General features: G+C 55.6%; 2 protein-coding genes and 3 long non-coding RNA genes across 13 annotated transcripts; 2 read left to right on the top strand and 3 right to left on the bottom strand.

Moving 5' to 3' along the window:
- Positions 1–51,382: 51,382 nt before the first annotated feature.
- HDAC4 (histone deacetylase 4) lies at positions 51,383–339,783 on the top strand. Of its 7 annotated transcripts, none has more exons than XM_058699324.1 (27): positions 51,383–51,637; positions 88,372–88,596; positions 194,291–194,362; positions 229,569–229,813; positions 248,294–248,444; positions 257,625–257,745; positions 261,730–261,851; positions 271,243–271,374; positions 274,634–274,746; positions 279,436–279,552; positions 279,695–279,842; positions 285,840–286,060; positions 288,991–289,248; positions 291,076–291,262; positions 294,342–294,475; positions 296,897–297,017; positions 303,795–303,841; positions 307,410–307,517; positions 309,378–309,433; positions 311,177–311,264; positions 313,589–313,708; positions 314,485–314,582; positions 323,475–323,593; positions 325,069–325,202; positions 337,986–338,070; positions 338,502–338,643; positions 339,056–339,783. In XM_058699324.1, exons 2-27 carry the CDS (start codon positions 88,575–88,577, stop codon positions 339,093–339,095), a joined length of 3,201 nt encoding a protein of 1,066 aa, XP_058555307.1. In that variant the 5' UTR covers positions 51,383–51,637; positions 88,372–88,574; the 3' UTR covers positions 339,096–339,783. The 7 variants fall into 7 exon arrangements, with proteins under 7 accessions (XP_058555307.1, XP_058555300.1, XP_058555315.1 ...); XM_058699317.1 differs by having other exon boundaries at positions 51,386–51,637; positions 279,644–279,842; positions 289,006–289,248; XM_058699300.1 differs by having other exon boundaries at positions 51,387–51,637; positions 279,644–279,842.
- LOC131494767 (uncharacterized) lies at positions 187,169–190,079 on the bottom strand. The gene is made up of 2 exons (XR_009253589.1): positions 189,562–190,079; positions 187,169–188,891 (listed from the first exon to the last, which is right to left on the bottom strand). It is a non-coding gene; the product is annotated as an uncharacterized LOC131494767 (long non-coding RNA).
- A 23,672-nt stretch (positions 339,784–363,455) lies between the features above and the next one.
- On the top strand, positions 363,456–368,708 carry LOC131494771 (uncharacterized). Its single transcript, XR_009253591.1, has 3 exons — positions 363,456–365,081; positions 365,428–366,275; positions 366,871–368,708. It is a non-coding gene; the product is annotated as an uncharacterized LOC131494771 (long non-coding RNA).
- A 55,005-nt stretch (positions 368,709–423,713) lies between these two features.
- On the bottom strand, positions 423,714–501,475 carry TWIST2 (twist family bHLH transcription factor 2). 3 transcript variants are annotated; one of them, XM_058699381.1, is made up of 2 exons: positions 500,746–501,475; positions 423,714–425,587 (listed from the first exon to the last, which is right to left on the bottom strand). In XM_058699381.1, exon 1 carries the CDS (start codon positions 501,261–501,263, stop codon positions 500,781–500,783), a length of 483 nt encoding a protein of 160 aa, XP_058555364.1. In that variant the 5' UTR covers positions 501,264–501,475; the 3' UTR covers positions 423,714–425,587; positions 500,746–500,780. The 3 variants fall into 3 exon arrangements, with proteins under 3 accessions (XP_058555364.1, XP_058555361.1, XP_058555363.1); XM_058699378.1 differs by lacking the exon at positions 423,714–425,587 and adding an exon at positions 450,917–451,614 and having other exon boundaries at positions 500,746–501,474; XM_058699380.1 differs by lacking the exon at positions 423,714–425,587 and adding an exon at positions 479,621–481,412.
- A 35,652-nt stretch (positions 501,476–537,127) lies between these two features.
- Positions 537,128–548,507, bottom strand: LOC131494779 (uncharacterized). The gene is made up of 2 exons (XR_009253594.1): positions 547,979–548,507; positions 537,128–538,602 (listed from the first exon to the last, which is right to left on the bottom strand). It is a non-coding gene; the product is annotated as an uncharacterized LOC131494779 (long non-coding RNA).
- Positions 548,508–564,812: the final 16,305 nt, after the last annotated feature.

The raw sequence follows: 564,812 nt of genomic DNA on the forward strand, positions 1-564,812 counted from the left end.
GCCCCCGGAGATTCTCAGTTCCCACCGCACTCGCCAGGCTAGGAGGGACGCAGGCTGGAAGCCATCTCGTCCCACGGCACAGGCCACCGGGCGTCCTCCAGGCGGGGGGACGGAGCCCCTTTCTCCTCCTGAGACCTCCACACCGCCCGTGTGCAGTGGACACTGGGGTCTCCTCCTGGGGCCTCCGGAATGACAGAGGTCAGAACAGACCCCGGGGGACCAGGTCCTTCATATCCAGGAGGACATCCTGGGGCCGCGGCACGGCCCGGCGGTCAGTGAGGCAAAAATGCTGGTCAGCGGACGCCCTCCCCGTTAGAAAGGCAACGCCAACGGCCACTCCTTGCTTCCCTCCACCCTCTGGGGTGATCGCGTGCGTGACGTGCGTGATCACGCATCCAGATCACGTGTCCAGGGCTGGACGCTCCGGCCGGACGCACGCCCTCTAGAGGCGGGGAGAGAACTCTACCAAGAGACGAGGGCCGGGGACATCAGTTCAGTTTGTGGGAATCCAGTGACCAGGCCACGCTGGGACATTCCCTCCAAAGTACAGACCACGGATCCTGTGCCTCCCACCAGGGAGAAGAAGGCCTCTCGGGATTCTGGTCCTGCTCACGGTCACGGCCGCGGCGTCACTTTGGAGAAGCGTGCGTCCCATCCTCGCAATCTTCCGCCGCGCGTACCGGAGGTCCTGGCCCAGAGCAGCGCGCTTCCCCCATGGGGCCAGCAGGCAAGGAAGGAGCCACCTCCCAGCGCGGGACCAACCTTGCCCCTCAGAAGGAGGGGCCCTGCTCTCACATGTGCGAGTCAGGCGCTCAGGCGATGCCCCGGGGTGGCTCGTGGTCTCACGGCAAGTGGACCGGGGCGGTCCTGACACCCTTCCACTGCGCGCCCCCGGGAAGCGGTGTGGATACGGATCTTAAGGACGCGTTCCCAAATGGCATGAGCTCAGCCAAGGAAGCAAGGGCGCGTGAGCAGCGGGAGCGGAGGGTGGGGAGCGCAGGGGGCACCCCCACGTCCCCGGAGGGCCGAGGCCCTTGCCCAACGCCGCCGCTCTGCACCCACTGTGCGGAGGCCGCCTCTGCGCCTGGGGACCCGACCTGCTATCCCAGCCTCCCGGGACTGGTTGAGGCCTGACCACCTGGCACCTCCCTCTGCTGAAAGGCTTTCCTCGCCCCCTGCACCCCTGCTCCGGGCACAAGACCTCCTGTGCTTTGCAGCCTCCCCGGGCCCTTCCGGGGGACCCAGAGGGGAAATCGTCCAAAAGGGACACTCGCTTCCCCCCCCCCCCCCCCCGCCCCGGCCTGTTTCTCCCCCACATCTCCTATGGCTCAGGGGGCAGAACCTCTGCTTATCCTTCCGTCAGACAAGACCCCACACCAGTGCCTTGTCCCCGCTCACACTCGCGCCCCCCCCCACGCCCATGCGCCCCCTCTGCCCCCGCACCCCCCTCACACCCACGTGCCCCCCACACCCACACCCAACACCCGAGCAAATGTTCTCAGGCCTAACCTCAAATCAGTTCAGACCTGCATACCTTTACCTCTGACTCCTCCACAGACTCCCTCGTGTCTCACTAGGACGATTGCAGTAGCCTCTCAGCCGGCCCGCGTCCCGCTCTTGACGGGCACCGTGCACGTGCACCAGACCACCTGATGGCGGGGTGTCCCTGGGGGTTATCTTCCCTTTTCTGGCTCACTCCGATAGTACCCAGATGATCCTGCTACAAATAATTAGCACCTTGACGTTTACCGAGGCAGGGACACGGGATCAGTGGCACGGGCACACCCAGGGGACCCCCGCTCCGAGGTCAGAGACGACGGTGACGGCGGGAGGGCACCACGGGCATCCGCCGGTCCACATCCCGAAATGAAAACCACACCCAGCAGTGGCCGGGTGCCCCCCGCCCCCCACCTGCACCCTTGTAATTAGTGGCCCCTCCCCCCATTACAGGCTCTGCGACCAAGGGGGACCAAGGGGGAGCCAGGTGGGCAGGATGCTGTGCAGCTTACGGGACCAAGAGGAAAGGGGCCATAAAGGGTTAATTAAAGGGGCGCGGGCGTTCACAAGCCTTTGTGAGGGGCCCCGAACATGAGAACTGCGGTCCTAAACGTACCCCTGTGGCTCACCTAGCACAGAGAGACCAGAAATGTCTGGCTGCCCTGCTCCCCCACCACGAGCCCTCTCCCCTCGCTAAGGAACTGGGTGGTCTGGGTGGGGGTGGAGGGAGAGGCGAGATCTGCAGACGGGCCATCCTGGGGCCGGCCAGGTAGCCAGCTGGTGCCCGGCAGGTGCCCCTCAGCGGCACCCCGGCAGCCCGCCAGGCCCCTGGGCACAGCTTGTCACCAGCCACTGCCGTTCCCAGAGGCTGTTATCTCCCCTCCCCCGGCACACAGAGGTGCATTCCAGAATCTCCTACTCCAGACATGGTTCTTAATGACCAGTGACATTGCCATTCAGGAGCACATTAGAAATGCCACCTGTCTACGCCCCCCACCACCGACCTGCCTCCATCTTCCTCCCGCTCTCAGACAGCAGCACGCAAGGGCCTCTCCCGTCAACCCAAGGCTGTGCCCGGCTGACCTGGGACCTCCCAGTGGGCGGTGGCACCGGGCCTCTCCTCGACCCTGCCCGAGGGCCCGCGGCACCCAGACCTGCCCCCTCTCCGGGCTCCTTCCTTGCTACGGAGGGCTGTGGTCAGGTCACAGCCGCACCCTCCCCTGCATGGCACGCCCTGACCTGTCTCCTCAGGGATATCAGGAGCAGGCAGCGCCTCTGTCTCTGTTGACATGGCTGACGGGTTTCAACTCGGCTGCAGATTCTGATTCATCGGGAAGGGCTTCCTAGAGCATTACGTTAAGAAGGATTCTGAGGCGGTATCTGCTAGGCTGGCGGTGCGCGTCCTGGGACGGGGCTGCCCTGGGATCCAAGCGGTCCAGCTCTTAGAGCCCATGGCGGCCACAGGGCGTTCTCACCTCCACGGGCTCCTTGCAGGCCCCTCCCGCCTGTCTGCCCAGAGGAGCCTCCAGGTACGGAGCTGAACAGGCAGGAGGGACCGAGGGGCCACCCTTCACCGTGACCGTGCCAGAGCAGTGGCGTCAGCCTGAGACCCTGGTAGGAGTCCACACCTTCTCCATCCAGGAAGCAAGGGGCGGGGGTGTCTCCTGCACCCCTGGGAGACGGGTTTTTCTCCTGGGTGTGCTGTGCTCCCAGGAAGCGAGCCTCACCCTCTCCAAGGAGCAGGTGGGATCCCTACGGACCAGGCGGGGGGAGAGGGGCGGGGGGTTCAGGCCTAGAACCAAGTGTCCCAGGGTGGTGCCCAGCACCTAGGAGATGCCTGGACCGGTCCTGCCTCTGTCTGGGAGGTCACTGCCTACCCATCCCACTGCTGGAGCCTCCCTGCTCTCCTGGGACCACACAGTTTTGTGTAAAGGGCGCCTCTGACACGCTCTGTACAAACCCCTCATTTGACGAGCAGCAGAGGGGAGCTGCGTGCCGTGCAGGCCGCGGGGAGCAGAGCCCCAGAGGCCCAGAGAGCTGCCCACGTCCGGCTGTCCCCGCGGCCGGACCTCCGTCTCCCCGAGGAGAGCACACGCCTCTTGCACGCGTACCCGGCCTCCCGCGCGTCCGAAACCCACTCACGCTGCAAACAGCCTCCTGAGCTCCACGCTGGGAGCCTGAGCGCCAGCCCCGTGTCAAAGAGCCTATTTAGAAAGATGACCTATTTTTAGCTGAATCTTCTGCCGGTTGCTAAATATCTGTTTAAATACATGAATTAACACATCTGTCAACAGTACTTAGAGTGGGACTAAAACACGCTCTCACGGAGGAAGGTAATTTAAAACAAAACACGCGGCATAATGAGCAGCTTGGAGCCGAGGCCCCGGGCGAGGCTCCCGCACGCAGCCCTTGTTCTGCACTCCTGGGGGCCGTGCCCCTGGCAACCCGGGCTGGGCCGCCCCTCAGACAGGGCCAAGGGCGCCACGGGCCGTGCGGTGCCCAAGCCGGAGCCACCGGGGCCCAGTAGCAGCGTGTCTGTGTCACCCGGGGCCATGGACCGCGCAGAAGGAGCCCACGGCTGCCCGGAACAGCATTTGGAGGGCCGGAACATCCATCCCGCCCTGCAGAGCTCGGGCTCATCCTGGCAGCAGGCGTCGGGACGGCCTGGAGCCCGCTGTGCTGGGACCCGACAGGGGCCTGCAGGGGGACAGGCCGGAGCCCTTTCTGGGGACCCCTCCCCCTTGCCTACAGCCCTCTGCCATCCTTCCAAGGTAGCATCTTTGACCACCCCATGGCCAGGATTCTCAAAGGATGGACCCTGGCCGGTGGGGTCTCATCCTGCTCTCGATGGGGGTCCTTCCAAGCACCAACGCAGCCGGCATCAGAGAACCCGACTTCACCCAGACGTGCCACTTCCTTGTCACATGACCTCCAGAAAGGCACTCCTTCACCCGCTGCCTCAGTTTCCCCTATGGGCCGTCGCACTGATCGGAAGCACAGGGAATAGTTCAAAGGTCTTGGAGCGGGCAAATTGGAACATCGTCAGCGTTCCTCTGACAACACGTTATGAAGCCACCTACCCCACCCTTTCCTTGCCTTAATTTCCCTCAGTGGATATTGGGGCTGGAGGAGGCAAAACGGAGAGGGACAGGGGTGCCTGGTGGCTCAGTCAGTTAAGCGTCTGACTCTTGATTTCGGCTCAGGTCATGGTCCCACGGTTCGTGAGTTCGAGCCCTGAACCGGGCTCTGGGCTGATGGCCGGAGCCTGCTTGGGTATCTAAATAAATAAATAAATAAATAAATAAATAAATAAACTTTAAAAAAAAGTGGAGAAGGACAGACAGCACCCTTGCACGGTGGGCAGCTGTGAGAGAGATGTGTGGGCCCTGGTGAGGTAAAGAAAGATCCAGAAAACCAACAAAGGTGTTCCTGGTCTTCATGGAGGACAAGGGACTCCGGGCCAGGACTGGACAGACAGACAGCTGCTCCAGGGGCTCTGTAGGGACCTGGCCCGTCCACAGGTCCCTAGAGACAGGGGAGTCCCTTGTTCCAGGCTGATCTTTGAGCCGGTCTGCTCCCGTGGCCCCCACACCATCCCCCGCCCTCCGTCCGCCTCCAGCCCCCTGCTGACGGCAGCAAGAAGGCCCCGGAGCCTCTCAAACAGGAGGTAGATGAGCACGGGGTCTGCAGGTGCCCCAGGATGGCAGAAAAGTGACCACTCGCCTTCAAGGGGCTGCCAACGTGGCCCGTGGCACCGTTTGAGCTGGCCTCTCCCAGAGCTCTGTCTGCCTCTGTCTGCTGTCCGAGCCTTGTGGCAACCATCTGCTTGGTGGGAAGCCCGTAGATTGATACTCCCCAGCTCCCCCCCCAGCTTTGGGGATAATAATCTCGTGACCATTGTCTTCAGTTGATGGGACGGGAGAGATCCGTGAGGCCACCAGGGGGACCGGGGGAAGGTGTGTTCTATCTTTTTACAATTACCTACTGTCATTTCTGAAGATGAGGAGTGATTTCCAGAATTACAAAGACGTTTAGTTACGATGCCAATAGGAGTGACACTGATGGGAGACATCTTGGCTGTGTAGACCTTCGGGAATCCAAAAGTAATAAAATCCACGTACGATGTTGTCGTCTAGAAAACAAGAATGCTACACAGCCGTGAGACTGTTTTTGAACAAATATACCAAATCTGATGTGTGTGCCTGATCGCGAGAAGAGCCAGGACTGCCCTTGGGAACCACCATTCTTCACGAAGTTCTACCAAGCGATGAAGAGGCTCCTTCTGAGCCTTTCGTGCGGTGTGGTCCCCAAATCAGCAGCATCAGCATCACCCGGGGACTTGTTAGAAAGGTGGATTTTTGAGCCACACCCCAGGCCCATTGAATTAGAATCCACATTTTTTAACCTTTTCTTTTTTTTTTTAATGTTTATTTATTTTTGAGAGAAAGAGCATGAGTGGAGGAGGGGCAGAGAGAGAGGGAGACACGGAATCCAAAGCAGACTCCAGGCCCTGAGCTGTCAGCAGAGTCAGACGTGGGGCCCAAACTCACGAACCGCGAGATCATGACCTGAGTCGAAGGGACACTCAACCGACTGAGCCACCCAGGCGCCCCTAGAATCTACATTTTGATAAGATCTCCAAGATGCTTGCGTGCACACTTGAGTTTCAGAAACACCAATCTAGAGGACTCCGCTATGTCTTAACTGTGGGTAACACCTCACCAGATGGCCTGGAGCTGGCCAGGTCTGGTTTTCCAGGTCTGGGGTCATCTTCTCCCACCTCCCCACACTCCCCTGGTGAACAGAGTCGTGTGTGGACAGGTCTGTTCATCTGTTTCTGTCTCTCTTTGCTGTTCCTGCCCAGAACTCATGTGGCTTCCAGAGACACTCTTTGGAGCTTCGACGGGATGGCTCCCTGGGCTTTAGATGGAGACAGATATGATCCGAGCTGACAGCTGTCTGTGGGACTTGCCCACTTTCTTGATACGAAATTTCTTCTCCGATTTCCCCTGTTTCCCATTAAATACCTCTCTGGCAGTAGCAGCTAGGATTGAAAACAGCCTGTCTGGGTTTTGCCTCTTAACTATGATTTTCCCCTCGTGTGCATCTCTGCAGGTGAAGAGACAGGTGAACCGAGGCTCCAGGGAGGGACGCAAGACAGAGAGCTGGTGCTCAGATGGGACTCCCAGCCGTCTCTCCACTCGGAGTCGAGCAGCGTGTTGACACTCCCATCTCTCAGTTCGTGTTCGGTGATGGAGGGTTTGTCTATGTGTTGTTTGTTTTTCCGATCAGAAAAGAAAAGGAGAGAAAAGAAGACAAAAGAAGAGAAAAGAAAAGAAGAGAAGAAAAAACATACCAGACCTCAAACATCTTGTGCCCATGTGTGTGCCTCCCCTTTCTGAACACCCACTGACATGATCAAATAAAGGTAAACTAAAATATAATCTGTAGCGATACCTGGAGACAAAGGACTGTCAGTGAAACAGACTTCTAGAAATCCTGGAACGCATGACAGACACGGGGTTGGTTGAGCACAAAGTGCGTCGGGGCAATCTGACCCGTGATTGGGTGCGGGCCCAGAGGGGTGCATGGGGAAACGGCCACCAGAAGACCCCTCAGCCCAGAGCAGGCAGGACCGGAAGCCGGGAGGGGCTGGGGACGGTCTGAGAGACTCACACGGACAGACTTTGTGAGCCATGCCAGGCAGCGGGGGCCGTGGTGGGTGGCTCCTGCGTCCCCAGGCAAAGCCCCCTGTTGAGTGGAGACCAGGCAGAAGTGTGGCCACCCTCTGGAGGAGAAGGCCCCAGCGCAAACACAGGGAAAGCACAAGGGCCTCCTCGTGCCCTCGGCCCCCGCGTCCGTTCCTCCCTACCACGCTTCTGCAGGTACGAGTCATTTCAGACAGAAGACGGTGAGGTTTCACCAACTAAGGGCAGGCATGGAGGAGGAACGGGGAAGCAGTTCATGGGGAGCAAAGACCGGAAGCGGGAATTCTGCCAGCGACCCATGTCCAGGGCAGGCGGCCAACGTGCTGTCGCCAGGACTCACCGGGAACGGATAGCACAGTGAGTGACGGAAGCGTCCGGACCTTTCCAGCCTGTGGATGAACTGTTCCTGGCCGTGTAGAACAGCCACCCCCGTAGAAGGTAGAAGTACGCCTTCTACGGTCTAGAAGGTGGAAGGACAGCCCCGGCAAGCCCACCCACCCATTCAGTGCACCTGGACACAGCCCAGCTATGCAGCCCACGGCACTGGGGGCAGACGGGGGAGACACAGCCTGACGGGGAGATGCGGTAGGGCCCACACCACGTGCCCACGCGGGCGGACGAGGCAAACTCAGCAGAAGCACGTGCACAGCAGGAGGGTAAAGAGGGGGCAGGTGGGCAGCGGTGAGACGAGGTCGGTGTGTAAAACAGGACAGAAGGAGTGTAAGGAATGTAAACCTCCTTCTTACCGAAGAAGCCAAATTCATAGTCGCCAAGACATTGGAGAGGTTAGACTAATTCCGAAAGTCTGGCAGACAGGGAACATTTAGGAACCTACTGTTCTAATAGACTAGTCTCTTAATTCTGGTTTTATCTATTTTGAGAACTATAAGGAAATTTTGATGAACTTTCTGCTAATGATCTTCCATAATACCTTTCTTGGTTATTAATGAGCTAATAAGACTAAAGTTAATAGCTGTACGGAGTATCTTAATGCCATCATAAACATGCCTCATTTATAAGGCACATGTAAAAATCTGTCCTTAACAATTAAAGAAGACATGTTTTCCCCAGACACACATGAAGCACCTATAGAAAAATTGACTGTGAATTAAGTCACAAAGCAAGTCTCACCAAATTTCAAAAACTGTCATGTTTCTCAGCACAAAGCAATTAAATTACAAGCTGTTAACCAAAAGACATGTGTGACTAATGATGCAATAACTTACAATACCAGAAAAGGAAAACTAGGTGATTCTGGAAAATCCTCCCCCCTGGGGACAAATGGTGAAGCTGAATAAAATTTAAGAAAAGCGTCTGTTTGGAGACATCAGCAGAATAATGAACATAAGATAGTAATTATAAGAATACAAGGTAATATAGAATTATCAGACTATGATCTGGAAGAAGAAAGACTTCCACAGGAGTGAAGACAACGTTCGGATACACTTTCATACTTTTGATGACTCAGGGGTTAGGGATACAGAAATTAGAGACAGGCCAACTGAGAGCAGAGGCATCATTAAGCCCGCCAACATTTAGAACCGAAAATGCTGTATCTGAAAGTAAGGGTGAATGAGAAGGGACGGAGCCCTTGAACAAACTGCAGGTGTTTTTGAGTCGTCTGGATAGCCCAGGAAATCTCATGCGAGTCCCATTGCTAGTAATTCTTTCTACAACTTTTCAAACACAATGTCCAGCACAACATCAAATATAAGCAGGCACAGGACATAAGACGATAGGAACAAAACCCAGAAAAAAACCAGCCAATTGAAAAGGACAAGCATGTGTTCCAAACATTGAGATAAAAAGACACACCCTCTGGGGAGCCTGGGTGGCTCAGTCGGTTAAGTGTCTGACTCTTGGTTTTGGCTCAGGTCACGATCTCACAGTTCATGAGTTCAAGCCCACTGTCTGACTTTGAGCTGACAGTGCAGAACCTGCTTGGGATCCTCTCTCTCCCTCTCTCTGCCCCTCACCTGCTCACACTCTCTCTCAAAATAAATAAATAAATAAACTTAAAAAAAAAAAAGACACAGGCTCTGGAATAGTTACGTTCAAGAAGGGTAAAGAAAATATTGAAAACTTTGGCAGGGAACTGGAAAATATTTTTTAAAGACTTCAGAATTGTGGGGTTCACTCAATCAGTTAAGTGTCCAACTTCGGCCCAGGTCATGATTTCACGGTTCATGGGTTCAAGCCCCGAGTCAGGCTCTGTGCTGACAGCTCAGAGCCTGGAGCCGGCTTCAGATTCTGTGTCTCCCTCCCTCTCTGCCCCTCCCCTGTTCATGTTCTGTCTCTCTCTCAAAAATAAATAAACATTTAAAAAATAATTTTAAAAAAGCCTTCAGAATTGTAAAAAGTATTGAAAAATCAAATAACCGAATTTTTTGCATAAAAAACAAAAACTAAATGGATGAGTTTGACAACAGTTTAAAAAGCATAGCCGAGAGAATTGTTGAGTTAGAAGACAGACAAGAAGGAAATATCCAAAATGAAGTATGAAGTACAAGGCAGGTAGGATATATGGAGAACTGAGTGAGAAATTTTAACATACATCAAGTTTACATAGGAAAAAAAAAACAGGAAGAGAAAAAGAATGGGCAGAAGCAATATTTGAAAAGAATACGACTAGGAATTTTCCCCGATGAAAGGTATCAATTTACAGATAATTCCCACGGTTTAGGGAGCTCCAAACCGGATAAATAAAATCATACTTCAACACTTCACAATGAAAATTCAGGCAAACAAAGGCAAGAAAAACTAATTTTTTTTAGTTGATTTGTTTTGATAAGTCGTATGGAGAAAGACAGATACCATATGTTTTCACTCTTATGTGGATCCTGAGAAACTTAACAGAAGACCATGGGGGAGGGGGGAGGGGAAGGGGGGAAAAAAGTTAGAAACGGAGGGAGGCAAACCATAAGAGACTCCTAAAAACTGAGAATAAACTGAGGGTCGATGGGGGTGGGAGATGCGGGGAGGGTGGGTGATGGGCATTAAGGAGGGCACCTATTGGGATGAGCACTGGGTGTTGTATGGAAACCAATTGGACAATAAATTTCATATTAAAAAATAATTTTTAAAAAAGGAAAGCACATAGAACAGTTTTTAAAAAGTTTATTTGTTTTCAGAGAGAGCGAGAAGGTACACAGGCATGTGTGGGGGAGGGGCAGAGAGAGGGAGGAGAGAGTGGGGGAGGGGCGGAGAGAGGGAGGGAGAGAGAATCCCAAGCAGGCTCCGCACCGTCAGCACAGAGCCTGACCTAGGGCTCGATCTCATGAACCGTGAGATCATAATCTGAGCTGAAATCAAGAGTCGGACGCTCGACCAACTAAGCCACCCAGGCGCCCCGAGAAAAACTATTTTAAAGCAACAAGGGGCAATGAAAATATTGTCGGCAAAACAGCAACTAATTAGATGGACCAGTGGTATCTTGGCAGAAACAGTGAAATGAGAAAAGAAAGGATTCGTGTCAAATAACTATCAGCCTGACGTCATAGTTTCAATGAAAAAATCCTTGAAGGATAAACATGGCATAATGACCAGATGCTCTCCGACAAAAACTAGATAAGTCCAAACTATTATTTTTTTTTAAAGAAAACTGCAAAGTTTTCCTCTGGAAGAAAGAAAATTATTTCAGAGAGAAAGATAGGAACGCAGAGCAGTGAAATTAGTAAGTATGTAGATAAATCTGAGCAAACATTGACTTTAAAGTTAACAAGGAGAAAGTGGGGTTTTAACTAGAGGAAGAATCCAACATAAAAGAACAAGGACGTAGGAGATGAGAGGGGAGGGGGGGTGGTGAAGTAAAATTGCAGCCCCCCCCCCCCAGGTCCCATCCTTCACATCCCCAAAGATTGGACCACGGAAGACTCTGTCCTCCTGGGTACGGAAAACCCAGAAAGGCTTGGCAAGAGAACCACCCTGGTCCTGACCAAAGCGGGGCAAATACAGTCCCTGAGAAACTGTAGCCAAGTTCACATCATCTGTGTGGTTCAGAAGACCTCAAGGTTTGAATTTAAAGTGTTCCTTTGCTAACAACGTCCCTAAATACTGGACAGAAATGGAAGCACATTTTCTCTCTGGAGGAGTAATCTTCACCTCAGGCCTCGAGGAATACCCACCCAGATTTTCAAGAAAAGAGTGCTTCCCATGAAAAATGAATGAAGCACAAAACCAAACAGGTCACCCTCAGTGAGACAGATAGAAAAAACAAATTGCAGACTCAGACCTGAAAAGCTTCAGACCTTGTCATTTTCAGTCACTGATTTAAAAACAAGTCTATGTACTCTGTTTAAATTTTTTAATATTTATGTATTTTTGATAGACAGAACATGAGTGCGGGAGGGGCAGAGAGGGAGACACAGAATCTGAAGCAGCCTCCAGGCTCGAGCTGTCAGCACAGAGCCCAATACAGGGCTTGAACCCACAGACTGAAAGATCATGACCTGAGCTGAAGTTGGATGGTCAACCGACTGAGTCACGCAGGCGCCCCTGTGTACTGTGTTTAAAGAAATAAAATACAAGCCTGAGAATCTGTGTAGTGCATGGGAAACTTTACTATGTGACTCAGCAAACTTGGGAAAGATTCAGATAGAGCTGATAGAAATGGAAAATACACTAATCAATATGACAAATACAAGGGACAAAATTAACACATTGTTGGATGCAACCGAGGAGAGGATTAGTAGACTGGAAGAAAACCCAGAAGAAGTTATGCAGAATATAGCACAGAGAAACAGAGAGAAAATGTAATAGAAAGGCTGATACACAAACATTAAGCACAGAAGCAGGACATGCTCTGTAAAGAGACTGCATTTCACTCCAGACAAAAGAAAAACCTAGGGGCGCCTGGGTGGCGCAGTCGGTGAAGCGTCCGACTTCAGCCGGGTCGCGATCTCGCGGTCCGTGAGTTCGAGCCCCGCGTCGGGCTCTGGGCCGACGGCTCGGAGCCTGGGGCCTGTTTCCGATTCTGCGTCTCCCTCTCTCTCTGCCCCTCCCCCGTTCATGCTCTGTCTCTCTCTGTCCCAAAAATAAATAAAAAATGTTGGAAAAAAAAAAAAAAAAAAAAAAGAAAAACCTAAAATCTGTAAGAGGAGAAGCGAGGCTAGTCTGTTCAAAGGAACAGAAGTTAGCTAACTTAGTAACAACAAAAACTGAGGCCAGAGAAAAGTGGAATGAAATCGTTCATGTGTTGAGGGAGGAAGTGGCAATATAGAAATCTAGACCACCACGATCAGAAAATACATCTTTCAGGAATGAGAAAGAAAGAAAGACATTTTCAGATAAACACACAAGACACGACAGAAAATTTCCCACCAGTAGACCCCCACTAAAGGAAATTTCAATTTTTTTAATGCTTATTTATTTTTGAGAGAGGGGGAGAGAGAGAGAGAGAGAGAGAGAGAGAGAGAGAGAGAGAGACTGCAAGTGGGGGAGGGGCAGAGAGAGAGGGAGACACAGAATCCGAAGCCGGCTCCAGGCTCCGAGCTGTCAGCACAGAGCCCGACGCGGGGCTTGAACCCACAAACCGGGAGATCGTGACCTGAGCCGAAGTCGGAGGCTTAACCAACTGAGCCACCCAGGTGCCCCGGGAAATTTTCAAGGGAAAAGAAAATAATTTCAGATGAGAGATTGGAACCTTCGGGAGTAAAGAATGTGAAGAAAGTGGTTGTAACAGTGTACCGTGGGGTTTAAAAAAAGACAGAAATAATATACCTGACAGCAGAATATTACATTCGTGTATACCTCACTACATAGTGTGAAAACATGCAAAGAAAAAAGAAAATTTTAATAGAACCTCAGCAAAACAAATACGTACTCGTAGTGGGAGACTCTCAGACACTTCGTTCAGTAACAGGTAAATAGAACACATTGCTCATCGGGAAGGATGCAGGTTTGTGTGATAACATTGACAAACCCAATGAGCATATATGGAGCATACCGCCCACCCACAGCAGAATATACATTTTTCTCAAATGCTTAAGGAACAATTCCCCGCCCCTCTCCCCCCTGCCCCAGATTGGCCGTGAAGCGAGGGCTGAATCTCAGAGGTCAGAGATTAAGCCACAAAGTAACAAACAAAGGTAACTAGACATCCCCATATGTTTGGAAATTAGCACACTTCTGAATAACCCATGGGTTTGAAACATCACAAGGGCAATCAGAAATTATTTGTACTGAACAGTAACAAATACCACGTAATACAACATGTGAGACGCAGCTAATGCTGTATTTAGAGGAAAATTATTGCCTTATGTGCCTCTAGAAAAAAGCCCAAAAATGTACGAGCTTACCATCTGACTCAGGACATTGAGAAAAGAGCGCCAAAATAAATTCAAGAAAAAATATCAAGAAAAAATAATATTAAAAGACCACAGATGAATAAAAGAAAACAGAAACATTTACTAGAGCAGATAAACACATTGGTTATTTGAACTGACACATTGGTGGGGCGCCTGGGTGGCTCAGTGGGTTGGGCACCTTACTTCAGCTTAGGTCGTGATCTCATGGTTTGTGAGTTCGAGCCCCGTGTCGGGTTCTGTGCTGACAGCTTGGAGCCTGGAGCCCACTTGGGATTCTGTGTCTCCCCCTCTCTCTCTGCCCCTCCCCTGCTCATGCTCGCTCTCTCTCTGAAAAGGACCCAACAACAGCAGCCCTTGAATGAAACTCATAAATATAATTCTGAATAAAAGAAGTAAGGAACAAAAGTACACGTGCAATCAGATTGCATTGATTTAAAATTCAAAACTCCACCATGATGAACGGAGACGCTTGCTTTCCAGGAAGGCAGACGGCCCTCCCGAGGCCAGGACCGAAGTAAGAGCTTCTTCTCCTTCAGAACTGAACTACGCAATTAATTCTGGGACCGGAAGCCACCTAGGACACTAAAGCGCGCATAACATCATGTGTTTATACCCTGGCTTCTTCCCTCTCCACCACTTACTCGTGGCCTGGTACACAGTAGGTGCTCAATAAAGTTCCGCTGGTGGAAAAAAAAACTATCAGTCACACTCCTCAGACTCGTTACCGGTCCCGATACAGAAGCCCAGGCTGTGGCCGTCGGGGGCTGCTGAGAATAAGGAAGGGACAAAAACTTCCAAGATACAACCTGGAAGTCTCTCCACGTCCCCTTGGATAGAAACCTCCCATTTGACATTCCTGACAAATAAAGCCCCTCTTTAACTTCCCTTCGGTAAAAGACAAGAATTCCTAGGGCTCGGAACACGTCTCCCGTCAATAACCAGGAAATATCCGTGCCTCCTGCGGCTCCCCGTCACCCACGTTAGTGTGTGTTAAAGATGTGAGGTGCTATGGCAGTACTTGGGAGCAGGCTTTCTGATTATAAATTGGGCTTTTCTCTACTTAGTTATCTAATGGGGAAGTCCCACATTCTTAGCAGATTTTTTAGAAAAAAGCACTCTGTTGCCAAGAAGTTTTCAAAAGTTGCTATTTTTGTACAGCCTATAAAAATGCAGCACATTCTCCCTCCCTGCTGACTCTGCAGAAGCATTTAACTCATGGGCCGCATTTCCAGAGCCTGGTTGCCATCTGGGCCCCGCACAGATGTTTTAGCAGGACAAGAACCCTCCCAGCACAAGTTTTTGTTCATTGTATTAAACAAAAGCAGCCCTGTTAATCTCGGTCTCATTCAGGACCGACTTTGGGGTGGGGGGGGGAGAGAATCAATATTTGCTAAGAGGGGAAGAACCAAATCAGTAGGGGAAAACAATTATTTGCTGGCTTTTCAGAGAATATTACAAATAATGATGGTTCAAAACCATAAAAAAAAACTGTTCAAAGAGCGGCCCGACATGAGCCCTTTAATCTGTGGTTCAGTTTACCCTCTGGTTCATTCTTTCTATGAACAACTTGAATCCACGAAAATTTTTGTAGCAATACAAACTAATTGGTATGCAAATACCACCCTTCTCGGGTGCAGAATGGTTTCAGTTGGAAGGGCTCACACAACAGCCAGGCTCATCGCAACATGCTCGGATTGGCAAGGGGGCGGAAGACGTTTGACGCGCGCGGGAGGGAGGGCTTGGGTGCCTCCTCGCCAGGGAACCAGAGCACGTGTCACAACTCCAAACACCAGCCACTCCGGAAAGGGAACCAATCCCAGCGTGCTCCTGCAAGGTCAGCCAAGAGAAATGTGTCTTCCTTCTACGCCCCTACGACAGTCTCTTCCTGAAAACTCAGGAAAGCGTAAGCCGTGTTGGAAGAGAAAGTCGTGGTTCACCGAAGAAGATCGTTTCTAACTGGGGGATCACTCAGCAGAAATCATCTTCTCCCTGGAACGAAGGCATCGTTAAGCCCAAACGGGAGTCACTTTATTAACCTTCCTATGTTCCTTCTCACTGTGGACCAGGTTTGAACGCACAGCTTGTAGGCAGAGGATCGAGGGCCAGGACGCAGCCCGCCCGTGCGACTCCCAGGCTGGCGTCTGGGCCTCCGTGGTGAGTGGGAACCGGCTGGCCCGCAAGCCCCAGAGGGTGAGCCATCAGTGGGCAAACCCGTATTTCCTGCCTGGTTACTCACGACTCCACCTTACCTCGCAGCAAACACGCCGCCACGGGGTTATTTCAGCTCTGGGAGCATCTAGGCTCTGCTGGTCAGGGTGAGACATGGAACCCCGGCCCGTGTCAACTCCAGGGAGCACTGGGCAGCCGCTACGGGCCAAGGACTCGGTGATGCAGGAGAGAGGAAAGGCTCTGCCCTTGCTGTGTCTGCCCAGCGGGGGAGGCCAGCTCCTCGAACAAGCGGTGTGAGAGACACAAGGAGGGCCGTGAGGTCACAGGTGGTGCCAGTGGCACCCATAGCAGCCGGTGGATGGAGCTGGAAGACTGGCCGTCCATCTGGCATTGAAGGATGGCAGAAAGGAGGCCTCCAGCCCAAGAGTGCAGCTGTCAAGGGCACCGCGGTGACCCCAGGTGCAGAGCAGTGGGCCAGAGGCTTCAGTTAGGAAAACGGGGGTGAGACGGGGGGAGAAGCAGCAGAACCAGCAAAGTCAGGCAAAGGACATCGGTGCCAGGGCCCTGGGGCTGCCAGCAGGCTGTGCGAGGGCAGGTCCGGGGTTGAGGGGCGGACAGGAGCACCGCAACGATGCTGGGCTGTTATCATGGGCCAGTCTGGAAGCTCTTTTATTGCAAAAAATCAATTTTGGAGGGATTTTGAACAAATCTCCAGGTTATCGGTGTACGAAAAGGAATGCATTTAGGTTCGGGAATGTGAAGTCTGGGTTTCCCTAGGGACGCCGTCTTCCCAATCCCAAGGGCCCTATTTAAGCAGGACGGCGCTCCGGTGGGAAGAGAGGGGAAGTGAGGAGCTTGGCTGCAGCCGAAAAGGCTCACAGACACTGGAAGCTTCTCGCGGCAAGGAAGGAGACGGCAGTTGGTGGAGGTGATGAACACAGAACAGCAGTGGAAGGGGGGCCGGTGAAGGGAGACGGCCTTGGGACCAGGGAGGAATTTCTCCAATGAATCCAAGTGTCCAGCGACGCTAGGGCTCCCCCGCGAGGCCCAGAGCTGGAGGAACCCACCCCCCAAGAGCGCTCATCAAAAGGAGTCCGAGGGATTCGACTTTGACCTAGAGATTGAACAAAACGGCCTCCGTCCCACGGAAGTTTCCTGGTGCCGCTGAGGTGCAGGGTTGGGTCAGAGAGGCTGGGCCCATCTCTGCACACACCCAACACCCGAAGCCCGATGGGCCCCGTGCAGTGGCGGCTGGGGCCTGCTTGCTCCTGCTCCTAGCATGTGAAGTGCCCCGTGGACTTTACCCTCGTGAGCCCTGTCCTTGCTTGGCCGGTGTCCCCGGGCCAGCTGGGACTCTCAGCCGACTGTGCCCCTTCCCAGCCCTGCCTGCAGTGAGATCACGCTGGCCGCTGAGCGTCTGCCACGACGGGAGTATTTGCCCCAGGGAAAGCGGCACGTGTGACGAATCAGGGCTTTTCTCTCTCCTTTTCAGGGAGCAGGTGGTGAAGCGTGTCCCAGCAGACACCAGGGAGCCAGGGCAAAGCCCCTGGGCGCCCCAAACTCCGTCCTGCTCCTCCTCGACGTCCTGTCCGGTGCTCTCCGCACGCCTGTGCCTGGCGTCTGGGCTCGCGCTCAGCCTGGCTTCTGTCAACTGGCCCTGGGTCCTCTGTCCCTCTCTCCCCAGCCATTCACGTTGTCTAATGGCGCACACTCCGCCAGAAGCATCCGCCGAGCGCTTGCCGTGCGCCAGGAGACGAGGGGAGCGGTGTGCACACGCGTGAGCTCACGGACGCCCCCGGCCACCCTTGGCAGGAAGGTGCCCTCCTAGCACCGCCCCCACGCCACAGAGCAGGAGCCAGATGCCCTCCGAGGAGACACTCCCCAGCCCGCCGTAAGAGGCACAACATCCAGATCGTCCAAAGTAATGGCTGATCCAAGGTGGCTTGTCCTTTGAGGAGGGGTGGACCCCAGGGCCCAGTGAACCCTGGCGGATTTAGCGTCCTACAACCGGCACCTTACCCACTCCTAGCTGAGACTGTGCCCCAGGGCCAGCGGGAGACCGAAGCCCAGGATTACGACTTGCGGAAGACAGTTGACACAAGGATCCTTTTGAGGTGGGTCCGAGGCACACACAGAACGTGGCAGAACCCGTGTTCCCACTCGCGCCTGGGAAGGAGAGGAGGCTCCCTTCAGACGCACTCCCGGGGGGCCTCCCTGCGTCCGATGGGATATGACTGGTGGCGGGAGTGGGCTGGGGCAGCTCCAAGTGCCCGGGCTGTTTCTTCACGTGTCAGGTGGTATGACGCCCTCTCCCTCCAGGGCTGCGGGAGACCCGAGAACAAAGTCCACACAGACGTAAACCCTCCGTAGACGTTGCTCCGTGGAACTCGCTGAGCTGTAATGACAGCCCAGGGGAGGCCGTGGAGGCTTCCGGGCGCTCCGAACAGAAACACGGTGACCAAGGGCTCCTTTGGACCTCGGGTCACTGTGGACACTTACGGGAGGCCCAGATCAAGTTGGTCCGGCTTCCGACGGAGTCTCTCCTCCGGGTGAGAGTCGGGAACCTGACAGCTCGTGGCCACGCGATTGTCCTTGACGGGCAGATGGGGAAGCGCCAGCAGGCGAGGCCTGAGGTCACTGCATGGCCCTGGGAGGACGTGAAAACCCTCCGTGTGCAGGGTTGGGGGCCCCATCTCCACCTTGGACCCGGGGGCGGGGCGGGGGGGACAGGGGCAGGTGGGCCTCCCTCTGAAGGCTCTGGAACGCCTGCTTGTGCACTCACACACCCCCACCACCTCTACCGTTAGCGCAGGCTTCCCGCTCGGGCCGGGAAGACTGACCCTGGCGAGTATTTTCACAGATGCCAGGAGACGTGTCCACTTGAGTCTTTAAACAGAGGCTGTCATCTCCCGCGGGAGGAGCGAGCCAGGCAAGGCCCACACCTCCGTCCAAGTAGAAGAGGCTCCCGGGCACGTTCTCTCTGTTTGGGCCTCGTCAGCCAACCAGACAGAACCTAAGTCCCCGTCCGCTCCCAAGGGTCTGATGTGATTCCTGGTACGTTGTCTGTGGGGGCATCTCGGGGTCCCGGGTGGCAGGCGTCCGGCGCCCTTGCTGGAGGGGACGGGCGAGGCCCCTGCCCCTCTGGCCTTCAGCAGCTCAGCCTCAGGGTCGGCCCTCCTCACGGAGCCAGCCGAGGCACTAGGGCCGGCCCGATTCAGGCTCAGCGCAGGTGGGCGGAGCCAAGGAGGGCCGGCCCGGGGCCAGCTGCCCCCCCCTCCCCGAGCGCTGCGCCCCCCACCCGCCCTGGCCTCCAGGACCAGAGTCCTTCTCAGGGAGGATGCGCGAATACCTCACACCCCATCCTGCCGTGCGGCCGTTTGCCAAAGAGACCGTGTACAAAACAACCCTGCTGCTCGTGTTGGTCAGAAAACAGAGACCGCGAGGGGCAGCCCCCGGGCCAGCCTGGCGGACCCCAAGGCAGCAGGGATGCCCCTCGCTCAGTCCTCTCTGCCCTTCTCCCAAAGCCGGGCCCCTGGCGGACCACGAGGTCAGATGCTCAGAAGCTTGGGGAGGTGTCTGCTATGTGCTTCAGTAATTCTCCAGAGCAGCCCCATCGGGTCTCCCCGGGAAGGGGCTCCCCAGCATCTGGGATCTGCCCAGAGGGCCTACCTGCCAGCTCCTCAGGGGCAGGCCTGGGGTGGCTCAGGAAGAAGCCAGGGTCTGCGTCCGGAGGGGACAGAGGCACATCCCCTGGTTGATTAGCTGGCACTTTCCGATCCCGGCCGTCCTCCCACCGCTGCCCGGGAGCTGGGGTTCAGGCGGGGTTTGCACTTGCTCAGGAGCTCGGAGGCCAGGCGGGGAGACCGGCGAACGGCAGAGAGGGCCGGCTAGGGCACGGGGGCTCCAGCCAGCTACACGTGCGGCCGCGGCTGAGGGCCTGCCGGGTAGAGGGGGGCGCGGTGGTGCGGCCGTAGGGAAGACGGCTCCCTGAGCCCCGTCCTGGGATGGCTCCCGGGGATGAACCAGCACACCAGCAGCAATTTCTGTCCGAAGTCTTGTGCCAGTGCCAACACGGACTGTTTCCATCGCACAGGGGAAACCGAGGCAGCAACGGCTCCGGGTCTTTCGTGAGCTGCCCCCATCAACTGGCCATGGGCACTGGCACCCATGTTAGGGAAGACATCGTCCTCCCGATCTGAGAGCGGTGGAGACACAGAGGCTCCGGGAAGTCAGCAGTTTTGCCAAAAGTCACCTGGGAGGACAGGGCGGAACGGGCACCAAGCCAGCCCGGAGCCCAGGCTCTTCGCAGCACCTCCCGGAGGCCCGGGAACCTGGGCCCGGAACGGCCACGTTACGAGGCCGAGGTGTCCAGTGCATTCCGGAAGCTCTTGCTGCCTCCGTGGTCTCTGCAAACACGCACGCTAGGAGCACGTGGTCTGGTCCTCCCTCCTTCCCAGTGAAGGAAGACGGCCCCAATGGGAACAGCGCAGGCCGCCCTCCGAGATCGTGCTCTGCCGAGGGCGTCAGCCTCCGTCGCTCGTGTCTGCCGGGACTCTGAGGCCGCCAGAGGCCCGGGGCAGCCTGGCGGTGGACGGAGGGGAGCCCCCAGCTGTGCCCTGTGTGGGGGCCGCGGCTTGGGGACTGGAGTGGGGCAGCCCCGGGGTGCGTATTCGGCTTTCTGGGCTCTGTCCTGAGTTGGAAGTGGGGACAGGCCTCAGGGAAGCTGGGGCGGGGGGGGGGGGGCGGCTAATCACGTCCTGGTCGTTCTGGGCCGACCGTCGTGGGGACGCTGCTGGCTTCCTGGATGGGCGCTGGAGACGGAGGTCCCACCCCCACCACCATAGCACACGTCTGACTCCTGGAGAACAGGCAGGCTTCCTGGGCTGGTCACCGTGGATGAGGAGGCGGTCCCCTGTGGGTTGTGGGCCAGGGTTCTGGCCGCTGGCCCTTTTCACATTCAGCCTGTCACAGGAGACCCCAGCCCTGAACACAGCCCCGCAAGCCAGGGGCCAGAGGATAACGGGGACTGCCCACTAGGCGAGTGGGTCGGGGAGAGCTGCTCTGGGGCTTTCCGCAGCCCCACGGCCGTTACCGAAAGGCTGTGGGTCACTAAGTACAATTTCATTCCGAGGCCTCAGGCACAGGTGGGAGACATGACGGCTCCATCCTTCAGGCTTGAAACCCAGGCTCTGTCATTCCGGGACCCTCGTCCCGGGCTCCCTGCTCTCCTGGGGCCTCCGTCCCGCACCACATCCCCGGTGCTACCTGCATGACTCCTCCTGTCTGGGCTCAGGCAGGACAGCCTCTGTCCCCAACGTGAGCCTGTGGCCTGGCAAGGCCCCAGTGGACTCAAGGTTGCCCTGTGGGTGTCTTCCTGACCCCCCAGCAGCCTCCGTGCACTCCTTGGAAGTCAGGACTGACCACCTGCCCTTCCCTGGGGTCGGCCTGGCCCTTGCCCACTGCTGTGATGCCCATTGCTGGGACCAGGCCGGGCTGGGCTTCTTCAAGGAGCCCTCACCTCTCAGGCTGTACCTGGGCAGTGAGCCGCACAGCCTCTGCTCCCCTTGTGAGCCCCTAAGTTTACGGGGGGCTCCCACTGTCAGGGTGTAGAGCCAGCAAGGGGTGGGGTCGCAGGGGCCTCACCTCCTGCTCTGGGCTCTTCTTCCCGACTTTTCCTGAAGCTCCTCCCCCAGCCCCCTGCTAGTGACTCCCCGTGGGTGTTGGCCTGCCTGGTGTCCCCACTAGGAGAGGGCGGCCCAGGTCAACAAAGTGGGGACGCGGTTGCCTTTGCCTCCGCAGGGGTGGGGGGAGGCTGAGATGGGGGGAGGAGACTCTGGGACTTCCCACCGCATCACGCGCTGCCTCCCTCCTCTGCAGGGACTCACCCAGAGAGTGTCCTGGGTTCAAGTTCCGCCCTGGGGTTTCCGGGCTGGACCCCGGGGGAGCTTCACGTACTGTCCCCGCGCCTTTGTCGCCCGGTCTGCGCAGTGGGGTGATGTCGTGAGGGAGCATCCACCAATCTCCTACTGTAAGTTGTGCTCCATTGTTTTGCGACAGCTTTTTTAAACTGGGACGTTTTCGAGGTAAAATTGTAAAGTGAAGATTGGCCATAGGAGGGCCCCTGTCGGGCAGTGTCCTCGTGTCATCAGGGCCTCCTGGCTGCCACCACCACCGTGGTAATCACCCGCCCCGTCCACAGCAGAGCAAAGCATCCCTCCAGGGCGGCCAAGCATGGGGTGCGGAGCAAAGCTGGGGTGCAGGGACTGGAGGCCACCAGCCCTGGGCTCGCTGCTCTGTCCAGTTCCAGCTGGACTCCGTGTTCCAGTGCTCCCCACCCCTCGTTCAGCAGCAGCCTGGCAGAGCCCCACCCGAGAAGCATCTGGGCCCCCACATTTGTCCCACGCGCCCCAGAGTCCCTGGGGATTCAGACGAGTCAATTCTCCTTTACCTCCAACAGCAGCGAGAGTATTTCAGACCCAGACTTCACAGTCACTTCTCTGCAAACTCAGGAAGGCCTGGGAAATGGCACCGGCTCCCGCCCGCCGCACTTTCATACGGGGCCGTGGGACAGGACGACCTCATTAACAAAACAAGACAGAAGACAGGGGGCTGGGCCGGGCCCATAAACTGTGGTTTGCCAAGATCTTCAGAAGCGATCCGTTGTTGAAGGTGAGATGAGTACACTCTGATCTCTGTGCGTATGCACGCATGCCCACACGCGTGTACCTACGTGAATAGGCATCCATGTATTTTGAAAATTTAAAGCTGGGGGCGCCTGGCTGGCTCTGTCGGCAGAGCGTGCGACGCGATCTTGAGGTTGTGAGTTGAAGCCCCACGTTGGGTGTAGAGATGGCTTGAAAATAAAATCTTTCATAAAAAAGAAAATTAAATTAACAGGTAAAAAATTTAAAGACCACAGACTTAGCATAAGTATGGTCATTACAAGGCTACTTATCGTTTAAAAGCTTTGACAGGTAACCTAAAGTCCAACAACAGGGAATTGACTGCGTTAGGTGAGCCACACATTGGGGGGGTCTATGCAGCTATTAAAAATCGCATGGCAGGAAAGTATAAATAACATGAAAACAGCTTCTCAGTATGCGTGTAGCAAGGAGAGAAAGGTTGTAGGTGCTGGTGTTAGTGACAGAGCGTGAGAGAGGACGGATAGCCCAGCAAGCACCTCAGTGTCCCCGAGGCCCAGGGGCCACAGTGCCGGGCCCGCTGGGAGTTTCCGCCGGGGGTCCCTGCTGCCCAGGTCAGCACCCCCGGAGACACGCCCGCCAGGCCTCGGGCCTGTGCTCAGAGGCTCCTGGAGTCGGAGGCTCACCCCCCACCCCCCGAATCTCCCACGCCACCCTCCCGGGATCGCCCACACGTTAAACCTCCGGAAGAGACACGAGGCAGCAGGGCAGTTCTGCGCACATGCGGCCCGGCCCCTTCCAAGGGCCCTGGGCAAGGCGGCTCGGCGTTCTGCCCGGTGTGGCTATGAATTAAAAGCTCCGGACTGAACCGTCTCCAACATAGCTTGAGATTTCGGGGAGAGGATTTTTCCTTCCTTTCCCTTGTTCCTTTTCACTTGCCTTTTGGTTTTTTTTTTTTCTCACTTTTAAAAAACGCAGTCATTAAAGGAGGTCCCCGAGGAAATGAAACACAGAGCACTGTGTTAAGATATCATAGAAGTTCTGACTTTCAATACCCAATTCCCCAGAAAATTTTGAATTAAGCCAGTGAGTTCCACATTTACAGAAACGCTGGAAATTTTCTGGGGAAATTATTCAGAATGAAATGAGTAGCTGTAGCTGGTAAGAGTCTTTCTCCCTGCTCCCAATCTGCCCAAAGCTGTTCTTCCCGTGATGAAATTTTTATGAATGAAACCACCAAGTCTACCAACGGCTCCAGCGTGCCAGCAGCCACAGCCGGATCTCAGGTGGGACGAGGCTTTGAAACGTGGGGTGTGGGGACGCTGTCGGGGTCGTGCGAGCCTCGGCCAGATTCGTGCCCTGGGACGCGCCCGGACATTTTGGGGAAGCTCAGAAGACAGATGTGGCTCTGCGCCACAACAAATGACCTTACAAAGTTCACCTTCTTATATAAGGTCATTAGTTTCTAAAATCACAACCCCCTGCCCCGTTTCGGATCAAAATAGCATATACAATTGTTGCCGGTTCAATAGTAAACTCTCTCGGTGATTATAGATGACAGGAAATTCAAGTACGTATGTATTTTGAAAATACTTTAAGGTAATATAATACCTAAGTTCAATTAAATATTTTAGTTCAATTGAAATATAATTGAAATATAATTATGGGAATTTACTGCATAATTGCATCGCATAATTGTGTAATATGAGACAGTGATCATTTTAATAACTCTTTATGCTTCATAATTCCTCAGGAAGAATAATCCTCATCATATCAAAATAGGATGTTTATTATAACCAGGATGTTTTTCCAAAAGGCACATAGTCATATAAGTCTAAAAAGACATTACCTGATAGTACTCTGTTGTCATATCCTTGTTTGAGTGTGTAAAATGTATTTTTAATTTTCTAATTAGCATGATAGAAAATGGACTATGGATTTTAAACATCTAAAGAAAAAGAAGGCTTTGCATAATTCGGAAATAATTCTCATCAGGCGTTTGTCAAACATCGATACAACATATACATTCTGAAATTCTGTCTTACCTGTTACTATAGAGTAAGAGATATAATCCTTAATAGTCTAAGGACAACCAAGAAAACAAAGATAAATGGAGAAAAGCTTAACAAATGTATTTTTTCAGACAGCTCTGGATCTTTGACTATAAATACAAAAAAAAGAGAGGTCGTGGGACAATTTCTTTTATTATCATTGCACTTGCCAACTCTGTTCAAAATCCTTCATGGGTTCGTCAACATTATAAAAAACCTAGCTGTGTGCTATCTCTACGAAGTATCCCTTGAAATAAATGAAAATAAATAGGAAAAGGTAATAATGTAAAACAATTGTTTAAATTTTTTTAATGTTTATTTATTTCTGAGAGAGAGACAGACAGACAAAGCATGAGTGGGGGAGGGGCAGAGAGAGAGGGAGACACAGAATCCGAAGCAGGCTCCAGACTCCGAGCTGCCAGCACAGAGCCCGACACGGGGCTTGAACTCAGGAACTGTGAGATCATGACCTGATCTGAAGTCGGACGCTTAACTGACTAAGCCACCCAGGTGACCCTAAAATAATTTTTAACAAGTCCAGAATGAGTGATCTTTCACACAAGTTAATACTCAATCATGAATCTTTCATGGCTGTGAATGAGGGTGTTGAGTCTAAGAAAAGTAATAACTTCTCTTATAAAATATGACCTTCTTATTCTTCTGGGGCTAAATCCAAGATATTTTTTATTTTATCAGACTCCCTAAGATCACTTCAATAAAAAGACGACCAGGCTTCAAGTGTGTATCACAAGATGGAAGGAATACAATTCTCTTGGCAGCTAGAACCAAACCTGTGTTGGGGCCACCTGGGTGGTTCAGTCGGTTGAGCGTCCGACTTTGGCTCAGGTCATGATCTCACAGTTTGTGAGTTTGAGCCCCACGTCGGGCTCTGTGCTGACAGCTCGGAGCCTGGAACCTGCTTCAGATTCAGTGTCTCCCTCTCTCTCTGCCCCTGCGAACACACACTCTGTCTCTCAAAAATTTATAAACATTAAAAAAAAAAAAACTGTGTTTAGGACAAAGTCCACTTTTATTGTAAATTGTCTTACAGAAGGTGAGTCTTTATGGGAGACGGTGGGACTCAGAATCTCCTGAAAGTCCACCGGGGAAGCTTTTTGTAAAGCTAAATATGTGTATTTTAATTTTTAAACGTTCATTTTTTCTTAAATAATACTGTTTTCATTTTATCAGTTTTACTATGTCCTTTCTTTAGTGACATGTTGGTACTATTAGATGGTCAAATGGATTCCTTACATTCATGTGTATCTTATTAAATAAATAAAAGACCTTTCCTTCCCTACGTTTTTTGCATCTGTGGGTTTTCTCTTCTGAGTTCTGTTCTCTGTTCCATTTATCTACTGTTCTGAACCAAAAATAGAAATAGAAAGAAACTGAATAAACTATAAACACGAGAGAGGCAATGTTTGCAAATCACACATCCAACAAAGGACTTGTATCCAGAATACATAGAGCACGTGCAAAATTCGAATGAGAAAATAAATAATCCAGTTTTAAAATGGGAAAAAGAATTGAACAGAACACTTTACCAGAGAGGATAGACAAATGGAAAATAAGTACATGAAAAGGTCCTCAACATCACAAGGAATTAGGGAAATACCAGTTAAAATTATAATTAGATTCCATACACTCTTATTGGAATGGCTAAAATAAAAATAAATGCACATATGCATATGCAAGCAAGTAATAAACGAATGCAATCTGACAGCATCCGGTACCAACAAGGATGCGGAGCCTCTGACACAGTCACGCACGCTGACAGGGATGCAAAATCGTTCAACCACCCTGGAAAACAGTTTGGCGTTCCTTACGAATTTGAAAATACATATAACATGTGACCAGCCATCTCTCTGTGTTTGTTCTGGAGAAATTCAAACGGATGCCACTCAAAACCCTATACATAAATGTTTGCAGCAACCCTGTTTATAATTGCCCAAACTGGGAAACAACCCACCATGTAGGGTGGCTTCCACACTGATAGGCTTTGACAGATGTGGAAGAGGAGGAGGAGTCTGGTTTGTACATTTCACAGCCTTTCCAGGCTTGGAGGATAATAATTGGGGGCTGGGCCCACCAAGGGCAGAAAGCATAGTAAACAACCACACATTTTATGTAGAGACCCCGAAAAGCTGAATTCTAGGAGCTCTCATATGGTGACAAATTTTCAGCAATTGGCTCTAGAAGATAAAAAGCCCTGATTTAGAACATTTCCTAATGTCCATGGTGTAAATACTCCCAGAGAGCCAATTTCAAGCTACCCGTATGACCTCACTGAACACAGAGCTGGGAAGGTCTGAGCCCAATCAGCTCCTATGAGCCAGTGCTAGCTGGCTCCAGCACACCACTTCCTAGAAGTCAGGATGCCCTTGAGTAAGCCGCTTCTTGGATCCGGCTCTGAATCATCACGGTACAGAAAGTCTCTCAAACCCTGGAACTGGATTAAAGTGATCAGTGGATTGCCGGTGACTCCCAGGGGCCTCACACATGACTCATACGAAAGACAGAAGAAAGCACAGCAATGTTCCCAATTTTCTTCTTAAAAAACAAAACAAAACAAAAAAGAACACTGATCATCACACCAGCCAAGATAACCAGGCAGATAAGTAAATAAGACATCATGAATGAGAACCAACACAAACAACAGGCGAGAGAAACAGGCCTCCAGGTGCTGACAGAGTAGAATGACCAGGAAAGAAGCCAGATACCGAGTCAACATGCTGTACGGTGGGTTCCATTTACATACAAGTCAAAATGGCAACGTGAAATTACAGTGTTTGGAGACACAGAGGTTGAAAAGGATAAAGAAAGCAGGAAGTGAGTGCAATAAAAGTTGGGATTGTGGCTGGTTTTAGGGGTGAGCGGGGGCTGTGACTTGGAAGGGGCATGCGGGTGGGGGTTCCAGTTGCCTGGATGGTGACAACTCTGGTGTTCAATGCATAGTAATTTATTAAAGTGGAAATGTATGCTTTATGCATTTCTCTCTATATTATATGTATGTCACAGGAAAAATGTTAAAAATAATACATCATGCCCGAGTACTCTTAATCCAAGTAATCCAGAGGTGATTCAGCATTTGAGAAATATGTCAGCGTAACTCTCTACAATAATAGATTAATGGAGAAGAGCATCTTAATTTTTATTTTTGACAAACAAAAGGGCCTTGATGAATTAAAACCGCATGTGCGTGATTGAAAACAAGGCTCTTAGGTAACCAAGACCAAAAGAAACTAAAACCAAAACTAAAAGAAAAAGGAAAAATGTGCTCATTCTCCTCACTCTCATGCAGCATTTGCTAGTGGATTCCGCCAATACCAAGGGGAGAGATGGGAGCGCAGAAGAGGAAACAGAAGAGGAAAAAGTATGTCATTCTTTGCCGATATGTGATTGTCCACAGGAAATGCAGGAGAATGAAGCGGTCCCGCCCAGGCGCTCACCTGTCCGCGCTGCCGCTTACGCAGAATGCGATTTGTGGTGCTCTACGGGTGGTCCACCAGCAGCCCTCATTCCCAGTATCGACCAAAAACTATAAAACGTCTAAGAACAGATCCGACAGGAAGTGCACTTTGTCTATAGAAAACTATAAGACTGCATGCAAGGGTCTTTGTTTTTTTTTTGTCTCTTTGTTTAAACTGACCTTAATAAAATAGAGAAAAAATCACATTCATTGACGAGAAGACTCCAGTCATACAGATGCTAACTCTCCCCTGAATTGATCTAAAAACCCAGTGCAATTCTGACAAAAATCCCAATGAGCTTTCACATGAACCCTGGCAAACTGTTCCTGAAATTCACGTGTAAGCACAAGGCGCACGGAGGGTTAGGATGATTTGGGAAGAGAACCGTACGGGACACTCCCCAGCCACATATCACGATGCATCACCTGGGTGACATAGCGGGCGCTCAGCCATGAACTGACTCATTGGTCCTGATCCTACTCCTGGGGACCCGTGGCAGTGCTGGGTTCTGCCTCCCCGGTGGACGTGGGAGTGGCCTCACACAACAAGCTGAGTCATGGGCAGGAGCTGCTGGCGTTCCTGTGTCTCCGAATCCCACAGGTGTGCCCAGAAATCCTGTGGAAGAATCTAGACTTTACCAGAGCGTGGAGCTGGGGAGCAGGAGGAGCGGATCTTTAGCTGCCAGCCTACCTGGGCGCCTAGCCGTGCATCCCCCGTTACAAGCGACGGAAGGCCACGTGGGACCCCCCCGAGTCAGATCATTTATTAATAATCGCATGGACTTTTTCTGAACTTTATTTTCGAAACACCCATATCGTTTTCATTTTTAAATTGTATTTATTTTAAAAAAATTTTTGTATTGTGGCAAAATGTAAAACTTGCCATTTTAATCCATCTTAAGTGTGCGATTCAGGGGTACTAAGCAGACTCGCAATGCTGTGCAACCATTATCCCTACCTCCTCAGAACTTTGTCCATATCCCAAACTGAGACTCCGTGCCCATAACACACGGACTCCCCAGCCCCTCCCCCAGCCCTAGGCACCTGGCACGCTACTTTCTCTGTCTCTGAATTTGACTCCTCTAGGGACCTCAAGGGAGCAGAACTATGCAGTATTTGACCTTTTGGTGGCTGGCTGGTTTCACTCAACATAATGTCCTCAGAGTTCATCCATGTTGTAACAGGAGACAGAATCTCCTTCCTTTTTAAGGCTGAATAACATTCCGTTGTGTGGCCGGACCACATTTTGGTTTTCCCGTCCACCATATTGGACACCTGAGCCGTTGTGAACAATGCTGCAGTAACATGGGTGGGTAGGTGTCTCTTTGAGCCCCTGCTTTCATTTCTTTTGGGTGCATACCCAGAAGTGGGATTGCTGGCTCATATGGTCGGTAATTCTGTGTTTAATCTTTTGAGGAATATTTCAGTTTTAAAAAGCATCGTTAATCTACCACAGTGTGTTGTTTCTGTCAAACGTATCCATGTACTTTTTTTTTCTTTTCTTTTCTTTTCTTTTCTTTTCTTTTCTTTTCTTTTTTTTTTTTTTTTTTTTTTTTTTTTTGGTAGTTTAAAAAGAATCCCAGAGCTTGGGATGGTTGGGGAAAGGAACATTTGTTCCAGATTCAAATAAGGTATAGTGTGGCATTTGTAGAACAAATAAACTGCTCAGGGCGGTGGCCGAGGGGGTGTCTCAGCCTATCCGCCTTCTCAGTCTACCTGTCATACTCCAGGAAGCTGAGGGCTATACCTGGTGTAGGAACGAAATGACAGGAGGACAGCAGCCAAGGGCCACCTTCCCCCACCCCCCATGGCCTGAGCTGCTTCGTGGCCTCAAAGCCCAGCTACGCGGGGGTGGGGGGAGGGGGGTGTCCCCTGCGGAGGTCACCTGCCCCACCCCCACCCCCACCCCCTGCCAGCTCCACCCTGTCCGTGCCCACGCGCTCAGCCTAAGAGGGGCAGCCTTGAGCCCGCGGTCTCCACTGGCGGAGGAGGAAAGAAGGTGGCTTCGACGGTCTCCCCGGGTCTGTGCCCGACGCAGGGAGGGGCCCAGGTTTGCATCTACTTTCCATGGAACCCGCTGTGCCGATTGTGAATCAGGAGTTAAGGGAAATTTTAAAAATTAAATCTGAAACCACAGGATATGTACAAGAGGGTGATGATTATGCCTGGGAGTTTTTATCAGTCACAGCTGTTCCATTATGTTTGTTTACTTTCGGGTAGAAATGGTCCTTTGAAATACATGCCCAAAATAAACACACTGGCAGCTGTGGTTGGCATGGGTGAGCGAGCCGGCGGAACCAGACCCGGGAGGCCACCAGCTCGCCAGCGCCGTGTCAACGGCAAAATAAACAATCCCGATGATACCCAACAACAGAAATCGCCTATGAAAAATTCTATTGGAATCTAGGAATCATGAAATTTTGTGGAATGTTGCAATTCCGGCGAAACCCAAAAGTTTATTTTGTTTTTAAATACTGAATCTGGAATTCAATATGAAATGTGGTGTCACAAAGAAACCACCATGATGGCATAATACATTTCTACTGTCAATAATTATTATATACAAATATTTATTGAGCACTTACTACATGCTAGGCATTCAGCTCTCTGCTGGGCACCCAGAAGTGGAAAGGAAAGTCAAAATTCCTCTCTCACTGGGACACCTGGATGGCTCAGTTGGTTGAGTGTCTGGCTCTTGATTTCTGCTCAGGTCACGATCGAAGGGTCATAGGATCGAGCCCCTAGTCAGTCTCTGCGCTAAGCATGGAGACTGCTTAAGATTCTCTCCCTCTCTCTCTCTCTCTCTCTTTCTCTCAAAAATAAATAAACATTACAAAAAATTTTAAATAAAAAAACTGGCAAGAAGACCAACAATAACATAATTTCAGGTAACAATTAATGACATCAAAAGTTTCAATCATAGGGGAGCCCGGGTGGCTCAGCCGGTTGAGCGTCCGGCTTCGGCTCGGGTCACGATCTCACAGTTTGTGGGTTCAAGCCCCACATCGGGCTCTGTGCTGACAGTTCGGAGCCTGGAGCCTGGAGCCTGGTTCGGATTCTGTGTCTTCCTCTCTCTCTCTGCCCCTCCCCTGCTCACGTTCTCTCTCTCTCTCTCCTTCAAAAATAAATTTTAAAAAAATTTAAAAAAAATTTTTTTAAGTTTCAATCATAATTAATTTAAATGATTAAACTTGGTTGATCACACATGTATAAACACACGTTAATTGAATTATGATAGAAACCTTATATATCATACACCCCAACTCATCTCTAACCACAAGTCCATAGGGGAAAACAAAAGCAAGGAAATTCCTTAAGGGACTTATGTTCTCCTCATACACATATGAACGTGTGCACTGTTTATAAATTCACAATATTTCACCTCCTTTACATAAATTTAAAAAAAAAGTGCAAAGAAGTTTATAGAAACCAACATTTTTCATTTTGAGGAAACTGCTGAAAAACTAAATTTGAAGAGTTGGCATTTGTGTCTCCATTTGAGATCACGAAATTACGGTTTCTGACAGGGTTTCTCCTCTGCTCGTAAATGAAACCCCTCTACGAATAAGGAACCGCGTATAAAAACGTGCGGCACTGATATTTCTGCTTCCATGATATAGGGGATCTCAGTGCCACAACTGTTCTTGGAGGTTAACGAGCAGAGAAGAAGTGACGTGTGATGCTGTCCATTCCCTCAGCGTGAACCGCATCGGAGGAGAGAGGACAGACTCTGCAGGGCAGCTCCACGGGGAGACCGTGCAGGGACTTCCCACGATCGCCCCGATTCTGGTTCTGGTTTCGCTGGAAGAGGGCTGGTTTCACCGGAGGCAGTGCTCTGAGTGCAAGACCGGAAAATGGACCGGAGGCAGAGAGGTGCTGTTGGTCGTAAAGTTACCAAGAACCAAGTCGAATTGGTGATGCCACACTTCCTGCCAAGCGCTGCTGTCTCCCCCCGGGGACTTAGAGGGTTATGAATCGGGCACACACCTGAGCGTTAATATCACTCGCCAAAAAGCACGTTCCTGGGAGATGCGGACCCCTGGTCCTCAGGGTGGGATCTGCGTTTGTTCCCATCTGGGATACAGACTCGTCCGCGGGTTAAGGTGTAGACAAGGTGTTTCTTGGCCTAGATCAAAATGTGAGCCATTCCGTAGGACTTTTCTAGAGCCCTGCTGAGAGAGCTAAGTTATGTTCACCAGGGCCCTGTTACCTCTGAATATACGTGAAAGGATTTTTTTTAATATTTTATTTATTTTTGAGAGAAAGAACGCGAGTGGGTAGGGGCAGAGAGAGAGGGAGACACCGAATCTGAAGCAGCTCCAGGCTCCGAGCTGTCGGCACAGAGCCCGACGTGGGGCTCGAACCCATGAACTGTGAATCGTGACCTGAGCCGAAGCCAGATGCTTAACCGACTGAGCCACCCAGGGGCCCCAAGAATGTTTTTAACTATACTTCCTGCCACTTAGGAATGGTTCTGGCTACAGAGAAAGACAGTCCAACCCAGCTGCTTCCAGTCACCCCACACGGCAAGTCTGGAGGTGGAACGGCCCAGAGCTCCTCCTTGGTGCCGTCCAGGAACGCAGACTCCTCCCAACATCCTGTGCCGCGTCCCTAGCAAACCGGCGCTCATCTTCACGCTGTGTCTCCCGAGGACAGCAGGCTGCAGCACACCCAGCACCACACCCATGTTCAAATAAAAAAAACAAACAAAAATAGCGAGGAGCAAAGAGTAAAGGAGGGAACTCCTCCGAGTCTAGTCCTTATTATCTGAAAGCAAGACATCCCTGGTGATCGACTAACCCCCACTCACAACCTGTCAGCGCTGGGGCTCCTGCGGATCCCAGACCAACCACTGGCCAAGAGAGAGGAGACACCGAAGACAGGCTGAGGGGAGTGCGGTCTCCCTGAGACCTAGACATCGCAACCCCCACCCGGACAAAATGGCGTTCTGTTGTCAGAGAAGAAGGAGACACAGATGCTGGGGGCGGAGGGGAAATGGCACCTGTCTTCGTGCTCCCGGAGACCACCCGGAGCACTCTTGCACCCGAGTCCGCTCCACACGATTGCTCAAAAGGGGGCCAAGGGGAGGACTCTTGTGTCAATTGTACAAAAAATCCAAGTGACATCAAGGTAGCAGGTTGTTTTCAGCCGAACCCTCAGGGAGGGAGCTGTGATTTCCGGGAAGGGCTTCTGTAGGAAGGGGGACGTGGGTGTGTGTGGTGGGAAGGCCCCCAGAGAGGCAGGGCGAGAAATGATAGGAAGGACCAGGTCATCGGACTTGCGCCACCACTCGGTGGGTAAGGCCCTGGGACGCCCGCCAGCCTCACAGCCGCCCGAAGGCGGCCGGGCTTCTGTGCGCTGCACCCTGAGGGGGCAAGAACTAGGTGGAGGCAGAGCTCCCCGCCCCACGAGGGCCTCCCCCTCCAGCTCCCTGGATCTTCTGCAAAGACTCAGGCCACAGAACTCCCGAGTGGGAGTCGGCAAAACCAGCGGAACGGGGAAAGGAGAGCGGACACAGAGGAGCTGTCCAGGGGGATTGCATTTAAAGTCGTGGGATTAGGGTTTAAATCGCTCTGGCCAGCACTGTGGGGGACCAGGACCCCAGCCGACCTCCGGGCTGTGCCCGGCGAGGACTGTGCCCACGGGACGGTGGGCGTGGCCACAGCCTGGGGACAATGGGGACCTTGCCCCAGAACACCGTTGGAGGAGAAGCACGATCACAGCTGACGCGGACGGGAACGACTCTTCACATGAGGAGCACCTGCTGGGAAACTCCGTTTGCAAAAGCTGTTGCTGGTACCACACGCTCTGAGCTTCTCCACCTGGCGTCTCAGGTCTCTTGGGAGCCGATGTAGATAGATGTCAGTATTGCTGGGGCATCCCGGACAGGGCGGGCTCAGAAGCTCCTAGACGGGGAGCACAGGAAGCCAGACCCCACACGGGGACAGCACAAGCCTCCTGGTGCCTGGGGAAAAGGTGAACGGAAAAGCAGCGAGTGTCCTCAGATGCCGGGTGCCCAGGCCTGGGGGAGTCTGGGGACGAGAACCCTCCACACCCAGACTTCTCAGCAAACTGTGACTCCTGCCGAGGCTGGTAGAGGTTTCTCTGGCCTTGTCCAGAGATGCTCCCACAATGCTCTTCTGCGGACCTCTTCCCAAACCTCTGGCGATCACCCGGAGGCCTCGGAGCAAATGCCCAGAGAACACCGTGTTTTTTCTCCGGACGCTGGCTACTCAGAGGACAGACAGCCAAGCAGCACTAAGTGAGCTGCGACCTTTGCCCCACTTTGTCCCCAAGGCCCTTTTTCTCCAGCTCGGAAGTCGGCCGTGCTGCGCGAGCCGCTGCTGGGACACGGCTGACTGGCTGACGGCAGCTTCTCTCCCTGTTAAAAATGTCACTGTAATGAGTGCAAGAGCTTCCTTGCTCCTAGCAGCTCCCTGCAGGTCTTGGGCTAACCCTTCAGCCTCCGGACACTCTCCGACAAGTCACGTCTCTGTCTCGCACGGTCCACGTGCAGTGCAGCCCCTGAGAAAATCCTCATTTTCACGAACATGTAGCACTTAGTGTTCTCAAAACCATCTTTCTCTCTCCTTTCTCTAAAATTGCCTCCGATAGGGGCGCCTGGGTGGCTCAGTCAGTGAAGCATCCAACTTCAGCTCAGGTTACTATCTCACGGTTCGTGAGTTCGAGCCCCGCGTCGGGCTCTGTGCTGACGGCTCGGAGCCCGGAGCCTGCTTCAGATTCTGTGTCTCCCTCTCTCTCTGCCCCTCCCCCGCTCACGCTCTGTCTCTGTCTCAAAAATAAATAAACATTAAAAAAATTAAAAATAAATAAAAATAAAATTCCCTCTGTGGCATAAACTTTTTCTCTCTTGAGACCTTAGTCTTGGTCTTAGTCTCACAAATAATGCTTCTAGATCTCGTTCTCTCTCTTTTAAAAACACTTAAAGAAAAGTCGTTTTCCAGCGGGTTGGACCCTGTGCCCCGGCCCCAGCCAGCAGGCTGCCCGCAGTGTTCTGCCCTGTCCAGCAGCCCTCTCCCTGGCAGGTCCCCAGCCCCCCGGGCTGAGAATCTCTGGGGCCGGCTCGTGCTGAACGCTCAGTCTCCAATGGGAGACCCCTGTGTCCCAGCAGCGGCTCTAAGGGTGGGCTCACAGTCGTCCTGTGGGTGAAAAGCCCGGGGCCCTGGGAGAATTTGAGGCGCACAGCCCCTTGGCTGACCAGTGACAGGTGCTGAGCCTCTGAACTCTGTGGGTTGCTTATTCCAAACCTTCAGAGGGCATCCCCTGAAGGGTCAGGTCCCTGGTGGGGAAGACGCTGGCCCTCTGGGGCTCCCCACAGCCAGGGGCAGTCGCAGTGAAGGCAGAGCCGACCATGGTCAAGGCCACTCTCGAGAAGTCTTCTGAAGGAAGTGACTCAGGGCTGTCTCCACACGTGTCCTCACCCACTTGTACGGACCCTCTTTGCCTGTTTGATAGCGTTGTCCTGTCCTCTTTCTTGACTCATATTCTGCTTTAGATATAACCTAATACCAAAAACTCTTAATAAACACCTGGATACATATCAAGTGAATATTCTCCTTAGATTTTAACTCTTTCCATCTTTAGCGAAACCTTGTCTTTCTTTTTTGCTCTCTCCCACGCCCGAGGACTACATCCTTTTTGAAGCACCGGGAGCAATTTTTTTTAACTTTTATTTATTTTTGAGATAGAGAGAGACAGAGCATGAATGGGGGAGAGTCAGAGAGAGAGGGAGACACAGAATCCGAAGCAGGCTCCAGGCTCCGAGCTGTCAGCACAGAGCCCGACGCGGGTCTCGAACTCACGGACCACGAGATCGTGACCTGAGCCGAAGTCGGACGCTCAACCGACTGAACCACCCAGGCGCCCCCGGGAGCATTTTTGAGGGATTGCTTTTGCTTCCTGGTTGGCATTGCCTCCTGTGTACGATTGCGTGTGTCCTTGGGGCCTGACCGTGGGAAGGCCACCTGAGCAGATGTCACTGGGGACACACGACGCGTCCCATTAAGTTTGCTGACTCCCGTGTAAGTGTTCGCAAGCATGCTTTGCCAAAACTAACATTCTCACAAAGACAGCAAGTCACATTCCTGATTTCCCAGTTGGATTCTGAATTCACCAGGACACCTCTACTGGGGGCAAAAAAGAAAACCCACAAAACCTTCAGTATTTAAGAGAGTCTCTGGTAAATCGAAAACTCCTCTCTCACTTTGAGTCCAGATCGTCCTAGGCCCAGATGCGGCCTCAACCCCCCCCCCCCCCAGGGGCTGTGTTTCCCGGCCGCGGGTAGCCGTGGGAAGGTAGTGTGGTGTGTGGGGAAAACCCTCGGGAGTAGGCACAGAGCAGGCCCAACCCTGGCCCTCGCTTCTCTTGGCTGTGTGACTTTGGGAAGCTGCTCAGAGTCTCTGAGCATTCAGTCGTCCTCTCTGGAAAAGAGGGGTAATAATACAGAGTGATTGAGGGTTGTAGGAAGAACCACGTGTCCCGTAAGTGAAATGCCAAACACGGAGCCCGGCAGACGGTAGAGGCTCGTAAACGTAAGTTCCCTCTCCTGCTCCTCCCATTCCCTATACACCTCTCGGCCTGAACCATAGGAATCTTACTGGGTGCAGCAGCCAAGTATCTGTAAGAAGGCTTCCCAAGTGATCACCTTTCGTGTGGTGCTCCCGCGTCCAAAAACCCACCAGCGCTCCCATCTCTCTTCTCGGTCGGATCACATCCAGTTGAGCTTGACATTCGAGAAGAACTGAGAGATCAAGATGATGCCAGATCAGAGCCCAGGCCCAAGCGGTTCATCCACACGGGAGCCAGAACCCCTGTGAAATGGCCACGAAGGGGGCTGGGAATCAGAAGCGAGGGGGCCTGGGTGGGGCTCCCCCAGCTCCGGCAACAGGGTGGGCCCGGCCCCCTCCTCTGGGGCTGGAAACCCGATGCTGTTGCACCGGGATGCCACCCTGCGAAGCCGGGTCCAGGTCCTGTCTTCTGGGCTGGCCCTGCACTCTCCTCCCCTGCCCAGACGTCTGGGGCCTCGTCTCTGGGGCAAATGTTTCAGCCACACCAGTCCACTGGAGACCAGTTCCCGTCCTATGTCCTGAGCCTGCCTGGCACTTGTCGGAAATCCCAGGGGATTTCGTGACTCGCAGGTCACCTAGCACAGCTGTTTGCAATCTTAGATGCCCACTGGACTCCTCGAGGAGCTTCCCAAAGTACTCATTCCCAGGCCGCGCTCCCAGAGGTATAAGGCGGGTGTGCGCTGTTGGGAGGGGTGTTGGGAGAGGGGGAGAACAGACACTTAGTCTGAGAGCAGGAATGCACGCGTGCACGTCACCATCACACACGACTGGAATCGTTGGGCGTGAAAGAAAAGAAGGCTGCGTTCCCAAAAAAGCTGCGACAAGAGACTTCTTCCGGTCGAGGGAGCAAGGAGGCTTTATCGAGACAAGGCGTTTCAGCTTGCCTTTACACGTGAGAAAGACGGGGTGTCTGGACACATACGCGGCCTTCCAACCATCTTGCCGTCTCGGGGTGCAGGCACACACATCTCCATGGTTTTTTTTGCTGTTTTTTTTCTTTTTTTATGAGTACCTTGAGCATGTGGAGTTGGCATTGAAATAAGTTTTTACACGTTGAAGACATCTTAGAAACTCACTCCACAAGACTACAGAGTAGTCTCCCCGTCGTTACTAAGTGCTTGGGAGAGCAAAAACGATCCCGGCATCCGCTAAGGGCATCTGCTTGGGAAGCGATTTGGTGAAAACAGAGGCTCCATGTAAACAGGAAAGGCAAACCAGACCACGTGTCTTCCCATCCCACGGCTGGAATTGCTTCGTGCCCAGGTAGACAGCAGCAGCTTGCTCAATGTCAGTCACGGGCCGCAACCGCGTGAGGCCAATGGATCCACGCACGGCTCGTGGCACTGACCTGACTACCTGGTGGTCTGAGCATTCTGGAGTCTGGCACGGAGACCCCATTTCACGTTGGACATTTGTGCTTCACCTGGTGTTCCAAATGGCCCCGTCTCAGTTAGAGTGCTGACAGCGATTGCTGCCATATCCTTATAAGTGCCTCCCCCCGCCCCCATCCAGACACAGCCCTTGGAAAGGACCGCCACCATTGGCTTGCATTTGTGAGCAGTAATTGGCTATGAAATCCCTTGTGAATCTGTTTTGAGAATAAAAGAAGTAAAAAAATTCAAGGATCGTTCCGGGAGCTGGCAGCCTTTGTCTTCCCTTCTGCCCCATGTTTTGGAGAGCACTCCAGTCCCCATCGTGCTCTGTAGGGATGAATTGTTATCAAGAGGACATGTGTTGCATAGGACCTTCAAGGGCAACAGACAAAACGCACAGTCTTTTAGGGCAAGAGCGAGGATTTATAGGCAAAATGCAGCTATTCTGAGACTCCCCAATAAAGATATACAACCTGGACAAAAGGTAAGTATTTCACTCAGTCTGTGAAAGCCTGTGAAATTTATTTTTTGCAAGCTTTTACAGTCCACGGCCCTTCCCATTCAATCTTGAATAATAGCATTGAATTGAGCTGTAAAAGCTTCCGAAGTTTGAAGCCTTTTGACAAGTTAATTTAGCAGTATGGTAAAAAGTTTTTCCCCAAGATAGAATAAAGCCATCATATCATGAATGTAGCAGTCATCCAGAGGAAAGAAAACACCATTAGGATTAGAAATGATGTGCTTTATGGAGATAGTTTGTGGTTTCGTGTAATCTACCATCAATATTTCAGGAGAAAGATGCTCCACTCATCAGTCAGCTGGAAGTCAATATCTCCACTTAAAACCAACACCCAGGGGCCAGATCACATCTATCTTTTATTGGAAAAATAACATTCTCTCTTAAGTTTTCTTTCCTACAGTTCTTGAGATTCTAATTGTGGGGTGGTTTTTGTGTGTAGATGGATATATGAAGCAAAGAGGTTTTTCTTCTAGAAAAACACAAGGAAAAGACAGAAGCAATACTTTCCTTGTGCCCACCCCCATCTCCCACCCCCATCGCCCCCCTCCGGCTGCTGGAGGGTGCTCTCACTTGACCATTCGAAGTCACACAGAACGAGTTCAGTCCGTCTCACTCGGTAAGACGGAGGCCAGCTGAGGGTGGGGTTTTGGTTGTTGGCTGCTTTGTTGTTTGTTTGTTTGTTTGTTTGTTTGTTTGTTTTTAAAAATTCAAGCCAGTAACTCAGAGTGCCTGTACAGGTGTTTTCTCTGTTTGACGTTGTGAAGACAGGGCAGTCAGGAAGCAGACCCGAGCTCTCCCTTCTGGCATCTCCATGACTGTTGCTGAGAATCTTTGGGGAAGAGGAATATTCACCTATAAATAGGATGAATGGTACAGATCTGGCTTTGTCATGTAGGAGAAAAAAGCCAAGAAAAATTAATTATATGTAACAAAGAAATGCTTCAGACGCCATTTGGTCTTGTGCCCTGAATATAAATCTCCAAATGTTTCTCACTTGAATATTTTAGTGGGGAAAAAATAAAATTAAAATTAAAAATCAGATGCCCTATTGTTACGTTTCTATAGTAGTGCAGGGTGGCTGGGAGGCGTGCTCGGTGGGTCTCACGCTGCGAGGCTGGGGCTGGAGGGCGTCTCGGGTGAGGACTGGAGACTCCCCACGAGCCCCCCGAGGACAGGCTCCAAGCTGTGCATCAGGCAGAAGGGGAAACTGTTTCTAAATGATTCCTACCTATGGTGTATGGAGCAGAGAGTGATTTTTCACTTCAATAAAGGAACGACTATTTAATTATTCCTATTCTACTACATTTTAGAAAGAAAATGCCTAATGGGTCAGAGTTGAAGAAGAGAAATAGCCAGATTTATGGTGCTGATTAAAAAAAAAAAAAAAAAAAAAAAAAGCGAATGCTTTGAATCAGCCAGACCCGAGTCCAGTCTCTACCATCATCGCTTCATAGATGTTTCTAGAATAATCCCCCCCAGCCGATACTCTGAGTGCCTACCTGTGCTGGGCAGTATGCTGAGGGCTGGGGCCACAGCAGTGAACACAGGACAGATTCAACACAGGACAGGAAGTCCCAGTCTAGACACGTGTCCTCAGGCAGCGACTTCTGTCCCCGAGTTGCCTGGCCCTCGCCAGTACAGTGACTAAGAGCACCTGTAGGGTAATGTTGTCATGAGGATTCAATGAGAGAGACCTCCCGGGGTGCCCTCTATGTAGTAACTGCACAGACGTCTAAATTACGAGGAGACAGGTCCGCTCATCAGTCTAAGTTATAAGTGATGGCAATATTTTGGGCATCAAATGTTGAAAAGATTCACATAATAATATGTTCTTTTCTTTTAAAAATTTTTTTTTAATTTTTATTCATTTTTGAGAGACAGAGAGAGAGAGAGAGAGAGAGAGAATGAGAGGGGGAGGGACAGAGAGAGAGGGAGACACAGAATCGGAAGCAGGCTCCAGGCTCCGAGCTGTCAGCACAGAGCCCGACGCGGGGCTTGAACCCGCGAACCGTGAGATCATAACCTGAGCTGAAGTCAGGAACTTAACCGTCTGAGCCAGCCAGGCGCCCCAAGAATATTTTCTTTTTTGAGAGAGAGAGAGAGAGAGAGAGAGAGAGAGAGAGATTGATTGCAGGCACCAGTGGGGGAGGGGCAGAGGGAGAGAGAGAATCTCAAGCAGACTCCATGCTCAGTGAGGAGCCCAACTCAGGGCTCGATCCCATCACCAGGTGTGAAGTGGTATGTCATTGTGGGTTAACGTGCATTTCCCTAATGACTAATGCCGTTGAACAATGATGCCAAATTTGTTAATATTTCCCTTCGTGTTTATGCCTTTTGTGTTCTGTGTCATACTGCTTTAAAAGAAGTCCCGCCAGGGCTGTCCGGGTGGCTCAGTCGGTTGAGCGTCCGACCTCGGCTCAGGTCGTGATCTTGCATTTCATGAGTTCAAGCTCCACATCGAGCTCTGTGCTGACGGCTCGGAGCCCGGAGCCTCTTTGGATTCTGTGTCTCCCTCTCTCTCTGCCCCTTCACAGCTCACACTCTGTCTCTTTCTCTCAAAAATAAATAAAAACATTAAAAATAAAATAATAAAAATTAAAAAAAAATAAAGCCTGCTTCAGATTCTATGTCTCCCTCTCTTCCTCTCTGCCACTGGCACTCTGACTCTCTCTCTCAAAAATAAACAAACAAACAAACAAACAGGCATTTAAAAAAAACAAAAAAACTTTAAAGTTTCACTTTTCACATATAGATTCTTTTTTCTGGAATATTTATGTGCTTGATGTGACTGTAAATTACAGGAATTGTAATTTTTTTTTCAGGGTGGTCAACCATTTGTCCAAGCATCGGTTGTTTAGCAGCACCTCTTCCCTGCTCTGTAATGCAACCTCTGTCCCGGATCAAGTTTAAACTGATATAGCTCCTTGATGGATTGTCCCTCTTGCCACTATGTTGTGATCACCTTTGCCTCTAATACATTCTTTCTTTATAGTCGATTTTAACTGATATTATAGTAGCAGGGACTTCCTTTTTTTAGCGTTGACCTAGAACACCATTTTTTTGCCCCTGAAGACTATAACTTTTCATGTTTAGGGCTATCATTTAAAAACAGTAGGAAGATGGATTGTATTTTTAAACCCAAACTGACAATCTGCCTTTACCTGGAAAATTTAGTCTGTTTATATTCATTGTGATAACTGATCTACTTAGGCTCAGTTCCGAGTGTTTTTCTGGGTTTTCTGTTTCATCTTCTCTTTCCATGTTGTTTTATTCTTCTTCCCTACATTCTATCAGACTGATGGTTTTTCTTCCCATCTTTCCTTCCTTTCTTCCCCTCTGCTCCTCACTGCCGTGGAAGCTGTCCATTCTGTTTCAAGTCTTTTAGTACCTTCTTTAAAGTTTGTGAGAAGCACTTTTTGCTTAACAAAATCGAAAGTTAAATTCCCAGATAATACAAGGATCTTAAAATGCTTAAACTCTAACGTTCCCTGCTGCCTTACCAGCTCTGCCTTTTTATTAGACACCAGAAAGCATCCATCATTTGACACCATTGTTTGCTCTAGCTCATACTTAGCATGCGCTTAGATTTACTTGCGCATGTACAATTTCTCTGCTCAGCATTTTCTCACAGCTGACTTATCATCTTGGCCAGAGCAGTGGGGGCACATTGAGAGGTTTTCCTCTCGGCCTTTCCTTCTGTGATGACTACTACCCCGCAGGTGAGGGAACAAAAGCAGGGGCTATGGTGTCTGCCAAGTTCATCCATCCCAAGCTGAAACTAATGTTCACATATTGAAAGAATTCTGAACTCTTAAATTAGCAAACACAGGGTGCCTGGGTGGCGCAGTCGGTTAAGCGTCCGACTTCAGCCAGGTCACGATCTCATGGTCCATGAGTTCGAGCCCCGCGTCAGGCTCTGGGCTGATGGCTCGGAGCCTGGAGCCTGTTTCCGATTCTGTGTCTCCCTCTCTCTCTGTCCCTCCCCCGTTCATGCTCTGTCTCTCTCTGTCCCAAAAATAAATAAACGTTGAAAAAAAAATTAAAAAAAAAATTAGCAAACACAACTTTTTCCAGGCAGATATGAAACATTTATGACCACTGGCCATGGCCCCATGCTAGGCCACAGAAGGAATATTAATGTGTACCATGAATTGATAACATCCATGCCTGGGGACTGGGGAAATGACCACAGGTTAGGTCTGCAAACCCCACCAACCCACGGTGAGACAGATGTGCTTCTGGAGGAAGAACTCCTATGTGGTCCCTCCGTTCTCTTCTCCTGAAATACCCTGTTCAGATCAGATGCCCCAGGAGCACAGCTGGAGGTGAGGATTCTTGTGCAAGTTATTTTTGAGGGATTTCTCTCAGGAGGAGGGAGGGTCAGCAGGACAGGCAAGGGAGGAGCCGAGCAAGTTAGAGTTACACTCGGGCCTTGGTTCAGCCCTGTCCCATGGGGGTTCAGAAGCATGCCTCCTACCTTGGGGGTTGGCCCTGTCTACCCCTGTCAGTCAGACATCCCTGGAGGGCCCCCTGGGAGGGGAGGGGTACGCTCCCAAGCATTTCCAGGTGAGGTGACTCTCCTTTGACCAAGGACAGCTCTCTGGAGAAGGATGCAGCTGTGAGCCATTAGCAGACAACCCTCGCAGCATCTGGGGCTGAGGCCCCCTGGGGTGGAGAAGACAGGCTCAGGGCTCTGGCGGATCCACCACTCTCCCAGGGATGTTAGCCTCCACCCCCGTCTCTCTGGTCCCCATTTGCATAATTTCCCCAGATCTGTCTTCCCATTTGCAAATAACATGTTCTGTTGTTTCTATGTTCTGATCTTTCTCACTGCATTTTTAAGTTTAATGGCTCCATTCTTCAGGTCTAGAGGTTTTGCTTGTTTTTTGAAAAACTCATCTTTTTTTTTCCTCCTAGTGCCTTATTCTTTTGTTACACATTCAATTCTTCCTTAACTTCCTTAGACCTATCTACCACATATGTATTAAACTCGTTTATATTATCTCAGCATCTTGGGGGCGGTGGGGAGAAGATACGATCCTGATCTTTACTCTTCTGCTGACTCTTGCCCATGGTGAAATACTTCTTCGGGGTTTTGTAATTTTGGGTGGAGAGCTCATTTTGAGTGAGGCTTTATCTGTGGGCTGAGGGCGTTTTCCTTGTTAGAGCTGTTTGCTTCTGCCGGGCGCCCCGAGTATCCCCTACCTGGACTACTCTCCATGTGACTTTGTTGGCCTGAGGGTTCCTAGATCCCGTAGGTCGTATGCACTCAAATCCAACCGAGGGCAGGCCCTGCAACAAGTCCTCGGGGAGCCTCGCCCCACCACCCTGAGAGCCAAGGCGGACAGGAAAACTGTTTGTCGTCTGCGCCCCGAGGGGCAGATTCCTTCCTAGCCCATCGTTCTGTGAAGGGTGCCATGCTTGAGAACGTCTCACATAGGAGCCTCCGAGCCAGCTCTCCAGCTGGGCATGAAACCCACTCCCTGGGGTTGAGAGGCCGGTAACGTCTTCCTCCTAAATGTCCAGTCTAGCCCATTCTAATCTTTGTTTCCTTCTCGGATTTGGTCTCTGGGATTTCCCTTACTTCCTTGTGCACTCAGCCATGTGTGTTTTAAAGTGCTACCTTTTAGGTACGTTCTTAGGTCTTCTGAAACGAGAATGTTTTCGGGTGGGCCAGTCAGCCACTTTGCCAGAGCCCTGCACTTGGCCCTGACCTCCGCCACTGAAATCTCAGGCTGCGGGTGACAGCCGTCTTCCACACCCTCTTCCAGTCCCTTCCACTAAGCCCGCTGATGCATTGCACCGGAGCCCTCATGCCTCCGCTCTACCTTTCTATCTCCGAGTCCCTTTCCTGCCCCAGCCAGCCTGCACCCTGTGATGACTCTCATCCACTACCGCGGCCAGTACCCTGCGGTCCTCATCCAGCCGCCAAACTTGCATCATCCACCCATATCGGTTCTTTGCACCTCGGCTCCCGAGCCCTACCAGAAAAAACAGACCACGTGGCTTTGTGCCACTACAGAGACACTGCCTTTGACTCTGGCTGGGTCTTCGGCACTACTCAGCAACCCTTCTTATACCCCTGCTCGGCTCCCGTTCGGTAGCCCACCAAGGCCGTTTCCAACACGCAGGGCTCGTAGCGAGAACGTTCAGTGCTGCTGGTTGCTGTGATTAGCCTGTCCTGGCCCGTTTCTCAGCTGCGACCACGTCTACAATAAGGTGCAACCCTCACCTCCTGCCCCACACCGAGAACATGTCTATATCTGTACATACACTCCCCCTTGCCCTTTAGAGACTTCTCCTGCTTAAGGTTGCTTCTGCCTGGGCTTTCCAGCACCTCCCTTAGACCTGAGCAAGACGGCCCCTGGCCTGGGCTCATGCTCTCCAGCGCCCACCCCCTCCCCTAGCATATCCTCCTCCCAGGCGAGGAGTCTGCGGCCCGGGCTCCCTGTTCAAGGCTCTGCTCCACACAACTGGAGCCCGTGAGTCCCCGTCCAAGTGGTCAGAACCCCTTTCCTGGACCCACGCAGGGGCCCCTTCCTCAGTCCTGCCCTCCAAAGGCAGCCGGCACCACAGGCTGCCCCCCTCAGGGCTGAAGGAGGCCAAGTGCAGTGGGCTGGGGTGTCCGGCGTGTGGGAGTAAAGTGCCTTCAGGTGGTAGGAAGAGACAGGGGACAAGCCGGGGCAGAGGCTCCCCTCTGGCACGGGAAGTAGGGGGACGACTTGAAATTCCAGTTATGGAGCAAGCGTGTCAGAGGGGGACACGCGGGGCATATCTGAGGGAACGGTCTGTTGGCTTGATTTGCTCTTTTGAAGTTTTTAGACCTGTGAGTGTGTCCCTCCCCTAGCCCCTTGCCCCAGGACCACGTGTTAGGGACAGTCTGGAGCGTCCACTCATCCTCCAGGGTGCCCTCCGGGACCATCTCAGGCTACCGCAGTCTCCTCCTCCGTGGCCACTGACGGGCAGGAGTCCCCTGCCCTGGGAGAAAACAAAATCCCACCCTCACGTCTTCCCATACCGGCTCCCTGACTCTCTTTCTCACTGCTTGCATTGGCTGGATGATCACGTGGCTTATCCTCTGTGCCCAGACACCCTTGGGCCCGTGGGGCTGCTACAAACAATTTCACAGGGACGGCAGGTGACCCTGAACCTCCCGGCTGCCTGCATGCCTGGCTCGGCCTTGCGGTTCTCCGGGGGCCGCTCCCATCCCAGCCACTGCTATGGGCTCCTCAGGTGCCCCCTGCCAGGGCTCCTCTCTAGGCCTGAGTGCCTTTGGTCTCCTGCCAGAACTGTCTCTGATGCTCAGGGTAGGGTGCTCCCGGGACCGTCTTGGGACTTCTGCTTGCCTGACCTGCAAGTGTGGGGACTTCTCACCTGGATGGTAACTGAGTAAATGCACCCCCTTCCCCCAGGCGGACGGTTCCGGTCAGCTGGCTACACGGCCCGGCGTTGGCTCTCCCTGCTGCCTGGCCCCTGGCCCTAGCACACCACTCCATCGCTCTCGCCCTGGGATCGCACTCCCGGGCAGCTGCTGGCACCTAAGACCCGTGTCACGCTCTGCTGTGCGGGACCCAGGCTAAGACAGTTTGCAGCTAAATTCCTCAAAACACCAGCATGCTCAAAGTTATTTTCTCATTTCTCAATCTGCTGCTTTCCTGGCGCCCTGGCCTCCAGGCGTGGCCACCCTCTCTCCGCCCCTTGCCACATCTTCCCCTCCGCTCACACCCCGGCCCCCTCCCCTGGTCCTTCCCACAGGCCGGTGACCTCAACACTATCTCAAAAAGCAAAAGAGATGAAAACAAACAAGACCTTCATCTTTGGTAGGTTCGTACTGTCTGCCCGGTCAAGGTCAGCTCCGCCCGGCTGAGGATCCAAGCCCGGCGGAGGTTCATAGCGGCCGCTCCCCTGCTCCTACCCCTCTCCGTCTTCGCATCTGAAAACTGGTAGTGCCTCTCCCCGCCTGTCGGCCAGCCCTGCACTTCAGGAACTGGTCGGCTGACCCCCTCAGCTCCTCGCCCCACAGCTTCCTTAGTTAATTTCATATCCCTCTAGAGATTTCTTTTTTATACGCAAGTAACCCACGTTTACTGGGGAATTGAGAAAGCTGGGACGAGCAAAAAGTGAACAATGCTGTCTCGTCTCCCGCATCCTCAGAAGGAAGCGCTGGGAACATTCTGATGGGCGTCTTCCTGTCTTTGCTGTGTCTATAAATGTATTCATTTATAAAGACTGTGCCATGCCGTAATGATGTTTTATAGTCTTCCTTTTCACTTAGAATTCTAATGTGGATTTCTTTCCATAATATTAAATCCCCGATTTTTGGAAACTTGGAGATAGATATTCCTACCTCCGTATGGATCTGTACATGAATTAATGGATCTTCCAATCATTGTTGCTGTGAATCTGTTATCTAGATCTTTACCAACATCAATTATTTATTTCATTCGAAATAACGAACTTCTAGAAGTGAAATCATTAGGTGAGGGAACATGCACAACGTTAAGGATTTATGTACGTGTCCTCTTCGGTAGCTAAGTTTCTACCAGTTGACACAGTTAACGTGTGATAGCGTTTATTTCTTCACATATTGCTTTTATCAGACAGAGAAAGTGCTGTATTTCCTTTATTATCAGGGAATGGAACATCCGGTCACGTTTATTGGGCAATTCTCCTTTTGTGTTTGCTGTTCACGACTCTGCTTTTGCGACGTTTGTTTCGGGTCGGCTCTGAAAGCTCTTACTGTGAAGGAGATTCAGCCTTTATGCAACATGAGATGCCCCGGTGATTTGTCCTCTAAATTGGTCTATAGTTTGGATGCACAAGGAGGTTCTACCCCTGCCCCCCAAATTGGGGCAGCTACTGCCTCCCCTGTTGTTTTCTTCTGAGGTAAAACCTCCCCGTGAAAGGCACAACTCTTAAATTCACGGAGTTCAGACACCTGTTTACTCCTAAGTGCCCTCCACCCCAGTCAGGATGTGTGCTATTTCCTCGGCCTGAAATGTTCTCCAGACGTCTGATCTCTATCCCTGTGGATCCTTCAGGCGGGCACCTGAATTTCATATTAATGGAGTCACAGTGTATTCTTTTCCTGTGGGACTTGTAGATGTTCATCTATCTGTCTCAGCAGCTCATTCTCTCCAATGGTCGAGTGACATTCCTTTGCATGAATGTGCCACAGTTAAAATTTATCTATTTCTTTGTTGATGGCACCCCAAATTTTAACTGAAGCACAAATTTATCAGTACTTCCCTTTACAATTGGTGGCGGTGTCCTATTCCACAATCCTATGGAAGTGCCCGTAACAGATTTTTCTTAGTACTTTCGGGACTTTTCTTGTTTAACATTTGAACCTTCATCTGATGAGGCAGGAGCCCAATTTTTGTACTCTTCTCCCCAGCTGATGAGCAGGTGCCCGACCACATCACTTGCTAATTTGAAAAGCTGCCTTTATATTCAGATCCTTACAGGATGTGATGTTCTAGCTACTTGCCAATTGCTGTGACACAGGCACTGACCAGCCTGGAAGGCTGCCTGCCAGGAGCTGGGACAGACCACTTGCACGTGCTGGCTACACCTCATCTTGTCTGCTTGGGGATGCGTCTTTACTTTCTAGGACTTTCCATCCATCTCAGCCGGTACCACGTTGCTTTCATTATGGAGCCTCGGCAGTAGGTTCTGTTTTCTGGAAGCACTTTCTCCCCCATTACTCTTTTTGACTGTTTTCAAATGTTTATTCTTCCAGGTGAACTATTCAACCACTTGTCAAGTCCCATGAACTTCCACTGGGGTTTAATGTTACAGTTAGGCGTTTGTAATGTTCTTTTGCTGACGTGACTGGAAACTTTCCGTCATGTTTTTCTAATGCGTATACAATGCTAACCACAATGCTTGCCATATAGCAAAGCTTGGTAAATAGTAGCATTTATAATTATTGATTGAATGTATATCTGAAAGCTATTGGGTTTTTTTTTTTTCCTTTTTTGTATATTTATAATTGGCCACCTTGCTGAACTTCTAGATTTTTTCTTTTTTGAGTCTTTGGGGTTGTCTTTATTTTTGATCGAAGGATTTTTTTTTTTCCTCATTTCACACTGGGATTCACTTCCTTCCTGAAACAAAACGCTCTGAGTTTGGGACTCTCTGTAAAACGCCTTTATATGAAGCCCCAAGTGGACGTTGCCTGGTGTTTGGATTGTTTTTCCACCTGCTTTCCCGGCTTCAGTGTTAGAGACCTTCCTCTCATCGTGTGGAACTGTACGGTCCTTACCAGCCGTGGGTGGTCTCCTTCAGCGGGCGCAGCTGCTCAGGCTCCCACGTTCTTCTTCAGAAAAGGTGAGTGGGGTTCTTGCCTCACTCCTCTGGAGGCGCTCTGGGGAGCGGAGGCGAGGCTCCCTGGCACACCACAATGTGACTGCTCATCTCTCTGAATGCAATTCTACCTTCCAATTAGTCCCCCCTTGGATTATACCCCAGAACTCTTCCATGTGACTCTTTCTTCAGGCATGTGACTCTCATTTTGTACTCGTAAAATGAATTTTAGTAGACTTGTACCCATTTCCCCTGCATTTTCTGATTATTGTACACTTTTAGTAATCCGTGAAATAACTTTGTTATCATCTGAATGTCACGCAGCCACTGACAGTTTCCCCTTATATGAACATTTCATAAATGTACCTCCTCTATCAACGGCCAGGTCGCTAGTGGAGATCTTCAGCTATGCCTTCTGTTTTAAAATTCTGAAATTCACCATTCGCTGCAAAGTAAAGCTATCTTATGACACACCGTTTCTACTTAGCATGTCCAAGGTTTTCTAACCATTACTTATGATTTCAATGCGTTTAATATATTATAAAATTGCGCATTTTCATTTTGAAAATTCTACATTTTTTTCCCCTCCAGGCGCCAACGATCAAGAACAACATTAAACACTAATCTCTGCTCATTTCTAAAGAGAAAGGCCCTCAAAACAAGCAGCCACACATCTCTGCCAGCACCCCACAGGCCAGCTTTGTCACAGACACTCTATCAGGCTTCACCACCGTTGCCTCTAGGATTTTTCTAAGATTGATAATCAACTGACCTGTTTTCTGATTTTAAGTTCTGGAGATTTGACAGGGAAAAAAAAAAAAAACCCACAAAGTTTCTTTATACTACAAATAAAATAATACCACAATGCATTAACTTTCACTAAAACTTCCTTCTAATTTTCTCCCCTGGAAAAACATCTGGGCCATAAAAGCTGGAAAGGCCCAGGTTTCAGTGGATGAGTGAAGTGTACCCGTGTCTCTGTTAGATGATAGTGGGCACCGAGGGCGGCCAACGGTGGGGCAGCGCAGGCCTACCCTCTCCTCCCCCAATCTAGTGGGTGACTTCCGAGGACCAAATCACCCCTAGAGATTTCTCCATGGACTTTTCTTCTGTCATGACCACGTTGTCAAGGCAGGTAGCATTCCCGTTCCACCGGACCCGCCTGCGTATCTTCGCGAGCGCTGCAGTATAATGCGAGTCCAGAGTCACGTTAGGGGAGCCTGACCAGTAAGTACGTGGCGGCACTGGAGCGGGGAAAAATCCCTTGGGTTCAGTTAAATGATCTATCTCTTTAGAGTCTGCTTTCTAGGAAAGAAGCTGCTTTAGTGATGAGACAACGTATTTAACGAACTTTGATTATTAAGATCTCAAGTTTTCTCAGTCCCTAGTTTGGGCTGAGAAACACCTTGCGAGGTTTCTGAGCATCCTGCCAGCTGCGAAGTTTTCCGGAAGCAAACTAACGTCACGCAAGCTGCAGGTGCCTTGGCGAACTTTGGCTGGAGGAAGCGCCTTCCAAACAACTCCACGGAGCCCGGGCCCTCCGAGGCCGTCGCAGCGCGGTGCCAGCCCGCAAGTGCCGCCCGCGGGCACTCCCTCCCACGGGGCCACAAACGCCACTCCGGAAAGCGGGAGGCGCACGCAGGCCGCAGGGCGAGTACTCTGCTGCGGGGGGGCACAGGCCGGGGGTGGCCGCAGGTGGCTCTCCGCGCCCGCCGCCGGGCAGCCCGCGGGGTCTGCAGGGCCGGCGGGACACGGAGCGGCCACACCACGCGGCCCAAACCACCCCGACACGGCAGCTCACAGCCCGGAGCGCTGGGTGCGGATAGGTGGCCCGGGACCACCGCGCGCGGGCGACTCTGGCCGGCGGAGCGCACCGGGCCCGCTCCCCGCCCGTCGGGGAACAGCCGCCGGCCAGCGCCCCCCCGCGCCCCGCAGGCCGCGTTCCCGCCGCGGGGCAGGGCGGGGCCCGCCGCGCCTGCGCACTCGCCCTCCGCGCCGCCCGTGCGTCTCCCGGAGCACGGCGCACCACGTGACCGCCGCCAGTACCCAAGATGGAGGCCGCGGCCAGGCCCGAGCGGCCGCCTGTCTCAGCCCGCGCCCAAGAGTGCGCTCGCTAGGCGCGCAGTCCCGATCACTAGGCCGGCACAGGACAGCTCTTCGGGGCTGCCGAGTGGAGCTCGCCAGGACCAGGGCCCACGTTTACAATCACAAGCCGCCCGGCTCCCTGCGCTTTCTCAACCGCGAAGCGCCCAGCGACTGGCGCCTGGAGCGTCCTTTGGTAGCCACGCCCCCCAGGATTGGCAATTCGAGCAGCCAACGGGGTCCAGGACGTGTGCGGGAAGGCGGGCAGAGGTGGAGCATCCCTGCCGTTTGTGCGGCGTCTGGCCTAGCGGTTGGCCGCCGCGGGACGAGGGGCGGGAGCACACGGGGCGGTACCCGGGGCCCCAGTGGACCAATGGAAGGACGGCCGGGCGGCCGGGGAGGGCGGTCGGAGGGCGGGGCCGAACCGTAATTGACGAGCTCTTCGTTAGAAATCGGGCAGAAGGGAGGGGCCCGGGAGGGGAGGTGATGCAAGGCTGGCGCAGCCAATGGCTGCAGAGCCGCCGGCTGGGGGGCGGGGCCGGGGCGGCTGACGGGCGTCGGGCGGGGCCTATCAGCGCCCGGCTCCGTGCTGGAGGGGGGAGCGGCATCATGGTTCAACGTGGGTCAATTTTTTGTGAATGAGGAGGGGAGGTTGTGGGGCCGCCGCCGCGGAGCACCGTCCCCGCCGCCGCCCGCGCCCGAGCCCGCGCGCCCGCCCGCGCCGCCGCCGCCGCCTCAGCAGCCTGGGCCCGGCGCGCCGCGGCCGCGTCCTCGCTGTCGCCGCCGCCCGAGCGCCCGCCCGCCCGCCGCCGGCGGTGGTGGTGGTGGTGGTGGTGGTGGTGGCGGCGCAGGCTGAGGAGATGCGGCTCGGAGCGCCCGCGCGGGGCTAGAGCGCCCGCCCCGCCGCCGCCGCCGCCGCCGCGGTAAGCGCAGCCCCGGCCCGGCCCCGGCCCGCGGGCCATTGTCCGCCCCCCCGTCCGCCCCCCCCTCCCAGCCCGCGGGCCGCCGGCCCCACGCCCCCCGCCGCCGCCGGCCCGGCAGGTGGACGCCCGGGTCCGCTCCCCGGCCCGGCCCGGCCCCGGCCCCGTGCGCCAGGCCGCGCGTGGCGCCCAGCCCGTGGGTTTTCCGGAGCGGGCGCCGGAGCCGGGCCGCCGAGGCCGGGCCAGGACGGCCGGCTGGCCTCCGGGGGGTGGGGTGGGGTGGGGAGCACGCGCGGGGCGCCCGCCCAGGCCGAGCCCGCGGCAGGTGGGCCGGGGGCGCCCGGAGCCGGGCGGGCGCCGTTTATGTAACTTTGTCCAGGGCTGTGAGTTTGCAGAAAAACGTCCCTCCCCGGGGCTCGCGGCGCGGGTGCCCCGGTCCGTGACGGGAGGGGTGGGGGTGCTGCCCGCGACCCCGGGAGGGTGCCCGCAGGATTTCCACGGGCCGAGCTGTGGCCCGGTCCTGCCCAGATGGTGGGAGCCGCGTTTCCCCGCGTTGCAAAAACACACCGCGGGATTATGAGCAAATTATCTCGTATTTACATTTAACGTTGAAATATTTGACACTGTTACAGCACGAGACCGTGCGTATCAGTTGGAAAGGCCGGGGGTGGAACCCAGTGTACTCATTTAATGCACATCAAAAATTTGTAATAACTTGCAGCAGCTGATATGAGTGTTTTCTTTATTGCATGTTGTAAATTGACCTGCTGTGACACAATTTTCAAATAAAGCGTTGCAGAAATTAAACTTAAGTTATTTTAAAACTAATGACTTTCTTAACTAAATCTTAATTGCATTACTGTAGAGACCTACCTAATTGCTTGCTGAGGGCGGCTCTGCCCTCGGTGAGGGAGGAAGGGGCCTGGCCAGTTAGTTTGCTTCCTCTCTTTTCTCTACTCAGGCTTTTCTGTTTATTCCCACAAACCACCTAAGCATGGAAGGCCTGGGAGTAAACATGTAAACAGCCCTCACCCAGCGCCAGCCCAGCAAGAAGATCGGGGCAATGCTGGTGGGTTTGCACCTTGGCCTGGTTTCACTTTTTCTTTTGCAATACGATCGAGGTTGCCTGGAGTTTTAATTGCTTCTGGTAATTCCGTGCATTATGTTAGGGATCGTCCTATGAAACTGATGTGATTTCAGAATTGAGCCAGGAAAGGTGGTGGTTAGTGGGGATCGGGGAGAGGAAGAGGCATTGAATTAGGAAAACTCAGCTGCTTGTACACAAATATACACTACAGCAATTACAAAGCAACAAAAGTTATTGCAGAATTTTGCGGTAACTATGGCAACACAATTACTCCATTATAATTGGAAATGCAAAATGCCACCCTGCTAGAGAAGTTTCATCAGAATGGAGTTTTGGATATCAAAAATAGGCGAGATTTAATTTTTTTTTTTCCCAGGTAGCTCCTGAGAAATCTCAAATCTGTGTTCAATTATCTATTTTTAAGGCTGATCCAGCTTTCCCAGATACTCTACTCCCTTGGATCTGTGGCATCTTTCCCCAGAATTCACATTTGTGTGGGAGGGAAGTATTTTCCTGCCTTAAAACCACACACCCTGACACATTGTAAGACTTGTATAGCTTTCTGTGTTCTGGGCTTTTATTTTAAAGATCAAATACCTTCGTAAGGAGAGCAGTAATCAATCAGAAGAGAAGCAGATTTATGCAGCAGGGAGATGTAACACTGCCCTCTTTAGGGTTAGTCCTTTCTCCTGCAAGCTGGCAGCGGGAGTGCCTCTGGGGGAGCCCCGGGGGGCAGAGGAGGGGGGGGGGGATGACTGTGGACTACTGTAGGCCTCGGGACCAAGGACAGACGTGGCCTAAGCAGCCCTGAGCCAGAATGTTCTGTGGTCAGCAGCTTCGCAGCCATGCAGAATCAAACTCCACATGCCATGTTCTCCGAGGCCTCGGGGGCTGTTAGGGCAGCAAGGTCGACAGAGCCACACGGCACCCTGTCCGCGTGCAGCTGGGGCGGCAGAACTCGCCTTTGCGCGGTCAGAGACCTGCTTTATAAGGGTGCCCCTCTTGGTGTTTACCAGGGGCACTCTAGTTCTGGAAGTTTCCAGAACACGTTGTGGGGTTGCTGCCGTTTAATTTCGTTATAACTTTCCTTTTAACTGCTGCATATTTATGCCCAGTAATCGACTTCCATTTTCCAGCTTCATTGTGAGGCTTCAATGCCGCATGAATGGCTTTGAATTTCTCATCCTTTGATGTTGGGGGTGGCACCAGGGCAAAGGCGACTTTGTGCAGTCTTAATTGCCAGAGCAGAAGAAGCATTTCATCACTCCTGTAGAATCCGTCCATACCGTTCTCTATTGAAAACGGCTGGGCTTTCATCACTCAGAAGCTGCCCCGGGTACTAGATTAATACCTGATGCAGGGAGCGAGGGAGACGCACAGAATGAGAGGCAGCTGCTGGCCCAGAGGCCGCGGGCGACAAGCTGTGGCCAGGCTCGGGCTCCTGGACCCGAATCGGTGCCTGCAGCTGGGGGTCTGGGCCGGCCCGGCCCGGCCTCCATGTGTGGAGGCCTCAGCTTCTGCCCACGCTCTGCGGCCTGGGAGGCCGGGCCTGAGCCCCTGCCCCATCGGGTTGGGGCAGGCGTCAAGTTGGGAGGGGTTTTTGTTTCAATCTCAGACAGTCTGCATGGGTTCGAGGCTGTTGTCGGGCTTGACCTTAGGGGAGGGTGTAGCGTCCTTTGGTTTAAGTCAGACGAAGGGCTCCCTGTCAAAATTGATGCTCCGTTTTAACAGACCTTCGCAACATATGTTACCAGAGCGTTTCCTTTGGGGGAAAAAAATGTCCTGAAGGAAGATCTGTGAGTTCTCTTCCTAGGATCAGTTTTCTCTTCTCGGGGTCTGTTTAGGGGTGCGGGGTGGGCTGTGGCATCCGTGGCCGCTTGAATGCCTTTTCTGATGTGCCTCGTCCTGCATTTCCTGGAAAAGAAATGGTCCGGGGCCCTCCACCGGTGACCTCTCCTTGGGATCCTCCATGTAACGTTGGGGACAGATCATCTGCCTCAGTGGATGCAGAACCCAGAGCATTTCCTAGCGAGGAGATCCGAACTCTAGCGATTGTGGCATAGCCTGCTAGCTAACATGTAACAAGCCCGTGTTGTAAGGACCCCTCCTCAGGACGCGGTTCCCCTGTACCCGTTTTGCAGAGGAGGAAACGGAGCATCTGCTCCCCGTGGCTGAATCAGGTCCCAGATGCCGATTCCCTCTTCCCTTCCACGCCACTGCTTCCAGGCCAGGGATGGTCTTGAGGCTGGAGTTCAGTGTTGTCCAGGCTTTGGGGAAGACATGGCCTCTGTGAGAAGATGACAGTTTGGGGTATCTTTTGGGTTCAGTGGGGTGTCGACTGTTGCTGGAGCGGCTGTCGCTGACACCTGAGTTTTGGTAGGGTCTGGGAAGTGATTCTGGCTTTCTCGTGCTGTCTGCTGGTGTGTGTGTGTGTGTGTGTGTGTGTGTGTGTGTGTGTGTGGCATTGTAGAACTGGAAGGGATCTTTTTAAAAAATTTTTTTTAACATTTATTTATTATTGAGGGACAGAGAGAGACAGAGCGTGAGCATGGGACGGGCAGAGAGAGAGAGGGAGACACAGAATCAGAAGCAGGCTCCAGGCTCTGAGCTGTCAGCACAGAGCCCGGCGTGGGGCTCGAACTCACAAACCACGAGATCATGACCTGAGCCGCAGTCGGACGCTCGACCGACTGAGCCACCCGGGACTGGAAGGGGTCTTAACAGTCTTGTTAGCTGGTGTTGGGTGTAGCCCATGCTTAAGATCTTCTGAGCCTGCCTGGGGGCTGGTGAGGATAACAGAGAACACCCCGTGTTCCACATCCATTCCAACCAATGCACTTCGGCCTTAACTGTTTTGTCGGCAGGATTGCCTTGGAAGATTTTATTGGAAGAAAGCATTCGAAAGATCAAAAACTCTGAAAAACTACTAATGTAATCTATCCTTATCGCAACGCCACGCCAGAAACCTTAAAGAGAAAATGTTGACAGATAGAGCCGCGTAAGAATGAAAGAAAATTCTTTTTGGCAAAAGATTCCGTAAGTGAGGTTAAGAGACAACAAGAGAAAGAAAATACATAACAAGATGTGCCTACGTGAGCTTAATAGACACTATGTAAAGAGCTGTTGCAAACCAGTAAGAAAAGGATGAGCATCTGTATTGTGAGATGTGCAAAGCCTATAAATGATACAAATTACAGTAGCTAATGTAGAAAGCTTAGCTTTATTAACGGAGAATTTTAGGTGAAAGATTTCATTATGCCCATCACATCAGCAAAGTTTGTTTGATAACACCCCCTTGGTGGTGATAACAATAATTCCTATCTTATAAGGTTTTTGTGAAGTCGAAATAAGTTATTATGTGGAAATTGCTTAGAATAGGGCCTGGTACATAGTAAGCACAATATAAGTGTTGGTTGTTGTTATTATTTGTTCTCTGGAGAGCAAACTGATTACTTAATTACTCTCCAGAAAAGTCTGTGAGTCAAAAACTTAAATGGTCATTTTTCTGATCCCAGCAATTCTGTTTGTCGGGACTGTTGATTCTTAGGAAAGAACGTGAGAAGTGCTTAGGTGTCCAGATGTGTGCGGGAGATCTTTTGTCCATTGTTCATAAAGGTGATACTTCTTAAAAACATTTCAGTATTTTCTTCCTTGGAATGTGCGTGCACGGGCTCACACGTCAGAAGCGTGCAGTGTGTTAAGAAAGCAGGTCCTGAGCAGTACTCAGGGTATCTATCTATCCATCTATCTATCTATCTATCTATCTTTCTTTCTTAACTACCTGGGTCTCTAAAGTGATGATGGCGGTCCTCTGGGGTGTCAGGGAAATGTCCTGTGAGGGACTCTCGTTGACTTTTCATAAATGTTGGTGTTGCATACATGTTTGCTCCGAACATGTGTTACTTTTTAATAGTAATACTTTTTTTTTTTTTTATCCCTGCTATTTCCACTGGTTAAAAAAAACCCTCTTCAGCTTGATTATTTATAAAGGAGAAAAACCAGGTCCTTGGGAAGTTGATAAATATGCTTAGCATTAGAAGAATTTAGGGGATTTGGTTCTCCGACTCGCCTGCAAGCTCTCTCGGGGAGCTGGCCTCCTGGGTCTGGGCTGTTCTGGCACAGTCCGTATGCTGTATGTGGTATCCTCAGTGGTCTCTACCGAGAGTAGGCCTGTACCCTTCCTTCCCTTCTGCAAGACCCTGTTATGGCCTCCCCTTGTTCTCGGGATCCTGGAAGGCCCGCCTGACCCTGGCCTCTGTTTTCCCTGCCTCATCTGGTAGCACCTGTCCTGTTCCCTGAGCTTCGGTCTTTTTACGTGCTTTGCTTCTCAAGCCCCCTTCGACCTGGAGACTTTGTCCACAGTGTTGCTGGTCCTTGGCACTACGTTCCCTCGTCTCCCTCTTCCCTGACCCTCATCCGTGCAAGGAACTGTGACACGTAAGCCCAGCATCCTTTTTAAAAAAAAGGTTTTTTTTATTAAAAAACTTCCTTAATGTGTATTTATGTTTGAGAGAGAGAGACAGAGCATGAGCTGGGGAGGGGCAGAGAGAGGGAGACACAGAATCCAAAGCAGGCTCCAGCTCTGAGCTGTCAGCACAGAGCCCGGCACGGGGCTCGAACTCACGGACCGCGAGATCACGACCTGAGCCGAAGTCGGACGCTTAACCGACTGAGCCCCCGGGCGCCCCAGCCCAGCCTCCTTTTGATTCCTTGCTGACAGGGTCCAGTGGTGGAATTTCAGTAGCTTGTTGGGACATTGGCGGTTTGGTGTTCTCTCTTCTTACTAGGTGGGGGCTCCAGGGGCTTGAGGGGCTCCGAGGGCCGCGTGCCTGCTGCGTGTGCCCAGTCCTGGTGGTGGAGTTGCTCCATGAGGGAGTGGGGGAGCGGCTGAACAGAGGGCACGGCGTCGGCATGGGTGGAGAGCCTGGTTGGGGACCGGTCTTCAGGCCTTGCGGCATCTCTGCTTCTGCCCGTGCTCTGGAATCTCCCGCTTCCTCCCGGCCTCAGTCTGGAAACTGCTTGGTCCTGATTTAGAGATGACATACTTTTAAGTGGACACCATAAACACGAGTCAAGTGGATTCTGGCGACGCGGCGAAGTGGCACACAGGGCCGCCGTGTGGGGCCAAGGCCTGTGCGCACAGCCCGTCCCTGGCCGGGTCCGGGGCTCCGGTGTCCCAGAGGGCGAGCCGCGGCTTTTATTAATGACACTTCCCCGTTTGTTTCATGTCGGAATTAATGACATTATTTAAGTCATTTCTTCCCTAACCTCATAATTTTAGTACGATACCCTAATACGAGCTGTGTGTAAACGTCTTTGGTCTCCTCCATTTAGAGCAGTGGATGTTAGGCTGTGTTAGTTTACTATTGTTTACGAAGTACTCCGTCCGCGTGAGTCAAGTGCTTTTGTTGGACTGAAGTTTGAGCCTGAGACAATAAATCAGTTCTTACAGCCGACAGCCCGAGCTGGCCTTCCAAGTGGGGGTGCCGCTCAGGCGGGGACCGGGCCATGTGTTCCCGCAGAAGCGGCCTCATCTGGCGTCTCCCGTGCTGTTGCCGGAGCGGGTCTATTTCAGACTTTGGAAGAGAAGCTTCTGTGGCCCCCCCCCCCCCCCCCCAGGCCCTCTTTGCTGGGGGTGTGGCAGCGATGGTTGTGGTTGGGAGCTTGTTCCCTACAAGTTTCCAACGGGTCGGTCATTATCTTACAGGTGCTCAGCCTGCCCCCACCCCGAGAACGGGCGTCCCTCACAGGGGTGGCGATGCACCGTGACCGCTCCTTGCCTTGGGGGGCCTCGGGGGCAGATGTAGAGGCCCCCTGACTTGACCAGGAAGCCCCGGCCTCTGCTGCACGAGCTTAGACGTCGGTGGGGACAGGAGGAAGAGGGGGCGAGCACACACAGGTGCACTGGGGCGTGGGAAGCTGGGGGCGCTGGGGGCCAGTGGGTGCAGAGCCTGAGCCCGGTGAGCAGGGGCTGGAGTTGTGGGGCCGCGGCGGCCCGCTCTGGGGGCTCCGAGGCCGCAGTGTGTGGGGAAGGGCCAGCTGGACAGACCAGGGGGCTTGTCCCCACAAAGGGCGGTCTGCTTGTACCTAATCGGGGAATCAGGGTTTCTGCGTGTCTCTCCGTTCTGGTTCCTGCGAGGTGCCGTGTGTCTGGCTTCTCTTGGTCTAACCTGGTGGAGGCAACACGGTTGGGGAAGCGGTGTGTGCGGGACCTGCCACGAAGCCCCCCGGGTGGCCCGCTGGCCCCGTGTGCTCCCAGCTCACACTACAGGGGCGCGGGAGGGCCTTCCCTCCTGCATCCAGTGTCACTGAGAGGACTTTTCTGGGTCCAGGACTCTTTAGAGTAGTTGTGAGGGCCGAAGCTCGGTGGGAGTCGATGAGAACATTCTGGAAGGGACCTGAGCCAGCCTCTAATCCAGCTGTCAGTTTGGTATGTGGGGACTCAAAAGCTAACTCTGAGCTCCACCTGGCCCCCTGCAGGGTCTTTTTCCACAGGTACTGTGTCCTTAGAGTGTCCCGGCCCAAAGCAGGGCCCCGGCAGGTGGACAGATCACCGCGGGGGTTGCAGGCCCTTCCGGGCTGGCGTTGGAGGCTCTCCCCCTTAGACGTGCTGTTCCAGCCCCACCGGGGCCGAGGGGTTGGAGCGTTCTGGTGAGCCTGGCCCCCACTTCCCCTTTGGGGCCGTGGACGCCTAGAGGAGGTGAAGTCGCCCGGTGACTCTGCGGGGCCAGGGCGTGCAGTTGGGGTGGTGACCGGTGTGCGTGTGAGGGCGGTGGCCCTCAGCCAGCGTGGGCCTTCAGAGCGAGTCATGAGGAGCCGTTGGGGAAGCCGTGGTGCCTGAAGGCCCGCTCTGCTCTCAAAGTCCTGCATGGTGCTGCCCTGGGAAGGCGCTGGGCGGCTCCGGTCCCCGTTCCTTGTGGTCCCCGTTCCTTGGAAAGCCTCGCTTTGCCAGCACAAGGGGCCGTGTCATCATTCCCTCCTCAGCCACCGGGCTGGAGGGACGCATTGAAGGACGAGTCCCTGGACCCCTCGCGTCTTTCCTCCGCCCCGGTGAGTTCTTTCTCCGAAGTTCATCATTGTCCTTGCACTTCGAGCACGCGGCTGGTTTTGCAGCCGCCCGCACGCGTGCCCTGTGGCCAGCCTGGCCCGCGGTCCGCCTGCGACACCCCACCTGCCGCGCACTCCTACGCACCCTGGGGAGGCGTGGGCCGGCCGCGGGGACCCCCAGCCGAGGAGCGCCCACTCCCCTCCCAGCCCTCCCAGCCCTGACGGGAGAGTTGACCTCTGGGGACCTGGGGTTACAAACAGCACTGTGAAGTGTGCCCCCGGCTCCTTCCCCAGGTCAGAGCGCCCTTCTGTGCGGGTGTGGGTAACGTCCGTGCACGTGTGTGTTGCATTTTGGGGAAGCTGTCGTTTTCACAATTCTTGGCGTTAAGTAGCAGCCGGGGCTGCGCTCTGGCGTCGGGCGCTTGAGTCCCAGGGCTCCTCCAGTGGACTCTTCCAGGTGCGGGTGGGGGTGCCAGCTCCGTTTCTGTGGTGCCCGTGGACCTGCGGTGTGCGGGAGGGATTTCCGCAGGTGTAGACGTGTTGTTTTCCGCGGGCAGACGTGGGTGTCGGGTCAGACCCGGGTCGGGATCTCCGCTTCGCTGTGGTGACCGTGTGGCCTGGTCTCCGCGAGTCGGAGGTGCCGGCTGTAGGCGGGAGGCCGAAGGGGCTGCTGCGGGGTCGGGGAGCCTGTGCCTACAGCTCGGCCCTTCTCCTCCCCCGACCTCCACCGAGGGGAGGGTTGGTGACTTTGGTGTCCCTTACGTCACTTCAGGGCCCCCTGAGGTCCCCGTGCCGGCTCAGGGCGTCTCTGCCTGTGTCGGCTGAGGTCACAGCAGGGTGAGCGCCTCCCCGGAGGACCTCAGTCACGTGCGGGAGCCAGTCGTCTGTCCGGGTCTCCGCGGTGCTGTCTCTTAGTCTACAGAGCTCTTGCCCTTGACCGCTCACAGCACCCTGCACACAGCACGCCTGACACCGGCAGCTCCCAGGGCGCCGCTGTGCGCGTCAGGGACCCGGAGGGCCTTCTGCTGTCGCACACGGGGCTTGGGGCATGGCGGCGGCTGTCCCGCTGCGCCTGGGCCTTGGCCACGGTGTGACTCGTCCCCGGGCCAGTGGTGCCAAGGTCCCCAGCCCCGAGGGTGATCCGTGAACATAAGTGATGGACATCTCATGCCAGGATTTCACCATCCGTGATGCTTGCTGGCCTTCTGGAAAAGGGAGCAGCCCCAGGGCCACCCGGGTGCGTGTTCAAGTCCCGTTGGGGGTCGGCCCTGTCTCCGCTTCTCTTCACTGTTCCATGTGACATGTCAGCTACAGGACTGGGTATCCCTCCCCTCCTGCCACCGTGCTGCTGTGCTCTCCGATGACCCTCTGCTGTGGGCTGGCGGCTCGAGGGGACCTGCGTGGCCTGGGTACGCAGGTTCAGGCGGAGCGGCTGCGGGTATGGGGCGTGGGGAGCAGGGGAGGGTGGTGAAGAGCTTAGCGGCTGGGTACTTCTGGTGCCCTGTGGGCACAGCCTTCCGTAGGTGGGACCGCGGTGGCCTTGTTGTAGGACCAGGTAGCCTGTGATGAACAGAGGAGCATGGAAACAGGAGATCAGATTGTGTCCTCTTGGGGATTACGGGAAAGGCTGTTTGAGGGATTCTCGGGAGTAGCTCTCAGCCTTGAGCAGAAGATGTTTCCGGCAGTTGGCCGTCACATGGGATCTCTCCACGGTGGATTCACAGAGCATCGTGTGCTGCAGGGAACGGATTGACTTGCTTTCCCGGGAAGTCAGGTGAAGGGCTGGCAGGGTTCAGGCAGGGCTTGATCCAGCTCCTCCGCCTCGTCGTCAAGACGGGCTCGTTCTTTCCCCTGTTTGGGAGCGTCCGTTCCCGGCCTGAGGGGGTCCTGTGAGCTGCTCTCGGAGCTGCAGGCACACTGGTTCATGCCCCTGGGAAAGAGTGTGTTTGTCCCAGCACAAGCCTTGGATCCATTCTGCTTGCTGTGGCTGAGGTCGCTTGTCCACCTCTGAACTGTCACTGGCCAGGGGTGTGGGCCGCACGGAGGGGCTCGGCCTCTTCCAGAAGCTGGTTGGGGAGTCAGCTTCGCTTGTGTGGAAATCGCTGTGGTTGGAAGGAAGGGGAGAGGGGCGGGTGCTGAAGAGGGACCTGGTGGACAGCAGCCGCCAAGGAGCACCCTGCCCTCCGCAGCCCTAGCAGCAGTTCCGGAACAGCCTTCTGTGGGGGTCGCGGGGGTCGAAGGGCTCAGCAGGGTCCAGAGACGAGGCGCTGACCAGGACCGCCGTGGCAGCGGCTGCTGGGGCACACCGGGTGTACCCCGGGCACAGGAAGTCTGGGGCACGTGGCTAGAGCTGGCCTGTTGGCAAGCTGGGTAGGGGGGATGGGAGTTCATCGGGGAGATTCCTCGACTCTGGCCCTCCACCGGCTGACCTGCTGGACCCGCCACCCCTGGGAGGGGCCCTGGGAGTGGGGACAGTGGAGCCACAAGATGGCAGGGGCCGGGCCTCCTGATGCCTGTCGACGGTCCGACCCCCTGCCCTCAGGGGAGTGTTCCCAGGCAACCCAGGAGGACCAAGGCAGGTATCTGAGAGCGCTCCGGAAGGCGTTGAACCTGTGTCAGCTCTCCTGCCCAGCACAGAGGCGGGCACACGCTGAGGGTGTCCTTGAGAAGGCAGAGGGTGAGTCCTGCCTGCTGTGGCACACTCGGGCCTGGTGGTTCCTGGAGCCCCTCCGATCGCATCCGCCTCCCTGCAGGCAAGGGGTCCACACGGAGAGCGAGCTTTGGCATCAGGTGGATGTGTCGCAAAATCCCCCTTCACATCCCTCCCACCGTGTAAGTGGCCAGATATCCAGCTTCCCTGTGCCTCAGTCTTCCCATCAGCAAAGTGGGCGTGAGGGGCTCCGCTGGGGAGGACTGTTGTCGTGATCAAGCGACATTCCGAGGCCAGTGGCCTCTATGGGTTGGGAAGGATGCCCGGCTGCATCCCACGGTATTTCTTCAGCGCCGGGCACCGCGGTGTTATTAAATGTCATCCGTGGGTCCTCTCCGCCTCACTTCCTCCCAGCCGACGGTAGAGGAGGCAGGGTGGTGGGACGGTGGGCAGCTTGGGTTCGAGCCAGGCAGCGCCGAGCCCAGGCCTCTTCCCTCACACACTACCAGGAACGCACAGCACAGCTGTCTGCCCCTTGGGCAGAGGCGCAGGGCTCGCTGTGCAGTGCGCTTCTGGGTCGGAAAAGCAGTAGCGAGGGCCGGACATTGTGAAAGGGGGCCGGGTGTGCGTGGCTGGCCGCGTTCAAGCTGCACCCCGGCCGTTCCCGGGTGCGCTCAGGTCTGCTTTCTGTCTGCACGGTCAGCACATCGAGCCCCTGGCCTGGCTGAGCTGCGGGGATTAGCCGAGGGGTGCCCTGACGGCCCGGGGGCCTCGGCCTGGCTCCAGTCGCAGCCCCTGCTCCTGCTGACAGAATGCTGGGCCTTGTCAGCTCCCCAGGTGGGGAAGGGTCCCGCCCCAGGAGGTGTTACTTCGGTGGCAGGTGCACCCTCTCCCGGCTGTCCTGTTGGTGGTGACGGGCCCTGTGGTCAGGTGCACAGCTGGGTCACGTGTGGTGGAACTGAGCTTGGGGGAGGCAGTCGTCCGGGGCGGGGGTGGGGGGGAGTGGGACACCCGGTGCGGCCCCTGCTTGTGGCCACGCTGGCTCCTGAGGGCGGGGCAGCTGCGCCCGAGGTGGCCTCCTCCTGGCCCTTTGTCACCAGTGCCCCGTCTCCCCTCTCTTGAGCTCACGGTCAAGTTCTGGGATGTATGGCCTCGGTGCGTGCGCCCCAGCCCCGTGCACATGCCCACATAATGTGTGCACGTGTGTGCACACCCATAGACACACGTACATGTACTTGTGTGTGTGGAGGCACGCACAACACGGGGGCACGTGTGAAGTCTGAGAGTCTGGCTCCTCTCGTGATTCCCGTGGATGGAATTCCGCCGCTCACCTCGGGCCGCCCACCCCTTAGCGAGGAACGGCAGAGCTTCTGGAACGGTGGTGCAATGAGGTCCTCCCTCCGCAGCGTGCTGTCCTCACCCCCTTGCCCAGCCCTGAGCACGGCTCACACTTTCCATCCTCGGCAGCCCGGCTTGCTCAGGCAGGGGCTGCGTGCTCGGGACCGTAGCTGTGCACGCAAGAGTTTTCCTGTTAAAGGGGCTAGGGGTCCTTTTGAGCCGGGCTCTCTCTCTTCTAGACTTGATGGGTGCTTCTTAAGGGGGTCCAGCAGTTACCCCTGGAGCCACCAGCTTTCCCCTTTTCTGGGGTCGGGTGCCGGCATGCTCCCGTCGATGGCTCCTGGCTCTCGGTCAGCTAGTGCCCTGGCCCCTGAGGCCTCCAGCTGCCCCGGGCACCCACAGGACCTGCTTCCTGGGGCCACGCTCGTCTGGAGCCTTTCCAGGGCACGGTGCCCCTTTGTCCACACCAGCCGGTGAGACCTTGAGGGGTGGCGCAGGGCCCACTCGGAGCCAGGATTCTTGCCTGGCTGTGGCAGTGGCCCCCTCGCCTGTGGTCCCCACCCTCTCCTAGCTGTGCCTCCGCTCCCCGTTCTCCCAGCATTTGGCTCTCCACGCCGGGGGCCTAGACCGCCACCCTGAAGCATGCTCCCTGGGACCCTTCCCTCTTTTGCCTGGCTCCTGACCTCATCAGTCTTCTCCTCGCTATGTCACGGCACACCTGCGTGGTGGTCACAGCTCCCCATTCCCGAACAAAACTCAGTCCTTTGCCTCACCTGTGGGGGCTCTAGGGCTGGGTCCAGCTTCCGTTCCCCACATTCCACCATCTGTGACCTTTTCCCGGCCGCGTGGACCTGCCTCGACCTCGTTTCCTGGGCTTTCCTGCCCTCGGCCTTTATGAATGCCCACGTCAGGCTTGCTTGGGTTCCCAGGACAGCGGCAGGAGACTGCCTCTTTTGGGTGGCTGGGCGGCTCCCTTTTGATTCGGTACAGAGAAGGTGCATTCGTGACCTCCTGCTGTCTCTCAGCCTGACCGTCGTCTCTCCTGGACTCTGTCCTCTTCCCGCCTTGTAATGAATAACAGATGAGGCGGCCACGGTTAGGGGCTCCCGAGTCCTGCTGTTGTCACGCCGTCCTCTGGAAGTCCCCAGGGGCGAAACCAATAGAATCGGGCCACGCGTGCGTGTTGTTTGCTGTCTCTGAGCCTTGGCCCCAAGGCTGGGCTGTGCAAGGCGGGGCTCTTTCCTAGGCTTGAGGTTGAGACGTAAGGAAGCAGGTAGTGTCTGTGGCCACTGTCCCCATGTTCCCAGGGCCTGTCTCTGCCCCCAGCTCCTCCCACTGTAGGGCCGGGCTGCGAGTGCCGAGCTCACGGCTGGAGCCCCCATCCTTCGGCTCTTGTCTCCAGCAGCTCGCCCCCTATGCCGAGGAAAGACCGTTTTCTTAGCTCTCCATGGCGCGGACAAGGTTGGGAGGCCTCAGGCTACGGGAAGCTGAGGTTCAGAGTCTCTCCCAAAAGGGCCCTGGGCCTGTGACCACACCAGGCCCACGAAAGACTGGGCAAGAGAGCCGAGGTGCCTGTGCGAGTAGGAGGGGGTCCGGAAGAGGCCTTTCTCTCGGACGCCCGCCCCGTGATGTGCACCGAGCGCCCACGCCGCCGCCTCCTGCGCCCGGGCCACGAGGAGATGCTGAGAGCAGCTCCAGGCTCCTTGACCCACAGGCTAATGTACTTGGGAGTTTTGTGGAAGCTGCAGAATGTTAAACTGTTGTGCAGCTAGGCCCCACCGTTTTCCTGACTTTGCACGGCAGCGGGGGACACCCGTGTTCCTCTTTTTCCCCCGGGGTGTTCCTGGCTCCCCGATCAGAAAGGTGGAGGCGGGCCACGCCCTGTCACTCGGAGTGAATGCTCAGATGATCACGCGGTTCGCCTTCCGGTGGCCTCCCCAGCCGGGGTCCCCTTCCCAGTTTCCTCCCTGCCACGGGGCGGCTCTGTCCTTGCCTCCTCTGCGCTCCGCAGGCTAGCGTGGCCTTTGGGTGTTGGGGGGGGGGGGCAGTGGATGCCGGAACTGAATCCGAGTCCTTGCGGGGCTACTTTACTTGGGACGGAAAGGAATGGGCGGCGGTCAGCCGGCAAACTTCCGGCGTGCTGGATTTGGAAAACGAACTTTTGCTTGTTCCTTCCCCATGGACACGTCTGGGTTCTCAGAGGCGCCAGGCGTGGAGGCACCTGTTCTGGCCGAGGGGTGAAGAGACCGGCCCTGGCCTCTCCTCCCATCCCGGCCCTGCCCGGTGCCATCAGGCCTGTTCTCCGAGCCGGGCTCGCTCTCCCAGCTGCCAGCGCGAGTCTCCCTCTTTCGGATTCCAAACCCCCAGACGTCAGACCTCTGAGCTGCGGTGTGCGGGACCGGCCCGACCCGTGCCCGCACCCTTCACCGCAAGAAGAGGGGGCTTGGAGCAGCGAGGGCAGCGGGGGTGCTCAGCGAGGCGGGCACCGGGACGGCCACGGGGAGCGGCCGTGGCTTCCTGGGCACCGGACTGGCCTGAAGGGAGAGAAACCAGTGAGCCGGATGGTTAGTGAGGTTCGGAGCCGCGGGAGTAAAACGCGAACGCGGCCCGTGGCGGTGCCACGCAGCAGGGGCGCACGCCTCACCTGGGTCTGCGGGTGAGCCGCGAGCTGGCACGGCAGAGCTCCCGCCTGGGGTGCGCTGGCCTCGCCCGGCCTGGCCCTGCCCGGGGGAACGCTGGTTCTCCCCACCGTGGGGGAGACCCCCTGCCCGGGGCCCTCCGTGCTCAAGCCCGCCTCCGACCCGTAGCGATGAGAGCCCCGTGGCCAGTGTCTCGGGCGGCCGATCTCGGCCGCTGCGGAGGGGTCCCGAGGTCGCAGATCAGAGAGGCGTCTCGCGCCAAGCCTTGCTCTCGTGTTGCCTGAGAGCTTCCGATATCGTTACCGGGAAGGGAACCGAATGGGGAGAATGGATCAGCTCTACAAACAAGCGGTTACTGTAATTAGGGAAAATACTAATGACTTAATCCGCAGCAGCACGTTTTATGACTGCCTTGATGAGGAGAGACAGGCTGGGTATCACACACACGCGGGCAAATAAATCCGGTGATTCTGCTGTTCATTTAAGAAACGGTATTTCCGGCTTTTGCAGCGACAGTTTAATAATTAGGGTGCCTAATTTTAATCTGCTAACGTGGGTGCGTGCCCTGCCTCGCTTGGGAAGCCAGCTGCTGTCGGTGTGGTTCTGTGTAGTTGATTGCCGCGGGGAGCCAGGGATCAGGGGACCTCAGGTAAAGTCAGGCTGTCGCCTGGTGGGGCGGTGTGAGCTCTGCGGCACTCGGGTCGTCCCTCGGGTCTGGTCTGCCCGGGGGCCGGGTGCCTGGGGACCGGTGTGTGGTGCCCAGTGAGCCTCTGTCAGCTGATGGAGCCTGTGTCACAGGGGACCGGGCGGTGGCTGCGTGACTGCCCCTTCGGCCCGAGTCCTGCACGCGGGAGGCCACCGCGGGGGTCCTCACCCAGGGCGGCTTTGATGTCGCTAGTGAGGCTCTTGTCCTCAAGTGCAGAATACTTTTAGGACGAAAGTAAGCGACCACGTGACGTGCATCTGGCCCGAGATGGGTTTGTTTCCGCTGCCCAGAGATAGAGCTCGAGCAGTAATATTGAAACCACTCGGGGTCAAGTTACATACCTCATTTACCAGGTTGGGGTGAAGAAATGAAATCAGCTTTCATTTGTGTTTTTCGCATGTGAATAAAGCGTACCTTATTCTCTCTCTTTCTTTTCATTTCCCTTTCACGTTTGAAAAATGGGTTTCCATCCCCCAGAACTTGCATTTTCCTGGCTAGACTGTGTTTTGCATGCAGATGTAGTTAGAGACAACCAAGAGGCATGTTTGTGTGGTAGTGACTGCATAAAAAGAAAGGGTATTGCTGAATTGGAAATCGCACGTTTAGAATCTGCTAACACCAAGCGCGAGTCGTTTGTCCCCGGCCCAGCCGGCTGGCGGCGTGCTTCGTTGTCCTGATGGAGGGAGGCAGGCCCTTGACCGCAGCCGTCACCCGAGCATTGCCTGCGGGTCACGTGCTCACTCATTGCACATGCACTTCACACGTCCTGATGGGGGTGCGGGTGGGGGCTTGGGCCAGTCACTTCCCGCCGTTTTCTCGGGCGACGGGGACACGAGTGTCTGTTTGCTTTGTTGTAAGCCGGAGGTGCCGCTGACCGGGGACCGCTGGCTCGTAGTAAGTGCCCGCTGTGCTCTGGGAAGTCAGCCGGTGCATTTCCTTATTTTCGCAAACAGATTGCGAGGCTCAGGGGAGAAGTCCACTCAGCACACGCGGCTGCGAAGTTGGGGACAAAGAAGGGAAATATGCCATGCGGTAAACCGCTGGGGCAGTTCATTGAATTTGTGTGTATGTGTGTCTAGCTCCCAAAAGAGATCTTCATTTTTAACTGCGGTAGGAAGCACGTAACTTAAAATTTGCCATCTTAACCGCTTTTCTGTGCGCAGCTCCGTGGCACCGAGTGCGCTCTCCTTGCTGTGCAGTGGATCTCCGGAACTTTTTCCTCTCGTAAAACCGAACCTTCGTTCCCGTTAGACGTCACTTCTGGTTAAAGACCGGTGGCTCTTGTTGTTCTGTCGTTTGCCACCTGTGGGGGAGGAGATGGGAAGAGACCAAACACTTGTGTGTGTGATAATTATACATCTTTGCGAATATATAAAACATACGTGTACACGTAAGTACGACAAGTGCAATACCGCGTTGCGTATAGAAAGCACAACCCACTATGTACGATGTATCGCTAGCATCATACTAACACGTTAAGTGTGCACGTGCACGTGTGTGCACGTATGTGCTCATGCTTAACTCACGGGGAGCCCTTGGAGAATGTCGTCAGGCCTTCTGCAGCCTGTTCCTTCCAGTTACCATATTCCACGTTCCCAAGCCTGACCGTGTCATTCCCTTTCCCTAAGGGACGTGGCTCGCGGGCCACAGATTGGCCCGTGCCGCCTCCCCGAGCCCACCTGTCTTCCTGCAGCACCTGCCAGACTGGTTGGAACCCCTCTCCTACAGCAGTTTCTCTGTAACTGGGAGGGGGCTTAGCTGACTGCACCCCCGCCCTCAACCATCGGCGCCCTGGTTCAGGGGCTGAACTTTGCTCACGGACATGATCGCGCTGAGGCAGGGCTGCTGGTCCGAGGCACAGAGGACCCTGCAGTTTCCAGTGGCAGGGGCGACTGAGGGGCCCTGTGGTAGAGGGGAACCCCGGGGAAGGGCAGCGCCCAGCCTGGGGGCTCAGCACGGCTACGTGGCATTACGGCCAAGGCTGGGGGGCTGGGCGGAGGAGGGAGCGTGTTCTGGATGGAGAGGTAGTGGAGTGGAGTCGGGTGGCCCGACAGCTGGTGGGCGCAGGCTGGCTCAGGCTTTGTCCCGTGGGCCACGGGGAGCAGGGCCCTGAGGGACTCTCTCTGGGGGTGCAGAGGAGTGCAGGGCGGCGGGGGGCTGGCCCCGAAGTTTAGGAACCGCGAGGAGGCCTGCAGCACCAGACAGGTGTCAGGGCGGGCAGGTCCGGGGTGCGTGGGGACCTGCTGAGGGGAACGGTGTTTGAGGACTTGTCCGTGGATAATCACCAGCCTGTCCGTTGTCAGCGCGTCCTGTCTTTTTCCCCGGATGTGGCCCGCTTGTGTGTCTCCGGTGCTCCCACGCCTGCCGTGGACCCCAGGACTCGCACGAGCTCCTCCTTCCTGGCCGGCCAAGCCCCCTTTGCCCCAGCTGGCCAGGGAGCGGGGGCACTGGCACGTGAAGACGCGGCTGCACTTAGCAGATGGCCTTCAAGCCGTGCCCGTGGCGCAGACACTGGTGGGGCAGTGCTCCCTGGTGACGTCTTCCTGGGCTTGACGGAGACGGGGGCGGAATGGGACGTTTGGAGGAAGGCCACCCTCACCCTGGCCGTGGTCCAGCGACAGATGCCCCGGGCCAGGCCGAAGGGTCCTGCGAGTGCCCCCCGGCTGCGCTGTCCAGTGTGGCGGCCCAGCCTGTGAGGACACGGTCCCTGTCCCAGAGGAGCTGACTGGGAATGACCCCCTCCCCCCTCCCCCCCGCCTTCTCCGTAAAAGCCTCTGCTACGAAGCCTCTGGTCCGTGAGGCGCTGGTGTTTTCTCACTGCCGTCATGGTGCCGGAACATTCTGCCTGGGCTTATTCGTGGAGCCGGGTTCCACAGGGGTGCCCCCTCCCACCCCGCACCCTGGTCTGCACTGTCACGTTTGTGACAGCAACACAGTACTCCCTTGCTGTCTGCTGGGGTTTCCTCCAGGTTTCTGGAGGCATCGTTGGCAAAAAGGATTGTACATACTTAAAGCGTACACCGTGCTGATTTGACGCAGGTTGTGAAATGATCCCACGTCGGTTAATCCCTGAAGACGTCCCTGCCCCCACACGATGCTCGGGACCCGCTCTCTGCAATCTCCCGTGCACAGCGCAGTGTTACTACACGTCGTGCCCGTGCTGTGCGTCGGGTCCGTCCCATCACGGGAAGGGTGTGCTTTTGACCAACACCTCCAGGGGCCCCCTCCCCAGCCCCTGCCTGCTGGTTTTCTTTAACTGTCCCCCAGGCGTGGTCACTCGGGTCGGAGCGGACAAGTATCAGGGTCTGAGCTGGATGGGGCGATTGGGGGCAGAGGAGTGGCACCTGGGCCCTGATCTCTGTCTGGTCGTAGCTGGTGGGCGTTAACCATCTCGGCCTGGCCCACGGGGTGCAGCGGCTTCTGGGGGCAGGTCCCGGGCGTGGCCGGGAGGCGAGTGGCGGTGCCGCAGATGGAATGCCACGTTATCGCCCACGGCGGACACGTGCTGTAGGGCCACGGCAGTCGGCAGAGCGCACCTCCTGCTTCATGGCCTGGTGACGGTCCAGAGCACTGTCTAGAGGGTTCTGCCGAGGGGGCCGCGACCAGACAGCGCCTTCCTGGGGGCAGCAGGGGTGGGGTACCGGTGCCCAGCATTTGCCAGCCTGCTCTAGGGTGAATGCAGTACGTGCCGAAGCTTGTGGGAACAGCACGCGTGAGTCGTGGGGGGGAGGGAGGCGGGCTGTGAAGGTGACAACGATGTGACCTGCAAGGGGGGGTGAACCCCGGACACGCGTCCTCTTCTCTGACACTCCCTCCCCGAGGGTTGGGCCGTGTCTGGGCCGGATGACGGTGCCCGCAGTGCAGGTGCTGGTAACTGGCGAGAGGTGGGGCCTCCTGGGGACCTGCATCTGCTTGGTGGCGGGGCGTCCAGACCCCTCCGACCTCCAGATGCCGCCGTGGAAACACCTGCTAAAAACCCCTCGTGGTGCCGGGGGAGGGGCAGCCCACAGCGCCTTCCCCCTTGTAATCTTCCGGATGAGACCTCTCCTCGGTCAGGCTGTTTGGAAGCTCGTGTTTGGAGTTGCCTGGGGGTGGGTGAGGGTGTGGGGGGAGGGGCCGGCAGTTGTGAGGGTAGGTGGTCTGCCTGCTCCCGGGGCGTGTCGCTGCCTCCTGTCTCCCCGGGCAGTGGTGCCCGGCCTGGCCGTTAGGACAAGCGGTGAGTGGCCTGGCCCAGGACACCAGGCACAGGGCGGGCGTTCGGGGAACGTTTGGAGGAAAAATGGGCGGAAGGGTCGGGTCGGGCCCGGTGGGGAGCTCAGAGACGGGGTTCTGCCGCCCCCTGGTCAGCGCCGGCCCCCGCGGCCTTCCTCTCACACCTGTGGGTGCCCCTCCCGGGCCTGGGTCCCGGGCCTGCAGCCCCCGGCCCCCTCCTGCGTGGCCGCTCTGTCCCGCTCACCGCGTGGGTGGCCGTGCCCCCAACACGCCGGTGGCCCTCACACCCTGCGCTCCTCGCCGACGGCTCAGCCCTCCCAGGTCTCTGTTCGTGCCTGCGACCACAGGTCCCCCGAGTGCGGGTCCAGCTCGCGTCCTTCCCGGCCGCGGACTTGGGTCTCCAGCCGCCCTCCAGATCTCTCCCCTTGGGTTCCCACGGATGCCACACACTTCCTTCTTTGGCCCTGAGCCCACCACCTCTTCCTGCCCTCCCCCCCAGATCCTTACGGGCGGCCCCCTAACTTCATCCGCACTGCGATCTGGTCCAGGGTTCCTGATTCAAAACGACTTCCCTTCCGAGCCGTGAGGCCGGTGCGGCAAGGGTGCAGGAGTCCTCTGCCCACCGCAGGGTGCTTGCACATGCCAGGTGCTGGCCGGGCGCTTGCCGAGGCCTCTGAGAGCTGGGGCCGCCTCCCCCTCCCCCACCCCCCTCCGGGGTTTTTTGCTTGTTTTCGCCCTGGTCCCTCGTTTAGTGAGACCGGGGACGGGGTGGTCCCCTAAGACCTGCGCGCGGGCTTGGTGCGCTGCATCCCCGACAGCACGGCCTTCGAAGCCCAGGCCTCCGTCTGTACTGGCCTTCAAAGCCCCGCCCTGCCTCTACCGGCCACGCCAGGCCAGCCGGGTCTCCTGTGCCGGGCTGCTCGTGTGTGAGTGAGGGCACGCGTTTGCTTGTGGGCGCGGGGGTGCATCTGCGCCTATCATTGTGTGAATGAGCGTGCGTGAGCGCGGTCAGCGCATCGAGCAGGCTTACGAGTGGGCGCACGTGCGAGTGTGACTGAGCGTGTGCGTGTAATCGTGTGCGCGCGCACCATCGAGTGGCTGAGTGTACTTTTGTGAGTGTGTATCAGTGTGCGTGTGTCTCCACTCTGAGCGTGTGTGTTTGGGCGCATGGGTGAGTGTGTCTGAGTGTGCTCGCGTGCACGCACCTGTGCAGGGCCCGGCAGCAACGACAGGTGGGCCCTGGTGGCCGGGGGTGAGTCGGGACTCAGGCCGATGTCGGCACAGACGCGGCGCCGGGGGCTGAGAGCGGGAGCTGGGGCTGGCGGGCACGCTGAGGGTGCCCTGGGGTCCGGTGGCTTTGTGGGAGGCCCCGCCGGGGACAGCGGCTGCAGCTGTTTCACTTACCCAGTTAGGAGACTGCGCGGTGTTGACACTCCTGGAGACGCCGATGATGTATTTGGCTGTCTGTAACTCATCCCGACGGTGGTTTTGAAGCGATACCTTGGGAGAACGGGACCTCAAGCGAGCGATGCAGGCTGGTCCCGAGGACGAGGGAAGAGCCTGAGAGTAGCGGGGCTTGCCCGGCCCTTGAGGCCCTGCGGGCACCTGGCCTCCCCGCTAGGCGTCCGGCTGGGAGGCAGATGCGGCCGTGGCGATCCCCAGGATGGCCGTGAACAGCAGGCCACGGTGTCACCTGAGCGTGGCCAGCCCTAGACACCTGTGCTTGCTGCCTTGGGCGCCTGATCTTCTGGTTCAGACGTTTCCAGAACGTCGGTGTGTTCGTGACGGGGCCGGCGGCGGGGGCGGCGGGAGGGGTCCTCCTTTCCCCTTCACCCTCTGGATGGCCGCTCTTGAAATCCCTTTCCCTGTGTGGCCCCTGGGGGAGATCGGGATTCTGCTCCGGACCTGCTGGTCACGGGTTTCCAGAGCAGGACGGGGGGGCTTGTCTGGTGACACGCGTGGCCTGCCAGATCGTTTTCCAAGAGCAGGGGATGGCAGTGACGAATGGGGTGGCACTGGGACTCTGTCCCCCGGGGGACGTGGGAAGTGCGCCCGAGAGGGACGCGATGGCACTGAGGGCAGGTGCTGTTGGGCCCGTGCCCTGTCTCCCCCGGGATGCCCTCTGCTTTCGAGTTCGAGACTTAGGCTGTGTTTTATCAAAGGCTAACCACAGTTCTCCGCATGTCCTCTGGCAACAGCCACAGGCCCACCGAGAAGGGACGCGTCCGTCCCCGGCGTGCCTCGCTCTCTGACGCATTGATCTGGCAACAGCAGGTACTAACAGGTGCCTGTACGGTGGATGCCCTGGGAGAAAGCAGAGGTTGACTGTTATTCTGTGTCTTCATTGTCCGTGGCACTTTCTCTTTCTTTTTTTAAAATAAAAACAGCTTTGTTTTTTCCCTTCTGATAAAAACGCTCCCTCTAAACAAATAGCTTCGACGATAAGTAAGTTCAGAAAGTGGGAGTTTAAGGCACCCTCCTCTGCCCTGACAGTCACGGTCCTGGGGGATGGAGCCTGCCCGGAGGCGCTCACTGGAAGCTCCCGGTGAGAGGCCAGGGCGCCCAGCAAGGCCACTGCGTGGGCAGGACCCCGGGCATCATCTGACTGCAGTGCGGCCGCTGGGCTGGTGGTGCTGACCCTGGTGGTTGGCGTGGACTCGGGAATAACTGGGGTGACTGGGCCCCCTGCCTTTGGAGACGGTCGCGCCTGACTCAGAGTGGGTTCCCTTGCTTTGAAAAGTCCAGAGGATTCGGGGTTTGGGAAAGCCCCCTCCAGATACAGATACCTCGCCTGTGGGAGACAAGGACATGCTGCCTGCCTGAAACCCTGTCTCGGGCTTTGTGGGGACCTTGCACAGCCCCGAGGCACCGGCAGAGGAGGACTGTGCACCAGGACCGTGCAGGCCAGTAAAGGAGAGGCTGGCCCGGGGTGCCCAGTGGAGTGTCATTGTCCCTCTTCCCTTAGGTGCCAGACACCCTGCCCTCTCACCCTGCTCTCCCCTCGGGGACCCCACTCTCCGGCCAGAAGGAAGCCCGTGGGGCCGCTGGCTGAGCCTGTCCACTTCAGCCCTAGCAAGCAGGTCGGTCTGCCTTGGGGAGACCACGTCCACGTACAGAGTTGGGGGGTGGTATGCACCAGGTGGGGTTCTGCTGTGGAGTGTGGGGCCATGCACGATCTCCCGTGCCCTCCATCTCTGCTCCCCAAATCCGTCCCCGGCCTAGGGCCTCGTCTCTGCTGGCTCCCATCTCTTGTATCCGACACCTAGAAACACAGACCGTCTCCTGAGGGAGAGTGTTGGGGATATGTCTACAGGGCAGAAGTCTGGTCTCAGGATCCCTTTATGTCCTGGAAAATGAGCGGGGACCCCAGAGAGCGGTTGTTTAAATGGCGTATGTCTATTGATACCTAGGGTATTAGAAACTGCCACAGAAATGACAAAAACATCCATTTCAAACTAAACCCATTACAGGGTAATATGACAGCATATTTTTAATGAAAATGATTATTATGTAAAACAAAAAACATAGAAGAGAGGCATCATTTAGCATTTTTGCCCGTTTCTGTAATGTCTGGGTTGGTGGAAGACAGCTGGATTCCCATATCCGGCTCTAACATTTAATCTGTTATGATTTCTGGAACATTCCACCGTACACCCTTGAGGGAAGAAGAGGGAGAAGGGCAGACAGCATCTTAGTGTTACTATGAAAGCAATTTGGACTTCTCAGACCCCCTGTGTGGGTCTGGGGGGTCCCTCAGGACCTGGTACCACTCTTTGACCATCCACTTTTAGAAAAAGTGGTTTCTTTGTGGTTGAGGGAAGGATAACAAGGAGGTTCAGCCTTTTATTAACAGGAGCCGACCAGGCATTTGGTTGACAGGAGTCTACTGTCACCGAGCTGTTTCTCTCCTGTGACCGTTGGTGGTGGCAGGTTCCTGGCTTGTTGGTGAAGTGGGGTGTCCTTGCATTTATGGCGGTAACAGTGGAAAGGTTAGGAGGCTGCCTGTCGCCTGCCCTGGGGGGTCCCGTGTACGCCCCGCCCTGAGTCTTGCTTTCCTGCGGGGGTGGAAGCCATCTGCCTGGGGCATCCTGGCCTCGGCCATCTCACGTGCCTTCACAGCCCTTGGACGTGAAATGATCCCCTAATTCTGGGGCCCCCTGCCAGAATTTTTTCCTCCAAAATTATTCAGCAGCTACAGGAAACAAGTATTGTCTTATCTGGAGGCTTTATCCATTTGAACCCTTAATCTAAAGAGTTTATTTTATCAAGAAGTTTATACATGTTAAAACGAAGATATGGGGGGGCTCCTGGATGGCTCAGTCAGTTAAGCGTCTGACTTTGGTTCAGGTCTTGATCTCACACTTCGTGAGTTCAAGCCCCATGTCGGGCTCTGTGCTGACAGCTCGGAGCCGAGAGCCTGCTTCGGATTCTGTGTCTCCCTCACTGTCTACCCCTCCCCTGCTCACACTCTGTCTCTCTCTCTCTCTCTCCAAAATAAATAAAGATTAAAAAAAATAAAAACTAAGATATGGTTATTTATCACAAAATAGACGTAGCCATCTGGAAAAAGGATCCAGAGGGCTGAGAGGCTGCTTTCCTTTATATTAGAGAGAGAGAGAGAGAGAGAGAGAGAGAGAGAACGAGAACACAAGTGGGGGGAGGGAGACACAGAATCTGAAGCAGACTCCAGGTTCTGAGCTGTCAGCACAGAGCCCAACACGGGACTCGAACCCACGAACCGTGAGATCATGATCTGAGCCCAAGTCGGATGCTCAACTGACAGAGCCTCTCAGGTGCCCCATAGGCTATTTTCTTTTGTAGACAGAATCGGGTGTTGTGTTGTTCCTGATAGGTAGTTGTTCTGTGTATGCTTGAGTTACTATGTGACTGTGTGCATGAACATGTGCGTGTGTGTGCAAGTGTGTTTTGACCAGCGTGTGTGTGCACGAGAAGGTGCTTGTGTGCACATACATGTGTGCTTGTGTGTGTGCAACTGTGTGTGTGTACGAGTGTGTGCTTGTGTACGCAGGTACCCTTGTGAGCTCGAGTGTGTGTTTGGGTGAGACCCCGATGACCTGGCGGTGCTCGCTAGCAGTGTTTCTGCCTTGATTGTGCCTCAGGCCATGATCCCAGGGTCGTGGGATCGAGCCCCGCATTGTGGAGCACGCTTAAGGTTCTCGCTCCCTCCTTCTGCCCTTCCCTCACTCATGCCCTTTCTTCTCTCTCTCAAAAAAAGAAAATAATAAATTATTTCATGGATGGTTTTCCTGCCTGATACCCTGGCCTGGGGTCTCCGTGGGACTTCCGTACATTCCGTCAGCTTGAATTGCCCATCCTGTACTTGTGTCATCAGGATGAGTCCCTGTCCCGTTTCTGTGAGGTTTAATTGTCTCAGGAAGGGGTAATTTGGCAAATACTTCCTGTGTATGTGCTGATTGTAAGAACGTAGTAGCAAGAACCGTAAAATATCTATCCACTGGCCAGAAGATCTAAGTACGATAGTCCGAATGGAATGGGTATTATTTTGGATCTTTGGTGCAAGATGGTCTTTGAGTAGCTGACGCTCCCTCTGTCCTCCCAGCCAGAAGGGTTCAGGTGTTGTGACTTTCTCACTGATCTTCACTTGGTTTAGGAAGCAACGTGACCCATACCTGTATAAGCCCCCTTCCTCCTTCCACTTGCTTCCCTACCACTTACTCCCAAGGGCAGGTGTCTTGTCTTCTAGCAGCACAGAGTGGTTCTGCCTGCTTCCAAGTTGTATACACATGGAAGCACGCGGCCTGTTCTCCAGTGTGTCTGTTGGCTCTTTGCCCAGCATTGTTCGTGTGATTCATCTGTGCTGTGCGCATAGGTGGAGTTTGCTCTCGTCTACCTGTTCTATGTTGGATTATGCCACAATTTATCCATTCTGCTGTGGATGGACTTTTGGGAGGTTTCCAGGCTTTGGCCACCACGGACAGGCTGCTGTGTCCTTTTTGTGTGCATTTCTGTTGGGTATGCACGTAGGAGTGGCTCTGCTGGGGAACAGGTAATATCACTAAGCCATTTCCCCTTGTCGTGGTGCGTGCACACCCTCGTGGCTGATATGAGAGCTCCAATCCTTCCACATCCTTGCCAACACTGGGTTCTGCACGGCTTTTAAGTTTTAGCCATTTGTAATATGCCCTTCGCGGTTTTAATTTGCATTTTTCTGTGATCACAGATGCCGAGCACTTCTTTATGTGGCAATTGGCCACTTGGAATCCTCTTTTGTAAAAGTGTCTGTTCATATCTCTTGCCCATTTTTTATCTGGGTCGTCTGCCTTTCTCCGAATGATGTATACAAGTTGTTAATAGATCATGGACACCAGCCCTTTGTTGGATGTGTGCGTTGGGCAGATGATCCTCTGCTCTCTGGGTTGCCTTTTTCTTCCTCTGTTGGTCTTTGGATAAATGCAAGTTCTTAATTTTGACGCAGTGAAATGTATCCTTTTCTTTCCACTATTGTCAGTTTCTTTAAACGTGTTCTTTAAAGATCAATTAAAAAAATCTTTGTCTACTTGCAGATAATTGTCTTTGTTGTCTTTTAGGCTAGGCCTTGTCTGACCCGGAGCTAATATCCATGGCGGGGTGCTGCCTGGGTCCTGGCTCTTTTCTGTTTCCATGTACATAGCAGGAGCCCAAGCCTTGTCCGCGGAAGACCCCATTTCCCTGTGGATTTGGAGTGCAGCCTTTGCCGTAATCATGCTACTGTCTTTGTGTCAGTCTATTCTAGAATATTTTGTTCCTTGTTTTACCTGTTCTTATACCAGCGCCTTAATTACATTAGGTTTATAGTAAATCTGGGTCTTGAGTAGTTTAATTCCTCTGTATCTGTCTTTTCCTTCAGGCGTGCTGTTCCGTGTCCTTTGCACTTCCATGTAAAAATTAAAATACACTCGTCCAGTTTCAAGAAAATTCTGGTGGGATTGAGATTGCATTGACCACCACTCAGTCTGGGGATGTGGACGTCGTAGCCACAACTGTCTCCCGGTCCACGTGTGTGGTGTGCGTTTGTTGAGATCTGAGATCTCGCGTTTGATGTTCCATAGCTTAGCGGCCAAAGTTCTCACACATCCTTGGGCAGATCTGGGCCTGGATATTTGCCGATCCTGGGTGCTATTGTAAATGGCATCTTTTTTCAGAGCTTATTTTCTATTTGTATTTTTGCTGGTCTGTAAACATACAATAGTTTTTGTATATCGACCTCGTACCCAGCGATCTTGTGAAGAGTAGGTAGGAATGTTAAGAGTTATTGGTGCGTTATTGGGGGTTTTCTGTGGACACAGTATACTGTCTGTAAATAATGCAGTATCTTTTCCCTTTCCAGTCCTTGTGCCCTTTGCCTCTTTTTCTTGCCATGTTATCCTGGCTCACGTCTCCACTGCCGTGTTGAATGGACGCGGTGAGAGGGGTGTCCTGACTTCATCCCCGATTCAGGGGCTGGCTCTCTGATGCCTCCAGCCGATGACCTGAGTCCTCCCTCCTGCATTGGGGTGCGATCTGAGCCCTCCCTCCTGCATTGGGGTGCAGTAGGCTGCTCCGTACCGGGTGGCTCTTGGCTCTGTTTTTGGTCTCTTAACAGCTTGCTGTTCTCCCACCACCTGGCAGGCCGGGGCCGGGGTGGGGAGGGGCCCGGACTTTGAGCTGTGGCCATCCTTTGCCCACGTGACGGGGTGCAGAGGACGCGGTGAGTGGGAAGCATGTCCTCCTCGAGCGGCCACATTTGTTTGTGGCCACTTAATAAGATTTTGAAAAGAATGTTCCCTTAAGGATTTCTAGTTTCTAAGACTTTTACTCTTTGGAAGGTTTATGGCTTATTTTGCGAAATCGGGTCAACTAAGATTTTTAAGGGCAGCTGCAGGAGAGAACTATAGGTCATCCTAGATTCTAACATTTTGGTGAAGGAAACATTAGCGTACATTTAAGCTGTGGTGACGCGCTTCGTTTCATTTATTCTGTATGGAGCAGAAATAAAAATAAAGAGAAGTCCGTATATAAATATGTGCTTAGTGTCAGAGATTGTCCAGTTAGCAGGGCGCCTGTCTTTCTGAAGGTGCCTGTGAGTCAGAATTACAGAGTCTTCTCTCCTGCTCACAGTTAGCGAAGTGTCGTTAGATGCTTACGTCCAGATAAAAGGAACTATATCATGCGTGAGTTTTATTTTATTTAAATAGCTCCTGGTCCATTTTTATATCGTGAATATTGCACTGGGTTGTTCAGAAACCTTCCACCTGAAGAGGTGCCCATGGCAGGGGAGGAGAAGGGGGTAGATGGGGCGTACACGTCCCACAGCTCTGCTGGGCGCTCCTTTTGGCCTGGGGAGCAGGGGCCTTGCCTCCCTTGTGGGGTTGAGGTGGGAGTGTAATGGAGTCCCCAGCTCTGCAAGAGTTGGTTCTGATCACCTGGATTTTTCTCCGCTGGGTCCTGCCACCTTCCTGAAGGTGTGCCCGTTCCTCGTGTAACCTCGCTCCTCTGGCGGCCCGAGGGTTCTCCTTCCTCTGTCTTCCTCTCTCAGCCCCCGGCCCACGAGCATGGATTTCTGGAATCTTCCCTGTCAGGCGCGATCCTTAATCTTGATGTGGGTCTTGCAGTTGGCTTCTGAGCTCAGCCCCTTTTGCGGTGATTTCTGAGGTGGATGCAGGAAAACGTTTGGAGAGTTGATTCAATTCAGCACATTTTTGTCGCACGCCTGCCGTGAACCACACCCTCTGCCGTCGTGGGGCCTCCAGCCAGCCTGGAGTGGCCGGGAATGACCGTGGAAAAACGAACAAGTGACTGTGTCAGACAGCAGGGTGATGGGACCAGCGTGTGGGAGGGCTGCGGACTGCCATCTGGGAGCCCAGGAAGTTGGAGGGAGCCCCGCGGAGGTGTGGGGACGGGGCCCCAGAGAGAGAAGGTGTAGGAAGTTCAAGAGCCTTGTGCCTGGCTATTCAGGGCCCCTCGTGTGTGTGTGTGTGTGTGTGTGTGTGTGTGTGTGTGTGTGTGTGTGCGCACGCACGCACGTGAGTCTAGAAATGCTCTCGGTGGCCACCGAGCCTTCTTCCCCGTGGAGTCTGTCCCGTGAGGGGCCCTGGAAGTTTCAGTGAGCGTGGCCTTACTCCAACCCAGGAATTTCACAGAGGCTGGCCCGGGGCCGTACAGCCCGCTGTGGCCTTGCTGGGTGGATGAGGCTCGGACCTCCTCGCCCAGTGCTCCCCTGGCAACGACGGGACAGTGGTGGCAAGGGACAGACGTGTCCTGCTGGTTTTCATGGAACTCACGGCCGGGCCAGTAGGTGTGCCGTCACAGGCCGGCTGGAGCCCGCCCGGTGGGGTCCTGTGGGGGGCAGGTAGACGACGGGGGGGGGGATCCTGGCGTCCTGGCCACAGGGAGCCACCGTCTGAGCCCTGTTCCCCTGTGGCCCTCTGTGGCATTTACTGCCCAGTCCCTGCCTCCCCCTGGTGATGGCCCTTCAGCTTTCCTCCGGGGAGTGACTCCTTTTCTGTGAGGTTCACTCTGGCTGCCAGTCGCCATGTCCTGCCCTGCCCTGGCCAAGGGGACTCACATGGCCCCGCAGATGGGGGCCCCTGCGGCTGGGAGTCTCCGAAAAGGGTCTTAGGGGGACTGCCTGTTACTTCCCGCCTCCGGGTCTCCACCAGGTTCTCCGCCACCCAGTTTGCTTCTGGGAGTTTCCTGTGCTTGCGTGGATCACCCGGTCCGTCTCTCCTGCCCCTGACACAGGTGCCTTTGTTCTCAGCTGCCTGCACCCCAGAGCCCCAGTTCCTACCTCCTGTGGTTCACGCGGGCTCCCCGATGGGTTCGGTGGCCGTGAAGACACACTGGTCGTGGGCTCTCTCTTCTCGAGCGAGTTCGGCAGCTTGGGTCTCATGAGGTGTTCGGTTCATCTAAATTGTCAAATGTATTGGCGTAAAGCTGCTGTGATATTCCCTTACTGTCCACTTAATGATATCTGTTTGGTCTCTAGTTAGTTCCTTCTTGCTTTCTTGATGTTATTAATTTGTGCTTTCTTTCTCTTTACCTTTCCAGGCCAGGTTAACTAGAGGTTTATCCATTGGATTGTCTCAGAGGATCAGCTTTTAGTTTCATCATGTATTTTTTTTTCTTTTCAATTGCACTGATTTCTGCTCTGTTATTCTTGTTTTCCTGCTTATTTTGGGTGTAATTTCTTCTTTTTATAGTTTCTCAAGGTGAGCCTTGAGGTCATGGAGTTGAACCTGTTCTGACGTAGACATTTGGGGCTATGGATTCCCTCCAAGTTACACAGATTTTGATATGTGCTCTTTTCATTTTTATTCACTTCAAAAATGCCTTCTAATGTCTGCTTTACTTTCCCCTCTGACCTCTGACCCATGAAGCGTATCATTTGATTTCCGAATAATTGGGAGTTTTCTGGGTATCTTTCTGTTTTTGATACCTCGTTTCGAATGAGTCAGAGGACATGCTTCGTATGTTTGACTTACATCCTTTTAAATTTATCGAGATTTGTTTCATGGCCCTAAAGATGGTCTGTGTCGGCAAGCATTCTGTGTGCTCCCAGAAGGCACATGGAGAACGCGAGTTCTGTTGGTGGTGTTCTAGAAACGCTCCTGTGGTGCGGTCCTCTCCGTCCTGGCTGGTTTGGGGTCTGTTTGTTCTCACAGTTCCTAAGAGCAGAGTTGGAATTTACAACTGGAATTGTAGATCTGTCCGTTTCTCTCTACACTTTCATTAATTTTTGCTTCGTGTGTGAAGCTCTGTGATCAGGTTCCCAAATGTTTCGGTTATGTCCTCTTCGAGATTGTGAAGTAATCTTCTTTTTCCGATGATATGCCTTCTGTAAAATTTACTTTGTCTGACATCGATGTAACTGTCACAGCTTTCTTTTGACTAGTATTCGCATGATTTACCTTTTTCTGTCTTTTACTTTAAGCCTATTTATATCTTCATGCTTAAAATGGGTTCCTTGTAGGCAGCGCATAGTGGGTCTGTAATCCCTGGGGAAGATCTGTTTTACAGTTCAAAGCGCGTGCCCTTCCTCTCTCCAAGCTATGTCAGTCCTACTTCTATGACTGTGCTCCTTTCCTGTCTTCATTTCCCCTCCTATGGGTTAGGACGTGGGGCACAGAGAGGTCAAGTAACTCACTCAGGGTCACATATTACGATGGTGGTCTGATCATCAGACCCCGAGCCCAGGACTCTGGCAGTCTTGGTTCTCACAAGCCCATGCTCTTGGCCATCATGCTGTCCTGTGGACCAACAGCTGACTAGAAGTTTCTGGTAAGGCCTCTTTGGCTTCAGCTAGAGACCTGGGGCACAGAGTGTGCTGATAAGCTCGGTGCGGCCGAAGCCAGAGGCACCTGGCTGGTGATGAGGTCGGTGGCTCACCTGAGAGTGCAAAAGAAACCCTCCAGAACACTGGACAACTGTCCCTGTGCTACCTGGAGCTGCTTGTCAAACCCTATGCCTCTGCCTCAGATCTCTCGTTGCTACTGGTGGCCTCCAGGAAGAGGTGGTCTACATAGATCGTGGTCTGGGTCTGATGAGGGCATTGAGAAGTGATGGGGGCACATTGTCTTCTGGAACCTTCGTTCATACAGCGTTGGATGGGCTGGTGTGGGAGCAGTCAGGAAGAGCCCATGGGCGGTGCCTACCGGCTGTGACGGGCTGAATGGTGTCATCGTGGGACCCCTCCCTGAGAAGATATGTGGGGGTCCCAGCCCCCAGGACCTCAGAATGCGACCTCATTTGGACATAGGGTTGTTGCAGATGTCATTCGTGCAGATGAAGTCATACTGGGTGTGTTGAGCCCCTCATCCAGTATGACTGCTGTTCGTTCGTACAAGAACGTGGCCGTGTGAAGGCAGAGACACAGGGAGAAGCCATGTGGTGGCGAAGGCAGGGTGCCAAGGAGTGTCAGCGATTGCCAGCAACCAACCACCAGAAGTCGGGAGAGGCAAGGAAGACTTTCCCTTCAGGTTTCAGAGGGAGGATGGCCTTGCCGACGCCTTGACTACAGACTTGTGGAACTTTCATGCGTCCAGAACTGTGAACAATAAATTTCTGTTGTTTTAAGCCACGTGGTCAGTGGCGCGGTGCTGTGGCAGCCCTAGGAACTGGACCCACTTGGTGCACACTCTGTCCTGTGACAAGGCCCGAGTGCTGCTGGTTCCTGGGAGAAAGATATCTGTAGTGCACAAGTTGAGCTGGTCAAAACATACTTAGGTTTTTCTGTATGTTGATGATTTCTGTCATCAAGGAACAGTATTTGAATGTGAGGGACTCTCCTGCTGAGCGTGGTGGTCCACGGAAGAGGGTCGTGGCGCTCGTGGTATGCACGCGTTCCCTCCTTGGCCCTGCCTCCTGCCCGTTTTGGCCACGTGCTCTGTCGCATGGTTTTTCCCGTTATTTTTTTTAAAGCTTATTTATTTTTGAGAGAGAGACAGAGACACAGCATGAGTAGGGGAGGGGCTGAGAGAGAGGGAGACACAGAATCCGAAGCAGGCTCTGAGCCGTCAGCACAGAGCCCGACGTGTGGCTCAAACCCACGAACCACAAGATCGTGACCTGAGCCGAAGTCAGATGCTCAACTGACTGAGCCCCCCCAATGCCCCGGTTTTCCCCATGATTGCATTTTTGTCCCCGATACCATAAATCAGAGGCTTCAATTCTACCTTTTATTCTCCCTCATAAAGCCATTGCCATCTTTTTTTGAAAGAGAAAATTCTACATTTGCAGCACCTTTTATTTATTAGGAGCTTTATATGCCTTTTTAGAAAACCTGTGGTAATGTTTTTATTGGTGTCATTATTGATTTCTGCAGTGGCCTGGTTATCAAACTGCAGTTTTGAATAGTCCACTCCAATCTTTTTTTTTTTCTTTCTTTCTTTCACAAGTCCTGGTGTTTTCAGTATAGTTTTGCAGAGTGTGAGGTTCTTCTAGAACTTGTACATTGTACTGTAGCAGAAATATCTGCTTTCTGTTTAATCTGCAGTTGTGAAGAGAGAGTGCATCTCAGTCGGGCAAGACTGCCCTAGGCCAGAGCCTGCTGGGCACCGGGCACTGGGCTGGGGACCATGTATTTCTGCTGCCAGAGGTGTAGCTCCAAGAAGCAGATTTTGGCTCTGAGAAGCAGTAGACGCAGGATGGGGTAGGAGCAAGTACGCACGGCCTTTTGGCCAAACTCGGGGTCTGGACTAGAGCTATTCTCATCTGAGGATAAATAAACAGAAAATCCCCACATGGGGTCTCCCAGAATATGGTGAATAGGGAGGTACCCTGGCATGTAGAAGAGGAATATGCCTCTGAAAATGATTCACGGTCAAAATCAGAAAAAAAAAAAAAAAAAGAAATTTGACGAGACTGTGGTGGGGAGAAGATGTGGCTCTGCAGACGGGACACCCAGTGAGGAGCAGGCGGTCTGCTGGGCAGGAAAGATAAAAGAATGAGTCGCAGAGGCACGCAGCGGAGAACGGGGAGTCTGGGGCTTAGTTAAAACCTGTATCAGGGGCGCCTGGGTGGCGCAGTCGGTTAAGCGTCCGACTTCAGCCAGGTCACGATCTCGCGGTCCGTGAGTTCGAGCCCCGCGTCAGGCTCTGGGCTGGGCTGATGGCCCAGAGCCTGGAGCTCGTTTCCGATTCTGTGTCTCCCTCTCTCTCTGACCCTTCCCCGTTCATGCTATGTCTCTCTCTGTCCCAAAAATAAATTAAAAAGTTGAAAAAAAAAAAAAAAAAAAAAACCTGTATCAGAGGCCGTAAGGAATCCAAGTGATAGGGTGGAAAATAGCCCTGCCGTGGAGAACATACTTGAGAAGATGCCCAGGAATGCAGAGTAAACAGCACATGTGCCAGTGGTGGGAGAGGCCAGAGACGAGGGCGATGCCAGCCGCACAGGATCGGGGTCTCCGAGGAAGCCAGAACAAGTTTAACGAAAACAGTACCCCAAGCCTAATTGAAGAGCATTCTGAGCAGAAAAGAGACCTGTGTGTATTGAAAGGTTCAGGTTTGGAGCAAAATAAATGAAATGGGACTCTTACCATGTGCCTTTTTGGATTTCAAGATGAAAGCAAAATGTTGTAGTGGAATCCAGACAGCAGAAAAATGGCAACAGCATCTTCACTGAAACTCAGTCCCCAAAGGGAAGGAAGTGTCCTTAAGCAGGACGTGGGGTTTTGGGCAGGGCTGAGGGTGGGGCAGGGTCTGAAGGTTTCAAGGGAGAAGAGGTGTGCTCTAAGACTTTTATACCCAGCCGAGTTGTGACTTGTGTGCAAAGGATACCGAGCCATTGGAGATTTGCCAGACAAACCATTTACATTGTCTTCAAGACAACGGTGTTTCCTTCTGGTCAAGAGATGAATGAAAAGTTTGAACCTGAGATAAATAATTTACTGTGTTTTCTAAGGAAACAACCAGATACAGAACAATAATTGTGAGGCTCTCAATCCTAGAGTTATGGATAACGTGTAATGGAAACCGCCAAAATGGCTAGCCTTGGGAGAGTGGTACTTCTTGTGACAGACTGGTTAAGATTCTTTGATTATAAGCAATGGGCAAAGAAAGGATCCTTGAATAATTTAATCAAGAACAGGAAACTGTCACATCATGAAAGGAAGAGAGGACAGAGGCCTCAGAGGGGCCTTGAGGAAGGGTCAGTAGGAGACTTGCCATGGTTACCACGTTCTGAATTTGTCTCCACTTTCTTTTTCTTTTTTAAGTTTATTTATTTATTTCGAGAGAGAGAGAGGCAGAGAGGGAGAGAGAGAGTCCCGACAGGGTCTGTGCTATCAGCTCAGAGCCCGATGCGGGGCTGATCTCATGAACTGAGATCATGACCTGAGCTGAAATCAAGAGTTGGACGCTCCAGTTTGTTTCCATTTTCTGATGATGCAATCACAGGCGAGTATTAAAGATATCATCCGTGATGCCACCCCAGAAGCCAACAGTTGGTGGTAGGAGTTCTTGTAATTGTCTCCGGGCCCTTCTATCACGTGGCTATGTTTCATGGAGGAGACTGGGCTTGGGGAGAGGATTTGATGAGTGTGGCTTGTAACACGTGTCAGCCTAGTTGTGAGGAGGGGTAGCCCCGGCCGTATGTGGACTAGGAAGCAGCCTTCAAAGCTGTGTTACCAAGAGAGAGAGTTGCACCATTCCTGGCTGTAACGTCAGTACAGAGAATAAGACACACAACCACAGAGCTAGCAGTCTGTGTGGGCAGAGGGCAAATAAGAACAGCAAGGAAACAGGTCCGAACCTTACCATGCGTTGGCCTCTGTGGCAGCATCATGGATAACTTGAAATACTCCGCTGTGGTGAATACGTTACTACTTTTATAATCAGAAAATGGAAATCAGCTGAGAAGGTGGCCGTGACGAAGGCGGAAACTTGGGGAGTTACTGAAGGTGCAGCGTCAGGTGAGGAAGCCGAGCGTAGACTGGGGAATGTGGAGCACGGATATGGATGTACGGATATGGTGTTTGTGCACATATGGACCGCTGTGCGGATACAGATGTCTGTGCGGATATGGACATCTGTATGGATACCATGGCTATACGGATACAGTATCTGTACAGATTCGAATGTCTGTACGGATACAGTGTTTTTGCAGATACGGGCCGCTGTGCGGATACTGGTGTCTGTATGGATACAAATGTCTGTGCAGATATGGACGTCTGTACGAATATGGACATCTGTGTGGATACATATGTCTGTATGGATATGGTGCCTGTGTGGATATGGATGGCTGTGTGGATACCGTGTACCGATACGGTATCTGTGTGCATACAGATGGCTATGTGGATATGGTGTCTGTACAGATACAAATGTCTGTGCAGATACTGATGTATGTGCAGATATGGTATCTGTACGGATACGGACATCTATGTAGATACATAAGTCTGTACGGATACGGTGCCTGTGAGGATATTGGTGGCTGTATGGATATAGTGTCTGTACGGATGTGAATGTCTGTACGGATACGGTGTCTGTGTGGATACAGATGGCTGTGCGAATATGGCGTCTCTGCAGATACAAATGTCTGCACAGGTATGGTGTCTGTGTGGATATGGATGTCTGTATGGATATGGACATCTGTGCGGATACGATGTCTATATGAATACCTTGGCTATATGGATACAGTGTCTGTATGGATATGGTGTCTGTGTGGATACAGACGGCTGTACGGATACGGTGTCTGTATGGGTGTGGACATCTGTACAGGTGAGAATGTCTGTATGGATACAGTGTTTGTGCAGATATGGACTGCTGTGCAGATACAGGTGTCTGTATGGATACAAATGTCTGTGCGGATATGGACATCTGTATGGATACCGTGGCTATACGCATGCTGCATCTGTACAGATACGAATGTCTATATAGATACAGTGTTTGTGCAGATATGGACTGCTGTGTGGATATGAGTGTCTATATGGATACAAATGTCTGTGCAGATGTGGATGGCTGTGGATACGGTGTCTGTAAGGATACGAATGTCTGTACTGATACGGTGTCTGTACAGATAATGGCATTTATGTGGTTATAGACAGTGGCGCGGATATGGTGTCGGCGCAGATACGAATATCTGCACAGATATGGATATATGTGCAGATATGGTGTCTGTACAGATATGGTGGCTGTACAGATACAGACGTCTGTATGGATATGGACGTCTGTATGGATACGGTGTCTGTATGGACGTGGTGTCTGGATACGGACGGCTGTACGGATACGATGTGTATGGATATGGATGTCTGTGCGATGGGCCAGGTGGAAGTACGCACAAATGAAAAACCACATGGTGGGAACAGGCTTGTGTAGATTTTTCTTCTAAAATGTTTCGCGTCGATCCTGCCAAGGCTTAGCACCGCTGCTCTACAACGTGTTTTCACACCTATTTACTAACACAACCCCCAGGTGGTTTGTATCTGGAGAGCCGATCCCACGGCAGACCGTTTACCATCGGTAGTAAAATCCGTGAGGACAATTCAGTTGTTTTCCTCAGTTGTTGCTGTCGGATGAGAGCCTTCACACCCTCACTGACGCTGCTTTTCCTTCTCTAACCACACAGGTCACCTCCTGAGAGCCCGCCTCTTGGATGACCTGGCCTACGACGCGTGGTCAGCAAGACTGGGAGTTCTCGTGGCCGTGCGCCAGCGCTCCCTGCTGCTGTCCGTGTATGTGTCCGTGGAACTCGGGGGCTCTTTGGAGCTGTTGTTTACGTGGAAGTTGTGAGCCGTTGTGAACCGCTTAAAGGAGTGCACGTTGCTAGCAATGAGCTCCCAAAGCCATCCAGGTAAGACGCGGCCCTTTGTTTCTTGGCAGATGGCAGGGGCGTCCTTTCGAGATGAGACCGCGTGGCCGCTGCTGGCTCGATGCATGGCCACTGTTGGTTTGTGACCGCCCAGTGCAGAGTAGGTGGTGGGTTCTTCACCCTCAGTGGTTTGGGGTCGTGTCTTTGGTTTTGATTTGCACGCAGCCAAGATGGCGTGTGGTTTCCATTGATGCGAGGAGAGGAGGCTTGTGGTTAGCAAGGTGCCATTTAGGCCGGTCTGTGATTTGGAGAGTTAATTCCTCATCCAGTTTCTTTGGTTTTGAGGGGACTTGGTGGGGCGGGAGTGCCTCTGTGATGGCACCTGGGCTGGGTCTGAGGTGCGGCACCCGATCCGCACCTGTCTCGGTGGACACGGGACTCGCTCCTGGGTCCGTGCTTTGTATTAGGCACTGCACGGAGCATCTGGCTTGCACAGGGTTCTCACAGGGCCCTAAAAATCTCAGACCCGGAGGGAAGAAGTGACTTGCCTGAGGTCACAGAGCTAGTCAGTGGCAAAGTGTCACGGGCACGTGCACTTAGGACTTCTCCTTCTGCCCTTGCGGAGCCACAGTGTGTGTTCCCGCGTAGAGCCCGCGGTACTGTCCCGTCCTGTCCGCCGGGACCGACCCCCCTCCAGAGCCAGCACTGTCTGCTGCCCAGCCTGCTGCCTCTTCCGGTGCAACGTGGTCTTTAAGGGCACTTAGAGATCAGTTCTGTCTTGCATCTGTGTGAGAGAGGAGGTGGGGCTCGCCCGGACGGATGCTAAGTGTCGCTGTGGCACCCACGTCTCTCTTAGTGTGCCTCGGGGCTTGGCCCAGTAGAGTGGACGTGGAGGGTCAGGGTCTGGGTCTTCCCCTTTGGGATCGCTCCAGAACATTCTTACACCTTCCTTTGGCTCTGATTGGAGTTGCCAGAAGCCTCAAAGAGCAGGATTCCCGGTTATATTTAGGTAGGAAAGCTTTATTGATTTAAATTGTTCACGTATTGATTGCTGTAAAGCATAAAGCAAAATTAAGCAGTCTGCATCGAAGTGTGTAAGGTAGACGCGAGCGGTGCCCAGCTCCCCCTCCCACTCCTTGAGCCACCGCTGTTGAGCTGGGGGCGTGCCTTGTTCCTGTGTATAAACATAGAGGGGTGTGGGTGCAAACATTTCACAAGAGTGTAAGCATTCCGTATGTGGGGTTCTGTGCTCTCTTCTCAATTTTAATATGTCACGAGCATCTTCCGATGTTGGTGTGTACATAAATCTTATGTTCGATAGCTTATAGGTGGACATCCATGCGGTGGTAGCACTATTTATCACAGCCCCAAATTGGCATCACGTAATTATTTTGCACAGACGCTTCTGCAAGTCGTCTCCTGTGGATCAGTTCCACGAAGTAGAATTGCGAGGTTGGGGGCATGAGCTTCAGACGCTGGTCCAGACACGGTCTTAACTTACCTTCTTAATTACAGTTTAGGAGCACACAGAGTGTTCTCTTCTTCATCTGCCCCAGCACTCGGTGGATTTAGTCCATTTCCCTGTTGTCACTATGCTACGGGAAATGACTGTTTGAATTTACATCCCTGTGTACATGGGGGTGCACGTTTTGGTATAGACATGACCTGATCTGGTCCGTGCCACCCACGCACTTGAAGGGCAAAAATGCTCTTTTGTTCCTGTTTTTGTGTCTAAAGAAGTTCGTATGTGTATAAAGTTTTCTCATGCGTGCGTATTATATGCTTATATACAGGAGTGTATGTAGTCTTTGTGTGTTATTTATCTATTTATCTATGAATGTTACCTTCATCGAGTGATTTAAAGCAGCATAGCTTCAGCCTTTTTGGTGCTCGATTTCTACAAAGATGTGAAGTTTTCTATTACAATTGTCGTTTGCAGTATTCTTTTTGCACTGCTGATCCTCTTGTGCTTTACGTATTTTGGTGTGTTTTTCTGTGCGTAAACATTAACGGCTAGCTCTTGGTAATTCAGTTCTTGTAATAGAATATATGGTATTTTTCTTTGTTTAATGTTTCTTTGCCTAAAAGTTTATTATGCCTTTAATTTTTTTAATGTTTATTCATTTTTGAGAGAGAGAGAGAGAGAGAGAGAGAGAGAGACAGAATGTGAGTGGGGGAGGGGAAGAGAGAGAGAGAGACAGACACAGAATCCGAAGCAGGCTCCAGGCTCCGAGCTGTCAGCACAGAGCCCAATGGGGGGCTCGAACTCATGAACCAGAAGATCATGACCTGAGCCCAAGTCGGACACTCGACCGACTGAGCCACCCAGGCGCCCCTAAAAGTTTATTATGTCTTTTAAAAGCGGTTCTGCCCGGCTTCTTTAGCTGACAGACCTGTCTCTACACACTTATCTTAACCTTCCAGGTTTGTCTCACCAAATGGCAGAGTTCTCCTTCCGAGAGCCTTTGCCTTTTATCTGGAGAATTCGCCCACTGATGTTTATTATAGTCGTTGCCCTGTCTGATCGTGTGTGCCGTGTCGCCCATGACCCCTGTCATCTCTGTCCCTCTCAGAGGGTCAGGAATGGTGTGGGCAGGGCCACCAGGCGAGCCCAGACCTCCCTGGTCCCTCCCGTGTTGGTTCTGGTGTCGGTGGTGTGGTGGGGGGGGCCTGAAGCCCCGGGGATGTTCCCCCTTCTAGCCCGGGTCTCCTCAGGCCTCTGCCCCCTTCCCAGAGCAGCCATGCATGGCCCGGCACACCGGACGCCCCTCGGCCGCCCTGCCGCCACCTCCTGGCACTGCGCTGGCCTATGAGTCGGGCTGAGCTGTGACTCTCCTTCCCGCCTCGGATGGGATTGTTGTCTTGTCCCCTTGATCCCACGGGATTGGGATTTTCTAGCAAGTACCCCGAGTTCCTTATTACTTTATACTGCCATTTTCTCTTTACCCAGCTTTACTGTGAATGCTTTCATGTTTCTATTTATGTCAATTCGAGTGGATTTACGGGAGGTAGGGAATAATGGTTGTTCAGTTTGCTATCTTGAATGGGAAACTTCTAGGAGTTCTCTGTCGCTTTTCCCGAACACAAGGGGCCGAGACCTGTTTCTGGCCGCCCAGTGCGCAGTCTCCCTTGTCTCCTGGCCGTCCCCGCCCTGCCGTGCTCCCCTGTGGCCCGGGGACAGCCCAGCTGCCTTCGGTCCCCCCTCTTCATACTTGGCAGTGTGAGTTGGCTTTGCCCTGATGATAAAATGACCTTTTTGTCTGATGTGTATGATTTTTCTCTCCCCTGTGTTTCTTTAAAACTCCCTCTGGTGCCGGGTGAGGTATGCATTACGATTTTATTGCTGTTCTTTCTGAACTTTGCCAGAGCCGGGCCCTGGTTCTCTGACGTAAAACTGTTCACTGTTGGGGTTTTATTGCCCTGAATAACTATTCCTAATGATGTGAGCAGCCTGGGGAAAGGGCCTGGGCAATCCAGCTACAAGGACTCCTCTTTGATAGCGAGAAGAACAGAACAGGTACAGAAATATCCTGCGTCTTGCCTCAGCCAGCGCCCCAAACCCTTCCCTGTTGGGGACGTGCCGAAACAGGCCAGGAAGGGCTTATTAGGACACAGGGCGTGCGCTTTGGAGGTGAGTCCCTGGCCCAACACTGATGGAGGATGGACACACGTGGGGTCCTCCCGGCAGGACAAGCAAAGGCGCCCTTTTTCCTCTGCCCTCCTGGTAAATCTCAGGGAGCCCGCAGTGGAGTCCCTGGGACTTGTGTCCCTCCAGACCATGCCCTTGATGGAAAACTGGTTGAGCAGGACTGGAAGTGAGTAATTCAAGTGCCCTATCTCTCTCTGTATCTTTGAAAAGGGTATATAGTGTTGAGTTAAAAACAGAAGAACTATTTTGAGGAAAACTCGTGTACGTAAGATCAGCGCTTTAGTTTGGACCGTTCTTTGATTTCTTAATATTTTGTTCAGTGTGAAATACCCCATCCGCATAAAAGCAGCCAAAAAGTCTGTGTTGACAATAACTTAGTGATTGGTGAGTTTCAACATAGTCTCATTTCTTCGAACTGTCATAAAGTTTTAATCCTGAAAGTCTCCCGGGACAAGGCTCTGCCTCTGGCTGGTCCGAGCTGGGGCTCTGGGTTTCCTTCATCCGCACACTCGGGCTTCCTTCGTTTGATCCTGACTCTGTTTGTTTCGGCCAGTTTGGCTGCCAAGGTTGTTATATTTTAATACAGAAATTATCTCAGAAAGGAACATTTGTATGTCACTTACATCATGCTTTGCAATGATTGCACGTCTCAGGGATATTACGAAGTTTTAAGGGGAGGAAGTGAATTTTGAGGATGTGTAATTAACACAGGGAAGGCACGGATTTGGAGCTGCTGGTGACAGGTGGTGATAGGTGGGCCGTGGACCCTGTGCGAGGCCTTGGGCCGAGACAAGCAGATGGGGAACTCGGCAGCCGGGAGCGGCCTTGAACGAGGTCCGGGGAAGCCCAGGCCTAGGCTTTCAGGAGCGCTGCTGTGCAGCCAGTGGGCACAGCCGGCCGACGGGGAGTCCTGCCACTCAGGTCAGGGGACTGGGCCACAGGAGCAGCCGGTGACAGCTGGAGAAGAACTTCCTCGTGACCTTCGGGGAAGGCGTGAGAGACTCCACAGCGGCTGGTGGACCTGGGGGAGTTCTGGGCTGGGGGCAGGACCCGGGGCTGGGTGCCGTATGGGGAGTAAACCAGTTCCTGATGAGGGCCGAATGCAGGTGTTCCAGAGACGGGGGCCAGGAAACGCCTCAGTCCTTCCAGCTGATTTTCGGATGGGAGATGCTTGTGCCTCTCGTACTCCGTACTCCTCTGCTTTCTCAAAGAAGGGCGTTCAGAATGGCCGGTCCGTCTCCCGTCTGCGTCTCCCAGGCCTTCCCGGAGCGCCCAGTGCGAACACTTGCAGCTCGTGAACCACCACCATTCCCGGTCCCCCTGCTATCATTATCTGGGATCTCAATCAGTCAAGGTTTGTTCTGGAAATGATGGAGACATAACGACTTCTTTTTCAACCTACTTTTTTTTTTTTTTTTTTAAATCCTCAAATTGTGTTTTGTCTTTTAAAAATCACGGATACTCAGTCGTTATGAAGAGCTCGGAAAATTCACTGTCAATGGAGCATTGATGGTTTGTTTTGGCAATTCTCTGAAAATTCTTATACAGTATGTGGAACATTTGCATTTTTGTCCTTTTTTTCAAAGCCACCATTGTAGAAATGCAAATTTCTGAGTTCTGAGATGCTGAATGTTGGATGATTAATGATATTGAAATTTAAGAATGAACCCCGCGCTATGTATTTGACACAGAAAACCCAGCGCGAGAATGATTAGAAGCCATTGAGTGCAGCTCGGCGGCGGAACAGAAGGGCCGTGATTGATGCGCCCGGTGGCGGGGGCAGGTCCGGCGTGGACAGGTGCGGAGCTGTGTGGCGCCACGGATCCGGTTCTGGTTCACGTGTAGAACTTATCATGGTGACAGACCCACGTTGGTCTCTCGCGTACTCCAGGTCACAACCCGATGTGCTTTTCGGAGGCCGACACGAGCGGTATCTTCATTCTGAATTGTGGTTTGCAGCCCTCACGTTTGTTTTGCGTGACAGCCCCGTGGAGTGGGCCAGAACGCCGTTATTCCTGTTTCGTAGATGACGAAACTGGTTATCTACTGCCGTCCAGTGCTTAGCCTGATGTCAGGCAGCTGATCGGAGGCCAGCCTGGAACCGGGATGGGTCCTCCGCCCTTGAGGGATGTACGCCCCGTGCTGGCAGACGTCGTGCGCACTGGACCGGGTCAGGAGTGGAGGCTGCTGGCTTCCGTGGAGCCCGTGGGCCGTGTCGTGCGGTCCCTGTGGTGAGAGGGGGTGGGTGGGGGCACGGAGGCCGCCAGAAGGGATGCGCGAGGTCAGGACAGGGGAGCTCACCTGCCCAGGTGGGGCGCGTGGAGCTGGGCCTAGGGGCCTGGAGGTGAGAGCTTGGTGTGGCGCAGGGAGGAGACTGGGAGCAGAGAGATGGGCGTGGGGTATGGGCTCTGGGGTGGGGGGGGGGGGCGGCACAGTCCCAGTTCCCTGGGATCTGAGACCTCACGTGTGTGGAGAAGGGATCGTGGCTCCTGGTCTCTTGCCCCTAAGCACCGTGCCCCTCCTGGGACACACGCTTTGTGTTCCATTGGTTTAAATGAACGTGGTCTTGCCACGGTCGAGCCAGGCTTTGGTGACGTTTGCGATGTGCCTTGAGTGTATTTCTGAACTTTTTCTGGACTTGTCTTTGCCCCGTCCTTAGAGCCTGGGACTGGAAGACTGGCCAGGTGACTGGTGGACCAGGGTACTTGGGGAGATTTGGGTTGAAACTTTTTTACTTCCACTTAAGAGCCTTGTATTTGGAGGGCGCCTGGGTGGCTCAGTCAGTTAAATAACTTACTCTTGATTTCAGCTCAGGTCTGATCCCAGGGTCGTGAGATGGAGCCCCATGTTGGGCTCCCTGCTGGATTCTCCCTTTCCCTCTCTCTGCCCCTCCCCTGCTCATGCTCTCTCTCTCTTTCTCTCTCTCTCTCTCTCTCAACAAACAAACAATAAAAACAAGGAAACTTTTATTTACTTGTTTTTTGAGAACAAGATATAAAATAGTGACTTTTAGGAAAATAACGATTAAGAAAAATTTAGATCTAAACTTCGAGCTTCTGGAAGCATCTCTGGCTTTGTGTTTTTAAATTGGTCTGCTTTTAGCCACTTAGTAAGATATTGGGAATATTGGCTTTTAATGAGTGATAAGCAGTGTATGATGAAAGGAAACCTTCTGTTCCACATTTGCCCCTCCCTTCCTTCCCCTTTCTACAAAACAAATGGAGGAGAGAGATTCTGCCTCTCACGGATCCAGGGCGCTGGCCGAAGGGAGAGTGGCCCTCGCAGGGCGCAGCTGCTCTCCAGGAGGGCTGGCTTGGGTTCTGGCTCTGGGTCGTCTTTCAGAGTCATAAACCCAGACGTTGTACGGGGGCCTCTGTCCTGTTGGACTTCGGGCCCCCTGCCACCCTCAGTCCTTGTCACCCCCTCCTCCGCCCAGTGCTCCTGCCTCTGTTCTTGAATGCTGTGATCCTTCCTGACTGGGACCTGGAACATTCCATGCTGAAATGCAACTTCAGAGCTTCGGGGATTTTATCATGGAAAACGATGTTCAAAGTCACAACCATTTTCTCACTTTTACTAAACGGTATCCTTCGGAAAGGTAGTAGGCGAGGGTTGTTAAAAAGTTGTATGACATTTTTTTAATGATTTTTTTTTAAGTTTATTTATTTATCCTGAGAGAGACAGAGAGCTAACAGGGGAGGGGCAGAGAGGGAGAGAGACAGCATCCCAAGCAGGCTCTGATCTGTCAGCACAGAGCCGGACTCGGGGCTCAGACCCACAAACCATGAGATCATGACCTGAGCTGAAATCGAGGGTCGGATGCTTCACCGACTGAGCCACCCAGGCACCCCAGAAAAGTGATAACGATTTTTAAAACAAAATACCTAGATGTCTTGTATCTAACAGTTCCATTTCAAATAACGTTTGTAAAAGAATCTGCAAAATTGGTTTAAGCCCCTTGATGTTGAGTATTTGGTTGTCACTGATCGGGGGAGTGTGTTTTCTGCGCAAAACTAACTACCTGCCACGGCCACGTGGGCTCCTCCACTCCGTGCTTCCTGTGTTTATTCAGGGGGTCCTTTTTCATTAGTAAGCCCTCGTCCTCAGAGTTTTTCTGGGGACCTTTTGCGGTGGGTGGCTGGTTGTTCACTTTTTAAAATTTTCAACTCTTAGGCCATGTTTCAGAAGCTTGCTTCTTAAGACCCGGTTGTTGAGGTCTGAAGCCAAGAGGAAACCTTGCGTTTGAAGAGCTGAAGATTCTAATGTGTTCCGTTCGCATTCATGGCCAAAGCTTACTCCTTTCAAGACGTCTGTGCGTTTTCCTAGGAAATCCTTTGTAGAAACTGGGCTTTTATTAGCGTCTTGTTTCTCATTGACGCGTTGGTTCCGTGGGATCTGTGAGATGCTGTTGGAGTTCCAGAGAATCCCATGGGGTCTGTTCTCACCTAACTGAGGTTTTCTAGGCGCTGTATGGGGAGTCCTTTCTCGCCCGCTCACGCCTCTTAGGGTGAAGGTTCAGTTAGCGGAAACCCTCCGCTCGGTATTGAACAGTCTTGGGTGCAGAATTCTCGATGTGTCTCATGTTCACGTTCATGTGACCCAAACCGGGGGCTGACTGGCTGACCCATGAAGCCCCATCTCCCCACCACGGTCTGACGTACAGAACGCAAACCTGCCTGCTGTTCTTTTGTTCTTCCTTTGGCTCCTTTCTGCTCGAGAAGCCGCGTGGCCCCAGCTGTCCCTGCCGGAACACTGCGGTCGCCCTGTGGCTGTGCGAGGGCACGGGCGCTTTCCATCCTGGGTCACCCGCGCGCAACCACACGGCACCGGCTGCTGTATGTTAGTCTCCCAGACAGGACCGGGGAAAGGGAGCAAGGCAGGGTTAATGGATTTCTTTTTTAGGTACTGGTAGACAGAAAGAGTTTTTAGGACGTTTGAAATGGTGTTGGGCAAACTGGAGACCTGGGCAGCAGAGATTTTCGTTGGGAGCAAGTTGTCCGCTCTTCTATGGTGTTGTGGTCCCTTCTGCTGCTCCCCGGACATCAGGGGCATTTTGTACAACATTGTTTCTCATAGAGTTGGGGTGCAAAGGTAGGCGGGACCGTGTCTACACGGGCAGGTGAGGGACACAGGACAGCCTCCCCGTGGCCGGCACAGACGTGGTTCTCAGAAGGGCGGGGAGCGTCCCGGGTGCGATGGAGCAGCAGCGCCTGGCAGGTGACACCGCCCGGAGCTGGAGACCGCGTGTCCTGCGCGGCTGCAGGGACCGGCCCGGCCGTGTTGGAGAGGAAGATAGCGGGATGTGGGGAGCTTCTCACTCTTGTGCCCTGTTCAGCTTTCCGGCCTCTGTGTCACGGCCCATCGTGATCCGTGCGTGTCAGCCGGGCAGCACCTTTGCCGAGGTCAGACTCACACAGCCTGGTGGCCCTGGCTGGATGCGGATGTGACTTTCTCAGTTCTCGGTTGGGCTTTCCTTGAACTCTCCAGGGGGCCACAGGGCTTGAGGCGTGACAGCCGCCAGGTGGGATGTCTGTGGTTGTGGCTGTTCTTACGTCTTCCGATGTTATGTGGGTCCTGGTAGGCGTGGGTTTGGCAGACCAGTTTGCATGAGTGCGGCCTCAACAGCTGTAGCTCCTGAGGAGGTGGCCTTTTTAACCCTTTCCTAGCAGATTTTGGGGGATCTGGCCCGCGCGTGCGTAGTGCCGTGGGATGAGTCTGCTCTGGCCGGGGGATGTTGTTTCGACCGGCGGCACCATCCATGAGAAGAAAAGTGCAATTTGGGTCTTTCTTGACTTGCGTAAGTTACCCGAAAGAACATCATTTTAGCATTTCTCAACAGTTTCCAGGTCTGAAATATTTGGGCTTTCACTGGGGGCTGGGCAGGGGGAGGGCCCGGGTGAGCCACGGGGCAGAGGCAGCTCTGTGCCCACTGGCTCCTGTGCCAGTCGTGACCCCTCTGCCAGAGGAGCTTCGGTGGGGCTCGTTGGCCTGGCCCCGTTGTCCCCTCGCGGTGGGGCCATGTTGCCCCCTGGCGGGCCCTGACCCTTCAGAAGGGCACACGTGGCTTTGGTTTTGGCCTTCAGGCCAGCGCCTATGTTGTGGCTTTGTAGAGGGCGGCGGTATGGCTGACAGATGGGTGATCTTGTCCTTCCCCCTTGAGAGGCCTCCACCGGGGCACTGGGTACGGGGTTCCGAGGAGGGCGGCCCCGTATTTATAGTTGAAAGCAGACCCTTTGGCAGTAGAAAGGGGGTGGACGTTCGGAATGAGCTGGGCCTGGCCTGCCGCACCTGGTGGGATGACCCTCCTCGTTCTCACCTGGACGAGTTTGGATCCACGAGAGCAGCTGGACTTCACCTGGACAGGGGCGGACAGGTGGCCTGACGCACGAGCCCCCGTATTCATCGTGGGATGTTGTTTAAAATCATTTACCAAAAAATAAATAAATAAATAAATAAAAAAAATCATTTACCAAGAAAACCTCTTTACTGTCGTTTTCTACAAAGCTAGGTTCTGTAGTTTCTGGTTTTGTGTAAACTAAAAACGTAGTTTTCGGAAGTTTTTGTTAAAAACGGGTTTCCTGTGCCTTCACGGTTTGGGGGGATACCTTTCAAGTCGGTTCTACACAGTTGTTCTTGTTGGAAACAGAACTCAAACACCAGGAAGCTGCAACCAGCCAGGATAGACTCCGTGTGGGGCGAGAGCTGTGAGGCTCGGGCCAAGAATCCTGCTCTAGAACTTTCCACCAGTGGTTTTTGAAATGTTCTCCGTGGCTGCATCTCCCTTTTGCCTCGGGTGCTTATGGAATCTTCTGGGTGGACGGAGCTGAGTCGCACTGACTGCGGTGGTCTCTGTCGGTCGTGGAGTGTGCATGTTGAAGTCCATGCAGACCCGTGGTGACCGCAGCGGTTAGGAAATAGCCCCAGACAAAGGAGAGCAGCTCACCTGCTCGCGTTTTCATCGAGTGCCATGGGAATTCTGAACATCAGGTTCGAGTTTGGGATTTAAAAGGCAAACACGTGAGTAGGCTTTGAATGTGGCTTTGTTACTCAGCAGCGTGTGAGTTAGAGTGTCCAGGCTGTGTGATGTTTACACTTGGGGGGCGAGGGGACAGTGAGTTGAGGGTCAGGCCCAAGAACCTTGCAGGGTCTGGTGCTTTCTGCCCGGGTTGGAAAAGACGACCCATAAAAGGGGTTTGGGGTCCTTCTCAGGTGAAGGGAAGCAGGGGCGGAGGTCAGGCTCAGGCAAGAGGAGAGGGCGATGGGGCAGACTGCCTGGCCGGGCAGAGGGAGGTGGGGGGGCGGTGAGGAGAGCACCAGTCCCCGGGGATGCGTCAGCTTTGGGCTGCTGGGGTGGGGGGTGCCCTGGAAGGTCACAGGGCAGTTCGCTTGGGGTCAGAGGTGGGACACATGCAGCCGGTGGCGTGGACGGCCCGGCTGGGGTCAGCTCCTCCCCCCAGCCACTCAGCGTGCTCCCGCCTGTGCTCGGGCCCGGCCCCTGGGGTTAGGGACGTGAGGGTGCCCTCCTCTCTCCTGTTGTCTTCTCCTCCCGCAGGGAGAGCAGGAGCCAGGCCGGCATTCCCTGTCCTTGCTGTTTGTCACTTGTCCCGCCTGGGCTGGCCGGTCTGGCCGTGGCCGTGGCCGTGGCCCGTGCTGGTCCTGGAAAGCTTGCTCACGTGCGGCCGGGTCCGCAGGGTGCACCCTGACCCCTCCGTCGCCGTGTGTGGGAGCGGAAGCCGGCCCTGGGCAGACGCGGGTGTGTGTGCCGTCCATCCCTCCTCCCTCTCGGACGCAGGTTGAGAGCTCTGGGGACAGGAAGGAGGTTTCAGGCCCGGCAGCGGCCATCTGCCCGGGTTGCTGATCACCACAAGGTGTAATTAAGATGGAAACGTTCGATTCCTCCTCCTCATCTGCCACAATCAGGCCTCGTTGTGTTCACTCGACTGAGCCCCGATTTCTTCCCGTTTGAAAGGAGGTGGCAGTGGGAGCACGTCTGGGGCACAGTGGCCACTCCCGGCCTTGGCAGCGTGGACACAGGAGGCTCTGTGCACCTGCCGGTGCGTGTTCGGAGGGCTCCGGGTGTGCGACAGCTGGCTGTCGAGGACAAGCAGGGGGGTGAGGGGAGGGATCGTAGGCTGTGGGCTTCGGACGGCGTGTGTGAAGAGACCGGCACGTTGCCCTTGCCGCATTCCTCCCTCGTCTGAGCGTGAGGGGAACGTCCGTGTCCGGTGGACGCGCGTCCTGTGCTACACCTGCCGGCCCCCCGGGACTGTCCGGGCCACCACACACGAGGACGGTCTGAGAACCGTCGTGGCCGAGAGCGGCCTGCGGAGACCCGACGCCTGAGTGCCGCGTGCGACCCCGGCTTGGCTCGCGGCGTGGGAGAAGACGCCGGGGGAAACTGAGGCCGTCTGAGCTGGTGCTCGTCTCTGAGCGTCGGTGCACTGTGACTGGTGCTCCCAGCAGCGTGGGGTGCTCCTGACGGGGCGTTCCAGTCTGCTGATAAAATGTGAGCGAAGAAAATAAGATGAGTTCATGGCTGGTCTCTTGCTCGCGCTGGGCACGAGTGGCTGGTGTACGAGAGGCGTCCCGGCACCCAGCATTTGTCGTCTTCCCTTTGTGGATTCTCGTAGATTAGCGTGGAACGCGTTTCCTTATTCTTTGTCACGGTTGTCCGTGTTGGCAGGTGTGGCCACGTTTCCGGTCTTCCCGCCGGGGCTGCTGTGAACGGCGCTGGTCCAGAGCGCCCATTCCTGAGCCAGCTTGTCCCGGAAGTGTCACAGGCGTCCCGTGGAGGGCACCCGTGGCGCTTCGCTTGATAGATTCGCACCACGGGACCCTCGGAACTGGCGTGCACATCAAGGAATTGGAGCCGTCCAGCGCCCAGACGCCCTTGGCGCCGCCCTTCCTGGCTGCCGCACCGCCCCTGCCCCCTGGGGATCAGCGGCCTCGCTCCCGACACCTTGGATCCGTTTTTCCTCTCTTTAAACTTTCTGTTAACACGATCGTCAGACATTGACTCTTTCCGTTCGGCTTCTTTGACTCAACGACGTCTGAGATTTACTGGGGTGGTTCACTTCTGTGGGTTGTGGCATCTCGCCGTGTGAGCACGCCACGGTTCACGTGTTCTGGTGTTGAGGGCTTAGGGGCGGTTTCCCGTTTGGGGCTCCTACTGGGACGCTCCTACGGCATTGTCGGGACAGCTGCCGGTCCCCGCGAAGCGCGCGTTTCTTGTGCCAAGACGTGGACGTGCCATCACTTTTCTCAAGCAATCCAACCCATTTACGCGCTGACGCACAGAGGCCCCCGGCCCGCCCTCGGCCACGCTTGGTGGCGCTGTCCTCTTTCACAGCGGTGTCTGCGCCGCCCTGATGGCCAAGGGTGCCGAGAGCAGCTCTGCGTGCCCGCCGGGCCCCTGGGTGCCCGCTCCGGTGAAGTGCCTGTGCGTGTCTTTTGCTCATTTAAAAAAATCGTGTGTGCTGTCTGTATTTTTCTGACTGGTTTGTTGGAGTTATTTATATAGACGAGAGGCGAGTTCCTCGCTAGTGATTTTCTTCGCTATTTTCTCCCTTAATTATTTTTTTGGTGAACAGATGTTCTTAATTTTAACACAGTCCTAAGTTTATTGGTGGTTTTATTTATGCCGACTTGAAGGTTGTAGAGATGCTCTGTATTATTTTCTAGAAGCCTCGTTGTTTTTACCGCTCACATTTAGATTTGCAGCCCACCTGGAATTGATTTTGTTGTTTTAAGTTTATTTATTCATTTTGAGAGAGAGAGCACGAGCAGAGGAGGGGCAGACAGAGAGAGAAACTGAAGCAGGCTCCACACTCAGGGCAGAGCCCGATGCGGGCTCATAGTTTAATGAACTGAGAGATCGTGACCTGAGCCAAAATCAAGAGCTGGACACTTAACTAACCACTGAGCCACCTAGGCACCCCTGGAATTGATTTCTAAAAAGAATATGATGTGAGGTGGTAATTGAAGGTTACTTTTCCCATTTGGACATTCATTTGGCCCGAAAGATAGATAGATAGATAGATAGATAGATAGATAGATAGATTTTTAAATTTTTTTAATGCTTATTTATTTTTGAGAGAGAGAGAGAGACAAAGCACGAACAGGACAGGGGCAGAGATAGAGGGAGACACAGAATTTGAAGCAGGCTCCAGGCTCCGAGCTGTCAGGACAGAGCCCAGCGTGGGGCTCAAACCCACGAACGGTGAGATCATGACCTGAGCCGAAGTCGGATGCTCAACCGACTGAGCCACGCAGGCGCCCCGGCCCAAAAGATTTATTTGAAAGATTCATCCTTTCTCCTCTTCTCTGCAATTGCCATCTTGTCCTCAGTCAGGTATGCGTCTAGGTCTGTTTCTGGAGTTTGTTCTGGCCCGTTGGTCTGTTTGTTTGTCTGCATGCCAGCACAGCATTGTCTTAGTAATGGTAGCTTCATAATTGGTGCTCCTGTCGGTCATGTGCTTCCTCCAACTTCTGATCATTTTAAAGCATGTCATGGTCCTTCTTAGCCCTGGGTCTTTCCTTCTGACCTAAAATCAGCTTTTTGATTTCAGCCAAATACCACTGTGATCTCCTTTGGGAATATATGGATTTGCCTTAAAATCAGCTTGTTTCAAATCTTCCAGTCCATGCGTACGATGTACCTTTTTATTTATTGGGGTCTTTAATTTCTTCAGTCACATTTTGTAGTTTTCGGGGTAGAGGCCTTTCATTTCTTTTGTTAGATTTACTTCTACTTTTTTTTTTTTTTGATGCTGCTTTGTTTTTAAAACTTTATTTTTTTGTTGTGTGTTTGTATTTAGAAATTAATTTTTGCGGAGCCACCTTGTCTCTAGACCACTTGCAGAGTTTGCTTCCTATTCTACTGGTTTACCCGTAGATTCTTTCGGGCCTTTTACGACAGCCGTCCGTGGTAGCAAATGTTTTATTTCTTCTTTGCTCATTTTTAAACCTTTTGTCTTTGTCTTGCATCGTTGCATTGTCTAGGGCCCTCCGTCAGATGTTGAACAGAATTGGTGATAGTGGTCGTGGTTGTCTTGTTTAACAATCAAGGGGAAAATAGCCAACATTTCATCACTATGTACGAAATGTGCTGTAGGCTTGCGTAAGTAGGCTTCATCACGTGAGTGCATTTCTCTTCTGCCCTCAGCTTGCTGAGTTTTTCTCAGAAGTAGGTGTTCAGTTATTAGGTTAAACCATATGATAGTGCAGACATTTGCTCTTTGTTTTTAGTCTACTGAATGGCACCTTTGATTTAGCGCAATATATTAGATTTTTTGAATCTATTAATCATGATCTTTTCTCCTTTGCTTGATTCATGTCGTGAATTTTCTCAGTTGAGGCTTGAATGCTAAGCCTTACCCGTGTTAATAAATCCAACTCGGGTTTTAATATATTCTCCTTCTATACTACTGGATTTGTTTTGCTTATATTTGGCTTAATTTCTTTCACGCAGACTCATGAGTGAGATCGACCTGTAATTTTCTTTTCTTGAAATAGCCTTGTCAGGTTTTGACGTCCAAGTTGTGCCGGCCGCTTAAAGTGTGGTAAGCTGGTTCCTTTTTGTCTAATCCTGGGGTGGACAGAGTTTTTCTTTAAAGAGTCAGATGGTAAACATTTTAGGCTTTGTGGACCACATATGGCTTCTCTTATGTATTTTTCTTCTTCTTTAAATTTTTGTAAACAGCCATTTAAAAATGTAAAGACCAGTCTTTCTTAGCAGATTGTGCAAAATCAGGCCACAGATTGTATTTGGCTTCCAAGCCATAGTTTGCTGACCGCTGTTAAATTCTCCTGAAGAGTTTATATGAGATTGATGTTATTTGGAAGAAGATAGTGGTGAAGCTGCCCTGGAGTTTTCTCGGTCTCAGAACCTGTTTTCTTTGTAAGAACATTTGTAAATTGTACCCTCAACTGATGCAGGACTATTCAGATTTTCCGTTTTTTCTCGTGTCAGTTTTAACGTGTTTGGTTTTTCCAAAGAATTTTTTTCATTCCATTTGAATTTTTAAATGTATTGTATAAAGTTGTTTAAATACTTTTGCATTATCTTTGCAATGTTTTGACGTCTCCTTTTTGATTATTAATAGTTTTCGGCTGCCATGTTTAGTTTTCTTGATTATCTCTATTGGATTAAGAAATCAATTTCTGCTCTTCCCATTGCTTCCTTTTATTCTTTGGGTTTATTTTGCGTTTTTTGTTTTGTGTTTTGGTTGTGGTTGTTTTGTTTTGTTTTTAACGAAGTGTTTAGGTCATTGAGTTGTTGTTGTTTTTGTTTTTGTTTTTCCAGATGTTCTTTTGTAATACATGGATGTAAGGCTATAATTTTAACCTATATGGCTTTAGCAGGATTGCGCGAGCATTTTGGTGTGTCATTTTTTATTATAATTCAGCTTAGGATGATATCTAATGTCCCTTTGGATTTCTTCTTGGATCCAGGGGTTATTTAAGAAGGTCTTTCTTCATTTTACCTTTTTGTGAATTTCTTATTATCTTGCCTTTGTTATTGATTTCTAGTTCAATTTCACCTTGGTTGCTGAATTTCCTGTGTATAATAATTTCGATTTTTGAAAATTCCGTGAGGTTTGCTTTGCTGCCGTGTGGTCGATCTTGTCTGTGTTTTGTGTATGTGACCAAAGAGTATGCCAGGAAGACTTGAGCCTCTAGGTCGCCGTCGAGCGCATCGAAGCATGCTGCTGGCGGTGCTCGGCCCCCCCCCTCCCCGCCCCCTGCCCCACTCCACTGGTCTGTGGCCCCCTTTTTGTGCCAGTTGCCACTAGTGGTATTTAAACACCCTGCTGTGATCGCGGGTTAGCGGTCTTCCTCCTGTTAGTTCTGTCTGTTGCTTTTGACTATTTGAAGCTATTTTAAGCCTATCTAGATTTAGAATTTTACACTGTCTTGGTGGAAGAACCATTTTATTTTCATGCACCGTCTGATTTCAGTGTCCGCGAGGGCCAGCTGAGTTCTCCCCGTCCTGACTCCTGGTATGCGAGGAGCCCTTCCTCTCCTTACTCCTAGTACCTGCCTCCACCTTGGCAGGCTCTGACCCCATGTCCTTTCCGCAGAGTCTGCTCAGCTCCGCACCCTCCGGGGTGAGCGCACGCCTCTGGGGGAGACACGGGCTCAAATACGCCCTCCCCTCGCTTTCTTCCTCTCACGCCTTGGCCCCTGCGGTCCTTGCTGCCTCAGTAGCGCTCTGATTCGGAAGCTTTCACGGTGCGTGCGTGGAGCACCGTCGTCAGCCAGGCCTCCTCGGCCTTGGCTGAGAGGTTAGTGTGCCGTAAGCGGGTCTGCCGGGGGCAGAGTGGGGGGTGAGATTAACGTGTCCGTGTTAGTAGCGTGTTCCCAGTGTCACCATCGAGATGTTTATCCCCCCGCCCCGTCCACGTTGGTTCTTATTTACGTTTCCCAGGTGACCGAGCGGGCCGTATTGATCTTTATGTTGTGGTCAGACAGCTGCTGGCGCGTTTTAGGGTGCCTGAAATTTATCTGCACCACGAGCTGCTCTCACAGCACTTTAACTCAGGTATTTCACGAGCTGGTTTCCGTCCCACCTTATAAATGGCGAAGTCTGGCAGATCGGGGCGCTCCGTGCGCTTGTGGGACGCTTCCTGCCAGCCTGCCCTCCCCCGCCCCCTCCCGCCTTGGTTTTACCAAGTTGTGTTTTTTCCCACAATACAGACGCAGAGCTCATTGTGGATTTGGTCCGGGGAAGAATTTGTAGGCCTTTGCTTCTCGAGCCTTCCGTGTCATGACTGTGCCGGCGGCATCGGGTTTCCCTCTGGACAGGGCAGAGCTCGAGTGTGTCCCCACGTCTCTCTTGGCCTCATTTTCATCATGCTTTGGGGGCGGGGGGCTGTATTCAATGGTGTCTTCGTTCTTCCCCTTCCCCTGAGATTCCATGATCCTCATGTTCGAGTGGAAGCCAAGGCCAGAAGGTTGGAAGTAAGCCAGAGGCTGGCACATTTTTATCCTGGGGGGTCGGAGGGTAACACAGCTTCTCCTTTTCAGTGATTTTTTTAGTGGGGGGGGGTTTTGGGGGGGACTCTTTTTCCACATTAAAATTTACCTTTTCTGTTTTGTAACTCGTGCGTTTCACGTGACATGGTTAGGTCATAAATACCATGCTTGGTCTGTTGCGTTTGGAAGTACGTTATGTTCACGTAAACAGTAATTCAAATCGTTTAAAAATAAGTACAATTTCACTTTCAAGTGGAATTACAGATTGCTTACTTTTAAGGAAGCCAGCCTTTTCTTCTCCCCGCAGGAGGTGAGGCCTTATGACCAGAAGACCATCTCAGCGCTGCTGTAAGATGGCTTCCGGAATGTGCATCCTCCTTCGAGATAACAAAACACACACAGCGTGGAGTCTGGCTGACTTGTAAACACTTGGCGCTCCGCAGGGTTCGTGGCGGTCTGTCTCCCTTGCCGATGGAGAGTAGACGCCGGAGTGGTGGGAGGGGACGGTGGTCACGGAGGCAGGACTCAGGCATGGCTGCCTAGATGCCCTCCTGCCCGGTGCCTTCTGCGGCCCTGGATGCCGCGGGCGGGCACTGAGGCCTGTCTCCGGCAGCTGGCAGGGCTCACCGGAGTCCTGGGTCAGGCCTTTGTGACTAGGCAGGATCAGCGGCTGTCACTCGCTGCGCTTGAAATCGTTCCTGGCGCCTCCTCTCAGACTCAGGGGCCCTTTGGAGCACGGGCCCGGGACCTGCCCCCTCCTCGCGGTGTCTTGGGGGGCCTCGGTCCAGGGAATAGTCACCCCTGCAGCTGAGCTCCCACCTGTGGCCCGGGGAGCCGCAGCCTGCACCAGTCCTGCCTCCCTTGCTCCCCTGCCAGTGTCTGTGGTGGTGGGTGCGGCCCCCATGACATCGTGACTTGGGGGCGTCTCTCGAGTAGCTAGGAGTTAGTGGGTCGTTAGTTAGCGACGGCGGAGGCAGTGCCCGCTTGACCGCGGTGCCGCGGGGCGATGGTCCTGTGCGCGTCCTTTCTGAGCCAGACGGTGACACTCCGGCAGATCTCGGCGTGACACGAGCACCTGTCCCGTAGCTGCCACTGCCCCTTCTCAGTGACCTCCTCACAGCCAGCGCCGTGGAGCAAGGGCGTCGGTGTGCAGGTTGACAGGTGGGGGGCACGGGGCCAGAGTCAGGACCACTCACAGTGCCCTGCCTGAGTTTTCCCCCCTTTGCTCATCACATGCCGCCTCTGCAGGTGGACTGCTGGGCCTCCGCCCCCGGCCTCTCCCCCGGGGCTCAGAGACCCTCCCTCTGGGCTGGGTCTCCTTCTCTGAAAACCCAGGACACGAGAGGCTTCACCGACTGATGTTGGGAGGGTTGCGTGAGGCGGGCACATCGCCAGGGCCCGGTCGTGCCCAGGATGTCCGCTGCTGTCATCCTTACGGGAATCCAGAACCTCCCAAATCCCAGAACCAGCCCCAGAGCATCTGGCAAGTTTCAGCTTTGTCGGTGCTGTCAGACTCCCGCCCTTTCTGACAAATGTTAATACCTTGTTTGAAGGTGTTCCCACGCTTGAGATTTCAGGATGACTCTGACATCATTTCAGGAAGCAGATTTGAGGAGGGGTGTTTGCACGCGTCAGCCACCCTCCCCCAGCCCATGACCTTGCTGAATGGTCTCCACCCGCGGCGGCTGGCTGCTCCGGACACAGGCTGTGCAGGGGCGGGGGCGGGGTGGGGGGAGTGAGCAGGGAGCCCTGTGAGTGCAGGGGTGCAGAGGACACGGCCGGAGAGAGAGAGAAGCCTGCCGCTCTGGGTACACGGCCCGGCCCGGCCCGCGGGGAGGCTCTGCTGAACCCACGTGATGGACGAGGATCAGACCTGTGTGTTGTACGGTTTTGCCCTCTGGTGACTGATGATAAAGCAGGACTCCTACGAAAGGGATTTTACCAACTGATGGCAGAGCTTGGGGGCCCCCATTATTCCAATGGGAAAGTCTCCCCGGGGTCTGGCCAGCTGGCCGGGGTCCACTCAGACCGTCACAGTGAGGCCTTCCAGAGTGGCCTGGGCCCGGAGAGGGCAGGTGTGCGCCCCTGGCTTCTGTTTGGGGAGCTGTGGTGAATGGTGTGGGGCGGGGGGCGGGCCCCGCAACCGGACCCTTCACCCCCGATCTGGGGGGCCTGGGGCCCTCGTTTCCCCAGCGCGTGTGCCCTGCCTGAGCCCCGGGCCCGTGGCCCGTGAGTCCCGGGTGTGCTGCTGCTCCCTGGCGGCCTGGGCCCAGAGGAGGAGCTCAGCTTACACTCGGCCTTTCAGGCGGGGCAGTGGCCGCCAAGTGGTTTCTTAAAAAGAATTCCTCTTCCCCTGATTAATTTCTGGCGAGCGGCAGCGGGGCGCTCTTGCGTCAGTAAACATCGTCATAAACCCTCCGCTGTCTGGATCGGACGTAAACACCAGGCTCCTGACCCCCGGCCCGCCCGCCCGGCTCGATCCGTCGTGTTCCGGGAGGAGCCCTTCTCCAGGACGCTGAGCTGGCGGGCGCGCTGCACAGATGTGCTCTGTTTACTGGGAGGTCCGTGTGTCCTCCTCCCGCTTCCCGTGTCCCCTTCGTGGGGGACCTTTGCCTTCTTCCAGCAGGTCTTCTGTGACCTTTAGAGAGGCCCTGCGTGGGCGCTTTCAGAACGTTGTCTCGGCCCCTCTGGGACCGAGGTGGGCCCCGAGGTCGTGCGGCCCACCCCTCGCATGTGGGGCCCTCAGGCTTCCCGCGACACTCTGTCCCACTCTGTCAGCAGCACGGAACAGCTCCAGAGAGCCGCCGGGCAGCCTGCAGCTGGACCCGCCTCGGTGGAGGCCTTTCCATCTGAGGCCCTTCGCAGGCTCTGCCCGGGTCACAGACAAGTAACTGCTGTCCCCACGGCCCTCAGTTTACGGGTCAGCGTGCGGTGGCCGGAACTGAACAGGACGCCCCTGCGTCACGGCTCCTCCTGGGTTATGGGGAGAAAGAACTTGCCTCAGGTTTTCTCATGGGTGGTTTGGGCAGCTGGCCAGGGGTGATGGAGCCCTGCCACAGGTGGGTGACGCAAAACCCTGGCTTCCAGGGTGTTTGCGAGGAGCCCGCTTTCCCACTGGGCACGTGAGAGGATGGCTCCAGGAGGCAGCAGCTGGCAGATGGTGAGGGACGCGTAGCGAGGGCCTTGTGGATGGGGTCTGGGCCGGGCCTCCACGGACCTTCGGGGGAGAAACGACGGCCGTGTGGCCCGCGGGGCGGCCGGCAGCAGCCACGCTGTATCAGGCAGTGTGCAGCTGGCCATCCCGGGATGCTCGCTAGGGTCAGGAAGGAACTGGCTGGGACTTGGCCGTGCCCTTGAACTTGGCCATGGGGTTGCTTTGGGTCCCTGCAGGGCACAGGGCGTGCTTTGGGGTGTTGTTCCAGCGCCCATAGACGGAACGGCACCCCCCCAAGACCGAGTCCACATCTGGCCAGGGAGCTGAGCTGACTGCTTTCGGGGTCTTTGGTTTCGGCTTGTTTTTAGCCTGGGCACACAAGCTGTGGTCAGGATCAGAATTTTAAGGAAGAGTCATAAACGACAAACATCAGAGGTGTTGCTAATATTAACTTCTGTGTAAAACTGAGAGGAGTCTGCTCTATTCTAGTTGAGCAGCCGCGATCCGAGCCTTGCTCGCTGAGGACCGGGCTCCGCAGAGCGGCCGGAGAGCAGGTGTCTTGGACCCGGGGTGTATTCTGTCTGTTGTAGCGCAGGATGGGAGGGAGGGCCACCCCGCATCTCTGCTGTATCCCCTGTTCCCTCGGGAAGGAGAGGATGCGTCCGAGGGCTAAGCTCGCTTCATTTATGCCAGGAGCTCATCTCAGTGGGACGGGTGCTACCTCTGTCCTCTGTTCCAGGCAGGGACGGTGAGGCTAAGCCCTGTGCTTGAAGAAACGGGCGGCTGGTGAGGGCAGAACCAGCACTGGGCCAGCCCGCAGCTCCTGCCGCTGCCTTGGGGCTCTGCGTGTCGGAAAGTCTGAAACACTTGCTCAGGGAGGCCGTTAGTGAATCGTTACGGCTCTAGTCAAAGCGTGGTGTTTTCCAGAAACAGGTGCAGATTGCTAGGAACCATGAGCGAGTGATGTGGTCTCCCTTGTTCTTTGTGTCTTGCGTTTGAACTCACAGGGCTTGAGAAGGTGGAGTCTGTGGGTTTGAGTTGGCTTCTCTTTAGGAACATTGTGGGGGGGGGTGTCTTCTGTGTGATGGGGGCTGGCGTGCGGACCGCTCACCTGCCCCGCGTCGCCGTTGGGAGAGTCCTCAGGTGTCGTGCTCGTGGTGCCCTGGGGACGGAGCGCGAGCAAGCTGCGGGGGGTGCTCGGTGGAGAGGCCCAGGAGCCCCTGAGTAAACCATGCAGGTTTTAAGGAACGCTGCCTTCTGTCGATTTTTCTCAACTGGTTGCTCTTTTCATTTGTTACTTCTTGAAGCTTGTTCTGTATCACTTACTTAATAAAGCAGTCCCTTCCTCTCTGCTGACACGGGGATGACTGACAGGCTTTCTAATTTCTCCGTTCACGGTGCTTCTGTTGTTGTGAAATACAAACAACATAAAATTGAGCATTTTAGGTATGTTTAAGTGTATGGTTCGGGGGCACTGAGTACGTAAACAGTGTTGTATAATCCGTGTTATTATCCGTCCCCAGAACTTTCTCATCTTCCCAAACAGAAACTCTGTGCCCACTAAACACTAACTCCCCAGCCCTGCACCCCCGGCCTCGAGAAACCTCTGGATTCTTTCTGCCTCTATGAGTTTGTCTATTCTTGGGGTCCCACAGGTGGAATCAGAAAATTTTTGTCCTTGTGTGTCTCTTGACATAGCATTTTCAAGGTCATCCATGATGTAGCAAATGTCAGAATTTCCTTTCTTTTTAAGGCCGGATAATACTCCATTGTGTGGGTGACCACGTGTCGTCCGTTTCGCCATTGATGGGCTTGCGGGTTGTCTGCACTCTTCGGCTGTTTTGAATAATGCCGTTACAAACGTTGGTGAGTCGGAAGCTGCCTCTGGCACACGCAGACGCCTGGGTTTTGCCCAGCACCTGCCAGGGCAAATACACAATGACAGTGGGCTTTACAGGATTTATTTCTTCTATTTCAACGTGTTCAAGCACCACTGCTCTGTATTTAGTGGCAACTACTTAAAGACCCAGGTGGCTCTGTCCTCTTGCTTTGAGTTTTCGCTCTGTTAGCAGCGTTTCTGTCTCACAGAGCGTGTGGTGTGGGACCTCCGTGTTGGGGCCACAGTGATGGGTGGTGGCGGAGGCACATTTCTCGTGGGACGCCTCCGGGCCGCGTTTCTTTCGGCTCGTCGTGGTTGGGGTTTTGCCTTTGCACGGCTGGTTGGGGTTCGAAATTTAGAATCTTCTTACTTGTGCTTGGAGATATTCCTCAAATACCCGGTTTCCTGTAGCGGTGTCCCCGGGCCTGCCTGCTCCTCCAGTCCCGGGCTCGGGAGGAACCCGCGAGAGAGGTCCGAGGCCAGCACTCAGAAGTGGTTCTTGCGCAGACCAGACTTTCAGAGGACGGGCCAGTCGTTGATTTTGTGTTTGTGGAAACGGTTTACTCAATAAATGGGAAGATACGTTCCTTCCCCTGATTTTAAAAGTTAAGGTAGTCTCGTATTCGGACAAGGCCGAAAGATACAGGAAAGAAAAGAAAACACCCTCCTGGCCCCAGTGGCCTACAGGTGGCTGGGGGGACAGTTCTGAGAAGACTCGCGTTAAATTGCGTCTCGATTCTCCACCTGGGCATCTGTGCGCACACGCACACCTGTACCCACACCTGCCGTGTGTGCCGCGGAACCAAGCGGGCGTGGGGATGGCTGTGTGCTATTTCAGTACTTAAAGGTCCTCTACTAGAGGGACCTCAGGGTTTTAGACTGTAGTAAATACACTGCGGTGGGACGTTCTTAGACCTCCATCTTGGCATTTGTGGCTGATTGCTTTTATTATTCTCGTTTTATCGGGATAAAGGCTCACAAATAGCACCGTTGGGACACACGCGAGTGACACATGTCACCAGGCCACCCCTCAGATGTGAGCGGCCGTGCAGCCCCCGGCTGTGCGTGAGGATTCCGCCCCGATGCCCGGCAGCAGCTGGTCTCAGGGTTCCTTCCTGAGAGACAGAGAGGAGACGTCCGCAGGAGTCTGTCCGTCCCAGGTGTGGGGCTGTGGGGGATGGGGTCAGGAGACGGCCCGGCTGCTGGAGTGGGGCGGCCCCGCACCAGGGCAGAGGGAAAGTCCAGAAATGTCCCAAAGCCTTCCTCTGCTGCTGCTGCTGTCCCCACCTCACTCCTTTGATCGAAGGACACTGATCGAGCCTGTCTTGTGTGCCCGGCTGTCCTAAGCACCAGGCTCTGCTGGTGAACCACACGGGGCAAGTCCCGCCCGGTGTCACCTGCGCTCCTGGGAACGTCACACAGTAGGCAAGTAAATAACTGCGTAATGGTAAAAATAGCTAACGTTGAGTGAGTCTGTGCTGTAACTGACGCTTTTTCTACGTGTCCTCTACGCGTTTGCGGATTTAATTCTTGTGACGGCCCAGGAGTGGGCTCATGATCCCTACGGTATCCCCATTTTCCAGGTGAGAAAACTGAGGCTCTGAGGAAGGACATCGTCTGCCCAAGGAACTCGGCCAGGCGGTTTGTGCTCTTAAGCGTCACGGTTTCCCACCTCTGAACCTCGTGTGATTTCAGGTGTCGCTGGTGACGGTGAAGTGGGGTGGGAAGTAAGAGCTTGTTTCGGGGGAAGAAGCAGTTCGCTGATGGCTCTGAGGGGCTTCGACCAGGACGGTGACGTCTCAGTTTTCACAGTACACGCCTGGGTGCTCGGCGTAATTTAACTCCAGGGAGGGGCGTGAGTGACAGCAGGGCCACCTGTCCGTGAGGTGACCTGTGTGGGCATGTCCAGGCCAGGGAGCGCCTCTCGGGCAGGACTGAGCGCAGGGCCGGGCTGCAGACTGTGCTCGAGAGCTTGCGCTGGGCCCGGTGGCTCTATTGAACAAGGTTGTGGAGACAGACATCAGCCTGATCTTGACCTGGCCTCCCCTCCGGGTAGTAAGCCGTGACCACCCCGTTTTCTTTTCCACGTAACCTTTTACTTTAGCCGTCGTCATCTTCTTTTCACCTCGCTCGGGGATCCCGGTCTTTACCTTTGTGGAGTGTGTTATGCTTTATTGTACTTCTGTGCTAAATGAACCGCGCTCGAGGTGTGGCCGCTGGGCCCCTGGGGTCCCCGGGGCACGTCAGGTGGTCTGAGCTGTATTGGTCAGAGGACGAGATGCAGCCTTCTCGCCGAGCTGACCGAGCCTGTCCTGGTGGCGGGCGGGCGGGTGGCGGGCAGGGCTGTGGTGCCACAGAGGCCTCGGGCCACGCTGCCTGGCACGTGCACGGACCCAGCCACTTTCACCTGGGAATGTTCTTGATGAGGCGGGGCGGTTATTCCTTTCCTGAGGTATTTATGTCTCCGCCCTGGAGGTACCCGTCTTCGAGTGCTCAGTGTGCCCAGGTGGGATGGGCTGGTGTCCTCGGTCCGCCCAATGCGTGCTTCTTCCGCGGACACCGACTGTGCTCCAAGGGGTAACTGACAGGTGACCTGTGGGTGTTCACGCCTGGGCACTTGCCAGACACTTTCTTAAAGATGGCGCTAGGCTGTCCCTTTAAGGAAAACAGCTGACGGTGTGTGTGGCTGGCAGTGACGTTCTGGCTCTTAAGTGGAAATGGGAATTTGGGAGCCCGCGCACCCCCCCCACCCCCCCGTTGTCTAATGACACGTGTCAACATTGGGGAGGGCTTGGGCCTTTCCACGTGATCAGGTCCTGATGTCGCAGACTTCAGGAGCTCTCGTGGTGCTGCCCCGATGCTGCTGGGTCCCCGGAGCTCGCTGGCCAGGGTCACGGCTGCCCTGCAGGTGACTGAATCTCCCGGCCCGGGGCCCTGGTGTTACTGATCCAGAAAGCCCGCAGGCCCTGCAGCCCGGGACCCCGCTCCCCCTCCGGCCGCGTCCCTGTGAGCTGGGCCACTTTTGTCTCTTCTGCCTGAGCAACCTGTCCGTTGGACGGCGCACCAAAGCAGGTGTGACAGTCCCACTAACGGCCTGAACCAGACCCCACAGATGCTTACAGACGGAAACAGCACCACCCTGCTCACTAATCGTTTTGTGTTTTTGGAAAAGGTACTTGTGTTTGCATAAAAATAGGTAATTTATGTTAACGTTCAGTGACACTATTATTTTCAATTGAACTAAGTAAACATTTAAAAAAAAAATCTCAGTTTTAATGAGTAATATGGCAACTGCTGCTAGGTATAGCCACCTAAGCAACGCCCTCTGGGGTCCCCAGGAATTGTTTTTGAGGCTTTTTTAAAATGTCTTCTATTTATTTTGAGAGAGAGAGGGAGAGAAGGAGAGAGAGAGAGAGAGAAGGAGAGAGAATTCCAACCAAGCTCTGCTGTCAGCGCGGAGCCTGATGCGGGGCTCGAGCTCACAGATCCTGAGAGCAGCACCGGAACTGAAATCAAGTCGGTTGCCTAACCGATGAGCCACCGAGGGGGCCCCGTGTCTTCAGTAATCTTCAAGAGGGTAGAGGGGCCCCGAGACTAAAAATTATGAGAACTGCTGTTCCAAGCCCTCTAGTGTTGATAGGCATCTATATTTTAAAAGCACTTAAAATCACTTTATCCCTGGTGTTCTGACCCTCAGGCCCTGAGGAGGAGGGATGTGCTGTCATGGGGAAGGGTCAGTCTTATGGGGGAGGGGGTGTACCTGCGTGGGGGCGGGGCCCGGGGGAGGTTGGGCCTCATGGCTCCGCCTTGGTGGGCAGGCAGGCTCAAGGATGAGCCACACGCTGAGCCCCCTCCAGCCCACGGACACCGCTGAGTGGGAGTTAAAGTTGTTTAAAACGATTGAGTTTTTTATGTACACGTATTTATGTTACATTTAGTTATAAATCATTATGACTTGTGTAAATAAATTGTAGCTGGTGAGGAATGAATATGCTAGGATTTTTGGTCTCACTTAACAGTTTGTCAGTCTGCAAATACCCAGACTTTAGGAAAGACCGTAGACTAGTAGGGACCTTTAGGACACTTCTTCTGACCCCAGACTGTCAGGCAAATGCTAAAAATAAATGATGGCGATGTTAAAAGTGTCGAGTAACCAAGAAAACAAACCGGAAGAGCCAAGAGAAATCCAAGACCAAAGAAGAAATACATCCAACGGGAAATTTGGATAGAAACAGTCTCAATAAATGAGCGCTTTCATTGTTGCCGTAAAAGTGAGAATTCACACTGTTCTTGGAAACTTCAAGTGCAGCCTCCGTGGCCTGCACCTGTCCCAACGGAAGGGGGCCGGAGGCTCGCAGGGCCGTTTGGCCTAGGACACAGGTCCGTCAGTGGCGAGGAGGCGGGTCCCGTGGGCTGCCACACGGAAGGGGCCCGGGCACAGTGCGAGCAGTCAGGCTTCTGCGGGAGCAGGAGGCAAGGTCACCTGGAAGGAAGGGTTCTCGGCATTTAGCTGGAAAGGTAGCTCGCTGCCCTCGGAAGTGTGCCAGAGTATCCGTACTATCCAGTGTCTCGACTGAACGCAACGGGGGACTCGTGTGGGCTTGGGACTGGATGTGTCATAAAAGTGCCTACTCCTTTAGGGAGCGCTCCGCGTTTTCTCAAGTTGGCGTGGCGTCCGTTCTCCTGGCTTCCAACCCTCAAAAAGTGTTAACTAACTTTGTGGGGTGAAAGTGCCCTCATTGTAGAACCTGTAGGAAACAACAAAAAACCAAAAATTATCAGCAAGCTTTACTTACGGACAGAGATAAAAGCGCTGAACGGAACGTTGGGGGAAAGAGCGTGAGAGCACATTCTATAGTTGTTTGTCACCAGGAGTGTCAGGGCAGAAGTGTCATCGTTCAGTGGGAACTATCGCGTTCACGTAAGTACAGGAGAATGTTCAAGAAGAAGGTTAGGTAAATCATTTTCATAGTTTAGTTAAGAAATCTCTAAATTGGGAGGAAACACATAGTTCCTATGAGTAGGTGAGGGATCACTGGGAAGCGGAAATAAGCTTCCCCACGGCCGGGAAAGTCTAGAGGCGCTAACAGCGACAGGAGCCTTAACACATCTGTCAGTATCGTTTCAGATGCCGGCGATTTCTTTAGGGTGAGGAAAACCAATATAGATGGGCACAAAAGCCGAAAAGACTCCGTAAAGAAACTCACTACAATCTATCTATTTTGTATTTGCCATTCATTCGTAGAAACGTTCAAGAACCACGTTGATGGTTTCGACGCTCTTAAGTTCCAGACTTCTGGCTGACGGAAGCCTCGCAGATTACAGGTTACGTTTCCTGTCTCCTCGTCAGTACATTGGGCGGGACTCGGCTGTGTCCTCATCAGCGCTGGGGGCGCTCCGTGCTCCGCCCTGGGCAGTTCGATCCACGTTTAGTTTTTGTGATGCTTTATCATTCTCCTGGCCTGCTTTGTCGTCCTCTTTTTTTCCCACACGTTTATTCTGAATTTAATCGTGAAATATTTTACCTCGTAATGAATACGTGTACCTAGACCCTGTGGGCATCTTTCCAGCGTCTCCGCTCCGCTCCGGGAGACAGAGGCCCTTCTCAGAGCGTTCGCGTTTGTGCTTGTCATTCCTTGGCTTAAAGAAATACACGTGAGCACGTTCCTCAACAGTATGAGTTTCGTTTTGTAAGGTTTTGAGCTGTGTATATAAGTGAAACCACACCGTATGTTTTAATGATTTTTTTAAACAGAGCTACTTTGGAGGACGGTTCAGGGCCCCACTCACTGATGCTCTGTTCTCTGCACATCCCGTGTGAGGTTCCAGCTGCCCAGAGGTCCCGTTTCTGGGGATGCTGGCCCTGACAGCTTGGCTACGGTGGTGGCACCGGGCTTCTCCCCTGTAAAGTTACTATACTTCCCCCCCCCCCCCTTTTTTTAAGTTTAATTTTATTTACTTTGAGAGAGATAAAGAGCAAGCAGGAGAGGGGCAGAGAGAGAGGGAGACAACCCCAAGCAGGTTCCGCACCGTCAGCACAGAGCCCGACTTGGGGCTCGAGCTCAGGAACCGTGAGGTCATGACCTGAGCTGAAATCAACCGTCGGCCACTTAGCCGCCTGAGCCACCCAGACGCCCCTCTGCTTCCCTTTATAGTTGATGAGTATCTCGTGTGAGATGCTCTGCAACCGTGCTGATACCGTGTTGTTTCCAGAGCACTCACCTGTGGCTTCAGCAGCCATAGATGGTTCTTGCCTGCGTCTGTTACCGTGATGGACAGTGGTGCCCCCAGCTTCAGCAGCCGTGGGTGACTCCGTTGCTGTGACAGTGGTGGCCCCTAGCTTCCCAGCAGCCATGGCTGATTCTTACCTGCATCCGTTCTGGTGACGATGGCGGCTGAGAGGTGGTCTTCTAGTGCGGTCATTCTCGTTACACGCGGTGGTTGGCTTCCTCCTCTAGAGAAAAGGTTTCCTTCCTTCCTGATTTATTTGTTTCTTTATATTAGTTTGGAGTCATGGGTTCTTATTTCATTCACTGGGCTGTAGTCCTTTGCTATCACGATTTAGTTTGGTGCCCAGAGTGTCCTCTTTTGGCCCCCGGGAGCCCCTTGGTGCTGGCTCCTCTGGCAGGTCCCCCGTGATCTGGTGCCCCCTCTCTTTCTCTCTCTCTCTCTCTTTCTGATATGGGAAGGTAGTCTGGCCTCCCCGTGTGTGCCTTCCCTGCCACGCACCTGGAGTCGGCCCTTCCTCCAAGGAAGCGTGCTGCTTTCTCTCAGGACCCAGTATGTAGAAAGCCCGGTGTGCGTGCTGGTGCGTCTGCTGTTTCCACGTGCCGTGGGCAGGTGGAGTGGGGAGATGCACGCGTGTCCGTGGGCACACGCCCCGCCCCCCCCATCTCGTTCCGCATATACACGTGAACTGCAGAGCTCACCCTGGTACTTCTAATTCCGGTCCAGCCTCACGGGGTCGACGGACCACCCCCTCTCTTCGATGGTCACCCTCCTCCCACGGTGGGAAACTGGACATCCGGTTTCTGTAATGCATTTACTTATTGGCTCAGAAACTGTTAATCTGGGCCTCTGTCAGAAAGAAGCCCGCTAGCCGGAGTTCAGGATTTGTCTGGGGCACATCGTCCAAATGCAGTCTGAATGCCGGGTCCCAACGCCGCTTGGGACAGCCCTACCCCCCGGCCCCTGCCCCGTGCGGTTGTGTTACTCACTTGAAATGTGGTTCGGTTCATTTGTTTCTATTTGTATTCCCTTTTATTACCCTCCTCATGCTTTCTTTATCTCACTTCTTTTATTTTTGAGCGCATGAGACACGAGTGACGTTCTTAAAACCAGTGGTATCCCTGCCTGGCCTGTGGCCGCCCCCAGCCCCGCCCTCGCTTTCCAGATTTGCCTTCTGGACAGTCAAGCAAATACATGTACTTTATTTTGGATTCTCTCTCACACCAAAGGAACATCAGACAGGCGGCTGTCTGGCACGCGGTCTTTCCGCACCAGAGCAGGTCCCGGAAGGTCAGCCATCCCTCCACGGAGCCCCTCTCCTGAGTTTGGGTGGCTAGCAGGTTCTGCACTTGAATAACCTCGTGCCCACGTCCCATCCTCTGCGGGACCTGTGTCTTCAGACTTCACCTACGGAGAAAGCTCGCTTCAGCAGCTCGTATACGGGCTACACCTGCAGAAGATGTGCAGAGATGCAGTTGGGCTCGATTTTGCCAAATTTGCCCGTGTAGAGCTTGGACCAGTTTGCTTCCGTGTTCCCACCCGTGAGGCCCGAGCGCCCGCTCCCACACCGTTTTGCAGAGCAGAGAATGTTACTTTTTGCCAGTCTGGCAGATAAGAAATGGAATCTCAGTGTGAGGGCCTTTTTCTGTCTTTATGCCTCTGGCCTCTTTTTCTATCGGGAGCTTGGTCATTATTCGCACAATTTTTAAGAGTTCTTTGTACATCAGGAATATTAGTTTTTATCTGTGAGATCTATTGCAAATACTTTGCTCCAGTTTGTCACCTGTGTTTTCGAATGCTTTATGGCGCTTCTTTGCCATGTAAAAGCACCCCCCCTCCCCATTTGGTTCTTTCTTTCTTTCTTTCTTTCTTTCTTTCTTTCTTTCTTTCTTTCTTTCTTTCTTTCTTTCTTTCTCTCTTTCTTTCTTTCTTTCTTTCCCTCTTTCTTTCTTTCTTTCTTTCTTTCTTTCCCTCTTTCTTTCTTTCTTTCTTTCCCTCTTTCTTTCTTTCTTTCCCTCTTTCTTTCTTTCTTTCTTTCTCTCTCTCTCTCTCTCTCTCTCTCTCTCTCTCTCTCTGTTTCTTTAACTGCTTCTGGCTGTTGAGTTGCAGTCAGAAAGCTTTCCTCTGTCCCCTGATCAAGAGGAACCCCCATGTTTTGTTCATTCTTTACAGCTAGGTCCTTGGTGCACGTGTTAGGTTGGGATCTAGTTCTGTCTTTTCCCGGTGGCTGCCCGGCTGTCCCAGCACCGTCGGGTAAACACCTCCTCCGTGTCCCTCGCTGCGCCGTCTGTCTGCTCGTGTGCCCGTCCTGCACCGTCTCCAGCACAGGGGCTCCCAGGGGGGTTCACCGTCTGGCTGGGCTCTCGGCCTGTTCTGACAGTGTTCGTGACCCTCATGTGCGTCTGCTGGCCGCGTCTCTCCCGCTGCCGCCCTCGGATTAGCGCGGTCAGGGTGCCTCCCCGCCCTCCGTCTCCCCGCGTACTCTTCACCCTGTGTCTTTCCTTCCTGGTTGTCTCCTCCGTGCTGTTTGACTGTTCACCAGTTCTCTCTTCAGCCCTCGCCAACTGGTTATTCAATTCACTCATTTAGTTTTTAATTATTCAACAGTTTTTTATTTCATCTTCGGAAGGGCCTGACCGCTTTTGATATTAGTGATAACAGGCGACACATAATCTCGTTTACTCCAGGGGGCAGGTTGTGGCTCTTACTGTCCCTCTTTGGCAGGGGGCAGACTGAGGCACAGAGAGCGATTAGAAGATCCAGGGCTGTGCAGCTGCTGAGCAATGGTCCCCGACAGGCACTCACTTCCTCCCTGGATGACCCCGTTCGTTTCTTCACGCCTGCTGTCGAGATGTATTTTGTGGCCAGATCAGATTTTCCTGTAACTGAAGTCTGTGCTGGCCTGGCTTCCACTCCCGGCCTTTCCCCTGCTTTGTGATTTTAGATTGTGACTTTATGCCTCGTAATGTTTTGCAGACATTCTTTTGGGGTTGATGGCGTGCCCGTCAGGGGAGGGGATGTGTGTTTGTGTCTGCCTAGGGCTAGCGCAGCACAGACCCGGGCCGCCTCGCCTTGGATGCACTTGACGACGTATTTGCCGCAGTGTCTGTCCCGTCTTGGGGCTGAGCGGGGTCTCCCCCAAAGCCCTGCCCGCTGATCCACGGTCGGGGGCCCCCAGGGGCATCTCCTTCCTTGATCTGCTCTCCCAGCCAGTGTCTGGTCTGGGCACGGCTGTGTCCCTTCCACAGGGATGTTCGCCACCTTCCCCGACGGGGGTCCACCGTCCACTCCCCTCCGGCTCAGCCCCCGCCTTGGTCTCCTGGCCCAGGTGGCCTTTACCGTGACCAGCGAGCTGTGGCCGAGTCACGTGGCAGCCGCAGGATGGGCCCCGGTCTCCGTGCCGTTTCCTGTCTGACTCGGCCTCCTCGAGGTCCTGCCTTCTGAGGGCTTCCTTGCCCTTCTGACCCCTCAGCTGTGTTTAGAGGAGGTTGTAAGAGCTGGACACCGCACTGCCGGAGTCCGAGGCTTCTCCTACCACGGTGAGCTGGCTTTGTTTTGAGGGCGCGTGTTTTCACAGGAGACCAACTTTGTCTCCCCTGATTTCAGGCGGAGAGGCTGGCAGATCTGGGGGGCAGGGGATGCTGAGGCCTGAGCAGCCACATCCGCTAAGTGACGTGGAAAACCGCAGGTAATTTCTAACCGCCACTGCCCCTGGATAGCTTGTGACGGTCCATGCCACCTGTCAGAGCTCTGTGCTAACAGCCCCGCCCCGACGTGAAGCGGGGCCGAGGCAGGGCCGGGTGGCTCCTTGCTTCAGCGCCCGGCTCTCTGCCGTCAGAGGACGCGCCCAGGGTGCGATCGCGTCTTGGGCTTTGCCTGAGCCCGTCCTTGCACGCTGGCTGCTGCGGGGACATTTATGTCCTCTGGTCTTGTCAAGCACTACTTCCGTTAACAGTATATTTAAAATTACAACATGAGTTCAGGCAGAAGCCAGACCCCGTTGCTAAGTAAGCACGTCTGTGTGCCGGTAGGAGGGCGTCCAGCCTCCCTGCCCTCACGTTCCCGTGCGCGCAGGTCGAGGCTGGGCGGAGGATTTCTTGCCACCAGCCTCCTTCAGCCCCGGCCCGTGGGCGCCCTCAGTGTGCTGGGCGAGGCCACGACCAGATGTGTCTTCCTGGGATGAGTCCTCCCGGCTGCTTGCCCCGCGGCCCCGTCGGCGAGGAGCACAGGGGTGCAGAGAGCGCCTGCGGGCGGGCTCTGAGGGCCTCTGTCCTCCAAGTCAGCAGCTTTGTTCTGCAGACGAAGAAGCCCAAGGGGACACGGTTTGCCTAAGGCCACCTGCCCAGGCCTTGGCCCAGGGGCCCTGCCTCCCGCTGAAGCCCTGTGCCCCTTTCTCCAGGCGGCGTGCGTGGGGCCAGAGCAGACAGACAGGCCGCGGATTCGTGTCGTCTGTGCTGCGGTGCTGAGTGAGGGGTGAGCGCCCCGAGGGACTGTCCCAGGAAGAGGATCTGCACGTCCTTGGGCCATGCTGGCAAACACGTCGCGGTCCTTGCCTCAGCGGCTGCTTTCATTTTTATAGAAGGCAGATGTGAAAGTTTTAATGTAGTTGGACACAAGGAAAAGTACGAATTTTTCCTCTGTAGCAGTAGAGTGGGTCATTTTTCTTAACAAAACTGTAAATAACAGTCACGCGTTTGCTTTAGAATGGAGGACGACCGGGGAAGTTTTACTCCTGGATTTTGATATCTGGCCTTGGCCTCCTCAGTAATCCAGGAAGGAAGGGCAGAAGGTAAAATCGCGTATGTGTGCCTGTGTGTGTACGTGTGCCTGTGTTTGACCCCTCGGTGACCACAGGTACAGACGCACGCACCGTGTGCCGTGTTCCACGCAGGTTCCACGCGGGGCATGTGCCGGCTGCAGACAGGGGCTTGCTTGCCTCCTCTCTGCCCGCGGGGGAGGGATGGTGGCGTCTCTTGTCGGCCCCTCCTGGACTCGGAGCCCAGGGCAGAGGGCGCGGTGACGGCCCTGGGGCTGCTTAGGTGAGAGGGAGCCTCTCCGGGCCCCACTCACGCTGGCCTGCGGGTCTGCTGTCCAGCCAGCCCCAGCACACGGTGCAGCCTGCTCGCGGTTAGGCCAGCAGCGAGCGTGCGCCGGGGTCTGGAGCCTTTTGACTGATGGTGATGATTTTATCTTACCGCGAAGATCCCTCACGTCCAAGCTGAGAATATCTGTTTATGATTTTCGTGACTTTGGAGTTTTCCTTGGGACTTGTGTTTTGAGCGGTGAGCACATCACGTGGATGCTTGGGGGGAACTCCACTCTGGGGGAACACGTAGGTAGTCCTTTCTGAGCTCTTTAGGCTCGGGAGGGGCCCGTGGGGCGTGGTTGGCCCTGCCCACGGTCCCCTGGTGCCTCCCCCTGGGGGGGAAGCTGCTGGGGGCTTGTTAGAAAGTCTCAGCATGGGAATTTTGTGTGCAGTGAAGTTTAAAGGATACGCTTGAATGTTTGCTTCAAACGGGAACAGCAGTCCTGTCACTTGTGTAGCTGTGCGTGTGATTTGGGCGGGGCCGGGCCGCCCTCCCCCGCGGTGCTCCCCTCTGCCCCTCGCCTGGAGAGAATTACACAGCCCTTCCCTGTACGCGTGGGTTGGGGCCTGTGTTCCAACGGAGTCCTTGGTGTCCAGTGTCACTTCCTTTCTCGAATCTGTCATTGTCCACCTGCCGGCGACACCCAGGTTTCTCCGTTTCCCGGACGTGCAGAGCGAGACGCCGGGTGTTGAGTGTCTGTGGATCGGGACAGCTGACGCCGGCCGAGGACACTTCATCCTGCCGCCGGGGCCGCGTGTGGACACTCGCCTGACCTCCCACACCGCCCGGCTGGGCCGTGCTGCTCGGCCGGTGCCAGACGTTGCGACATGGTAGAAACGAGTGTGCCGAGGAGTCCGGTCGTCTTTCGCTCGCATGCCGTGGGGGTGCCCAGCGGGAGAACGGGCACCCCGCCGCCCAGGAGTGCAGGGAGCTCGGGGCGGGGCCCGGCGCTGCGACGCCCCGGCAGATTCTGTCTCCTTCTTAGTGAAACAGAACTACTGCCGCTCGACCCGGCAGAAAGCGCCAGGGGCCAGACAGCCATCCCGCGCCACGTGCTTTTTTGTAAACGTGGCTGAACCCCCCTGGCGTCCTGGCAGGGAGGATGGTGGGATTGGCTTGTAATGCGACCCGACGGGCACCCATTCCCTTAGTGGCTGTTTGAGGACAAGTGGAGGTGGATGCCAGTGACTGTCACCTTTGTCCCGAGGCCCTGAGGCTGCCGGGTGGCCCTGCTCAGGCTCAGCTCCCGGCAGTGCCCAGGGGCACCTTTTCCTGGGGACCTGGCCCGTGGGCTCTGTCTCCTCTAGCGTCTTCAAGGAAGGCTCGGACACTGGCTTCTTCTCTCTTCGCTTATTTATTAACTTTTTTTCGGTCTTTATTTTTATAGGGGGTGCACCCCCCACCGCAAGGGAGGAATTGTGGTCTTGGGTGGGGACACCAGCGGCAGTGCTCCGCTCTGGGAATCCTCCAGACCGGAGCTGGGGCAGGAGCTCCCTTCGTGTCTGCTGGCTGCCGGTGTCTGGGGAGCTGCTGCGGGAGGTGGGCGGGCGGGCAGGCCGGCCAGCGGTCCACGGGCCTTGGACGCTTGCTGATGCTGGTCCCCCAGGCTCCTGAGGTGCCCGGAGCCCGCTTTTCTAAAGAGGCATGGCGGGGGGGGGGGGGGTCCTCCAGTTTCCAGGAGCTGCCCCAGGGGCTTTCCAGCCAATCCTCCTTATCGTGGGTACAGGTGTGGCCTTCAACCTTGGCAACCGACAGAGCCAGACTTTTACTGAATCAGATGATGAATCTGAACCTGGAGGAGGCGGGAGCGGAGAGGAAGAGCGTGTCTGTGGCCACGCCAGCTAACACACAGACACTGCCACCGGGGTCAGACCTGGGCCCTCCCGGTCAGTGGGGAGGGCCCTGCAGGACAGAGGGGCGGGCATGGGGAGGGCTGGGGAGAGCCTGGGAGGGGGAGCTGGACGGGAAGGGCGGGGCACGCCGCTTGGGGCGGGGTTTGCTGCTCTGGCCCCTCAGCCGCTTCGGGGCCGTCCCATCTTCCCACGCTGTGGTTATAAGGCACGAGTCTGCGGTTGACCCAACGCTTGAACAGGTGCTCCCGTGCCCTCCAGGCCTGCAAAGCTCCCTGGGGGCCCTGTTCACGAGGGGAAGAGGGTCATTTACTGATTTGCTTTTGGGGGGGGGGCTTTCCTTTGTTTTGGTCTGACTGCCCCTGGACAGAGATGTCCACAAGACCAGAACCTGCAAACAGTTGGTAACGTTCGAGGAGCTTTGAGTGAAATCGCACGTCGTTCAGCAGACCTACCTGCAGCGGACAGTGTAGGAATCCACGGAACGTTTATGGGCGTTTCTTCACGTAGGACAGTCTGTTGGCCCAATAATAGGGCTCAGGCAGGTTAAAGACAGGGTTTCTTTTCTTGAGTGGCCAGTGGCCATGGCCTTGGCGGTGTGTTCGGACCTGCAGTGGGGCGGCGGTGAGTCGGGTGGCCAGTAAGAGCTTTTCACCCGTGTGTCTGCTTTGGAGAAAGGCGTGTTTTCGGGGGCTCCCAGGAGACCCTGGCCGGCCTCCCTTGCTGGCGTAGGTTGGCTCTTCTCTGTTGTTCCCTTTGAGGCTGCCTTAACCAGATCACCCCAACGAGCAAAAGACGGCCTGGCTGGGCACCACGTAGGACCCTCCCCCAGGTTAGGAAAACGCGGATCCATTTAGAGGACCTGTTCCAGAAGTCCCTTACCAGTTAGCTGGGGGCGTGGCCGTTGCCGCGTGGGGCTCCACGATGTCCTCCGTGGCTGCGCTCCTTACGCACGTGCACCTTGTCAGCTCTGTGGTGTTAGGGTGAGTCACAGGCCTTGCGTTTTGTCTGGGGCATCTCTTTGCGTGTCCCCTTTCACGTGCCGCGGGGGGGCAGAGAGATGGCCCTGGCTGTGCGTGGCTGCCCAACGCCGTTTCCTGGGCCTGGCCTTCTGAGCCTCTGCCCACGGGGCTTAAGGAACATGCTGGTCAGTAGCCAGGCCCTCCTCCGGCGCCAGCCACAGGTCCTCCGTGACCTTGCACTCCCGGGGGGCCGGACCGGGCCCTTGCCTGCTAAGTGTTGCCCCTGAAATAGCTCTTCCTCCGCACACATCTGCTGCCCCTGGAAGCAGCGAGGAGAGGGAAGTCCGAAGTCCCCTGAACACCACCGCTGTCCTCCCACATCTGAGGGCTTCCGTGTGGGGGGCCGTGGAAGCGGTCTGGGCCACGTGTGGTAGCCCTGGGGCTTCTGCCCGGACCAGACCGCCAGGTGCACTGGTCCCTCGGGTTTCTTCTTACCAATCAAGTCGGCTTTGCCACTGCTGTGTATCAGTAAGAGAAGGTTCTACGTTCTCACTTCCCCTTGTGCAGAACGGTTCGTCAGGAGGCTGGTGATGGCCCTGGGCCACTTAGCTGAGGAGACTTTCTGTGGCTTCGTGGTTTGATTTCTGTCCTGCATGAAGCCTCTTAGGTGCTGCCAGATGGGGGACCTCCACCCTGGGGTCTGATCCTTCTTGGCCACAGCTGCTGGGCCACTCCAGGCGACCTTGCAGATACCCTGTGCCCCTGGCACCCTTGTGCTTGACCCTGGCCCACCTGGTGGCTCGGGCGGGTGGAGATGGCAGCCCGGGGTCAGGGGGCTCCTCACTCGCACGCCAGCCGTCACAACCTCCACGGCCTGGAGTGCGCGTGGAATCCTCGCTGCCTCTCGTGTCAGCCGCGGGGGGTCTGCTCCCCAGTGTGGCTCCAGAGCTCCGTGTGCCAGAAGTGTGTCTTCTCCCCCCGCCCCGTGGACCCCACCCCTCCCCTTGCTGGCGGGGGCTCCCGGCCCTTTCTCATTCGGATCCTCTGTTGCCCAGCAGACGGCCATTTCCCCTTCCCCTCAATCTCCGAGGCCGAGGTCTGGAAAACCAACCCCTGGCCACAGATAATTTATGGCGTCCTCACATTTGCATGTGGAACGGGAAGAAGAGATTAGGAGTGGAACTCAGTTTACATGCGAGGTCCCAGGTCTGAGCAGGGCTGCCTCGCATCTTCCGCGGGCATTTGCTCTGCGCACAGAGTTAAAGCTCGGCCCCGCGGCTTCCAGGGGGCACTCACCGCCCGACGGAGACCCGGTTCTGGGGCGTTCTCCGGGAGTCTGGAGATGGAGTCTGTGGTGATCCCGCGTATCATCTGCTGGTTATGTAATGTGACAACATGGGTATGAAATAGAAACCAGATGTCGGGGCGGGGCGACAGAGTCCTCATCAGTGGGCACCGGCGGGGCCCGGCTGGACTTTCCTCCTCTGTCCCAGGCTCACTGTCCCGGGAGACCCGGCTCTGGAGGGGCTGCTGGGGTCTAAACAAAAGGCTCCACTGAAGGTAAGGTACAGATTCAGCGCGATTAACTCTTTTACGGAGCTGGTCCAGGGTTTTCCGAGCCCTGTGGTGGAACCGCGGAGCGCCGTGCTGCGTGGCCTAGTGACTTGCTGTCCGGGGTCGTCTCAGAACGTTGAGCCTCAGCGCGTGGCGAGCAGTGGCCTGTCTGTCACATCCTCCGGCCCCCGTGCGCTGGGGCAGGGAGAGAAGGGGATCTGCGTTTCGCCCGGTGAGGGGCTCCATCGCGTGGGGGGGGCCCTGGGGGCAGGTCGCTGTCCAGGCGCTGTCGGCGCAGGGACCGATCGCCGGCCCCCGTGTCCTCTCCCGGGGCACCTGAGGCCTCGTGCAGCGTGCCCTGCGTGCACTGCTCCAGGAGCGCTGACCTGTGCTGGAAGCGGGTCTCCTTCCTCGCGGGAGGCCACAGTGTCCACGGATGGTGGCCGCGTGTAAACCAGAAATCTCTCCTTTACCATTACTTTCTGTTGGTAGCTGATCTTCCAGAGAGATAGGTAGAGTCCGTACTTTGCTCAGCAGACCTTTCGGAAACAGAAAACCCAGGAATCTTGGCTGTCGTCTCAGCCCCGGGCTGCTTTAAAGCTGCATGGGCTTGTTGAATTCTTGTTGGGGAAATCTGTGCTTGACTGCTGCTCACGTTGTACGGTTGTCCTGTGCCCCCAGGGAACCAGCTCGGTGAGGGAGGCAGAACCGGGTCTATGGCTCCTTCTGGTCTGAGTACGGACGTCCCCTCCAGGTTCTCAGCTCTCATCTCTGAAGCGATAGCCAGTGTTCATGGGCTGCTCTCTGGATGCTAGCCCAGCGCTAAGCGTCTTAGTGAAATTCTTACGTAATCCTTAAAACACACCTATAAGAGTAGGTACTTTTATCACCCGTGTCCCAATGAGGAAACTAAGGCCCAGAGAGGGTGGACGCCGTGCCCAGGGTCTCACGGTTGGGGGCTGTGTCTGGGATCCAGCCTGGGCAGGATGTCTCTGGCTTTTTTCCCACTCTTGGCTGTGTGGCCCTGACTTCCCGGTGGACGGACGAGAGGCCGTCTCTGGGTGTTTGCTCCTGGGCCATGTGTGTTCAGCGTGTGCGGGACGTCAGAAGCCAAGGGCGGAGGTCCTCCCCTTGACAGAGCGAGATGTGACGGTTCCTAAGCCCCCGGTCCAGGGAGAACAGGGGAAACACTCCAATGGCCTTATTGCATTTTGATTGTTCTACAAGAGAACTTGCGAGAAACCCACCCAGTGGTGTTTGGAAGACCAAGTGTGGTTGTTGGTAACTTATCCAAGTACGTAGAACTTCTGAAATCATTTTCTCAAACAGGAGTTGCCCTTCGACCGTTTAGAAGACCATACTTGGAATCCGTGGTGAGCTGTGAGGGCCTACGAAGCAGCAGCACCCTGTTTTCCAGGAGAGTGTGGGGCTGCTGTGAATGTGCCAGGGACGCGTCTTTCTCCCCAGCCCCCGGGACCTCCAGCTGGTCTTGTCTGTGACCTCCAAGGCCGTCTGGTCCCAGCAGGGGCCCCAGGGCATCACAGGGAGGCCGCTGTCTTGTCTGGGCCTCAGGCTCTGCCTTGTTTCTAAATATAACCCCTTCCTTGTGTTTCTCTGAGGGTCTGGGGTGTAGACACCGCCCGGCAGAGGACGGCCACTGGGGCGTGGAGCCCACCCTAGGTGCTAGACTGTGCGTCCAGGGCTCTTGTCCTCCTTCGTGTCAGGTTTGCAGACCCTTCTGGCAAAGTGTGCGTGGGCCCTGCCCGAGAAGGATCTTCCTGACAGCGTGGCCTCTGGAGTGTGTGAGGCCTGAAGATGAGCTCGAGCAGAGTAGCCAGCACTGCGCCCAGGTCTGTGGCCCCCGTGGCCCCCGCTGCTCCGTCACACCAGACTTGGGGTGCTTAGCTCCCTAGGCAGGTGGGACAGGAGGAGAAAGGTATTCAGGCCCTCCTCATGCACCCCCAAACGTCCCATGCATATCAGAAGCCCCTTCCAGAAGGTTCTCTCATGGGAGAGTCCCCATGCAGTGTGGGGCTGGGTGGGAAACAAGGTGAGGGTCACCCGTACCATCCGGGGTACCTGGAGGCTGAGGGTCCTGACTTTGCTCTCTTGTCACCGCCCCACCCCCATTGCCATTTAAACCAGTTGAGTGCTGGGGCCAGGCTGTGTCTTGTCTGAGGGTCTCGGTCTGCCGTCAGCTGGGGCAGCGTGGGGACCCTGCCCCAGGTGGCCTGCCCTGCTGTTGAGCAGGCATATGATGGTTTGTTTGAAATCAAGAGCATCTTTTCCAAATTATGTTTTTTTGTTTTGTTTTTTGTGTGTGTTTGGGGGGGTGGGGGGGGCTGAAGGCCGTGAAGTTGGAGCACGGTTGGCTCATGGCTGTGAGGGACACCTGTGAGGGACAAGACTGAGGGAGGGGCCCAGGCCTGCCGGGCCTGGGAGCAGGTGTCAGACAAGTCAGCCAGGGACTCTGAGGACCTCGGTGTCCTTGGTCACAGTCCGTGACCTTTGGCTCCGGGCCAGCAGCCCACATCCGACGGTCGGTCCCTGAGAGTCACCACGGGAGCTGAAGCTCTCCCACACGTCCCTCTAAGTGTAGGAAGAAGTGGAAACGCTAGGAAGACTGCCGGAATCGGGGACGTCTTCCGAGAAGGGACTTCCTGGGGGAAGAGCTGGGGTGCCTGTGAACCCAGATGCATCATCATCAGTTTCCGGAAACGAGACTCAACGGTGGCGTTTTCTGAGACCTTGAATCATCAACTAATTATCGAAGTGTGCTGATTCTCGCACGTAGGCCGTCTAGAGCGGCAAGGATAATTTCAGCTGTGGGGGAGGTCACCGTAACTCCGAGTCTGCCTACAGTTCATTGTGTGCAACACTGGTAACCTGATATTTCTCTGTTTGCTGCCTGCATGGTCATCCCGAACGTCGTTCGGATTCATGGCCCGTGAGGACAGTGACAGCTGCGTTCCCAAATGTGTTTAGGCAGCGGGCTGCAGGAAAGTGTTTGCTAAGGATTTGTCTGCACAGATTTCCCTGTGTGTGCGCACTTGTGTGTATGTGTGCCTGTGCGTGTACGAATAGATTTACATTTGAAATGCAAGTTTCATTGGTCCGTTTGTCCAGGGACGGCTAGAATTTAGTAACCAAACGAAACTAGGCTGCACATATGCAAATAATTTGGACGTGATCGAAAACCAGACCGACTTCTTATGTATCCTGCCTGCAAATCTGGAAACTTGTAGAACTTATTTTGGCATTCTTCTTTGAAAATAATTCATGCAGAAATAGTGTTATTATGCCAAAATACAAAGAGGGATAAAGAAGAAGTGAGAGAGCCCTTTGCCGTTTTCCGGGCTCCGGCAGAGTGGTTTCCACGAAGAAAGGGGCAGGAGAGGGCTGTCCTGACCCCAGCTCTGAGTGCCCCGGGGAGGACACCTGGCCTTCAGGGAGACCCAGACTCCCCGGTAAAGGGGACGCAGACCCACAGGGCACCAAGGAACCAGGCCCCGCCAAACAGTGTAGAAAGAATAAGGGATGTTCATGTCATCGTCCAGAAAGTGTACCGAGGATAAAGGTTTGCCGGACGGACCCTCCGCGTCAGCTACTGATGCACCTGCTGCCTCCTGGAGAGACCGACCCGCAGACCAGCAGCACGTCGTGTGAGCTCACTGCTGGGTTACCGTCCTGGTAGTTAGGGAACATAGCAAAACCAAAAAAAAAAGGGAGACAAAGGATGACTGTGGCAGGATCCGTGCTCTTCACATCGATTGCTCGCTCGTGTGTGCCTGGATTGGAGAAACACTTACCCAGCCTCCGGCCCGCCGGGGAATGTGCTGGATTCCCAGGCTGTGTGGGCCTCACCGTAGGCCTCGGATGGGCCCATGAAGACCTTGGCCCCAGATCATTTTCATCCTCTCTCTCTTTCTTTCTTTTCCTTCTTTCTTTCTTTCTTTCTTTCTTTCTTTCTTTCTTTCTTTCTTTCTTTCTTTCTTTCTTTCTTTCTTTCTTTCCTTCCTTCCTTCCTTCCTTCCTTCCTTCCTTCCTTCCTTCCTTCCTTCTTTCTTTCTTTCTTTCTTTCTTTCTTTCTTTCTTTCTTTCTTTCTTTCCTTCCTTCCTTCCTTCCTTCCTTCCTTCCTTCCTTCCTTCCTCCTTTCTGTCTTTTTCTTTTCTTTCTTTCTTTTCTTTCTTTCTTTCTTTCTTTCTTTCTTTCTCTTTCTTTCTTTCCTTCCTTCCTCCTTTCTGTCTTTTTCTTTCTTTCTTTCTTTTCTTTCTTTCCTTTCTTTCTTTCTTTCCTTTCCTTCTTTCTTTCTTTTTTTCCTTCTTTCTTTCTTTCTCTCTTTGTTTCTTCTTTCTTTCTTTCTTTCCTTCCTTCCTCCTTTCTTTTTCTTTCTTTCTTTCTTTCCTTCTTTCTTTCTTTCTTTCCTCCTTTCTTTCTTTCTTTCCTTCTTTCTTTCTTTCTTTCTTTGTTTCTTCTTTCTTTCTTTTCTTTCCTTCCTCCTTTCTGTCTTTTCTTTTTCTTTCTTCTTTCTTTCTTTCTTTCTTTCCTTCCTTTCTTTCTTTCTTTCCTTCTTTCTTTCTTTCTTTCTTTCCTTCTTTCTTTCTTTTTTCTTTCTTTCTTTCTTTGTTTCTTCTTTCTTTCTTTCCTTCCTTCCTTCCTCCTTTCTGTCTTCTTTCTTTCTTTCCTTCCTTCCTCCTTTCTGTCTTTTTCTTTCCTTTCTTTCTTTCTTTCTTTCTTTCTTTCTTTCCTCCTTTCTTTCTTTCTTTCTTTGTTTCTTCTTTCTTTCTTTCTTTCTTTCCTCCTTTCTGTCTTTTTCTTTCTTCTTTCTTTCTTTCTTTCCTTCTTTCTTTCTTTCCTTCTTTCTTTCTTTCTTTCTTTCTTTCTTTCCTTCTTTCTTTCTTTTTCTTTCTTTCTTTCTTTGTTTCTTCTTTCTTTCTTCCTTCCTTCCTCCTTTCTGTCTTCTTTCTTTCTTTCCTTCCTTCCTCCTTTCTGTCTTTTTCTTTCTTCTTTCTTTCTTTCTTTCTTTCTTTCTTCCTTTCTTTCTTTCTTTCCCTCCTTTCTTTCTTTCTTTCCTCCTTTCTTTCTTTCTTTCTTTCTTTGTTTCTTCTTTCTTTCTTTCTTTCTTTCTTTCTTTCCTCCTTTCTGTCTTTTTCTTTCTTCTTTCTTTCTTTCTTTCTTTCTTTCTTTCTTTCTTTCTTTCTTTCTTTCTTTCTTTCTTTCTTTCTTTCTTTCTTTCTTTCTTTTTCTTGCTAGCTTTAGAAAACCTGTTTCTGCCTGAAAACAGACATTAGTGACTGTTACTCCGAATCCCTACTAAACCGGGAGGAGCCAGGTACCATCAGTGTCTGGGCACGAGGGGACAGCCCGGTGGCGGTCAGGCTCCTGACTCCTGGGGCCTCTTAATGGAAAATGGCGGTGTTCCTGGAGCCGGCAAAGGGGAACATCGTCACCTGCAGAAAACTTTTACTCAGACCGGGATCTCCTTTTAAACCAGCGTGCCTTTTGAAGGAGGAAGAAGTTTAAACAGATTAATTAATTAATTTGCTATTTAAGCAGTTTATTTTGCACCCTGAGTTTTTAGGGTGTTTTCACCTAGGCCGTGTTATTCCCTCCGAGCCTTGCGGGAGCCTTGAGAATTAAGCTGGGCCCGGCCTGTCAACCTGCTCTTTGTGTTATTAGTGATGAAGGAGCACCGGGCCATCAGCCAGGATGCACTCCGCGTTCACACGGTGCATCTCGTTTGACCCTCGAGGCAGGTGATGAAACCTCTGGAACCAGGTGCTGGCCGTGGGCTCCCTCCCCCCGACCCCGAGGCCACCGGATTGATGGCTTCCTGGGCCCCACTTTGTGCATTTGCCACCTTCATTTCATTTACGTCCAAGAACACAGGTTGAGCGCCTTGTCTGAGGTCAGCACCGGGAAGGGGGGTTTGAGGCACTGGCCCTCCGAGGTTGGTGCTGGGTGGGGGTCTGCCAGCTTGGTGCCCGGTGTCCCGTGAGGGGGGGCTGGGGAGGGAGGGGGGAGAGGGAGGGCCTGAGGCGGCCACGGCTTACAGAGACCAGGATCCGTAGTGGGTGCTCCATGCAGAGCATTGACAGGGGCACCAGGGCAAGGGGACCTTGGCATCGAGGGGCTTCCGGCGTCCCCGACCAGAGGTCCTGGCCCCGGGCCCGCCCAGGAGGTGTGGGTGAGCGCAGTGCCGTGCCATCCACGCAGAGGGCACAGCTTCTGAAGCTCCTTTGTAAGAATGACGAACGGACGCTGCTTGCCGAGGGACGCGGTTTGCAGATGAGCTGTTTTTAGTAACCTGGACGGGGTTCCGGGCTGACTTGAAATTTTCACTTGATTAGCAGATAATTGAGGTGACACCTCAACTCTTGGTTTCCTCAACTGTGAGTCCCCCCCGCCCCCCCGCCAAAAAAAAAGCACTGGAAACCTTAGGACCGGAGTGTTTCAAGAGAACACAGCGAAACAGCTGCAGTGAGAAAGCCCGTGGAAAAGCAGCTGGCTGTGCCCGCGGCCAGTGGCCACCTCTCCGCTGGGCTGCGCGTCTCCTGCCGGGGCCCCACCAGAGATGTTTGGGGACTATTGCAAAAGGCTGAAAGCGCCTGCCTCCCTTCATCGTAGATGGCAGGTCGAGTGAGGAGAGGAAACGAAAGTTCGCCCAGGCACTGGACAGGGACAAAAATGGATATGCTATAGTGTAGACTGAGAGCAAGAAGCAGGTGTTTCAAATCACCAGGCCCGGCGGCTTCCCCGGAGCCCCGTCCTTGCTCTGGCTCGGCCGTGAGGCTGGTGTCCCATGCATCTGTCCTGGTGTGCCACTCAGGACGGTGGGGCGATGATCGCTGCGGCCCTTCCTTGCCTCGGGCTCCCCCTCTCTCCCTCGTGGGCACACAAGTTCTTATGCCCCAGATGCCCAGCAAGGACCCTCGGGTGGGGAAGAATTCAACCTGAGAGCCACTTTGTGGGAGGAAAAATGTGACTTTGCCTTTCTTAAGAATGAGTGATTTCTAGGTGATTTCCTCTGACAGTTTCCCCAGAGGGGGTGCTCATTTGAAAGGCCTCCTGTCCACCCTCAGGTCAGGCAGGAGTAGAGGAGGGTCCAGAGGAGGGTCCTGGCTTCTGGGGGGGCCTGAGGCCTGGGTTAGGGGGCTGGCCCTCAACGCCAGATGTCGCTGGGTGTCCTGCTTCCTTCCGCTGCACAGCCGGAGAAGGGAAGATTCTGGTTGAGATGCTTGGAGCCCTCGGGCCAGACCAGTACGGGGAGTCCCTCCCGCGAGGGAAGCCCTTCTTGCCAGACCTGCTAGCTCGGGTATGAGTTAGCACGAGGACAGCGGACTTGCCCACAGATCTGGACCCCGTGTGGGGGCCTTCACTCTCTGCCCCCGCCTCGGCTTGCCGAGCCTCAGAGGTGGGCCTGTGGGATGAGGGGTCCTGATTGGAGCCTCACGTGAATTTGCTGGCGTCACTTGCACCCAGACCCTGAAGCGGGCTCACCCAGAGGACCCTGGAAACTTCCCCCTGACGGCTCCTCTGGCCGAGTCAGGCACCTGGGCTCTGGCCACCGCCCGCCATTCCCCGCAAAGGGTCCGCGCGCTCCTTTGGAGAAAACGTTCTCCAACTCGAACGGAGACCGTGGATTTTCAGTGTGAGTCCCGCAGGGGTCACAGCCTCCTTCCGTCCACAGACTGAGGGCCACGGCGTCACAGGTGTCTTCTGATCAGTTTGGTGAGCTGTCTGCTCAGAGCCTCGTTACCAGTTGTTGGTGGCACGGAACCTTCTTTCCGCCTGCAGAATTACTCCAGACTCCACAGTGACGATGTGCTGGCAGTGGACTCAGAGGCCTTATCTATGTATTTATTTATTTACTTATTTTATTTTTAAGAAGGAAAAGGTGGGTGGCCTCAGTCCCAGGCACAGCCTCTTGGACACTAACGGTGAGCCAGTCTCCTGTTGGAGGAACAGACCGTGTTCACATACTCTGTTCAGCAGCCACGGTTGTGGTCGCACCGTGGCATCGGTCACATCTTTCTCACGTGTGTTTCACGAAAAGCGAGGAAAACAGGGCCTCCGCAGGGTTCAGAAGCGTGGGCCTGCGTGGAAGGCCTGGCTTGGCATCGTTCTCTGGGCTTCTCTCGTCCCAGACGTGTGGTTACTCTCAGAGCAGATAGAGGACAGTTACATTTGGGCCAGAAGGCAGGAGGAACATTCCATAGGAGTGAGAAACACATCGACTGTAAAAATACGCCACAAAACCTGTTACCACTTCTGATAGTGGCTGGAGGGAGAGACTGACTTTTCGGAGCAAGAACACGGGAGAGAGGGGGTGCCCCTTCTCCAGTCGGTGCCTCCGGCTGCTGAGTAGAGGAGGTGGGGGCCCTTGCCTGAAGGGGCTCCTGTCGGAAGGTCTGTTCTCTACGGAGGCTGAGGGAGGAGGTCGGGGAGCAGCCGTGGGAACACAGAGGCATGTGGGGACCCGCCTGCCCCCGGGGAGGGTTCTCCAGGGCCCCGTGGCCACCGGCTCCCCCCCCCCCCGCCCCCCCGCCAGAGCTGCATGGGTTTACTCGGATAGACTGCGCAAAATGAGTCATGGGCTTCTCGCCTTTTCCGTCTCGCTCCTTTGAGCGATATGCGATCATGGAAAAGGAGAAAGCAAGAAAAACGCAGTCTGGAAAAAGTCTGTAAGAACCGGTGTAAAGGCTGGGCGTTTTCACAGCTGCCGGCGTCGCAGGGAGGCCGAGGTGTGCTCGCTCCACTCATGTGTTTTCGTTCCCTTTCTGCCGGAAAGCTCGGTCCAGCTTCACTCACATTTATAGGACACAGGCCGCTGTGCTTGGGACGGTGTTTTTTCCTGCTTACTTGGAGGAAGAGGAAAAGACACGGGGACACAAAGATGGCTTTGTGAAGGGGGGACCCTCCTGGGCCCTCTAATCTGGAACTTTCCGAGATGGTGGAGGTGACCCGCAGCTACTCTGGCGGGCATGGTTGCCACTGGCCTTGTGTGGCGATGGAGCGCTCAGATGTGGCCGGTGCGCCTGGGGAGCGGAATTTTACGTTTTATTGGATTTGAGTTCATTTTAAGTGGCCACCTGTGGCTACTGGCCACTCAGAGTGGGCGCCGAGGAGGGCTCTAGACCAAGGACTTGAGGATCTGTTCTTTATTCGGTTGTTTGAAAATAGAAGGCTTAATCCTTGTGAGTTTCCTGGTTGGTATAAAAAAGAGGATTGCTTGTGCTGGGAATATTTCAACAGTGAGTGGCCTGGGCGGTGTCAGTGCGGTGCCGAATTTATGACCCTTCTCAGGGCTGTTTGGAAGATGGCACGAGAGAAGTCCTGTGTCACAGACGGGCCCGCTAACGGTTCCAGGCGGGGTTCGTTTGTCCAGGGAACAGACATTCCCTTGGAGGTGCCATGGGGTCCATTGATGGAATTCAGGAGAAATTCATAGAACACAACTGACGAAGTCCGCAGGCAATATTACCCACTCCCCCCGTCTCCCCCTCTGCTGCTCTCCCCCCTCCCTCTTTCCCTCGCTCTCCCACCGCCCCCTCCGTCTCCTGTTTTCCCCCTCTCCTCCTCTCCCTCCCCCCTCTCCTGCTCTCCCCACCTCTCCCGCTCTCCCTCTCCCTTTCTCTCTCTCCCTCTCCCCCCATCCCTCCTCCCCCTGATGGCCTCCCTCCCTTCCCATCTGCTCTGTCCTCAGCTGTGTCCCTGCACTGGTTTGGCTTGTCTCCTGTGTCCCTCTCGTGTTACACACCCGGTAGCAGCCAGCTCGAGCAGGGCAGGGCAGCTGGACACACAGGCAAACGGACATCCAGATGGACTTCACAACAGCTCGGGGTCTGTAAAGTCAGTGGGAGCCAGCCAGTGTAGACAGACCTCACTCCGTGATTCCCCCCTTGACCCTTCTTCTCACTCGGGGAATCCTCTTTTGTTGACCTGGGCACTCCTGAACGTTACTGAGCCAATAAGTAAACGCTGGTCGTTAGCTGTTAAACACCAAGTGACTGCGGGGCACTGCCGTCTCATCGCCCCGCGTGCGAGGGCGGCCCCGAGTGAGCGAGTGAGCGAGTCCTTGTTTCGGCAGCCCCGTGCCCGCTGCACCAGGGGTCGGAGCGTCTGTCTGGGGCCGGACCGCGTGGGTACTTTACTGAAGTTCAGAGGAACGACCGCGCCTTCTCTCCAGGTACAGCGCCCCGCCGCGCCCCCCCGTCTAAAGCGGCTTTGCTCCACAGTCCTCTTTCTGCTGTTCAAAGGGACGGATTTGATCACCGATGTCTTGACTTTTGGGGACTGTTCCTGGTGACAGGCACCACGCCCCCCCTCCCCGTCCCAATTTTTAAATATTTGACAAAGATCCTGACACGGTATGTTTTGGAGATGTTACTCATCGTTAAGTCTGTGTGGAGACAGTTAAGTCTGTGAGAGGCTCTTAGTAATTGGATGGAAATAATTCCCAAAGGTTATGTTGTGTTACGGTGGATGCCACCTCCGGCCCCCGGGGGTGACGTGTGCGGGTTCCCGCGCCACTGCGTTCTGGACGGTGCGCTTTAACCGTCATCTCAGGGCTTTGACAAACGTGACAGATGTTTCTGCTCTCCCTCCTGCTCTCCCTGTTGGTCATCGTGTGTGCTCGTTGGGCTTGAGATCAAGCAGGGTTCGGAGCGAGGACAGTGGCGGGGCCGAACGCCCTGAGGGCATCTCCCACAGACCCCTTAGCCCACGGGACTCGTGCGTTCTAGTGGCCGGGTTCACAGAGGGTCCTGACGGTAAGGGTGGCTGGGCCCTGGGGGTTTGCTGTGTGTGACCACGCTCGAACTTGAGGTGCCCCGGTCTCCCGGGGTGAAGGGCTGTCATGTTTCTGGGTCCCTACTAGGAGTCAGGCTCTGGAAGCATCTTCTCTTGTTCCCCGCGACGCTCAGGTGGCATGCCAGCCGGTGACAGGCCACAGCTTGTCCGGGGGACCGGCCAAATCCGCCAGGAAGACTGGATTGGATCCCAGCTTTGTCTGCTTCCGGAATGCCCAGACATTCCCCTACTGTGCCCCGAGCCTGCTTTCGTCCACGCCTTTGGTTACAAGGATTATGTGGTTTGGTGTTTCTTGTTTTTGTTTTAGGCCGTTGACTTTTTTTATCGAGTGACTCTGCCGTGTGTCTGCTCTCCCATCACGGTTCCATCAGACCGACCGAACCATGACACTTGAGCCTCTTCATCCCCGCCTCTTCCTGGCACCTTCTCGGCGGCCTTGGGGACAGCGGTGTTGGGGACGGGCGCACGCGCAGCAGCAGCCACGAGGGGCGGGCCGGAGGCAGCTGTGGAATGGACCTGTTGCTCCTTAACTGGAAGAATAACCGTTTACCTTCGCGCTGTGAAAATTGGCGGCCATTCACCAGGTCTCCGTTTTTCCAGAGTTCTGGGGTGGTGGACGCGGTCTTCCTAAGACTGCCTTTTCCTTTCTGAGGTCTCGAGGAGGCGTGGCCCGAGCCTGTGTCCGTTCCGCGCTAGGTCTTGGGCTACGGTCGCTGGCGTCTCCGTGGCGCGGTGGGTTTCTGCAGGGAAGGCGTGCGTGCTGTCTGCGTGGCCTGGCGCCCGCGAGCTTCGTTCGCTAGTGGCGAACGGGGTTACCCGTGAGCAAGCCAGCACGCGAGGTGGCCCGGTCACGTGTGTGTCTCTCACAGGCAGGAGGTCTGCCGCGGACTCAGGTGACCGCTGTCTCATGGCCACACAGACCGACCGGTCGGCCTGCACCTGGGCCCCGAGCCCTCCGTTCCGCCCCGGGCCATCAGGCCAACCTCTGGACCGATCACAGCAGTGCACCGAACACGGGCCTGAGGGCGGATAGCTCCACACGCGCGTGGACTGCGATCCTGCTGCGCCCCAAGCCGCAGAAGTGGGTGCTGGGTGGGCTCTGGGGTTCCGTCTGCTGAGCCAGGGCCGGGTGTGGGGAGGGGGCTCCGGACCAGACGGCTGTGCTCCCAGCCCAACCGCGGCACCTGGCCGCTTGATCTCCACCGGCCTCTACCTCCTCACTGGATCGCGGGGCCAGCGACCTTGGAGGGGGTCTGTGAAGACCGGGTGGGGGAAAGCCCTGGAAGGCATGGCTTGGCGCCTGCCGGGGTGGCTTCACTCCGCGGGCCCGGCCACCTGCCCTGCGCTCCTCCTCCGTGGTGCCATCCAGGGTTGCTTCTCATGTGCGGAGAGCGTGCCTGCCTCTTGGGGTGACCTGGGCCCACAGAGGGGCTGGGGAGAGGGTGGTTCTCAGGGAAACAGTTACGGGCAGGCAGTGGCCCGCCTCAGAGCGACTCCGGCGGGACCTGGCAAGCATGGGGCCGGCTCTCGGGGCCCGGCGGCCTCGGTCGTACGGTGGCACCTGCCGTCTTGCCTCAGGTGGCTGCCGTTCCAGGAAGCGGCCTGGCTTTTGCTTTTTCTGTTTCTTTTTCTTTTTCTTTTTCTGTTTCTTTTTCTTTTTCTGTTTCTTTTCCTTTTTCTTTTTTTTTCTTTTTTTCTTTTCCTTTTCCTTTTTTTCTTTTCCTTTTTTTTTCTTTTCCTTTTTTTCTTTTTCTTTTCCTTTTTTTCTTTTTCTTTTCCTTTTCCTTTTCCTTTTCCTTTTTTTCTTTTTCTTTTTCTTTTCCTTTTCCTTTTTCTTTTTTTTTTCTTTTTCTTTTCCTTTTCCTTTTTTTCTTTTCCTTTTTCTTTTTCTTTTAACTCCAAGGAGGATGCAGGGAACTTTAGACAAAAATTTGAATTAAAAAAAAAAAATTGGGGCCAAGCTCTGAGCCAATTAGACTAGTCTGTGGGCTGCGGTGAGCGTTTGGAAAGGGGCAGCCGTTGGCAAAGAAAATACCAGTGACGCTGCTGGGTCTGGTGGTTTCCCCTTTCACATGCGTGTGTACGTGTGTGTCATTTTTAGATAAATCTTGGGAAGAGCTTTGCCCCTGCTTCTCCCGGGAAGCTCCAGGGAGAGATGCCCCAGGCAGGTGCGGTTGGCAGGTACCGGCCTCCCCGCCACGGTGCCCGGTGCCCCCAGCCCACTGGTCCTGGTGCACACAGCTGCTGGGCTGGAAGGGAGTCTGTGCGGTGAGGGGCACAGAGAGGGGGCGGGTAGACTGTCCCCCAGCGGCAACAGGGGCATCAGGAAGAGGGGTGGCTTTTTCTAGAGTGGAATCACCGTTGCTTCTGGAGGGGAGCCCTTCTGTGTGACGGGGGCCCCAGTAGCTCTGCCCTCAAGCCCTGGCACGTGTCGACGGACAAACCGCTTTTCTGTCGCGCTTTGTTTTAAAGTTTGCTCTTGGTCCTGTCCGTTTGGTTGCTTATTTAGAGGCTTCCAATTAGGAAGCAAAATGAGAACAGCTCCCTGACCATCGCATGGCTACCGGGGGCAAAAATAGAATCTCCTGTGGTTTGGACTCGTCGGGGGATGGCGTCAGTCTCCTCGAGGAGGCTCAGCAGTGTGGCCGCCCCCATCCCCAAGTGGTGTGGCCATGTGGCGGCCTCAGTGTTTGGGACAGGGGTGCTGTGCAGCCTGGGGCCTGGCCGCAAGGGGCCGGCGAAGGCAGGGACACAGGGGCCGCCCTCTCTTGTGGAGGGGGTCACCACGAAGCCCTGGAGGGCTTGCACCCAGCTCCCGGTCACCTGGGCACCTGTGAGCGAGGTGCGTCTGTGTCTTGTGGCGGGTCAGGGGCGCCGCAGACAGCGGGGGCTCCTCTCTGAAGTGCAGGTGGCCTTGGGGTCTCACCCCTGGGCTTCACGGAGCTGCAGTGCCCTCACCCTCATTTTGGAGGTCTGCGTGGCCGCCTACGGCTCGCGGGGATTCCGAGGGTTCATCCTGCTCTGTCCGGGGAGGGGACCCAGGCCCAGATGGCCCTCTCATGCCCCCCATCCCCCGTCCTGGCTTCGGGGGGACCTCCCCGTGTCCCTGACATGGACCGGGGCAGGGGCGGTGGGGGCACGCACGGCAGCCCAGGTTTTCTGTTAAGTAGCACGGAGATGATTCTTTTCTTGAATATAAAAATAAATAAAAGTGAAAGTTCTGTTATTTTTTTCCTGTGCCCCAGGGAACATCTTTTGGAAGCCATCTAGATCACTGTTCCATTTCTTTGGCAAGAATAACGAAATATTGAATGTCAAGGGAAATGAGCAAACAGCTCTAAGATCCTCTGATGTAGACCGGCCTGGTGAGCTGGTTTCACCATTAGTCCAGGCTTTCCTAGGTTTATCTGCTCCCAGAATCTTCTGGGCTCTGATGGAAACTGTAGTTCCTAGCCCACCTGCGACCCCAGGGAAGCCCCCCGGGCGCATTGGGAAGGACTGTGAGGTTCCTTATTCAATGACTGTGTTCTAGGAGAAAGAGCCAGAAATCACCAGATAAATGCTAAGTCCTTAAACAAACAAACAAACTCCTGAGGCTTCTTTTAAATGCCAGCCAGTGTTGTGACCCTGATCCCAGGAAGCCCTGAGAGAGTATCTGAGGCCAGGAAAATGTCATGATCTTTACAATGTCCTGTGCTCAGCTGGTTGTCTGCATTTGAAGAAGAGAGACAATACCCGCCAGAGGAGGAGAAGGCTGGGCCTGACCTTGGACCTTGTCCCAGGGCGGTAATGAGGCCCCTCCAGGAGACAGCAGCGGCTTTGGTCCCCGAGGCACACCTACGGAGCCCACTGTGTGTGAGTGACGCTCACTCTGCACACACTTACTTCCTGGCCGTGCAGGCACAGGGTCCAGGGAAGGTGCTGGCGTCCGGGTGCTGTCCTTTCCCGCCCGGGGACCTGGAGCAGTAGCCTGGACCTGTGCCTCGGTGTCATCACCTGTAGAGGAGGGACAGTAAAGATGCTGTGGTCCTCAGCTCTCTCTTGGGTGAGGATTGGGTCCCTTCCTCGGAGAGCTCCAATTGCTGACCAAGGGCCAGGTGGGGGGGGGGCGGGGCAGGAGGAGGGAGTGTGAGTTTGCCTGGAGCTGGCAGCTTCCAGCAAGGATGACCCAAGTCATTGGCTTCCCACTTCCTAACAAGCCCGTTTCCCAGTTTGGGAAGGCAGAGGCCGGGAAGAGGCAGACGGCCGCTCCTGGGATGTGTGCACGCAGAAGATCGTTGGTAGTGGCTTTGTTGTTGCTGTGGGTTTGGGTGAGGACATTTCACTTAAGAAATAAAATTGAGTTCGGTGGGAACAGTAAATTCGACACCAGACCAAAGCTTTAGGGAGGCGCAAGCCCGAAAGCAAAAGTGACGGGAATGTGCTCTCTGAACTAGCAGGGGCACTTTGCTTTAGTTTGTTTTTAATCATTGAAGTAGGAAGCGTCTGTTTCAGGAGAGCTTTAAAAGAAGACACATATTTGAAGATGGGGGGGTGGGGGGACTCCCTCCTGATGCTCCGTCCGATCGGCCACCATCCGTCACCGCCACGTTAGGGTGTTTTCTGCCGGGTCCCTCTTCGTGTGTTCTGTTGTGTCTCGTCGGTTTCTCCGTAACCTGGTTCTTGATGAAGATAAGATCTTGGCTGTTTTGCGTTTTACGCTTACTGTTTTTCTATAACCATCTTTCCACGTTGTAAGAAGACCCCGCGTGGATGGACGGTGAGTGGCCGTGGGTGTCATCCCGCAGGTGACCCGCCCGCTTCTCCCCCGTTGGACACGTGGAGTCTCCTTGTTGAGTAGGCGGACCTCTTGGGTAAGAACAGGAGCAGAGAGTTTCTTTCTCTCTCTCTTCGTTTTTCAAGTTTTATTTATTTATGTATTTTGAGAGAGCCAGAGGGAGAGAGTCCCAAGCAGGCTCCGTGCTGTCAGTGCAGAGCCCGACGTGGGCTCGATCCCGTGCCTTTCTGGCTTCACGCGGTGCTCCCAGTGTCCCCGAGGAGAACACGGAGGGGCTGCCCGGGAGGTCGCCTGCCCCGTACTCCTCTGCGTCCAGCCTGTTCTCTTGCCCGAGCCTTGCACGTGGAGGACTCTGTGGTGCCGGAGAGCACTCCTCAGCACCCCTGTGTGCTCCCGGTCCTCCTCCCTCGCGGGAGAAGACCGCCTCGCCACGCAGAGCCCCGGGCCCGGCAGGACCCTCTTTCTTTGCCCTCCATGCTGCGTCCGTTTCCTATACGCGTCTGTTCCTGCCCCTAAAAACCCATAGAAGCTGTCTGCTGTCTCTGTGCCCACTGCCACCACCTTCTGGAATCTCCCGTCAGCCTGTCCCCTGGCTTCCAGGGACATCTTTCTGGGATGCGGGATGGGGGGGGGGCGGTTACCATGGCCCTGCTGTGACTCCCCTACGCCCCCAGCCTCAGGGCCTGTCTCACTGCCCTCGGGGCACACATGTGGCTGGTGTGTCTCTGTGTGAGTCATGTGATGGAGCATACGCATGGGGCCTAAACGCCCCCTGCCTTGGAGGGAGAGAGCGCGAGAGTGAGAGCTCTTGTGCCTGCTCTCTTCAAGAGAAAGGGGCGTGACTAGAGTGGCCCAGCTCTTTCTGGAAATGTCTTCTAGGAAATTGGCTTTCTGTGTCTCACTGCGAGTGGATGATGTGAAGCCCCCCTGTTGCTTTTAGCCCGCGGGAGCCCTCCGCAGACCCTTGTCATTGGCCGTCTCCCCGCTGAAGTCTTCGGAGGCGGGATGGAGCGTGCGGGGACATGCACCTGAACTGTGTGAGGCTGTTGTCCCAGTGCGGGGCGCAGATGAACCTGAAGGGGACAGGGCTTGGGGAGGGCGGCGGTCAGGGCACGCCCAGTGGTGCCCTGTGTGTAGTGGCCTCTTCAGGAGGAGGGACGGGGCCGTCCCTTTACAGGACCGTGGTGGTGGCCCCAGGCTCCTCTGTGGGCCTGTTTCCTGCCTCTCAACCCACAGCCCCTCTGCCTGGTCCTCCCCTGCCTCTTCTCTCGTCAGGTCCCACTCCTGCTGCTGAGTCTAACCTAGCCTGGCCACACCACTTTAGCGACTTGCCCCAAGACCCTCATGTGTGAGGGCCCCCCAGGCCCCACTTTTCTGCCTGGGCTCGCCACTTTGGGACTCTGCCTGCACCGTCCCCATGGTCAGTGGGAGCCGTCCTCAGGGGTTCGTGTCCACTGGGAAGGTGCCGGGCACTACTAAAATAGGGTCTTCTGGAACCCCAGGGTGTTGCAAGATGTTAACAGATTCACCAGGAAAGCGAGGCAGGGGAAGGCAGGCCCTGATCTAAGAATCAGGGGAGCTCATTCTGAAAGAGACTTTTCTGGCCCATGTAGGGACCCGTAGCCTGCGGCCTGGTGGTCTCCTCAGGGGCACTCTTTGGGAAGGACAGTTCTGGGGGGCTCGGCTGAGCAGGGGTAACGACTGGGAAACAGGAAGCTGCTGCTGGCTCCAGAGCCCAACCCGCAGGCCAGGTAGGCAGTTCCGTTCTATTTCTAGAAGGAATTTTATAATTAAAAAAATTAAAACTAAATCTCATAGAGTTTCCTGTGTATTGTTTGGGTGGTAACAGAAGTTGAAAACCCGTTTCCCCGCCTGAATGGGGTGCTGCTTTGAGTGCTAATGGGCTGGCTTTAAAGGGGGCTGTCCGCTCAGAAGTCCCGTCAAACAGCCTCCTGGGCCCCGGGAGCCCGCCTCCCTCCCACCCTCGTTCCGAAGAAAGAGACAAGACCCAGCATCCACCCCTCACTCAGCTGTACTTCCCATCGTGGAAACTTGGGGTGTTCCAGAATCGCACACATCATGTGACCTGACCCGTTATTTTGGCTTTGGCGTTCACATGGAAAACTGTCACCAGCTCTGCTGGAACTGAAGGTCTGCATTTTGAACCAGAGGCGGAGAGGCCTGTGTTTTTCTGACCCTGCCCAGTCCCCAGGCTGCTCTGGTTTCCTGTTGGGACGGCTCAGGGAAGACCCCCCCCCCCCCCCCGCCGCCCTCCCCCTCCCCTGCCCCACCGAGATGGATGGCTCAGGGAAGGCCGCCCCCCCAGATGGACGGCTCAGGGAAGGCCACTCCCCCAGATGGACGGCTCAGGGAAGGCCCCCCCAGATGGATGGCTCAGGGCAGGCCGCCCCCCAAGATGGACGGCTCAGGGAAGGCCGCTCCCCCAGATGGACGGCTCAGGGAAGGCCGCCCCCCCAGATGGATGGCTCAGGGAAGGCCACTCCCCCAGATGGACGGCTCAGGGAAGGCCTCCCCAGATGGATGGCTCAGGGCAGGCCGCCCCCCAAGATGGACGGCTCAGGGAAGGCCGCTCCCCCAGATGGACGGCTCAGGGAAGGCCGCTCCCCCAGATGGACGGCTCAGGGAAGGCCGCCCCCCCAGATGGACGGCTCAGGGAAGGCCGCCCCCCCCCAGATGGACGGCTCAGGGAAGGCCGCCCCCCCAGATGGACGGCTCAGGGAAGGCCGCCCCCCCAGATGGACGGCTCAGGGAAGGCCACTCCCCCAGATGGACGGCTCAGGGAAGGCCCCCCCAGATGGACGGCTCAGGGAAGGCCACCCCCCCAGATGGACGGCTCAGGGAAGGCCGCCCCCCCAGATGGACGGCTCAGGGAAGGCCGCCCCCCCAGATGGACGGCTCAGGGAAGGCCGCCCCCCCAGATGGACGGCTCAGGGAAGGCCGCCCCCCCAGATGGACGGCTCAGGGAAGGCTGCCCCCCGCAGATGGGTGGCTGAGGGAAGGCCGTCCCTCCCACCCCCCAAATGGACCGCTCAGGGAAGGCCCCCCCCCCCCCAGATGGATGGCTCAGGGAAGGCCGTCCCCCTAGATGGACGGCTCAGGGAAGGCCCCCCCCTCAGATGGAAGGCTCCCCCCAAGATGGATGGCTCAGGGAAGGCCCTCCCCCTAGATGGACGGCTCAGGAAAGACTGCCCCCCCAGATGGACGGCTCAGGGAAGGCCACCCCCCCAGATGGATGGCTCAGGGAAGGCCGCCCCCCGCAGATGGATGGCTCAGGGAAGGCCGTCCCTCCCACCCCCCAAATGGACCACTCAGGGAAAGCCCCCCCCCAGATGGATGGCTCAGGGAAGGCCCCCCCCAGATGGATGGCTCAGGGAAGGCCCCCCCCACAGATGGACGGCTCAGGGAAGGCCGCCCCCCCAGATGGACGGCTCAGGGAAGGCCGCCCCCCCAGATGGACGGCTCAGGGAAGGCCGCCCCCCCAGATGGACGGCTCAGGGAAGGCCCCCCCCCCCAGATGGACGGCTCAGGGAAGGCCCCCCCCCACAGATGGACGGCTCAGGGAAGGCCGACCCCCCAGATGGATGGCTCAGGGAAGGCCATCCCTCCCTCCAGATTCCTTGGCCCAGCGCTCAGCTCTGATGCTGTTTACCCTGGCTGTTTACCCTGACTGCCTTTCTCATTGCAGCCGCTCTCAAAGGCCTTTGCGTCACGCCTGGAGCAAACAACAAATGCTGAGAGGGTTTGTGTTCTTGCCGCGGAAGGGCCGCCAGAGCACTCTGTTTACTTGGAGGCCTCTGCGTATTGAGAAGGGGTGGCGGGGCAGGTGCTCCTGGAGACCAGGGCTGTGCCTCCAAGGGCGCCCGTAGAGCACCCCACGGCCAGGGCCCCAGTCGCCTTTACGGTGGGGTGGGGAGGGGTGTCTTGTCCTGTCGTGGGAGCCCCCGCCCCTGCCCTGGCGGGGATGCTATAGACACAGCACTGGGCTGCAGGAGTGGGGACTCCTCACAACAAAGGTTCTGTTTTCATGCAAATGCAGCCACCCCTTCCAGAAGCCTCCACCCTGCAGCCTGAGTTCAGCTGTACCAGGCTCTCTGGAGCTGAGGCCCTTTCTCTAGAAGGTGCTGGGGGATGTTTTACATGTTCTTTACGGTATTTAAAACACATGGCCTGAGAAGAACAAAATAAAAAGCACCCACATAGACATCTCCAGTGCTGCACCCCCCACCTGCCAGCCCGCGCTGCGAAGTAGAAATTAACCTAAATTAGGAAGATAATTGTCCCCGTGTTAATTGCAGGTTGTCCTTTAGAGCTGTTTTCATTTGCGAGGCCCCAGCAGCAGGCTGGCTCCGGGCCCTAGCAGGGCTCCCAGCTCGGTGGCACCCCTTAGAGCCAGCCTTCCGGCAAGCAGCCACTTCCTGAGGTGTCCTCTGTGCCCCGGTCTCTGGGTGGCATTCTCCTGAGGTCCCCCGCGCTGGCCGCGTGGCCCCCCAGGCTCCCTCCCCCCCCCCCCAGCATCCCTCCCGAAGGCTGCGAGGCTGTGTCTCCACACAGGCGACCGACACAAGCTCCCTGGCTATTTTCGGCGCCCCGGTTGGTGTCACAGCTGTTTCGGCTGGCTGCAGGCCTGCACTTGGCCCTGGGGGCCCGGGCCAGCTCCGGCAGGCCAGGAGCCGTGACCTCACACCTCGCCCCCTGGCTCTCGGAGTGGGCGTCACAGGAAAAGCGCTGTTGGCCCTCGAGACGGTCCTGTCCAGCTTTTCTGTTTGGGAGAAACGGGCGTCGCTGCCCTGGGCGCACCACCAGGTGGACACAGGGACCCTCCGTGTTGCTTTCTTCCTGCCTCCATCGGTGGTCGTGCTGCCCGGCTCACGTGCTCGTTAGTCATGACTGGATGAAACTTTTGAAGCCAAATCCTCGATCCCCGTCCTCCCCGGCGATGCATAATTGCCGAGTGAGCGATGGAACCCCCTCCTTGTCTCCCCAGTGGCCGTGTAGGCAGTGGGGCAACAGGACGTAGTGTGTGTGTGTGTGTGTGTGTGTGTGTGTGTGTGCGCGCTCGTGTATGTGTGTGTGTGCGCGCGCGCATGTATGTGTGTGTGTGTGTGCGCGCGCGCGCATGATGTGTGTGTGTGTGTGCGCGCGCATGATGTGTGTGTGTGTGTGCGCGCGCATGTGTGTGTGTGTGTGCGCGCGCGCATGTATGTGTGTGTGTGTGCGCGCGCGCGCATGTATGTGTGTGTGTGTGTGGTGTGCAGGCCTCCATTTCTGCAGCTCACCTGCCTGTCTGTTGCTCTGAACGTTGACCCCCCACGTCCTCTGTCCCTCCCACCGCCCTCTTGGTGGTAGCGAAAGCCCCAGACTTGTCGGTTTTACCACCCACCTGCTGTCACGCACAGAGAAGCGTCCTTCAACAGTGTAAGATGGGCTGCTCATTGCTGCGGGGTGTCCCATGATGGGTGTTGTGTGTTTCCCCATCATTGCTGCGGGGCGGCCCCGTATTCCGACCTTACAGTCGAGGAGAAATGCACTCAGAAGACAGAGTAAGGCCAGATAATACGGAAAGTGTTAGCTTATGTTTGGAAAAGAAAGAATGGATTGAATTTAGTAAAAATTGTTGATACGTTTGGGGTTTCGAGTGAAGAGGCTTTCTGTTGATAAAGCCAATGTTTGGAATCCAAACCCGTATTAACTTTTCCAAGCTTTGCTCTGTTTGGGTGCTCTGATTAGGGAATAACACACACTGTCTGTAGCTCCGGGCCGCATTGCTTTTAATCTCCCATTTGCTTGACCTAAAGCTGAAATGGTGAGTGAAGTGGCAGGGACTGCCAGAGGGGCGCTTTGGAGCCGTCTAAGCCAGACTCCGCAGCCAGAGCTGTGGTAGATCTGTGCACACCTGCTCAGGGCTGGGGTGCCAGGTGTGAGGAGAGGGTCCCTCTCAAGGCCCCCAGGGCTCAGCGTCCCGGGCTCTCGCCTCGCTGGGTGACCGTGGGAAGTCATTGCAGCTCCTGGTGGGCTCAGGTCTCTGAGCAGGCGTGGACGGGACCTGCTTTCAGGGATGCCTGGCGAGGCCCGTGTGGTAACTGCTGCTCACGCCGCCGTTCTGTTTATTCCGTCTACACGTGCTGCCTCTCCTCCTTGACTTCTAAGCGTCCTCGTTCCTTTCTCTATGGCACTGTGCTGGGCACATGGTTGGAACCAAGTGAAGGCTTTGTGAGCGAAGGAGGAACAAACCGTTATTTAAAACATTTGCGTCAGCTTCCCTTGTCTGGAAACACACAAATGTGCACATATTTTAACGCAAAGCAAGGGTATGTGCAAAAATTGTTTTTCCTAAGTGACAACTGGCCTAAGCCGAAAGCAACCCTTTCGTCTTATGGCTGATGCTCACCGAAAACAAAGCAGCAGGAGAAACCTCCCAGACAGACCTCCAGGTCATAAAGGAGACTTGTGTATTTTCTCCTGACTGCCTCAGTTTTGCTTCCTGTTCAAGTCTTTGATTTTTGCGTGTGGTGCGAGGTAGGGACCAGTTTCCTTTCCTTTTCCCATTTTGATAACATTAGTATGGAACTTGCTACCCTTTCCCAGGATTGCCGCACTGCTGGCTCGGGTGGAGGTCAGGTTAGGTCTGCTCCTGGCCCCTCTGCCGGCTCAGGTGGAGGAGGAGCCCGTCGTCGGATTAGCGAGGCACCGGCTTCTTTAGGGGCTTAAGCTCAGTACCCGCCTTTCTGCTCCATCCAGCTCCTCCTGCAGGGGACCCAGGGCTCCCTGGGTGTGACCCCTCCAGAGACGGGAGCTCCCTGGACAGGTTCCATCCATCCATCCATATATACACACCCACCTGGCCAACCAACCAGCCAACCAACCAAAGTGGGAATTTGAGTGGAATTGCATTGAATATATAGGTGCATGTGGGGAGAAGTGGCGTCTTTACAGTGTTGGGTTTTCCCCTTCCTTTGTGTGCTTATCTTCTGTTGATGGCTAAGGTTTTAATGTCTTCCAACAGATTTTTGTAATTTTCTTCAATAAAGGCCTTGCACGTATTGCATGAAATGTATTCTTTCGTAGCTTTTAGGGTTTTCTCCCCTGTTGTGGACAGTATCTTGTTTTTAAAATAAAGTTTTCTTTTGCTGGTATATGGAAATGCAGTTGAGTTTTGCATTTTGTTTTTATAGCCACTCACTTTCCTAAAATCACCATTTCCAGAAGTTTCTTCTGTAGGTCTTTGGGGTTTCTAAGACAAAGAACATGAACTGCAATGATAACAGCTTTGTGTCTTCTAATTACTGTGTTTATTTTCCTCATCTTACTGTGTCGGCCGAGGATCCCAGTTCAGAGATGAGCGGGAGTCGGAAACTGGGCTTCCTTCTGTCATCGTTGACATTAAAGGGAAGACCTCTGACCTGTCCCGGTTTCAGAGGGGCGGGTGGGTGGTCGCCATAGGTTTTTGTGGATTCCCTGCAATGAAGTTCACAGGTGCGTATGTTTTCGGTAGCCGAGAGCTTCCACTGGTTAGCATGGTATTCAAAGTTTGGCACAATTCTTAGACTGTTTGAGGTTCGTGTTTTCTTGGTGGGTTGATTTTTTTTAACTACTGGTTTGTTACCAATAGTCTGAATTTCTAATTCTTGTGGTATTAAGATTTTTTTTTTTTTTTAAGGAATTGGCCTATTTCATGTAAACTTCGATTTTTATAGCCACGGACTTGTTCATGATATTTTCTTTTCAAATCTTGACTGGATTCGTAATGTTGTCCTTTATAATTTCATGCATTACTTATCCTTCTTTTTGGTGTGTGTTTATTTTCTTGCGTTTTTGAGAATCACCTCTCGACTTCGTTGATTTGCTAGTCTGCTTTCCAGGTTTTTCGTGTCTGTTCTTGTTTTCCTTGCACTTCGTGAGGGTGTTGTTGGCTGTCCTTTCTCTCCTGGGGTCAAGTGTGAGCTCGGTGACGCTCAGCCTGCCTCCTCCTGGGATAAGCTGGACAGTTCCGGAAGTGGACGGTGTGAGGTGCAGCCTACAGGTTTGACCCCTGGCACTTGCGTTTTCAGTCTGGTTTTGGAAAGGTCACGTTTAGTAGACACCTTTGGTTTGCGGTAAGGAAAACGGCACTTGGTCTCGGTGGTCTTCCTTCTGAAAACACGCACCTTCTAAAAACATCCCACCATCCCAGCTAAGGGACGTGCAACAAAATACATGGCCTGTACCCCTTCAAAACTCTCCGAGCCATCAAAAACAAGGCAAGTTCGAGGAACTGTCACGGCCAAAGGAGCTTCAGGAGAACTGACACCCAGACGCCACGTGGGTCCTGTGCAGGTTCCAGAACAGAAAGAGGGCAAAGCGGGGGCCTCGGTTGATGGCCGTGTGTCGGTGCCGGGTCCGACTCCTAACAAGTCCACCATCGCAGCGCGAGATGTCGACAGCCACCGGCCCTCCTCCAGGATGCTCGGCCCCAGAGCCCCGTGTTCCCGGCCGGCGTCGGCTCCGAATCCCCTCGGTGCCCCCAGCCCTCCGCACCCCGGGCCTCCTCCGGGTCACCGTCCCTCCTTCCTGGCACACAGCCCTGAGGAGTAGCCAAGCAGCTCTGTTGCTGGGCAGCTCTGTTTTGGGTTACCTGAAAGTGTTTGACTTGCTTGCCCTCGTTCTAGAAGGATTGTTTTACAGGTTCTTAAGATGATGCTTCTTTTCTCCTTTTGTGCCAGTCTGGCAAGCCTGCCTCTGTCCTCTGGCCGCTGGGGACACCTTTGCCTTCGGCAGCTCGGGACTGTGTCGGTGCATCTAAGACGCTCTGTACTACTCTCCTGGTGTGCATTTTCCTTCTGTGCCTGTGCCCCGAGTCTCTTACCAGTTCTAGAAATCCTCGGCCACCGCTCCGCTGTCTGTCCCCTCCCCTCGTCCCAAGCAGGGGTGCTGGGCCTTCCCACTTTGCTCTTCCTGCGTTTTCCCTCCTTTCCAACTAACTTCTTCATACCTGTTTCCTAATTCACTTTATTTCATTTTGGGGTTCGCATGGTATCCATTGAGTAAACCACCCATTGGGATTCTTTTAGGAAATGATTTGAAATTCATCATTCATCAATTCACTTAAATTATTCTTATTTTTGCAAGTGTGTTTTGTTTTCTTCGGTGACGGAGTTTCACTGTGGTGTTACTTTCTTTATTTCTTGATGTTTACAAGTATCTTAGTAAATGTTTTATTGACTCAAAACACACATGCAGAAAAATGCACTTAAGTGCATAAAATGCTAATGGTAGTTTTTCCCTTAAAGTTTCAGAAATAGTAACACTACATCCTGTTCCCACCAATGCTTGCGTCTCAAGTGTGTGTTTGACCCTGTGCTTTGATGCTTTGCTGCCTTCCAGTCATTCCTTTGTGTGTTTGCTTGTCTTTCGGAGCTCATGTGTGGTCTCCCTTCGTGGAAAATGTAGGCATGGGCATGGAGGGGAGGCTGTTCCTCAGGAGGCCTGTGGGCATGGTCAGGGAGACCCTTGGGAGTGTCCCGCCGGGAGTGCCGCAGCCTTGCCCGGGGGGAGGGGCTGCCTGATAGCACCAGGCACCCGTGTCCTGAGCCCAGCACCTCTGGGTGCGCCCCATGGCCTCCCCTCGCCCAGCCCATGCGCTCTCTGTTCCAGGCTCTGCCGTCTGCCCAGCTCGAATTTTTATCCGAGTTATTTCTGGCTCCTTCGGGGGTCCCTTCGCTGTGGGTGAACCCAGCCACGCCGCAGAAGCTGTACTTTATTCAGAATCTGGGTCTTCCGCAGCACGAGAGCAGGGAGGCCAGCCTGCCTGCCGTGTCCCCACGAGCCTGGCCTGGGGCCCACGCACACTCGGGCCTTTGGATCCTTCTTTGGTTTTCTCCGTGGCACCCTCGCTGGCCTCCGCCCCTGCGCCCCACCTCGGTCACGCTCACCTGCCCAGCGCAGCCTCCACTTAAATCCTGGGTCTCCACGATGCCCTCCTTCCCCAGGAGGGTGCAGGCTGCAGGAGCCAACATCCACTCCGCTTTCTGGTCTCTCCCCAGACTTTGCACCCCAACCCTGGGGGCTCTCCGTGTCCGGCCCCACGCCTTCCCTGCCCCTTCCGTCCTTGGACTTTGAGCCAGGCCTTGTAGGTGCCCTGCAGGCGGCCTTGTCGGGACTGGGGGGTGGGCGTGTTTTGCTTAGCGGTTTTGCTAGATTGCTGCGTAAATTTAGACACACGACGACGTGTTGACTTCCTTCCTGCTTTTGATCCCGTTCTCTCCTTTCCCCATGAATTCCCTCTCATTTGTCTTGAATTTTCAGCCACTTGCTTGTCTCTGGCTTGCTTTCTGAGAAAGCTGGGCCTCTAAATACGCCCTGATTGCTTACATTAAAAATTACGGGGGAGTAGAACTTCCCAGCCTGCGCCCCCTCCTGCTCCCTCTCCGTCACTTCCTGCGTGGCTTGGGTGTTGGCAGGATGCTTTCACGCGTGGCGTCCGAACGGAGACGCTCCTCGGTGTGGCAGGGTGCACCGGGACGTGCCGCCGGCCCGTGTCCAGTGCCACTGTGGGTCCCTGGCCTCCCCTCCGCTCCCGTCCCGCACCACAGGGCCACCCACGTCCACACAGGCAGCAGCACGGCCTCCCCTCCCGTGGCCTCTCGTCTCTGCTTCCGTTGCTATGGATGCCCAGGGGCACCTGCTGGGCTGCCACGCACCCCCCTGGCCTGGGTGGGAGCCGCGGAGCCAGCGGAGGGGTGCTCGCCCCTCCCCCTCCCCAGGGAGACAGTCCCGAGATGCTCACCTGCGGCTTCCGGCTGGGTGCACTCGATTGGGCCACGCAGCGGCCACCTGATGACGCGTCCTTGAGCCGGCCTGCCCTGCCCTGCTTCACTCCTTGCCCCTCACCCCGGAGACGCCGGGACACGCAGGCCACATCCGTGGAGAACACGGCCTTCGTGACACCCGCGTCCTCATTTTCTGTTCCCTGTCAGCTCACTGACGTCACGCGCAGGGTCCCCACTGCCCTGACTGCAGCGACCCATTCCGGGGATCCTTCCGGTCCTTCTCAGTCTGGCCGTGGCTCCTGACGAGCCGGCAGTGGGGGGGGGGGGGGGGGGGCCTGCCACGTGCGCCCAGGGCTGGCTCTTCCGAGGGGGTGGCCGTCCACCTCCACGTCCGGAGGCAGCTCCGTGTGACACGGCTGACCCCATGGCTCCTCCCTGTCACTCCGGGCCCACCGTCCAGTCTAGGTGTGCAGACCAGGAGTCCAGGAGCAGGTTCCGGTTTTCTCCTTCACCAGCCCAGACCTGCTGTTGGTCACCCCTCCGGTGGCTCCTCCTCCAGGACTCTGGGCCTTTCGGGTGGGCGGCCGCCGCTGCTTCCTGCAGATTGCCCAGCACGGCCAGCATGAGATGAAATGCCCAGAATTCAGGGCTCACATGCGCCGGAACAGCGGCCCCGAGGACTTGGCCTCACCTCCTCGCGTTTGCCCACATTGCTCTCCCATCCGTCTGCGGTGGAAGTGCCAGGCACGCCAGGCCACCTTCCTGTCTGGCCAGCGGGGGCCGCCCGGCACCCTGACATGGTTCCCTGGCCTGTGTGCGGGCTGCCGCCGCGGCTCTGAGACCCCTGCGCTCCGGGCCTCTCCCTCCGCCTGCAGGCTTTCCCTTCCCAATTTTGGGGGCTCAGAGGTACTTGCGTGGTTCAGGGCTTAGTGTGAATCCCTGCTCCCGAGGGGGGCCCCCTCCAGCCACACCCCTGCACACTCGGTAGATTGTCATCAGATTCCTGACAGCGCTGCGGGTACTCTGTGCCCCCCGCCGCGGTCGCACAGCCTGCGTGGTCGTGCGTGGCTTCGGTGGGCGAAGGAGCCACCCCTAGGAGCGTGTTGCTTTTTAAATGGCATGCGCGCACACCCCTGCGTGGGGACAACGGGAAGACTCTTGTAGTCAGCTGTTAACCGCGGACGTTGGGGGACCGTGGGTTTCCTGGCGCAGGACGGGAGTGCCCCCCGGGTCCCTTGGCAAGAGGGTCCGCAGTGCAGTCCCGCGGGGATTAAGTTCCTTCCCCACCCTCTTCAGGTTGCTTTGAGGCTTAGCGTTTGGAGCGTGCGGGGAGCGCGCGTCCCCCGGTTTTGTCCGTCCGTGTTCTGTGGCCCAGCTCTGCCCCCCGGACAGACCCCGCGGCTCGGTCAGTCCCGCTCGCCAAGAACGCTTAGTGCGATGGCAGCTTTGTATTCGCTCCGCAGTCCTGGTGGAGTTGGCGTGAAGGAGCTTTGGGACGAAAGTGTCTGAGGGTCTGGGGCTGGCTTTCTTCGGCTGGGCAGGAGGCACAAGGCTCACTGGCGCCTCACTTTTGTCCTCGTCTCGTAGGTTGTTGGCATCCTCACAAGCGAGAGAATGAGTGCAAAATGTAAATTTCCAGATGGCGTGTTTGTTTGTTTTTTGACCGACATGTTTTCCGTGGTTGACAAAACAGAGCGAGCGTGCGTCTCAGGTGATACGCGGCACTTTGGTCGGGCTGCGCCCAGTCCCTCGGCTGCCATGCCGGAACCCAGCGTCCTCGGCCACAAATGCCCCCGGAGAGTGGGGTCTTGGGGTCTCCGTGCAGGTTCACGTGACACGGACCCCCTGGCAGGGGACGCACGTTCTCCGCGGACCGTGGTTATTGATTCTGGAACGCTGGGGGGACTTCTAAGTGTGGCACTCAGCGCTCTGCCCTCCGTGACAACACGTGTCGAGAAAGCATGCAGAAAGCCCGCCGGGGGGCCTGGCGTTTGTCGTTTTCCCAGAACGAACACCTCTGGTTCATTATGAGGCCTGGCTGGCCGCCCTCCCTGTCTCTCTGCCGAGGGTGCGGGAGCACCTTCCGCTTACCAGCCTCCCTCCGTGTCTTCCCCGCGGCCCGGCTGGCAGGGCCGGCTCCGCCCCGCCTGTCACCCCCTCGCAGGAGACTGTCGGCCCCGTGGGTGTTCGCTGGAGGTTTTCTGCTTTGCTGCTGCTGTCGTTTGCTTTCTTCTTCAAGCTCACGTTCCCCCGTCGCCCGTGTCGCACCGTATTCTTCCAGGCAGGCCTGTCCTTCTGCGCTGGATCTGGCAGAGAGAACTCTGGTTTCTGCTGGGGCAGGGAAGACGGACCAGGGTCCGCAAGACTGGGTCAGAGCGCTGGCTCTGCTGTTTAGATGCTGGGACATCTCTTCGTTTCCCAGAGCCTTGGTTTTTCTCATCTGTAAGATGGGTGCATATCCCCAACCCGTGCACGTGTTACAAGGCTTAGAGGATTGAGGATAAGCCTGTAGTCTGACCAGGGAGACGGTCTGCACGCTGATTCATTGAGTAGTTCACGTGTTCGCTCATGGTTTTCGGCACGTGGAGGTGAGTCTCCGCCGCGGGCCCAGAGCTCAGGCCTGCTGTTCTCGAGGCCAGCCTGGCAGGGGGACCACCAGTCCTAGCCTTGCTTTTGCCAGTAGAAGCTGTTACTAGATTTGAGATGAAGGTGCTCCGAGGCCATGTTCTGAGACCTGGAGGAGGGTGTGCGTGCACGTGGGCCGCACTCTGGTGAGATCACCTGACTCCTTCCCCAGCCTGGGGACCTGCGGCCACACCTGCTCTGCCCTTTTCCTTTGCTTTCATCCCAGTTCTTTGTCTTTGGAGTCTGCTGCCTAAGTGTTTACAGGCAGGGAACTGAGTTTTGAGGGAGCCTCTGGAACCCTCCTAGAAGGTAACTTAGAGCAAACCAAAGCTTTTGGCAAATGACTTTGATACGTGGTAAAAGGTGTCTCCGTACTTGAACGATTTTCTTCTTCTTTGCAAATTAGCGTGTCAGGTATCTTTAAAACCAGCATAAATAATTCCTATAGCCTCGCAGAAAACCCTGGTTGGCCGAGGCGCCTCTTCCGGGAAGACCCCCCATCGGAGGGCTCTCTCTCGAAGTTAACTGACCACACCCATCCTCCCCCAGCTCGGCTTGAAGCTCTCCTGCTGATCCGTTTTTTCTCTCTCTCTTTTCCGTCTCTCCTGGAGGGCTGGAAGACTTCAACGGTCTGAGCCGGTGGTGAACGCATGCAAATTGCTCAGAGACCCCTGTGTCCAGGTGACCTTGGCCGCTAGGTGCTCCGCCAGGAGAAGAGTCCTCTCACTCATGCGTCTTGTTTCCTCCGGACCCGAGAGCCCGAGTGCTGGCGGTTCCTCAGGCCAGCGGCCCCCGGACACCATCCCGGCTCCAGGATGGGACTGGTGTGGGGGACAGTGCGCTGTCTGAGCAGCTGGGCGCCCGTAGGGGCGGTGGGAAGGCCTTTCCGTGCACATGCCACCAGGCCGGGGCCTTGGGGCTGGGCCGGCCATGTGCCCCGGGGCTCCCTCGTGCCTGCAGGGGTTCCGGCATGCCTGCAGTGTGGTCGGGCTCTGAGGAGTCGGGAGACCTGCCGTCGGCCGTACGGTGGGGTCGGCGGTGGGTCCCTGCTGGGCGGTGACATCACTTTGCAGAGACCCGGTCTCTCTGTCCAGCCTGCCGTGCCCTGGGAGGTGAGGCCTCACGTGTCCGCCTGGCTCTGCCCACCTTCCCTCCTGGCACCGGTCCCCCCAGCCCCGTCCCCTGGGGAAGCCTGAAGAAGCTGATACGCTGGAGTTGGGCCCTCAGCTGCCTGGAGACACGGGGATGAAGTTCTACGTGACTTTTCCTCTTACTCCTCCTCCAGCAGACGCGCAGCCCCTGCTGCGTCTGGTGGGGGTGGCCCTGGGGCACCGCGGTCTGGTGGACCCCGCGTCTGCCTTCGGGGGTCCCTGCGCGGTTGAGGATCACGGAGGATGCCCGCCGTGCACGGTGCCCGCGCTGCCCGCCGAGCTGGCGGCGTCCCAGGGGCTGTCGCTGGCAGGGGCGCGGGGAGGCCCGGACTCCTGAATGGTGTGCCCAGGCACCAGAGGGGCGGGCGTGTGCTGGAGCGCCTGCGTGCGCGTGTGGCCAGGCTCGGGGTTTTGTGGGTTGGTAAGAGAAGGCACAGTGAAGACGGCCCTCAGGCTTGACCACACTGGGCCATGGTGTCACCCCTGCTGACTGTTGTCAGGCTCCAGGCCTGCCCTCCTCTGTCCTCGCTGCTCCGTGGCTCATGCGTGTGGCTGGGCTGTGTCCAGAGCGGGCACTTGGCTGCTCGGAGCCTCACCTCCAGCTGACCTGGAGCCTGACCTCGCCATCGCTCGTGAGTCAGTTTTGGGGAAGGCTCCCATGGCCACGTGGGGGCATTTCCCACTCGGCCGGGGGGTCCGCCAGGGCTTCTGTGACGCAGAACTCTCGGGCTACCTTCCCCGTGCCGCCAGCTGCCCCGAGGACCAGGGTCTAGGCAGGCAGGGCCGTGATCTGACAGCCCTGCCCGGGGAGAAAGGGAAGAAGGGGCTGGAAGCAGCGTAGAGAGTAAACCCCTCCATCGTGGGTGCGCCTGATCTGGCGGTTCTCTGACAGGCGTTCTTACACCGTCTCTTCCTCCTCAGGCCCCCTGGGTGCCGTGGGTCAGGCCTCGCTGCCGGTCCGTCTGCGTTTCTGGCGTTCTGTGCATGCCCCAGCCCGATCCTCCCGGCGTCCGAAGTCAGGCAGGCTCCGTCACACCCTCCGTGTGGCTCTCCCCAGCCACGGAGGAGCACGTCGAGGGCCCCTGGTGCCTGCGTGCGGTCCTCGGCCTCGTGGACTGCTGCCGCGGGGCTCACCGCCCTGCACCGCGTGCTCTGAGCCAGCTCCGCCTCGCACGTGTGTTCCAGCTGCCCGGAAGCGGCTCGCCCACGCGCCACCTGGGCCGTGCCTGCGCCTTCTCCGAGGCCTCACCTTCCCCGGGACCCCTCCCCCCCACCCCTGCCTCTCCCTTGCCCCTTCCTCAGCCTCCCGGGCGGCACTTGGCGCTGCGGGGCGATCCTCCCCTCCCTGGGGGCTCCCGGAGGGCAGGCACCCTGCATTTCCAGCTCACCTCCGCCGCCCTCGGTGTGCGTGGCGCCCGAGGGGCCGAGAAGTGGCCGCTGGCGCACGGGACCCAGCGCACCGGCCACACGGGCACCGGGCTGCCACCGCCCACGCCTCCCTGCTCCAGTCCGCCCCGCCCCGCCCCGCCCCGCCCCGCCCCGCCCTCTGGTGCAGGGTAGAGTCCGGTGTCGCCTTCTCTGCGCGGTGCCGCTGCCGCCTGCGTCCCATCTTTAGGAACCCGTATGTGCGCGTAGATGTGAAAGTTCAGAGCGGCAGGGCCTCCTGGAACTCGGGGACGGTTCTTGGTGACTCAGCAGTCTTGAGCTCCTGCCATTTCTGTGCGAGCCCTGTGCTTGGACGGTTATGAATCATCTGCTCGCCTCTTGATTTGCGTCAGTCAAACCACATGTGAAGAAAGCAGCAGTGAGCGAGGCTTTGCCGGCAGCTTGGCATCCAGCGTGGGGGACACTGGCCAGGGACGGCCTCAGAAGGCCAGCCCGCACTCGTCCCGGTGGTCCGGGCTGCGGGCCTGCGGTGGCTTCCGGCCTGGTCCCCCCGCCCCCTCTCTTCCACGCAGGAGATGGGCGCAGTGGTAATTACGGCTCTTTCTGCCCTTTACTGGTTTCCTATGTGTAATCCTGTGGCCAGCGGGACATATTTACAGTTATGGGAATGTTTACTGTTTCAGGCAAGGCCGCTGGTCTTTTCTTCCCTGTCACAGCATCATTTTAGGACATGGCTCTTTGAAAAGACTCCTTGTAAGAAGGACTTAATTGAAAAGGGATGTCGCTGGGCCCCCGCCCCCGCTACGCTGGAGAGGGTTGCTCCAGAGTGGGCGGGGGCGCCTCCGGAGGTGACACGGGGCGGCAGGGAGGTTGGCCGGGAGCGGACGGGACTCGCGAGCCTCTCCGGCCGGCCGGAGGAGCGCTGCGTTGAGGGTCACGTCGGTGCAGCTCTGCCTGTGGCCGCAGAGGAGGCCCTGGGGCTCGGTTCCCAGGACGGCCCCAGTTCCCTGGCTTGGCTGGCTCAGTTTGGTGTGAAGTAGGCAAATGACGTTGCCATTTTACCGTCGAGCTCACTTGTGTTATGATTGTAGTTGAAATCGTAGCTGACGTTCGAGTTACCTGGCTCATCCCAGCTCGAATAGCATTTTGGGAGAAAGTCAGCCCTGCCCCCGCCTTCCCAACGTCACCGTCTCTCTGGCAGTCCTGTACCTTTGCCCTCGAAGTCAGGTGGGACTTCAGGGCACGTGGGGTTTATCCGGGGTTGCCCCCTTCTGGCAGTGAGCCGCCGTGCGCGTAGGCCCGCTCCAGGGACGTCGGAGGACCTAAGTCGCCCTGCTTCCTGAAGTTTCTCCGCGAATCGGCTTGGAGAGCATGACCTTCTGTGACCGTGAGCCCGGGGTCCCGTTTGCAGCAACAGAGGAGTACCTGATCCAAATCCGGCCCTTTCGTGGGGGAGTCTCTGTGTTCTGTACTCTGTCAAATCTCAGGCATTTACAAAGGCAGAAGAGAGAACCACGAAACACCAGGTGGCCTTGCCCCGGCTTCCTCGACGGCAGATCAGGGCCAGGCCTGCCCCGCCTGTGCCCCAGGTCCCTCAGCGGCCTGCCTGGAGGCGATCCTTGCAGTTGTATGGACTCTAGAAGATCGGGGCTTTTTCAACATAGAATCGTCTCCCCTCTGGCGCAGTGGACACGGAAGCTTCAGTGCTGACAGGCAGGCGTGGCTTCAAATCCCTGGTGTCTCAAATGTGCGTTTTTTCCCAGGACGTTGGTCAAATAAATGTTAAATGAGGACCCGCGGAGGCCTCTCCTGCTCTCTGTGTCCTGGGCAAAGTGGCTGCTTGTCCTGTTGAGACTGCCCGGCGGGGAGCCCCCTGCCCGTACCCCCTGGTGCCACGTGAGTGCCTCCTCTCAACCCCGCACCTGGGGGCTCGTGGGGGTCCCGAGGCTCCGTCAGATTTAGGTCTGGGTTCGGCTGCCGTGGGCGGCGTGGGGCTTTCCACTTTGCGCTGGGCGGTTGGCGGTCCTGACGGTCACTGCCCAGCTTCTCTGGTCCTTCCTCGGGGCTGTAGAGTGACACTGGGGCACCTCGTCCCCGCCTCGTGTGTCAGGTAGGAGATGAGCGCAGAAGGGGTTCGGATAGGAAAGGGTCCTTCATTTACCTATTTTCAGAGAGACGAGCTCGCTCCCTTGTTATCTAAAGGTGATGTGTGAGTTCTGTCAGCCTCCCCATCCCTAGTGTGATTGCGGATGCGTTTAGGGGGTATTTCATGTATTCGCACCCTAGGTCGTCACTGCCCTTATTGTGGCCCAACTTGCCCCATCCTTGGCCAGTGGGAGCCCTGAGGTCGGCCCTTGAGTCGGGCGGTTAAGACCCTTGTCCTCTCGACGGTTTCCTTGCTCTGCTGTGACTGCCGTCAGCCTCCGACTCCAAGAGCCTCGACTTGGTCACCTCTTCCAGGTCCCCTTAGCCACCCAGGGTCCCCTGTTTTGGGGTTCTGGAGATGAGGCCGTCTTTGGGGGGCATGCCTTCCCTTCAGACATAAGATTCTGACCTCTGAAAGTGCTGGCCACCTGTGGGGGCTTCTGTTCAGGCCAGCAGGTCGGGGAGGGGGGAGCCGTTTCAGGAACGCAGGTGCGGCTCAGGACCAGAGGGCACAGCAGGAGCACCACCAGCCTCAGGACCCCCTCCGAACCCGCAGCCTGGCGGTGCACCCACCACCCAAGTTCAGGCGCGTGGGGCACGTGTGCCCGTGGGGGGGGGGGGGAGCGGGCGGCACTGCTGGCCGTGGTAGCCAGGAGCCTGCTCCTTGGGACCCGCGTGTCCCTGATACACCGCTTCGGTCAGGGTTTCCTGTCGCTCTGTCCTCACACGCGTCGTAGTTGTGGTGCTGCTGTTAACGGTGAGCCGGCCCCGGCACCAGGACGTTCCCGCTGTGTCCGTCCCACCGGCTGCTCCCGCCTCTGGCCCCTTCCTTCCCGCGGGCTCCAGCACGGGGCTCCCTTGCGCCGAGGAGAGGAGGGTCGGGTCGGTGCGCTGGCGTTTGCGACCAGGTGGTGTTTCTCCCCCGGCCTCCCGTCAGGACTTGACGGAGAACCGTCTTTCCGCGTCTCCTTGGAAGCCAGGCTTTCCTTCCGGGTCAGCTGCTTGGCTTAGGCGCTCTCCCTACGTGCAGTAGGCCGGCTTCCTGAGGGTTCTGTGTGGCAGCCCCCGTCCAAGTCCGAAAGCCGTGGCCCTGGTCGTGCTTTTGGCTCAGAGAAGGGATGAGCGAGGAGAGCTCGCATGAAGTTGGCATTCACGCTGGGCGAGCCTTGCAGCGTCCCGGGCCTGGCTCCGAGCTGGGCCTGGAGATCCCCGCACCTCGTGCAGGGGCACAGCGGGAGGGTGGGAACAGTGTCCGAATAGGCAGCTTGCCCCCAGAGGCAGGAGGGGTGGCTGGGGTGTCCCCGGGGACCCTGAGAGGACCAGAAAGCTCCCGGGCGCCTGGCTCATGCCGGGCAGGCCTGTGTGTGCTCTAAGGCTGCAGGGGGTCCTGGACGAGGGGCACCATGACAGGTGAGCGGGGGGCAGGGGGGGCTTGCAGTGGGTAGAGCCTGTGCCCGGTGCTCTGCGCTCAGCCTTCTCCACCAAGGCGCCAGGCAGGGTGGGTCCCCTCGCGCGGGGCCACCGACTCTGGCCTCTGTGCCAGAAGGAAGGGGCTCCCAGGTGGGAAGAGAAAGGACAAGGAAACGGAGACGTTTCTCGGCAGGCCTGCTTCTGCTCACCGCTTCACGGAGCCGAGCTCGCTGCCCCGCCACCCCTCCCAGCTCAGGCGCACCGTCTGTTGGCCCCTCAGCCAGGTCTAGATCCACACTGCTCACTAGCCGGGACTCCCGTCTGGCCCACCCTCCCCAGCCCCGGGCAGCACGGGGCTGCCCGCTGCCTCTCCAGATTCGTCTGTTTTGGGCCTTTCATTTTGGTGGAGCGATGCAGGATGGGATCGTTTCGTGAGTGGCTTCTTCCGTGAGCCTGTTCCGTAGGTTCATCCCCGAGTAGCGGGGCCCGACACCCGAGGGACACCCCGTGGTGTGGATAGGCCACTTTTTGCTCATTGGCTCGTCTGTTGACGGACGTTTGTTTCTACGTTGTGGCTCTTCTGGTCTGTGTTTCTCTGGACATTCCTCGTGCAGGTATGTTGGGAATGTGTGTTTTTGTTCGTCGCGGGTACATGCCTGGAATTGCTGGATCCTGGGTTAACTTTAGGTTTAACTGTTGGCAAGACCGCCCCCGCCTGTTTTCCGAAGCAGCCGCGCGCCCTTTGGCATTCCCGCCAGCAGCGTGGGGGGTTCTGATTCTTCCACATCCGTGTCGACACCTGTATTGTCTGTCTTTGGCTCTAGCCAGCCTCGTGGGGGTGAGGTCGCATCTCACTACAGTTTTGATTTGCGTTTCCCTGATGACGAATGACGTCCAGCATGTTTTCATGGGCTTCTTGGCCATTTGTACATCCTCTTCGGAGAAATGTCACTCAAATCCTTTGCCCAGTTTTTTAATTGGGTTAATTGCCTTTTTACTGTCGTGTCGTAAGCGTTCTAGTGTTGCGTATCCTAGTTACTACTCTCCTATCAGATGCACGGGTTGCGGATATTGTGTGGTTTGCGTTTTCATTTACTGGACAGTGTCCTTTGAAGCACAAACGGTTTTAATTTTGACGAAGCCCGTGTGATTTTGTCTTCCGTCGTGCGTGTTTGCGCTCTCGGATCCTTGCTGGAGTCAGATGGGGCTGGGAAAGGCGGCGTGGTCCTCCGCCGGCTCCTGGCTCTCTGCTTGTGTCGTGTGTGAGTGCTGAAAGTCTTTTCTTGGGCTGTCTCGTCCTTGCCTGGCTAGGTTCTGCGGTGCTCTAACCGTAATTCGCTTTTCCCACAGTTGTTTTTAATTGAATGTCCGTGGGAAAATGGCCAAGCAAATTGAAAGCTTCACAGAGAGAACTGAGTTTCTTTGTTGATGTTTTCACCGCAGTTTTTCATCTTTATTGTGTGCGCTTTGTTGGAATTTGGCATCCTGTTGTGAATTTTCATTGAGACTGGTCTTGCTGAATATCCCAGTGGTAGAGAGGTCCCCCCGCTCGAAAGAGAAGTCCCAGAGCAGTCCTCAGGCTCTGGGTAACGTGCAGATGGACGTCTCCCTGGCTCGGGAGGTTGACCGCGGGGCACAGAGCCATCAGAACTCCGTATGTGGAGATGCCCGTTCTCAGAGGCAGCGTGAAGAGTCGGGACCCTGCAGCCTGCCCATAGGGTGTAGACCCGCCCCCCGGCCCCCGCCGTCACCGGGCCTGGCCACCAGGCTTCCCGTTTGCCGGGTGGGAGCCCGGAGGATTCACCGCCCGTGGGTGGGGACTCCGCGGAGGGCACCGTCGTCACTGTGAATTGTCACCCTGAAGGCGGGGGCGCTGCACGAACCGTGGGTCTAGTCCAGTTGGGAGAGTGACAGCGTTTGGCACTTGGGATCCGGTCTGTGGACCCGGGGTAACTTCAGAGTAGGCTGCTGCTTCTCTGGCCGTTTAAAACCAGAACATATCAAACGCCAACCTTCTCACTGGTTTTAATTTGGAGATGTCACATCCCTCGGATAGAGGAGAAAGTGGGGTTTTGTGTCTTTGCCAAATGAACTCAGTCCTTTGCTTTGCGAGTGGTTTGTGAGCTGTGTGACTGGTGCGGCCGTGTTTGGTATGAGCCCCAAACGCTCACCATCATCGAGGAAGGCTTGCTCTGCATGTTCTCGGCCGGAGCCGGCGCACCGGTGTCCGAGTTGCTCCCTGCTGGCGCTCTCCAGGGTCTGCGCGAGTGTTGGTCTCAGCGAAGAGCCCCAAGCCTACCTGAGCTGGTCCCTGGACAGACTCACGTCTGTGCGCAGCACCCGGCAGCTCGCCTTCTCCTTTTCGTTCCGTGACTGGTTTAGTGATTTAACAACACACACATGGCCCCCTCTTTGCTTGCGTAATGAATTCTAGAAACGTTGAGCGAAAGTGGAACTTAGTTGTTAGGGACAGGGGACAGCGGCTCAGTCCCTGGGAGGCGAAAATGCATCCTCGGACCCCTAATTAGGGTACAGATGTGCAGCTGGCCCCCAACAGCGAGCACTTCCTCTCGGTTCTTATTTTCGACGTCTCCTCTCTACCTTGGCAGTTAGCTCTGTCACACGTCCGCCTTTCCTGGTTCTCGCCAGCTTTGCTCCGCCCCTTCCAGTGGAACACGTGAGGGGAGAGCTGGCGGTGCCCCCCCCCCCCCCCGAGGCTGCAGGCCTGTCCCATCCCCTGGCTGAGAATTTCCCTGTCTCCGTTGGGATGCCATTGGCCTCGATGCATTCTGATTTCATTACTGTTAATTTTCACACATAACCCACACGGGCCAGGCAGCAGCGTGTTCCCAAGGTCGTTGTGGTGCCGCCTCCAGGCCGGGGTTCCTCGTCGGCACCCTGGGGATGTCCAGGCTCCAGAAAGGTGGTGTGGCTCTGTGACCCCCAGGGGCACCTGCACGGAGCTGTTGCCTGTGTGTGTTTTACGCCAGGACGTCAGTCAAGGGGACAGATCAGGCACGACCGCTGTGCTCGCTTGAGGGGCAGGTGCCTGGGAAGCCTTGTCAAGCCCTGAGGAGCGGTCAGGGAAGCGGGAGGGGACACAGGAGACGCATCCACCATCGCTGGCCTTGTAATGAGATCACGGCGTGTGGACCCCGTGCACATTCCAGTCCAGAGGGTCCCCGTGTGGTTGTGGTGTCTGTGTGTTCGGGTTGTTCGAGTCAGCCTCCTACGCGGATCTCCCACGCAGGAACCCAGCTTCTGAGCACGTGGTGAGTTGGGGGGCTTCCGAGAAGGGGAATCGGGGCCACGGACCTGGGGACGCACGCAGCAGACCTTCTCCCTCCTGAGCTGGCGGGAGGGCCATGGTCCCGGAGAATCAGTCGAGGAAGCTGAGCTGAAGGTCGGGCCGCTCGATGCTTCCCCGGCACCGGTGCCGCGGCTCTCAGACCCCCGCTCGGGCGCGCAGACCCTGCGCTGTGTGTGTTACACATGTGCACGCACGTGTGCACACGTCAACGCCGCTGTGGGCGCCCACGCGAAGCCAGACGATGAAGGTGCTTGGGTGACTTCCGTCTGTCAGGAAATTAAGTGTTGACAGGCACACGAGGAGTGTTTTCGGGCTGAATTTCCCAGAAGCAGCAGCTGAGAATAAAGTGACTTCAAGCTGAGCCAGTCGAACTGGCCCTTGACGCTCTCGCCAGCCCTTACAAGCAGCGGGGTTCTGTCCTTCTGCCCAGCTCTGTCTGCACCGGTTTCGTTTTGGGGGGCTCAGGACAGATGGGGCGCCCCCGGTCTCTGATCGAGTTGAGGGCCTGCCTGGGCTCTGCATTTGGTCCCAAGCCCGTGGGGGCCCCCACGAGCCTCTCTGCACAGATGCCGAGGCTCGTGTCCTCTCGGGCCCTCATTCCTCCTACTCTTTGGTCCCGTCTTGCTTGCTGGGCAGTGAAGCAACAAGAATGACGGGAGACGTCCTCTGGCCACCCCGTCACCACCCAGCACCCCCGACTTCCTGGGCCTCCAGGCTTCTTCCTGCTCGGGGTGGGCCCTGTCTTTTTGGGTCTTTCTGAGATAAAGTGTGGTTGTGGAAAGTCAGCACGCAGGGAGTGTTTTGATTTCTTTTCGTGACAGCTCAGAGTTCGGGAGAGCAGTGTATGGAGTTTCGTGATGGCTGTCTTCATTCTTGAGACGTGGCCGATTCAGGCAGCATCGTTCAGACTCACACTTTCCCCCGAGAAATTCTATTTTTTTTCTCTTTTTTTTTTTTTTTTTTTTTAATGTTTTTTTTTTTATTTATTTTTGGGACAGACAGAGACAGAGCATGAACGGGGGAGGGGCAGAGAGAGAGGGAGACACAGAATCGGAAACAGGCTCCAGGCTCCGAGCCATCAGCCCAGAGCCTGACGCGGGGCTCGAACTCACGGACCGCGAGATCGTGACCTGGCTGAAGTCGGACGCTTAACCGACTGCGCCACCCAGGCGCCCCTCCCCCGAGAAATTCTAAACCCTCTTCCATTCTCTGCGATCTCTTGGCCGGCTTGCACTTGTCGCCATGTGGAGTGGGCCCTTTCTCTGTCCCTGAGACGCTCGGGCCTGTGGTGGGGTCCCGGGGCCGCTGAGAATGGGTTTGACGTCTTCCCGCACCCTTTTGCTCCTTGTAAGGAAAGGATCTCAGAAGAAGAATGAGTGAAGAACGAGGCAGATAAAAAAAATAACAGTCGGATGAATTATTTCCTGATCCTTTCAATAAACCTTTGGTTTTAACTCAGACAAGAATTAGAGAAGATTCTGGTTGGTGCATAGAATTCAAGTACAGCTTACTGTTTGGTGTGCGGTGTTTCGAAAAATGCTTGATAGTCTTTCTTTGTAGGAAAACACCTTCATTCTTAGATGGCATTTCAAGGACTGCGTGTCAGCCACGCGAGAGATCAGCGGCTAAAGTTCCAGGAGCTAGGAACAATGAGGAACAGTAAAAATCGACTTTGTGTTCCGGATGGGGCCAACTGGAGCGGTCCCTGGTTCTTGGTGGGGGGAGGCCATCGAGGGCGGTGCAGGAGGCCTGTGTGCAGGAGCGGGTGCCCCGGGGAGGGCCGCTCCCCGCCCGACGCTGTGCACTGAACACATGGAGGCGGGGGGCTGCCGGTGCGCAGGCCCTTTCGTGTGAGAGCCCTCGTGGTCGGCCAGGCCATTCACACCCCCTGGAGCTCCTCCCGAGGAAGCACTGTGGGCTGTGGTTTGACATTTCCGGCCCGGGGCTCACGTCTTGAGTGTGCAGCTCTCTCTATGGCTGCTGTAGCGTGTGGAGGCCCTTCCGGGGAGCCGTGGACTTGTGCCGCTTCCCCGTGTCCCGAGGGGTTCGGAACCATGGGTGGTGGCCAGGCTGTGACGTGGCCCTCGTGGCCCTGGCCGGGTGCATTTCAGCGTCATCAGCTTTTGCGCGAGGCCTTGACCCTGACACGCAGGGAGCCTGGCTGCCGGTGAGAGCCGGACAGCTTGTCCAAGTTAGTACAAAGTGGCTGCCCCGTCTGCTGTCACTCGCCCACCTGGGGCTGCCCATGCCGCGCCCGCACCAGGAGCTGCCCTGCCCGGGGAGGGCCAGGCGGCTCAGCTCTGCAGGGGGGAGGCTGCTGCCTGGAGGTGGCAGACCTTGGGGTTTTCTTTGTTTTGGGAAGGCCTGTGAGCCCTTGGCTTCTTGGGAGGAAGGATTTTTTTTTTTTTTTTTTTTTTTTTGAATCCACACCCATTGACAGTGTCCCTGATTTCCTGATAAGAAAGTCTGTTGCTGTATTTGCTGAGAAATTCACAAGTTTGAAAAGGAAGCATTTCGTGACTTTGGGGCATTGTTAGAAACTGATTTTTTCTGACTGGTGCGCCTGACCCTGGGGTCAGGTGGCTGTGTGCTGGGCCTGGGCCTGGGCCTGGTGCTCAGACTGACCCGGGGCCGTGGCGTCCTTCTCATGGGTGACACCAGGCTGGGAGGTGAGTTCACAGCAGCCCAGGGGGGTGGGCGGGCCCTGGGGGAGCGGGGCCCCCAGCCCCTGCCTGCCTGAGGCCTGCGCCCTGGTGTCTGTCTGCCTCTGGCCTGCTGTGGTGGGAGAGGGGAGTCTAGCCTAGGGCTTCTCTGAGCCTGGAAAGTTCCGAGGCAGCTTCCTGCTTGTGGACAAAAGAAACACAAATCCCTGTGCTCCAGTCAGCGTGGGGGTGCCCCCGTCAGCGTCACGTCAGTTAGGAAGTAGGGAAAGGGGAGGGATTGCCACAGCCCCCCCCCACCCCCCCCGGCCGAGAGAGGTCCCAGGGCCCCCACACGGGCATCGACACCCCTGACACCAAGGTGCGGCCTTCTTAGGGACACCCCGCTGGGCCTGGAGCCCGTGCCCCCTCCGTCCTGGGTGAGGACTGCGGCACAGGTGCTTACGGGAGGCTTCGGGCTGCACTGAGAAACAGGGATTGGTTCTTACACAAAGCGCGGCCCACGCCCTCTGGCGCACCTGTAGGCGGGCCGGCCTGCGAAGGTGGCATTGACCGGGTCCCTGCTGACCACACGGGGTTAGGAGACGGGCCCGCAGGCCGCTTCTCTCGCTTCCTCACGTGTGGTTGGCCGCCCTGTCGGCACCATGGGTAACCACATTTCGTTTTCTAAGATAAACCATCGCGTCTGCGGGTGACCTTCACACGAGGAGTCTTGCATTAGCACATTCTTCACAGACATTTAAAAACCAGCCCAACAAAGCCCACTCCCTGCCCCCACACGCTCTCCGCACGCTCCGCTCGTAAATGTAAATTGCCTTTGGAAATGCCTGTCTGGAATCTGCAAACCGAAGCCCGATTTAACCTTCTTCAGTGATGCTCCAGCGCCTTGGATGGAGGCGAAGTGTAGGCGTCTTGGGGAGCCCTGCCTTCCTCCTCTGGAGTCGCAGCGGGCGTCGTGGCGGGTTCCCGTGGGCGCACGGGCTTTGGGAACGTGGGGAGGCCAGAGACGACCCTCAGGTCAGGCCGAGTTGGACCCCCAGAACCTCCCCATGGAGCTGCCCTCCTTCCCAGGACCGTGTCCTCTTAGCATCTTCCGTTAGTCCGCCCTCCTCGGGGTGGCTGGCCGGGAGGGGCTGTGCAGCCCAGCAATGGCGGCCCAGGCCAGCTGCTGGCTCGCTGTCCCCACGCCTGCCACAGCAGCTCGGGCAGCGTTGCCTTCTTCTCCGCCCCTCGGTCGAACCTTTCACATGTGGTTGATGCCTGCTGAGGCCCTCCCAGCCACCCTGTTTAGCCTCCTCTCCGGTGCCCTTCCAGAACATTCTTCAGGCCTTCCTAACGCTGCTCCCTTCGCCGGCTCCTCTGTTCTCTGACGGTGGCCACAGGCAGGTGTTCCTTTGGGCCCAGCACTATTTGTCTGGTGTCAGTACCAAGGGCCGCGGCCCGTACACCTGCCCTGCATGGTGACCCCCGCTCCACGGAGTGTGCGGGTCAGGGTAGCTGTTCAGTGGCCCCTGAGTCCCGGGAACAGCTCTGATGCCTGGGTGCAGAGGCTGGCGCCCAGACAGTAAACAGACATGAGGACGCGTAGTGTTTTTATTCTCTGGCTATGAAGCAGTGACCCGCGTGTGACAGCCACAGGGTCTGTCTGGAGGACGAGTCCTCGGTCCTTCAGTGCCAAATGTGTTCATGCGCACAGCATTTTGGCTGCTCCTGGGGGGTTACCCGTGGCCTTTCGTGGAGCACCGAAGCTTCTAGACCATCGCACGTGCACCAGCCTTCCAATGGGAGAGTCCCCTCCCTAGCCTGACACTTGTCCTGCCCACCGGGCCACCGGCTCATCGAAGGGATGCCAGTGGGTTCCTGAAGCAGGCTGTCCGGTTTCCTTGGCGCGTCAGGCCAGGCCTCAGAGCCCTGCTCCGGCTGTGGACGGGGTGAGGCTGAGTGCGGTCGTGCCGGCACAGAGCGCCTGGGACAAGCCGTGTCGCTCGGAGCTCTGGACTCCCCGGGGCACAGAAGGGCCTCCTGATGACGGCGTCACCTCATCTCTGATCTGGTCGCCCAACGGAAAGCGCTGTCGGCAGGGGTCCTAATCTGTTTCTAATTAGGTTTTAATCTCTTTCACAAAAGCTTCTCTCTCTCCTCTTCCTCCTTAATTATTTTTAACATCACCGGGAAAACACAACCCTTCGTTTATAATTCCAAGGAGAACCAAATTGCTACTCTGTCTCCAAAGTGTGCTATCGTGGCCTCTGGTATTAAGGCAAGGTTTTTGTAATCCCGCTAAAATTCTATTTGCATCATGGAAACTTAGGATTCCCCCAAGGAGAACCCAGAGCAGGAAATGGTTGCCCTGGTGGTAGAGCTGGGCAGCGTTCCCTTTCCCGGCTGTTCTGTGCCAGCCCTGTGGAGGCACCGGCCATCAGCCTGCGTCCCTATGGGGCTCACGGGCAGCTCTGCCCACCAGGGGGACATTGCCTCTCTAGGGCACCTGCAGACCTTGAACCTTCAAGGGGAAGGTGCCTCCCCTTGGGGGTGGGACCTCACGAGGGGTCTGGCCCCCAGCGCTCTCGTGGCACCCAGATGACCCAAATTTGGGCCCCTCTGCACATGTCACAGGAGGCCTCGGTTGTCACAGGTCACTGGTGGTAGAACATGCTGTTGGGCTGGGGGGAGCCCGCCCCTCTCGTCAGGGCACAGGGGGAAGTTCTGGTCCCAGCTGGCCGGGAGGTGGTCGTCCCCTTGAGAGCGGCCACCGCACACCCTGACCCCTTCTGGCCCTGGGGCAGCAGCTTCCGTCTCGGCCTTGTCAGGACGCCCCTGTGCCCTCGGAGGAGGGAGAGATGTGCCCACCTGGCCCTGTTCTCTTATGAGCCTTGGGTTGAGAAAGCAACCAGAAGCTTCCCCATGGACCTGATTTTCCTCGGAGAGGCTGCCGTGGACCGTCCGTGTCCGTGCGGCGGGCCAGCAGGTAGCGGTTTTGGTAACAGGTGAAAAGCGCCTCATCACGTCCTCTCGGGACGCTCCCCCGATGCGCAGAAGCGGGAACCCCCAGGACTCCTACCTTCGTGGAACCTGGCCTCGCCTGCGAGGATGCGTCAGTGCCGGCCTCTGCGGGGTGATTCCGGATCGTGTGTCTTCTTCCCGCTTTTGCTCTGAAGACCTCCCCGTCTCCCTCCCTGTTCTCATCTCTAGCATATTCTGTGGGTCCTAACGTCTGCTCAGGAGGGAGTCAAGTTTCTGAGATGCGGTCTGAGCTCACTGACGACTGTCCCAGGACGCTTTTCTGGCTTTTTATTTAGCCTTGCAGGTGGGCCAGGTGACGTGGCCCTTATCCCTGCCCCCACCTCCTCCCCCAAGACACACGCACAGGAATGGCGGGCGAGATGTCCACGTGAGCACATGATGTTGACCCTGAAACTCGGGAAGGTGTGCTCCGTTCTGAGAGGCGGGCCGGCTCCCTCGGGCCGCTGGCTTCTCTGCGGCTGTCACTCAGAGCGGCCCCTGCCCTCCTGGCTGGGGCTGGCCTCCAGGCTCCGGGTGAGAGTCCTCAACCCAGGAGGGACAGACGCATTAGCACGGCGCCGTGGAAGCCGCCTTCCTGCTTTCCGCGGGAGGGTGAGGTGGGGCTCGGCCGCACGGTGAGGGCATGTCAGCGGGAGGCCTGCCGGGAGACCACCGTGGGCAGGGCAGCCGTGGCACTGTGGCCGGGTGGGCCGGAAGAGCCTCTTCTGTCCACTGAGGATCTCAGACCAGGTCCTTCAGGTGCTCCCGGGAGCACTCTGCTCTGTCATTGCATCACCCAGAGGCGTTGCTGGCCTTAGCGTTGGGACTGTGGGAGAAGAGGCGTGTGGTCAGCGGGCCGGTTTGGGGCGTCCTGTACTCTGTCGAAAGACGATAGCATCAGTCCGTTGATCTAATACTGCCTCGGCCCTGTTCCAGATGCTTCATCTGTAATGACTTGACTAATCCTCACAGCAAGGCCGGGCGATCCAAGCGTGTCCTCCCCGTTTTATCGTGGAGAGGCCGGGCGCTTAGAGGGCAAGGGACGTGGCTGTGCTGACAGCTGCCAGGTCGGGGAGCCTGGCTCGAAGTCCGCGTCCGGCTCTGGAGTCCTCTGTGGCGTGGAGCGGGTCATGACAACCTTAAAACCAAGGAGAATAGAAAATACCATATCGCACCCGAAGGAGGATGAGTTACCCTTTGGCGGAATCGGGTTCAGCGGCACGTGGGTTGGCGTGTGCGTGCTGGGTGTCTGTAGGAATGTGCGTGCCGTGGGGCACGGCCAAAGGCTCTGAAGTGCTCCTGGCTTAGAAAGATCACTATGGGAAGAGCTTCCGAATGGGGCGGACCGGAGGAGGAGGTTGGGGGTGCCCACGTCGATGTGTGAGCGAGCCGTGAGGAGGCCACAAGCCGGGCAGGTACCCCATTCGCTGGGGCCTTTTACTTCCGTCGTCGTGCTTCCTGTTTTAGGCACAGAAGGCTGCCACCTCTGCTGTTAGGTTTATTCCCAGCCACCTGATACTTCTGGATGCGGTTACGATGGGTGTCTGTTAGTGCTTTTTATTTTGTATTTGTTGCTAGTGTTCAGCAATACGACAGATTTTTGTATATTGACCTCTGGTTGACCTTGCTGAATTCTAGCACCGTCTGGAAATTCTTCTGGATTTTCTTCATGCTGACGGCAAACAATGACGGTTTTATTTTTACTTTCGATTTCTTTTGTTTATTTTTCCTGACTTGGTGCGTTAGCTGGGGGCACTGGTGCAGCTTGAATAGTGGGCGTTCTTGTCTGGTTCTCGATCTCAAGGGGACAGTTTTCACTGCATAGGTATTGACCAAGATGTCTGCAATTCGTTTGCTTTACAGAGCACAACCCTGGCTGGCTTTCTGTTCCCAGGGCCCTACCCACCCACCCCCTCCCTCCTCCTTTCCCCCAGATCCCCCCCATGAAGCTGTATTGAATTTTGTCAAATGTTTCCATTGTCTCTGTTGAGATGATCCACACTTTCTTGTTTTGTTAATGTGGTTAATTACACTGATTATTTTGAATAGTAAACAAACATTTCATTTCTCTGCTGAAATCTTACTGACTGAAATGGAATATTCTTTCTATATGTTGTTGGATTTCGATTGCTAATATTTTATCATTTCTGCTTTTGTGTTAAAGTTTGACACTTCTGTATTTTTCTTGTAATTATCTTGTCAATTTTTGGTATCACCGTGATACTGTCTCATAAAAAAAGGTGAGCAGTGCTTCCTCCTTTTGTATTCTTGTTGATTTTGTGTAAGATTGGAATTATCTCTTAGTTGAAAGTCTAAATAGATGTTCCTGTGAAGTAAGTCATCTGTGTCTAGGTTTCTCTGTGGGAGGTTTCTTTCTTTGTTCTTTAAAAAATGTATTTTTTAATGTTTATTTATTTTTGAGAGAGAGAGACAGAGAGAGAGAGAGACAGAGGGCAAGCAGGGCAGGGACACAGAGAGAGAGGGAGACACAGGATCTAAACCAGGCTCCAGGCTCTGAGCTGTCAGCACAGAGCCCGATGCAGGGCTCAAACTCACCAATCACGAGATCATGACCTGAACTGAAGTCGGGCGCTTAACTGACTGAGCCACCCAGGCGCCCCTATTTTTAATTTTTTTTAATGTTATGTATTTTTGAGAGAGAGACAGCGCGAGCAAGGCAGGGGCAGTGAGAGAGGGAGACACAAAATCGGAAGCAGGCTCCAGGCTCTGAGCTGTCAGTACAGAACCCAACGCTGGGCTTGAACCCACAAACTACAAGATCATGACCTGAGCTGAAGCTGGACGCTCAGCTGATCAAGCCACCCAGGTGCCCCTCTTTTTTCTTGTAAGTTACAGATTATCTTTCTTTAGAAACTGTTGGGCTATTTGGGTCTTCTATTTCTTCTAATGTCACTTTTGGCAAGTTGTATTTTTTTTTAGCCATTTTTCTATGTTATCAATACAGTTGACCTTCGAATAGCACGACAACCCTGTGCAGTTGGAAGTCACATGTAACTTCTGACTCCCCAAAACTTACCTGCTAATAGCCTACTGTCCACCAGAAGCCTTACTGATAACATAAATAGTTGATTAACACATTTTAAGGAGAAAGTACATTACGGCACTGTCCTGTATTTATCGAAGACAATCTATTCATAAGTGGACCCATGCAGTTCAAACCAGTATTGTTCAAGATTTGCTATTTGCATCACGATTCTTATAAGATTCTCCTGTTTCTCATTTTAGTTCCTGCAGGACCTAGTAACAGGGTTCCTTTACCTTGTCACTGTTGACATGTCAGGCCAACGAACCCTGCCTGGGTGTCGAGGTGCTGCCCTGTGTGTTAGGGGTCATGTGGCAGTGGTGCATCTGGAATCGACCGCCAGATGGAAGCCATGTTCCCTCTTGCCAGATGTGACCATCAGAATCTTTTTTCACATCATTTTTCACAAGAGATCTTTCCATTTTAGTCTTTTGAAAGAAACAACTTTTGGTCCTGTTAATCCCAACTATTTATATCTCTTCTATTTTATTAACTTTTGCTCTTTGTTATTTCTTTGCTTTCTTTGGGTTTTATTTGCTGTTCTTTTCCAAACCCCGGAAACAGAGCCCTACTGTGTGCACCTGAGGCCATGTTCCTGTCAGCACGACTTTACCTTGCCGAGCTCTCCACCGTGAGAGGAGTCCCGGTGCCCTAGTTCCCCCTTACCTTGCACTTGTGTTTTCTGAAGAAGTCAAGTTTGACCGTCAAATATTGACGTTCCAAGTGTATTTGGTCAAAAACAAAATCCCCGTTGTATGAATCAGAGGGAGAGAGGAACAGCCTAAGAGGAGCAGCCGTGTGTCTGGAAAATCAGGCTGCTTGAAGTGAACGCATGGCTAAGTTAATTATTAAAAGGGGTATTAGAAGGTCTAGTCTGATATTCACTCAAAGAACAATTTCTCCAAATAGGTATCTTGGAATTGTAATGGCAGATTTACATGTGAGTAGGTATTCACCAGCCATCCGTCTGTCAGTCCGTCCGTCCGTCCGTCCATCCATCCATCCATCCCTCCATCCCACCCATCCACCCCTCCAGTCTCTACCGTTGTTGAACTCGTCATTGTTTTAGGGTCATGCACACAAAAATTAACAAGATTTTGTGCCTTATTAGCAGCTCTCGATCTTAGGGCAGAGTCAGAAAAGCATTAGTCCAGCAGTCTTAGGATGTCTGTGTTGGCAGGGAGCCTTCTGGATCAGCACTCTCATCTGCCACAGGAGACTGCTTCTGGGGTGAGGTGGTAACTTTGTGAGAGGAGCCAGCCTTGGTTCTGGGTTGGGTGCTCTGAGGGAAGCCTGATGCCACCCAGTTTTCCCTTCTCCTGAGTGTATTTGCTTAGCAAAAGAATTTATAAAAAGCAATTCTAATTTTCTCCTTATTCAAAACTGTTAAAAAAAGAAAAATCCCCCACACAAAGTCAAACCTCTCCAGAAGTAAATTCCAGAATTCATTCTTGGATTTGTTTCTCTCTCGCCTCAAGAGTGAAGGAGGCTTCCCAGGAACCCCACCACACTCGCTTGCTTTCTGTTGCCTTTGGTGAACTTTTCTTGACTCTGGCTCTCTGGAAATCTGTTCCAAACTCTAAAAGGCAGCTGGGACGCACTGGAGCCTCTCAGCATGGAACTACAAAGTGAAGGCATTGCCTGCAAAGCAGATGCTGTTTGCATTCAAATAAAAGACAAACATAATATTTGCATTAATAAAGAGCCTTTGCAAAAGTATTTGCATAAAGTGGTTTATCCTTTTCCAAGAGCTGGTTACTTTTAACTAATTTCTGAGTGTAGCAGAGGATAAGCAATCTTTTGCTGATTATTTTTCACAAAGAGTCGCTTTTGCACAAGCGTAGCTGATTTCACAGAAGGGCTCTCCACATGCAAATGTGGCATCAGGTGGAACACTGCACTGATTGCTGTCAGTCACATTCTTGGTAGATTTTTGTGTTTAAAAGTGGGATTGATGAGCTCTTCCCCTGTTCTCGGTAGTACTAAACTTCGCTTCTGCAAAGAATTTTGCAGAGTTACTGAAACTGGGCCATATTTCAGTGCTCGCCTCCTTTTTATAATGAAAAGGAGCCAGACGGTTGGGTGAGTGCTTTGGTACGTACGGAGTGCAGTGGAAAAGACAGATAAGTTTAATTCTTACTTAAGTAATGAGGACTGTGTACGAGGAAAGGTAAAGAAACCAGAGCACAGGAAAACTGAGGGTCCACCAAGGGGAAGGAGAGCCCAGAAAGAACATGTCCTAAGTCCCGCGTGGTTATTCAAACACAAACTACCAATTTGCCCCTGAAATCTCCCAGTTGTCGAGGTGAAGAGAGCACCTTGTTTGTTTTTAGGATTTACACTGTTCTTAAGAGGAAGCCGACCGGGTGTTTTTGACAGCGACTTAGAATCACACACGGATGCACACACACCTGAAACACAAGTTTGAGGAAACGGCATCATACGTAATGAAAGTCGTCTCTGTAACACGGAACTTTGCATCAGCCTTGCATCCCGTGTTTGTCTGTGCATGTGTGTGTTGACCTGTGGCTTACCTCACAGCCGCTCCCTGCGGCTTACTCTTTCCTTCTGGAAGTGAGTTTCTCCTTTCTGAAATGATACTCTAGCTGTTCATTCAGCAGTGGTTTCTGATTGGTAAACACTCTCACACTTTGTCAGAACATTGTCTCTTTCCCCTTCTTCCTTGAGTGCTAGTTTAGCTGGGCATAAAATTGTAGGTGACACCGATTTCACCCTTTCACGTCTTTGCTTTGAAGACGTTTTAGTGTCTTCTGGTATTTTGTGTTGCCGTCAGCTAGTTAACTCTGGGTGTAATAATTGCTTCTTCCTGGCTGATCTGTCTTCTCTGTCTTGGGGCTTTCTGGCCATGTTTGATGGGTGTTCTGACATTTTGTTACAGTGTGTCTGGGTATGGATTTGTACTTACTTATCCTGCTCTGGGTTACCAAGCTTTTTAAATATAAGGACTCCTGTGTCTTTGGGGTTTGGGAATAGTCTCCTTCGTTACCTATTTGAATATTCCCTCTTCTGCATTTGCTCTATACTTCAAGAATTCGTGCCAGACCTAGACTGGACCGCTTCATTCTTTCATCCACACCTGTCTTTTCTCCTTTGCGTGCTGCATTCAGGCTGCTTAGGGAGGTCTCGCATCCTGGTTCATTATTCCTGTCTTTTGCTAAATCTAATCTGCTCCTTTCAATTCTAGAAAATTATTTTTATTCTCTTAAAACAACTTTCTATTTTTCCAGGGTTTCCTTCTTTCATTATATTCTTTCCCTCCTTTAATGCCTTACTTTAAAAAAATGCATGTTTTGTAGTCTTTTCCACATTTTCTTAATATTTGTAGATGTTTTAAAGTCATTTCTCTGTTGGGTTGGCTATTTCTGCTGTAGTGGGTGATTCCCATGCATCAGTTGTGATTTTCAGTTTTCTTTCTATTTTTAATGTTTATTTATTTTTGGGTGAGACAGCATGAGGTGGAGAGAGAGGGGGGGACAGAGGGTCCGAAGTGGTCTCCACCTTGATAGCAGAGAGCTCGATGTGGGGCTCAAACCCACAAACTGTGAGATCATGACCCGATTGAGCCGCCCAAGCACCCCGTGATTTTCAGTTTTCAGTGTAGACTCCTTTTATTTAGGAGGGTTTTCCTCTCCTTCCCTGCCTCCCTCCCCCTCCTTTCCTTCTTCAGGTATCTCATGAGAGTCATTTTTCCTTGCTTTCCTGGGGTTCCAGGCTTTCACAATTCTGGACTCGTTTTTGACCCTAATTTCGAGGACCAAGGATTCTAGAGCTGCCTAAGTGACGTGACTTCGGAGGTCACACCCACATGGGTTTGAAGTGCTTGCAGGAGACTGGCCCCAGCTCTCGTCCTCCGTCACCCTGGCCTGGTGGGCAGGGTTTTCCGGCCCCAGTTTCATAGTCCTTCCAGAGTTCTGGCTTCTGCAGGGTCCCAGTTCAGCTCTCCGTCTGGGACAAGCTCGTGACCATGTCCCCCACCTCCTCTGGGCCAGTTCTGCTGACTCTTCGGCCACAGGGACGGGCAGCCGGATCTTGGCGTACTTGCCAGAATACCCTTATTTTGTTTTTCCTTCCTTGTCAGTGGGGCTTCTCTTTCTTTTCAGCTCCAGTGTGTATGTGGAATTGGGGTGGTATCGTATTCAATCGCATAGCCACCATTTCTGTATTCTTGTCGTGGGAGGTCAGGGGTCGTTAGTAGAGAGGGATTCGGGGACCTAAATTTCTGATTAGCTTTGCATATCGCTCGCTGTATTTTGGACCCTGGTGGGATCTGTGTCTTCCACACTGTGAGCCCGGGTTACGCCACAGGTGGCCTTGTTCATTCAGAAAAGCGACCAAGCAGCACAGATTCAACCACTGTTGTTTTCTGGTTCCTCTTTTTTTATTATAGTCAGGTTAAAGGCTTGCCCCTTTTTCTTATTGTGTGTGGATATTTCCGTGCTGGATCGGTCCTAACCAAGTCCCCACCTAAGGGTGCTCGTGGTACGTGTGTGTGTATGTATTCCCGTCCCCCACTCCACAGGGGCACTCATTTTAATTAGATTGCCTTCATGCCCGCCCAGTTGGACAGAATCTGTCTCTACAGGTGTAAAAACCAAAGAAACTGGTTAGAGAGTAAGAAAGGCTGCTTTTGTGTTTCATTTTGGTATAATTTCTGTTGCCTTGGTCCCTTGAATCTGTGCATTGTCACAAGCGAATACAGTGGCATGTGATTTTTCATCTCGGTCGAAGGTTGAACAATATGAAATAAGCCTATTCCCAGAACCACAATATCTTATAAAGTGAAGATACCCTTCAACTCAACATAATCTATAAAGCAGGTGCACTCCTGGGATGGGAGCGCACCCGGCTCCTGCCATGCTTACGTGGCTCTGGGTGCGCCCGACGGGACGCGCTCTGACCAGTGCCGGGTGCTGACGGGTGGAGCCTCCGGCCGCCTGGGCCACTGGGCTTCTCATCGTGAGACCACGGCCAAGCTGAGCTCGAACTGTTGGTCTGCCTGTAGAGAACAAGAGTGGATGGTCGGAGTCTCCATAATGAGCGTGTGCACACACACGCTCTTTTCTTTCTTTCTTTTTTTTTAATGTTTATTTATTTGAGTGGGAGAGAGAGAATCCCAAGCAGGCTCCACGCTGACGGCACAGAGCCCGACACGGGGCTCGATCTCAGCAACCGTGAGGTCACGACCTGAGCCCAAATCCGGACACTCAGCCGACTGAGCCTCCCGGGCACCCCTCTACTTTTTTTCCCCTTAATTCAGACATTACCTGATTATAAAACAGAAGATGAGCGATTATAGTCTAAAAATGCGGATATAATTTCTGTTCTTAGGACAACGAAGCTTTCAAAGTTTGGGAAATCTGTTTTTAAAAAAGCCACATGTAACACACTGGCCATTTAGCAAGACTGTGCGGCTCTGCACTCTGGCATTGCGGTGGTGTTCGTGCCCTGGAGGCAAACGGAAGGGTGGTGGGCACAGACCTGTTGGCCCCTCTTGAGAGGGACTTCTGCAGGACATTGGAGCTCTCGAAGGCAAAAGCTTCCCTATTGCCCTGCTCTCTCGCTCCTGCCTTTTGATGGGCGAAGTAACAACCTTCTGATGACAGTGAAGGTCGGAGCTTAGGTTCCCCGTCGCGCACGATGCTGCCGCTGTTTGTGAGCAGGTCCCGTGAACAGGGTGTCGGGGGGCTGGCATCCTCTCGGTCCTGCGCGGTGAAGAGTGTCACTGGACCCATTTTACAGATGTGAACAGTGGCGGGGGGAGGCCCACACTGGTCAGGTCGTTTGTGTGGTCGGGGGCCCTTAGCAGAGGAGCCAGGCATCGGTTCCAGGCACCCAGGCTTCGCGCTCACGGCCAGAACCTGGGTGCCACGCGCCGCAGGCGCCCAGCTCCTCAGTCGTGCAGAAACCGCAGGCCGCAAAAAGTGTAGAAAGGACAGAAATTCGTGCCCTGTCACTGACGTTAGCATAGTCAACATCTAACAGCCACTGCTGCTCCCGCGAGGGGCTCTATTTTTAGAAGATTAAAATAGAACCCAATACAGTGCAATCACTGTATTTTTAGAAACGAAAGTTAGTGTTGTACGAAAACAGTTATAAAAAGAATAATGATAAGGTTTAGTTAGCCTTGATCGGGGGGAGGTTGTGATTTGTAGAGTGTATCCATATTGTGCAGAACGAAAACGTGATACTGATTTCCGCAGACCGTAGACCAGCTTTTCCGAAGGCCCGGTGGGGGGGGGGGGGGGCGGGGGGAGGGGCTAGCCTTGCTGGAAGGGGAGGTGTGTCGTGGTGTTCTTGAACTGAATGATGATGACGGGGTTATCTTGAACGCAGGCACAGAGCGGGAAGGACCCGGGGCCGGTGCAGCGGCTACACTCGGGGAGGACGGAGCCGGAGCGGTGTCGGGGGTTAAGGGGTGGCCCCAGCTGCACGCAGAGCTGCCGTAGAGCCCCAGGGGGGCTGGTAGGTCCACACGCCAGCCCACATGCCGGCAGCCTGGCACTTGGGTGCTGTGATCTGTGTGTCCCCCTGTTCTAAAATTATGTTTTAGACATTTTAGAAGATCACACTTTCTACAACGGCATGTTCTCTATTATTAGATAGTACCAAAATGGGAGAAAGTAAACTTATTTTTTTAAACGTTCATTTATTTTTGAGAGAGAGAGAGAGAGAGAGAGGCAGAGGGAGAGAGAGGATCCCAAGCAGGCTCCGCACTGTCAGCACAGAGCCTGGCGTGGGGCTCGACCTCACCAGCCATGAGATCTGTGTCACCTGAGCTGAGATCAGACAGTTGGACGCTTAGCTGACTGAGCCACCCAGGTGCCCCGAAAATAAAACTTACTGTAATGGTTTAAAGCTTATGACAGAGAAACCACTCCTGCTGAAAGGCCGTCTTTCCCTTATCCCATCACCCCCCCAACCCCCCAGACCCCTAGTCCCTCAGCCCCACAGGCCCCCTGCCCAGCACCCCCCCAACCCCTGGCCCCCTAGCCCCTCAGCCCTGCAGCCCTGTAGCCCCACGGGCCCTCAGCCCTGCAGCCCCACAGGCCCTGGGCCCCCAGCCCTGCGGCCCACCGCCCCTGGCCCCCGCTCACAGTGGGGCCCTCAGCCCCGGCATGCTGGCTCACTGCTGGCACTCTGAGTGGGCTCCAGGCTCTGGAAAGACCAGGCGCCCGTGAGGAGGCCCTTTGCAGACTCGATGGCTAAGTTGAGGCAGGGCTTGAGATGAAAGGCGGGTCACACGGTGGGCTTTGGAGGTGGGAGTGCCACCCGGGCAGAGGAAGGCCTTTCCAAGCGCCAGATCCTGGCAGAATGCACGAGACAGTCCTCTCTTGTCCTCCGTGTGCCATAGCCTCCAGGCTATGGCAAATGGCCCTTCCTGTTCGGGTTGCCAGCAGGTGAGTGGAGCACAGCAGCGTCCAGGGGGGAAGGGTTGGCCGGAGAGCCGAGTGGAATGTGTCACGGCACATAGCGAGGGACTCCTGGGTGCTTCCACGCCCGTGGCCTGCAGTTTGGAGCAGTGTTTTGATTCTGCACCCACTGCTCCAGCCCCAGGGTGAGCTTGAAGGGAGGCTCGAGCCCGCGGCAGCCAGCAGGCAGCTCCGGGGTGAGGACAGGTAGGCAAGTGCGTGGAGCTGCCCTCGCTGTCCTCGCTGGGTCTGGGTCTCAGCGACGTGAGTCTCTTGTCACACTGGCACAGCCTGCGATCCGTCGTCACCCCTGCCGGTTCCAGCCGGGGGGGTCTGGGTTCTCCGGGTGCGTCTGCAGGGTTGGAGACCTGGGTGTCTCACGTGCCCGCTCCCCGCGAGGGCTGACTCCCACGCCTCCTGCGGGGCTGGTCTCCGGGTGCCATGTTGCCGGCGCGCCTGGCTCCTGACGGTGCTTGTCAGAGAAATTAGTGAAATTAAACCAGGCTGTTGTGTGTAACCAGAGGCCGTCTGTGCATCGCAACGGGAAACACGCAGCCACTGGGAAATGCGACAGGTGCCGTCACCGCGTTGCATGCATGAGAGATGCACCCTCATCTGCCGCGCGGTCCCGGCCGCGTCCCGCAGACGGGGCCGCGTTCCGAAACGAGGACCTTGCGCTCGGATGTGGTCCCAGCGAGGACAGACGCCGCTGTTGGGGAGACACCTGAAAACCAGAGGAAGCGGCCCGCCTGGGACGAGGACACCTGTCTTCCCCGCCGAAGTGTACTTTACGCGCTCTTTCCCGGCGCGAGACGGCAGAGATTTCTGCGCGGGGCGCGTGTCACTTCGTAGTCGGTTCCCTCGGTAAGAGATGTGCGCGTGGTCCGGAAGCCTCGAGCCCCTCCCGAGAAGCTGGGTGCCGGTGGGTGGCGGGAGTTGGGTGGGCAGCAGCCGTAGGGCTTATAAACTGGCAGCTTGGGCACCACGTGCCATGCTGAAGTACGTAGTAGGTCACATTCTGATCCGTGGGCACGATTCCCGAACGCGTGGTGCCCCGCCCCAGAAAGTCCTAAAGTAACGATCAGAGGTGGCTTGGGAGTTCTGTTTGCTCTTTGAAATGACCAGTATTTCGCTTAGAATCAGGCTCAGGGCAGCCTGTGCCCCGGGGTCTTCTGTCCCAGCCCGCACGAAAGCACCCACCCGCCAGCCTTTCCCCTGTCATTTCTTTTTTTTTTTTTTTTTTTTTTTTTTTTTTTATAACGTTTATTTATTTTTGAGACAGAGAGAGACAGAGCATGAACGGGGGAGGGTCAGAGAGAGGGAAACACAGAATCTGAAACAGGCTCCAGGCTCCGAGCTGTCAGCACAGAGCCCGACGCGGGGCTTGAACTCACAGACTGTGAGATCATGACCTGAGCCGAAGTCGGCCGTTTAACCGACTGAGCCACCCAGGCGCCCCTCCCCTGTCATTTCTGAGTGCTTTGCCTTGTGACCCCCACGTCTAGGCCACTGAAAGTCCCGGGGGATTAGCCCGCAGCACATATCCCAAGTCAGCGCACGTTTCCTGCTCTATGCCGACCATCCTGTCCAGCCCTGGACCTCAGAAACGGCCCCCGGGCTCCTCTTCCCACCCCCCATTCCCCTTCTTCAGGGCCCCTGGTGTTGGTCACTCTTCTCCATGGCAGCGAAAAGGAGCCTTTGGACCAAAAGTGAGAACTTCAGTCTCGAGGCGACCTTCAGGAGCTGTGGCCTGGCGCCTCCCTGGCCTCGCCCGTGTCTTCCCACTTTGCTCCTGCTGCACGGAGCCCAGCCAGCTGTTCCGCCTCAGGGCCTTTGCACTTGCTGTTCCCGTGCCTCAGATGACATGGTTGACATGGCTCCCTTCCTGCGTGTCCCCCGGGTGTCACCACATCACGAGGGCCCTCTTTGATCACTTTATCTAAAGGAGTCACCCCCAGTCACATTCTTCCCCTGTGAATTTTGTTTCCCGCACATGGTACCCCACGATCTGTTTCTGTGGTCGCTTTCTCTTCACCAGCAGAAGGTTGGGGTACGGGGATTCGACACAGTTCAAGGCTGTATCCCCAGAGTCAGGACAGCTGCTCCATAAGCAGTTGGGTGAAACTTACTGAACATGCGAGTGTGTGATGTGGTGGGGCCTGTGTCTTGAAGGGGTGAGTGTGGAGAGGTAGGGCCGCAGACTGGGCTTCCCACCGTGTGGCCCCCGTCCTCTTTCTCTCTCTCTCTCTCTCTCTCTCTCTCTCTCTCTCTCTCTCTCTCCTGGTTCCTTCATCTTTACAGCGGGGACAGCATAGTGTTTATGCCTGTTTCCCTGCCGAGGACTGAACAGGTTACTGGGGTTGCAGCCCGCCGCCCGGCGCCTGACCTGTAGCGAGCGCCTGGGACGAGGAGCCGTGGTTTCTGATCGGGGTGCAGATGACACTCTTGTGTCGAGTGGCTCCGGCAAGGTCCAGGCGACAACAGTGGTTTAGAGAAACGAAGTAAACTGGAAGAATTGAAGCAGGCACAGCCCTAAACAGCCAGGGGGAGGCCTTCCCGCGGGGCCGCTGTGGCGTGCTTCCCGCGAGCATCTGCTGGATGTGGCTGCTCTGGCCGCGTGTCCCTCGGGCAGGTGCGCTGGGGGTCGGCCCTGGCGGCCTGCAGTCCCTCCAGGGCCTGGCGTGCTGAGCACCGCTGGAGGCTGCTGCTCAGTTCCCTCTGCAATGTCACGTTAGAGGAAGAAAGGCAGAGGACCCTTTCTCCGTACGAAGAACACGGGAGGCGTTTAGAAGCCGGCGTGGCTGGGGAAAGCGTGAGCGGGGAGCCCGTGGCTGGGTCTCCTGGGGCGTGTGCCTCCTTAGATGCAGTCCAGCCACACGGTTAACATGCCTGCGTGGACGTTCTCCAAGTGGCCATTTTCGGACTATTGTTATGGGTTTGTGAGTCATTTCTCTCGAGCTGCTCATCAACGTGTACCTATTTTCTGGCTTCCTGTCACGTAACCACAAACACCTTTCGGCTCATTTTTAGTGCCTGGCAGTATGGGGAGTGCTCTGGGGGCCTGGCTTCTCCATCCAGCGGCTTTAGTTGCCGACTCACGTTTTCAGGAGACGCTTTGGCCGCAATCGGGTGCCTCGACTTGGGCCAGAGCCTACGTCCCGGGCGCAGACGGGGCTGCGCGTTAGCGTCACGCAAGGGCACGGGCGGTGCCCTGTTCTTCGCACGAGTCATTTGGTTTCCTTTTTGTATCCACGCACACGTGAGGCAACTGAGGCTGAGTTTAAGCAGCATGACTGCCGATGAGGCCGCACGGGGGCGTAGACGCCACCAGGCCTGTCTGCCTCTGAATCCCCCAGGGCCACACATGGCCTCCCTGTTCAGAAAATAGGACGCCCGGGGCGCCTGGGTGGCGCAGTCGGTTAAGCGTCCGACTTCAGCCAGGTCACGATCTCGCGGTCCGTGAGTTCGAGCCCCGCGTCGGGCTCTGGGCTGATGGCTCGGAGCCTGGAGCCTGCTTCCGATTCTGTGTCTCCCTCTCTCTCTGCCCCTCCCCCATTCATGCTCTGTCTCTCTCTGTCCCAAAAATAAATAAAAAAAACGTTGAAAAAAAAAATTAAAAAAAAAAAAGAAAATAGGACGCCTGCAGAAAAACAGCAGCGCTGGGGCACCAGGAAAGGCTGGCCTTCGGGTTTCCATGCACATGCAGGGGGAGAAAGTGTGCTGTCCACAGGCCGCCTCCCCGTCGTTGCCAACGGCCACGTTGCTCTGTGTCCTTACTGATTGAATTAGTAAGGGGCCCTATCTAGAAAACTCCCCCGTCAGTCACCGGGATGCTTGCGGTTTGGCCGTGTCCCTTTGCAGGTTCCCCAGGACCGGTGTCTGTCATTCCTTACGCGGGCTCCGGGGAGGCGGCACGTCGTACATCTGAGGCTACTTCCCCCCCCCACCCCCCGCCCCCGCCTCCAGTGGTCTTCAGACAGCTTTGGGGTGACTCACCAATTACGTCCCCCCCGCCAGGGCAGATGGACAGCCTCATAGGAGCCAAGCTGGAGCTGTTTTCAAAGGCAGGCGAGGACATTTTCTCCTGATCTTCTAAATCACTTATTGCCACTCGAGCAGGGCCGGGCTGTCCGGAGGGTGGGGTGGCCTCCTCGTGGGGGGTGGGGGGGGGACAGTGAGGACAGCTTCCCCGGAGGCCCGGCCCAGAGACTTGCTGGGAAGGTCCCTCCAGGACGCATGGCCCCCGACCCGGGGGGAACACACGAGCCTTTCCTGGTCTTCCAGACTGCGGCGGCCTGTCCCCTGCCTCCCCGACGTGGGGACTGCCTCACACCTGCCCCCTGGCACACCTGCCCTCCTGCACTCACACCCTCGTCCTGCTCTGTCCTTTGCTCGCTCGCTGTTATCCAGCTCAGTGCCTGAGCCGGGACTCGTGGGTGCGCGACAGACCCACTCTGCCCTTGGCCCCCCCCCGGGAGGGGCACAGACTCACCGTCTCCACTCTCTTTCTTCCCCCGCGTGTGTGCCCGCCACGTGCTCCTCCCTGTCACCGGGTCCGTGGACCCTCCCTCAAGCAGGCGTGGCGAGCCAGAGAACTTTCCGGAGAAAAGTCCTGAGGAGCAGGCCTCGACCCTTCCCCGCATGGCTCTTCTCTTCGGCTTCTCTGCAAGCGGTCCGCGTGCCTGGGCCGAAGCAGCGTGGACGTTTGGGCCTGCTGGCCCTGATCAAGCCCCAGGTGTCGGGGGGCTCGCCTTGCTGGGGGTGTGGAGAAGCAGAGCGTGTCTCCCGGGGAGGCCACGGCCCGTGCCACCCGGACCCCACTCGTGGAGCAGGCGCGGGCCCTCGGCCCTGGGGGCCGAGTTCGGCGCCCTGTTTGTCCCCACGTCTCGGATGCCCACGGCCCGTTTGCTGACTTACACGCAAGTTTGCTCTCGTCTGCGCAGCCGGGGCTTGGGAATAACTGAAGGTTGGGCTCGTCAGGGAGAGAGAGCTGCTTAGGCGATGACCTGGTGGGAGTTCAGCAGCAGCAGGTGCCGTTCAACAGAAAGGGGGGGCTCATGTTTATTCTTGGCATCTCTTGAAAATACCATGAAAAATTTCAAGCGCGGATGAAAAAGGAGAGACATTAACACATAGAGGGGGCCCCCGTGCCCGACTCCAACCTCAGAACCCTGTGCTTTTGGGCCGTACACACTTGATCGGTCCCTGGCCCAGCCTCTGTTTCCTGGGGAACGTAAAACAAATCCCAGATGCCACCACATTTTCCCGTAAATGCCACAGCGTGTGTTTCTAACAGATAGAAGCCCATCAACACACTCAACAAAATGAATAATTCCTAAGTATCATCTCCTACCCAGGCGATGCTCGGTTTTGGCCGGTGGTCTTAGAAAATGTCTCCTTAGTCATTTGCTCAGACCCAGGCGCAGATGTCGGGACTGACGGACAGGTCTGGAAGGGCCCCTGTAGCGGCTCGGCGCCTGGGAGGAGCTGGGTCACTGTCCTGGGCCGCTTCCCACCCCGCACTTGACGGGGCTTAGCCCCTTGGTGTCCTTTGGACTCATGTTTCCCACAAACACGTAGCTAGAGCTAGTTCTGACTTTTAGGTGGAGGAGAGGAGTATTTCCTAGATGAGCCTGGACGTCTTACGAGTCTCTAAGGGGAAAGACCGTGTGTTCCTTCGTCACGTTCTCCAGACAGCAACGTTGGACATGCCTCAGGAATTCACGGCATTTAACGCATTAAAGTTTAATTCACATTAACGGGCGGATACAAGCTTTATTGCAGAACTGGGGTCGTTTTCGGTAACTTGCGCGGGGAGGAAAAGAAACACTGCGGCACCTGCTGCTGGAGGCGGAACTCGCCAGGGAGTGCCCGCTGGCTCGCCATCCGAGGGGTGGGCCGTCCAGGGGGTGCTGGCCTCCCCGGGCTCGGGCACCACCGGGGGCGGGCTGTGCCAGGGCGGGCGGTGCCCAGAGGGCAGGAAGGCGGAGGGGAGGCCAAGTCCTTTTGGGGAGTGGGTTCGGGTCATGGGGGGCCTGGGGGGATTTGAGTATTTTGCCCACCTGATGAATCACTTCCGTGTCTCTGAGCGGGGACATTTCAGCATAGCGAGCCCCCTTTTAGAATTTCATTGAACGGGGGGGGGTCCGACTTCCAGGTCACTAATCGTGCAACTCTCTCAGGTTAGGGGCGGGGACTTGCTGGCCTCCCGCTGACGTTGGCACTGAGCCCAGGCCCCAGTGACCCGACACTGACGCTCACGTGTTCCTACCGCGCCCCCCGGAAGATGGGGGCGGGGTTCAGGGGGGCGAGCCCCTCCGGTGGCGCTTCCGTGCAGGCACCTGCTGCGTGCCGTAGGCCAGAAGCCGTGCTGCTCGCGGCCTGGCCTTCCATCCTCACGCAGGCCAGAGACCAGCCGTCCGTCACCAGGCAGGAGAGCCTCCCAAGCTTCGGCCCTCCCTACGAAGCCTCGCCTGTGTCTTGAAAGCTTTTTTCTTGCGTCGGGCTTCGTACCGACACGCTCAGGAGCACACGTGTCCCTGCGGCAGGGATGCGACTTTTTGCGTTAAGTAGGTTTCTACGTGAACCCAGGGCTTCTCCTGTTCAACGTGAGACCCTGGGCACTCGTACGACTCGGTGCCCCCCAACCTGGGGATAAGCCGCCTTTACCCCCACGGCCCCAGTTTCTCCTCGAGCCGCACGCGCTTCCAGATTTGGAAGGGCAGGAAGGACCCAGATGCCTCCCTCTTGGGCTGCGGCCCTCGTTCGGAACGCAGCGTGTCACGGCCGCTCCGACTCCAGGCTGCCTGGCGGAATGGCCAGCGGGCACCCAGGAGCCAGTGCCCGCTCGCCCCCAGAACCTCCTGCTCGTCACAGCGCGTGTGGGGCCACGGCAGACCCGGCGGCAGAGTGCAAGCCAGGATCCGGCCAAGACTCAGACTGGAGCTCATTCGCTTTGTAGGGAGGAGCCCCTTCCTGTGCATACATTCTGGCATGTTCCCTCTTAGATTTGAGCTCACCCCGGATTAGATGACGGGGAGGGGGACGGGCGAGAGGGAAGGAATACCGTCATTGTTCCTGCTGGAAAATCTGCTGACTGCTCCCCAGGCCCAGGGTAGGCCCTGAGACACAGGATTCGTTCTCAGCACGTCTTCAGGGTGGCCTGAGAGAAGCGTAGACAGAGCAGCCCGGGGTCTCGCCTTGGGCGCGGGCGGCACGGGCTTGGAGCCAGGCCGGTGGCACTGAAGGCCGTCTCCAGCTCGCAGGGCGAGGTGGCTCAGGTGCGGTTCCGCCCAGCCCTGCCCTCCGCACCTCGCTGCCACCTTCTTCTTCGGGACCCGGGGGCCAGGCTGCCTCTGTGTCTGGTGTTTCCTCGCCGTGTCCCCGGGAGCGCGCTAATCCTGGGAAGTGGACACTACGGGCTGCCCACAGCATTTCAGCAGCATGGACTCCGCAGAGCGGCCTCGTTTCAGAGAGTGCTGTGTGGACAGGGACAAAAACAGCACCTTACAGTGGGGAGGCTGGCCTGGTGACCGAGGGGACCAGCCCCAGCGACCGGTCATGTTGCTGGTGTGTGATGTCACGTGACGAGGAGAGCATTGGACAAGTCCTAGTGGCGGGCCAGTCCCCAGAGTACCTGACTCCCCTCCACACTGTCCCCTCATCCCACGCGAGAGGTCAGAAGAAGCGTCCCAGCTCAGAGGGAGTCCTGTGGGATCCCGGGCTGCGGCTGGGACAGAGAGAGGGCAGCAGGGAGCACAGGAAACCTGAGCGGCCCCATCCCCGGGCTTCAGCTCAGGGGAGCTCGGGCCGCCATGCCCACGGGAGATGCTCCCCGCGGGGGAGGCGGCAATGTGACAGCTCCCCGTGCTGTGTGTAATTTTTCTGGAACTCCACAACTGTTCTAAAATAAAAAGCTTGTATAAAAAATAAAAATGGATGGGGAAATCGGCTGGGACGGAGAGTTGAATTATCACTGCTGTCGCATATCTCGGACTCTGTGACCGCGAGTCAGAAAGCAGCTGTGCCGCGGCCGCACCGGGCGCCGGGTGCGTGGTGGTGGGGGGGAGAGTGTGCTGCCCGCTCCCGTGGCTTCCCCGCCCGCACCAGACACCCCTGTGCCGAGCACAGTTCCGGGGGTGCACTTACCCCGATCTTTCACGTTCATGAGAGCATCCCGGCTGTCCCGTCCGCATCGCTGCCACGAGCCCGTGGGTCCAGGAGGTTGGGGCGCGCGCGGGGCAATCAGGGAGGAAGAAGGGGGAGGTCAGAAACGGGACGGGGGTCTTTCTCAGCGTTTCTGTTCGGACGCACCGTCCATCCCAGCCAAGGATAAGGCAAGAAAGAGAAGTAAAAGGGAAAACAGACTGTCACAGTCATGGGCAGCGCGATCCCGCACAGGGAAAATCCAGAATAACATCAGGGAGCGGATGACAGCGAATGTGAGCCTCGCAAGATGCCGGGACACAAGACCAGCGTGTGGCGAGCGATGGCGTTTCTGTGTCCCAGCACGCAGAAGCTGTCTAGAATGTTGTGCTCAAAATACCAAATACCTAGGCATAAACCCAAAGTGTTCTGATCACGCTGGGCTCAAAATTCTAAAACACCTTTGAGAGGAATGAGATGAAGTCACAGTCCCTGTTCACGGATGGGAGACGCAGTCCAGCCAGTTAGTTCGCTCCCTCCCTTTCTCCCCTCCCTGCCCCTCCCCTTCCCTCTCCTTTCCCCCCTCCCGCCTACTCTTTTCCCCTCCCCTCCCCTCCCCTCGTCTCTTTCTTTTCTTTTTGTCTTTCTGTCTTTTGGAACTTCACAAGCTGATTCTAGGATTTATGTGGTAAAGAACCCATGTCACCCAGGATCGTTCTGAAGAAGAAAGTAGGGATTCTTGCCTTGCTGGATATTAAGGATTATTGTAAAATGGCAGTATGATTATTGGCACAGGTATAAACACATCGGCCAGTGGGGCAGAGAATGGGCGGAGCTGGGGTGCCAGCCAGCAGCCGAAGTATGATGAGGCACTTGGCTTTCCATTGAAAACTCACACACACACACACACACACACCCCAGAGAACCCTCACCTTCCTCAGGACAAAAACCAAGAGCAGAGAGAGAGGAGAGACCCACGGGTGAAAGGCAAGGCCACGGGACCGGCAGGAGCCGGTTCCGGGGAGCGTCTCTGCCGCCTCCAGCTCCGGAGGACCGTCCTAAACCTGCCCCAGAAAGCATAAGCTTTGACAGGATCGACAGATGTGACCTTAAAGACAGACGGTCTCTGAGCTGATGTCTGCAGCAGGCAGCTGCCAGAGGATTCGCCGTCAGGGTTTGTACAGAATTCCCCTGAATCAGGAAAAAAGATGAAACCCGGTTGTTTAGAACAGAGCAGAGGACTTGAATGCAGAACAGCTCAGGGTCAGAGGCCCTCAGGGTGTAACCTTAATGAGACACATCTCATCCCCACCAAGGAGGACAGTAGTGTGCAGGGGGGACGGGGGTTCTCTCCTCTCCCCTGCCCTCCCCTTCTCTTCCTTCCCCTGCCCTCCTCTCTCTCCTCCTTTCCCCTCCCCTCCCCTTCTCTCCCCTCCCCTGCCCTCCTCTCCCCTCCTCTCCCCTCCTCTCCTTCCTCCTGTCCTCTCCCTTGCCCTCTTCTGTCTCCCCTTCCTCTCCGCTCCCCTCCCTTCCCTGCCCTTCCTCTTTTCTGCCCTCCCTGCCTGACTCCAGCCCTCACCCCTCCTCCCCATCTCTCATTAGGTAACCTGTGTGTGGATTTCTCGTGTACTGTGTTTATTGGTCCGAGAAACATAAGTTTTTGTGTGGACCCCTTTTAAGTCTATCAGGAAGGGGCTGAACCTTTTTATTCAGTGTCTGAGTTTGTTTTTCTGTTTGTTTTTTCTTGTTGTCCTGTAGATGATGTGGGACTTGTCACAGAAATTGCCTCAGCGTCCACACTGTGCAGGCGTGGGCCGGCCAGGCTCTTCGGGGTGAGGCGGTGGGGGGCCCCGCTGTCCCGGGGCCGCAGCTGCTCAGGCCTCCGCCGGGGTCTTACGGCCTGTGGCCGTGGCTGCGGCCGGTGGCCTGGGTCCTGCCCAGCGTGTGGCTCTGGTACCTGCCTGACCTTCCTCGTGGGTTCCCCGGGAGGCCCCGTGAGCTCAGGGGGAAGAAGGATACGAAAGCACATCTGGTCAGAGTTCACAACCCCCCTCACCATGCAGGCCCCGGGTCCACGGTCCCAGACCACAGAACAGGAGCGTCCTCGCCACACAGCCACGTTTCCCGGCACGCCCACTCGTCCAGACATGCCATCGACGTCTTGCTGGCGACTTGGGGGGACGTACCCCAGTCTGGCGTCCAGACATTTTGGGGATGGGCCGACTCAGCAAAGCCCTACCTGAACTTAGCACTCAGGGGCGATACTTGGGGATGCACTAAGGACCACACATCTTTGAACTCGCGCTCTGAATCGAGCGCGTGGAGATTGACGCCCCTTCTCCCTTGAGCGTGGACATAAGTGACGTGTTATTATGCACCGTTTGTGCGTTTGGCTTTGGCGTAATCAGACCTCTGGGGCTCGGGGCAGACATGAACGGCTCAGGACTGCACTCGAGAGGAGGTGTTCCCATAAGCGGGGGCGCTGGCCCGGCACGGCCACTAGCCGGTCCCAGAATCCGCAGTTTCCTCATCTGTCAACTGGCTTCTCGGTTTCTAAACTCTTTCTGGTTCTAGAGCCTTGGTTCAGATGGAAGTTGAAGGCAGACCTTGGGAGGTGACTCTGGGGGTCCGTTCCGGGGGACGGGATTGCAAGGTGGGGGCTTCCTGTGAACCTGGTTGAGAGCCCTGAGTGGGATGGTTTTCCAAGCACCGTGCTCCTGACCCTTGTCCCTGGGAAGCTACAGCTAGAGTAGGATTTTCAAAAGGGCCTTCTGGTGTCTCTGAAAGTATTTACAGTGGAATCCAAAGTTTTTAAAAATATATAGTATATGAATTTCTTATTGTTTTACGTAACGTGTGAGTAGGGGAGAAGGGCGGGGGGTGGAGAGAGAGAGAGGGGAGGGGAGGGAGAGGGAGAGAGAGGGAGAGGGAGGGAGAGAGGGAGAGGGAGAGAGATGGGGGAGGGAGAGAGAGGGAGAGAGAGGAAGAAGAGGGAGAGAGAGGGAGGGAGAGGCAGAGAGAGAGAAGCTCACATAGGCTCTGCACCCAGCACGGAGCCTGGCGCAGGGCTCGATCCTGCCGCTGTGAGATCACAACCTTAGCCAAAAGTCAAGATTTGGACGCTTACCCAACTGAGCCACCCGGGTGCCCCCAGAATTTTGTATTTTTGAAAGTGAAAAATTTTGTTCGTAAACAAAATAAATTTCACCTATGTATTTTCAGGAAGAAAGGTTCCAGAGTGCTTTTCCGTCACCGTCTCACGGTCTCTCTCAACATGGCAGCCAGGGAGCTCACGTGGCAGGGTGGCAGGCTTATGGCTCAGCACTCGGGCTGGCGAGGGGTCCCGGGCTTTGAGAAAAGGCCCTCGTGCAGGTGTTCGGTGTGACACGGGCTGTCGGTCCCCCCGCCTCGGGGAGCCACGCACCGTCTTAGCCCCGAATGCGCCTGGAGTCTTCTTGTAGCCACGCAGACACGCTGCCAAGTTGGGGAAGGGTTGCCAGTTGAGGGGAGGCGTCCCAGACGCCCCGTGGTGGCTTCTCCCCGTGGCCTGGGGGGGGGGGTCTCACGGTGGCTTGTTCCTGTGTGCGGCTGCCCCTTGAAGGCCTCACGCCCTTCCCTCAGTCGGGGGTGGGGGGTCTTCAGATCTCAGGAGCACACATCTGGAGCTCCTCCGAGGACTTCTGTCCTTGGACTTGGAACGTGTTCCGAGACACTCGCGGGTTGGCTGACGCAGAACGGGACGGCCGTGCGAGGCGTTATCCGCTGGAGGTAAAGAGCGAAGCGTTCGTACCGCGGCTGATCCGATGCCCTCCGTTTGGTCGTGATTGGAAAGTCTGCCTGAGGGAGCTCACGGCTGCTCTGTGAGACTAGCACTTTCTCCTCCAGGCAGTCGCGAGAGTGACGCCACGTCACGTCTGTCATGACGCGCCTGTCCCCGCAGCCCGCTGTGCACCACTTGTCAGGAGCTAATTTTAAACCCAAAGTGTGATTCCTGGAAGTTTTGCCAGAGTTTTCTGGCTCTTCTGCCCGGGAGGAGATGGGGAGTCTCAGGGAGCGCAAGAGCGGCGGCTCCAGGTTTAGGGTGGTGGCCGGAAGCCAGCTCCGTCTCCGCGCCCAGCCTGGGGAGCGAGAGACGGTTCCCGAATACGGGCCCAAGGTGGGTTCAAGAAAATGATTCCTTAAGCTGCGAGTAGCCGGCCAGGCATCTTTGCGAAAGCGTGTCTGGGCGTGTTGGTGACCTCGGGCGTCCCCCCGCAGCACGCCGCACAGCTGCTCTCGGCCGGGCCCCCCACCCCCGCCAGGGCCGCGTTTCTGCTGTCACCCCGGCCACCTGTCAGCATCTGGGAAGAGGGCGAGCGGTTCTCCCGTTTCCATCATCTCCGGGCTTCCGGTCTCTGCAGAAAAGCTGTGCTGATGAGCACAAGTAGGTAGAACGTGGCTGGAAACCGAAGTGAACCGGGACGGCCGAGCTGGGTAGATGTCCTCAGGCCAGAAGCTGTCGCCCGCCCTGTTGCAGTCGGGACTACTCTGGCGTCCTCCAAAGGGGCTCTCGGTTTCTGATGCGGCAAATAAAAATAACCTGCGATGGAATTAAAACTGTCCTCCTTTAAAAATGCGAAGGACGCTTGCCTTTCCATTGTCTGCGAGGAGCGTCCTCGCAGACTCTGAGTGCAAAGCATTTTCGTGGAAACGCGCGCAGTTTCTGAAACCAAATGCTTTCTCTGTCCTCCAGATGGACTTTCTGGCCGAGACCAGCCTGTGGAACTGCTAAACCCTGCCCGCGTGAACCACATGCCCAGCACGGGTAAGTCGGCACGCCCCGCCTGGTGGGCACGGGCTCATCCGGGGGGCGTTCGGAGGCTCCACCCACGGGGGGTGTGGGGGGGCAGGTGGGCCATCAGATCCGTGGACTCCTGTGTTCTTTTCCGGGGGTGAAATAGGCCACCCGTTGTGGAAGTGCATTGGGCGTTGCCTTGAGGTTATTTCAGTGGCAAAGGAGTGAATCTTTTCCGTCTTGAGCTCCGAAGGGCGTGTTCTTCCCAGAGGGGCCACCTGCTTCTCTTAGGCGTGACCCTGGCCCCCGTCCATAGGAGGGCCCCCGCGAAAGAGTTCTGAGCCCAGGCCAGGGCCCGAAGTCCCTGCCCGGCGTGGCCAGGCTGCTGGCCGCCACAGGACCACGGGCAAGTCCCGCCTCACCCACAGCCCGGGCTTCTCATTGCTTTAGCCGCTCAGTGACAAGGTCTCCCAGTCGTCTTGTCCTTTCATCAACTAAAGAACGTCAGCCGTGATCAGGAGTCCTTGATTCCACGTATGAGATTTCCAAATATTACGCCTTAAGCAGCGTTAAGCAGCGTTTTCCGAATCTAGATGGCCGTGGAAACATTTTTTCCAGTCTTTTGCTTTCTGTGAAACACCTCCCCCCCATCCGGTGTCCTCCAGGATTTCAGCTCACAGCCTGGGCGCCTTCGGGTCCCCCTCACAGGCCGCTCGGCCGTCCCTCCTCGGGGCCCGGGGTGTGAGTTGGCCGCAGACCCCCGGGCCGGCGTGTCGAGGCCAGCGCCGCCGGACCCTTGCCTTCGCCGAGGCCTGTGTCTCGGTGGTCCCTGGCCTTCGTGGGCGCCACCCCGCCCGCTCCCTCCGTGGGCAGCGCCGGCGGACCCCTGCCTCTGCCCCGGCCCCCGTCGGGCCCGCCCACCGCCTCGCCGTCCCCCGTGCCCTTGAACGAGGCTGGAGGTGCCGGAGGAGAGCCGTCCCTGCCTCTCCTTGGCGTTTCCCCAAACACAGCATCTTGTGGCTTCTCCGTGGTGCTCCTGGACGGTGCTCGGGCGCTCCGTGCCCCTGGGGCCGCTCACAGCCCGCTCCAGCTTCTGCTTCTTCCCCCCGCCCCTTCACTTGTGACCCCGCACGGAGTGGGGGGCAGGGAGGCTCCACGGTAGCACAGGAGGTGCCCCAGTTTTGGTCCGTATGGAGTAAACCGTGCTGGTTGTGACTTGTTCTTCAGCTCCTTCTGCCGGTGTTATTCTTGTTTGAACGCGGGTCCCCGTGTGGCCGGGCATTTTAAGACTGGCTCCTAGAGCCCACCCAGGGGTGGGACAGAGGAGACTCTGCAGATGGCCCGACGCATTGAAAAGGGGGTAGGTATGTGTCGCTTCCACGTGAGCCACAAAGAGGTGGGCTGCAAATGGATCTTCCGGCTCGGTGAGAGCACGCTGCCTGTTGAGACCCGACTTGGGACTCGGCTTAGTGTCAGACGGCCCATGGGCTTTGCATTTGGGCTGAGGGGCCCCGGGATCCCGCCGACCCCTCGGCTGTGGCCTGAGGCCGGCTGCTGAGTTTCTGTTTTGTTTTGTTTGCTCATCTCTTAGACGGGGATACTAATGCCTTCTCCACAGGATTCTCAGAAGGATCGAATGTACAGGTCTGATTTTTAGTAGTTCCTGGACAGATGCCATCCCTTCGCGTCCCATTGACAGACACGGAAGACGGTGTGTGGCGTAGCTGGGACAGAGCCGGTCCCGGGTCCCAGGAATGCCCCCCGGGCCCTTCCCCCTCCTCCCCTCCTTTGCGGGGAACCGCCTACCTCGAGGAACACGCCTTGGGGAGTGTGCCCCCAGGGAACCGAAGCAAGTCCTTTCGCCTCCTGGGAGCCAGATCCCCGCGGGTCGAGTCGGACACTGCTGCGTTTTCTGGTGCTTTTGCTTTTTGTGTGTGTGTCACTGGTGGTGAGTGCTCGCAGTGGGGGAGCCGTGCCCGTGGGGCGCCAGCGAGGAAGGGGGCGCGTGCACGCGGTGCCAGGGGTGTGACGTCGGCCGTGAGGCTTGCACGCGAGGCGCCGCAGAAGCCGCCGTAGTGAGGGGGCGGGGCCCTCCTCACGGGTCCACGCGCTCGGCCGGGCCAGCCCACAGTCAAGTACGTCGCACTAAAAATGTTGATTCAGGTTAATGAAGGATTTGAAACTTAGTACCAAGACTTCCTTCACAGCCACACGGTGATGATGCGGGAGTAGCAACGATGTTCTCTGTACTTCTCTGTCCATCCCGGTCGGCCTTGGTGGGTTTTCTGGCAGTCGAGTTTAACTTCGGCCCTCTTTTGACACGTGGCAGTGTGGACGCAAGCCGATACGTGACACAGTTTGCAGGAATGACTCCGGCGTCCACCTGGGGAGCCGGCTCCTTGAAGCAGTGGCTTGCGCGCCGAGTAGGAAAGGGCTCGGGTGGCCCCCCCCCCCCCCCCCCACTGTTGACCTGCGCGCACTTCCTGGCTCTTCCAGGTTGTGAACGATGCTGACCTCAACGCAGGCTTCTTCTGATAACGGTTCCTTTAAATAGTCCTTACAAAGACTGACTTCAAATAGAAAAGCACTATTCCCATCTTTTGTGTGCCCTCTTGAATCGAGACCTGAGGTAATTCTTAAAAAGAATAATGTCTCATGGCAGAACAGTCTGTATCGTAGAAGGAAAAGGCCAAAATTCTAGTCAGTTGGGGTTACTTTGATTTCTTAACCTCCCCTGCCCTGTAACTTCTCGTAGGTAAACAAGCCTTTCCTTCTGCTTTTCCTTGTTTTAAAATTTCTAATTGTAGGGGCACCTGAGTAGCTCAGTCAGTGAAGCATCTGACTCGTGACTTCGGCTCTGGTCATGATCTCAGGGTTCGTGAGTTTGAGCCCCACATCGGGGTCTGTGATGACACTTCGGGGCCTGCTTGGGATTCTCTCTCCCTCCCTCTCTCTCTCTCCCTCCCTCTCTCTCTCTCTCTCTCTCTCCCTCTTCCTCTCTCTCCCTCCCTCTCCTCCCCCTCTGTTCCTCCCTTGCTTGTGCACGGTGTTCTCTCTCTCTCTCTCTCTCAAAATCAATAAATGAAATAGAACTTGTAATTGCAAAGTAGTTGGATCTTAGAAGAAACCATACAGCCGCTTACCCTCAAATACAGCAGATCCTGTGCTACTGTTACCCTAGGTGAGCATCGTATTTCTGTTTTCTGAAGTGAAATAACACCGTCACGGATGTGGCTGCACCTGTTCGCCCTTCCCGGAGACTGTCATTTTCCTTCCCGGGTGGGGACCTGGGGCACAGACGCGACAGCCGGGCGGGGGTCCTGAAGAAGCCACGCCATCAGCTCCGTCGGGTGGGGAGAGGTGTCGGGGATGCAGGGCAGAGGAGAAGGGGAGAGATGGGCGTCTTGGGGAGAGGGAGGCCCCAGGACCACACACCCACTGCATCAGGTGCTTGGGTTCTAGTGCCCTTGGAAGACGCTTAAGTCGCTCATTTCTGAATTGTCGTAACTGTTTTGAAGTTACAGGCTTCTCCCTCTGATTATAAAAGCGATGTCTAGGGGCGCCTGGGTGGCGCAGTCGGTTAAGCGTCCGACTTCAGCCAGGTCACGATCTCGCGGTCCGTGAGTTCGAGCCCCGCGTCGGGCTCTGGGCTGATGGCTCGGAGCCTGGAGCCTGCTTCCGATTCTGTGTCTCCCTCTCTCTCTGCCCCTCCCCCGTTCATGCTCTGTCTCTCTCTGTCCCAAAAATAAAAATTTAAAAAAAAAAAAAAAAAAAAAAAAATAAAAGCGATGTCTATTAGGGGAGAGACATGGGGTGCCAGACGTGCTGGGTGCTGGCTCCCAGAACTGGGAGGGGGCTCACTCGGGTGCTACCCGGTGTGGACGCTCAGCAGCCCTGACGGAGGGAACGGGGTCAAGGGGAGGCCTCGGTCGTCCAGGAGCAGAGTGGAGGAAGCGAGACCGGAGCGGGAGCAGGACGCACATCTGAAGCACACCGCAGTTAACCGACGGCGTGCGTGGGGCTGTCCACCAGGCATGTGTGCTCGTCACGGCAGCCACGCACCCTCGCTGGGCACCCGGCACGCGAGTTATGGGGCAGGACCCCCGTGCTCCGGTGCCGCTGGAGAAGAGACCGCCTCAGACAAGGTCGTGGCCCCCAAGCTTACGGATGCGCGCTGCAGGCCCCCGAAGGTTCCGCAGCTATGGGATGCAGGCACCGTCGCCTGCGATACACGTGCCCCTAGAGTGCGCACGTGGGTCAGCTGGGGAGGCTCCTTAGGAAGGCGGTACGACAAAGGTGAAATTGAGTTTTTCAAAGGAAATTCCGGCCTCTTGAAGAAACTACAGAAACTCCCGAGAACTTACCCAAATGAAGACAGAAAGTGAGGGCTAGCTTTAAACATGGATTCCCACGCCGTGAAGGGTATTTGACCAGCACGCTGTCGAAGCGGCGACAGAATTTCTTACACATGTCTGGGAGTTTGGAGCAGGAGCCGTCTGGGCTGGCGCGAAGCTTCTGCTGCCTCGCAGGCATGTTGGTTGTGCCGTTGTTTGGTTTCCGTGAGCGGAAATGCATCTCGTGAGGCAAATGCAGATGTGAGACCTATGTGACCCCGTACGACCCGGGGAAAGCGCCAGAAAAGCTCCCTATTGGCACCTGAGCTGATTAGTTACTTTAACCAGTAGATCCCCTGGGAACAAAGCCCGTGTGGTAATACTTCTCACGTGATGCTCCTTCGTGTGTGTGTGTGTGTGTGTGTGTGTGTGTGTGTGTGTGTGTGTGTGTAATGTGAGGACGGGGTGCGGTGGAGGCCTGGGCTGCCTTGTGTGGCTCCTGCTGGGTGCCAGGTGGGGTCGGGGATTGTGCTCCTTGATCTCCTGGTTCTGGCGCCATTGTGACCCTGGACCACCCTGGGGCTGGAGGCAGTGCCCCCCAGGACGCGCTCCATCGTGGCCGAAGACGGGCTGCCCTCCGCTGCAGGTGGGCCCGCGCAGGGACGCATAGCAGGCATCTGCCCTGCTGTCCCGGGGGCCTGCCGTGCTCCTCCTGCTTGCTTGTCTGCTTTCAACTTGGGAGGAAAAATGAAACCCAGGACATAAAGATGCCGAAGTCAAGTTCTGCAGTTTGAAAATTTGGGGAGAAGAGTCCCAGTTTGATTTGCTCAGTCTAAGCAAATGCGGAGAGTTTTCCCGTTTCCCTCCCCGCACAGGCTCACCCGAGAGCCCCTGTGAGCAGCCCTGACTTAGCCCGGACTGAGGAGCCTGGGGCCCACGGAAGCCGGAAACCTGAGTGTCACTGCAGTTTTATCCAGGGAGGCCGCACAGCTGTACATGTGTGGTGGGCACCGTGAGCCGTCCGGAGGTGCCGGCGGTGACTTTAGGGGAGCAGGTGAATCCACGGCCGGGAGCAGTTCCGGGAAGAAGGGTGCCGTGCTGGGGTGTCCTGCTGGGTCGCTGCCTCCTTCCCCGGGCGTGGCGCAGAGGAGTCCTCAAGGTGTGCTTTTCCCATCGCGGTTGAAGTTCATCACCAGTCCCGACTGTGGAAAGGCATCACTTCCAAGGCCTGCCCGTCCCCAGCCTCCCGCTCCGGTCCTTTCTGGGCTCCCAGCCCGTCCCCCTGGGAGCGGTCAGTGCAGCCTGGCTTCTCCATGCCGGTTGCTTCTCCCTGTCCCTCCCACCAGGCCTGTGCCTCCCTCGGGCAGTCTGCGTGCAGGGGCGCCGCCGTGCCAGGAACAGCATCTCCCACGGCACAAGCACGGCGTCTGTCCGGTGTGCTCCCTTCCCTGCCCCACTCCTGTGCTCCCACTTGGACTCCGGATTGAAGGAAGCGAGTGCAGGGTCGGGCCTGGCAGCCCAGCAGCTCAGGGGGTCTGCGTGGCCTCGAGCAGACTCGTCCTCTCGTGTCACATGACCACTCGGCCTGGCGGAGGCACCGGGGACCGGGAAGCATGGCGGGCGACTCTGGCACAGCGTGGGGCACACGGGAGGGAGCCTCGTGCGGCTCTCTGCCGACTTCTGTTTCGTCTCCTCCCGTCTGCTGGTACCCAGGCTCTCGGCTCCGCTCCGGGGTGACCACCTCCCTCCGCCAGCCCAGAAGCCTTTGTGATCGCACCCCTGGAACCTCTGTTTAAAATGAAGCAAAACCAGCCCGTGCAGGGAACCTAACGTGAAAACGCTTTGGGTTACGTCGCGAACGTCTCCCGTGAGGGTTCAAGGCTGCATGGGCTTTTCCTTTAACTCTGTCGTAGAAGGTTCCGGCCACGCCTCAGGAGGTACCAGACCTCCTCAGTGTTTAGCGCATGTCTCTCTGGGACGCCGGGCCTGGTGACTGGGTCTGGGCCCCCAGAGGGGGACTCCTGTCACCACCCGTCACCTGGCAGGCCCCGGACTCCTTGCCCTCTGCCGTGCAGGTGCACCCGGGGGCTCAAGTCCTGTTCACAAGAACTTCAGAAGCGGAATCTGAAGTGGAGGGCGTGGCTGCTGACCTGCAGGGACAAGGGCGACCGAAGCTGCTTCAGGATGCGGACCACGGCACGGCCACTTCCTACCAGATGCCTCCCAAGTTACCAGCAGGCCCTGCTGCTTTTCTCGGGAGTCTGACGAGTTCACTTTGGGGTGCAATTCACACAAGAGAGAGTGAATTCTTTCCCAAGGACAGTCCTTTATGGGGTAAAGCTTGGGGCATCGTGCTTTGGTGCTTCAGGACAGTGTTTCCAGAGAAAAGACAGGCCTCCCTCTCTCGTGTCTGCTTTTCTGTCCTGTTAACCTAGCCCCTCTGCCCCCACGGTCCCGACCTCGCTCATGGACACTGGCCTCCCTACGTGACGGAGCACCGGGCCCTGCCCCAAGGCCCTGGGAGCCGAGCAGGATAGGAGCCCGCAGCCCGGCCTCTCCAGGTCCCAGAGCTGTGGGCACATCCAGGGGTCGTGCTGATCGGATTCTCCGGGCTTGTCACAGGACGGGGCACACAGGGCCTGCCCTTCAGGCTCCCAACCCACAGGAGAGAGGGAGCAGGCAGCAGGCACTGCCCGCTTTCCGTCACTCACCCCCCAGCTGCTTCTTCGTGTCTCTTTTCCTTCTCTCCTACCCTCTCTCCTTCTGCCCCGTGCCTCCCTGTGTGTGCCCTCGCCCCTCCCCAGACCAGGGCTCTCGGCGATACATGTGTGAATGGCTGCCAACTCTGGAGAGAGGGACGTGGCCCTGAGGTGCTGGGGGCCGAGCATGTCACACCAGGGCATGACACCGGGCCGGTGACGGCCGCCTCCTGGCATGCTGCTGTCCTCCAGGATGGAGCCTGCCATGGGGCTGAGGCAGCCCGGGGCAGGAGGGCTGCCCTGTGCGCTCACCCATGGCCCTGGGGCCTCATGGGAGCGGAGGTGACCCGGCATAGCTATGACGTGACATTTGCCCTCAGAGTGACGATGTGATTTACTATCTGGCTTGTGCACTTGGGCTTTGCAAACCGTTTTTCCCCCCGAATACTGAGGCATGGTCCCCCTACCTTCCCAAGCCTTGCCCTCCGTCCCCATGGCCACCCGGATGGTGTGTCCGTCCTTCTGTCTAGGACAGCACTGTCTCCTTCTGCATTGCACCCCCCCCCCCCCAGGGTCCTGTTGTCCTGTTTGGGTTCTGCCTTGCATGATGACAGTTTTCCTGACCATCTGGCAACCCCACTGTCTGCTCATCTTTGGGGAAGGTCCCCCGAAGGCTGGGGGCCCTTCAGGGTGTGGGTGGTGCCAGCGGCTGGGGGCCCCCCTAGCCTCACTGGGACGGTGTGGACCCGGGCCGCCCACATCCTGGGTCATCAGCCATTTCCATGCTCTCAAGCCTGGTCAATCTGGGACCTTCGCCCTCTCCGGGAAGGGAGCCTCCAGGCTCCTCCAGCTCTGTGGGGTTGGCACGAGTGCTCCCAGGAGGGAAGCAGGAGTGCTCCCGGGGTAGGTGCTCCATCTCCTGAGCTGTGGGTTCTAGGGCCACAGCGGCTGAGTCCCGGGAGGCTTTGCGGCAAAACGCAGACCCGCCTTTCCCCGCCATCATAGAGTAGGATGGGGTTTCTTGTGTCTGATAAGGCAGGTACCCGTTATTCACCCATGTTCTTTCTGTTTTTTTTTTAATTTTTAAGGTTTAATTTAAAATTTTAAAATTTATTATTTATTTAATTTTATTAATTTAATTTTTAGTTAATTTTTAAAGTTTATTTTGACAGAGACAGAGACAGCACAGGCAGGAGAGGGGCAGAGAGAAACGAGAGAGAACGAATCCCAAGTAAGCTTCACGCTCAGTGCAGAGCCCGACACAGGGGTTGATCCCACGAGCCACGAGACCGTGACCTGAGCCAAAACCAAGGAGTTGTTTGCTCGGCTAACTGAGCCAGCCAGGCACCCCTCACCCATGTTCTTTCTGACTTGGGGAACTGTGTTCTCTCTCCTGTTTGCATTTTGTCTGCATTTGTGGTGGGTGATTTTTTTTTAAAGCACTCCGTACTGTTTTAGTGGGATCTTGGGGGAGCAGGGAGCGTCCCCGACGGTGTTCGGTGTGACGGTGTTCGGTCTGCCGTTCCTAACCAGAAGTGCCCCCTCGTGCGTCTCTGGTGCTGCTCCAGGCCTGGCCACCCCTCTCCCGGCCGGGCTCTGTCGGTGTCCCCCGCACTTGAGGGAGGAACTAACGGCCTTTCCTGTCCTGGGTGGAGGGGAGATTTCTTGGGCTGTCGATGTTTATCATGAGCTGTTCCCGCCCCTGAAATTCTGTGTGCTGCTGTCGCTGTAGATCTCCATGCAGAGTCACCACGAGCTTGCCGTGTGGCCTGCGGAAGGGAATGGGAGCCAGAAGAAAGCCAGCGTTTCCTGGTTGCGGCACAGGGGGGACTTGGGCATCTGAGAGATGTCGCCCTGGGCCCAAAGCCGGCCTCACGTCCACACAAGCCCGGGTGTGGTGGCGGCACAGGGACCCCAAGACCTGGGTTGCTACAGGAAGCGGAGAGCCGCCCCTTCATGTCCTCACAGGACGTTTGACAGTGATTATTAGGTGAAAGGAAGGGTTTTTCTAGTGCTGGCTTCCCTGTTGCTTGTGAGCACAAGTGTCCCCAGTCGCAGATGTGTGCCCAGGACTGACCGATGTGTCCAACATCGGTATCTCTGGTCTTTCCAGCTTTGTGTCCTGCACGTCAGGGCAACGCAGTGGGAGAGGGATGTGCCCAGAGTGTCCGTGGACCCTCCTTCACGGGCGTCGTCCGGTGCCTTCAGCCAGGGTCAGGGACATGGCCGCGTCAGCCTTGCCCGCCTGCTGTGGTTGCCGTCTGATCGAGACGGGACTTAGACCGTCCAGTGATCACGTGTACTCTGCCTGCTGGTCACACCGCATCCACCCACTTTGGAGAAGGCCCGTTTCCGGAGTCTCCCGGCAGCTAGCACCTGCCCCGGGTGCCTGAGACCCAAACCCAGACCCTTCTCGACTCCAGGCCCAGGGGAGCGGGCAGGTGCCGTCGGGGCGGGACCACGCAGGGGCCCGGTGTCCTTGTGGCTGCCCTTCTCCAGCTCTTCCAGCTCACCCCTGGGCACCTCTGCAGGTGGCGGAAAAGCCTCGACGCTTCCCTGAGGAGCATGGGGACGTGCAGGGGGGCTGTTGGTGGAGCCCAGCACACTGTCGTGTCGTGTCGGCTTTGTGTCTTTACTCTCCCTCAAGTCCCGCCTCTGCCCGGGGACCCTGGTCCACAGTTATTTCCTGTTGCGTTAATTCTGCTCTTACCTCTCTTTGCTTTTTTTTTGGGGGGGGGGGGGTTGTTACCCTTAGGTTGGACATTTGGCATTAAGTTTTAACCTTTCTTCCCTGTGATGTGGGACATCCCTAAGCCTGTGCATTTTGTCGAGGTTTGAGAGCTGTGTTCTCGGTCCAGTTCTGGGCGCTGATACGCAAAATGCTATGCTGGGCGGCACCGAGTTGTGTTAGAAGTAGAAGGGGGGCGGTGGGAAAAGCAGTGAAGGGCAGGTGGCATTCTCGTGGCCCGGGGTCTACAACGTTAAAGAACGTGGCCAAGGAAGGCCTCATCGCACAGGCCCTGGGCTCCCCCACTCATGCGCTCGTTCCTCGTGATCGGTCCTAGCGTCCTAGTGACACTGCCCTTCGCACTCAGGACGCGTGTATTTGTGGCCGAAACAAACAGCCGTCCTGTTTGCAGAGCTCAGGGTGTACTGGGGGAGAGGACAGCCACCACACGCAGGATGCAGGGCAGGGGCAGGAGTGGAGATGTGGAACCTTCCGTACAGGGCAGTAGGCCTGGTGGACGTGACGTGGGGATAGCAGACTCCCCGGGCAGGAGGAGCAGGTGAGGACTTGCCGGTGGGGAGAGAGGCTGGTGCAGAGGCCAGAGGGGAGTGCGTGGGGCCCGCGAGGAGGCAGGAGAGGAGGAGCGTGGTCCGCAAGAGTTGAGGGCAGGGGGCTGTCACAGACCACCGGGGACTTGCGGCCACCCTGCCAGCCAGGGTTTTGCCCGTGAGTGAGTGAGTGGAGAGCTCTCGGAGGTTCTGAGCAGAGGAGGGACACCCCTCACCTGATGCTACGGACCGTGAGGGTGGTGGCCGCAGGGGGCAGGGCGAGGGATGGGGAGCCTGGCCCCAGCAGGGCAGAGACAGCAGGCATGATGACCATGGCTCAGATTCTAGAAATACTAGAAGTAGACAGCATTCACTGGAGGTGTAGGCGTGCCGTGAGGGAAGCCGAGAGGCACGAATGACCTCAGGGTTTGGGCATTGAGCATGTGGACGGTCGAGTTGCCGTGGATTTCGGTGGGGACGTGGACGAAGCTGCCCTCGGGGGGCAGAAGAGGTCTGGTCCTGGATTGCTGAAGAGTCGTGCCCCATCGGGGATGTTGAGAGCCCCAGCGTGGAGGCAGCTGAGGCCCAGGCCCTGACGCTGGGACTCGGCCTACGGAGGGCATGGAAATGAACCCTCCCACGGGAGCGGATCTCCAGGCAGTGTCTGTAAAGTGGACGTTGTTTATACTTCTTTAATAGACGGTGTTTGCTTAGAGTTACTGGTGCATTTTCTACCAGGTCATACTTGGTGGGGTGTCCCTGCTCCTCAGGGGCTCGTGTCCTGTGCTGAGAGCCCATGTGTGTCCGCACGGGAGACCAGACTTGCTCACCACCTCGAGCAGGACTCCTGGGCTCCAGGACAGCCGATCGCTGACGGTTGTGGCAATAATGGCGGCAGTGACAACAGAGGGGCGCTGTCCCTGCCTGTCCCGCTTCAATCACGTGGGCACCTCATGCTGCTGGGACTTTAATTCCCCCCACGCGGACGGCAAGCAGCTACCAATCGGAACCCAGGTTACACGCACGGCAAGGAGCCGAATGTCTAACACACACGTCCAGGTGTCTCTTCCAGACGCTCACGTGTGAACCTCAGCGCCCCAGCGCACACCGAAGTCCCACGTCTCCAGCCGCCCGCGACCCACAGACTCTCGAAAGATGCTGCGTTCCTTGCTGGATATGTGGGGTGGGGTGGGCACCTCGCTTTCCGGAGAGCCCGGCTCACCCGGAGAAACGCAGCCCCACGTCAGGATGGCCTCTTCGCTGCCCTCTTTCTCCTTCTGCCAAGTGGAAGAAACACCTTCTATTTTTAAATATTTCAACTGTCAGTATTAGGTAACACTGGCCCTGCTGCAGCCCAGCTCTTCGGTGAAATACATAAGCAAACGTTTGGAGGTTGCTAGGAAGGAAATTCTGAAATGCATTCTTGTTCGAGTTACGTAAACTTGACCTTACGTAACCGAAACGGCAATGACAATTGTAGAGATTTGTGGCCTTCCTCGACCACGGGAACTATTTTTAATTTTCAAAGGCTGTATTTTTATCCATTGAATTTAGGATAATCGAAATGGCTTTCAGACAATAACTTGCGACGTGTGCCAGTGTGAGCCCAGCCAAGGCCCGGGGTGTGGGGCAGGTAAGGGAGGCGGGGACTGCGGATTCGAATCCAGGTGTCCGCACTGACTGGCCGAGCGACCCGGGCAAGCCGCTAACACCTGTGCAGCCTGGGTTTTGCCATCTGTCCTAGCTGTTCACTCCTGGGAGCACTTCCCCGCGGCAGGGAGGAGGGAGGGGCTCCTTCAAAGCACTGTGGCGGGTGCCGTGCCTAAACCTTCGTGGCGCCCAGTTTCCTGCTGTTGCGACGTGAGCGTGTGGACTTCGGGTGCGTGTCCGGTGACACCGTGTTTACGAACGCAAGACAGCGAACTTTCGGGAGGATGCTTCTGTCCGCCGCTTCCTTCTGAAGTCACGTTTGTCTCTGGTGGCTGCACTTACACATGAGAACTTACAGGACGGTTCACCGTTTCTGCACGGGGCGCTGCCTGCTGCTATTTATAGTTTGCCGGAAGTACATTTGCGCACTTCTTGAAAGCCAAGTTCCCGAGTGCATGCCAGGTTTTATTTACAGCTCTTGCTCAATTTGAGCTTGCAAATATTTCCAAAAAGCCGTTTTTCTTCCTGCAGGATACAGAAAAATGAGAAACATTACAAGGGTTTTCTAAAGAGCTTTCAGGATGGGTCTGAAATAGGGAGTGGGGGAAAATCTAACACTTGCTTCATCGCTAAATCACAGAGCATGGGAGTACAGATGGCTTTGCTCCCTTCAGATAGAGCCCGAGCTGGTGCAGCCAGCGCACAGGAATTTCTGCACACAAGATTCCTTTAAAATAACATCACGGGCTGTCGTGAAGGCCAGGAAAATCGAAGTGAGAAGTTGCATGTGTCTCTGGACTAGAATTACGCGTGGCAAGGTGCTTGGTGTCCCTCTAGTACCTTGCATAGGAGGGGTCATTGGAGGCCGCCACCCCCCCCAGATGGTGGCCTGTGTGGATCGCCATTTGTATTTAAGCAACTTTATTTTCTGTAGAGTCAGGTTTGGAACACGTTTCTGAGCGAAGCTTTCTGCCTCGCGGGTCAGGTTATTACTCTGGAGAAAACACCATTTCAGCGATCTGTTATGGAAAGGTTTCTTTCTCCAGGGTCCGTGATATCTTCAGTACTTTCAGCCTGGCATTTAATAGGAGGTTTTGGAAAACTATTCAGCAGAAGAGGATCCAACCAAGTTGTGTGGACAGCGTCGAGATGGCCCCCCACTGAGGAACAGTGTGGCCGGAAACGAGATTTTGAAGCCCAGATACGTTTCACGCAACCCTTGGCATCGACAGACGTGGGACCAGCTGTTCGTCAGTGTGAAGCGTTCACGGAGCTGGCTCTCGGCACCCGCTGCCACCAGCTGTGCGCAGACCTGGCCGAGGGGGCCCTGGGCCCTGGCTGTGCCGTGCTCGCAACTACCTGTGAACAATGTTACTTCTAAAATTCCTCATCTTAATGAGAAGAATCTGTTTTCGAAAAGAATGTGCCTCACCTGCTTTCCGTCTTTTACCAATTTAAAGTTGAGATTCTTTACTCCGTGGGATTACAAAGAGAAATGGATGTTAATAGAGGAAACAAAATGGCAGATGCTGACCGTTGTTCACGACGGATGCCCGCCTGCCCGCCACATCCCTCCCTGTCCCGTGCACCACGGAAGAGTTTCATAACGGAAGCGTGTTTCGTTTGGTTTGAAACGCTGGGACTGGTTCCTGAAAGCCTTCGTCACCTGCGCCGTTCCCCACCCCCCCCCCCCCACCCCTGCTGTTCCCGCCAGTTGCCCCGGGTGTCCGTGTCCCAAACCAGCAGTCCCTTTAATTTCTGTCATCTTCATGATTTTCTTCCTCTTTTTCCTTGAACAGCATATGGTTTAATTTTCTGGTGCTGCTTCTAACTTAGAGTCCAGCGCTTAATTTATTTGTTTCGATTCCTTTTTTTAATTACTCAAGTGCGTAAGACTATGAATTACTTTCTGAGCTGGGCTTCAGGCGGTTCCTGGAATTCTCGATATGCGATGTGTTCATTTGCTCTGTTTTACACATTTTCTTCATTTTCATGCTGGATTTTTGAACGTTTAAGAGAAAAGTGTTAAAATTTTCCTCTAGTTGGATTTTTGTGTCTGCGTGTTTTATTAATTTCTCATCCGGTGGCAGTGTGCTCAGGGATTATAGTCTGTACTTCGTGGGGTTTCGTATGTGTTTGGAAATTTTCTGTGTTCTCCATGTGGCATTGATTTTTGCGAACGTTCCGTGGGGGCTTGAAATGAAAGCATAAATTCTTTCACGGTACAGAGTTTGAAGCGTATCGTAGCCTAAGTGTTGGTTACATTATCCCTGTCTTCTGCGTCCTGCTGTGGGCTGTCGCCGATGCCCTACGCGCAGAGGAGCTTCTGCGGCCGGCGCGGTCCCTCTGCCTGGTTTTCCCTGGGTTTCTGTGTGTTCTCTGACCTCTGTCTTGAAGGCACCACGCATCTCTACGACAGCTGTACTCTCCTGGTAAATCGTATACTCCAGACTTGATGAGATGGGCCTGTGCCTTATCTTGCATTTGCTTTGGATTTAGTCTCCGTGATACTGATATTTTGACCTTCGATTTCTTTCTCTTAGTACTTGCCTCTTGTGCCTTTTTGTCCCGTTCAAGCTGAGTCTCGTAGGCCTGGCTGCCTTCCGGGTATGCAATACATTGTTCAGTTTTGTTTTTACCCAATCTGATCATTTTCAAGGGACTCCGTGAACAGTGAGTGTGTTTGGCTGTATGTTTTCCGTCCGTTTTATGTTCTGTTTTCTGAATTAAATGCTTCTGCTCCTTTGGCTTCTGGGACGTAGGCTTCCTCTGGCCTTTTGTCTGGTTTGGTGTGTGTAGTGCTGTTTTTTTGGTCGTTTTTAAGGCCGTATCCTCTTTTTAGATCTTAGGGGACCATTTACAAGTTCACATATTTGGAGAAATAGCTATTTCTTGATACGGCAGCTTTGAGCAGCATTTGTTGATGTCGTGGGAGATTAGATAATTCGTAAACTATGCTGTCTCTGGCCCCTTTCCTTCACTTTCTGATTTCGTTAGTGGTAGTGTTATTTTTAGTTCTGGTAATTCTCTTCGGGCCATAAATAGTGTATATACATATATACATATCACTACCATTTATTGACTTGCTAACCTTAACGTGGTGGTGGTTTTTGCCTGGGAAAGGCGAGAAACTGAACGTGTGCGTCTCTTCTGCCACGACTTGGTTTGTTCACTTACGCTTTCCCTTACAAGTATGAAGCATTTTAAGTTAACGTTAAGGTTCCCAGAAGTCGGGTCTAGAGATGCAGTCCATTTGATCATCGTTAAGGGGAGAAGAGGACCCTGAGCTCTTCAGGCTTCTGGAAATCTCCTCCAGCCTGTTCTGTGCTCAGGCTGTGCTGCTCGGGCCCCGCGGGGCTGGCGGCCGCAGATCCCCGCTCCCAGGCCCAGTGACCCGGCCAAGAACGCACTGGCCTCAGCCGCCGTCTCGTGCCGTAGAATGTCTAGTTGCTGCCCCCAGTCTTTGAGACTTCGGGGCAGCCGAGGGGGCCCTGAGTGAGCAACGAGGTCTTTGAATGAGCCTCTCTTGGGGATTGTACGCTCGCAGGAGGGGGAAGTGTCAGGAAATGGGATACTTACTGCTTACTTCTGCCCCGCCAAGCCAGAGACCGGGGCGTTTAGAAATTCTTGAGAGTGAGGGGTGCCCAGAAGGAGCCGCCTTCATGGGCAGGTTGTGTACCTGCTGAGAAGGACCTCGGGAAAGGCAGGCGGAGGGCAGAAAGGAGCCCCACCCTTCTTACTGGTGGTACCGACACGAGAAGATGCCGTTTATCTGCAGGTCCCAGTGCCGCGCCCCCTCGTGGGATGGTCACCCTGCAGGGTCTGGTGCCAGATCCCGCCCGCCGCTTCCTGAGTAGGGACCCCAGCAGTGCAGCCCTCCCTGTCCCCGTGCCTGGCGGGACAAGTCCCCCCAAGGGGGAAGGAGCTCAGGGACGGAGGGAGGGCGGGTGTCACACTGCAGGAAGGAGACCTTCAGACGTGGTGTTTTGAAAAGGGCACGGTGTTCACAGACTAACCGCTGAGTGCACGCGCCGCGAGCTCTCAGCACGGTGTGAAATTACCTAGATTCGGCAAGCCTTCGCTTCCTCAGGGGGTCTCGGTCAGCGGTGACCCAGTGGGCTTCTCTCTCATGCCTCCCGGGCAGGCCTCAGTGCCCACCCCCTTGTGGCAGTGTCACTGCAGGGTCATTGCCACGACCTGTTCATGCCATGTGTGTGCTTGACCGGACTGTTCGTGCGAGTCTTATGTGTGCGTGTGCGTGTGTGCGCCTGTAAACACGTGTGTGGTATAGAGATGATCCACCGTGATTACGGGCCGAGCGGTGTACCTGGCGTGGCCCCAGCTAAAGCGCGTGAGCCACGGGCACTACACGCATACGTGCAGATGTGTGTCCCTAACGCTGTACGTTCAGCTTTTTAAACAAATTAGGGTTTAACGCGTTACAAATAAATTTTAAAAGTAAACGTGGGCATGTGATACGGATACAGCACAGCTTTTGTGAGTTGGGCCAAGGGAATAGGTAGGTGTCAGTCAATTGGGGATTTTAGTTCACATTCCCAAATTGTGTTCCGGAGAACGGTCCTGCTCTTGTTTGTTCACAGTGATTTGTGTTTTTTTTTTAACACCTTTTTTTTTTTTTTTTTTAATTTCTGAGACAGAGATAGAGAGCACAAGCAGGGGAGGGGCAGAGAGAGGGAGACACAGAATCCAAAGCAGGCTCCAGGCTCCGAGCCATCAGCACAGAGCCCGACGCAGGGCTCGAACCCACAAACTGTGAGATTGAGACCTGAGCCGAAGTCGGACGCTCGACCGACTGAGCCACCCGGGCGCCCGCCCCTGTTCACAGAGATTTCTGACGAACCTACTTTGCACCGAGCTGTCGCAGCCCGCGGCGTGGCTGTCTCCGTGATCCCCCCCCCCCCCCCCCCCCCCCCCCCCGTGCCAGCGCGCTGGTCCGGCCAGTGTGCCGCTGGTGGCGGGGTGGCTTTGCAGCTTTTTGTTCTTGTTCCTGTGTTGCTTGGCGGGAGTGGGGTGGAGATCTGGAGAGACTTCCAGTGTTTCCTGGGGGGGTGTCTCCCAGGGTCGCTGCCCTTGGCGTTGTTGACCTAGAGAAGAAAGATGCGGTCGAGGTGGCTGGTGCTTTATCTTCCTGCCCTGTGACCCCTCACCTGCTTCAGATTCGGAGGCCGTGTTGGTCTTTCACTCTGCCTCACCATTTCCAGGAGAGACCAGCTACTGCAGCTTGTCTGTGCCCCCTGCGACCCCCTCCCCAGGGGTCTGCAGCACCTCACAGATAGCCCAGCTTTAGAACAGAGTCCCTGTTTTTATGTTCACGGATGACTCCTTCTTGCCAAATCCCAGAATGCCACGTCCCAGCCCTTATCTTGCAGAGCCCCTCCCCAGTATCGACTCACAGGACTAACCTCTTCTAGAAGTACCTTGTCCCAGGACTACACACTCCTGGTACCTGTCTACTGCCCTGGCCACTCATCCTCCAACCCCTGGGCAGATGTTTTCCCCATCTCTCTTGTCCCCAGGGCTGGCCTTTGAATGGCTTCTCATTCTTGTTGACTCCTTGCCTTGGTGATCTCGGTGGCCCCGTCTCATCCATTCGTACCCCCGAATACCACCCTGCTGCTACCGTCGTTCAGAGTTCTTGCTCCCGCCTGGATCTCACGTGATTCCATATCCAAGAGCCAGCTGCTTGTTTTGAGGCCTTGCCTGGGCGTTTAATAGGCATCTCAGACTTCAGTGTGTGAGACTGGACTGTTGGCCGTCCCATGCCAACCCAGACTCTGGGGCCTCCGTCCTCTGAAGCCCCCAGATCACCCTTGAAATCCTGTCCCGGGGCGTCTGGGGGACTCAGTCGGTTAAGCGTCCGACTCCGGCTCAGGTCATGATCTCACGGTTCATGAGTTTAAGCCCCGTGTCGGGCTCTGTGCTGACAGCTCAGAGCCTGGAGCCTGCTTCGGATTCTGTGTGTCCCTCTCTCTCTCTCTATCCGTCCCCTGCTTGCTCTCTGTCTCTCTGTCTCTCTCAAAAATAAATAAAAAACATAAAAAAAAAAAAAAAAGAAATCCTGTCTCCTATCCCACATTCAGTCAACTAGCAAATGCCATCAGCTGCCCCTTGAACCATGTGAAGGAGGAGTCACCTGAGTGATGGAGACATGCTCACGTGGCTTCACGGTGACGCTTGCACATCTTGGTAAATGGACTGGAAAGTCACTGAGGTGTGCATTTCAAAAGGGTAAAACGCACAGTGTGCCTCGGGAAAGTTACTAAGTATTGTAGAGCCCGGGTGCTCACCTTCTCCGTCATCAAGGATGGCGGCCGGCCCACCACTGGCCTCCATCCACAGCCAGCAGCCACCTCTCCACCTGTCCCTTGCCTCTGTCCTGGCTGCCCTGTCGGATCTCAGCCTACAAGCCAGAGCCAGAGTAGTGCCCCTCGCCAACGACCACCCCTTAATTCAGAATCTGTGAGTATGTGACCGTGCGTGGCAAAAGGGACCTTGCGAGTGTGATTAAGGATCTTGATGTGGAAGGTGACCTGGGATCATCTGGGTGGGCTCGGTGGAGTCACAAGGGTCCCTCCGGATGGAAGGCAGGAAGGTCAGAGAGTCAGCGGTCAGACCGATGCGATTAGTGGCTTTGAAGGTAGAGGCGGGCCAGGAGCCAAGGTGGGCGCATGCCCCTGGATGCCAGGGCACGCCGGGAGCAGTTTGCCCCCTAGAACCTCCGGAAGGAACGCGGCCTGCTGATGCCTTGAGTCTAGCTCCCGAAAACCCGCGTTGACCGCTGGCCTCCAGACCTATCGGAGCCGCTGAGTTTGTAGGAACTTGTACAGTAGCCACAGGAAACTAATGCACATGATGCCCTTGTCAACCCTCCCGCGGGGCCGGGCTCAGCTTTTCTACTTCCTCTTCCCTGTGCCCTGTGCAGATGTCTCTGCTTCTCTGGCCCTCCCTTTTCCACACCTGTCCCACACGGGGACTAGAAGGTGGTTAGGAGTGTCTACCTGTCCTACTTGCCACGTGCTTCACCCGCTTATTTCGTTTCCACCTGCTTCCCCTCTGGACTGTGTGCTCCGTGGAGGGCGGGCCTGAGGCTTGCGTTTGTCCCCTGGGGACTCTCTGGAGACGTTCTAGAAGGCCCAGCACCACCGCATCAGCCGACACTCCTGTGCCCTTCTCACTCAGCACGTGAGCCTGCGGGCTGTCCGGGCACTGGATTCTAAGTGTGAGCTAGGAAGTAGGCGGGTCCCCAGGGCCCGGGAGCGGGCAGGTGCACCCGCAGGCTTGCTCGAGGCGAGCCCCGGAGAGTCTGGCCCCGAGGGAGCGTACCGTTCGGTAGTGTCTGCGGAGAGCGGGCGGGTGAGGCGGGGGGCTCACGCACATCTGCAGCTGCAGGTGACCCGGGTTTGGTGGAGCGTGTTCTTGGCAGACTCCCGCCGAAGACGAGCCTGTGGCCCGTGCTCCAAGCAGGTCCCCACCGTCCGTGTGGCCGTGGCCCCCAGGTCCTCGTCTGCCCCGGCCCCAGCTTCGCGGGGAGTTCTCGTGGGGTTTGAGCACCTCGCGCCGTCCTGGGTTCTGGGGCGGCCACAGAGAGCAACGGGACCACCCGCCACCCGCAGGGGTGACTGATGGGCTGTGCGGACAGCGCCCGTTTTCAGTTGTTTCCGTGTTTCACATTAGAGGCTTCGCTAAATGCTTGGCCAGTAGCTAAGGGTGCGTCTCTGGCAAGCGGGCGTGCGTATTCCCTGGCCCTGCCCCCTGGCCAGGTGCCGGGCAGGGGCCTGGTCCTTCCCTCGGGGCCCCAGATGTCCCGACCTGTTGCCCTTGCCTCTTGGGCTGACGCTTTTACGGTAGAGCGCCCTCCCCGCTCCTTCCGGGGGTGCAGGCCTGGCCCTGTGTCCCAGCCTCCGGTGTCGCCTTCACGGTTCCGTCTTGGGCCCGCGCCCGGCTCCGGCCCTCAGCTGGGCCCTTCTCTGGGGGTCCCTGCATGTGGGGGTGGGGTGTGGTGGTAGCTCGCCCTCCCCGACCTCAGAGGTGCCGGCATCCAGGGGGCATTTCTTTGCTGGGCCAGGTCAGGCCCCCCCCCCCAGCTCCCAGAATCCTGTGGCTGTTGTCTCCCTGCGTGGTCATCTGCTTGTTGGGAAGATTTCGGTCTTTTCGCTGTCCCCAGGGTGGAGTTTCCAGAGGGGCCGGCATGCCTACCATCAGCCTGTGTTCTTGACGAGCTGTTCTTTGGGTGTCAAGAATGAGCCCCCCTCGGCCCAGCCAGGAGGCGGGGATGGGGGTGGGGGGTGGGGCGTAAAGACCTTTTAACTCGTGTTTTCACAACGTAAGTTAAAGATTAATTGGACTCCTAATAATCCTGCCGAGATTTTAAACACGTCACTTCACATTGCCTCTTACCATTTCTTTTTAAAAACCCTGTCCCTGGGCTTCAGAATGGAAATCTGCAGGAAACAGGGGACTGTCCTTCCCTTTACTGGCCGCTTCGGGAACCGACAGAAGCCTTTAAGGGCATTTTTCCTTTGGAAAGGAGATTACGACGTGCAGAACGACCGAGCTCCGTGAGGTGGCTTCTGCGGAACAGGAGCCCGAGGAGAATGGACTGCTTTGCCTTCACACTGGAGTCTGAACTCGGTGCCCCCGCCTGCCCCCGCGAGGCTTCTCACTGACGCATATCGCCACCGGCTTCTGTTTCGGGGGTTGTTGGCGGGCATTGTCCAGAAATGGCACGAGCAGCTGTACGGGTCCGGGAAGACCTGGTTTGTGGGGAGGGTGGCGAGTCCCTGCTGGGACTGAAAGCTGTTTCTGCAGCCCAGCTGCTGGATAATTGGGGTCCGTGACCACAGCCCTGCCTTCAGACCACGCCCCCGAAATGGGGGTCTCTTGCGGCTGGCAAGTGACCACATCCCTCAAGTTGAACAGCGTAACTGGAAACGCGGTGTTTTCAAATGCAGGTACTGTCGAAGTTTGTTTTCCAAGCAGGTAAAACAGTGCTGTTGATTTCTTCGTGCACATGTACCCCCGGTCGGGGTGTGGGGGGCCCTGGACCGTCCTGGGGGACTGTCACTCTTAGAAATGGGACTTCCAAGCACCTGAGTGGCTCAGTCGGATGAGCGTCAGACCTTGGCTCCGATCATGATCTCGCGGTCCGTGGGTTCAAGCCCCGCGTGGGGCTCTGTGCCGACAGCTTGGAGCCTGGAGCCTGCTTCGCATTCTGTGTCTCCTTCTCTGCCCCTCCCCCTGCTCGCACTCTGTCTCTCTCTCTCTCTCTCTCTCTCTCTCAATAAATAAACATTTTAGAGAAATGTTAGAAATGGGACTTCCAGCTCTTTTGGAGAGGCGGCGAAGCCGGGCCCTCTGCAGGAGGGACATCCTGTGGTCCTTTCTAGCTTTCTGGAAGCTGGACTTTATACTGCTTAGTGATTCCGTATCATGAGGTTACCAGTTGTGTGTTTGTACTATGAAAAGAAGTAAGACGGAAGAAATCATGTATTTCTTTCCTTCTGTCAAAAACGTCCACTCAAAATGAACTTGAGTAGGGCAGTTTAAAATGGAATTTTCTGGGAGGAGGTGGCTGTGGGCGAATGCAGCCAGGTGATTTCATCACACAGTAGTGCTTTTGGTTCCCGGTTATGTAGCCCGAAGATTTCGTCACCTCGCCTGCCAGGAAATAGGTCTTCACAAGCCAATGTCTGCCCCCTTTTGGGCGACCTATGGAAATATAAAAGACCCCCGCGCTTGTGGAGGGTGCCTTAACAGGTCCTGTGTGTCCCGATTCGTGCAGTGAACACTCTGGGACCCGGCTGGGGAAGGGCTGCTACGTTTTCTCGTTCCTCCTTCCAAGGCGCCCAGGCAAGCGCCGGGTTCCCCGGGGAGGGTCTAGCCCCCTGCCAGCCTCCTTCCAGAGGAGCGTCCCACACAGGCCGTGTGCAGACATCCCTGTGGCACACATGGAGAGCACTCTGTTCCTGAGTCCGGAAGGTGGAGTTCTGAAATGTCCTTCCTTGATTATCGGAAGACCTTGTAACCCCGCATGCGTCCTGGCTGGTGCGGAGTGGAGCCACGCATTTGCCTGGGCTGGTTTCTGCGTGGCTCACCTCCCCGGGGGGGCCCGAGCCCCGTTGGTCACGGTCCGGTAATGAACGCAGGCTCTGTAGTCAGCCACACACCCGAGGAACCCTGTTCCCACTTCCGTGTTTGCCCTCGACTTGCTGTCTTTGAAAGGCTAGTTCCGCCACGTACGGATGCTTCCTCGGACAGCGCACCGTCGACAGCGGGGTCTCCCGACGCCGTCCCGGGCATCTTGCTTTCGTCGTGTCCGGTTTCGTGAATCTTGTTTTGCAGATTCACGTGCGGCGTTCTGTGTCCCCGCTGTGTGCCCTGACGCGCTCGTGGTCTCCCACTGCTGGTCCGTTGGTGGCCATCCGGACCGTTTCAGTGAGTGCCGCGACGTAGGACAGCGAATCTCGCACCAGTCGCGTGCGCACACGCAGGAATTTTCCAAGCGTGGCCACGCTTAGGAGAGGGATTACCGGGCCACGGAACCAAGATTCAGCTTTATGAGGGAAAGCTGATGATTTTCCCGAAGGCCTGTCCCCACTTATGTGCCCCGTGGCTCTGCTCAAAGCTGCAGGGCGAGGTGGCCGTCAACCAGGAGCTCGCGGAGTCTCCCGCTTTTCTGGGTCACTCAGGTGGTGTGGCCTTTCAGCCAAGTTTCCTCTGCCATGAGGAGCCCTTCTGTGAGAAGCCTATTTTTCTTGCCATTTTCTGTTGGTCTTTTTCATACAGAATAATCGGACTCACTTACACGTAATAGATCCAAGTCCTTCGTCAGTTCTGTGGTGCCCACCACCCTCTCCAAAGGCTCGATCTTCCACTATGTTTTTTTTGTTTTTTTTTAATGTTTATTGATTTTGGGGGGGGAGAGAAGGCCAGAGGGAGAGGGAGACACAGACTCCGAAGCAGCTCCAGGCTCCGAGCCGTCAGCACAGAGCCCGACGCGGGGCTCGGACTCAAGAACCGCGAGATCGTGACCTGAGCCAAATTCTGACGCTCAGCCGACTGAGCCCCTCCGGGGCGCCCCGCCAGTGTTCCACTTTTAAACTGTGTCTGAGGAGCAGAAATTCTTAACGTAGCCAAACTGATCAGTTTTGTCTTGTGGTAAGCACTTCATGCATCTTGAGTTTTTCTGAAGGTTTGCCTTTCAGAGTCTTAGTTGCCGTGGAATTAACTTTGGCCTGTGGTGTGAATGGGGGCGAAATCGGTCTCCTTCACGCACACGCTCCACACTCTGTCTTTCCTGGAGGGCCCTGGCCGAGGACTCGTGGCTGCCTTCTGCAGAAGCGCTTGACTGCTGGGCTCTTTTCTTCCCTGTGGTTTGAGGTCCCTGTTCCGTTCCTGGAACCCTGTGCCTCGGATCCACGGGCCAGCCGGAGAGGATGGGGAGCTTAATGACCGTCGGTCTTCTTGTCCCCGATTTGGTCCGTCTCCCCACTTACTTCCGTTGTTTAAAATATTTCCCATTAGTCTTCATAATTTTTATCCGTGCAATTTTGGGGGCCTTGTTTTCCTTTAAATATTAGGCCTTCCTGTTTCACATCGAAATGTGTTAGCTCTGTCACGTTGATATTACCTAGCATTTCACGGAACGTCCTTGGGAGTTCTCCTGGCTTGTCTGTAACTCGCTTCTCACGGGCCGAGGGAGGAGCTGTGCCCGGGCAATCCCAAGGCTCTGTGGATCACGATGACTTTGCCTCTTCCCTCTCTGTGTTCTGATTCTGGCAGCTTCTCTGGGACGGTGTTGGCTAGAATCTTGTCTTGTTCAGGGCTCATCGTTAAAACCAGTATTTGCTGGGCCGCCCCGGTGGCTCAGTCGGTTGAGCGACCGACTCTGGCTCGGGTCATGATCTCACGGTTCGTGGGTTCGAGCCCCGCGTCGGGCTCTGTGTTGACGGCTCGGAGCCCGCTTCGGATTCTGTGCCTCCCTCTCTCTCTGCCCCTCCCCCACTCATGCTCTGTCTCTCTCACTCTGTCAAAAATAAACGTTAAAAAAAATTTTTTAAGGCAGTATTTGCTGTGGATGTTGTTTTTTGTAAAGATGTTTTTTTTCAGATTAAAGAAATTCTCTTTTATTCCTCGTTTGTTAAGAGCTTTTATAATGTGAATAGTTGTTGGATTTTATAATATGCATCGTGTCATTATTAAGATAATCATTATTAGTGTAGTGAATTACATTTATAGATGTTCTGTATAGATGTGGCATTTCTCAATTTAAAATGACACTTATTTTGGCCTATTATCTTTTTTATAGACTGCTAGATTAGGCTTGCTAATAATTTATCTGAGATTTTTGTGGCCATATTCGTGACAGAGACTATAATTTTTCTTTCTTATGCTGTCTTTGTCTGTTTCCTTAACAAGGTTTTATACTGGCCTCATAGAAGGGGCTCAGCAGTGCTCTCTCTTTTTCTGTTCCCTTTGAAGTTTTCTTTAAAATTGAATGATCATTTAGTTGAAAGGTTAGTAATACTGTCTCTACCACGGTCCTTATGGGAAGATTTTAAAGTGTCGATTCATTTTAGTTTGTTATGATAGGGTAACTCTGTTTTCTATTTTTTTTTTGTCAATTTGGGAAAGTTACATTTTCCTAGAAATGTGTCCTTTTTTTTATCTTTCAAAATATTTACGTATTATTTTCAGAGAGCGAGCACACGGGCAGGTGAGGGGCAGAGAGAGGGAGAGAGAAAATCCGAAGCAGTCTCCACACTGTCAGCACAGAGCCCGACGCGCGGGGTTTGATCTCGTGACCCAGGGATCATGACCTAAACTGAAATCAAGAGTCCAACACTTAGCCAGCTGAGCTCCCCAGGCACCCCGAAAGGTGTCTGTTTTGCGTGGGTTTTTAAAACGGATTGGCCTGAAGTTGTTCATTACAGTTTCCTGTATTTTCGGTCTCTGCTGTACCTACAGTCTGGTCACCTTTCTTGTTCCTCTAATTTGCGCCTTTCTCTCTCCTTCTAAACCACTCCCAGACGTTTGTCTGTTTTATGGGTCTTTTTAAAGAACCCATTTTTTGTGTTGGTATATGAGAATGTATGTAACGACTGTTTTCCATTTCTTCTGTATATTTATTATCTCCTTCCGTTTTCCTGGCATCTATTCCAGTGTTGTTTTTTCTTCTTAGAGACACATCTAGCTCATTAGTTCACATGCTTACTATTGTTGAAGGTAAGTATCTAGGGCCGTGGGTTTTCCTCTGAGTACCGGAAGAGTACGAGTTTGCAACTGACTGTGTAGACTGTTTTCATGATCTTTCCATCCTAATTCTTCTTAAATGGTTGTTTTGATTTCTCCTTTGACCCATATTTAGGAAGTGTGACTTAAAAAATTAACTTTGTATCACAGAAAATGTTAGATCCATTCCAACGTGCAGAAAATACTAGAAGGATCCTGCTGTTCCCATCCGCCAGCGGAGGCAGTGCCCGGTCACGCCCAGCTGTGTGTTATCTGCGTCCTTACTCACCACCTCTACCCTCATGAGCATTTTGAATTGAATCCCACTCACCGTATCACCTCATCTGCAGCTACGCCAGTGTCTGTGTCTCTAAACGCTAAGAACTCTGTTTGAAACCTAAGGACGATGCCGTGTTCGTATTCAGACAAGATTAACAATGACCTAATTATATATTCACCCAGTGTTTATATTGTCTCTGGTGGTGGTTAATATATACATATTTAGTCTATCGTTTGCCTCGGGGTCCACTTGACATGTACACGGTGATCGGTATGTCTCATAAAGTCTCCCTCCCGCTCACCGATACGTTCTCCTCCCGGCCTGTTGTACTTGTTCGTTTCGACCCTTGAAGTTCATCTTTGAAGATGCTCAGTTGCGTGTCTTGTGGACTTTTCCTGTGTTTTAAATCCTGCTTGATTTCACCCATCTCCCGTCTTATCATTTAAGATGGACCGCTGTCGTCTGTGTTTCCTGTAAATTAGCACTTAGATCGAGGGGTTTGGTCAGATTTAAGTGTGATTCTTTCTGGCAAGACTTTATAGTTGTGGTGTGCACCTGCATCGGGAGGTGCCCAGCTCTGCAAGTGTGTGTGTGTGTGTGTGTGTGTGTGTGTGTGTGTGTGTGTGGTTAACAGCCATATTTCTTTTTTCTCCTTAAAATTCTTTTTGATCGATCTCGGACCCCCACTGCTTTGGAAGTTAAGTGGGAAACATTACTGTTACGAAGGCAGAATGTCTGAAGTCGGTATTTTCTGCCCCAAGCGTCTAGAACACTGGTAACTCTTGACACGCCTGCATAGCTGCCTCTTGCCCAGTGTTTTCGTGGCCTTTTAGTTTAGGTGGTCTTGTTCCTACTTTGTGTAGACAGTGTTTGTTTGGACTCCCCTTCTTCACATTCGTGTACGTTTCTCTGCTCACCTTCTCCCCTACCGAAGGCTTGATGGCGAGTTCCTAAACTCTCATTTTTCTTCTGACACGTGTCCGTGTGCATTCTGTGCTCGTTCTTGAAAGACAGTTCCCAGAGCACAGAATTCCACCTTGGCCATTGCCTTCTCTCGGCACTCAGGGACCCATCACCCTGGCCGTTATCCCATTTCCCCTGTAGAACAACCACGCTTTGATTTCAAGGTCTTTTTTTTTTTTTTTTTTTTTTTTTTTTTCCAACGTTTTTTATTTATTTTTGGGACAGAGAGAGACAGAGCATGAACGGGGGAGGGGCAGAAAGAGAGGGAGACACAGAATCGGAAACAGGCTCCAGGCTCTGAGCCATCAGCCCAGAGCCCGACGCGGGGCTCAAACTCACGGACCGCAAGATCGTGACCTGGCTGAAGTCGGACGCCCAACCGACTGCGCCACCCAGGCGCCCCTGAGTTTTTTACATCTGAATCTTTACATGTTAAATCTTGACCTCCACACCTCATCTCCCCCTTACACACACACACCCACACACACCCACAACACGGTGTTAAATAGAATAATTTTAATCCAGTTGAGACCACTTTGGGGGAAAGCGGCATTACATATAAATCAGTATTTTGTGTTTTTGTTTTTTGTTTTTTGCTTTTTTTTATAAATCAGTTTTTTGAATGCAACGGGACTACGCGTGTTCAGTGCTTTAGAATGATTTCGTTAACAGGTTCCGCATTCTGACGTTTCACAGCGAGATGGCAGGTTGAACACAGGTGTCCAGTCTTTCTCCCGAAATTCACAAAAACCCCCAGAAAAGGCCCAGGTCACAAGCAGAGTTCGCCTGGACGCGACGCGCGGGCGACACGCGGGTGTGGTCTCTAAACACTGCTTCCCACCAGAGGGACCCAGTCCTCCTTGGAGCGGCACCTGATTCCACACAGAGGTCGAAAGTGTGTGAGAGTTTCCCGGCACACCCGGTCACGGCGGAACGGAGGGCTGCAGCGGGCGTCCGGGCGGCTTCCGGGCCAAACTGAAGGGCCCTCGCTGTTCAGGGAGGGGAGCTGCCGTGCACTCTGTTGACCTGGTCTTGAGAAACAAAACCCCTCCTCGTCGCTCACATACGGAGGACGCTGGGCACCAACTCGTTGTTTTCAGAAATTGGCAAATAAAGGAAGAGAATCGGGCGCTTGCCCTGCCTTCCTTCCAGAAACTGTTTGTCAGGGTGGGAAGATGGTTGGGTCGGGGTCCCTCCTCGGTACTGAAATAAGGTAGCGAATCCCTGGACAGGTGCACCTTACCACCTGACCAGCTCACCTCAGCAGCCATCTGGGCAGAAGGGCCACGGACGCGCAGGAGCTCAAGGAACCTCTGTGGGGAGGTGGTCTTGCTGGGAAATCGGGCACCACGTTCACCCGCAGCCCAGGCGCCGTCCACGACGTCCAGAGCAGAGCATACTCCGCGGGACAGATGGGCAGTGTCTGTAGCCCATAAGTTGGAGGGGGTGCCGGGGTAGGGGGGAAGGGGAAGCCTTTAGAGCAAAAGGATTGAAGGCACGTATCAGTCAATAGAATGTAAGGACCTTATGTGGGTCTTAGTTTGAATACAGTTTAAAAGGCACGTATGGAACACTCCTCAAAATGGGAATGCTTTGAGGCCAACTGATAATATCATGGAAGAGTTGTTCATTTATTTGGGTATATTAATGGGATGTGATTGTGGTTTCAAATTTTTTTTTTAATGTTCTTTTATTTTTGAGAGACAGAGCACGAGCAGGGGAGGGGCAGAGAGAGAATCCGAAGCAGGCTCCAGGCTCCGAGCTGTCGGCACAGAGCCCGACGCGGGGCTTGAACTCACGAACCGTGAGATCGTGACCCGAGCTGAAGTCGGACGCTCAACCGACTGAGCCACCCAGGCGCCCCTGATTGTGTTTTTTAAAAGAGTTCATTCAGGGATACTTTCCGAACTACTATAGAAAAAAACGCCTTGACAGCCGGTGTCCCCCAGTGTAATCCAGAACGGAAGGAGGTGGGGGTCACGCAGAAGACACGAGGTTCGCCATTAGTTGGCAGTTGTTGGAACTGAGGGACGGACCCCTGGGACTTGATTCAACTGTCCTCTCTGCCTCTGTGTGCTTCTGAGAATTTCCACAAAAAATTTTTAAAAACGTATTGCAGAGAAAGGTCATAGGCCCCGGGCACAGGCGAGTGGAAGAGGGAGCATCAGCAGCGGCCCGGGATGGGGGTCAGAAGGCAGGTGCGTCAGTCAAGGCCCGTCTGCCAGACCCTCGCCACTCCCCCACCCCCACAGACGCGCCGCACACGCCCCTCCTGGGGCAGCGGCCCCCATCTGCGACGGGGCTGGGAAGGGCGGCCAGTCAGACACCCTAGACTCCCGGACGTGCTCCCCACTGTGCTCCGGAGTGAGCCCCCCCAGGGGTGGCCCGCTGGAGGATGTTTCCTCCGGGAGAACGTAATCCAGAGGCCCTGGCCGGGGGACACCAGCAGGTGGAGGGCGTGGGCACCGTAACAAGAGCAGGGGCATAGCTGCGTTCCCGATGAGCGGCGAGCACGGAGACCCTCACTCAGTACCACGTCAAGGTGGGAAGGCTCCTCCCCAGGAAGTAAGGCCACCCCACGCGGACAGCTTCTGGGTGAGAGCCCCACTCTGCCGGCAGCCTGCGTGGGAGTCCCTGCCAACACCCGTACTCGGTGGGAGTACAGATGTGGGAGGACCGAGACTGTGCAGGGTTATCGGTGCCGTCCTCCCAGACCAGAGCAGGTACCTCGTCCACCACGTGAGAGCACGATGCTCTTAAGGGGCCGTCGTTCTCTGAACGTGGCCAGTGAGTCTTCAGTTAAAAACGTCATAGCTGAAATGGTGTGAAACCCGATGAAGAGGTGAGAATACGTGTGTAAGGAAGCCTCATAAAATTGAGCACAAGCAAGAAAGAGAGAAAAGCAGAGGATCCTTCGAGATCTACCAAACATAAGAAGTTTCAGAAGCAGAGAGTGCAAAAAGGAAAGCCCCAAGAAGATAACTCAAGGCTGTCCCCGGGGGAGGACAGAGGCTGCCTCGCTGACCGGGCCAGCTGAGTGCCCCTCCCTGGCCGGAGGAGAACCAAGCCCTGTCACCGTGAAATTGCAGAACCCTGGGGACCAGGACAAGACCTGACAAACTTCCAGGGAGAAAAATCTCGTCCCGTCAGAGGATCCGGAATCCGGATGGCTTCAGTTTTTAGTAACCGTGTTGGGAACAGGAGGGCCAGACAGTGGTGCTCCTAGGATCCTGAAGGAAGTGAGCTTCTGGCTGGAGTTCTGGAGGTAGCAGTGCATGGAGGGGAGATGGCTACGAGCAGAACCTCCCTCCCCAGGCCTTCTCTCGAAGGCATCCTGGGAGCCTGAGATCCTGCAGGATGAGAGGAGGGGACAGAGACGGAGGAGGGCGTCCCCTGGAGGAGGAGGAGGAGGAGGCCGGCCCCCTGATGGCAGCTGCTCAGGGGAGCCTGGGCCACCTGGCCGGGCGGGAACTCTCCGGCTTCTGGGCAGGTACCTGTGCCTGGGGGACCTGAGCCCGGAAGCCTGCCCCTGACTCTTCCCTGTCGCTGACCTGTCTGGGCCAGGCCCTCCTGCTCCCCTCCCTGCCCCGCCCCCTCGCTCCTCTGCGAGGGGCCTTCCTGGTGCCTCGTGGCCGAGGGTGGAGGCTGGCCACCGAGGACGCAGGAGCAGGGACTCTGCATCCGCCCCACCAGATGCCGCAGTGGGGTGGCCTCTGGCCTCCTGGGGGTCGCTCGTGACCTCGTCCCAGACAGACCTCTTTCTGCCAGCGGTCCCGGAAGCCGAAGGCAGACTGGACTCCAGCCTCTTCCCTCTTCCTGGGAGTCTCCGTCACCCTCTTGGGCTCACTGCTGTCGGCCAAAGAATGGGTGTTTGGGGACACGCGCGTGGATGGCATCACCATAAAGAAAAGCAGGGGATGCGTGACCGAGCCAGAATGTTGTGGGGGGTGGGGGGGCGGGCACACGATTTGGGGCGATTCTCTGATTCTTCGTTCACTCGTGCTCTGCCCTGACTACGCGTCCTTCAGCACGCGCGAGCTGTTTCACGGTGAAGATGAAAACACTCTACATAAGTTACACATTTCCAACAGTCCCCCACCCTCCTCCTCCCTCCCCCCGTCACACACAGACAAAATGTCAGAGTAAGAGGAAATCATAGTTACATGCTTGAAATATCTATTATTTTTCCCTGCGTCTGAATGAGTCATTCTTTACTTGAACAGATCCTAAACTTTGGCCATGTTTTCTAGAGAATAGTGCTCGTCTTTATTTCGCATCTGTATGACGGCGTTTAGCGGAGAGGATCTAACCCACGTAATGGAAAACTACAGTGTCCTTTTTGACGATCGTTTATTTTAAAAAATAGAGACTGGCAGATTTTTTTTCGCTTTCCGATGGCGAACTTGTAATTCAGACAGCACAGCCTTGCCGTTTCTTATCGAAACGCTGAATATGGTCTTTGTGCTTCTACTAACGTCATGAGTCCGACTGTATTACTATGTTTCTCAAGGCACAACCTATAAAAGCAATTTTCTACTCCACATAAAATATTCATGAGAATACAGGCTTTTTTGTTTGGATGCCGCATTCTTTAAGTAGAGAAGGTTGTATTGTTTTCTTCGGGGAGCTTTGGGTCAAAAGCTCTGGCAGCTTCTGTGGAGAATGCCTGGCCTGTCAAATGGTTTTTGATACAGAAATAGTACGAGTCGCATATGATACACCCGCCAGCAGCTGGAAAGAAGGGGGGACTGTGGCCGTGATCCCCCCCCGCACCCCGGCTGCACCAGGCCCGGGACAGCGGGGCTCCGGCCATGTCGCCCACCCGCCGGGCCGCCTGACTGGCCGTGCAGGAGGGATAAGGAGGTGGCATTTCTCTGCAGGCCTCGCCAGGGTCTCCTTGTCCCGCGTCCGTTCCCACCCCGGCTCTCGTGTCTCCCTGCAGACGCGGTGTTGTTTCCACCGGCAGAAGCCACTGACGGTGCCGCTGACGTGGGTGATGAGTAGCTCTTCCTTCTGTGTGCCCTGCTCTTAGCCTTCTTTAGCAGAAGAACGGAGTTTTGTGTGAGTTTTGTGTGGTAAACCGAGCAGTAGGCCCTCCCTGGCTAAGAAGCGGTCAATGCAAAAGGAACGTTGCAGTGAGAACAGCACGCCGTCCCGCGGACACCCGCACGTGTCCCGGCTCTCACCCTCCGCGCCCCGCTCACGGGCCCCCTCCGCCGTGTGCGGGCCCCTCGCCCCCCGGGGCATCCTCTGACCTCGGCCTTTCGTGTCTGGGGAAGGACTAGCGGGGGCTGCCGGGCAGTGATCCCTTGGAAGATTCCCTATGCTTCCAGCCTCAGAAGGATCTGGGAAAGGTTTGAGGAAACGAAATGAGCTCCGGCTTGCGTGTGGCAGATGTGCACAGCCCGCCTCGGCCCGCTGCTGAGAAGGAACCGTCCAAACAGCCTGGTCCTGCCCCGTGCCCCCACCTGAGCGCTGCTTCCCCTGCAGTGCCCCCCCACCCCGTGCTTCCCCGTGGCAGGCACCCCACTGCCCGCCCTTCTGCGTCTGAGGCCCGGCCTCCCCCGCACTGTCACCCGCTCTGGCCCCGCACGGACGCTCCAGGATCTGCGCATGAAGACCCTGCCCTCTGAGTGGGGGTTGAGTTTTCCCTCAACCTGCGTCCCCATGCCCCTCCACTTACACCCTGACCTCCGGCCTTTGTTCACTCTGTGCCCCCGTGTGGACGAACCACCCTCCCCAGCCCTGTTACAGGCTGGCCTGGGGGTGTCCCCACGCCCAGCACAGAGCAACAGGGCCCCACACAGCTCCCCAGTAAACGAACGTGTTCGTAGAAAAGTTCAGCCCGCCGTGTTTTGGAAGTTACTAAAAAGCTGCTCTGTGGTCAGCACCTAAAGGGATTGACCGCTAGACATTTCTGATGCTCCCCTGAGCCCCTACGTGAAAAATTGGAGTAAGGAGGGGATCTGCTAAATGAACAGCAGCCGGGTCTTCTGCCCGCTGGCTCAGGGCCGGGCTCGGTGCCACGGAAGATCTCGGGTCCCCAGGCAAGATGGGACCCCTCGCACATCTTCTAGCGGGGGGCGCACGAAGCGGGGCAGCTGACACCGCGCAGGGCAGCGTGCTGATGTCACACGCTCTCTGTGGCTGTTTACTTAAACCAAAACACTGTCGCTTCGCCAGGCAACCCGGCGCCGCTCTCACCTGGAAAGGGAGTCGAACCTTCTCACCGCGAGGCTTACGGGCTCAGTGCGTCGGTGCCAGCGTGGGCATGTGTGACCCTGCAAGACACAGTCAGGTTTATCCTTAGAAAGCAAAGGCTGACTAACCCGGGGAGGCCTGCCCCGTGCTCACCTGTGTCTGCAGCGCAAGAGGCACATGAGCGGGTCCGCGGACAACAGCCTTCTCGCTGCACCCGTGGCCACACAAGGGTGAAACCGGGTAGCCATCCGCAGTAACGGTGCTTCCGGGAGGCGTCCCGCACGGTCACCCTCGGGAGCGAGGGATCACACACTCCCTCGAGAGAGAAGAGTGGGCGTCGAGCCCTGTAAGGAGCCCAGTGACGCCCTCTTTCCTCCACGTTTGCTCACGGAGCTGTCCTCCCTGCCCTCGTGTGTGTTCCTTAAAAGAGAGTCTGAAGCAAATGGAGGAAGATATTGAGGTTTTCTACAACTGCTATTTATATGATTTTCCCATTTTTTCTATATTTCATAATAAAAATGATCAAGAAAGGCAACTGATAAAATCCAGCCTTTCCCAGCTCCGCGCGGTAGGAATGGGTAGGATAACGCTGCTCCCTGGTCCTTCCTGTTCATGAAAAACAATTTATTTGTGTAGATTTTGCATGTAAACAGCAAATAAACCCTCTTAATATATCAAAGCTTGATACGCCATTAGAAATAATTGGTTGCATACATTTTCACAGCTGGAGGGTGCAATCTCACTGATTGGGGGAAACGGAAGATAAACAGTCCACTGGCATTTTATCCTGGCCTTGTCGGGGCCCAAAGGATAGGACAATGGAATACTTTCTAAGAGGGTCGAATACGGAGTATTTTCCCACCACCCTCTGGGCGGCTCTGTCTCTTCCCTCTGTTCCCTGGGGTCCAGGGTGAGGCACTCCTCAAGGTAAAGCTGGTCCAGGCCCTGGGGCCCCTGTCAGCCCTGCCCCATGGGCCTCGGAGAGCTCCGGGCCCTGGAGCCTGAATGGCTCCGGGTCCTGGGGGTGGAGGAGACCGAGATTTTGTGTAGGAGCCGGACACCCCGTCCTGGGCAGCATCCAGGACTCCGCCTATGTGAGCCGCGCCCTGCAGGCTACACGGCCACGTGTTTGTCCAGGACACTGGGGCTCAGGCCAGGTGACTACAACGAGGGCTTCTGCCAGAGCTGGGCCTCTCCCTCAGCAGTGTTTCCTAGCCTTGCCTCATCAGAACGGCAGGGCTGTGCCCGTGCAGTGACCACAGAAATGCTCCGTCCTGAGGGGCGGTTCCACGAAAGCACCAGTTTACCGGGAGCTCTGGGCTTGTGTGGTTGCGGGGTACCGACTCCCCAAGGAACCAGATGATGGCTGGAATCGGAGGGCCCTGTGGTCTGGGCATCAGGTCCCAGGGCACGTGGGCGGGCCAGTCAGGAGGCCCTGGAACAAGGTCAGGTGCATAACGTGGCCCCACCGGCAGAGGATCCGGCCAGAGGTGACCCTGATGGTAAGGAACTGGGGTGGCCTGCCTCCGTTGAATTTGAATTCACACCTGAGTACTGAGCTCCCTGGAGCGGGAGGCCCCAGTCTCCTGCCCCTGGGCCCTGGGTTTGGTGTGTCACTTGAAGAAAGGGGCCCAGAGCGGGTTGAGGGGAGCTCTCTGGAAGGGGTGGGGAGCTCCTGGGCCTGTGAGCTGCAGGAGCACGGGGCGGGGGGGGGGGGGGCAGCTGCCCCTGCAGGGGACTGTTCCCCTGCCTGGCCGAGAAGCAACACTCACGGCCAGTGCTTTTCAGCCTCGAACCTGCCGTAGGAGGAGTCCCCCCGTGGGGTTATGGGGTGATGGCCAGAATTTAAAACTTTGTGCACGCTTCTCCTGTCTGCAATTTGGTATTGATCTGTAAGCATCAAGACTGATTTCGCTTCTGTTTCTAATCGGAATCACTTGAGCTTGTTTTCGGCAGTACATTAGTAGGAGGAAGAAAATCCATTCCTTGGTGGAGCGCAGCGGCCCGGGACCCTGATGCACGTGCCGGGCGGGCACTCACTCGCTGGCCGCGGTCGGGAAACACGTTTTCCGGGAGGGCGCGCGCCTCTCCACGGAAACGCGGGGCTGTCGCGGCCGTCGGGACCCCGTCAGCGGCGCACGCTCTTCTGCGCTTCGCGCACACAGGCCCTCAGTGGCTCCGCGAGGAGGAAGGACAAAAGCGCAGGCCGGCTGGCCTCTCCGCGCACTCGCGTTTAGCTCTCTTTACAGCCAGCTTCTTTCTCTTCCTCGGGGGACTTTCAGGGACGACGTCAGGGCGGCCGCTGGGTCCCCCCCGGGGGCCTCTCCTTGCGGAGCGCGGGGCGGGGCGTGCGTCTGGCGGGCGCCTGTCGCGGCCTGCCCTCCCACTCGCTCTCGCCGTCCGCCGGAACGCCCCAAAGGCCTCCCGAGCCCCGCATTTTGAGCCGGTCAGGCAAGAGGGGGGCGGGGCAGCGTGCTTCAGCCCAGGGGCGCCCCTGGGCATCGGGCAGGGGGCGGGGAGGGGCCCGGGGACGCCGTGCCGCGGCAGTGACCGGCGCCTCTGTGCTGTGCTCTCTCCCGCAGTGGATGTGGCCTCCGCGCTGCCTTTGCAGGTCGCGCCCCCGGCGGTGCCCATGGACCTCCGCCTGGACCACCAGTTCGCGCTGCCCGTGGCGGAGCCCACCCTCCGGGAGCAGCAGCTGCAGCAGGAGCTGCTGGCCCTCAAGCAGAAGCAGCAGCTCCAGAGGCAGATCCTCATTGCCGAGTTCCAGAGGCAGCACGAGCAGCTCTCCCGGCAGCACGAGGCCCAGCTGCACGAGCACATCAAGGTAAGTGGGGCGGCGGGGCGCGTGCGCACCTGCGGGGGCCTCCCCCGCGCCGGGTCCCTCGGGAGGGGGGCGGCGGGGCGCGTGCGCACCAGCCGGACGCCGCGATGACGCACGGGACGCGCCTTACTGTGCTGACCCCAACCTGCCGGAGGCCCGCCGGTCGGGCTAATTGTGGTGCGTGCCGCGCGTTGTGGGGAAGTCACCGAGGCACAGGGCAGGAGCGGGCTTAAGGGACGCGCTTGACATTTCATTTCGTCCCAAAAGATAACACGTCCCCAAGTAGAAAAATTACCAGGGAGAAGAAACGCCAGAATCTTGATGGACGCGTGACCACCTCTGGGTGGTGCGTTTATAAATCCTTTGCGTTGCCTTCTTGGGACTGTCTTTTCTCAGTTGTCCCCATTGATCCTTTAGAATTGGAAAAATACGGCACTATTTTCTTTTCATTTGAATTTAATAAGGGAAAAACTAACAGATTTATTTCCTTACTTATTTACTGTAGTTAGTCTCTGTAAATATTCATCCTGAGCCGAGGGTTAAAATTAAATACATTGGAAAGAACCACGTGTTAGTAACCAGTAGCAAAGCTGTGCTACATCGTGGACAGATCACTTGTGACAGCTGTGACCATAATAGGCTCCACTGTATTTAGCACCCCGGAGAGAAGCACCGTGCGGGAGATACAAACAGGGCAGATTAAAAGCGAAAGAGAATCTTACCTTTCCCGGTAGCCAGCCTGAAACGAAACGGAAACCCCCAGGTTGTATAGTTCATCTGTTCTGTGTGGCAAAACACCCTAACCTCGGCGATTTAAAGCAGCAAATGTGCCTTAGCTCATGGTTTCCGTGGTCAGGAATGAGGGGCAGCCCAGCTGGGGGTTGTGACTTGGGGTCCCTCATAAGGCCAGGGCCGTGAGACCCTCTTCCGGGCTCACTCACGTGGGTGTGGACGGGAGGCTCAGGCCTCGTCACCAGCAGAGCCTCCCACAGTGAGCACCCCGAGAGACCAGAACGCCAGGTCCGAGGTGCAAGCCCCAGTGTCTCCTGCGGCCGTCTGGGAAGTGACGCAGCCCCTGTCCTGCCTTATTCCACTGGTCGCGTGTAGCCCTGGTGCATCCTGGGAGGGGCCCAGACAAGGGGTGAGTAGCAGGAGGCAGGGATCCGGGAGTACCGTTGGGAGCCTGGCTACCGGCAGGGGAATGTGAGTGTGTCTTAAATAACCTCCCGTTTCCAAACTGTTCTTTCAACGTGTAATGTGTTAAAGGTTTTGTTTATACCACATCTCGGGACACCATCGTGGACGCTACGCACGGAGCGCGTCTCCGTGTGGACCGGCTGCATTTCCAGCGCTCCGGGGCCACGCGTGGTCCGTGGCTACTATGCGGGACAGCACAGCTGTGGGGAACTGAGAGCCCTCACCCTGTGCTACCGGATGCCCCCGAGACACCCTTTCCGTGGAGACCCGCACGGCCCGTGGGCGTTAGTGCTCAGCCCCAGGCTTGGCTTTGTCAGGCGCCAGCCGTCCCCTGGGCAGTGTGTGCCACAGGGGCCACGCGGAATCGTTGGCGGGTCTGTCTCCTCCTGCTTCCAGCCAGTAGTTTCTTCCGTCGCAGGGTCTCAGCCACCCCCCCCCCCCCCCCACCGTACCCGTAGAATACAGTTCGAAGTATCCATTGAATGGCCGCTGTCGACGGGGTGGGGGAGACGTGACTGTACCGGGGCCCGTGGCCTCGCTCTCTGTGTACCCGTGCCGACGGGACCACGGGGCGAGGCCGCCCAGCGGTGTCATGTGGCTCGGCGGGCCGCATCACAGATGCGTGAGCACCGCCGGAGGCGCGTCGTGAAGGCTGTGTCCTCAGGCCTCGTGGGGCCGGGCCGGGCCGCGAAGCTGCGTGGCAGGCCCAGGGTCTTGGGAGCTGTGACGCGGCTTCGCTTCTGGGAGTTTGGGTTTGCTGTCGCCGCGCCTGCCGCTCTCGCCCTGAGGCGGCCGGCCCCCCGGGGTCAGCGCTGGATCAGCCAAGGCCGGACGGTTCCCTGAGCTGTAGGAGTCCCGGCCCCGTCGTCTGGACTGTAGCATTCTAGGCGGCCTGGGGGTCCCGCGGAGTGGAGGGGTCGCTGCGCTCTGTGCCCTCGGCCACCTGCAGCCGTCGTGATGGCCGCTTCTGACAGGTGTCCTCGGGTGTGCGGTTCGGGGGCCCACGGAGCAGGCGCCCCGCCCCTGGCCGACCCCACGCGTGCGCCTGCTGGTGGCCGCTGTTCTGCGTGGTGGGTGGGCGAGCGGCGGGGTCTGGGTGCGGCGACGTGCCCCTGGGGTCCAGGTCTGTGAGGGCGGCCTCGGGAAGCGGTCGCTTGCCAGCGGGAAGTCACGAGTTGCCGCTCTTCCCGGTGACCGCCTGCGGCCCGTAGGGTGGTCTTCCGCGGCGTGGCGGGAAATGTGAAGAGCCCCTCAGCGGGCCGTTTTGTCTTGTCCGTGAGGCTAGAGCCTCCCCTTTCTGGGAGTCCCAAAGGCAGACTCTTGGCTGTCCTGCGTCCGGCACGCGCCTCCAGCCCCGCCAAGCCCAGGTCCCCCCGCTCTGTGGCGGCCTGGGCTCGGCCACCTGCGTTGTCACCCCGTCTTGGCATCTGGCGGGTCACTAGTCTGCCTTCCCCCGTCCTTCCAGGCGGGTCCCCTTGTACCCGGAGGCCGGCGGGCCCGGTCTTCGCCCCTCGCCTTTCAAGGCCAGAGCGCCGTGTGCCCCGGAAGGTCCTCTGTCCCCTGGTGACGCGGTTTGCGGCCCCGACCTGCTGTCTTGCAGGCCGCGCCCGGCGCCTGGCTGGGGAAGGAGCTCGGGAGCCACGTCCACCCTGCCCCTCCCCCCCCGGGGCCCTGTGTACACGTGACGGGGGTCTGCGCTGCCCGCGGACCCGCGGGGGTGGCCTTCTGTGCCCGTGACGCCAAGGAAGACCACGTGTCAGCTGAATTTGTAGCTGTGGCCGGAAGATGAGAAAACGAGAATAACAAGCGGCTGAGAAGAAACGAAGCCTGTGCGGGAGAGGGGTCGTCGAGAAGCAGGAGGAAGCAAGAGACGGGAACTCCGGGACCCGTTGGTGCTGTCACCTTGGGGCGGGGCTGGGCTGCCCTCCTGCCTGGGGCCTCCGCCTCCGGGAGGGGACAGGTCTGGCTTCCCCTCCCTGACCCCCTGTCCCTACGTGGGGCTCTAGGGCTTTGTGTCACTGCTTTGGAGGTGAAGGAGCCTCCCTCCTGAGTCCTCACATCGGCGCCCGTGAGCTCCAGAGCAGCTACCACAGAGCCTGCGCAGGACCCCCCCCACCCCCACCCGCGGTGTCGCAGAGCCTGTGCCAGGACTCCCCCACCCGCCCTGGTGTCAGAGAGCCTGTGCCGGGACCCCTCGTGCCACATAACCTATGCATTGACACGCCCCCTGGTTCCACAGAGTCTGTACAGGGACCTCCCCCCCCGCCCCAGTGCCACATAATCTGTTCCGACCACCCCCCCGCCGGTGCCACATAGTCTGTGCGGGGACCCCTGGCCATCAGGCTGCTCCACATGCCAGGTGTGCCCCTGAGAACTCCCCTCACCCACAGGGCCAGATGCTCTAAGAGGTGCCGGGAGCCCCACAGACATGGCTCTCACAGACACGACCCCTCATAGACGTGGCTCTCATAGATGTGGGACCCCCCCATAGATGTGGCCCCCACAAATGTCAGCTGTGGCTGTCACACATGTGCCTCCCCATAGATGTGGCCCCCACAGATGTGGCTCTCACAGATACGGCCTCCACAGACGTGGCAGTTCAGATGTGGTCTCCCCACAGATGGGGCCTTTATAGGCACGGCTCTCGTAAATGTCCCCCATACAGATGTGGCCCCCAAAGACACGGCTCTCATAGATGTGGGTCCCCCACAGCTGTGGCCCCCTACAGATGTGGCTGTCACACACGTGGGCCCCCTCCATAGATGTGCCCCCCTACAGACGTAGCTCTCGCAAACAGACGTGGCCTCCACAAATGCGGTTCTCACAAATGTGCCACCCCACAGATGTGGCTCTCACAGACACGGCCTCAACAGACATGGCAGTTCAGATGTGGTCCCCTCATAGATGTGGCTCTCAGAAATGTGCCCCCCTCACAGACGGGGCTTTCACAAATGTGAGCCCCCCCATAGATGTGACCTCCACAGACTTGGCTCTCACAGATGTCGTCCCCCCCCCATAGATGTGGCCCCCCACAGATGTGGCTTTCACAAACCTGCCCCCCCCCCCCCCCACGAACGTGGCTCTCACAAATGTGGCTCTGGGCCCGGTTCTCAAAAGCACAGGGAGAATCTCAAGTTTATATGTTCTCTGCATTTTAATCATGTGTTTTAGTTTTTTATGTGAAATGGCGATCATAAAAGCTGTTTAACCTCTGTAATTGAATCATTCCATCAGTTGGCTTTTATTTGGATGACTTAAACTCTCTTCATGAGCCTTCATATTGTTGGTGACATTCGGCAGTGAAGTTTGTCAGACAGATTTCTTCAACACACAATCTAATTAGTGTCATTAAATCATCAGTGAATTTGAATAGGATTTTATAATTAAAAAGGGAATAACGTTTAAAATGTAACTTAAATTGCTAACTTTGGGTAAATGAGGTCTTTCATGAGGTTTCGGCCGTCAGCGTAGCACTTTGTACTTGATGCGATTTCTTGCCGGTTGTGGCTGATTCAGGTACCGTGTCCCGTGTCCCCTCCTTCTGTCCTGAACAGTGAGTTCTCTCTGGAAGAGGGTCCCAGGTGAGCGGCATAACCGAGGCAGAGGAGAGAGCAAGCTTCTGTGGGGCCAGTGTTTACGCCCGGAAGATTCTTTTTTTTTTTTTTTTTTTTTTTTTTAATGTTCTTATTTATTTTTGAGAGGGAGAGAGACAGAGCATGAGCAGGGGAGGGGCAGAGAGAGAGGGAGACCGAATCCGAAGCAGGCTCCAGGCTCCGAGCTGTCGGCACAGAGCCCGACAAGGGGCTCGAACTCATGAACCGTGAGATCGTGACCTGAGCCAAAGTCAGACGGTCAACCGACTGAGCCCCCCAGGCGCCCCGTTGGAAGATTCTTAACCATTTCGTCAACCGGGATCGCATATGTGATGAAAAGACCATTGTCTAGATCCGCCGCTTTGGGGGTTAGTTGCGTTATTTTCATTTGTAAAAATTTTGTCCGAGAAACACACGTTTCCGATGCCTCGAGTTGAAAAGTAGCGTTGCGCTAACCAGTAGAGCTGGCCGGCCCCGCCTCCCGCTGGGATTCCCAGGCCTCGGGTTGGTTCTGGTCAGGTGTGCGCCCCATCTCTCCCCGGCCAGCTCTGTCCTTCCATTGAAGATCCCACGTGGTGAGGTCCCCCTTGCGGAAATGACGTGGCTCTCTTGCCCTCCGTCCCTCAGCACGTGCAGACGCTGCCACCGCGGGCGCCTCCAAGCACTCAGGCCACGCTCTGATTCGAGAACTATCCCGGGTCTCCGTTCTTGTGTCTGTGGCTGCATACACACCACACAGTGACCACGTGCCCTTGGGCTCAGCTCCTGGCTCTTCCGCCCTGCCCGTCGTTGGCCTCATTTCCGTGACCCCGATTCAGATCCCGTCCTGCAGCGTGGACGCGTGTGAGTTCTCACTGTGGGCGACCGCTGGTGATCACACTCACGGAGCCCGACCCTGGTTTTAAGTGTTAACAAAGCCGGCACACGATTTCCACGTTTGAAGTTGTCTGCGGTCTGAATTGGGCACATCTTTAGCTCAGGACCGACGATGGAAATACTCATTCTATGCAGAAAGGACAACGGTTGCATCGTCTAAGCCGGCGCAAGGCCCTTCGTGCTCGAGGGGCGACGGCCGCCATTTCAGAGGGGCTGCAAAGACCGTGTCGTGTGGTGTCTTTGCTTTCGCCCCGTAGCAAACCACCCAAGTCCGGCGCTTGGCACAGCCTCTGTCCGGTTTGCAGAGCGGCGTTGGGGGGGTGCTGCAGGTGTGGGCTTGCTCTCATGCTTCTGTGACCGGCTCTGGCCGGCTGGTGGCCGGCTGACCTGGAATGGCCTCACTCTCTGGCCTGGTGGTTGGCAGGACGTTAGCGGATCATTTGCTGGTCTCAGCGTTCCGAGCTCACAAGAAGACGGCGTGTTTTAAGCCTCTGCCGGAGTCCAAGATGCCGGAGTCCAAGATGCCGTTGCCTGCCGGCCAGGGCAAGTCTTGAGGCCAAAGTGAGGATTCACCTGGAAATCTACCCCAGGGAACGGATGTTGGGGGCATGCAACGAATAGGGGCCAGAAATGCCATGATCTTCTCCAGGAGACCCTGCCCCGTTCAGAGGGCGCCGAACTCCCTGAGTCAGGAGCACCGAGAAGAGGAGAGGCGGACAGGGCTGTGGGCCTCCCTGTCTTGGCCGTGGTTATGGATTCGGCGTGGGTCCCTTCACCGCCATCCATGGGCAGTGGTATTTTTATAAACGTATTTTTTCCCCAAGTTTTGCACAGACGCTTTTTTGTATCGGGAGCCTGGCCTTCAGCCTCACTGATGGAAACGCTGTGAGCACGAATGGGGCGGGGTTGACACTGGTACCGGGGCCACCGTCTCGGTTCCCCAGTGGCGGTCACCGTCTGCTGTGGTGGGGACACGTCCCCGTCGACCCTCCTGTGTGGCCCACCGAGCGCACAACCCTCTGTGCCCCAGGAGCAGCCGCCGACTGGCCCCGGGGCCCAAGCGTCCCTGGGAGGAGAGGAAGGCCTGCGCCCCGGGGCCCCTGTGCCCGTGTGTGGGAGAGAAGCGGGGGCCTGTGTTCGCGTGCGGACGCCGCCGTTTTCACAGGGAATGTTTCCACGTAAAAAGTCTCTCTCTCTGATCGTGTAAGTCGCTGATGTTAATTATCGATTGACTGGAGATTACAAAGAGGAAAATGTTACTCCAGCGCTGCGAGCTGGGAAAGCTGTCCCATCTGAAGCGTGTCCCTGTCATCTTCTGTAAGTTGTGTGCGTGTCTGTAGTTTCACGGGATTGGGATCACGCTCTGGCACGCGTTTTCTATTGGCTGTGCTGTCACCATTCTCTTTATCGTTGCACCTACTCGAGAAACATGACTGTAATGGTTTATTGTGGTATTACAATGAGCCATAATGAATTGAAATACCCCAAAACAGTTGAAGACTTGGACGCGGAGGTCATTTCCAGTTTCTCCTGTTTTCGCATCCTTGCGCATGCCTCCTGCCTCCGTCTAGACAGAGCAGAAATGCTATTGCCGACCCGAGGTAAGCACCTGTCTGTACTTCTCGTCACCTATTGCCGAGTTCCTCCTCCCAAACTGTTCCAGTCCTGAGTGAATGTGGGTCCGTCTGTCTGTCTGGGTCTTTCGCACCCACACCCACATGATTTTTCGATCGGCAAAATGTTAAAGCAGCGCGAACCAGGACAGGGAGCATTTACTGGCCCATCCTGGAGCGTGGTGCCCGTGCTGGGTGCTTGCTGGCGCCCTCACTCCTGCCCGGCCTCTCTCCCACCCACAGGGAGGCCGGGCCACGCGGTGACTCTGCCTCCCGGCAGGGGGGTGGGGAGGGGCGGGCACGACGGACCCCCGGCAGCGTGATGCACTGGGCTGTACTTGTTCACGGTACGTTTCCATTCTGTCTCACATCCTGTCTGCTTCCTCGATGGGGGGGTAACCGTATTGCTGTATGTTTATTAACTCGTTTCATTGATCCCTACCAATTGTCCTTTTCTTCGCTGTTTTCGTATTGCCGTGCTCTCTCTTTTTGGTGTATGGTACCCTTCGTAAATTAAGGGCGTTGTTTCAGTGTCCCTCATCTGTTGTCATTTGGCTGTCCTTCTTCGTGAACCAGGCGTTTCTCTGAACCCTTGAACTGGCGCCTCTCCCCTATGACAAGCGCGTGTTTGTTTGGCAGACGCCTCCGGCCTCCCCCCCGCCCCGTGCCGACCCGACACAGCTCTCACCGGGAGCCTTGCGTGGCGACGTCCGCCACCCTCCTGGTCCACACGTTTGTTCTGCACGTGGCTTCAGCGCCTTTTCTCACGGGGTCTCCCCTGGAGACCTGCTTTGAAGGTGCAGCGGGCCAGTAAATTAGCAGGACGTCTTGTAGTAACTGCCCAGCGTTGAATTCCTAACCCAGGAGTGCACGTCACCCTCTGACGACGTGAGGCTTCTTCTGTACTGGCGGAAAGCCTTGTTTTGTTTTTCTCACGCAAGGCTTACAGGTTCTCTATTTATCGGGGGTATTTTATAGATTGTGTTATCAGAACGGAGTGTGTTGCTTCCCTTTATTTACTGCCTGGCTACTTACCGTCAGTGCGTAGAAAAGCTCTGGATTTCCCGAAGTGCGTTCAATTTTCTCATTAGTCCTGGTAAATGTGTAATGGGTTATCTCATGTGCTCCCGGTAGACGATAACGTCGTCCGCAAATAATACTTGTCTTTTCCTTTTTCTCTTGAGCTGCGTTGACTAAAACTTCCGTGACCACGTAGCGACCTGACCCACTCCATGGCAGCACACGGTGGGGGTCCTGGGCTCGTGGCTTGCGGGAGCAGCAGGGAAGGCGGGACCCTCCTCCTCCATGCCGCGGTCTCCTTCAGGATTGCTCTGGGTCTCCGTCTCCGGGCCCTGTCACCAGTTGCCCTGTGCTGTTGAGTCAGGCACCCCCACTGGCTGGCTCCGTGAGCAGGTGGCGGGCGCTCTAAGGGCAGAGGTCTTCCCTGGATCCTGTGTGGAGAGACCCTGGCCTTTTTCTGTTGTTGGATCAAATCGTCTTTTGAGCTCTTTTATAGTTTCCTAATGAGGATCTTGGTCATCTCCATTACGGAGGGGCTTTTCCTCGGCCTCTGCCAGTTCAGGGTGTCAGGCAGGATGGAGCGCGCGATCCAGAACCGAGGCTCTGCCCTGGGTCACCCAGCCTTCCTGTGCTGCGTCTGCGGTAACCGCCCCGCTTCTGCTGAGCTGCCTCGAGCGCGTCTGAGGGCGGGGCAGGCAGCGGCCACGCGCTCACCTGACAGAGCCAGAGGGGAGAGGGACACTTCCCCGTGGCGAGTGTCTGTCCGCGTTTTTCCTTGTCTTTATTTTTTTTTTTAACTTTTTTAATGTCTATTAATTTTGAGAGACAGGGAGACACAAAGCATGAGTGGGGGAGGGGCCGAGAGAGGGAGACACAGAATCCGAAGCAGGCTCCAGGCTCCGAGCTGGGGGCACAGAGCCCGACACGGGGCTCGAACTCCCAAGCCGTGAGGTAATGACCTGAGCCGAAGTTGGGCGCCTAACCGACTGAGCCACTGAGGCGCCCGCTTTTTTCCTTTGCTTTAATAGAAAATACTTAGTTTCTTCCTCATTCATTTTTTCATGGTGGTAAAATTCACATATCCTAGGTTATCATTGGCCATTTTAAAGTGTATAATTTATACATTTACAATACCGTACAACCATGGCCACGATCTAGTTCCAAAATATTTTTGTCGCCCCAAAAAGAAGCCCTGAAGCAGGCACTCCCCGTCTCCCCTGGCCACAGCCCCGGCAGACCAATCGGCTTTCTGTTCTTCAGAGTTCGCCCGCTCGGGATATGCCGCGTACGGTCGTCACGCGCTACGTGGCCCCTTCACTCAGCGTAAGGCTCTCCGGTCTCATCCACGGTGCAGCTGTGTTAGAGCTTCCTTCCTTTTTCAGGCTGCGTGATATTCCCTTGTGTTTGTCTGTTCATCAGCTGATCTACGCTTGGGCTGTTTCCGCCTCTCCGGTGGCCTTGCGTGGCGTTGCTGTTGGAGCATCTGCGCTCACCTCTCTGGGGTGGGTACCTGGGGTCGGGCTTGCCGAGTCACGTGTAGCCCTCCGTTGAACTCTTAGAGGAACCACTAAACCCGACTCACTTCTGTATTTCGGGAAGATGCACAAGAGCGCAAAATTTACAGTTTTACCTGTGTTTGGGTTGCCGCTCAGTGGCCTTAAGCACAATCACGTGGTCGTGCGACCGTGAGCACCACCCGTTCCCAGGACGTTCTCATCTCCCCACACAGAAACGCTGTCCCCATGAAACACCGACTCCCCGTGCCCTCCCCTAGCCCGGGGGCCACCCTTCTGCTCCGTGAACCGGACTCTCCTGGTACCTCCTGTGATAACGTCATGCAGTGTTTGTCCGGAGCCGCTATTCTCCGTGTGGGTTTAACGGTAGAGTTCAAGGGCCCGGGCGCTCAGAGTTGTGCACTGCTAGCAAAGTAGCTAAAATAGGCAGGGCGGTCCGGCAGGCGAGGTCGCTGCCACGTGGCTGTGTCCAGACCCCTGCATCTGCACCCCTGATGTGCTCACACCTGGGCACGAGTGTGGACCACCACTGCCACTGTCTCTTCCCGTGGCCAGCCCCACACTGGCACTGGGGGTCCCCCAAACTCAGACCGTGGTGTCTTCTTTACGTTGCTGACTTAACACGTGTGCACAAAGGTACTCGAGCGGATAAAAGTCAGGCCCGCCGTGTGCTTGTAAGAATGTTCTGTACCGCATGCCGGATAATACTGTTAGGGTGGGAAAAGAAGATGAACTCTGTTCAGTTTGCTAACGTTTGCAAGTGTTCCGGAGACTGAGCCACGGTCCGTCCTTGGGCTTTTCTAAGAGTACGCACCTTTGGGGACTGATCTTGGTAGGTAAACCGAGAGTTAAATATGAACCCAGAAGTTGCTGACTTCCGGTTTAACCACCGGTCATTCTGTTGTGTTTCCGACAAGAAAGACAGACCGAACTGGGGCAGCAAACTGGACCAGACCCCGAACAGACTGCCACTGCGGGGGATCCCCACATCCCCGAGGGAGTGCCTGGTTAACGGACTGAAGGAGGTGTTGGCTGGGGACCGCTCCATCCAGGCTGGGGTCATTTTTCTCCTTTCCAAGTGATGTCAGTTCAGGGGAACCCAGGGCCAGCTTGTGGCAGCTGCTAGTGGCACTCCATGCTTCTGGAAGCTTCCCTCTTGCATTGTGGCCTTAATGCCTCTGGGAAGGGTATGAAGAGGGAGCATGTCAACCTGTGTGTTCAGAGGGTCTAGTGAGTATCAGCAGGGGCAGGTGTGGGGAGGCCCCCAGTGTAGGATTGCCCCCCCCAGCACATACCTGGAGTACGCTGGTCCCCAGTACATACCTATATTATGAAAACTTTCGTGAGCCAAAGTGGCATAACGCAAAGAAGCAATCACCACTAATTTATACGAAAAACTTTTTGAGTGCGTCCACATCGAGAAAATCGCCTCTTAGGCTTTTCTGATACTTAGGACACGTGTTGCTAGCGGATGCACAAAATCAATCGAGATCCAGCCCAGGTGCTCGCAGACACGGTTCAGAGCTCTGGCGGCGGGGCGGGGAGACAGAGGGCGGTTCCCCGGCAGGGCTCGGCGGAGCCCCTCCTGCCGCCCTGGTGTGTGTGCTGCCCCTGGACCGGCTCGCAGCAGAACCAATGCTTTTCACGTATCTGCTCCCTTCTCCTTGTTTCAAGAAAGTGAAAATCTTCTTCACATTTCTTTGAAAACAGGCCCTAACGGAGGTCTTTTGCAAAAGCCGAGTGACGTAGCGCAAACTTTTCAGAAGGAGGGGATACCTGTGCTCCCTGCAAAGGTGCAGAGGCCTCTCGCTTCCTGGCCTCAAAGGGTATTTCTAGTCTAGCAGGTGGAAAATAAAAATTGTCCCCACGCATGTGCTTTTTTCCTAGCAAGGCTGAACTGTGTGTGTGTGTGTGTGTGTGTGTGTGTGTGTGTGTGCACGCACGCGTGGAGATGTAAAATCTGTCAGTGTGATCTGTGCTGTTTGCACGGGTAGGAGAGAGTTCTAGAGCCATTCAGCTGACAGTGTGAGTCCTCGCCTTGCAGGCAGAGGGATGAGATGGAAAGGAAGCCGGGCTTTCTGGCCCTCGCAGCCCAGCCCTGATGTTTACTCTCATTATTACCTGTCCCGGTGGCTGCCCCAGGCCGGGGCTTCCAGGTCACCTGAGGCAGCCGTTAATGAGCCACTAGGACACTCCGGGTTGTTGCAGGCCGGTTCCTAGGAAAGCTCACCCTGCCCGCCGGCCAAAGTCCTGCGTCATCCCTGCACCTGTCTGTACCTGGGTGGCGTGTTTACGGAAGGAACCGCTTGTGAGGCGGCCGCTCTGGCTTCTAGGCGGTCATTACGGGCAAACGGACGGCCTTGCCTGACCTGCTGCTCCGAGGGCTCCTGGCGACGCCCCTGCTTTTCCTTTGCTGCCGGGCGTTTGTGGCACGTGAGACCATCGTGCTTTACACAGCAGCCCCTGTGATCGTGCCTTCTAGAGTGTAGCTACCTGGGTTTGTAGAAGGGCGGAACCTGCTGTGCACTCCCGGAGGCAGCTGTAGGAGTTTCTGTCCTACAGAGAAAAGAGGCTCCCGCGCTGTGCGCAAGAGGCTTGTGTGCACCCTCCCCCCTCCCCTGTCCGGGCTCTCGCTCCTCAACGTGATCTGGTCCGCGACTCCCCCAGGCTCGCTCTCCTGCCCAGGATGGTGGGCCTGCAGCAGCCAGGGGGCCGGGGGGCAGACACAGTCTGACCTCTACACAGCCCAGAGCCCTCATGGGAAGTGTCTCGGGCAGAAGCCCTGGACAGGAAGGAGCCAGGGTCGCCTCTGGTGGGGTAAGGCGTAGGCCTCACCATGAGGCAGCTTCTGAGGTCCAGCCTTGACGAAGAGCCCAGAGTTCCAGCAGCAGAGACGTGATGGGCGAGGGCGGAAGGGGTGCGGGCCACCGGGCTCGACTGGCCCTGCCCTCACCGCCCCTGCTCCCCTCGACCTCGGTGTGCAGCCTCTGGGGGGCCTGCTGTGCCCCAGCGCTGGGGGTCTGAGGCAGACCCTCCTCGTGGTACTGGAGGGCGGTGGTACCCTTGTGGGTGCTTTTGACCACTGCTGGTTGTGCCACGAGGCAAGAGGGAAGAATGGTTTTGAACTTACGGAACGCGCCCTTCTGATTTGAACCGGGAAACCCAGTGAGCTAAAGCTGGAAATGGCTCCATTTTGTGAGGACGCTGTGGGGAACGACACTTTGGCCCCAGATGCTCACTCAGACCCACGGCCGAACAGGATGTGTTCCTGGAGGTCAGCCCCCAGACCCCGAGGTGGGAGGGGACACACTCTTTCTCTTGCTCTCGGTCACACGTTCGTTCTGTGGGTGAGGGTCACCGGGCCTGCCCTGTGCTCGCCCCAGGAGATGCGCGGGTTGATGCCTGAGAAGCCCCCGGAGCATCTCGAAGAGTCGACACAACACACCCCGGGCCCGGCCCTGCTTCCACGTGGAAACGGCCTTGCGGTCTGGCATTTCATACCGGGCCCAGTTCTGGTTCTAGATGGAAATGGGCCTGGGCCTTGCAGCCTGGCTTTTCATACTGGGCCCTTCTGTGGCACTGAGCACACCAGGCTTTTACAGTGTTGAAGAAGCATTTAAGGTCTGTGTTTTATGTTCAGTTTAGCCTGTTCTAAGTTATACTGGGAAGTAGGTGGCAAAGCAGTTACTCGTGTCCGTCTGTCTGTCCTCCTGTTAAGTGCTGGCAGGTACCAGGCCGTGGGGATGGGCAGGCTTCCTGCGGGGGGTGCTGGGGAGAGGCGCCCACAGGCCTGCACCCTCCCTGTCCCCTTACTTTTGAAAGCATCTGTCCCTGAGGAAGGTCCAAGGGACTCGCTCAGGACAAAGAGCAGGCCCAGGCCAGCCTCGTGTGCTCGGTGTGGACGTGCCCACCTGAGTCCCGGCCCCGGGCACCAGCCGTCCGTACGTGGAACCTGGTCCCTCTTCCTTCCTCCCTCTCCTGCTGGCCCAGTTGTCCTGTGTTTGGGGCACATCACCAGCCTGGGCCACCGGCAAAGGAGGAAAAGAAACAGAAGGGGAAGCAACTGTTACCTGTGCTCGGGGTCGTGCTGAGCGCCATGAAAAGAGCCCCGGGAGCAGACGCGGGGCTGAGGCTGGCTGGTGGGTCCCCGCATGTCCCCCCTACCTTCGCCGTTGGCCTGGCATACTGATGGGGGCCACCTTGCACAAAGCACGTTGGACCCTTAGTGGCTAATAAAAGTCCAATTTAAGAATATTTCTGTTGAGGCCAGTGAGCCTCAGGGAGATGGGAGAATGCTCCTGGTTGGTTGGCTGGTTGGTTGGTTTTTGTTTGAAGCCAGGATTTCGCCGTGTGATTGGCCTGAAGGACTCCCGGGACATCCAGTCCGTATCTTCTGAGAGGGAGGGTTGGGGCAGTTTCCTTACTGTTTTAATTTTCACATTTGCTGCCTGAGTCTACAGTACATTTAAAATCAGGAGGCTAGGGGCGCCTGGGGGGCTCAGTCGGTTGAGCATCTGACTTCAGCTCAGGTCCTGATCTCACAGCTCGAGAGTTCGAGCCCCGTGTCGGGCTCTGTGCTGACAGCTCAGAGCCTGTAGCATGCTTCTACTTCTGTGTGTCCCTCTCTCTCTGCCCCTAACTCACTCGCATTCTGTTTCTGTCTCTCTCAAAAATAAATAAACATTAAAAAAATTTTTTTAATCAGGAGGCTATCCTTGACCTCAAAAAGAAGCCCACTGTTCGTTCTGGGGGTCCTGGGTGAGCTGTGGTCCTAGAGACTGTGGCCCATGCTGGTGCACGAGTGGCCTTTGGGTCTCGCCTATGTGTGGAAAGCCCGGACCTGCCCCACCTTCTCTGGGAAGCACCTGTGGCACAGGGCACTTCAGGCCCCAGGGAACTTGGCTGCTTAGACGGCGCGGCCTCGGCATTAAGTATTTTGCAGAACCCCAGGGCCCGAGAGATTGGGGTTTGACCCGCACTGTGAGCAGTCCCCGTGTTAATGACAAGAGGGGTTATGATGTGGTTCCATCGAGCCTGGCTGCTGCAGCGTGTGACCTGGCCTGGAGAGAGGCGCTCTGACCGTGTCGGGAGCTCGCTCGCTGGGGCCCGGGGAGCGCTCGCCCCTCAGCAGGGATGGTGCTTGAGTGCCTGGCCCACTTCTGTCCTTCAGCCTGGCGCCTGGGTTTCCACTTCAACGTTGGTAATTAAACTCCAAAATCAGAGTCAAAGAAAACTGAACCCTAGAGATCTAGTATCTTACCCCACACTCGGCGTTGGCTCACACATAAATTCGGTGTTAAACTCTGATTGGAGTAATGGTATCTGTTATTATCGGGGTTTTTCCCTTAGAAAAATTAGGTAGTAGATATCTTTAAATTGCTCAGAAGAGTTTCAATCTACAAAAAAAGCAAAAAACAAACAAAAAAAAACCCCACCTTCTCCACCAGTGGCAAATACGCGTGTGGATTTTACGTGGCATAAAACTCGGCATTTTTCCAAGTCCTATTTTTCATAGCCATAAGCTGCCTTCCTGCTGCACCGTTGTTCTTCCCCAGGGAGGGACGGCTCGCAGCCTCCCGTCAGGGCCTGACCGCGGGCAGGCGCAGAGTGGCCGCACGGCACGGGGAGCCCCGTCTGCGCAGAGCGGGGAGCCAGCTCGGGAAAGCGAAGCAGGTGTTCCGCACCTTGTCCACCGTCCTCATTTTCCAGAAGCTGGGAGCACAGAGGGTCACTCCGTCCGGGACTCCGGAGGCAAGCCTGAACCGTGTGGTGACACTGGGGGGTGGGTGGGGAGTGTCCCAGCCTGGTTCGTTCTTGGCGCCTTTTTTGGAGGGGCCTTGGCACACGGGTCACTGCCTTCCGCCTGACCCGGGACGCAGAATGAACACCTGTAGACGGACGCAAGCGGTACTGAGACCCTGTAGTGTGGCCGGGCGGGGTGGGGGGGGGGCATTCGTAGGGAACCCAGCGCGTGTCTGTTAATGGCTCCTCCTGAAAACCCCAGGGCAGTGTTGCTTCCTGGGAGTTTGGTCTCCCTGTGAATTTTAATCACCACTGTGTGTGGCTGTTCCCGTCTTTTTGTAACGACAGTTGGAAGATCTCGCTCTCCTTCTGGGTTCTGGCTGCAGAGTAAATATTTGGAGACTATATTAAGTGACTTTCTGCCCCTTCCTCCTTTGCGCATCAAATGAACACGGAGCAGTTGAAAGGGAGGGCAGGGGTGATGCCCGGAGAGGGGGCCCCTAGATTCTAAGACCCGTCGTTCACCAGACCACCGCGCTGGTTTCCCGGCCTGAGCGGCACCAGGACGCCCCCCGGGCTGCGGGCTGCTTACTTGCGGACACACGGGAGCCGCACGGCTGCAGCCCGGGGAGGGCGTTCACCTGTGCCCGCAGCCGTGCGGCCCTCGCGCAGGTTCTCGAATCCGCACCCGAATCCGAATGGGTCAGCAGGCGCTACACCAGCGGAAAGACCTTCCTGGGGCGTGTGGAGGAGCGTGGAGGGGGGCGGGGGATCGGGTCCGAGGCCGGACGTCTGTGCTCCGCTCTGTCCCCTGACCGCCCAGCTGGTGCCCCCCTCCCCCCCCAGAAGTCCTCTGGCAGCAAGGGCTGGGAAGGTGCTTATTTCTGATAGTTTCGCTGTGTCCACGGAAGATGGTTGGATTGTAACTTTTTCCACAGGGAGGCTCTGCAAAGTGCCCGTCAGTGTCCGTGGGCCCCACCGGTGGGCACCGAGCGGGGCCCCCTCCTCGTGGCCCCTTCCGCGTGGCCCTCCCCTCACAGCTGCCGCGTCAGTTCCCTTCTGCCTCACACCGGGCCTGCGTGAGTCCCAGGAGCAGCAGGGAGGTGTGCGCCCTGTGGGGTCTGGACGCCCCGCCCCTCCTCCGCCCTCCTGGTTCGAGGCCTAGCCACACCTCACACCTCCCTCTGCTGGTCCACCCCGGTGCCCCTGGCTGCAAAGGGGTCCCCTTCCCCACTGTGGAAGGTAGGAGCTGGCCACTGTGGACCGGGGCTGTGGGTCCCCTGCAGTGAGAAATGCCACCTGATCGCTGGAGGCTCTGTGTGTGTGTGTGTGACCCTCTGGCGAGCCGCGCCCTGGCTCAGTCCCGTGGGGCTCTGCCATCAGGCCGCCTCCCCGGGCAGGGCCGCCGTGGGGTGTGTCTCATGGAGGCTGGCACGGGGCCAGCCGTGTGGGAAGGTGTGGCCCGGCACCTTGCCCCTTGGGCCGCGCACATGGGCCTGGCATCCTGCACCTGCTTCTGCACGCGCGTTCCCCACATACCCGCCGGTGGTTGGGTCCTGTCCTCGTGAACTGTTGCCAGCTGCTTCCGAAGCTCTGCGGAACGTCCTCGTCATTGGCCGGCACGGCACTCCCCCTCCTGGGCTGCAGGCTTTATTCAGAGAGGGAGTGCGGACTTTCATTTTACGAATGTCTGTAACTGCCGTTCTTTTTCTTTAACATTTTTGCTATAACGCGATTTGCACCTCGGAAGAGTCACAGACGAGACGGGTGACATCTCGCATCTTTGTAGAGAAGGGCTCTAAGCAACCTGAAATCCTGTTTTCTTAATTTCTTAATTTACGTGCTCTAGTTGGTGACAGAAACCGGGTGATTTCCCTACTCTGGCGACAGCATGGTGGGAACGGGGCCCGGGAAGCCAGTCGAGGGTCCTAGTGGTGGCACTGCTCCCCGTTCCCTGCGGCCTCTGTGGGAAAGACATTTGATGGCTCAGATGTGGACACTTGTGCCAGATTTCCTTGCTAGAAAGTTCCGGGGCTGCCCCCACCCCTGTCCCACACCAGAGCAGGATGGCCACCCGCCCAGGAGGGGCCACAGAAACAGGACGGACGATGACAAGAAAAGAGGGCGCGTACTCGAAGCGATTCAGGCATAGCGCGGACGCAACCCTGGGCTTTGCCGCCGTGTCCCGGGGCGTCCCCCGCCACCACCTCACATCCGTGGAATCTGAGGGCCGACCCTTTCCCCACGAGCCCGTCGGCACCTGCACACTCGTGAGGCTTGTTCCGGCCCATCTGTGTTTCTCATGGATCGCCGCCTCGTTCTGCCTCCTCGCCGGGTGGATCTCCAGCGACGGGCACGCACAGTTGGCCCGCGTGTTGGGCTCTGAGGGCCGTCGGAGTGTGTCCAGCCCGGGCGTTGGGAGCAGGCCGCCGAGCGCTAGTCACACAGGCCTGGCGCGGACGTGTCTCTGGGGCTCGGGCCAGCCCAGGACCTGCCGGCCGGGGTCTGGGCGGACGCGCACCTGACTCGAGGAGGTGCCAGTGGTCTGCCAGGGCGGCCGTTCCGCATCGCCCTCCGCTGTGCCATTCTCAAAGCGCCGTTCCCGGCTTGCGACATCACCCAAGCCTCCTCTTTCCTCCCGGCAGCTCAGGGGCGTTTATTTTCATAATTTCTAACACGTAGAAAGTCAGCCGGCATCCGGGGCTTCCGGCAGCCACGCTTGCTGTGTGGACCGGGCCGAGCCAAGGCCCCCCCCCCCGGTTAGGGGTGCTGGCCGTGCGGAGGACAGCCTGGCTCCGGGAGACACGGCGTGGAGACCTGTGGCCCTTGGCCGGTCTTCGTGTGTGTGTGTGTGTGTGTGTGTGTGTGTCTTGTCCCATCTGGGAGCGAGGCTCTGACTGTCTTTGTCTCCTCCTTCCCTGCTCGCAGCAACAGCAGGAGCTGCTGGCCATGAAGCACCAGCAGGAGCTTCTGGAGCACCAGCGGAAGCTGGAGAGGCACCGCCAGGAGCAGGAGCTGGAGAAGCAGCACCGGGAGCAGAAGCTACAGCAGCTCAAGAACAAGGAGAAAGGCAAAGAGAGTGAGTGCACGGGGTGGGGGGGCGCCGGGCGGGCGCCGGGGCCTCCCCGACGCGGCTCTTCCCGTGGCCGCCGTGCTCCCGGGCCTGGCGGCAGCGGCCCAAGCAGGAGCCGGTGTCGTCCGTGTCCTTGCCGCAGCGCCTCGTCCGGGTCGCCGAGAGCGTCCTGAAGCGCACCGGGCAGGTGGGGAGCGGCTCTCCCCTGTGAGTTCGGTTCCGTCCTAAATGTTTCAAAGTTCTTCCCTCTTACGGGCATTGCGGGAGCGCCTTGGAGCCAGGCCCGGCTTGTGGGCTACGCCGGGGGCCGAGCGGGGACGCGGGTGCCGACACGTGCTCTCGGGGCCTAACGTTCCCTCCTGTGCTTGCATGCCAGAGGACCGGGGTCGCCTCCTAGGAGGGGCCCAGGCTCGATCCTAGCCAGGGGGTGATGCCGTGTGCTGGTCCCCTTTGGGAGATTAGGGGGGCTTCCCTCGTGTCCCTTGGGGAGGAGCCACAGCCCCCTGCTGCCTGCCAGACTGGGGGTGGAAAGCACGTCTGGCGGGCGCTGTGAGGGACCCGTGTTTGGGAGGCCTCGTGGGTCCCACACACGGGACTGTGGCTGAAGGGGCACAACCCTCACGTGCGTCCGTGCCCCTTTCTTTGGGCAACTTGCTTCCAGTGACGCGCCCGGGACCTAGAAGGCAGAGTCGGTGGGTGACGTATTCGCAGGCTCGGTTTGTGTCCGCCCGAGACATCCATGCCAAGTCGAGCCTGTTTGCTCCCTGGTGATGATGTAGTCAAGGTGTGCATTTGTCTCCTGTATCGGGTTTTGGTGTGGTGACTCTAGGGTGATTGACTCTTCCAGTGCTCGTGAGTAAAAATACTAGTCTTCACACACTTCAGGAACACACATAAAACTCACAAAACCAGTGTCTTCAGCTACTGAAAATGGTCAGTCATCCAGACAAACCATCGTAACAGTCCGTCGTGTGGACTTTAATCTACCTACGCACGACAGCACGAGACGCATTAAAAGATTCTTGTGAAGTCTCTTATTTGAAATTATTTAAGGATCTTTTGTCCTGGGGTGCGATATACATACAAAAGGCACACACCCTGTTCCCAGGCTCACCTCCCAGCAAAGCATCTGGATCAGGACGGGAACCACATCCGGGCCCCTCCCTCCTCCACAGAGTAACTCCTCCCTGGCACCTAACATGGAGGGCAGGTTTGCCTGCTTTTGAAGTTGATGTCAGTGGCTTCATGAATCCGCAGGATTTCGTGTTTTGCCTCTGTCACTCACCATCACACTCGTGGAGTCCGTCCTTGCTGTCCTGTGTGGCGGGAGATCACTGATTCAGGCTGCTGCCTGCGTCCCACCACATTCATCCAGCCCGTGGTTGGTAGGTATCTGGGTGTTTGCTGACCCACACTGTTAGAGACAGTGCTGGCACGTATGTCCCCGGGCACGTTTCCTTGTGCGGACAGGTAAGTGCGAGGTATGCACGTGCCCCCCCCTTTCCTGCGTGAGGCCTGGCCTCCTCCAGCCTCGTAGGGCAGCTCCCGTGTCTGCTTCCCCACCAACCCTGGTTGCCATCAACACTCTGAGTCTGGCTGCGAGCGGTCGCCCCTGTGGCTTCAGCCTCACAGTCTGATCACCGGTGAGACTCGGTGCGTTTTCATGTCTCCTGTCAGAGGGGTATATTCCTTTCCTGGGAGAAGTGCCTGTTCAAGTCTTTCTCATTTTTGTGGTGGGTTCTCGCCCTTTTCCTCGACTTGGGTAGTTCCCTTGACATCCCCGCACCGAGCTCTCCCTTGGTGTGGTGTGTCCCACATGCCGTCCTGTGCTCTGCTCTGTCTGCTCTGCCTCATGGCGCCTTTTAAACAGCACAGGCTCCCGCTGCTCCAGCGTCCTGATCAGTCTTCTCTACGCTGGGTTCAGGACACATTCCCACCTGTGTTCTATATACATTTTTATAAATATTCTCTTTCCAAAAGGCTGTTGGTTTTTTCCTAAAATATGCAGCTAGTGTATCACTTTTGTGTTCAGTTTGTCTCTCCACTTAACTATTTTTAAGTTCTTAATAACTGGTTTTATACATAAAAGTAACAACTTTTATGATCGTTAGTTACTAACAGTGTATTTTGCTTCTGAAATCATATACTTTAATGTGTTTTTATTATAATGGTCTGGTTGAGTTTCGACGTAGAAAGCATGTCAGAAGAGTTTTTACTACATGTGAGATCTGATTTTTGTACCAGTATTTTAAGGTAATTCCTAAAGCTGAATGGTACACCTCGTTACGTCATACCATTCGGGTAAGACGATGGCTTATGGGGTCCGCGATGGCCCATGATGGAGACTCCAGGCATGCGGACAGGAAGCCGTCAGGAGAAGATAAATTGCAGATTTGGGTTGGCAACATATGCCCTTGGTCTTTGAGGGAAGACTCATATCTGCGGTGGGCTGATGGGGCAGGCGAGGCGGCCATGCTCACGGGTCACTGCCCAGCCCGCTGGCTCAATGACACCGTCTTCCGTTCCCACCTCTGCACCAGCCCAACCACTGCCCGTATTGTGTGTGTGTGGACTCCTTTGTGTCCAGGGTCCCTCCTGGCTGAGGTGTGGCCAGGGCATGACCACCTTTGAGTGGTGTGGCACGTGAGGTCAGGAAAATGCCCCAGATGTCCTGATGCACTGGTCTGGAGGGGAGGGTGGGCATCAGCGCTGACATTTCTAGAACTCCCTGGATGATTCTCATTGCAGCTGGGGTTGGACCGTGAGTCTAGGTGAGTCCGCTTGCTGTGTGTTAGGGGTCTGTCGTAGGGGCTCCATGGCCTGTCGTTGGGGGCCGCCTTCTATGTGGAGAGCCGCCCTGTACGTGACAGCACCTGGCGCATATAGGAGCCCTTCTCCTGGGGGCCCAGGTGTGCTTGGTGGGGCCGCACGCACACAGTGGCCTCTGCCTCGGGGCCTGCTCCTTTCTCCTCTCTCAGGCTTTGCTTTGGCCTCAGTGGTACATCCGACTTATGTTTTGCTTTTGAGGAGGGTAACTGTTGTTCATCAAAGGATGGACGTTAAAACTGTAAGCATCAGCTAGTTGATGTATGCCACAACGAACCAACAAATCCAGGTTTTCAGATTTTGCTAAAAAGCAGCTCAATTGGTTCCTAGTAGTTTACCAGAAGCTTCCAATATAAATAACATCTTAAGCCTCACAAAATGCGAAAAGATTTGCCTTCGGAAAACATTTTAGATCTGTTTACAAGTCAAAAACAATTTCTTCTCTACCTCCTAAATCCCCCCCCCCACCCCGACCCCCACAACTGGAGCGTTGGAATGTTCTCTGCTTCCCTCCTCTCTCGTCACTCACAGCAGCCCTGGTGGTTTTCAATTTGTGGATTTGGGTGGTCAGGTTTTATTATTAATAATAAACTGTGTACAGTGTGGGTATTTGGCTCGCTTGTGTAGGCTTCGCAGCCCTGAGTGTGGTCTTGTGAGAAGGCAGGCCTGGCAGGCCCCCGTGCCCCACGCCACTGGGGGCAGCCCTGCACCTATGAAGGAGAGCCTTGTTCCCACCAGCTTAAAGGGCGTTTGTGGGGAAATGCAAATGGCCTGGGGCGTCTCCCGTTTGTCAGCATTTGAAAATGCAGGGCAAGGCATCTGTTTAGTTTCTTGGGGTTTTTTTAAAAGGGAATTTCCTATTGAATATTTAATTAAAGTTTTGTTACATTGATAAACATTTACCGTACTTTGAATTTAAATCATTCTGCAGTTTTCTTTTGCTTATTGATAGCAGTCAATGCTGTTAGCTCTAAGGAACAGTGTATTCTTGGAACTTGTGGCAGTTTTCATCTCGTTCAGCATGAACACATAATCTTTCGTCAGGGAACTTTTACTTAGATTACATTTAAGAATCTAAGACATACCGTCTTTTAACACAAATTCAAAGGGAGAATCAATCGAAGGCAAGTCTTTGTTCTCTGGGCAGTCTGGGACGAATACAGCTACGCTTCTTTTCATTGTTATTTACAAGCACAGCCCGGGTGGGGAAAACATGCCATCGTTTGAGGCAAAGTCGTTCACTTTATTTTAAAAAGGAAAAAAAAAAGTGGCTCAAGAGGCTGGAGTTAAAAGACCCAGCACCTGGTCTAGAAGGTGATTCTCTATATCCCACGTGCGAAGGGGAGCTTCCTCAGAGCCCAGCGGGGCGTGAGAAGAAGGAGCCAATCGCCTGGTCCTTAGGTCCCCTTCCCTGTGGGGAGGGGACTTCATCTCTTGTATTTTATTTACATCTTTATCCCCATTGGCCAGATCAGACCCCAGCGCATAATTACGTCTCTGGAAACCCTGTCGGATGGATGTGTGATAACCAAGAGGAATTAAATTTTTTTTAAGTAAAAATGAAAGACATTTGGTGTTTGTTTATCGAATGTGTTTTATTGACTCTATAATTTTGGTTTAAAGTGGACGAATCTAGGGGCGCCTGGGTGGCTCAGTCAGTCGAGCACCTGACTCTTGATTTCGGCTCAAATCGTGATCCCAGGGTTGTGGGATCCAGCTCTGCATCCGGCTCTGCACTGAGGTTGGATTAAGATTCTCTCTTAAGATTCTCTCTTCCTCTGCCCCTCTCCCCACCTGTGCTCGCTCACTCTGTCTCTCTCTGTCTCTCTCTGTCTCTCTCTCTCTCTCTCTCTCTCTCTCTCAAACTAAATAGATAGATAAGTAAGTAAATAAAGAAGAGGAAGCCGGAGGAGCACAGAGTACGTATGGAAGTGTGGAATCGCTGTATTGTACACGTGAAACTAACATGACACTACGTAAACTAACTAAAATTAAAATTAAAAAAAGAGAGAAGAAAAAAAATTTTACTCAAGTATTTTATAAGTGTCAAAAGAAGCATTTTGCGATGCATGTTGGATTGGAATTGAGGACACAGTTAGAATGCAAAGATTTCAACATACGTGACCAGGACAAACGACCTGCAGATAAAAAGTCAAGGTGGCAGAATCTGTTGACAGATGGGTCAATGACTGGAAGGATGACAGCTCCGTTTGGAATCGTCTTCGCGTAAAGTGCCAAGAAGAGAAGACGGTCCCTCTGTGGCCCAGCGTCACACACCTGTGGCCCGGCGTCTGCCGCGGGCCCCGCGTGTGTATGGGTGTGAGTCGTGCCCACCACCCCTGTGAGGAAGGGCCCGGTGCGTCAGCCTCCAGCCACAGGTGGCCTGGGAAGGGCCAGGGAGGGTCCACCCTTCTGACCAGGTCACCGTCTGCCCCCTCTTGGAATGTGGACTCGGCCTGACGTGCCCAGGAGGTGCTGCGGCATTCGTGTGGTGTATTTATGTCGGAACCTTCCTGAGCTCAGGGAGGTGGGCTGGTCCTGATTTGGTTCCACGAGAGCCTGGTAAGGTGCCCTGTCCCGGCCCGAGCTGGCCGAGGGACCCCATGTCAGTCCCGCAGACGTATGTCCTGCCGTGAGGACACAGCAGGCAGCTCAGGGCACAAGGCCCTGCCGGTGGCTGGCAGGTGCCACAGCCCCGGCCAGCAACAGGGCCAGGGTCTCCTCCGGGAGGGGCCGCTCTCCTTCGCCACGTCCCGCTGTGCTTGCCTATCGCTGGGATCTGTCGCGTGCACTCCCTGCCGCGGTGGGGCGTTTGTTCTTTTCCCTCCTTTGAGTTCTGGAGCCCGAGACATCAGCCAGGGCTGTGGTCGAAGTAGGGAGAGTCAGAGGCCGCCTAAACCTGGTCCTCGGGGCCAGCTTGTCCCCAGAGGGCCCTCAGGGGAGTCAGAAGCATCCCCCCACCCCGTGGAGGGCAAGTGGAGCCACCGGGCCGGTGGTTCTGGGGAAGATCCGGACAGCTAACACACAGTTTGGGTTTGCTGGGAAACTTTCGGGAACGGCCTTGCCCGGCCCACCGAGAGTGTCTGCTGCTTTCTGCTACTTTGCGTGGTCCACTCTTCCGGAAGCAGTTTTGCAGGACCGGGAGGCCATCTGCTCTTCGTCCGGGTCTTCCTGCTCCCCCTCCTCCCTCTCCTCCTCAGCAGGTAGTCTGATCCTCCCTGCGCGGCCAGCAGCCCGAGAGGGAACAACCAAAGTCCTCGTTTCACTGTGGTTTCTTCCATCTCCGCAGGTTGCGCGTATCTCGCACATTTATTGGCCAATTCGCGTTTCCCCTTCGTCAGCGACCCTCTGCGTCCCCTGTCCTTCGTCTCACTCCTGGTTGCCAGGCCCGCCGTGTACGGTCACGGTTAGCCCTTGGCGTATGTTCTGCCATCCTCCTGGTGCCCCTGCGCTGTCACGAACGCCAGGTGACTGGATGCCCGGGCACGTTGTAGGCAGGTCTCTGTGTCTGCACGTGCGATCTTCTGACACGTCCACTTGCAGACGGGAAACACGGGCTCTGCACGTTCAGAATCTGTGTTCCCTCTGACACTGGCTACATTGCGGGGGACTGAGCCGCGCTGCCCGGAAGCAGGTGTGACTTTGTGCCTTTGGTCACCCCCCATGGCCCGGCCTGTTAGCGTTAGTCGTCCCGCGTGCCCTCCTCACGAGTGTCGCCGGGACACCGTGCCCGCTGGCTGGCACCCGGCACGTAGAGAGCTCTGGCAGGCTTCTCTTCTCACGTGCCCCTGGGGCCGTCTCCCCAGAGCCTGGGAAGGCCCAAGACACAAGTCCGTGTGTCGTGACGGGAGCTTCTGAAGGTGGTTTGGGGTCGGTTTAGTGAACCTGTGTTTCCCTGGATGATCTAATTCGGACCCCGTTCCCAGGGGTCTGTGCTGGCTGGCTGTCGTCCACGACACACGCAAGGCCCACTGTGACCTAACTGCGGGGGACGCTGCCCTGGAGCACGGCAGACACACGTACAGCCGGACAGAATTCAGTGTGCGGATGGTAACAGTGGCAAGACAGACGGCTTCTCTGATGATACTAACAGTTCACGAGCAATCTGTCAAAATACCTATAGAGTCACATACACCAAAGTCCACTTCACACGCATCAGAAAGAACCGTGAACACATAACAACAGCGAGCACATAAATGAATGAAAGCCCAACACCGGGGAAACAAGGATAAAATAAAACTTATTTACCAAACCAGCGAAAGGAAGATCAATTTCAAAGCTGCCGGGAAATGGGGAGACCAGAGCAGATTACGTGCAAACAAGCATTTGAATATCAAATTTGGGAAACAACCAGTATATCCTTCCTCTGTTGGGAGGAACCCAGTTCTTTCCTCCTGCGTTTGCCCTTTACGTAGACCCACACGGACCCGGAACGCGACGCTGGTGGGATTGCCCACGACGCAGCGCTCCGTCACCCCCGGCTGTCCTGCAGTCTGTCTGTTTGGACACTGCTCAGCTGAGGGCTCGGTCCCACAAGTTCCCCCGGCAGACGCCAGTTGCCGATCCAGACTGTCACCCGAGCATCTGACCAGCCGCTGTAGGTCCTCAGAGGTTCCCACAGCCCCCTCCTTGCTTGTTGAACTTGCCGGCCAGCTCACAGCACCCAGGGGGAGGCTCCTTACACTCCTCAGTTTAGTAAAGGATGTGGCAGAGGACAGAGATGAGCAGCCAGAAGAAGCAGCACGTAGGACGAGATACGGGCAGGTCCCGGGCGCGGGAGTCTCTGTCCCTGTGGAGCTGGGGCGCGTCGCCCTCTCAGTACGTGCATGTGCTTCCCAGTGTGGACACCCTCTGCGCCCCATACTGGGACTTTATGTGGAGGCTTCCCGGTGAGCAATTATTAACTCTATTTCCAGCCCCTCTCCGCCCAATCCAATGGGGCTGAGGATTCCAAGCTTCTAATCATGGCTTGGTCTTTTGGTGACCAGCCCCTCCAGGAGCCATCCGAGAGTCCAGCCAGGGTCACTGCATCAGAACGAGAGATGGCCCTAGTGTTCTGATCACTTAGGAGTTCACAAGGGTTTTAGGAGCTCGGTGCCAGGAACTGGAGGCACGTGCGTGTGCGTGCACACACGTAAGTCGCGTGGAGATCCCAAGTACTGATAGAGACAGGGTCACGTGGTGATCCTGAGTACTGGCAGAGAGACTGGGCCACGTGGTGATCCCGAGTACTGATGCAGACCAGGGTCACGTGGTGATCCCGAGTGCTCCCGAAGGTACAAGGTGCCTGCCTCTGGTGCATGGCCACGGTTGGCTCGTGGTGGTCAATGTACGGACGCATTTGGGGAAGCAATGAGAAGGTGCTTTGAGGGGCTCCTGGGCAGTTCGGTAGGTTAAGCGTCTGACTCTTGATGTCAGCCCAGGTCAAGACCTCACGGTGTCTCAGCTGGAGCCCCGGCTCGGCTCCGGGCCGAGCGCGGAGCCTGCTTAAAATCCGCTCTCTCCCTCTGCCCACGCCCCCTCCCACGCCCCCTCCCTCTCTTCCCCCCTCAAGTAAATGAGTAAATAAACGTTACTATTAAGAAAGCACCGCTGGGATTCTAGACAATAACGGGAAGCATTGACACCACTTGCAAGGGGAAGGCAGGCGGTGCTGCACGGGGCGCTGAGAACGGATCGGACCGGGCAGGTCTTGCGTCAGGGTGGTGGCTTTGGACTTTGATCTGTGTGTGCACGTCTGTCTCTCCGATGTGCAGCTTTCTGTCCCCGGGGCTGTGAACAGCCAGCCCCCGAGAACCCCGTGAGGCGCAGGCGCTGCCCGCGTGCGGGCTGCCCGCACGGGCCCCGGGGAAGCGGCCCAGGAGCGGAAAGCCGCCTTCCCTCGGGCGCGAGGCCGCCGCGGACCCGCGCGTCACGGCGCACCTGCTCCCGTCCACTGGTGGCGGCGGTCCGCTGTGCGTGCACACAACCTCCGGGGCTCAGCCGCGTGTGCCATAGTGGGGACGGAGCTGCGTGCTGCCCGTGCCCGTTCGCCACGTGCTTTCACGTGAGGGTCCGAAAGTGCCCCCGGCGGCCGATCCGTGTTAGGTGTCAGTGAGTCCGTCTGCTGGTTACTTCTCCGTGGTCGATGGGGCGCGGTTCTGCGAAATGTTCGTGGGAGGAAGAGCCCGTCTTAACCCTTCTCCTGTCCTTCCCCTCCCTCTGAGAAGCCTTCCTGGCACCAGCAGCGTCCCGATTTCGGGTCGATTTCGGCTCGCAGGCCGGGCTCCGAGCCGCTGCTCCCTCCCCGGCACGGAGCTGCGCGTCCGCGCCGCTGGGCCGCCACCCCCGGTCACCTGTCCGTGCTTTCTCCCGCGCCAGGTGCCGTGGCCAGCACAGAAGTGAAGATGAAGCTTCAGGAGTTTGTCCTCAATAAAAAGAAGGCGCTGGCCCACCGGAACCTGAACCACTGCATCTCCAGCGACCCACGCTACTGGTACGGGTAAGTGCAGGGGTGCGGCACCCGGGCCTCCTGTCTGGGGCCCCAGTGGCCGGGCATCACCCGTAGGCCGGCGCGGTGCGCGGTACCGGGCCTTCACCCTGAGAGGCGGGGGAGGCTGCGGGCAGAGACTCACCAAGCAGGGAGCGGGCTCGCGACAGCTGGCGCGGTCCAGCGGCAGATGCCGGGACGGTCACCCGGACAGAGCGGGGCCGGTCTCTGCGTGACAGAGGCTGGTGCCTGGCCACCACTCTTCTCCCGTGTATTTTGGCCACAAGAGGAGCCACCTCACTGGCACCGTGGTCTAACTTGTCCGTGTGCACCTGCTGGATTTCTACCCGGTGTTTCACTGACTGCCAGGCAGGTCCGTGGCATCTGTGCTGTTTTTCACATTCACGTGAGGAGTCCTCTCGCAGAGCCCACGTGGTTGGCAGAGGCCACAAGAGAGCCTCGTTCGTGCTAACAGCTGGAGAGGCTGGCGCACCACGGCAGAAAAGTCCGCGACAATGCCCGCGCGCAGAGGGATGTCCCCTGAGCACCAGCCCGTCACATGGGAGCTGGCCCCGGCACAGGCCACGTCTGGAGCGGAGGAGCGGGTTTATGTGGCCTTAAGCAGTGATCAAGGGTGCTTTGCGGCTTTTTGCTGTGAAATCTAGTTTTCTCCCGTTTTCAGGGCTGATTTCCTCTCTCACAAAATCCATGAGGTGGTTTTCATAAATCAAAATATGATTACCTTCTGTTTCATCGGGGGAAAATGTATTATTCTCAAGCTCCCAGCGGATAACTGTGGACTAAATAAAAACCCCACCACATTCCGCTGAGATGATCCCGAGGACCTGGCAGGTGACACCAGTGACCAGTCAGAAAGTACTTTGATTCCGAGGCAGAGACGGCGCCCTCGTTCTGTGTGCAGCCATCGCTCGCTGCTCGGTCCCTTAAGCTGCACCCATCGAAGCATGCTGCTGGTGTGCACGCAGCTCAGCCGGGGACACGACTCACACGGACGAGCAAAGGCAACAGCGTCCCCGAGGAGCCACGGTGACACCGTGAGCCCCAGAGCCACCACGTGGAGGATTCCTTAGAAACGCTTGTGGCGGCCCCCAGGGGCCCACGTCTGGCTGGGGTGCTTGTTGTGGGAAAGCTCCATCCTCCCCTGGGGTTGGGGGCTATGGGCTGATGCCCCACGGAAGGCCGTTTGGGGAGCAGGTGAGACGGTATCCGCGGGGTTTGCGTTGAAGACGGCAGGAAGGGGAGCGGGGGCGGGGGCCTCAGACCGGGAGGCGCTGGGGGAACCCGGGACCACAGGCCTGTGGAGGCGGCAAGAGGGCAGGGGCTCTTGGGCCTGCTGGCGGGAGGGAGGCTCAGATAGTGGGGCTGCAGTGTTTAGCAGCTGTGGTCAGCGGGCGGGGAAGCGCCAGGTCTGGGGAGGTAAGGCTGGCGAGGGGCCAGAAGACTGTGAGCCTGGAGGAGGTCACGTGGTGGCAAGCAGGAGTCGTGGGTTCACCGCGTCCGAGTGCTCGGACGGTGGCCGCGGTCGTGGCGGAAGATTGGGGTGGCCGGTGCCAGGCTCCCCCGTGAGTCGGGGGGATCCTGGCGTGGGGAGACCACTGGCAGGAGTGGAGGCCACGGTGACGGGTTCATACGTGACAGGACAGAGCCTGTGGGCTGGGAGAGCACGTCACCTCCCGTCCTGGAGGCCGCAGGGAAGGGGGCGGTCCTGGCAGGAACAGAAACAGAGCACTGAGGAGGGAGCTTGGAGTTGAGGGGAGGGCCGCAGGGTCGAGGGCAGGTGAGGGTCCCGGAAGGGGTTGACAGGGACCGCTCCCTGCAGGGCTCCCCGAGGTAGGGCCCCGACTGGACGAAGCTTGCTTGCTCTGGGTTCAGGTCCCTCGGAGGGATTTGGGGCACACAGGCTGGAGTGCGGAAGAGCGTGGTCTCAGGGAAGTCAGCCAGGGGACAGCGCTGTTTGCACGGAACTTGGCCGCTGTCTTGCTTTGTCACCCCGAGGCCGACATCGTGGAGCGACTGTCATGTTCAGTTGCTGTTGTGACGGTGAAAACTGGGTCTTCCTGGAGAAGGAACTGAACTTTGACCCTAGCTTCGCTCCACCCACAACGATTAGCACAAACGTGCGAGTGCGGCCAGGGACTGGACCCGGGCCTGGAGCGCCCACACGTGCGCGGTCCCCAGGAGGGTGTGACGGGGGGGGGGGGGGGGGGTTTGCCCTGGAGGGGTCCCGGGGACCTGTGCGGCGGGCACCCCAGGGCCGCAGGCGCGAGGAGCTGGGCTGTGCTGCCGGGAGTCACTCCCTCGAAGTCTCCGGCCGTGGCACTGGGGCAGCCTGCGCCCGGACCCTCCTGTCGAGGCTTCTCCGAAGGCTGGACGGGGAGTCAGGAGGTTTAATGCTGACAGCGTCTCGAGACAGCAAACCGGAAGAGAAAACCTGCTGGATCTGAAGCGTTGCGTTTCCAGCTTCTGGCCTCATCGGAAACGATCTACGATCGAAGTCTCTAGCGACCCCAGATATTATTTATAGTCACGTCCATTTACGTGACGCCCTGTCAGTAACTATGGCTTCACTCTCCCGCCCCATCACGCACACACAGGTCCTCCCGTGTTTCTCACGGAGGAAAAGGCGAGTTCTTTCCCACGTCGTGGCTTGGCCCTGAGCGACTTGGAGGTGACCGAGGGGATCCCCTCTGGGGATGTGAATCCGTAGAGAGACAGTGCTGCCCTCAGACCTTTCGGGAGACCCTGAGAGAACGGCCCCCGAGGGGAAGCCTCCCCGCCCGAGGCGGCGACCCCCCGCGCGGTACCGGTGTGTGGGTGCACCTGTCCCGGGAAGGCGAGCGCGTCCTGAGGAAGGAGCCGCGCTCTCGCTGCTGCTGGCAGGTGCCCGGCGGGCCGTGTCCGGGGCTCTCTGAGCACTTTGCTGCCACGTAGCCCGGCCGGGCCCCACGGCCCACGTGGCAGGGCCACACTCACGGGGCGGGTCTCTGCGAGCGGCACATTCTCCGTGAGCAGCACCAGTCTGCGCTCAGATATTTAAACATCCAGCTGTAGGCATTTAAGAGCCCACAGTCTCCGTTCAGACAACGCCAGCTGTGTGGGTACGCGGTGCTGTGGATCCAAATAAACAGGCTACCAAATGCCAAGTAAGTTGGCAGATCGCTTCAAGCCATTAAGTAGATTACGCAGTTGAAAGACGCCACGGAGTTCATCACGCCTTGCGTGGATGCTTCCAGCAGGGCCCAGCCGGCCGTCCCACCGAAGCCCCAGTTGGCCGATGGTCTGGCCGATGGTCTGGCCGATGGTCTGGCTGAGGGCCCGTGGCACCGCTTCCCCAGCCCCGACCCCCGCTCCCGCCCCGCTGCACCTCCTCCCGGAACCCGACCCTGTCTCCCCGTGTTAAGGATTGAGTCATGCCTGGCTGGTCGCTAGGGGCAGGAAACTGCACAGACCAGCTTCCAGGCACAGGGTGCCTGCTAGTCCAGACCCGTCGTCCTCAGAGAAGGGGGCCGACTGGGTGGCTTTGGTTCCTCTCGAGGTGCAAATGACGGTATTTTCTGCTGAAAGGACGTCCCTTTGGGGACCACAGACCTCATCATCACCAGCTCCAGACACACCCCCAGATCTCAGTCACCTCTAACCGCCTTTGGTTCTGTGCACACGCAACCCCCCCTCTCCCCCCCCCCCCCCGTCTGCCCCAAGGACAGGCCCTGTGTGGCTGGCGGTGACCCGGTGGGTGGCCAGAGAGCAGTCAGTGCAGGGAGCCCCCAGGTGGGAACGGGGTGACGGTGGGGGGTTGCACGGGCCCTCGCCCCTCCTGGCACCAAGGTCCGGCAGCGGAGGTCGTGCTCGGCCTGGGTTCCCGAGTTTGGTCTGGCCCCCGACAGGAGGCCGGTCTCCATGCGCGGCCACAGCTGATCCGGGGCTGATGTGACACCCTGGCTAACTTGGCCGTCTGTCTCTGCCTCTTCTCTCCAGGAAAACACAGCACAGCTCCCTCGACCAGAGCTCCCCGCCCCAGAGCGGGGTTTCGGCCTCCTACAACCACCCGGTCCTGGGAATGTACGACACCAAAGATGATTTCCCGCTCAGAAAAACAGGTCAGTGCCCCGGTCTGCTGCTGCCTGAGGGCAGGGCTCCCGGCCGGCCCCTCCCACATCCCCCAGACGCTGAGCCAGGCTGGGATGCGCACTCGGAGGGAATCCCAGCTCATTTTTAAGTATCTGGGGTTTTTTGAAATTATTATTAGAGCATCGTGTTAAAATAATCCTTAAGCGCTTCCTGACGGTTCATACCAAAAGCGGCGGACCTCACGTAAGTACAGCTGCCCTTTAACACTCAAGCTCATTCGTGAACAGCAGCCTAGCTCGTGGCGTGCTGCACTTTGTCACAGCTCGGAGCATCCCCTGGTGGGCCCGGGACACGGCAGCTCCCGCCCACGGGCCCAGGGTCCTGCCGGAGCAAGCCAGCCAGCGTTCGGCCCTCGGCGCCGGCTCTAGGCAGGGCCTGGGCAGCGGGGGCGGCCGGGGGCCCCAGGGTAGGAGCAAATGTATTCAAGAAAGGACCTCATTGTGTCCCGCGAGGACATGTCAGCAAGACGCCTCAGGGTGTGTGCGGCTCTGTCACCAGAAAAGAAGGGCATTCAGACTCAGGCTCTCTTGGACTCTGCCCAGCGGTGATGGTTTCAGCGGGCAGTGGCTTTTAAGAAAGATCAGAGCGGCTGTGGCTGGGGCACGAGGGTGGCCGGAAGGGCAAAGGCCAGAGGAGTGCCTTCCAGAGGCTTTGCCTCGAGAGGTGAGGGCCGGCCGTGGCCGGCGCTGGAGCACGAGCTACCCTGGTCGCAGACGCGGCGCGTGGAGCCCGCGGTGCAGAGCATTGTGGGAAACTCCAGGGCGCCCTGCTTGGTGGAAATGAGGCCCTTGTGGCACAGCTTTTTCTTTGTAAACACAAATCTTGTTTTATCCGGAGGATCTGGGTTGATTTTTGACAGATACGCTTTGAGGCAGTCACATCAGCACCTTTACGCGAGTGATGAGGCTTTGGGGGACGGGGCTGGACGGCTCCCCCGCCGCCCCACCCTAAAGACAGAAGACTCGGGGCCTCTCGGTAGTCAGAGCTGTGCCCCGGCGGAGTCAGTGTGGCACGCGGGGAGCAGACCCTGAATCCAGAGCCAGAAATCGTGGGGAGCCCCCTCAGTAGTGCTTGACTGACGGTCCAGGTGTGTGAGACGGAAGGACCGCACCACGAAGGCCACGGGCCTGGAGCTGGAGCCCAGAGTCCCCGACGAGCACCTCGGTGGGGTTGGCCGAGCCGAGGCGAGGACCCTGCAGGCACGGGCAGGGTTTCCTTTCTTGGCGAAAGGAAGGTGCCAGTGCGGTCCTCTTCTCAGTTTGGGGTACGTGGCTCTCACTCGTCCGCCGAGAACAGTCGTGGGTTCGCCTAGAGAGAACCCACGTGCTCGCCAGAAGCGCGTGGTAGCCGGTTCTCCCAGGCTGGCCCCCCAGGCCCCCTTCTGGAACCTGGTGCTGTGCTTAACCACACTCACATCCGCGGAGCAGGAGGTCACGGGCAGCAGCGGGCACCGTGCCGGGAGAGGGGCCGAGACCGGGCCTGCCCCAGGTGCTCGGGGCCCGGAAAGAGTGAGCCGCCGGAAGCTCCCCTCACCCGCAGTGTGTGGGCAGGTTGGGGGCTCCCCCGTCCAGCAGCTCAGGTGGGATCTTTTCACTGGCTTTGAAGCTCTGTGTGCCCTGTGATGGATTCCTTAGGTCCCCTTGGCCTCAGTTTCTCATCAGTGACATGGGGCCCTGCACCCCCATATCCTCCCCGCCGTGGATACACTGAGCAGGCAGAGCTTCCTCCTACCCCGGGTGTGGCGAGCGTGGCCCCCAAGGTCCCGACGGCGGAAGCGGAAGTCCGGGGACCCGGCCGCCAAGCAGAGCCATCCACCTCTGGCCCAGGGGCCTCGCCTTGCCGGCCGACGCCTCGCCTCTTCCCCCTGATGTCCCAGGAAAGGACAGAGAACGTCACCTGCCTCTGGTGGCGCTCACGCAGCTCCCTGGCCTGAGCCCACACCCCCCACTCTGAGCAGAAGTGGGGGTGCCCGTCAGGGGACGTTTGCTCTGGTTCTTTCCGTCTCCCAGCCGAACGAGGCCGGCACCACCCGGAGACGGGCCCCTGTCACAGGACACAGAACCTGGCGGTGACCTCTTATAGCCAGGGTCCTGGAAGACTCTGGAGGCGGACGGTGAACTCCACTGCTGACCCGCTGCCGTTCCCCAGAGCTGCGTGGCCCGCGACCTTTGCCTCACAGGCCCCGTGACCTCCAGTGTTTGTGCCTGCTGGCTCCCGTGCTGCCTTGGGCTTCTCTGGGGTCTGGAAACAGGGCCTGCTTGCTCGGACCTTGTGCCACAGCAACCCCCCCCACCCCCCGCCCCAGGTCCTGTTCCGCTGAGAAACGAAGACTGTCCTGGTCACAGTTGGGGAGGTGCTGCTGAGCATGCGGCATTCCAGAAGAACTTAATTAAGATTTGATTGCGGGATCCATTTTTTAAAAAGGCGTCACCAGCACATTAATAATATCAATAATATAAAGATTTCAGTGGAAACATTTAAGCCACTTAAGGGAATAGAGTGTAGTTAGGTGTCCTGTATCATTCTAAAAGTGTCTTTCCAACACTCGATGTCAGTAATTCTAAATAATTTATAGCTGCGTTTCTGTAAGAGTCGGTAAGAGGAAAGACTACAAAAATGAGACTTTGAGCACACCGACTCACCCACGCCCCTGCGCGTTCAGGGGGTGACTTCGCCCTGGCTTGGGGGCCGTGGCCTGGGTTCAGATCCAGCTTCCTTACTCACTTCCCAGAGGCTGGGTCATAACGGGTGGGTCTGCTCTCCAGAGCAGAGGGAAGAAGGTGGCGCCTGGCGGGTCCAGCCCCGGGCAGGAGTGCACGGTTCCCCTGGGTCACCCACCCAGCAGGAGGCCAGGTGGGCCCAGCACCGGCTCCCCTCCCCCGCCCGCCCAGGCGGTGTCCGTCCTCACACAGCCTGTGCTGCTGTCACATGAGCATCTTGAGGGTCATGGTGCATCGCCCCAGGACCGCACCCAGTCACTTGGTGCTCCCCTGGGGCCTCCTGAGGTGCCCTGACACCCAGGGGATGCAGTCCCTGTCTGTGGAGAGCCTGCGTGTCCTCGAGCGGCTCCCCAAGGCTGGCGGTGACCCCTGGGGGCAGATTCTGAGGCTGATTGCCTTGCCCAGTCACACCGCAGTGGGTTGGGATCCAGACTCAATTTCCTGTGCTTGACCAGCAGCGCCCTGTGCCTGCACCAGGGCAACATCCGCTCTGCCCCCGATTTCTGCAGGGCGGTGACTCGGTGAGCATTTGCCCTGTGCATCCGGGGTGCTGGGCTCGGAGCTGCTGTGGTGGGCGGGGAGCAGGCCCCCCTCAGCACAGGGGCCGGGCCAGGGAGGGGGCCCAGGCACGTGACGGGCAAGGCTTGTACCCCAAACACAAGGCAGATGGATTCAGGCCCCTTCTGACACGGTCGTGCTGGCCTCTGGGCACCAGGGTCCCGTTCCGAGCCTGCAGCCCAGCATGTCCCCGCCGCCTTACAGAGATCTGCTAGAGCCTTCCGTGGCCTGTGCAGAGCCAGGTGGGTTCTCTGTGCCCTCCGCAGCCATGAAACATACCTACAAGCCAGCGAATTTTCCCGTGTCCTGGCGAACCGAATGACGTTCGTGGCATTTGGTTCCGTGTCCGTGTGAGGAGTAGGCTGAAGTTACCAGGACACGGAATGGGTGCGTTTCATACACGACGCTCAGCTCTGCGGTTTGGGAAGGGGGCTGCTTCCCGCACCGCGTGCCGTCGGTACCTTGTTCTGAGCCGCTTCGCAGAAACCCCTGTGCGGGTCGGTAGCAGGGACAGGAGGGGACGATGCCCACGCGCTACGGCCAGTCGCCTGTGATAAAGGGCCCTCGAGCTCCTGCTCGGGGCTGGGGCCGCTGGCCTCCGCCCTCTCCGAGCGGTCTCCGAGCAGGGTGTGGGAGGCCACCGCGGCCTGGGCAGCGCTGGCCCCGCCGAGCACCAGCTGCCAGGTGGGCAGCCTCCCTCGGCACTCAGGGGCTGTGTGCTCTTTAAAAACCGGGTGTGAGTGTGTTCGGAGAGCTCTTCAAAAGGCTTTATTGTGTTTCCAAAGGAGAGAGAGGGTGGGTGTGGTTAAATGCCAGGCAGCTTCTGGGTAAGGAAGTTGGCTCACGTGTTCTGTGCTCCAGCCTTTCGACCTTGACGACCATCCCCCTTGGCCCTGTGATAGGCAGAGCACCAGCTGGGATCTCGGACCAGTCTCTCCGAGAGCCACGTCCCACCATTCGGTGGTACATCCACACTGCTCCCGGTGGCCAACAGAAATCAGCTGGGGGACATGACACCTTCAAGCAGCGTGCGGTGCTTCCTTTCTTTATTAAAAGATCACAGAATGTGTGCCTGTAACAGATTAAAACACACATTACACACACACCCTGAAGCTCACTTCCCAGAGGCGGCTGCTGCTATCAGCTTGGTACCTGTCTGTCCAGAGACCTGTCCCCGCGTGTGGCAGTGTTGTCTGTGTGCGCCATGAACACGCAGGCCCGTTTTTTTTGTTAAGAAAAGCGCTTGCTTTGCATTTTGTCCTGTGATTTTATCTTTCAGGCAGTATGTGTTGTTCACGCCATTCCATTTGGGGGTAGAGACATCGATACCTGTTTCTATGCTATTCTCACGTGTGGGTATAAATTGTAACTCTTTTGTAGCGTAACTTGGCCAACAAACGTGGGTACCTTTGCTCGCTTGTGCTGGTGTCTCTGTGGGATGGGTCCCTAAGGATGGGGCTGCCCACCTGAAGGGCTGCGCGCTCTGAGCGACGGGGCAGATCAGACCACACTGCCGCCCGTTTGTCCCCGTTTCGTCAAGCAGGTGCTACTGTGTCCGTCCTGGCCCACGCGACGGATGAGTGCACCCCGCTTCCTTCGACGTTTCCAGGAGCGGTTCCGTCCCGGCTAATAAAGCTGGAGCATCTTTGTGCTCATTTTCCATCCTTCCTAGTAGAATGTGAGCTACTTGCAGTGGGGCCCTGGGTGGCCGTGTCATGTAGCCGGTGAGCTGTGCAGAGCTCAGAGTGCCTGCTGGCCAGGCCGGGGCTTTCTTGTCCGTCCCTTGGGCACAATGTCTAGAACCACACTAGACAACAGGCAGGGTTCCTAGGTGTTCAGTGGATGGAAGTCCAATGGCCGATCTCTCATCCATTTTCCTTTGGGTGTTTTCTTGGGACTTTGTAGGGACTCTTGATATGTTAATATCAATCCTACGTGGGATACGTGTGCTACAAAAGTTATATTCCAGTTCTATTTTGGGGGTTTTTTCTTTGTTGTTTTCAAAGTAGACAAACGCACGTCAATCAGAGAGCCCCACTAGGCTCAGGACAGGAACACGTGCCCCTCCCTGCCCTGTGACAGGTGACTTACAGAAAGTATACACCAACACGAAGTGGCCCTGCCTGCACTTCTTTATTTGCATGACTTCTGTTTTTCCTGAAGTTGCTTCGTTTTCTGTGTGCCTGTTATTAATCCACACGGAGGAGCCCCTGCATAGCAGGCGGTCCAAAGGCCCCCCTGGGGCCTGGGGGACATGCTCCCGGCCCCCCACCCCCCTGGGGAGGCTCTGCCCCTTTCCCAGGACCCCAGGGGCTCCTGCGCGGCCCCTCCTTCACCTCGCACGGGCACAGGAGCTTGCGCCGGATGCGAACATGAGTCCTGGCAGGCTGGCGGGTGTCCCCACTGGCTCACATCTGACCGATGACGTGGTCGAGTGCAGAAGCCACTTTCCTGCAGGACTTTCGCGTCTTCGTCTTGCGTCCGAGTGACCGTTGGGGAATCCAGCACCGCTGACGAGGCCCACCCCTGGTGCCCGGAGCTCCAGAACCCTGCAGGGCCTGCCTGGCGAGGGCCGCTGTGAGGCCTCCTGGGCAGCAGGCCTTCTCAGATGGAGCACAGTGTCCCTTCAGTCACCTTGTTAGCGACCTTCCCCACTCTGCCCTGTCTTGGCTCTTTGTCAATCCAGTGTCGGACCTTTGCACTCCCGTTTTCCAAATTTCTCACCTTTTTCTCCAGATGTCTTCTTCCCGCACTTGCACTTCTGTCCCGTGCCTTGTCCTGGGTCTCGGGAAGGCGCACCTGGAGGCACACGCTCCGTCCGCGTGCCCGGCCGAGACGGCATCGTGGGCATCCTCGGTGGCTCAGGCCCTGCTGTCCTTGCTGGGTGTGGGGGCAGGCCCACACACCAGTGACTGCTTCCAGAAGGACCCTCCTCTGTGCACGCGCCACGGGCACGTACGGCCCCCGTGCCCACCTGGCTGTTAGAAAGTAAAATGTTCCCACCCTGAAAGCAGTTTACGCTGTGACCGACCCTCAGGGAGAGCGCGACGTTCCTAAACTGGGTGTGGGTTAGGGTTTGTCGAGAGCACTCTTCGTCTCAGCCGAAGGCACTTCCTGCCCAAGGAGGGGCGTGTGCTGGGGAGGGGGTCGAACTTTAAGGCAAGATGAGGATAGCTTACTTTGACTTAACCTGTCATTTACGTGATCGCCTTTGAGGAGAAACCTCCCGGCTCCCCACGTGCCCCTGGCAGAGCAGGCACCGTGTCCGTGGATCCGGTCAGCGTCCTCTGTTTCGCCAGCACCATGGCTGTGACCCACGTCTCCCAAACACCTCCCTCAGGCTCTGGCTCTCGGTCTGCTGCGGCTCTGTTCGAAGGAACACATGCAGGTGTATCCTTATTCCACCCGGCCCCGTTGGGAGCTGGCATGCGTCCTGAGGACCTCAGGGGCCGGCAGGAGCTGCTCGTTGGGGCCTGTGGGGGCCGCGCGACCCTGCACGTGGCGGGTGCGGTCTCCAGGGTCCGCTGTCTTGCCGATGGCCTGCCGTGCAGAGCGGCCTGGGTTACACGCTTTCGGCAAATCTCAGGAAATATGCTTAGGAATGGCCGGAGTGGGGGTCACCGTGTCTCCCCTGTGGGGTCCGCACGATTCGTTCGAGCTCGCACAATGCCTGGACCCGCGGCTGCCGGAGAACGTGCCTTCTCCAGAGCAAAGGAAGGGCAGGAGGGCCTTTGCTGCACCTCAGAGCCCTTCGCAGCCCAGCCAAGGTCCCGGGGCAGGCGTGGGGGGCGGCGCGGGGGGGGGGGGGGGGGGAAGCCGGCCCGGAACCTACGCTGCAAGGTGACTGCCTCCCTTCCCGCCTGGTCCCCAGCCTGCGGCTCAGCCCCTGGTCCTGCACCTGGGGGTTCCATGGGGAGGCGGTCCCGGGTGCCCCAGAGGGACAGGGAAGGGCCCAGACCGATGTGTGTGGAGCCCTTCTGGTGCCTTAAGCTGGGCTGCGGGGCGGGGCACACCCTGCTCAGTTTAATGCCCTGCTTTCATCTTAAATGAGACGCTTGACCTCTTGAACACAGTGTCCCTCGTTTCCGTTCTGCACTGGGCACCGCACACGAGATGGGGGCCCGCGGGGGGCGGGTGGGGGGAGTGTGCTGAGCTCCCAGGAGGCGGGGCAAGTCCTTCAGACCGGCCTGGCTTTCATGTTCAAGCACGGGCAAGGGGGAGACCAGCAAAGAGACAGATGATCAGAACCCTTTCAGGGGCCACCGTGAGGGGAGTGCGGCCGTCCCACGGTCCGGACAGGGGGGCCAGCAGCCGCGTGCGGTGGGAATGGGCTCGGGGCCTGCCCGGCACAGGCTGCAGGTCACAGGGAACCTGGGGTCCTCGGGGAGGATGGTCCCGGCCGGTGCCGTCGCTCGACCGGGTGTCGGGAGCATGGTGACCCTGCCGCCCCCACCCCTGCACCCCATGTCCCCAGGTGCTCCCCGCCGAGGGCCACGCTGTCCTGCGGTCTCGAGGGCAGCTGCCGACCCCTCCTCGGACAGAAGGTTGTTGAAAGGACTGTTGGTGTCCTTACAGCAAAGACCTGGGTGGCATGAGAAGAGCTGCTGTTTTCTTGCCTGTTAGCCACATGGGGTTGTGGCCTTTTTCTCACGTCAAATAAGGCTGAGAAACTCAGCGCAAACCCAGACGTGAGTGAAACACATGAGTCTGCAGTGCCCGCAAAACAAGTGTGAAGGCAACGAATGTGGATCCTCCCGCCTGTGGAGAAGGTGAACCCCTCCCGCTTTTCTTGGCCGCGGAAGTCCTACGAGTGGACGGGCACCCGCTCTAAGCCCAGATACCGCAAAGGGGAAAGGGCCCCATCCCTGCCTCACACCCTCCAGAGCAGGGGGACCATCGGGAGCATTCTGGCAGCTTCTTCAAACACACCTTCGATTCCTCCAGGAGGCCGCACTCAGGTGCCCGGCCGTGCCCTCCGCCCTCCAGGGCCCACAGACCCGGCCTCCTTCAGGGAGTGGGGTCCCCAGGCCACTGTCCCGCCCTCCACGCTCCCCAAGGGTCGGAGTCATGGTGCCCCTGAGATGCACATGTGGCCTGCTTCTTAAAACCCAGTCGTCTTAGTTCTGATTCCAGAGGGAAATTCCATTGCATTGCGTGGCACTCTGGAGAGCAGTGAACTTCCTGTTCCAGAAAGATTAAAAACAGCAGGGGTGCTGATTAAAAACAAACAAACAAAAAGGTAAAAACGAGCTAATTTGCAAACACACAAGTCGTAGGAACTTGAAAGCAGTCGAGTAAAACCCCAGAACGCCAACGTCTCCCAGTGGTGCTCCTACCCCTGTCCTGGCCCTGAAAGCTGGTGGCCTCGTGGAGTTGGAGATTCCTGCCCAGGCGTCCGGACGGGGCACCTCTGGGTGCAGTAAGGCACTGCCCAGGCAGCTCGCACTGGGGTGCCCCCCACTTCCCCAGAGGTGCAGCTCGATGGGTACGCGGGGGGGTCTGGGCTCCGGGTGCAGAGGCTTGGGAACCACTGTGGGCTCAGATTTGCAGGTCTGCACAGCACAGGGCCGTTAACAAATCAGACCAAGCCGAAACACCTGTGTCCCCCGTTCAGCTGGACTCTGAGGGAGATGGGCTCGTTCACCTACACGCAGGTGTGGAGGACTGGTTGGCCTTAGGACCCCATGGCGGCCACTGGCAGAGGTCGCCGGGAGCCCCAGCAAGCAGCTTGTTCCCAGGTGGTTAGACGTGGGAGGAATTTCTGATACGCAGGTGAATGAGGAAGTGGAGACCATAGAAGCCATAACAACATTTGTGGGCCGACGCCCCGAAACGACCAGCACAGATAGGTAACCCTGTCCGAAGAAACGGAGCCGAAGGCGTCCGATGGCCTTTGTGCATCTTGTGGGACTGAAAGGATGCTGCTTAGGCCTCAGGAACGCTGCCTTTGCTCTGCCCTGCAACAACACAGCAGGGTCGAGTGGATATTGACCTGATGTGCATGGTTTTTTTAGCTACCAGTGAGATAAACTTGGTCCCCGTCGTGAGTGTCTGACTATAACGACGTCTCCTTTTTGTGCAGCCTCTGAACCCAATTTGAAATTGCGGTCCAGGCTAAAGCAGAAGGTGGCCGAAAGACGGAGCAGCCCGCTGCTACGCAGAAAAGACGGGCCCGTGGTTACCGCTCTAAAGAAGCGTCCATTGGATGTCACAGGTACGTCCCGTGAGTCGTGGAAGCCCGGCCACCACCTTCTCCGCGAGGCTCTGCTGCTGCGAGCCTTTCCGAGACCTCCTCCGAGGCCCTGCGTCTCTGCATGGCTCCTTGTCCCCGGGGCGCCAGCCGTCCGAGAGCCACAGCCAGTGCCCTGGCAGGGGTCTCTAAGCACGCCCCCACGCCCCTTGTCTGCTCCGGGCCTCAGCCACGGAAAGTGGCGTCCACCGGTCCGGGTACGGTCAGGGCAGTCCTGTCTGACGTGGCACCGGGTGTTTTCAGGAGTTTTGAGTTGAGGTCCCCCGATCCTGCCCCGTCCGTGGTGAATCACACGGTTGTGAGCTGCTACCGCCCATCACGGTGTCTGGGCCACGGGGCAGGGGTCCCACGGGTGGGAGGGAGAGAGAGGAGGGCGACCGCTCGTTTCCACTTTCCCCATGAGCGTTGCTCTCGGCCCCCACCTAGTGGTGGACACGCAGAAGTACGCCCCCGGCAGAGCCCGGGGCCTGAGGGGCGCCCTCCTTCCTGCGGGTGCTGCTCCCCTCTTCCGGGCCGCGCCCCCCACTGCAAGGGTGCACCTCGCTTCCAGAGGGCCCACCCCGGCCCCAGGCGCATCCCACTTCACGAGGGTGGGCCCCACCCTGAGGCTGCGCCCCACTGCAAGGGCACACCCCAGCCCGGAGTGTGTGCTCCCGCTTCCTGCGGGCGCCCATCCACGTGCCCGAAATCAGCACCCCGAGAGAGGCACTGCTCAGAAGTGGCTTGGGGGCGAGGCGGGCGGGAGCCGTGTTTGCGGCAAGCACAGGGCCTCCTTTGAGAGGCAAGGCTCTAGGTAGCGGCCTGTCAGTGGTAGGTTCTCAGGGCCGGAGGAGGGGGGCTCCCCGGGGCTGTTCCCCGTGTGGAAGCGGCTAGTGCCGCGCACACGGGTCGGAGCTCCAGCGCCTCTGAGTTAAGGTGAGAGCTTTGTGGGGCCCTCCTGCCCTGTCCCGCTGCGCTCCAGGGCCCGTTAGCCAGGAAGACACCCCCGACGTAAGCTCCTGCCTCCGAGCGTTTGTGGGAAAAGCGGAAGCTCTTCGTGTTTCGGCGCAGGGTTCTGTGCTGGGTCCGTCGAGGACAGACGGGCCTCGTCTGAGGAGAAGAGCGTTGTCACTCGGAGTCCCGGAGTCTCCCCAGCTGGGGGGGACCCCCTTTGAGGCTGTGAGTGCAGCTGTGTTTCCTCTGACGGGTGCCTGGCGTGGGCCGGCCGCCCTGATGGACGGAGGAGCCCGTGCGGTTATTTCTGGCCACGGACTTGGTGAGGCGGGGCCGTGGGCAGGCTTCTCCCTGAGCGCCGGCTCTTGTGTTCACGTGGTCAGCCCGTGACGGTTTCATGCTACCGTGAGTCCGCACCAGGTTACACGTAAAAGTGGGGGCACGGGTCCTCGCCTCCACGGAGCTCAGGATCCGACTTGAGAGGCCAGACCGTGCCCACCCCAGTCGACGGGTCCCGGGTTGTGCTACCGCAGAGGAGTCCGGGGCGGGCAAGGCGGGGGGGGGGGGGGCGCACTGGGCGGATAAGTGCAGCTGGCAGAGAGACGAGAGGGGATGGGCTTCTGGGCCCCACAGACCCCAGGCGGCCGGGGTAGAGCTGACCCTCCAGAAGGCAGAATAAGGAGTTCAAGGAAGGTGGTGCAGGTTCTGCCGCAGGGGTGCGTGGCGGTGCAGGAGGAGGCCCACCGGTGTGTGTGTTGGGGGGGGGGCGGGGCTGGGGGCCCAGGTGGGGGCGGGGCCGGGCGGGGCCCGGGCTGCTTCTCCCTGGTGGTTAAAGCCGCGCGTGCGGCAGGAGCAGAGATCTAAGCAGAGCCGCTGCTGCTCACTGTGGGGCGTGTTTCCTTGCAGTCTGTCTTCTGTGTGCCCGTCCTGCCCCGCTCGTGCTGATGCGAATAACACGGTTACGCACTTGTGTTCGTTTCTTACACCGCTTTCCCGCAAGCGGAGCGAACAGTAATCCACGTAGTTGAGTGGGAACCGGTTGAAGAGCCGCACGTGTATCTTTATTGCCCCAGTTTCTCACCCGCTTGCGCGAGAGGGTCTGTCTGGTGGCCCTGCAGGGGACACACGTTCGCAGGAAGTCAGTGGAAGCCGGCGTGTAGTCTGGGGCAGGAGCAGCAGGGATGGCGTCCAAGGCGGGGCACCGGGGACCGCCCCCAAGGGCCAGGCGGCCAGGAGGAGGCGGCTCTGTCTTGTGCACAAAGTGTGGCAGTTCCTCCCCCCGGGCCCTTCTCAGCGGCTCCCAGTCCCGTGACGCATAAGGAGCCGTGACCCCCGGTGAAGAAGTAAGCCCTGGATTTGGTGTGGGGGCAGCAGGGACCCGGTCTGAGCTCACGTCACTGTCTGGGAGGCCTGACTGTGGCCAGGCTGCCACGGCGAGCCCGAGCGGGTGTCGCCGGGCCGACAGCCGGTCGGTCGAGAGGGCCAGGGACCACAGAGGTCACAGTCCGTGGTGAGGCCATTGTTACGATGCCCACAACACAAGAACCCAGAGAGAGCTAAAGAGACGCTCCCACAGACACCGGTGGCACGGCGGCTCCGGTGGCGGTGAGAAGGGGGCAGGGTGAGCACGTTCCTCAGTCTCGGGCAAGTCACCGTGAGGCCTGGGCCCAATTAGCAGGGCGGATCCACCCGTACCTTTAAAGTTACTTGCGGGATAAACTAGCGTGCGATTCCAGGGAACACCGACCAGTCACAGCAACCACTGGCGGCACCTGCCCTGGGCGTCTGATGTTGCCCAGGAAAAGCAAGAGGCTTTCGTTCCAAAGGAGCCCGGCGGCCCGTGGCTTTGCTAGCGAGCACGGAAAATCTGACCTCTCCCTATTCAGAGTTCCTTGGCCTCTGTGGTTCCCGGTCTTCTGTTGTCAGGTTATTGCTGAGCGTTTAAGGGCTTATCTTTTTGGTGTAGAGGATCATCTCGAGATTCAAGAGGAATAAAGTCGGTAACGTGCACAGCTTAAAAGGCTCAGGCGGGGCCTCCACAGAGCCGTACGTGTGCAGAGCTCGCCAGGAAGTCAGTAGCAAAACTGAAAATAGGGAATTAGCCTCACAGCCCCTGTTCGGGGACCGCGGTCAGGCTCTTTCATGATGTGACTTGTGCCAGTCAGCAGGTGGGAAGCAGAAGTCCCCCGGAGGCCCTCAGCGGGCACCCAGGCCCGGGTGGGCACCTGCCACGGCCTCGCCCAGAGCCTCTGCGCAGAGCGTGGCTCACAGATGTCTCTCCGCCCCACAGACTCGGCCTGCAGCAGCGCCCCGGGCTCCGCGCCCAGCTCGCCCAACAACAGCTCCGGGAATGTCAGCACCGAGAACGGGATCGCGCCCGCCGTCGCGAGCATCCCCGCCGAGGTCAGTGAGGGCTTTCCGTTCCTTTCTGTTCCCTGCGCCGGCCTGGCGCATTCAGACAGTTGGTTTCCTTGAGGTGACCGAGGTTTGCGGGTGCCCTTCGGCCTAGACGGTTGAGGTCGGGAGGCACCCTGGACGGGGCACCGTTGGGACCTCATCCCTCTTTCCTGCCACTGACCACTGCTTCTCCTGCAAATGTGAGCCCCGTGTCCAGATGGGAGAGCAGCTTCGAACCCAGCCTTTCCTCCTGGCCTCCTTCGGAGCACGTTTCATCCGGCCGATTCAGAACACAGACGCGTGGGCCCATGGGGTCCTAGATGCCTCGCTGCTGTGTGCCCCTGGGGCTCTGCACGGTGGCCGAGAACCGTTGGAAGAGAATCAAAGTGTTTATTGTTGCTTTAGAAATACGCAGGTTAAAACGTCAGCCAACAAACACACATCCGTGTGTCGTGGGGGAGCAGAGTAGCACGAGCAGATGGTTAGGAACCCCAGAGCTGGCGTTTCAGAGGCGCCTGAGACACACGGTCAGGCCCCCGCCCCCAGCTGTGCCACAGGTGGAGAGGGGCGTGGGCACAGAGAGGGTTCTGGAAGCACTTGGCAGAGAGGACGGGTGCTCCAGGGGAGACAAGGGGCTCGGGGCTGGCTGCCAGTTGTGCCCTTGACCAGACCTGGGTGACTTTCCGGGCAGTGGTTTCCAGGACCTTCCTTCCGTGCTTTCTTTTTCTACCTCGTTCTCTTTGCCCCAGCTGCTTATTGCACAAGTGTCCCTGGAGCTCCTACCTCGGGCCAGCCCTGCACCAGGCCCAGGGGCCAGAGGGCCAGAGGGCCAGAGGGCCGGCCAGCAGCCCGCCTCCACACAGCAGGCTGTGCGGCCTGGGAGAGGCAGGCTCTGGCCGGTGCCCAGGAAGAGCAGGGGAACTTCACGCTATCGAGCAAGGCCACGGGCTGGGGGCGCCCTGCATGGGGAGCCGCCTCGCTGCGGAGTTCACGGTGAACGGAGCCCGAAGTGCCGGCTGCTTCATGCCGCCGACGGCCCCGCCGGGTGGGAGGTCTTTCTCAGTTCTTTTTGAGCTCCTGCTGACCTACAGGAGGGTGCGGTTGAGTACACGTAGTCCCTTAACTTTCCCCCTAGATATTTAGCAACGAGTCCTCCCCTTCCGCAGGGTTGACAGATCTTACTCGGGGTGCGTGGGCGCCAGGGCGGAGCCTTTCCACCCCCTGTTGGAGACACCCGTGCGCACAAACACGCGGCAGAACGAAGGTTGGCGCTGGCTCCTCCGCTCCCCCCCAGGTCTCCCCCTGCCCCTGCTGAGGTACAAGTCCCGTGTTCATGTGAATTGAGCTGCTGCAGACTCACCGATAGGAAGGGGCCATCCCGTTTACCGTCCTCTGGCGGGCAGGGGTGGCCTCTGACGGTCAGGTCCGCCGGGGGACCTCTGGGGGTTTCAGGTGCTGTTAGAAGCTGACCTCTCCTGAGAACTCGCAGGCCTCGTGACGCCCCCTCTGGCTGCACCCCCTCGGGCGCAGGGCGACGTGGGTCCTCGCCGGAGCGCCTCCTTTCACTGCTGTTCTGCCAGGGGCCCCGGGCCGGGACAAGGTCCGCGGCCTACACACGGCGGAAGCAGGCGCCCCGGGCCTGGAAAGGCAGCTCCCTCCAGCCCAGAAGGCCCGGTGTGAAGCGGGGCGTGAGACCAGGCCCCGATTTTGTGCGGAGCACGTGGGAGCTGATGAGCCTGTCGCCCCGCGGACGGAGACCGCCAGCGTCGCGCACGCGGGCAGTCAGCCTCCGAGCAGTTCTCAGAAGGCTGTTATTTCTAAAAATAAATTAGGTAAAAAAAAAAAAAAAAAATAGAGTGATTATAAAGAGGAAATTATAACTTTGCAGACATTAGGACGTTTGCTCGTTTCGTCCCTGGGTGATTACAGCCCAGTGGTGCGTGCTTTCCTTGGCCGTCTCCATCATGTTCTCCTCGGCACAGCGTGTTGGTATTTCTTCTACTTGGGACCAACAGTTTTTCTGTCTGGGCAAAGTGCTTTCCATGGTGGTCGTTAGCTCGTGACTGTGCAGGGTCACGGTGAGCGAATGCTTTGTAGCCCTGTGGTCTCTCCAAGACAAGATACACCAGGCGCCCCTGCGCGAAAAACGCTTTCCTTCCTGGTTTGCGCTCATGGCGTCCAAAGAGACCGTAAGGTGTGTGTGTTTCCAAAGGACGCTGAAATACGACCGCGTTAAACAGCACCTTGGGGATCCTGCGAGTTACGGATATTTGCACACACGCCGTGAGGCGGTACAGGCACACGTCTCTTTATCGCACATCACAGGTGTTGCCCTTTCTTACGAACCGAAGACACCAGCCTTCCGTGGAGGAAGTCGCTGCCGACGGGGTGGAAACAGCAAGAGAACCAGAATCGCAAGCGGAGCCTGATGATGGGACCGAGTGTGTGGCCGCGGTCTTGGGGGAAATCTTGAACGGAGGAGGAGTTGCTTCTTGGGGAAGCGGTTTCTTGAGGCGGAATCTGCCGCTGGTGACGATGCCGTGAAGACTGTTGACGTGACCACAAAGGACCTGGAAGATGCTTACACTGAGCTGATAGAGCCGTGGCTGTGTTTGAGGGGACGGACTCCGGTGTCGAAAGATTCCTACTGTGCGTAAAATGGCGTCAAACGGCATCACGTGCCACAGAGAAATCGTCCACGAAAGGAGGAGTCACTTGATGTACCAGACCAACCTCGTTGTTGACTAATTTAGGAAACGGTCACAACCACCAAGCAGCCGTGAACATCGAGGCAAGATCTTCCTCCAGCAAGAGGATTCTGACTCACCGAGAGCTCAGATGATGGTTAGCATTGTTTAGCAATAAAATGTTTTAACTCAAGTCTGTACATTCCTGTAGACATGAAGCTGTTAACACACCTGACACACTAAAGTGTCTTGTAAACACAACTTTCACGCACACGGGGAGACCAGTGAGCTCACGGACTGGTGCTGTGGTGTCTGGGACCACACCCAGCGTCTCCGAGGCAAGCCGCAGGCAGCCCCTCCCCACCCCCCGAACCCCCAGCAGATGAGGAGGCTGTTTCCTCCCCGGGCCGGCACCCGGTGCACCCCCATGTACGGCCACTTGATGATAGCTTTCAGCGCATAATTTTCCCCTCGGATGTGACATTTTAAGGCACCTGGACGTTTCTCGTCATTAGTCACGTGCCCCACTGTGAGAGGAGCTAAGAGGAGACTGGTCACACGTCCATCACTCCAGTGAGTTTTTTGTTACACAGACTCCGTCTGCCGCCTCCCACTAGCCGGCCTGGTGGCCAAGTCCTTTGTTCCTTCTGTCTGTCTGCTCCGTGGTTCGGCACACTGACCAAGTACCTACTCCACAGGGGGCGTTGTGGCCAACAAAACAGCATCCTTTGGAGGGAAGAATATTCTTTCTAGAAGCAAACAGATGTTAAATAGCACGGTAATTCAGATCCTCAGAGAATGCTCCCACTCCCCCTTTTCTGTCTGTCCTTCCAGCCCTCACTGTCTGCTTTTGAACGAGCAGACCATCCTGTACCTTGTTTTTCCAGCCTAACAACACATCATCGGTGGGACTCCAACCAATCCAGATTTTTCCCGGCCTCCCAAGGACCCGGTGCATAAGTGTGGTTCATTTGCTACACCCGGGACACGGACACGCCGCCCTTCCCTGCCGTGGGCACCACGGCCACGACATTCCTGGGACCATCTCTGGTTTTGCCCGGCACCGTTTCTTAAGAGCCACCCGAAGAGTGGAGTTTTAGGATGAAAAGTTAGATAAATTTTTAAGGCTTTTGACACGGATTGCCCAGTTTTCCTGCAGAAAGAGTGCACCGCTTGATAAACCCGCCCAGCAGCGTGTTTCTGTTCCTCGGGGCCAAGAGAGTATTCTCAGTTTTAAAAATCTTTGCCAACTTGATAGGTATTTAAACATGTTTTTTGATTACTGATGGTTTTGAGTAATTTTTTCAGGAGTTCTCCCGTAATACTGGTTCTTTGTAATTTGCCTTTGACGAGCACTTTTGCTAATTATTATTTGATCTGTGAGCTCTTTACATACCTTTCTCTGTCCTACGTGTTGCCCATATTGCCGTGACCATTATTTATTATTTGCCTTTTCTGAGAGGGGATTTTTTTTAGGGGAGAGGGGCGGAGAAAGGGGGAGAGAGAGAGAGAGAGAATCTTCAGCAGGCTCAGCATGGAGCACGACGCGGGGCTCGATCTCACAACCGTGCGACCATGACCTGAGCTGAAATCAAGAGTCGGATGCTCAACCGACTGAGCCACCCAGACGTCCAAAGGGGATTTTTTTTTTTAAGCAATATCTTCTCTGGTTTCTGCCTCTGATGTTATATTTAAAATGACATTCCCAACCAAAAACGTATTTTATAACACGTTATCTTAGATTTTCCTGATAGTCTACGATGATTAAACAATGTGAATAAAAACGAGAGCGTCATGGATTGTGAATCCATGTTTCGGGGCTCGTGACCTGCTTTGAAATTCTGTGCCACCTCTGTGCTGTAACCTGTCACTGTGTTTCTGTACTGTAGCGTCTCGGGACTCCGCGTGGCCTGCCCTGAGGCGCTCTCAGCTGTCATTTCTCGTGGTGTCTGTGGCCCACGCTTGTCGCTGGCAGGCTGTGTGACGGCGTCATGTGTTCTGTCTGCAGACCAGCTTGGCCCACAGGCTCGTGACTCGAGAAGGTTCCGTGGCCCCGCTCCCCCTCTACACGTCACCGTCCTTGCCCAACATCACGCTGGGACTGCCCGCCACTGGCCCTTCCGCTGTGAGTAGGCGTCGGCGGGTCTGCGTGGCCAGCGGGGGCGGGGGGCTGTCACGGGCCCTCGGCCCCGGGCGTCACGGTTGTACCTCTCCAGGGGACGGCAGGTCCGCAGGAGGCCGACAGGCTCACTCTCCCCGCCCTCCAGCAGCGGATCTCCCTCTTTCCCGGCACGCACCTCACCCCCTACCTGAGCACGGCGCCCCTGGAGCGGGACGGTGGGGCTTCACACAACCCGCTGCTACAGCACATGGTCTTACTGGAGCAGCCGCCTGCGCAGACGCCCCTCGTCACAGGTGAGCACGGTCGGCTCGGGGCCCGGCGGGGAGGCCCGTCTGCACCCCCGAATTTCTAGCCACGCCTCTCCAGTGTTAAGGCGTGGGAGTCGATAAACCGAGTCTCACTTACAAAACTAGGTAGACAGAGTAAAAGCAGGTGTCGCTTAGACCTTCTGGAAGCTTCTCCAGAGAGACGGCTTCTGCCGTCTGCTTTTTTATCTGGGTCAAGACAAGGGGAGACGACTCTGGTAGATCGTCAGTTCCCATTCGTGGTGGAAATGTCTGTCGTGTGCCCCGCGTAAGGGACGCTCACACTTAGGAATAAGTCAGGAAATGTAGCCGGAGGTTTGCACGGCAACTGTTCCTTTGGGAGGGACGAAGGTGTGGGGTCTGCTGCGGAACAGGGAGGTACCTGCTGTTCGTCTGCAGCACCCGGCCTCACGCTCAGCTCCCTGGAGGTCTGCTGATTTGTTTGCGGTTGTGATCTAATATGACCTCCTTGACGCTTTGGTGGGAAGTGCAGGTGCGAGAGGGTCAGGGTCCCGACCTGTGGCCATGCGGGCCGCGGGCAGGTGAATGTCTCTTGTGCCCACCGGTCTCTCTCCAGCACTTGGTCCTGAAGAGCCGTGGGGCCGGTCTGGGCGTGAGGGGCCGCATCTTGCCCTGTGTGTCCGTGTGGATGGCGGGCTTCCATCTGTGGGTGTGTGTGTCTGTCTTTCTGTCTGGGCCCCCCAGTGGTTGAATTCGGGGTCACCGCCCTCTTCAGAGTTGAGGGGGAGCAGAAGCGTCACCGGGCATCTCCCCGCCTTTCAGATGATGGGTCATGAGCACCGGGGCTCAAGGGTTCCGTCTGAAATCGCATCTGAGTCTGTGTGACACCCAGAGTCAGGGCCCGGGGTCAAGAGCAGTGAAGGATGCCTGAGTTTCTGTCCTGTATCATTTATGTAAACCTACAGCTGACCCTCCTTGTGACCCCCGGTCCCCGAGCGTCTGCTCATCACCCACCGTTAAAGAGCATTTTTCGGGCACATCCCTGAGCTTCCTGTGAAGTAACTTTTTTGTTTTTAAGTAGCCCCCATGCCCAGGGTGGGTTTGAACCTGGGATCAAGAGTCGGCCACTCTACTGACTGTGGGGAGTAGCCTTTTCCCACAGGACTTAAATGACAGTCTTAAGTAAATCTCACCTCTCTGATAAACTTGCTGAACTTGACTCCTTCGTGATTGGCCACGTTGCTGCTTCTGCCCTTCGTGTGTGATCCGGTGGCCCTTTCTGTGGCAGCAGCTGCTGACGGCTTGCCTGTGGCAGTGAGACTGGCTGGGGCACGACTTCTGGTCCAGCACCTGTTAGCACTGCCCTCCCCGCCCCCGAACCTGCAGGCCCCTCCCGGTCCCCGGACACCGGCCGCAGGTGCTGGGGGCAGGGCCGTGGCCCAGAGCACAGGCTGTCTTGTCTCCGTTTCCTCCCAGCTCAGTGACCTGGGAAGTCTTCCCTCGTGCCGTGCCTCAGTATCCCCGTGTGTGAAACAGGGGTAACACGAGTGTCTGCCTGGCTGAGTTTCTTCGGGGTTAAGTGAGGTGTGTGTCAGTGCAGGATGGGCCTGACACTGGTGAGCCCCCTTCAGGTGTTAGTTGTGTGGTCGTGATGGTTACTTTTGGTTTTATGGCTTTTAATTGGCAGTCTCTCTCCTCTCCCCCAGGCCGCGCAGTCGGTCCTTCCCAGTTCTCGTGGCCCCTCCCAACCCCCTCCCTGTGAACTTGGCCCTGATTCGGGTCTCTGGGATCACCCTCCAAGCTCCGCCCCTGCCCGGGTTTCCTGCCCCTCAGGGCCTGAGAAGCCCTCTCCGCCCAGAGCACTGCCGTCCTGAGCCGGAGCACTGGCCGCGTGTGGCCCCTGATGTTTAAAGTGGTCGTTGAGACCCAGAAGAAAAGTACCTGTCTGGTTTCTCAGTCCCACTTGGGACATGGTGGGTGCCCGTGTGGCTGGTGGCTGTTGGGGCACGTGAGTGTGGCCTGTCAGGTGGTGCCGGCCGGCCGTGACGGCCTGGCTGCCAGCGGGCACAGGAACGAGCCCTCTCCTTCTGGTGTGGCGCACAGGGGTGTGGCTCCCTCTTCGCCAGAGGGGGCCGCCCTTTCCCCAGCAGGCCCGGCTCCCAAGCGGGCTGTCCTGAGGCCTGGTCCCGACCTGGGCCCTGCCCCCGCCGGACGTGGCCCTTCCCCCTCCCGTGTGCTCTGCTGAGCTTCGCTTCGGTTTCACTCCGCTCCTGCTCACCTTCCCTCCCGGAGGACGGTCTGCACACCCGCGGCATCGTCCCGCCCTCCCGGCCCCTGTACGGGGCCGGTGCGCTGCAGGCCCGCGGTAAACATCTCTGGGGCAAAGCGAGGGACACTCGGGGTTTCTGAGGTGGCTTGTGTCTGAGCAGGATCAGGGACAGTCCCCAGGTTCACCTGCCAGCGGCCCTGCTTTTCCGTGAGTGCTCGTGGGCAGATGGACACACGGACAGAACGGCTGAGCCGGAATAGCTGTGTCTCACGAACACTGGGAACAGAGGCCGCAGATGCAGAGGGGTGAGGGGGGACGGCGCCAGGGCCGTGTCCCTCCCCGGGCGGGTCCGTGGGATGTCCCACCTCCGTGTGGCACTCACCTTGCTCCCCACTGCCCCAGGAGTTGTCCAGCCGAATCTTCTCCTGAGAAGAGTGACGCGCCCTCATACGCTCCCAGAGATTGGGTCTCTGAGCGACCCCCCCGAGGCAGCGGGTGGGAATGGAACCGTCATCTCGAGGCGAGAAGGACACGTGTGTTGTCCAGGCCTCCTGCTGTGTGGCCGGAAGGCACAGCTTTCAGCCCAGCGTCTCCCCTGGGCTGGTCCTCTGCAGTCGGTCTGGACGCTCAGCCGTGCAGCAGGGAGGGCGTAGGGAAGGCTTCCTGGAGAAGTGGCATCATTGCTGAGGCCTTAGGTGAGGGTCTCGGGAGAAGGACAGGTGGAGGGAGCGGGTGTTGCACCTGGTGGATGTGGGGTCATTCTGGCCTTCGGGTCACTCGCTGGGGCTGCCCCCGCAGGCTGGCGGAACTGGCGGTCTGCCCGTGGCTGCGCTTCTGAGCACGGGGACGGCGGCTGGCTTCCGCAGCAGTGATGGCACGCTCCCCTTGGTACCTGACCTCTCCCAGGAGGCGCGGGGGGCTGCCGCGCCTGGGCCTGGCCCGCGATTCCCAACCCTAGCCAGGCCCCCAGAGCTCCAGCGAAGCCGACTGGTCCAGGCAGGCTCCTGCTGTGCGGGGATTTTCTTGCAGCGCTCAGGCTGTGCCGATGTGCAGCCTGGCACGCCCCTGGCGAGAACTTAGCCTTGTCCGGCTGTCACTTGGAGGGCCTTAAAGAGTCCCACCCTGGCGCATGGAGCAGTGGGATGCCCCATACGGATTTCTAAGGGCGCAGGCCGTACTCACCAGTGTGAATTCACCTACTTCACCCGAGCCCCGCAGCACCAAGGCCAGCACCTCAGATCTGGGTCCGGAGCGCCAGGACAGCCTGACTCTTCTCCTGTTTCCCTCTTGACCCCCACGCTGGCTGGGGCATGTGGACGTGGTGCCTTTGTTTGCAAACTCGCCAACCGGGATGGCCGAGCGAATGCCGGGGATTCCCACGTGATCACCGTTGTGCGGTCACCGTTGTGCGGTCCTGCGTGGGCTTCCGGTCGCGGGCCCCCCCCCCCCCCCCACCGGTCCCTCTCTCAGGACCGACACGAGGGGCAGGCGGGTGTCATCCGTGTCCTGGAGCCCCGACAGACTTGCGCCAGCCCTGTGGGCGGGAAGAGCGAAGCGTCTCCCGGCCCGCCAGGTGCTCAGGGAAGGAGGCCCCCGGCAGCCCGGTCCTCCCTGCCCAGAGCAGGGTCCGCCGGGCGGCACAAGTCAGACTCTGTCCCTGCACGGTGCCCATCTGGGCACAGCGGGCCTCTGCAGGCAGCTGAGTCACCCAGGACAGAATTGGATCTTCACGTGGTGTGTTTTTATGCATAGAAGTCTTTTACGTTGTATATACCAAAAGCCAAATAAGGGTCTGTCATCAAAAGCCCTTGTTGATGACCTGAGGGGTCAACTTTAGGTTCTGAATTGGAAACCACCTGACCAGTAATGGGTTTGCCACTCAGAGGTTAGGAGTCCATTTTCTGCAATGCGACCAGTCCCCAAGTGGGACAGCACTGGAGTTCTGTGTCCCAGGGGGCCCATTGTGAATTTTGGGGTGAGTGGGGTGGGCCCAGAGAGGGTAAGGGTGGGGCGGGCCAGAACGGGGTCCTCCCGCTGTCTGCCCATGTCCCCATGGGGATAGTGGCCTGTGTCCTCAGGGCAGTGTCCACCCCGCGTGAAGGCTCACATTCATGCATGTTCCTGCTCCTTTGTCAGCCCTGGAAGCTGCTTTCCTTCCGCAGAGCCAAGAGGAGCTTCTGTGCGGAACCTGGGCGGCCGCCCGGCTGACCACAGCGGCCCTGCAGTCCCAGTGTCCTGCGGAACCTGAGAAGCAGCTGCTCGGGAAACCCCGTTTTAGCTTCATGTTTTCCGAGGCGGGACCCTCTTGGTGACTACGTCACCTTTGATCCCATAAATGCAGCTTCATATGGCTGGCTTCCGAATTCTCATCCTCACGACACCTCTGTCCACAGCGGGTGAATGCTGAAACACCTTCTTCGGATGATGGGAGTTTTTTTTTGTTTCTTTTTTTTTTGTTTTTTTTTTTTTAGCTCTTCTAGAAACTTGAGAGGGAATCAGTCTAGCGTTTGAGTTACTAACTTTAACTTAGCAGTCAGGCAGATAATGGAATTTAACATAACTTCTCCCAGAAAACAGCGAGCTGGACAGAAGGCGATGGCAGTTTAGGGGGCTGGAGTTGGCTGACTTCTTGAAAAGCTAATCAGGGACAACTTTGCGAGGGTTGAACCTTTTCTTGGCGTCTGCTCTCTCTGCATACAAAATTGTGGTTGTAATTTTGAAATCTCCAGCCCACGAAGGGACAAGGGAAACAGGCTGCAGTGACCCCAGGGGTCCCAGGGACCCCCCCTGGGGGGGATGGGCAGGTGTGCCTGCCTGTCGGGGGGCCGGCCACTTGAGCAGTTCCGGGGGCCGTGCTTTTGGGGAGGCGGGCATCTGCTAAGGTCAGGTACGTGCTGTTCCCCCTCAGGCAGGGGACCATGACCCGCGTCAGGTTCAGCCTGAGCCTCGTGGGTTAGTGTGCATCCAGCTCGGGCCGCTGGGGCAGCCCGTTTTCCATTAGCAGGGAAGGTTTGTTAGACTTTTGCCCAAAGAACCCCGGGAAGATGATCAACTACCTAAGCCCACAATTTGCAAAAGAGAAGGTACAGGTGGATGGAAAGTTTACAGAAGGAAAAAGGTTTGGCATTCTGTGTCCCCTGCACAGGGTGCATTTTAAAACGAGATTCAAATGCACATTAAAACAGGATCACATATCCATCCAGATCTTGAACACTCAGTCCAGGTGCGGGTGCAGGGGAAGCAGCTGGTGGGCATGGGGGGGAGGCAGCACCTTTGCAGAAATTTGTAGAAGATTCTGACCACAAGCGCCAGGATTTTGACAAGTGTTAACACCCCCTTTGTGAATAAAGTCACCGCTTGAAGAGACCTTTAAAGGATTTGATCCCTCAGGACGGGTTTTTTCCCTCACAGCTTGGTTTCTGGGTCGGTTAGGGGAAGAGCCGTCTCCGTGGTCTTCTAGAACGTGCCGGGCCACCGGGACCTCCGCAGCCCTGGTCAGCGTGGTGCAAGCCGCTCCGGCGGCCCCGCGATGCCGCTCGGACCGCAACCAGTCATTCTAGGGCCCGGGCCCGGCCGAGGGGTCGTGGGGCCACTGCCGGGCGGACCGGCCGCTCCGGAACCTGTGACTCAGAACGCCTGCCCACGGTGGCCCCTGCTCACTGAAGCCCACGCCGGCGGCTCACGGCGGCCTGCGCCCCGGGCTTCAGGGTGGAGCACGGGGGGCCCCCGCGTCACCTTCCGACGGTGTCTTTCAGGCCTGGGCGCGCTGCCCCTGCACGCGCAGGCGCTGGTGGGAGCGGACCGCGTGTCCCCGTCCGTGCACAAGCTGCGGCAGCACCGCCCGCTGGGGCGCACGCAGTCGGCCCCGCTGCCCCAGAACGCGCCGGCCCTGCAGCACCTGGTCATCCAGCAGCAGCACCAGCAGTTTCTGGAGAAGCACAAGCAGCAGTTCCAGCAGCAGCTGCACATGAGCAAGGTGGGTCTGCGGGCGCGGCGGGGGGTGGGGGGGGGAGGGGGAGCGCATATCGCACCCGCGTGCGGCCCCGTGTCCCCGAGCTCCCTGGGCGCCCCTCTTCCCGAAGCGGACCCGCCTTTCTGAGCCCCTCGGCACCTGTGCGGGCCTGCCCGCCGGGACACCCTGCTCGCGGGGTCTGCGCCCTCGCACGGTCCCGAAAGTCCCTCACAGAGGGGGGTTTGGGCAGGAAATAGGGACGTTCGGTGTGGCGGTGCTGGTCATCAAAACCGGAAACAGTCAGCGTCCCGTGAAGACGGCGGCCGCCAGCCGCCTGAATGCAGCCCGTGTGCCCCCGCTGCAGGGTTGTGGGGACACGGTCCCCCGGCACCCTGCCCCTGAACGGCCAGATGCCCAGTGCAGGCCGAGCTAAGGCCCCCGTGGGAGACCGGCTGCCCCCCCCCCCCCCCCCCCAGCACGCAGGGCCAGCCAGCACGCCCTCCCCTGCACAGGAAAGGCACCTACTTACTTCCTGTGGGCGAGACAGGCTGTCAGTCTGCGCTCCCAGCTATAAACCCCACTTCACGTTCGTCTCCCCAGTGCCACCCGTGGCTTCTTAATTTTATCGTGTCACTGTCTGACTGATAGGGTAGGAGGTGTTAGGAAGACGGGAAACACCTATTCATTCCTGGTACAGTCTTGAAAAGAATGATTGAGAAACTGGGTAATCTCCCTAGACTCTATTCCATGATTGATTATGAGCGTGAACGACGGGTGATTGAAATGTTTGTACAGCGTTCTCCTGGGATCTCGGGGAGCCGACGACGTTGTCTCGTGCCGTCTGGCACCAGTATTTCTGCCTTTCGTCTGGGAGACGCTGTTCCTAAGGGGCTCCTTACCCGAGGGCACGAGGGCCCAGCTCCCAGCAGCCCTGAGACCTCCCATCCCGCAGCCCTGCTCCGGCTGCGTTGGGGATCGTGGCCGTTTCCTGCGTGATCTACGGCTCGTTCAACCCCTGCCTCCCGAGTGCGTTCACTTCACTGACACCCCTTAGGGAGAGCAGCCACGCACGGCTGCTCCGGTCTTCCCAGGGTCGCTGGCCACGGGAACCGAACCGCTGGGCGGCGGAGCCCCTGAGAACAGGAAAGACGGACCCGGGAGCCGGCTGTTGCTCACCTGTTTTGGCCCGAGGTCGGCACAGTCACGGGTGCTCTGCGGCCGTAGTAGCGTCACTTGTGAGAGCCCGGCACCTCGTGTGCCGTGGTGTCTGGTGAAGGTCCGCCAGGTGAAGGGCCTTTCCGGAGAACGCATGCCACCGGTGGGTGGCGGAGCCTCGAGCTGTGCCAGCGGCAGCCGCCCCCTGCAGGCCAGCGAGTGTGGGTGCGCCCTCTGGCGGGTCTGGGCGTAGTGACGTGGGGAATGTGGTGGCGGGACGCGCTCTCCCCCCTCTGCGGGGACGGTGCTCCAGGGCACCTGTTGCCCCCGCAGGACAGAGGCTTTGCTGGGGGAGGCTGTTCCTGTCGCGGCTTGAGCCCCGTGGTCCCGTGGGTCGGGCTGCGTGCCTCGCCGCGGACTTTCCTGTTCACCTCCGCGCTCTCGGCGCTGACCCTGACATCCGGGTCCTCCGTCCGGGCGGTCTGACCAGGGGCACGCCCACTCATCTTCCAGCCCTGGCCTCTCTACCAGTTTGGCTTTTCCCCCGACCCGTAGTCTGGCTGTAGCAAGGGCCCCGCTCCAAATACAGATGTGCGTTTCTTCTCATGCCGTCTGGGGAAGGGGCTCCTGGAGTCCGGAGCGCGTCGCAGGACACAGCTGGTTTGCGTGTCGCCGACAGTGTTCGGCCAGCGCGCTGGCTGGCGGGAGCCTCGCCCCCGACGTCGGCTCCGCTGTGCCGCCCGCCCACAGCCCGGCTAGCAACCCCAGAGCTGCATTTCGAAGGCGGCCACAGGCCTCTGGCCGTGGCTGTGGCCCAAGGAGACTGACCGCACAAGCCCCCTGCATCACGGGGAGTCTGCGGCTGTGGCCATGTGCCTCCCGACTCTCTCCGCGCTGCTGCCTGAGAGGCCGAGGCCGCCTCGGGGGTGTGGCCTGCGCCCCAGGGGATTGGCGGCACCTCAGGTGCCTGTGCTCCTGCCCCTGCCCCTGCCCAGAGCTCCCCGGGACAAAGGGGCCGCTCGATCCAGCCTCCGGGAATCCTTCACGGAGCTGGGCTGTCTCTCGTGAAGCCCAGGATGGCCTGACTCCCCTGGAGGGGCCTGGGGGCCTCTGCTCAGATGCCCTCACTTCCCAAGGAAGCGGAGAAAGCCAGAGAGGGAGTCCGGGACCCTCGCCCCGTAAGAGGCGGGTCCATGCTTCACCCCCTAGCCGTGCCCTCTGAGGGCTGTGGGCACGTGGGCCTCGGGGAGCTGCTTGGGAGGGCTGGGCCCTGGAGACAAGCACACGGAACACTGACACTTGCACACAGGCGTCCGCCCAGTCCGACCCTCGTCACGCCCACGATGTGGTGGTGTGGGTGGTGAAGCAAGCGGTCTGGGAGGACTTGCGTACAAACGTGCGGTGGCCAAAACGTGTTAGGCATCCTCGAAAACCTCTCCCCTTCTGGAAACCGAGTCAGAGCGTTCTCCACAGCAGCATAGTCAGGGGCTTTGCAGACGGGCACATTTTCTCCGAGCCACGGCGCCGGTCCCCCAGGAGCCTGGCTTGACCGCTGTGACTTTCATGCCCCGCGTCTCTGCGCTTGGCACACGGGTGCTTGTTAACAAATGCGCACCAGGTGCTGGGCTCTCCTTCCCCGGCCGGCCCGGCGCGCAGGGTGTTGGGCGACAAGCGGTGCCTGCCGGCTCCAGCTCAGGCCCGGCAGCATCCGTCCAGGTCGTCCGTCCCTTTGCTCTGAGGCACAGAGCTCGTGTGGTCACGTCGTCTCCGCGCCCTCATCCCTTACCTCTGCCTTATAGATTATCCCCAAACAGAGCGAGCCGGCCCGGCAGCCCGAGAGCCATCCCGAGGAGACGGAGGAGGAGCTTCGTGAGCACCAGGCCCTCCTGGAGGAGCCCTACCTGGACCGGCTCTCTGGGCAGAAGGAGGCACACGCTCTGGCCGGCGTCCAAGTGAAGCAGGAGCCCATCGAGAGTGATGACGAGGAGGCGGAGCCCCCGCGGGAGGTAGAGCCGGGCCAGCGCCAGCCCACCGAGCAGGAGCTGCTCTTCAGACAGGTGACCGCGCTGGCGGGGGCCAGGCGGGGTGGGAGTCGATGGACCGGGCGGGCCAGGAGGGACAGACCAGGCCCTCTTTCCTCAAGGGGCGGCGCCGTATGGCCGGCCGTCAGTAGACACGGACGGGCCTCTTCCTCCCGGCCCTTCCCCGGGTGCTGTGGGAGGCGGGTGCAATTTGCTCTCTCTTTTACGTTAGCTGTGCCTAGAGATATAGACCCTCTGTCCACGGTGGGCATTTGTGCACCTGTATTCCAGCCAAATGCCAGCTTCGGAGTTCCTAGGGATGGTTTTCTTTCAGATCTGTAAACTGTAGGCTCACATAAATCCAAGCGTTAGTAGGATTCAGCATAATCATTAAAGGTGGAGGGGGATGGAGGTTGATTTATTCTTTTTGTTCTTTTTTAAAATTTTTTTTTACTGTTTATTTTTGAGAGAGAGAGAGAGAGAGAGAGAGAGAGAGCGCGCGCACACAAGTAGGGGAGGGGCAGAGAGAGGAGACACAGAATCCGAAGCAGGCTCCAGGCTCCAAGCTGTCAGCACAGAGCCCGACGCGGGGCCCGAACTCACGGACCGTGAGATCAATACCCGAGCCGGAGTCGGACGCTTAACCGACTGAGCCACCAGGCATCCCAAGGGAGATTGATTTCTTAATTGATCAAAAAGGTAGTCAGGGCCTTTGGGGGCCCAAGAGGCAGTGGTGACCACCTTTACAGATCTGGAAAAACGGTGTGACACAGGTACGTAGTTCCAGGCACTGACACACAACGACCAAACCCACTAGAGACTGATGAGTAAATCTGATGAAAGATTTATCAATTTATAGTGAAAAATAAAACTTCCACGCCCACGAAACCACTAGGGCAGCCGGCCAGGGGTGCGCAGGAAGTGGAATCCGATCGTAGCCTTGAGCAGCGGAGCTGTGTCTGGAGTGTGGCGGCTCCCACAGTCCGCGGGGGGCGTGCTGCAGGCAGGCGGCATCTCTCGTGCTTTTTCTGTCGCTCCTTCGGAGGGGGCCCCTCCGTGGCTTCTGGGTCCACGTTATCAGCACCCCAGGCACCAAAGCGCTGCCCTACAGAGGCGGTCTGGACAAGGGGCGGTCTGGACAAGGGGAGGGGCTGCCTCTTCTGTCGTGCAGACTCCTGGCATCAGTGAGCCCGGCTGGCCACCAGTGCCCACACCACGCTGCCCATTTGGGGCCCTTGTGGTATTGAGCCCTTACCAAAGCCGACTCCTAGAAATACAGTTTTGTGAGAAAGAGGCGTTTGTGAAAGTATGTTTAATTGCTTCACCTCCTTTTTCTTCTGGTTATTTTTGCTGGAAGGCAGCCAATGTGGGGTCCTGGGCATTGTCCATCTGGGTCCCCACCCGTCCTCAGAGAGGCACATCGGCCCATCCCTGCCCCCTGACACCCGGTCGAGCCCCGGGCACCTGGAACCTGAACAGAACATTTCTTTGCCTCAGTGGAGCCTTTCTGCCCTCGGGCCGGGGTGTGGGACCCCAGGAGGCCGGGGAGCAAAGGGTGGCAAATGGAAGAGTCAGCCGTTCCACCCTGAGGCGTGCTCTTCTCTCACGTCTCTGGCTGCGCATCAGGGACTCTTGGTCAGAGCAAGAGCACAGCAGACTCACCCAGGAGGGCTGCCTGCAGGTGGGGACTCCTCGGGCGCCAGGCAGCCCGTCCCGGCAGCCGCCCCAGCGAGTTCCTGAACTGTGTGCTGCGTGTGGGTGCCCAGAGCCGTTAGAGAAGAGATCCGTGTAGCCCTTCAGCCGGGGAGGGGGCAGGTGACGTGGGGGCAACAAGAGCCTGTGTCTTCCCCCCCCCCCCCCCAGCAAGCCCTCCTACTGGAACAGCAGCGTATCCACCAGCTGAGGAACTACCAGGCGTCCATGGAGGCGGCCGGCATCCCCGTGTCCTTCGGCGGCCACCGGCCTCTGTCCCGGGCGCAGTCGTCCCCGGCGTCTGCCACCTTCCCCATGTCCGTGCAGGAGCCCCCCACCAAACCGAGGTTCACCACAGGTACCGTGCACGGGGGTGTGTGGGTTGGGGCGGCCGACCGGCACCTGCGGGCAAGACTGGGGCGCAGCCGGAGCAGACGCAGGAGGCCCGCCCCGGGCTGCGCTGTCCGGAGGGCGAGGGGATACCCCTGACCTGGTCTGATCTGCGCCTGGGCAGAGCCCTGGCTGGGGGACTGGATGGGTTGGTCACTGAGGCTCCCCACCCCTTTCTCTGATGCTGCGGTCTCTCCTGGGTGCCAAAGCCCATCTCCCCTTTGCTGGAGAACCCGTTTCCTCCAGAGACCGCCCACCCACAGGCCACCGTGGCCAGCAGGCCGGGTAGCTTCCCATCCACGGTCAGCAGAGACCGCGACCTCGTGCTTTCTCGCCCGCCCTTCTGTGAACCGAAGCTTCAGGTGGGGCCTCGGCTGTGAGGCCCAGGTAGCTTGCGGGTACAGTTGGGGCAGCTCAGGCAGCCTCCGGGTTTCGCCTTCTGGATCCAGTTGTCCTCCCTGCCCCACCCCTGCGGGAGCACGGTGACACCTGCCAGCAGGACTGTTTCTGCTTGACCAGCACCGCCCCCTGCAGGCAGGGACGAGGACTGTGTGGCCGGGCAGGCGCCCACCCGGGCCAGAGGCTCTGGGCTCTGAGTCGGGCCCTCCCAAGTCAGGCAACGGGCTGCACCCCCGGGCGTCCACGCTGCCCAGCCATGCCCGGCCCAGGACAGAGGGCGGCCAGGACGGCTCTTCACATCCTTCTCGGCTGCTGGTTCTTTCTGGTGACGGACAAAGAGCACAATCCCTAAAAACACAACGGTTTCGTCCTTCAGACAGACCTCTAAAACGTCCTGTCCGCACACTGTAACATGGAAAGTCTGAATGTGCCCAAGTTCTCCTTGTTAAAAGGATACTTTTTATATTCAGAGGAAAATCATTGCTTTTCAGAAAGAAACCAGGAAACTGCAGAGGGTCACAAATAGAGTCAGCAGGTGACTAAGATGGGCACGTCCCTAAAAGACCCCAGAGACCCCAGTCCCTATAACCATGGTGGAAATGTGCCCACAGTGGGGGCCAGGGAGGCCCCCGGGGCGCCTTTGTGCCTGCGCGTCCCCTGCAGTGGCCTGGCCAGTGGCCTCATCTGCCTTACTGCTTTTTGAAAATGTATAAAATAGGACGAGCTCACCGAAAAGAAACAGGAGAGAAACACCGAGAAATTGACAGTTGCCTGGAATCCCACCCCCCAGAGGTGGCCACCCTCAGGATCGGGTTTAAGTCCTCCAGATCTGTTTCTGTGCACAACTGGACGGACAGGTTTCCAAAGACGGGACTCGGCTGTGGCCGTGGGCTTGGCAGTTCTCCACGCCCGGCCTTGGCGGCATCCCGTGCACATGGTCCTAGCTCGCCCTCGTGGCGGCAGAGCGTCCTGGCTCCTCGGCTCTGCAGACTCGTGCGGTTTCTCTCCGGATTCCAGGTTCCTGTCTGTAAGCGGGAGTGACCTGGGGTCACCTCGAAAGTTCCCGCCACGGGATCAGTAAAGACTGGCCGACTGTTGTGTCGGGATGATGCTATGTCCGTCTTGTTCGTGTACACGCATTCTACACGTGCACGCGCGTGCACACGTATGTACGTATACGTTGCCATTACAAACTGCTGAACGCACCCTCTCGGGTACACGGGTCTCGTACACGTACTTTAGCGCGTGGGTGGTGAGCGCGCTTGGTCCCGTAGGCCTGTTCTTCGCCAGCTGCTTTTTTTTACCGGAAGTCCTCCCTGCCCCACACAGTCTTGCTGGTATAACCCAGGAACGCCAGGAATGCTCCAACACGAGGGGACTGACTCCCGTTAGCCTGACTCACGAGAGACTGAGAGGCAGTACTGGGACCAGTACGTCCTGAGGCCAGGCGTCCAGCTTGGCCCTGTAGAAGCGGGCTCATCCTGCAGCCCTGTTCCTGTGTTTGGTGACGCTGCCTCCGTTCTCCAGCATCAGGAGCATAGAAGTAGCCGTGGGTCTGACAGCACAGCTCGTCTCACGGGGTCCCCACCTTTCTCTGCCTGCGGGAGCGGGTCTTAGCCACACATGCCCCTTCCCAGGCCCCTGCCTGCCCAAGTGGGTCCATTCAGCCAGCCTGACCTTCCGGTTGTGCCCCTGGGAGACCAGGTACGGGGGGACTACAGACAGTGCTGCAGCAGGGGCAGCGGGACACCCCTCCCGGCAGATGTCACGTGGGCCCCGAACCTTCTCCACCCACTGTGGGGGGGGCATAGAGCAGGTGCGCTCAGCCCACCCCTGCCCTCCCCTTTCTCCAGTCCCGTGTCCAGATGCACAGGATACGTCCAGATGCACAGGATACGTCCACCTGCATGAGGTTTTCCTGGCCGTGACATCAGTCACTCTGGTCTGGGAGTGTCCCCATCCCATCTGGGGGCCGGCCAGATGTCGCTCCTCAAGGGCAACCCCATCCCCAAGGCTCCCTGGTGCCCCGCTGTGCCCCCAAGGACGCTGCAGACCAGGCAGTTGGTTACCCGTATTCTGTGTTAATTCTCACCACACGTGCTTGCCCATCTGTCTGTGTCATCGCACACGTGTCCCAGCCAGTCTGGAGGGTTCTGAGAGTAGGAAACAAGTCTTACCTTTTTTCTGAGCCCCCACAAACCTTGGACGGTCCTCGGAACTGCTTGATAGGCTGCTCCCCGACAAGACGGACTTGGATTCCGGGCCTAAAGCGTCTTAGTTGGGGGAAAACAGCACCATCCTGGAACATGAGTGCCACACGGCTTAGGCTTGGGAGCGGGCTGGGGCATCTTTTCTTGTCTTCCTGACTTGCCCCGCCACCCCCCACCCCAGGGACCCCTGGGCATGTGCGGTGAGCCGGCACACAGCCCCTGTTCCCATTTCTGTCAGCCGCACTCGGCCTCCAGTGAACTTGCAGTTTCCAGACAAATCGTCCTAGGGGACGCGGGGCTACGCTGGCCCGGTCGCTCCCAGGGAAGTGGCAGGTTGTCCCGCTGGGCAGCTCTCTGGGTGGGTGGAGGGCGGCGGGCCTGCTGCCAGAGACCCCCGAGGGCCCCGCTGACCGCGGCCAACTCTGCTCCCGTCCCCAGGCCTCGTGTACGACACGCTGATGCTGAAACACCAGTGTGCCTGTGGGAACACTAACAGCCACCCCGAGCACGCGGGGCGGATCCAGAGCATCTGGTCTCGGCTGCAGGAGACCGGCCTCCGGGGCAAATGCGAGGTAAGGCCGCCCCCAGGGCAGCTGCGGGGCTCAGAGCAAGAGGTCGCGACAAGCTGGGGGCGCCCGTGAGCATTCCCGCCAGGGCATCGGGCACCGGTGTGTGGGCGGGAAGAGGCTCAGTCTGCTTTCCTGAACACCCAGGTCCTTCCTTGGGGGAGCCCGCCTCTGTCCTGCCTCCTTGTTCCCCTGTCACTTCTGTCCCCTCTATCCCCTTGCCCTTTCTGTCCCTCTATCCCCATTCCCCTCCATCCCTGTCCCCCTGCTCCCTCTATCCCCGCCCCCTCTGTCCCCCCTTTCCCCTCTGTCCCCCTGTCCCGACCTGTCCCCGTGTCTCTTCTATCCCTGTCTGTCCCCGTGTCCCCTGTTTCCTCCGTTCTCCTGTCCCCTAGCCTCCCCTGTGCCCCCCTACTGCAGGACAATGGCAGCCGGCCCCCCATATGCCCATCAAGTGGGGACCTATGTCCATCCCGCAAAAGCAAGGACGGGATGCGGGTGGCACGTACTTCCCTGCACAGTGACCCAGGCAAGAGCCCTAGAGCAGGCACGTCAGGGCCGTGGGGGCAGCAGCACCCCCTCTGTGTGTCCATCTGTTCTCCTTCAGAAGCTACAATATTTGGGAATTTAAGTCTGTCTGGTGATGCAGGATTTTGGGAGGGAAAAGGGGCACGAGAGCCCCACGGTGCCCTCTGGGGAAGACGTGACCCTGCCTGGTTGGGCAGGACGGAGGACGGCACCTGCTCTGGGGTCTGGCCGGAGGCTGCACCACCGGGGGGCAGCAGCGCCCTGGCAGGCACCCCTCCGAGGAGATCTTCCAATGCCCTGGTGTCCTGTTCGGCGTCCCTCATGGGACCAGGGCCCCTGCTCCTCCTTCAAAGGACCGCTCCCCGTGACCGCTCTTTACCCTCTGGCCTCTCCTGGAGGGTCCCCCCAGTCGGGGGCCTCTGGGGGCTTTTCAGATAGAAGACTGGACAGGAACGGTAGGGATAAGACCATGAGACCGAACACGTGGGGAGAATGGGACCCTCGTCTGCCCCGAGGCGGAGTGCTGCCACTTGGTGGCCGGCGGCTGTGGGGCATCCTTGGACCTGTGGACGTGGACACCAGGGAGGAGGGGGTCTGTTGGACGTGGGGTCAGACCTGAGTCAGCAGGACGGCTGGGAGGAGGCCCGTGCGAAACATACAGTGACATGCGGGACGCAGAGCCCGGTGTCCCTGACGTGCGGGGACACTGACCTCAGGGTACACCACCTGCTCCACGCAGCCCCGAGGGATATGGCGTCCCTGCCTCCACAGGCTCCCACACGGGCCCCCAGGGCAGAGCGCAGGGCCCAGGTGCTGCACACGGGTGGTGAGCATCAGCCCTTGATGTCCCTCTAACAACAGAGGTTAGAGGGACTGGCAGTGCCCGGACTTCCCAAGGTCCCCGGCCACTTGGAGACCAGAACCTCCTGGTCAGGGCCCCCCGATCCAGTGGACGACTGAGGGAGCCCCAAGGGCCGGGGTCCCCTCCCTGTGCTGCCGCGTCGGCCTCTGCTGGGCAGCGAAGGGCGCGGGCTCACGGCCTCGTCCACGCGGGGAGGCCCGGCTGGCAGACGTGCGGCCGCCGGCCTGTACCCGCCCGCTCCGCTCCCTTCATCTCCCGCGTCCACGGCGTCCCTCAGGAAGCTGTCACAGCCAGCAGGAGCAGCCCCAGTCCTGCCTTGCGCTCGGGAGCCCCACCAAGGCCCCCAGAGTCATGTAGACGCCCGTGGGACTGTCGCCCTCAGAAACGTGAACTTTAATCTTGCTCCATAAACTGCCCTCCTCTTAAAATTTTAAGTAAGCGGAGCTCGTGTAAAGAACAGTGAATTTTATGTTAATTTCTGGGGGAAAACGTGGACATCGCTGTGGAGTCTTGATTTGAGGAATTTCCAGACCAAAGGAAAAGCGGAGGGACAGGCAGGTGATGAGTGAAGGTAGCCGAAGGGCCCAGCGACGATGGCAGGAAGGGTGTCTTTCCCGTGCAGGGGCCTCGTGCCCCGCCCCCCGCATGGGCGCTAGGGGAGCAGCTCCCAGGCTTGTGGCAAGCCCCACCCCCCATCCCCGACAGGGGCCCCAGCAGTTAGAAGGCAAAGTGGCAATTTGCTGCCAAATCATGTGGGTGACAGGAAAGGTTAAAGCGTCGAAGGCTGGAATTATCTTTCTAAACGTTTTCAAAGTTATAATTAACGCGTAAAGCCTCCAAAACATTTTTCAAATATTTTTTAAACGTTGTGTTGGGTGCTGTTTACTTTGTTTTGCGAGGACCAAATAACCGGGTGCCCGTGCACGTATAAAATTCAGTTTCCTCCGGGGTGACGGTGTTCGTGGAACTGCCTTCTGTTGACACGAAGCCCTGAAGGCACAGGGAGACGTGCGCACCTGTTCCTTCTGTCCCTGCAGTGCATCCGCGGACGGAAGGCCACCCTGGAGGAGCTGCAGACGGTGCATTCGGAGGCGCACGCCCTGCTCTATGGCACGAACCCCCTCAACAGGCAGAAACTGGACAGTAAGAAACTTCTAGGTATTTCAAGGCCTTCTTTACCTTTACCGCCCGCGCTCGCCGGCCCCGCCCCTTGAGCGCCGCCCACCGGGCGTGTCCTGCGCCTGCGCGGCGCGGGGCCTGCACCAGGTACTGAGGGGAGGGCGGGCGGAGGCTGCTGGTTTCGTGCCTGGGCCGGGGGTGCTGCCGCCACGGCGGGCGAGAACCGCCAGTCTTGCGGAACGTTCCGTGGCAGGGCGTAGACGCTGGTGGCAGATCGGGGGATACTCCAGCCGCGGACCTGCTGCCAGCCCTCTCCGGCAGTGAGCCCGGAGTCCGGGAGGCAGGGGCAGCCCCACGCGGGCTCCCCGCGGGGTGGGGGGCTTCCGCGCTGGTGGGCCTGAGCGAAGGGACTTGCTGACCGGCGTCTCCCGCGTCAACGCCCCAGGAGGCGGGGGGGGGGGGGGGGGGGGGGGTCTGAGCAGGGACCTCCAGCACAGGCAGGTCCGGAGCCTCCGGGCCCTCGGGCTCCTGGGCGCAGACCCCACCCCCGTCATGACCTGTCCGGGGCACCTTGACCCCAGCCTCCCAACCACCTTGAACCTGGAGGGACACGGGGGGGTGGCCTCCTCCCCCCTGTCACCAAAGGCTCTGCTCAGGCTGTGCTGGGCGATCCCACCACGGTGTGGCCGGTCACTCCCTCGGTGCGCGCGTGGGTGTGTGCCCTGCTTCACGATGCAGTCGTTTCCTCCCTCGGGGAGCGCGTCTTCTGTGCTAGAAATGCTGTAGGCATTGAGGTAGCTGACACGAATGAAGCGCTTTAGTCTTTGGAGGGGGTGGAGCTAGTGGCCAGGAGGAGATCCGGGTCCTGTCCTAGGGCGGCCAGTCGTATTACTCCCTGAGCCCCATTGCCCTGTGGTAACAAGGCTTTCGGACGATGTGAACCCTTGTTCTGGGGACATAGGAGCCAGCAGCACAGGAGAGCCTGGGGGCTGGACGGCAGGGGGACGGCAGGTGCCAGAAAGTGCCCTCCCGAGCTAGGGCTGGGGGTGGACACCCCCAACTTGGGGGGCTCGGCACGGCCACTGCAGAGACCTGGGCCCGGGACAGAGGGTGGGGAGGGGTCACATCCGGGGCTGGCCAGAGGTTCTGAGAGGCCTCCCCTGCCCCAGGCAGACATTGCCGACACCTCCTCAGAGAATGACCGGCCCTACGGAAGCTGACGGGATCCCAACGGGGAGCCACCAGTTCGTGAGCCCACTGTGTGCCCGGAGCTCCCAGTGGCTCTTAGGTCCTCAGTCTTATGAATAGATGACCAAGGATTATTCCCACCCCCCCCCCCCCAGGGAAGCGCTTCGTGGGAGAAAGATCCTGAAACAGGGCAGCTCAGAGGACAGATTTCTGGGACAGATCGGGGACACTGTGAAGAAAACTGAAGCTGTCGTTACCCATAAAGAGAGCTACCACGTCCACGTAACGTGGACAAGCGCAGCCAGCATGGAGGAGACCCAGAACACTCAAGCCACATCAGACAGTAGAGAGTCCCAGGCTGGAGGGGAGGTGGGCTCCATCCCCTAGGAAGCAGGGCAGAACAGGGGCAGGACCTGGACAACGGGGAAGAATGAGAAAATCCAGGGAGCGTTCCTGCCATGCAGAAGCTTCCGGGGAAAGTGAGAAAAAGGGAGGAGAGCATCATAAAGCAATCACGGGCGAGCCACGGCTGCCCGGACCCTCTGAGGGGTGGCAGGGACAGTGTTGGAATGGTGGGAACGAGGGGACATGAGGAGGTGCGTGAGATTCCAGGGCGAGCGCCCCACGACAGGGGTGCCGCCTCGCCGGTTCCAGGCAGAGACCTTCCCCACCTGCAGCCGTGGCCGAGCCAGGAGGGGCGAGGAGGAGCTGAGCGGAGGCCTTTGCAGACACCCTTTCTCCAGGAGGACGTGCAGAGCGAGGTCGAGGGGCCACCAGGCCGCGGGTGGGAGAGCCCGCTGCCTTGTCCGTTCTGGCTGCTGTAACCAGGCACCACAGACAGAGGCCAGAGTCTGTCGCTTACAGGCCGGCAGCGGGAGGGCTGGGATCGAGATGCCACACGGGGTCACAGGCTCTTTCAAATCACAGGTCTCGCTGCCTCCTCTCTGGGGCCCGAGGGGAGGGAGCCTGGCAGGGTTTTCCGAAGGCACTGACCACGCCCACCAACGCGCAACCCTCGTGACCTGACTGCCTCGAGCCCCGCTTGTAACACTGCCCCCCTGGGCGTCAGGGTCCCGTTGTGTGAGTCCAGTCACAGAAACCAGCCCCCAATGGGATTTGCTCCCCACGTGGAAGCATCCAGAACACCCTGGAGCAGTGTGGCTGAGGGCTTGTGCCAGCGTCTTGTTGGGCTCCCTCCTGCCATGCTCCCCAGACCTTGCTGCCGGTGCTGGCTGGGGGCTCACTTCTCCCACCCGGAGGGGGAGCCGGGGCCTGGTGGGTTCAGAACGACACCAGAGCTGCTTGTCCTTCTGGCCACATGGTGGGTCTGGTCCACGGCCTGGCCAGGTGCCCTGGCTGCCGGGAGCTCTGCTCCCCAAGACCCCCTGGGAGCCCCAAGAGAGCTAACGCCAGATATGCCCCAGAGACCCTCCCACCCCAGCCTGTTCTGTCACAAGAGCCATCACCCCACAGAGGTACTTCTGTCCTCTGTTTACACAGCAGGGTTTGTCTTTGCTACTCAAGTCGGTTTTTCAAAGCCCAGCCGTCGTGGTTTAGGGTACGCTGTAGGAGGTGACACCGTAAGATGTGTGGGGACAGTTGGCCAGAACGGGAGGGAGGTTCCCCAGCTCCCTGTGGAGAAGGGCATGCTGTGTGCTCTGTCCCTCAGTCGCGGGGTGTTCGTGTGTGGACTGCAGTGTGCCCAGGGTCCCGGCGGTCGTGGAGTGGGACTCGGACAGAGGGTGGAGGTCTGAGCCGCTAGCTCCAAGGGCAGGACTGCAGGTGCAGGAGGACAGGTTGCTGGTGGAGGGCTTGGGGACCGGCGGGGCGAGAAAAGGTGGGAACCCGGGCAGAGCATGTCCAGAGAGGGGAGCTTCAGAAAGGAGCCTTCCAGGATGTGGACGGTGGGGAGGTGGCCAGTGGCCTCAGGGACGAGCTGAGCAAGGAGGCTGCGTGAAAAAAGGCCAGTGCGGCGCGACAGGCAGGGCGGCCTCCAGGACCCTGTGGGAAATGCCGCTCCTTCCAGGGCGGCACCTCGGCTGCCTGGAACATCTCCAGTACGGGAGAGGATCCTGTGGGCCCCATCGGTGCCACCGAGGCACAGCACCAGTAAGCCCCCAACGTCACGGTCCCTGGGGCTGGCTGGACGGCCCCACAGCGGACGGCAGTGTCTACTCTGTCCCAGGCGAGCGCACTGAATGGCTCCCACGGCTGTCCCCGCTCTTAGCAGGGGGCTCGTCCCAGCTCAGCCCCTGCTCCCTTGCCTGCAGCCAGAGGCCCGGGTCAGCTGAGCCGCCACCAAGGGGCCTTTTGCACTTGTGTGTTGTCTTCTGACCGTGAAGTTGGGCCGGGGAGAGGCGGGTCACGGGGAGAGGCGGGCCCGGATGCTCCGGCAGGGGAACCGGCCAGGTCTGGGGGCTAGTTTCACACTCGGTTTAGGACGGATGGTGAAGGAGAGACGCGGGCGTATGCGGGGTCTTCAGGGAGGAGGGCCTGGAGCTCTCCTAGTGGCTGGCCCTGCAGCGGTGCCTCCTGGGCCCGGGTCCGTGTGGTGTTGCCCCTCCTCACTCAGGCCCCCGAAGCCCCCCTCCTGTTTGTGTCGTCCTCACACCTGCTCCTCCCCCGCCGCGATGCAGCCGTCCGAGTGAGCTCCGTGTGTCTTTTGTGGTGGCAGAGCCTGTGTCGGCAGTGCGTGAGCGTGTGTGCGTGGGTCACGCCGGCGAGGCCCTAAATCGTCGCTTCCTTTTGCTTCCCTGCTACATGCTGTTTCGAAACCCATTCCCATCGCTCCAGGGACACCTAACCGGCTACCTTCTCTCCTCTCGGGATCCGTTTTGAGAGTCCCGGTGATTGTGCTGGTAACCAGGCGTCCTGTCGTCAGTCTGACTGTTCCAGACCTAGTACAGTTGGGCGTTATCTTGTTGCTAACAGAACCCTAATTGGGCACGTGAGCACCACCGCGTGAGTTCCCTCCCTCTTCAAAGCGAGTCTTCTAAGCCATGTGCCAGAAGACCCGCGTGGGCGCTGAGGTGCAGGGCCGCTCGGCTCGGCCGACGCACACCGTGGACGCTGAGGGGTGTGGGTCTCGGCCCTCCGTGCCTTCTGACGGCCGGCACCTGGAAAGGGGAGCCTGGTCGGATGGCCGCGTGGCGCCTGGCAGCGCTCGGGAGGGGTGAGACCCCGTGTGGGGAGCAGCGGTGCCTTCCCCACGCCCGCGGGCCCACCAGCCCACCTCTCAGCAGCTGCGCTGATTGGAAAAGCAAGGTGGCCCTTCACACATCCGCGCCCGCTCCGCCCGGACGTTTGTGGCCTCGCCGAGGTGATGGTGGCCCCGGACTACGGGAGGCCCGAGTGAGCCACAGGCGAGGAGGTGGCTGGGGACAAGTGAAAATGAGCTGTGCTGAGAGCCGGCCACGGTTCCTCGGGAGCTGTTTCCGGAACCGCTTTCCTGTCCAGAAGCACATGCTTAGTGCCCACCCAGGAATGCATGAGGATCGTACCTTTTCTTTCTATTTCGGTCTTTGGTTGCTGGCTAATGAGCAAAGTCAAAATATTTAGGTGATTTATGCTTTTAACGTAGACAGTATTGGCTCTGATTTCAAAAAGAGAAATCTAGTCTCTTAGCAGAGCCTCCTTCCACTTGGACTTAGGCACACAGATCTGTCCGAATGCATACACACGGGCCTGTGGATTATCCGGGAGGAAGCTCTTTAAATCCCCCACGCCGTGTTCCTGTGTTACAATCTTCCATGGTGGGCAGAGAGCCCGTCATGAAGCCCCAGGGCCTATCGAGGACTCCGCACCGGTCCCAGGACTCAGTCGATGACCTAGGCCATTAGGTGGGCCTCTTCCCGGACACGGGGCAAAGCAGGACGGCAAGAGGCCCGGCGTCCGTGCCCTCTGCTTCCCCGGGCCCGCTCCCCCAGCCCACCTGCTCCCTGCGGCGGCTCCCTGCAGAGGGTCCCTCACGGTGCAGGCCGGGCAAGCCCCTCAGGAGCCACCCTCCCCTGCCCTACACGTCCTGCCTGGCCCCCCACCCACTCACACATCTGTGTGTTCCCGGCTGTGGGCCGGCCGCGGGCATGAGGGAAGGCAGGCAGACGTGTCCCCACCCTCACAGGGCAAACTATCAGAGTATATGGCAGCGGGAGCCGCGGATCCAGGCCGTGGCAGTCAGCAAGACGGGGCACGAGGCAGGGTGCAGGGAGAGGCCGGTCTGAGGTCGGGACCCCGCGTCCAGGCATTTCAGAGGTGGGAGGGGCCGGGTGGATGTAGGGTGTGCCGTGGCCCCGGGCGAACGTGAGTGTCGTGTATCACGTGAGCAGCGGGAGGGTGCGGGCCGGGGCTGGCCCGTGACGTGGCCCCCGGTGGCTCGGTGCCTAGTGTGGTCCACGCCGGGAGTCAGGATGAGGTGGGCACGGGCGGGGCCAGAGTCCGGCCCGGGCCTGTGGTCCCAGTGGTATGGCTCACGGGCATCTAGAAGGGGGGAGGGGCCCCCCGCAGTGGGCGCAGCCCTGCCACGTCCAAACAGGAGGCCAGGGGTGCCTGGTCGGCGCAGTTAAGTGTCCGACTCGGGGTTTCTGCTCAGGTCAGGAGCTCACGGTTCCTAAGTATGAGCCGCATGTCGGGCTCTGTGCTGGGCACGGAGTCTGCTTGAAATTCTCTCTCGTCCTCTCCTCTCTTCCTCTCTCAATCTCTCTCTCTCTCACTCTCTCTCTCTCTCTCTCTACCCCTCTCCCTCCCTCTCTCAAAAAAAAAAAGAGGAGTCCGAAGCTGGCCTAAGGAACCCGCCAGGGGAGGCCTAGGGGCCACGGGGGCAGGGTGCATACGGGAGCAGCGGGCGGCGCAGAGCGGGTCTCCTGGGCCACCTCCCCAGGCACGCGGCCACATGGAGCCCTAGGGGGGCAGGTGCTCTCTGTCCTTTGTGACAGGTGAGTCGTAGGCTGGTTGCCAGCCAGCGCTGGATCACCCTGAGGAAGACAGTCCCGGTCTTTGCCACCAGGGCTCAGGCCCGAGCCCCGTGGGAGAGGGGACTTGCCCCGGTGCCGCTGGCCGGGGAGGGCCTTCCGGGTGGCCAGCTCCGCTCTGTGTGGTTTCCTAGCTGTGTCCGTGTTTACAAGTGGGGAGGGGGTGTCGTATTCCCATCCCCCCGGGATGCTCCGCATGATTCCGGGCCCTTCTTTCTCCCTCGTTTGTAGCCGGGGGCGGGTGGTGCGGCCGGAGCCACGAACCCGGGAGGATGAGGGCCAGCGGGGAGGCTCCCTGAGGGGCCGGGTCAGGTTGCTAAACAGCGAGAAGTTCTGGGGACACCACCTCTCGGCTCATCCCGTGCACGGTGCGCCAGCTCAGGCTGGAAGGAGAGCCCGCCTCTCGGTGCAGACCCCCAGAGGGGTGACCGTTGCCTCGGGGAGGGGGAGGTCTGTCCACGGGGACTGTCCCCCAGCAGCCACACGGTGATGCCGAGGTACCTGTGACGCCAGCGGGCCCCTTGGAGTGTGGCTGTGTTGTGCACCTTCCACAAGTGCCAGCGCCCCTGGGCACCCCGTTCCCGGAGCCCGCGCCGCGCTCCCTGTAGGCGGGGCGCCTGTGACCTTGCCCTCCTGACCTTGACTGTCCTTCTCCCCGCAGGCTCGCTAACCTCGGTGTTTGTCAGGCTGCCCTGCGGTGGTGTCGGGGTAAGTACTTCTTTAATGTGTAAATAATGTCCTGCTTGTTCTCGGGCCCCAGTGGCCGCAGAAACCGCTGCCCTGTTTTCCGCAGAGTGGATAATTGCTGCCAGGTGTTTTCCGTAAACAGGGTCTGGCGGGTGGGGCCGCCCCCCCCACCGGGCCCTCCCCCACCCCCCACCCCCCACACACGTGTGGCTTCAAAGGCCCGGGGCCTGGGAGCATTTGTAGCTGGAGTCGGGCACCTTCCTCCGGGGAGGCCGTCTGGCACGCAGGCGCGCCATGGGGAACAGGTCGGTCTCGCCTCCCAGCCTGCGGAGGAACAGCCTGCGCGTCTCGGCTCAGGTTGCGGTGGAACAGGGGTGTGTGCGATCGCTGTGTCCGACCGCCAGCCGGGGGCCCCGGGGAACCTCTGAAGGCCGTTGTGTTGGGGGGGGGAGGGGGCTGCTGCTTTTCTGTGAGCGATAACGCCCTCAGGCCGACCTGCTCAGGAGAGCCAGCGTCTTTTACGATTTCTGGTCTGGACGTCCACCCTGCCCGCGGCGCGGTGAAGGTCAGGTGTCCACCGCCAGAACTTCTTGTTAACGGGGAGAGGCCCCTATCCCAGCCCCCGGCTCCTGTCGCCCTGGATGACAGAGGGTTGGGGGGGGGCGAGAGCGGGGCCCGGGGCTGCTGGCCATCGAGGCCGCGTAGCCCGTGAAATAGCGCAGTGGGCCGCGGAGGGAAGGGGCCGGCAGGACACCGCGGACAACAAAGCCGCTTCAGCGGAGGCCGCGCAGGGGCAGAGTGTGAGCCTAATTACAGATCGCAGGGTGAAGCCCCAGGTCTGGATTCTGTTATGGAAATGAAACAAAATTGTTTTCTTCCTGAGTCTTTACAAAACTCGCTGCTTTGAAAATTATCCCGTCAGAAAGAGAATAAACGGCATTTACTCATACCACCACCAAGCCCCCTAGAGTTATTTTATTTTATATTGTAAGTAGGCTGCAATCTCTTAATTCGGGGCAAATTTTTGGCCAGACTTGAAAAGGCTTGGATTCGGCTGCCCTGCAGCCAGCGCGCCGTGCGAGGCAGGATTTGTAATTTGCAAAAGGGAGAGAGAGCTCAAGTCGGGCCTGGGGCCTGGAGCCAGGCAGCCCCCGCCGAGGGTGCATCCAGATCTGAGCCCCTGCAGACCAAGCAGCACCCACCTTCACATCCGGGCATGAGAGCGCTGAACTGGGTAGAGGAAGCCTGGGGACTCACTGGTAGAAGGCGTGAACCGTAGGGTCTTTCGGGGATGGCTGTCTTTCGAGGCCTCTCCATAATCCCTGCTCCCAGGAGGGTGGAGAAGCACTTTGCGTGTGTGGGCTCGGCGTCACTGGTGGGGTCTTGGGAAAGCCAAGCAGACCCCGGGAACCTAAGTGTGGGTGGGAGTGTGCGTGTTCTGGGTGCTGACGCAGGTGAGGAGGGGCCTCTCCGCTTTTCCTGAAAGTTACTCTGAATTAACATTTAGGGTGTGGGATGGTGTTTTCAGGTTGTTTGCAGACCCCTTTTCCCTTAACTGTGCTGAAAGGAGAGTTTGAAGTCATTGGAAGCTTCTTTCAAACCAAATGAAAGGATCCGCTGCTTTGCTCACCTCCCGATCTTTTCCATCTTCCCCTTAAGGGGACATGGTGTGGGTGAATCCCCCTCCCTGCTGGCCCTGTGGCCCCCTCGCTGGCCTGGGCGCCCTGAGCAACGTGGCTCCCCAAGGGCCGTGGTGTGCCCGGCACCGGCCGCCTCCGGTACGTCCCTTCTGAATCTCTGCAGGAAGTGTCCTCCAAGTTTTCCTCTGCTGGAAGAAACGTAGCAGCCCATTTGCACTTTGGTTCCTTGTTCAAGCTCCTGCAGTGGCAATGGCCCTCCTGCCCCGCCCTCGCCGGGGCTCTTGCCCCTGGAACTCAGGGCCGGAAGGCAGCCATCCCAGGCTGGCCCAGCAGTGGCAGCCTGGGACTCTGTCCTTCCCTCTGGACAAGACATCACAGGGCTTCCGCCCCGGGGTCACACCCAGAGACCCGTCAGAGCGTGCACCAGGCTGGTTCCCTGGGCTCAGAACCCAGAATCCTCACGTTTTGAGGAGAAGTAACCTGAGTGGTTTTGCGTAACTGCCTTTGGTCCTCGGGGGCAGCATCCACGCCAGCCTGCCCTGGACACCCTCGTCCTCCCTCCTGGGAGGCTCAGCAGCGGTGGTGGGATGCCCCTGCCACTCGCCCGAGGACCGTCCCCTTCGACTGTGATGAATCGGTTCTGCAGCTGACGTAGGTCGGCCTGGGCCAGCTCTTTTGAAAAGCTGCTTCCGTGACTAGCGGGATGGTATCGTTTACAACAGAAGCCGCTCTTTGAAAGTCGAATATTAATGCCGTGCAGAGTCGGCAAAGTGCAGAGCATTCTTTTGACATTTGGAAACTGTTTAAAGAACACAGAGGTTTGCTCACTGCAGAGAATAGCCGTCCTGCGGAAATGGCTTGAACCCCTCATAAATGTATTTTCAGTCGTCTTGCTTTGAAGACGAAGCTTCACGAGTTCATTGCGGGAAATGCAACCCCTGCATAACGGTCGGTGTCTTGGCCAGGCGGGCAGGAGCCCGGCTGCGCCCGGACGGACCTGGGCAGGCCCCAACGGGGCTGTGTCACCTCTGCGTGTCGCTGTGTGGGTGGCCTCGGTCTCTGGAGTTCCAGAGCGTTCAGCGCTCGGAGGGGCTGATTTGTTGCGGGGGAGGGGTCGCTCTCAAATGGACTTCGCAGGCACCACGCTGCAGGTAACAGGCTTGTGACTGCACTGCTCCTCCGAACCTTCACCTTGGCCTGGCATCCGGGGGGGAGGGGGGCTGTGTGCTCCATCTTGGCGCTCCGATCCCACCCAGGCCCCTACAAAGTGACTTCCGGAACTGGCCGCTCCAATTTCTTGGTCGTCTTCAATGCCCACATCAGCCAGACACATTGGACATGTGTCTCCGTAAACAAACAAGCCAGGACGCAGACGGGAATTACCTGACCACGTTTTCCCGTGCGGGGTGCGCGGCCTTCCAGGAGGTCCCTCACGGGCTGGCTCCTCCCTTCCCACCCCACGCTCCCGTCAGACATGCGGAGTGGCTCATTCTCTTCAGCACAAAGTAAAGTCAGACTCTGGAGGGACCAGTTCTTCTTAGGTTTCGTTTTGCTGTTAGCATCGCTCACCTGCCATGAAAGCAAACAGGAACAGAGCTCGGTGCGCGAGACGCCCCTGTCTGAGCCTCACGTACATCGGGGCACTGGAGGAAAGCAAGGGCACATCGGGTAGGGGTAGAGGTGCTCATGTCCCATTCCTGCTGCGTTTATGGTTCTTTTCCCGTTTGGTATTTTCTGGCATATCTTAAAAAAAAAAAAAAAAAGGTGAGGCCGAATGTGAGCTGGGTGTGTCCTATAATCAGTAAAAGAGAAGCGAGCAGCCCCGTACTGGGATTTTGCAGGGAAAGCCCCCAGGCTCCACAAGCCCCCAGCTGCACGGCCCCCACAAGAGTCAGGGGGCGGGGTGACAGGCCGAGACACGCCTCACTGCAGGGCCCTTGTCTCCACAGGTGGACAGCGACACTATATGGAACGAGGTGCACTCGTCGGGCGCGGCCCGCCTGGCCGTGGGCTGCGTGGTGGAACTGGTCTTCAAGGTGGCCACGGGGGAGCTGAAGGTCAGTGGGGACCCTGCAGAAACCGGCCTGGAGGAAGGCTGCCAGAGGCTTTCCAGGGTGGGGGTGGGAGGACAGCCCCCGGTGGGTACCTCTAGACAAGGAGGCGGTGACTGGGGGAGGGTGGCTCCTGTCCAGGGGCGAGGGTGGGCCCTGTCCCGTGGGTCCCCACTCATCGACGGGAGCACCTCCGGCCTTGGTGAAAGTGCGTGATAGCACAGCGGCTCTCGAAGCTTCGGTCTCAGGAGCACCTTACACTCCCAACAACTTTGAAGAACCCTGAGAGCTTTTGTGTACGAGCTGTGTCATCACCCCGACCATACGAGAGATTCAAGCGGGATTTTCAAAACTGCTTATTAACTTGAAAATAGCAGCGACGCCTGTCTTAGTGGGTCAGGCAGTCTCAGACCTGCTCCTGCACGAGTCTGTGGCCCCACAAGGCGTGGGCGTGCGAGAGGGGACGGTGTTCGCATAGCTTTCTCAGACAGCGGTGCAGATTCCTTCTTGATACTCCACTGCGGTTGCATACGTGGAAGTTTCTGGAAGATGAGTTGCAGTGCAGAACCTGAAACGATAGCAGTGGGATCCTCTCCTTGGCGTTGAACCCACTGGTCTGTTGCAGGTTGGACAGGGCACCCGACCCAGTGCGGCTCATTTGGAAGTCCTGGCTCATGAGTTAGGCAGACACACCTTCCAGAATCTCGACACAGTCTGTTGCATAGTATTTAAAACATCACTGATTTTCGAAACCGTTACTCTGGGCGCCCATCTCCTCGGGAAGGTCGTGTGAGAGCAGGCAGGAGCTGGCCGTGAGCTTCTCAGATGACGCTACGGTCTCGCCCTGCACCCACTTCCCCGTCCTTCCCTTTTGTTCACTCAACGGGGGAACTTTCACGAAGTCAATACGTTTGATCCCGGCATCACACGTCCTCGGGCAGAGCTGCTGTCCCCTCGGGCCTGCTGGAGAAAACGGGCGGAGGGCCTATGCGTCCCTGGCATTGCCGGCTCCTGTGGCACCAGCCGCCTGCCTCCCTTGCCCTGGCACCGTGGTGATGGAGTCTTAGGATGGGGGCATGGAGACCCCCGAGGGGGTGCCGCCTGTGCTCAGAACCGGGTGCGGGGCCCACGCATAGGACGGTGTTGAGAGTGCGCAAAGCGGGGGCTCCCGTGTGAGTGCGTCCCTCCCTGAGCTGGTCCTGCAGCAGGCCCCGTCACCAATGCTCAGCCCGCCCCGGGGGCTGTTCCCAGCCTGACCACACAGCTCCCCGCGGGCCACACAAGAGGTGCCCGTGCACATCGTTTTCCGTGGCTGCTGAGCAGTGTGTTATGGTTCTGTAAAGCACACATGACCTACGGGTCCCGGGTGAGGGGGGCACCCTGTAGCCTCTGAGCTGTTTCCGCTGAGTAAATGGGTCACTTATTTTCTGCAGCGCCCGTGCCCCCTGGATCTGCGTCCTTCACGTTCAGCCCAAACTGGGGCAGGAGCCCCTTGTGCTCTGTCTGCACCCAGGGTTCCCATCAGGTGGCTTCTTGGGGATACCGGTCACGAACAGAGGGGGACCCAGGGTGCCCTGCCCACTCCTACCCAGATCCCAGAGCTGAGCAACTCCAGGCCTTCTCGTCGGGGAGCTATGGAAGGTCAAATGTCAGGGGCGAAGTCACCTTTCATCCTAGTAACCATGACAACCAGTAGACCTCCTTAAGAGCAGGGACCAGACGTCTGCCCCGTATCCTGTCCCACGGCTGTGTGCCCAGCTGTGCTGTGACTCTGTGTCCTCGTGTGTGGTCTGGGCTCATCTTCTCACTAACGTGAAACCCATCTTTCCTCCCTGCTTGTCCCCACCTGTCTGGTGCCGTGTGCAGAACGGCTTTGCCGTGGTCCGCCCCCCAGGACACCACGCGGAGGAGAGCACGCCCATGTAAGTAGGCGCGCGGCCATTATGGGCAGGGGCTGCAGGTTTCCGGTTCCTCTCGTGGGAGGGCTGGACTGCACTTGAGTGAAAATGGGGCCCCAGCTGGCACAGCTCCAGAGCCGCACAGGTGACCTTCACCCACCAGCTGTGGCGAGGTGGTGGCCTGAACCGGAGGGGGCAAGGAGAGGAACCTGCAGACATCTCTAGACATCTTCAGTCTTGTACAAAATTGGCTGGGGACTTAACCTGCACCAGAATGAGTTCGTGTGGTGCTTCATTGTTCTAGAACATTCCATCCAGACCCCTCAGGTCATCTCACATGTGGCCTTTTAGCTGACCTGCTTGTGGTTTGATACCAATGAGACTGACGTTTCAAGGTCGTGACCACAGGGGCCAGCTAGGTCTGGACTCCGTTTGGGGCTAGGGGTGCCTCTGACCATGCACACATCTGAGGCGCTGGCCGAGGTAGCGGGCGCGGCACGCAGATTGCCCCAGGTTTACCTGGGAGAGTCGGTGGCAGGTGGGGACCCACCTGGGGCAGAGTCACGGGGACCGGACCCTGGGCCTCACCAGTCGTGTACCAAGTGCCTTGGTGCCTGGGGGTGGGTTCGCCGTGATGCCATCTCGTGGGATGTGGGAGGGAAGGGCTCTGACGCCGCTGGTGTCAGTGGAGATAAGAGAGGAGACGTCCGGGCTGTGCCCCAAAGAGTAGGGTGGGTCGGACAGCACAGCGGGGACCGTGCATACGGAGCACGGCTGGGAAGCCGGCAAGCGCGGGGAGACGGAGGCAGACCCTGTCTTCAAGAGCAGCTAGAACAGGCTGAGGAGCCAGAGGCCAAACCCACACTCGTGAAGGAGCCTGGGGTCTGGCAGACAGGCGAGCGGGAGCCCCGTGTCCTCTAAATCTGGAAGCGAGGGCATCAGACCGCGGTCTGAGAGGGAATCTCCTTCCCGCAGCACAGGGAGCGCGGCCTCACCTGAGCAGCCCTGTGGCCTGGGGACGCCATGACCCAGAACGCTCCGTGGCATTTGGGAGCAAGATCCTCCTTTCCTGGAGGCCCTGTTCTGATTGGGGTCTAAGTGGTTGGGTGTCCTGAAGTGTACGAGCCGCGTGGGCTGGAAGGAAACGGGCAGCAGCGTGCTGGGTGGGTGCCCCGCGGGTGTTCGCACGAGCCATGGGTCGGGTCCCAGCCCCGGAGGAGCCCGCCAGGGGAGGGCTTACAGGTGGCTGGCCCGGATTCCAGAAACGGACCCCCCTGGGTTTCCCCACCTTTGTGGTAATTTAGGTGGAGGGGGCAGATGTGGAGAGTTTCAGTTTTACTTGAATTGGTTTGCTTTCTCACCCTCCTGAAGACTCTCAGGGTTAGTCAGTCACGGGATTGATTCTTGTGTCGTCGTCGCGTGTCTGAGAACGTGACAGGTGTGCAGTAAGCAAGTAACCTTTGTGACCTCTGGGCCTGTGCGCCGTCGGGCCCCTGCAGAGGCCGGCCCGTGCGCGTTCTGCGAGGTTCTGGGGCGAGGAGGCGGGGTGTCGGTACATCGAGGGAGGGGTGCCTCACCCCGGGGCACCTCGGTCCGCGTGCGGGAGACCCATGGGGGTCCGTCTGTGCCTCCGCGGTGTCAGTTAATGGAGCCGTGAGTTCACCAGACCCTCTCCAAATCTCACAGGGCTCTAGATGGTTCCGTCGCGTCTTGCGTAAAGGCGGATGAGAACCCGTGTTTCCTCTCCGTGTCTCCTCTCATCTGCAGGGGGTTCTGCTACTTTAATTCTGTAGCCATCGCAGCCAAGCTTCTCCAGCAACGGCTGGACGTGAGCAAGACCCTCATCGTGGACTGGGTAAGTGGGACCCCTTCCCCGAGAGGGGCTGGGGGCCGTGCGCCCCCCTGCTTCCCCGAGCAGACAGCATCCTTTGTGCGTTTCTCCCGCCCTGCACCCCCCTGCTTCCCCGAGCAGACGGCATCCTGTGTGCGTGTCTCCCTCCGTTGACCTTGCATTTGGGGACCTTAACTTCCTGGAAGCTACCTCAGAGACACAGGAAGTAAAAGCTCAGACTTGTTCCGAGTCCCTTTTACAGGTGCCCTCTGCCCGTCCTGCCAGTAGCCGGTTCCTGAAATGTCTAGAGCTATGCCCGTGACTGAGGGCGGCGGCCAGAAGAACTCGTGGAGAGGAGGGTTCAGGGGGGGCGGTGCCGGCCTCGACCTCACGCGCCCACCGCAGGGCCTGGGCCAGGCTCTCCCATGGCCAGACGTGGCATGTGCGTGTCAGACCCTCCTGATGGAAACTGGGTGATTACGCCCGTGTAGCCGCTGCCCCGTTTTCCTGCCGGGCCTGCCGCCTCCCCCCGGCCCCACTGCCTTGGGGGTGAACTGCAGTGTAAGAGCTGTAGGTCATGGCTGAGCTCCAAAAGCAGTTACACAAATGCTTGTCCCGGGGATGGACGTGGACGGTGTTTACTTTTTAATCCTCCTTCATTCTGTTTGGCATTTATGATTTACTTTATAAAATTTTTAAGGGAGAAGAAAAGCAGATAGATACCCAGGGGGGGATGATCCTTTGTGCCACGGACTCCTTCCCAGTTTGGGAAAAGAAACACCAAACCCCAGCCCAGCAGAAACCGGCAAGCTCTCAGGTGCCGGGCACTGGCCAGGGGCGCGTAGATGGCAGAGGCCGTGCTTAGCGTGCTCGGGTCCTCGTCCCCGTGTCCCCATGAGCCCGGCCTCCGCTCCTCCCAGAGGATTAGTTAGGGGTGCTGCCGAGGTGTTAAGTGCAGAGTGGTTCGTGACCACGTGGCTAACATCCCCTCGGTCCACGACGCAGGCGTGGCCAGGACGTGGGGGGAAGTCGATGGTTGTAGGGCTGCTGACCCCGGTGTGCACCCCCACGGGAAAGGGCACACGCACGTGCAGGGCTGCGTCAGGTGCGGAAGGTTCCCGTCCCCGCAGCCTTGGTGCACGTCTGCTCAGCTGTGGTGGCTTTCTGGTTGATGGGATCAGGTGTCTGTCCTGCCGCATCGCTTGTGGTGAGCACAGATAGCTTTTACGTTTTTTTTTTTTTAACATACTTTTTTTAATGTTTATTTTTGAGAGACAGACAGAGACAGAGTGTGAGCAGGGGAGGGGCAGAGAGAGGGGGGGAGACAGAATCCGAAGCGGGCTCCGGGCTCCGAGCTGTCCGCACAGAGCCCGACGCGGGGCTCGAACCCACACACCGCGAGATCATGACCTGAGCCGAAGTCGGACGCTTAACTGACCGAGCCACCCAAGCCCTCCTCACAGACAACTGTTATAAATAACAAAGATACCAAGCAGTTCCCAGGCTGTAAAATCACTGACTTGCCCACAGCTTCTCACACGTGTGAAGCCGGCTGCCCATCCTGGTGGCCTCTCCGGTGCTGACCCGGGCCGTGCATGGCCTCAGGCCTGGGAGGAAGCCCGGCTGCCCTGCCCCACTTTTGTGCTTTTGCCACGCAGGCATCGTGATCAGAAGCGGTTTGGGCCCGGGCGGCTCCGTCAGTTAAGCGTCCAGCTCTTAGTTTCGGCTGAAGTCATGACCTCGTGGTTTCGCGGGTTTGAGCCCCACACCGGGCTGTGTACTGACAGCACAGAGCCTACTTGGGATTCTCCCTCTCTCCCTCCCTCTGACCCTCCCCCTTCATGCTGTCTGTCTCTTTCTCCAAAGAAAGAAAGAAACTTAAATTTTTTTTTAATATAAATAAAAATTAAAAAAAAAAAAAAAAAAAGCAGTTTGTTGTTCGAGCCTGGGGCCCAGGACCCCCGTGCTGTGTGCACCTGTCCCTCCCGGCCCCACGGGATGGCCTCCTGCTGCACCCCAGTGTCCGGCACAGAGCCGACACCTCACACATGCTCGAAGGGGAACGGCTGCAGTCCGCTCCCTTCTCAGAGACGTGGCAGTGGCCGGACGGTTTTGTCTGGGAAACCGTGGCCTCTGGGTGGGGCTGAAACGCCCCACCCTCTTCCCCCTTGCCGGAAGCTGCACTGTGGCACGGTGCCGAGGGCGAGGGAGGCAGACGAGGACACAGCCTGGGGCTGTACTTTCTGTCCCTGGGCCCTGCTCCCTCGGGGCCCTGCGCAGGCGCCCAGCCACGCTGGGAGCCCAGAGGCGTCCCGCTAGCGCTGGGTCCTCTGCTCCCTGCCTCCCAGGACGTGCACCACGGAAATGGAACCCAGCAGGCCTTCTACAACGATCCCAACGTCCTCTATATCTCCCTTCACCGCTATGACGATGGGAACTTCTTCCCGGGCAGTGGGGCACCAGACGAGGTGAGCAGGGGCCACCCACCCGCCCGTGTGCCGGGCCGCTCTGCAGGTGAGAGGGCAAGTGCGCGCAGCCCCTGCACACGCACAAGCCAGGCCTCCCTGCTCGCGTTCATCCCAGCGACGGCAAGCAGGCGTGGGCTGAATTCCATCACGTGCCCACGGGGGCTTTATCTGGCCTGTGGTTCCAGTGACAGACTGGCCATCACGTCTGGCTCCAACATAGGCAGATGTGAGAGAGCCCGGGCACCCTTCCTCCTGCCCATTCCTCTCATCCGTCCGTTGGGCAGGGCGCCGTGCTGTCCCTCAGCTGTCCGGGGCCACACGGGAGGGGGGATTGGCGGCTCACAGGCTCCTTCACGGCCCCCGAGCCCCCGGCAGAGCCTGCCCTCGCTCTGAACACAGAGGCCCCGACACCCAGGGGAGAAGTTTAATCGGACTCCGGGCCTTATTTCCTGGAAGGAGGTAGGGAAGGATAGCCTCCTGTACTCGCATTTCGGTGCCTCTGTTGGTGTCTATGCCGCAGAGCCACAGGCCTTCAGACACTGCTGGGCCGTGGCCAAGGGAGAAGGGCGGCCCCACACCCCTCCAGGCACAGGTGGCCGAGAGCCCTCTCCCCGTTGTTGGGTCCTCGTGTCAGGGGCCCTGGGAGCACATGCTGGGGAGCACAGGACTCAGGCTTTGCTGCCGGGCCACTGAGCCAAGAGCCCCAGGCCTGTGACACCGGGGCCGGGTGCCCTCCAGTTGAGGGCCTGTGACACGAGCTTCTCTCTCCCACTCAGGTGGGCACAGGCCCAGGTGTGGGCTTCAACGTCAACATGGCTTTCACTGGTGGCCTCGATCCCCCCATGGGAGACGCGGAGTATTTGGCGGCCTTCAGGTAAGTGTCCCGGCTTCTTGTCCCACAGGGCACTTGTCAGACAATCGGCGGTTCCACACCAGTGTCCCAGCTCTTGCTCGGTTTTACTGATGTTCTTGGACCTTCCTCTTCCTACACACCCACACCCCGAGGCCCCTCTCGGGCAGGCCCCTCCCCTGGCATCCCTAGGGGCCCCACACAGGGGGGCATTTCTGTAGCAGCCTTTTCTCTTAGTTGGTTCTCAGAGCCTCAGCTGGAGTCTGAGACTGTCTTGTCACCTCTGTTCGGCAGCGGGTCCGTCTTGGGCTTTAAGCGAGACACGGGAACCCTTCTGGGTTTTGACGGTAAGGAAGTGACTGAGGCCCGGGTGAGGACCTCAGTGTGGGGCTCAGAAAGGTGGATGCTTGGTTCGGGAAGATTTCATGATCTCCCAGCTTTCCTTCCAGTGAAGTCCTTGTGGAACAATGAGAGGCAGGAATCCGTGTCCCGCCTTCCCTGCTGCGGTTCTGGGGAGGTGCGTGGCCGCCGTCTGCCCCGCTAGGACAGAGCTGTGCGACAGTTCCTTTAAACAGAGTGTTTGTTTTGTCATGAAATGGTGATCTCTCCTTTGATCTGGGCCAGGTTGAAGTAGTTCCTGCGACCAAACACAGACCCTCAGCAATGCAGGCTTTCTGCCACTTGTTTTAAGTGGCGGCCTCTCCCTTCTCCCCAGAATGTGGGGCTCTGGGGCCCCAGGGTCCCGTGAGGAGAAGGGTGCTGTTCAGCGTGCTAGGTCTCTCGGTCGTCGTTAGAAAACACTGTCGGTGCGCTGGGAATTGGAGCCCCGTGAAGTTTCCTCCCTGCCTGTTTCTCGAATTCCCTGCTCTCCTTCTGCCGTAAATATAAAGCACACGTGTGTACGCGTGATGCCTGTGTCTCTGTGGACATGCGTGTGCGTGTATCCACGTGCACAGGGCTGTGAGCGTGTAGGCATGTGTGCAGGTGCGAGAGCGTGTGCATGTGTGTCTCTGGCGGGGGTGGCTTCGTAGGAGGACACGTCTTTACACGTTCTGCCGTAGCACCCGCCGTGTGCTCCGGGGGACCCCACGGGGGCCACGGGACCCCTCGCGCTCGTCTCCGAACACAGTTCCGCTCCCCAGACTCGGAACAGGTTTTGGCTCTGGCACGATGCATCGCTGTGTGGATAGAAGCTCCTTCCCAGCTGCTCGTGGTTCACGGAAGTAACGGCTCAAATTTGGTTAAGTCGAGGCAGCAGGTTAGCTTCTCCAGCAACGAAGTTGGTTTTTATAATCGCGTCCGTCACCTCCCCAGCTGGTTTCTCTGCCCTGATTTCCCCGAGTCACTTTTTCCTTTAATCTCATTGACGTAATTTTGATGTGTCATCCTATCCCTCATCAGATATAATGTAATTTTGACAATCGCGTGCCTAATTTAAGGGAGAGGGACTCCCCCAGTGGGTACGGGATCTGGCAGTTTGCCCGTGTGCCTGGTTAAGAATCCACGTCACGAAATCGAGCCCGTGCAGCACCCGCAGTGGGGGCCTCGCTGCCGTCCGTGGAACGCCTGTGCCACCTTGTCGCCCCTCGGCCCGAGAACCAGCCCTCTGGGAAGGCCACCTGGAAAGTAAAGTGTCTGGGCACCTGCCGTGAGGACCGTTGGTTTGCTGGGGACCCCAGGGCACGCCGCGGGCAGAGGGCGGCGCTGTGCTTGGCTGGGCTGGTCGCAGCAGTGGGGGCAGCTCTGTACTTCATGTCACCCCTGCTTTCGGCCGGGCTTCAGCCTCACTGGGTGCTCTGGGTGCTCTGGTCCTGAGACGGGGACGCCCAGCACCGGGAGGTGGCCCTCCGGCCGCGGGCAACCCCCCTCCCCCAGCCGCCTGCCTGGGGCCAGCCTTTAAGATGAACCTTTCTCTCCGAGTTGCTGTTGACGTTGTGTTTTAATCTTCTGCCAAGCGCGTACATGATGATACCTTATCAAATGAACTTTTTAAAGCTTAAATAGCCTCTTTGAAAAGGAAAATTGTTTCAGGGTTTTTTTGGTTTTTTTTTTTTTTTTTTTTTTTATTGATTTCAATGTAAAGTAGCACTTTGAAGTTTACAATTTATGGTTCCCTGGGCATCGATCGGCTGGGGGAAGAAGGGTCAGGATCCGTCTTCCCCTTTCTTCTGTGCGTCTCCCCCTTTCCGGGGGCCCCTGGGGACAATGCGGGCCTTAGAGGCAGCACCTTGTTACTCAGACCCACGGCCTGCCACGTTGCGCTTCAGGAGATCAAGCCTGGGATGAAGAAGAGATAAGAAAATTGCCCCTAATGGAGTCCAGAAGTGGCGGCACTTTCTCCTGGGGCTCAGACTCGAGGACAAAAGGCAACCCTAATTCAAACCAGCCCGTGCCAGACGGGCTTTGAAGTGCAGAAGCAGGGGCCGAGGGACGGAGAGGATGCGCTCTCCTACCCCTCCCCTACCTGCCATCCGGTGTCAGCGCTCGGGAAGCGAAACTGGGATTACGTGTGCTTTTAGATCACAGCTTCGCTTTAAATGTGCTTTTATAAAGTGTATCAGAGATGTCAGTGAAACTGGATATTTTGAAGTGGTAACTTTAATCTTTTAACGAGTCGCGATTTGCCTTTAAGTTGAGCCACTGGGTAGATTCACGTCCTTTTTGCCAACCTTTCAAGCGTGACCCAAGGACGGAGGCTCTCGGAGCTTATGTTACTGCATAAGCTTATGTTACTTCATAAGCTGTGTTGTGGGAGTTTGTTCCTTTTTCTTCCCAACGAAAAATTCTTTACAAAATCGTTTTTAATTTTTACTTATTGTTGTGAAATGTGCTTGGCGCTTCCCGTGTTAGCCATGGGGGCGAGCACAGCTCGGAGGCGCCCACCGCGCGGGTCTGTCCACAGAGGCTCTAAGAGTCCAGGCCTCGCTGTTGTGAAGACGTTGGATCCAAACCCCCGGACCTCGTTTGCTAGAGGCAGTGATGGCCCTGAGAGGGCATCCACACCCCTTCCCGTGTGGAAACTTTCCCGGAGGACGTTCCGTGGTGACTTAGAAGCGGAACGTGGCAGGTCACGTTGAGCCAGCCCTGGTGCCCGCCCTCGAGGGCGGGGCAAAACCGGGAGAGCAGGGCCCCTAGGCTGTGGGGCTCGCAGGCTGGTGCAGTGACAGCCGTACTCGGGCACCTGCTCGCGGGGGCATCCCCGCGGGAGCACACCTCCCAACACAGACCTGCCTGTGTCGGGGGCCGCCTCTGGGGGCCGGGACCATGGCGCCATCGGTCAAGCGTGTCAGGGGCTCTGACCAGGTGACCAACACGGCGGGTCTGAGTGTTCCACGGCTGTGCTGCGGGAGCCCCGATGAGGACTCGGCCGCAGAGCGGTCAGCTCATACTTGTGGCTCAGAGTCGGGTGCCGGGGTGAAGCCAGGTTCCTGCCCAGAGCGAGGCGGGAACCCGGGAGAGAGCACAAGGGTGCTGAGCCAGAGACTGAGGTTGGCTTTGCGGCAGGAAGAGGGGGGCAGCTGGGAGAGGCCTGGGCCGTGGTGCCTGAGGGGACGGAACTGTCATGCGCAGCCCGGCAGAGACCTCTCCTCAGGCCGGCTGTGGGTCTGTGTGGCGTCCTCAGCAGCCCCACCGCCTCTGCTGCTCGTGCCCAGGGGTGCGCCGTGCTGGGGAGTTGCAGGGGAGCGCTGAGATGGGTGGAGGTGGCCGAGAGTGCAGGCCCGGGGACAGGCCCCAGGAGAGGAGCAGGACAGAGCTGGGAGCACATCGGGATGGGACGTAGAGCTGGGAGCCCCTCTGTCAGGGTGGACCACCCATGGGGAGCACGTCGGAGCAGGGCAGCCTCGGGGAGCGTGTCAGGACAGAGCTGGGAGCACGTCAGGGCCCGACAGCCTTGGGGAGCCCGAGCACAACTGGAGACGACGGTGGCAGTGGGGCCGTGGGCAGCGAGGGACGGGCACTGTGTTGGCAAGGCCCTGGATGGTGAAGGGTGTAGAGAAGCCAGCAGAGCTGGGTGCCCCACTTTGCAAATGACAGCTAGACAGGAGCAGCAGGGAGGGGCAGGGCTCAGAGCAAGGTGACCTCCCCGCCCTCTGAGGAGGCAGCAGGGGGAGTGGAGGAACATCCCCACCTCCTGAGAGCAGAGTCTGGGTTAACAGAGCGCAGAGAGCCTGGAAGTGGGCGGGGTTACAGAGCTGGAGGTGTAGAGGAGACGGGGGCGGGTGAGGGCCCGGCCTCAGTGTCCAGCTTTGCCCTAGCCACCCACTCACTCCTGCTGGCCGCGGTGCCTGTGGAGTGGAAGGAGCAGGACACGGCCGTGGACGTGACCGTCAGGGACAGCCAGGCCAGAGCCCGTGGTTCCCGTTGTTATCGTTGCTCTGACCCTGACTCCCAGCAGTGTTCGAATACTGGATGGGCAGGCACTCCAGCCGCGTTCCGGGTGACCTTGGTGAAAATGACAGATCTCGGTGGCTCTCAAAACATGGAGCCCTGACGCCCCGAAGCCCCAGAGGCCAGGCCCAGGGTGCAGGTGGTGGCAAATCCAGATGTCAGGGCAGACACGCCAGCCCTCACGGCAGGATGTGCACAGCATCCAACAGTAGGAATTGTCAATTACCAAAATGCCATGGCTGTTAAAAATCGTGTCATCAGACACCCAGGACACCGAGCTCCAGTGAAACCGGTTCGGGCGATTCAGCAACAGCTGTTGTGTGTCCGTCAGGCGGCTCCCGCTCACGTCAACTCTGGCTGCAGACCTTTAACTTCAGGACCGAACCCAAAATACACGACGAGGACAGAGCAGAAGGTGTTGTTGCGAGAGCCCTCGGGTGCCACGTGACAGGGGAGGTGTGTGGGTCGGTGGTGTGGACCGGGCTCCTGGGGCACATGGAGGCCACCTCCCAGCTCCCCGGGTGCTCTCGGGCACAGGTGGGCACGGGCCCTGGAGGCAGCGCCACTGGCCCGAGGCTCGTGACCACCGCGAGTTTGGTGGGTTTTGCGTGGGGCCCTGGTTGAGGGACAAACCAGAAAGGCCATTTCCTGCCAGAAGCAGGAACCAAGGGCAGAATCGGTTACTGCACGTGGACTCCCCTGTGAGGTTTGCAGGTGGCGAGTTTATAGGCCTTGCGTAACCAGACGTCACGGGGTGGCTTACGAGGAACGTTTCTGTTAGGTGTAAGTGCCCGTAAATCCGCCTGGCTGTCGCTGCCACAAGGCAGCCGGGACTGGGAGCGAGCGTCCCCCACGGTAACAGATCGAGTTCACGCTACCCCACCACGCCAGCTTGCGCCTATCCTGGGCACACAGCCGTCCTCTGCGGAGATCCGCGGTGCGGACATGGACAGACGTGTGCGCCAGCTGGCGGGCGCAGAGTGGCCGGTGAGCCTCAGGCTTGAGGGGGGGCGCCGGCCTCGGCCCTGCCGAGGCCTCGGGAAGGGAGCGGGCGGCGTGCCAGGGCCTCCCGTGGGGCTGCGCTCGGGGCGAGCGTGCAGCGAGGCGCCAGGCTCTGTCACTCAGCACTGCTCCGACCATCTGAGCTCCAGCCCCCAGGGCCAGGCCATGCCGAGGGGGCTCTGGGGCCATGGGACCCGGCGGTGTGGCTCCTGAGAACCGGGTGCCCTCTGCTCTCCCGCAGTAAGGGGTGCACCAGTCACGGGCACGTGCCCATCTCTTCTCTGGGAGACGTGCCTCCTCCCGCGTCTAAGCAGACAGTGGGGAGCGGGCGGCTCTGGGAAGCTCCCCCCTCACCCCTCTGCCTTCACGTTGCCCTGAGGAACGTCCACGGTGGCCCCACAGGAGCGCTCACCTTAAAGTGATGATTTGACAGAAGGCCTGCAGTAAATATTGACATCTTGTTTGCAGAGACCAAGTTGCTTGTTAAAATTTCATTCTAGAAATGAAACCTGAGGCCAGATTCCCATTTTCTTTGCAACACCGTGAAACATAGATGTTTTGCACGGGGGTCCTGGATGGGATGATGACGTGGGGGTTCTAGAAGGCCGATGGGACCGTCAGGAGGGCACATCCGGCTCCTTTCCTAGAGGCCGAGAAGCAGAGTCCCGTGGAGCGGAAGTGACCTCTCCCAGGGCCTACCTACCGAAAACCGGCCTGGAGACCCACCGTGCGCCCGCCTGGCACTCACCACGCCTGGTTTTCATGGCTTTGGCAGGTGATTGAGATCACAACCTGCGGGGCTCCAAAGCCGGAAGTAAAGCGAGAGTGCGTGCTCGTACATCAGCTGCCCACGCTTGCGCGTGGCCGATGGGCCTGTGCCCCCCACACCCACACAGACACGTGGGGTCAGCCTGTTTCGCGTCTTGTTTTTCACTGGCTTTTCAGTGATGCCACACAGCCAGCGTGGGCGCCGGGCGCTGTCTTGGTATTAACTTCCTCCCGTGCTATTCTTGTTAACTTTGTGGTGGGGGGATTAGGAACAAAATAGCTCAGCAGTCCTTCAGAGCAGAGAACGAGGCCCACAACACGCGCTGGCTTCAAAACGGCTGCTGGAGCCCTTTGTGAACGAGCCGGCATCTACAGAAAACGTCCGTGGTTCTCATCGGCAAGATGAGCCAGGCACGTGGCTGAGACTGTTCTGCCTGAAGACAAAGTTCAGCGAAAGCCGCTGGCAGGCAGGTGTCGATCGGCCTGGGGCCGCCGAGAGCCACCGCGGGCGACCCGGGTCCTCAGAGGGGACCGTCCCGTGTGGGTGGGAAGGCGGAGTGCGTCCCCGGTCGTGACGTGGACACGGGACGAGCACCAGGACCTCCTCGCCTCCGGCCTCCGTGGCAGGGCGCCGAACCCCAGCCGTGGCGCGTGTGCTGAAGCGGACGGTTTGTGTAAAGACTGCGGTTTGCACGTTGCGTTCACGGAATCTGAGGGCTTGTGCTGCAGCGTCCCAGCGGGCACAGAGAAAGGTGCTCAAATCCAGGGCCGGTGTCTGGTGTGAAGGATGCTAGCAACGTCATCGCGGCAGAGTCTGAAGCGGACGTGGGCCAAATCCCACCTCGTGTCTTTTTAAGTTTGAGTGGAACAGGCCACACGCGTGTGTTCCCGTGTGGCTGTGGCTGTTTTCGCACGACCAGGGCCGTGTCGGGTGGTGGCAACGGGCCCCGTGGCCCAAAGACTCCGTTTCCTCTCGGGCCCTGGGCGGGAACACCTGCTGGTCCAGACTCACATGCGGTGCCCTGCAACCCCTGATGGACGGTCCCCACGGCGCCGACCCTGCTGGAAGCTGCCCTCACCAGCCCGTGGCTGAGGCGGTCCGGACACAGCTGTACGAACGGGGCCCAGCCTCAGAGGAAAGAAAAGTAGGCTCCGCGGGAGCCTCCAAAGCCAGCCCTGATCTTCTGGGCCTGCCCGGTGGGAGGTCCCAGAAGCGGGCTCCCGGGCCGGCCAAGGGCCTGGGGTGAAGTCGGTGGCGGACCGTCAGTGCCCGACGTGACCGGAGGGGAGCCCGGAGGCTCCTCCCACATCACAGACGCTCTCCTCTCGGATGGGCTCGCTCTCTGGGTCTTCCGGCACCGGCCCGTGCGCGTCCCGCGGGTCTTAACCTCACTGAGGTTTTCGTCACTTCCGCCGCCTGAGGTCAGAGGGACGTCTCAATGCGATCACGTCTGAGAGTTGTTCCCGAACGGAGAAACAGTTCATTTTTGGTTCTGCTGGCCCAAGCTGGTGCCTTATGGAGTTGACTTTGCTGACTTAAGTGGCGCATTTCGTGGCAAATTTTATTTTATAACACAAAGCATGAGAGAGAGACTGGAGGCTCTCCCACCAGCCCTGCTGCCCTCTGGCCATGGTGTTCCCGCTGAGCAGGCGTGAGAAGGGCCCGGGTGGGCCTCCGGAGACCCATTTGACTGAGTTGAGAGTCCGAGATGAGCAGTGGGGCCTGTGGGCCTTTGGAAGGTGCAGGACAGGAAGTGGCCTTTGGTGCAGCACAAATGTGGTCCGGCCTGCACGACCCTGGGGGAACCCAGGTGACGAGTTCCGCGGAGGCGCACCCAGCCTGCTCCAGGCACCCGGGCCCCTGGGTCCGCCTCGCCCAGAGGGAGGAGGGAGACCCGGGAAGTCTGGTGATGGATTCAGAATCGAATAGAGCAGGCTTAAGTGACGGATGAAGTCACATAGCTTCCTGTTGTGTCACGTCCTCCATTGTAGCCGGGCGGGTGTCATTAGACCACATGCGAGTGGTTGTTTTGTGTTAAGTGTTTTTTCCACTGTTCATGGGGCCGTTTTCCTCATTTCCCTAATGTAACTAAACCACTGGACTTCTCGGTGGGTGTTTACACCTTTAGCCCGTCCGTTCTCTTAAATGTGCTTATCTGGTGTCCCCGTAAAGATCCCAGGTGTCCGATTAACCCACTGAGCGCCCCCGCCCGTGTGCCTGCCGGCCATCCAGTCGCTTGTGGCTGGCGTGCAGGAGCGAGAGGGGCCCCCCTCCGGGCCAGGGCTGCTCGGGGGCTCCCTGTTCTCCAGCCCCACAGCTGTGGGTCCCTGGTGCCGGGGGCAGTCGGTGACTGTGCCTGTCTTGAATCCAGGCCACGTGAAGGGAGATGGGGGGAACAGAGGCACCCCCACCTACAGGAGCGAGACAGGACCTACAGGGAACAGAAAATGAGGCGTGGGGAAGATCTTTAGCAGTCTGGGCAGCTGGTGCTGCAGGGGTTATAGGTCCCCCAACATAATCAACCAGCCTCCAGAACCCCTGTGTGGTGGCTTCCCTGGGCATTCACGTCGGGGCTTAGTGGTTCAGGCTTTGAGGGTGCTGTGAAATGAGCCGTGATCACCTTCTGGGTGCGAGTCCTCCGATCCCAGCCCCCGTGCGGAGCCCTTATTCTGCTGACCCGGGTGGGAGATGGGCCAGTCTCCTCCCGGCCGTGCCCCCTCAGCTAACCCAGTGTCGCTTTCTCCTGCCCTTCACAGAACCGTGGTCATGCCCATCGCCAGCGAGTTCGCCCCGGACGTGGTGCTCGTGTCTTCAGGCTTTGACGCCGTGGAGGGCCACCCCACACCGCTCGGCGGCTACAACCTCTCCGCCAGATGTAAGTCGGGTCTGCAGATCGCCCAGGAACACAGTCTGGATTCTGCTGTTTTTACGGTTAGGCGTGCTCTGCGTTTCAAGCCTCCCCTTTAGCAACGATAGGAGGAAACTGTCCGTGTTACATCTTACCAAAAACGTGACTGTGCCTGCCGCCCCCAAGAACACAGGGCAAACGGTGAATGCACAGGGTGGCCCTCGCGGGGGCCGTGCCCCAGCACAGACCTCAGAGCCCTCCCTGATGCCGGCTCGGGGCCCGGGGGCCCACACGCCGACCGGGCAGAGGGCCAAGCGTAGCATCGCGCCCAGCGCCCCTCCGTGCGTGGCCAGCCTGCTGCTGGCCGTGTTCTGAGCTTCTCCACTTACAGGCTCCCCTTGGAGACCACGTGGGTTCAGGCCCAGGCCTCCACGAGAGAGCAAGCCCGTGGAACGTTTGGGTTTCCCGTTGGAGATAAAAGTTAGTTTACACTACCGTGTAGGCTCTTCGGCGTGCGATAGTGTCACGTCTAAAACCACATATGTGCCTTAATTAGAAGTTATTTTATTGCTGGCTTTGCGGGAGCTGTGACCACCGCTCGCCATGGCAAACGTGACGACGATGAACAAGTTAGAAATACTGCAAAAGTTACCAAAATGTGATGCAGAGACACAGGATGAGCAAGTGCTGTTGGAAGAACGGTGCCCACGGACCCACGGACTTGCCCGACTCAGGCTTGCCCCAGACCTTCCCTTTGTAGAAAGCGCAGTAAAGGCTGAGGCGCCGGTGGCCCTCCGGGCAGCCTCGGGGCCCCATCACCGTTCCCGTCAGAGATGCAGCCGAGGCTCTGGGAGGTCGTGGCCTAGCGTTGGGCCCGGGCCGCGGAGGGCGGCACGGCTTTCGCCAGCTCTAATAAACATCAGAACGTGCCGGTGAGGACGGTCATCACCGCTACCCGTCATGCGTTTTCTGCCGGTGGGAGGGGAGGTGGGTGCAGAGGGCATGCCGTGGCTCCTGATGAAATCCAGACACGCCAGACGTGGTGTGTGGGTCAGGGAGGGGCCCGCACCATGGCGCGTGTGCTCGTGACTGTACGTGCACACGCGTGTGCCCAGCACACCGGCCGACCAGACCCCTGCGCCTCTCCCTGGCCCCGAGGCTCCCAGGACACAGCCTCAGGGGCACATTCTTGGTGCCTCTTCTGTGGCCCCAGCCCGACAACCGAGGGGCTCCTCCGGGGGCTCCTTCCTTTCCCCCAAACGAGATGATTTGCGGCATTATAAAATCAAAGCACCAAACCGTAATTCCTACTCTCGAACAGATCAAACAGAATCCCAAACCGAAATTCCTCAACGAATTTATTACAATCAGACCTGGCTTCTATTATGTGTTTCGGAGCGCCAGCCCCCTGGGTCTCTGTAACGTGATGTAATGCGTCTCTGGGTGCTTTGATCCGCGGCCCGCCCTCGCCCTCCGCCCACGCCTCCCATTTCCTGTTGCAGGTTTCGGGTACCTGACGAAGCAGCTGATGGGCCTGGCTGGCGGCCGGATTGTTCTGGCCCTGGAGGGGGGCCACGACCTCACGGCCATCTGCGACGCCTCGGAAGCATGTGTTTCTGCTTTGCTGGGCAACGAGGTAGGAGGCGCAGGGCGTCCGCGGCTGCTCTGTGCACAGGCTCGGGGCTCGGACCTGTGGGCTCTGGTGCATCTGTACTCAGGCCAGGGTCACGTCCGCCCACCTCCCCCCCCCCCCCCACACCCCGTAGCAGGACCGCTGCACACTTGCACAGTGCCCTGGTCATGGCTGGAAGGGTGGGAGCTGAAGGGCTACCCAGAACCCTTTTCTCTGTAAAGGTGGCTTGGGGTCCTGTGTTGTAAAGGTACCCGCCTCTGTGGGTTTTCTCATCTCCCCACTTCCTCCGTGGACAGTCCCTTCTCAGAGGGGTTCGAAGGTAAATTCTGGGGGCAGCGTCACCGTGCAGGTTTGCAGACTGGGGCATGGGGTCCCGGCAACACCCAGACTTGGGGCCCTGTCCCCACCCAGGCCACGGGACAAAGTCAGGGGGATGCTGGCTTGCACAGCTGAGCTCGGAGGGTCTGGAACGGAGAGGGAGCTTCTCAGGGCTCAGGGGAGAGTGTCCCCGGGAGCGCTGTGTCCCAGGGCGATGCTGGGCCGGGCTGCCCCGGCCCGGCTGGGGCCGCAGGTGGGGAGAGCTGCCCAGCCGTGGCTGGACGGCGGGCGGGCGGGCAAGTGCCTCCTGCAGCGTCTGAAGTGTGACCCGAAACTGGTCTGTAGTTCCCACTTTGATTTCCCAAAATGTGCTCTTCCTGAAGTTTCAAAGCCATCCGCGGGCCTTTGGACGTGGGGTCACACGCCTGTGTCCTGACCGCCTCGGAGGAGCGCGGGGCGGGTTCCGGTCCCTCACAGCACTGCTTGTTCTCTTCGCTCACTGTGGCACCGCCGCGCGGTCTGAGGCCAGCCGGCCGGTGTCTGGGGGAGCACAGGCAGGGCTCCCTAGATCACAGGCCCGACCTACAGCAGGGAGGGGCCGGGGGCCCAGGCTCACCAGACACAGGGCCCACGTGGGGGGCGTCCGGAGGCGACCCACGAGGTCTGCAGTGTGCGAGGACACGCTCCAGCCGGGCGGATTCCCTGGGCGTCCGTGGGGACGCCGCCGTCCCCGTGTGGGTCTCCCTCCCCCTGTTCACCTGGACTCAGAGGAGCCTGAGTGGCAAGGCCCTGAACTGCGGCTGGAGGACGCACGGCTCAGGACTCCCGCCTGACCGGAGTGGTGCCTGATCCCCGGGCCACTTGTGGGCGCTCCCAAGAAGATCTGGAAGGCAGGGTGGCCCGGAGGATTGGGGCGGGAGGCCCAGGCGGAGATGGCCCCTGTGGCTGTCGGGCTCTGCTCTGGGCTCCAGTCAAGCAGGCCCTGGTGCGGAGGGCGCCCCTCCCGTTCCACTGAGCCCTCTGTCGGGAGGCCCAGAAGCCCAGGGAGAGGGTGGTGCTGTGCGGAGTACCGGCCAGTTCCCCCGTGTGGGGCTGCCTCTGCCTGGCCCAGGAAGGCCCCTGTCGAGGCCCCTTTCTTGTGCTGTAGACGCCGCGTCTCAGCCTCGGGCTTGAGTCAGTTAGGGCTCCGCCAGGAGGCACATCTCCCAGAGCGGGCTCTGGCCCACCGCACGTCTGCCCTCCTAGACCCCCGTCGGGATCACGCAGCGGGCAACAGGGCCCGCACGGCGTTTGAGGAGGGCTCCAGTGGAAGGTGCAAAGTGGGGCTCAAGCAGGCACTTGAGGGCGCTTGTGAAATTTGACTGCATCCCACGGGATGCGGTGGGACGACAGAGCGCAGACAGGTCTCCAGTGACAGAATGCAGGGCTCTGTCCTCCGGCCACTGGCGGTCAGTATTGTTCCGTTTGACTTGGGTGAGCCGTCAGCAGCACGCTGTGGACACGGCAGGGTGAGACGTGTGGCCTGTGCCCCTCCAGGCTCGGGGTGGACGGGGCTGACAGGATGACATTTGGAGGCAAACGTGAGGTCTGAACCCCAAGGCCTAGTTGCAGCCACGCGAGCTCAGGGTCACGTGTGAGCACGGCCTGTCAGGGGTTCGATCCTCGGGCAGCCCTGTGTGTGTCCTCTGGGTGAGATGGCCAACAAGGAGAGGAAGGCAGGTGACCCTGGGGGGTGTGGCAGCAGGGAGGAGAACCACAGCGTCTCGGTCCTGGGCCCACACACCCGGAGGAGGGCGCTGGCCCAGGGGGCTGTCCTAGGACCGCAGTGGTGGAGACCCTCCCGTGCTTCCTGCCCAGCAGCCCTGGATGGCCGGGCTCAGGGTCTGGAGGAGCAGGGTCTAGACCCTCGGCACCAAGGTGAGTAGGACCAGGAGCCAGAGTCACCGGCACCCAGCTCCCGGAAGGACTTGCTTCCACGTGCCCTGTGGCGCCCGGGCCGTGGCCAGCGGTGGGGCGTGGGCGGTGGGCTTCAGGGGGCTCTGTGTTCTCCTGACAGCCTTTTGTCACGCGGGCTGTGTAGACCGCGGAGCTTGGTGGCAGACCTCCTTTCCGGTCAGGTTGTTAGCAACGCGCTGGGCTGTTCTGGAGTAAAAGACGGGCCTGCTTTTTAACGTGTCCACACGTCACCACCCTTTCTTCACGGAAAGCAGCCGCGCCCCCAGACTGTGTGCTAGAGTTTCAGAACAGCTGAGTAACATACTCAGACCATCCTGGAGCTTGTCGATTGCTACAGCTAGTCGCTTTATGCAGCGGTAAAGCCCGGGCCCGGGCCCGCTCCCTGGGCGTTTCCCTTCTACGAAGCAAACGTTTTCCTTAAGCACTACTTGTATCGAGGCCTCTTGAAAGTCTTTCTCCTGCAAGGACGTTGCACTGAGCCCCACTCCTCCTCCCTGCGGGCTTTCCGGGCTGATGCTCCGCATGCGGGACAGTTTGGCACGCAGCCACCGCGGCCTGCAGACAAGCGGTTGGACCGTCCCCTGGGCCACCGGGCGACGGCCATCTGAAGTCCGGCCTCGCTCCTGAGAGCCGTTTTACGTGATGGCTCCAGCTTTAGGTGGTTCGCAACCACCGGTGACAGTTGACAACGGAAAATCATTTGAATGTGCCGCATAAGCATCGTAGAGCAAGCAGTGTGGGCAGACATGCGGGGAGCCCAGCAGGTGGGCACCGAGGCCTCCGGTCTGACTTGCAGCAGTGAGGGGCCCGGGGCACGGGCCCCCACAAGGGTAGGGTTTTTTGGGCAATTTCTGCTTAATCATGGGGTATTTCAAAGTTATGTACTGCCGCTCGGCCCACGTCCAAGATCGGTGGAGAATGCTGGGGGATCAGGTGAGACCGGCGTTGAGGAAGGTGTGGGGGGATCTGGCCCCTCGTTGCACCCTCACGCTTAGGAAAGGAGCCGGTGCGACCGCTCCCAGTGGTCACAACAATTGCGAGTGAGAGATGGGGACACGGAGAGACACAGAGATGGGAACAGACAGATAGGGAGACCAGGAGAGACAGAGGCACAGAGATGGGGACAGAGACACACAGGGACAGGGACGGGGAGACAGTGACAGCCTGACAGCCAGTCTTCATTCTCTCACGTGCACCCTCACCTGCACACGCCCTCACACACGCGTTCACGCTCCCTGTCAGTCCCCCTCAGGCCCGCAGTGACCATTTGGGGGGGCCAGCAGGCGCTTGTGGGGGACACAGGATCTCAGATTGTGTGCACCGGGGTGTGCACCAGGGTGACGAGTCACCCGCTGACCAACGTTTCGTTGGAAGGGCGGGCCCGCGCCGTGCTCTATAAGTGGGGAGAGCTGTACCTGCCCTGGCACAGAGTGCCCTCCTCGCCCCATCATCGTGACAGTGGGATGAAGGGCGTGTGGTGACAGGCTGACCCTCCCTGGCCCCCTTTGTAGAACGAGGATGAGGGTCCACGCGGTTGCAGGCTGCCTGGTTCCGCTCCCGGGGTGGCGGCTGAGCAGGGCCCGTGAACTGCCTGTCCAGCAGGTTCCGTCACTGACCGCCACGCTCCCACTGTGGCCCTGCCAGCAAGAAACACTGTTCACGGGGCTCACCTTCGGGGGGTGCTATTTTCAACGACTTCCCCTCTTCCAGGAGGAGCCGCAGCTACGAGGACAGAGCCAGACGGAAGGCGGGGCGAGGGTGCGGGGAGAGGGGAGACGGGGGAGCTCTCCGGGGTCAGTCCCAGGACACGGGACCGGGTCCTCCGCACGGCTGGAGGGACCACCAGGGGGCTGCCCCGCACGTGCCTGGGTAGGGGGCCACCAGCAGCTGTTAGAGAAGGCTCCGCGACGTTGCAGGCACGGGGACGCTCTGAGCCCGTAGCCACTGCTTCCCCAGGACGATGGGGCCGCTGCCCGAGCCTGACACGTGGTCCCCCCAGCCCCCGCAGGCACCATCCAGAGCCCACTAAGCTCCCCGAGCCCCACTGCCGGGCCCTGCCGCCCGCTGTGTAGACGAGACGTGGGGAGCCCACCTCACCCGGGCTGTGGGTTAGCGGAGGCGGTGCTGGCTGTGTGTCTGAGCCCTTGGCCAATTTTCTCAAAAGGAATCGTGATTTGTAGTTCTTAGTCCTCCTGTGGCTTGTGTTTGCATTTCAAAAACTTTGCTGGAAACCAGCCCCTCGTGTTCTACAAGCCTTTGTGTTTTCCCCGGAAGAGCTATGGAAAAGGCCACTGACAGAGACGGTTAGGGAGTTGTGGCCGCGCCCCTGCCACGGTTCCACGCACCACGGCTGCCCAGCCCGAGCGGGCAGACAGCAGCCCTCCCCACGCTCAGCACAGCCGAGGAACCACCACTGACTTCTCAGGTGACCCCCAAAACAGCCACGGTTGGGGACAGCCGTGGGGAGCGTCCCCCCTGGGCCCCAGCCGTGAGCAGCTGTGGACGTGCTCGGGGACAGCAGGGATCTGGCTGAGGATGTCACTGGCACGTGACTCCCTTTAGCCTCAAAGAGTAACCAGGGAGCGACCCAGGGCCCCTGAAGGCCCCTCTGGAGGCGGTCGGCAGGGAGCCCCCTGGGGCATGGTCAGGGTGCCTGTGTCCTTGGAAGGATGAAGACTGAAATCTGTTCTTGGGGAGCAGCCCTGCTGAGGCCAAGGAGGCTGGAGTCTCCCTCAAGAGAAGGGACCCACCGCACTCGGGGGACAGAGAGGCGGGCGCACTGCTATGGGGAGCTGGGCCCGGGAGGGGCCGGCAGAACAGCCAGGGCCTGGTGTGGGGGTCAGAGCTACAGGTGGGCCCCCTGTGACATCCTCTGGCAGGAAGGAGGCCTGGCGTGCCTGCTGGGTGCTGGCAGTCTGGACTCAGAAGCGGGAAGGAGACCGCGAGGGCCAGAAGGCTGCCAAGCTGACCCACGCGGCCGGGGCCCTGGTCGGGTGGCTGCGCAAGGCCTCTGGCGGCCCGGTGCGGGCCGGAGAAAGGCTCCCAGTGTGGACGGGACGGGCGCACCCGTGGACAGGCCCCGGCGCCTCTGTCGTGGAAGTTCTCCCGGCCGACGCAGATCTTCCCACGTGAGGAAAAGCACGAGCAACGACCCAAGTTCTGCCAGGACGTCTTGAGCACCATTTTCTCAGGACGTCGGAACCTGTTGGTTCTTGAGCGGCACTTCCAGCCTGTGGAGCAGAAAAAGGCTTTCCCCTCCTAACGAGACTCAGGAGCTGAAGCCCTGAACAGCTGTCATCAGACCAAGAACGGTCTGCAAGGGCCAGACGTTTGTCATCCTCAGAGTGGGACACGGAGTGTTTTCCTGCTCACTTGTGCTGAGGCCAGCATTTTAAAGACTAAGCTTAAGGTGTGCTTCTGAAGTGTTCCGGACCCAGGCATCAGGGCGGCTTTGGGGGTCTCCTGTCTACAGCCGGCCCATTTGCTCCCCCCCAAAAGAGCCGTCTCCAAGAGGAGGCCCACAGTGCGAGCACGAGGCTTTGGAGCTCAGTGACACATCTCCCCGGCTGAGCGCCCCTTCCAGGACACAAAGGCCCGGGGACTCAGTGAGTCTGGCACATGGGGGGCAGGGCCGCCTTCCCTCCGCTCGTGTTGGACGGCCTTTCTGTTGGGGGGGGGGGGGGGGTTCCGCCACCCATTTCTCTGCTCCCCACCTCAGCCTCCCGATGCCTGCACCCCCACCTGGCCCCGTCTCCAGAAAGGTCACTGCTGCCCCGAGGGTGGCCAGGGCAACCCACCCCCACACCAGCCTGTCCTGCCCTCCCCTCCACCACTCTGCCCCCTCCCCCTGCCCGGCCACGCCCGTCACGTCCCCAGGGTGCCGTGGCTTCGCCCTCCCGGCTTCTTCCTGGTCTTTGCTCAGAGGGCACCTGCCCAGGACCACCCTGGCCACTGCATGGACACGGCAGTCCCCCCACCACACCCTGTGTCCCGCGACCCTGCTCTCTGTTGGATCTACTCCTCCAGTAAGGTTCTGGCTCACCTGGCGGTCTCTCCCCATCACTAGGATGGCACCCTAAGGCTGGGGGATGGGTGCTGTGTGCTTTGTTCACCGACGTAGCCCGGGTTTGTAGAACAGCGGTTCGCACTTAGCGGGCCGCCCCGCAAATAGTAAATGAAAGAACAAAATCCCAACTGGTGGGGGGTAACATTCTGAGTCCTAAAGTTCCTCCCGTTTCCCGGCCCTTTTTCACCACGCCAAGGCTGAAGGCAGGCAGCCTCGCATCTCCGGCCCCGGAACAGAGCCCGGTGCCGGGTGCTGCTGGGTGGCTGCTCGGGGCCCAGCTGACCAGGGGCCAGCCTGCAGGGCGATGCTCCGGGCCGGCACCCTCTGCCCCTCAGCACGGCCTCGCGCCGGCCTTGCAGCTCTCCGCCGGTCGTCATGGGAACAAACCACGTGCCGCCGGCGACACGCTGCATTGTCACCTTGCTTCCCTTCTGTCCCTTTACCTCTTTCCTCCCGGAGACCCCACAGGAGCCGCCCACTCTTCCCAGGGGCGTCCCCTCGGGCTTCTGTGCAAGCCCACGACGCAGGCGGTGCTTTGCCCCGAGGTTTCTCGGGATCTTTCCCCTGAATTCCGCGTAACTTCATGACAGAGAAGGGACAAGGTGGCCAGCACGGGGCGGGGGGGGGGGGGGGGGGGGGAAACGCGTCCTCCCCGTGTGCTCCTCATGCAAGCATGCAGACACCTCACCTTCCAGAAGCCTTCGCCAGGAGCTGGGACGGAGAGCGAGCCCCAGGCCGCAGTCGAGCCACAGGCTGATCCCCGGGGGTGCCCGAGACAGGGAGCTGCCGCGGGAACGCGGTGGGGACAACGCAGGGACACGCGCACCGCAGCACTTGGAGGGGACGGTGGCAGAGGCTGTTGTGAGGGGAGGGTGACGTAAGCCCCTGGAGGGCCAGCCGGCCCCAGAGACTGGCCGTGAGGAGCCCCCCACCCCGAGCCGAGCCAGTCACGACTTCCTCGCCCTGATGCAGCCCTCTGCGTCAGAGTGAGACTTTACGGAATGAGTGGGGTTTCTGAAACCATTTTTCTCTTAAAAGCGGGAGATCGAAGTTTCTGACGGTACTGGGGTCGGGCAGGACAGTCAGGGCTGCGCGGCTGTGAAAACCCGGAGCCGGTGCGTGGAGCCCGGGCTCCGCCCCTCACCGCCGTCCACACAGCACCTGGCCGAGCAGGCTGCCCGCGGGGACGCTGCTGTCCGCACACGGGGGCCCGGCCAGGGGGGAAGGGCTGGGGGGACCGTCCCGCTGTGGCTCTGATTCCACATGTCCCCACCTGGGACCCACCAGGCTGTCGCGGGTCGAAGCCTCCCGCCAAGTCCCCGCGTGGGGCCTTGGCGGCACTCGGCATTCTGACGTTCGACCTCTGCCCGCCGGGGGGGCGAACGGCACCCCGGGCAGGGTGGGCCGTTTCCTCATCACCTGCCGGTTCCGAGCCTGTCCTCGGGGACCTGTTGGCAGCCCGTGCTTTCTTCTCTGGTGAAGCTCATGGCTCTTGCCCGGTTTTCTACTAGGCCGGAGTTTTCCCGCTTATTCGTAGAGGGGGAGATTGGACGGATGGGTGGGGTGGGTGGACGGCAAGACGGACGGATGGACAGGGGATTGGACGGGTGGTCAGCTGGACAGATGGATGGGTGGGTGGACAGATGGACACTTAGGCATCTTCTCCTTTTCTGTCCTCCGGAAGAGCGGGTGCAGGATCAGAGTAATCTCTCTCCTGCGCCCTGGGTTTCCTTTGCAGGAAAGTTCTAGGTGACTGACTGCGTCACTTCTGTCCCTTCTCGAGTTAGTGGCGGGAGGTCACGCCGTAGCAGATTCATCCACCTCAGCCAGGTTTCTTCTTGCCTGTGGCACCCCAGCCGTGGCCCCCTCACCTCCCGGCTCCGCGTCTGTGCCTGGGTGGCGGCCTCGCCCAGTCCCGCCACGACCCGTCCATTTAAGTTGTTTCAGAGAATCAGCTTTCAGCTCCAGTGTCCTTTTTCTTTTCCAGAATATGTTTCTGCCCCTTTTCTGTGTGTTTTCTTCACGTCTTTGTCCGGGCCTGCTCTGTCCTGTCGCTCACCTCTTAAACTGAGCACATGCTTTTTCTGACCTGCGTGTGCCTCAGACGGATACGTGCCGCTTTGATTACTGTTTATTTCTGAGCATTTCCTGAGTTCTGTCGATGACTTCTTTGACCCGTGATTGGTGGGTGTGGGGGTTTTTGTTTGTTCGAATTTCTAAACCTAAAGGCTCACAGCTCTCGTCTGTTACCAGTTTCTTCCGGCTCATGCAGTGGCAGGAGCAGGAGGTATGGCTGCGGGGACACTCGCTCCACGGCCGGAGTGCGGTCCGTCTGCGAGGACGCTCCCGGTGTGTTGGAAGGAGCACGCGTCCTCCGCCCGTCTCCCAGGGCTCTGTCCTCTCCTCCAGGCCTGTTGTAGCGCCCACATTTGGTTTTCTCTGTTGACTTCTGCCTGCTCTTTCTAAGGAAGACGGGCCACCCTCTCCTCCCACGGCGCGCCTCTGTCCACCCACTTCGGTTCTGGCGACATTCACGTCCTACGTGTTGAGCAAATTTCGCCAAATGTGTACAAATTTTAAGTCCTGTCCTTTCGGTGAATTAATTGAAAGCTGTATCACTCCGTAGAGCCCTCCTTTATGTCCAGCCACGGTTTCCCGCTCACGCACGTGGTGTGGACCACTGACCGTGTCCTGAGGCTCCTGCTCTGGCTTGTCTGTCTCTCCTCCTGTCTTCCAGCCCCCTCCTCTCTCAGCATAAGGCTGGATTTCATTCTGATTTTTATAGCCAGTCCGAGGTGTGGCCTTTAGGTGGAGACTCTGGTCCTTAAACGTCCTTTGTTGCTCTGCCGCGTTTTCCACACTCGCGTCCGCATCTCGCCCTGCCCTGCGCTCCCCCGATTTCCGCAGCACTTTCTCACCAACGGCTTCTGGCCTCCTCCCGCCGTGACGACCTGACGGGGGGCTCTCCGCGTCGCATCTGTCCCCGCTGCGTAGGAGGGCTACACAGCTGGTTGTGGTTTCCAGTGGTGATCCTTACACACACTAACACGTACCCGTGATGTGGTCAGTGGCCTCTTCCCTCCCCCCCCCCCCCCCGCCCCCCGGACCCAGGCGGGGCCGTGGACTACACGACACCCTGTTGGACGTGGTTGTACAGAAAAGCTACGTGCCTCCCGTAACTGACCTGTGCCTGGTGCCCTGCGTGTTCACTTGCTCTGTTGGGAGCCCCCCCTCCAGCCCCCTCCCGGGTCACGTGCAATTCCTGACCGGCAGCTCATGCCTCCTGCTTGCTTTTTCTTTAGCTTCGCCGGGATGGCACCATTACCGTGGTTTTCTGTGGTCCCTGTTTCCTTTGTGGCCTTTCCTGCATTCACGTTCTTTGCTCATTTCTCGCTTCTCACACCGTCACCTGGGACCACTGTGCCTTCAGCACGAGCACGCCCCTTACGTTTCCCCGGAGAAGGACACGGCCGTCACCTTCCCCCGTTTGCCTGCTTTTATTAAAGGCGTGATTTTACCCTCACGCGTGAGTGAGCAGAGGTGCCGCTCTGGGTTGGCCGTCACTTTCTTGGCACATTGAAACAATCATACCCTGTCCTGTTGCTCTCTTTGCCGTGAAGCAGCCAGTGCCTGGCTCACCGGCTCCTTTGCACACTGTGTTCTCCAGCTGCTATCAGAGCTCTCTGCTAGTCTCGGATGTCGCACAGCCTCACTGGTGTGCACAGGGGTGGGTGTCTCGTATGATTCTTCCTGCTCGGGTCTCATCCCCCCTTCTGGACAGGGGATCCTTCCCGTCAGTCAGTCCTGGAGACGCCTCGGCCGTGGGCGCCCCTAACGACCCCTCCCCACCCCCTGGACACTGAGCAGATGAACGGAGCCCTTCCCCCTCTGCCCGCTCCCCTCGTCCCTGGTGCATTCAGGCCACCCCCTCCGCTGTTGCTTCCAGATTATCAGGTTTCTCTTTCTCTGATCCGAGTTGCCAATTTCTGCTGTTACGTTTTCATTTCTAGAAGTTCTGTTTGGCTCTCTTTCAAATCCTCCAGGTGAGTAATCCTATGTTAGTGTCTTACTTATTTTTGTTACTATAAAAGTCACCTTTATCTTCCTAGTATTTGTTTTTTAATTCACATCCAAGTGAGTTAGCATATGGTACAATAAAGATTTCAGGAGCGGTATCTTACTTTTAACGCATCTTAAACCTACTTACTGCATAGTTTAAAACTGATCATTTCAAGAAGTGCGGTCTTTGAGGACATAAATCTGTGGTTTTTTTACTAGACCTTTAATCCTGGATAGCTGACCCCTCGCACGGTTTCCTCTCGGCCCGTCTGACCTCAGCCTGGGAGCCAACCCTGGACGGCACTGCTCATGCCCAAACACGCCCAGCATTCGCTCGCCTTCCCACGACCGCCCCTCCCACATCGGCCTCCGTGCGGGACCCCACCGTGCGACCGGCCATGCCCTGTCCTCACCCCCTCTGGGCTGTGGGGGTCTCTCAAGCTTCCCTTGGTTGTCATTTTTGAAACGTTGACAATTTTCCACAATCGAAGAATGCTACTCAGGTGTTTTGTAGGACGTCCTTCAATTGACGTTTGCCTGGTTTTTCCTTACGATTGGACAGGGGAGGAAGACCGTGGGGTCAGGTGCCCCCCTGCTTCTGTCCAGGACAGTGCCTTCCCCGGGCTTTATCTCTGCCGAAGTGAACCTTGAGCCTTGTGTGAAGTCCCCTTTCTCCACTTCCACACGTGCTCTGTGGTGGATGTCGGGAAGAGGGGCTCAACTCACACTCGAGGGGACACATGGGAAGGTGTGACATGCCACGTCTTGGAGAGGGGTTTGTGCAGAAGTTATTGAAATCCCTCTTCAGGAACATGTCTCCTCCCCACCCCCCGTCGATTTGTTCAATCGCTTTTTCCATCGGTACGGACTCCTGGACACGTTCATGCTCTGTGTGAAGTTCAGTACCCCCTGTGTGCCTCCCTCCCGATGGGCCTCGTGCACATCCTGTTGGCACCACCTGCCATCTGGTCCCTCGAGACCACCAGGCCCTTCTCAGCCCTGCCCTGCGCCAACCTTGGAAAATCCCCCATTTCCCCAAGGAGCCTGGTGCCCTCTGCTGGAGAGTGATGGGCGAGAGCTTGTTCTCCTGACCCCAGTCCATGCTGGCCGACCTCTGTCTTATGATGTTTTGACTGGGCACTCAAGGAACTGAGCTGGCATTCCTGGTCGGCAGCCTGCTTTGGGGACGCGGTCCTCACGAGAGGGTCTGCGGCTGCTCTGCCAGGCACCTGAGCACTGCAAGCAGCGGCCTGTAAACCGGGCTGATTCTCGGGGGGACTGTGTCCCTTCTCCACAGAGCCAAGGCCAAGAACCAAGTCCTGCTCTGCAGTTGTCCACGTGAGGCCAGCTCATCTTCGGGGGGTTGGGGGGCTGTCCCAGGACGTGTGACTGCCCTGGGCAGGTTCTGCTTCCTTCTGGAACCCAGCACATCTCCCTGCATTTTAAAGGCTTGTCTAATCCTTTAAAGTTTTTTAGAATTACTTTTGTGTTTTCGTGATGCATTTGAACCAGCGTGCTTGGTTGTCACGTTGGGGACGCTCCAGTCTGCCCTGTGGCCCCTCTGGTTGTCTTGTGTTTCTTTCCTGATTACCTTCTGTTGCCTGCACTGGAGGAAAATCTTGCAGCAAAAGGTCCCTCCCCTCTGAGAGATTCTGTTCACTTTTCTTCCTTTTACCTTTTCCCCAGTTTTGGAAGAACATCGTCAATGGGGCGTTCAGGCATTCTTTGTAAGACTAGGGACACGAAAGCAGTATTTCTGAAACGTAGCCATGCTTTCCCCTACTGATGAGCCTGTGGTGCAGTGTCCCAGGAGGCCCCAGGTCTTGTACACCAGCCGCTCGTTGACACGGTGCCTCCCGACACAGCAACTCACAAGTAGACCGGACGGTCTCCTACAAAAATTACCCTAAAGAAAATAAATCTAGGGTCAGGTGTCTGACTTCAGCTCAGGTCTTGATCTTAGGATTCGTAAGGAAAAAAATCTACCTTTGTTTAAAACAAAAATCGTATAGGGGCGCCTGGGTGGCTCAGTCGATTAAGCGTCCGACTTTGGCTCAGGTCACGATCTCATAGTCCGTGAGCTCGAGCCCCGCGTCGGGCTCCGTGCCGACGGCTCAGAGCCTGAAGCCTGTTTCGGATTCTGTGTCTCCCTCTCTCTCTGCCCCTCCCCTGCCCATGCTCTGTCTCTCTGTGTCTCAAAAATAAATAGACGTTAAAAAAAAATTTTTAAACAAAAATCGTATAGTAAATAGCAAAGGTATATTTGGGTTTTTCCTCTTCTCTGTTAGCAAGTACGCTCAGCAAAGAGGTGCTGACTTTGAGCGTCCCGCTTCAACACACATGGGGCTATATCTGTATTCACAGTGTGTTTCGATTTTTTTTTCTAGCTTGATCCTCTCCCGGAAAAGGTTCTGCAGCAGAGACCCAATGCTAACGCTGTCCGGTCCATGGAGAAAGTCATAGAAATCCACAGTGAGTTGCCTGGGCCAGCGCTCAGCAGGAACCTCCCGGGGGCACGGGCTGACCCATATCACCCGGACTGTCTTGCGGGCAGGCTACGCCCTGCGCTCCCTGCACAGACACTGGGTCCCTGCCAGCCTCCCTGCTGGGAAGCCCGTGTCTGCCAACAAACGCTGAGGGGGTCCCTTAGGCCCACCGCCCCCCCACCCATCTCAGAGGGTCTGTGTGGGAGGCCCCTTCGCAAGGGCAGTGCCCGAGTCGGGGGGGAGGCCCCACTCCCGAGGACTTGGCTGGCAGTGTGGGGGAGCCCAGCGTTTGTGAGCCAGGGGGTACCCCGGCTTCTGTCCCCCGAGAGAGGTGCTCTTCAAGGCGCCCGGGAGGAGTGTGGCTCGAGACCCCGGGAAGGCGCGTGACTCCCGGTAACAGCTCTTCCCTTGCCCCAGGCCAGTACTGGCGCTCCCTGCCGCGCCTCTGCTCCACGGTGGGACACTCTCTGGTAGAGGCCCAGAAGTGCGAGAATGAGGAAGCCGAGACTGTCACCGCCATGGCCTCGCTGTCCGTGGGCGTGAAGCCCGCGGAGAAGAGGTGAGCGCCTCCGCCCTGGCCCGGCGGGCCCTTCCGGGAACGGTGCCCCCTTCTGCACACCGCCCCAGACTCGGCCCTTGTGTCTGAGGCGCGCGGTTTCTCCCGCAGGCCCTGCCTTATGCACCGGGCCTGCCCCGGAGGGGTGGAGGGCAGGGGTCCCCACGCGCACGGCTAGCTCTTAACGGCGACAAAGACCCGGAGAAGCACTTGGAGACCCTTCACTCGGGAGCGGGGGGCCCGCCACGACCGCCCTTGGGGGGCAGGGGCACGGGGAGCCCGGAACGGGCAGCAGGAGGGCGCGGGTGCGGGAGACGCCCCGAAGCAGGTGGGCACCCCCCCCCTGACCCTCCCCGCTTCTCTCTCCCTCTGCCGTGCCCGCCGCACCCCTGCTCCCCCCGGGGTGCCGCCGCAGACCTGACGAGGAGCCCATGGAAGAGGAGCTGCCCCTGTAGCCTCCCCCGGAGCTGCGGTTCTCTTGTCTGTTTGTCCCTGTCTTGAAGCTCCGCCAAGAACAGCTCCTGTTTCCCTGCGGCCTGCCCGCGATCTCTGGCCAGGGCTTGAGCGGCAGCGGGGAGCCCTCCCTGCCCGGCCCCCGGGCCCCCCCCCGGGCGGGCAGCATTGCGCGGAACCGGGACAGACGCCGGCCGCGCAGACACACGGACACACACGCGGCCGGGCTCTCGGCTCCCGGAGGGAAGCCGCGGAGGAGGGAGGCCCGTGCGGCTCGCGGCACAGCCGCCCACTTCGACGCCACGAGGGAAGGAAAACGGAAATCAAAGATCCGATAACACAAAACGGACTCGATTAAAACTGGTGCTTACTGTTGATTACCACCCACAATTCCACAGTCTCCGTGGAAACCACTCAACTCATCCCGTAGCTTCTTTTTTTCTTCAACGAGAACGTTCTCTAGGCCCCGGCCGCCTCCGTGGCCCGCAGTGGCGGGGTCTGCGGCCGGGCGGGGGGGCGGAGTGGACACGCGCAGGAACGTGAGCCTGCGGGACCCGGCTTTGCTCTCTCAAAGCCATCGGAAGATGCGAGTTTGTGCCTTTTTTTTTATTGCTCTGATGGATTTTTGTGGCTGGGTTTTCTGAAGTCTGAGGAACAATGCCTTAAGAAAAAATAAACAGCAGGAATCGGTGGGACGGTTTCGGGCCTGGCGGGGGAGAGGGGGTGGCCCACGCGCCCCGAGGCCGCTGCGTGCTGGCCAGGGGAGGGGGGCGCTGCTGGGGCGGGGGGGGGGGGGGGGCTGCCGTCCCGTGGCCCCTGTTTTGCTTTAGTGCTGTTTAAGAGACGTGCAGGTAGTTCCAGCAAAGTGGCAAATACTGTTGGGGGTTTTGAAGTCCGACAAATTTTAAATGAATCCAAAGTGTTCTTTTCTCGTACGTCATTTAACAATTGAGCATCTCCATTTGGTTGTGAAGCATGTCCTAGGCTCACTTCCAGTGTTACGATCGGAATGCTTTTCATTAAAAGCAAGTAGCATGAAGTATTGCTTAAGTTTTAGGTATAAATAAATATATATATGTATAATATATATTCCAATGTATTCCAAGCTAAGAAACTTGATTCTTATGAAATCTTGATAAAATATTTATAATGCATTTATAGAAAAAGTATATATATATAATAAATGCAGGTCGTAAAGGTCCCTGGCGAATGAATGACGTGTGGACTAGACATCAAGGTGCTTACGGAAAGGGATCTAGTTTGAAACTCACGTGTTTTTGAATTCCAGATTGGATAGCTTCCAGATCGCCAACGAGTCCGCCACTGGACGGCTGCCTTTGGGTGTGAGCTGTCCTTCCCGCTCTTTCCGGACGGGACCCTCCTGGTCCGAGCCTCCTCGCACATATTTACCTAATGAGTTTTTATAGCAAAGGATAGACATTTGCTGTTGATTTTTGTATGAATTTTCCACAAGGAGATCCTGAATAAGCATTGTTTTGCGAATTTTACATTTTGTTCTCACCATTTAGCAGTTTCCTGAATGGTAATAATGTCTAAACCTTTTTTCTTTCTAAATTCCTGCTTGTACATTTTTTTTTTTTTAACTTTTAAAGGTTTTTTTTTTTTTTATTAATATTTTCATTGTTGTTTATTTTCGTACAGCGAGCAGTTTGCTGCGGTGCACGGAACTGCCCTCGGTTTGTTTTCAGAAAGTGAGCTCGAGGTGGGGGGGTTGGCGTGCAGGCTCCTGGCGGTGACTGGCTGTCCCAGCCCCGCCCCCCACGGCTGCGCCCATTAGCGAGGGGCTTTTCTTCCCTCCACACCGGTAGTGTTACAGGGGGTGCTGTGTTTTCCCCTCGGCAGCCGCGCGGGGAGGATCGCAGGGTCACTTGCCAGACGCCTCGGGCCGTCAGCACTCATGAAACTCCTGTTTCAACTTGCCTGGCCACGTTGTCAGGATAGGATTTTAAATTCAGTTTTCCAAAGACCTTTTAAAGCATGTCAGCAAAATGCATGGGGCCGGAGTGAGGCCCACACCTGTTCTGGGTTTTTCCGCCGCGGCCACACGGCCGGGGGCCGGCCGAAAGCAGCAGGCCCCGGATTTTGGAGCCTGTGGCTGCGGGAGCCTAGGGGCCCCCCGCCGCCTGGCGAGCCTGCAGGGACAGCACAGATTCCTGACCAGGGCAGCCAGTCTTTGCTCTTTTTGTCTTGGACAGTAACTGACCGTCACTTTTTACTGGTAACTTATTTTTCAGCACTTGAAGACACCAGTTTCATTCCAAAGCATGTAGTGAGTTCAGAGCCGCGGGGAGAGTTCGGGCACGGCGCTCCCGTCAGGAGGGAGCCCCAAGCCACGTTTCGGAGTCTGGTCGCATTCACAGGGTAGCTTCTGAGACACTGACGCAGGCGGACTCCTGACCGAGCGAATCCAGATTCTTAGGTTGGCTCGGTCACGGGGACGTTGGTGGTCAGGTCCAGGACAGCGGCCTGAGAGTAGGACAGAAAGGCCTTGGGGCAGGTGTGACTGCACCCCCTCCCGCCGGCCCCTCCTTGCTGCGGGGCCCAGCCCACCTTGGCGGGAGGAGCCGGTGCGCGGGAGCCAGCTCGGCCATCCGGGCCGGTGCAGAGCGACCCGTGGCCAACCGGGGCCCTGCTCCACGCGGCCCGCGGGCCCCCCCCTGCCGCCGGCCGGCCCCGGCTCTCGGAGAGGAAGAGGTCATCTCACGCTTTTTACAGTGACTGGGTCAGGGAGCCGTCCGAGGGGGGGCTTGCTCCCCGTCTCCTGCGGGGAGACCCCTCGGCAGAGAGGCCTGGGGGGCGCGGCTGCTGTGTCCGCGCGCCCCAGCCCCACAGATGTGCTTAAAGCATTACCGTGTAGCCTTTTCTTTTCTTTGAAGACACACTCGGCCCTTCCCCACCGCCAGCCGCCAGGGTCTGCAGGACCCCCGCGCCGAGGGGGGTGGGGGGCACCTCCCATCTCCCCTCTCCGGTCCTTGCGCCTAATTTAGCCTTTTTCTTCCTTTGCAAAGGCCTCGGGGGCACCGGCCGGGGGTCAGCGAGCGAGCACTTTAGGTCCCCCCGCGGGACTCCCCACGATGCTGCCGGGGACGCGTGGCGCCCGCCCTTTCGGCTCCCGCCGCGCCCCGGCGTGCCCGAGCCCCACCAGCAGGCGGCCGCCCGGCTCCGGAGGGCCGCTTTGTCAGAGTGTCTCGGTTTTTCTCCACTTACTTTCGAACACCCGTTTCCAGAGGAAGGACCGCCGGGTGCTGCTCCGCACGGAAGCCAGGGCGGCAGAGTTTGTCGGTTTTAATTTTCGATCAGAACATTCCTCCTTCGCTGGTCACAGCCACGTGCTCATTCCATTCTTTTTGTAGACTTTCGGGCCCACGTGTTTTATGGGCATTGATACATATATAAATATATATATAAACATATATGAATCTATTTTTTTAAGTTCCTACACCTGGAGGTTGCATGGACTGTGAGGCCGGCATGTCTATATCGTACACAGATTTTGCACGCCAGACTCGGCAGCTTTGGGGAAGAGGAAAATGCCTTTTTGTTCCCCTCTCACGACATTTGCAGATTCGACAGATGGGAGTTTTTCTGTAAAACGAAACCTTGAAGGAGAGTCAGTGGGGGGGGGGGGGGGGAAACGTTTGCGTCTTACTGAACCTATTCTTAAGAAATTGTACTTTTTATTGTAAGAAAAAGAAAAAAGGACTACTTAAACATTTGTCATATTAAGAAACAAAGTTTATCTAGCACTTGTGACATACCAATAATAGAGTTTATTGTATTTATGTGGAAACAGTTGTTTTAGGGAAACTACACAGAATTCGAGGTGAACTGCCCGTCTCTCTTCCGTTGACTTGGAGGCATTTGCCTCGCTTTGTTTTGTTTGTTCCTTGGATCTTGCACAGGGCCAGGCGCGCGCGCTGCCCTCCGGCCGGCCCGGTGGCCGCCGACGGTGACGGTGCACAGCCCCGGAGAGCCCCTTTCCGCACAGCTGTGGTGACTTTCTAATTACTTGTAGACCACGCGTGGCCAAGATGTCACTTTAAGCCGAGAGTCGTGACCTGTGTGAGCGCCGCGGGTTCAGACCCTCCTTTGCATGGAGAGGAGACCCTTTCTTCCTCGCCACGACGCGGAGCTCGTCCCCGGCCCGGCTCGCCTCGTCCGACGTGACGACAAGTCTGCGCCCGGAGGAACGAGCAGGCGGACACTTTTGTTTGTTGGGGTTTTCGGTGTGTGTGCCCCGCGGGGGAGGCGCTCTTTCCCAGTTGATGAGAATGACCCGTATTATAATATATACAAGGGGGGCTGACCCCGTTTGCCCAAGAGCTTGCACAGAGCTGCAGCGCCGCCGCGGCCCGCGTGTGGCCCGTCGGCGCGCTCCGGGCCGGGTCCTCGCCGCGGCAGCCTCCCGTTTTCTTCTGTAATGTAATCCGTTCCCTCCGATCGTCTGGACCTTCCAGTGGTCGTTTCTTTCTTTTTGCTCCGTGGAGTTGGAGATTCTGTTCCCGGTTTTCCCATTCTCGTTCTGTTCCGTGTGGGCGGGTTTTCACCGACGGCCGTGTCCCCTCCTCTGACTGCCGACTCCACTTCACCCGGAGTCCAGTGTTTTGTACCTCATCAGACAGCTTGTTGCTCTCGTGGTGTAAATAAAACAGCATCTCTGGTTTCTGCCGTGTGCTCGCGTCCTCTCTGGCCCGCCCACCCCTGCCCCGGGCTCCCCCATTGTGGGACGGGAATCGCCGCAGCCCCCGCGGGCGGCCCCTGGGACCCGGACGCTCGGACCTGTCGCCCTTTGCCCGTTCGGGCCGGTCCCGTGGGCAGATCTTCGCTTTAAATGCCCTCCTACCATTCCCTGAGATATTTGGCCGCCTCCCCCCGGCCGGCAGGCGCCTCCCCAGAGGGGGCGAGTCTGCAGACCCAACCACAGCCGCCCCCCACCCCCGTCCCCCAGCAGCATGTTGCCTCCCCCGAGTGACCACCCCACTTCCGGGCCCCCGTGCTCAGTGACTGATGAGTCGGGATGGGGGGTGGGTGGAGGCCGGCCTCTTGGGCCCCCTGAGGACAGCTGGGGCCATTCCCCTCCCCGTGGGTTGTCAGCCTGCTTCAGGGTCTCCCTGTCTGGGGGCAGGAACCTGGGCACAGCTCCATGGGAGGCCTGTGGCCTGAGGTCCCTTCTGCAGGTGCAGCCACACTGTCGGTAGGGCTCACGTGGGGGACCCGCCTCCAAGCACACCCCCCGGTGGTGGGCAGGCCCCCTTCGCCCGCTGCACCGACCACCCGGCCGGGCGGCTGCGACCTGGCAGCTGCCAGCCCCAGCGCAGGAGAGGCAGGTGAGGCAGGGAGACCCTGAGAGCGCACCCGAAGACTGCCACAGGCCTTCTCTAACCTGATGTCACAGGTGAGGTGCTGTCACTTCCCTGCCTCTGTCAGCCGTCAGTCACTCGAAGCCAGCCGGGAGGCCGGCCCACAACCGCACCCCGGGAGGCAAGGGCCATGCAGGCTGCCCACACCACACCCGCCTCTGGCTTCGTTTGGTTTCTCTCAAATCCCGACAGCTTTGCCTTCAGAATGTGCCTGTAATTCACTCAACTACCTCCCGACCCAGCCCCCTTCTCCACGCCGGTCCCTTGAGCCCCCTTCCCCTTAGCCTCCCCAGCACGGGAGCCAGGCTGACCCTCCCAAGGCTGGATGCTGGGCAGGCTCACCGACGTGGTCCTGCTTCTGTTGGCCTGTCTGTCCCCCCCACTAGAGTATAAGCTTTGCACCTGCTACGGTCACTCCTATCTCCCCAGAGATTAAAACCTACTAGTAACTCAACAAACAGGGTGGAATGAATGTTTCTGGGGCTCAGTCCTCTTGGCCCATTTACCTGTTGGTTATCAGAGATGAAAAGTAGAGTTTTAAAATATATTTTGGTGCTAATCCCTGGTCGGTTCTGAATTTCAAGTATCTTCTCACCTGGGGATTCTTTCCTCTCTCTTGTTAATGGAAACAGTCCGAGATGCCACCGTGCCCCTCCGCCTGTTTCGGCGGCTGTGAACAACATCCCCCCCCCCTCCCGCCCCCCGGTCCAGGTGCGTGTGGTCTGAGCCCCTCCTCACAAGCAAAGCCCAGATGGCCTATGATCCATCTGCACACGTTTCCGTGGACATCTCTTAGAGATGAAGACTTTTTCCTTAAACGTGACATAATACCGTATCATGCTCTAAAAATTGGCGGTTCCTTAACAGCCAAGATCCAGCCAACACAGATTTCCCCAGGTGTGTCACGGGTTTTCTTGTTTGTTTGCTTTTTACACTCGGTTTGTCTTCATCAGGATTCACACAAGGACCTCACATGGCATTTGACAGGTGTGTCCCTTACGTCTCTGACCTGTGGGCTCATCTCCTTCTTAATTCCCCTTGCAATGTACTTGTGGAAGAAACCGGCCGCTCGCGGACCCCACCGTGCCCTTCAGTCTGTGGCTCCAGCCCCGGGAAAGGCCCCTTGGACGCAAGCATGACCACAGGGCCCACTATTTCAGGGACAGTGATGCTTTTCACCATTCCTTCTCCACAAACGAGACGTTTCAGGGTGTTTACATAGGCAGTAGGTAAGCAATTATTACCAAGCTTCTAGCCTCAACACCTTTCAGAAAAAGTAAACACTCAAAGGCCGAAGTTACAAATTAAAAGACTCTCCATTCAGCATCCCAATACTAAATCTTTCAACCAAGAATTCAAGGGTGGTAGAATTAAATAGTTTACATAAATAAGACTTGATTTTTAATTTTAAAATGCATTTAACATTCCTATTTAAACCCTTTGGCAGATTAAACTATTTTGTTGGTTGAAATGTAAAAGGAACATCTTCTATTTCTTGGAAGCAGTGAAAGTTCCAGTTTTTAACACTGGATAGGAGTGTGGCATTTTGATCCGTACAAGTGTTGGGATTTACGCACAGAACCTAAAGTGGGTGCAACTTCCTCAGTTTCTCCTACTGCTTAAAAGTCCTTTGATAGTTGAGCATTTGAAAATGTAAGCTTGGATTTACAACTAAATTGTGTTATAATTTAAATACTCAGGTCTTTTTTAAAAAATTTAATATTTGTTTTTATTTTTGAGAGACAGAGAGGCAGAGTGTGAGTGGGGCAGGAGCAGAGAGAGAGGGAGACACAGAATCGGAAGCAGGTTCCAGGCTCCGAGCTGTCAGCACATAGCCCAACGCGGGGCTGGAACCCACGAACCATGAGATCATGACCTGAGCCGAAGTCGGACACTTAACTGACTGAGCCACCCAGGCGCCCTGTCTTTTAAAAAAAATTTTCAGTGTTTATTTTTAAAGGCGAGAGAGGCAGAGCATGAGCAGGGGAGGGGCCGAGAGAGAGAGAGGGAGACACAGAATCGGAAGCAGGCTCCAGGCTCTGAGCTGTCAGCACAGAGCCCGATGTGGGGCTCGAACTCACAAACTGTGAGATCACGACCTGAGCCGAAGTCAGATGCCCAACCGACTGAGCCACCCAGGCACCCCAAGGGCTTTTAAATCTGATTATTGAAAGCTGTGAGGACCCATTTGTTCTGCTGACCCCTGGGTGCAGTTTGCGGGTGTCACATTTCCCCAACACATTCTTGGTACCAACCTGAGTTCGGTCAGCCTTTGAAGTCAGCTGGAATCCCTGGTGAACAGTTGGGACTTCGGGCTGCCATAGCGTCGAAGTTCAAAGCGAAGGCCCCTTGGAGATTAACCGACTGCTGGCAATCGGCCGTTGCACGCACCACAAAGTGCTTCCTGGTGACAACGCTAAAATGCCTGCACGGCCGGGCAGTAGGCATCGACCCAGCCCTCCGCGGACATTTGCACGGCCTGCGGCCACTGTTCAGATGGAGACTCACATGTGTCTAGATACCCAGAAGGTACAAACAGGTTCAAAAGGTGTTAAACGGAAATATAGTCTATCCCCCCCAACATATACACCTTGACAAATATACATCCTTAAAGACCAAGGAGGGCCAGGCTAACTGCACTAAAGTGTCCTAGAAGTCCTGTCCCTGCTGGCTGGGATTATCCCTCACCCCTCGTGGGGCCTCCTAGGGCCTCATCGGGCCTCCCAGGACCTCCCAGGGCCTCACCCGGCCTGCCAGGGCCTGCCCCAGAACCCAGAAGGCCTCCTCTCTGACATTTACCAGACTCACTCTGCACACACGTTTTGTGCTTAAACCTCCAGCCATAACGTGGCCACACGTGGCTGTGGGGGAAGCTGGGACGTGTAGTCTGCGCAGCCAGTGAATGTGTGCCCAGCGGGTTCCGATGCTCTGTTTTGACAGAACACGGGCAGAATAGTTACTGAGAGAAACAGCCTCTCTGCCACACAAGCCAGGCACAGGAGGGACATCGTGGCACCGGGGCCTGGGGACGTCAAAACGAAAATGGTGCAGGATCAGGACAGTCCTGAAACACGAGGTCTGCTCACTCGGAGCCCCGATACCCATGGAGTATGTTAGGCAAATTGTTACAGAAACACAAAAAGACATTTCAAAGAGATGTCACAGCGGGGTTTAGAGGATGTCGTAGAGAGGAAGGAAAAAGTGTCTAAATGATGAGAGGCGTTGACTCTCACAGACTCAGGGGCAGGAGCTGCTGACCAGGCCACTGAAAGGGAATCAGAGACACAAGCCGCCAGCCGGCACCAACACCACACCAGCCAGCCCCGAGAGGCCACGGCGGCTGATGCAGAGGAACTTAGAATCCACAGACCAATGACCATCCAGTTTCCTTTGAATCCATTCTTACTCTGTCTCGAACCAGAAGACAGTTTTCGTCCAAGCCGAGCTTCGTAGGAAGGAGAGAAGGTTCCCACAGCATTAAGGTTTGCTCTGATCGTGCCCTGGACGTTGGCTTGAAACCACACAAATAGACACATGTCAGAGGAACATGCTTCTGCTGAGTGTGACGTAGGGAGGCATGTCCGTGTGCTGGCCACCCAAGGTCCGTGTGCCCCCCCGGGCGTGCCCGCGATCCACGCGACGCTGACCGCCGGTGCCGTCACTGATCTGGCGAGCTCGCTATGTGCAAACAGCCCAGGAGGAACATACCCAACGGCTTAGGTCTGCCAAGCCAGACGTGTTCCCGAGGGAGACGCCGAGACTGCTCGACTGCGTTCCGAGCACATGGCAGAACGTGGCTTTGTGGGCAGTCTGGCCCACGGGTGAGCGGCACTGGAGGGGTCGGTACGTCCTCCAGGACCGTCCTGCTGTAGACGGGACCACCCACACAGCCTCACTGAAACGTGTAAGATCCAAATAGATGGAGTTAGGAAACGAAGGCGTAACTTCTCCTAACAGAGAGCAGGCTCCTGGATGGCTGTGGCTGGGGGCGACACCCAGCACGGGGGCCAGGCGGTAGTGGGGACCTTGGTGGCGGTGGCCCCACCCTAGCGAGTGCTCACGTGTGAGGCCCTGCGTTAACTCTGCTAAAGTCTAAACCCACGCGAGTCCATGGGGAGTGTTCTCACACCCACTCACACCCGAAGAAACTAAGGCTCAGCTCACTTTGCCTAAGCTCGCACAGCCAGTGACAGGGGGAGGATCCAAATTCAGGACTACTTTGATGCCGGGCCCCTCGATCTAATCAATGACATCTGTGTCCCAGGCCACACTGTGACTCCCAGACCACAGTGACTTTGGAGCAGGACGGGCCGCACCAGCACCACTTACTGAGGTGTCTGCACCGGGCCTTGTCCGCGTGGCACAAGGGACGTTCAGGGCCAGGTCATCCTCGTGGTGGACTCTCCTGCCCCCTGGACGGTGTGCCACAGCATTCCGGCCTCCGATCTCCCCTGGCACACATACCCGGCCCACCCAGGGGGAAAGGGATGGGTGTCGGGATTCTCTCTTCTGTCCCCGCCCAGCATCCTCAGTACAATCCGATCAGAAAGCCGAGCCTCCCGGATGGAGCGTTCTGGCCTCACCCTCCTTCCTAGCGCCCGTTCAGAACCACATGCCTCTCAACTCCAGCCTCTGGTGACGAGGGTCTCTCCCCCACCTGGTGGTCCAGTTCACCTCTGGACAAGCCCAGCTGGGAGGAGGCCCTTCCCATCTCCCCCGGCCTGGGGCCCAGCGTGTGGAGCCCCTCCCAGGCACCCAGGGTGGGCTGGATGCGGACCAGGTACAGGTGGGACCTGTGGTCCTTGGGAGCCTCCAGGGACACAGAGCAGGGCCACCGTCCCTGCCCTGGGAACTTCCCTCCGGCCCTGCCCCTTCCCAGCTAAAGCTTCCCGGATCCCATATTGGGAAGGGAGAGTCAGGCAGAGACGGCCTTGAACCAGGGCAGGACCTTTGACCTCACGCAGCCTCAGGGGGCAGGTGGCCCCTCAGGTCCTCTGTGTCCCCACAGTGTAGAGGAAGCTCCTGGGGTGTGATTAGAAACTGGCTTGTTTTCAGTTTTTAGCGGAAACTACACCCGCACTCTTAACTACTTCCCACAATATGTTGCTAACGGGGGAAGGGGGGGCGTCTCCGATGCGATCTCAGCTCAAGACTTGAATGAAAACTGGATGTACGCATTGGGGAGGCAGAATAGCAGATTCCCAGGGTCTGAGAAAGGAGAATGAGGGTGTCCCCTGGGCAAAACTCAATTCTTAAAAGCCACGGACAAGTCACAGAAGGTGCGACACAATTGTTCGATACACAGAAAACTAGTAACCCGTGTGAGTCATCTAAAAAGTCACTGGGAGAGAAGCACTCTTTGGAGGGTGTATATATTTAAACGACTCAATCCATTAGATGCCAGGGACGGTGCGTGGACACCAGCGAGTCACAGAGCCATCGTTGGCGGGACGGTCACGGCTAGAGACAGACGTGAACATTTTTGTTAAGAACCTTCCAAACGGCCGTGCCTCCACCCGGTAATTTCACTTCTGGGAATGTGTCCCAAGGACATAAATCTAATTACAGAAAAGGTTCTGTGTCCAGAGATGCTCACTGCAGCACCGCTTAATGAAAAGTGGGAAACTCGCGGAGCTGGTTCACAGTCGGGGGCGGCGGGTGCCCACGCGGCCGGTCAGTGGGCGAAGCCCATCGGGGTGGGCTCAGCACGGCCGGCTCCGCGCCCGCGGGACCGTGCGCATGCGTGGCTGCGGGCGGCGACGGGGACGTGCGCGTGCGCGGCTGCGGACCCGGATGGGAACGTGCGCGTGCGTGGCTGCGGGCGGCGCGAGTGTCCTGTGGGCGCGCACGTACCCGCACCCCAGGCGACGGGCCTCCCGAGAAGGCGCCCGGAGGAAGGCCCCCGGAGGGGAAGGCGAAGCGTCGCCGTGCAGTGACCCACGGCGCGCGTCGGTGTCCTTTTCCGAGAGTGAGAGGTGTGCGCTGATGTGGGCTCGTTTCTTTTCGTCGGTGGAGATCGGCTCGAGCTGCCCTTCCCAACCTCGGTCCCGCAGAACGCGGGTCTCAGCCTCACAGCCGGTCCAAAGAAAAATGTGAAATGCGGGTGTTTTCTAGCACGTTCCGCGGAGCTCCCGCCCCCGAGCCCGGAAAGCGTCCCGATGACACTGTCCTGGGTGCAGGCGACGCGCGGAGGCGCGCCCCCCAAGTCAGCTGGGCCGGAGGGCCCCTTCCGGGGGTGGGGGGGGGAACAGCTGTCCGGGAAAGCGGCCGCAGGGGTGTCCTTTCAGCGCCCCCACTCCACCGGACACTGGCGCACAGCGGGACGCTCGGCCCGGAGCCAAGGGTCAGGTGAGGCGGCCGGAGCGGAGGCCGGCTGAGCCCCACCTGTGATGCCGAAGGTAAAAGTACCGAGTAAAAGTACCGAGTTGTTGCCCCCCCCCCCCCCCCCCCCGGTCTTTTCAGTTCTATGACTTCTATGACTTCTTTGTAAGAGGCTCGGTGTAATTGCAAGAATTTAAAACAACCCCTGGGAACAGGGGCGCTGTGGGCCCTGCAGCGGGCATTGCAGGACCCCTGCAGCACTGAGGGAATGACCCCCACCCTGCTGGAAACGGAGCCCCTCAGCCCCCACCGCAGGGCCCTCATGTGCGGCTGGGGCCGGTGGGCCCCTGAGATGGGGCGGGAGGTTCCTGCGATGGCGGGGGGGGGGGGGGGGGGGGGGGGGGGGGGGGGGGGGGGTGCGGTTCCCTGCTGTGGGACAGGGCTCCCAGCCGCAGGACTCCCCACAGACTGAGGCCTCTGTGAGCCCAGCGTCCCCTCTGCCCAGCCCTGCCGCCTCCCTCCCTCTGCACGGCCCGGCCCAGCCCACAAGCACCTCCCAGCAGAGCCAGCACCCCAGCTCTGCTTCCTGGGGACCCCATACTGCCACTGCTGTGACATCCGGTGCTGTTGTCCAGGAATCCATGTCAGGAAGGGGGACACGGAACGAAGGTGCATCGCGCAGAAGACAGCAGAGTGACGGCGTCTCAGGCCACAGGGCCAGGTGCTCACGCCCGCGGGGGCAGGTGGGGAAGGGGTGCTGGATGCCGACACAGGTGACTCTGAGGTCCCCCCCGCCCCTGCCCTGTGTCTTGCCTCCGTCCCCCTCCTCCGCCCGCCCGCCAGCTAGCTTCTCGCTGTGCGGCACCCACCTCCTCACCAGCGGCCTGGCCCAAGGGCCTCCCAAGACGCAGCCTCTGGCCCAAGTGCCCACGGCCCCTAAACACAAGGTTCCTGCCAGGAGGGCACCTGCTGGGCCCGTCCAGCTCCGCCTGGGCCCACTTCAGCCCAGAACACAGGCTGTCACACACATGAGCCCCACCAGACTCTCGGGCACGGAGGGACCCCCACCCCCACCCCCACCCCCAGTCTCGGAGGACGTGCTCCATGTTGCTGACGGGGCTCCTTGAACCCACCACACGTCTGGCCTCCCAGCCTCCCCGATGCCGTGCCCTCGCCTGGAACGCTTTTCCTCCACATCTTCTCGGTGACCCTCTCCATCCTCTGATCTAGCTCGTAAGCGGGGCTTTCCTTCTCCCCCACTCCAAACCCTTTGCAGAGACACAGAGATGTGGCAGGGGGAGGCTGGGCCATCTGCTTCCTCCAGACCGTGGCTTCAGGCCCAGCCCTACCTTCCGGTTTCCCCCTGAGACCACGCCCCAGACCCTCTGCGGGGCACACGGGATCAAGCAGGGTCGTGTGGCTGGTCAGCAGCGGGGATCCGTTCTGAGCTCCAGACCGCTCTTGTTCCCAGATGGCCAGAGACTGCTGATGGCAGCCAGAGCCATGAAGGGGTGACCGGGGTGTGGTGGGGGCTGGTGATTCACAGCCTGGGGCCGAGCCCTGCATGTTCTTGGTCCTCGACCCTTGATGCGGCCCCTGCCTAGACCGAGCTGGGTGGGGGTGGGCACTGCGTCCTGACAGCCAGCCCTCTGTGGTGGCCCCCAAAATACATGCCCACATCCTAAGCCCTGCTAGCTGTGAGTGTGACCTCAGTTAGAGAAAGGGTCTCTGTGGGTGTGATTAAGTCACAGGTCTCAAGATGAGATCATCTTGGATTAACCAGCGGGCGATACACCCAACGACAAGTGTCCTTATGAGAGACAGAAGAGAGACCCAGGGGCAAGGGGAGGAGATCGTGGGTTGTGTAAAGGTGGAAATACGGACACTGATGTTGGAGGGAGGCAGCCACAGCCCAGGAACCCCCAGGGACTCCCGAAGCTGGAAGAGGTGAGGGTCCTCCCCTGGCACCCTCGGAGAGAGCGTGGTCCCGCCACCCGTGGAGGGGGCTGGGTGCCGTCATGGGCCTGTGTGATGTCCGTGTGCCGTGAGGGGGTGAGAAGCCAGAGAGGAGTCAGGGCGGGTAGCCAGATGAGGTTCCGGGGGCCAGAGGGGGGTGTGGCCCCCAGAGTCCGGGACCCTGGCCCCGCGGCCAGGGTGCGCCCCAGTCCCTGCCGGTGGGCACCGTCAGGTCTTGCTGTGGGTCTTGATGGGAAAACCCGCTCTCCTGCAGCCGGCCAGATGCCAGGCTGAGTGCCAGGACCCGGCCGCTTGCAGAGTCTGTGAGGACGTGTGGGTGGCCAGCCTATCCAGTCTGTCCCACCAAGAGACACCAGTGACAGGAACGTGTGACTGCTGCCAGGCGCCCCATTGAGGATGCTGTAAACCTGTGCATTGGGGGCTGTCGGGGCAGGGAGACACCTGCCAGCCCCCCTTTCCTGCAGGTTCCAGGCCACCAGGCAGAGGGGCTGGGACACCAAGTGTGGGATGTACTCCAGCATGTCTGTGTCGAGGTGACCAGAACCCTGCCTCCACTCCCTCCTGGGCTGGGCCTGCTAACGTCCAATTCCTCCTGACCCCCCAGAAACGCTGGCTCGGGGAACAAGGCTGCTTTCCAGGCCTTGGGGACTTGGAGGTTAATGTCGTCGATCTCAGGCAGCTTTCCTGTAACTCAGTATGTCCAGTCCCTCTGGCCAACTGTGAAAGACACTTTCACACATTGTTAACTTCCCCTGATGGATTTGCACAGGTTGCAGCCAGGGCCCAGTATGTGGGGATGTCCAGGCTCCTCCGCGGGGGGTGGTGTGGGACCCTCACCTCCCTCACCAGGGGCAAGAGGGCAGCAAAGGGACAGCGTGGACACGCTCAACTCCCCAGGCTTCCTGAGGTTTGGGGAGACTTCATCCACCAGAGGCGCCCAGGGGAGAGGAGGCTGCAGTGCCTGGGGGGCAGTGGGGAAGTGGGGGCCTGCTGGGAGCCCCCCACCCAGCAAGGTTCTGCTGCAGAGGCCTGTGCGGCCCTAGCACCACCTGGTGGTGCTGCCCAGAACTGCAGGCACATCAGCTGCCCGGAGGCCTCCGCCCTGGAGGTGACTGGGCGGCCGAGGCACAGCTCTCACCGACAGACACCTGGAGTCATTCCCCGACACCCTGGCGCACAGAGAAACTGAAAACAGTCTCCTTACCACCCTTGGGGGAGCTCTCCTGTCCCCGGCTCAGCTGGAGGACCCCCGGCGGTGCCCCCGCCCCAGGGTGAAGCTCCTCGTTTCCAGGCAGCGAGGACCCCGGGAGCTCTGTGTCGGGTTGGACCGAAGACCGAGCCCTGGGCCCTGAGGCCCCACAGCATGGGGCTGGTCTCCGCCGTCCTCTCTCCAGCGTAAGCCGGCTACTTGTGGGTGGACGGGACAGATGTCAGTGCAGGGCTGGCCTTCCGGCGGGGATGGGAAGGCAGACTCACAGCAGAACGGAAAGGTAACTTGTCTTGCGTGCCGCAGCACTGGCCTGACCTCTCCCCTGAATGGCGGGAGGCCTGTCCCACGGCCTGTCCCCAGGTCCCCCACGTGGCTGGGTAGAGAAGAAGCACAGCAAAACTCGTGTTTTCTGTGGGGAGAGCCGTGTGGCAAAGGCGGGGCCGGTGCCCGTAGGAGGAGGGTGCGGTCAGGGGACCGGAGTGGGGGCTGCCGCGGGGCAGGTGCACGGAGAGGCCGTGATTCACGGTCATGAGACACTCGGGGACACGGGAACGAGCCCCGGGTGAAAGCAGTGTGCACCTGGGGCCCCTCCTGTCAGTGGCCGTTAGTGCTAACTCGCTTCTCTCAGCAGGTCCGGGACGCGGCACCGCGTACGAGCTGGACCCTGAGACCGCAGCGCAGGCCGACCCTGTTGATGCAGAAGGGGACAGAGGCTCCAGAAGCCACCAGGGAGCCGCCTGGCTTCCCTGACGACATCCACCCATCAAGGGGAGTGTTTTTCTACTCCGTTGAGCACACTGGGCCTACGGGACCCTGGGGGAACGTTCTGTGCACAAGCAGGGCCTCTGTGCAGCAGCCCGGTGTAACCCCTCCGTGGGTGCCGTGTCCCCTTCAGCTCGAGCTGGAGCCCCAGCAAAGCTCGGCCTGTGCCTCGTTTCTGTGGTCGTTGGTCCGAGAACCTGACTCCGGTAACAGTCAGATGCTGGATGCATCTAGAACGCTGTGGGGCAAGCTTCCCAGTGACTTCAGTGTGGGGCAGGTAGGAGAGGGAAGTGGGCTGCCGAGCGGGGCAGGGGGGCAGGCATCGCGAGGTGAGCGCAGGGGGAGAGCCCCGCTTGGAATGAGCTGAGGTTGCCGAGTCTGTTGGGTTTCCAGTTGGGGACAGTGACAGACACCCAGATGCTCGATTCTCGGGCTTGGGAGGGGCTCAGTAAGCTGTTACAGCCCAGCACTGGGTGAGGTCAGCGGGGGATGAGGTCCCCAGAGATGAGAGCGAGGGACTTGGAGGCGACAGGAAAAGAGAGAGGTGGGGGACCCACGGGTGGTGTCAACACGCTTTCACCACAGGTCCTGTTGTCTGAACCCCTTGTGGTGAGTTAAGTGGTGGCCAAAAAGAAGAAGACACGTCCCGTCCTCCTCCCCGGAAACTGAATGTGAAGTTGGGTGGAGAAGGGGTCTTTGTTGGTGCAATGAAGTTAAGGGTGTGGAGGTGCGATTGTGCTGGGTTGGCTGGGTGGACCCTGAATGCAGTGAAGGTGTCCTTACACGGGACACCAGGGGAGGCACACGGCAGAGAGAAGAGAAAGCCACGTGGGGACAGAGACCGGAGTCATGAGCCGAGGGTCGCATGCAGCCCGCAGAAACTGCAAGAGGTGGGCAGGACCCTCCCCTAGAGCCCCTGGAGGGACCACAGCCCCGCCAGCCTTGATGTGGGACTTCTGGCCTCCAGGATGGGGAGAGAATAACCGTCCGCGGGTTGAAGGCCCAGGTTTACGGTACTTTGTTGTGACAGCCCCAGGACACCAATGCGCCCCTCCTTTTAACCCTGAGGAGACTGAGCCCCCAAGGGGCCGCTTGCCTGCCCAGGTCCACCCGCAGTCGGTGGAGGAAAACCCAGTCACCCACCACGGCTCTGCTGGGGCTTGGCTACGACAAGCAGGGTGTGACCCTCGCCTGGGACATTTCAACTGTGTAGTTGCGGATGTCTGTTCCAGCCTGCCAGGATCTTTGGGGATCAGGTTCCATTTTGCAGCTACTACTGTGTTTGGGGCCATAGGCACCCCGTTAAAGGACTGTATCTCCCACCCTCCCTTCCAGATGACCGCATCCAGGAGGCTCAGTTCCTCCACTGATACGAAAGAGAAGTGAGTGTCAGACAAGGGGGAGCGTGTCAACCACAGGTTCAGAGCAGTCACTTCAGGCATTAAAAGCAGAAAGGGAGTTAATATAGGCAATAGAATTTAAAACTCCCTGAGGGTCACAGGGGTGAATGTCAGGGCCCAACTTGCACTGTTGATTTAGATGTCCCGCCAGAAGCCAAGACCGAGGCCAGGAACCCATTGTTGCTAACGCGGCCACCTTGGCCAAGTTTGCCTTTCACCCGCTAAGCTGGCATGCAGACACTGAGAGGCAGACTCTGGTCCCCAGGATGTGCACGCTTGCTAACCTTGCCTGCAGTGGTCACAGCCGCTCACTTCTGTCTTCCACGTCTCACCCAAGTCCTTGCAAGTAGGACTTAACCTGGATTCCAGCCAGAAGGGCAGGTGTAAGGGAACGTGGGGGTGTAGTTTTCCAGGGCATGGTGGCGAGGCTATGATCGCTGCAGGTTGGTCTTGCTACCAAGTGGAGGTGGGGTAACTCACAAAGGAGGGGAAAGAGAAGGGCACAAATCTACGCGGGAAGAGTCTGCCCAGGGCAGGGCGTGAATATAATCGCCACAGGTGGTGAAGAGTCAGCCCTGTTGGCATCAGTACGGGTGGGCAGCGAATGCCACTTTCAGGATCCTGGGAGTCAGCTTGTTGGACCTGAGGACAGGCACCCCCCCGCCTTGCTGCCAGTCAGAAGGAAGGACATCAGGAGCACTGGGGTAGAGTTCCACAGACCCAGCTGCATGAGCCAGGCAAGGGGTGTCAGATTCCTCAGTCGCTTCCTTACTCTTGTCACTGCTCCCTGCCTCCGAGTTTAGTGTGGTTTCAGAAGATACCTGTTTCCCTTCTCTTAAATTTCTCCATATTTTCATAAATTTTGTCCATATTTTCCTCGATTTTACTTAATATAGTTATACTAAAGTCCTTGTCTAAGTTCTGCCATTGATTCTAGATTATCCAAGGGTCTGCTTCTATTGGCTGTTGATTCTCTTGACTGTGAGTGCATTCAGCCATCCAGCCCGGCAGGAAAATGGCTGCCTCTTCCTTAGGGTTCCTGACATCTCTTAAATTATTACAGTGCTCCACACAGCCTCTGAAGACTTTTCTGGATTCTCCCCCCGCCCCGGTAACACTACTTAGAACTGTTTGGTGTACCTGTTACACACATATTTTGAATGACTCCCATCAGTGTGTATGTACAATTTTCTGTTCAGTTTATTTGATTCAACATTATTTTGTATTCTCATTTTCATGTGTTGATGTATTTGGTATATTGCTGAGGTGATTTTCTCTCCTGGTTTTTATTAGAAACAAATATATATAGATAAATATTGACAGTTAAAGATTCTGGTTGATGTGAAGGAGTGCTAATTTTATTTATTTATTTATTTAATTTATTGTATATTTGTGATTTTTTAAAAGAAGCCACTCACACCACAAATATCATACCATTAAATAAATTACCAAAAAAGTTAAAATTTATTCATAGTGAACAGGCCTATAAAAAGTAAAAAAGTAAAAAAAAAAAAAAAAAAAAAAAAAGTAATTACAGATCTTCCCACAAAAAAAAAGCCTGGTTGTTTGGTTTTCTGGTCAGGTGGTTTCACTGGTGAATCTTATTAAATATTTAACCAAAAATGCCCTAATCCCTCATAAACACTTTCAGGAAATGAAGGAAGAGGCAAAATCCTTATTTTATGAGTATTACTCTTGCACAAAAGCTAAGCAAAGATAATCACAAGAAAACTTCAGACCAATATTCATGAACATAAACTGCAAGACCTTTAATATCAACAAACTCAATCCAGTAACATATAAAAAAGATTATAAACCATGACCAAGTGGGGTTTATCCCAGGTATGCAAAATTGGTTTCACACTTGAAAGTCGATTAGCATAATTGTGAAGCGGTAAGAAATATGTACATTGGCCTTTGCTCCGAGTTTCTGCTACTACTTGATCTTTGACCCTGGTTCCTGACACAGAGCTTCTAAAAAGCTCATAATTTCTTGAGTAATAGGGAATGTCTGCCAAAAGCTCTTAAATCCCTTGGAATTTTCTAGGTGACAGGAGCATCTTTTTTTCCTAATGAGTCAGCTCTTGGTGGAGGGGCCCTGGATGGAGCCAGTGACCAGAAAAATCAAGCCATATGAGTGGACGTCTGCCCCATGCCTGTTCCCTGGAGAGGGGAGGAGACTCCAGATTCAGTTAACAGCCCATTATTTACAGACGTTGTATGTGATGAACCCTCCATAAGAATCCTGAAAGGGTGGCGTTTGTAGGGCTTCCAAGTTGAGCACATGAAGATCCTGGAAAGGTGGCCTGTAGAGGCCCTGAAAGCCCACACTCCTTCCCCCACGCCTTGCCTTATGCCTCTTTTCCATCGGGATCCTTTATTATATCCTTCTTTAAAAAAGATTTATTTTGAGACAGAGAGTGCAAGTGGGGGAGGGGCAGAGAGGGAGAGAGAGAGAATCCCAAGCAGGCTCCGCACTGTCGGTGCCGAGACCAGTGTGGGGGGCTCGATCCCACGAACCGTGAGATGATAACCTGAGCCGAAAGCAACAGTCGGATGCTGAACCCACTGAACCTCTGGGCGCCTCTCATGTCCTTTTATAGTGAACCAGTAAATGTAAGTGTTTCCCCGAGTTCTGTAAGCTCTTCTAGCCAATTATCAACCTGAGAAGGGAGCCAGTCAGGAGCACAGGTAACAGGCATCTGAAGGGGAGGGGTCTGTCTTGTGGGACTGAGTCCTTCCTCTGTGGGGTCTGTGTTGACTCATCAGTGTCAGAATTGAGTTGAACTGTAGAACACCCAGCTGGTGTCACAGAATTGTTTGATGTGGGGAAAACCCACACATCTTGTCACAAAAGTGTTCTGTGTGAGTGTGTAAAGGAAAACAGTGAGCCTTTCCAAGGCAGTAACACATCACATTACTAGCATAAAGGGAAAAAAACCACATGGCCATCCCAACATACACGTAAAAAGCACATGAAAAGATACAATACCCATTCATGATAAAAAATATCCCAGAAAATTAGGAATAGAATGGATGCTTATTATTCCTATAAAGGGCACTAAAAATCCTACAACTAAGATCATACTTAATGGTGACAGACAACGCTTTCCACAAAGGATTAGGAAAAGGGCAAGAATATTCATTCTCTGCTCTAATGAAATAAGGCTAGAAAAGTTAAAAGCATCTAGATTGGAAAGCAACAAGTAAAACTATTATTGTCATTAGTCCAACTGACATGGTAGAAAATCCTAATGAATACACATAAACTGATAAATCTAATAAATGAGTTAAGCAAGGTTATTGGATCAAGATGCAAAAACCATTTGCATTTCTATATACTAGCAACAAGCTATCCAAAAATAGAACTAAAACAATTCCATTCACAATTGCCTCAAAAAAGAATAGAAGTTCTTAGGAATAAATCCAACAAAGGAAATGCAAAGACTATTACATAAACTCTAAAATATTGCTGAGAGAAATTAAAGAAGATCTACATAATTGGAAAAACATTCCGTGTATGTATATTGGAAGGCTCGATATCCTCAAGATCATAATTTTCCCTAAATTGATTTATAGAGTCAATGAAATCTTGTAAAGATCCCAGCAGGATTTTGCTTTTTAGAAATTGGAAAACTGACTGTAAAATTTATTTGAAAATGCAAAGGATTCAGAATAAGTGAAATAATTCTGAAAAAGAACAAACTTAGAAGGATTTATACTGCTTCTTTAAAGCTACAATGATTATGACCACATGGCTGTTGGCATAAGGTAGACATAGAGGTCAATGGAATGAAAAGAGTGTATAAATAAATGCTTGCATTTATGATCACTGATTTTCAACAACGGTGACAAGGAAATGCAATAGGGAACAGAGCGTTTTCAACAAACGGTACATCTTAGGCCTCACATCATACACAAAAATTAACTCAAAATGGATCATAGACCTAACTTAAAACTCTGAGAAGAAAGCACAGAAGAAAATCTTTGGGGGCTTGACCCAGGCAAAGAGTTCTTAGTTATGGCCCCAAAAGCATGATCCATAAAAATAAGAAAATGATACATTGAAGTCCATCAAGATTAAAAACTCCCTGTCATAGGACACCATGAAGAAAATGAAAAGACAAGCCACAAGACTGGGAAAATTTATCTACAAATTATGTATCCTGCAAAGGACTTGAATCCAGGATACCTAAAGAGCCTTTAGAACTCAATACAAAGACAATCCGATTTAAAAATGGGAAAAAGGTATAAACAGCTATTTCACCAAAGAAGATGTATAAAATGGCTAATAAGTACATGAAAAGGTGTTCGATATCATTAGTCATTAAGGTTAATACTATCAAAATCACAGTGAGAAATTGCATCCACTAACATGGCTCTCATCAAAGAGATAGGCAACCACAAGCGACGACGAGGATGTGGAGAAATCGAGACCCTCATTCATTGCTGGCGAGAATGCAAAATGGAGCAGCTGCTTTGGAAAACACTTGGTGGTTCTTCAGAATGAAGAAGAATGATGTCTGTCGCCGTGGGATCCAGAAATTCCCCTCCTACGTCCATACCTGCTATGGTCTGAATGTTTGCGTCCTGCCCACATTCATACGTTGAACTCCAGACTCCCAAGGTGATGGTTGTGAGCTAGAGCTCTCAAGAAGGGGATCAGTGCTACTGCAAGTGCTCTTCCAAAAGGGACCCCAGTTTGCTTCCTCACCCCTTCTGTCCCGTGAGGCCACGGTGAGAAGACCATCATCTGTGAACCAGGAAGCGGGTCCTCACCAGACACCACGGTTGCCGGCACCCTGATCTTAGACTTCTGGCCTCCAGAACTGCGAGAGGTAACTGTCTGTTGTTTATAAGCCACTGATTCTGTGGAAGCTGTCACAGGAGCCTGAACAGGCGAATATGGTACCCAAGAGAAATGAAAGCACGTGCCACACAAGAACGTGTAGGACAGTGCCCAAGTGGCGTTTTTCATAAGAGACTGGAAACAACCCAAATGTTTGCTAACTGGTGCCCAGACAAACAGTGTGGAATAGTCGTACAACAGAGTGCTATTCAGGGTAAAGGAAACACGGTACCACCACATGCCACAGCGCAGATGAATGTCAACAACGTCATGCTTGGCGAAAGAAGACACATGTGGAAGATTTCATACTGTGTGATTCCGTTCATATAAAATGTGCAGAAACAGCAAATCTATGGTGACAGAAAGCATATCAATAGCTGCTTCGGGCTGCGTGTGTGGGAGCAAGGATTGGCTGCAAATGGGCACAAGGGAACTTTTTGGTTTGGGGTGATGAAAATGTTTGAAAAATAATTGATAATTGGAGTGTGGCAACAGTTGCACAGCTCTGCAAGTTTACTGAAAATCATTGAATTGTACTCGTACCGTGGGTGACTTCTCCGTACGTAAACTGCCTCAGTATGAACTGTGTTGTAAAAGAGAACTTCTCCGTGAGGTTTTACCCAAGTGAAACCGCCGTGCGGTTTTCTAGGCTCTGGCATGATCCGAGTGCTTGCTTAATTCAGACAGCAGATCGGAAGCCCTTTTCTCTGAGGATGTGCAATTCCATGCCACCGAGGAGTCTATCGTAGTTCAAGGCAGGAAACCAGTCCCCTCAGATGCTTCAAGAGGCAGATTTACACCCAAGGAAGGAGATGCTTACAGTCGTTGGAGGGGCTCACGCCTCAGGTTCCAGGGTGGACCTCCTGCCCGCTATCTCCGAGGCCAGCTCTCGGTGGCACAGGTCACTGGGAGCTGGGGGAGGCAGCACGGGACACTGCAGCAGAGGGTCTGATGCTTCCAAACCCAGGCGCCTGCACAGACCTCATCTCCACAGCCTTCCTTATTCTCCAGGGGATTCACACTCCAAACCCAAGCTGCAGGGAGCTGTGTGGCCCTGAGCTCTTTGACCTTTCCCAGTGGAGCTGACCCCCCTGGGAGCCTCTACGTAAGGGGAAAAATCGTCCAGCACACGTGGGAGCTGCCTCACACCTTGATGGGAACCTCTATGCCGTGGAGCCTCCTCGGGAAGCTTATCGGTAAGGGCATTTTATTTGGGGAAAATGACTTCCGGGAAACATCAACAAAGGGTTTGTTTATTCGTTAACGACACGCTTCCCTGGACCAAGTGGGGTCTCTGCCCGGCACCCCCGGCACCCCCCAATTCCAAATGCCTTGTGATTCGCACTTTTAACGGTGTGGCCAGGGCTGAGATGTCAGCTCCCAGCTCACTGCGTGTTCTGTGCAGCCTCTGGGGAGAGGGTCACCCTGCACCCCCTCGTAACATCGGTGTTTAACGTTTGCACTTAGGTTTTCAAATCCTAGGTGTATGCTGCTCCCGTAGGGTTGTTCGGGGCTCGGTTCTTTGCTGTCTGGGACATATTGCCTGTTCGGGGCAGATGGCCACTCACACATGTCCGTTCTCACTGGCTGTTTCTTCTTGGTGCAGGTGACACCTGGTCACTAATGGACACAGTCGATAACTTGCATCGGTAGCTTATTGACATGCGTGAAGTTCCCCAGCAACAGGTGTCAGTTTCATTCCTGTGTCTCGACAGCTGCTCACGTTCTTGAAATCCTGTGTTAAAAAATGTCTTGATTCTGACCTTTTTGTGGCATTTTCAGTGAGTCCTCTGGGGCCTGCTTTGTCTCTGGCCACAAGTAGCTTTTTTTTTTTTTTTTTTTTTTTTTTATTTATTTTTTGGGACAGAGAGAGACAGAGCATGAACGGGGGAGGGGCAGAGAGAGAGGGAGACACAGAATCGGAAACAGGCTCCAGGCTCCGAGCCATCAGCCCAGAGCCTGACGCGGGGCTCGAACTCACGGACCGCGAGATCGTGACCTGGCTGAAGTCGGACGCTTAACCGACTGCGCCACCCAGGCGCCCCAACACAAGTAGCTTTTTAAATTCGATCCGAATTGATTAAAGTGAATGGAATCAAAGGCCACGTACCTCGGGCACACTAGCCACCCGTGGCTAGTGGCCACTGCACGAGTTACCGCAGTGCCACTGGAGGCTCGTACCTCATGCAACACTCTGCACAAGGCTTACCTCCAGCTGCGAAGTCCATTTCTCTTTGAGAAGTGACTCTCTTTTTTTTCTTTTTTTTTAGTGTTTATTTTTGAAAGACAGAGCACGAGGGGGGAGGGGCAGAGAGAGAGAGAGAGGGAGACATAGAACTGGATGGAGGCAGGCGCCAGGCTCCGAGCTGTCAGCACAGAGCCTGACGTGGGGCTTGAACTCCCAAACGGTGAGATCAGGACCTGAGCCAAAGTCGGACACTCTACCGACAGAGCCACCCGGTGCCCCAGAGATGCCTAAAGAAAGGCGCCCCTTTCTTTAGGACAGTGAGAGTGTCTTACCTTGGGGGGCACAGAGCAGATACTTGTCTGTGATTCCCGAAGGAAGGAATGGCTTGGGGGGGTGGTTGGATGGAGGAAGGCAGGGGCTCTGCGAGTTTCCGATTTGGCAAGAGGACTCCTGTGTCCCGGAGAAGCCTGGGGATAGATAGAAGGTGTGAGCAAAGGGGGCTCAGGCTGAAGGGAGGGGCTACTTGTTTCTGAGGGCCTGCCGGCCGCCACCCCGGGAATGGATCTGGATCCGGGATCTCCAGGCTCTGGACCCCAGAACAACCCTTCCAGACTACGGTGGTCCCCGAGTCCTGAGGACAGCCTTCCGACGTGCTGGCCAGCAACCCTGACCCTCTGACCCCATAGCCGGGCTCACGGTGACGTGCCGGATGGGGAATTTGGCAACTGGAAACCAAGGGCTGAGTCAGCCACTGGGAAAGCTGAGCTGAGAGATCATGAGGCTGTGTTGGAGTTGGGAGGCTTTGGGGAGCACCGGGCAGAGGGACAGAGGGAGCGACGGAGCAGAGCCGGGAAGTCAGAAGCAGCCCGAGGGTGGCGTCACTGGACCCCCACGTCTCAGCCTGTGCCCTGAGCCAGCCTGAGTTCGGCCCTGTGCTGGCCCTTCCCCTGTTTGGAGAAACAGCTAGTTCTGATCGTGTCATCCTAGAACATGGAACTCTCCTGGGTCGAGGAGGGAAGAGCGTGGTGGCCTGGCGTCCTCGCGTCCCCACCCCACGGGAGCGGGCCTTCCAGGGCTGCTGAGGGCCACCTGCCTGGCAGGACCTCACCCGGTGTGGCGGCCACGCCAGGGAGCCGTGCACGCGCACAAGCCTGAGAAAGTGAGAAATGCCAGCTTGGACCAGAAACTGAGACCCGACACGGTGCTGACCAGATCGGAGGCGGCCGAGGGCTGGGCCGGCCCCCCTCGTACACACGGGGGCCTGGAAACCCGCCTGTGACCCCGCTGGTGTCCTTAGCTAGTGGGGAGGTGGGGACAGTCTCTGATCAGCCTCGCGGAGGTCGTCCTGAAAACCCCGAGACCTTCCGTGTCGGCGTCCCCACCCCCCCGAGCGTCCACGCAGAGAGGGGGCCGGGGGTCCCGGTGGTTCCATCGAGAGGGTAGCTCAGGCCAGTTCCCTCTTTTTCTCTGTTCTTTGTTGTCTAAACCCTTTGTTGTTGTTGTTTTTCTCATTTTTCCCAGTGTCGTGCAAGTCCTGCCAGTGTTTCCAAGCACACTGCCTTGAATCAGATCCCAGCCCTCCGAGGCTCGGCCAAGCGGAGCTGTGTGTCCTGGGGAGGAATAGGAAGGCGGGGGCGCTGGCAGCGGGGAGGGGGCGTCCGAGGCCCGTCATCCTGCTCCCGCCCCCCGGGGCGCACGGTTCCGTCGGGGGCGACCTCCGGGCACAGGCCCCCGGGAAGGCACTTCACGTGCTCTCTCGAATGATGAGTGTGTCCTCGCTGCTGAAAGCGGCCGGAGGAATTTTGTCCTTCGGCATATATTTAGCTGTGTATTTTCCTTTCCTGTCGCCACGGTCGAGGTGACATTTGCCTGAAGCCGTGCAAGTCAGTGCAGCTGGATGGTAGGCAGTGCCCGGGCTGGGGGTGGGGGGCCGCTGCCCCGGGCCCTGGCTGCACGTGGAGAAGCGCTCCCGCCGGTGGTGCTCGCCCTGGGGGTGGGGACCGCGTGGCGGGCGAACCGGGCAGCACCTTGCACGGCCGGGACGTGTGGCTGTCTGCGCTGGACGCAAACGCGGCCTGCGCGTCTGCCATGGCTTTGACCTGCCTCTTGCTGAGGATCACAGTCCGGAAGGGCTACGGGGCCTTATTGCAATTACTAGGGACCCATCTATCTTGTTGAGAAGGTCTTACTTACAAAGTCATTTCACGTAACACAGGTTTTTTTTAATGTTTGTTTATTTTTGACAGAGAGAGAGACAGAGCACGAGCAGGGGAGAGGCAGAGAGAGAAGGAGACACAGAATCCGAAGCAGGTCCAGGCTCCGAGCTGCCAGCCCAGAGCCCGACGTGGGGCTCGAGCCCACGAGCCGTGAGCTCATGACCTGAGCCGAAGTCGGCTGCTTAACTGACTGAGCCCCCCCCAGGTGCCCCTGCACAGATTCTGTTTCACCAGAGACCCCCACCCACTCTGTGGCCCCAAGTCTCAGGGGTGTGCTCGCTGCGCCCCTGGGGAGAACCCGTGCCCGGGGACTCGCGAGGCCAGGCCCTGGGACGCAGGGGGTCCCGGAGCCCCGGGGCGGGGGGGAGCTGGGGGTGGGGGCCCGGGACAGCCCCGGGCCACCTGTGGGGCTCGCACGCTCTTATTTACGAGGCTGCTCTGGGCCTGCCAGAGCGGGAGGAGCCCCCAGGGTCTGACCCCCGGCCCGGCTCTGAGCGAGCCGCAGGGACAGGCCGGCCGCAGCTGCAGCCACCCACGGTGGAGGCCACGTGCAAACGTCGGGGGAGGTGAGCCTGGCAGACTGGAACGCATACTTCGGTCCTAAAACAGATTTTATCTGAACAAGAAACCAGATATGGAGATGGAGGCGATGTTGTTTTCTTCCGTGGAAAGCCCAGGAAGCAGCATCGGGGCGCTGGCCGCCGCCCTGCTGCCCCGCCCCCGCCCCCCTAGGGAGCTTGGCCCCGGCGGTTAAGGCCCGGCCAGCGGGTAGGGGCGCTGGGGCTCGGCCGCCGTCAACCGACCCGGCCCGTCGCTTTTCCCGTCTTGGCTCTCGGCGGGACCCTGCAGTGCAGGTGGCTTGGCCAGGTCGCCGACAGGTGAGGGGTCTGCTCTGGGTGGCGGCGGCGGGGGGGGGGGGGGGGGGTGGGGAGGGGTGGCCGGGGCCCATCCTTGCCGCGGCCAGCGGCCAGGCGGGCAGGGCGATCCTGGCTGGGATCCAGGCCCTGGGTTCTGCCGTCGGGCCTGGGTTCTGCCAAGCAACATGGGCGGAGGGAGACTTCCAAAATGCGACAGAGAATGATTTTGCCAATAGGCTGACTTTTCTGGCTGCCTTTTACAACTGCCGGTAAATTCCTGTTTGGGGAAAGTCTTAGAGTGTTAACAGGTCTGTGTCATGATTAATGTTATCTGGGTAAAGCCCCGATTCAGCAAAGTTCCTCCTGACTCAGTTTGTTGTCATATGACTCACCGCGTGACCACCGAGGGAGGAAGATCGTTAAGTTTCTCACTGCCGTGGCTGCACTTCTGTGTTAAACTTGCTGTATTTACCTGGGATGATTACGAGGGTGGGTCATAAACATAACTCAAGATTTTATGGGCGGCAGTTAACTGGAGGTATGGGTTTCCCTCGCTTCAACGGATTACGGATTTGTACCGAGGAGTTGAAGTTCAGCACACATTTCCTCTCAACAGCGCCCCCCACGGGTGCGACACTGGAGGCGTGTCTGCAGCAACAGAGCTCGAACCGCGTCTCGCCTGCAGACAAGGGGTCTCAGGATGATCTCAAGAAATTCATGGTCGTTTACAAAGCTTTGCCCAGGGATGAGAGCAAACCAGCTTCCGAACAAAACGCCAAAAAGCAAATACCGCGAAGCTTTCTATAACGACGCTTCGCAATGGCATACGGCGTATTTTTGTCCCAGGTGCCGCGACCAAAACACAGCCGTGTGGCTGAGGCTGCAGCCTGGTGCCACGGCCAGCAGGGAGGGCCCAGGCCGCTGTGCCGGGGACAGAGATGTTCTTTTACACGGCCGTCTCAGGGGGGTGCAGAGCCCGGAGACACATGATTTTGAAACTGCAGGGCACTTTTGCGTGCACCCCAGACGGCCTGAGCTCCCTGCCGGCCACCAGGGAAGAGGAAGCAGAACCCGGTGATGCGGGAGTGTAAGGGCCGAGGACCCGGGGCCGGATTCTCCTGTCCAGCCCGTGGCCTGATTTTTGCTCTGGGAACAAGCACGTCACGACCGCAGTGGTGATGGAGGCTTGCCTCCCCTGGAACACGGGGTGCACGGCAGGACCCCGTTCCTAAGCAGCCGAGAGACGAGTAGGGCTCCCCTCGATGCACGGAAGACGGGCTAGTGTGCAGGCTTGGGGAGGAGGGAAGCACTGGGCCTTCCCGCCGCACACGGGAGCTCTGCCCAGACAGGAGCAACCAGGAATCCAGCTCCCGCGAGCCCCACGCCTGGGGGAAAGGGTGGGGCTTCTTTAAACACGGCGGGTGTTGCCATTTGGAAGGACCTGGAAGAGGTCCACGGTTTCCACCTAGGGAGTGCTCACAGACCCTGAACGCCCTTGTCCTGGAACTGGACTCGGTCACACCCCCACTGGTGGGGGAGGAAAGCCCGAGGCAGACACAGGGTCCCTCGCGATGGTCCCACCTGCCGCCCCAGACGTCCCTGCACCACCAGCCGACAAGATGGATACTCTGGATGACATGGGGGTGCAGAGGAAGAAAGAGGAAATGATGAGGAAAAGAGTCACAACAGAATCCGAAATGCACACCAATGGCCCTGCTCAGTTGCTAGGAACGGGGTGGGCTCTGAGCTTCCTAGCAGTCAGAGCAAAGAGGAAAACTAGCGTCTGCCCATTTCCCCAGAGCCTCCAGGATGATCCTCGGGGGCCTTGGGGTCTTGGCTCATTGTGCTTAGGTCTGGGGTTTAAAAGAAGGAACAGGGTGGGGCGCCTGGGTGGCTCAGGCGGCTGAGCGTCTGACTTCAGCTCAGGCCATGATCTCATGGTTCGTGGGTTCGAGCCCCGCGTCGGGCTCTGTGCTGACGGCTCGGAGCCTGGAGCCTGCTTCGGATTCTGTCTCTGTCTCTCAGTCTCTCTCTCTCTCTCTCTGCCCCTCCCCCACTCACACTCTGTGTCTCTCTCAAAAATAAATAAATGTTAAAAACCATTAAAAAAATACAAAAAGAAATGCGGGGCAGCGTTTCCACGAGGCTCCATCAGTGGGCAGTGATCTGGATGGATTTCCTCACCTGCACCCTCGCCCACGGTGGGTGTTCGTCACTGAAAGGCAGCTCGGGCGCACCTGGTGTGACTTCTGGCATGGGTTTGACTGTGACTCACCACGTTCCAGACAGGCGTTTATCAAACGGGCTGTGACGGAGGGCCGGCGGGTTAAGACGCCTGATGCCTCGTGGACGGATCCTGGCCACGACAGTGTCATGGCCAAGTCAAAAGGGGACAAAAGTCTCTAGGACCCTCGGCCCTGTCCGACCTCAGGTGGCCGGCTCACACAGCCACACACCCCCCCACACACACAGGGCTCTGGGGAGCGGCTCTGGCTCCTCTGGGGACAGAAAGGGGCTCCCGTGAGCACCGTCCGGGCCAGAAGCCAAGCTGGCGCTGAGGAACCGGACAGCCGGCTGGACGGGGATGCGGTGTGCGTCCCCTGACCCTCTGGCCTCCCGGTGCCGGACTCCGGACACGTCGGGTTGACTCGGCGCTGAAGGTCTGGGTCCAATGCGCTCCGGGCAAAGTCGGCCACGAGGACCCAAACGTGAGCCCGCAAATGGTGGCATTTCAGACATTTCTCCCTCCCCAGCTCGACGGCTTCTCCTATTTGTGACACACGCACGCGAATGCAGAAACTTCTCTTGCTGACAATATTTCCAAGCGAGAGCGAAGGAATGGGCGGCAGGAGCAAGCCCGGGAACCCCAGGCCAGCCCCCGGGTTCTGGGGGACAGAGCACAGGCCAGCTCCACGGGCTCCCCCTCCAAGCTCGCCCCTCACACGCCGTCCCAGGGGCAGGCAGGAAGCTGTCACCTCTGTGACGGAGGCCTGATTCCGGGTGGTCCAGCCCTGCTATGTGTGAGTCACTTGGCCAGGGACTGAGCCAAGCTGGCTCCCTGACACCCACATGTCCCCACAGCCCGATTGTTTTCTGTATGGCTTTGTATTCGTAAGCAAATCTGAGGGACGTTTATGACCTTGTAAAAATACAGCGGTCCCCTGCAGACATGCACGTCCAGGTCGAAAAACTATGTAAATGCAGGATGGTTGGGCCCCGGGGGGAGGGGGGGGCAGAGGCGTCACCAGGAGGCAGCCCCCCGTTCGGTGAGTCTCGGGTCCCGGGCTCTGCCTACCGGCCCCCCGTCCCCGGGTTCGGGCCCTGGGCCGCAGCCCCACACCAGCCTGCCTCACTCAGCGCCACAGTCCAGCGTGCTGGTCTAACAGCGACTGCAGTTCCTGTGTCCCCCAGGTGGCGTCCCCGGGTGCGGGGTCTCCGGGGACTCCTGGGTCTCAAGGAAAGGCCGCTTCCGGCACCCTTGGCTGGCCACCTTCTACGGCTTCTCTTCCCAGCTGCTAGTAGGCCCTCTTGCTGGCAGAAATTCCTTGCCAACCTGGCGTGGCGAGAGGCGGCGGGGGGAGATGTTTCCAGCCTGGCCAGGGGCTGGTTATGTCGGTCACCTTTCTGCCATCTCAGTGGGGCTCGGGGGGACGGAGAGGGGACACGTGGACTCAGCCCACCGTCCCCGTCCGGGCTCCCGGCTGTGCCACTCACCAGGGCGTCCACAGCCCCGCACTGTGGAAACTCTGCTCTCGCAGCACGGGGGGGAAGTAAGGAAAAATAACCCGCCCCCCGCCCCCCCTGCCTTAAGGGGTGGGCCAGTCTCACTTCACAAACTGGGCCGCCCCGCCCCACACCTTCCCAGCAAAGGAGACAGGAGACCCAGCCATTCCGACGCCTACAGTGTGATTGAAGGAAAAGCCTGCGGGTCACAACTCACTCACAAGCAGATATTAGCTGCTTGTTTCCAATGGCAAACAAACCATCAGGTTCTGCAGAAGGATCAGTTGGGGGGGAAGGGGGAAGGGGGAGGATACTATAGCTAGTGGTTTGCGGATGGACAGAGGCTTGAAAGTGGACAGCACCCGCCTCTGAACGCGCAGGCCTTCGGTCCACCCGAGTGTCCCCATTTTCGTGAACTCTCAACAATAGATGCACGCTGCTTTCTTTTTTTTTTTTTTTTTTAATTTTTTTTTCAACGTTTTTTATTTATTTTTGGGACAGAGAGAGACAGAGCATGAACGGGGGAGGTGCAGAGAGAGAGGGAGACGCAGAATCGGAAACAGGCTCCAGGCTCCGAGCCATCGGCCCAGAGCCTGACGCGGGACTCGAACTCACGGACCGCGAGATCGTGACCTGGCTGAAGTCGGACGCTTAACCGACTGCGCCACCCAGGCGCCCCAATGCACGCTGCTTTCTAAGAAGAGAGGCTATTAGTTAAAAAAACAACCACTGTTAGAGCGAGGTGGTGGCTGAGCTTGGACCGGACCCTCGATCGTGTTTGACCAAGTTTATGCACAAAATCCGAGCGGCCTGCGGCTGGGTGGCGACCCTCTGGGCTTCTCCACCTGAGGACTTTCCCCTAGAAAACGTTTCCCTTCAGGAAGGTGCAGGAGCGCTGGCCGAGGCTTCCTGGGGGCCGGAGTTCACTGGGGTCCAGGGACAGCGGGGCGGAGGTGGACTCAGAGCCTGCCCTCAGGGCGCCACCAGCTCAGGAGAGGCCAAGTGTGGGAAGAGCAGAGCCCGGGGAAGCAAACAGATCGGATGCCTCCTGCGGTCACGGCCACACTGGCCTGTCCACCTCCGTGCCCAGGGTCCAGCCCGGGCCGACACAAGGAGCTCCAGACGTGTTTGCTGACTGACTCATGGACAGACCACCCTCCCAAGCCCTTCCCTGCCCACACGGCTGACCCCTGCCCAGGAGCGCCTTGCACGTGGGAACGGAACTCTGCCGCCCGGACTCGCAAGGTTAACACGGCACCTGGCAGGGCGTGCCCGTCCCCCGCCCTCAGCTGTCTGGGACCCTCTCCCTTCTGCCTTCCCCTGAAGGGACACCCCGGACCCCGCTTGGCAGGGAGCTGGGAAAACGAAGCTCCAAGTGCAAAGGGGAAGCATCTGACCCAACTTTGAACTTTTCTGGCAAGGAAGTGAAATCCATGAGGAAATATGGGGAGTCTGGGTTTCTTCGTGCTCTGCAGGGAACCGTCTTGGGGGCGGTAAATCAGCGTGGGAAGGAGGCAGGAAGGTGGGGAGGAAGGGGTGGGTGCATGGGGGCTTTGAGTCCAAAAGGTTTGCTCTCTGGGAGCTGTGACGTTCTGAAGAGTGTGTGTGTGCGCGCACGTGGGCACATGCGTGGGGTGCACACGCGTGTCCTGAGGCACACACGTGGCAGCCCGTGTGCGTGCATCTCTGTGCAGATGCACGTGTGCACGTGCACGTAGGTGGCTGTCACGCACGTGTGTGCAGTCGTGACGCCTCCCGCACAAGCTGCTGGCGCTGGGAGAGCGGACATCCCCAAAGGGCTGCTAGATCCCTCTTTTCATCCCTTATCCACAGGAAGGGCCCCAGATTTCTCACCCCTTTCCGGGACCTTTGGGGACAGACAGTCCACAGGGAGGGTTTTGTGTGGGGTCCCCATGGAGGGTAGCCCCGTGCCCGGGGACAGATGCCTCTGGGAATGCACCCCCCATGCCACCCCGTCTTCTCCATCTCTCCCCACTGCCCTCCTCACACCACCTAAGCCTTCCCTGCCCCCACCCCACCTGGGAGCAGAAATCCTGGCTGAAGGCAGGGAGGGGAGGCATTCCTGGGTCAGTGGTTTCTGGGCCTTTGTTTCTCCTCGGTGTGGACTGGCGGTGCCCCTAAGGCAAGGCAGACTCAGAAAGAGCCCCGATGGACTCTTGGGGACACGACCTGAGATGCTCCCACCCCCGTTCCTTTGTGGCCCAGAGGCAGGCCTGGTCTGGCTTTGAATCTGATCTCTGGCCCTTCCTGCCCCTGGCGACTTGCTCCCGACAGCAGAAGCTCAGGCCTCCCCTCAGGGACCGTGGTCACGCCCACTCGGTGCCTGGGCCTGCTCTGTGGGCCTGTGCCAGGGCAGCTGGTCACTCAGCCGGGCGACAGGAGCCATCCAGGCCCTAGGGCCCCCCCCCACGCCTGGACTCTCAGGACCCAGTGCACAGCACCCCTGTGCCCCCCCCCACCTCTGGACTCTCAGGACCCAGTGCACAGCAGCCCTGCAGGACCCCCACCTCTGGACTCTCGAGACCCAGTGCACAGCACCCCTGCACCCCCCACCACTGGACTCTCAGGACCCAGTGCACAGCACCCCTGCACCCCCCCCACCACTGGACTCTCAAGGACCGAGTGCACGGCATCCCCACGGGGCCCCCACCCCTGGACTCTCAGGACCCAGCACACAGCACCCCCAGGCCCCCACCTCTGGACTCTCAAGGACCGAGCGCACGGCACCCCGGCAGGGCCCCCACCGCTGTGCCCTCTGCTCCTGGAGGCTGGGGGTGCCCTGCCTGTGGGGTCGGTCCTCCTGCACAAGGATCCCTGTACCAGTTAGAGAAGACCTTCCCTGGGGAGCCTTCGTGAGGCACCTGAGGTGTTTCCGGGATCAACACTGGTGAGCATCCAACCTGCAGGCACAGGCTGGCGATCACCTCACAGCCCAGCAGCCCCAGCGCCTGAGATACAGGGCGCCCCGACTGTCCGATTCGATCAGAATCTCGCGCGGCTGGGTAATAGGACGAGGTGGGCGTGGGGGGGGGCAGGGACGCCTCCCGTGGCCACACCCCAGGTTCAAGCAGATGCCGTGGGCTGGGGTCTTCCTGTGCCTGGGCGTTCGGTCTAGAGGATGCGGTGCCTGGACAGACAGCCCGCCCGCGCCCGGCCTCGTGCGCAAAGCCAGATGTTCCCGAGGTGACAGAATGCTGGTGTGGGCAGGGGCAGGGGCGAGGGAGGCCGCCGGGACCTCCAGCCAGATTTCTGACATCCTTGCAGAACAGCAACATTGAAGACCAGGGCCAGACCTCCTCCCTGGGGAGAGAGGATGCGGGAGCGGCAGGGGAGGGCAGGGGAGCCGGCGGTGGGGGACCGGCCAGTGCACGCTGGGCCCTTGGTGTGGCTGGGAGGGGGCGGTGGGGTTCGGCCGCCGGCCTGGACTCTATCATCGTGAGGAAGGCGGGAAGTCCGTGGGAAGGAGGTGGGTGGAAAGAAATTTAATGGGAGTTCTTAAAATTCCCTTCCACTTGTGAGGGTGTTGTCCCTGCCCGCAGGGAGAAGGGATGTGCGTGGGCCCCGCGCAGGCCCGGCTGGAGCCCTAAATGGGAGGGGAGGGAGGTCAGCACCCCACCTCCACAGCCCGCGTGTTGAGCAGTGTGATGTTCACCCCTCCCCAGCATGCCTGGCGGCGGCCCGCCTTCCTCCGAGGAAGGGACAGAACGGCACTGCGTCCGCCACACGCGTGGCAGGTGACGTGCACAGACGTGACACCGACCGCCCCTCCCCCACACCCGCAGCACACGGGTGGCCTTCTCCTCCAGCATCTGTTCCCGTGGTTGCCACCGGAACACAGCCCTCAAGGCAGAGGGACGGAAGTCCCAATCCCCAGCGAGGGGACTGAACCCCTGTGTCCACCCTCCCGTCAGCCAGTCCCGCCTGGTGCCAGACACGGCACGGCTCTGCCCTTCCGCGGGCTGGCCACTGCCGTGTGACGGTGCCCACCCTCTGTCCACCTCAGGGTTAAACTGCTATCAGCACGAGAGGGGCCCCAGGCTCTCCCTCTGCCTCGGTCTGTGGTTGCAGCATGGCCCCACGTGTGTGGCCCCTGAACTCAGCACCAGGAGGAAGCAAAGGCTCCCCAGGGCTGGTGATTGGCCTGCGGTCCCACTGCTGAAGAAGGAGCCTTGGTCAGAAGCTCAACATGTACAAGGTGCTGTGACAGGGGGCTGGGAGCCACGGTCCCTGGCTCCCGTGGGGACGGCCATCCCAGGGGTCGGCGCATGGGCCTGCTTGGGGCCCAGGCATCGCGGGGTGAGGGCTTCTGGGCTGGGCAGCTAGGCACGTGTGTGTCTAATGTGATGCTCGACGCTGTGTCTGGTTCTAGAAAACCCGCTGACGGTTTCTAAGGGCCGCGTGACGTTGCTTTGCACAGATGTTCGACGGTTTGTGCCTCCGTTAGAGCTGAAAATTTAAGTTGTTTCCAGGTTCCCACTTTGGGGAGGGGGGGTGTGCTTTTTGCTAAACCTTTACGTGCATTCAAGTTTCTCGTTGCTAAAGAGACTTTAAAAACGGCCAAATAAATGTCCGCTCTTCAGAATAAATGGAAGCAACTTTGAGGTCACACATAACCCTCCTCCAGCCCCGATCTCAGCAGAAAAGTCAGTGTGTGTTTGGATTTGCCCCATAAGTCAAATGCTGAGAGCTCAGCTCCCCTCTGCCTCTTTTCTGACTCATCCAAATCCCAAAGGTGGAAATGCTTTGCTGAGCAGATTAAAGTGGTTCCAGATTAACGAACCTGCGTTGGCCGCCACGAGCTGCTGGGAAGAGAAGGCGAGACCAAGGACTCATTCAGAGCCCTGCCCGCCGCCAGCCAGGGGTTGGGGAGGCGGGAGGCAGCCTCGCAGGCATCAGGACGAGCCTCTGCCCCGGTCCCCAGCCGTTCCCCGGCTTGTCGCGGCCCCGGTGGGTTTCCCCGGGAGTGGCTCCTATGGGCCCTCTCCGTTCCAGAAACTTTCTTTCCTCAGCTTTGCCCGGGGCGGCAAGGCCTGGTCCTGCAGCGAGGTGTCCAAGGCCTCTGTCCGTGATGAGGCACGGGGAGCTCTGTGCGCTTCTGCCAACGGCCCGGCCAGGCCACGTGCGCCCGAGGCACGATTCCGGTTTGTGTCCCACGGAAGCTCTGACTTGGGTCCCCTGCTTGTCAGAAGCAGAGGGGGTCCTGAGCCCCGCTTTCCATTGCTGGGGCGCCAACCTCCTTCCCAGCTTGCCCCCACCCCCTCCAGACTGCAGCCCCCTCACCCAGACGGGCTCTGGGCGGCAATAGGGGCCTGATGGGGGCCTGGGGAGCAGGTCCCACCTGATTCTGGTCCCTGAAAATGGTCAGATGTTTGAACTTCACCAGAGGAATGTGCCAGATTGCCCCGTGAGGAGACAGAAGCGGAGAGATGCTCTCTAGGTGGGTGAGACCGTAGAGATGTGGGAGGGTGGTCTGTGTGCATCCGGGCATGAAGGCCAAGGACGCTGCCAGAGGCTCACGGGTCTTAGAGCATCACTAAGCCTTCCCGGGAGTCAGGTCTCTGTGCCTGCCTCCTACCTGAGTTCACAGCACTGTCTTCTCCGCCTCTCTGTGTGCCTCTGTCTCTGTCTCCCTAGGTCTCTCTGTCTACCTCTGTCTCTGTCTCCCTGTCTCCCTCTCTCTGTCTCTCTTTGTCTCTGTCTCTCTGTCTCTGTCTCTCTTCTCTGTCTCTGTGTCTACATCTCTGTCTATCTCTGTGTCTGTCTATCTCTGTCTCTCTTCTCTGTCTCTGTCTCTGTGTCTGTCTCTGTCTCTGTCTCTGTGTCTCTATCTCTGTCTCTATCTCTGTCTCTCTCTGTGTCTGTGTCTCTATCTCTCTCTCTGTGTCGTGTCTCTATCTCTGTCTCTATCTCTGTCTCTCTCTGCTTCTGTCTCTCTATCTCTGTCTTTCTCTGTGTCTATCTCTGTCTCTTCTCTGTCTCTGTGTCTCTGTCTCTGTCTCTCTGTGTCTCTATCTCTGTCTCTATCTCTGTCTCTGTCTCTCTATCTCTATCTCTGTCTATCTCTGTGTCTATCTCTGTCTCTCTTCTCTGTCTCTGTGTCTCTGTCTCTGTCTTTCTATCTCTGTGTCTATCTCTGTGTCTGTCTCTGTCTCTCTTCTCTGTGTCTCTATCTCTGTCTCTATCTCTGTCTCTCTGTGTCTGTGTCTCTATCTCTGTCTCTATCTCTGTCTCTCTCTGCCTCTGTCTCTCTATCTCTGTCTTTCTCTGTCTATCTCTGTCTCTCTTCTCTGTCTCTGTGTCTCTGTCTCTCTGTGTCTCTATCTCTGTCTCTATCTCTGTCTCTGTCTCTCTATCTCTGTCTATCTCTGTGTCCATCTCAGTCTCTCTTCTCTGTCTCTGTGTCTCTGTCTCTGTCTATCTCTGTGTCTGTCTCTCTTCTCTGTCTCTGTGTCTCTGTCTCTGTCTCTCCCCTCACTGCCTCTCTTGCTGCGGCTCTGGAAGAAATGGCTGTGAGCGCGCCCACACGACGGTGGCAGGTCAGCTCGGGGACGGACGTTGTCGGTGAAGTGACACCATGCCGTTGCAGCTGTGAAGGCGGACGTCGCCACGGCGGCCTGGTCTTCCCGAGGTGTTCGAGGCAGTTCTCCCCTGAGACAGACGGACGACCCCCCCCCCCCCCCCCCCACACACACACCAGCGTTTTCCGAACTGAGCTCCCCAGCCGCCGGCCCCTCGCGGCGTCGGCGGCTCTGCTGCCAAGCGAGGAAGTGCCATGTGTCCGGACGGGTCCGGAAGCGCTGGCCCGGGCCGTCCGGGTGACGCGCGGCCACGTGTCCCAGGACCTGGGGCGCACGGCAGCGGGTCTGGGGAGCCGCCCGGGGACACGGTGCGAGGTGTCCCCTGAACTGACTTCACCAAGGGCCGGCCCTCCCGCTGCCCTCCCTGCCCAGAGCATCCGCCGGGACGGTGCTCCGTGGGGCCCGGCGTGGGAGAGCGGGGGCCACGGGGCGTTGCCGCCCAGGCGCGCCACCCGAGGAGGGGCCCGTGCGGGGACCGACAGGTCACGCGCCGGCCGACGACTGGGCCCCGGACGGCACCACAGAAGCTCTTGTGCCGGGACCAAGCCTGAGGCCCCGGCAGGTGTGCTGCCTTTTAAATCACCAGAATCTGGCCTCACCTGGCAGCACCTGATGGTACCCGTCAGCACCAGAAGTTCCTGCGTGCACCTGGCAGGGCCCAGCAGCACCCAGCAGCACCCAGCAGCACCCAGCAGTCCCCAATAGCACCCAGCAGGCCCCAGCAGCACCCAGCAGCACCCAGCAGCACCCAGCAGTCCCCAGCAGCACCCAGCAGTCCCCAATAGCACCCAGCAGGCCCCAGCAGCACCCAGCAGCACCCAGCAGTCCCCAGCAGCACCCAGCAGCACCCAGCAGTCCCCAATAGCACCCAGCAGGCCCTAGCAGCACCCAGCAGCACCCAGCAGCACCCAGCAGTCCCCAATAGCACCCAGCAGGCCCCAGCAGCACCCAGCAGCACCCAGCAGTCCCCAATAGCACCCAGCAGGCCCTAGCAGCACCCAGCAGCACCCAGCAGCACCCAGCAGCACCCAGCAGGCCCCAGCAGCACCCAGCAGTCCCCAATAGCACCCAGCAGGCCCCAGCAGCACCCAGCAGCACCCAGCAGCACCCAGCAGCACCCAGCAGGCCCCAGCAGCACCCAGCAGTCCCCAATAGCACCCAGCAGGCCCCAGCAGCACCCAGCAGCACCCAGCAGCACCCAGCAGTCCCCAGCAGCACCCAGCAGTCCCCAATAGCACCCAGCAGGCCCCAGCAGCACCCAGCAGCACCCAGCAGGCCCCAGCAGCACCCAGCAGTCCCCAATAGCACCCAGCAGGCCCCAGCAGCACCCAGCAGCACCCAGCAGCACCCAGCAGCACCCAGCAGGCCCCAGCAGCACCCAGCAGTCCCCAATAGCACCCAGCAGGCCCCAGCAGCACCCAGCAGCACCCAGCAGCACCCAGCAGTCCCCAGCAGCACCCAGCAGTCCCCAATAGCACCCAGCAGGCCCCAGCAGCACCCAGCAGCACCCAGCAGTCCCCAGCAGCACCCAGCAGCACCCAGCAGTCCCCAATAGCACCCAGCAGGCCCTAGCAGCACCCAGCAGCACCCAGCAGCACCCAGCAGTCCCCAATAGCACCCAGCAGGCCCCAGCAGCACCCAGCAGCACCCAGCAGTCCCCAATAGCACCCAGCAGGCCCCAGCAGCACCCAGCAGTCCCCAATAGCACCCAGCAGGCCCCAGCAGCACCCAGCAGCACCCAGCAGCACCCAGCAGGCCCCAGCAGCACCCAGCAGTCCCCAATAGCACCCAGCAGGCCCCAGCACCACCCAGCAGCATCCTACAGTACCCATCAATACCCTGCAGTACCCAGCAGTACCTGGTGGTACCCACAGCACCCAGCCCACCACGGTCTGTCAGCCAGGGGTAACTGGTCTGCATCTCTACTCCTCTGCCCAGCTGGGAGGGAGGGTGGCCTGGATCGGCCCCGGCACACGGTCCTCAGGGGTTACAGCTGATCGCCGTGTGGTGCTCACAGGGACTTGTGGCTCCCCGTGTGGCCTCTCCATTCTGGGCGTCCCCCAGGCCCTGGAGGACGCTGCGCTTGCCTGTCAGAGGCTTCGGGTCTGGCCTGTTGCGAGCCTGTGATCGGTTATCCCTTTGGCCCTGGGTTCTGGCTGTCCTGGTGCAGGCGTGCAGAGCTCTGCCCGTGAGCCTCTTTGGTCCGTCCCATCCACTCTTCCCCAGTCCAGGCTGGCCACATCTGCTGCACCCCCGAAGTCCCTCTGAAGCGCCTGCAGGCCAGGGCGGCCCGGGCCGGCCACACGCAATCTCTCTGTGGCTCTGTCCCCCTCAGCCCCCTCCCACGCCCACACTCTCCCTGCTAAGGCTCCAGAGGAGGGGTCCTGGGGAAGAGGCCAGAAGAGCAGGGCGGGAGGGATGGTCGGAAACAAACCGGAGGCAATGTTCCCGGCCTGGGGATAAAGCAGCGAATGTCGGTTTGAAGGGACACCAGAGAGAGGGAGCCCAACCACTCTGACCAAGCCTCACGTGCTCGAGTGAAATCTCCGTAAAAAAAACAACCAGCACTTGGGGCGCCTGGATGGCTCAGTCGGTTCAGCGTCCATGAATCACGCATTCAGTTTTCAACCCCATCCGCTAATGATGCAAAGATCTTGGTTGAAATTTTGCCTAGTCAGTGTCCATGTTCCCCGATGTTAATAATTGGCTCCTGCAAATTGGGAGGAGTTGTATTTAAATTTTTTTTTTTTTTTTTTAGTCAACGGACTTACAGCTCACTGGATCTTGTTGTCATTTGGAAGATTTTCAAGTGGGTTAGAAAATTCTGTCCCCGAGTTTTTAAAGTGTCCAGATATGAGAATTTTTGTAGATGACAGATACTGTTTTCAGTCACGAGAATACAGAACAGTGAAAAAACGCACAAACCTTAGTGTTCAAAATACAATCTCCATAGAATCACTTTCTTAAAAGAATAAGAAAGAGAAGAAGCCACTTTTTCATCCTTTATTAAAATGTCAACTTTACCTTGAAAGGCAGATTGTGTTTAGTGTTCCAAAAAACATCTTGGCCACTGGTCATGTAGAAAAGGCCGGCAAACGGAACGCTTGTATTTTATAAAAGAAAAGTGTGTCAGTTCATCCCGGTGGTAGAGAGGAAGATAGGAGGGTGTTGGGGGCTCCGAGGCCCCAGCCGGCCCCTCTCCCCTCCCAGCCCCTCTGCAGAGCCCAGTGACTGCTGGGACCCCGGCGGCTGTGTGGACGCACTCACCCCTGCGAGCCCGGGGTCGGCTAGCAGAGTCAGGGCCCAGGGGGTAAACCGAGGAGCTGTGGAAAGCTGGCCTGAGAACGAGGCCATGAAGGCCATGCAGCGAGATCCAGGGGGAGCTGACTTGAGCGTTCAGTCTTCTCTCCCCTTGATGTGAGGACAGTAGGGAGACGTCCTCCAGGCAGGTGCCCAGGAGGGGCTGAGGGCCATGGGGAGGGAGAGTCCTTAGCTTTTCCTACCTGTTGGATATTAGAGGTACCCTAGCAGCAGACCTGAGCCCCACATTTCTGACAAAGGGGATGGAGTCTTCCAAATCCCAAAGGCGGAGATACCCTCCCTGTGAGATGGGGTGTGTGTGGGGAGGGCTTAGCTATCAGGAGGAGAATATCAGAGCGAACCATCCAAAAGACTTGGCCAGTGAAACAGCAGGGGAAGAGTCAGACGAACCTGAATGAAAGGTTGATGAGGGCATATGTAAAAAGGTCCAGATTCCAGGGGCCCCTGGGTGGCTCAGCGGGTTAAGCGTCCGACTTCGGCTCAGGTCATGATCTCACGGTTCGTGGGTTCGAGCCCCGCATCGGGCTCTGTGCTGACAGCTCAGAGCCTGGAGCCTGCTTCGGATCCTGTGTCTTCGGATCCCTCTCTCTGCCCCTCCCTGCTCATGCTCTGTCTCTCTCTCTCTCTCAAAAATAAATACATGTAAAAAAAAAAAAAAAAAGAAGGTCCAGAATCCAGCACTGAAAAGAATCCCAAAAGCTCATGAACACGACCCCACACTGAAACGGCCAGCAGACGGATTAAAGAAGAGAGGGAGTGAGGCAGACCCCAATTCGAGTCCCCGGACGAGGAAGGACCAGGAAGGTCTCTGGAGGCAAAGTGGAAAAATGAAGCGGCAGGAGCCCCGAAGGAAAACACGAGGTCTAGTATGGGACCAACGCAAAGCAGAAGGAACACAGGGGGGAAAGATAATAACGAAACACTAGAAGAAAAGGCCCCAGGGGCGCCTGGGTGGCGCAGTCGGTGAAGCGTCCGACTTCAGCCAGGTCACGATCTCGCGGTCCGTGAGTTCGAGCCCCGCGTCGGGCTCTGTGGCGACAGCTCGGAGCCCGGAGCCTTGCTTCAGATTCCGTGTCTCCCTCTCTCTCTGCCCCTCCCGCACTCGAGCTCTGTCTCTGTCTCTCAAGAATAAACATTAAAAAAAATTTTTTTTAATTACAAACTCTAGTGTCTCTGTAAAAAGATAATCCAACTAATTTCCAATCAAAATGAATGTTACCTAAAGAAAGCATAATAATCAGAACAGCGTCAGACTTCATATCCACGACCTAGACTCTGAAAACTGGGCAGGACCGTCCACAGATACAGGAGCAGAGAGACCCAGGAACCCCTGTTCCCAGCAATGCCGTTTTCTTGCTGACAGAGTGAGAGAAACACAGAGAGAGTAAAACATCTCACGGAGTTTATCACCTAACAACGCCACCTGAGGAATGAGCTACCTTCTATTTAGGGAGGCGTTAGTCATGTCGTCTGTTATTTGCCACTGAAGGGGGTCCAAAAGGATGTGACTTTTAACATGGAAGTTCTTAGGAAGCTAGCAATGAGACGGGTTCTTTCTTATCAGATAGAGAAGCTCTCCACCATGCCCACAGACAATATCAAACGTAGTAGGTGGGAATGACTGAAGGTTTTCTGTAAAAGTCAGGAACAGGACACAGGCACCCATGCTTCTTCATGGAGACGTTCTGGAAACTTAGGCAATACAAGACTAGCAGAACAAAGTGGAATTCATAGGAAGGATGGAACACAAAAATCATCATTTCCTTGTCCAATGGAAAGCCAAAAAAAAAATTATCTAAAATTTGTTATAATCAGTGAGACAATTTTAGCCTGCCACGTATTAAATAGGTAAAAATCATTTGCTGTCTTTACATCAGGAAAAATACTTTGGAATATACAGTGAAAAATTATATAGGCAACAGTAACAAGAAAATTTCAAATTTAGGGATTCGTCCCATCGGAAAGACAAAGATTCCTGAAAGTAGAAAACCACAGCATTTTTATGAAGGATCTCAAATAAAATTTTAATACGTGGAGAAACAGATCATGTTCTTAGATGTGAAAAATCTTCATTATAAAGGTGCAAAATGCCTCTGAGCCTCTTGATTTATATGTTTCATTAAATTTCACTAAAGTCTCATAGAATTTTTTTTTTTTTACAGGAAACCTTATAAAATACTTCTGAAGGATCCCCACACCCACTGGGATGAAGAATGGAAAAGATCAGCCACAACTTTTTTAAGTTCAGATAATCCGGGAAGAGAAATTTGAAATCTATGTATTGAAATACGTTACGAAACTATGATAGTTAAAACCAGGTGCTGCTGGCCCATAATTGGCAGGAGGTGCCTCTGGAACACTCTGGAACAGCCAGGAAAGTCCAGTGATGTGTCAGACTATGCATGTCTCAGTACAGTGTTGGATAGACTCACAAGAAAAGAAAAGCTGGCCTATGTCACAAATGGGACACAGACTCTAAAGTGACTGGAAGAAAATGCGTGGGAATATTTATCTGATATCAGGGCAGAAAAAGCCCTCCAAGATTTTCTCTAAAGGAAAATACTGCTATATTTGCTGTGGTGAAAATGAACAAAAACCTCTTACGTCTCACACAAATAAAACTAGCAAGCTAAAAAGTGGCCTGATTTGCAAAATCGGTGACAGACAAGGGGGAACGATGCTCGGTGGGTATGACTTTCAAAAGCCAAGAAAGGACAAGCTTCAGTACAAGCCGACGACACTGGGACTTGTAGCTAAGACCCCACACCCCGGGTGGGGGGGGGGGCCCGCCCGGAGCGTCTCATGCTCACTCACCCCACGGCCGCCCTGCGAGGTGTGCAGGATTGTGAGCTCTGGGCTCAACGAGGGAACTGAGGCACTGCGGGGTGGGGGGCTGCTGAACCCCGAGACTGCCTGCCTTTCCGGTGCATCGTTCTGTCCCCAAAGACCATGGGTTCAGATCAGAGAGTGAGACGTAAAAACCACTTCCCGTGAAGTCGTGAAGACCAGCCCCGTACTCATCAGAGACATCGAAGGAAAAACGCTGAAACGTCACCTCCTACGGCTCACACTGGCCCCACGTGGGGAGCCCCCTGTCCCGGACCACAGCCCGAGCTGGCCTACATCTTCCTCGATGGCAGGGGCGGGTCCAAGCCGATCAGCAGTCCTCAGAGCTGCTTTTGGATCCACGCTGCCCATCCAGGGGCCAGCTCTAGGAGACATGCTGGGACCTGCGGGGTCGAGGCTGACCAGCCGGGGCACCTGCCGGTCTCACCGAGATGTCGAGGCACGATCGTGAGGCACCCTGTTTTCAGTGTCAGCTGGCACCCTTCGGCCTGGCGGGGTCTCCGTCCCCCCGGCGTGTCCCATCCTGGGCTCTTCTGGGCACACCCACTCCTCCTGCTTCCTGGCACCTGCTCTCTCGTGACAGCACTCACAGGCGTGTCACGGGGTGACCATCTGGACAGATGCCAACCAGGTCTTGTCCCTCCTCTGCTCAGTGGTGCACGACTGGCTTTCCATCCGCCCAGAGCAGAATGCCAAGTGTCCTCAGGGGCGTGCCCACACCAGCCACCTGCAGCCACCCTGAGGCCACCACCAAGCACCAGCCGCAGGGGCCAGCTCTGGGCTCATCCCCCTTGGGCCCCGCACACAGGGGCACCCCCAATCCAGGCCCATGACCTCCGTTGCCCGCTCAACACCGTGAGGTCTCAGATTCCGCATCATCGGGAGGCCTTCCTGCAGCCACACCCCCGGCCGAAGCTAGATGTGCTCCCTCTCGCGAAAGCAGCTGCCACAAGTTCCTGTGTTTTGCCTGGTGAACGTGTCCTCCCCACCGGACCGTGGGAGCCGGGAGGGCGGAAGCTGCCTCCAATGAGTTCACTGCTGCGTCCTGGTCCCAGGACCAAGCCTGACGCGCAACAGAGGCTCACCATCTACTTGCCGAACAGAGCGGGAGCTCCAGATATGCTCTGTGTCGGGCTGGGGGGGACCCCGGTCAGCCTCGGCAGGACACAGGGAGCCAGCGAGGGCCGTGGAGGGATTCTGGCTGCAGGACGGCCTGAGACGCTACCCAGGAGCAGGATGGAGAAGGGAGGCCCAGAGAACCTGGGCGCTGGGGAGCAAGGGCACGAGCCAGACAAAGGGCAGCATCCTCGAGTCTCAGCCGACCTGCAGGGACGTCCTGCTGGGGCTCCTGACCCTTTGTCGATGTCAGGCAACAGCGTGACCTTTGACGGAGACAGGAAGAATCGTTCCTTTCTTGAAAACTTAAGGAGCGTGTACATGTTACTCGTCTAGACAGTAAAAGTGCAGACGCGCTCCCATCCCGCCCGGACATGGTAGAAGGGACGATGCACTGCTCTGTGGCTGGAGGGGGTGTCTCTGGCGCCCGGGGGCTTTCGTTTCCCTTCTCCGTAAGAAATCATCCAGGATGCGGCTGTTTCTCTCCAGAGCATCAGTTTACTGATTCCGTGATTGAAGGAGAAGGGTTGCCACGATGCAAAGCTGTCCCCGACGGGAGCGTGCTGGCAGTCCTGCCCCTCCAGGGTATTTATCCTGGACTTTACACAACAGTAAAAGCCCATCTGGAAGCCATGCCAGGCAGACGAAAGCCCCAACAAACCCTACGGAAAGGCGTCGCCACCCCCTCGGCCATCACCACTAACATCGCACGTTGGCAGCAACCTACTGTGTGCACGGGGAGTGAGGCACCGAAAGAAAATAGGAGGGGAGGGAGAAAAGTCATCTCTGTTCTCAGGGGTTTGCCGTCCCCCGGGCCAGGCAAACCACGTGCCGAGAGATGGGTCACAATAAACAGCAGCGCCCGCTCCCTGACAAAGAAAAGTGTAACCGCAAATTCTGATGCACTTTCTTATTCGAGTGATGATTATCGAGGGCCACGGCAGAGACTGCCGGTTGTCCCCATGTTTACTAGAAATGGAACCCTGTGCGGCCAGGGGCGTGGCTGCCTCGAAGCCACACTTCCCGCCCCCACCGTGCGGCCACACGCGGCCACGTGGCTAGGGCCCCGCCGATGGGATGTCCGTGGCGGTGCCACGTGTTACTTCTTAGAGGTGTCCCCACGGGAGGTGGCTGTGTGTGCTCTAGGCCCGCCGTTCCCCGTCCTGCTGTCTGCCCCTGGGACATACTGCTCGGGAATTGGATGTCATCTTAGCCCCCGAGGGCCACCTGGTGACGGTGCAGCAGGGGGAGGAAGGAGCCTGGATCCCGGGTGGCCGTGTGGAGCAGAGCCACCCAAGCTGCCCGCCCCTGGAGTGCTCACCCGAGAGGCCCCGCAGCGTGCCGGGAAGCCATGCGATTTGGGGGCCCCCGATGCTTACAGCTAAACCTGATCTTCACGGACGCAAGCACCCACTGAGCGTCAGCACCCCCCGGGAAGGACTGAGCTGGAAGAATGAACACAACAGAGGTAGTTCCCGCTGTCAGGGCGTCTGCAGAGTCTGAGTGAGAGAGACAGAGACAAGGCCACAAACACACACGCACATTTACAAACGCCGGGAGGTTCGGTGAAATAAGGAAACACCAGCAAGATGGACGGGGAAGAACAGGGAGGAAAGATGTCCCGGAGGAGGCCAGTCTTAGGAAAACCGGGACGAGGAGAACGGGGCGTTTGTTATAAGAAACGGTCTCCTATCAGGAACCCTGGTCAAAATTCGGAATCCGGAAACGGCAGAGCCACGGTGGCACTCATTGAAGGGATGGGCCACTACCCCGCGGCTGGGAAAGGGGAGGCGCTCTCGAGTCTGGGCAGAGGGTCCTGGGGGCAGTCCTCTGCCAGGTCCAGCTGTCCCTGGGGTTGTTGTTGGCTTTGGCCGGGGTGTGCCCAGCTCAGGGAGCGCCCGGTCACCGGCCGTCCCCAGGGTGACACAGCAGCTTTTTGTGAAAATGCACATTCCTGGGCCCTGCCAGTGGAGACGTCTTTCGCGGGAGGGGAGTAGTGCTGATGGGGTCTAATAGCCCAAGGATTAAGGGGTCTCTGGAGCTCAAATTTGGGGGCATGATGGTCACCTAGTCCGAGCACCTGCTGGCAGAGCCCGCGCCCCCTCCTGCCCCCTGCAGCTGCCCGGAGAGGGGACCACAGCCCCGTCCCCAGTGGGAAACTCTCTCACAGTGAACCGAAATCTGAGCCTCCTTCTAGCGCTTCTCCTGGAACTACCGAACAGAAGATGAATTTCTTTTCCAAACGAGAAGCCTTCAGCTCCGGAGGTCACTTAGCGTGAACTGTAAACTCCTCTTTTTCTGGCGAACATCCTCGAAGCCGGCAGCCCTTTCTCCTGCGGGCTTCCTTGGCTGCAGCTGCTTCCTGCTGCGGCCTCTTCCCTGAGCCAGCTCGGGGTCCGGACGGACGGAGGGAAGAGGGTGGCCCTGTCCGTCTGCATCCGGCCTGCGACGGTGGCTGGTAATCCTTGGGGGTTGTGGCGTGGACGCAGCCCGGGACCCGTCTCCTCCACAGCCTTCTGCCCAGGTCTCTGCGTCTTCTCCCCTTCCCTTCCATTCTAGGGATGCTCACGGTTGGATTGAGGGCCTGCCTCAAGCCAGGATTACTTCCCAAGATCCTAAGCTGTATCTCCAAAGGCCCAGCTAAGAATCACGTTCCGACGTTCGTGGTGGACGCATCTCTTGGAGGTGACACCGTTCAGCCACTAAACCTTTGTACCTTACAGACACGTGCAGTCAAGTGCACAAGGGGACAGGCTTGCCGGTGTCCCCAGCGAGCCGGCGAGGACTCTGTGAAACCACGCTGTGAGGCGGTGGGACAGACCAGTCCGACGTTGCTGCAAGCTGTGGTGTTTCTGGGAATTTTCCAGATCACCGGGTCTCGCCTCTTTAAGAGACAGCATATAGAAACAATCCTGTTTTGATGACAAGGATTCTAAACCATATGAACAAACTCCCCCGACTTGCTAGACAGAAGACAATTTAAAAGACAGTCACCGCTTTGTGATCTTTGGCAACTCGAGATCATCTCTCTGAGCTGCCGTGGGACGCCGCAGGCCCGACTCGGTTGGGTGGGTTGTGGCCCTTTGCACGCAACGTCCCCACCTTCCTGAGCTTCTGGACCTCCGAGTGGTGACTGTCAGATTTTCCCCGCAAGAATTGTCACTTCTCAAAATGGCCGCTCATCCAGTCAGTGACCAGCTCTCACAGGACGCGTGATGGGATAAATTGGGTGGAATATTAATCTTTACTGTGCTTTCTGTATTTCTCTCCCTCATCCAATTTCAAGCGGATCTCCCTGCTCTTTGTAATTTTTCTTTTTTTCTTTTTTTCTTTTTTTTTTTTTTTTGCCTCAGGGATCTTTTTTTCCAGGCAGAAAGCCAAAGCAGCTTGAAGCCAAAGTCTCTTTCTGTCTTTTGTAAAAACCTAAACCCATTTCATAAAACCCTAAACCCGGCGATGGAGGAGGAAGGAGAGTGATTCCCTGGGACTGTGAGGAGGAGACTGGTGGTCCCAGAGGGCCCAGGATCTGAGCAGAGCCCACAGCAGAGTCCAGGAAGGAGGGAGCTCAGAGGGCTGACCACGCTGTGCCCCCAGGGATGCCAGCCCGGGCACCAAGGTGCTTTTCTTTGGCGAGGATTCCTGGGCACCTAGAAGTGCTCGGAAACAGCCGCAAACCTTAGGGCAGGAGGATGTGGCAAGCGGCCGCTGTGGGTGGGGGGTGTCGGCTCAAGGCCCTCCAAGGTCTTTTGGGCACCACGGAAGCTTCTGGATTCTGGAGTGCCTCTAGGAGAGGAGGGGACTGCGTTTTCCGCCAGCCCCACAGGGTGGGGCTCAAAGTTGGATTTAAACTGACTTAAGGAAATAAAGGAGCCCTCTGGATTTCGGGACAACATGGCCTCGCGGGGTCATGCTTTGAGGCCTCTTCTCTGGTCCACATGGGGAGCAGCTATAGACAAAAGGCACTGTAAGAAGCTGTGGTCACATGACAAAACAAGACCAACATCTCAAGACAGACACAGACACAAAGCACTGAGTGGGGTGTCAGGTGGGCACTGGGCCCGGAATCGACACGGTGGGGACAGTGCCTGAGAGAGCCCCACCTGACGAGGGTGAGAAGGCGGGGCTGGCTCACTGCTGGTAGGGCCCCCCACCCGGGAGGGGAAAGAAAGTTCCAGTTGTGCTTCCTGGGGCTTTGGCTTCCACAGAGTTGAGGACCAGGGAGGCATGGGGAGTGGCCTCACATCCAGGAGCCGGGTTGGGTGTTACCTCCTGCATCTGGGACATGTCTGGTGCTCTGCGGGACCAGACCTCAGACACCCGGCTGCAGGAGGCTGGGTGGGGACCTGGAAAACCGCTAGGCAGGCAGGGTGTGGTCGGAAAGAGAAGGAGGGAAAGAGAGGGGAAAGGTGGGGAGAGAGAAGAAAGACAGTCAGTGGAAGCAGGGTCAGAGAGAAAGAAGGACAGAGACAGAGACAGAGAGAGAGAGAGAGAACCTTTTTCTACCCAAGACGTCTCCAGAAATCTCAACACACAAGGCGGTTGGGATAACAAACACCAGAAAGCAGTATGTAGCTAAATAAAATAAAACCCGCAAGGCCATTCCTTGTTCAATTCACTACAGCAACCTTACGATAAGATTTTATTTTTTTAAAGTTTTTATTTATTTTTGACACAGAGAGAGAGAGAGAGACAGAGCATGAGCAGGGGAGGGGCAGAGAGAGAGGGAGACACAGCATCGGAAGCAGGCTCCAGGGTCCGAGCTGTCAGCACAGAGCCTGACGCGGGGCTCGAACTCACGAACTGCGAGATCATGACCTGAGCCAAAGTCGGATGCTCAACCGACTGAGCCACCCAGGCGCCCCATTAACATTAATTTATTTTGAGAGAGACAGCGAGTGTGAGCAGGGGAGGGGCAGAGTGAGAGGGAGGGAGAGAAACCCAAGCAGGCTCCGCACTGTCAGCACAGAGCCCGACTCGGGGCTCAATCCCACAAACTGTGAGATCGTGGCCTCATCAAGAGTCAGACATGTAACCGACTGAGCGACCCAGGCGCCCTGAGATCTTAGCATCTCGAACAAACAAAACAAACCAGGGCAAGTAATAGCCTAAGAAGAACAATGAGCACCAAGCAGATACTGGTAGGAAAAACGTCAGAACTGAGAAAAGTGGATGCCGTCTAATTAAAAATCTGGAAATGAACAAGATGGTCACGGAGCTAGGAAAGAGGCAGAAGCCGAGAGCCAGCGGGTGGATTTGAAGGTGGGCGCGGGAGCTCACCAAGAGCGAGGCAGGTGAAAACAGAGGCTGGAAAGGCGGCCACGACGCCGGAGCCACGAGGGGCTGTGGGACCAGTGGGCAGGGGCAGCCCGCACGGGAGGAGGTCCCGCGGGAAGAGCAGACAGAAGAGGGGAGGAGCGATATCGTGTTTGACAGGCAATGTCAAGACCGATCCGGAGCTGAGGGAGACACGAATCCTCAGACGGAAGGCCCTCCGGGTGCCCAGCAAGTCAGTGAACATACGCCCTCTCTGGACCAGCTGCACATCCGTAAAACCACAGCTCACGGTAAGAATGCTATTTGCTCGCGGGGGGCCTGGGGGGCTCAGTCGGTTGGGCGTCCGACTTCGGCTCAGGTCATGATCTCGCGGTTCATGGGTTCGAGCCCCGCGTCGGGCTCTGTGCTGCTGACAGCTCGGGGCCTGGAACCTGCTTCGGATTCTGTGTGTCCCTCTCTCTCTGTCCCTCCCCCACGCATGCTCCGTCTCTCTCTGTCTCTCTTAAAAATAAACATTAAAATTAAAAAAAAAAAAAAGGAATGCTGTTTGCTTTCTTTGCATTTATGGACAGTAACGGCAACAAGCAGGTGGTAAAAGGTACTGAACATCTTTCCTCATTGAGAAGGAGGGTTTACATACGTTAGACCTCATCAGGAAACATTCAGTTAGGAAAGTAGGCTGACGATGAAGGGTAGCCACTGCAGGAATAGAAATGAAACCTAGAGTCCCCGCACCATGGCACAGAAAAGAAGGGTTCAGGCAGCTCTATCCTGCTGGGCAAAGGCCAAAAAGGTAAGAGGAAACCATGGTCAGCGAAGTTTCCCATCAAATGGCGGAAGTGACTTCGATCATGTCAGTATCCACCGTAAATATAAAGGGGTTAAATTCACGTGCAACAACAGCCAGAGGTGATGGGATGAATCCCCCGTCCCCAAACCCAGCTAATGCTGTTTGCGAAGGTGCACGTAAAACACACGACAGAGGCAGGTTTAAAAAGAGTGAAACATGAGCGCAAAGCAAATACAAATGAAGGGAAGCTGGACACAGGAGCCCTTCCCAGGCCTGTGGCCAGGACGTCACGATCGGGTGATGAGTGAGCCCCCGTCCAGGGCTGGGAGCTCACGAGAAGTCTGTCACTCCACCTGCTGGTCCACGTCACTGTTGCCCTGGGACCAGGACCCGCGCCTGCGAGGGCTGGCCCCGAAGCGTCCCATGCCACTTTGCCTACGTCTCTGGAGCCAGAGCAGATCCAGGGCAGCGTCCTGAGGCCAGCGGGGGATGGGGTTGTGTGACCTCACGTTGGGGAGGGGAAGCGAATCCCCGTGAAAGGCGACGGAAGGGCGACCCATCGAGAAGGCCGAGCTGTCAAAGCTTGTGTGCAATCAAGAAACAAGCATTTCTTGCACAAATGCTCAGTGTGGGCTCAGCGCTCCCTGGGGGTTTGTCCCCTCTTTTTGTTCCTACCGCTGACCGCTGAAGGTCCCCATCAGGGGAAGTTAAAGCAGCCACTGTAATTCTTTCTGGGTGCCCTCCCCTGTCCAAAGCTTCCTTCCGAGGGTGTTGACCCTGTGATCGAATCACGCTGGCCACAGTCATCTGGCGCAGGGACAGGCAGTCAGCTCAACGCCGTCCCTGCTGGACTTCCTGATGACCTCTGGCCTGGCCTGACCCGAGAGCTCCGCTCGGCAGGAACATTGCACAGTGGATGATGACAAAGAGGCCATCGCGTCCTTTCTCCGGGGGACTCAGACCCAGTCAGAAGCCAACAGCAGGGCAGACGGAAGCCGTGCGCTGAGACCGAAGGCCAGGGCGGGAGGTCAACCCTCGCTGGCCAGGTCCTGGAAGGGGTCCCCTAGAACGTGTCCCGCCCTCTGGGAGCCTGCTCGGAGCTAGAGGCCAGTCTCTTCTTCCCGCTTCCTGTGCCTCCAGCACTAACCTCGTTACCTCGTTAACTCGGAAGCCTGAGCCTTGTTTGTTCCTGGGCTTGAGCAAGCCTGAGACATCCACCACCTTAATATTCCATTTCATGCAGCCCCGGGCTCTCAGGCTGGAGCTGCCCGGCGGGCAGGTATTTTTTACAGCCGCCCAGGGGACAGTACGAGTTTCTCTCCTTCATGGTCATATTGCAGGTGGTCGAGATTTCTGCAAACTCAAGTCCTGCCTCAGGATTTGCTTAAGGCTCGGAGCTGGAGAGCCTGACTTTTACTCCCGGCTCCTCCCGGTTTTAGCCGGTTCCTCCATCAAGGCTTAAAGTGTCTGACTTCATTTTCTTCCACAGTGAGGGCGCCTCCTGCCCGCTTGAACAGCTCACCCATGGGCGGGCGTCCTGCCCAGCTGACTCTTCCCAAGTCCGGAAGCCGCTTTGCCTCAGAGCCTGCCGTGCCCACCTGCCGCGCCCACCTGTTCCCAAGCTCAAGGCTGCCGGGTGGTCATTTCATTTCTCTCTTCTTCCGCCTGCCTGCGCCGTGGGTCCTACGTCTCCCCACGCGCACACAAACCCGCGGAGAGACTCTCCTCGCCCCCACATCTGAACCATGACTACACTTAAAACACGGGTAGCGCTTCAGAAATCCAACATTTAAAGGCACTTGTTTGGGGCGCCTGGGTGGCGCAGTCGGTTAAGCGTCCGACTTCAGCCAGGTCACGATCTCGCGGTCCGTGAGTTCGAGCCCCGCGTCGGGCTCTGGGCTGATGGCTCGGAGCCTGGAGCCTGTTTCTGAGTCTGTGTCTCCCTCTCTCTGCCCCTCCCCCGTTCATGCTCTGTCTCTCTCTGTCCCAAAAATAAATAAAAAACGTTGAAAAAAAAATTAAAAAAAAATAAAGGCACTTGTTTAAAAACCATGAATCCAAGCCTTTACCAGGTGCGGCTAGGCCCCAGAAGGGGCTTCAGGGGTGGGTTTGCCTTCTTCCGTGGGGAAGCTGCAGACACCCGAAGAGGCCGCCTCCTTGGAGGGGACATGCCACGAGCACGGCTGGGGGTCCGGCTCCCCCTCTGATGGCTGGGTCCAGATCTGGAGAAACTAAAGAAGGCGGCCTGGCCGGGAGCCCTGTACGCGGGCCGGGCCTGGGTCCTCCGACCTCCTCCCCGGACTTGACTCAGCTGACCTTCCTTCCTGGGGTCCTGCCTTCATGGGAGGTTTTGCCATTTAGTTACTCAAAGTTTACGAAATGTTTTAAGTCTTTGGCTGGACTGCGTGGGGAGTCCCTGCCGGGGCCTGCACAGCCTCAGGAGCCGCGGTCACAGGCCGCTCGGCAGAGCTGGGGTGGGTGGGGCGCCGCGGCCCTCGTAAAGGGCCCTCCTCGCCTTATTAAAACGGCTGTTGTTTTCCTAAGTCTCTGGCCCTCCATTAATTACTCTTAGTTCGCTGTTCCGCAGCCAAGAGCAACAGTTTTGGGTCCAGGGTGGGATTAAAAGTTTTAATCTTTTCGGTGTTACTGGAGAATGGGAAAGGCTCTGAGTGCGGGCGAGGGAAGCGCCTTCCCCCGGTCCTTCCCGTGACCGAGAGCGACGGCCACGACGGTCACCGTGGGCCTCGCGGTGCGCCAGGCCTGACCCCTTGTCCCTGACAGAGAGGCAGGCCAAGGTTTCAAGGGTGGAGGCGAAAGGTAATATTTTAAACAAAGTTCGAGCTTTCTGACTTGATTTTAGGTCATAGAAAGGTCAAGCAAGCCCTTTCCAAAACAATAAAAATGTTATGAAATCTCTCTTCTGCACATGCCGACCACAGCAGCGAGGTTGGAGGGTGGGCCTCAGACGATGTTTTGTGTGAGTTGAGAAAGTTTTACTGTCGAACGTCGTTTGAGCCGCGCGCCTCCGGGCCCTGGCGGGTCTGCCAAGAGGCTGGTACCATTTTTACAAGGGCGGCCTGCAGGGAGCGGAGGACCAGCCCCAGCAAGAAGTTTGTCCCTGAACCGTTGATTAAAACATGCTGTCGCGGAACGCCGGGCCCAGTGCGGAACCTGCACGCAGAGGTGTTCCGATGGTGTCTGTGAAGCTGCTCGGCCAGCGCTGAGCCTCCCCAGGTGACAGAGGTGCAGGGAGGGGCGGGGAGACAGCTGTCTGGCCCTGAGGGGACCGTGGCCTGCAGAGGAGGGGACAGGCGGGCTCGGGGTAAGTGCCAGCTTTCCCCGAAGTGTGGCGTTTTCAGGAAAAGAGAACTGGGGGCATGCCCTGCTTCTCTAGGACCCGGACCACCCGCCTCTTGTGTGTGTGAACACGCGGGACCCCCGGGAGCAGCCCACGGGTGCCCTCGGCAAAAGCCAAACCCCCTGGTGTCCTTCGGAGAGGCTGGCACTGGTCGGCCGGCCAGGAAGCCCAATCTGGGCCTTGCTGGACTCTGCTCCCCAGGCTGTCTCCGCCGCCCCCGCTTTCAGGGGGTGACCCCGAGTCTCTGCTCAGGAGCCGCCTGTGTCTCTGCGGCCCTGGTGGGACCGGGGGCGGGCGGCAGGTGTCTGGCTGTTCAGCGACTGTGTCCGGAGCGAGCTCCCCGGCTAACCCGACAGCGGCCTCAGCCTCGGGCAGAGCCCTCCTCCGAGGTCCAGCCTCACTGCTCGTGTTCCTCCCCGGGGGGCTGTGAGAACTCGTTGAGCTCAGGAACATGCGGCTCTAGACAGACACACAGGGCGCTCCCGAGGGATGGACGGAGACGAGGTTTGCAGGGCTTCCCTGGAGCGGGCGGAACCCGTCCGCCTCCCCGTGGCTGCACAGAGCTGGGCGGGACCACCTGGGTTCCGTCCGCCGTTTGGCTGTTGCGGATAATGCTGCAGTGGCATGGGTGTGTCCTCTGTCCCTCATGACAAGGACATTTTTAAGGAGCGCCAGTTAGCTGTTTAGCGCGATGTCCTTCTATGTGAGTTTGACGTTCTTTATGCTCTGACATATGTCTTGTATTCGGGGTAAAGATACGGCACCACTGAGGTGTCCCCAGGGCCTCACTTCACAAGGCGCGGAAAGTCCCTCTGCCCGCGGTAGGTGATGTGTTTTGACTGCTTGGCTAGGAGACACTGCCAGATTTCTCCACTATAAAAATACTCTTCCCCTTGGTAGTTAGGAAATAGTCTGTGTGTGTGTGGGGTGGCGGGGGTGGGGGGGAATTACACTGAAACTATGGAAATAAACTGTTTCCCAATACACTTGGCCTCTTGGTTTTAGCATCCGTTGGTGAGCCCCGCATGAACCGTTCGTTACTATGTTGGTTGCAAAGTTTCGATGCCCTGACTCTTGTCATTCCCCCCACATTCATTGGCTGGCATTCTACTGTACGGGGGACATTTCCCTTCTCTTGTTTCCTTTCTAAAACCAGCATGAAACATGGGCTCCTTCTTTCTCCCTGTCTTGATGTGTTCTAATTCATTGCCGTCATGACTGCTCATTTCCGTGCTCAAATTGTCTTAGGTTCGACCCGTGGAAGCCCCTACCTTCCAATACACTTTCCTGGTACTTTGAGCACTTTTTAACTTTCTGGCAGAACGAGACATTCTAGGCTCACCTTGCTTATTTCAGTCCTGGAGTTGACTGGATCCCTTCAGAAGCCTGGTTTCGTTTAGTGGAGAATGGATGGGATTCAGGGACCACGTCTAGCTGCTGATGGGCATCATTGTTCCCAGGTCCTTTCAGGGACGGAGACAAGATACCCCATAAAGAGAAATACACACATGCACACACATTTTTATTTTATTATTTTTTAATGTTTATTTATTGATTGAGAGAGAGAGAGTGTGTGTACAAGTGGGGGAGAGTGGCAGAGAGAGGGGAATGCAGAGAATCTCAAGCAGGCTCCGTGCTGTCAGCGCAGAGCCCAATGCAGAGCTCGTCCATGAACCGTGAGATCAGGATCTGAGTTGAAATCAAGAGTTAGACGCTTAACCAACTGAACCACCCAGGAGCCCCACCACACACATTAAAAAAAAGCTTTTTAAAAATGTTTTATTCATTTTTTTTTGAGAGAGAGAGAAACAGAGTGTGAGTGGGGGGAGGGACAGAGAGAGAGAGAGAGTGAGAGAGAGAGAGACACAGAATCTGAAGCAGGCTTCAGGCTCTGACTAAGCCACCCAGGTACTCCCCCAACACACACTTTTGGTTTTTCTTGCTGGTAGGGATATATGTGTGTGTGTGTGTGTGTGTGTGTGTGTGTGTGTGTGTATGTGTGTGTGTATGTATACATACACGTGTTATGAAATCTCTCTTCTGCACATGCCGACCATAGCAGCGAGTTTGGAGGGTGGGCATACACACACACACACACACACACACACACATATATATATATATATATATACACACATATATATATATATATATATATATATACATATACACATATATGTATATGTGTATATGTATATAAGTGTATATATGTATATATAAGTGTATATATGTGTATATATATGTATATATAAGCATATGTGTGTATATATATATATATATGTAATTTGGAAGTTATATGCTGAGACAAAAAATATAACATTTAAAAATCAAATTTCTACATATGCTTTTTAAAAAATTTTTTAAGTTTTAAAATTTACATCCAAGTTAGTTAGCATATAGTGCAACAATGATTTCAGGAGTAGATTCCTCAATACCCCTTACCCATTTAGCCCATCCCCCCCCACAACCCCTCAAGTAACTCTCTGTTCTTCATATTTAAGAGTCTCTTATGGTTTGTTCCCCTCCCTGTTTTTTATATTATTTTTGCTTCCCTTCCCTTATATTCATCTGTTCTGTGTCTTAAAGTCCTCATATGAGTGAAGTCATATGATATTTATCTTTCTCTGACTGACTAATTTCACTTAGCATAATACCCTCCAGTTCCATCCATGTAGTTGCCAATGGCAAGATTTAGTTCTTTTTGATTGCCGAGTAATACTCCATTGTATATATATACCACATCTTCTTTATCCATTCATTTGGGCTCTTTCCATACTTTGGCTATTGTTGATAGTGCTGCTATAAACATTGGGGTGCATGTGTCCCTTTGAAACAGCATAGCTGTATCCCTTGGATAAATACCTAGTTGTGCAATTGCTGGCTTGTAGGGTAATTCTATTTTTAATTTTTTGAGGAACCTCCACACTGTTTTCCAGAGTGGCTGCACCAGTTTGCATTCCCACCAGCAGTGCAAAAGAGATCCTCTCTCTCCTCATCCTCGTCAACATCTGCTGTTGCCTGAGTTGTTAATGTTAGCCATTCTGGCAGGGGTGAGGTGGTATCTCATTGTGGTTTTGATTTCTATTTCCCTGATGATGAGTGATGTTGAGAATTTTTTCATGTGTCTGTTGGCCACCTGAATGTCTTCTTTGGAGAAGTGTCTGTTCATGTATTTTGCCCATTTCTTCACTGGATTGTTTGTCTTTTGGGTGTGGAGTTTGATAAGTTCTTTATAGATTTTGGATACTGACCCTTTATCTGATATGTTGTTTGCAAATATCTTCTCCTATTCCATTGATTGCCTTTTAGTCTTGCTGATTGTTTCCTTCGCTGTGCAGGCTTTTCTTTTGATGAGGTCCCAGTAGTTCATTTTTGCTTTTGTTTCCCTTGCCTCTGGAGACATGTTGAGTAAGAAGTTTCTGCGGCTGAGGTCAAAGAGGTTTTTGTCTGCTTTCTCCTTGAGGATTTTGATGGCTTCCTGCCTTACATTTAGGTCTTTCACCAACTCACTCACTTTTAAAGTTTGTACTGACACGTCTCATGTAGGTCCAGTGCCACTGAGTTCTTCCTTGTCTTCTGCTACTCCACATTTATTTCTCCGGTCCCCCAAAACATAAGTACAATTACTCATTTACACAATCATAGACAAACACACATTCAAAATAGTTTCATAATAAATGGACTAAGTAATGTTCAAGATTTATACCCAGCAAAAATATCTTTTTTCTCTTTAGACTGAGGTTATCCTCAAAAGTTACTTAAACAAGTTCTTTTTCTTCCATGTGGTTATTGTTCTGAGTATATGTGGCTATGTAACAAGGCACTCAAACTTGAGGCTTAAAGATTTTTATTATTGGGGCACCTGGGTGGCTCAGTTGGTTAAGCGTCTGACTTCGGCTCAGGTCATGATCTCACGGCTTGTGAATTCGAGCCCTGTGTCAGGCTCTGTGCTGACAGCTCAGAGCCTGGAACCTCTTCAGATTCTGTGTCTTTCTCTCTCTCTCTGCCCTTCCCCCGCTCACACTCTGTCTCTCTCTGTCTCTCAAAAATAAACATTAAAACATTTTTTTAAAAAAAGATTTTTATTATTACCCCTGACCGTTCTGTGGGCTGGTGGTGCTCAGCTGAGTGGTTCTTGCTCAAGGTCTCCTCCGGATGCAGATGAGGCTAAAGTCATCTGAAGACTCAACAGGACTGGCCATCCAAAATGGCTCCAGTGATCTTGCTGGACATATGAAAGTCCTCTACTGGCCTCTCTCCATTAGGGGAGACTGGGATTCTTACATGGAGGCTCTGGGCTCTGAGAGAGGAGGTAGACACTGCCAGACGAATTGGGGCATATTCTTTGAGCTGGCCGAGTATCACTTCTGCCATATTGTGTTCATCCAAGCCATCACAGGAACCTCTCTGATTCAAGAGGGTGGACATATAGATGCTACCTCTTGATAGGGGGCATGTCAAGGTTCATTGCAGAAGAATTTGTGGGTCAGAGATAAGGTCACAGTCGTCTTTGGAAAACACAATCTGCCACAGTTATGTCAACCACTTGATGTGTAGATGGGTTCATTTTTTTCTGTTTGTATACAATTTTAGCTTTTCTCCTTCCTTCTTTGTTGACCTAATTTAGTGTTTTGAATATGTAAAAAAAATATTAACTTGATTCCAAAAGTCGAAAGCTAAGCAAAAGTGATATGGTATACCCAGAGGAGTATCAACCCCCCAAAACCCCCTGATCCCCACCCCAATGCCACCCCTAAGGATGTTGATTTCATTAGTTTCTGGTTTATCATGGTTTCTTTCTGCAAAATGAATATACATATTTTTTTTCTTATTTCCCTTCATTTTTTTTTACAAAAGTTAGCATACTACATACTAAGTATGTATATAAACATACTACACTTATTCTAAGTTTTAGACAATATTCTAAGTTTTAGACAAAAAACTTATTCTAAGTTTTAATGTTTATCTATTTTGAGAGAGACAGAGACAGATAGAATGTGAGTGGAGAAGGGGCAGAGAGAGAGAGAGAGAGAGAGAGAGAATCCCAAGCAGGCTCCTTGCTGTCAGTGCAGAGCCTGACTCGGGGCTTGAACCCATGAAGCTGTGCGTTCATGACCTGAGCTGAAACCAAGAGTCAGATGCTTCAGTGACTGAGCCCCACAGGTGCCCCTTCCATGTGAGTTCTTCATGACCTTCCTTACCCCACAGCTGCATGGTACCCCACTGTGCAGGTATTTATTCAAAACATTTATGTGTGGGCATGTAGGTTGTTTCCAATGTTTTGTAATTTAAAAAAAAGCCGCCCCCCCCCCCCCCCGCAATTTGAAATAACTCTGTATAAATGTGTATATGTATGGTAGGGGTATCTTTGGAGTAAATTCCTGGAATAAGGATTGCTGGCTCAAAGGGCCGGTAGGTACATAGTCTTGTTAGCTGGTGCTGCTTTCCCCTGCACAAGAATGTCTGTTTTGCATTCTCCCCAACAACGTGGGAATGCCTGCTTCTCCACGGTCTCACCAATGCTGTGTGTTATTAAGCTCTTGACTTTTTTCTTTGCCAATCTGATAGAAAACAGATGGTAACTAGTCTCATTTTAATGATTGTTTTAATTGTCGTGAGTGAAACTGAACATCTTTTCATATGATTCAGGGCTGCGTAGTTTATCTTGAGTGAACCGTTACTGCCTTTACCCACTGTTCCACCAGATCTGTGGATCTTTTTTCTCTTGGATTTCGACGAGCTCTTTACATATGAAGGATGCTGGTCTGTTAGCTGGGATGCATGGGGCAATTTCCTTCAGTTAGCTGTTTATCTTCTCAACTTTTCTTTAATTGCATTTGGATTTTTTAAATGTTTATTTTTGAGAGAGACAGACAGAGAGACAGAGCTCAAGCAGAGGAGGGGCAGAGAGACAGAGAGGGAGACACAGAATCCGAAGCAGTCTCCTGGCTCTGAGCTGTCAGCACATAGCCCGAGGTGGGGCTCGAACCCACAAATTGCGAGATCACAACCTGAGCCGAAGTCGTTGGACCCTCAACCGAATGAGGCCCCCAGGCGGCCCCGCATCTGGATTTTTAGTCATGGCTAGGAAGCCTTCCCTCACCCATGGTTATAAAGGAAGCCACATGGAGTTTTTTCTAAGACATTCAGATCTTTGCTGATTTCACTCCTTTTCTCCATCTCCCTTCCCAGGGTGAAGACAGAAGTTTGAGGACACCTCCCCCTGGGACCCTCAGGAAGCCGGAAAGGCCCTTGGAGAGGTGTAACGCAGTTCCTGCACCAAGAACCCACGCCTCCTTGGACAGAGCCCGTGGCCCAGGCTGTGTGTGGGACACTAGCGGGCCTGAGTCTCTGGACGGACGGCTCCTCGTGGAGAAGCAGCGAGCTGGAAGGGAGTGTGCTGGAATCAGCAGCAAGCAGCGTCTGACCACCTGACGCCCACGTTCCCCCTTGACGGCAGGAAAAGACACCCAAAACAGGAAAAATAACCAGAAGTGTATCACGAACATTCCCAAACCCATGTAGAAATAGAGAATGCCACGAACCTGCACGTACCTACCGCCCGGCTGCGGCAGACATCAGCACTCTGCTGGCCTGTCTCCCAGAGAGGATCTGTCCCCCGAGGGCTCCAGAAAACCCCCGTCGGTCACTCAGCGCCGTGCCTCCGTCCAACGGAGCACTGGGGTTCCGGCTGGTGACCTCAGAGAGGTGTTCGGTTCACTTCCTTAAGTGGGAAATAAAGATTCCGACCACAATGCATCAAAGTCTTGGCGCTGACAGCGGTGGCTGATGTCCAGTGCAGAAGGTTCCGGCACAACTGAGGCGTCCCCTGGCTGGTCCCCTGCAGGTGCAGGAGTGGCTAGGGCTGTGGCATCCAGTCTGCCTGGCATTACTGGTTTTGCATTAACGTCGGTTTTCCGGGTGAGCCTCTGACAAACCTAAGGTTTGAATTGAACAATAAATAACACCAGAAAACAAACAAGAAAGAAACCAAAGCCAGTGTTGACATCGGAGAGAACAATGCTCGCCAGTTCCAGAATTAAAGCCCCGAGAGACAGAGGCACTACGTTCCATTTTCACTTTTGTGTGAACGGCAGGCAGTATGACGATTCCAGGTACTGGACGTCGGAACCTTCCGTCTCCCCCTGTCGGCTGCTAGAAAAGAATACCACCGACTGGGTCGTTTGTAAACAACCGAGTTTATTGCTCATGGCTCTGGAGGCCGAGGACCTGAGATCACGGGGCCAGCACGGCCGGGTCCAGGGGAGGACCCACGCCCCGGTTCATCATCAGTGGCTCTTGTGGTGCCCTCACGTGGTGCAAGGGGGCGGGGGTCCCTCTGAAACCACCATAAGGGCACTAGTCTCATTCCTGGGGGCTCTGACCTCATGGATTAAGTGTCACAATGTCCCCACCCACTAATACCCTTACACCGGGCACTGGGCCACTAGGATTTCAACATACGAATTTGGGGGAGACACAAACATTCAGACCAGAGCACCCTCACTGAACTGCTTTCACGTGTTCTCCCAATTCCTGTCCCCACGAGCACAGGACCTTTACGTCACGGGCACCACATAAAGGCCATGGCGTTCCCCACTCTCTCTGGGCCCGGCCTCTCTGCTGCCATCCAAGTCCCCACGAGGCGGCCACAGTCTGCACGTGTATTACCCCTGGGACCTCCCCTGGCTTCTGGCTGGGAGCAGAGGGTGACCATCTCCAATGCCGGGGCTCCAGAGCCACCACCCCAGGGGGACAGTGTTGCAGAGGGAAAATGTGAAAACGCTGGTGTCTAGGAGGGGCGGCGGGAACGTGTCCCTCCCTCTCAGGTCCGAGGAGGAGAGGGGGAAGGAGCTGCCAGAGCCACAGAAATCTGATCCCCAAAGCCAGGGTGTCCCCACCGCCAGGGACCACGCACGTGGCCAGGGCAGGTGACCTCGGTAGGACCTATCCCAGGACCTACGGAATTGCTGACTTGAACCAACATGAGGGCCCGGTGTCTCCAGCTCCGGGGCTCCATGCCTTCCAGGGCTGGAGAGCATGTGACGGCGGCTGACATTGGGTGCAGTTAAGGCCCACGGGTGGCCGAGGGCGAGGGCGTGAGCAGATAGGACAGGGCCAGTCTGTGGGAGCCTGGGGGGCAGGATGAGGGGTCTTACTGAGTCGCGGGCTCTGCACGCACAGGGGCTCCCGCGGGGACCCGTTCCTGTGCCTGCAGCTCTGCCTTCCAAAGGGACAGACCCTGAACTTCCAATCAAGGCGGCAGCAGCCCGCCCTTGGCTTTTCCGTTACTTTTAAATCCTGCCGACGCGGGATCTGCTGATAGGAGTTGATGCTCTGGTTTCTTCTTTGAGCTTCTACAACTTCTTGAGCCTGACTGGACCTCGCAGAAGAGGGACACAAAGGAAAGGGGGAGACAGAGGACCCGAAGCAGCTTTCCTGCTGAAACGCCCCCCGGCGCAGGCCAGCCTGGGGGCCCAGCGCGGGGCAGGGCCGGCCGTTGGGTACTGCCCCCGGGGGAGCGGGCTCCTGGCTCCTTCTTGCATTTTGCTTGATGACAGACCTCGGAGAGTTTCTGGAGCGGAGGAAAAGAGCATAATAAGCTTAATTTCGGAATCGTGAACGTTATTATTATAATCACTTCCCTCTGAAGAATTGTAAATAATTCATTTGCAAAACCCCAGTCGAGGCCTCTAATTAGACCCGTGTTGGGCACTAACGAAGCTCACTTCCTCCTGCAGTCGCGAAGTATATTTTGTTTGGGGTTTTTTGTTTGGTTTTGACCCCCTCTCCACTCCACAGGCTAAGAAATCAGCCTCGCGTAGATTTTTATGTTTGCAAATTATGTTTCAGTAGGGACCCTGCCTCTCCCCGCACCGCTCCCTCGGGGTGGGGGGGCCCTACTGGAGAGTGGGGGAACCCTATTAGTCCAGCTTTGTGCCCTTCTCACATGGAAGACATAATTGCACAGGGTCAGGGGGACACAGGCACAGCTTCTCACAGTGACTCCAGGCGAGGAGGCATTGGGCCTCCAATGAGACATAAAGTCCCGCCCAGGTGACTGTCCCCAGGCACACTTGGGGAATGACACAGGTGATGCCACGCTGGGGGTGGGGGGGAGACCTCCTCAGGTGTGCCCCACCCCCACCAGCTCCAGCTCCAAACGTCACCACCTGAGCCTGGGGCTGGGGGCACTGGAAGGAAGTGACACACAGGACAGTCTTGCTTCCAACCAAAGAGGACACACGTGGAACAGGTCCTGCTGACCCCAAGGCACAGGAATCCCAAAGGGGCTCTTGGAGGGTCTTCCAGGGACACTACCCATCCTGGGGGACCAAGCACCCTCGGTGTCACCTCTGTCCTTGCCCGCACCCCCTACCAGGTACCCTCTGACCACGCCCCACCCTGACCCACCCCACCCCTGACCCCATCGCTGTCTACCCTTCATCCTGGCTTTGCCCCTCCTCTGACCCAGCCCTCCTCTGGCCCCAGCCCACCCTGTCCCCAGGCTTCCTCTGACCTCACGGGTGAGAGGGCAGGGGAGGAGGGAGTGGGGTCCTCACCAGGTGCCTTCTGTTCTCAAGCGGAGAGTTAGAGCTGGTGGGGACCGGCCGGCGGAGGGTAGGGGCGGCAGAACCGCTGTGGAGAGGACTGGCGTTTCCAGCCTGGCCGCAAGGCTGCGGACAGCGTCCCGGGTCCCAGGAGCTTCTTAGGAACACTGTCCCTAACGGCCCCTTTTGGGCTGGCGTGCGGTGAGACCCTGTGGCAGACAGGGACTCCCTGGGACCCTGCAGGTCCACTGGCAGCAGCTCAAGGACCCCACTACTGTCCTGCAGGCTGCTGAGCTCGCCCGTGTGCAAGGGATGGCCTTGCCCGGAGCTGCTCTCTTCGTGGTGGAGGGAGGGGCCGCCATCCCGGGCGCCCCAGCCCGAGCTTCTGTGTGACGCGGGTGACTTTAGACAATCGCCCAGGAGACAGCCATGGGAGGACCACGGTTTTCCAAACACAGGCCGGCAGGGGGCTGCTGGATTCTAGCATCGGTGGCAGCAACAGGGGATCAGAAGCCTCGGATCTGGTGGAAACAGGTGCTGCCCCCGGAGGAACCTTCCAGGACTACGTGTGGGCAGAGGCGTCTCCCAGAGCCCGGCCCCGGGCAGCCCTCGGTGGGTCCCTTGGGGACAGGCTCCAGCATCCTTTCGTGCCGTGGGGGTGGTGGAGGAACCGGGGCCTGGCTTTCCCTCAGTGGAGATGGGGAAGACCCTCACCCCGGAGCGGGTGGGGACAACCTAGGGTAACGTGTGGGCTGAGGGCTGGGCCCCAGCTCCGTGGTGGGGCCTCGTGCCCGCAGGTTGGGGATAGCGGGCAGCCCAGATCCCCCGTGTGCCGCCCCCTGTCTGCCTGGACACTTGTCCTGGTGTGTTTCTCACGAGGTCCCCTCGACCGGACAGCCCGCTTCAGGCCAGGACTGGCTGCGGGGCTGACGTTCAGAAGCCGGCTCCACATCTTTCGGTACGAAGGCAGTGGCTTGTGGGGTAGAAAGCACGTACACCTGGCCCTACAAACTCCGGCCATTCCACGTTCCTCACGTGGTGTCACCTCTGTGTATGCACATCTGCCTGAAGCCACATACACAGAAACAGCCCCCAGGCAGCTGCCGTGCAGGGGAGGAAAGGCCCCTCTGGGAAGCGTGCTCGTCTGCTGCGAGGAGGGACGACGGTGCCCGCTCTGGAAGTTTCTCTGGCTGTCCCACTCTCTAATGACCCGTGTCCCTGATCACTGTTCTGGAGGTCCCTCGGAGGAGTCCTGGAGGGACTTCTCTGGGCCGATGAGCTCCAGGAAAGTTCGATGAAAGCTAACGTGAAGGAACTCAAGCTAGACTTGTAGAAAAAATGTTGTGCAATGTGTAGAGAAAAGCAGATGATGAAAGCTGTTAGCACAACTCAAAAGATGTATTTTTGAAGTGATGGTTAAGTACATCCTCATTTGCTTGGATTATGGCAGTCTCAAGGTTCCTGTCCGTGTGTTCTTAGGAAAACTAGCCTTTTACTCGTTTTGCACAAAAGTGAATGCTTGTGTCGTGCATTAGACGTGCCACATTAGAGCCGGCTGCGAGACGGGCGACAGGCCTTCAGGACCGGTTTCCTCAAACTATGGTCTACGTTATCCTAAAATATCTTCTCCCCAAACAAACTTCCTGTCTTCAAATTACGCAGACCCCTTCTTGGAAGCCATGTGAGGAACCTCTAAACAAATCTGGATCATTTAGGAATTACCTTCTCCTTCCCCATCTCTGAATCAGATGCCTGGTCCCGGCTTACTTTTACGGCTTAAAACACATCAGCCAGGTCAGGAACCACGTGGGCCTCAGGCCTTAGTTTCCTGCTGCGGCATGACAGGCTGAATGTGCAAAGAGCCAGTGGCCAGAACCCTGGCCCACAACCCGCAGGGGACCTCCTTATCCACGGCGACCAGCTCGGGAAACCGCCTGCTCTCTAGGAGTCGGACGTGTGCTACGGTGGTGGGGGTGGAACCTCCGTCTCCAGCGCCCATCCAGGAAGCCAGCAGTGTCCCCGCGACGGTCGGCCCTGAACGACCAGGACATGATTAGCCCCCTGCCCCAGCTTCCCTGAGGCCTGTCCCCACTTCCAACTCAGGACAGAGCCCAGAAAGCCAAATACGCACCCCGGGGCTGCCCCACTCCAGCCTCCAGGCCGCGGCCCCCACTCAGGGCACAGCTGGGGGCTCCCCTCCGTCCACCGCCAGGCTGCCCCGGGCCTCTGGCGGCCTCGGAGTCCCAGCAGACACGAGCGACGGAGGCTGACGCCCTCGGCAGAGCACGATCTCGGAGGGCGGCCTGCGCTGTTCTCACAGTTGGTCCGTGTTTATTTCTGCAGGAAACAGTGCTCTGAGGGAACAGGGACCCGCTGGTGACAGCAGCGTTACCTGGTTCCGTAAGAGAAGAGTGGACGAGTTAGAAAGGAATTGCAGGAAAAATGCCTGTGCTGAGTTTGGTGCTTCATTTTACAGATCAGGTGTGCTGGGCCCAGGGCTCCCAGATGCGTGTTTGAGCAAAAGTTATCCTGTTTCTGGGAGGGTGTTCTGGGCGAGATGAACATTTAAAAACCGATAGACGAAATAAAGCAGACCGCCCTTCCTAATGTGGGCTGGGGGGTGTCGTCCAGTCAGTTGAAGGTCTGAAGAGAACAAGACGCCTGACGCTCTCCCAGGGAAGAGGGATTCCTCTTGCCTGACTGCTGTTAAACTGGAGCATTATTCCCCCCGCCCCCCCTGCCCCCAGGCCTTTGGACAAAAACACTGGCTCTTCCTGGGACCCGGACCCCCGGCCTGCAGATGAGAACTTGCAACACTGGCTCCCCTGTCTCCACCTTACTGACTCGCCCTGCAGATCTCGGGACTTGCCATCATCCAAGAGCGCGTGAGGCAATTCCTCATCACAAATCTCTCAGGCGCGCACACACGCACATCCTTCTGGGGGATTCTCTGCAGAACGCTGGCAGGAGTACCGAGGCATATCTTGGAGAGCATCCCCAGGCAGGCCGAGGCGGTCACAGGGGAAGGCGGGTAGACACAGCGTCATCCACGGTTTCATGAGGGGCCACTCTTACGAGATGGGAATACCAAGGTGGGTTTATCTCAGGAAGGTAAATTTGTATTGATGTTAGCAGTTTAAAGGGGACGATGACCACGTCATAGACTAGAGAGCAGTCGTGGTAAAATCCAACAGCCGCTTAAAACCGTTAGCAAACTCCGAGTCGGGGGAATTTATTTTACCACGACAGCAGACTGGCCTGCATTTATTTATTTATTTATTTATTTATTTATTTATTTATTTTTTAATTTTTTTTTCAACGTTTTTTATTTATTTTTGGGACAGAGAGAGACAGAGCATGAATGGGGGAGGGGCAGAGAGAGAGGGAGACACAGAATCGGAAGCAGGCTCCAGGCTCTGAGCCATCAGCCCAGAGCCCGACGCGGGGCTCAAACCCACGGACCGCGAGATCGTGATCCGGCTGAAGTCGGACGCTTAACCGACTGTGCCACCCAGGCGCCCCCTGGCCTGCATTTAAACACCATTCTTGTTGGTGGAGAAACGAAAGCCTTTTCCTTAAGATCAGGAAGCAGGCAAAAATGCTGTCACCGCTCCCGGTGGCCCCGTCCTGGGGGCCCAGCCGGTCCGCAGACAAACCACGGCTGGGCGGGAAGACAGAACCGCGAGGCCCCACGAGCGTCGTGATTATGCCCAACAGCACACGAGAAAGTGTCAGGTGGACTTATTAGAATTCATACGACTCAGACAAAGTCGGGTATAGAATCAACAGAGAGGGGTGCCTGGTGGCTCAGTCTCTGTTGAGCGTCCAGCTGAGGTCATGATCTCACAGCTGTGGGATTGAGCCCCGCGTAGAGCTCTGCACTGAGCTTGGAGCCTGCTTGGGATTCTCTCTCTCTCTCTCTCTCTCTCTCTCTCTCTCTCTAATAAGAACAAAATAAGATAAAATCAACATACAAAAATCAATTACATTTCTACACTCATATGTTTCTGAAAAGACAAACAGAAAAAATATATTTTAAAGTAGCATAAAAAAAGGCATTCCCAGGAGGAAGCTAAAACAAAATGGGTAAGAATTCTATGGAAGGAAAACAGAAACTTTTACAAGGATATTTTTTCAACAGACACAAGTAAGTGGAACGATACTTTATATTCATGGATCTGAAATACCTAATATGTAATGATGTAAATTCTTCCCAAATGGGTATGTAGATTTTATGCAATCTCCATCAAGATGCCCACGGGTGGTTTTTTTTTTTGGGGGGGGGATGTGGAATTTGACACCAAATGACACTGAAATGTATGTGAAAACATGAAGAGCCACATAGATAAAGACGTTTTGAAAAGCAACCACACAGTAGGGACTTGCCTTCTGAAACCCCTTTACTCACCATCGTGCTGTCATAATTAAGACAGTGAGGGGCGTCTGGGTGGCTCAGTCAGTTAAGTGTTCGACTCCCGACTTCAGCTCAGGTTATGATGTCACGGTTCATGAGATTAAGCCCCATGTCGGGGTCTGCACTGTCAGCACAGAGCCCGAGGTGGGGCTCGATCTCACCAACTGTGAGATCACGACCTGAGCCGAATGGAAGAGTTGGACGCTTAACCAGCTGAGCCACCCAGGCGCCCCAGGAGTGGTAGTTTACATCACAGAGCAAAGACGAACCATAGTGGGTTGTATTTTTCAAAGGTGCTGTACCTCTGTATCTCCCAACTCCCATCCTTCCTCCAGGGTAGCACGGGCGCTCCTGGCTGGGTCCGTGTTCTCCTCCTGTGGGCCAGCATACGCAGAAGTGACTCGGGGTGACTGCTGAGGCCGGGACATAAAAACCCTCACCACCTCCACCAGCCTGTCACTCTCTCTCAGAGTGTCTGCCCCCAAAACCCAGCTGCCAGCACACATGAAGCCAGAACCACCCCTCGGGAGAGAGCCACCCCACGCAAAGGGACAGACCTCCACCTCACAGCTGGCATCAGATGCCAGATATGTGAGGGAGTGCCCGCAGACGGTTCTTCAAAACCCAGACACTTCAGGACATCAGCCAAACCCACCAACAAGCCATCAAACAGAAAACCCTTCCCTGCTGTGCCCTTTCTGAGCCCCTCATCCGCACCGTCTGTGAGCACGATGTATGGCTGTTTTGTGCCACAAAATGTTGAGATAACTTGTCACATGGCCCTAGTAACGGGATAGACTCCTACCCCACATCACACACAAAATTCAGTTCCGGGAAGATCTGAAGCCAAAATCCAAGGTCAGAGTATTGGGGTTCCTGGGTGGCTCAGTCGGTTGAGCGTCTCACTTCAGCTCAGGTCATGATCTCACGGTGCGTGGGTTCAAACCCTGCGTCGGGCTCTGTGCTGACAGCTCAGGGCCTGGAGCTGCTTCGAATTCTGTGTCTCCCTCTCTCTGCCCTTCCCCCGCTCATGCCCTGTCTCTCAAAAATAAATCAACATTGAAAACAAAATAAACACGAAAACAGAAAATAAGGTCAGACTATAAAGTTTCCAGAAGGGTACATGGGAGATAACTTTCATGACCTTTGAGTAGGAAGTAATTCCTTGAATAAGATGCAGAGAGAATTAGGCATTAAGGAAAAGGCAGTTCTATCAATCAGACTACAATAAACGTAGGGCCCTTAAGCTCATCACAAGGTTTCACTACGGAAGGGAAAACACAAGCTACAAAGCGAAAGATCGTATTTGCCACACGCGTGTGCACACACACGTTACAAAGGACTTATGCCTCAGATATACAAAGCACCTCTACAAAGTAATAATCACAAACACCAGAGGACAGAAATAGATGATGGCACTTGGTGAAGGAAGACATTCAAATGGCCAATAACGAGAATGTGGCCAGAGAAATGCAGATGAAGCCACAGGAAGACACGGCCACACGCCCGCCAGACTGGCCGGCATAAAAAAGTGTGACACCACCAAGGGGCGCTGAGGGTGGGGCCCAGAAGGGGCTCTCGTGCACAGCTGAGGGAGCGCAAATGGTTGCACACCCTTGGGAGATGGTGGCATTGTCCAGTAAGGTGCGGACGTGCATCCCCATGAGCTTGTGCCCAGGGGCGCTGGAGGGCTGCCAGGGTCTTCCCAGAAGTACCCCTCACCATCCCCCCAGCCGCATTCCAGTGTGTAGTGGACGCATTGTGGTCTATTTATTCAAGGGATAAAGAACTTACCCAAGTACAGTTGCCGTTGAAAAGAGGGGGCCTTGCTGGGGCGCCTGGGTGGTTCAGTCGGTTAAGCTTCTGACTTCAGCTCAGGTCACGATCTCACGGTTCGTGGGTTCGAGCCCCGCATGGGGCTCTGTGCTGATGGCTCAGAGCCTGGAGCCTGCTTCGCATTCTGTGTCTCCCTCTCTCTCTGCCCCTCCCCTGCTCATGCTCTGTCTCTCTGGCTCAGAGCCTGGAGCCTGCTTCGCATTCTGTGTCTCCCTCTCTCTCTGCCCCTCCCCTGCTCATGCTCTGTCTCTCTCCCTCTCAAAAATAAATAAACATTAAAAAAAAGAAAAGAAAAGAGGGGGCCTTGCAAACATGTTGAGTAAAAAGGGAGGGATCCTAACAGTACAGTTCCACTAACGTACATTCAGAACCAGGTGCACTGTACGTGTTTAGGGATAAACAGGGAATGTATTCAAATACAGAAAGCAAGGGATGGGCAGTACCAAAGTTAAGGCAGCGGCCTCCCTAGAGGGTGGGTGGAAGGGGAAGGATGTAACCAGGAAAGGCTTCTGGGGGCTGACGGTGTTCTAGTTCTTGGTTGCCCGGAATTAGCTTTGCAATTTTATTTTTTTGCAATTACATTCATTTTATTTTTTTATTTTTTTAATGTTTACTTATTTTTGAGACAGAGAGAGACAGAGCATGAACAGGGGAGGGTCAGAAAGAGAGGGAGGCACAGAATCCCAAGCAGGCTTCAGGGTCTGAGCTGTCAGCACAGAGCCCGATATGGGGCTCAAACTCATGGACCGTGAGATCATGACCTGAGCTGAAGTCGGATGCTTAACTGACTGAGCCACCCAGGCACCCTGAAATTACATTCATTTTTAATGACAATTAGCCTTTGATTTTTTTTTGCAAGAGCACTATATGCTCATTATAGAAAATTAGTAATGAAAAATAAATGGAAACGTCGTATTCCCATCACCTAGAGACGGCCACTGTTAATATAGTGTATCACATATCCTTCCAGATTTTTTTTTCTAAATATATGTCACACACAAATGCACTTTCTACCAAAATGAAACTATACTGTACATAATGTTTTCACCCATTGAAGCATACGATTCTGTGGTTCTTAGCATATCGGTGAAACTGTGCAGACATCACAACTATCCGCTTCCAGAAAGGAGCCTCATGGCCATTAGCGGCTGCCATCATCCTCTCTGCCCCCAGCCCCTGGCCACCATCCACTTGGGTTCTGTCTCTATGGACTCTCCTGTTCTGGCGATTTCCTACGAATGGCACCACAGTTTGTGGCCTCTTGTGCCTGGCTCATTTCACTCTGCATAGTGTTTTCAAGGCTCCTCCATCCATACTGTGGCAGATGTCGTTGCTTCATCTGTTTTATGGCTGACTAATATTCCACTGTATGGGCAGATTACAGCTTATCCATTCCCCAAATGGTGGAGAGTTGAGTGTTTTCACTGCTTGGCTGTTATGAATAATGCTGCTATGAACATACACGTATGCATTTGTGTGTGGACACGTGTTCCCATTCCTCTTGGGTATACACGTGTGAGTGAATTTGTCTGGGTCATATGGTAATCGTATCTGTAACATTTCGAGGAACTTCCAACCTGTTTTCCAAAGTATTGGCACCATTTTATATCCCTGTCACAACATACAAAGATTTCTCTGCATCTTCACGGACACTTGTCATTGGCCATCTTTTTTTATACAGCCGTCGTAGTAAGTGCGGTATCTCGTGGTTTTGTCTCGTAACTCTCAAAGGACCAATGATGTTGAGCATCTTTTCATGTACTTATTGGTCATTTGTACATCTTCCTTGGAGAAACGTCTATTCAGATCCTTTCCCCATTTTTAAACTGGGTTATTTATCTTTTCATTGTTGAGTTGTAAACGTTCCTTATATATCCTAGATACTAGTCTCTTATGAGATAAGTGATTTGCTAATATTTTCTCCCAATTTGTGGTTTGCCTTTTTGCTTTCTTTTTTTTTAAAGTTTACTTATTATTTTGATAGAGAGAGCAAGCAGGGGGTGGGGTAGAGACAGAGGGAGAGAGAGAGAATCCCAATCAATGTGGGGCTCGATCTCACTACCTTGAGATCAAGACCTGAGCTGAAATCAAGAGTCAGATGCTTAACTGACTGAGCCACCCAGGCACCCCAGCCTTTTTAATTTCTTAATAGTGTGCTTTAAATTGAAAAAGTTTTAAATCAAGTCCAATTATCTATTGTTTTCTTTGATTGCTTGTGCTTTTGGCGTTAATAGCTAAGAAACCATTGCCTAATACAAAGTCATGAAGGATTCTCACCTACATTTTTTTCTAAATGCTTTATAGTTTTAGCTTTTACACTTAGGTTAATTTATTTTCAGTTAATTTTTTTATATGGTGTGAGGTAGGGGTACAACTTTATTCTTTTGCATGTGGCTATCTGATCGTCTCAGAACCTGCTGTTGAAATGACTGTTCCTTCCCTGTGGAATTGTACCCTTTTTTTGTATCCTTTTGGAACTCTCTATACATCTTATGCCTTTTTTGTGTCTCTATTCCTGCCTTCTTTCACATATTTAACAGGTATTTCCCAGCGTGCTATTTTAGTTCTTTTGTCATTTCTTTTGCAATGTATTTTTGAGGTCTCTTATTAAAGTGATTACCCTGAGAATTACAATTAACCTCTTTTTTTAAGAAAAAAAAATTTTTAAGTTATTTATTGATTTTGAGAGATACAGAGAGAGTGCGAGGAGAGGAGGGGCAGAGAGAGAAGGAGAATCTCAAGCAGGCTCCACGCTGTGAGCACAGAGCCCGACGCAGGGCACGATCTCATGAAACTGTGAGATCATGACCTGAGCTGAAATCAAGAGTCAGACGCTCAACTGACTGCGCCACCCAGGTGCCCCCAATTAACCTCTTAAAGTACAGCAGTCTTGTTCAGGTTACTAGACACTTCATTTCAAAAGTGCACAAAACTGGGGCACCTGGGGGGCTCGGTTAAGTGTCCGACTTCGGCTCAGGTCACGATCTCACAGTTCGTGAGTTCGAGCCCCGCGTCGGGCTCTGTGCTGACAGCGCGGAGCCTGGAGCCTGCTTGGGATCCTGTGTCTCCCTCTCTCTCTGCCCCTCCCTCATTCATGCTCTGTCTCTCGGTCTCAAAAATAAAATAAAACATTAAAAATATTTTTTTAAGTGTACAAAACTGCTCTTAAATAGAAACACTACTTTCTCCTGCTTTTGTGCTAGTATTGTCATACAAATTATGTATTTTTACAGTGCAAGCTCAATGACACAGATTTGTAATTGTTGTTTTGTGCAGTTATTTTAACAATCAGAAAAAAAAAAGAGTTACAAAGATACACACGCACTGTCTCTTACATTTACCAATAGGGTTCCCTTTATGGGGGTTCTGTATTGTTTCACGTGGATCCCAATTACTGTGTGTGGTCCTGACATTTTAGCCTGAAGGGTTTCCTTCAGTATTTCTTGTAAGGCAGGCGTGCTGTGGCCAAATTCTCTGAACGTTTTCTATCTAGAAATGTCTTAATTTCTCCTCATTTTTGCAGGCTGTTTTCATTGCATGTGGAGTTCTTGGTTGGCAGTGTTTTCTTTCAGCACCGTGAGTATACGTCCTCTTGCTGTCTTCTGGCCTCCGTGGATTCTGATGAGAAGCCAGCCACCAACTTCACTGAGGATCCCGTGTTTGTGATGAGTGGGTTCTTTCTTACTGTTTTCAAGATTTCTCTTGAAATGAGGACTTTGATTATGATGCGTCTGCTTGTGGATCTCGTCCAGGATAATCTACTTGGAGCTAATTAAGGGTTTTCGCCAAGTATAGGAGTTTGGCCTATTATTTTTTAAATGTCCTCTGTTCCTTGCTCTTTCTTGGGACTCCCACTACGTAGATGGTGCTCTATAGGGGCCTCAGGCTCTGTCCCCTTTTCTTCCTTCTTTTTTCTTTCTGTCCCTCAGCCTCAAAGAAGTCCATTAACGCATCCCCAAGCTTGTTGTTTCTTTCTGCTTCCAGCCCAAATGTGCTGGGTCCCTCTGGGGAAGCTTTTATTTCCGTTTCTGTACTTTGCAACTGCAGAATTTTGTATGCAGCTCTACTCTTTAAATAATTTCTGTCTCCTTGTTGTTCTTCTCTGTTTGGTGAGACCCAGTTCTCATATTTAACTTTCGATCTTTAGATGTGGTTTCCTCTGGGTCTTTAAACATCTTTAAAATAGCTGACTGGAAGTCTTTGTCTAGTAGGTCCAACATCTGGGCTTCCTCGGGGATAGTTTCTACTGACTGCTTTTATTCTTTTCTCTGGGTCATCCTTTCTTTGCTGGCCTCATGCTTCTTTATTGAAAACTGAACATTTAAAGTAATTTAATACGTCAACTCTGGAAATCAGACTCTGCTCCTTAGGATCTGTTGTTGCAACCACTACCAGCTTGCATAGTGACTCTTCTGAACCAAATCTGTATTCTTCGCCACGTGTGACCACCGCAGTCTGTGCTCAGTTAGTGGGCAGATCATGCCTGGAACCCCCCGGAACCAGCAAGTCCCCCTTCCTCTGCCAGGCGCTCTGTCTGTGTTGACGGCGATCCTGCGGGCCTCAGGCAAGCAGGTCGCAACGCCGCGAAAGCCCCAGCTCCCCTCTTCCACAGAGCCTCAGTTCAGCCAGCGGTGAGACCCATGGCCTCGTCGGTCTTCCCTGTGAGCGAACCCACAGCCCCACACTTACGCACAGCCTTCCGGATTCCAGGGAGTATGCCGGAGTGTTTTCAAAGCCCCCTCTAGACATCTCTTTCTCCAGCATTTCCTTTTAAGGGTTTTGGTCATCTTGTTGTTTGCCCTAATTGTCATGACCATCCTGGGCTGCTGCAATGATCCACAATTGTCCAGGGAACTGGAATGAGCAGGCCAAGTGATGACAATTCTCCGGCAACGGGGCTTTGGAGGGGCTCCAACTCAATGCTGTGGCTCGCAGCGGCTGCCAGCCGGTCTCCGCCGTGGTCGTGGGACCGTTGACTTTCAAGGCTGCTGCAGAACCGGGGGGCGGGGGGATGGGGTAAGGCCAGTGACAATGCCACAGCGCTCAGGGTTCTTACTGAGATTCAGCCCTTTCTTCTGGAAGAAACGCTCCCGGATCGCCGCAAGCCTCTGGTTAATTTCCAGAGTTCTGAAAAAGTTGATTTTGACCATTGTGGCCAGTGTTCTCATTGCTTACACAGAGAAAGTTTTTAGAGGCCTTTACCCTGCCATTCTCACTGACATCACCCTGCAATTATTCTTAATTTTACATATGGTTTATGTAGTCATCTGTATTTATAAAAGGAAGAACAAAAACAAAATCAGCATTGTGTCCTCCTGTGCCAGCCACAGTAATAAAGTGTGTCTTCTTGCCCTTGGAGTGTCCAAGTGAGTCTGAAATGTCACACGGTAGTCGATCCAAATTTCATCATTAGATACTTACGCCAATAAGTAACCCAGACGGACAAGAGGCTATGTGTACGAAGATGTTCATTACGATACTGGTCGTGAAGTAAAACGTTACAATCAATCTTAAATCTGAATTAGGGAAAGGGTAGCTAATGACTGTGCATTCCCTCCCTGGTACGCAGCCGTTCTCGGAAATAATTACAAAGACTAAGAATTAACACGGAGAACTTTTTAAGATGCATTTATTGGAAAAAACAAAGCACAGCCTTCCATCTGCGCCGTGGTTCCAACTGTGGAACAATTATATAGAAGCGTGTACAAGAGCCAGGAGGGAAGAGAGAAAAATGAACACAATTTGTTAGGGTGGAGAGAATTGTGGCTGTTTTTAAATTGGATTTTTTTCCATCTTATTGTTATGCTATGAGTACAATAAATCGAATGTTTACAAAAATAGGCCAATGTGTCTAACAGGAAAGACAAATTCCCCACGGCCCCTGTGTGGCAGTCATGGCACAGGTCAGAGGCACCCGTGGCAGAGGCTGACGGCAAGAGCCCAGGGTGAGTCCTTGGTGATGTCACCTGGGGACAGATCTCTGCCTCGTGAGTCACAGACATGGGCTCCAGGGGCCTGGGAGGGGGATGGAATACAGCTCCCTGCCAAGCTGCTTGGAGACAGGGAGGAGGAGGAGGACGAGGAGGGGGAGAAAGGCCCTCTTCCCTTCCCCTCCTAGTAGAGAAGATATTTTTCCAATAAATAACCGTGGAATCTCAGCTGAAATATAAGCCTCATGAATTATTTGGCCCTTTCGGGATCCAAGAAACTTTCAGTGTCTGGACAGGGTCACAGAGGCTTCTGACGGATGCCCGCATCTCCCCCGGGGGGGCACTCCCTTCCTGATGATAATGAAGTGACCACCCCATTCCACCCCTACTCCCGTCCCACTCCCTGCCCCTGAACTGGAGGGCTCATAGCTTGGCTCGATTCTCCAGCAGCTCTCATCCTGAGTTTTTTTTTTTCCTGTTTTGTGTTTTCCCTCCTTTAAGCAGCTGAGGGAAGGAAGAATTAAGTGGAAGTAATTTATCAGAGCAGTTTTCCCAAAGTGGGTTGCGTGCAGCTTGACCAACCGTCCTGGCTTGCATGGGGCTGGAGTTTCACTGCCAAAGCCAGCAATGTCCTGGGCAAGTCTTGGGCAAATCCCAGGGTAAGTTGGGCACGGTAGTTCCATGAACCTCTAGTTTATTTTTATTTATTTATTTTTTAAAAGTTTATTTATTTAATTTAGAGAAAGAGAGAGAGAGAGAGAGAGAGCACATGTGCGTGAGCAGGGGAGAGGTAGACAGAGAGGGAGAGAGAGAATCCCAAGCAGGGTCTGAGCTGTCACTGCAGAGCCTGATGCAGGACTCCATCCCACAAAACGTGAGATCAGGACCTGAGCCGAAATCGAGAGTTGGACGCTTAACCAACCGAGCCCCCAGGAGCCCCCGAATCTCTAGTTTAGTAGGATGCTCATAAGTATCATACGAAAATTGTTCCATGATCGCATAGGCCGAACACATTGATTGAATCCATGAATCACATGGACTGAACAAAATGAAGTAGATATATTTGTTGTAGGACTTGTCAGAGCCTTTATATATTAACATGGTATGAGCCTATACATACAAGGCTCAGTGCTAATATAGGCACAAGCCCACACGTACTTGAGGCAAGGTGGCTCTGGCATGACGGAGCTTAAAATCTCTCTCTTTGTGAATTGAAAACAGCAAACGCTGATCCGAGGAACTTCAAGGCTGCTGGGGCTGAGCTGCGGACATCTCGTGGAAGCAAGGGACTCGATACCCTATCGCCCCCTTCGCAGGAGTCAATGCAGGCAACCTGCCAAGTGCCAGGATGGTCAAAGTGCTGTTAGGGGAGAGGAAGTCCTGGGGTTAGCAGACGTGAGGGCTCATTCCACTTCTGCGTGGAACGGGGAGTGCCAGGGGTGAGGCTCCAGGTCTCTGATGCCCAGAAATGTGTCCTGACGGCCCCCCTCAACCCAGCCCATCAGACGCAGGGAAAGGGTGTGCTCCTGGAGGGAGCAGAGCTGGCCCGGGTCTCCTAGAGTGGGCTCGGGAGAGGCAGCCGCCGCCTAAGTGCCTGGGGGCTTTCGGTGGTCATCGTCGTACAATATCCCTACAGAGATGTGCCTACACGCACCTTCACGGGGTGGGGGTCCCCTGACTGACCACGCGTCCTCTCCTGTCTGCGGAAGACATGGTAATCCCTTCTCTCCAGGGGTCAGGCAGCAGCTGGGGAGGAGCCCCGGCAGAGGCCCAGGCACAGCCCCCCTTTGGCCCCCACGTTTCTGCACCTGGAGCCCACGTGGGGGTCTGGGGACTGGGCAGCAATCTGATTTCAGCTCCCAGAGGCAGGGCTGGGTGAAGGGGGCCCTCCCCAGACGAGGAACTCAGCCCTGCAAGGTTAAGGGATCCACAGGGGTTTCTGGGGTGATTATTTCTAGGCAGCCGCCGGGCTACCCCTGCCCTGCCCTGTCATTCTCCTTCTCCTGCGTCGGGGGTTCTGGAAACTGCTCAGGAACATGCTATTTGCACACTCCTCCCGCGACTCCCGCCACAGAGACATACACCAAGAGGCAGCTGACAGCCTCACAGAAGGCTCGTGGGCCTTGAGGAAGGAGCAGATTCCTGGGGCTTTGGGGACCCCAGCCTGGCCTGTGGGGGGCAGGGGACAGCTATGGGACAGCAAACGGCTACCACCAGGCTCTGGCCTGTGAGCCTCAGGCCTTCGCAGCCTCCAGCTATAGGGAGGAGACCTGCCTCTGCCCTAACTCTGCTGGGCCCACCCCGGTCCTTGCTAAGTGGCCGGTGACGCCCGATGTCCTGGAGGGGGCTGCTGGGACTTAGGGTTCCAGCCCTAAAAGGGAGGCGGGGCCGAGTGGAGGACTGGTTCAAGCAGCCTTACAGGAGGGGCTCGCCGCCAGCCACGGGGGCCCCGGGGGGAGTGCAGCGCGTGGCCCACGAGTCCCTGAAACACCGGGCCATGCAGTGATGACCTCCGAAGGCCACGGCACTTGAGGGGACTCCTGTGTCAAGAATTCTGCCCTCGGGGGCATTCGATGGCCCTTGCAGGACCCATGTGATGGCGTCCTGGGGCTGCAGACTGGGACTCAGATTTTCGAGGAAAGCAGAGTGTCTTGGGGCCTTCCTGGGTGGGTTGGGGACCCCAGGGGCACAGGCACCAGCTGGCCCTGGAGGTGGTCCGGGTGATAGGGGCCAAAGGTGTGCACTGGGAGCCAGGAACTTGTCTCCAATTTGTTCAGCAGGAAGTCCTGAGACACATGAAGCACTGAGTAGGACAGGGCACCCCAGGGGCTGGGCACAACGGTGGAAAGGGCGAGGGGCATCTTTTTGGGCCGATAGGACAGTGTTAACATCAAGGACAAGAGCCACCCCTCCCCAATCCAAATCTGGGCACGGGGGGGAGGGGGGGCACACAAAAGCAGACAACCTCTGTTGGCAGCTGAGGACAGGCCGGCAAAGTTTCGCAAAGCTTCACAGCTGGGGTGAGCAGAGAGCTCCCCAGGGTCAGCCTCAGGGACCTGAAGGTGGCTCCCGGGGTCAGGCCCTTGGGCAGAGGGCGAGGCCTGCCGCAGTTGCAGATGGCAGCCACCAGGTGGCACAGGAGAGTCCAGCACCAGCCTGGGTTTCCAGGGCAGGCCCTGGAGGACTGGAGAGCCCCGGGGCCCCCTCAGGCAAGTGACCCGCAGGGAGGAGGCGTGGCAGGCACCGGTAACCATCTGCAACAGGCATACGGACCGAGGCAAGGGTGGGCCTGGCCCCCCACCTGGCGAGGCCAGTGGTGCCCGCAGTGAAGGCTGGCTAGGCGCTGGCTTAGGCGGCAAGCGGCAGCCAGGGCTCCAGGGACCGGGGCGCCCAGCGTGGCACAGTGCACCCGGAGCAAGGACCCGCCCGACACTCAGCCTGCTGCATTCTGGGGGTGCAGGGTCAGGGAAGCCCCGCGTGGGTGCCCTTGCCCCACCCCACCCTGCCTCAAGTCACGCTCCCCAGCCCCAGACCCGCACGGACTCGGGTCACCCTGTGGCCCCGGCTGCTCTGGGGAGGGACTTCTGCTTGTGCGCCCCTCCCTGGGGTGCCACTTCTGTAGCACCCCAACTTCCCCCAAGCGCTTGCTGCCTTCCTCCCTTTCCCGCCTGCCCCTCCCGTGTGCTGACGCAGGGAAGGTCTGTGGGGATAGGGTGGATTCCAGGTCAGCGTGCCCCACTGGAGGTTCCTGGAGGCCCCAGGCTGGGGTCAACAGGGGCGGGCAGCAGGTGGCCGTGAGGTTTAGCAACTGTCAGTGTGCAGGTGGGAAGTCACCAGGCGGGGGGCAGGGGGGAGCGCTGGGCAGGTAGAAAGACACTGAGCAGGTGGGGGTCAGCGTGCAGGGGGGGGGGGTCTGTGTCCCTGTCCCTCTGGACGCAAGTGGACTGTGGCACAGGACAACCAGTGGCTGCACCCGGTTGACATCGACAATAACCATGACGTGATCTGGTCGTCGTGCTCGTGGACCGTGTGCCAGGCATCCCCTTCTGGTGTCATGTCATTTGATGACCGTAATGACCTATGAGGGAGGTGCTGTCGTGCCCGCGTCACAGGTGAGGAAACAGGGACAGTGAGGACCATTCTTGTCTAAGGTCCGGACACAAGTGGAGACCCAATGCATGAGCCCGAGCCACCTCGAAAGGCACCTGGGGTTGAGGGTGGCCACGCCGGCCCGGTGGGTGCCCCAGGAGCCCTCCCCGGAACCCCGGGGCACCTGCCACAGAGCAGGAGGCCGGGGACACTGCCTGGCTCACAGGGGTTTGTTCCCAGCCCCTGTGTCCCCTGGTGACCGGCCACACGTGGGGTCTCAGGCAGCAGGGACACCCTCTTTGGGGTCCCAGGTGGAAACCATGTTATCCTCCTGTCCTGCGTGCAGGGAGGGGTCAGAGGAGTCCGTTCCCCTTTGACATTGACCTTCAACCTTTTTTGTTCATGCCCTTGGCCTGGGGCTCGGCCTTCTGGCTTGGCCTGGGAAACCCCACGGCCTGAGCGTGAACTCCTGTGAGCCCTGAGTGTGCCAGGATGACCTGGAGCCCCTCCTCCACCTGACCCTGACACTCACCCTGACACACAGCACACACTCACCACACTGCCCCCCACACACGCATGCACACCACAGACACGCTCACCGCACACACTGCCCTTCCCTCCCCTACCTCCTGCCTCAGGCTGACTCAGGTCCGTCTCCCCCATTTCTGTGCCCACCTAAACCATCACTCGGAGGTCCAAAGCCCTGCCGGGACCCCCCAGTCCTGGGGCTCCAGACCTCATTCCCCTGCCCTCACCCACCCCACGCCAAGGTCCAGGTGAGGTGAGGCCAACCACCCTGGGCACCTGGGTGCCTTCTGGGGGCGTCTGATTGATTCTGGGCACTGGCATCCTGGGGGGCTAAGGAATTGGTGAACACAAATGTTTTGGAGGGACGGCGTGGGGTCCTGAGACGTGGATGGGCCTGAGCCCCCCGCCTCCTCTCACATGGCACCAGAGCGACACAGAAACCCCCAAAGGTAAAGGGAAAGAAAAGGTGGGGGGCAACCTGGGACGCTCCTTCCAGGTGTCTATATCCCGCACCCGTGTTCTGGCTGCTTGGACAAGTCCTGCAGAGTCCTTTCCCGATTTTCCACATTGTTCTAAGTAAGTTATTGAACATTTTTCACTTATCAAAGAGGCATGGCACATATGGGCACAAACTGTCAATTCTGCAAAAGCAATCTCGGCTCCAGCCTGAAAAGTCACCGCATGGGCCGCAAGCCTGAGGAGGACGCCTTCTGTGAGAGAAAGGTCTGGGGCGGCAGGGCCGGACGGGCAGGAACGCAGGAAGGAATCCGGGAAGCAGCCCGGGACCTTGGCCGGAAGCCCGGGGAGGGTCCCACCTCTGCTCTGGGGGCCCGAGCCTGGACCAGCTCACGTACCCCCCCTTTGGGCCAGCTCGGCGGAGGCGGCCGGTCAGGCTCGGTTCCCTGGAAGGCCCGGTCGCATAAATTTTCGTCCAGTGCCACTGCATTTCCATCCAGGGAGCTGTCAGGGGTATTTTGAGAAGGAACAGAGAGGTCAAATGGTCACGCTTCAGCGGCAGCACAGAGGGTGGCTCGGGGCCGGGTGCCAGACTTGGCCGGGACCTCAGGGCCCTGTTCCTGCGGGTCCTCGAGACTGTGCTCCCCGAGCTCCGGCCGCCACACTGGGTGGAGAACCCTGGGCTGGACCCAGGCCACTGCAGGCTCCAATCACACCCCTCTTTTCTCTACGGCCTGCAGATAGGAGCCCAGATGAAGGACGCTTCCTATTCCCATGAACGTCCTGTTGTCAAAGCATCTCCTCACACCATGTCTTTGGGTCTCACGGCCACCCTGAGAATGAAATAGGAGAGGACAGACATCCCCTTTGTACAGATCTGGAGACTGAGGCTTCCTGGAGCTGGGAAAGCCCCCAGGGTCATGTGACGGACAAGAGCCAGAAGCTTCCAGCTGCCCCCTCACCTATCTACAAGAATTTCCTCAGGGTGGGGCGCCTGGGGGGCTCAGTCGGTCTAGCGTCCGACTTCGGCTCAGGTCATGATCTCGTGGTTAGTGAGTTCGAGCCCCGCGTCGGGCTCTGTGCTGACGGCTCGGGGCCTGGAGCCTGCTTCGGATTCTGTGTCTCCTTCTCTCTCTGCCCCTCCCCTGCTCGTGCTCTGTCTCTCTCTGTCTCTCAAAAATGAATAAATGTTAAAAAATTAAAAAAAAAAAAAAAAAAGAGTGATGCTCACCCGAAGTCACTGTTTTCACGTACATCGGCAAAACCGGACCGCAGTCTGCAAGGCGGGCTCATTTCTCTGCAGGATGGTGAGGCAGCCTCAGGCTGGAGGGAGTCCGTCCTTTCTCCTCGGGGCCCACGGCCACCTCATTAATGAGGGAGGGTTCCCCAAGCCGCCACGGCGCTGGCTCTCTCTACGACACCCCACCAGCCCTCGTGCTATTTGATGTTGGGGTCTGTGCTTGCCTGGAATGCTGGGTTTGTTCTAGAACAGGGAGTCACATGCTGTGCCTCTTCCACACAGGAGATTAAATTCACCAAACTGTATGGATGTGAACATGCCGGACGGGCTGGGGTCAAGCTGGATGGAAACGCCCTGTGATGGGGAGACGGAGGCTGAGGGAGCATCTGCCCCGAGGAACCCAGGAGGGTCTCACAGAGGAGGCGTCCCAGGAGCCGTGCAGGGAGCCTGGGCCGCGGCCGGCGGAGGCGCTGGGGAGGGCTGGGCTGAGTGTAGCGCAGAGAGTGGGCGCCGTGAGAAGCCGTGTTTTTGTTGGCAGAAATGCTACTAAAGCCATTTTCAATTTGGACGGCTGCGTGATAGGGGAATGTAGGTCAGTGGGTTTAAAAAAACACTTCCCCGGACTCTGTGTATATGTGAGTGTGTGAAGAGAGACTAATTGGCTTGTCTAAGAGTCGATGGGGATATCATCGTCTCTGCTTGGAACGAGTGGAACCGTCCAGGCCTCTCGGCCGTCCTGGCGGGGTGGAGACGGATGGAACTGCAGAATCAGACGCCTGCACCTGGAAGCCACAGGCTCAGCGCTCCGACCCAGGAGCAAGGTGGTGTGGACGTAACGTTCCCGGCTCAGGCACCAGCTCAGGACGCCTCGGAAGGAAGGGAATGTCCCGGGTGAGCACATACAAACAACAGAAGGGCAGAGTCCCCAGGCATGGAGGGCAGGGGAAGGCAGGGGTGGGGGGTCACGGACCACGGACAGCCCCAAACCCGGCCACAGTCACAGAACCGCACGGCAGAGCCACGTGGGCCTGCGTCAGAGGACGAGCGGCTGGCACTGACAGTTTTAGGCGAAGACAGAAGAGACGTCTGGACAGAGAGCCCAGCCACGCGCTTAACAGAGAGAGATCCGGGCATCCTTTCAATTCGTGTGAACTTTCTAGTCCTGTCCGGCACCAGCTGACTCACTGTCAAAATGCGCCCCCTGGAACCGAAGGCTCGAAGCCCCTGGCGGCCTCGGAACCCGTGATCAAACAGCCGGGCCAAGCGCCCCGACCTCCACAGTCAGCGAACGAGGGAGAGACAACCCTGCCTGTCCAGGACTCCGGGCCCAGTGGACACTGGTGACCTTATGATCCCTGCAAAGCGGGGTCGCAGGGAGCCGATCCCGGCCGGGCCACCCACCATGCAAGCCAGCCTCTGTCTCCTCACCTTACGTCGGGGTCACGGGGGTCCCCTCCCGGGGGCCCCGAGAGGAGGACTCAGCACAGAGCCTGGCTCTGAGGGGCGGGACCGGTGCCAGATGCTCACTCTGCCTCTGGGACACGAGGCCACTTCCCCGCCCCAGACGTGGCTCTGCCTTCCGTCCCCGGCCTTCCCCTTCAGAGGAATTTCTCGGCTTCGGATGGGAGATGCCGTAGATAAGAAACACGCCTCCCCGAATACCGCGAATAGCCCTGCGAGTTAAATCACCTTGGTGGGAGTGCCGCCCCGGCTGCCCCGCTGAAGTAATTAATGGGATGGGGAGAGGAGCCCGGTGAGCCAGGCCCCCGCGGCCGCGAGCACCGGCGATTTACAACACATTATTTCAGCCGTAAGGAGCCCTCGGGGCCCTTCTATTCGCAGGTCAGCTGGCACGGATGCCGATCCCGGCCCGGCACCGTATTTACTGAGAAAATATCACATGCCTCCCCATCTGCTATTGCACTTAATATCTGAAACCGATCCACGCAAAAACAAGGGGATATTCAGTAACGGGGGCGGGCTTTCCTCCGCACGCGAAGGGTGTCTGATCTGCGGTTCCAGGAGCTTCCCGCGGCCGATTCCTTCCCCTCCAAGGAGGCGGGAGGGGCCACCAGGGAGAGCGCGGGGGGCTTCTCCCCCACCCAGCCCACCCGCACCTCCAGCCCTGGCCGCTCGGCTGCCCTCCTCTCTGTCTGGCACCCTTGCCCACGAGCCTGCTTTCTGCCCTCGGACTTCTCGTTCGTTCGTTCGTTCGCTCGCCGATAGTTACTGTGCGCCTACCTACAAGCTGGCCTTTGTTCCAGAAACTAAAATAGACCAAGATCCCTGGCCTGGTGGACTTTACGTTCTGGCAGAAGAAGGGGGGAGGCTAATAAGCAAGAAAGTCAGTGAACCACAGGCTGTGTTACAAGGTAGGGGGTGGGCACGGTGGCGGCCTGGGGCTCCGGGGAAGGTGACGTCTGAGAAGAGAAAGTTCTTCCTTCCTCCTGGAAGGAAGGCCCCGGGTGGATCTCTGAGAGCAGCATTCGGGCTGGACGCTGGCTCTGCCTGGAGGAAGAAGCGGGAGCTGGAGACGGGGAAGAGTAGGACCACGAAGGGCCTGTGTGTTCCTTTCCTGGGGCTGCCGTAACAAATTACCACAAACCGGGTGGCTTAAAACAACAGAACTTTATTTTCTCACAGTGCCGGAGGCCAGAAGTTCAAACTCAAAGTGTCGGCAGGGCCGTGACCCCTCCAGAGGCTCCAGGAAAGAGCACTGCGCTGTCTCTCTCCAGCTTCTGGGGCTGCGAGAAATCCTCGCGGACACGCGGCCCAGGCTCGGCCCCCTGCTCACGGCCTCCATCCTGGTCTCTCCTCTGTTGCGTCTCCTCTTGTAAAGACTCTCGTCCCTGAGCCTAGGGCCCCCCCCCCCCAGTTAATCCAGGATGATTAAGATTCTTAACCCACATCTGCAAAGACCCCCTTTTCCAAATATGGTCACATTCACACACACCAGGGATTAGGACTTGCACACATCTTTCTGGGGGCCCAGGACACGGGATATGCAGTCTCCTGGAATGAATGGGATTGGAAATCTGTGTGTCCGGGTTGGTTGGAGGTGTTCCGGGGCAACAAGGTGGGAATCCTCGATTCTCAGACGGGCTGTAGTCTAAAATGTTACAAGCCCACCCTAATCGGATCTTTGGATGAGCGTGGGAGCTGAGTCCTGTCTTGGCCTCCCCTACCTGCTGGACAGGTGCACTCAGGATACAAAGGGGGCCTGTGCCAGCCACCTCCCATCCTCAGACACCCCTGGAGGCTTCTGTGCAGTGAGATCACCCGTTCACACCCTCAACAGACAGCAACAATGGCAGCCACGTGTGGGCACTTCAGTTATCAGAACGGGCGGAGAAGCCCCGTCCGGCAAGACAGGAGAGCCCACACTCCACAGGGGCGGTGATGGGGAGGGCTTGGGGCAATGAGGGGAGTGGGCTGAGCCTGCAGAAGGCTGGGTGGGGGCTCAACACTGCCCCACACAGGGGTCCAGGGAATGGAGTTTGGCCTTGTGTGGGGCACAGAGGTGAGAGTGGTGATGGGGGGTGAGGCTAGAGAGAGGAGCAGGGGCTGGTTTCAGGGAGTAGGCCTGGCAGGGCTGGGGTGGCCCTACTCTGGAGCCATGGATGGGCTCCAAGGGGGCGGCGGTGATGTGGTCAGGTTCGCTGCTTAAGAGTGTGGTCGCCAGGAAGGACTGTGCAACATGCATCTGAGGTTAAGGGCACCCAAGGTCCGTGGTCACATCAGGAGTTTTGAATCACAGTACAATGCAGCATGGCTGATGTCCAAAGCACTTTCCCACTGTGGTCTGACCTTCCCTCCAAACCCGTGCTGGGAAGTGAGGAGGGCTCCATGCTCTTCATGGGAAGTGGGGAAAGGAGAGGGGTCAGAGGAGTATTTTTTATTTTCCTGCTCAGATACCTGGGTGTTCTGACCACGGGCAGAATGTCAAGAAGTTGGAAGTCCCATCCGTGTTTGTGGCCAAGTGGCTGAATGGAAAGTGGGGTCAGGAGGTTCCCAGGAAAGGCCCAAGGCCTGGAGGTTGGCACAAAGGCCTGTCTTGGGCAAAGTGCAGATTTACTTCCTAACAGCTGAAGAAGCAAACGTGAAGGAGACAGAGGAAAAAAGTCCACAGGTGGCCAAGAAGCACCGAGCAAGAGCTTCCTGTCGTCATCTTGCATGAAGCCAGGACAGAGAACGACCGCTCATTGTGTCCTTTTCCATCAAGTTCTTCAAGCAAGTGGATGAACCGTGTCTTTCCCGCTTCCTGCAGGGCAAGAATCAGTTGATGAAGTGGGAAAATTTCTCAGGGGTCACCCAGTGCCAAGTGTGGAATAGGACCTATCACCTCACCTGTGGACTTGGGGACCATCAGGACAGGTAGCTAGGATCCTCAGCTGGCTCAGAACCCCAACTCACCAGTCCCAACACCTTGGGCACCTCACGCACCCTGAATCTTGGTTTCCCCCCTCGGTAGGAGCGCCACCTTCTCAGGGTTGTTTTGGAGACTAAATGAGACAACACATGTAACAGTCGTAGTGTGTTGTCTGGAAAGCACTGAACAAAGGCCATTATTATTATTACTACCATTACTATTTATATGCCAGTCACCGTGTCAAGGGTTTAAGGCACCCAAACTTCCCCCCGAGAGTTTCGAAATTTAGTGAGGTGGACAGACATGAAATAAATGAGTACATTTATGCACAAGTCACTCCGGGCTTTCAGATGAGGAAATACTGAATTCCTTACCGTGAGGCCAAGAAAAGGCTCTGTTGCAGGCTATTGAAAGAATAATGAGGTGAGAACAGCACAATCATTTAGGCATGGCACGTATATAAACGAGCCAACTATGACCCTGAATCCTCAAATTCACTACTCCCTGCTGGGGTCAAAGCTGCAAACAGAGGAAAATTCATAGACTTAAATACTTTATATATGAAATAAGGAGGATGATGATCTAATACAAAGAAATTGAACATTGGAATGAAAAGAAAACCAAATATGTAAAAAGTAAGGAAAGAAAAATAAAAGAATTTAAAAATCCCGAACAGGAAAAAAAAAACCCAGAATTGATAGATAAAATTCAAGAGCTGGTTCTTTCAAACAAAACCAACAAAATTGATAGAATTTCTGGCTAGACCTATTTTAAAAAAGAGAAAAAGGGGTCACTTGGGTGCCTCAGTAGGTTAAGCAACTGACTCTTGATTTCAGCTCAGATCATGATCTCACAGTTCATGGCTTCAAGCCCTGAGCTTGGGACCTCTCTCTCCCTCTCTCTCTCTCTGCCCCTCCCCTGCTCTCTCACTCTCAAAAAAATTAATTAATTAATTAATTAATTAATGAACTTTTTTAAAAAAGCAAAAAATCCAAGATAAGAAAAATTAAGAATGAAGGAAACAATGAATTCTTTTAAAAAGTGGAAAATGGTATGCTAAAAAAATTAAATCTTTATGAAATGGATGATTTTAAAGGAATATACAAATTAAAACATCAATTTCAGAAACAGCAAAATCCTAAGTAAACCAAAAGCATTAAGATCAGAAAACATCATGAAAGTGTTATCTCCAAAATAGGTACCAAGTTCAAGTGGTTCAAGGGAGAATCATTTCAAATAGTAATTAGACAGACATAATTCCCGTGTTACGCACGATGAAATGTTAGCAACAGACAAAACCTTCCCCAATATATTTTACAAGCCCATATAATGTTACTCCTCAAAATTGACAAGGATAGTGCAAGAAACAAGACTACGTCGCTAGTGACGGGAAGCCCAAGCATATGAAACCAAATATTTGCAAACCAACGTCTCAGTGCGTGAAACAAATATCACACCCTCAGCAGGAAAGGTGTGGTGTAGAAATGCAGGATGATTTTACAGTGGGAAACCTGCCTGCTTCCCTTTATTAAAAAGTCAAGGAAGAAAAAAATGCAATAAGGAATCCGTTCACCATGGACAGAAAAAGCCAAGAATAAAAATGAGAAGAAATGTGCGCAACTTTGCGAATAGGACCTCAGTTCTTTATTGTGAGCTAAAAGAACCGGGGGTACCCTTGTCCTTGAATGGGAGGACTCCATTTTGAACGCATTAAAAGTTCCCCCCAAATTAACCAATAGAGTGTTTGCTATTTGAATTTAGGTCCCAATGCATTTGGGGAGAAAGAGAAAAGGAGAAATTTGATAATCGTGTGAAAGTTCATTCATCAATTTTTCCCCCCCAGAAAGGGCTCACTGCACATCAAGAGCTGAGGGGTTTTGCTAAAGGAGCGTGGGGACTGGGACCATGCGTCTCTGGGGCAGGGAGAGGGCAGGCTGTGGAAAGAGGTCAGGTGGTGCCCGGGAGCTCTGCGGGTGGTCGGTGGCCATGGTACCCGCCGTCTGGCCCTCCACCCAGATGAGCTGGTCTCTGCCCGCACCTGCCCCTCCCTCCTGTCTGCACAGCCTCACCCCCACCCCCAGGCTGTGTATCTCCGCTTTCCCGCTTCGCTGACCCCCGTGTGAATGTGTATGGTTAATGTCTACGGCCAAGGCTGTGGGGATCAGCAAAGCACCGTCAGAAAGGGGCTCATTGTCACCTGTTGGGATGAGCACTGGGCATTGTGTGGAAACCAATTTGACAATAAATTTCATATTAAAAAAATATATATGTCGTTAGATTTTTAAAAAATAAAAAAATAAAAGAATCATCGTGTCTCCTCCATACCCTAGCATAAAAATATAAAACGCTGTGAGTAAGTTTAACAAAATATGTACAACACTGTTGTGCTGAAAAGCACAAAATATTCAGAAGTTAAAGGAGCTCTACCTTTTGGAATATTATACTAGGTTCATAAACCCGAAGATTCAATAATATTGAGGTGGAGATTCTCTTCAAACTGACCTATGATTTAATGCAATCTCAATAAAAATTCTGGCAGCTTTTTTTGAAATCACGGAGCTGATTTTATATTTCTTTTTTTTTTAATTTTTTTTAACATTTATTTATTTTTGAGACAGAGAGAGACAGAGCATGAACGGGGGAGGGTCAGAGAGAGGGAGACACAGAATCTGAAACAGGCTCCAGGCTCTGAGCCATCAGCCCAGAGCCCGACTCGGGGCTCGAACTCACGGACCGCGAGATCATGACCTGAGCCGAAGTCGGACACTTAACCGACTGAGCCACCCAGGCACCCCGATTTTATATTTCTATAAAAAGTACAAAGACCTTCAATAGCCAAAGTGATCTTGAAAAAAAAGTGAAAAGAACAAACTTGGAGGACTTATACCACATGATTTCAGGGCTTTCTATAAAAGCACAGAAATTAAAACTGTAACATTGGCATAAGGTAACCATATGGATCCAGAGAACAGAATAGAGAACCCAGAAAAGGCTCAAGCAGAAACGGTCGCAATTTTTAAGAGATACAACTCATTGGAAGAAAGGGCGGCCTTTTGGCAACGGCACTGCAAAATTGGATCTCTCAGTCTAAAAAAGGAGCCGTCCCCTTACCTCACACCATACACAAAGTTTCTAGCGTGACCAGCCAGGTTTTGTGTCTTTGAGTATTTCCGTCTCTATTTCAATGGGATGCCTGAGGAAGTCCTCCCGCAGGTTAACCCTGGGTTTCACCCCGTGCCCTGGACGGGGAGACTGACGATCAGTGAGGTCAATGAACTTATCTAAAGGGGGAGATACCCTGCTGGACATTCAGTGTCCAGCTTCCCGCCTCCAGGGTCAGCAGGCTTTCCGGTGGGTCATTTTGCTTTCTGGGACCCTTGTAGTTCAAAGATGACCTCACGGGGGGCCAAAGAGGGCCAAAGTCCAAGGGGAGTCAGTGAGAAGATCTGCTGACATGGTGTCTCAGGGACCAGCAGGCCATGAGGCCTGGAGTGCCAGAGGGGAGAGTGTCTGCTGTCCCAGGCAGGTGGGCATGGGGGGCCAAGAGGAGGCAAGATGCGGGGAGGGGCAGATTCTGAAACTCGGCCGTGGAGACTGCTGGTGGGGCCTGCGGCCTGGGGCCCTTGCGTCAGACCCCGGACGATGCACCCTGATAACTAGTAAAGAGATCTTCAGAGCCCAGGCTGGGGGCCAGCATCCTCACCCCCAGGGGACCCTCAGTGTCCCAGCACACGCCTGCAGACCCCAGAGAAGGGCCGGAAGGGGACACTGTTCTCAGGGCTTTGCGGAGCTCCAGGGACCAGGTCCTGGCAGACCTGCGAAGCCAAGTGTGTGTGTGTGTTCCTGAGCTGTTGTGCGTCTTGGAGGAGACATTTATCCACCCTAGGAGGAGAGGGGAGGGTAGATAAGTTCCAAAAGAGCTGAGTGCCTTCTCCCTGGTGGGAATTTAGGGCTGATTTTCCATCTTGGTTTTTTTTTTTTTTTTTTTTTTTTTTTTTTTAAAGGAAGGTACTTTTTTATTGTGTTCTTTGAACATCGCAGTCAGCTGGGGAAAAGAGAAACAAAGTTTGCACTAAAAGCAGGAATGTCTTTTATGACAGGAAGAGGACCCGAGAGAAGTGGCCGCCAAGGATTTCTGCCGCAGGGCGGAGCTGAGGACCAGAGATGAAGGAAAAGCCAGCGGCCGGGCCGGTGTGGAGGCTGGAGAGGTGCGGGGTGGGGGACACGGCCCCTGGTCCTGCATACGGAGCCTCCAGTGGACGACTGGCCCACAGGCTGGCGTCCTCGGTCTGGTGCCCGAGGGGCAAACATGCCCGGGTCGGCACAGATCGGCATAAGAGTCCCTCTGCCAGAATGACGGCCAACATTCCCGAGAAGCCTTATGGTTTTCAAAGTGTTTTTAGTAGCCATATAGAGCTGGAGAGAAAGGGTTTCACGTGAAACCTTACCCGGGCTGTCAGTGGGGGGAAGGAGGGTAGGAGTGGGCCAGGTGGTGGAAGGGGTGGGGAGATTTGCGGAGCAACCCAGGAAGTAGCCATTGAACAGCTGAGGCTGAGTAATCTGGAAGGTTCTCTGGGGGCAGTGCTGGCCTGCCTCAAGCCGGCAGAGCAACAGCCTCCAGGGACCGTCCCTTCCTGGGTGTTTCTGTAGAGGGCACCTGGTGGGCATGACCTGGGTGCTGGTTGCCAGGGACCCAGAGTTAAATCTGCAGACACCTGAGACCTGGGTGGTTTAGTCGGTTAAGCATCTGACTTCGGCTCAGGTCATGATCTCACAGTTCACGAGTTCAAGCCCTGTGTGAGGCTCTGTGCTGTCAGTGCAGAGCCTGCTTCAGATCCTCTGTCCCCCACTCTCTGCCCCTCTCCCCCCCTCAAAAATAAATAAACTTAAAAAAAAACCTGCAGACATTTGGTTGGCAGTGAAGGGCACAGTCTGAGAACTATCACAATCACAGAGAAGGATCGATTTCCCGCATCAGTGCTGACAGAAGGTGATCGTCAGTCCATTGGGAGACAGTTTGGATTCATGAGCGTCACTGAACATAGGGGGTAAAGCTGGGACATCAACCACACCAGCAAAGAGGACCCTGGCAAGGCAGGTGTCTTAGTGGCACTGTTGTTCTGTTTGTCCGTTTCATGTGTGTGCGTGGATGTCAGGGTCCTGGGGCCGCTGTGATGAGTGACCGCAAGCCGCACGACTTACGACGAGAGAAACTCATTCTCTCGAAGTTCTGGAAGTCAGAAGTCCAAAATCAAGGTGTTGCCAGGGCCACGCTCCCTCCAAAGGCTCTGGGGGAGCACACATTGGATGTAGGGCCCAACATACACTCAACGTGATCTCACCTTAGGACTCTTACCTTAATCACATCTGCAAAGATCCTATTTCGAGATACAGGCATAGTATTCTGGGTGAATATGAATTTGGCGGTGGGGGGAGGGGGATGCTATTATTCAGCCCATTGCAGCAAGGTCCCTGAGTTTGCTGAGTATCTGTCTCCCCTATCTTTGTACCAAGACAGAGAGAGTGGTATATACCCAACCTTTCCTCTGGGGCTGTGTCCATGAGGGCTGGACGGTAAGATTCTTGGGCCATATTCATCATCAGTAACCAGTAACAATAAACTGCTGGTTTAAGGGGGGCTGGTGAGGCTTTCTCCAGGGTTTTGCGGGGCTGAGGTCAGAACCCTATCCCAGGGCCAAGGAAGCAGTGAATGGCAGGATCAGGGAGGGAGGGCTGGGAAGTGCCGCCTGGTGATGGCACCAGAGAGCAAGTCGGAAGCAGGGATTCCCTGCACTTGCCCCCGGAAAGGAGCTCGGGAGTTTGCAACCTGCACCCAGGCGTGGGGTGCACGCAGGGGTGGGGTGGAGGGGGGGGGGTCAATCCCTGCCAACCTGCAGCCCTCACATTAACATAAAAAATACACTAGGGGCCTTTGGTCCCTGAGAGACAAGCTCTGTGAGCTGCCCAAGCCCGTGACATCTGCAGGCGGGATGCTGGTGGGATCTGTCCCCGTCCTGGGGTGTCACATCACACAGCACCATCGAGAACTGAATGTGCTTGTGGCAACAGCTGTCTAGGGAAGGTGGGCGGTGGTTTTTATCGCCCCAGTACTCCGATGAGAGCGCTGAGGCTGTGGGCCCCAGCGCAGCCCAGTCGGGAGCGGTGGGGCCAGATTACGTGGGATCTGCCTCCTCTCGCTTTTGAGTTCTCTGATTCTGCATCTGGAGCTGTTTCCACGCTGGTGCAACGTCCTCCCTGCCTCATGGACGCGGGGCGAGGGATGGTGGCTTGCGTGGGGAGCCCGCCTGCTTTGCCCCCGAGGCGCCGTGTTCTCTTAACCACTAAAGCTCCCAGTGAGACAGGCCAGTCCCCACATACCTGTGCCCACCTAGCTTCTAACGCTCCAGGACTCTGCTGTCCCCACTGCTGTGGGCAGGCCCCCATCCGTAATGGTGTCTCCTCCCACCACCCCTGGCCCACAGGGGACAGCCACCACTGAGCCTCCGGGATGCTGGGCCCTCCCCGGCACGTGCACGTGGCTGTGGTAAATGCCATGTGGTCATGGCCTTCTTGCTTCTTCCAGACTCTCGATGCCCTTTCTCTGTCCACCACAACCTTCCTCACCTTCCCCCTCTCGTGTGGACCAAGATTTCTCCCAGCTTCCGGAGGGCACATCCGCGGTCACTCCTGAGTGAACACACGCCCCCTTCGCAGACCTCCCCTCCCCACCCCCATCTGGGCCCACAGGGCCCTGCTGCTCCTGTGGGAACGTGTGGGCGAGGTTCAGACCCCCGCCGGACGACACTGTGACTTGGCCACATTTATTGCACTGGTGGCAGGAGGGAGGAGGTGGGTTCTGGGACGCACGTTGTCCCCCAAGGAGAAGTCTGTGCGTCCCCCTCAGGCAGGGAGACAGCTTTGGTTGTCCAAGAGGAGGGCGGGGCCACTTGTGCAGGCCCAGGGGTTCAGGGGAACCCAGCCGCCACGTTTTCTAGGGCGTCCATTTGGCTGTCCCCGTGCACGTCTGAGTCCCAGTGCTTTGCTCCAATCGGGGCCCCGACCTCGGCTGACAGGAGGGATGGCCTAGGTCTAGGCCGGTTGGACCGGGCGCGTGACATGTCCCGGGAAGGACTCAGTCATAGTGGGAGCCTTGGCACGGGGAGAGGGGTGAGGGTCTGAAAAGTTTCGTCTCGGCCCACTGACGTACAGTCTCATGAATTCTAAACTAAAACAACCTCCAGAGCGGAATGAGTGACATTTGAGGGAAACGAAATAGGACAGGAACAGAGGACCCAGGATGGCCACATGCGAGGACACACCGACACTGGCAGGCAGAAGGGCCACAGCCCTCGTCACTTTCTCTGGTCACAAAGCAGCAAAATGTGCATTAGTGACAAAAATGTGAACTCGGCACCCGGCTGCTTGGTGACAGAAGACACATCCCCTGGCAACAAGTGGATGGAGGAGGAAATGGCGACTACGACAAAACACATCTGGAGTCAGGAAACGGGGAAGAAATTGCAGAGAGGTAGAGGGACCGTGGCTACGGCAGCACCAGGGAGCATTTTCAGGATTTGAAATGCCTCCTTTACCAGAACGGGAAGTTGAGCAATTGGGTCCCTGATGTCCGATGTCAAGAAGGCCTGAGGAAATTGGAAGGAAAAATAATAAAAGTGGAAATAGGTGGCATTGGCAGGTCACATGAACAGCAGAAATAAATGCATTTAAATATGAAAAGAGTCGGGGCCCCTGTGGCTCAGTGGGTTGGGCATCCGACTTCGGCTCAGGCCATGATCTCGCGGTTCGTAAGAAAAAAAAAATCTACTTTTGTTTAAAACAAAAATCGTATAGGGGCGCCTGGGGGGCTCTGTCGGTTAAGTGTCCGACTTCCACTCAGGTCACAATCTCGCAGTTTGTGAGGTCGAGCCCCGCGTCGGGCTCTGTGCTGACAGCTCAGAGCCTGGAGCCTGCTTCGGATTCTGTGTCTCTCCCTCTCTCTGCCCCTCCCCTGCTCATGCTCTGTCTCTCTCTGTCTCAAAAGTAAATAAACATTAAAAAAAATTTTTTTTTAATATGAAAAGAGTTGAAGCCAAGAGCACATCCAAACAAAATAAGTTAGAGGCACGTTTGGAATTCATCCAAAGCATCTCTCAGCCTCGGCACTCCTGACATTTTGAACTGGATCATTATTTGTGGTGGGAGCTGACCTCTGTGTTATGGGGGTGTGGCCACGTTCCTGCTAACACCCATCCCCAGACGTGATCACCAAAACTGTCCCCAGGTATCACCAGATGTGCCTGGGGAGACATGGCCCCTGGCTGAGGGCCACTGCTCTAGAAAACACAGATCAGAAGCCCACAGACCGTTGCATCTGATGGGGTCCTGATTGATCTTAGCCTCTCAAGGAACACATCATTTCTATGGTACGTAATTTGCTTCTGAAAATTCTTTGTGCGTCTCACGTGATAACAGAAACTGAATGAGTTTAAGGTACAAGATTTTTATGTGGGGACATAGAGACAGCAAAGGCCAGCTGGTAAAATGTGCTTCATTTCCAAGCATGAAAGGACCCAAAGCTTTGGAATAAGCAAGTTGGGAAGAGCGGTTTCTTGTTAATGAGTAAAGACAATACAAGTTCTGCTAACACAACATCTTCTAATTGATCACATTTGGAGGGAAACACTATCAAAATGCCACCCAAACGAGGCCAGGAGTGAGTGCCCTTGGGCCCCAACAGAACCACGTTCCTGTGAGTAGCACCAAGTTCCTGCACTCGCCCTGCTCTGCAGGGGGACCCGTGACTCTTTCCGGAAAGACCCTGTCTGGTCCAGGCGCCCGTGGTGTCTGTCTACCACGGTTGTTATCTTGTGCTCTGGCTCCTTCGTTGGAGGGACCTCCTTCCCCATAGCTGGGAGGGCTTCCCAGTCCGTGCTGATGCACTGAGCAGAGCTTTGCCTCCTGTGTCCAAGGAGCTCTTGGACCTCCTGCCACCTCCAGGTTCCTGCCACCTCCAGGAAGCCATCCCCAGAGCCCGGCTGTGCTGGGCAGAAGTGGGGATAAAGAGCTCCCTGCCTAAGCTAGAGCGGCTACAAGCTCTCGGGACCGGGATTCCCCAGTCCATATAAGTCCATCAGAAGGGACCTCAGCAGGTGACAGGCAGGGGAGGCCCGCTGACCTTTTCTGCACTCTGCCCCGTCCGTGTGGCCCTGTCACAGCACTGCCAACAGGCAGATGTCAACCTCACCGGCTGTTCTGCACCCTCTGCAGCCAACGTCAAGGCATCAGCCTCCCTTTAAAGGAAAGTCGTTTGTTCGTTTGTTGTAACCATCCTTATAATTAGTTTAACTGCACAAGCAGCAGTTCAGCTCTTACTGGGAGCATCAGATAGGTAGGGACCGTGACTTTGGTCTATGTCCCGTCCTGGTGTGATCGTTAGTACCGTCACTCTTAAGAGTGTCTTGCTTTGTTCGATCCTCTGTGCCCACCCTTACCACTCGTGTGGACACGCACGTATGTCACCGGCTGCTGAAACCCTTTCAACACATCTAGCAAACTTGGTCCTTTTAAACACCAAATCATGCGCACGGTTTAGGGACATTTTGGGTAGAAATCCAAAGGTCGCATGGAGTCAATCTTTCTAAAGGGAGCACCTTTAAGAGGCACGACCTTGATGACCTCGGATCCTCAACCTTCCTCTGCGCCATTCCAGCCCTGACCTTCCTCTGCCCCATTCTAGCCCCTGCGGCTCACCCGGGTCATTGCAAGAATGTCTTTTCCTCCAATATACTGCCTGCGTCCAACTCCTCCATCCACCACACCTGCCAGAGTAATTTGCAAAGCAGATTATATCAGGCATCTCCCTGTGTAAAGCCGCGGCGTCTTCCCTGGCTGGGTCGGCAGGTCCCGCGTTGTTCCACCTCCCACCCCCAGCAGGTGCCTCACGGTTCCATGCCCCCCACAGTGGGTCTTATGGGGCTCCACGCCCCCAGCAAGCCTTAGGTGGCTCCACCCGAGCCCTTTCCACGTGGCTCCACCTCGCAGGAGGTCCCGCCTGGCTCCACCCCCAGCAGGTCTTCTGTGGCTCCACCCCCAGGAGGTCCCGCGTGGCTCCACCCCCAGGAGGTCCCGCGTGGCTCCACCCCCAGCAAGTTCTCTGTGGCTCCACCCCCAGCGGGTCCCGCGTGGCTCCACCCCCCCAGCAAGTCTTCTGTGGCTCCACTCCCAGCAACTCCCCTGTGGCTCCACCCCCAGCAGGTCCTCTGTGGCTCCACCCCCAGCAGGTCCCGCGTGGCTCCACCCCCCCAGCAAGTCTTCTGTGGCTCCACCCCCAGGAGGTCCCAGTGGCTCCACCCCCAGCAAGTCCTCTGTGGCTCCACCCCCAGGAGGTCCCGCGTGGCTCCACTCCCAGCAGGTCCTCTGTGGCTCCACCCCCAGGAGGTCACGCGTGGCTCCACAGCCCCCACCCCCAGCACAGATGCCAGCTGGCCCTGAAGACACGGGCCCCCGGGATGGGCGACCCTTGCCGGGGAGGGCTTCAGGAGGGGCTCTGTGCCCAGAGGCAGGAGTGGACAGGGCCTCGTGGAGACCCACCAAGCTCAGGCAGGCTTCCTGGGTGGAGACGGCAAAGCACCGCTAGTCTTGGAAGGTGCCGGGAGTGGCCAGGCAAGAAAGTGCCCGAGGGGGGACCGACGGAGCACAGCCAGGTGAAAGCAGGGTGCGTTGGGCACACATATGGGAGGGGCCGGCCGGGGCTGGAGGCTGGGACCCAGGGGTCAGATGTCCCCACTCTCTGGTCCCATGCCACCAAGTCCGGTTTCCCATAAAGCCACAGATTGCCTTCCCAGAACGTTGCGGACTAGGGTAGAGCGGCCCGCCCAAGGCAGGGCCCTCCCAGCCTGAGACACAGGACGGCTTCCAGATGGGGTCTGGGGGCTACCGAGGAGCATTGTGGGGCAGGAGCCAGAGTGGCCCATCCTGAGGGGCGCCTGGCGCCACCTGTCCTGAAGAAATGGGGCTCATTCGGACACAAAGCCATCACAGGAGGAAAACCAGCGTTCGCCACGCCAAGGGGGTCGGCCACCGCCACTCGCAGTTTGCTTGGTTCTGAGTTGGCAGCCGAGACAGGTAGGCAGGCAGTCAGTTCTGAATCCATAATCCCGTCCTGGTTGTTGGAGGTTGTTGGAGGATGATTACAGGCGATGTGTGGCTTTCCGGGCTGTTACCAAGAGATGCTGGTCTGACTTTCTGCGGGCTGGCTCCCCGGCTGCTTTGGGCAGGGTGTGGTCCAGGCTGCTATTTGTGCTTATGGTCTGACCATTGCCCGTTTGTGTTTCAGTCTTTCAAGTGAGACTGGGGGGGAGGGCGGTGTTTTGGACATGATGACCTTCACACCAGAGACACCAGTACAGAGCACCCCGTGTTTCTGCACCTGCTAGGCTGGGGTTGGCTCAGGGCCAACAGGGGGCAGGTCTAGCTCAGCGGCGGGCAGAAACCCTGTCTTGGATGCAACACGGCCACGTATCAGGGCGGCACGGGCGCACGGGACCGTGCCAAGAGAGGCATGCGCCCGGGTCCCCCCGGGCCCAGGTTCCGTGAGAACCGCTTTATTGAGACAGATGGTATGCAGTGGATTGAGAAACTGCCACGGTTGGGGAAACAGCGAGAAGACCTTCCAGAAGAAAACACTGAAGAGGCAAGTGCCAGATCGAGGGAGGAAGGCAAGTCTGGAGCATGTGGGAAATTGCAAACTAATTTAAAACAATGTGAGAGGTGGGGAGGCTTGCGCGGTCCCAGCGCCAGTGCCGGGGGATCTGGCCGGACGGTGGTTCTGACTGCGTTTCAAGTGTAAGATATACTTTGATTAATTTCTCTAGACTTCACCAGAGTTACACCAGCAAGTCCCAGAACACTAATTAAGGCGAAGAGGCGGACAGTGACTCACGCTGGAAAGAGCCCAACTGACGAAACCCTCCCAGCCCTCGGAAAGCATCCACGGTCCTCATGCGATGGGAATTGCCTTGATCAAGACAGCTCTGGCACGAGGTCAGCACGATAATGGAGACAGAGCTCTGATTAATGGGCGTGTGTGTGTGAGAGTGCGTGCACGCATGCGTGTGCACACACACACGTGCGCAGGCTCTGGGAAACGCTGGCAGGGCCATCTGGCCGGCGCTTCCTCGTGGGGTCACCCCGCAGGAGACTGATGGGATGGCCGGGCGCTCTGGGGTTTGGATTCCCGGGAAAACAGCGGAAGCCCGTGCCGAGGGAGATGCGGGGCTCCCCGGGGCATCACCTCCTCCAGCTGGACGCCACCACCCAAGGCCCCCACTGGCTGACCAGACTCTCGCTTCAAGGCTCGAATGGTGGAGGACGGATCGGCTTTCACTCCCCGGAGCACGGTGGGGAAAGGGGACGAGAAAGCATCCGTATCCTGGCACAGAAATGGGTGTGTAAGAAAACAGAAGGGCACCCAAGCAGGTATTTTCTCTCCAGGGGCTTCAGGCTCTGCCGTGACCGGCCACTGTGGCTGCGGGGCTGAGGGCCACCCGGCGGGGCCACCAAGAGCCCACGGGCTGGGGGTCACCCACCTTCATTGTTCTCAGTGCAGAGCGGGAGGAGACACGCGGCGAGATGCCGTGAAGGGCACCTCGCGTGCGGACGGCCCAGCGGAGCTCCGCACAGGCAGTCCGTGGGTGTGCACAGGAACCCTCGGCCCTCCGTGTGGATCTTAATACCCGATGCATTATGCCTGCGCGAGGCAATTTAGCTTCACCCCGGGTCCACGTGCAACGGTTTGAGGGCAGATGAAAACCAGCTCGCTATCCCAAGGTAACTTCTCCAAACCTGTGAAGGCCCGAAAATGGTGGGTGCGTCTTTCACAGCTGCAGGGTGTGTGCGTGTTAAAAACGGAGGCAGGAAAGCCTGCGGGTCAAGAGCAAGAACTCTGAATCTCTCTTCTGCCTGTCCTGCAACTTCGGGCTGGTCACAAGCTGTGTGGGTGGCCTCAGTTCCTCTGCCAGAGGACAGCGAGTGAGAGCACCTGGGCCAGGGGCCACGGGCGCCGCCGCAGGAAACGGATGAGAGAAGGCACAGCCCAGAGCACTGAGCCATCACTCTGGGATGTAGTCAGGCTGGCGGGACGCAGCAGGGCGGACGGCTGGGGGCGGCAAAGTGTCACAGTGCACGGGGCGCGAGGAAGCCCCAGGGGCGCGTGGCCCGGATTCAGGAACCTTTTCCAGTTTGTAACCAGAGCACCGACACAGGAATAAAAAATGCTAGCACAGCTCCTGGGGTGCCTGAGTGGCTTGGTCCGTTAAGCGTCTGACCCTTGATTTCAGCTCAGGTCATGATCTCGCAGTCGTGGGATCGAGCCCCGTGTCGGGCCCCTCGCTGAGCGTGGAGCCTGCTTGGGATTCTCTCTCTCCCTCTGCCCCTCCCCCCTGCTCACGTTCTCTCTCTCTCTCTCAAAATAAATAAACCTTTAAAAAGTATTTTAAAAACCACTAGTACGGTAACAAAGACATCTTAAATTCTCAACCTGTGGAGAGGTTGTGAGAGTTGATTTTGTGTGTCAACTGGACTGGGTGAAAGGATGCACGGTGACCTGCAAAACGCAGGATTTCTGGTTGGGTCTGGTTGTGCATCCTGAGGAGATCGGCTCTGGAATCAGCAGACTGAGTAAATGGCCCTCACCAATGCAGGCAGATACTATCCCATCCCTTTAGGGCCCAGATAAAACCAAAAGGCAGAGGACCGGTGAGTTCCTCTGTTTGAGCCGGGGCAGCTGTCCCCTCCCGCTCTCAGACGCTGATGCTTCTGGGTCTCTGGCCTTGATTTGCGTGGAGTGACACCCCCAGCTTTCCCGGGTCTCCAGTTTGCGGACGCGGACCGTGGGACTTCTCAGCCTTCACAATCACGTAAGCCAGTTCCTGTAACTATGTCTCCGGACGTGTCCCATCAGTTCTGTTTCTCTGGAGAACCCTCATGCAGAAATACTACGGTAAATAAAGGAGCTCGCCTTAAAAAGGGAAGGCGGCTGGATGGGAACGGTCTGAGAAATGTGGACACACGTTGAATGACGGGCACAGGACCAAGACGGAGAACACAGAGGAAGCACTCCTAAGGCGACACCTGTGGATCCTGGGTCGTGACGGGGACGTTAGAGTGCAAGGTCGTGACCTGTGCCTCCGTGTTCCCCCAGGCCTCACTGGGTAACCCTGTGCGCGTGAGCTTTGAATTCAGCCGATTTGATCTTGTTGGTGCAAAACTCTACAACCTGGTGTGAGCGTGACAGAGGGGCACGCACTGGTTGTGCAGGCAGAGCAAATGCACGCTCGGCCAGTCAGCCCTCCCGGGAGAGGTCGAGCCCCTCCCTTGCATTGGTGAGCGCCCGCCGGCACACTCGGCCGGGTCACAGGTGTGTGCGAGCCCACGGAGTCACCCCTCATGAGCGGATCCTAGATGCCAAGTGCCGTGCCAGGGCCTGGAGGGCTGGCGGGGAGCAAGGTGACAATGGCTGGGCCCTTGCGGAGCTTAAGCCGCACTTCGGAGACAGACAAGTCAGGCAGAAGAGCAAACTCAAGCTCCACCCCTCGTCCCTGTGCCCCACGAAGGAACGTAGTAAAGAAACATTGCTGTGACGTCACCAGCGCCCACCCTGACGTCACCAAGCACAGATGCCTAAACTGTGCTTCCAACGTGGCGGAAAAACAACCGAAAAACATTGGAGGTTTTTAAACTCATGATGTCTTTCACGTCTCGCACAGAAAGGGGGTCACCCAGACTATGACAGTGACCAGCTGAGGGCCGTCCCCGGGGCGCAGCCGTGGCACACACAGGGCACGCCCGCTTGCCCGCGTCAGCCTCTCTGCAGCCTGCTGAGGGCTCTCGGCCGCCCCACCCCTCCCGAGCCCCCACGGGGGCTGCGGAGACACATCCTTCTGGCCCTACCCGCCCCCCCCCTGCCCCGCCAGTGAGATCAGGCTCCACGCGCCCCGACCCCCAAGGGGACCCCGCTCGCTCGGCCCAGCTCCTCGTTCCGACGAGGCCACCCGGGCCACGGCCGCGGCAGCTCAGAGGTTGGCTGCGTGGGGTCCGGCATCCACCCCCCTCCGGCCGACCCGGGAGGCGGACGGGGTGGCTGTGCGGAGACCAGGCTGTTTACTCGGAAGAGCCGTGGGAAGGAAGATACTATCGACACGGAAGACATAAAACTGAAGGCAGGGACATTTTCCTTTTGTTCCTTGTGAATCCTTACAAGTCCCGGAATGGACAGTGGGAGGGGCTGGGTCCTCAGGGTCAGCAGGACCATCCAACAAACAGCATGCGCAGCTTTTTCCAAAGTGATTGGCTTTGCGGTCTCTCTCTCTCTCTCTTTCTTTCTTTTTCTCTTTCTTTCTCTCTTTCTTTCTCTTTCTTTTTCTTTCTTTCTTCCTTTTTCTTTCTTTCCCTTTCTTTCTCTTTCTTTTTCTCTTTCTCTCTCTCTTTCTTCCTCTCTTCCTTCCTTTCTTTCTTTTTCTTTCTTTCTTTTTTTTCTTTCTTTCTTTCTTTCTTTTTCTTTCTTCCTTCCTTTCTTTTTCTTTCTTTCTCTCTTTCTTTCTCTTTCTTTATTTCTTTCTCTCTTCTTTCCTTCCTTCCTTTCTTTTTCTCTTTCTTTTCCTTTCTTTCTTTCTTTCTTTCTTTCTTTCTTTCTTTCTTTCTTTCTTTCTCTTTCTTTCTTCCTTCTTTCCTTTCTTTCTTTCCCTTTTTTCTTCCTTCCTTTCTTTCTTTCTCTTTCTTTCTTCCTTCTTTCCTTTCTTTCTTTCCCTTTTTTCTTCCTTCCTTCCTTCCTTCCTTCCTTCCTTCCTTCCTTCTTTTCTTTCTTCTTTCTTTCTTTCTTTCTTTCTTTCTTTCTTTCTTTCTTTCCTTCTTCCTCTTTCTTTCTTTCCAATCTGTGAATTGTTGGGTCAATAGCAACATCATAAAGAGGCAGCTTTTGTTAATCTTGGCATCATAATGATGTGTTTTCAAAATCTGAACCAAACCAAAGAAGTAACAAGTTAGAGAAGTAAGCCTGAAGAAGCAGCATACTGTTTTGTGGGGAGTCTGCAAAAGAAAACAAACAAACCACAACCATAATCGGGGGAAAAAGCAGTCTGCTGCGGGCTGAGTAAATGTCTAGCCCCACACTGTGGGAAGCTTGAAGGCTTTCGTCCGAGCTGAGCATGGGAAGATGTGGGTTTTAAGACGGATGCATCAGCCAAGGTTCTGGCCCGGCTGCGCTCTCCTCATCTGGGATGCGGTTCCCACCCTCCCAACAGAGGGCTGCTGTAGGGTAGTGTTGCCCGCCCACAGATCAAGAGAAGTGTGGGAACAGCCTTCGAGGACCTTGACCCCGAAGAATGTTTGAGTGTGTCCATCAGAAACGGAAGACACGCCCACCTGTCAGTGGACACCCCCAAGCCAAATGACCTAAGTTGGGACATTTGAATCCAGGAGCATGGAGATTGCACTTAGCTTTTGACACCCATCTGACATTTCTTCCCATCTCTGGGGATTGAAAAGGGGGCACATCAACACAGCCCCAGGAATGACAGCCAACGTCTGACTTGCTCCTGTGTCATCACATGTACGTTTCTCAAGAGACCTGCACGTGATTTTCTTCTTTGATTCCTTCCTCGCAGAGGGGGAAACAGAGGGAAAACGGGTCATTTGTTGTCATTATTTCTTTTTTTTTTTTTTTTTTTTTTAATTTTTTTTTTCAACGTTTTTTATTTATTTTTGGGACAGAGAGAGACAGAGCATGAACGGGGGAGGGGCAGAGAGAGAGGGAGACACAGAATCGGAAACAGGCTCCAGGCTCCGAGCCATCAGCCCAGAGCCTGACGCGGGGCTCGAACTCACGGACCGCGAGATCGTGACCTGGCTGAAGTCGGACGCCTAACCGACTGCGCCACCCAGGCGCCCCTGTTGTCGTTATTTCTTGTGCTGGGTTGTTTCAAGTCAGAAAACTGTCTCTCTGTTCTTCTTCCAGCAGTGGAACAGGAAGACAGGGAGGCCTTTTCAGCCCCGGTGGCTGTGAAGGTGGCCCTCGTGGTCACCTGGATTCCTAGAATGTTACGCCTGGCGGTTTCCGTTTTCCTCAATGTCATTGTAAAGGTTACTGTTTGAACGTGGGTTGTTACGATGTCAACATATCAGAAAAGGTTTCCCTCTCCTCTCATAAAGTTCTGCACGCATGACAATTGTTAGCAAACAATGTTCTAATTCCTGTTTTGGTGGAAGTTTTGAGCACATTATCTCTTAGAGCTTTTTACATCATGAATGGACAGGCAATCCAGTTTAAATGGATGTAAACGACTAGGACAGTGTACTTTGGGGAGGGTTCGGGAACCTTCAGGAGAAGTTTGGTCCAGCAGCTCTGTGATGCAGAGGGACAGAGGTCCCTCAGGCCCCCGGCTCCCCCTGCACGGCAGGTGGAACCACAGGCTGACCACGCCCTGCTCTGAAGGAAGGGAGTCGTCCCCAGCTGGATTCCGGAGGCTCACTGAGCCACCTCTGTGTCTTTCTTGACCCTGTGCTATTTTCAAGTGTCCTGGGGCCCCCAGGTGATGGGCTCTGGTGGGGCCTCGCATCAGAAGGCACCTGTCTGGAAAGCCACTTGCTGAAGGGCTCCCTGGGAAGACCCCGGGGTGGATGGCTCTGAAGAGGCATGCGCCCCGCAAGCTGTTCCCCTCTGGGCCTGGAAAATTCCCAGAGGATCCCGAGCAGGGACACCTCCAGGCCAGCTGCTGTTTCCAACCCCATGGGCCCGCTGACCCCATCCTCAAGTCACCAGGTCTCCACCCTGGCCAGCTCAGCCACCCACAGCCCCCCGTGCTCAAGCCCACCGCTCTCATCAGTCTTTCTACGGCGCCCTCCGAGCTCTTCAGGCCCCAGACGATGGATGACAGAGAACTGTCCACTCTCCTCTTGGCGGAGCTCTGTGCCTTCCCCTCCCCTTACCTGTCTGTCCTCCTCCCATGCCTCTCCTGCCCACTCTCGTGCACCACACAGCACAGCCGGGGGCTCCCAGTCCTCCCGCCACTGGGCTCACGCAGACTTCCCTGCAGCCCCCACCCACCCCTCCTGGGGTCAGGCCGCCTGCCCTCTGCCCTCCACATCCCAGCGGCAGGTGGGTTCTCCGGGGGTCACAAAGCCCCCACTCCTCTTCGGCCACGCACCCTGCCCTGCGGCACGGTGGCCACTCCTCCGTGTCTGTCCTGTGCTGTCACTGCCTCGGCGGCCTCTTTTGAGCACAGCCCCAGGTTGCTTGCTTGTGTAGACATTCATCTGAGCTGCGGGCTTTGTGCCCCTGGAGCCTCAGCCCTGCCCACTCCCAGCAGTGAAACCACCCTTGGGGAGGCTTGTGGGCTGTTCCCCTGAATATGGGGATGCCAGGAAGGTGGGGGGGGGGGAGGAGGGGAGGGCAGTGGAGGCAGCTGAGAGGCATGGGAAGAAGAGGGGTCTCTGCTGGCCTTCCCTGTCTTCATCACTTTGAGGACCGAAGACGCTTGGCTTAGCTAAGCTTCTGTTAACAGCACGCTCACTCTTTTTTTTTTTTTTAATTTTTTTTTTTTTTAACGTTTATTTATTTTTGAGACAGAGAGAGACAGAGCATGAACGGGGGAGGGTCAGAGAGAGGGAGTCACAGAATCTGAAACAGGCTCCAGGCTCTGAGCTGTCAGCACAGAGCCCAACGCGGGGCTTGAACTCATGGACCATGAGATCATGACCCGAGCCAAAGTCGGCCGCTCAACTGACTGAGCCACCCAGGCGCCCCCACACTCACTCTTTTAAAACAGAAACCAGTTTGGGAGTTGGGGTGTGCGCAGAGAAAACATCGCCCCTGGATCTCCGCGCTGCATGGGTGGGTAGCCTCGTGAAGGGGGGCCGTGAGGCTGGCGGCCCTGGTGTAGCCCCAAAACCAGCCACAGGGGGCCCTCGGCATGTGTCATCCACCGTCCCTTGACCCCAGGCCACCGCAGGCTGTGTGGTGCACTGGGACAAGCAGGCGGGTCTCCCCTTCTGCGTGCAGCCTGTGCGGGCGGCCCTACTGTGCGACGACCCCATCAGGAGTCAAGCCATGATGACACTATGAGAAAACGCGAATATGCAGATTACCTTCCTGTCATGAAACCCCGGGAGAAAGGCCCAGCGGGGGTTTCATCCCATTTTACAGCAGAAGAAATCCAGACCACAAACCCAGCTTCTGACGGGACCCTGCCCCGGCTCGTTCCAGGAACACGATGTGACACAAACCACAGACGACAGTTGCACCAAGAGGGCAGAAAGAAACCGCTGGTAAAAACAGAACGGAAACCAAGCCACGTCTCTTCAAGGCCCAAACTGCTGGCAGCTTGGGATGCGGCGGGAGAACGTTTCTGATGCTCGAAGGGAAGGTCGTAGGGGGGTGAGGCCGGCTGGGTCCTTCAGGGACGAGGGTCCTGCCTCCTCTGTGGCCTCTCTGACCACCCCGCCGAGTGTGCATCCGGCCCAGAGTGGGAGGGCTAAGATGTTCTGGGACGCAGATAGGCCACTCCCCTGGCCCTGGCCGGCGGTGCCCTCCCCGCTGGGGAGCCCGGGATATCTGGAGGGGTTCCCTGCCGTTGCCCCAGTGCCCGTCACTGGCCTGGTTCACCTTGCAGGGCTTCTCCGCCGCCCACGTGGGTGGCACGCCAATGCCAGGGAACAGCCCCAAGCCCCTGGCCAAAGCACGTGGAGTCCTGCCTGCGCCAAGCAAGTGAGGAGCGTGGCCTGGTGTAGAGTTTGCCTCTGTCGTGCAAGGTCCAAGTGCCCGCAGCCCAACGAGGAGTGGCGATCTGGTCCCTGTCCACTGTGGTGGATGCTGTCCTCAAGGCCACGTCAGTACCTCTCTGGGTTGACCCTCCTGAGCGCCGAAGCCAGGCCGTGGCTGGTGGAGGGGCCGGGAGATGGGTTTGGAACGGCCGGTGGGGCGGACCCACCCCCGTCTTCAGGAACACCTGCTGACGCTTTTCGTTCTCACACTGAGGGGCTGCCCAGCCAGGCCCTCAGAGGGTTTCCCAGCCCAGGCCCGTCTGGCACACCACCCTGAGCCTCTTCTCTGCGAGTGGTGTCTGAGACCTCTCAGGACTGAGCCCCAAATGGGAAGCTGCACCCGACATCCAGTCCAGAGAGAAGTTCGGGTCACTGGCGCGTCCCCCCCCCCTCCCCCGAGCGTTCCTGGGGCTGCGGCGGGGAAAGTTCGCACACAAGGAAGGGGGAGGATTAGCGTCCAAGAGCTCACGGGTCACAGGGGACACCACACAGGCAGGCGGGTGGGGACCGCAGCCTCCTTCCTCCTCCTCTGACGTGGGGCCTCGGGACTCTGGCAGGCTGCTCTCCGAGTGCCTTTTGGTTTTGGAGAGGGACCCAATCTGCCGCATTCCAACTAGAAACATCATGAGTGTAAAAATACCTGAAGGCAGCGTGGGGTCTGATGCTACTGGACCCACAGCTAAAGCTGGCCAGCTCCCTCCCACCAGTCAGCCTGCGTTAAGCCCTGTACTTTGGGAAGCCCTGAGTTTCTGCGGCCCCTGTAACCACAAACCTTGTTTCTGAAGCCCGAGATGAGTAGATTTAATCGACCCGAAGGGGCCAAGAAACCAGTCAGAAAGGCCAGCAGTCCTCCACCGCGGCTCTGAACACACAGCGGTCAAGGCTCAGATGGCTCACACCATCTGCCACCTCCAGAAAGGAACTCCGAGCCGCAGTGACCTTTCCAGAAGACTTGAGAAGCAGGAGCCTTAGCGGGCGGGGGTAGGACTGTGCCTTTTGCCCCCAGTGGCGCATCGTTAAGTAGAAGCCCGGCTTGTGGAGGGTTTGTGCGTACGCCCGGCTTGTGTTTGCTCTGAGCTGGGTGGCTCGCTTCTACAGGAGCGGGGAGCAGTCAGGTGGCGGCTCGCCCGGCTGGGCGCGGCATCCCAGGTAGAGCGGACACCCAGACAGAGGCCCTGTCCTTTGGGCCGTAAATCGGCAATTAGCCGAGAGCCCCGTACTCCTTCCATCCGGTCTCTGTGGAGGGTGGCGGTCTGCAGGCAGAGGGCTCCCATGAGGGGCCTGCCCCTTCCTTCCCACAGGCGGAGAGGGGGAGGGGCAAGAGGAGGGGCCGCAGCGCCACCGTCCCTTGTGTCCCCGGGTAATTGTGTCCCCAGGGTCGGGACCACCGGGGAGACCAAGAAAACCGCCTCCCCATCATCCGTTCTCATCACCGACGACATTGTGCCGTCCTGTCCCCGTCTGCACCTTCCCTCCTTTGCTCCTGTGGGGAAGCCAGGCCACGGGCAGTGACTAGTAGAACCCGAGAGTTCTTCCCACCCTGCGTTTTTAAGCTTGAGAAGTAAGGCCAGCCCCCCTGGCTTCTGGTTATTCTGGTCTCGCTTCACTTTCCCATTTTATTCTCAACAAAGCAAACACGCGGGCAGGGAGCTTTCCAGCTTCGTCTAGGGCTGCCCTAACACACGGGGCGGCTTAAACAGTGGAGACGTGCCCTGTCTCTCTGTTCTGGGGCGGGGAGGTCCCAGACCAAGGTGTGTGGGGTCGTTCTCAGGCCACGAGGGAGAACCTGTTCCAGGCCCCTGTCCTTGGTTTATTGATGGCCATCTTCTCCCTTCCTAACTTCCTCTTCTTACAAGGACTCCTGTCATATGGGACTCAGCTCACCCTAATGACCTTTTACTTGATTACCTCTGCAAAGACCCCAGCTACAAGTAGAGAGTCACCTTCTGAAATCCTGGGGGCCAGGACTCCAACGTATGACTGTAGGGGACATAATTCAACCCGTAACAAACCGGAATGGCTTTCACAGGGCACCCCGTCCACCTCTGTGGTTTATAGAAGGAGAAACTGAGGCAGAGAGAGAGAAAGTGACCACCACCAACAGCTCTCCTTCCGGATGCTTGCTGGGTGCCAGGAAGCGTGTTGGGTGTCATTCACGTGTGGCCCCACCCAAGCCTACCCTGGAGGCAGGTGTGTTGGCTCCCGGATGCAGATATCTGGGGCACCGGCATCTGGAAGAGTGGGGAGCAGAAATGCATCTATGTCTCCTATCGTGAGTTCTCATTTCTATTGTTATGGGAATCTTTGTCTCTTTGTTCCTTTTTAAAAAACGTTTATGTCCTTATTTTGAAAGAATGGGAAAGAAGAGAGCAAGCATGGATGGGCGGAGAGAGAGAGAGAGAGAGAGGCGAGCCCAAGCAGACTCTGAGACGTCAGCACAGAGCCTGGCACAGAGTTTGAACTCACGAACCATGAGATCACAACCTGAGCCGAGATCAAGAGTCAGACGCTTAACCGACTGAGCCACCCAGGCGCCCCTCTTTGTTCCTGAACATCACTTATCACTTGCTTGTCTCCTCATTTGGTAAAGTCTTCTGTGGGGTGACAGCTCCCTGAGGCCTTCCCTGGGTCCCAGCCTGGCTTGTGTTTTTCACGTGCACCCCCAGAGTCGCAAGGAGATGTCTGTCACGGCCCCTGCGCATGCCCCTGGCCTAGCACCTGCCTGCTGTCTCCGGGACTTACCTGTGATGTGAGAGTCATGTCTTAATAAAGAAACCACCTCATGCCAAAATAATCCAGGTGGCCAGTAGAGTTCCAGGAAGCTCGTGGCAGGGAGCTGTCTCCCCAACGCGTGGCAAGAATCTTGACGCTTCCTTGTCCACGGCCGCTTTTGGTATCCTTGGCAATGACTGCCACTGCTGCCCCAAACTCGGTGCCCCTTCCTCAGCCCTCCATCCCAGGCCGTGTCTCCCCACTGCCCCATCCCTGATGCTCTGCCACGAAGTGTAGGCACTGACAACACCCAGGACTTTCACTCCAGACATTTCTACGTCCCCGACAAGGAAACAGAGGCTCTGATGCTCTACTCGGCTTGGGTGGGTCACGGAGTCAGGACGGCCTGAGGTTCTCAGGACTCCCAAGTCGGGCCCTCCCACCGTCCTCAGGCTGGGAAGGAGGGGATCGGGCAGGGTTTCTGATTCTCCTGGGCCACAGTCCAAGGCAGACCGCATGTCGACAAAAGGAGTGTTCAAGCGGATGGACCGAGAGCACACGGTCAGTGAATAAAACACGAATGGTGTCAACGTGCTGACCCCAAGCTAAACGCACAAAGTGTAAAGGTGAGTATGTTGGCTGGAAAGAAGTCCGTGGCCCCACTGCTCCTCAGTATTAATGATTGGTTCTGGTCAGTAGGGGAGGAGTTAATCCAATGGGCTCTATTCCTTGCGCGAGGCCAGAGCAGTTGGAGGAGGAGTTCTCTGCTCATTTTTAAATGAGACCTGGGGGGCGCTCGGGTGGCTCAGTCGGTTGGGCGTCCAACTTCGGCACAGGTCATGATCTCACAGTTCGTGAGTTCGAGCCCCACATTGGGCTCTCTGCCGACAGCTTGGCAGAGCCTGGAGTCTGCTTCAGATTCTATGTCTCCCCCTCTTTGCCCCTCCCCTGTTTGTGCTCTCTCTCTGTCTCAAAAATACATAAAAACGTTAAAAAAATTTTTTTTAAATAAATGAGATCTGGGAACGTAAATGCTTTATTCAGGGCCTTATGGGGTCTGGGGACACAGCGGGGTGTCCCAGGTCCCAGGATATGACTTCGGTCCTTTCCTGGGGTGCCCTGCTGAGACCCCGAGCTCCGTCCCCAACTCTCCCACGACAGGCAAGGTGTCTTCTCTGGTCTTCCTTCGGCCCCAGCACCCCGCTGTGGTCACACCCGGCCAAGCCCTCTGCCCCTCAGCGGAGGCAGCATGAATTTTGCAATTTGGAAGTCAAGAAAGAAACTCTTTGTGGCCACCCCATCTGCACATTTGATGTGATAGCATTTGCTATTGTTCTCCTTTTGAATCCCTTCAAGGCAAGGTGCAGGAGTATCTAATGGCCTCTGCTGGACCCAGCAGGACAGCGAGGGGCAGTTCTGGACTCTCACTGCCAGGGCCCCAGCTGCCCAGCTCCGTCTTCCCGAAACCTCTACAAGGGATATAGGTGTGTGTGTGTGTGTGTGTGCACGTGTACGTACACGTGTCCACTCTTGTCTGTGGTCAGTGCTGGGGCTCGTGCTGCAGGGACCAGGCCCCCAGACAGGTGCACAGGACCCCCTCTAGTTGGTGCCAGTCCTGGCGGAAGCTGGTGCTGCCTCAAGGTCACTGCAAGGAGCCAGCCAGGTGAAGGACGTTGAGGTCTGGCTGGTGTTCTGAGGGTCTGCCCTTCTAGTGGCCCCGGGCAGTGGCAGAAAGGGAGGAAGAAGATTCACAGGCCGCCACAGCCCTGCTCCCGAGAATCCTGTCCGGGCGCTGGGTGGCCTCCGGGTCGCGCCGGGTCCTCAGACAGCTCTGTCCAGCAGACCTCGTATCAGTGTCCCCCAGACACATGCCACTGGTGGTGCAGGGAGGTGACCTGGTGACGTGCGGCTGCCCAGCTGGAAGCCCTTAACCTGGGGCTACCCACACCCGCCCTGGTGCCCCCAGATGTGGCGAAAGGCTCAAAAGGCCAGCACGTGGGGTGCGGGGCTCCCCGCCCCTCCCGGCGATGTGTCTGCCCTGTTACCCCGCCCACCTGGACCGGACCCCAGCCAGGCTCGCCTTCTTAGCTGCAGACTGTGGCCCTTCTGGGATTTCTGGGCAAGGGCTCCGAGCTCCCCTGTAGATACAGGTGCTCCTTCCTTAACCTCCCCCTGCTGGGTGCACAAGGCTCTGGGGGGCCAGACAGCTGCACACGGGGCCCAGGGTTAGACGTATTCAGAGCAGTCTGGCCCCTTCTGGGAACGTGAGGGAGGGGCATGGGTGTGGGGGTGAGGCTGTGGGGAAGGCTCTGCAGAGCCAGGGGTGGTGGGGGGTGAGGGGGGGGCGGCCTCGGCCTCGGAACGGAGATGGACGCAGGATGCACAGTCTCCACGTCACAGGCAGGAGGAGGTCTGGACAGCGGTGCTGTCTAGCCCCGGGGGCTTCGGGGGAGGCCAGACGCACAGAGGGGCTCAGGCCAGCCTCACCCGCTTTCCCAGGCCTGCGTCCATTGCCCTCTGCACCGCGTCAGGGATGGCAGCTTCTAGAAAGTTGTACGACTACCCATGGCACACTGCCTCACAGCTTCTCTTGTCCCTTCTAAAGCGAAGCAGCGGTCAACTCTGTGACCTGGTCCACGTTTCTCGGGCCGATTCCTTGCTGCGAAGTACAGAAGAGGAGAGGGAAGGCCGGGCTGCAGGGACATCTTTATTATTCCTGGGAGGGGGCAGGGTACACAGCCACGTTGCAGTCACCGAGCTTGTTAAAAACATCTCAATAAATAAAACAAATAAGCAACATATACACTGAAACAGAAAATATTTTAAAAAATGGTTAGCTGAGCAAATCACAAGAGAGAGAGAGAGAGAGAGAGGCGAGGGGTGAGAAGGAGTCCAGGCTTGCTTGGAACGATCATGCAGAGGTTGGGGTGGAGGGGCGGGGGGGGGGGGCATGCGAGGTTCTTTGTCTGAGAGCCTTGGTCCAGTTTAAACAGAGTTGTACAGGAATGCATTTCTGTTTTATTAAAAAAATATACATTAAAAAGGCACTTAAAGGGAAATACAAATCCAAAATTTAAATCCTCGTAAATATGTTCCTGAATCTAGAGATTTTCAGAAAGAACAAATCCCCCCTCCCCTCCAAAAAAAAAAAAAAAAAAAACCCAGAAGGAAAATCCAAACAGTGGCAAGGACGATAATGACCATGTCACCAGCAGGGACCGTCTCGGGGGAGGAGGTGTGCGGCCCGGGGTCCTCTATCCAAGCCGCTGCTGTCCCCGTGTCTGGACGCTGTGCCGGGAGCAGAGCTGGGCCCCTTGAGGTTGCACAGGTGTCAGAAGTGACAGACGTGGAGGTGCCCCGATTCCACTTGGGCCTCGGCCCCACAGGACAGCCTGGAAGACAAGGGAGAGGGAGCGTGAGCCCTCACTGCATGCAGGTGTGCCTGTGTGTGTGTGTGTGTGTGTGTGTGTCTGTGATGTGTGTGTACAGTCCTAGGCCCTCTCATCACACGTGGATCCCGGCGCCCCCCACCGTGATCAGGGCACACAACCGTCCCATCTCTGAGGGCCCGCAAGCGCGTGTAAGGGTCTGCCGGAGTGTGCGTGTGACGTGCACAGCGTCCTGTTGAAAGAGTGTGTCCAGGGGCCACCCAGAGCGCCCCCTCCCAGCCCCCCTGCCTGACCATGGGACCGGCCGGCGAGGCGCCAGGTCAGGAGCCCAGCCCACGGACGAGGGGCCACGCTCTCCCAGAACCGCCGCGGCCTTCCTGTGAGGAAGGTGGGCTCACCCAGGGGGCCTCGTCGCCTGGAACGTGGCGGGGTTAGGACAGAGACCCGATGGAGAGGCAGTGAGAGGGAGCACGAGCAAGAGACCCGGCGGTGGGGTCCCCGGACCGCGCCCACGAGTCCCGCTCGAGAGGACGTGCTTCCCGGAAAGAAGCTCAGGCGGGGTGTGATCTCCAGACCGTAGACAGACGTGGCCGCTGTGAGCCACGGTCACCAGTCACGGTAGTGGGAAGCCCAGGAAGATGGGGGTCCTGCTGCTGGGCACGGGCGTCTGCTCAGGGCCTGTCCGCCTGCTGCAAAGGTGCTGCAGGTGCCAAGGGCGAGGACGGCTGGGCCCCACACCTCGCTCCAGGGGGCAGCTCGCGGCCAGGGCCGCTTCTAGCCCAGCGCCGGCTGTTCTGGGGCCGAGGGCTGCTGATGGCCTCGTCCCGCAGGACCCCCGTCCCACAGAACGCTTGGCAGCTTGCAACCAATCCCGACTTATGTCATCCTTCCCAGGAACCCCTGAACTTTGTTAGGGATTCTTTAGACTGGCTGGTGGGCACTCCAGCTCCCCGTGATCTTTACCGCCTACCCCAGGGCCCGGTGCACACAGCGCGCACCTCCTCATCTGGAGAACAAAGAAATAACCAGATCAACTTCATAACCAAAGGAGGCAAGTCCATTCATCAGAGTCGTCTATGTGCTGGGGCCACCTGGTCCTGGGGGCAAAACGATGCTTGAAGCAGGCCTTTCCCCTGCCACCGATGCGGTGTGGCCGGGGGTGGGGTGGGGGGCTGCCGGACCCAAGTGCTGAGACAGAAGGATGAGGTTTGCAATGAGGCCGGCAGGGGCTGGGGGTGGGGAGGAGTCAGGAATGGCTTTACCAAGGAGAAGGCTGAGAGGAGGGTCCCTGTAGGAACTTCCCTCCAGGATAAGAAGTCAAGAACAGGCACCCCAGGTCCTGGGACCGTGATGTGTAAGGGTACAAAAACACAGAAGGATTTTTGATCCGGTGATGGGTGACAACTTCCACAGTGTGTTGTGGGCGTGCACGTGAGTGTGAGTGTGTGTCCCTCATACTACTGGGCAGTTGTAAGCAGGAAGCTTCCCCCTCTCCCTGCACCCCCAACTCCCTTCCCCCAGATCCCTGGAGAATTCTAGAAAGCCCCGCTGGGCCAAGACAAAGGGCTAAGAAGTTTAAGACACATTTTCCCTGAAAGAAACTCATGTGTGTGAAAACATGCACACACACACACACACACACACACACGTCTTCTCTTTCGGGCCCAGAGCACTCCAAATATGTACGCCTTTCTAAGTGGTCCTGGGCAGAAAGTCAAAGGCTGCTCTCTCTTGGAGAATGTGGTTGTAATTAGATAATTAATAAGGGGGGCAGCTAGAGAAAGGTAAATGGAAGCCTTCCTCAGAGGGAGGAAATAATTACAACAGTTTTTGATATATGAGCCGCACCAACCCTCCAAGGGGAAATACAGTATCATCCATGAAAAGCTAAAAATGACAGAGGCCGTCCCCCAGTAGTGGTGAGTTTCAGGGCTGCTTCGTGTACCCGCGGGACCCAGGGCTCAGGCAGAAATGAGCAGGTTCATTCGTCTTCTTGACCGAGACCCTGTGGGCCTGGCCCCCCTGATGTCACCCTGACCCCAGCCATGTCTGCTGACATGGGCAGCGTTCTCAGCAACAAATGTAAAACATGTGGGGCCCAGGACTGCCTCCTGCGTGTAACAGCCACCTGAAACCATATGCGTGTGCCCTGTCTGTAGTTCACTCCCCACATCTGTCTGCCTTGCAGAGAGGGGTGGGGGGGGTGGTGACGGGCAGAGCGGCGGGGCAGCAACTACACTGAGAGGGTGACTTTGCTCCTCTCTGCCACACCAGACCCTTGGGCACGAATATGCAGTAAAGGGTCTTAGTTGACTATTAATTCCAGGACCTAACCCAGGGAGTGAAACACCAATAAAAATCCTCCAAAAGGTGAGGCAGGGGCTTCAGGGGGAAGATTTTATTAAAAGGCCTTCCATCCATCCAGCCATGTACCCACCACCCATCCGTCCATCCACCCACCTTTCACATATCTACCCCCCTCCCCACCCTTCCTTCCTTCCATCCATCCACTTATCTGCCCACCCACCCAGCCAGGCATCCATCCATCTACCCACCTCCATCCACATATCTACCCCCCACCCTTCCTTCCCTCCACCCACCCACTCATCCATCCATCCGTCTATCCACCCACTTACCATCCATCCATCCATCTGTCCATCCACCTACCATCCACATATCTACCCCCCACCCTTCCTTCCTTCCATCCACCTGCTCATCTATCCACCCACCCACCCACCATCCATCCATCCGTCTATCCACCCACTTACCATCCACCCATCCATCCATCCGTCCATCCACCCACCTATCCATCCATCCACTTACCATCCACATATCTACCCCCCACCCTTCCTTCCTTCCATCCACCTGCTCATCTATCCACCCACCCACCCATCCATCCATCCATCTACCCACCTCCATCCACATATCTACCCTCCACCCTTCCTTCCTTCCACCCACCCACTCATCTATCCACCCACCCACCCATCCATCCATCTGTCTATCCACCCACTTACCATCCATCCATCCGTCTCTTCACCCACCTACCATCCATCCATCCATCCATCTGTCCATCCACCCACCTATCCATCCATCCACCTACCATCCACATATCTACCCCCCACCCTTCCTTCCTTCCATCCACCTGCTCATCTATCCACCCACCCACCCACCATCCATCCATCCGTCTATCCACCCACTTACCATCCACCCATCCATCCATCCGTCCATCCACCCACCTATCCATCCATCCACCTACCATCCACATATCTACCCCCCACCCTTCCTTCCTTCCATCCACCTGCTCATCTATCCACCCACCCACCCATCCATCCATCCATCTACCCACCTCCATCCACATATCTACCCTCCACCCTTCCTTCCTTCCACCCACCCACTCATCTATCCACCCACCCACCCATCCATCCATCTGTCTATCCACCCACTTACCATCCATCCATCCGTCTCTTCACCCACCTACCATCCATCCATCCATCCATCCATCCATCATCCATCCATCATCCATCTTCTTAACCTGTATGGAGCTTCTATCATGTGCCAGAAATGCTAGTAGTTATTTAAAAAGCCCAGAAATGAAACAGAGAAATCTAACAGGGGAAAAGAAACCTGTTTGTAAGCAACTAGAACACACGGTAGACAGTGGCAACTTTTTAAAGAAAGTACAAGGCAGACTGTGCAGCCATAAAGGGAAGGGACAAAGTGCCTTGAACTTTGTGGGACACTGCCAACAAAAGGCAGGGTAGGGAGTAAGGGTGGAGGGGAAATGGGCACAGATGTGTGATCTCTAATCAGTACAGCACACGCACACACACACACACACACACACACACACACGCCCCTGAGATTTTGCCAGTGGAGATGGTGGGGGGAGGTTGAATGTGAGTCTCAGGAAGGCAGGAACTGTGCACAGAAACCCCGGAGCATGGCCACCTTGCAGAGCGTGGAGCAGATGCCCCAAGCCTCACCCAGGCCCTCGTCGCCCCCTTCAGCCTGAAAAGGGGAGGAGTCTGCCTCCCTCAGACCCTGACATTGCCCAGCTCACTCGAAGGAGCCACCACCGGCCAGTCCGCACTTGCTGCCACTTGTTGTTTGTCCCCTCCCAGTCACTATGTCAAAATCAAAGACCCCCAGCTCCTGGGCTCCAGAACACCAGGATTGGGGGGACGTGCCCTATGCAGATGGACAGTAATGAACCCAGCGGTGGAGCTGACGGCTGCCACCTCCCTGGAGGGTCTTGCCCATCCCACATGGGCCAGTCCCCCTGCTTGGGCACTCATCGAGCACCGTTGTTCAGCTGGGGTCCCCCCGTGCCCTCGCCAAGCCTGGACACAGCCTCCTGACCATTTGAACATGGCTTCCGGGGTTGGCTGGGGGCATAGAACCCACTTACTAACACCAATCAGACATGCCATAAATACGAGTGGAAACCACGTGATGCCTCACATCGGGCAACTGGGGACCACGGCGGGGAGATTAGCAAGCCAAGCGCCTCACAAGTGGCCCAGAGCACGAGGATCAAACTTTCCGGACGGTGGAATTTACCATTTGGAGAGAAGCCACGGGGAGTCTGCATGGAGAAAGTAAGGCTGCTCTGCTTTCAGAGAGAAGGAGCAACCAGGAAGTAAGAAAAGGGCTCTTGGAAATCGCAAAACGTCTGGAAGTGGAGTATTTCTCAAGTAATGGAAGCAAACTAGCAAAACAGACCTGATAAAAAACGATCAATAAATCAGAGACTGACTCATGGAGGTCTCCAGCATCTGAGCAAAAGACAAGGAATGTGGAAGGAGGGAGGAGAGGCGGCCACAGAAGAGATATGGGGGAAGACGTCCCCAGGCTCAAGGAAGACTGACGGTCCCAGATTAAAGAGACACAGAGTTCTGGAAAGAAGAGCTGACAACACGGGTAAGCATGCCACATCACAAGGAAAGTTCTGGATTCTGAGTACAGAAAGCCTCCTACAGGCTTCCAGACAGAAAAAGAAACAAAAAAGCACCCAACAAAGGCCACCCGCTGACAGCCAATCCCAGGATGTCCCGTGTTCCTGCAGAAAGGGGTCCATGGACCACATCGGGGAGCAGAAGGGACATGTTGAGGCATATATGACTCAGAAAATGCACCCCCCCCCCCAGAAGCCACTTCTGGGCAAATACTACTTGAAAAGGTCTTTCCACCCAGATGAAGAGTCATTAGGGCTTCTGTCTCCGCAAGTACAGCAGCAAATAACCCGACAATCGTCCCACCGCAAAATGAGCAGGCAAATAGGAACTGGGGGAGGAAAGCCTCAGAGGTCAAAGGTAAAGCAGAGGCCACATCTGTGGGTCCCCAGCCAGCCCGATCTCCCGCCCGGCCAAGGCCACAGGACCGCACACCAGACAGCCCCATTCATTCATAACCACCACACCCTCCGATTTGCCACTCTGCTTACCAACCTCACTCAAGAAAAGGCAGGAAATCTCAATGTATCAACATTTGTAAGATAAGGTGACCAGGCTACCCAAGATCCATATCTGCCCTACAAAGAACCCGGGGCCAGATTCTTTTACAAGAGCATTAAATAGAACCTTCTGTGACCAGGTCATTCCCATCTGTATTACTTGAGCTGTTCCAGAATTTAAAGACGAGGAAACACTTCCCATTTTGTTTATTTTTATTATTTACTTTTCTGAAGGTTATTTTTTAGAGCAGTTTTAGGTGCACGGCAGAATCATGGCGCAGGTAGAGAGGGATTCCATGTGCCCCCTTCCCCCCTTCCCCTGCCCCATGCACGGCCTCCCCCACAAAATGCCAACGCGACACAACTCGGGCCCCCGTCCAAACGGCATCAGAACCAAAGGCCAGGTCATGCCACCCGTGCCTCTGAATAAGACATCAGCAAGCCAAGTCCCGTTATGTAGGTGAAGAACCCCTTCCACATAACCAAGCAGGGTTTACTCCAGGAATGCTGGCCGGTTAACACTGAGGCCCGGCACAAGACGGGGCCGTGAATGAGTAGCTCAGTAGACACCAGACCTGTAGTCAAAATGTCATGAGCATTCTGGAAGCTCCAGGTAAGACAGGAACCAAGAACACGGCCTTGAGCCAAATCCCAGTGCTGCCATCCATGGGCAGTCCAGCCTTAGGAAAGCGGCCTTGCCTCTCTGGGCTTCAACCCCTCCCGCCGAGGGTCACACCAGGCCTGCCACCTCGGTGTTACGGGGGTCCAAGGAGCCACAGCAGACAAAAGGCCTGGGGCCTCGCCTGGCTCGTGCCCGACTCTCTTGTCACCTTGAGAGGTCAGGATGCTGCTCCTTCCCCAGCTGGGTCTCCACAGTCTAGACCAACACCTGGCACGAAGTAAATGCTCAGTAAACCCCTGTCCAAAGAGGCCACGGTGAAGAGACCGAACAGCCCCCCCGTGCAAGGCTTGTGCAGGTGCAAAGTGCCGGGTCCACTAGAATCACTCTCACGCCTTCTAAGTTCCTGCCACTCCGACGGTGGCTGCCGGCCAGCGGCACCTGCATCAAACCAGAGCTCGTGAGGAATTCAGGGGCAGGCCTGGCCCTGAACCCGGGAGTCCACCTCTGCACCCTGGCACGTCCCCAGTCCCCAGCTCGTCTGAGATGCTTCTTGAGAATCGGGAACAGGAGAGCATGCTCAGTCCGCGTCGTTCAGTCCCCGGTCAGCAAGGTCAGCCGCAGCCTGGACACGCTGTGACTTGCCAGAGACACGGCAGGTTAGAGACGAGGCTGGGCATCCTGATGCCCCTGGGGGGGGCCGTCCCCCCTGCAGGCAGCCAGGCCCCGAGGCTGTGCCCGCCGGCTGCGCTTCTGCCCCACGCACAGGCGGGCGGGTGTGACACAAAGCGGACACGGCAGGGCAGCCGGCCTAGGCCTCCCGCCATCGGTCACCCTAGGGGTGCCAGTGACAGGCCCTGGAGGCTCTGAGAAGGTCACACTGCCCAGCTCACGGGGAGCTCCTTCCTTCCTGGTGAGGGCTCTGAAGACAGCCTTGGCTCTGGGTGTAGGCTGGCTCTGCCCCGCCCCCCGGCCCGCCAGCCCGGCCAGCCTGGGCCGTTGCCAGTGAGCGGCCGCCACAACGCTCGCTCTCCCGGAGCCGCCTTGCCCCAGGGGCTATCTCTGCGACTTGTCCAGAGACAGAGGAATAAAACAATTTGCCTTCAGAGGAGACGGTGTGCAACCTCCTTCCAGGTCGGATGTGCGGGCAGCCCCAGTCAGGCCGCAGGCAGGACGGTCCCCGGCAGGCAAGCGGCCAACCCTTGCCAGCCTCACCTGGCTGACCAGAAGGGCGGAGACCCAGCTGCCCTTGCTGGGTGCTGGGTGGGGTGAGGGCAGCACGCGGGGGCCCCCAGGGGGGCAAAGGGGGGCTCAGGCCCCCTCCCCTGCCTGCCAACCCCTGTGCACCTGTCCTGGAGGGGCAGAAGGTTAGAGGCAAACGACAGAACATGCCCCCGCCCCCCACCAGCGAGTGCGGAAGGACCCACGTCTAAGTGACAGGGCAGGAATTACCGCTGGTCCTCCGGGGGGCTCGGACTCTATCGCCTACGACTGGGTTTCCTAAGGGGTGTTGCGGAACACAAGGAACACTCTGTGGGATGCTGGTGGAGGCAGGAGAAGACAAAGGCTAACCGTCATCACCCAGACAAACGCAAGTCAAGAAGCCATCGGACTTGTAAGATTTTTACCAGGCTCCTCTGGCTGCCCGTGCCCCGGCCACCCCACTCTCCCAGCAGCGTCCCCCCGCCCCCAGCGTCCCTGCCCCATACAGGGGGGCCTGTGTCCCATCCCTGGGTCCAGCAGTGGCTCTGACAGGCAGGACGCTCTGGTCCCTCTCTGCTGTTCCTGGGGCCCTTTTTCTAGGAGTTAAACAGAGGCCACGGCCACGGGTTCTCCTAGGCCATGGCGCTCTCCAACGCAGGCCAGAGTCCAGACCCTGGAGCTTCTGTGCTGGGCAGGGCCTCCATTCCCCTCTGGACGGTCTGCTTTCCCAGGAATGGGTGGGTGGGCAGGTGGGGTGCCCCCTGGCACCCACAAGGCTCCCAGGACACCGGCGGGCTGCTAGGCTTCTGCTGCCGGGGCGGAGAAGTGGCCGAGGCGCTGTGCTCGGCGCGGCCCTGGCGGGACCTCCCGGATTCCTGGGACCGGTGGCCCTGTGCGTCCAGGTGGCAGTAAGACTGCTGGGAAGGCTGCTGGGAGGCCGGCGCGGGCTGGTGTCCCTGTGTCCCCTGCCTCTCTGCTTCCGCGGCAAGCCCCATGCTTCCAGATGCCAGGGCCTACGCTCAGGGCCTGGGGCCTGGGGCCTGGGGGCAGGGGGAAGGCGGGTGAGAAGACACTGTGCCCCTCTCCCCTCAGCTCTGGGACTCGGGAGTCTGACCCTCGGCCTGCCTTGTGCCTGAGAAAGAGGAACCCCGTCTGCGGTGACTGTATTTATGATGCGGGGGCTCATCTTCCACGATTCCCACCGTCCACGATTCCCACCGTCCACAGCTCCCTGGTGGTTGGCGGCCGAAGTGTTGGCCTTGCTCCTTCAGGGGAGTGAGAGGCTCCCGCCAACTTGGAAGCGGGGCTGTCTCTCGGTCCCTGTGTCTCTCTCCTTGGGGCTTGGCTTCGGGGATTCAGGCCGACTGTGTCTGGAGTGGCTCGCCTGCCAAGGGGCTGGCCTGAGAGCGACCTGGGGGAAAAAGCAAGTTTGCCTCTGCTCGCAGATGTCTCCTCTGCGAGGTGCCTCCCAGGCTCTGGGCCCCGGAGGGACGCGGCCCCCGGCTCTCCTGGCCAGCGCTCTCAGATCTGAGGGGGCTGGCGCAGGAGGCCCAGTGTTCACCCTCCGGATTTACCCCGTCCGCCTCCCTCTGAGGGAGGCCTCCCCACTCGTCCTCCATGAGTCACGGGACACTGCAGAGTGAAGCCCCAAGCTCAGAGGTGGTGAGGGACAGCAGGCCTGAGTCACTAGGTGACAGGAGGGTGCAGCCTCCTCCCGGGACACGGGGCCCCCAAACCCAGGAACTACCTGGAGCGGCGAACCGTGATTTCTCCAGATGGCACCAACCTTGCCGACAAATAAAACCCATCAGCCGAAGAAGGTGGTGTAAAAAAAATCACCCTGCGGGGCCCCATTTCAGGCGCAGGAAGTGCCTGTCGCAATGACCCATCCAGGGACATCACCCCAGAGACGAGATGGGGCCCGTGGCGGGGGAGGGGACTTGCGCCAAGCCACAGGGCAGGTGCAGCGTCGTCACCAGAACTCGGGTCAGCGAAGGCCCGAGGCCCGAGGCAGGAATCCCCATCCCACGGTCCTCCGTCCCACAACACCGGTCACATGGGTCCAGACCCGCGAACGCTGACTTAGTAAATGTCTTTGCACACTTGACAAAGGAGTATGTGAGGACACACCCCTCCCCGTGACAGCAGCGGCGGCTCAAGAGGAAATTCACCGAAGGTCCGCTGATGTCAGGCCCTCTGCTGGCCGACCAGCTAAGGCTGAGGACAGCTCGGTCCCTGTCCTAAGCCAGTTCACTTGGGGACAGACGGCAGAACACGTTCTTATAACAAGCATGTGGTAAACGTTCTAACAAAGGCACAATAAAAGCACGTGGGATCTACAACTATTTTGCTACAAACATAAATGGTTAGAGCAAAATATAGTAAGAGTTAGAGTAAAGGTATGAAAAGGCGCATAATAAAGGCACAGAGAAGCAACAGTTAAACCTCTGGTCAGGTGGGTGGGCTAGCTAAGGGGGCTTGGGGGGCAACGGTGAGCCGTGACTCTGGGGAGGGGCCCCGGGGTGGGCAACGGGGGTCCGTGAGAAGCGCAGGGGGCACTGGCATGACTGGGCCGGCTTTGCAGGGGTAACTGTGGGGTGGGCCTCGAGGACCGAGGCTTGAGGAGGTGAGGCTCCCCCCCCCCCCACCCACCGACAGCGGGCTTCGGGGAGGGCACGTGTGTGAAGCCACAGGAGGGGTGGTGACCCGGAACCGAAGAGGGAAGAGGAGGGAAGGAGCCTTGGGGGGAGCCAGCAAGAGCAGAGCAGGTGGCAATGAGCTGGAGGGGGGGGTTCACTCGGCAGGATGCCCAGCTCGGACCCTAGAAGGGACTTCACACGCACTCTGAGCGAGGCCATCGTCCCCCTGCCCTTTGAAGGGAAAGGGAACGGCTGCTTGCCTTCATCTGGATTTGAACCCAAACCCGGGGTCTGTGCTTCCTGTCCTCGACAGACCTGGATGCCGGAGAGGGGGCGGGAAGGTGAGGCCGCAAGAGGCCACGTGTGGCGCCCCCTGCTGGAGGGAGGAGAACGGGGCGGGGGTGGGCGGTCCCCGCACCAGGCAGGCAGGGGTCACGAGGCCCAGCAGAGCGCCCACCAGTGCTGCGGGTCAGGGGGCAGGGAGGGCTCCGAGGGACGGTCTTGAGGACCTCCGCGAACGGAGGCGGCTCGCACCAAGCCACGCTGGCCGCACAGCGAAGGAACCAAGACCTGGGAATTGAACCCAGAGCCCCGAGCTCTGGGTGCCACCTCGCCTCAGTGCGAGAGAACATCTCTCAGGCTATTTCCTCGAGCAGTGGGCAACGGGGGCGTGCAGCCACTCCCGGCAGTGAGTTGGCTCTGCCCATGAGCACCCCCTGGGAAGGGCCACCAGCATTCACTTCCCAAAATCAATCTCAGAAAAAGACGCAATTTTCAAAATGCAAAACTGCTGACAGAAATAAATCTATTTTCTAGACCTATTTCTCAGACGCTCTTTTTAAAAATACTTTGTATTTATTTTTGAGAGAGAGGCAGAGACAGAGCATGAGCTGGGGAGGGGCTGAGAGAGAGGGAGACACAGAATCCGAAGCGGGCTCCAGGCTCCCAGCTGTCAGCACAGAGCCCGACGCGGGGCTCGAACTCACGAACCAGGAGATCATGACTCGAGCCAAAGTCGGCCGCTTAACCGACTGAGCCACCCAGGCGCCCCAGAACACTCCTCTTTTTTTGTTAATGACCCAGAGAAAACATGCTACTTTAGAAATATCATGCACACGCTCGTGCATGTTCAGAAGAATGCTAAGTCCCTACTTGGTAATGGGAAGAGCCCTACTATGCTCCAGTCATCAGCCCTCACAGCTCTGGGCTCCCTGGTTTCAGCAGACGCTGGAGGTGTGGGATGCGTCTTGAAATGCCAACAGCACACGGGGTCTGGTGCGAAGTACGCGTTTCCAGGCGCCGCGGACGTCCCAGTTTTCAGGAGCATGGACGTGGCCTTGGCTCACACACCCCCTGAGCAACAGGCACAGAACCTGTTGCTCCCCAAGCTCTGGACTCAGTTACTTTCAGCCTATGTCACATCCTCAACCTCCAGCACCACGCGAATAAAACTGGCCTCTGCGTGGAAACACATCATATTTAGAAACCAACGAGCACACACGCAAGCGTCGAAGACTCTGTCCAGTTCGGCTGAAGTCAGCACGTCTACAGACGCAGGTGGGGTGGCACGGGCCACGGGGCTGCGGGCGGTGCGTGCTGAGGCCACAGGAGGACCGGCCATCCTGGAGGTGGCCTCGCGGCAGCTCGCTGGAGCCAAGGCTCTGGGGTCTCGAGGGAGGGGGCGCGTGGCTGCCGCGGGACGGTTCGACGAGTGAGACAGAACGCGCCCGGGTTAGCAGCCAACGAGAGCTGAGACTGGATAAACCGTCCAACTTCACGGACACACGGAAGAAGAAAGGATAAACGGTCCACAAACAGACCTCAGTGTCCCATCGCAGCTGCACGACCTCTCTCACACGCGTCCCATACGTTTCCCGTGCTCAGTGGCTGCGAATTCAGACAGACATCTTGCAAGCACTCAGGTCTCTCTAGGGACAGACTGGAGAGGGAGAGAGGCAGCGGGGACCCAAGCGGTCCAGCAGGGTTTGCTGGACCGGCCATTCCGCCTGGAAAACGTGCACACCCTTGACCCCCTGTCTCCCAGAGTGATGGTACCATCAGCCAGCGGAACGTGACCCCTGGCCTCTGAACTTCCACTTTTTCTTATCTCGGGGCCTCCGCGCCCTTTTCACGACCTCACCTCCTTCTTGCGGAGTGAAGGGGTCACTCTCCAGTATCCACCTCTCTCTCACCCTGCAGCGGACCTCACACCTGGGAGCCCGCATGCCACAGGGACAGCAGACAGGGAGACAGAGTCCAGGCTGAGATCCAGGTGGCGCAGAGAAGAGGGTACGGCCCAGACGTGAACCCTGCAAACCCCGAGTTAGGTCTGTGAAGATGCCCGCATCAGTGCCCCAGCTCAGCACCAGCCAGGACCTCCAGGGCCCGTGGGGGGACACAGAGATGCTCCACTGTTGGCTAAGAAGGGGCCCCAGCCCTGCGGACACAGTCAGGGTCGCCCTGCCCATCTTGAAGCATTTGACCTTGGCATCGCCCCTGGAAGCTGTGTTTGGTATTCTCTCCCGAAAACGACGTCCGTCAGACTCTCTCAGACAAAGAGCTGTGATTCCCAACGTTTTATTTCTGAGACTTAACACTTCTAACTTCACGGTCCGCCAGTCCACGGGCTTCCCTTGTCTGCGTGGGATCCTGAAGGATCTGGGAGTATGGGTGGATGTGCACAGACCCGTATTGGCCCACAGGGAAGCAGCACTGTCCCCTTCTGTGGTGGGTGGGTGTCGTAGTGTCTGAAAAGGAGTCACATCTCCTGGTGCTGATCCAACACGGACAGGGCCAGGGCAAGAGATACAGGAACATGGTCTTTATCGCTCAAGTTTTTCAACATTCACTATCCCTGGGTTGAAATTTTCCATACTCAAATCTACGGGCTTTTTTTTTTCAAAATACTTTTCAATAAGAAAAAAATGAGAGAGGACTGTGCATGCACATTTTGAAAAAAAATCGGGGTGCCTGGGGCGGGGGTTCAGTCGGTTGATCGTCTGACTTTGCCTCAGGTCATGACCTCATGGTTCATGAGTTCAAGCCCCGCATCGGGCTCTGTGCTGACAGCTCGGAGCCTGGAGCCTGCTTCGGATTCTGTCTCGCTCTCTCTCTGCTCCTCACCCGCTCGCACTCTGTCTCTCTGTCTCTCTCTCTCAAAAGAAATAAAAACATTTTTAAAAATAGTGAAAAAAAAATCCTAAGGGAGACACCATTTCCTTGATTGTGCGGTACACAGAACGGGTTCCTTCAATTTGACAAGTTTCGTGAGATCCCTGGCTGGCTCCTGACCCCTCCCCCACGGGGACTGTGGGAGCAAAGCGTTTGAAAATAAACAAAAGCATTCCCGGGATGTCATGATGAGGGAGCCCTGACTTTTGCCTGGCTCTCGAGGGCTCCCGTCCCGCTGCAGCGGCTGTGACCCAGACCAGATGTTGTCACATCCTGCAAAGACCCGTGACCAGCGTCTGTGAGTGCACAGCCTGGCCGTGTCTCCCTTCCAATTGGTGTCTCACCTATAAAGCGGGCTGCGTCCGCCTGTGCCCCAGGTGAGTGGCCAGCGGGCGCGTGGCAGGTGCTCGCGGAGCGTTAAGAGATCCGCACGGAGGGCACTCAGGTGCGGGGCAGTTACAAATGAGGGTGGAGGGGTGTGAGGGACAAGATCCTACTCCGTGTCACACGCACTGACTTCATCTGGGTTTGGGGTGTCTGGACACTGCAGGCAAATAAATCAGGCAGCCTGATTTATGGCACAAATATAGACAGAATTTTCTTTGAAATGATAGAAAAAATATCTATCGTGCGCAGTGTGGCTGGCTCTGCTTAGACTCGGGAAACGCAGGGATGGACAGAGCACAGCTGGTTGGCAGTGACTTTAGGGCCTTTGATGTTTAGATATATTCGCTATTTGTGCAACTGGTGCACTTCTAGAGTAGATGTGTGTGTGTGTGTGTGTGTGTGCGCGCGCGTGTGTCTGTCACACTATCACATACCGTACGTACGCACATACATGCTCCAGACACACGTCACATGTGCACACGTCGCATATAAACACATGCACCCCCCCCGCCATTCTTCCCTAAGGGTCACCTTCGTCCCAAGTTTGCTACAGTCCTTACTGGTGTCCCCGTGGGGGGGCAGAGGTCATACACCCATGCTGTTTCAAACTGGTCCGTCGCACAGGAGCCGGCATGTGCTGAGGGTGTGGAATGACGCTTCCGCCACACCTGGCTGGTCCTGCCGCCTGGCTTCTGTTTGCCCCCATGACCCTCTGCTGAATACGGCACCTTCAGGATGGCCAGGATTTGGGAGCGGACGGATAAGGAGCCTCTCTGCACCCTGGACCTGCCATAGCGCCAGGGAGCAGGTAGCCAGGAGGTACCCAAGGAAGGCACTGGAGTCCCTCTTCTTAAAAGAACATTTTTCTTTTTTTTTTAAATTTTGTTAATGTTTATTTATTTTTGAGAGAGAGAGAGAGAGAGAGAGAGAGAGACAGGGAGAGACAGAGAGACAGAGTGTGAGTTGGGGAAGAGGCAGAGAGAGAGGGAGACACAGAATCTGAAGCAGGCTCCAGGCCCTGAGCTGTCAGCACAGAGCCCGATGTGGGGCTCGAACCCACAAACCGTGAGATCATGACCTGACGGGAAGTCAGCCGCTCAACCGACTGTGCCAACCAGTGCCCCAACTAAAAGAACATTTTTCATCACCCACGTGTCAAAGAACACTTCTGGTGTCTTCCTTTCTGGAAGCATCATCAGCCTGAGCAGTCACTGGGGGGGCTCACAGGTGCACGGGTGCCTGTATAGCTGTGTATGTTCCCAAATTTCCCTGTGTCTTTTTTCATGGATTGCAACAATATTCCCGAGTTTGGAAGCCAGAAGCGACCGCTTATATTTGAGAGACAACAGAGCAGCCCCCTGGCAATTATTCTCAGAGCTGAGTAGCTACGTGTCCAGATACTTGCTGGGGTATTTTTCGGCTAAATCCAGGCCTGCTGCTTAAGTGCAGACCCCCCTTCCACATTGTTCATGCATTTAACTACCATTTGAATTCCAGCTTAACATCCCATAATAACGTCTTTTGCCAAGAAAGACCCCCAGTGTCGATGGCAGTGTTTACAAGGGGATTGGGACTTCCACTTTCAATCCTAAATCCAGAAACCCGCTTTCCCTTCTAGACCCTCTTTAATGGAGTTTTGTCAATAAATAGATGTGATGCAGATGTTCTGCCGAGTCTTGAAGAATTCAGGGTGAATCCACTTTAAAATAAAGTGCACGGGAAGAAAAGTCAGTAGACACAAGGAAGTCCCAACAAAACCCAAAACGGAGGCAAGGGCCTCGAAGACAAGCCAATACACCCTGAGCCAAAGATCAGAAGTCAGATAACGCTTAGGGGCAGTGCAAAACGATGAAACATTTTCAACATCGACTATGAGTTATTTCAAGGAAATCTGGTATACCGAGACCCACGTTTAGTAAACACATAAATGACGCCATGGTTACACCCTTTGCAAAGTTTTATGATTTATCAAAAGCTCCAGGGAAAAGTGCCTTTAGAAACCGGGCTTCTCTAAAAATGAACGTGGAGCGACTCACTTTAGATAAGTTTTCTAAGCACACGTCCATTTTACAGAGCAGGGCGTACCCGTCCGGGGCCCTGCGGCAACACAAGGGAGACCCACGAGCGACGCCAGATCATCTGCCCTCTTTTCTCAGGGTGTTTCCGTCAGGGCAAGCGAGGCTTTGCTGTGACGACAAACAGACCCCCACAACTCACCGGGGTAGCACGGTGGTCATTTGCGTCTTGTCCGTTCTTGCTTGTTCAGGTCAGCGGGGGCTCCTCTCCACACAGCCTCCCAGGACCCAAGTTGGCGGGGTCCTTGCCATCTTGTAGATGCGTCGTTTGGGACACACGCCTTCTGGCCCCTTGGGGCAGCGGCGGGGAGACTGGAGTCGCACACTGGTTCTTCCACACTTCAGCCTGGAAATGCTATTGGCCCTTGCTCCCAAAGCTCATTGGCTGGAACTAGTCACATGGCCTTGCCCAGCTGCAGGGGTCCTGAGGAGCACGAGGGAGACAGCCACTGAGTCCGCCTCAAAGGCCAAAGCAAGGTTTTTTAATAAAGGCTTGTCCAAAACACAAAATAATTTCCCTCGAGAAGCTGTCTGATAATTAAATTTCACTAATCTCTACCAAATGTTGGGATCAGACTTCTGAAAATTCACAGGTAGCAGGAATAATGGCTGGGGACGTAGGGTAGGGAGACGGTGCAGAGAGCAAGATGCTAAATCAACCAGTGAAAGGACTTAACTTTTAAAAAAAGCACTCATTAAGATCAACAGAAGGGCACAACACCGAGATGGATACAGTGATACGAATTGGAGCTGAAGTTCGTGCTGGTGGGGTCCTAGTCACTAGCCTCCGTCCTTGTTTGGTTGGGGAGAGGTGGGGCACTGAGGGAAGGCGGGTTATTACTGGAAAGTGCCTCCTCACTCTCCTCCCCCTCCCCTGAGTGATGGGCCACCTGGTCCCCAGGACCGCGGCACGGTGTCCTTGGCGTGAAAGTTCCACTGGGACCCGTGGCTCCGGGAGGCCCCCCATGGTGCAGTGAGCTGCCATGTTGCGTCTAATGGCACCAGACTTCCGGGGAAGCTCCTGTGTTGCCCTTGGAAGAAAGCTCCAAGGTGCCTCAGTGGACTGGCCTTTCACGGAGTCTTCTTGGCATCTGTCCCCAGGATTGCTGGGCATTGTTCAAGCACATTCTTGGGTGTGGTGAATCCATCTACTCCAAGTTCCGTCTTCCGGGGCTGCCTGGACACGACATTTCTCCCTCTCTTTCCCGGCTCTCTTTCGGAAACTACACTTCCACCACGATAGGAAGGTTTGGCAACGGGAGGTCACTCGGAGCCTCCCTCGTGGAGCAGCTTCTCTTGCTGCTGGGAATCCATGCTGAAGACAGAGCTCCCGCTGACCCAACACACAACCCCTCCACTGCCGCACGCCTCCCTGCCTTCCCTCTGGACCCGCTTGCCCCGTTCAGCTCATAAGCATCATACAGTCACACACCAAGATGGCGGCCAAGAGCACCGCACACATGCAACAACCTAGCGGCTCCAGGAAGCATTCTAGAGGATTGCTTTCCCAAATGTTGAGCAAGGTGAACTCAGGGCTGGATGAGGGATTGGAGCAAGGTGAACTCGGGGCTGGATGATGGGGTTGCCATGTACACTGGGCTCATCTTTGCTGCACCGGTGACCCTACGGCACCCTCTGGGGAGAAATCTGAGTTCTTCCGCGCACTTTGTGCTGTGTACCAAAGAAGCAGAAATGGAAATGTTTCAGTGAACCAAAAGGATGTGGACAGAAACCATTTTCCCTCCGATATAGTCTAGCTTGAGGTTTAGGTATTAATTGTGGAGTCAAAGGCATAATTGACACTAAGCAAAGCTGTGACCTTGGATATTTATAGGGGTGCAGGGGCTAATGTTTCACTAGCGGCTGGGGACTCAGACCCCAGAAGAGGGTCTTGGCAGGCGTAAAACATGGGCGCCTTTCTGTTACTCTTTAGAACACATTTCACATCTTAGTGGGAAACTCATTAGCGATATGATTGCGAGCTAAGATTACCAGCATACTCTAAGAATGTAAAAACCACCTTGGCTGCCTTTCCAAAATGATCCTAACATATTCCAAAAGCCCCTTCATCCCCCCAGGGTGGTGCAGAGCCGTTACGAGGAGGTTTTGCAGGATTCCTGGAGATCTCGAGGGGGAATTCTCGCCCTTACTCCCAATTCTCAGACAGAACCTCACCTGCTTGACAGATACCAACCCCCAGGCCCCGGGCAAGGAGGGTGCCCAGACCTCCGCACACTCCTCGGGGCCGTGGGCTGGTGCAGCAGACAGAACACCAGACAGCCATGACGGGCAGAGTCACAAACAGAACACTCTCCCTTTGTCAACTGTGCACAACAAACCCCTGAGAGGCCAGTTTTTCATTGTCCACCTCTTCGCCGGGACCCAATAAAACTGGGCGAACCAGGGCCTCGGCGGGGTGCCGCGTGGGCCCTGGGAGGGAGAAGGTCGGGAGGAGTGGGGGACCCTCCAGCCCCGCAGCACGCCCTGAGATGGCCCGAGCGCTACAGGGGACCCCGAGAGGGAGGCGGCAGCCCCACGGTGTCCCGGCCCCCATGCCGTCTGCACTGTTTGGGACAGACCTGAGAACTGATGGGCCAGGAGGCTGGGGAGGCTCCCGCGGGCTGGACTGGCCCCAACCTGCTCCCAGCTTCTCCGGGAAACATGTCTTCATGTGTGTCCTTCACTGCCACATCTCTTCCCACAGAGAGAAAGCTCAGTCGATGAAACCCTGGCCTCCCCCTGCCTCCTCCCCCGCCCCAGGGAAGCTGGAGAAGTGGCCAATGACTGATTTGGGAAGAGAAAACGGAGTGCATTCAGCGCAGGGTCTGGAACCCTCTGCCAGGAGCTGGAGCTGGCTGCAGGGACCAGGTGTTCCCCGTGCACCCTTCCAGCAGGTTCCCCACCCGGTGGACCACGAGGGGGGCCCACCTTGGTCCAGTTCCGCCGGCACCGTGGGGGAGTCGGCCTGCGTCTGTGAGAAAGGTGATACTGCACAGGCCTTGTCTGTCTCCGGTCTCCATGCCCGGGTCGGGGGAAGGGCACTGCTCATCCCACCCCTGCCCTGCTGGGGGGCACGTGCGAGGGAACCACACCCCTCCAGCCTGGTAAGTAACCAGCCCGAGGCCCAGGATTCTCCTGGCACTCACACTTGGGCACCCGTGGTGTGGCCAGCAGGGAGCGGGGTCCACCGTGCACCAGCTGGGGCTTGCAAGACCTCCAGCTGTAGAACTTGCCATGGGCATGAGGCTGCTTCAGAAGGAAGCTTCCATCAGGCCAGGCTGAGCCCACCTGCCTCCCCTCTGCCACCTGCCATCTGAGTGACCTTGGGCACATCTCTCCAAGTTGGTCCTCACTTCTCCCAGGTAGAAATGGGGGGGGGGGGTGCCTGGATCAGGGGTCTTCATGGTCTTTGGGGGCCTCATGACTTTCTAGAAACTCAAGGAGACTGGAGGGCTCCCTCACACGTTCTGTCCAGGGGCACAGATGGCATCCGATATACGTGTTCCAGAAAACGGGGTGAAGGCGTACCGTCCGTCGTTGGCCCACATGCTTAGCTCGGAAGGTCCTCACGGTCCTTCTTGGGGAGGGGCCTGGTGTTAGCAGAAGGATTTCTGAACAGAAGAGGAGGCTGGGAGGGAATTCAGAGAATTCAGAGGGAATTCAGGCCAGTCCCAGGTGTCCCCCCGCCCCGCCCAGGGCTGGGGGACAGAGGGGCTGCGACCAGACCCACCGCTCTTGCCCCCGGCTTCGTGGACTGACCTTCCCCGGCCACGTAATACAAAAGTGAGGCAGGTGTTCCAGGAGAGAAAGCCACAGTCATGTACGTCATGCAGCTGGGAACCAGCAAAAACACAGCCCCGTCAGGTTTTCGTTCCCCAGGGCCACCTCCCTCTCCACAAGGCAGAGCCAGCACGCCCTCCGCTAGCTGTCCTTTCTGAATGCCCCAGAGGCTGGGGTCCACCTTCCTCAATGCCTCCACGCACTTGGGGTGCCTCCCTGGCCAGGCTTCTAGAAAACTCTGCTGCTCACACACTGTCTTCCCTGCTCTGTTTTCAAATTCCCATTCCCTCCCTCCTATTGGAACGAAAGGGCCATGTGGTCGAGGAGGGCTGGGCCATCCCACCTCCGTCACTTCCCTGGTGTCTCCTGCCCCTCCCCCTCCACCGTGCTCTCCCCCCTCGTCTGCCCTGTTTAATGTCAAGAGAGCCCGCCCAGCTCCTCAGGAACAGCAGCTGCAGAAGCGAGCACGAGTGGATTTCACATCAGCAGAGTTTTCCCAGTGAGTAATGTGGTGAAGCCATTGTCTACACTCACATGGGTCCTGCTGGCCCGGCCTGTGCTCTCGGGACAGTGAGAAGAGCAGGCCAGGAGAGGCGGCTCCCGTGGGCAGGAAACGTCCTCTGCCCCATCCTCACAAGCAGGCAGGGTCCAGTGACCGCCACGGTGCCCCTCCGAGGTCCTTGAAGCGCGACAGGCAGAAAGTGGAGGTCCCAAGTCCCTCCAGGGCCACGGTGACCACAGGCTGCCCGGCCCTGTCTGAATACCCTCGGGCTCACTGTCTCAGGATGGGGAGACGTTTGCGCTCAGGGCAGCTCTGTCCGGCAGACATCGGCTCAAGCCTTCCCTGGCTCTCTGCCCCCGGGGCCACGGTGGACAGGCTGCACCCAGCACCCGGCCAGCCGCACAGCAGGGCAAGAGGTCAGGCACTGGGAAAGCCGTGGGGCCCAGACACTGGTCATCCCAGAGCCCCCTCTCCCCTGAGCCCTGCCCATCGGGAACTGGGTCTGCCCGGCCCTCAGCTGCCCTGGGCGGCCGGGACTGCCCGGGTCTCTGCAGGCTCAGAGAATACCCTTCTCCTCTGTAAAAAGCAGCTTTTTGTTCGGCCAACACTCAGAAGTGGGTTATCACGGCAGTTCGGCTGCCGGAGGGCCCCCTCGCCAGGGCAATCTGAGTCGCACACAGCTCTGCCCCGCAAGAGGCTTTCCTCCCAAACCCAAGTGTTTTCACAGCCCATTAACCCTGGTGGCGAGGCCAGGGCAGCGCGGAAGCTCCGTGGTGGCCGCTGCCTTGGACGGCCAATCACCGCAGAGGCGAAGAGGCTCTGAGATCATAATAACATGAGTCAACGCGAACCCAAATTAAATTCACACATGCTTCGCGAGCGCGGTCTGTTTTGCAACGCAGGGCACACCGGCACGGCCAAGGACGCACGGCCAAGGACGCATGGCTCCTGCATCTGTCAGGGCCGCGGCGCAGCGGGGAGAGCAGCGCTGGTGTATTTCCCAGCCGCCAGGTTGTCGACTCCCTGTGCGGTCCTGACCCCCCGAGCACGGCACTGTGTGTGCGTGTGCAACGGTGTGTGAGGGGTGTGCGTGCAAGAGTGTGTGAGGGCAAGGGCGTGCGTGGTGTGTGCATGTGTGAGACACAGATGGACCCAACGACAGAAAGAGATGCCGTGTGGCCCAATGGCTCCCACGGTTGGGAGAGCCCAGGTGGGAGGCGGGGGGGGGGGCGTTCCTGGGGTGCAGCGCTCTCTGGCACTTCCTGACACAGATGTTCACAGATGCAGACCATGGACTGGGGCGATGCACAAGCCTGGGCTGCTGAATGGAACTGAGCCACGACAGGGAAGTGAGCTCACAGCCAGGAAGGTAGGCTGGCCAGTCCAGGGGAAGCCCCGGCACAGGTGAAGCAGGCCCGGGAGGGGGCCCTCTAGGAGGGAGGTGAGTGAGCAGGGGGGCCGAGAGGAGCACAAAGGGGACCCTCACTCTGCTCTCTGTGACCCCCTGTTAGCCAGGGCTCGCTGAAAGAGGCAACACCAGAGATCACTGCTCTGGACACAAGTGCCCCCGACATTTAGTAATAAAATCTCCTTGGGGCTCCCGGGTGGCTCAGTCAGTTAAGCGTCCGACTTCAGCTCAGGTCATGATCTCGTGGTTCGGGAGTTGGAGCCCCGCATCGGGCTCTGTGCTGATGGCTCGGAGCTTGGAGCCTGCTTTGGATTCTGTGTCTCCCTTTCTCTCTGCCCCTCCCCTGCTTGCACGCTGTCTCTCTTTCTCAAAAATAAACATTAAAAAAAATTAAAAAAAATAAATAATGCCCCCATTCCTTCCTTAACACACCATAGCTTGCCACCTGGTCCCTGGTTCTGGGGGTGAGAATCACGGGGGAGGGATTTTCAGCACATGCCTCCCAATGGGGAGGAGGCAGCAGGGAAGAGAGCAGAAAACCCCACGAGTAGTTCTAAGGCACAGCCTTCCCTAGAAAGCAGCAGAGGTCATGAGTGTGTGCGTGTGTGTGTGCGTGGACCCTATGATGCGTCCCCTAAAGTGAGCCAGTTTTGATAGTGGAGGGGGCAGTTAACAAGCAGACTCAGACACGGGAATTAACCAGGACAGTCCTAGGAAGATGGACAGGGACGGTCACATTGATGGGGTGCTCTTCACCCCCACTCAGTCCAGTGGAGCCCCCATGATGATCTCTTCATCACTGAGCCCCCATCTCTCCAAGATGCCCGGGCTGGGGTAAGACAAGGGCAGAGACCCCCCCACCCCGAGGGGGGCACAGGCCCAGCGGGGAGAGAGCCTGGAAGCCGTGTGTCCAGGCTCCCTGCCTCCCTGTGCCTGCCGGAGTTCGTCTCTGCATGAAGCGCTCATTGGACTGGATGTCGTACGATCAGAATTCTCGTTAAATTACGGTCTCACTTTTCATTACTTGGGCGTCAGCCTTTCTATACGATTACATGCCCTCCGTTGGTATGTTTAATGGGCAAATTCTTGCCACGGCCTCCAACATTAACATTTAACAAAACGTTAAAGACAAAAGTCAGCTCTTGGAGGTGGCCGGCAGTAACGAGAGCAGGTCGCGTGTCCAGCTGGCGGCCCGGCCGCCACTCGACTTGGCTCCTGGGCCCGGGTCTAGGATTCAGTCTGCACTGTCACTCCTGTCTGGGGGCACATGTCTTCATTCTGTGTTATCTCCTGGAGGAAGAGACGCCACATGAAGCTGGGGGTCCTGGCCTCACCTGGAAAACCCATCAGGCGGGTGCTGTCACCTGCACTGTGTCAGGGTCCCTGTGAGCTGCTCTGCCGTTGCATTTAACTCCAGATTCACTGCAGAAAATTGTAGCTCTGTCTACAGGTGTCCACGTGGACTCTGATAAGGGGACACGGCCAGGGCCAGGTCTGCGCCCCTCTGACGGCAGAGACCCGCGCATTAACAACTCACTGGCTGGCTCACAGAGAAGGGAGGGGTGCGGTCAGGGAGGAGGGCACCCCAAGAGTTAGGGGTCACAGCTGTGCACAGAGAACTTTGGTCTTTACGACCTCTAAGGCTGTTCTTGCATAGACCTGCCAGACCCCAGCCTTTTTTGGGGTTACCCTGGGAATACCGCTCGCGAGAACCATCCCCTTCACCTGCACCTGAATAAGACACACGTGCAGGTTCTTCCGGAAGTCTCTCTGGCACTATTTCATTCAGTTTCCTTCTAGTCCTCACCCTGCCCCCCACCTTCCAGTGATTTCCACGCCAGGGCCCAGAGACAGATAGCACCTCTGCCAGGGACGGCCCTCCCGTCCGCCCCCCCTGCTTTGTCAGACATTCTCCGATATGTCTGCAGTCTTACTCTTCCATATATACTCCAGGATAATTGTGTCCAGTTAAAAATCATACTAAATACTTGAGTTAATTGGGGAAGGAAATGTCACGGCCATGGTAATAAGCATTTCCAAACAGCATCACAGTCACAGAGGGCTCCTCATTCAAAACAACATTCTGCTGGACTCCCCTATCTCATAGTTTTCATGAGGTATTATATAGTTTTGTTTTCTGGCCCCTTGGATTTCATTACATGGTCTAATTGGCTATTGCTAGCATGCATGAGAGTGTTTTCAAAAAACACCTTCTCTGAGTAACTGGCCTCCATTCTATATGGTTTCATCAGTCGTAAAGGTTTTGGAGGGACGTTTTTGGTGATGGGGTGGGGGGCAAGGTTCCTGGTAGACAATATCTCTTATTGTTCTGTTTTCTGGTAGACCTCGTCATTATTTCTTTTTCTTGTTTTACAGAATCACTTAAAACGTTCAAAGCAATGTTATAGAACAGTACGTCGGGGAGAACAGTCTTGACTTTGACACAAATGACTTGACTGTCACTTCGGCTTCCGAGACGCATACTCTAGGAAGGGGAGGAAGAATCTTTTTATTGTAGCTTCTGAAGATCCTAAGTACGAGAGTTTAATGTCAGAAATACGTTGAATTTTCTCAAATGCCTTTTCAGCATCCACCGAGATGATCCTTTCTCTTCTGACCGTGGATGTGACGAACTGCATACAGAGCAGTGAGGGTCACGAACAATTTGACAAATACTGTTGACAAATACTGCCCGTGTGTCAACGCCCAGGAAAGGACCCAAGGGTGAAAGAAATCACCCTCATCGTCCATCAGTAAAACCTCCATGTCGTGGGTCTTACACTTTTGAAACATCACAGAATTTATTTTTTTAAGTTTATTTATTTTGAGAGAGAGAGAGAGCGAGAGAGAGAATTCCAAGCAGGCTCCTAGCTGCCTGCACAGAGCCCGATGCGGGGCTCGAACTCATGAACTGTGAGATCGTGACCCGAGCCGAAGTCAACTGACGAGTCAGAGGCCTACCAACTGAACCACCCAGGAGCCCCAGAGAATTAATTTTTCTTATACTTTACCTGGAATTTGGGTTAAGTTCCTAATGAGATGGGCCTGCTTGCTTTGTTTTGTTTTTCATGTTTCACGGGTTTTGGTATCACAGTATGACAGATACCCTGTGTGTTGGGGGCTGTCCCCAAAGTGGGGGGGGGCTTTCCACAGTCCCCAGGAGGAACAGACCCACCAGGGGTGCCTACTTATTGCCTGAGTGATCCTTGAAAGAAGAAGGGAGTCATCCAGAGAAAACATACTTTGAGGCTGATACCACTTGAGAAGTAGTTCATGAAACATTTTACAGTCATTTCCCCAGGGCTTTGTTCTTCCCAGTTTCGAAATTCTTAGGAGTACAAAAAGTTACGAGCCACTGAGAGCCCCCGCCTCGGTTTCCCTTTGGTGAGGGCCCAGCGGCTGCCGGGCGCCCTCACACGCAGCTCGGCACCGGGGCCCCACTCTGCCAAGGCCCCACGCCCACAGGCGGCGAGAGGGTGAGGATCTGAACCTTACCCTGCGGGCCTCGGGGCCCCCGCCCCCCAGCCCTGCCCGACGGGGGAGCCCCGCAAGGGGCCAGTTTCCGTGTCTTTTACTTACGTTTTCTCTGTTGCACCCGAGTCTCCCGCAGTCAGCCTTCTTCGGGGCCTGAGTGGCGCTGGTCCAGAGGTCTCGGCCAAGGATCTGTGAGGTGGTCTCTCCATCTGTTCACCTGTGGTTTCGATGCGTGGGGACAGGGGAGACATGCACAGAGGCCCGTGGCCCCCGGCATGGGGATTTGTCTGGCTCGATCTACGGCATTCCTGTGACCCTGGTCAGGCAGCTAAAGTTCACAGCACTTTCTTGGCTCCCATCTGCTGCTGGACGTCCAGCTCGGGGGAAGCCAATCCCTGTTTCAAGGTGACGTGCAATTCTGCGGTTTCTAGCAAATGACAGATGCTGGCCGTAGGAAAAATAAAGCGTTGGGGACGAGCCCCTTCTCAGAGTGCTTGGCCGCCATCACATAGACTTCATTTTCTCTTCTCTGTTCTTTTGGCCAAATCCATTTCTCCCCACGGAGGAAGCTGCCGGAAGAATGGCAAGGAGCCTCTCCCAGGGGGTCACACTGAAGTGGCCTTCTCGGGAGGACCCGCAGCTGGGTTCGTCCCTCTTATCTGTCATCTGGGCTCCTTGAACGGCCAAGCGTCCGCCATGCCCACTCCAGAGCAAAGAGCTGGGTCCACTGTGGCCTGAGACAGTGATGTCCTCCAGATGTCCCCTGTCCCCAGCCAGGATTTGCCCGCTTAGGTCAAACCATTTAAGAGGCGGGAGAGCCAATGAATGTATTTCATATTTTCTGCATTGTTTCCTGAGTCTTCTGGTAGTAAGAGAAAGTGAATCCACCCAGGCTGTGTGAGCTCTGCCTCTCCCCCGTCTGACTTTATTTATTTTTCTTCCTTCGTGCATTCTACCCGAAGTCGCTGATAGAGCCTAGCTGACTGCAGGGGCTCCACAGCGGGGGGCATGGGGAGGGTATCTCCAGTGTGGTAGAGACAGACAGACGAGGACAGAGAACCCCACTCATGCAGCCTCGCTTGCTCCCGGGGGGGCTCGGGGGCCCGGGGGGCCCAGCGCAGGCACGTCTCCTGCCTGAATCACAGCTGGCACCCAGGGGATGTTCACCTCGATCTCCAGGGGAGAGATGTCTCTGTTCCAGAAGACGAGGAAAGGGCCGGGATTTATGTCCTAAAAACAAAAATACCTGCTGGCAGCCGGAGAAGGACCGGGCCAGGGCTGGTGCGGACCAGTGTCCAACAGGGAGAAAGTCAGCAGGCTGCTGTCCAACCGCGACACAAATCATCGCGAAATGTCAGCGTCTTGTAGCAGCACAGGGGTCTGGGGCCAGCTCCTCTGCCGGCACCCTCACATTTTCCCCATTCTTTTGCAAAACAAAGACACTTGGTAACTGTATCGCACATCTTCAGCTCTGAGAACGTGGGACTGAAGAGAGACACTGCGTGTGCAATTAAGATAACCACAGCAGCAGGCAAGGTGGGACTTTTAGGCAACTCTGGTTTCCATTTTTTGGACTTGGTCACAGACCAAGTGTCTGGGCCATCGTGTTCCCCAAGTGGCTGTTCCCCTTGACAGATGACGGCCGCCACCCCCCCAAGGTGCCCACCTTGGTCTGTGATTCCTCTTTGGGGTGTCGTAACTGGGGAAGATGGTCCCCACCCCTCACCGTCCCACCCTGGGCCTGCGCTCTGACTGCTTTGCGCCTGTTGTCTCCCAGACAGGTTGTTAACTTCCCCAAGACATGGGCCGTGTCTCTGCAAGATGCAGAACTGCAAGTGAACCATCCTGGTTTTCTTCAGCAAATATGTATCAGTGAGCTGAGACAAAGTCACCAACACGGCTTTGAGCCCGTGCACGACACAGTCCCCGTTCCCGGGCTAGGTTGGGGGACAGGGACAGCAGACCAGGAGATGAATCACAGGCTTCCAGCTTCTCTTGAGCAAGACCTGAACAAACACATTTTATTATTTTGTTTTTTGGAGCTGAGATGTTCCAGAACATTCCTTACAGGCTCACTTATCAAGTCTTTCCAGACAATGTGACTTTGGGTCAAGTTTTGCTTCTGTCCTGCCCTGACAGGGTAGCTTTACAGGACACTACGTTGTGTTTGAGAATGTGTACGTATGGACGTCCAGCTGTCTTTAGCTCCCGGTCTCCCCCTGCTCCCTCCAGCCGCCTCACCCTCCTCGGCCCCATGCACAGCCTTGCAGGGCAGAGCCCTCACTGCCTTCAGATCTGCTCAAGAGAAGCCCGGGAGGTGCCCGGGAGACGGATGAATCCACGCCTTCCTGGTTTGCAAACCACCATGACCCAACACTGACACGTGGTATTGTAACCGGTGGCTTAACCTACTTGTCTCCGTGGCTGGACGGCAAACCTTCCACAGGACAGACCAAATCGTCCTCACCTTTATGTGTCCAGCACCAAGCATAAGACTGCAAACAGTCAGTGCTCAATAAATGCGAGCACCACATAACGGAAAAGCTCAGAAAGAATAACTCTGTTGCATCAGACCAGCTATTTGGAACCACCCACTGAGTGGGTCCTGCTGGAGATACGTCCATGACCTTCAGATTTTCCTTCTTCAAAAGGAGGAAACACTGGTCATCTGTCCACCAACCTACTCAGGTGCCTACGGCCAAAAGGGCATCTGTTGGGTGTGACATGCCCACGTCCCCGGTGAGGCCCACCTCCCCCCAGGCATGTATGTGCTATTTCATAATTCACGGTTCCTAGAGCCTCTGGGAGCTTTGTGTGTGTGACCTTGAAGATGCAGTTATCAAATCGGCAGATGTGTAATCCAACTCCTAGAAAAGAAAGACCATCACCTTTTCCTCCACAGACTGGCCAAATTAAGTTACTAAGTCTAAACACAGGCAAACAAAAAAGGGTCTCTAATTTCTGTAAGGCTTTGGACTCAAGCCTGTCTCTGAAATCCGTAAGAATCACTTGTGCCTGGAGGGTGCTGGAAGCCCTGACATACCCAGGGCCATACTCCTGAGACCCCTTCTCAGACCTGCTGAGCCCCATTGGGCGGCCAGCTTGCTCAGGGAGTGGGGGCAGAGAGGGCCTGGAGTGGGGTGTGCCCAAGAGTTGTTCCCCTCTTCCAGCTACTATGGCAGGAACACCTCTTGAAAGTTCTGTTGGTTTTTTTTTTTTTTAATGTTTATTTATTTTTGAGAGAGACAGAGAGAGAGAGAGCAGGAGAGGAGAAGAGAGGGAGACAAAGAATCCAAAGCAGGTTCAGTACAGAGCCCGACGCGGGGCTCGAACTCACAAACCATGAGATCCGAGCCAAAGTTGGATGCCTAACCGACTGAGCCACCCAGGCACCCCCTGAAAGTTTTCACTGTAAGAAAAAACACAGGTGCAGCATTATTTACTATCAGCAAGAAACGGAAGCAACCTAAGCATCCAACGATGAATGAATGAGTGAATGAAAGAAACGTGGAATATACACACAATGGAATATTATTCAGCCATAAGAACAATGAAATCCTGCCATTTTTGATGATGTGGATGAGTCTTGAAGGCATTATCCTCAGTGAAATAAGTCAGAAAGAGAAAGACACATACAGTATGATCTCACTTATTTGCAGGATCTAAAACAAAAAACACCTCACAGATACGTAGAACGGATTGGTGGCCGCCAGAGGTCAGGGGTCAGGGGTGAGTAAAATGGGTGCAGGAAGTCAAAAGGTACAAAGTACACAAATCCCGGGGATGCCACGCACAGCATGGTGACTGCAGCTAATAACACTGTCTTGAATATTTGACCGTGGCTAAGAGATAAGATCTTAAAAGTGTTCATCGCTAGAAGAAACAGTGTTGTAACTATTACCGTGGCTGATGTTAACCAGACGTATCGGGGAGACCATTTCACAGTATCCACAAATATCAAATCGCTGTGTTCTACACCTACAACTGATACAATGTTATATGTCGATGACGTCTCAACAAAAAGAAAAAAGGCCTACATCTGAAAGTTGCAAAAGTCAAATGAGATGACGTATGTAGGGTACCTGGACTGAAAATAAATGTATATTCCTACCTTAAAAACACACACATGGCACAAATTTTACCATCTTTGTCATTTAAAAAAAATTTTTTTTAATCTTTATTTATTTTTGAGAGAGAGACAGCGTGTGAGCAGGGGAGGGGCAGAGAGAGAGGGAGACACAGAATCCGAAGCGGGCTCCGGGCTCTGAGCTGTCAGCACAGAGCCTGATGTGGGGCTCGAACCCACGGACCACGAGATCATGACCCGAGCCGAAGCCGGACGCTTACCCCTCCGAGCCCCCCAGGCACCCCACATCTTTATTAACTTCAAGTGTACATCTCAACGGTGAATGGAATGTCCACGTTATTGTGCAACCGATCCCCAGGACTTTTTCATCTTGCAAAACTAAAACTCTGTTTCCATGAAACATTCCCCATCTTCCTCTTGCAAGGCTTCTGTCTCCATGCATCCGACTCCTCCAGGGACCTCATGTAAGTGGAACCATGCATCATTTGTCTTTTTTGTGACTGGCTTGTTTCACTGAGTGTCGATGTCCCAGGTCCCTCCACGTTGTGGCGGGTGTCCGAACATCCTTCCTTTTAAGTTGTTCTACTGCAGGGGTAGACCACGAGGGGTTGATCCGCCCAGCCCTCCAAGAACATTTCGGCTGCTTCCTCCTCTTGACGCCTGTCATGAACGCGGGCACACACATCTCTCTTGAGAGACCCAGCTTTCCAACCTTTTGGGTGTAAGCCCAGAACCAGGATAGTTCCATGTTTAACTTTTTACGGAACCTCCACGCTGTTTTCCGCAGTGGCTGCACCAGTCCGGGTTCCCACGCACACCACACGAGGGTTCCCCTTTCTCCACGTCCTCGCCAACACCTCACCTTTCTGTCCTGATGGGTGCGAGGGGATAGCTGTGGTTTGATTTGCACTTCTCTTGCGTTTAGGGACGTGAAGCACCTTTTCTTGTACACGTTGGCCATTTGTAGATGATCTCCGGAGAAATGTCGATTCAAGTCCTTTGCCCTTTTTAAAAATCAGATTATCCGATTACAAATCAGATCACAAATTGTTAAGCTGTAGACTTTCTTTACGCGTTCTGGATGTTAACAAATTTGCCAAGATCTTCTCCCACTCTGCAGCCAGCCGTTGTCACCCTGTCCATTAGGGTTGATAAGTCCCTTTGGTCTATTTTTGCTTTTGTTGCCTGTCTTCTGAAAATTTTCCCGAGAGGGCCCAGACTGTTCTTTCTGCAATAAAGTTCCAACCCCATGGTGGTGAACAAGTTATGGCAGTAGCCTGTGGCCATCACCTCTCTGAAAGAGCTCCTCACTGCCGTCGACATGCCTTCCCGCCCTGGATGGACAAATCCTCATCACTCACTTTTCGAGTGAGTCTGGCACGCATTGGTATCTCTCTGTGGAGTCCTCCCCGGCCACATCCTTGAAGGAAAACCACTTGAAGCAGCAGACATCTGCACCCCGCTCTCCCCCCTAACATGATCGGACAGCACCTCCAACACCGCCTCGTCACGCAGCATTCCCTCAGTCACATGTCAGTCCCTGCGCCCGCTGCTCCCAGCAAGGCAGGACCCCTGTGCACAGCATCCAGCTGTGGCCGTGCTAAGCCATCACATTTGTTCCTTCTCTACGTCCACCCCCCCCCGCCCCCATCTCCAAACCAGCCGGAATCTTGCAGATGTCAGACACCCCTGAGAACACAGGTCAGGGAACGATTCTCTCTTCAAGATCACAGGCCCCTGAAGACTGGGGGAGAGGCACCACCGTGGGGTCAGAGCGCATAAATTCAATCCCAACCAGCCCCCAGCCAGCACACGGACTGGGCCTGATGGGTAATGACCCCTCTGAGACCCATACTCGGATCTAGAAAATGCGAGGAGTAGCCCCCACCCCAGTCGCTGGACTGTCGTAGGGACTTCATGGCTGCTTCAGGCCCCTGTACTGTGCCTGACATGCAGGGAGTTCCTCAGTACTTGCTGAGCCATTAGAATACGTCCCCTCCACGCTGTGCCAATCGCCACACCGAGCCCAGTTGGCCATGTCTGCGCCAGTGGGCACCCAGGACGGTGTGGGGAACCTGGTACCGGAGAATCACCAGCTCGGAACGCAGTGATCTGGACAGTCTCAGCCAGGGACGCTCAGCTGCCCATGCTGGAAACAGCATCTTTTATCTCATGAGGGGCAGCTAGGGGCCCTGTGGTCCAGCCCAGTGATGGCGTGACCGAGTGATGGGGGTGGGGGTGGCTGGGTCTGTGCTGGCCACGCCCCCAAGTGCCGTGTGCCTTAGACGGCCTCCTCACCTCTCCTCGGAGCCAAAGCTATGGGTCGTGTGTGCGTTAAGTCTCGCTCGGCTGCAGAATCACCGAAACACAATGTGCACCAGAGTGAGGGGTCAGATCCGGGCAGATGGTGAGCTTGCAACCCGGGGGCCCCCCCAGCCTCAGCCCTGACCCAGGAAGGCCCCAGGGCCCCCCAGAGCTCCCTCCAAGGTAGCTATTCCGGGGTCGGCCGAGAGCCTCTAGTCCTCTGGGAGCCCCAGGCTGGTGCACCCGGGGGCGCGGTGGCTCAGGCTCGGGTCGGGGGGACGGAGCCCATGATGACCTCCACCCTCCCCTGACTGCAGCTCCCGGGGTTTCCATTACCTTCAGCCTTCCACTCAGCCACCTGCTCACGCCCCACGTGATAGGACAGCCCCCCTCAGCCCCCCCCCCCGGCGATGCGCGCACGGGTTCCCGTGGTCCACCTCCCCGCGTCACCCGGCCCTTGGGGGTGCAGGGGAGGCCTTGAGAGATCCCTTGCCCCCGGCCTCCCAGCCCACCCAGCAGCTCCCTTCTGATGAGGACACTACTGCATGTCCGTGTTTGGCTTTCAGTCACTTCATCTGCAACACGGGACCCCATGCTGCATTCAGTCCTTGGATGTGCTTGTTGGCACGCAGTGGGCAGGCTGGGAGACAGCACTCTTTCCTGTTTTATTGAAAGGTACCCAGCCACGACTCTCCCATTGGGGCCCAAGCACCCCAGGAACCAGGCTGGGTTCTTACTGACCCCCACACCCCCAAAGCCACTAAATAAAGCCTGGTGAGACACAGGCACTTCACTGAGTGTGTGTGTGTGTGTGTGTGTGTGTGTGTGTGTGTGTGTTGAGGCCAGAGGAGATGACATCGCACAGAGCACAGCATTTCACTCCACAAATCCCCCCGCAGACCGACGTGTGCCTCTACCCCCGAAGATCACCCCTGTTAGGACTCATTGTGCCAGGTGCCCTCTCTCTCTCTCTCCACCCTCTTCTTCTGCAGAGAGCGATTTAGGAGACACGGCCCCAGGAGCCCCCGCCCTGCAAACTGCCACTGGCTTGTAGAGTGGACAAGGCCCTCCCAAGACGAGGCTGACTCCACTCTCAGCAGCAAACTCAAGGCCCGCAGGCTGCCAGGAGTGTTCTCAGAAGCAGCCGGGGAAGGATAAATCACAAACGCTCTTTCCTGCCCCCGAGAAAATGTGGTTTTGGATCACGGACCCTGCACGAATCCCCACTATTGCATTTCTGCAACATGCAAACACGTCCCACGTACAAACCAGGGGCCTGGCTGTGGATCGGACCGGGCGGTCGTAACACACAACCAAGCCGTGGTCCCGAAGCTGCTCCCAGGGAAATGGGCAAGCAGGTGCCTGGAGGTCATTACTAGGGGCGCACCAGACATGGGAAGCTCAGGGTTCACCTGAAACACTGCAGGAGGACTGCCGGGGCCCCCAAGAAGGGGATGCCGGGCTGGGTACTGGAGGGAGGTGTGGAGATGGGGGCATGCTGGTGAAGGGAAGGCCGCACAGAGGCACTGAGAGCCAAGAGGCGACACGCAGAGAGGCAGGTGCCTGGATCGCTCATCCACTCTGCCCCTCCTTTGGACCCCTGCCCCCTGCCGGTCCCTGCTGCAGTGCTGGGTGTGCAGCGAAAGGGCGAGACCCCTTCCCCGCCCTGGGGAGCTCATCTGGAGGATGCCTGGGGATCAGAAGAGCAGGGCCCGCAGCCACGAAGGGACCAGGGCAGCCCCACAGTGGGGCTGGCATAAAGGAGCCGGCATTCGACACACCCCGGGGTGCCACACACCATGAGGGGCACGTGACGCACATGTTCCACCAACCGCTTACGTGGTTAAATCAGACGTGGTCTGGGAAGGGGCCACTGGCCGCTGGTGTAAAGAAGGCCACCGCACACCTGTCGGAAGAGCCCATACCCGGAACGCTGACAGGACCAGCTGCCGGCGAGGGTGTGGGGAGAGGGGGCCAGGAGGGACGCACCCGGGACCGCACGTGGAAGGCAGCCCGATGTTTCTCACCGAAGGAAACACTCTCGCCATGCACTCTGGCACGTGCACTCTTTAGCAGGCACCCACAGAAGTTGCATGCTTACATCCACACAAAAACCTGCACGCGGATGCTTCTGGCAGCTTTATTCATAACCGCCAAAACTTGGAAGCACCCAGGGTACCCTTCGGTAGCTGGACGCACGGACGGTGGTGCACCCGGACGATGCTAGAAAGAAATGAGCCATCGAGCCACGAGAGGCCACGAAGGAACCGGAAACACGTGTTATCAAGTGAAAGAAGCCAGTCTGGAAAGCCTGCAGGCTGTATGATTCCAACTATGGGATCTTCTGGAAAAGGCAAAACTACAGAGACAGTTAAAAGATCAGTGGTGGCCAGGGGTCGGGGGTGGGGGGGAGAAGGGGAGGAGCAGGGGAGGCGCAGAGGATTCTTGGGGCAGCGAAGGGACTCTACGACAGCACAGTGATGGCTCCGTGTCACTACACGCTTGTCCACGACCACAGAGTGCGCACCACCAGGAGTGAGCCCTCGTGTGCACTGTGGACTTTGGGTGACCGAGATGCGTCTGTGTGGGCTCATCCACCGTAACACGTGTACCCCCCACCTCTGGTGGGATGCTGCTAACAGGACAGGGCGTGCCTGTGTGCAGGTGGGGGGTGGGGCACAGGAAATCTCCCTACTTTCCCGCCATTCTGCTGTGAACAAAATTACACTGCTCTGAAAGAGTCAAGTCATAATAAAATATTAGTAAATTGCAATTCACAGCACGGAGGGACGGGAGATGTTCCACTATCGGGAATCATAGGCAATCACACACCAGTGTAATACAGATGGGGGGTGGGGGGGGGTGACCAAGAACACTGAATCTGCGTCCTTACTTACGCCACGTATTTGTAAAGGGGGTGTGGTTTCTTTAGGCTGGAAGAAGGTTCCCAGACTCCTACAGTAAAGAAGCTCCAAACCAGCAAAGTCTTGATAGTACAGACCCCGAGATTCCCCTTCTTCCCTGGCCCTGCAAGTTCAAAGGTTTAATCGCTGGGCATGAAGAGCCAAGAGATGCCTGGGAGAGGAGAGGGGCAACCTGCCCATTTCTGGTCCCGGGGACCCCGGTGTCCAGGCTGAACAGCACCTGGCCTGCCTCACTGAGTCCTGCCAACAGCAAGCTGCACAGGTGCGGGGGGCGGCATGGGGGGCAAGGTCAGCCCTCACCCGGCAGCGTGAGCTGGCTGGGCCGCCCATGAGCAGAGGTCAAGGGCCTAGGAAACGCCACATATGCTGGGCCGGGCCTCTCCCCTCTCTCTCCGAGGAGCTGCCCTGCTCCATTTGGGGACCACCACCTTGGCTGAGCCAGAGACGCCCAAAGGAACAGCACGGCCCCAGAGCAGGAGCTGGGCCATATTTGACACAGAAGGGAAATCTTCGCTCCTAGACAGTCTGCTGGAGGCGCAGACGGCCTCGGTTCAATTCCTGCCTCTGCCCGCTGCTGGCTGGATGCCCTTAGCTGAGCCACCGAAGCCCCTCAGTTTTCCCACCTGGGGAGTGGCAGTTAGAGACCCAACCGGACTGGGTTGTTTTCAGGATTAAAATAACACTACGGGCCAAGTGCTGTGGTCAGGGGGCGGGGTGGGTCAGAGCCTCAGCTGCGGGCGCTCAGCGTCTCTGCCCGTCTGCTCTGCTCTGCGCACCCCTGCAGGGCAGAGTGCTTCTGCCGTAGTCGCTTACCCCCGCTGCCAGTCTGGAGCGGGACACGGGAGCTCCTAAGACCCCTCTGCAGCCAGGTCTGGGTTGGGCGAGACCACCCGGTCCCCCCTGAATCTAGGTCACCCCAGCTACACCCTGTGAGTTTTCCAGAGCCCCCAGCCTTTCCCCCTCCCAGATCCTGAGGCCAGGCCCCGATGCAAGCCCGACACTCTCCACCTTACAGAGGGTCCCAAAGGAGTTGGGAAATCCCAGGGACCGCCTTCCTCAGTGCACAGGAGCTTCCTGAAGGGCAACTTTGTGCAGGAATGTCCCCAACAGGCATTTTTGAGGGGGGGTGGAGCGCAACATGGACCCCGGGCCAGGGTGGACCCTGGCCTGGCATCTCTGAGCACCCAAGGCCTGCACTCACCACATACACCCACCCCCCCCCCCGACCCCTCTGGGCCCTGCCGTGGCCCCATGGGCATCAGCCTCCACTCCAGTCCCACGAGCGTGTGCCCACGCTCCCTCTGCCCACGCCCGCCCTCAGGAGCTGGGAGCCGCCTCTGCCCTGCGCTCCTGGCCTCCCATTCAAGCCTCCCTGCTGTTTACTTGAACAGCCAGAAGACAGAAAGCCATGGCTCTGAGTCACCCGCTTTGCTCCACGGTCGGCTCTGATTCAGGCAGGAGGCCCACGGCGGGGACCAACCCGGCCGTTAACCTCCTGGTTTCTCTGTGTCGCGACAGCAGAAGGTATCTGTGGTTTCGGGTTGAGGATTAACGCACGGCTGGCTTGGCAGCCACGGCGTGTGGACGAGTGTGCGGACAGGAGACAACCTGGAGCACGCACATGCGTGGGGCTCTCCCTCCCCGAGCCTCGGGCCGCTTCACCGGCCGCGATGGAAACTTACAAATATTTCAGTCATGTTTCTGAAGAGGGTTTGGTCATCTGGCAAGTGTGGTCCCAGAACTTGCCAGAAGTATGCCTCAAGCGCAGCCCAGGGGTGAGAGAAGGCAGGCCTAGTGCAAATTAGATTATGGCTGAGGATCCGAAGGGGAATGTGAAACTAGGAGCCGGGGGCTGTGCCTGGGGACTCGCGGCTGGTGTCAGGTCCCCAGGGAGATGGAGGTGTGATTCAGGCACTAGGGGCGGGGAGGGCTCTGCACAACCGGGCCTGCTGGTGGGGGGACGAACGCCCTGGCCCACCGGTGTCCCCTCCAGTCCCGAGTGCTCACGGGCCACCACAGAAGGCCAGGGGCTAGGGGGGAGTGTTTTTAACTCCTCGTTCCGATCATCAGTGAGTACAAACGGCTCCAGAAGGTAAGGGGGCTTCTGTCGTATTTCTCCTCCCAGTTTGGGTTAGGAGAACAGTCCGTGAGTTTGTTGTATTTCTTCCACTTACTTCTATACATATGAAGTGGTTTGTGATTAAGAACATACATCCCCAAATACATGGAGACAAGTTTACAAAATAAAGACAAGTGAGGGTGTTGTTAGCAAATGGGGGGGTACCACTGGGGGGCAAGGACAAGGACAAGCGAATTCCTGAATTCCCGTCGTCGCAGGAAACCCATACACAGCCCTGCTGCCGCAAACAAACTCGCAGTTCCTCCAGGGAGTCAGGCTGGGCCATATTCATACGTTCTGGAAAAGTGTATCAAATTAAACTACCATTAAAGGCACTGCATAAAAAGAATGGTCAGGGTCTTGAGCCGAGGGTTGCAGAAGACAGAAAAATAATTATTTTTTCTTACGTGACTTCAGGTGGCACCAAACCTGTAATATTGAGAGGAGGGTCCAGCGAGGGTAACAACAGGCTGGTCCCTCAGGAGCGGGGCTTTGCAATGGGCACGCAGGGGAGGGGTCAGCAGAGTCCAGACCAACGACTCGCTTGTGCACACCCTCGACCCTGCCTTTATTTTTTTTTTAATTTTTTTTTAACGTTTATTTATTTTTGAGACAGAGAGAGACAGAACGTGAACGGGGGAGGGTCAGAGAGAGAGGGAGACACAGAATCTGAAACAGGCTCCAGGCTCCTAGCTGTCAGCACAGAGCCTGACGTGGGGCTCGAACTCACGGACCGTGAGATCGTGACCTGAGCCGAAGTCGGCCGCCCAACCGACTGAGCCACCCAGGCGCCCCTACCCTGCCTTTAAAAAGCACCGTTTTCTTGGAGTAAGACCCTGGTATTTGCAGAAAATTTGGGAAAGAAGGAAAGCCAATGAGAATAATAAGAAGGAAAGGAAGATCTCGGATTCCCGCTTTGGCCGAGAGGCATTCGCTCTTGTGACAGACGCACCCATGCAAACACACGCTCTGATTCTGCAACCTGGGGTCAGAGGATCTGCTCCACTAGGGGGCCATTTCCCTCGATAACCAAGTATTTGCTTACAAGACACAGTTTTCTGGCTGTGTAGTGTTTCAGTGGATGGATAAACCACAATTTATTCACCCTTTTCCCAGGACATTTGAAGGATCTCACTAATATTAGCAAAGCTGATAGGAATCTCTTTGTTGCTGGTCAGATTCGACCATCGTTCACTCAGGATAATGCCTAAAACCGGCCTTGCTTGTCTCAAAGGGCATTTCCAAATTTTAAATCTTCTCTTATCCATTGTCAAAATCTCTTTGCAAAGATTTTACAATTTACCTTCTCACTGTCAGAGACGAGATGGCCTGGTTCCTCACGCTTTCCTTAATACTGAGGGTTCTCATCTTTCCAATGTAATTAAAAAATGGTATCCTCCTGCTTATTTTCCATTTCTTGGATTATTGCTGAAGTTCAACACTTGTCATATGTTGACTGGACAACTGAACTTCTTCTTTTGTAAATTCGTATTATGACCCTTATTTTCCACTGGGGTTTTTTAAGTTTATTTATTTATTTATTTATTTAGAGAGAGCGAGTGAGCGAGCACGAGTGAGGCAGGGGCAGAGAGAGAGGCAGAGAGAGAGAATCCCAAGCAGGTCAGCACAGAGACCAACGTGGGGCTCTATCCCACGAATCGTGAGATCATGACCTGAGCCAGAATCAAGGGCCAGACACTTAATGGACTGAGCCACCCAGGTGCCCCATTTTCTTTTGGATTTTTAAGGGTTCTTTGTCTAGTAAGATTCACTGTACCACACATTGGTAAGTACTTCCTTCCTGGCTCATGAAAAGTTTCTGATTGTCGTAATTTTTTGATATATAAAATTTCAAATTTTAATTTAGTCTGTTATTTTTTCCTTTGTATCTTGTGCTTTGCCACGCTTGGAACGATCAGCTTCAGGAAGCAGAGGCCGTGAGGGGTCCCCATTAGTAAGTGTCACTTAGGTCCCCTGAATGTTCACTGTTGGCTTCTGTGGGGCAGCGACCTGGGTGTCCCCACCGCACTCCGTCTGTGGCCACATACTGCAGGTGATGGACGCCTCACGAAGCATGGGGCTTCGATGGGGTAAAGTGAATGCATCCCCTGGGGTTCACCAGGAAGCCTGATTTTCTATTAGCTTCGACAGCAGATGCGGCCAGGGAGTTAGCTGAGTGGGTGGACATCGGGACACCGAGGCCTGACCTGCTTTGGGGACAGTAAGAAGGGCAGGTGAGTGGGAAGGAAGGGGCACTCTGTGTGTTGCTCACCCAGGGGCACCAAATTTGGTTCACGTCACCTGGATGGTATGTCTGAAAACCAACTGCACAATCAAGGGCCAGAGACCCCCCGCTTTGTGCCCTATCCTGACCGGAGCGCAGGCCCCAGTGTCCCGAGGCTCGCAGTGCATGTGGATATGCCCGAGGCTCCTGTTCAGGTACTCGGAAGCAGGAGAGAGGAGAGCAGAGGGTCTGGGTGCACAGCGAGGGTGCGTAACCCGCTGACAGATCAGAGTGTGGCCCCTCTGCAGCCGGGAACCCATGTGGGGCTGACGGATGGGGGCCCTGACATAACATGTGCCGGCTCGAGGTGACCCAGGCTCCCGGCAGGACAGGTGCACAACCAGGGGTGCGGACAACCAGGTCCCCTCCTGCTGTCTCTCCCTGGAGCCCTCCTTGTCAGCACGTGGGGACTCTCTGTCTCTCTCCCTCCCTCCCTGGTGGCCGTCCCTCTAGTGGGGCAGGGGACCGGGAATGGACAGACAGCACCGTCCTTTGCTCTGGGCAATCCCACTCTCCTGGGAAGGTTCTCTGGGACCTGCTCCCAGTTCTGAGCCCTTCTGCCTGGATTCCCTAGCTGCTAACAATCCATGAGCCCAACACGATCTTTGTGGTTTCTGTGAGTATCTCAAAGTGCTGACTGTGCAACACCATGAAGGTGAGAGTGTTTAAAAAAGAAACGGAGCTGGATCGTGGCCACAGAAGCCCCGGGAAAGCCACTGTGCCGCCTCCTCCCTCCGGCGTGGGTCCCGAGGGCACAGGAGGCTCAGGAGACACAGCAAGGTGGACGGATCAGGGGAGGAAGGAGAGGAAACACCGTCCCATTGGCCGGAATGACCTCGTGCCACCGTCCTGCCTGCACCGTGTCTGGGGACAGCACAAGAGCACACGCACCACCCTTTGTTCTATTCCCAGCCCCGGGGGGAGAGGGATTCGCTGAGAGGAGCAGCACTGAGCCGCAGGCCCCGCTTTTCAGGAATCATCATGTCCCTGGTGGCAGCATTGACCTCCCCAGGGTCTCTCTGAGCCTGAAATGGTCTGACCCATCGCCAGGCCTGGGGTTTTGGGGAGACCACTGCTGGATGGGTCAAAATGTCCATGGACCACCCCTCCCGCCCCACTACACATGGGGAAAACGCCCCCTGCTTTCGGCTGGGTGCACTGCAAACGACGCACAAGCTGGGGCTATCCCTTCCCCATCCGTCACCCCCAAAAGTGTGAGAAGACTCAGTCCATGGAGGGGCTTCCAGAGAGATAACTGACGGGCCACCAAAACCAAAGGGTGGGCAACGAAATGTCAAGTATGTTATCAGAGTTCTTGGACGTATTTTTTTTTTTTTTAGGACCACATTAGGAAATAGATTTCCAAAGAGAAAGAGAAACGTTTTCAGGCAGGGATAACTTGAAGGGAAGGATAATGGGATAAGCACAGAATCACGTGGATAAACCAAACAGCGCCTCTGGAAAGGGGCGAGAAGCTGAAGGTTTAACACCTCCCCCCCGTCGGCCCCACTGCAGTCCTCCTTGTTACCAGAGAGACCCACGGTCTGTGTCACAGGATATTTTGGGGTTTGTAAAATACACATAATTGACATTTATCGTTCTGACCATTTTAAAGTATAAAGTCCAGTGGAAGTAAGCGCACAGCCCTCACCCTGTTGTGCAAGCATCATCACTATCTATTTCTAGAACTTTTTCATCACCCCGAACAGAAATCCCACACCCGTTAAGCAATTCTGTCCCAGGCCCCCTCCTCCGGGCCCTGGAAGCCACAGATGCACTTTTGCCCATTCCGGATTTTTCGTCCAGATGGAATCCTACCACATTCGGTCTCCTGCGCGTGACTTCTGAGACTCAGCGTCGCGTTTCCAGGGTCTGTCCGTGTGACAGCAGGTGCCGGCGTCTCGCTCCTTCTTACGGCTGAACAACATCCCACCGTGGGGCTAGCCCGCATTTTGCTGACCCCGCAGCCGGCAGACGCCCGTACTGTTTTCACCTTGCGGCTCTCGCGAGCAGCGCTGCAATGAACACACACCCGCACGTTTTTCGGTGGAGACCCTGCTTTCGATTTTTGGGGGGCGTACAGCCAGCGAGGAGTGGCCTGGTCACACTGACTCACAGAATACTGACAGCTGCAGGGCATCAGAAACTCACTCCCCCATTCGCATAGAGGGAAACTGAGTCCCAGAGAGGCGATGCCTTACCCAGGCCACGCACAACCGCGGGCTGAGAGCGGGAGTGTCCTCCACCCCACGTGCAGCTTCAGGAAAGTCTCGTTGATCCCCTAGACCCAAGACAATGGGTTTGCCCAACAGATTAACTCGGGGACCCAGCTGGCTCCTACAGAGGCCACAGACTGTGGTTTCCACCTAATTAAAATTTCCCCAAACAGAAAAATGCCACGCAGGAGTTTACTAAGGGAAAGTATTCCATACGGTGTCTTCTGGGAACAGTGACTTCAATAAATCGCAAAACCCACCGTGGAGAGTCACGCTGGTTACACGGAGCCACGGGCGCTGGAAAGCCCTCCCAGTGCGCGGGTTATTGGTTCCCGTCGCCCAGGATCACGCAGGGGAAAGCAGGGGACCCAGAAAGGCACCCCAGCCTCGCCCTCTGTCTGCGCACACTGCCCTTCCCCTCGTGCTGCCTGGAAAAAGGAACATTATGTAACTAGCAGTAAATGAGATTTGCTGCATCTTTCAAAAAAGAAATGTACACCACAAAAGATGGGTTTGGAGAATCTGCACACGGCCACTGACAGTGGCCGGGCACTTTCCTGACGCCCCTTGGAACAAAGTAAGAGGCGAAAACACTTGTAAAGTCACTGTGGCCTGGGTGGCCTCCTGCCTGGGGTGTGGAGGCAGAAGAATTGAGGTGGCCTTGCTGGGTGTGAATGAAGCGTCCTTTTTCTGGGAAGGCGGGCAGCGTGTTTATTCTGATAAAGCATTTTCCGCTCCCTCCCGAGGGGCCCGGAGGGAAGAAGTGATCCGTGTGCCTCCAGCAAGCAGCACAGGGGGAGGCATCGCGGCACCCAAGCCCGGGCCTTGTGTTTTCTCATCAAGGGGCCTCCACCCGCTCGGTCGCCCCGTCACCTTTTCCCTTTAATAAATCGTGAGACGCTGGATTCACGTGTGTGGAGCCTTCGGAGACCCACGAGGAAAGCAAATGGCTCAACGATGAAATTGTAGGAAAGCGTCCATTTCTGAAATGTCATTAAACAAAAGTGGGTGCAGCATAAGAGCTATCCTGAGATGAGCCAGCAGGTACATACATCACGGCCCTCACTTTATGCTTATTGAAGTGGAAGAGGATCCCTATCCTCAAAAAGGAGTCCACAGGGGAGCTTTGGAATTGGCAGTAATTTAACATCCAGCACAATCGCCTTAAGTTAATTCTTCCCTCCGAGTGTTTCACCGTACGGACCCTTCCTCACACCTCAGCAACTCCACGGGAGATGAGCTCTGTGCACACGGAGATCCGCCTCGGCCCTACCGACGATGCCACAAAACACCAGTGTGCGCTCGTGGGGTCACCACACGGTCCCCGGGGGGTTTGGGGTGGCTGAAGCCACTCAGGTTGCACGAGAGAAAAAAATAAATAAAACCGGGATACATCAGGTTTCCTGGGGTCCAGATCTCTGGCACACTTCTGTTCTAGGATCAGTGGAGCAGCTTTCTTAGGAAATAGTGACGATGGGCAATTGAGGACAGGGAGTCACCGAGCCCGGGCGGGCGGGGGGGGGGGGGGCCTGGGTGGACCTCACTCACGAGCTGCACCAAACTTCCCAGACCCACAGCCGCCCAATCCCGGCGTGTTTCCTCGCCATGTGGGGTTGTGCTGTCTCTGGAACCTGACGATGGGCTTTCTGTTCACCCTTTATCGCTTATCATAATATGAAAATGTATGTGGGCTTCGGATAACAGTAATAACAACACAGAGGAGCCCTCAGCTAAAGAAGACAAGAAGGAAAGCTGGGTGTAGGGGTGGGTGGTGAAGGGCACGGCTGGGGAGGAAATGCTCACCAGGCAGGAAAAAATGTGCAAAGGATCAAATCCTTCTCTCTGGGTTTCCCACCCACGCACGCAGACATCACGAAAGAGAGGAAAATCAGTTTTGATTATAGTTAGGGACCCATTTCTATATGGTTCGCGTTTGCGAACGGTTTGAATTCGGGAAAACCCGTTTTTGGTGAGGATACTGTCGGTCTGTGGGGCTCAATGACGTGAAGGCAACACGTCTCAATTGGAGACAGAAAATCACGCCTTCGCCTCCCTCCTTTCCTTCCCAATTTGCAGCAAATCAGGCATTTAAATCCCAGAGAAACGACAGACACCTCACAGGCGGTCTCGTAAGAACGGGATTCTCGGTCCACGCAGCCTCCTGGAAGTCAGCGCAGGACCTCCTAACCCCGCAGGCCAGCCTGCCTTCGGTCCTTGCACTGAGCCAGACGTCTCTGGCTGACAGGCACTCTGCACCCCCGGGTCCGAAAAGTCAAACAACGCAAGTGGCTTTTGGTTTCTGATCCCCCTGCACACACTTCACGAGCCAAATCTACTTTAAGAACCGAGATCAAGGAAAGGAAATAGCAGTTTGATCTTTTATTTCTAGAGCTCTCGTTTGAAGGAAGACGCTGCCTGCTTGCATTTTGACTTCCAGAACGTTAAATCAAAGTAGAACACACAAAGAAATCCACCGTGGCAGTAGACAGAGTCAGAGACTGTAAACTATGGGCCTGTGTTTTCTTTTAGGGAGTTTGTTTATTTTACAAGCTGTCCCTTCTGGAGCCCCCACTTGCCACGGAAGCAGGGGGAAAAAAAAAAAAAAGAAAGAAAGAAAAGAAAAAAAAAGATCTCTTGAATCTCTTAAGAGACATGCTCAGAGTAAGAGAAAAGAGCGTGGCATTTTGTTTGCTTAGCAGTAGTAAAACAGCATTAACAACAAAAATGTGGGCATTTTTTTTCCTCCAGGAGGAAACCAGCTAAAGTTTCCCTTCCCGATTTCTCCCTCCTCAAAGCAAAAGGCTAAAAACCTGCCCTAAGTTGTTCTGTGCTGAGTGGCCCTGTCTGGTGCTCGGGAAAGTCTCAGGGTGGGACCACAGACCTCGGCTACGGGGTTGGGATTTGATGTCTGGTCACCACCAAAGGGTTAATGGAAACCTAGGTTTCTGCCCAAATCTTTCCTGAGTCAGTCACACACCAGATCTCCACGTTCAGAAAAACAAATGTGAACTCTCTCTGTCAAAAACGAAACAGTGGGACATACAAATCTAATGCCAGACAACATAACTAAATTACCATTCCCCCCCCCCCCCGCCCCAATGATGCTGATGACTATTTTTTTAAAGGCCGAATGTGAGCTAAAAAGAAAAAGTATTTTCCAGTAACTGAAAGCTCTTTGGGTTACCCTTCATTTCACTGATGGGGAAATTGTGATCGAAAGAGAGGGGGATGTGCCAATTTTAAAGGTACTGGTCTTAGAAGTTGAGAAGTAAAGTTACGATTCTATAGAGGAGGTCACGAGAATCCGGGTCATCTCCATTCCCCACCCCCCACCCCGGTCAAGTAACAGAAGAAAGCATATCGGGATGGGAAACTGGGTTCTAAGCACCAAGTGTCCACAGACCCCACGCGCTGAGCTTCCTCAACCACGGGCTTCGTACACATAATCGCAGGTGTCTGTTACTCTGAACCATCGAGCTGTACGAAAAGCAATACCGATATTCGAAGCAGGCAAAACACTGTTTTGGTTCAAAACGACTCTATATTCAATGAACCATTAGAAGTTTCCTCGTGCCGGAATGAGGCTGCCTGCTGGCTTTCCAAGTTTCTGACTCAAGTCTCCTAGAGCAAGACCACCCTTAGTAGTCACTGAAGAAAAATCCCATTGTGACCTAGTTTACATCAGCATGAAAATCACATCGTTAATGTCGCTGTATCGCATTCCAAAACAAACATTAAATTAAGGCACATTTAATATAACTAAATTGCGTTCAAAGGTTTACCACTGAACCAAACACAAAATATGTTCCTAGAACAAACAAATATTACTTTAAAACAACCATGACTGAGTTTAGGGTTTGATCTCTCCCTCTCCTTTTCCCTCTCTCTCTCTCTCTCTCTTTTTCCTCTTCCTCTGTGTATGGCTCTAAATACTAAAACTTTAATCTCTACACCTCTTGGTGAATAATTTTTACAAATCGCGGGCTTTAGAATTATGTGTGTGTTTCACGCATGTCAGTGTAGATTTAGTATCTTAGTATCTTAGTATTTAGTATATTAGTATCAAGCTGGGTCTGTTTGGGGTAAATATTTCATAAAATTTATTTGAAAAATATTTTGTTTCTGAGGATAGGAATAAGTACTGGGATTGATTGGTATTTCTCCTCTCAGATTTTCCGGGATTCCACTCTAAGAATTACAAGGAACCGCCTTCAACTCTACATTGGAAACACACAGGGATTCTACACATTCTGAAAACAAGTACAACAGGCAAATGACATCAAGAAAAAAAATGGGCTCAAACCACATTTTTAGTTTCTTACCCCAAGACGAGGCATAATAATTCCTTCTATAATGTGCTTCTTTGGATATATGAAAAATTGTAAATTCTTGTGGAATATCTTCCCTTGAAACTTTTCATTCTGAGGTAACTGTAGATTCACATGAAGTTGTAAGAAATAATACAGAGAAATTCTCTTATACTCTTTACTTAAGTTTCCCCCAACGGTAACATCTTGCAAAACTATAATGTAATATCACAACCGGGAAATTGACGCTAATACAATTTCCATGACTTAACTCACATTTCACCAGTTTTACGTGCACTTGTGCATGCGTGCGGGCGTGCGTTTCATTCTATACAACTTTATCACACGTGGACACTCAGGTGACCATGCGGAGTATCTTTTTAAAGAGTTTCTGTTTGCAGTATTCCATCTGGCCTTTACTTTTGAATGCATCCTGTCTGTATCTCTTAGGTTAGATTCTCCTTCTCCTTTATGGCTGCTTCTTGGCTACAGTAACTCACTCACCTCTTCTTTGAGTTTTATTGCCTCATTCGTGAACTCTTTGCTGGTGGAGAACTTTGTATTTGGTTTGCTTTCTGCAACACATTTATCCTTTCCCAGGAAGAGACACATACATAAACAGACATTCCAGCATGCATTCACGGAGTTTTTAAAGACACCAGTGAGAATAGATTAATATAAATACTAAGCTTAAAAACTGTCATAAAAGTTCAGCCTTTAAAATTGGCTTATTAAAATATTTGTTTTTTTTTTAAGCCCAGATTTAAACTAAACTTATGAGTTATAGTGCTCTGCTCAGAGAGAGTTTACGTTATGGTCTTTTTGCCAGGCTAGAGGAATCTGGCATCTGTAACGTCCGTCCAGAATAGAGTGGAACAGGGAAGATGGAAACTCCGTTCTTTCGGGCTCAAGACTTGTCTGAAAACAGTATGGTTGTCAGAAAACTTCAATAAAATACTATATTTCAAACGACCTCAAGCAGCCGCTCTCAAAGCCCCATCCCACCAGCCCCCGCTCCGGCCAGACGCATCAGGCAAGGTTGAAAGCGTAGCTTCAGATACTTAGACAATACCCACATCTCGGAGGTCAGCTCCCTATACTGCTATATCTTACTGACGGCTATTTTATAACAAAACATCACTTCTATTTCTGGGAAGCTCAGTCTTTCGGTCCACTTCTTCTGATCAATCAAAAGCTCTCCTGGGATTCTGCACATACATTCTCCACGGGGAATTAATTTTGAGATCGGTTAGCATTCCAAATAGAGCAGTTAACAAACACCTCCAAGAAGGAAGTGCCCAAGAGGGAGGAACAGGCTTGCACACTTTTCAGATGGTGAGAGGGTCATACTCTGTTCTGCAAAGTGAGTACAAGTTCTCGGGGGGCAGGGAGCAGGGATAAAAAGTAGTTTGTTGAGTACAGTAACCTACTGAAAATCTGCGTATTGCACGAGTTAGGGAAGATGTTTTCTTTAATGACAAAGCAGAGAATAGGAAAAATGTCTGCTAATCGTCCCCTTCCTCCAAGCCAGGTGCCTCTGACCCTGCTTCTAATGAGAATACTAAAAATTTCTTTTGAGTTTTGTCCGATTCGATGAACCCAGCTGACCGTCCAAAGACACCTGATTTATTGTGTATTTGTGTGTTTAAATACCAGGCCAAAGAAGAAAGCGAGGGTAAATATTAGCACCAGCTGAACCCTCCACCATTTTCTGTGCTTCTCTTTATATCAAAGGACAATTTAGGCTTTTTATGGTTGCTGCTGTTCGTCTGGACATATGTGAAAGCATCTCATGTTAAGACATTAAAATCACACGCGATTTACTGAAAAGTCTAGAAACTGTTTGCTGATATAGATAACTAACACCCTGTCAGTTAAAAAGGTTACAAATAAATAACAAATGTCATTTAGCAACATTTTCAGGAAATCAAACCAATCATGATTGTATTTCTATTCACAGTGTGATAAAAACAAACAAAAAATACAAAAACGCTTGCCTAACGAGTCTGATTAAGTAAAAACAAGGTGTATCTATAATTATTAGTGTATCAAAAATTTACACATGTCCCTTCTCTTCTCGTAGAGCGTGGTTATCTCCCTACAGAAACTGGTTTACTAGAATTAGCCTGTTACATCCAAGTATATAAAAATAAAAATACATGGGCCCCCACGTGATCATTTGCTCTCTAGCTGAATGTGTTATCTGTTATATTTTAAGCATTTTTCTCCCCAAAAATCAACACTTTTAATGAATAAGGTGCTGCCTTTGATTTTTATATAATCGTTACTTGTGATCTATGTCTGATTCTCTAAGTTGGAGGAATGTAATTATTTTTAAATGAATTTTAAATGATTTTACTAAATTTTTCATTAAGGTAATGTCTCCTGGAATATGCTTTCAATAATTTTCTGGAGGGAAGTCTTAATGATAATTCTGTTGACATTTCCCTTAAACAAAGCTATGCATGTATGTTTAACAACGATGACATTCCTCATCTGTTTGTCCTTTCTTCAGATGTGATGTAAACCGTGGATGGTATAAAGGGTAAATGGAATTAACTAATGGAAGCTCATAATTTAGGCAGCAAAACCCAGAATTAATGTATTAACCCCCTGTAGCATTTTACTGCTCAGCCAATCCAAACTTTCTTCCCTAGAAAAATATGTGATTGAGAAACTTTCCATCTGTTTTTGACAAAGATAGGAGAAGATGCCCGTGTTATTCTCCACTAAAAATCCTTTTTTAAAAAACCTATAAAACAATCGTTATCTTAGGGGGCTGTTTCAGCAAAAGAATTTTCAGTGGCACAGAAATAAGAACTTTTTAAAAATCCACCTGTGCTGGATGGGCCTTGCGTGGCCACAGCAAAAACATTTGGAGATATTAGAGACCCACACAAAAAAAGAAATAGATATGTTTGGGAGCACGGGCGGGGGCACGCTCAGGATTAATCTAAATTCCTTCTGTGTGAAGTAGAGACTTAGAAAAACACTGCGAGATGAACAATGAACACGAAACCGAAGCATACGAGGTAGTGAGGATTTCTACCCTCCCCTCCCCCAATATATCTTGCACCCTCCCATTGCCCAAGAGGGTCCTTTGGAAGGGAGATGCCCACCGGCCTCACCGAGCCTTCTGGAAAGGACGGCGCCTCCGGAGTTAAGCTGGTCTAAAGGGACTTCCAAGGTGTCTCCTGAAAGGGAGCCGGTGCAGGGCGCCCTGAGCGCTCTTCCGGAGCAAACCAGAATTTCCAAGGCTCTGGGCGGCTGCGTCCCCTCCGCCTCCTCCCGCGCGGGGCCTGGCCCGCCCCGCCTGGCCCTTCCCGCAACCCCGCTTCCCAGCCAGGCCCCGTCGCGCGACGCTGCGAGGCCGGGACGCAGCGCGGGCAGAGCCCCGTCCCGGACTCTCCAGGTTCAAGGCTGGAACCAGAGGCTCCCGGCTCCACCTGCCTGCGGGCCACGGGGTTCCGATCCCCCCACCCCCGCCCCCCGCCCGCCACCGCCTCGTCCAGGGCCGCCCCCGGCCCAGGCGCTGCGGTCTCGGCGCCCCGGTCCCGGCCCTGTCCCCCGCGCTCCCGGGCAGGGCCGCCCCGGGCTGTCCCGCCGCAGCGGCCCCGGAGCCGCCAGCGCAGGACAGCGTCCTCCCGCCCTCCGGAGGGGCTCCCGAAGTCCGCGAGAGCCGCGCGTCCGCACCACGAACGCGCCCCGCGGCTCCGCGGGCAGAGGGCGAAGCCGCCGCCCGGCGCAGCCCGGCTCCGGCAGCCTCCCGCGCGGCCTCGGCCCCGCAGGGCGCACCGGGCAGAGGCTTCCCGTCCCTCCGCCCCTGCCGGCCGCCCGCCCGCGGCTCCTCCGATGCCCTCTCCCCCGACAGTCACCCACAGGCGCCAAGGATGGGGAAGGACGCCTGTCACCGGCCGCCACCCCACCCCACCGCCGACTGACACCCGGCGGGGAAGTCTGCAAGAGGCCGCAAGGGTGCCCCTGGGACCCGGGAGCTTCCCGGCCGACCCCCATCTGCCGCCGCGAGTCAACACGCACCCCGAGCACGCGGCCGCGGGCCGCGGGGCCTCCCCGAGGAGGGCGGCTCGGGCCGCCCGCCCCCCCCCCCCACACCCCCTCCCCGCCCCACCCCCACCCCCCCACCCCCGCCGCGGAGGGCGCCGGTCGCGCGCGCAGCACCTACCCTGGCGCGCGGGTCCGGACGTGGGTGGCGCGGCGCTAGTGGGAGGCCGACATGGACCACGCGCCCTCCATGCGCCACACGGAGAAGGCGTAGCTGAGGCGCTCGTGGGCCACGTAGCTGCAGCTGGCCATCTTATTGTCCATCTCGTCGCTCTGCAGGACCTGGTAGAGGAAGTCTATGTACCTGGCGGCCAGCTTGAGCGTCTGGATCTTGCTGAGCTTGTCCGAGGGCAGCGTGGGGATGATCTTGCGCAGCGCCGCGAAGGCCTCGTTCAGCGACTGGGTGCGCTGGCGCTCGCGCACGTTGGCCAGGATGCGCTGGCTCTGCAGCTCCTCGAAGGACTGCGCGCTCGGGCTGCCCTTCCTGCCGCGCTTGCCCGGGGTCGGACTGCCATCTTCGCTCGACTTCTTGCTGTAGCGCCGCTTCCGGCCGAAGCGCTTGGGCTGCCTCTCGAGCTCCTCCTCGCTGGTGCCCAGGCTGTCCACGGGGGACACGGGCGAGCTGGAGCCCTCCTCCATGGCGCCCGCCCGGCGCGCTTGGGGCTGGGGGCGGGGGGCGCGGGGCGGGGGGCGGGGGGGGGGGGGGCGCCGGGCGCCGAGCGCGCGCCGCTGGCCAAGCCCGCGGTCGCCGAGCACACGCTCCCGGAGCTGCTGGAAAGGCTCTGATTTCAAGGCCGGCTCGTGCAAAACCGAGGTCTCCGGGAGAGGAAGTTATTCTAACTTTTTTGGAAACTCTAGCCGGGCTGGGTTGCTAAATAGTTGTCAGGAGCGAGGGCGGCGCGCTGATTGGCCGCGGCGGCCGGGGGCAGGACGAGCTCTGGGGCCTTCGCCGGCCGCCCCCGCCCCCCGGCGCGGCACTTTCAGTTTTGCCTCCCCCTTCGGCCCCGGCCGCGGCGGGCACCCCGGAGGCCGGGCCCTCTCGCGCGCCGCGCGCGCCCCCACCCCGGGATCCGACCACCCTCCGGCCGCCCGGCGCCCTGGGCATCGCGGACCCGCTTTGTCTGCCGCTTAACGTGCAGATCCGGCTCCGCCGAGGCTGCGGGATCTCCCGGGGGCGCGAGGGCGCGAGGGCGCGAGGGGCGCGGGAGCCGAGTCCTACCCTAGAGGCCGCTCCCAGGAGGTGAGGACCAGGCGGGGAGCCCCCGGGGGTGCCCCGGCCTGTGCGCTCCTTGGCTGCCCCACCCCCCGCCCCCGGGCGCGCCGCGAGTCCGCGCGGCGACCCTCACCCTCAGCCCGGGGTGGAGGACGTGCGCGGCCAGGGGTCCCGGCGCCCGGACTACGGGCGTGCGGACACCCGGCAGCCCGCGGAGATGCCGCTGGCCTCGCGCGCGCCGCGGGAATCAGGCCACGCGCGCCGGCTCTGCCCAGGCTTTGTGTCCGCTGTGGTTTCCCACCCTGACTTTCTGGGGGTCCCCGGCCCCGACGCCCTTTGCAGACCCTCCTTCTAAGTGCTTTTTCACTGGAGCGCCGCAGCAGCGAGCCTCTGCGGGAGCGCCCGGTGCCCACCGCGCCCACCTGCTCGGCCCTGCCCGCGATGCCGGGTGCGGGGCGGGGGCGATCTTCAGGCCCCTCGCGCGGGGTCCCAGCCTCTGCGCTCCCCTTCTGCTTGGCGCGCCGGCGTGGGGACGGAGGGCAGTGTGGGGAGCTGCGCCGCCTCCCCTGCGCCGGGCGCCTGCGGGCAGGAGGGCGCGGGGCGGCGGGAGCGCGGGGCCCGGCCTCGGCAGGCGACACCGCGGACCCCGGCCCCGCGCCATCTGGACGCCGCGCGCGGGCGCGTTTGAAGTGGTCCGGGGGGCTCTTTGTTCGCCAGGCCGCCCTGGCTCGGGGCCTGGAGGTGGTTTACGGCTTTGATGCCTTTGAACCTATTCCCAGGTGACCCGGGCTCAATTAGGCCCGGGCCTGAGCCGGGCTGTCAGGCAAGCCGCGTGATCAAGGGCGGGCTGGGCCCTTTTATTGAAGTTGAACTCGGGGCGGCGGAGCGCTGGGCCTCCGCGGCTCCTGGGCCGCCGGGCGGGCCGCGACCACCGCGTTAGGAAACCCGCGGGCCGCTCAAGGGATCATTTCCCTAGCAGTGAGCGGAGCAGAGGCCTGGGAAGTTCAGGCCCTCGCACAGAGGTGGCCGTTGGCAGTTTCTGACCCACCCGCTGGCTTCATGATCCTGTGACTGAAGGGTCCTGCCCAGTCGGCTCGCGCAGCCCCACCCCGCCAGACCGCCCCTTCCCCTGCTCTGGGAAGGCCCGCAGTTGATCTGGCTTTCTGTATCGTTCTCTAAACTTAGAAAGTAAACGTGAGGAACCAAAGAGGCCAAGAGGGAAGCCTGCTTCCCACCCGTCCTGCCGGCGCGAGGCTCAGGCTTTCCAGGGCTTGCTGCTCCTTCCCAGACTCGCCTTGGACCCTCTGCCTGGCTCAGTGCAGGACCTCAGCGATCTGCTGCCCTTTTCCAACTCCATGTGTCACTACGCCTGGGGAGGCCGAAGACCCAGGCCCCCGTGTTGGCCCAGCTGAAATCAGCCCCGTGACAGACTCCCCACGCTGGAGGCTCCCCAAGCTGGGGACAGCAGATCCTGCCCTTGGAGTCTGCCCCGCCCCCCGCCCCCATCTCTGTGTCTCCTCCTGGTGATCCGCAGCAGAACACCTTCTAGAAGTCAGGTCTAAGAGTCAGCCATCTGCCTACATCGCAGCGGTAACCCAGGCAGGCTAGAGGCACACCGACAAAGGGCTGAAACCTAACGTCCACGCCACACATCCCGTATAGACAAGAGTCTTGTTTCAAAAATGGCCTTAAGAACGTCCCCCTGAGACATCACTCAGAAGCGCCTCTGACCAGTGTTGGTGGTCATTCTGTTTCTACCATTTCAACACTTCCTCCCCGTGCATGTGGCAGCTGGGTGCCCACTCTCCTTCCATCGTTCTTCTGTTGCTTCTCAAACTGCGGGGCATGGCAGGCCAAGATGACCTTCCTCCGACCTTGGCAGGCCCTGGGCTGCAGGAGCACTCTGGTGGCATGTGTAGGGGGAGGAGGGCCGTCCACTCTGCCCAGCCCTGTAGTCTGGTGCTGGATGTGTTTGGCTTTGCTGGGCAGCACAGTGTGTGGTCCCCTGGATGCCTAGAGTTTGGGTGTGAGCATCAGTTTTCAGGAGGGAGCACGGCAGGCGTGGCCCTGCCAGGGCAGCAGACCCCGGATTCCAGGGTGGTTCTAGAACCACTGTTTTCCGGGTGCAGTAAGGCAGGAGCCCCAGTGCTGCGGCACGATCTGGAAGTGAGCTCGAGCTCTGCCCCGAGCCTGCTTACTCAGCTCCCTGGCAGGTTCAGCGTGGCCTCTGATAAGTCACTTCCCGTGTGGACCAGCCAGTGCAGGCCGGGCCATTCTCTACAAAGGAGCCCTGCCCGAGCCCCCACCCTCCCACCTCTGGACTAGGGTCTGGAAGGGGTGCACTAGGGCCCTCCCCAGGACGTGCAGGTTCTTGACAGCGTTAATGTTCACTTGTAATGTGGGCCAACGTTGTCCTTTGACACACTTGTGTGCCTTTAAGATCAAATCAAAGTTCTTGCAACAAACTCACCTTATGAGTTTTTTGTCTTGGGATATACACCACGTTTCAATAAAACGCCACAGTGGAAATAAATGGCATAAATAGAATGGGAGAGAGAGAACAGGGTGTCGGGGTCTGGGACACAAGCCACGTTCTTCCGCATAAACTTTGTTTTATAAATTTGACTTTGGCATCATACGGATGTTTTACATAGTTATAAAAAAATTAAATCAGAATGAAAAATATTTTTTAAAAAACGCTAAAAGTCGAAAGCAGAATCAGACAATGTAGATGATTTTGTATCATCTCTGGGGCTCCCCCAGCGCACAGGAATCACTGAAGGTGGCCGTAAACACGGGGAGTTGACTCTGTAGCCCTAACGGCATACACTGCAAAGGCAGAAAGGACTTCAGGTGTCCTCAGCGTTCATGTTTCTGGTGACAATATTGCTGTTGTCATTCTGAACCTGTGAGCTAACGCCCGTCACCTGGTATGTTTCCGTCTGTGGGAATCAAGATCTCCAGCCTAAAAGAAAAGAGATACAAATATGAAATGAAACAAATTAGGCAAGAGCGTCCCATGTTGGAGTATCAGTATGAACTCGTGATGTGTTATCTCTGAAACAGTGCATTTCCTGACCCTGACCACTGGAAAGACCTAGAAAGATTGACCCATCTGGTGGCAACGAGAGCCACGAGGGCTCAGATAGTGTTCTCTCCTGGAAGAAATGGCTGACTTCAGGTGTGGGGGAAACATGTGCGAGATGAGCGGAGGGTATCTTCCTGTGCCAGAAAACACGGAAGCGGTCACGGCAGGACTCGGGAATGCGCCGAAAGAGGCCTCCATTGGCCAAAGATAGTGCCGGGTAGGCATCGGTGAGAGCAAAAACTATGACGGGCAGAAACACAGCAAATGGTAAAAATCCATGCGTGTATAATGTTAGTCAAATAAAAAAGTTACTGGCCATCTTTGGCCGGTGATGGGAAATGCAGTCATGATTCTGGAAACTGGGGAGTGAAGGAAAAGAGGCAGCACCTAGCCAGGCTTTCTTACCAAATCGCACTTCAGAGTAACAAGAGCTGATGAGCAAAGTCCTTCAGATGTCCCCCAGATAATAAATGAGGGTGGAACAGTAGGATTATTACATCATCAGTTTGCAAACCTCATCCATGCCAACCAACATGAGGGATTCCTACCAAATCTCCAGCCTCCGGACTCGGCGGCCAGTGCCCAGGAATCCAGCGCAGGCTCCTTGGACAGGTTAAATGGTGTCACACAGATGCAGTCCGGTCTGACGCTCCTGTTCTCAGAACCCCAAAAGGGCCTGTCTCACTTTTTGTAAAAGCCTGTGGTTACCGCGATCCGGAAGGCTGGTCAGCGTGACAGTGATAATGCCCTGTCACCGTCCTGATATCCTGTCCTGGGGCTCGGGCTCACTCCACCCCTGTCCCCACACAGCACCTGGACTCTTGTGTGAGCCTACCTGGAACTGTCTGCCCCGGGACGGCCACCTGGCTGGCTTCCTCACAGCCTTCAAGGCGGCATCGTTCCTACTGTCACATAGTGAACCGTGCACGAACTTAGCAACTGAACATGCCGCCCCTTGCCTTCGCCCCACCTGAGCCGGCTGGCAGAGCGCACTGTGTTCGGCTGGGTGGGTTTTGTCAGCCCTGCCTGGGGTCCCCTCGTGCCCCTTGCCTGAGACGCTTTTGGTCACAGATCTGCTTGAGAGGCCGTCAACTCTGCTCTCTCCAGGTGGCTTCCACAGCAGGTGGCTTCCACCCATTCTCACTGTGTCCTCGGGACTCACCCACAGCGTTCTCCAGCCTTTGCCTCTATGGAATTTGCCAATCTGCCCCTGAGCTAATGTCAATTACATGGCCAAGCCCAGATTCAAGAGTTTGACTGAAAAGTTGATTGGCAGCTCTGTGTGTGTGTGTGTGCGTGTGTGTGTGCCTCTGTGTGTCTGTGTGTAGGTGGGGCCCTGTGCAGGTGTGTGCGTGTGTGTGTGCATGCCTGTGTGTGTATGTGTGTATGTGCCTGTATGCGTGCCTGTATGTGTGTGCGTGTGTGTGTGTGTAGGTGAGGCCCTGTGCAGGTGCGTGTGTGTGCGTGCTGGTCAAGGAGCCTGTTCTCGCTCCTAGACTGACTCTAGGACAATCAGCTGGGGGCCCAGTCACATCTGGGGGGCCCCAGTATTCGTCACTGTTTCCTTTCTCTCCAGAGAAGCATTCTTCTACCTCCTGCCCTAGAGCCTCGGCCTGGGCTCCAGGGCCCTGGTGTGCAGGAAGGGAAAAGGCCCAGGCTGAGCTCCGGCCATTCAGAATTGGATTTTCACACATTTGCCTGTTTTCAGTGCAGACCCTCCCACTTCCTCTCCTCTCAGCACCGCCTGGCACCCCCATCTGAGCCCTGTCTGCCTTCGATTCTCCAGGGTCACATCCAGCTCCCTCCAGGGTTGGGGAGAAGGCCTGCCCTGGCCTCTCAGGAAGGGCTGGCGGGGTGGGGGGGGGGGTAGAATCCAGCAGACACATCTGCTCTTGACATTGGCTGAGAGGTGGGGATGCTTCTGAGGGAGGCTCAGCCAGCTCGCTCTCCGGGCTGTGCCCTCCACCTGGGCTCTGGTCTCTGTGGTCCCACTGAGTCAGTTGACACTCCTCCTTCCACCTGCCCAGACAAGCCCGCTGTGGACTCCTCTCCTGTTTTCTTTGCAGTCTGGGTTTCCGCCTTTTCTGTTCCTTTAGCCCAATTTATAGGGATTTAAGGAGAGACCAGAAATAATATGCGCAAGCTGTTGTTTTCAGTTGGAAATTGCTTGAGATCATTGTTTAGGAGCTAAAATGCAGGTGCAGAGAGCAGGAGGCAGGAAGCTTGGCCCTCTTCCTGCACACCTTGCAGGGTTCCAGGGGGCCTTGGTAGCCAGGTTGCCCTGGGTCCCTCGGCCTCCACAGCTCTGATCGGCAACTATTCCCTGCCGATCCCTTCAGGATAGGAGACCCGGTGACATGCAGCAGGCTGGGGCCAGAAGCGAAACCCCACCTAGCGACCCAGGCTGTGAAAGCCAGCCCCTCCCTCCCCCATTCTATTCCACCGACAGGCACTCGTGTGCCCGGTGGTGCTGGGTACCCTCTGCCCCCGCCCAGGCCTGCCTCCAGGTCCTGCCAGAAGCCTTGCGACTGCGTGGATTTTGAGGTTACCACCCACTGTTGTTCTAGCGGAGGCCGGATTTAATTTCACTTAACTTTAATTCACGAATCAGGAAGGCATGCTGTCCACCCCCCAACTCCCTTGCAAGAAATGCAACTAAGAAATGCAAGTCCTGATTATCTGAATGGAAACCTCATCTCCGTGGTTTAATATCATGTGAATAGAAGTTTGCTCAAGTAGTTAAGTTCTCACCGTGCCGCCCTGTTTGTTTTTAACCTTAAAATTTGTCGTTCACATCTTCTGCCTTCCCTTCTCCCTGGCCCACCCTGGCCCCAGCCTCTCCTCCCCAAACCTCGCACTTTCAGACGGAGACCAGCAGAGGCTGTTGACTGATGGATGGACAGAAAGTAGGACTCGTGGGGGACGGCTCCCCTCACCCCTGTACTCTGGTTACTCCCTAGTAAGAGCATGCACCTCCTGGTGCACTGGAGGAAGAAATTAACAAAAGACAGGAGATTATTTATTCAGTGCCTTTAAATTAAGTCTCACTCTGTGTTTAATAGGGTGCTAAGAAGTGCAGTAGGAGCCACGTAAACAGAGAGTGCATGCAGAGTGCAGCCCCGTGAGGGGCGTAGAAGAGAATGAACCAGACTGCGGAGAAGCCTGGGCGAGTGGGACAGGTGGGCGTGGGGAGCCGGGAAAGACATCAGCAAAGGTGGAATAAGTTGGCCATGAGAGGAGAGAGAAGTGCGTTCAGACAAAGAGATAAAAATGTGTCAAGACCCAGAGGGGTGAAGCGCAGTGGTGTCCCTGCAGTGGGGATGTCCCTGTGGCTGAGAGCTCAGGGGCTCAGTGGCCAGTACTCCTTGGCCGCAGGTGATAAAAATATACCCCAAACCTGCTTAACAAAAAAGGAATCTGTTGGTTCACTACTGAGGAAGCTCAGGCTCAGGCTGGCTTCAGGCTTAGCTGGATCCAGGAGTTTCAATGCTGTTGTGTCTCTTCTCCTTCTGTCCTTCAGCTCTGCTTCCCTCTGTGTGAAGCTCGCTCTCTCTTGGTACAAGAGGGGTCGTCCTTTGTGCCCCAAGATGACGGGCACGTAGGGTCATATCCTCCAGGAACAGCAATGCTTATTAAATATAATCTTCCCTCTTGTTCCAGCAGAGAAGTCGGGCATGGGACCCTGACTGGCTGGGCTTTCCCCATGTGTCCTGGGGCCTGGGAGACCTAATAAACCAGCTGGGTTGTATGCTTGCTGTCATGATGGGATGGGACCAGAAAGGCAGGTTGGGGGCCCCTGTGGGTGGGGGAGTTCCCTCTGGGAGAGACGCGGGACCCACAAACAAGGGGTGTCCGCTGTGGTGTGCAGAGGCACCACAGAGGAAGCTTGAGTGAGGCCAGGCTCTCAAGGGTCTCATAGGACCAGCTACTGAGTTTGGATTTCCTTGTGGAGGCAATGCGAACCAAAGGAGAGGTCTAAGGAAAGACGTCATGACCAGCTTTTATTATGGGAACAGCTGAAAGATAACAGCCGACTAAGAGGCTGTTGCAAAAGCTCAGCCAGCCTACCAATGAACAGAGGAACCAGGGAACCACAGAACCATGGAACTGGGAAAACAGGAACCAGCGAACCATAGAACCACAGACCTGGGAAACTAGGGAACCATAGACCGTAGGACCAGGGAACAAGGGAGCCACAGAACCACAGAACTAGGGATCCATGGAAACATGGAACCACAGAACCAGGGAACTGAGAAAGTGAAGAAGGTCAGGGCCGAGGTGGGGCAGGGGCAGGGCAAAGGAGGGTTTAAGAGGGAGAAGCTGCAGGATTTGACTTCTGTTACCATGATTCTGAATCCCCCCAAATTAGGTTTGGAATTAAGCAGGGAGGTTCCATACACCCATTTCTCCTCTTGCTGTCTTGCTGTCTATAATTATGCTTCTGTTTTGAGATACACTCGTTAAAAACTGGAATCTAAACTTTATCGTGTTAGGAACGATAAACACACACACATACACACACACGAACACACTCACATCTACACATGTGCACACACATTCACACTCATGCACACACACACGAACTCTCTATAATCCCGTCTTTCCTCTCTGGCCCAAGTTTATCATGATAAACTACTTTATCGTGTAAGGAAAAAAAGTAAAAACTCAACCACAACCAGGCTGGGCAGAAGGGCAGAAACAGAGCGGGATGGAGAGGAGTTAGGATTCTGCTTTCTGTCCACGACCAGGGGATGGCACCCTTTCCTCTCCGTGGGACTCAGTTTCCCCTCTTGTGAAAAAGAAAAATGGGTTGGGTGAATGATTCTCAAGGTTTCCTTAACATAACGATGTCTAGAAACTGAAATCTGTTTGGGAACTTAAGCTGCGTGCCACACTCCGATATTTAGCGGTGTTTTAGAAAGGGTGGGGGGGGCGCTTCCAAGCCTTGGGGAGTGTGATTTTCCTTAATCTGCCTAAATAATGTGCAGGGGAGCTTTTGGTGACCGCACATGCCCTGACCTCTCATAAAGTCCCTGCCCCATTGTGGCCTGGCCATAAACTTTCCTGAAAAGGTCATGTGAATTTATCGTCCCGAATACTTTATAATTAGAAATTATGGTCTGTCTGCCACACGACACTTTTGAGCTCTGGCAGATCTTAAATTAAGACCGTATAAACATTTTAAAATGTCCTTCAGAAAACTTTCAATTCATTCATTGAAATTTTTACTTAAGTCCTGAACACCTACCGAAATAAACATATAGGTTTGATCTTCAGTGTTTTAAGGACTAAACTTGCCATCAAACTTGTCTGTTAAAACTCTGATGATATCTTGAACATAAAAACACATGGAAGGAGTCTGTCCGGGGGATGGCTCTGGGTGCATGGCAAATTTCTCTTTTATGGAGGTCACCAGAGCAGGGGGAGCCGCGACGCAGAGCTCTCCCAAGGGACCAGGACAGAGAGCAATTGGATGTCCGCGTTTAAAGAAGGAAACGCGTGTGTGTACTCGTGTGTGCATGTGATTGTGTATTCGTGTGTGTGCACGTGGGAATGTGTGTGCACGTGGTTGTGTTCATGTGTGTGTGCGTGCACACGTGAGTGTGTTCATGTGTGCATGTGTGTGTGCATATGCATGTGTGCATGTGATTGTGTATTCGTGTGTGTGCATGTGTGTGCACGTGTGCATGTGAGTGCGTTTGTGTGTATACGTGTGTGCATGTGCTTGTGTGTGCATGTGATTGTGTTCGAGTGTGAATGTGTGTGCACATGTGTACATGTGAGTGTGTTCGTGTGTGTGTGCATGTGTGTGTGTTTACGTGGGGATATGGGGTGAGACATAACTTCTCTAGGCTACACATTTTTAAAAAGACTGTTCATTATTCCACTTGACTCCATTTTCTGACTTTATTTCTTTATCTTCCCAAAGAAGGCGAATAAGTAACAACCCAGGAGCCCCCTGGAGGGAAATGGGGGGTGGGGGGCGCGGGAAGTGCTGCGGGGCTGTGAGACCCGCCGGGTCCAGGCTTCTCTCTATAATCCCGTCTTTCCTCTCTGGCCCTGATGACTTTTCCTTCCTCCCCCTCAAAAAGGCTCTCGTGCCTAACCTCCTGGGAGATATTATCTAAACTCTGAAAATAAAGTGAAACTAGCTAGCTTTATTTTATTTGTGTGACCGATTCTTTTTTCCCCCTTGAGGAAAAATTAATGAGCACCAGTATCAAAGCATGAAAGTAGCACCTTTATTTCCCTGAGCCAGACAGGAATATTCCGTGTGTAAAGTGTGTTGTATCTTTCCGGGCGTATGATTGGTGTCGATCCTCTACCTCGGGCAGCTAGCTCACGACCGAGCACTTCATACCATGATCATTCCTATTTGGGCTGTACGGAGGTTTGCAATTTCAGAGAAATAAAATGATTGCACTAATTTTCCATTTTAAAACTTATTTGTGTAAGGAATCTGGAATATTGTATTTTCTTCTAGGGAAGTTCCACAAGTAGTATTCTGATACCTCATCAATAACAATACAAGACATGGGAATCTTCAAATAACTAGATTTGTTTTAATGCTCCAATTTAAGGGGAATGGTCAGCTCCATGAAAAGGAAGCATTGTTGCGGGGAAGAGAAGAGAGAAGGTGAAGGATTTGGTAACATTTAGTAAAACACAAACAGAACCCGCCCCTGGTTTCCCACGTGATCACAACTTCCTCTACCTTTCTTGTTGCATGACTTAAGACAGGGAGACCCTCCTCAAGTATGTTCCACAAACTAAATCAGGGAAGAGTATATGTCTAAAGTACAGGATGGAGGGCCACCTGGGTGGCTCAGTTGGTTAAGCATCCGACTTCAGCTCAGGTCATGATCTCAGGGTTCGTGAGTTCGAGCCCCATGTCAGGCTCTGTGCTGACAGCTCAGAGCCTGGAGTCTTCTTCGGATTCTGTGTCTCTCTGTCTCTGCCCCTCTCCTGCTCATGTGCTCTCTCTCTCTCTCTCAAAGAATAAATAAACATTTTAAAAATGTTTTTAAGTATGGGGTAGAAAAATGGGTCTCAGGTAATCAAGCCATTTTTCAAGGCATAATACATTTACACTGAAATGTACCCATGTTAAGTTTAAAATTGGTTACTTTTGGGCAAATATGGAACCACCTTCACAATCAAGAACATTTCTGGGGCGCCTGGGTGGCGCAGTCGGTTAAGCGTCCGACTTCAGCCAGGTCACGATCTCACGGTCCGTGAGTTCGAGCCCCGCGTCAGGCTCTGGGCTGATGGCTCGGAGCCTGGAGCCTGTTTCCGATTCTGTGTCTCCCTCTCTCTCTGCCCCTCCCCCGTTCATGCTCTGTCTCTCTCTGTCCCAAAAATAAAAAAAAAAAAAAAAAAAAAAAAAAAAAAAAAAAGAACATTTCTATCACTCCAGAAAGTTCCCTGGTGCCCTGTGCAGTCAATTGCGCCCCCTACCCAGCCAATAACAACCACTGATCTAATTTATGTTCCTGTTTTGCTTTTTGCAGAAAGTCATAAAAATGAAGTCACACAGGACATAGTCTTTCGTGTCTGGCTTTTTACACTTAGAATATTGCTTTTAGGATTCATCCACATTGTTGCATGTATCTACATTTATTCCTTTTTATTGCTGAGTGTCCTATTATATGACACCACAGTTTGTTTATCCAGCCGTCAGTTGATGGAACTTCAGGTTGTTTCCAGGCTTTGGAGATTTGTGAAAAAAAAAGCTGCATTCTGGTCATTGTTTAAACATGTTTCCTTCTCCCTCAGGTAAATTTCTGGGAGCAAGATCACGGAGTCCTATGTACGTGTGTGCTTAACTTTGGGAGAAACTGGCGAGCTGCTTTCCAGAATGGCTGGATCATCTGCTGTGTCCCACCAATGATGTGTAAAGGTTCAGCTGCAGATAGCTGTGATCAGAAAATAGAAACTCATACGTGTTGGCAAAGATGTGGAGACATCGGAATCCTCGTGCTTTGCTGGTGGGAATGTAGGATAGCACAGGGGGTGTGAATGACAGTTTGGTGGCTCTTCAATAAGTTAAATATAGCATGACCATAAGATCCAGCAACTCTACCCTTGAGTCCATCCTCAAAAGAATTGAAAAGAGGTGTTCAATTGAAAACCTTGTTCGCAAGTGTTCACGGCAGCATTATTCACAATGGCCCAAATATGGAAATAACCCAAACGTCCCAAATGGACAGTCAGATAAATAAAGTGTGGTGCAACCCTACAGCAGATTATGATTCAGGTATATGAAGGAGTGAGGTGCTGACTCATGCAACAACATGGACGGAACTTGAAACCATTGTGCTAGATGAAAGAAGCCAGAAAAAAAAAGGTTACATGTCACAGGGTTTCGTTCACATGGATTGTCCAGAACAGGCAAATTTGTAGAGACAGAAAGCAGATTAGTAGTTGTCAGGGGGTGGGAGGAGGAGGTGTTACTAATCACATTTTTTTTTTTAATTTTCTGTATTTTATGATGCTTTGACATTCGGGGACCTCAGGCGGGGAGGATTGCCCCTCCCAGAGAGTTAGCAGATTCCTGAAGATGGCCAACAACTTGCCTGAGAGTAGGTACACCTTTGATGTGCAAACCAAACACCCTGAGGGCATCCCCCACACACACACACCTCATTTTTATCAGACTCCGGGTCTGCAAGGTGTTCCTTGCTCCAAATCACCCAGGGCCAGTTACTGACAAGTAGGGACCTTCTCGATGGACCAGAGCCTGCTCAAGTATTAAACTATCCAAGCCCAACTGGCCAGCTTTTTGACCCAGCCTCACCTTGCCTTTCGTGCAAAAACCATAATAAAGGCTCTTGCCCATGTCTCCCTGCCCAGTTCTGCCTCCTGGCTAACGCTGGTGCTTCCCCCTGTGGCCCTGCATGTCATGCCCTGCTTCTGTTTCTATAGATCTGTGAGTGTGAAAACCTCTTCCTTCATGACAATCATTTCTGTCTGTGTGTCCTACTGAGTAAATAAATCCCAGGAACATTTTATTTTGGGGGGGGGGGTCGAGGGGCAGAGTAAGAAGTGACTGTTTAACGGGTATAGGGTTTCCATTGGGATGATAAAATATTCTGGAATTAGGTGATAGAAATGGCTGCAGAACACTATGAATGTGGTAATTGTCTAATGGCAGATTTTATGTTATGTGTCCGTAATAGTCATCTCCAGAGAAACAGGACATATGTATACATCCAAAGATATTCATTACGAGAAATTGGCTAAAGCAATTATGAGGGTTGAGAACTGCCGCAGTATGCCATCTGCAAGCTGGAGACCAGGAAAGCTGGTGCTGTCGTTTCAGTCTGAGTGTGAGGACAGGAGGCAAAGGAAGTTAATTCCTCCCCTCCCCCACCTCTTAGTTCTGTCCAGGCCCTCAGCTGGTTGGGCAAGGCCCACCCACATGGGGAAGAGCCACCAGCTTTTCTCTACCACTTCAGATGCTAATCTCATCTGGAAACACCTGCACAGACACAGACAGGAATCATCGGAGTGTATTTCACCAAGATGAAGAAACGAGAAAACAAAGTCCGCTCCTCTACGTCTCCATCAGCACTTGCTACTTTCAGCCTCCTCCATTTCAGCCATCCAGTAGGTGCATCGTATCTCATTGTGGTTTTAAAGAATCTTTCCATAATGACTCATCAAGTTGGCATTTTTTTTCCTACCAAATGTCATTCTTACTCTGAAACAACTTTGGATCCACATAAAAGTTGCCCAGAGTCCCCTCTGCCTTCGATTCCGTTTCCTCTAATCTTACAAACCCAGGGTGTGGTTGTGGAGACCAGGACATGGGCATTGGTACACTTCCATGAACTAACCAATCTAGAGACTGATTCGCCTGTTTTCCCACTAGTCTTCCTTTTCTTGTCCAGGATCCAGTCCTGGCTCCCACCTCTCATTTAGCTGTCAGATTTCCTTGATTTTCTCTAACCTGTGACAGTTCTTCTTTCTTTGGCTTTCCTGACTTCAACACTTTTGACGAGTTCCCGTCAGTTATTTTAAAGAATGTCCCTCAAAGTGACCTCTTCTGATGTCTCCTTATAACTAGACGGTGTCTGTGCATGTGGGGCAAGAATACCACAGGAGTGATGCATGACGTCGATGTGTGATCCCTCAATCCAGTGGCATCTACCACATTTCTCCACTGTCAGGTCACTTTTTCCTTTGCAAGCAAATTACTCATTCCAAATTAGTAACTATCTTGTGGGGAGACGCACAGAGACTAGGCAAAATCCCATGTTTCTTCATTGTTTTCACTCAGCAACTCTAGCATCTATCTATGCTTCCTGCCTGCAATTATTATCATATTATTTGCATAACAGTGATTTTCTATTTCCCTTATGTCTTGTACAATTATTAATTAGAATGCCACTGTGAGGAAGGGCAGTGTCTTCTCCCCCATTTATTTATTCAATGTTTATGTGTACTGGTACTGACTCGAGGGTATTTACTTGACACTGTGGGTTATGATCTAATGCTACCACTGTTGATTTGACTGTTCCAATTGTCCCCACTCTGTCACCGAGACCCCTTCACACCAGCTCCTCCTTCCTTGGCTATGGCCCTGTCATTTTCTGAGTGCCTCCTTAGTTTTCCACATTTTAAGTATTTCCAGACTTGATGAACATCTTTTAATGTACTTACTTGTCATTTGTGTGTCTTCTTTGGTGAAGTGTCTGTTCAAATATTTTGCTCATTTTTGATTTGGTCATTTGTCTCTTTACTATTGAATTGTAAGAAATTTTTTTGCCATCCATTCTGGATAGAAGTCCTTTGTTTAATATGCATTTTGCTAATGTTTTATTCCAGTTTTCATATTGCTGTTTCATTTCTTAACAGTGCGTTTCAAAGAACCAAAGCTTTCAATTTCAATGAAGTCAAATTTATTACTTTTTTATGGTTTGTGCTTCTTGTATCACATCTAAGAAATCTTTGCCTGACTCAATGTCAAAAAGGTCTTCTACATATTCTAGAATTTTTACTGCTTTAGCTCCAGTATTCAGGATTCATGTGATTCATATCTCGTTACTTTTTTTTTTTTTTTGAGAGACAGAGAGAGAGAGAGTGGGATCCAGAGGGGAGAAGAGGAAGAGAGAATCTTAATCAGGCTCCACATTCACACAGAGCCCAACCTGGGGCTCGATTCCACGAGCCCTGGGGATCATGACCCAAGCCAAAATCAAGAGTCGGACACTTACCCAACTGAGCCACCCAGGAGCCCCTAGTTACTTTGTATACACACTGTGAGGTAATAGTTGGGTTTACTTCTATTGCATGTTGATGTCTAATTGTTCCAGTACCCACTACTGAAAAGACTACTCTTTCCCAATTGATTTTCTTTGCAAATTGGTCAAAAATCAAGGGAGTGTTGGGGCGCCTGCGTGGCGCAGTCGGTTAAGCGTCCGACTTCAGCCAGGTCACGATCTCGCGGTCCGTGAGTTCGAGCCCCGCGTCAGGCTCTGGGCTGATGGCTCGGAGCCTGGAGCCTGTTTCCGATTCTGTGTCTCCCTCTCTCTCTGCCCCTCCCCCGTTCATGCTCTGTCTCTCTCTGTCCCAAAAATAAATTAAAAAAAAACGTTGAAAAAAAAAAATCAAGGGAGTGTACATGTGTGAGAATATTTCTAGACTCTGTATTTTGTTCCATTAATATGTACGCCTGTCTTTACATTAATAACACACTGTCTTGGTTTCTGTGATTCTTTTTTTAATGTTTATTTATTTTTGAGAGAGATAGAGAGAGACCAAGTGCAAGTGAGAGAGGGGCAGAGAGAGAGGGAGACACTGAATCCAAAGCAGGCTCCAGGCTCCGAGCTTTCAGCACAGAGCCCGACGCGGGGCTCGAACTCACAGACTGAGAGATCATGACCTGAGCCGAAGTTGGATGCTCAACCGACTGAGCCACCCAGGTGCCCCTTGGTTTCTGTGATTCTAAAGTGAGTCTTAAAGTAACGTAGCGGGAGTCTTCTAGCTTTGCTCTTTGATTTCAGAGTTGTCCTGACTCTTCCAGGTCCTTCACATTTTCACGTAAACTTTAGAATCTGAATTTCTACCAAAAAAAAAAAAACCTGCTGGTATTTTGATTGAGATTACACTGAATCTACAGCTCAGTTTGGTGAGATCTTAACAATATTGAGTCTTTGAATCCACGCCCTTGGAGTATCTGCATTTATGTAGGGTTTATTTCATTATTTCACCAGTATTCTGCACTTCTCAGCAAACAGATCTGGTACACATATTGGTAGATTTATATCTATGCATTTATTTATGTTCTGCATTTTGGTCTGGCACCATTGTAAATACAACTTTCAAAGTTTCTTGGTTTTGAATTGTTCATTGATAGTATATAGACATTGCATTGACTATTGTACGCGGATATTTGATCTTATGGCCATGTTAAACTCACTCCCTGTTCTAGGAGCTTTTTATGTGTAAATTCTTCGGGATTTTCTACATCAACAATCCTGTTGTCTGTAAGTTGTTTCCACTCTTTCTTATCTATCTGTCTTTTGTTGAATTTTCATGCTTATTGCATGGAGTAGGACCTTCAGCCCAAGGTTGAAAAAAACAGTGAGTGGAAATCCTTGCCTTTGTCCCACCTGCAGAGAGAAAGCTTTCAGTTTTTGCCGCTGAGTATGATGTTAGATAGAGGTGTTTCATGGATTATCTTTATCGGGTTGAGGAAGCTCTCTTCTATTTTTAGCTTTCTAAGAGTTTCAACGGTGCATAAATATTGAAGTTTACCAGACTCCATCTATTTGAGTTGATGATACTGTTTTCTCTTTTTAGTCTGCTAGTATGGCAATTCCATTAACTGATTTTTGTTGTTGTTGTTGTTGTTGTTCATTGATTTTTAAATGCCAAACAAACCTGCATCCCTGGTATAAACCCTGTTTACACATGATATGCTGTCCTTTCTGTATATTGCTTGATTCAAGCTGTTAATATGTTGTTAAGGGGCTTTGTATCTAATGTGGTTTATTGGTCTGTTTATTTTTTTTTCTTCATAATACCTTTCCTTGGTTGGGGTACAGAGTAACACTGGCCTCACCAAATGGGTTGGGGAGTGTGTCCTCCACTACTATCTTCTGGAAGAGATTGTGTAAATTTGTGTTATTTCTCCCTTAAATGTTTGGTGATATGTGTCCACGAAGTCACACGGGCCTATGCTTTTCTTTGTGGAATCCAAAGAATTAAGTCAATGATAAATTCAGTTTCTATATTAGATGTAGACTTATTCAGGTCATCTGCTTCTTCTTGGGAGAATTTTGGCAGCTTGTGTCTTTAAAGGAAGTGTCCATTTCGTCTGAGTTACACATGTTATTACTGTGAGGTTTTAATAACCTTCTCTTATCATCCCTTTCATTTTCAATCTGCCTCATTTCTGTACTTTGTTTTCTTTCTTTTTTCTTATTTGGCCTGGATAAGTGGTTATCAATTGATTACCTTCACTGATTTTTTTTCCTGCTGTTTTTCTGTTTCTATTTTGTTTACTTCTGGTATTATCATTATTCCCTTCCTTCTGCTCGCTCTGGATTTGATTTGCTCTTTTCCTTTTTTATAGTTCAGTAAGATGGAAATGGAGGCAGCTGATTTCTTTCCTCTTTACCAATGCCAGTAGTTAATGATATAAGCTGACCTCTAAGCCCTTCTTCACCTGCAGCCTACAGATTTTGATATGTTGTATTTTCATTTTCATTTTTTTAATTCCAATATTTTTCTCATTTATCTTGTATTTCTTCTTTGACCTAAGGACTGCCTACTGATTAATAGCCAAATATTGGGGATTTTTCAAGTATTGTTCTGTTGATTTCTGGGTTAACTGCACCATGGTTAGCAAATGTACTTTGTGCTATTTAAACCCTTTTACTCTTACTGTGTTTGGTTTATGGCTCAGAATATGTTCCATCTTGACAAATATTCTGTGTGCACTTTCAAATAACATTGGCTGGAGCATTCTGAAACATGCCCAGTTAGGTCACGTTGGCCGATACTGCTTTTCAAATCCTCTACAGCCTTACTGACTTTGTATGTGTTGTTCCCTATCAGTTACGGAGAGAGGAGCTGAGATCTCCAACCACCATGGTGGTTTTGTCCCTTTCTCGTCTTACGGCTCTCAGCTTCTGCTTTATGCATTTGAAGCTTCGTCAGCGGGGGCAACTAGAATTTCCATGACTTCTTGATGAACTGACCAGTGAACCAGTTTGAAATGCTCCTCTCTCTGCTTTCTCCTTGTGATGGTCCCTACTCTGAATTTTAGTCTTTCTGATACTGATAGAACCACTTCAGCTTTCTTCCGATTAGTGTTTACATGTAATATATTATTCTATCCCTTTACTTATAACCTCGCTGTCTTTGTATCTTAAAAAGCTTTGTAAAGCACATAGTTGGATCTTGCTTTCTTTCCAGTATTGGTTTCTGATGTTTAAAGGGAGAGATTACATTCAATGTCAGCAGTTATGTGGTTGAATTTAAATCTATATCTTGTTTGTTTTCTATCTATTCCATCTGTACCTTGTTCCTTTTTTCCTATTTTCTCGCCTTCTTTTAGATTTATTAAATGTTTTTGTGTATTCACTTCTACCTTCCATTTGGCTTATTTCTACAATCTCTCCCTCCCACACATGGTTGTCCTGGAGATCTCACTATGCATCTTTACCGCAATCTATCTTTAAATACTGTCAACAACAGTATGCTTCCATTTCTGCCTTCTTTTTAAAAAAATTTTTAATGTTTATTTATTTTTGAGAGAGAGTGAGAAGGGAAGGGGTAGAGATAGAGAGGCAGACCCAGAATCAGAAGCAGGCTCCAGGCTCTGAGCTGTCAGCACAGAGCCTGACGCGGGGCTCGAACCCATGAATGGTGAGATCATGACCTGAGCCAAAGTCAGAAGCTCAACCGACTGAGCCCCCCCCCAGGGCCCCCCCCCATTTCTACCTTCTTACTGTTTGTGTTTTTGTGTCTATACATGTTTTAAATTCTACCACACGTTGTTACTTGTTTTAGATAATTGATTATCTTTGAAAAAGATTAAAATATAATTTTACGTTCACCCATTTTTGCCAATTCTGAGAGTCCTCATCCATTCGCGTAGATCCAAATATGTGCCTTATACTGCTGATCTCATACCGTGTCTGCCTGAAGAACTTCCTCTAATATTTCTTTGTGGTGCAAGTAGGCAGGGAATCAATTCACTCAGGTTTCATCGGTCTTGAAAAGTGTCCGTTTTGCTTTCCCAGGGGAGATGGTGCCCCTTCCTGTCCCCTGAGGCAGACCATCTCTTCCTGGGCCCTGGGGGCCAACCCTGTCCCAGCTTGGCCTTTGCTCCACAGCAGAGAAGACTCCCTGAAGCAGGAGGAGAATCGTCCCTGTGCCTCGCTGAGAACATTCTCAGGTCTGTTTCCCTGTCCTTGATCTTCCTTGAAAGTAAGCAGTAGAGGCCCAGAGAAAAAAGTTGGTGATTGAGCACAGACTCCCCTTGTGCCTGGAATTATCAGGCAGTCTCCGCTGTCATGTCAGCACAGGGTACTTGTTCGTAGTGCCACTGTGACAAATCACCACACACTTCGTGGTTTGAGATAACAGAAATTTATTCTTTCAAAGCCCTGGAGGCAGAAGTCTGAGATGAAGGCGGGCCGTGCCCCCCACGGAGACCCCTCTCTCGATGCTCCTCTTCCAGCTTCTGGCACCTGCTGGCATCCTTGGGTTTATACCTACACAACTCCAGTCTCTGCCTCTGGCCCCGGCCCCTCGTCACCTTTGCCTCTGTGTCCTTCCCCTCCTCTGTGTGCCTTATAAGGAAACTTGTCACTGGGCTCAGGACTCACTTGAACAATCCAGGCTGATCTCCACCTCAAGATCTGTAACTATTACATCTGCAAAGACCCTTTCTCCAAGTAGGGTAGCAGATTCCATGGATCAGGACACGGGTAGAGGTTCTAGGGGGCCGCCCTTCAACCCAGTACTCCTACATTCAGCATTTAAGAACTCACTGGATTTCTGGGGCGCCTGGGTGGCCCTGTCGGTTGAGTCTCCGACTCTTGATTTCGACTCAGGTCATGATCCCAGTGTCGTGGGATGGAGTCCCATATCCGGGGCTTGGGATTCTCTCTTTCCCTCTGCCCTCCTTGGCTTGTTCTCTGTCAAATTAAAAAAAAAAAAAAAAAAAAAAGGAAAGCAACCACTGGATTTCAGCAGTTTCTTTTCTGCCTGCTTGTGTGGTAAGTACATCCTTCGATGCTCTACCCAACGTGAACTCACCCACGTGCCCCGACGCTCCTCAGGAGGTTTGTCACACTTTGCAATTTAGTTTACCCGTTGCCTTGTGACCTCAGCTACCCGGGGACTGAAGACTAATTTCGATCCTGTAGACTACCTGCCTTCTTCTCATGGTTGGAGGAGAGGACATGTTCTCGTGCACTTTTTACAACACAAGCAGAAACAGAACTCCCCTCATTGAATCCTGAAGGCCTCTCCAAATGAGGCCTCACCACAGCTGCCCTCCTGCTGGCCACTGTCCCACACACGTGAAGATATGCGGCGTGGCTGCCTCACCAGGCCGTGACTGTGCATGGCCAGCAGAAGCCGTGAGGTCATCTTCTCAATCACTCATTGCAAGAGCTTTTCTTCAACTTGTACCTGAAGAGTCTCTCTGTCAGAATAATGTCACTAGTCTTAGGGAGAGATAATTTATAAGTTCTTAAAGGCGGGACTCCTGGGATTTTCCAAATGCGAATTCCTTCCCACCAAAATCTAGTATCATAAAGTGCCTCCTACCCCTACACTGTGCATCCTATCCAGGACCCCTATGGACAGAGCCCTGTCCACCTCTGTCCATGCAGAGGGTGACTCAGGCATATCCGTAGGGAGCCCCAGTCTGTCCTTGTTCTTCCTCTTCTATCTCCAGCACCAACACGGGACTGGCACCTCATGGGTAGTGTGAATCACATCCCGGTGTGAGTATGAGAGCATTCTCATTCACTCTCAAAAATGTCATTTTGAATAATAAATTAAAAAGACACCCTACTCGAAGGGGATCCTTGGAGCACTGGCCCACACTCGCCCTGGCTATGATTCTGCTCTTGGAAGCGGCCTTGGGGAGGTCCCCTACTTGGTCCTTTCCCTTGTGCCGGCTCGTGTGGCCAGGTCCCTCCTGGATCTAGTCATGGGCTGGCTCAGCACTGCCAGAATGAAACTAGAACACAGAGAAGCTGAACTCTTACAACTGGAGTCTGCATTGAGTAGGACCGCTAGCCCACACATTTGTGGTTTATCCTGGAGTCTGAATTTGTTTGAGACCCGGTACATAGATGGTGAGCAGCACCTGTGAGTTGGGTTCTGTATGGACCCAGGAGCCATCAGGCGTCTTTACGTCTTTCCAGAGAAAGAGAGGAGAAGCCAGTGCTGGTCTCACGGCAGCTCACGCTTGTTCTTTGCCTCCTTTCTTCTTTTCATTCCAACATTCCTTATCTTTTTGGATCATGAAAATATTTCATCCTGTGTAAATTTTCCTTTGATTTTCCTCCTTTTCTTCGGTGGAGCTGTTTCCCCTCCTCTTCTCTGTAGGGAAGGGAGCCCCAGAGCCCTGAACTTTTGGAAGGACATCCTACCATATTAGAGCACTCACACACACCACCTTTGATCCGTTCACTGACACATGGCGCATTAATCATACTTTACAAACTTGCATTGTCTGCAGCTTACATCATGAAGCATGGTCCTGTGAAAAGACTGGATCTAAAGAGCACATGAAACAGAGAATTCACGTTGTCAGATTGATTTAGACTAAGAGGAATCAGCAGGAAATTGTTGGCGTCATGAATCATGGGCTTACAGACCTTTGTATCACAGGCAAAATGCATCGTGCCAGTATCTGAGGGTCTTGACCTAATGGTTCCTTCCAGTAAGGTCATTCCTCTGCAAAGTGCTAATGAAAGATGCCTCCTTTCCATGGGAAGGATCTTCTTTCATGATCATCTTAAGACTCTTTTTTAGACTAGTTGTTGGGCCACAGAAAAATCGAGAGGAGGAGATTCCCAGACTTCCCTGCTCCACACCTGCTTAGGCACACCCATTATCATCATCTCCCACCTGAGTGGTACCCTCATTACAACTGGTAAACCTACACTGACACATCATCATCACCTAAAGCCCATAGTGTATGTTAAGGTTCACTCTTGGTGTTGTGCCTTTTATGGGTTTGGACAAATGGATCGTGAAATGTATCCACCATTAGAGTATTTCCACCACTCTCTGCTTACTTATGCCTCCTCCCCAGCCCTGCCAACCATTGATCTTTTGACTGTCTCCACAGTTTAGCTTTTTCCAGAATTATATATAGTCGTGATCATACTGTATGTAGTGTTTTCAGATTGGCTACTTTTATTTAGTAGTATGTGTTTCAGTTTCCTCCAGGTACTTTCATGGCTTGCTAGCTCAACTCTTTGGAGTGCTGGATAATATTCTATTGTCTGGATGTACCACAGTTTATTTATTCATTCACCCATTGAAGGATTCTTGATTGTTCCATTTTTACAATTATGAATAAAGCTGCTATAAACATTCATGTAGAGGTTTTTGTGCAAACGTAAGTTTTCAACTCGTTTTGGTGAACACCAAGGAGCATGTTTACTGGACCACATGGAAAGGGTATGTTTTAGCTTTATAAGAAACCAGAAACTGTCTTCTAAAGGAGCTGTACCATTTTGCATTCCCACCAGCAATGAATGAGAGTTTCTGGTGGTGTTGTTGTTCTAGATGTTGGCCATTCTGACAGGTGTGTGTGGTGTCTCAGTGTTTTCACTTGCGTTTCCCTGACAACATGTGACGTAGAGCATCTTAACTTATTTGCCACCAATATACCTTCCTTAATGAGGTGTCTGTTAAAGTCTTTGGCCCATTTTAAAAATTAGGTCATCTTTTTCCTTATTGTTGAATTTTAAGAGCTCTTTGTGTATTTTGAGTAGCAGTTCTTTATCAGATGTTTCTTTCGCAGGGGCACTCGGGTGGCTTAGTTGGTTAAGTGTCTGGCTCTTGATTCTGACTCAGGTCATGATCTCACAGTTGGAGAGATCGAGCCCTGTGTCGGGCTCTGCACTGACAATGCAGAGCCCTCTTGGTATTCTCTTTCTCTCTCTGCCCTTCTGTTCTTGCAGATGAGTGCTCTCTCTCTCTCACTCTCTCTCTCAAAATAAATAAATAAACATTAAAAAAGTTGTCTCTTTTGCAAATGTGTTCTTTCAGCCTGTGGCTTATCTTCTCACTCCCTTCATAGTGTCTTTTGTAGAGCAGAAGTTTTTACTTTTGATGAAGTTCAGCTTATCAATTCTTTCTTTCATGCATCATGCTTTTGGTATTGTACCTAAAAGCCATTGTCAAACCAAAGTCGTGTATGTGTTCTCCATTGTCAAACCAAAGTCGTGTATGTGTTCTTCTACATTATTTTCTAGGAGGTTAATAATTACTTTTGCCCTTTTCTTGAGGTTTATGACCCACTTCAAGGTCATTTTTGTGAAGTGTATAAGGTTTGTGTCTAGACTGACTTTTTTTTTTTGCATGTGGATGTCAGTTTTTCAGCTCCATTTGTTGAAAGAACTATTTTGCTCCATTGTATTTCCTTTGTTCTTTTGCCAAAAATCAGTTTATATTTGTGTGGTTCTATTTCTGGGATTCCGCTTTTGTTTCATTAATCTATTTGTCTATTTTTTCACTAATACAACACTATCTTGATTACTGTAGATTTATAGTAAGTCTTGAAGTTGGGTAGTGTCAGTTCCCCACCTTCATTCTTTTTTAGTATTATCTTGGTTTTTCTGGATCTTTTACCCCTGTATATAAACTTCAGAAACCATTTGTTGGTATCCATAAAATAACTTGCTGAGGTTTAAGATTGAATCTATAGATCAAATTGGGAAGAAGTGACATGTGGACAATATTGAGTCTTCCTATCCATGAATATGGAATACCTTTATTATTTAATTCTTGGATTTCTTTCATTGGAGTTTTATAATTTTCTTCATATAGATCTTATACATATCTTGTTAGATTTATACCTGTATATATTCTTGGAGTGCTAATGTAAATGGCATTGTGTCTTTAATTTCAAATTCCATGTGTTCATTGCTGGTGTATAAGAAAGTGGGGCTCCTGGGTGACTTGGTCGGTTAAGCATCCAACTCTTGATTTCGGTTCAGGTCATGATCTCACAGTCATGAGATTGAGCCCTGCATCGGGCTCTGTGCTGATGGCGTGGAGCCTGCTTGTGATTCTCTCTCCCTCCCTCTCTGCCACCCCTCCATGTTTACTCATTCTCTCTCTCTGTCTCTCTCCTCTCTTTGTCTCTGTCAAAATAAATAAACATTAAAAAAAGAAAATGATTGGCTTTTGTGTTTTATTCTTGTATCCTGCAAGCCCTCTATAATTGCTTATTCATTCCAGGAGGGTGTTTTGGTAGATTCCTGTGAATTTTCTACATTGACATTCATGTCATCTGCAAATAAAGACAGATGTCTTCCTTCCCAATGTATATACCTTTTATTTCCTTTTCTTGTCCTTTCCTTGCATCATCTGGGACTTCTGCTTCCATGATTCTGAAATATTTAAACTCCCCATAAAAGAGAAAGATTCACATTCAGTCATCAATTTATATTCAGGCCCTACCACTTCTGACAGATGCAATCTTGGGCAAGTAACTCGGACTTTTGTAGACTCTATATCTTTTTCTACACATTGGGGTGATAATGGTACACCCCCAATAAGTTGAAGTAATGAATAAGATAAGGAGTGCAAAAGAGTGAAACCTAATGCAGGTATTAGATAGTGTTCTCATTTTCATTCCCACATGAACTTCCTTGAGCAATCTAGGTCATTCCTTTAATGACTCTGTTTCCTCTCCACAATTGATCCCACAGTGGTCCCTGGGACTAACAGAACTTCACTTCCCATGATTCCTTTCCCAAAAGGAGCAAAACCATCCTTTAAGTTAGAACACTCTTCATACAGAAGCAGAATAATGACCCCCAAAGATGTCCACATCCTAATCCACAGAACTTCTGAATATGTTACCTTACACGGAAAAGGGGCTTTTTCAGATGTGATTATGTTAAGGGTCTTGTGAGGGGAAATGATCCTAGATCACTGAGGTGGGTTTAGTGTAATCACAGAGAGGGAGGACAGTCTGAGTCAGAGAGATGGCAATGGAACAACAAAAGCAGAAGTCAGATGATGTGATGTGGCCATGAGCCAAGGAATGCAGGCGCCTCTAGAAGCTGGAAAAGGCCAGGAAATGGATTCTTCCCTGGGGCCTCCAGAAGAAACACAACCCTGTTGACCCCCTTGATTTCAGTCCCATGAGACTCATTTCAGACTTCTTACCTCAGAACTGTAGGATAATACATTTGTGTTGTTTTAAACCACTAAGCTTGTGGTAATTTGTTGCAACAGTGATAGGAAACTAATACAGTTCCCTTCTGGGCCAATATCATAGGGTAAGTGCAAAGCACTGGGATTGAGTGTTTTAGTGTTTGCAGCCTCATTCATGCTGGTTTCTTTTCTGGTTAAGATCTGGCATCTTGCTGGGGATCCCTGGGAAGCCTCTGTCCAAATGTCACAACAATTTTGATGGATATATATGAAGCCTCATTAAGATCAATAATTATTCTTTCACTATCCAAATGTATTTTTAAAAAAGGTGTGATTGGGGGGCGCCTGGGTGGTTCAGTCAGTTAAGTTCCCGACTTCGGCTCGGGTCATGATCTCGTGGTTCGTGGGTTTGAGCCCCACATCGGGCTCTGTGCTGACAGCCCAGAGCCTGGAGCCTGCTTCCGATTCTGTGTCTCCCTCTCTCTCTGCCCCTCCTCTGCTCACACTCTGTCTCTCTCTGTCTCTCAAAAATGAATAAAGGGTAAAAAAAAAAAAAACTTTTTTAATTAAAAAAAGGTGTGGTTGGGCTGGTCCACGATACCTTCAAGTTGTATAGGCACTGGCCTTGCTGGGCGTGAGACTGCAGAGAAACCCAATTCCACATCTTTCAAATGCTGTTTGCGTAATTACAGCAGAGCCAGTCCTGAATCTTCCAACCTCCAGGCAGAGTAGTGGAATAATTTAGGAAATGGTCACTAGGACATTTTAGGACCTGGGGTAAAGGAAGCGGTAACATTTCTTGCCACCAATAAATCCGAGTTGCTCATTGTTGGTTAAAAAACCACTTTGGTTTGCTCTGGCTTTGACATTCAGAGTTGCTGTCTGAGGTATAAAATTGAGAAATCTGAAGAAAAACACCGTTGCTAACTTTAGGGGTTGACGATTCCATGAAAATACTAATGGAGGCCAATTCGACACGAAAACTTGACAGTGGGATCTTGGTGCCAGAGGGATGGGTCTTTTCGACATCTGACATGTCTCTGTGATGACTGGATCGGGAATTTCCCAGTAGTCATGTGACCCTCATCCCTGCTTAGAGGCTGCGTGCCCTCCCAGCTCAGGGCCACCTCCATAGGCTGCAAAGGTAACGGGAAACCTGGCAAGAGGCAGGCAGAGGCAAAATATTTGTGCAGATTGGGACGCAGAGATTGGCTTTGGAGAGTGCTTAGGTTGTTCCCATTCTAAGGAGTTAAAATGTCCACGGTCACAAAGCTCGTTTGAGATGAGAGCACTGAGTCAGCCTCAGGCCCAAGGTCAGAGCCGCCTCCTCCCCTTTCAAGGATGATATTTGATGTCAAATACCGGGTGATATTTGAGGTCTTCTCAGTCAATAGCTACATGAGGGCCGGCCCCTTCCAAGGACACTGAACGAGAGTGGCTACTAACATGTACTGACTATCTGTGCAGCAACCTCATGAATCTCAGAAATGCCTTGAAAGGGCTTGATGCAAAGCAAGAGCCAAGTCAGCGTTAACTACTGTTATTCAGATGATCTCGATTACTCCAGATGATCCAATGAGAGGCGGTCTTGTCTTCACCACAAGGCTATGTGCTTCCTGAAGGGGAAAACTCATACCCGCCTAGACACACATGCTCCACACCCCCGGCAAAAGGTACCAAAACACTCACCATACGTAGGTGCTAATGAAACTCCTCTTGAACTGAAATGGGGTCAAATGTACATTGCTTTAGAAAAGTCCTCAACGTGGCCCAGGAAGTGTTTGCTCAGAATTAAACGCCAGTGGTTCTGCCCGGGTCCACTTGGTGTTTGTGAACGTGTGTGTGTTTAATGGGCTTTGTTACCAAGGAGCTGGTTTATCCTTTCTGCTGAAACTAAAGTGAAATCACAGCTCTGGGTCTAGTGAGCTCATGCTTTCCATTTTGGGCAAATAAAGACGTTTTTTAAAAAAATGTTCTCTTCAAAGTCTTCTTTGAAGAACCACTGAAGGAGGTTGATAACAGAGGAGGATGGAATCCAAGGTGAATTGTGACTTCCTACCTTGCTTTTGAAAACTCTTGATAAGCCCCCTTTCCTGGGGAAGGTCTTGGTGACTAATCTGACACCTTGTAGATAGAAAGGCTGGATTCCTGGAAATAAAAGAGTTTGTGGAGGCCAGGGTGGGCATGCTGCCCGGTATCCCTCTCTCATGCCATCCACTCCCCAGATCACCAGTCTACATCACAGTGCTGAAGAGCAGATGGCCTGATCTCCATCCTTTTGTGGAAAGGCCTGGAGAGAGCAAGCCGCTTTCCTAAGCTCTCACAGAGCCAGTGAAAGCCGGGATCCATTTCAGCCAGAGTCTCCCAACTACTAAGCTTCCTCCACAATTCTGAGTGGAAAAAAAAAACTGCACATGTCTGGATCAGTCTCTTGGAGTTTTGAGTAAGCGAATGTTTGAATGCTGGAGTTACAAGTCACCCTGCCCTGTGTCCTGTGAGCAAAACCCCAGTCCTCTGCCTTTCTCTCTGGGTCGCACATTTCTCCTGCACATGGCTAGGACATATTCTCATGCCCTTGAACATGATGGATTCACTATGGCATGAGGACAAGGTGTAGGGGGCGCCTGGGTGGCTCAGTCGGTTGAGCGTCCGACTTCGGCTCAGGTCATGATCTCACGGTTTGTGAGTTCAAGCCCCGCATAGAACTCTGTGCTGACAGCACAGAGCCTGGAGCCTGATTCAGATTCTGCGTCTCTCTCTCTCTCTCTCTTCCCCTCCCCTCCTGGTGCTCTGTCTCTCTCACTCTCAAAAATAAATAAACTTTTAAAAGATTTTTTTTTTAATTTTAAAAAGAAGACAAAGTGCCCAGCGCCACATAACATGTGCGAGCTCTGTGGGAAACACCATGTCTCACAGCAAGTGTACCTGAGGGAGTGGGGTGGCTTTGCTGCAAATCGGGGGAGTTGGGATATGAGAGCAGTTTGGTGGTGGTTCTTGCATGAAACTCTACTTAATACAAAGAGAGCCACACCATAGCATGAATTATGTTCAGTATAATTAATCCTCAATTAGCCTTTTAATACTGGCTGCTATAACCCAATTCACTTTACCATTTAAGCCTAGATCAGCTACATAAAGACTGGAAAGAAGTCAATTCAGTATGGTATAGGGTAGTCCTTTTTTTTTCACTAGATACAGTTACACATAGATAAAAAAACTAAGACCCAGACATTAAATATAGACTTTTTATCTGGAAGTTTAAGGAATGAAATAGAGAAGGGGTGTAAAATGCCAACCCACATAACTCTAAAGCATCACTACTAGAAGAAATGGAAATAATTGGGGGGAATAAAAATATTTTAACGAATAATTTCTGTTTTCAGAGTGGAAAAAATATTTTCATCTTCGAAACAAGAACAAGATGATTCAAAAAGGAACAGAGAACGAGAGCGAGATCTTAGACAACAGAAAAGTAACCCAGCAACAATACACGATTCCTGAAATAAACGTCTCAACAGAGCATTTGGAAGGCAAAAGTCAAGCAAGTCTCTGAGAAAATAGAACGTGACAAAGAAATGACGCATAAGCAAATGAGAGCTGGGATTCCGCCAGGTTGCTCTGGATCAGCTCCTCCCACCCGGGGTGCCTGGGTTGATGTCCTCACCACCACCCTCCACAGTGCTTCTCCAGTGGATAACTGCATAGCATCACAATTTGTCAGTTAAGCCCCAAACTTGACCAAATCATCCTTCTTCTCAGTGGTGGGCCTACTCTGCCCGTTTTATCTCAAGCCAAGATCTTGGGCTTAATTTCTGAGAAACAGCTCAGCACACACGGTTAGGCACACACTTTTGCCCATATTTCCCCATACTGAACATTTTCAGCTTTACCTGTGCTTCATGTCGTCCGATTCCCACCTGTCCCTGGTGCCAACGTCTTGTGGGCTCTCCCTGGCTCACCTCGTTAAAAGAGAAGCCCACATCTGGTTGGATTAGGTGGTCCCGATGGTGGCTGGGCTGCAGCCGGATGGCCCAGCCCAGGGAGAAAGGTCCCAGGGGGTGTTGGGGCCCACTACCCCTAGGGCTGTCCGCAATGGGGGCCTAATGTCTGGGGCTGCCCTGGCTCCTGTGGGGGGGCTGGGCACAGAGGAAACACCTGTAACCACTCACTGTGCCTTCCCGAGGTTCACCACTGTCACATGCTCCCAGCAAGAGGGGATGATTCTGATGTCCACGGGGACTGAGGACACATCATCAGAGCCCCATCAAGGAGGAAACGATGCTGACTTGGCTGCAGCTGGCTCAGAACTCTTGCCAAGGACGTGCTGTAACCTCAAAGAGACTGTGAACTCCAAGCGTAGGAGGGGTGCGAGGGCCAAGGCCAGCGTCCACGGCCCCATCCATCCCATGAAGAAACGCCAGCAACCTGTGCACAGACTCCTTCTATCCCCGCAGGGCCCCTCGAGGCAGGGCTGAGATTCTCTCCAATTTACAGGTGAGGAGAAGGAAACAGCAGTGTGGTTGCATAGGTTCCCCAGGGGCCATGTGGAAAGTAAGCGTCGGAGCTGGGTTCTGAACAGGCTCCCGTAAGTGCTCAGTGCAGGGTAAGGGGAGGAGGGGGAGGCTCAGACCCCCATCAGCCCGGGCCCCACCCCCTCCTGCTCAGGGGACCCCCAGGATCACAGAAGCTCTGCAAGCAGGGCTCAGGCTTCCTAGGACAGATGGAACAAGTGACAAGTGTCCTGGAAACCAGCCGTGCGCCCTGTACATCAGGGAGGGCGCCCATGAGGGCAGAAGGGCTGAGCCGCCCTGCTGAGGACCCTGAGGAGCCTCGGTCAGTCAAAGGGAGGACCGAGAAGTCGTTGTTGGGGAGACGGAAAGAGGCCAGGTGTCCTGACCGCAGCAAGTGCTCAGACTGGTTGGCGGGAACAGCCAGAGCACCACACGAGACACCTGAAGGGCCGCAGGAGTGACGCGGGCAACGCATGCCGAGAGCCCGTGTGTCCAGCGCGTGCACTGGCTCCCGAGGCGGGCAGCCTGGGAGCAGGAGGAGGGCAGGCAGGAAAGTCCTCCAGGGACAGGGGCAGCCCGCGGTTTCTCCTGGGCGACCAGGCGCGTGGTGGAGGGGCCAGAGGTGTCCTCGGGATCGTGAGCAGAGCAATCCCCTAGGAAGGGGGCTTGGTGTCGGGAGCTGGAGGGAAGTGGTCAGGATGTGGGCAGGGTCAGACTTGGGAGGGGTGGGATGCCGGGCCCAGGCGGTTGAGCTTGATTGCTTAAAGATTGCGAGAAGGAGTTGCTTCTGGTAATGAGGGTTGGAGGATTTAGACGAGGAAATTCTGGAAACAGAGGTATTGGCTGAAGGAACTATGATAGCCTGGGGCCGGGGGAGCAAGGGTGTGTGACCTTAAATGAGACCAGGACGCAGGCGCAGAGGAATGAAGCAGAAAGGTGAGTGGAAGAGGAGAAAGGTGTGAAGGCTTAGTCTCCGTCCTGGTCCCTCCCCGCTTCCCAGCACAAATTACCCAGCTGCCATATACCCCCGTGGCCTAGTCTTCCTCGTCCTCTCCCTCGTCTTCTCCCCCTACTCCTTCCCCCTCCTCCCTCCTTCCCCCTCCTCCTGCTCCTCTTCCTCCCTTTTCACCTCCGTCTCCTCCTTCCCCTTCTCCCCCTCTTCCTTCCCCTCCTCTCCCTCCTCCTCCCCCCTTCTCCTTCCCCTTCCTCCCTCCCCCTCCTCCTCCTCTTCCTCCCTCTTCACCTCTGCCTCCTCCTTCCCCTTCTCTCCCCTCCTCCTCCCCCCTCCTCCCCCTCCTCGTCCTCCCTTTTCACCTCCCCCTCCTCCTTTCCCTCCTCCCTTCTCCTTCCCCCTCCTCCCTCCTCCTCCTTCTCCTCTCCTCCCTCTTCAGCTCCTCCTTCCCCTTCTCCCTCCTCCCTCTTCACCCTCCCTCCTCTCCCTCCCCCTCTCCCTCTCCTCCTCCTTCCCCTCCCGTACAGGTTCACTCTTTATGAGAAGTTGGAGGTGGGGATCCAAGCCCAGTAGCTGGCACACAGCAGTAAAAGCAATGGCAGCAATGAGCTCTGTGATTAGTACTCAGGAGGCTGCAGCAGGACCTGTGACCAATTGTCTGAGGCCGAAAACGGGGTTAGGGGTGGATTGAGCCATATTTACTGGAACCAAGGGAGGTGTCAGTCCCACCCAGATTGCTTGTCACTAGGATGAACACGGGAAGAGGTGTGATTTCCTGCTGCCACCTGAAGGCGGGAGAGAGTCATGCCCCGTCCCACGCACCCCGTCTCCCAAACATCCAGCCCTTCAGCTGGAGAGCTGGTCAACCACACCCGATGCCAGCAGTGGCCCCTGGGGAGAGCTGTCCCCCTCTGGAAGTTTCTTCAGGCTTCCAGACAGAAAGACCAAGTTGCCAGGACCAACTGTCTGTCCAGGGCCGTTTCCTCGGTGCCCCTGGCTTCCAGAAAGGTGGTTCCTTAAACAGAAACCATGCAAGATGTGTCCGTCAGAGCAGAGACACTGCGGTCCCTCTCGGGTCTGGAGTCGTTTCTGTCCATACTTGGACAGGCATGATTAAGGACACAAGACATGAGTCCGAAAGGGCGCTGGTGTCTAAGGTGACAAGTGGTGGAAATGGAAAGTTTGAAAGCACATTTGTTGGCTGAGTTGGCAATGTGAGATCACCAATCGCACCGTTTAAATGAAAGACCTTCGAAACCTTGCATTCAGCGAGAGGCTCTTGTAACAACACGAATCTACTGTATGTCCATCCGTTTCCTTTTCCTTTTAATCTTTGGCGATTCTGATGTAATCAGCATTGTTTTAGTTGAAAATGAAAACTGAGGATGGAGAGAAGGAAGAAGGGTGGCTAAGCAAGGAGCGCGGAGCGCGGTAACCCTGGTTCAGTCCTGTCATAAAGGAGGAAAAGCCAACACCAGGTCGCCTGCACTTGAGGTTGGAGAGTAAAGGCTTAATTGCAGCAGAAATAGAAACACATTTGTTCATTTGGCTTCAACCATCTGCCAGTCAGCACATCGACGGTTTCCTCAGTGTCTGTGCGTCATGCTCTTGGTGTCTCATGTTTTCCCTCCGCCCCTATTCAGAAATATTCGAGAAGATTCAACAGATGTGGTTCTATCTCTGTTTCCCTTTGTTATTCAAATCAGGCAGGAAAGCAAACTTTTAGGAAATGGTTTTAATTAGCAAATAAAATAACAACATCTTATACTTTCAGACCAGTCGATCTGAAATTGATTTGCAAATAGGAGTTTCCTTAATCCTTCCAGTGTTTCCCTAAGATATGGTTGTGGAAAATGTTATTCTGCTTTTAAAAGGAAAAGCCGGGCTCTGTGAGAAGCAAGTGGCCATATATTAAAGAGGACTCTTTGAGAGGCAACCACTTAAACTCCTTGTAAACATCACTTGAAATGAGAACCAGAACGAGACTGCCTCTTCGTGAATCACTAGCACCCAGATGTGGCAAAGTTAACTGGAGAACTTTCTCGGTCTGATTTCCAGATGACTTAAAAGGAAGAAAGAAAGAAAGAAAGAAAGAAAGAAAGAAAGAAAGAAAGAAGAAAGAAGAAAGAAAGAGAAAAAAGAAAACGTGTGTATCCTCGGAGTGCATCCCATCAGCAGTAGGAGACAGATGCACACGTCTTGTTGCACGCAGTGGGGGCAGTGTCAGAACAGAACAGGCTTTCGGTTTCAGAACACACGCTAAAGGTCAATGTCACGCTAGCACTTGAAATGTGGGTGTTTGAGCATCAGAGTCAGGGTGCAGCAGCCATGTTTAAGCATGGCCGACTGAACGAAGTTTGTTTCCTAACCCAGACTGCTCGTTCCTTTGGCAGGGAGGCAGCGGACCCCAACAGAGGTCCTACCCAGAACTCCAGGCTCTACTTTGGGATCTTTAAATTAAGACCAACACCAGCAGTAGCGGGAGAGACCTCACGCTTGGCCTCGCCATCAAGCCGTCCCGAGGGATGGCTTGTGTATTTTAGTGGAAGCCCCCAAAGGCTCACTGCGAGGAGGTTATGAACCAGGGCTCTCTGGATCCCGAGGGTGGGGCCAACTCATTCCGAATGTACGGTGTTTCTGGAGGTTTGGTTTTGTGGCTTTAAAAGTGCGTGATTAGGGGCTCCTGGGTGGCTCAGTCAGTTAAGCTCCCGACTTTGGCTCAGGTCATGATCTCACGGTCCTTGAGTTGGAGTCCCACATCAGGCTCTGCACTGACAGCTCGGAGCCCAGAGCCTGCTTCGGATTCTGTGTCTCCCTCTCTCTCTGCCCCTCCCCCGCTCACCCTCTGACTTTATCTCTAAAAAATAAATAAACATTAAAAAAATAAAATAAAAAAAGTGCACGATGATCACCGAAAGACGTTTGCCGTCTTAGGAAGCGAGGTTTCCAATATGGGACAGAAGGACGTGGTGAGAAATAGACCAGTTTAAAAGTTATATGTAAGGTATTTAAATAAAGGTATGACCCAAGTCCATTGATACTTGGAACAAACAGTAACTGAAACACTAAAGGAAAACTCCAGTGGACGAACTTGACACCACAGGAGAACACGCAGGAGAATCAGTGAACCTGAGAAGAGGAAAATAGAAATTGTTCAATCTGAACCACAGGGAGAAAGTCAGCCTGCAAAACCCCACCACGGAGCCACAGGGACCCTGTGGGAATGCACCAAGATCGAACGTGGGGGACACAGAACTCTCAGGAGGTGAGGAGGAGGAGGACCCCAAAAAAGTACTCAAAGAAATAATGGCTGAACGTTTCCCAAATTTGGCAAAATACATAAACCCAGAGATTCACGAAGCTGAACAAAAGCCCAACCAGGAAAAATTCAAAGAACCTCCTGCCAAAATGCATCACAACCAAACTTTAGAAAACTAAGGACAAAGCAAAAGTCTTGAAATCAGCACAGAGGGATTGATTCCTTACCCAGAGAGGGGGAGACAGTTGGAATGACAGAGGGCATCTCACCAGAAATCCTGGAGACCAGCAGGGAGGGGCTCAGCACCTCCGAATTCATCTCCGGCAAGATTACCCTTTAGGAACAGAAGGGAACCAAAGATGTGCTCGATGAAGGAAGACTCAGGAGGTTATCGCCAGCACAGCAACTCTAGAAGGATGTTCTCTACGCACAAGAGTGTGGAAGACACGAAACATCAGGAAGGAGGCACCAGGACAGGGGCAAATACATGGACCGTGCTGTTCCAGAGGCTGAGCACCAAGCGAGGACCGAGCTACATGACACTCTGCCATGCGGGACACAGAGGGGAGGCAGGGAGAGCCCCAGTGTGGCTCCCTGACCCTGGGTGTCCACGCCATGAGTCCCCTCCTCCTGAGAATGGGTCACACCTTCCAAAGGGAGATGATCCTGGACGGGCCTGACCCAATCAGGTGAGCCCTGGAGCAAATGGTCTAGAGGCCAGAGAGATTCTCCTGCAAACAGCCATTTAGCGAACTCCCACTTCTAGATGCTGAGAAGCTTGGTCCTTCCCCTGCAAGGAACTGAGTTCTGCCATCAACTAGAAGGAGGCGAAGAGAGGACTCTGGACGTCTGCCAGGAATTTAGCCCGGCTAAGAGCGTGCGTAGCGCCAAGAGCACCCTGGGGCCTCACCACCCTGTCTGCACCCCATCGGCGGCTGAAGTTCGCAAAGTGGGAGAAAGAGGGAAGCTGGGGCCATGAGATGGACGTGGTGTTCCCACCCCTGAGGCTGCAGTTGCCCCTTATCTTACCTCGGGGCACTTGCTGTCCCATCGGTGTAAGGGCACCACACGTAGATTCCTGGAACTATTTCACTGGGGTGTGGGACTGGAATGGAGGTGTCCTGCCACTGTATATAAAATCTCTCAAATGTAACTTCTCCTGGGAAATTCTCTGTCATGGGACAAGAAGAGAGCTCAGAGCCTAAGTGGAACCCATCACATGTTGTCCGGTGCCCGCTGATACCAATGGCCCCCTCTGCCACCAAGCGGCTCCCCTGCCCTGGGCACCCCAGGAAAGTCCGCGGTCAAGGACGCTGAAGGTCATGCTCTGCAGGTCTACAGAATCCTCCAGGCGGAGGATTAGGACAGCCTCCTGAGCACCTGCCCCCCAGAAGCGGTACCATGTGCCCAAAGGTAATTCTTCTTCCCCTGGACAAGCACAGAACCAAGAGGGGGTGGGGATTGTTTCCAGCGGAGATGACCCCTCTTTACAAAGCATTCATGACCAGGGCACCTGGGTGGCTCAGTCAGTTAAGCGATAGACTTCAACTCAGGTCATGATCTCAGCTCAGGTCATGATCTCCTGGTTTGTGAGTTCGAGCCCACGTCGGGCTCTGTGCTGACAGCTCAGAGCCTGGAGCCTGTTTTGGATTCGGTGTCTCCCCCTCTCTCTGCCCCTTCCCCGCTCATGCTGTCTCTCTTGCCTTCAAAAATAAATAAACATTAAACAAATTTATAAATAAAACAAAATTAGACTACATTTTCAAGTAGCTCTTTCTAATACTTCCCTCGTCATTTTTCAGATAAAATTTTGCACGTAACAGTAACCCCCACAAGATGAATCGCAACTGTTCAGAGACACGGCTCACACAGAAAGTGAGTTCAGCATCCATGTGCACTTTGGAAAAATAGAAGATAGAAGGTTCCTCATCCCTATGTGGATAATCTGGCTTAGGGGTGAAAATGCACCCGTATAAAACACGATGATCCTTTCTCAGTCCCCTAAAGTCATTGACGACTCTGACATTCACTGGCTGGCCACCCTTGCTCGTCCTTTCAGAAGGTTAGATTTTTCTTGCCTGTTTTAAATAGCAAGGCCGCTATATGTTTGAAGCCCCTTTTATTTTATTTTTTAATGCAACAAAGCTAACACAAACCAGCTCTCGGGGTTTGTAGGAAAATCGCTGTATTTCTTTTCTCAAGTCATTGGATCCGATCCCATGTCCTCAGAGACACAGCAGGGACTGAGTCTGTCCCACGAGGCATGTGTTCATCAGCATTAAAGGACCTCATGGAGGCACTGATAGAGTATGTTTGCATTAACTAATCATTTCATGTTCCCCTGAATATGTTTTAATTGAACACGACAATATGATGGGTACAAGGGGACTTCCAAAAACTTCTAGAAGAAGCTGACTTATGGTCATTCGAACAGGAAAAACATCCTTCTAAATTCTTTAAAATGGCCAAGTTAACTTTACATCTCAAAACGTACTAGGTAATCTATTTCTCTCTCTGGTCTTTCAATTTCACGTTTCAAGAAGCACGTTTCTACCTGAGGGGGAGAAAGAGGCCATTCTCTCTCTCCGGTTAGCTCAAAAATACTCCAAGTTTACAGTGATGGGTTTCATCAGCTACCACCCCGCTGGTTTCTAAGGTACGAGCTCTTTTTTATTATTTTTACCCTAATGCTAATAACAGCAGGTCCAAAGACAGGTGAGGAAATTTTGTGAGAGCAAGCTGCTATAAATTTTCAGACTCCCGGTTGTCCCCAGACGTGAGCCAGCAGCCTGTCTGTTCCATGCAGGTCTATACCCGGAAGGCCCAAGAACACTCCTGTGGGAGCACAGATCTGCTGGAAAGATCACCAGCACAGCTGGGGAGGTGGCTTCTCGGTCTTCATTATTAATGATCTCTAAGACTGCCAAGTCCAGGCAAGTATTTGGTGACAGAATGTGTCCGGCTGGGGGGCAGAGGACGTGGGACAGTGAGGGCCAGCGACAGCATCCCCAAGCTCGGAGTAGGAAAGTGCATCACTTCTGCCTTATTTTTCCTTTCAAATTGCCTCCCAGAAATGGTGGACACCCTATAAATATCCCCTGGGCAGATGCATGGGAGGAAGGGCCAGTGGTGAGAAGGGGGTCAGGGGAGTCGGGGGATGAGCGGAACTCTTTGACCCTCATTCAGAACCAGGTGCTCCGGAAGCCTGCTGCTGCGGGGCGGTCCCTGCACAGAGTTCCTGAAGCTTCCACGCCCATGCTCAGCTCATTATCTCTGCTCTTTATCTGCAGGCGGAAATGGGAGCGTTGTGTGCAATGCTAGCTCCATAAATAAATGTTGAGGTCTAATTGCCGAGTGGGCACCTGCCCAGAAGGCTGTGGAACACTCTCTTGTCTCTTTCATCTCTGGTTGCGGCTGGCCCAGGGGGTGCATGAAACCTTGTGCTTTCTGCTTTCGGAGGGGGGCTCTGGTGGCCTCCATTCACTTTCCCACTTGAGAAATATTTACTTTGTACTAATTGGTCCCCCTCTTGGCAGCCTTGGTGCAATGGTCACAATTTTTGACTTGAGACTGAGTCCTGTGGGAAGAAGAGAAGGTGTCAGCATAGCTCAAGGGCAAAGAGCTAAGGGATAAGGGCACTTAACATTCTAGAACCTTCTCCCCACATGTCATCGGGTCCCAGAACAAAGAGGGTCCTCAAAGCCCCTGACAAGTGCTCCTCCCACCATCTTTTCTCCCCAGAGAAAGGTTTCTGACACTTTCTGACACAAGATTCTTGGGCAACATTTCTCGCCATTTGTTAAACCACAGTGCACCTTGAAGTCAAAGGATTCGTTTCCTTCCAGGGTTTTAATTTTTTAAACATCCATTATTTTGTGGTGCGTATAAAGCAGTACTCGCAGTAGGAAGCTTGGAAACTACACACAAGTGTGAAGAGGGGACTAGAAGTCTCCCACAACGTACCGCTAAAACACCACCAAAAACATCGCCAGCTGTGCGCTCTTTAAAAGAACCTGTGAGCATCTTCCGTCTACAGCAACATAATCTTTTTTTTTTTTTGTACTTAACATTATCCCATGTACGTTTTCTTTTATTAAAAACTCTTGGGAAACAGTTTATATTGACTGTATAATATTTCATTGCTTAATCTTCCTTTGTTAATTTAAACATGTAACTCTGATAATGGCTATTATAGTTATTCTCAGATTTCACTATTATAAGGGAGGTGGTGATGAGTATCTTCATGCCCAAATAATTGTCTCCATTTTTTACTATTTCTTTAAAGTAGGTGATTCAGCCTGGCATTCCTGGGTCAAAGACAATGGACACATGATCACTTTGAATACACTTCACACACTCTCTGAAAGTGTCCTTACAGTTTGTATCCCCATCCCTGTCATAACCCAGGCATTCACCCTGCCCCCAGAGCAGGACATGACCATTTTTAAAATCATTCTCTGCTTAGGGGTGCCTGGGTGGCTCAGCTGGTTAAGGGTCCCACTCTTGGTTTCAGCTCAGCTCATGATCTCATGGTTTGTGAGTTTGAGCCCCACATCAGATCCTCTGTCTCCCTGTCTCTCTCTGCCCCTCCCCTGCTTGCTCTCTCTTTCAAAAAGGAATAAACATTTACAAATTCATTCATTAATTAATTTGATTTTAAAAGTCTCTGCTTCTGATAGCTTATTGTCCTGATCTGCGTTTCTTTGACCATCATCAATGTTAAACTCATTTAAAAAAAAATTTTTCTTAATCTTTATTTTTGAGAGAGAGAGAGACAGAGCATGAGCAGGGGAGGGGCAGAGAGAGAGTGAGACAGAATCCGAAGCAGGCTCCAGGCTCTGAGCTGTCAGCACAGAGACCGACGCGGGGCTCAAACTCATGAACTGTGAGATCATGACCTGAGCCGAAGTTGGACGCTCAACCGACTGAGCCACCCAGGCGCCCCGAACTCACTTTTAATTTATGCATAACGCATGCCACGTTTTGTATTATTGTTACTTAAAATGTTACGTCTTCACTCTAATGATGGTAGCTGTACGAGGCAGATAGTTGGTGTCTTTTCCTACATAGCTAACCAACTGTATGAATACCACTTAATGACTAATCTCCCCAGTCTTGACTGCTTTGTGATGCCTCCTTTTGTCAAGTGCCCACTTCTCGTCTCTGGGCCATCTGTCCTGCTCCTTTCGTCTGTCTGTCCCAGATCTGCACTGACCAACGTAATGCCGGTAGGTCTTTACCGTGTTCTGATGTCTGGTCTACCCTGGAGACTGGCAGAGCTGTTGCTCCCTTGTTGTATGTCTGCCCTTTTATCCAGGTCGCCTTGAAGATTTTTCTCCTTGGTATTTGGCAGTTCGCTATGCTCTGTCTTCATATGAATTTGCTTTATTTAGCCTGTCTAGGATTTCAGGATGTTTCTAAATCATAGCACTTACACCTTCCTTCTGTTCCAGAAAATGTTCAGGCGCCATCTCTGTAAACACTGCATGTTCCGAAGCCCCCCTGTTGCCTTTCTGGAGCTCTACAGGGCGCATATTTAAACTTCTTATTTTTTTTTCTATGTCTCTGAATTTCCAATTTGTATTCCCATGTCTTCATCTCTCGGTATTGCTTGCTGCCGAGCGACCAGACTTTTTCCACTTGGTGATTTCTCTCTTCAGCTACATCATGTCTATTACTGGAAGTTATTTTCTTCTTTCTATTTCAGTAACTGGGGTTTCTATTTGATTGCTTTTCAGATTTTATGTTTGTTTCATAATTTCCTGTTCTTATTTTGCTTTCCTTTGGGTCTTGGAGTATGTAAAGTATCTTTACTTTAGAGTTTCATTCAGATTATTCTGGTACATCTGGTTCTTTGGGTGTGAATTCTTCTGCTCGGGGGGATGAGTTCTGTGATCTGTCTTGGTTGATGCTCACTGGACTTAGCCACAGCAAATTCTTGTCTGTGAGCTTGGTTTTCAGCATGGTGTTTGTGCACTCCAAGAGCAGTGTGAATTTGGGCCTCACACAAGCACAAAGCATAGCCTTATAAAAGTTTTCCTCTAGACCATGACCTGGGGCCAGAAGCACAGATTTTTCTGCTCTGTCCTTTCTAATTTCTCATCTGCTCGATTCAAATAAGAGTGTTTCCAGATCCTCACTGTTCATGGTCACTTGTGGCCTCTGCTACCACAAAGCCTCCACAACCCCCTTGGGAGTGCACAACCCCAACCCCTGCTCAGTGCTGTAGCTGCCAATTTTCTTCTTTATTTCTGGGAGCTGGAGATTTTCCTTTCTTGCTTTCTGTCTTGGCTCAATATGTTAAGGCTAAATCAGCAGTTCTAAGTGTTTGGAGCAGACATGGACAAATCTCATGACTGCCGCATCCTTTGGAATGACCAGAAATTTACTCAGTTATTGTGGATTGAAGCATGGTCATATCTACATGGGCTGATTCTCTCCTTCTCTTCCCTGTCTATCTTCCTGTCCCTTCTTTTCCTCATCTGTTGAAGTCATGTCCACTTCTACCAGAGGCCCCTATTTTAATGAAATGAGAGAAATCCTGTAGGAATTTCTACTTGAATTAATTTAGAAGGAGTTTATGTTTTTATGATATTTAGTCTTCCTTAACTAGAAACATGGTATAATCAGTTCCAAGTATCATGTTCCTTCTTCTGTCCTTTACTCTATGCCTCCTTTCTACCTTTCCTCTTTCCTCCTTTCATTACTCCCTTCCTCCCTTCCTCCCTTCCTTCCTTCCTTTCTTCCCTCCCTTCTTCCTTCCTTTGTTTCTTTCTTCCTCTTTCCTTCTTTCTTTCCTTTTTCCAAAATAGTCATTAGATGTGGAAGTTACTCTGGGTAGTGAGTGGCGGGTCCTCTTGACTTGCATGCACAGGTCTTTGCAAACAGCTCAGGAACATTTTCTTCTATCATAACCTTCATTGGCCTTTTCTACTTCCTCTTTTTTCCATGGGTTGGATCTTTATCCTCTGTCTTCTGTGTCTATCATTTTCTCGCTCATAATTTTCTTATCTGCACTTTGAGATAACGTTGAAAATCTTGTTTTCTTCACTACAGACTCAGTTTTCTGCAGGTGAACAGTCTTCACTGCCTCATTGCTGACTCCCTCCTCCCAGGCGGTGCAGACCCAGAACCGGGGAGTAAGCGATGACCAGCAGGTGTCAGTGACTTTCCTCTCTTACCTCACCCCACGGCTCTTGGAGGGAAAACAGGCTTCGGTCCTCACTTTTGTTTCTCTGTCCACGTGCCCAGCAGCTCCTCCTGACTCCTACGTGTCCTCTGTATCACACCTGCACTGCTCACAGCAGTCCCCAAAGGACTTCAGGGTCAACCCATAGCCTCAAGGAAACAATCTGTCTTACAATGAGTGTCTCTCAAATGCCCAGAGTCCAGAAGATGGGGTAAAGCCTGTCTTTACTCTCTTGTTGAAGTGTCTTTTAGTTCTTGGAACTGCCTATCTGAGCCTCTATGAGTTTCGCTTCCCCTGAACTGCACCTCTGTATAGATGCTTGTCTGCCTCTGCCTACCTCCCCCTTCCTAAAGATCACACACACACACACACACACACACACACACACACAATGATAAAACTAATAAATTAATTCAGCAAAATTGCAGGGTATAAGATCAACACACAAAAATCAGGTGCATTTCTATACACTAACAATGAAAAGTCCGAAAGTGATATTAAATAAACAATTCCATGTATAAAAGCATTGGAAAGAATTAAAGACTTAGGAGGAGAAAGACTTGCACCCTGAAAACTACAAAATGTGGCCACCAAGCTGCACTTGGAAATGGTGAAGACAGTATACTTACAAACTCGACTGGTCTTACTAGTAATTGACGTTAATCAAATTTGTATGCCTGGCACTCCATGAGCCTGATCCAGGCCCTTCCTCACTTAATGCAACACGAAGGCATAAGTGTCCTCTGGAGGACCCAGCCAGGGCCCTGTGTCCAGGGAGCGGCCGGCCTCAGGGTGGCTGCCATCTCCCCTCCGTGATGGGCAGCCCAACTGGGCCTCCATGACTACAGGTCAAGTCTTGGGAAAGCTTCTTAGTCACACTGGCCCTGATTTCCTCCCATCTCTGTTGGGATTTTTAGAAAAGGAGATAATGGATATTATTTTGATTTATTCCTCTGTAGTTACAAATTTGTTATTTCCATTTAATGCAGGGGTGCCTGGGTAGCTCAGTCGTTGAGCGTCCTACTCTGGCTCAGGTCATGATCTCACAGCTGGTGGGTTCAAGCCCCGCATCGGGCTCTGTGCCGACAGCTCAGAGCCTGGAGCTGCTTCAGATTCTGCATCTCCCTCTCTCTCTCTGCTCCTCCCCAGTTCGCACTGTGTCCCTGTCTCTCTCAAAAATAAATAAATGGTAAAAGGTTAAAAAGGCCAGAAACTGTTTAATGTGAAAGCAACACATGTTGACTGTTGAAAAATACACAAAATAATAGATTTTTTTCAAAAAAGAATGACTCCTCCAGAATCCCACTTCCAGAGATAGTGATTGTCGACTTCTCAGAGGACACCCCTCTTTCCTCCCTTATATATTGTTTTTATGCAACAGAAAGGTGGTCATGATTTTTGAAAGCTTGCTTCTGAAATGCAAAGTCACACTGTTTCCCTCTTTCCGTGTCATCAGACCTCCTCCCGATGTCTACACAGCATTCCTTTGTAGTGTGTACTGTGTCTCATTTCCATCTGCTGGGGGCTATGCCCACCCCCAATGACTGAGGCCAGGTCGCTCTGACATTTCACACTCAGGTCGTTTCTAACTTTTTATTACTATAAACAAAACTGCAGTGACCACACTTCCAGCTACCTATCTGCACACGTTCATGAGGATTTCCTTAGGTTAGTGCTTTAGAAGGAAATGGCTGGATTAAAGCACATGTATAATTGTACAGCCTTTTTTTTTTTGAAGGTCAAATTGGAAGGGGCATTTTAAAAAGTTGGCTCCATTTTCAAACAGAGAAGACAGGCTCGTTACTCAGGACACATCACTTCAGAGGAGGCCAGGGGCTGCATGACCACGGAGGGTGGTCCTGTGTGAGGACCCAGGGGCAGAGCACTGCTGGGACTCTCTTGCCCCTGTTTCTCTGGGTCCATGAGTTCCAACTTTCTCACCTGCATTTTGTCTTCTTTCACCCAGTTGACGTTGGCCACCTTGACCTTGGCCATCAACAGCATGCTGACTCACCTGTGCCTGCACCTCCCAGTAGACCAGCACCACCTGCATAGATACATTCAGCCCGGCTTTGTTGAGGGCTATGTCTGCCCCCATGACCCAAGGCCCCTCTGGACCACTGGTTCATGTAGGGGAGGATGAGTTCCCCAGAAGGAGAGACTACGGTTCCCAGGAAAGGGAGGAGGGCTGAAAAGGCAAAAAGACAGACTCCCACAGTTGGTCCACATTTAGAATTGGACACCAGTTCTCCCAAGGTTTCAGAATAACCACTGAGTTTATTCGTTATGTGAAAAAAGTTTGCTGATGGACTGTTGGTGTCATGTGTAGAGTCCGTTGACGTCCTTCATTCATGACCCAGAATTTGTCCAGTCCTGATTCAGGTGTAGTTTACATTGGGTAAAATCTACCCTACAAAGGACAAACTTGACATATAGCTCCATAACCACCGGCACAATCAAGATGGAAAACAATTCCACCATCATTTAAAATTCCTAACCTATTCTTTTTAATCAAGAAGACATAGCCAGTGGTTCATCAGAAACAGAGATTTAGGGGCACCTGGTGGCTCAGTAGGTTAAGGGTCTGACTCTTGATTTCAGCTCAGGTCATGATCTCACAGTTGATGGGTTCAAGCCCCAAGTCAGGTTCTGCGCTGAGGGCATGGAGCCTGCTTGGGATTCTCTGTCTCCCTCTCTCTCTCTCTCTCTGCCCCTCCCCTACTCTCACTCTCTCTATAAAACTAAATAAATAAACTTACAAAAAGAAAGTGAAATTTAGTTTCAAAACATTTAATATGTAAAAATATTTAATATACAGTTAGTTACCTTTCATTACATGTACACTGAATTTGTTCAAATGGGGGGATAGCAGAAAGTGTGTGTGTGTGTGCGTGTGTGTGTGTGTGTGCATGCACGCTCACACACACACGTGTAATTCCAGCAACACTAATTCAATAAATTGCCTTCAAAAGCCACTCAAGTATTCTGTCTCCTGCCAATGTGTTGTTCACAGTCCCACATCTTTGAAATGCCCACCCAGGTTGAGCTGAAAGTCCCTTTCCAGAACAGTAGGACGGGGTGGGAGTTCGGCTGGGAGATTGGAAAGGTAGTAGCGTGGGGAGAAAGGTCACAGAGTGATGGGGCGGGGAGGCTTGGTGAGGAGCTGGTGCAGAGCGGGGCTAGGGCAGAGCAGAGGGTCCAGGAGGAGGGCAGACAATGTGGAGAGCAGGCAGCATGGGGCCAGGCTGCTGGAAAGCTCCTTGCCACCTTGATTTTGTCTCTCTCCAAAGCCCACCTGTGATCACACACAAGCTCTTTTCTGCAAACACCCTCCCCATGAAGCAGAGTGAAGTTGCAAGCACTTCCAGAATGTAACCGCAGCACCAGTTACCTAACCTCTCGGGGTAAGTTACTTTAAACTGATAATTTTGTGATCTCAAAGAAGGGTAGTATTTAGAGCCAGAAGGGAAGGGAATCAAGCCTCAGTTTCAGTGACAGCGCTAGAATGAATGTGGGCATCCCAGGAAACCCTGCTCCTTGTGAGTCTGCTTTTCCTTGGACTAGCGTCCAGACCCACCATGTGGAATTCAGGACAACATCAACAAATTACACAGCTGAGTCCTCTGTGTATTTCCTGTGTTCCTGTAGGACTCTGAGTATTTTACATGGATCAATTCGTGTAATCCACACCATGTAGGTGGCAAGCATTAGTAAATATCCATTCCACAGGTGAGAAAATGTATATAAAGAGGAGGCCACCTGCCCAGAAATTCACAGCTGGTAAAGCGTGTAGCTGGGGTCTGAGCCAGAGTCTGCATTTGTAACCACTACCTAACCCCTCTTTCAAGGGCAAGAGCACAGGGGAGACAGAAAGATGGGTTGGAAACCATGAATGTAGACATTCATTTATCATCTCCAAGGAAAGATGTTCCCCATATATAAAGTGAGAAGAACACTTTATAAATCTATATATATCCATAAACAACAACAACAAAAAAAAGTCATCCAATTCAAAAATGGGCAAAAGACTCAAACAGGCATTTCTCCAAAGAAAATATGCAATGGCTGATAAGCACATGAAAAGACACTCAACCTCAGTAATCATTAGGGAAATGCAAATCAAAACCATGACAAGATGCCACATCTCATGCATTAGGATGACTATTAAAAAAAAAACAAGCAAACAAGAACCCAAAATAAGAACTGTTGGCCAAGGAGAGAAAGCGACACAGGTGTTTGTCAGTAGATAAATGGATAAACAAAATGTGGTACAGGATGGAACAGAGCATTAGCCTTAAAAAGGAAGGGAGCTGGGACACAGGCTATAACATGGACGAATCTTGAAGACGTATGCTACACGAAATAAGTCACACATGAGAAAAATACTGTATGATGCCACTTCTGTGAGGCACATAGAGTAATCACATTCAGAGAGACAGATGAAGGATGTGGGCATTGGGGGCTGGGGGAGGGGCAGACAGTCTGTGTTTCATGGCGACAGAGTTTCTGTTTGGGAAGATGAGAAAGTTCTAGAGACGGATGGTGCTGATGGCCACACAGTTTTACATGAATGTACTTAATGCCCTTAAACTGTGTACTTTAAAATGGTTACAATGGTAAATTTTATAGGTAATGTGTGTGTTTTATCACAATAAACACTCTGTCAAATCGTGAGCCCATTTGCAAGTGACAGAGGGGGAGGGAAGAAGAGGTTTTTATGGACTCTGGTAGGAATTGCCTTCCTCATATTCTGTCCACTTTCTGCACATTCCCAAGGACTTTTATGACAACCAGAGGTCATTTTCACAATCAGGAAGAGAGCAAAGGTCACTTACAGACATCTCCTTTCTTCCCACTTCTGTCCCTCCCTCCCTCCATTGGCACCTGGTTCTGTTTTTCTTGATTGCTTGTCCCTGGAGGTGGCAAAGATATTATTAGACCCGTGTTTCAGACAAGAAAATAAAGATTCCGGGAAACAAAATGAATCACACAAGATCAGCAGCTAGGTGGGAAAGCCTGGAACCCCTCGAGGCCCCGCAGGGGACATCAGACCCCCACCACCACCACCCTGCTGTCCCCCAGAGACTGGGACCACTGGCCCCTAGGCCCTTTCACTGTCTCTACCGTACACCTACGATGTGTTTGTTTCAAGCCCCTGGAGCCCATGCCACCAGGGCCACTGTGAAATGACGCTGGTGGTCGTGACGTCCGGGGTGTGGCTTGTAGCGTGCAGGCTCACCACCACCTGTGACTCGGGGCTGCACTAACCTGGCCACAAACACGTGGGACAGAAACCCTCTTCCGACCTCGTCATCCAGAGAACTCAGGCTTTGCCTCACTTCCGGGCGTTAAGGGCCAGCGCGGGAGGTGGGAAGCCGGCAGCCTGCGCCTGTGGCTCATGGCCCTCTTGGGATCCCCAGAGGCCTTGGGTGCCTTCCGTATCCATGTTGTCCCTGGGCCGAGGCCTCCTGCAGAGCCCCGGGGCCACATGTCGGCTCCTGTCCCCACCACGCAGACACTCTTCTCCCAGCACGTGCTGACTCACTTGACCAGCGACCCCTGGATCCTCGCGCTGCACTTTCAGAATGGCCTTTTTTTGGGAACGGGACACCGGGGCGGGGGGGGGGGGGGGCGCCGCTATACAAATGATCTGCTTTGAGTGAGATCGACGTACCCCATTTACAAATCTGTTATCTTTTCTTAGTTGTCTCTTGTAGATGCCACAAATCACAACCGTTTACACCCCATCTCTCACGTTTCTCACCTGCGTCGTAAGACACTTCCACGCGTCACGCTGGCCACGGGCTGTATTTGACAGGCTCTGCCTGTCTCCGAGCCGCATGCTGGGCCAGGCTGCCCGGGGCCCGCAGGCGGCCTTCAGCTGTGCCGTGTTCCCCAGCAGGGAGAGACTGAGCCTGGGTGGTCAGGAGCCCACAGGCGGGGCGGCCCCCAGCCGAGGACACTTGTTGGCCGGTCCCTGGCCTCTTTCCCAAATTTTGCTCCTTCCTGGATGTTAGCAGTGACAACATCTCCCTCTTCAACAGAAAACAAAACAAAACAAAACAAAACAAAACAGGACCTGCCCTTCTTTAAAAAATAAAACCAACTGTCCTTTCCAGGTCATACCGTCCAGGCCTGAGCTGGGTTAATTCAGATCTTTCTGAAGAGACCTCTAACCATATCCCATTTCTGTAGACATCGTTGACAGAGTTAACGGAGTTTTCCTCTTCTTTTTTAAGTTGCAAATGCTTAAAATTCTGTTGGCCTTTGAGCTCCCAAGGGGATTCCCCATCTCCAGCCCCCATGTGCCGTTGCCATGGTGATCTCTCCTTCCCTTTAAAGTCTGGAATGCCACATTCCATAAGATTTGCACAGAAAGTTGCTTGATCATACGCAAAGGCCTGTCTGTCAGTCTCGAACATTCTGTATCAATAAACACTCCGAGACCCTCTCTCTGCCTTGCCGTAAACCTTCAGGCTTTGAGACTCATTTGGGAGATTCTGGAGGAGCCCGGGGAAAATAGAGCCCCCGCTGGGTACAGGACGGATTGTCTCCTGATTCCCGCCCGTGGCATGCTAGCGATTGAAACCATTATTCCAAGAAGGGGAACACTCACTACAGAGCAGTGGCAAAATTATATGTGTAGTTGACCCCTGTGCTGGGCTCAAAATACTGAGTTTTACGCGGACACTGAGGCCATTTAACATTTAAAATATTAAAGCACATTTAAATCCTCAAATGAATAAGTGACTTTAATTACAGAAAAAACTGGACTTCGAGGAAATTATGGTTATTTGCTGGAGGAAAATAGCCTCTAAGTCGCCTTTATGACTTAATGGTTGGTAATTTTTGAGGGACTATTCTCTTCTCTAAGCCTGTGTGTTCAAACATTTTCTGAAACAGGGATGGGACTAATTGCTCTCCAGTAAAAAATTGTTCCCTATTTTGTGTTCCCTATTTCAGAGGGATGAAAATAAACAAAAGATACAATGTTTCTTTGTACAGAGACCCAGGCTTTGTCAAAAAAAGAACTCCTGCAATCAAAATAAAGCACCAGGAATAGAACTGATGCTTTGTTACAGTAAAACAAAATTCCTCTGCATTGAATAATGATGGATTTTATGTTTGTTACTAAGCAGAGATTTTTTTTTTTTTTTTTTTTTTTTTTTTTTTAAATTCCAGGAGTCTGTCCTTCATTGTGTGCGACCGGGCTCTCCGTGATATTGAACAGTGAGGTGTCAGCAGCTGATTAAAGGCGAGCCGGGGAGCCCAGCTGATTACACGGAGCCCTCGGCTGGCGGCCCCGGGGCCGGACTGGACCGGGGCCGACAACACCTGTAGATTTACGGGCAGGAGCAGAGCTGGGGCCCGACCCGGGCCGAGCGCTCTTGTAATGAATCCAGAAAACGTACACAAACCCGTTTCCCCTCAAAGATAGAGGCAACGTGGCAAGGTTTTCAGATGTGGGGGGTGTGTTGGGGAGGGGTCCCCACAGGTGCGCCCACCGCCTCCAACCTGCTGGGAGCACTTGCACAGTACAGTCAGAGGCCGTGCTTCCGCTCCGGTAGCCAGTGCCAGAAGACGCGGACGGAGTTAACGCATCCCAGTCTGAGCAGCGAGAGCGGGCGGACTCGTGCCTGCACACAGACGGCCGTCCTTCTCCAAACATCAAGGGCCAGGTAAATGCAGAGCCTCTGCGGATGTGCTTACTTCGTGTGTCACCGCCTGGCATGGCACATGAGACCGGCCTCCTACCACTCGCTCCTGCCACGCTGTCTTCTCCTTAGGAGAGACACTTCCCGGGACGAGGCTCAGCAAACAATCAGTGGTCCCAGACCTGATGTCTCATAAACCTGTTGTCATATAATGAGTCGATGGGCCCAACACATTCATTTTAAAACACCGCGGGCGTGTATCTTGGAAGAAATGTTGCAGTCTGCAGTGACTGTGTTCGTGTGTCCATGTGTAAGTAAGGACGTGGGTGTTGTGTGAGAATTGTGCACTCTCCAGAATTAGAGAAAAGAAGTGATTCTCAGTTCTACAAATGTTTAGAAGCAGAGACCACTGTTTCCGTTGCTAATTTAATGCAGGGTTTTTTAAAAACTGTCTTATACCTTTAAAAAATTACAGATGGAAAAGATCTTGGTCCTTCCCTTCTAGCTAGACAAATTCAGGAAAACCCAGAGGCTTGGTATAGACATTTTCATCAAAAGTATCACTGTGCTGTGTCAGAAATGCAGCTGAAACAATGGGAAAAGAGGATTTAAACCCTCTCCTTTCTTCTCCTAGAAAACCCTTTTGGGAAGATACACTCACAATTACCAATATTTCTAACCAACACATGAAGTGTAAAGAGAACCTTCAATAAAGTCAGAGATTAAAAAAGAAAAAGATAATGAAAATAAAATTATGCCTAGGCTGACATGGGACTCGCCAATATTTTACTGAGGTTTTGCTCTGTTTTCGTGGTTGCATGCGAGGGTTTGAAAGACTCAAACGTCGCCCAGCTACAGCAAAAGAGAAAGCTGTGTGATTTCAGGAGATCTTTTCCTGCACAATTTAAAATTACTTTTCATTTGTAATTCAGTGCAAAGCTGTCTGGCAAGGCCTCAGCGCCTTCCTCTCTGCTAATAAAGAAGAAATTCACCTAAGCTTCAATTTTGCAACCTGCAGTTTCTAAGAGCTCAAGTAAGTGGAAATTAAAAAGTAATTTGAAAGAAACAATTCCATTAACTACGAAATGGTCTCCATTAATTTTATGACAAGTGAAGGAACCGCCATGAGAACACATTTTTAGTTTTAAAAGTCAGTTTTTAAAAGACTTGAGTGGACTATCATTTCGGTAGGAAAACTGGAAGTTTGTTTTAAAAAGCCCCGTCGCGATTAGCCAAGGCCACAGCTTAAAACAAACTCAGAACTTTAACGTCGCTGCCACAGCCTCCCCCTCCAGACTGCTGAGTGACCAGTTGCACACAGGACGTCCCTGGGTCCCACTGGAAATATTCCTTCTATGGCACTTTCATTTTCCAAAGCAATTTGCTAGAGCTCCTAAAGAGGGAATAATAGCTTTATGGTCCATTGTTGAGGCTTTCCTTAGCGTTCCTGAACTTTTTTTCATCGCACTTACCCTCCATTGGAGGAGTTTGACTGAACTTTGGGTAACCCTCGAGTGCTCAGGCTGCTGGGTTTCGGGGACCCGCGCTTGCCCGGCCAGTGGGGCTCCTGTCCTGGGGGCCGCTGTCCCCGGCCCGGCCCGTGCACGAGTCCTCCCAGGGGGCGAGGAAGGGACTCCGCCCTTGTTTGGACAAAGCATGTTGAGTGAAACCAAAGCAGAGACGACGTTTACCTGTGCTCCCTGAGCTTTCAGGGGCGGGAAGGCACAGTCAGCCCGTTTGCATGGAACACGGTGATCCTGCTGCAGGATTTTAAAGAGAAAATTCGCCAAGGGCAGGGAAATGTGCAAGAGTGACAGCCAGGGCCATGGCCTGACGGTGGCTGGGGACCCGGGGACGTGGCCTGGCCTCTGGGAACGGAAAGAGCCCTCGGTGCCAGTGAGGTCCAGAGCGCGGTGGGTGCAGACGCTAACAGAAAGCAGAGTGACACAGAGACTCGTCAACGTCCCGTCCTGCACATTTACGTTCAGGGAGGACTGGAGGCGAGAGGTAGGAGGAAGCCCAGTTACAGACAGATTCTGTGTTTGCTTTCATGAGAACAGTGCAGAGACAGTGGGCTGAAACACCGAACTCCCCACGGGCCACACCGAGCTTTCTCCAACTCTGCGGCCACCAAATCGTTACCACCCACGCGCCCTCTAAGGACACTCCCGTCTGATGCATTTGGTGGGGATTTGCTCATTTGAGAACCACCTTTTCAGAGAACTGAGAAGTTTTCTGCGTGTTCATATCTGCTGGAAGGACATTTCTTTTCAGGTTCTGGATCCTTCTGAATCCATTTCCAAACTTCAAACAGATCAGATTCCCAGATGCAGCCTGAGCCGGAATGGAAGGAATCCAGGTTGCCCAGGGGTGTTGTGGCCTCCAGTTAGGGTCTCCTGGATGCCTGGCTCCTGGGGTGGGGGTGGGGGGGGGACACGGGTCCACTCGCAGAGAGGGACGTGACTGTTCTGCTGTGGAAACAACTCGAGTGTCCATCCATGGGGGACTGGGGAGCGAATGGAGTCCACCCACACAGGGGATTGTGATTCAGCCTTAAAAAGGACATTGTGCTCAGTGAAATAAGTCAGTGACAAAGGGACAGATACTCCATGAAACCACTTATACACGGGGCATACACTAATCAGATGCACAGAGACAAGAAGAAGGGTGGGTGTCAGGGGCTGGGGGAGGGGACAGGGACTCAGTGTTTCATAGGGACAGAGTTTCAGTTTGGGAAGATGAGAAAGCTCTGGAAACAGATGGTGGTAATGGTTGCACAACAGTGTGGATATACTTAACGCCCTTAAACCCTACACTTAAAAACGTTTAAGACCGTACCTTTTATGTTATGTATATTTTACCACCACAGCAAAAAAAAAAAAAAGAAAAGAAAAGAAAAGAAAATCACAATTTCATTTGTACACCAAAATAAAAAACCCCACCCAAACTCCTAAAGTACTCCATGAGGTCACAAGGCAGCCACCGGTGGCCCCATGTGACGAGGAAGGAGCGGCCAGAAGCAGAGAGCAAACAGATCCCGAGAAAGACCAGGCTCTGGGTCAGGCCCTACTCTTCTCGAGGTCCAGCTGGTGCCTCATCTGTGTGGCCACACGAGCCCGGCTCGTCTGGTCCTGGCACTAGGGCGCCGAGCCAGGCTGGGGCCAGAGATGGTCCCGGCACAGGAAGAGGGCTGGGCAAGGGGAGAAGTGAGCCACCTGCCCACAGGGCCACTCAGATGTCCTCCCTGCAGGCCTCTTACCCCTGAGTCTCCCTGCCCTCCTCTCTGCTGGGGGATCATGTGAAGGGAGCCGGTGCCTGGTGGCGGGAGCCACTCCCAGGTGTGACAGAGCCACGCACAAAGACTGCTCCAGAAACAGCCCAAAATTCGCTGCGTGATCTACGTCCCTCACGCCTCTGGACTTTAGTCTCCGGTAATTTTCACAAAAGGGGGATTTGAACAAGATCCTCTTAGACATTCATTCCAGCTTGGACATTCTGTGATTCTGGACTTCCACCACCATGAGCTACGGTTCTGACATTTTTTTTTTTTTTTTTTTTGGAAAATCGAATGTTCACATTATTCTTTCATGACAGAGGAGAATAACCTGATGTCACGTCCCGCTCGCTTGCAGGTGTGTGTGCATGACATGGACAGAAGGATCAGCCCGGCTCTTCCTGACGGGGAACACATTTCCACTGTGCACGAGCCGTCCTGTAGGAAGTGTCTCGTCTGCGGCGTGACCACAAGAGGGCAGTGCTTGCAGAGGATTTGTGAGCGTGCAGCACAGCCCGTGTGCCGAGGGTCTTTGCCGGAGTATTTCAAGGTCTCTCTCTCTGGGGGCTGGGTGCCCCCTCGGCTTCTCCAAGGGGCTGAGAACGCGGCGGGGCGGGGGGGGGGTGGGGATGCTTAGAACTGACACCACTCAGAACCAGCACAGCTTGCAACCACCAAATGGAATCCGCTCAACGATGAAAATGTCTCGGAAATATTCTAGGGTCAGGTATTGATCACACTGCTGCCAGGCTTTAAAAACGAAATGCCGTGCACCCCAGGCTCCCAGGCTCTGGGGAGGAGGCAGGCCGGGTGGCTGGGGCCACCAGGAGCCTGCATTCATCCCAGTGTGACCTACACGCTGTATCTGAACTGCTGGGCAGGGGAGCGTGTTCAGTCAAAGATGGGAAACCTGAAAGCTAGCCCAAAAGGGGAGAGGAATCAAGGGCTCCCCCCCCCTGCATTCCACTCTCTGGTCTTCATGGCCTCTGCTCTGCTCCAGCCAGAGGGCTATTTGTGTCCTGTGCCCCCTAACTGAACAGGATACCCACCCCTCCAGCTGGGAGTGTGCCCTGTGCCCTGTGTCCTGTGTCCTGATTAATAGTTATGATCTCCCCCCTTCAAGGCTGACACCTGTTCCCCTGACGCAAGCTGCTTTGAAGCCTGTCACCAGCCTGCCCAGGGACCCTTCTGCCACATCTGCTTACCCGAACGTCCTGGAGGGGAGAGTCCCTCCTGACAAGCTGTGTCCGTAGCAGCTGATGAACTGTTGAGTTGGGATGCCAGACGTAGTGAGCAGCTCCCACCTGCCAGGCACTGCCCTAGGCTCCGCATTCGTGGAGACACTTCTGTTTGCCAACTGACTTATGCTAGCATTCTGTCGTCCATTTCCATGGCAGCTAACATTTTTGCGTAACTTTCTCTGTCCCTCATGCTTCCCATCCGATAACGATCTGAAAACCTTGACAAGACGCAGACATGGAGGGTGAGAATTAATGCTGCGTTGGGTGGCCGCGTCCCCACACCACCCTTTTGTTACTGGCCGGCCACTGAGCGGGGCTGCGATGGTGTGGTGCCAGGGGAGACAATGAGGGCACTGCCGGGCGGAAAGAAAGTGTGTCGTGGGGGTGTCTCAACTCAAGTTTGTTTACACCCCCCGTGTAAATGTCTCCTGTTCATTTGTTCATTAAACAAATATTTATTAAAAGTCTACAACATGCAAGACAAAGTTGTTAAGTTCTAAGGGTGTTAGAAGAATAAACCCTACAGGGGCACCTGGGGGGCTCGGTCAGTTAAGCGTCCGACTCTTGATCTCAGCTCAGGCCTTGATCTCAGGGTCATGAGTTCAAGCCCCGCATTGGGCTCAGTGCAGGGTGTGAAGCCTACTTAAAATCAATCAATAAATTAATTAATTAACCCAACAGAGTATCATCAAGTATCATCGAATACCTTCAAGAGTGTCATCGAGGGGAGACCAGGCTCAAGCACAAGTAAGTCGCCAAGACGGTGGCTTCATGCCTTACACTTGGGAAAAACGCCTTCTGCTTGTTACTCGTTTATTCCTGTAAAATTCATGTACTCATTGAATCATGTCATCGATATTCAGCACCTACTGTGCGCCCAGCACCAATGCATGCACTGGGATGTTACAGATGAGACAGATCTAGTGGGGAAGGAGAAGCCAAAATACAACTGAAGACGGTGCCATTGCCCTCTGGTTACGATAGAGTAAGAGGGACCAAACTGACCCTTCTGCCTGAAAAAAAAATAATAACAAGCAAAAACCAGATGAAATAAATGAAAGAGCTGGTGTCAAGACGCTGAGCTCAGGCAACGAAGGACAGTGATCCCTGTGGGCTCGTGGAGAAATGAGGGCTCCGCTGCCCAGCCTGCTGGGTTTTCAGCACAGGGAGCGGGGCCCAGGCATGCCCAATGGGCTTCGCTGCATTGGGAGGATACCGTTGAGAGTGTGGGGAGACCGATGCGGTCCCATTTTGCAGGGCAGAGTGCCAGTTTCATTACCTGACAGCATGCCGCCGATCCACAGAGGCTCGCCTTGAAGCGTTAAGCTGGTTTCTGATCAGCAGATGTGTGTGAAGGAAACTACCCTAGACCAGAAGAAGGATCACCTCAAAGGTTACAGGGCCAGTGCCTGACACTCACACATGTCTGGGAACAGTGGCAGTTCCAGCCAGACTGGACCTTGTGGGTGCTGGCAGAACACCAGCCCCCATCTCCATCATGGAGAATAAGTACCCTGATTAAACAAGGCTCTGATCCCACTTAAAAGCAGGACTCAAGAGGATCAAACTGTTTGCAAGAAACTCAATCACAACCCAGAACAAAGCTTGAGAATATTTACAGGAATCCAAAAATACCCAGCCCCCGACAAGAAGAAATGGACAATACCTGGCATTCAATCGAAGATTATCAGGCAGGTGAAAAAAGCAGACAAATAGGAACATGTAATGAGGAGAAAAGCCAATAAACTTAAATAGACCCAGAAATAGATTCAGATATTAGAATTAACAGGGAAAAAATTAAAACAGTTATCATAACAATATTTCATATGTCCAAAAAGTTAGGTAAAGATAGGGAAGATATAAGAATATTTGAAGGAAAATGGACATAATGCTAAAAAAGAATTTGACCCAAGAAGCTCAATGAAGTTTGGTCATGAGGAAACCACATGAAGCAGACCACACTAAGTCACACTAGAGCCAAACTTCTGGAAACCAGTGATGGGGAGGAAAAATCTTAAAAGAGGCTGGAGAAAAAATGGCATTTTCTGTACAGAGGAGCAAAGACAACATAAGAATAGATTTCTCACCAGAAACTATGTGAGTTGGAAGCTGGTGCAGCTACGTGCTTAAGTTACAAAAACAAAAAGAGAAGTCAACCTAAAATTCTAACCCAACTACAGCATCTTCCAAAAATGAAGGTGAAACAAAGCCTTTTTCCCCCCCAGAGAACAAAAGGTGAAAAAATTTATCAAAAAAGAAAAGAGGGAAGGAAGGAAGGAAGGAAGGAAGGAAGGAAGGAAGGAAGGAAAGGAGGGAAGGAAGGAGGGAAGGACAGAAGGAGGGAAGGAGGGAAGGAAGGAAGGAAGGGAAGGAAGGAGAGAGGGAAGGAAGGAAGAAGAGAGGGAAGGAAGGAAGGAGGGAAGGAGGGAAGGAAGGAAGGAAGGAAGGAAGGAAGGAAGAAGGGAAGGAAGGAGCAAAGGAGGGAAGGAAGGAAGGAAAGAAGGAAAGAAAGAGGGAAGGAGGGAGGGAAGGAAAGAGGGAAGGAGGGAGGGAAGGAAGGAGGGAAGGAGGGAGGGAAGGAGGGAGGGAAGGAAGGAAGAAGAGAGGGAAGGAAGGAAGGAGGGAAGGAAGGAGCAAAGGAGGGAAGGAAGGAAGGAAAGAAGGAAGGAAAGAGGGAAGGAGGGAGGGAAGGAAAGAGGGAAGGAGGAAGGGAAGGAAGGAGGGAAGGAGGGAGGGAAGGAAAGAGGGAAGGAGGGAGGGAAGGAAGGAGGGAAGGAGGAAAAGAGGGAAGGAGGGAAGGAAGGAGGGAGGGAAGGAGGGAAGGAAGGAAGGAAGGAAGGAAGGAAGGAAGGAAAGAAGGAAGGAGGGAAGGAGAGAGGGAAGGAAGGAAGGAAGGAAGGAAGGAAGGAAGGAAGGAAGGAAGGAAAGGAGGGAAGGAAGGGAAGGAAGGAAGGAAGCAAGAAGGGAAGGAAGGGAAGGAGGGAAGGAAGGGAAGGAAGGAAGGAAGCAAGAAACGAAGGAAGGAAGGAGGGAAGGAAGGAGGGAAGGAGAAGGGAAGGAGGGAAGGAGGGAGGGAAGGAATGAGGGAAGGAGGGAAGGAAGGAAGGAAGGAGGGAAGGAAGGAAGGAAGGAGGGAAGGAGGGAAGGAAGGAGGGAAAGAAGGAGGGAAGGAGGGAGGGAAGGAGGGAAGGAGGGAGGGAAGGAGGGAGGGAAGGAAGGAGGGAAGGAAGGAAGGAAGGAGGGAAGGAGGGAAGGAGGGAAGGAAGGAAGGAGGGAAGGAAGGAGGGAAGGAGGGAAGGAAGGAGGGAAGGAAGGAAGGAAGGAGGGAAGGAAGGAAGAATTTATCAACAGCAGACCCAAAACACGAGAACTGTCCAAGAAAGTTCTTCAGAAGGAAAATGACACCACTGGAAACAAGGGTTGACACAAAGGAATATGGAGGCACCAGAAGTGGTGACTACCTAGTCAATAGGTTAATCTTGTTGTTAGGAGACAAGTGTCTTTAAAATAAAATTGACTGTAAGCAATAGTAGCAGACTTTGGGGTTCACGTGTGTGTGTAAATCAAATGTTTGACCACATCAGCACAGAGGCCAGGAGTGTGGAGGGTGGATGGAAGGCTACCACTGGCCGGTTCTTAGACTCCACCTGAGCGGTCACACCAGGTGACCCCAGGTGTGCAATCTACCCCGAAGTCAACCACGAACATAACATAACAAGGAATTATAGCCAATGAGCCTTATAAGGGGATAAATATAGTCATAAATAATCTAGAAATTGCAGAATAGTTGGTAGATGGGACCAATAGAAAAGGAAGGTGATGGGCTGGAACTGAGCCATCTCAAGAATCACATCGAATATAAATTGTCTAAACGCCTCCATTAAAAGGCAGGTGCTGCCATATTGGATAAAAAGCAAGACCCAAACTATGCTGTTTACCCAAAAAAAAAAAAAAAAAAAAAAAACCCTTCAAATACAAAGACACAAATGGGTAAAAGGTAGAAGGATGGAAAAAAGATAAACCGTGCTGTGCTAACACTAATTTACGCTGCTTTATCACTAGAGTGCTGGGATTAACATCTGACAAAGTCAATTGCAAAGCAAAGAATATTGCCGGGGCTAAAGAGGGTGATTCCATGGCAATAAAGGGGTCAGGTCACCAAGACGTTAAAGACATTAAGAGAATAAAGGAATATTACAAACAATTTATGCGGATCGGTTCGGCGGCTCGGTTTGCCACAGATGAGCCCCCTTGCCCGGAGTGAAAGACGGGGCCACAGAAGCAAGACACCACCACTCACCAGACGCCCTTTGAGGGGAAGTGCCCTTGGGCACCGGTATTTGCAGAACCGCCCACCAGCTCTCAAACTCCAGATCCCAGATGATTAATTGATGGGAAACCGCTGGGGCTTTGTGGTCCTGGGGGCTCAGAAGGAACAGCGGAACAGGAGAGAAGGTGGCTTTGAGACGCAGAGAGCACGCTTTCGGAAATTACGAAGGACTGTGTTTAACTCCGGGACATATCAGTTAATTTTAGGAAGCGTCTTCCGGACTCTCAGCATCACTCAGGAAAACGGAGTCCCTGTAAACGCTGGGGGAATGAGCTGACCATGAAAAATGCTGCTCCTGCCTGTCCCCACCCTCCGTGCGGTGGCTTGTTCCTAGCCCTACGCCAACTCTATCCTGTCCCCTCTTCTATCCCGACCTTGAACCCTAATCTCAGCTTTGTCATCTCCCATTACAGGTCTGTCCAACCGGACCACGGTGCTATCTCCCCCTGGCTCCACCAAAGGCCGCCAAAGACCCGTCTCGGGGACCGCCAGCATCTGGTCGTGCTGTCCCCCAGCACACCGCGTATATCTCTCCACTTTTTATTGTTGTTTGGGCCCTTTCTTGCACCTGCAGCAGCCTCAAAGGCCCAGGCTAGTACGGACCAGGTCGCATTGGTGTATCCTCCCTGCTCTCAGCTGGCAATCAGCCTCCATTGAGAGATGCTGCGGCTGAAGTTCGAGGCTGGGTCAGGCCACACAGTGGCACGTGTGGGGCTGGCATCCAAGCTCAAGGGCATCCACCTGTCTGCGCCTGCAACCCGAGCCTGCATCTGTTGCTCGAGGTGTCCCTTCACAAAAGGGCCCAATGTCACCGGTGCAGGCCACCACATTCCCTCCTCAGCCCCCATGACTGTGAGATCGGCCAGAATTACCCTCCTGCCCTGAAGGGGCGCTGAGGCAGGTGCCCAGTCAGTGTTTGTGCATGAGGGAGGCACTGGCTCTGAGCTGGACTTGACTCAACATAAGAGTAACACTTGGCTCTTTTAGGGGTTCTGTGCAAGAACTGTGTCCGTGCCGACCCTCAGACTCCCCAGAGGGGCTGTACAGGTATTCATAAAAAGCCGGGGGCACCTGGGTGGCTCAGTCAGTTGAGCGTCCGACTTCAGCTCAGGTCATGATCTCCCAGTTGGTGAGTTCGAGCCCCGCGTCGGGCTCTGTGCTGACAGCTCGGAGCCTGGAGCCTACTTCGGATCCTCTGTCCTCATCACTCCCTGTCCCTCCCCCTCTCTCTCTCAAAACTAAACATTTTTTCAAAAGCCCATGAGGGTTGCATGCTTGAACCCGCAAACAGGAGAAAGTGTCCAGGATCTGGACTGAGCAGACCACCTGCCCCCGCTCTCTGCTGTGCAGCATGCGAGCGTAGCCGAGAGGCAGGGGGGGCCGAAGCACAGGAAGGTTTTCTCAGATCAGAAAACGAGAGGGTCTCGGGTGAAGCAGGAAAATGGAGGTTGTCACTCTGTGCCATGCTGTGTCTTCGACGGCACTCCCGTCTTGCAGGGCTGGGCGAATCCACGACTCCTCGGATTGGGGATCCCCTCGCCGCGTGCTTGGGGGGAGCCAGCTGTGGCTGAGACACCTGTCAGGATGGGAGGACCCCCTCCCTCTCACCCCACCTGCCACACCTCCGGGCGGTGACCAGGAGCAGGGCTGCCCGCGTGCTCGCCAGCTTGGGGCTGGCCGACAGTGAGGCTGGGCTGGCAGCTTCAGGACCAAAGGGCCGGCCTCGCTGCTCCCGGGAAAGCAGGGGCCACTCGGACTCTTGTGTCCTGGCAGGAAACCAAATTAGCCGGAAACACCAGGTGTGTTTTTCATTAACCAGGCTGTGCAGCCAGAGACCCACCGTGGGATGCCGGGGGGCCCTGTCGTCTCCCACTCGGGGGCTCCCTGCAACCTCCCCACTCTGTGCTGCAGGAAGCTGCCAGTAAAAGACACAAATTCCCTTAAGAGAGCAGACTTCTGACATGTGACAGCAAAAAGCACAAAGCTCTGCACGGATGAGGGGCTAAAGAAAGGGTACAAACCTGGCTCACCCTCCGGAACATTCTGTGCCAAGTGACACCTGAACCGATGGCTCCCCAGACGGGCCCTAGGCAGGGAAACGTAGGGACGTAGACGCTGGGGCCGAGGCTCTGAGGCCCCGAGTGCCCAGGTGGCCGATGATGCTGCATGAGAGCCGAGGACTGCGGGGCCCAGGCGCGGGGCTGGCCCGTCTCTGGATTGAGCAGCGGGGGGCACCACACATGGACACACGTGTCACAGCTCACGCAGCTTCAAGGCACCGAATGCTGAGCCACTTCTCGGACACTCGTCCCTCTTCCATATAGTGAGCGTCTTTCCTTAAGGGATCTACACTTACCTCGGGGTCCCTGTCGGAGCAAAGCTGGGAACAGCCCGGCTTCCAGGGGTAGAAAGGCAGGCCTCAGGGGGCACCGGGGGCCACAGAGCTCCTTGCACTAGACACGCCAGTCTTCGCTCGGATCGGCGTGCTGGGACACCGTACAACCCACCCGCACCTCTCCGCTGGCCCCTGTCAGCCCCTCTGCAGGCTCCTCCCTCCACAGCCCCGACGGCCAGGGGGACTTCTAAATACACAGGGAGGACCGAACCACCCCCGGGTCCCAAGACCGTCCAGCGGTGCCCAGCATGAAGTTAGCCCAACTCTAGGGCGCTCCTGCCCATCGTCCCTCGTGACAAGGCCCCGCTTATCTCTTTCTTGACAGCGGCTGGAAATTGGTCAGCACTGGTAACTTCCATAGTGACTAGTCTTGATGTGGTCTCTGCTTCCAGGCCTGTGACCCCCACGAGGCCGGGCCGGGCTGCTTCCTCTTCTCCAGCACTGGCACTCTGCCCTGATGCGCTCGGCACAATAAAGACTCGGGGATTCTGCTGATGTTTGTTCGCATCTCTTCCCGGGATGCTCCGCCCATTGGAATGCCTTTTAAAGATCACCTCCCCTGAGAAGTCTTCCAGGATGTCCCCTGGCCCTGGTGTGCTCTCTCACATCACTTCCGTCGCTCCTCTGTGGAGCACTGGGAGCCAGAAGTCTAGGGTCCTTGAGTTCCCTCTGGAGATGCTGCAGCACGAGATGGCGATCCAGCAGTGTGACTGTCTGGGGCCCGGGAAGGCCGGACCTTTGCTGATGCCCGCTGTATGATAAAGCCACAGCCTCTGGATTTCCCAAACTCTGGAGGTCAGGGGTGATGGCGGATGAGGCCTCGCAAGCCTCTTTGGTCCATCAAGCTTCCTGAGGAAGCAGAGGGGACATTGCCTTCCTGAGAGGTCAGAGTCCTGCTCCACGCAGTCCACACGTGCCCACGGGGGCCTGGGCGGGGTGTCTGAAGCGTTCAAGACACAGGCCAGAGCCACGGAGACAGGGAAGGAGCAGCAGACCACAGCCAGCCAGGCCACAAAGTCCCGGGGACCGGAGCTCAGGGCGAGCTTGGCTGTTAGGATCATTCGCGTGTGATGCTTTTCACCCAAACGCTCTCCATATGGCTTCTTGATTGGCTGTGATTTCTTCTGAAAACATTTAGTCTTTTGAAGTATTCGTAACTGTATGGGGGCAGGGGCGAGGGACTCCCTCTTGGCAGTTGTTAGCAGTTTCCGAGGCTGAAATTAGAACTTGGCATGATAGCCGGGGTGGGCGGAGTCCAAGGCCAGAGGTAAATCCCACTTGCTCCTTAATGAGCGCTAACGAAGTGATCAGGGGCTCTGTGTTTCAGGAGAAAGCAGCGACCCTGTCAGAGCACTCAGGCTGGTGTGCAAAGAAGCAGGATGAAAAGCATTACGTACACACGGGTGACAACCAGCTCTGTGCCCGCCCCCCCCCCCCAACCAGAGGGAGGTGTGAGATCCCTGGTGTCATCTTCATTCACTCGGAAGAGAGCCACGTCTTACGGAAATCATGGGGCAGACGAGGTCTACAATTAAAGCATCTTTAAAGAGATTAGGTGCCAGGAGGAGACCCGAAGGCCCCAGCATCCTGCAGCAGCTCCTCAGGGAGAACTGGTCCAGCAGGTGGAGGCCACGGTCGCATCTCCGTGCCCTGGATACCAGCCCCTGGCCTGGTACCTGTAGCCTCCCTGGGCTGCTCCGTGGGAGGGGGGCAGCTGCGGTGGGAAAGAAGAAAACACCAGAGAAACTTGCCACTGGGCAGAAGCACAGCCTGTAATGGGTTGAATTGTGTGCCCCAAATTCATACCGTGCGGCCCTAGTCCTTACTACCTCAGACTATGACCTTATTTGGAAGATCGTTGAGGATGCCATTAGTTTAGTTACTGGATGGTCACACCAAACTAGGGCAGGGCCCAGTCCGATGTGGCTAGTGTCCCTACGAGACGGGAAATTTGGACACACAGCCCACAGGGATGAGGCCACGAGGACACGGAGGCAGAGGCGGCGTGACAATGTCCGCAAGCCAAGAGACACCAAGATGACCCCCTCTGCTCCACCGGCCGTTCCCTCTCCCACCCAGCGTGGCCCCTGGCCTGGCTCCCCTGTGGGCCAACAGCCCTTCACAGGGGAGACTCTGGCACTCAGCCTCGGAGCGGGGCCGAAGGCGCCCGGAGGAAACTGCGCTTCTCACCGTCTTCCCTCCCGGACCCCATGCGTGCGCCTTCCCTTGGCACCACCTTCTCCTCGTGGACTCAGATGGAACCTCAGTCCACCAAGACCTGGGGGTGTCTCCCCCTCCCCGAGATCCGTGCTGGGGCAGAGACACGCTTCCACCGTGGCCACCCACTGGCCCACGTGGCCGTCACGCTGCAAGGCCACCGGCCCACGCACGCTCGTTTTGTTCCAAGCACAAGGCAGCCTTTCCCAGGAAGGCGCAGGGGCCTTGGCCTCACTACTGCCTGCAGGAGCCATGCTTTATCACAGCCCAGCCGTCCCCAGTCCAAGGGAGTGCCTGGAGGGACAACGGAGGCCAGGCTGAGGGAAACGTCCCTCGGAGCTGGGTGTCCAGGGCCACGTTCCTCAGTTCCCAGGGAGCAGAACATCCCTCTTACGCACCCCTGTGGGGGAAAAGCAGAGGTGCGTCGGGAGCCATGAGGAGCCTGGCCCCGAGGGGGTTTGCAAAAGGGGCGAGGACCATGCTTCGCCCATGAGCTTGGCAACGGACTCAGGGACAGAGCAGCAAATCATTGTCTTCTTTTTTAATCATGTTGTCTTTAAAAAATGTTTAATTGGGGTAAAACACACGTAAAACTTACCACCCCGACCATGTCACCCAGTTCCTTGGCATTAAATACATTCACATTGTTGCATATCCATCACCACCACCCATCCAGACGGTCTCATCTTCCCAAACGGAAACTCTGTCGCCATGAAACACTGACTCCCCAGCCCCTCCCCCAGTGCCTGGCGCCCACTCTTCTGCTCCCTGTCCCTGTGAATGTGACTGCTCTAGGGGCCTCACGTAAGCGGAGTCACACAGTAGCTGTCCTTTCGAGACTGGCTTGTTTCATCCGCACAATGTCCTCCAGGCTCATCCATGTTGGAGCAGGGGTCAGAACATCCCCTCTTTTGAGGCTGGATAATAGTCCGTCATGTGTCTGGGACTCCTTTCACTTACCTGCTCATCTGCTGGCAGACACTTCTGCTGCTTCCACATTTTGGCTGCTGTGAACACGGTGTGCAAACACCTCTCAGAGATGCGGCCCTAAGTCCTTTGGAGAACTTCCCCAGCGGCGGAATTGCTGGATCCTCTGGTATCTCTATTTTTAGTTTTTTGGGAACCTGCCAGACTGTTTTCCTTAGTGGCTACACCATTTTATCATTGCCTTGATTTTTTTTTTTAACATCTCCATCATACCATCACTCTGTAACATTATTAATATTATGTAATTCATATGAACATTTTTTTCTCAGTTCTTTTTTTTAAGACCTTGTTTTTTAGAACCATTTTAGGTTGACAATAAAACTGAGAGGACGATGCAGAAATGTCCCTGCCCCTCCACGGCCTCCCCCATTATGGACACACAACTGATGAACCCACACTGACATGCCATTATCCCAGAATTTCATAGTTTACATCGGAAGTGACTCTTTGTGTTGTATATTCTATAGGTTTGGACAAATGTGTGACGATATATGTCCAT

The sequence above is a fragment of the Neofelis nebulosa genome, chromosome 2 (genome assembly GCF_028018385.1).
Source record: "Neofelis nebulosa isolate mNeoNeb1 chromosome 2, mNeoNeb1.pri, whole genome shotgun sequence".
NCBI classification, from domain to species: domain Eukaryota; kingdom Metazoa; phylum Chordata; class Mammalia; order Carnivora; family Felidae; genus Neofelis; species Neofelis nebulosa.

Excerpts from the sequence above, each read along its gene's own strand:
- TWIST2 (XM_058699381.1), bottom strand. The coding sequence starts at position 501,263 with ATGGAGGAGGGCTCCAGCTCGCCCGTGTCCCCCGTGGACAGCCTGGGC.
- HDAC4 (XM_058699300.1), top strand. The coding sequence starts at position 88,575 with ATGAGCTCCCAAAGCCATCCAG. Across the intron at positions 286,061-288,990 it reads AGCAGCTGCACATGAGCAAG|ATTATCCCCAAACAGAGCGA; the intron begins GTGGGTCTGCGG and ends TCTGCCTTATAG. Across the intron at positions 309,434-311,176 it reads GCGGAGGAGAGCACGCCCAT|GGGGTTCTGCTACTTTAATT; the intron begins GTAAGTAGGCGC and ends TCTCATCTGCAG.